This window comes from Typopeltis vanoorti, chromosome 26 (assembly GCF_054136105.1).
Source record: "Typopeltis vanoorti isolate ZY-2024b chromosome 26, IOZ_Tvanoo_1.0, whole genome shotgun sequence".
Lineage (NCBI taxonomy): Eukaryota > Metazoa > Arthropoda > Arachnida > Uropygi > Thelyphonidae > Typopeltis > Typopeltis vanoorti.
The window spans coordinates 11,620,847-12,102,478 of NC_143574.1; the positions used below are offsets into that span (position 1 = coordinate 11,620,847).

The window sequence follows — 481,632 nt, forward strand, 5'->3', positions numbered from 1 at the left end:
ATTCAAATTGAACAGATGAGGGTTTTTTTTTTTTCCTCCAGCCGGTTCCAGAGTTGGTCGATTTTGGGAACAGTTTTCTTTCCAAAACTTGGCGGTTAGTAAACTTTGCTACTCCAAAATGTACTGCAGAAAGAACTCAAATGCAGACAATGTACAGCTTTTAGGACCATGAGAAGGCAGAAGTTGTTTGCTGTACTCATTTCCACAGATGCCTAGGAAAATCATTGATAGCCTTTGCCCATCTGCCAACGACTGCTTAGGGTTGAAATTATTTACCTTCAAAAAAGTCATTTGGACTAAACATCCTCACTATTATACATATTCACGCTATTCTATGGCATATTATTATTATTTGACACCTCCAGGGAGTCAGACTCATTGAGGGAGAGTATGCCAACATCATCGAACAATTAAACCTTTCCAACTATTAATCATGCTCAAACTTGCTTAACTTTTTGCGTGAGACAGTAGCAGATGCTCTACCAATCGGCCAACCTTTGCTGATATGGAAAATATTCCTCATGTATTCTTTAAATTGCATTCAATTAGGATTAAAAACGTGCCTGGCTGCTATGAAATTTCATCGGGAGTGTTTGTTGATATTGCGAAAAGAGCAGTTGTCTGTTTCATGTTGTGATTTACTTTGGTGACAGGAAGTTTCAGAGCATTATTTTATTTTTTTGCAGACTTTGAGCTATAGTGGAGAACATGCTGTCATTCAAAGTGTTCATTGAATGTCAAATTTGAAATGCACCAACATTTTAGTTCTTTTGAGCTGAAGGCATGCTAGCCATTATTAAATGAAGGTAAGGTTTTCAGAAATCTGATTTCACTAAGGTTAATTAATAGCATAGTGCTGAGTCATAACTATCCGTAATGGTAGAGAGAGCCACCAAGAATATGTGCTACATACTGGCTCTAAATTAGGCAGCTACTTGCCTCCAGAGACACTGCATTGGGGGAAGGAAGAAAGAAAGAAATATAGGCATAGTTATGATTACCTTTCTAGATATTTAATCTTGAGTAGAGTATGACTATCAGATGGTCCAGAAAAGTACCTCGAAAGCTGTTATTTTGCTAAGATGATTGCATTCAACTGTTGTATATACGGAGAATAGCATGATAAATACAGAACATCAAATCATGCATAAATGTTGCATAAGGGACCAGTAATAGCTGTTTGCAACATAGGATAATAAATTCCAGTATATACAGGGTGTTCGGGATAAATTTGACAGTTTCGTAAGGAAAAAGAAAATCTTCTTTGTATCTATTAAATTTAATGAATTGACAAAAAAACATTACAGGCAGAGTTAATTACAATACTATCAACAAGATTTACTCAAAATAACCACCATTAGCATCGATCACAGCTTCAATTCTGCTTCGGAACCTCGAACAAGCTGATGCTACAGTCTCCCTGGGAAGGGCCACAAAAACTGTTTTAATTTTATCCATTAACTGGGCTTTTGTATTACTGGAAGTGCGATTGGTGTCTTTTTCAACTGCGCCCCATACAAAATAATCCATGGGGTTAAGGTCTGGGGAGTTTGGAGGCCAAACATTTGGACTGGTGAAGTCGTAGAAATTTTCAGACAACCATTTTTGACTTTTCCCAGAGGTGTGGCAAGGGGCCGAATCCTGCTGCCATACATACGGCCTACCATTGGCTACCCTCGTTATCCAGGGCTTGACTACAGTTAGCAACTTCACGAACAAAGCCCGAATTCCAATGCCAGGGTTCTTCAACACCTGTTCCTGCAGATTTGCGAGGAATTCTGCTGTACGAACGCAATCAGATCGTCTGCTAGGGATCTTTCTTCTTGCTACATCCTCGTAGTCACCATTGCAAGTCTCTAGTTCATGCCTGATTGTTTTTACTGTATTCAGGGAGCATTGGGCAGCAGTCGTAATATCCTTATTTTGATGGCGGGCACGAATCATCATGATACAAGTTATTCTCTTCCATGATTCAGGTGGGTTCCAGCTATCCATCCTTTCTGACATCTTGTATATGAATGAAGAAGGGTCCAAACTTTTAAATGAAGAGAAGTGTGTGTTAATACATGTAACTTACGGAAAAATATGATTAATTATAAATATGTCAAATTTATCCCGAACACCCTGTATACTCCAGTTTTTCAGATGACTACAAACAAGTGCTTTTGTGAATCCTATCCATAAAAGGTTGTACCATAGTGGGCTAAGGATTAGATGATCAACAGACCAAAGGAACTTTTTCAATCCACTTTAGTGTTTTCACTAAGCAATCCGGATAGGAGCTGAATAGACAATGAAATTCCTCTCCCACCTTAATTCACCAACTTGCATGCTTGCAGTGGGATTTGAACCCATGCTAATTGAGGAAGTGCCATTCACTAAGCCATTAAGGGTATCACACTTGTCCAACAATGTGGAAATTGTAGTAATGAAGGCATTTTGAAAATAGTTGCTTGTGAGAAAAGACTGACAGAAGAGCAACTTGTTCAGGCAGTAGTTTAACTTAGCCTACAGAAGTCAACAAGAGTGTGAACGCAGTAAAGGGAAATGGTTTTCATATGACAGTATGGAGGTACAAGTGATACCACAGATGACTTGAGAGGGAAAAAACTTTCCTGTTGGCTGAGGTTGTTTCTAGTGATGAGTCCAAATTTCATGTTGCTAACAGAGTTGGTTGTCATAACCATTTTTCTTTGCCAGGCACACACTTTGGCATGTTGAACTTAGTTTCCATACTACTTGCTTAATTCTTCAGCAGGATGGACAGAAGTCTAACTTCTGCAGCTTATCCCACTTAAGTAGGGTTACTGTGTTTAAAGAGTCTCCTCATGGCAAAAAAAAATTACATTAAAATAAGATAACATATAAAAAAGAAATTATTTTACACAATTTTGCATGACAATTTCCCATAATTTAGGAATAGCAAGAACATCATGGTTTAGGTTTGATCTGTGAAGTAGGGCTTCAGCACTTTATATATAAATATTCATGGATTGTAACCACAAGTTTTTCAGCCTCAAGTCCTCCTCCAGCTCCCTCCATCTTGGAGGGTTGCATATTGAAAAAGTTTATGAAAAATGAAGTTAATTTTTTTAAAGATTTTAATATTGGTTTAAAATGCTGGATAATATTGAAAACAACTTTATCATGTTTATAAAATCACCATCCTGCTTATTAGATGGATGAAGGTACCACCAACTATGCTATGTCTCAAAGTAGTCAGATTATCTAACCCTTAGCCAATCCACAGTACTAACGCACAATAGATTGCCCACTTTTTTATGCAAGCAGGATTTATCATATATAAAATTGCAAAAAGAAAAAGTTTACAGTTGAAAGTATTAATAACTCATTTAATTAATCACTGTTCAAGAATATCGTTAGCTTCCTTTTCTCATAATGTTCATACAGTGCACTAGTGCTACAAGGTCTGCAATTTGTGGGATTAATATTTTCAAAAAAATGTTAATGTTAATTTCTGAAATCTTGAAAGGTATTTGGTTACATGTTCATGCTAAGCAGGGGCAAATTATCTCATGCTTGATTTGACCTTATGGCATGGCACAAAAATTCGTATATTATACCCAAGGTAAAAAAAAAATTCTATATACTTTTGATAGAAAATAAAACACAGGCCAATTATAATTATTCAAATCATTTATTTCAATCAATATACTCTCCCTCAGCTTCGATACAGCGTTTGGCACGGTCAATTAATTCGTTAAATGAGTTTTATATCGGCTTTTCGGATACTGTTGAGGGTCGTGGTTACTGCGCTTGAACGTTTTCAATAGTGTATTGCTTTTCTTTCATCGGCAAATGAAGTCGGGCGAAGAGAAAGAAGTCAGGGTGCTAAATCAGGTGAATACGGCGAGTGATCCAACACACAAACTCGGTTTTTGCCCAAAAACTGTCTCACAATGTTCGAACGATGAGATGGTGCATTATGGGGCGAAGGTGACCAGCTGCCTGCATTCTCGCTATCAATCGCTTCAAAACTTCGAGATAAAATTCACCGTTTGGCCAGGCGGAACGAATTCTTTGTGGATAATGCCCTTGGAATCGTAGAAACAAATCAGCATTGTCTTTACTTTTGACTTCTCCAAGCGACTTTTTTTCGGATGCCCCTCTTCTGGTGGTCTCCACTCAGCACTCTGTTTCGGACTTAATACTCAAAACACCACGTTTGAAATCCCCAAGTCATCTTCAATCAATCTCACGGACGATTTCGGGTTTTCTTTGATGAAATCACGCACTTTTTGGATGTTAACTTCTCTGAGTCCAGTTTTTGGACGGCCTGGCTTTTCGTCGTCCTAAAGCGTTTTACGACCACTTTGAAATTGCTTAAGCCCGTAAATTTCATTACGGGATGAGCATTGATCACCGTATGCTTTTCGAAGCATTTGATGCGTTTCGGTAAAACGTTTACCAAGTTTAACACAAAAGTCAATCGCAGCTCTGAAACTCATTTTCCGACTGTTCGTCAAAACACGCTGTCATTCTTGTCACTATAACTCGGCTTCTAATAGAGGTTGCCGCTTTCGAAACAAAATGATATAACAGGTGGCGCCACTAGCTTCTATTTTCGAAAAGTTCGGTCTCTTTTTGGACAGAGAGTATATGTATATTATCTACTGTCGCCTTCGAAGGTAGTCCCCCTTGCGCACATTTACATTTATACACTGGTTTAGACGTTCCCATTTTTAGAAACAGGCCTGGGTTCCTTTATTATATGCCGGATTTTGGAATCGGCCAAAAACCACAGGGAGCTAAGTTGGGAAAAATAAGCAGGATGACCTACTTATTCAGTGATTGATTGTTTTGGACAAACTATGGCTTGGTGCATTGTCGTGATGGTTGATCCACTTGTTAGGCCACAATTAAGGTCTTTTTCTCTGAACAGAAATCTTTTCAGCACCTCTAAATATAGCATTGTTGGTTGATCGTTTGTCCCTGTTAAATGAATTCATAGTGGACTATCCCTTTGTGATCAAAGAAACACACCAGCATTGTCTTGAACTGCGAACGTGACATGCATGCTTTTTTTTGGATGTGGCGAACCCAGGGTTTTCCATTGCATGTTTTGGCGTTTTGTTTCGGGATCGTACTGGAAGCACTTATTACTCTCCGAAACGTGTGCTTATTTGCAGAAAGATCAGTCGCAACTTCAAGCCGCTGCTGCTTCTGTTCGTCCGTGAAGATTCAAGGCAGAAACTTCACGGAAATCTTGCATACCCAATTCTTCAGTTCAAATTATACTCTGACTGTTTCTCGATTCATTTGTTTGCAATTCGTCTGTCATATCGTACCAAATTTCGCACTGTTCACATTTGCGTCCGTCAATTTTGTTTTTGACTGCCAAATTATGGGATCGTCGTTCACATCTGGCCCGTCTTTGAATCTTTTGCCACTTAAAGACGATTTTTTTCGGAGTCCTCATCATATGCTACTTTCAATAGCGGTTTTGCCGATTTTCACACAAAATTTGATGTTAACACGCTACTCCAAATTTCGATCACACATTTTCACACCGAAGTTTACATGCAGATCTCTTATTTTTGTAATAGTCAACTAGCAAATGTTTCTGTTGGCTTGAGGTGTACGCACGTATTAGTTAAAACATGTACAAACACGATTACTCACGTGACTCCAACCAAATCATATCGGCGGCCGTTCCGAGAATTAAATTGTCACATCTAGTGTGGTATAGTACATGAAGTGACATTGATGGAACATGAATAACACACGTATCAGGAAAGGAAACGAAACGGTGCGCGTGTATATATATATATGTAGATAGATAGGCAAATGAGTTACTAATTTAGTTATGGTAAGTCTCCAGTAAGTTGCTATGGGGATTGAACATATATACACAGGATGGCCATAATTCAATTCCTATTCCGAGCCTTATATATATAGCTCGATATAACAACCGGAATCTCACTAAATTTGGTAGTGAGACTAATCAAGACATGAAGGTGAATTGCGCGCAAGAGAAAAAAAAATCGCCGATAGTGGGAATATGCCACTGTAAAGTGTTAAAATGGATAATGTGCACAGTAGAGTGTGACATGTCTGATGGAATGTTCGTCACAGTCCATTATACGCTGTCCTTTAATGTTGCCAACTTCAAGGACACCACCATGATAGACGTTTGCCTTCAGTTAATCCCCACAACCAAAAATCGCATGAAGTAATATCAGTGGAGCGAGGTGGCCATGCAATGGAAAGAAACAACTAATCACTCTAATAAAGTGATGCCCTAAAAGCTCTAGTGTGGAGAGGTGCTCCATCTTGCATAAAAATGGTCTCGTCTAGACGTCGCTACTGAAGTTGCGCAATGAAGAAACCAGCATAATAGAGCAAGTTACTGGTCCTGTCGGAGTTGTCTTCAAAAAAGGAATGGCCCTATTATAAAAGCTGTGACGCCACAGCAAACGGTAATTTTCTTTGAATGTATAATGGGAGTTCCTAGGGCGCATGGCATGATTCGAAAGTCCAAATTCGACAATTTTGGGTGTTTACAGTTCCGTTCACATAAAAATGCGCTTCATCTCCCCACAGAATTTTCCAAGGCCATGCATCGTCGACTTCCAACTCAACCAGAAAAGTCAGAGCATCATAATCAGCAACATTTTCGTGTGCCCTGTCGACAATCGCGGTGAAATTACCCATGGCCATGGTTTCTGTCCTCTGCCAGGTCGAACTGCCCAAGATCCTGTTTTATCAAGCGTCTAAATCGGTATAACTGCAGAAGTCCTTTACGCAAGTTCTGTCTGGTTCTAAACTCATGAAGAGGGGCTGATGCATTGCACTCGTGAAGGTAAAATAACTTTAAGTAACGCTCGATAGGGTAAAGTGAGGCGTTGAACATGGCTCTCAATAGGAATGCGTTTGTGAAGTTGTTTCTTTACTTTATAGCTCATATGATTCTTTACTTTATAGCTCATATGATAGCAAAACGGGTGTTTACTTTTGTTTTATGCAAATTTGTGGCTTCCAGGGCTGCTAACGTTTTTTTTTTTTTTTCCCTCGTGAAATCCTTCACATGTCTTGATTAATCTTCCAAATTTAGTGAGTTTCTGGTTGTTGGATCGAGCTACACAAGGCTCTGAGTATATATACAGTGGCGGCTCGTGGCTTGCTACAACTTTCCAAATATACATACACACTGTAAGTACAATGTATATGTGTTTGGATAAAATATCAAAATTATGGTAAAAATTAACATGAAAAATATTGTTTATTATCGATAAAATTAGTTTGGTATAATTCAAAATTACTTAAAATATATTCTTCTTGATTTGTTTCATGAAAAATGTTTATTATCGATAAAATTATACGGTTTAGTATAATTCAAAATTACTTAAAAATAAAATCCATTATCATAACCCCAATAATGTTCTAAAATAAAAACTATAACAATTGTAATGTCCAAATATTTAAAGAGATGGAGTAAACACGATAAGCACTACGAACATTACTACTGGCACTGCATATAAACAACAGTGGAACTGCGCGACGGACAGTGCCGCATTACGCTAATAGCCCGCATCTTACTATGCGTGCATATGCGTAGCAATAATGCACTGTGTTAAAAACAGTGCTGCTAGCGCCCTCCTAAGTGCTACAAAATGGATAGAATTGTTGATAAAATTAAATATTACAAGCAAATATAAATAAATTAATAAATATATTTATGTATCGAGAAAAATTGGAGGTGGTAGTCCTGGTACAGAAATGAAATACATATATGGAAATCTAGCATGGAGATGAAAGGAGCCAGTGGCAGTGTATTGTGTGAGTGGAGGTGAACAGGGTGAAAATCTACGTTATGGAGAGAAAGAAAAAAAACTACTGAACTTCGACACTCCCCCCCCCCCTTCCGATCAATACAAACGCTATGGGATATATCATTCGACTGCGTGCTCATTAATAGAAAAGCATGCGTTGCGCCTACGCCATTACATTTAGCTCTAGCAATGGAAGAAAAGACGTTTATTGTTGAGCATTATTTTCGTTCACACGAAGTGGGTAGAGCAAATAGTCCAAGACTTACGTTTCCGTAAGCAATAGTGTCATCCTTACTTTAATCGAGAGGTTCCGACGAAGTGGCAGCAATGCAAAGGGCATTCTGGGAGAGCACGAACTGTTAACACAAATGAGAATCACGAGCGTGTGCTGAAGCAAGTGTTATAGTCTCCGGAGCGCAGTCAATGCCGAGCAGTGGTGAAACTTGAGATACTGAGGCGTTCACTAATGAAAATCCTTAAGGAAACGTCATTCAGGTGGGTCGGTATTTAACAGCAACGGATTACATGGCACTGCAGAATACTGTGCACTCGTGCTGGTCGATGAAGATTCGTCTTTCTATAATTTCTGGTTCTCCAACGAAGAAGCGGTCATGTAAACAGACGAACCTACAGGTTTTTCGAGATCGGAATTTGTTCAAGAGAAACCACTTCTCCTGGTCTCATCACTTGATGCCTTCGTTTGGGGAATGTTGAAGGAATGGATATTCCACCATGACCTGCTTTCAAACTTTGAACTAAGGGTTAAAATTACACGATATGTCCAGCAGATGTCCCAACCCTTGTTCCCCAAGATGACAGAGATCCTTCGCATGAGCTATGAAACCCATCTTAAAAGACAAGGTGCTTATTTCGAACACGTAATCTACCGTCTTTAAATGCTTTATTTGCCCAAGAATCCAGCGATAGTTATAAATGTGCAAACATGTATTTCTTTGTTAATAAACTCGTTTACTTTATAACATACATCGTTGTAGTTATGCAGTGCTGCTTTTTGTGCCATACTGTTTAGCTATAGGACTGGTAATGGGCAGTAAGAAGGCAGATTGAGGAATGCATATTGCAGTCTAGTGAAGAGGGGGGGGGGGATATGATCGAGACATAACTTGGTAAGGAGTTATCGGATTAATGTGGATCAGATTAATGGATGAAGACAAGGGGAGAACAAGAGGCCATCCCTGGCAGCTGTTAGAATAGCAGAGAAACAGATTAAAATAACTCAACACAATAAGCAAGTCTTTTTCATTGTTATTCGCTGCAAAATATTTTTTTCCTGTAGTGCAGTTGGAAAAGCAGCGAGATATCTTGTGGGGTTCCCCCAATTCTTCTCATCCGTTCCTTAGGACTAGATGAGATTGTGCCCTCCAATGAGGGACTTCTAAGTATGTATGTTTGACTTACAATTCGCGTGTGTATTCGGGGCCGGTTGCTTGTTTTCAGGGATGAAAAACCTGAGTTTCTGGGAGAAAAAAACTTGTACCTTCGTATGAGACTGGCTAACTCATCTTTAATCGAAAGAGACCTTTATCTGTATCTGGTCTCTTCACCCAGGTTTTTCCGACTAAAGGGCTTCGTCTATATTCGATTAGAAAAGATCTTGGTTCGATTTTTTTACATACGGGAGTTTTTATACCTTGGTTATTTTAATAATCCTTACATTTATATTTAAAGATGAATTCTCCAATCTCACATTCAGGTAGCTGGGTATTTTCGTGCATGAAAATTTAGTTTTCCACCCTCAACTAGCAAGCAGCCACAGAACACAATTAATACACAGAATTTTTGTTACAAAAATTCTGTGTAGTAAAATATGTGCACAGTAGATGTTTGCATGCAAAGGGGAGTTGTGTATTGTAGATGGTGTAGCATAGCATAGCAGTTTCCTGCTTGGCTACTTCATATGGATCAAATCACATTTCTGGAAATGGTATAGCTCTATGAGGACCCTAGACAATTATAAATAAATGTGCTAAAGCATTTTATTTCCCAATGGCAGTATACAACGCCAGTTAGCCCGAACTAACTTTTTAATAGTCATGAGCAGCATTCTCCATCCTTAGCTGCCAGTGCAGTAAATGATTTTCAAAGACATCTGGGAAGGAGGGTGTCGAAGATAATTGTTGCCATCTCATTGGTCTTTCCATATATTGACTGAAACAGTATGTTGAATGATTGCAGTTGGAGTTGAGGGGTTAGAAACCTCAGTATCGTGAGAAAATTCTTGACCACTAATTGGACAACTGCTATGGAAGCAAACACCATCTCCAAAGGGCTACACAGAAACATGATTTATCATTATTAAAAATCACATTGGCCAGAGTCAAAGATTCATTGGATGTGAGATATACCTAATGTGTGCACAGTATAAGTGTTGAACCTCACTTCTAAATGTATTTACTTTCTAAACACTCACCCATCTATCCTTCTAACAAATATTCCTCACTCCCTTACTCATCAAGTAGTTATACAACTTCAGGGGTAATCTGTTGCTCTCTCTCCTCCCTTTATTCTTTGAAAAATATCCCAAATATGACTTCCTACCCGAAAGTCCCTGTACTTTCTGCAAAGGACATTATGAAGTACTACTATTGTAGTGTTTCATCTGTTGGGTGCTGTTATGACAGCTTGCAGTCGTTTTATATTAATGTAGTTTAATTGCTCAGGTGTTTATTATGTTTTGTACTTTTTGAAATAGATGGTATGAAGCATGGTGATTATTTTCTTTGACTGAGAGAGTTGTGCATCAGGAATTCGCCCCTGCAGCCCAAACTGGTAAGCATTGTTTAGATGGTTTCTTATGCGTTTACAGAGACATGTTCGCCAAAACGAATAGAATAGTGGTGCATGCAGAACTGGGTACTTCACCATTCAATTCCCCTGGTGTATACTGCGTTGTCTAAGTGATGCATAGACAACGCAGTATACACATTTATATCTAGGGACAAAACACCTATGGTCTCTCATCTGCCATACTCTCCAGATTTGGTTTGCTGTCACTTTGTTTGGTTTCTAAGATGAAGCTGCAGCTCCACGAATGCCAATATGTTTCAAAGATCTGAACCAAATCTTTGCGTCAGTGCTGAAAATGATCTCAAAAGAATACTAACGGTGTGGATGCATAGAGAAATTCAAAAACGATTCACTACCCAATTTTATCCATATTTGGATAAACACACTTTTGTTTTATACAGCTGTATAAAACACACTACTTGATACAATGACTTGAAATTTCATGTGGATGCTTATGGTAGATGTACCAACTTAGAAAAAAGAAATCTTGCCGATAGTGTTGCCATCTATGGTCGAGGCCGAGAACTTTTCAGACCATCTTCATAGAAGGGAATAAACAATGATCTGTAATTCTACGTTTGCTTTTCAGTCATTTCGGAAACTTTTGATTAGTTACTTAAGTATAAAGAGCTAATAAGCTTCATTTCGGCAATGAAAACATTACTAAAATTAAGGGGATATTAAATCCCACATAGTTTTAAAACCGAATATATTCGGTTTTAATTTTAATTTTAAAACCGAATATATTCGGTTTTAAAACTATGTGGGATTTAATATCCCCTTAATTTTAGTAATGTTTTCATTGCCGAAATGAAGCTTATTAGCTCTTTATACTTAAGTAACTTAATGGTTGCACCTACTTGGTAAACTCGTTCGCAGAGTATATAAGTTCTTTTCGCTATACACTTCGGTATTAGGTCTAGCCACTCACTGATGAGGCCTCAAAAAAGGCTGAAACCGGTCTGGGTGGTGACCTCCCTCCATAATGTAATAACAGCATACTTTTCCTAGGAAATGTGTTTTTACATTATGGATAATACCTAAGAATAGCGATCTGAACTTTACTCACCTTTGCAACGAGTTGCCCGAGATTGTACTACGTACTAGGATCACTTGCATTTGCTAACGCTAGTGTTCGCCGATACTTTATATAGTTTACTATATTCGGCAAGAAACTCTGATTCCTATCTTTGAGTTTCTTATTCGGTTTTAAAACTATGTGGGATTTAATATCCCCTTAATTTTAGTAATAGTTTTGATTAGTTCTTCGTATATCTATCTGGTAAACTCTTATTAAGAACTTGTAATTCTCAGTATACCAATTTTTTTCCCACCTTTTGTAGAATGAGTTTCCCTCATATATCATCATACATGACACTCAATATATCTGATGTCACATCAATTATCTGCTTCTAAACTTTCTCCAGCGCCCACTAGGGGGAGAGGAGAATCAGAGAGGAAAAAGATTCTAAATATTGAAAGCACCTAAAAATTTTGGTCATTGATTTCGCTTCGTATTGTTCGTTATTGTAAATATGAAATTGTTGTTTACAACGAAAAAACCGGAATGCAATTTTTAACTAAATTATCCCACATACTCTGAAAGTTACTTATGTGGGATAATTTAAGAATAATTAAATTATTTTAATTATTAGGATAATTAAAAAACGTACCATTTTGAAGAAAACGCAAGCAATGTGTCATAATCCAGTCACAGATCAGCTGTTTCAAACGCATTATAAAATTTAAATATCGCCGCACATTTTCCTGCTATGTTCCTTATAATGATGCCAATAACAGCAAATTACATTTAAACGTATAATGGCGTTTATTTAATTTTATTAAACAAATTCGAATTCGCTTGTTGATTTATATTTCAGAATGGCAATCACATTCGCGCTGGTTTTATAAATTACCTTTCAAAATTATAATAACAGGAAAACTCACGTAAAATATTATTTAATAGTACAATTTTCTCCTGCGTATCGCAGTCATCTTCAATACGTTTATAAAGCTAATTGAATTCCACAGAGCGCCACCTAATGTACTGAAGATTTGGTTGACACACAGGCGAAAATTTTACTATTAAATAATATTTTATTTTATTTTACGTGAGTTTTTCCGTTATTATAATTTTGAATTCATATGTCTGCTCAACGTATTTCCTTGCTAAAACATATAAATTACCTTAAAGTTATAAAAATTGTTTTTGTTATCTTCATATAATTAACTATTATTTTTTCTTCGATCCTTCCGTGAAATAACAGTTGCATTATTAGAAACAGAAATGCACAAAATAATATGTGGAATTTTTAAGCATTACTAATATCCGGTTCGTGACTATTTCGTCTTTCATTTACAATGGATCAGCACTATTTTTTTATGTAGCTTCGTACTGCTTTTTAAGCGAAGGATATATCTATATAAAACTACTTCCATATCTGTAATCTAGTACAAATGTTTATTTTCGGAGAGTAGACATTAATATTAAAACTTGCCTTTGTGAAGCGATGTATCATTTCCCTATGTCGTGCATCTTCTCAGAACTGCACGAAAGGGTAATAGACCGTTAACAGTTGGTGTTTTCCACCCACGCACACACTCAAAAAAAAAAAAAAAAAATCATTGAAGTGTATTTTTTTTATTTTATTATTATATTTTCTCTTTATTCCACTTTCTTTTCTCGTCGCTTAACCGATGCAAAAAACTTTTTTCCATTTAACGATGAGTTGCCGAGTCTCGGGGTTCTCAGGACACAAGTTTTTTTTTTTTTTTTTTTTTTTTTTTTTAATAATAAAAAATACGCGCAATTAACTTTTTTTTTTTAATAAAAAAAACGCATAAATCCACCGAAATCTCACCTGGTCACAAGTGTCTCAGAACTATTGTAGTTAAAATTCAAGTGATTTTCAGAACCATTTCTAGCCTTCTGTTTTGGCCTATTTGTCATTTTCAAACAATCTCAACTTCAAATCTGATTGTATTGGACTATGTTCACTTTATTGTAGCACAGTTTCATAACGATTTGGTTGAACCATGCTAATCTAATATCCAATGTCAGCGTTAATAATATGCATTGATACTACTGAACTTTTTGTGCTTATAAAAGTCATTAGATGTGGTATTTGGCTGTCCACATCTTGACCGGTAATTAGTGCTCACATTTTCGAGTCGAAAAATTCGATTCGCACGTCCTGTTTCTAAATCTTATTTGGAAAATAACTTGCAAAGGAGTTGTCTATTGTGAGGACATGTCATACTCATAAGATTCCATCAGAAGCATTAACTATGTACACTTTGCGATGGTTTGAGTCGATAAGGATTGATCCGTACAGAATGATTAATATTTAATGTTTAATATAATGATAATCAATCATTATCATTATATATAATGATAATGATTAATATCCGTACAGAAATGTACGGATATTAATTGTGAACAACCGTGTGCTGTCAACAATGATGTGACCTTTAAGTCTTGGAAAAGGTGCGAATCCAGATTTATATGCTTTTGCATTTCAATTATCTATCGTTCCTCACCCTTCAGCATTAAAAGTAATTATATTCCATTTTCTATTGGTGGATAGACTCCATTAGTTCAGTCAGTAACGATGATCATTAAAAAGACCTGGTTTCGAAAGGAACAATAAACGACATTTATACAGGCTTTTCAGAGATCGTCTTTTGTTGGTTTTCCAAACCAGAAGTAAGCGTTTTCTGGATTATTCATGCTCGTGAAATCAGCAAGATCTCAAAGCGATTTTGTGTGTGTGTGTACGCTTTGCGTTTAAATTAATAATCGATATGTTCATAGATTTTGGATCCTAAAGTGTTTTATGCTTTTTTTTATTTTATAACAAGAGACTTTTGTCCAAACAGGAATACAGGATAGCGCTACAGTAATTGAAATCCTATTAATTCTTTCTGTTATCCCTCAAGGAAACACAATTCTATCAAATATTCATAAATAGTCCAGCTCCTATAATGTTACATTAATTGCAACATTGTAGAATGCATGGTATCATATCTACAGTTTAAGTTTAATGCTCATTATTGATATGATGGATATATCATGCCATTTGAATACATTAAACAAATTTAATAGCTATTTATAATTACAGGCCTATGTAGCTCAGTGGAAGTGACGCTTGCATCCTCTGCACTAAGCCGCCCGACGATAGACTTAAGTTTATGTCCAGTCGCCGAATAGAGAACTTTTTTCTAAGTCTATATTCGACCGGTTCCAGAGTTAGTCGATCTCTAGCACAGGTAAGCGGGGTTTTTGGCCCCCAAAGTCAGATTTTTCGTCCTGTAAACTCAAGAAAATCAACCTTAAAACCCACATTATGTGAGGTTCCTGTTAGGATTAGGAACCAAGAGATGGCAGGACTTGCTTGCCCATCTCTTCATCGGTTGCTGCTTGTAATTAGTGATAGTCATGGACTAGCTATCTCTAATTGGCTGCACGTCCCACTCAGTCTACAAAATCTAGATAAGGTGGTTAAAAGGCCTTGCCTACTCCCTTATAAGAGAATAAAAGGCGTTAGCTGATTATTATTTTTTATTAATTCTGCAAAACTGAGCATATAAGAATGCCAGAAACAAACAAAAATATCCCTTTATGAAGTTTTGTTAACGCATGAGGCACCAAATGGCTAATCGCTGTTTCATCCAGCTAGTCATTTGAACATAGAAGGTACATAAAACAATTTTAGTTTTGCATTTTTGCATGTTAACTTTTTCTTTCTTGACCTATGACATTTATTAAAACAAAAGAATATGCTTCTAATCTGTGTCGATCATCTAATGTTCAATATTGTCTGAATTCAAATTATGAATTATTGCCACTGCATTTTGTCATTTTTATCGTTGATTATCCTAAATCTACAATATAATTATATTCTTCAAGTGACTTTGGCAACTTCCATGATCCTTATTCTACAGAAGAAGTAAGATCGTCGGTGACTAGTTAAAACTTTTTCCATCCTCTTTCTCAATCGATTCCAGAGTCAGAGCCGTTAACTAAGGTATGTGTTATTCGTGAAGAAACTTCGTTTTCTGATACTTCAATTCAGTCACATCGAACTATAGAAAACAGGCGTGCATATAAATAAATTATAATAGATTAGCACACATTAGACAAAAAAAAAAGATTTAAGGGGAAGATATTCAGTTGTTTGCTGATGATGCTAAGCTGGGAGTGCAATAGTTGATAAATGTGATGTACACAATATAGTTTAAACAGATTGGTAGTGTGGTCAATGGATGTCAATTTAATGTTGCAAAATGTAACGTTATACACTTGTGATTGAAAATATTATATGGCACTAGATTGTAGGAAATTGATGAAGCTAGGGAATTGGAAGTAATGATAGACAATAATGACAGTTGTGTTCAAGTTCAGAGAGCATATTGCAACATTTAGCTCATAAGGATCACCTGTATGTTGATCATATTGACAAGATTATCCATCTACTTTATAAGGCCATAATTCGTCCGTGTCTTGACTACTGTGATCATGGTCACCATCAAGGTTGATGGTAACCATCACCATCAGAGTTGCCAAGTCTGGTTAACAGTTAGAAAAGAAGGGACATGATAGAGACTTAAGTTACTTAAGAAATTCCATAAGATTAACACAAAAAGAGATTTTTCAATATATGTGTAGAGTCATCTACATCAAGGAAAGTTTGTAAGAGCGGTTATTAAGGGTGTTACGGACTAGATTTGTTGCTTGTAGAGTGGTGATGATTGGAATACATTGCCAGAGACAGCAGCGAGTGCCTTGATAAGGCAAGTTGAGATATCGTAGGTGTTGTGTGAAAATCGATTAGTGTGGGTCTCCCTCGATGCGTCTTCTGGCTCCATATATCCCGTATAATAATAATAATAATAATAATAATAATCAATTTCACCTACTTCTTTCTGGCAATGAAAAAGCGTTAGAGAATTTTTGTGTTTATTTATGACTATTACAATTATTTATAGTTAAAATTATTCAGTAATAATTAAGTATAAATTAAAAAAATATATTATAAACATTCACCCTGTTTATAATATATACTTTTGTACTGTTTTCTCTATTTTATCACTGAAAATTTATTTGCTTTAAGATTTAAGTTGAAATGAGTGGATCGTTATGATTTGTCATTTATACAAAATGAAACTGGAGCCAAACTTGGAGTCTTTCGAATTATTTAAAGAAATGGAATAACTGTTTGATAGTTGAAGCATGCTGTCTATCTTATAAAAAAAATAACAATAAATAATAATAATAATAATTACTTGGACCATAGGAGCTACTCTCTACTTCCGACAAATTTTAGTCGTTAGAGGATTTTTTCATTCATTTATAGGAATTATTTGTATTTCTAAGAATTTAGGCCGCTAGAGGCGCTTTAACAGAAAAATGCTAAGTTATTATTATTATTATTATTATTATTCCTGATACCTCCAAGGAGTCCGAAGACTCATCGCGGGAGGACACCTTCAACTGTCTTTACACCTTACCTCTACTACGAATCAACGCCATCTACCGCCCACCTCCAACACCACCACAACTAGTAATTTTTGTCTGTAAATTGCGTGTGTTCTGAAGGGCCGATTTGTATGTATGCGGGATGAAAAACCCGAGTTTCCGGGAGAAAAAACCCTGCTACCTCCGTATGAGATCGGCTAACTCACCTTCGATTGAAATCGACCAGATAAAGATTCCTCCCGTCGCGACGAGAATCGAACTTAGGCCTATTCCAATCGAAGGGCGCAATGTACCGTCGTTCTTCCAATTGCGCTACGGAGGCGCTAACTCAATTATAGTTTTTTTTTGTTGTTGTGTTTTTGTTTTGTACCTCGGTCGATAATTATAAAATATAAGTTATAAAATCTAAATATAAGTATATAAAATAGTGTTATATAAAATATAAATCCCGACAAATTTTAATCACTTTGTAGAATAGAAGGCGTTAGAGGATTTTTTTTCATTCATTTATAGGAATTATTTATGTATTTCTAAGAATTTACACCGCCAGAGGCGCTTTAACAGAAAATGCTAAAGCTGTAACTCAATTATAGGGTTTTTTTTTTTTTTTTTTTTTAACCTCGGTCGATAATTATAAAATAAAAGTTATAAAATATAAATATAAGTATATAAAATAGTGTTATATAAAATATAACACTGTATTTCTGAAGATAAAAATTCATCATCATTATTTCAGAAAGGTGTTAATATACAGTAATTTCGAAACGTCATGACTAAAATTGAGAATGAGGTGAGCTATTTGAAAACGCGGATGTTGTGCGTAAGCTAACACGCGAATTCTCTAAAAGTACTGCGAATAGTTGATTATCCGGGTGGATGAGAGACAGCGATTTTCATCTGTCATTCAACCCAAACAGAGGATGTGGCATTGAGGCTTGTCGATTTTTTATTTTTTATTTTCTGCTGATCCCTCCCTCACGTTTGGATTATCAAAAGGACCATTACATGTCGGATGTCAGTCTCTGGCCCCTGCTTTGAAGTATATTTTGGTAAATAGGTCATCAGAGGAATATAAAAGTGGCAAGGTTCAATCGCAAATGGAAAGAATTAGCTAATTTGTGGGTGGAAGCTGTGGCTGAGCATCTAAAGTCCGGTAAAGAAAAAGAATCTGGAGTTTTAAGCTTAAAAGTGGCCATTTTGTGTAAGTACCAATTCAATTATTTTTTGGTTATCCTTCCTGTTTATTTGTATTTCAAAAAGACTACTGCATATCTCAAACTAACAGAACTTAAAGAAAAGCATTTATAGACAAGTATGAACCATTCAAGATGCTATAAATGCACAGATTTCTTTATGATATTTGTCCGATACGATGACCTATTGTATTTATCGTCTTGGAGGAAAAAAGTTACAGAAATACAAGACCTCTCTTTATTACAAGACTTACAAACGGTAAAAAAATAACATAGCGACAACAAATGCCGATCATATGCAGAATTCTAAAGTTACCTTTAAGGGGTAGTGAGTGTGAACGAATTTAAGAGAAGGTATGACAGTTGTTGTGGGTGATGACTCCCTCAATGAGCCCTTGACTCCCTGGAGGTCTCAGATAATAGTACTAATAATAACTTATTTGGTTTTGTATCGATCTTTAATTTAGTTATGAAATTATGCGTTTGCTTTGAAACATTGTAATTTATTTAGTATTTTAACCTTCCTGTATTTCTTTATCGCAGTAAGCGATCTCACACTAGGATAACACTCGTAATACACGTTTCGATTCTCTTCAAAATCGGCTGAGAAATATTTGTCTTATCATATTAAAATCAATGGTAAAAATCGATGAATAATGCTAATCATCAAATGGAAGGAGACAAAAAAAATTCATGACCCATCGCAAATTTATTAAGACGATATCGAGAGGATGCTTACAATTGTGTTTTCGTATCGACATAATAAAAACCGAAAGAGGAAATGACCGTGAGCCATCTTAAAAAAAAACAGCATTAGTAACGTGTATAAGTTATATTTCTTATACAATTCACATTTTTGATTATTGAAGTTAGAAAAGTCTTACTATTTTTTGATCATCGTATTGGTTATCAGTCTTAAAATTTTGACATTCAGTTGTGGGATGTTTTTCTAAATTCACTACAGACATTATAAGTTAAATGAGCAACACCTCTTTAATAAATCAAGTCTGTGGATTTTAATTAAATCCCAATAAAATTAAAATTCAAGAATATTTTCTCTGACTTAGTCACGATCTGAATACAGCAGGAGAGAGATATTTGTATATTTAGTTTCTGATAAAATACCAAAAATGGCAATAGATGTTAATACCAAGAAGACATACTCGATATTTTTACATTATCACCTTTTCACTTAGTTATTCGGGATAATATATACAGGGCGGCCATAAAATAACTTTCCCTCTTTGGAGGCATCTGTAGCTAAAACCAATAAATGGAATGAAACTAAATTTTATATTGAAACTTTCGAAGGCATGGGGAGATGATTTCCGCGAAAAAAAGATTTAGTACCAAACGTCGCCGATAGGGGATATTTTGGCGCTGGCGGGGCCGAAAACAAGCGGATAATTACATTAAAGGCAGATAATAACATTTCGACGATGTAAGTGACAGCCATGTCACTCATTCCAGTTGGATATGTTGTGCATTACAATGATAATAATAATAATAATAATTAAACTAAAACAAATTCTTGCACTACTTTCCGTCCTCTGCCAGGTCTAACTCCCAGTGATCCAATTTCTTCAAACTTCTTAATCATAGCTCTCAGTGCTACAGCTGACATAGGACCTGTACACAGGTTATGAAGCCTTCTAAATTCCTGAAGAAGCGCTACGGCATTGCACTGTTTAAGGTAAAACGACTTAACAAGTAAAGCATGCTGAGGCAAGGTAGGACGCATAGTGAGCACATCATTCGAATTCGTCAGTCATTCAAATAACTGCCTGAAGTTCCCAATCCCTTTTTAAATGGAATTGGTGGCGCTGCTATCACGTATGCATAGTAAAATTTGCATAATCCTTTTATCTCTGTTTACTGCAAATATCTGAGTGCTTTCGGCTCCGCCAGCGCCAAAATTTCCCCTATCGGCGACTTTTGGTACTAAATATTTTTTTCGCGGAATTCATCTGCCCATGCCTTCGAAAGTCTCAATATAAAATGTGGTCTCATTCCGTGTATTAGTTTTAGCTACAGATGCCTCCAAAGAGGGAAAGTTAATTTATGGCTGCCCTGTCCAATTTCAATAAAGGATGCCTGATTATAAATAAGCTTAGTAAGTAGATTTCTATTAAATGGCATATTTCATAGTCGAATATTAAAATTCGACCTTTGTCATAATATCACGTTCAAGTTATGAGTGTTCAGGATTTCAGAATCCTAGACTCTGTAGCGAATCCATATAGGATTGGATTACTTTGCATTCTCCATCCTTTTGTTTAAATGCTTTTCTATTGAACAGAGAGTTTTAGAAAGCCTAATCAATTGTTAGATATTCTACGTACATTTAATCAATGATGATCAGGGCCGGCTCTACCGATGGTGTAACACGTGCATTTACACCTGGTGGCAAGTTTTTTGGGGGCGGCAAAATTGCATTTACTCTGTCGAGTACACTCGTCTTCGCTTGATTTTAATTACCCATGTAGATGCCTATTTTCAGAACAAAATTCCACCGTTAAAGAGCTAATTGTCTTTCTCTGTCTGATAAAAAATATAGTTTAGGATCATTTTTCATTAACTTATGAATTTTTATTAACTAATCTATTTAGAATTTATAACAAAATTCCTAGATTCGGCCCTGATGATGCTTATCTAATTATTACAATCTCTCTCTCTCTTAATCCATGTAGTTATTTCGTACTTTGAAGAAAAACTGACACATTTCTAATTTTGATTTTCAGCGTAATAAAGTTCACCATGTCTGCTATCAAAATTTCGAAGACCCCTGTAATCGTCGCATTTGTGATCGGTCTGCTTGCTATATCGTGGGGTTTAGGTAATTTCCAGTCCTTGGTAAGTATCTGAATGTTCCAATTAAAATAACAAGTGTTTAAAGTCTTTTTCCAAGTTTTATGTGTTGTTTGAAAGAGCTTTCACATTAAGAAGATACTAATAACTTAAAGCCAAATGATGTTCAAAATACAACGTGACATTTCTCCTATTTATATCTAAGATGTATCTGAGGATGTATAGCGGTTTATCGGGTATTTCTACTAATATCATTGACTTCTAAAATGATTATCAGCTATACATAGTCTCATATTGTCTCATCTGACATATTAAAGAAAATTATTTGATATTGAAATCATAGATGTAGTACTGAAGATTGTATTTTTCGTCTGGGGATGCCACTGAAAAGCAAAACAAGAACAAAAATATATAACGGAAAAAAAAATACATCCTTTAGTTTCTGTTTCTCAAAGAGAGCATGCGGAAATCCTTTAGCCCTAACGAACCTTTTGAAGATAGGTGAGAGCCAGTCTTCTTCCTTCAATCTTCACTGATGAATGAGGTCCTCCCTTCCTTCAATCTTCACTGACAGTGAGCCAAAGCTGAGTCAGTGAGTCAATGAAGCTTTCAGAAAGAAGAATACAAGAAAATTGCCACTATATCTAGTGGCTCTAACCCTTAATACTCTGGTATTATCAGAAATACTGTGATTTTCTTGTAGAGTTCTTTGAGATGCGGGGTAAAAAACCGACTTTTTAGAGGAAGAAACCCGACTTACTCGTGGCAGTCGACTAACTTAGGAACTGGCTAAAGAAAAGCCTAGAAAAAAGTTCCTCTACTGTATTAATAATAATAATAGAATCCTCTAATGCTATTCTGTTCCCAAAAAGTAATAGGAAATTGGTTACGATTCATCGTTTGTCATTGATGATTATTACGTTTCTGGCTGTTTAGATAAACGAAAGTAACACAAAAATACGGCAAATAACTCTTTCCATCTGTACTCCTAATACAATTCAATTAATACATTACTGTTTATTAATACAGCAGGGTGTGTGTGTTCTACAGTCCATTTTTCTAAGTTGTCGGGTTAAAATCTAGCGTTTCTTCTGGCATAAAGTCCCTTTTTACTTGCATCAAACATCGACAAACACAGAAACTGTCTGAAAAATTCGGAAAAAAGTTATTAAATTCTAATTATGACATATTACACTCAAAATGCAACACTCGTATAGGAGTCTCTTCCTGGAGAACCAATCACAATTAATAATTCTAACTTGCAGCAGCGGATTATATTTTATTCATTCATTTTTTGGGGTTTTTTTTCCCCTCCATCCATAGCTAATCACAGATAGCTGACCCAACACTATTAGTGATTTTAACCGGGTTCTGGGGGAGAAAGCAAGTATGTCAGACAATTGTCGCCATATCGTGGTCTCTAATCCTAACTATATATTAATCTCTGAAACAGTGTAAGTCCTACAATCGATTTTCTTGGGTTACAGGATAAAAACTGACATTCCAGGAAAAAACTACTACTAGTTCGTTTCAGAGGTCTACTAGTTCCGGAACCGGTCGAATAAAGGCTTAATAAAAATTCCTCTAGTCGGCGACTATAATTGAACTGTCTTTCTTCAGGTTACCTAGCGGTATAGATTGCAAATTCCATTTCTACAGAACTAGATAAGCCTACAGTTGCTATTAATTTTAAAATATTATGGAAATTTATATATTTCATTTGTTGATTTTAATGTAATAGTTTTTATGCAATGTATCCTCACCTATGGATGTACAGAAAATATGCGATAAAAATAATTATTTATATAAATATCTTGATGTAATCTGATTAGTGTACTTTTGCTTCCTTTCAGGTAATCCAGTTGTGTCTTAGGTCTACTGATCCTAATTTAGCGGTAAGTCAATTAATAAAAAATCATCGTTAATTCACACAAGCCTTTTTACGGCTAGATAATTTGCTTTTTTAAAGGCTAATTTTAAATACGGTAAGACGGTTAATCCTATCTCTACTGTGCTTCAGAGTAGCGCGTGTTCTGCGGTTTATTAACTTAACGTGATAAAAAAACCAAAAAAAAAAACCGCATTTCCTCTAAGTAAAGTCTTGCTACCTCCTTATAAGACAGATTAGTATTGGTATTAGTATTAACTCCATGCCTCTACGGCAGAGGTGTGAAACTGGCGGCCGGCGGGCCGCATGCGGCCCCCAAAGCAATTTCGTGCGCCTCCCGACGCCTCAAGGGAAGATTTTTTTAAAAAAAAGATGATTGCTTTTTATAATAAAACAGAAATACCGTATTTACTTGAATATAACTCGCCCTCGCATATGACTCACACCCCTCCACCCTGATTTTACTTTATAAAAAAAGAATTTAAAAAGTTTTGCATGTACTGTACATCGCACACGAAAATAAAGTTTAACTACTTTCACGGGGGAACAATAACTCGCTCCCTGCGGTAAACAAGCCTTCCCCAACTGCAATTAGAGACAACTGGTATAAAAACGGCACTAACTAATGAATCACACGTCCCCTCCTACATTAACCACGCTGTTTAGACTTAAGCAAAACCATGTTTCACCGGCAAACACAGTAGCTAATTAAAATCTATTGTTTTTCGTTAGATGTGTGTGAATGCCCCACTAACTCAAACACAAAGCTGCAATAAAATTCGTAAACGTGTTGAAATTAAGACATATAGAGTGAATGTTGTTAAGACAGTTTCAGATATTATGGAATTTGGTTGAAGAGAATTGGCGTTTCAGCTCAAAAATGTCGGCTTGACTTTGTTTTAGTAATGCGATCTTTTGTTAATACCGCACCAATCATATCCACATCTTCATAGCTGTTCTATCTCTATTGGCCTACCATTGCTGTCTATTTCACATTCTGGTAAGTCACCCCATTTTCAGATTTTTTTCTGAAAACTTTAGTATCTAAAAATCTCGCATATATCTCACACCATGATTTTTTAGCTTTAATTTTCGGGGAAAAAAATTGCGAGTTATATTCGAGTAAATACGGTATCGATTTATTCGTTTTCATACGATATTTATAGTTACAACATGGATCCAACGACCTGCTATAATATAATTGCAGTAATAAAAATTTATATCGCAATTTCAATGTTAGATCCGATCCTAATCAATCTTAGACTATATTTATGCTTTCATTGTTAATTTACAGCACGCTGCTGGTAGCGTACTGAAAAAGTTGAATTCTATTGGCTACCAGCTGTTCACGTGACGCGCAGCATACGCACTCATGGGAATTCAGCTAAGAGTTTATAATTGCCTGCTACAGTCAATCAGTGATCATTGAAGTCAGTGCGCCGAACACGATTCAACGACAACCTAGCAGTGAGAGAATCCCTTTTATTATTATTTTTTATTTTTATTTGCAATAGTATCGTGCACTGGTCTACAGTTTTGTGCGGTTTTACTCAAACATTTTTATAAAGTTAATAATATTAATACTATATTTATTCACCGAGGCAATGTCGCTTTCCAAGCCAATAAGAAAAAGAAAAATTGATGGTGGGAGGGGAAAATTTCAAGAAAAATGGGAATTAAATCTTCTGCACTGAAAGGACAAAATTGTGTGCATTATTACGACGTGGCTCAAGTTGCTTTGTTTCTTCGGGCTTGCGACGACAATATGAATACTACTGAAGAGTTCTTGGAAATGATTCCCATCTATGGAACCACTACACAGGAAGACATTTTTGACGCGGTGTGGGGGCATTTTTGAAAAATATCAACTTCCTCTAAACAGGCTCGTAGCAGTGACAACCGATGGTGCTCCAGCAATGATAGGCAAAAATAAAGGTTTTCTGTCAAGACTTGCAGCAAAGTTAAAGGAAATGTATCCAGACATTCCAAACGCCCGCCGTCCAATCTGAGACACTCCTGCTCTACGGAGTCGAAAGACTCATCGCAGGAGACCAAACACTCATAGACCACAATAACTGTCATATCTCATACCTTGAACACATTCAGTGTTGGAACACTCACTACCCCTTCTGGCGATGCATTCCATTCATTCACTATCCACCAAGCAAGCCGAAAAAAAACTTATTTTTTACTGCCTTACTCACATGACCCTTCTACAATTTCCAGGGATGACTTCTCCATTACCTTGCACAATAATAATATAACAACAATAATATGATAGATACTCTGTACTCTTTAGTATTTCTTTACTGCCAATATAACCAGCTGACCAGATCTGTACGCAGAAATCCAAATGTGGTCTTATATAGAGAAACTATCACCTCTTTAGCGGCAATTTTTCCTTAACTTCTATCCCCCACCTTCTCTACTTCCCAAAGTAAAGTTCCTACAGTATGATAAACCATATTCCATCTTAGCAACATTGGAGCCAAATCCCCATTCTTCAGCCCTAAGCGCCAAGCATTCTAATTCATCTTCAGTTGTAATGTAAATGTTTTACCAATCAAAGGTAGGTGTCTTCTTTCGTTTATGCTATGGAGGCGTCAATAATAAATATTTAAATATATAAATGCGAGGCAAAATGATATTGCCATAAAAATATTAATATATAGAGTCAACATTCTGAAATATTTGTATAGAGTATTTTAATCATATTTTTTTGTTATTATTATCATTACGAGAGACCTCCAAACAGCCAGGAACTCATCGAGGGAGGCTATACTATTCGCACAAGCTGTGCGAATAGTATAGCCAATGGCAATCCATGATCACAGCCCCTTCTTGGCAGCATTCATTCTCAACGTCTATGGATGCCCTCGCGTTCTTTCCCCACCCTCCCTAAAATGAAAAATTCCATCAATTGAAATCTTGTATGACCCTTTCAGAAGTTTGTAAGTCTCAACCATATCACCCCCTCTTTCTCCTGTTTGCTAGTGCTTGCAGCCTACAAATTCTCAATCTGTCTTCATAATCAATAGTCCACAATCCTGATATCATTTTTGACACTCTCCTTTGTACTCTCTCCAATATATCAGAATCACCACGGAGACCAGACTTGCACACAATAGTCCAAGTGAGGTCTTATCAAGGCCTTGTAACAGAGGCAAAATGACTTCCTTATCTTTACATTTGAACGTTCATTTACAATTTTTGCAATGTGGTCCTTGAACTTCAACTTCCTCTCTACTAAAACTCCAAGATCCTTAGTCTCATCAGTTTCTTCTAGCATAATCCCGCCAATATAATACAACATTGGATATCTAATCACACCAAAGTGCATGACCTTACATTTATTAACATTGAAAGACAGCCATTTTCACATGCCCACAATTCCAGCTTGTTCGATTCATCATTCTGCAAATATTGCCTATCAGCCTCATTCATGATTACCCTACCTATCTTTGCATCATCAGCAAATAACTGTATGTCGCATGTCAAATCCTTCACAATGTCGTTAATGTACAGATTGAATAACAATGGATCAAGGACTGATCCTTAAGGCACACCACCAGTTACCTTGAATCTTGCAGATTCACATCCCCCGTATACCACTTTTTGATATCTGTCAGTCAGCCATCCTCTTATCCATGCTAATATTCTATAATTCAAACCCACATTCTTTGCATTAATCCAGTGCAGATTATCCAGAAGCGTTTTAAGTATGAAGTTTTTAAACAATTTAGAACGGAGAATTCAGTAATATAAAATGTACACAATATTCAGTTTTGCTCCTACTCGCCTTCTTCAAACACACACAAAAATGATTTTTTTTTCTACTCATCGTTTCCTATTCACAGCTTCTACATTTCCCTAGTGAATTTGAAGTTGAAAAGTGTTACGCTTTATAAGTTAAAAATAGTTACATTAAACAGTATTTCCGCGAAACGGAAGTTACTCCCCCTATCACAAATTAACGCCGTTTTTGCAGACGATCTGTAATGGACAATATCAACAGCTAACATCCTGGTATTTTAATTTCTATTCATAGGCTGAATAAATTAAATTATCGAAAGGCTACCGAGAATATTCATTTAGTTGATAAGCTGAACGTATAAATTAAATGTTTATAGCATTTTAGAAGTAAACGGTAACTCGTTTCTATTTAATTAGCGAGATGCATTTCACTTCATATGCGTTTATTTTTCAGAGCCAGTGTGTACGCTGTAACTTCTTGGCATTTATGCAGACGGTAAGTTGAATAAATATTTATTTTCCAATAGGGGATATAGCTGTACGTAGATTAATATTTTGACTAATTAATCACTTTCTGTCACTTATTAATATGAATAGAACATCTGTTACAATATTTAACATTTGTGTGCTTGTGTAAGACGTATTATGTATGTTATGTATCACGTGCAATCGCTTCTACTATATATATTATGTAATCTCTCTCTCTCTCGCGTGTGTGTGTGTGTGTGTGTGTGTGTGTGTGTGTGTGCGCGATTTTGGTAATGCTTTCGCGACCATAAACTAAAACACCAAAAGAAAAATCGCTATAGATTTGATTCTAGTTGTCGATCGGAGAACCTTTTCTAGTACGTATTTTCTGCCTAAACGTTAAGGTAAAAAGTTCCCACTACTTTCTTTGGGGAACGAAAGATGATAGAGGATCTGTCTATTTATAATTGAAAGTGAATGTCAGCTAGAATTAAAAACCCGCATGTTTCATCAAAGTTTCTAAGCCGAAATTTATTGACCAGTAATAATGTAAAACAATAAATTACTAGATTTGTAAACTAGGATCTAGGCAATAATCTCTAAAAGCATTAAATTTAAATTCAGCAGCAATGATGTAAAATCTAATTACCATAAAATGTAGATTTATTTTAAAATTTTATTACTATCCAATACATTCCGCGTATGAATAGCCTTTCTATTCATCACTAATAACATTTTAATTTTCCATTTCCAGGCACAGACATGTCTTGATACGGTAAGTACCATACTACTTCTTAGACTTGCACTTTCTCTTCCTCATTTGACTTGACCAGCCACTTGCCTGTATCGTCTTAGTGACGTCTACACTTTCTGGTTTCATTCATCCTTTTTTAAAGTATTATTCAGAAACTTAGCAAATAGATGTTTTACTTTGATAATATTGTTTCGCTATGTCTTTTTAATTGATATCAAATTTTGACTGCTTATCTGGCATAGATGGAATTTGATTTTATTAGCTGTGACGGGCCACTAAGCCTAATATATTGACCATGAAATATAAGGCAGAATACCGGAATAAATGATAATACAGTATTTATATTAATTGACAACATGACGTTTCATCCTAATTGCACAGAATTTCTTTAGATATAAGCATACAAATTAGTAAACAGTAAGGACTAACATGTGACAATTATTATGTAGTTATAGAAAACACTGATGTTATTTTTAAATATATCTATAATTGTTCAAAACGTTGTTACACATTCACGTGATCGTGTTTGACTAATGAAGGCTAGGATGTACTCAGTTAATACTTGGGTTTATACTGTATTTAGTTCTTTAGGATCTAATGCCATTTCCGAAGACTCCCGATTTACTATACATATAGTAAATCTGGGATTCAATATTGAAAAAACTGATTCAATATTGAGATAATAGAGAAGTATGTGGGTGGCAATCCCATTTATTTTACCAGGAATACTTCCAGTTCATTACCTCTTCTCTTATTTATTTTTCTGCTATTTAAAGTACTGCTGATATGTATGAAGGCATCACAAGTTGAGCAGTAGTTAAGGACACTCCGCTCGTCACAAAAAGCCTAGTAGAAATTCGTTAAATTCTACTCCTCGGTTAAGCTTAGACATCATGAGAAGGTCCAATGATGTTGTCATACTGTCTAAGAAACAGGATGAGAAAGCCTAATGACTAAATCGAAAAGCTCAGCCTAAAAAGCAACAATTTTTCTCTTACCAAATTGCATTTGTTTCCAAGTTAAGGTTCAACTAAAGAACTTGCTATTCTTCATAAAAGGCTTCGCCATTTTTTTCATAATCTTACCCATCATCTTATTGGTTGGAATCATCCTAAAAACGGTAGAATAAAGTACACTAATACTTTGGTGGGCTAAAAGGTTAGATAATCCGGGAACCTCATTCTAGCGACGGTGCTCTTCCAAACTGCTTCCGACTTCCCAACAAGTACACGGACAATGAAAATCGAATTCACAATGTGTTGGTTTCTCGCCCAACCAGGTCGGCTGAAGATGATATTCAGCCGACCTGGTTGGTCGAGTGATTAGCGTATCGACTCTGTAACTAACAGGCAATGGATTCGAATCTCAGCATGGACATCGATGTTTCTGATTGTCTTAGGTGGTAGATGAATTTCATTACCCGATGTGAGACCACCGACCCACTTATTGGAGGCCTGAAGTGGCTTGAGAAAGTTGTATGTTAGGTCTCTGGAACTGGTTCTGGACTATGTGAAAATTAAATATAAATACAATATACAAATAGGATTACAAAAGTCTTTCATGGATCGGAGTTACATAAAAAAAAAAGAAGTAAAACTTGACCATTCAAGTCGTTTGTCCAGAATATGCTTATATTTTTAAATTAATATAAAATATGAGATAATTGATGCCTAACAACTGTATGTAAATCAATATTTCATGGTCATTTAGCAGAGAGAAGAAAAAATAACATTTTAAAACAAAAAGTACCCCCCCCCCCCTCCAAGAAAAAGTAATTTAAAAGGTAACTTGTAAATGATAAGAATACACTGAAATTAAGATTTGGTTCGAAACAATGATATAAGGTTCAGAATAATTAAAAATTTGTATTTATTTCATTTATTTTTATTATTTATTTTACTTCCGCCTGACCTTTCGAAGTTTCGTTTTAACCTCGGGATAACGCATAAGGATATCATACTTTGACTAACCATTACAGGTTTCTACGTGAGGCCAACGACCCCTGACCACTGCATTTTTCCAAGAATTATTCATCATAGCTAATAGAAGGTCAGAGAGTACTTGCTACACTCGTGTGTATTAATTATTCCTTACTATGCTTATAGTAATACAGTGTCAATAGGTTTTGGTGAATAATGTAAACTACTGTTTGAAAATTGAAAGCATAAATAATATAAAATGAAATAAATCATTAGATACAGGAAGTTATTCAAAATTCCATGAAAAAAAATTAAAACAACTTTCTAGTAAGTAAATCACTTTTAATTTGAATTTGAATTTAAAAATATTCTTCTGAAATAAAAATATATTTTTTAATTTTTGTTACATTCTTTTTCTGGCAGACGGCGCTTCCAAGGAACATCACTGTGCAACAAGGATTTTGTTTAGTGACGGAATGTTTAAAGGTGAGATTAACAATAATCAGAATGCAGAAGTTTGTAAAGTACAATTTCTTATTTATAAACCCAGTTAGTATCACCTCTACATCTGATTGCTTTTCACATAAAAATTAACATAATATGATAGACTGCTTAAAAATGAGAGTGGGGGAGACATGTTCGCTTTTAGTGATGTACAAATTTCAATTTATCCATTTTGGTGTTTGTCATTCTCGTTTTATAAACAAACGCTTAAGACGCTTTTAGATTTCGTTAATATGTCGTTTTGCATATGAATATTTTGGAAACCGCAGATAATGAATGCTTTATTGAACGAAATATATTTTATAAACTAAAATATATTTCTTAAACTATTTTGATTTACATATAAAAATTTAAGAAGCTGTGAATAATACTTTAAGAAGCAGAATGTTAACTTGCATCCTATTGATATACTACACTTGTGATTATATTCTCACCAGTATATCACACTCGTTAAAGTGATATAATATTTAACTACATGAATCTTATTCATGTATTTAAAACACTGGGAAAAGAATTTCATATTTAAATAGCCACATCTTCCTAGATATATTCATATACATAGAGTAAGAAAATATTGGTTACTATTTCAAGAATACCTCAGTAACAAATATATTTAATTTTTTTAGCTTCAAAATATAATTAAAATCGCTGTTTCAACATATCAAATTAGAACTATTTTATTGATAATATCGAGAAAATATTTTTGCAGTTTTGTTTAGATAATTTTTGTTAGTGATAGCATATACGTGATACAGTCGTTTTCTTGAAAAAATGTTTTTGACGTCTTAAAACTAAAGGCGTTTAAAATTCTTATCCTGCTTTTTAATCATAGAAAATTACAGCACGTTTCTGCAATTTAGGGTAATAGGGTCTCAAGTAATTTATTTACTGGATCTTGTTTTTCAAGAACCACTTATTTATTTTGGATGTTGTTCGTTTACTTGTTTATTTATTCTCTCTCTCTCTCTCTCTCTCTCTCTCTCTCTCTCTCTCTCTCTCTTATAGTTTTGACAGTTTTGCTTCTTCGTGTTAATTTTGAGTATTCATATATTTCGCTAAATTTTGAACTATGATCTCAATTGTCGTCCTTTACCGGGACTGCTTTGATTTGCAGTTTCCTCCGTGTGCTTGGTGGAATTTTTTCATTTTAATTTGGTCAGTTGAAGACTTAAATTGTTGTAACTCTTCCTTTAGCTAGATTTGTTACTTGATGTTGTTTTTCATTTCTTTATTGAATTTAGCGCGCTTTTGTTGCATTTTAGGAAGCATTCGTACATCATTAACCGTTCTTTTCCATCTAGTTTTTACTTATAACACTCACTTTTGTCTCAGACAGGCAAAAATCGTATCCGAAGTGCGATTGGGATTCCTCTACTGCTCTGCTAAGCGAGTGCCCAGCAGGGGAAGGGAACTAATAAGTCTACACTGGCAGTCTCGAAGGTCACCTCTAAAGCGTAGTCGACAGCAGATAAGACGGAGGAGAGCGACTTGGTACCAAGGAGCAATGGCTTACAAAAAATCACGGATTTTCACTTTTCTTCTAAAATTTTCTTCTGGAAAGTTACCTTAAAAACATTTCTAATAAACAAATTCAAGAAAAAATGTGATTACTCACATTTTTAGGTTAAAAATATGCATTTAAGTAAATTAATAAGCACCGTATCATGTTAATAGGTATTTCCAAAGCCATCGCGAGTAGAAAGGCGTAATAATAATAATAATAATAATAATAATATTTTTAACATTTATTATTTCTGAGATAAATTACATACATGCATACAGTAATAATTTTTTTTCATGAAAATTATGATTACATATTTAAATTACACGTGATACTATGATACATACATACATTTCATTACATGATACACACATCGATTACATATATTTTTAAAATTCAATCCTTTTTATTATTAAAATTATGATTACATATTCTGATTATATATTTACAACAGGTTTAGTTCTGCTTTTTTTTCCCCTGTATAAGGTATTGATAATAGTTACTGTAGTTGGTAATTTATTGTTTCTGCAGTTGAATTTGAGAAATTCGCGCGCGCGTACGCACACACGCACACACGCACACACACACACACACACACACACACACACACACACACACACACACACACACACACACACACACACACACACACACACACACACACACACACGATAACTTGGAATGTCTTGATGCTTCGCTGAACTGGAACCCTGAACGATATATATTGTGTTTCATTAAGTTTGTAAGATGTGTAGGGTGCGTGTTTCTTGTTCGTAGTATGTCCTTAGAGCTCTTTTCAGGCTATTGTAGTTTGTAAGGTTTCTGTTCAAAAGGTAATTTGTTTATCATGTCTGGGATGTAGAAGTTTCGCGTGACCTTTCCGTACTGATTATTGTATTTATATGTGATATAATTAGTTGTCTGAGGTCTTGTTATACGGTATGTATTTCTGACTGTCCTAGTTGGCATCGAAATAATGTTTTAGCAACCTGTGGAGTACCACAGGGAGCTGGACTCTCCCCAACTCCATTCAACATTTACACGCACGATATTAATCAGCTACCTCTCAACATTTTGTTAATAATAATAATAATAATAATAATAATCATAATAATCGCTATATTCCATGCTTCTAATGGGCTAGTAAAATAAGTCAGAATAAGCGCCATCCATTTTCTCTTAAAAATTCTTTCATTCTTTTATTTTATTTCCAAATGAAAGAAACCGTGGCATTTCAAGACCCAATTTTAGTTATTAAAATCGAAACTTTTCCCCCCTGACATGCGCACACTATATAAAAGCGAACACATTAACAGAATGTCTTCATATAACGAATCTGAATTAGCCTTATTTTGTATGTCTAAGAGCTTGACGTCTGAACCTTTAACAGATTAATTAATTAACTGTGTGTATGAAAAATGCATTTATAAAGCAGTAACTCTGAAGTTTATTTTTTAATATATTTTAGCAATTTCCGCAACGTACTGGTAATGTTAATTTTCTGGGAAAGAAGAAAAGAGATGTGGAATTTGTTACCGAAGAGAAAAACGAGCCAACAGATGACACTACAACTACCAATCAGCCAAACGTAAATCGTCCTTCTGATGTCTACATTGTGAACACACTAGAATTATTTGTGTCAGACGACTATAACGAAGACGAAGAGGAAGAATAGATTTTAGTTAGGATGGCAGATTTAGCGCGGAATGGATGATATCAATCTCAAGTGTTAAATAAATAGAATTAATTAGATAGAGAAAAAATATAGGGAAATTTGAGGAACAGTAAAGAGTTCGCCTTTATATTTTATGGTAGATATAAGAATAACCTTAACAAAAGGCTGTATTACATTGTTATAGTAAATAATAAATTAGCAGTGTATCTACCCAATGATGTACTATAGATAAGCAACATCGGAGTAATTCAGTTAGTCATTAAGGGAAGAATCTCTCTCTCTCTCTCTCTCTCTCTCTCTCTCTCTCTCAGTCTTCTGCAGTAAATTACGAAATTAGACAAAGCACTTCCTGTCTGCCAACAGTGGCGGCTTGTGACTTGAAATCGTGGGGGTGCTGCGACTTTCCAAATATACATACACACTATAAGTACAGTGTATACGTGTTTGGATAAAATATCCAAATTATGGTAAAAATTTTAAAAAAATAAATAAACATGAAAAAATAATGTTTATTATCGATAAAATTATACAGTTTGGTATAATTCAAAATTACTTAAAAATAAAATCCATTATCAACCCCAATAATGTTCTAAAATAAAAACTATAACAGATGTTATGTCTTTAATTGTAATGTCCAAATATTTAAAGAGACGGAGTAAACACGATAAGCACTACGAACACTCGACTACTGGCGCAAACTGCATATAAACAACAGTGGAACTGCGCGATGGACAGTGCCGCATTACGCTAATAGCTCGCATCTCACTATGACGTGCATATGCTTGCGCGCGTAGCAATATGACACTGTGGTAAACACAGTGCTGCTAGCGCCCTCCTAAGTGCTACAAGATGGATTTTTATTATTTGTTATACAAAAGAAGAGAATTGTATAGGATTGTTGATGATAAAATTAAATATTACAAGCAAATATAAATCAATTAATATATTTATATATCGAGAAAAATCGGGGGTGCTGCAGTTCCGCAGTGCCTATTGCACGAGCCGCCCCTGTCTGCCAATGTTATAAGATTAAGCTAAACAAAACCTAAATCTGAGTTTATGTTTGACTATATAAACTCACAGAAATGAATTTGGTGCGAATCCTATACAGAAATTAGAAAAATTAATACCTTTATAAGCAGTACATTTTTATTAATAAACATCAAATAAAAATTAACCTTCACTCAATGCATTTTATTCTAAGGAGAAATTTTTATTAAAAAGAATCGTACAACACAAATTCTATCATACTGAATTTTAAATTCATTCTCACTTTTACTGTTCGCAAACACATTCAGTCAATGCTTAATCACCCCATGTAAAACTAAAACAACAAAACAAAACAAAAAACTTCTCACTCTCGTATTCGCTACTCCCTTTGCTCGGCTTCATAAAGATGGTCCTAGTTACCCCTCTTCCTACTTCTACCATTAAAGATTTCTTCTACCTATCTAGTTAATAACTGGATTAAACGTCTCAATCGTATTCTTCCTTCATTCTAGTTAGTATTATTAAGTTTTTCTTTTTATTGGGTACTGTTTGTAGGAATGTGTTAAAATAACCATAATGTAATCAATTTACGTAAAGAACCAATAAATATATTACCGTCCAAAAAAATTGTTAGCTTCTCTTATATTTGTCTTAACATAACAACAGAAAAGATTCACCAAAACACACACACGCATACAGTAATATTTAATCTGTATTCCAGAAGCATTTACACTCCTCGTTTTTTTAGACGCAAGCTTTATATATATATATATGTATTTCCTAGAGCGGATAGCAACAGGTTCCACGCACTGTAGCTGTCAGGGATTGAAAAACATACTCCATGCTTTTATCATTCTTGAATTAACCTTCTCCAGAGTGTCACAGACTTTAATTGAGGTTCTTCGAAAAGGTGCAGCAAAGGCTTTCATCGTATTCAAGGTGTAATAAAAAAGAACAGCTGACAGCTGTGTAGATACACAAAGGAAGCTGTCCTGTGCTTTAGACAGCTGTGTTGTTAATAGCCATGGAGTGTCTGAAGCAATACAAAGCCTTTCACCACGTTAACGGTGAATGCATTTTTCAAGTAATTAAAACTTCTAATTTTTTTGAAGCCACCAGAAATTAACTTTTTAACATTTGACCTACAAATGGAAAACAAAGACTTCTATTGCAATAAAAGATGTTATGCTGTCAGTTAGTGATTTGATGGTTCGCATGCAGCAAAATCATGATCGCTTGTTGATCCTGTATCAAAACAGCCTTTGTGGCGGTCTTTTTCGTTCCTTATCCATAGTAATTAAAATACAGGTAAAGAAAAAAAAGCAACAAAAGCTACACTTGTTACAGTTGTGACTTTCTACCTCCAACTGTTACATGAATTCGTAGCTAAGGGTGTTTTCATAGATTTGGCACACGTAAGTCATTCGAAAACGTGCTACGTTTCGTAAACAGTTGCGAAATATCACATAAAAGAAAACAAAATTGAAAAGCAACGGCTGTTTGTGGATAGGTCCTTTACTGTCTTATAAATTATCCAAATAAATGAAGTATTCAGTTCATATTTAGATAGGACATCGCTATCATTTTTAAAGTAGAACAGTTACCAACTTTTCACTTGAATACTGTATAGCATCTAATAAGATCATCATACTGTGATCTAAAATGAAAAATGGAACATGCCCCGGTGAAGACCTAATTCACATAGAATTAATTAAATGGGGAGGAAACAACATAATTCACCATGTCACAAACTTACTAAATCTATGCCTAGAAGAGGGAAAGATATCAGAAAATTGGAAAAACGCTACTCTGATACTGTTATTTAAAAAAGGAGACAAAGAAGAAGTGAAGAATTAATTAGTATTCTCTGTAATCTGTACAAAATTCTCACAAAAGTAATAACAAACAGGTTAACACCTCTTCTAGACTCAAATCACCCAGCAGAACAAGCAGGATTCCGTAAAGGCTTTAACACAATTGATCATATTCATGCAGTAAAACAAATAGCTTTCATTGATTATGAAAAAGCATTTGATTCCGTCAAAACTAATGCAATAATCAAAGCACTCCAGAATCAGGGAGTTCTTGGAGAATATATGGACCTCCTCCAGGCATATATCACACTGCAACAGCAATAATCCAACTTCACATGAGTAGCAATAAAATATCAATTAAAAAAGGTGTCCAATAAGGAGGATCTCCATCACCCAAAATCTTTACAGCAGTCCTTCAAGAAATATTTAATAATATAAACTGAACAAACCTTGGTATAAAAATTAATAACAGAAACTTAACACACCTTAGATATGCAGGTGATATCATAATATTTGCAAACACTCCAGAAGGCCTTAATATAATGATAGAAGACCTATATCATGAAAGCAGAAAAGTCGGTCTAAAGATAAACAGAGAAAAAACTAAAATCGTGTTTAATCATTTTGTAACACCAAAAAAACATAATAATAGAAAACAATTTCTTGGAAAGAGTCTCTTCATATACATACTTAGGTCATCTCATTGATCTAAACTGTGGACTGCAAAAGGAAATAAATAGGAGAGTTCAACTTGCCTGGAGTGCATTCAGAGAATTGAAAAGCATTTTTCAAAACAATGATACCCCACTCTGTTTAAAAAGGAAGACATTTAACGAGTGTATACTTCCAGTCATCTCATATGATTGTGAAACTTGGTGGCTAACAAAAGCATTAGCAAATAAATTAACACCAACTCAAAGAATAATGGAGAGGTTGATGCTGGCATCACATTAAAAGATAAGAAGCGAAACACCTAGATAAGAAGTCAGACTGGCATCACTGGCATCATTCTTCACCACAAGCGACTAAAATGGAAATGGGCTGGACATCTATCCAGAAGAGAAGATGAGCGATGGACCACCATACTAACGAACTGGATTCCAAAAGAAGGGAAATGAGGCCTAGGACGTCCTAAAAGAAGGTGTGGAGTGATGAATTGTCAAACTTTCTTGGGGAAAATTGGTCAACCATTATTATTGATCTAATGAAACCTTATTGGTGATTATATGAATTACAATATACGAAACCGAAGATTGGTAAAAAAGTACAAACAATTTTACCGATTTTCTCGTGCGAGAAGACATCGTTCATAAATTACATAAAAATAAACAACCTAAAGTGATTGCTATTGACTATATTATATTAAAAATAATGTGTAAGAAGCTGTCTGCGCTAAGTATAACATTTTCGGAGTCCTATGTGGCGAGTATAGCACAAAAATGGTCATTTTGAAATGAGAGTGGAGGAAGGGTTGTCTTATATTCTCAACGCTTTGTACATGCATGTACGATAATTGAAATTCAGTGATGATTATGGACTCATTATGAAAACATTAAGTTGTATCTATTAGGAAATAATTTTTTGCATAGAAAAGAATAAAATAAATCCAAATAAACAAGAAGAATGTTGCTATGTCTTCTATGAGATATGCTTCATTACAGCACACATCTCTGCTGTCACTGGCGTATTATATTTGCTTGCTGACTCCACTGTTTAGGACTAGAAAATTTAAGTAATTATTATTTGTTTTATTTATTTATTTTTTTAGAAATCAGGAAAATTGTGCAAAAGAAAGCTTAATACTACATTAAAATATCACTTAAAATTAAAATATAATTAAATATAATTAAAAGAAATATTAAAATAGCCACATATAAGAAAAAAAAGAAAGAATTATTGGTGCTTTTGATGAAATGTTACATAAAAATTTTATTACTGATGTGCTTATAAAAGGAAAGATGTGATGATTGAAGGAACTGTCTCGAGAATCACTGCGTGCAATCAATACAATGGAAACGTCTTAAAGCTTTGATTTTTCTTTGACTGTACTTTTTCATTGAGTTTCCTTTATCCGTGAGTTTATGACATAGACGAGTAAAATATCCCAATGGCTTACATATATTCTATACGTTTGTCAAAACTGTTATTTGTCTGCGAACATAAACTTTCTCTTTATGACCTCAAACCGGTAGCATCATGCTGTCAGGTGTGCACTCATTTTTCTCTCTCCATTGGCAATAACCTGCCATTGTGTGCATTATGCAGGACGTCCTGTGTTGATGGATTCTACTGGGTGGAGTCCGTTCTTTTTGACCTATTCAATCACTAAAATAAAAGAAATAAGGATGTGAGAAAACTGCCAAGTTGATGTGAGACTCTTCACAGAGCAGTTGGCATTATGCCACAAATGTGGTGATGAGATCGAGTTTGGGGCTTGTCCACTGGCGGCTCGTGGCTTGAAATCGTGGGGGTGCTGCAACTTTCGAAATATACGTACACACTGTAAGTACAGTGTACACGTGTTTGGATAAAATATCAAAATTATGGTAAAAATAAACAAACAAACATGAAAAAATAATGTTTATTATCGATAAAATTATACAGTTTGGTATAATTCAAAATTACTTAAAATTAAAACCATTATCATAACCCCAATAATGTTCTAAAATAAAAACTATAACAAATGTTATGTCTTTAATTGCAATGTCTAAATATTTAAAAAGACGGAGTAAACACGATAAGCATTACGAACACTCTACTACTGGGGCAAACTGCATATAAACAACAGTGGAACTGCGCGAAGGACAGTGATCATGAGTTTTAGATAGATTAGACCGGCATGATGGTTGTTGTTGAGAAGAATGTTTTTGATTTCAGTGGTGATTAGTGAGTTTTAGATTTTGTGACTCTTCTTTGATAGCTGAATACAAGGTAAGACTTTGACTTTTGATGCAATTTTCCGGCCCTTGCCCGTTCTCTTCGCCATTATAAATATTTCTCAGGTAAGCATATTTTGAATACTTTTAAACATGAACAGTTTAAGTCGCGACGACTTTGTCCAATCTCTGGATAAGAAACTGACACTCGACCTCCTCAAAAAACTGTTGAAGAAATTTGAGGTAGAGTGGCCAGGGTTTCTAAACCTATATTCAGCGACAGATGACTACACAGAAAGGGACAACTCAACACCAAGGGAAGAAGGGAAGATGAACCTGATAATCTCTGCTCCCACACCAAAATGCGATACAGAAACCCATGCTCAAAAAAAACGTAAACAGCGGAGACTCAGGTAAACGAGGAGATGGAAGAAGATATCCCCAACACTGACCTCCCCACACCCAACAATGAAAGAGTTCCTCCAATTGTACTACGGAGAAAAGAACGATAAACGGCCTCCAGGCATATTATGCAAAACCACCAAATTGCCTATTCATGGGCAAAAAGCGTAGACGACGGAGTTAAAATCCAGCCTGCCACAGTAGGCGACTACAGACACCTCACAAAAACCATGGATGAGTTAGATATTAAATGTCATACTTACTCACTGAAGTCGGAGAAAAACCTAAAAATTGTACTCAGGGGTGTAACAGAAAACATCTGCACAGATGAAATAACTGAAGACCTTCGACTCCACGATCTCCCACCTGTCAAGGTCAGCAGAATGTTATGGGCCGACAAGAGTCCAATGCCCCTAGTACTCGTAGAGATACCTAACACACACAAGAACATATATAACAGAACAACAATCTGTGGTCTGCAAATCACAAGTGAACCACTAAGGAAAAGAGCCTCGTTGGGCCAGTGCCACAGATGTCAGAAGTACGGACACGCTCAGAAACTCTGCAGAGCAGACTACAAATGCCTCAAATGTGGGCAAAACCACCCCACAGCAACCTGCTCAAAACCCAGGACCTTACCAGCCAAATGCGCGAACTGGGGAGCCCCCACCAGGCAAATTACAGAGGCTGCAGTCACTACCCTAAGAATAAAACAGACAACAAAAGGAAACAGATCTCTCAACCCTGCCCACAGGCATCAGAGTCGACGGCTCCGCAGTTGCCTGACACTCAACAAAAGACAACAAAATACCAGCTCTCACAAATGGAAAATACCAACAATCTGGGAAGCCACCGTCGAAGCAGGACATACGCTGAAGTAGCCCGCCCATCCAAAGATATCCAACAGGACCAAATTCTTCCAAACATGACAACAGTCATCACAGCGTTATTGGCAAACATGCTTCAAGACTTCAGTAAGTCAAACCCTTCACCAAACTCCACAAAAAGATTTCTAAAAGAAACTCAAACCATCTTATCTTTGCTTGTTAATGAGCAAAACTAGATTACTCCCAGACTCACTACAGATCGCCGCTTGGAACACCAATGGCCTAAAAAACAAGACATTGGAGCTTCAAGAATTCTCTCACAGATACAAATCATCCTAATTAATGAAACTCATCTAAGACCTGCAGACAATCCAAAACCAAGAGGTTACACAATGTATAGAAATGACCGACTGTACTACAGAGGCAGTGGTACAGCCATATTTATCAGGAACTGCATCAGGCACAATGGAACACTCATCCCCCCAACCTCCAACCTAGAACTCACCAGTGTCGAAGTCCACACAAACTCAACTGGAAGACTTGAAATCTATGCCGCCTACAACTCCCCCGCTAAGACCCTGCTATTTTCTGACTTGGATGCTGTATTGGGCATAAACGAATCCATCATCGTCGCCGGGGACTTAAACTCCAAACATCCCTCCTGGAACAGCAGAACCACAAATAAAAATGGCTGTATCCTCTTCAGCTACACAGGATTAAACAACGCTGTCGTAACACGACCCACAGAACTAACCCACCACAGTCCAACTGGCACAGCCGATATCCTAGACATCGCCATCCTACACAACATCAAATACCAGTACAGCATTCACGCACTGAACGAATTATCATCAGACCACAACCCAATCCTACTTGACTTAAGGAACAAAGACCAGTCACCTCCCCCCAGACCTCCATTGTCTGGGAGAAACTTAGGAAAGTGCTACCAGAACACATTGGTCCGGTTCCCCATATAAAAGCCAAGGAAGAAATAGACACGGCAATAAAGAACCTCACCAATCAAATCAATAAAGCCATAACAGCAGCCACAGTATCCACGATTACCCACAAACAAAACTGCCTCCCGGAAGAAATCATAGACTTAATAAGGGAAAAAAAAACAGACAAAGAAAAAGCTACCACAATACTCGTGCTCCTCAGGACAAAACAGCCCTCAACAGATTAAACAAATCTGTCCGAGAAGCTCTCCAGAACCACAGGAATCAACAATGGGACAACAAGCTCACCTCCATCTCCACAGCAAATCATTCCGTATGGAAATTCCTAAACAACCTCAGGAACAAGCGCAAATCCACCCCTCTCCAAGCAGAACAGCACCTTGCATACACAGATGCTGACAAAGCCGAAGCCATAGCAAGAAACCTAGAGAAACAATGCAGTCCTGCATATGAGAACCTAAACATCAGCCATGTATACAAGATCCATCATAAAGTCAGGTTCACAGTAAATCATCCCGATGTCAATCCAAGCCCTATAATGCCTACCTCACCTACCGAAATAATCGGCATCATCAACCATCTCAAGATCAAAAAAGCCCCAGGTCCCGACGGCATCACTAACAAAGTCATCAAGGCACTACCATGCAAAGCCATAGCACATCTGGCAAACATCATCCATCCTCAAATGGCAGCACTTCCCCCAGTCATGGAAAATAGCTGACATCATCCCAATTCACAAACCAAGCAAAGACCCACACCTACCTGAAAATTACCGTCCCATCAGCCTGCTATCCAACTTAGGGAAAATAGCAGAGAAAATCATCCTCATCAGATTCCAAGATCATGTCAACCAACTAAATATCATTCCACAAGAGCAATTTGGCTTCCGCCCAAATCACAGCATCACCCAACAGATCCATAGACTGGTAGAATACATCACCACAGGATTTAATTGGAATCAACACACTGGAGCCGTCTTCCTAGACATCTCAAAGGCCTTCAATAAGATCTGGCACCTCTGCAAGCTTATCATCACAAACCTTCCACTAAACATGATACACATGATTAAATCATACACCTCAAACAGGAAGATGCAAGTCAAAATCAATGAAACAGTCTCAACCGAACGGAAACCACTCTCTGGAGTTCCTCAAAGATCACTGCTGGCCCCGATCCTGTTCAACATCTATATGGCAGACAGCTCTCAAAATTCTCTCACATCCACCATCGCCCTTTATGCTGATGACACGGCTATACTAGCCAGATCCCGCCAACCACATCTCGTAACCAAAAGACTACAAGACACCATCCTGAATCGAGAAAAATGGTTTACAGACTGGCGACTACAATCCAACCCACAGAAAAGCACAATGATACTCTTCACAAGAAGACAAGCATTCCCCAAAGGAGACATCACCCTGTTCAACTCTAAAATTCCCTGGAAAACTGAAGCAAAATACCTCGGAATACTTCTTGATAAACGATTATGCTTCAACAGCCACATCAAGAGCACATGCACCAAAGCTTCAAAAGTTATCGCCCAGTTATACCCCTTGATCAACAGACACAGCAAACTAAGCTCAAGAAACAAAATTCTACTCTACAAGACCGTGATCCGTCCCACCCACAATTATATACGCCTACACAGCCTGGAGCCATACCTCCAAGACAAACATCCTCAAGCTACAAAGACTACAGAACAAGTGCCTGCGAATGATACTGGACGCCCCGTGATTCATCAGGAACGCCCAGTCCACCGGGACATAACTATCCCCTACATCTCTCCACTACTACGCTCCCTAGCAGAAAAATTCTTTATGAAGACATCTACGCATCCAAACCAACTAATACAACAAGCCGGTAACTATGACGGTAATGACCACTGGAAACATAAAAGACCGAAAGCCATCCTAACACTCAACGACGCATAACCACTTCTGCCCACTCAGGGCGAGCTAAAATAGCTCACAAATCTCTCATCACTGCTCCCGAAACAGACAACAGGGAATATAAAAAGTGTCAAGCTTCACCCTCTACGCCATATATGTCCTGCGTTCTGCGACGGACAGTGCCGCATTATGCTAATAGCTCGCATCTCACTATGACGTGCATATGCTTGCGCGCGTAGCAATATGACACTGTGGTAAACACAGTGCTGCTAGCGCCCTCCTAAGTGCTACAAGATGGATTTTTATTATTTGTTATACAAAAGAAGAGAATTGTATAGGATTGTTGATGATAAAATTAAATATTACAAGCAAATATAAATCAATTAATATATTTATATATCGAGAAAAATTGGAGGTGCTGCAGTTCCGCACTGCCCCTATGCACGAGCCGCCCCTGGTTATTTCAGTATATTCAACTGAGGCCATGATATGAATCCATTTTTCTGTTAGGCGTGTGTGTTTTCATTGAATTTGTCTATTTTTCTCGGAGGAAAAAAAAAAAAAAACCGACTTTTTGGGAGAAAAATCCCTGATTGAGTTGGGATCGGTTAATTCATGCTAAATTGAAATGCTCATCAGAAGACGACAATGTCTGGTCCCAATGCTGTCAGCTAAGAACAGGAAAATGCGCTTCGTTGGGCGAGTGAACAACGTTGGACAACTGACGAGTGGAAAAATGTCGATTGGTCTGACTAGTCCCGGTTTGTATTGAATCATGCTGATGGCAGAAGCATAATATATCGGCAACAAAATGAGTCCATGAAATTTTCCTGCTAAGTAACAACTGTCAGGCTAATGGCTCAGGTGTAATGATATGGTGGATGTTTTCTCATCACAAGTTAGGTCCTCCGATACCAGTTGAAAACCATCTGAATGTCATATCCTATCTTAACATTGTCGGTAATCATGTTGATCCATTCATGGCTGCAGTTTACTCATTGTCAAATGGGTATCAGCAAGGCAATGAAGGCAATGCACCATGCCACAAAGCCCGCAAAGTGTTGAAGTGGTTCGAGGAACATGACAGTGAGTTTTCTTTACTTCAGTGGTTAGATCAATCCCAGACCTCATCCCCTCTTAGCACGATCATCATTACATAATCATGCATAAGCATAAAATGAATAATCAGTTAATATATGCACGTGCTACCATATAAGTATTATACTTCAATAGTCTCATTGAGGATCATTAAGTTGCTCGAATCCCATAGCACGGATATTCCAGTTACTATCTTTCTCAATCCATTTTTTCACATGACATTGTTTCACTCAGTTATCTTAATTAATATAATTAATAGAATTGTGGATTAATTAATTAAAAAAGAAAAGCGTAATTATTGAATACGCCTACTGAGATCTGACAATTTTAATTTTTTAATACTTTGGGTGGTTTTTTAACTTTGCATATTTGCAGATAAAGTTCTTTTGACTCATGCAATGCACTAAAAAATTACAAGGATTAACTCAAAGAAAATGAGGATCACGATCTCCCCTCCCCCCATCTGAGTTGTAGGGGGAAGGAAATGGTGATTCTGAATATTCTCCTGAATACCCCCATATAATACCACTTTTTTTTTTTTTTCATTTTAATTACACGTATCGCTTCTCGGCCTTTTTGCTATGATCAAAGTGTAATGTGTAGTATTTACTTTATTATTTTATTTATATTGAAATCTATTAGCTTGGATATCTCACGATGTGAAAAAAAAAAAAAAAACTACTAGTACTGTTCTATTGACACCAATGCTGCTATTGTAGTGTGCTGGGAAGGCCAAGTAGTTCACAGAATTCTCTCTGGGTTTGTTTACCGCGAACGACGAGAATATAAATAAGGTGGCTCATTTCCTGTTAGCTTTCACTTTTTTTGTTTTCTTCCGGATTTTGATTTCCAGGATTTCCAGGCTGTAAGTGCATAATGTGCATAATAAAAAGCGTTTCCTATTTCTAATAGCTATTATAGTTCCAATAACTTGTGCTTTAACCACAAATTTGAGTTAATTTACAGAATAAAAATAATGTTCTTGTTACGCATGCTCATACTATGAACTTTACAACACAGCAATATTACTGGAGACGTGGAAAGGATAATATTTTGGTCGGTAATTAGGTGGAAGCATGCGCAGAAAAACAAATATATAAATTCATTAGCAGCAGACGAATACTGAATAATTCATCAACTAAAATAATAAATATTTTATTAATTAATTATAAAGGAAGATTATTATTTATTTATTATTTATTTTATATATATTTATTATAATTATTAATTATTATTAAGGAAGATTTCGGTTTTATTGGTTTAATATACAAACGAAAGCTATCGCCTAGTGTTGTTCAAATACTTCTGTGAACTATCGGGTTACTAATCGGTTTATAAATATTTGTATACCGTTAATGTAGTGCTCATCAGGTTACATCTGTTTATCTTCAGCTAATAAAAAAAAAAAAGAAAAAAAAACCTTCCGGGAAGCAGCCGACCTTGTCAGACGTGGTTGAGCTGGAGTACGGAATCCACGGAATTTCAGAACTTAGAGAAAGTTTTGCGAGACAAGTTCAACAAGCGAAGTGCTCCTCTTGCGTTTCAAGCTATCAAGGTAATATCTTTTTTATAACCTAATTTATGCTATAAAACATGTTTTTATTTAAAAGTGTGAGGGAAAAAAGTTACGGGACACATGCAAAAGAAGCAACAAAACATCATATTCGGTAATCAGTCAAGGACAATGCCCTGACTGCGAACTGACATAGGGTTTCCCTATGACCACGGCGTTTGCCCGATAAAGGTAAGTAGTTAGGGTAGCGAGAGAGAGCGGAACAGAAGGAATATAAGATGGGGAAGTGCTTATTTGAAGGTCAAATAACATAATATTACAAATAATACATAAAATAAAGAGTTTAATGCTAAACTCTTATAGTACGCGAATAAATATATAATATAAATACAAGTATAAATGTATACTTGTTCGCGTAATATTAAATATGTATAAATATGTAATGTAGAAGTAGAAATAATGAAACAGATAATATTAAATTAATATTCTTACATCTAAATACTATTAATGCTTTCTTAGTGAATAACGAAATCGTAAGATAAAAACTTTGACCTCAAATTTTATATGTGCAATAATGTATTTTGCCGCCATCTTGTCTTATATATAGCGATAATATATGTTTCTTGTTGTTTTCGTATCCTGTAATATATTCAAGCCTGTGAGAAGTTATTACATATTTCAGATATTAGGAATTTTATTTAAATACACCAATGCAGCAAGCATAATATATATATATATATATATATATATATATATATATATATATATATATATATATATATATATATATATATATATATATATATATATATATATATATATATATATATATAAAATTTCGGTAAAGTACTTTATTTTATAATTTACAGAATAGGAATGATGTGCTGATATTATTATTATTATTATTATTATTATTATTATTATTATTATTATTATTATTATTATTATTATTATTATTATTGATGTATGATGTATTATTATAATAATAATAAAATAATAAAGTTCTTTAATAGCAAAAAACAAGTAAAGAATTTTACATTAAGATAGGCACCACTATATATGTGTGTATGTATATATATATATGTATACACACACACACACACACACACACACACACACACACACACACACACACACACACACACACACACATATACAGGGTGTTCGGGATAAATTTGACAGTTTCGTAAGGAAAAAGAAAATCTTCTTTGTATCTATTAAATTTAATGAATTGACAAAAAAACATTACAGGCAGAGTTAATTACAATACTATCAACAAGATTTACTCAAAATAACCACCATTAGCATCGATCACAGCTTCAATTCTGCTTCGGAACCTCGAACAAGCTGATGCTACAGTCTCCCTGGGAAGGGCCGCAAAAACTGTTTTAATTTTATCCATTAACTGGGCTTTTGTATTACTGGAAGTGCGATTGGTGTCTTTTTCAACTGCGCCCCATACAAAATAATCCATGGGGTTAAGGTCTGGGGAGTTTGGAGGCCAAACATTTGGACTGGTGAAGTCGTAGAAATTTTCAGACAACCATTTTTGACTTTTCCCAGAGGTGTGGCAAGGGGCCGAATCCTGCTGCCATACATACGGCCTACCATTGGCTACCCTTGTTATCCAGGGCTTGACTACAGTTAGCAACTCCACGAACAAAGCCCGAATTCCAATGCCAGGGTTCTTCAACACCTGTTCCTGCAGATTTGCGAGGAATTCTGCTGTACGAACGCAATCAGATCGTCTGCTAGGGATCTTTCTTCTTGCTACATCCTCGTAGTCACCATTGCAAGTCTCTAGTTCATGCCTGATTGTTTTTACTGTATTCAGGGAGCATTGGGCAGCAGTCGTAATATCCTTATTTTGATGGCGGGCACGAATCATCATGATACAAGTTATTCTCTTCCATGATTCAGGTGGGTTCCAGCTATCCATCCTTTCTGACATCTTGTATATGAATGAAGAAGGGTCCAAACTTTTAAATGAAGAGAAGTGTGTGTTAATACATGTAACTTACGGAAAAATATAATTAATTATAAATATGTCAAATTTATCCCGAACACCCTGTATATATATATAAAAAGATACTACTAGTTTACTAGTTTCGTTGAATAAATTAACATCCTCAGGTATCACAATCAAAGATATATATATAAAAAATTACAGAGACTTAAAATTGTAATAACAGAACAAGATAAAAAGACAGTAGCGTGTTTGAAGAACAAATGCGAGTAGTATGAGTTCCAAACAAACGTATACTACGCGCTGTCGTGAGTGCGCCAGTACTGAACAGAAGCAACGTGTGCGTCAGAGAGATTGTAACTCAGGCTGTTGTTGATATGAGAGGAATCTAGAGAAATTTCCCTAGATTCGACAATCTTTCTTTCGAGTTCATCGTAGCACACATGGATGTTAGAAGTTTGAGTCCAGTTTACAATGTGTTGGCGGCCTTCGTCTGAGTTAGCTGAAAAGAGAACGTGGCTAGAGAGAGCGCTGGCTCTAGTCCTGTTATAGGAGATATCTCTACGGTGTTCATCCAAACGTAGAAGGATGGATTTAGCGGTCTGTCCATAGTATGGCTTTCCACAATCACACAAAATCTTGTACACTCCTGGAAACTGAGTAGGAAGATGTTTCTGTTTATGTTTGCTAAGTAATGAACGAAGTTTTGGAAGCGTAGTGAAGCAAGTTTTGAAGTTAAATTTCTTGAGAATCTTGGCCAGTTTTGGTGAAAGAGAGCTGATGTAAGGCAAGGAGATGAAGGCTCTTGGGGGACCTTTTAAAATGACACCTTTTAAAATGTGTGAATATTTTTATTTTATTTTATTTTATTTAAAATTTTATTTTAAATATATCTTGTCATCTTTTTATCTCTCGGTAACAGTCATTAAAGCTTTTTTATAATATTCCAACCGAGTAAAAATGAATTCTGAATATATATATATATATATATATATATATATTAGGGTTACCAAGTAATTTTATAAACTTGGTTATTTAACTCCTAATCCCAAATAAGCAAAACAGTTAAGTTTGCGCCTGAACGTAGTTCAAGTCTAAAGGTGGTGCAACACCAGGGCAACTCATTGTAAAGGTGGGTAAAGCTCTGATCACTATTCTTAGTATTTTCCATAATGTAAAGCACATCTCACTAAGATATGTATACTGCAATACATTATGGGTGGGGTCACTACCCAGACCGGTTTCAACCTTTTTTGAGGTCTCCTCAGTGAGTAGCTAGACCCTAAATACCAAGGTTTTAGTAATACACAGCCTTATCAACTTTACCTATACAAGTTGCTACAAGGTGTTTTTATTTTGAATAAGAATCTCTGGAGGAGATATAAGTTTACATCTATATTTTTTGGTATTTAGAGTGTAGCTACTCACTGAGGAGACCTCAAAAAAGGTTGAAACCGGTCTGGGTTTCAACCTTTTTAATTGATATTATTTAATTGTTATTTAATTGATATTAAATAACAATTACATTTTGCACATGAGACTGGATCTTCGAATATAATTATACTAGAAACCATTACCTAAAATCAATCATTTATACAATTATTTTTAACAGAGATTTCTCATTTCTGTACCAAAATAAATATTCTTTGAATAGAGTTTTGTTTTTGTTTTGGTTAGTTTCACTTCTTATTGTTAAAGGTAGTGCTATTGAGTATTTTTGGCGCTAAATAAGTATAATGTTTGTGTATTGCTTGTTTATTTGCTTTAGGAACTATATATTTTAGGCCCTTATGTCTACTAAAGAAAGCATCTTGTTTGAACTTTTCACATCCATTTTTGCTTTTTATTAGGAGCAGTAACCTAGGGGATCGTATGTTTAGTATAATGTATTTATTGCACATGGTAGATCCTTGGAGACTGAGTGGGAGTTCAGTCGCCACCGGTAGCCAATCAGAGATAGCTAACTAAACACTATCACTAATTATAAGCGACAACCGATGAAGGGACTGGCGAAAAAATGTACCTTACCCTAGCAGGATAAGTTCTTGTCTGAAATAGTGTGGGTTCTACGGTCGATTGTTCTGAGGAGTTAAAAATCCGTTTTTCTGGATGCTAAATTTCTTCTTCAAAGAGCATCTAAATTGGTAACCCAATAGGATGGCCTAGGAAAGGTTCCTAGAGCAACCTTTTCTTTTTAGGTTCGATTATACTGTATTTGCGGACTACAGTCTGCGACTAGAATCTAGATTGCAATGGTCTTTCTTCTGGGAGTCTAGCGCTATGGAAAGGAAACATTGAGCATTGCCATGGACTAGATGGGCTACAAAAAAATAATAGACTTAAAAATCAAGAGGACGATTATCATATCCGTCCTCTATGAAGTATGTTATGTTCATATGCGTTTACTACTCTTCGAATAAAATATCCTGTGCTCTAATAATTTATATGTAAGTTACTGGAAACTACTCCAGTAAATGCATAGTTTTCATCGATGAAATTCTGCATGAAAATACGCGAAATGCAAACGTAAATTTTACAAGTATACTTGCATCTAACAATCACCGGAAAGCAACGTTATCACTCTTCCGGTTTACTCGACTATCTCTTCAAACAGAAGTTTGAACGCGGATCTGTTTTATTTTATTGTGTTTGTGTGGGAGGGATAGAAGAGGAAGGAAGAATAGTTGTATCAATTGGAATTCTAAACAAAATAACCGAGAAGGGAAGGTGTATATTCCATAAATACTTTTATTATATTATATAATATTATTGTTCTGGGAAGTTACCAAACATGTGGAGTTCTCTGTCAAGAAGAGATCATGTTCAACTATTAGGCAAGATGAGAGAACCTGAATGATATGAATAATGAAAAAAATATGAATGGGAACATAGCAGTGGGACTGGATGGCATACGAGTATCACCCCGTACGTGAGGGCACAAGAGAATTGGCAATTGTCTTTAACGAAGTTGTTCAATCTAGGGGAATGGAAAGAGTATCAGATAGTGTCATTGCATAACGGTGGCTCCAAGACAGAGGTAGCAAACTACAGACCAATTAATTATTATTACGTGACACCACCAGGGAGTCCAAAGACTCATTAAGGGAGGGTACCTACTCTACAACTCTCCGTCTCCACCACTCATTTCACCAACTACAACGAACCGCAACTACCTTCATCATCTACACTAACGCAATATACCTCCGACACCACCACTAGTATTTTCACAGACATTCACAAACATCTATGCCCACGGCGGGATCCGAACCCGCAACCTTTTGGCTGCAGAGCGGATACACTAACCTCGGCCAACCAAGCCGGCTCTGTGGACATTGTGGAGAATGATGGTGGCCAGTGGAGTACCTCAGTGTTCAGTACTAGGGCCACTGCTCTTTAATTTGTATATCAATGACAGGAAAAGACTTAAGAAGGGGGATATTCAGTTGTTTACTGATGATGATGCAAAACTGAAGAAAGCAATAGTTGATAAAGGTGATGTAGATATCCAGATATCCTGCAGGATGATTTAAATAAATTGACATCGTAGACAAAGGATAATGCTTGTCAATTTAATGTTACAAAATGTAAGGTTATGCACTTCGGTATTGAAAAGGTTGCATATGGGGGTATCATATCGATGGTATTGGTTTACAGGAAATTGATGAGACTTGGGGATAATGGTGGACAAAGAGTTAAAGTTCAGAGGGCATATTTGAAAAATTGGCAAAATAGCTCGAAGGATTACTTGGATGCAGGGCCGACGGCTGTGGGGTTCCTCTCATTGTTCGGGGACCTTAAATTGACTCTAATTTTTCAGGGACCCCAGCAACCGCCTTGTGCTCCTGTGTATAAGTACGACCCTCCTGGGATGTTGAAAAACACGTATTGTAGGTTACAAAGTTTAGTTGATAGGCGGAAAAGAGGAGACTTGATGGAAACTTTTTAAGATATTAAAGGGGTTTTATAAAATTGATGCAAGTGAAATATTTCATTATATGACAAATGGCCAGAGAACTAGAGGCCATCCGTGGAAGTTGTGTAAGAGTGTGGTATGTAGGAGTGTACGGGCCAGATTTTTTGCGTGGAGAGTGGTTAGTGAGTGGAATGGATTACCAGAAATGGTTGCGAGTTCCCTGATGGTGAATGGATTCAAGGAGATATATGATAGGATTTTTGTGTATGAAGGTTAATTTGGGTCTCCCACGATGAATCTCTGAATCCCATGGAGATGCCGTAAAATAATAATAATATTATATTATTATACAGTATCTCCATGGAGTCTAGAGACTCATCGTGGGAGAACCAAACTAACTATTACACTCACAAATCCTTTTATACCTCTCGTTAAACTCATTCACTGTCAGGCCACTCACAACTAATTCTGGCAATCCATTCCACTCATTCATCACTCTCTACACAAAAAATCTGGTTCACACACATACCTACAAACTACATTCTTCCACGGATGGACCCTACTTCTCTGACATACATTTATCATATATTGAAACATTTTTGTGCATCAATTTTATAAACTCCCTTCACATAATTTATGATCCTCAAGTTTCTGTTATGTTCCCATTTTCCCGTCTATCAGCTAAACTTTGTAACTCACAAATCAACCTGTCCTCGTATGAAGTATTCCGCAGACCTGTCACCAACTTAGTTACTCGTCTCTGAATCTTCTCTACCACCTCCTGGCCCCCTAAGAAACCCAAATGATCAAATCTGGGCACAGTAGTCAAGATCTGAACCTGAAAGTGGGATAATAACTTCCCTATCTTTACTTGTTAGCGTATTTTTCAACGTCGAATTAATCCTTTGAGCTATTTCACCAACTTTTGCAATATGCCCTCTGAATTTCAGTTCCCTGTCCACCATTCCCAAGTCTCTAGCCTCATCAAATCAATACCATCAATATGGTACACCATATGCAACCTTTTCCATCGAAGTTCATGACCTTACATTTTGCAACATTAAATTGGCAATCACCGTCCTTTGTCCACAATGCCAATTTATTTAAATCATCCTGTAGGATATATACATCACCTTTATCTACTATTGCGAAATTATCGATGCGGAATTATTCTGTCAAATACTTTTGCAAACTCTAGCATATCATGATGTAGTCATTTCCTTTATCCAATTCTGCTGTCACTTTATTACAAAATGTGAATACATTACGAAGACAGGACCAACAAAGCCGTGCTGCCCACGATAGAGTATTGATCTCTATCCAGCCAATGTTGGATTTAACCTTTAACCAAATTTTGTAACACTCTAATAACCACTCTTGATATATTAGTGTCCGCGCGGTTAGCCTAGTGGCTGTGCGCTTTGCAACCATATGCCTGGGGAAGGAATGTCCTAGGTTCGATTCCCGTTGGTAACGTGAGGAGCTGAAGGATCTTCCTCAGTCATAGCCAAGTTAGCCAGTCTTGGGCGTGGACAGTAGGGTTTTTCCCCAGTTTATCCTGGGGGTTTTCATCCCGCAGACCGACCTTGAGAACTCAACACTACGGACATAGGATACACCAGGGAGTAGGGCTGACTACCTTATCGTGTGAATGGTTTGAGACGTTGATTAATAAACCCTCGACACTTCAAGGTAAAAGAGGGTAAAAGGAAGATGAGATGAGATAAGATATTAGTTGGTCTCTGTCTTGGAGCCACCTTTATGCAATGGAACTATCTTACTCTCTTTCCACTTCATCAGAGCCCTGTCCGAGCTGAAACTTAGATTGGTCAACTTCGTCAGAGGAAATGCCAATCAGTGTTGATATGCATCTCTGTAACATCAGCAACTGTAAAATCACCAAATGGATGATCCACCTTTGCAAAATGATCATTCATCAACTATTTCTTTTGGTTGAGTCACATAAATTTGGTTGTTACATAATGAAAAAACTCCTTTGGGTTTACTATGGTCTGTTTGACTAATTCTCTTATAATACTCTTACCATCTTACCTTCCTTACCATACTAGTCGCTCTTCTTGCATGCACTTTGTACTGCTCATGAGTATGCTGACCACCTTTTTCTTTATAAGCCTTCCACATTTTTTTTTTTGCAGCTCTTGCTTTATATCTCTACTCATCCACTTAATTCTCACTTGGTTTATCCTCCTGACCTTGGGCATGCAGTCTGATACTGCTACTCTCAAACAACCTCTGACCACTTGACATGCACTACTGACATTTTTTCTTTGTAGCTTCTCAAACCATGGCACCTCTCCAAGATAACTCCCGAGGCTCTCATAATTATCACTCTTACAGTTGAACATAAATCCCTTCTTGACAGAGAACTCCACATGTTTGGCAACTTTCCGGAACAAGCGTGCATGATCGCTTTCTCCCCAGTTGGAGGCCGAGGGTTTACCTTGGTTATGAATATATCTTCTGGTGCTGTTATCAGATCCAACGCTCACAAATCCCTTGTCTCTTCGATAACATGTTGTTTCATCTAATTGTCCCTTAGCAACTGTATAAATTCTACACCCATCTTGCCATACCCTTTTCCCTCTATCTAATCTATGTCCCCACAGTTAAAATCTCCCATAGTAATTGTTCAGCCTGCACTCGTTGTTCTGATCTGCCGATACATGGTATCTTCATATTCCTATATCTAGATCTATATCTATATCCTATATAGATCTATATCGAGCAACATTCTCGATAATAAAATATCTTGTAGAATAAAGAAGTTATCATATTAATAATCAACTCATAAATGGATCTCATCACTTAAATCCTATTAGAATATAACTACATAAATTTCAAAACCAATATGCTAATGAAAGCAGACGATCTTAACATATAGCTGGTGCTAACCTTTACCATGAAATTGTGTTATCATAATATCGTTTCTCGTGTTTTGTTTGCGCAAGCGTACAAACATAGCCAGAAATAGAAATAGTACGTTTTATAAATAGGCTTTTACATATAAAGTAATGGTAGGTAAGAAACAAAACTAAATCACAGCTTATAACATTTCTTTAATATCTCAGTAGAACCCCCCCCCCTCCAAAAAAAAAAAAAATCCTGATAGATTGGACTTAACTAATAAATTGCTTGATAATAAATTGTTCAAACTTGAAATCTTCGTTGAAATATTTTCATTGAAATATTCTTCTAAAAAGAATGTGATTCATCGTAAAGGCAGCTATAAATAAGACAGAATTACCAGCGTGCTAAAATCAACGGAGTGCGAAAAAAAGGTCAACAAACTAAATGCACTTAAAGAATGAAGAGTTTAAGTGCAAAAATAAGTATATGCTTACAAAAGTGGAACTAGGATGAGTGAACATAATTTGTGAATATGAAATTGCAAGCGATGGATTGTGAACACAGTGCAGTTTCTTAGGTGCTATACAAGAAGGAGAAAGCAAACACTTGTAGAATGTGAATAAAAGAAAGTGATTATATTAAAGAATTAAGGGCAAAAAATGAGACTTCTGATAACATAGAAAATATATGTAATTAGCAGATTAAAAATATGTTTATGGCTTTCCCAAATGAGTTCTAGGACGCCGTGAAGGCACCATAATTAAATGGATGTGCAAATTTTTAAATATGTTACTTTTAAAAAAAAACTTTGTATTTGCGATTTATTATTATTATTATTATTATTATTATTATTATTATTATTATTATTATTATTATTATTATTATTATTCTGCAGCTTCTCCCACTTAAGTGGGGTCACTGTTTATTATGAGTCTCCTCCACACCTTCCTGTCTTGGGCTGTCACCACATCCAAGTTCTTCATCTTCAAGGCCTCTTCTACCAGCTCCCTCCATCTCTTCTTTGGCCGCCCACGCTTCCGCCTTCCTTGCACATCCATCTGCATGACCCTTCTTCCCACATATTCGTCCTCCCTCCTCATCACATGACCAAACCATCTCAACCTTGCCTCCTGTATTTTCGCTCCTAAGTTCGTAACTTTCACTGTTCCCCTGACATAGTCATTTCTCAGATGATCCTTTCTGGTCACATCGCACATCCACCTAAGCATTCTCATCTCTGCTACTTCCATCCTGCTAATGTTATTTTTCCTCAGGGCCACAGTTTCTATAGCATATGTCATAGCTGGCCTCACTACTGTCCTATAAATTTTGCCTTTCAGATTGATCGGCACCCTCTTATCACATAACACTCCAGCCATCTCCCTCCAGTTCCTCCAACCTGCTTGTATCCTGCATCCCACTTCCTTCTCACCTCCTCCATCTTCTTCCACTGTCGAACCTAAGTATCTAAAGTCTCTCACCTTCCTGATGACATTTCCTTCCAGCTCCAGGTCTGTCTCCTGGCCACCGCCCACTGCGCAACACATATACTCTGTCTTACTTCTGCTCACTCTCATACCTCTCTCTTCCAGTACTTTTCTCCATCTTTCCAGTTTAGTTTCCGCTTCTTCTCTTGAATCTACACACAGCAAGATGTCATCTGCATACAGCATTGTCCAAGGTGCATCTTCTCTCACCTCCTCTGTTACCACCTCCATCACAATATTAAACAGAAACGGACTTAATGCTGACCCTTGATGCAAGCCAACTGTTACTTGAAAACTTTCTGTCTGTCCCAAACAGGTCCGAACACTTGTCTTCACATTTCTGCACATTTCCTGCACCAACCTGACATATTTCTCAGGCACCTTCTTCTCCCTCAGACACCTCCAGACTTCTTGCCTTGGCACTCTATCGTATGCTTTCTCCAGATCAATAAAGACCCTTTGTTTCTCTCGATATTTTTCCATCATTTGTTGTAACCCAAAGATAGCATCTGTTGTTGATCTACCAGGCATGAAGCCAAATTGTTCCTTTGCAATCTCCACCTCCTCCCTCAATCTACCATCAAGAACCCTTTCTAGGATCTTCATTGTGTGGGACATCAACTTTATTCCTCTGTAATTTTTACAGTCTTGTGCATCCCCTTTACCCTTGTAGATGGGAACAAGAGTACTCTCCCTCCATTCCTCGGGTATATTTTCCTGTTGGCAAACTTTCATGAACAGGTCCCACAGCAGGTCAATTCCCTCTTCCCCCAGTGCCTTCCATGCCTCCACTGGAATTCTGTCGGGGGCCCACCGCTTTTCCATTCCTCATCCTCTTCATGGCCTCCGTCACTTCCATTCTACTGATGTTCTGCACCATCCCCTCAGAAGGCCGCCCATCTCCTCTGTGAGTCCTTGCATTTTCCTCATTCAAAAGTCCCTGAAAGTATATTTTCCATCTGTTTCTTATGTCCACATCCTTCCGTAATACTCTTCCTTCAGCATCTTTGATCTGCCTCACATGTAAGATGTCCTTAGCTGCTTTATTTCTACATTTCGCTAGTTGGTAAATTTTTCTCTGTCCTTCCTTTGTTTCTAATTGATCATACAGATCTTGATATGCCATGGCCTTCGCCTGTGCCACAACTCTCTTGGTTTCTTGCTTTCTCTCTCTGTACACCTCTTTGTCCTCTTCCGCTCTTCACTCTGTACACCTCTTTGTCCTCTTCCGCTCTTCACTCATTCCACTTCTGCTTTGCCTTCCTCTTAGCTGTCACTGCCACTTGTACATCATTATTCCACCACCAACCCTCCTTCTGCTCTCTAATCTTTCCAGATGTCTCACCAAGCACCTCGATTGCACAGCTCAGGATTACTTTTGAATTATGTTTCCACCAATCTTGTACACTTTCCAGTCCATCCGAAATCCTCTCTAACACTCTCTCCCTAAAATGATTCCTCACACTCTCTTCTTTTAAGCGAAACCACTTAATTGTCTTCATCCCATGGCAACCAGAAGTTCTTATCTTCGATCTTAATTTAAAGTCTGCGCACAGCAGTCGGTGTTGTTGTGCTACTTGATCTGTTGGAATTACCTTACAATTATTATTATTATTATTTATAAATTATAAACTAGCATTAAAACTAAATTTTGTAATATAATTCAACCACAGAAGCGAGAGTTGGCAGACTGCCAAGAAAAGTCAATTCATGTTGAAGGGGAGAGAGATTTAAAGCAGTGTACGAATCGGTCACCAACACGTGAAATCACGTGCTTTATACGTAAAATTTTCCAACTGTTATACAAGTAGAATAGTTACCACTTTAAAAACTACAATGATTATAAAAGAGAAGTTAATTTTCTGACGTGTAATAATAAACAACTCATTCCAGAAGACGGATTGATTACCCTATTATCGGAATGGATTCTCCTTCTTTTGACATGCGCAAAAGTATCGAAAGGGCTCATATCTGTGGGCGTACTACAAATAAACAAACCTCTCTGTCTATCTCTGTACTGTACTAAATGTAAATCTTTTATAAGCAGCATGCATATATAAAAAAAAATTAGGGATGTTAGAAATATACCTTACTTTGCACTTTTAACCTATATTTAAGATCAATTCATCTCACGTATTTCTAATAATTCATTAAAAGTTTAAAACGGCATTCTTTTGCTTTGAGAGTTAACATTTTCAAAATTTCTTAACCTATTTCGAATATCTCGCGCACTATATATATAAATTAAAAAAAAAAAAAAACGAATGCAGATATTACTCACTTTTTTTTTTTTTTTTTGCGTGTTTATGTGCTATTTATCACAACTTCCTAACACTTATTTGAGCAGATCACGTTCACTGTACGAGATCTCTTCAGCATGTCTGATAAAGGGTGATGACTGCGATCCATGATCGCAGTTGAAAAATGGAAAATAATTAAAAATGCAAGAGATAGAAATCGCGCTGATAAAGAGGTATCGCAGGTACGATGTTACTATAAGCTGCATGCAAGACAAAAAAAAAAAAAAAAAGTGCCAAGTAGTGAACGAAAAACAACATGTAGGATTCCAGTGCTATGACTCATTCATGTACTCTCAACCTGCTTTCTTCGTACGTCAATAAAATAAAAATTTTTTTCTTGACTTTCTTGATTCTTTCAAAAATGAGGACACGAAGTATTTCAGAAGATACATTAATTAAAGCTTTTATTTTTTTATATTTTTTAAAAGAACGTTGGATAGAGAGCGGGTATTCTGTCCAATTTGATCACTTTATTTGTTAAATTTTTTTGAATAATTAATGTTGCAGTAATATTCTAAAAAATATAAACAATACTTTGTACTTCATTGAAATCCACCTAAAAGTTTATTTTTTTATGTATATCACAAAACGTAACTAGGGAATAGATGCTTCCTATTCATTATTTATATGCAGGGGCGGCTCGTGCATAGGCACTGCGGAACTGCAGCACCCTCAATTTTTCTCGATATATAAATATATTTATTAATTTATTTATATTTGCTTGTAATATTTAATTTTATCATCACCAATCCTATGCGATTCTCTTATTTTGTATAAAAAATAATAAAAATCCATCTTGTAGCACTCAGGAGGGCGCTAGCGACACTGTGTTTACCACAGTGTCATATTGCTACGCGCGCAATATGCACGTCATAGTGAGATACGAGCTATTAGCGTAATGCGACACTGTTGTTTATATGCAGTTTGCGCCAGTAGTAGAGTGTTCGTGGTGCTTATCGTGTTTACTCCGTCTCTTTAAATATTTGGACATTACAATTAAAGACATAACATTTGTTATAGTTTTTATTTTAGAACATTATTGGGGTTATGATAAATGATTTTATTTTTAAGTAATTTTGAATTATACCAAACTGTATAATTTTATCGATAATAAACATTATTTTTTCATGTTTATTTATTTTTTTTTTAATTTTTACCATAATTTTGATATTTTATCCAAACACGTATACACTGTACTTACAGTGTGTATGTATATTTCGAAAGTTTATGCTATCCGCTATTTTTCTTCTTTGTGCTGCTAAGAGATGTGTATCTTTCACTCTCTCTCTGACACACACACACGTATTTGTTTTTGCTTATGTTCCTGCTCTCCGGTATCCTAATATTTTATGACAAAACACAGAATAAATGGAGAGGGAAAGGAAGCAAAATTAGTATTAAAATATTGCTATATAATAATAAATAAACAATGAAACAATATATTCAAAATGAACAAAAATTTCCCTTTTAACTGTTCCATCATTTTGCTCATTTTTTAATATTAGCAATTTTTCAATTTCTACTATCTTATCTCTGATAAACTTTAAAATTATTTTAATATTAATTTTCAACTTAATAATATTCATTTAACTGTGCATACGAGTTGATGTTCAGTAGCATATAAAATGATAAGAATTCTCATTTAAATTTTAAAATTACAGATCAATGGCTACTCCACAGTGGGGAAGTAGAGGGGGCTTACTTGAGAGTAGCCAAGTTGTATCGTATAACGTTCATTCGTTGACGAACGCCGTGGTTGGGTAGATGGGGGGTGGGGATATGTATAGAGAGACAGATAGACAGAGTCTTTGTCTTCCTAATCACTTCCCGGGAAATATCTGAGGCCAAGCTTCTGATTACTGTGATTTCAAAGTGCAGCAGTGTACTATTACCTTTCAAGTAGTCTTACGGGACATTTTTAAAGGCATTCATTCGTTGAACCGAACAACAGCGTCTTCCAACATTGTCAATTTTCGTCACCCAGACTGTCATTGAGAAAAAATAAAGAAAGAAAGCTGCTCAGTTGAAGATCTGGTTTTTAAGCTCGGCGGGAATTCGTTGCACTCTAGTTAACCACAGTGAACAGCTCAACATTCTCTTTGAGACAGGAAACTACCTCACACTAACTTAGAACTGCTGTTTTCAATATGTCCAAATATATTAAACTCAAAACAGTTTTTATATTTTTAATTGGAAGCAAAGCAATTACTATGTCCGCACTTGTACGCACAAAATCACAATGCTCTGAATCTCAGATTAATGTCTGCGACACGGCTTTTTTTTTAATCCCCTAAATTGTATCAGAGATTGTCAGCAATTAAATCGAAACAAGATTGTAAATATGGAATGTCTTCTGCAGTTCAAGGATTCCTGGTATTTAGATCAATTATAATAATTTTATATATTATTTTAAATAAAATAAGAGCAGTAAATACTATAAGCTTAACTTTATGATTATTGTTTCCATTACAATGTATAGTAGATTTAATATTTCGATTATTTCGTTTTTTTTTGAGAAATATTAAACAGAAAGAGGTCAGCATATATCCTAAATGATAACAAAGACCATCGTATACAGCAGTGGTCGATATAACATTCTTTATCCTTCCTATCAAATATGTAATGTTAAGAAGGACGTCAAAAACAAAAACGTATCTCTTTGACGTTAAGCCAATATATTGTATGTATAATATATACTATATTATACATACAATAACTGTTACTATAAAATAAACAATCTAAAAGCTCAATTGTAATGTCCAAATATTTAAAGAGACGGAGTAAACACGATAAGCACTACGAACACTCTACTACTGGCGCAAACTGCATATGAACAACAATGGAACTGCGCCACGGACAGTGCCGCATTACGCTAATAGCTCGCATCTCACTATAACGTGCATATGCTTGCGCGCGTAGCTATGACTGTGGTAAACACAGTGCTGCTAGCGCCCTCCTAAGTGCTACAAGATGGATTTTTATTATTTTTTATACAAAATAAGCGAATTGTATAGGATTGTTGATGATAAAATTAAATATTACAAGCAAACATAAATAAATTAATAAAGATATTTATATATCGAGAAAAATTCGGAGTGCTGCAGTTCCGCAGTGCCTATGCACGACCTTCCCTGTTCTCAATGAGTTCGAATTGCGTCTGAAACGTCCTTATAGTCCTTATAAGGACTGGCTTAAAGGGGCGAAGCAAGAATGCTTTTCATCTTCCCCGTTATCTGTAGAGGACAGTGTAGGGATAAGGTGTTATTGAGCTATTAAAGCTCTGATCATGGCAGGAGGGTAACAGCAATAGCCGAGCCTCAGTTAGAGCTTCATTAGCTACAGCATTGCTATCCATTACCCTCCAAGGGTATTGGATACTTCTACCCAGCTCGCGTCTGAAACGTGACGAAGTTTTAGGCTTTTAAAGTGAAAGTGAAGGTAGAAGTTTTTTTTTATTTATTTCCAGAAGTGGAGTTTTTAATCCTGCCAAACAGGCAACCCAACCTGAAGAATGCAGTTAACAGATAAAATGTATTATGACGAATTTAATGTATAATAAGTGAGCCTCGTAGCTCAGACCGTTTAAAATATTGAAACACTCTAAAAACAAAATAATTTAAAAAAAAATCATTGCAAATAAGTCCTTGAACTCCTTAGTTCGGTGCTCTTTTCTTGTTCGATGGTCTTTTTTCCGTTCGTCTGTTCTTATTTCTTCCACCACCAAAACAAATTTCTGATAAAATTATCTAAACCGAAACAATAAAACGGTTCATATCACACCTAAAATCACGATATATAAATATAATATTCTAAAAAAAACGTGTTTATAAGGACGGAGGATGAGGTATTTTCTCGAAAGCTTTCATGTTGTTTGAATGTATTAGATGCAGTTAATTAGCGGGAGCTACGCAGAGAACAAGAACACGATCGACTGTTTCTTTATTATTATCAGCCAGCTTTGAACATATCCTTTTTCAGTATAGCTACAGTCTTGAAATTTTCCAATACCACTCTTGAAAATTGAATTTGCGCGGATGAAACCATCTATCCGACATCTCTTTAAATAATAATGAGCACGAAACACACACAGACTTAAGAACACTTGGATTTCCATTTCGCTGAAGTGCTCGTAAAGCCAGTGGGAAAAATCAACCACTCTCTAGAAACAAAAACAAAAAAAAAATAAAATAAATAAAATGAAAATCAAAAATTCATTGAACTTTAGTGGACCTAAACACTAGGGTTTTTCCTTCCACACGCAGCTACAGACATAGGACACACCGGGAGGTATAGGGATAGCCCTTCTAAGCCGTACCTGTCCTCCGGACGGGTACGGCTTAGAAGGGCTAAAGATAGATCCGTAAGAGGCCACTAGGCCTAATACCTGAAGGGAAGAAGATTATTTTTACACACGAAACGTAGAAAAGATAACAATGTTCAGTGTTAATACTTAGGAGATCAGTGGAAAAAATTATAACTACGATTTTTAATGCGCAAATATGCTGTAACGTATGTTTTAAATTAAAGATACCAAGAAATTATACTTGGTTTAAGGAGTCATCTCCCTGTTTTCCCCTCAGACGAGAGGCCAAATAATCTGAAATATGTCGGAGTGGTGGGAAGAATGACCTGGGTTTGGCGGATATTTTCACTTTTTAGGGGAGTACGTAAGTCTACCACTCATAGTCCAGAACCCGAACTACCACGTAACTAAGGTATTTCGCAACAGCTAATTTCACTGTTAGGAAGTTGAGTTTTAATGCAATTTTACGTCAACTTTTTTATTTGATTTAATTTATTGACTGATTTATTTTGGTATGATATAATAGAAAAACTGGAATAAATTATTAGAGGAAACGTATTTACGTATTTATAGATCCTTTACGTATTTATAGATCAATAGTTATCAGCGTTTGCAACTCAATAGTTAATGATCACTGGAAAATAAGAGCCTCCATAGCTCTTATATATCTGATCTCTTTCAACTAAGGGTGAGTTAGTCGTTCTCATACGGAGGTAGTTTTTTTTTTCACCCGGAAATACGGGTTTTTCGTCCCTCAAAAAACAGGCAACCCCCCCCCCCCCCTTGAACACACACGGATCTACCATAAAATACATACTCGATCTCTCGAAAGTATATTTTGGCAGCCAAAAAAAAGTTGGTCTTAGGATAAATAAAAATAAAACAACGTTGATGAAATATTTGGAAGAACAAGAATTTGTCTCTAAAAACTAAAATGAGAATATTTAACTCAAATGTAAAGGCAATACTAATATATGGATCAGAAACTTGGATGTTAAACAAAAAGATAGTTAACAGTGCCCTTCCTAAACTAGTGTTTAAGATTGATACTGGGAATATATTGGCCAAAACAAATATCAAACGAAGAACTATGGCAGAGAACAAACCGGAAACCCATGTTGCAATAGATACGCGAAAGGAAATGGAGATGGTTGGGGCATGTGTAGAGGAAAGAAGATAAAATAATAGTAAAACAGGCTCTAGATTGGAACCCACAGGGTAAAAGAAGACGAGGAAGGCCAAGAGAAACATGGAAAAGAACAATCCTGAAAGAAATAACAAATATTAATAAAAACTGGAACCAAATAAAAGCAGAAGCAAAAAACAGAGTCCGGTGGAAAATGATGGTGGAAGACCTATGCTCCCAGATGGAGTAAAGAGGTCTTTCTTCTAGATAGACAAACAAACAGATGAATCAGTGCATGATGTAAATCAGTGATATAAAGTTAATTTATTTTCACATCTATAGTGATGTAATAATCATTAGAGATTTCAGATTTATATTAATTCTGTAGTAAATATGAAGACTACCAGTCTCATTTTACTCTGATCATAATCAAAGCTACAGAGCAATCACTAACTCATTCAAGCGCTGAAGATTGATGGAAGCAACGTACCGAAATGCTCAGCATGTTTTACACGCATGAGTACCTCTCAATCTGAAATACATCATAATAATATCCCGCAGAGGAATTTAGCCAATTACTTGCTATAAATACGTGATACTACATGTCGTCACTATGAGACGCTTTCATCTCTTTGACTACAGGCTACTCTTCCATTTAATGGTTTGATATTTATTTTATTTATCAGGGGTCCTGACACGGTACAAAGATCATACATGGAAATCATGTCTGGCTGTAGTCTGGAGGGACTTTGATGAAATTTGATAAATGAATTTTATTATGGAAATATAAGGTTTTAATAAATTTATTTCATTAATTAATTATCATTAATTTATTTCAGTATTTATGAATAGTTGTTCATCTGTATTCCGGGGAACTACAGTTCCTGGAAAACTTATAGGGCTCCCTAGAGCATGCAGACAATTATTACTTGTGTTATATCTAGTTTCTGAAAAAAGAAAAAAAAAAACTTTCAGTGAATTGCGAAAATACTATTGAATTATTTCTAGCAGTTGTGCAACTGTATTATTCAGTATCAATATATGAAAGGAGTTAAATCAATATATGTTTTATTGATTTAACTACTTTGCAGGCGCAAATGTATAAAAAAATAAATGCGCAAATCATTAATGTTTTTTTAAGTACTACGCAAGAATAAAAAATCTTATTTCATAATTTATTACTAATAAATGAAAATCACACCATGAAAAAAAAAATTTTTTTTCTGCTATAATTCTTTTGTATTGTGTAGTGTTTTGGGACTGCTGGTCTGTTATTTGTTTGTATTCTCACTAGGATACAAACGTCATTAATATTACCGGAAGTTGTGTAACTGGGCCATGAGAACTGTCGTCTGCTATAATTAATATTAAAAGTACTGAACTAATTTGCAAATGCTTTCACGTTTAATTGCAGGCATAAGTAATTAGCGGGAATGTCTCGGTCTTAAAATGTATAAAACTAGTTTCATGCTTTTTAGTTAACTTTTTTTATTAATTGCAGAAATCTGTAGTAGATGTCAATTCACCTGTACGAGTTACGCAGAACTTCCGGTGATGTTGGGCATATGTCTAGTGATAGGACACACCCATCAGAGCAGCAGTTTTTATACTCTACGGATACTGAATTCGTAATTATAAATATGGGAAATGTGCTATTATAGATGTAGTAATGGTTTATATTTCGTGGGAGATTGTATTGATATATATTACTATGAACTGCTTCAAAATAGTCAACTTTTTGATGTATTATTCATAAACAAAAGCGACGTTTTGTATAGTCGATTAATACAAAGTGTAAGCATCCCTCCCCCCCAACTCCCAGAAAACTTTGGCTCAGGTGATTCATTTAATGACTGCTAGCGCCACCCAACGAATAGTTTAAAAGGTTTTCAGTGTTCGCCCACTTTTCAGGTACACTTACGTGAGAGGTGGTTGTTATCATAGAATCAGTTGTGTAAATAGGAAAAAATTTTGCGTGTGAATATTGTAAAAGAATGCGTACAAATGTCGTATAGGTATGTATTTAAAATAGTTCATATTCTTGTGAAGATGTGTTTTTCCCGATATTTCTATAGGACTAGCGTATTCAACTAGAACTTAACATTTTTTTACTGTTTCATATATTAGAATTGCAAAGCACTGTATTGTATTAGTGAGTGTTACTTTAAAGATAATTTGATAGGTGCACGCTATTTACTGAGCTTTTGTGAAATTATCGTATCAATTTTCAGTTACCTTTGTAAGATTGTTTCTCATAGATGTTATGTACACTTAACTTGCTAACTGAAACGTATCTCTTTGAGTATTATTAGAAATATATAATGGTACAGGCTTCCACAAAATTAGTCAAAAACATTGAATATTTATCGACATGTTTGCAGGGGGGAGGGGAGAGCAGATTGCTTCCCGGAGAAGGAAATAACTATAAAAAAGATGAAATTAATTCAATGGATTTTTTAAATCAATTACCACAAATTGAACTTATTTTTCTTGGAGGGGAGAAGATGCGTTTCTTAATGTGTAAGTACTTTAATTTTTGGCCATCTGTACCCAGGTTATTAGATTCTAACTGGACGAATTTTATTGAAATTTGGAATCTACTATTGGTGCAAACTGCATATAAACAACAGTGGAACTGCGCGACGGACAGTGTCGCATTACGCTAATAGCTCGCATCTCACTATGACGTGCATATGCTTGCGCGCGTAGCAATATGACTCTGTCGAAAACAGTGCTGCTAGCGTCCTTTGTCCTCCTAAGTGCTACAAGATGGATTTTTATTTTTTTTATACAAAATGAGAATTGTATAGGATTGTTGATGATAAAATTAAATATTATAAGCAAATATAAATTAATAAATATATATCGAGAAAATTGGGGGTGCTGCAGTTCCACAGTGTCTATGCACGAGCCGCCCCTGATAATAATAGAGAATTATACTATGCGTCCATTATCGTTCGGTTTGTTTCAATCGGATAATTTTTATTGGCAAAATTTCATTTTATAAAACTGATTCGAAGGTGGTTGGAATAAAACTTAGTATTCCGGATATGTATTAATTTCTAGAATAATTGCAATAGTAAAATTAGCCAAACAAAATTGTCCTCAATTATCACTGAGGACAACTTGACCACGCTTACGACACTATCTAAAACGGATTGTGCACGTTCTCTGATTATAATTTGGTCGTTTAACCAGCCTCAGATTCAAGACTGTTTAACGAAGGATTTATTGGCCAAACGATTTGAAATATTTATTTTTTCCTCTACACGTACCGTTTAAATGCAAATTTAGGCATAAATGTGCATATAACAACTCATGGAGATAGTCTATTAAATGAAGGCGAGCCAAGATGTACAGTTTTTGTACCAAAAGGTATGTCAGATGGATCAGTAGCCTCGTCTTCAAAAACGAAATTTTGCGTATGTATTACTGCAACTGTTTCTTGATCTTCCTCTGTCCATTAGTTGGCCTGTAGAGATCAAGAGAACCGAACGTAGGTGAGAGTAGATGTCTAAGGTGATATCTTGGCCACCTCAACTGATTTATTTGAACTGTTTCTGTTCGGGGTCTTCGCTGGCTTTCATTCAAGAATGACTGGAATGTGATCTTGAGTGTATCCTAGTATTTAAAGGCATGTTGTCTCAACACTACAACAAGAAACCTTAATTTTTGAGCACAAGAGGCTTGCTACATATGGCTCGTTTTCGTTTACAAGCACTCTGTTATAAATTACTAGTCTACTAATTTAGTCCGATTCATCTATAATTTTCTAGGTGGTTTAAATTTCCCTTTTTAAGGTATTAGTGTTATTAGACCTCTCCATTGTAATGAATATTAGATTTAGTAGTTTACAAAGATCTTTTCTTGTATGTTTTAATAGTCTATTATACCATCCAATCCAGAGCGATTCAAAATCTTTTCCCGGCATGTCTCTAAGAGGTGTATACAGGATGTTCTATGATAGAAATACCAAACTATCAATAATACTTCTAGATTTCTTCCAAATCGATCTTATCAGATCACAAATTATCTTATATTTCGATCTACCAAGGCACTAATTACTTCAGCACTTAAATCTTGGTTATCTTCTAGGTCGTTTTCTGCTCTGCTAACCGTCCTACCCAATTCTATCTGTGACTATGCCACCCTTAGATTAGCTGTGCTCGCCCATTATTGAATTTTAACCATGTCAACTTGCTTTCTAACATCTCAACTAGTTTGCACACTTTTCTTATACAATAGTACTTCAATGTTTTGGAAAATTTCTCTTATTCCTTACAAATGTATTCAGCTGTTTCCCCACTATATCCAGAAGAAGATTAGGTTAAAAGACTTGTGGGTTTGATAGGTGGAAAATGAGTGATGATTGAGACATACAAATTGACTGAAAAGCTTTTACATGAGGTCTGGTAATGGGAGAACTAGGGCTCATCCTAGAAAAAGGAGCAAGAGTGTGGTTAGTAAGGGTGTGATTACCAGAGTTCTTACTGGAGAATGGTGAATGAGTGGAAAGGTCTGTTGAATGGTATGACCATAAATAAGTTCAAAGCGAAATATTACGATAGATATTGCTCGAAAATTGGATAGTGCTTGGCATAGGGCATGTTTAGGGCCTCTCTCCATTAGTCTAAAGGTGTGGCCTCTTGTTTTCACTTTTTTCTTGAATAACACTATCAGTGTAGTTCACCCCCCCCCAACTGTTCTACATTTTTTTTTAAATAACTTTTTCGTTTAGAGCTTTTCAGCATTATACTAATTTTTATTCTGATCAAAACTTACTCTTTCAAATGCACTGTGTTCTTGCATCTTGAACCAGTTCGAATATAATCTACAGGCTGCTTAGTCTATATGTCGGAAAAAACAGTTAAGACGATATCTTTTTATAATTGCGACAATATCTTATACTAGAAAACACTCGCACAATTAGTGCAACATGCCTTCTTATGGTATGTCGGTCATAATAGTAACTGACTGTTACTATTATGACCGACATAATAGTAACAGTCATTATTCAACTGTAATTATTCATAAGTATTTTATCTAACCTCGGGGAAAAAAAGCCAATTTGCAAGTCAACTTCTCAAAGGCCCTGAGGATTTCATGTCCAGCATCGTATGCTCTAGCCAGTTTTCAGATTTCACAGCCTGCAATCTTTGTACTTATGCTTCCCTCCCAACACTGCCTGGTGTTTGGGCCGGAAGCAGTGAACTCCAAATCAGCACCATCAGATTATGGTGGAGAGGTGTCTAATGCGCTCTCCCCTCCCTTTCCAAATTTGCTAAAGGAATAGATAATACCAGAATCTGGATGGTCATGCATTGTTAACTTTTTCCCTTTTTACTTATAAATTTCTTCTGGCTAAAAGGTTTGGATAAAATCTTTAGACTTTCAGGACTCCACCTGAAATTTTCCACTGCCAAACATACTCGTCCACAACTTTAGCATCCAGCGAAGTAGCAGACAATGAATGCTACCCAAGTTCATCATAAACCGAGGATTCATGTAGGCCGAATGTCTGAGATGAGGAAGCCATTTATTACTTCACTGATATCTTCAGTCACATCGCTAGCATCTTCTTTAGTATGTAGTGTGTCTGGTTCATTCACGTATGATGAAACTTGATCTTCCTTGCATTCTTGCCTATTACTTGTGCAAGGCAGTTTCCCCTTTTAAAGGTTTCAGCAATTTTCAGAATTTTTGTCAATCGATCATAGGATACACTAACTTCACCACGATATATAAAATCTACGACCACATTTAAATACGCATATCCTATATTTTTATAATTACAATACGATGCTTAGATGGATTTTCCAAAAACAAAGTTTTGAAAAAAAAAATACATGCTTCAAGCACTATTTTGAGCTTTTAAACTCGACCATTCAATGCCAAAGTTATATCAACAAGCGCTTCACTAAAAGCAACTGCTTATATACAGCTAAGATATTGTCCTGATGATTATTCCATTTCAAAAGCACCTCTGCTTCCATTTTAATATCTTCATATAAAAATGATTAATAACGTCATTAAACTGCTATGCAAATCCATTAAGTGTAACATTGCCCTATAAAGATAGCGAGATTAGGCTTAACGATTCCATACTTATGCTATATCAATAAACAAATCAAAAATACCATTAAAAAAATTTATACACGTAGCTTTGAATAACAATCTGAGTATTACATACATACATTTTTCAATTTAAAAATACTCTATAAAGCAGCCTACATACACTGCCACAATAGCGAGATTAGGCTTAACCGCGTATACAGTTTATTTACTACATAGCTTATGCAAAGAATGGCGACGTCTTTGAGAAGAGTCTTGAAGTACAAGTATCTTGTATTCCAATATGAACGTTCAGGAAATTCATATTTTGTGTTGTTGAATGAGGTACAGAAATCTCAATCTGTAGATGAAACATGTTTTTGTGTAAAATGATCACAAACTCAAGTTATAACTGACTCATCTGTTTGAATTCGATGTTCATCATTCGGAGATATTTCCTGGCTTGCTTTGTCCATGCTCTTTCAAAACACTCCACCTGTTTCGTGAACTGCCTGCTTCGACAACAGTTCCACATCTGATCATCTTTAGTTTTTCCCTCATACACTTGCCATGATTTCGTTTGAGTATCATTGACTTGAATGCGTAGAAAGCAGGTTGCCTAAACTATGCAATATGCTTTCTCTTACAACATCCACGACTGGATGATTTTCTAACAATCCTTCGATGAATCTTGACAACAGGTGTTTTGTATAAGAAATCTTGCCTGTTTTCCAGGCCAAAAAAGCATTGCAGTTAATATTATTACATGAATCCTTCCTGGAGTCTCAACACTCATCGCGGCCACTTTCGATCTACCGTCTGCATCAAATCTTTGTCTGTTATTGCGTGTGTTCTCTGGCCAGCTAACCTGAAGAATAAACCCATCCTAGACGGGATTCTAACTATGGTCTTTTGCGGGGACGTCATGTTATGTGGTTCTTCCAGCTGCGCCACTGAAGCACATTGAAGAAAAACTGGGAGTTCTTTAGCAAAGGTTGATGACACAGTTAATGCAAAAACCGAATGAGATGTTCACCGCCACTTCAAACTTCTGCACTCAAAAGATTGGGGAGGGGGACAGTTTGTTCACTGGAGTCAATTTACATAAAAATCACTTGTGCCTTTTCATAACTTACATGATGGCCTTCATTGCCAGCTTCTCACTAAATGCATTTGAATCTTTTCTGTAAAACCAGTTGTCACAAGTCCATGCATAAAGTAATTTTCATCCTTTCACTCTTATGTTTGTATTTGTTTCTGTGACCATAGCAACACCGAAAATTATTAAAGGTAATATACTGCGTTTGCTTCTCCGTTACCATGGAGAGGCGATAAGGCACCCAGCTTAGAGAAATGAAAGAAGAAAATGATTGAATGTTCCATTTTGATCCTTAATTCCTACAGGCAAGCAATTTATCTTATCAAATAGGCCGATCTAGTTGCATCTTAATTTTAACGTCTTCTGGCTTGAAGGTTCAGACTTCACAACTCCATCCCCCTAGTTACCTGAATGAGAGATGAGTTTTTGGTGCTTTTCAGACTGGGTTTTGTTATTAATCTTTACTTGGTAATTATAACGAATTCCCAGTTTCACCCACGTATTTCTTGAAAGTGTTACTTCGAAGTAGAATTAGGTTTTCTTACTGTATAAACTGTTGCACTGTAGAATTTTTTACTTATTCCAATCTGTTCTGGAATACGACTTTGTTCCAATATGTTATTTTCATTGGTGAGCATTACTTTTGCTGATCACCAAAATCATATTTTTGCTCTCAGGTATAACTATAATTCCCCTCTTACTAACAAACTTCTCACTTTGTTTGGGAAAACATTGGTCTGTATATTACGTAAACACCCTTAAGAAATTCTTGCGTCATATGCTGTCTTACAAAGCGACAGTAATAGCTTACATCCAATACGGAAGTGTTTGGAGTAATTTCACTACACAACTAAAGGTCGTTGAATCAGGAAAGTGTGATAGAAATGAGCGTGCCTTCAGGGGCTAGAAAAACTGATGCGTGTAGTTAGAAGGTCAAAGTTACGTTTACACTTAATGATAACGCATCTTTAATGCTTCCACGTTCATTTTTAAGCCTCTGACTCTGTCATATTTTAAAGCATTATCTCCTTAGTTTTGCTTGAATGTGAAATCACCGATTTTTTTTTAAAAATCGTAGTTAAGTGTTTTTGGAAGCAATCTGGTCAATTCTCATCCGCTTAACGTATCAAGTTGACGTTTTAAAGTGAATTTTTTTCAGTCTATGAGAGAGATATGAATGGGGAGAGACAATCCAGATACTCACTGAGTGTGGATGCCTCGTACGTCTATCCACATACTTCATGAATTCATAGTTTAGCTAAATTAGTTTCCGATGATTTTCCTAAAAGATTATGCATATAATAAAGCCATCAGTCTGCTTGCTACTAACAAACTGAATAAACGTTTGATTTCTGTTTACAGGTATCATCAAATCGTTTACATTTGAACCAGATTCTTATTGATGGCATATTTATTCGCTCATATTCTCGGAGCTACCATGGTAAAAGAGATGTTTGCTTTTGGGTAAGTGATTCTTTCTAAATTTTTTTTAAGAATGAACATCCGCTTAAAATTTTATTCTAACAATGTAATTTATAAAATTAAAATTTTAATAGTTAAAATCATATTCGAAGTATTTGCACGGTTTTGATCGGTCGTTGAGGATGTGGATTTTACGGTCTGCAGGAATATATGCCTCAGATGCCAAAATACTATTTAAAAAAAAAAAAAACCACGCTTCTCTAACTCGCAGAATTATTTCGACGATAGAAGGGGGTTTGAATAAAGCCCACGTTTATTCAATGTGAATAAATTAGCTGAGAAGGGAAGTGTAATTATGATTAACTATAAACTATTTTAGGGCTTTGCACTATAAGTAGCTTTATGAATGAAGTTGTCCACCTGCAGAGACAAACAATAAATGAGTTAATTCTACAACTGTAATTCTGTAGGTATAATCATTGATTGATGAAAAAGCGGAAGAATGGCTGATACAAATGGTTATTTATTAGACTGGCGGTATCAAAACGTTTCCTAGAAATGACGTTGATTGATGATACCTCAAGAAAACGAGACAAAAGAGTGGAGCTCCAAACAGGACTCGTTCACAGTAACGTAAAATTATGACAACAGCGTGTGGCTGAGATGGCACAATTTCACGCGAAAAATCTTCAAAATGCATAACATCCCCGCTAAGAAAATTAGCTCTTTTTTTGTGACTAAAGCAGCAATTCCAACTTCATGGGTGGTATAGTTTATAAGCTTAGTATGTATATGGGCAATGAGCTCGAGTATGTCTTAAACAAAGACTTGATTTCTTTTGGAAGGGCGAGAACGCGAAAATGACGCAAAGGGCAACGCTCCTCGAACGCGGAGAGGCTCATTAGCAATCGTTTTCCTTTGCATGACCGTGACTGAGCTACACTGACGTCTGGCGACTCTGTGTCATGACAACCGTTTCCTAGGTTACGAGACCTCTAGTGGAAGGTTCGAGAGATGGATTGAGAACTGATAACTTACGCTCTCTTTTGGTATTCACGTAATTCACGTAGCAAATATGCATGTTCGACATCTAGACAAAACAAGGACTAACAAATAAAGGATGGACGTCTTACAGTGTGTGAAAGAAATGGTCTTCGCATAGCTGAAGGTAAGATATGCGCTTTTTTAGAATGGCGATATGGCCTACTTACGTCTGGCATTTTCCGTACAGTGGAGGTCGCAGAGTACGGACGTTTCTCATTGATCGGAAACCTTTTTTTAGTTAGTAGGTGTAAGTGGGTACGGATTTTTCTCGATCTTCAGAGGAAGAAATTGTGCCCATTCCACGTGCACACACACTCAGTAATGTACTGAGTGTAAGGAGGAAACCATATTGGCTGTCCAGGTACATGGGCGGTAAGTGTAGTCGCTAACAGAGCTTCATGGATGCTTGACTAGCGGTTGTTAACGAACGGAGATATTTTTCTAGTACATTGGTATAGAAGGATGCAAATGCTTTACTATAGGAAAATTTTTGTTTTACATGATTGTTAAAACTGCTTTATTTTTTTTCAAACGCGTGTTTTTAAATTAAGATCAAAATATGACGTTTTCCAGTTCGTAGCAGCATTTAGCACTGCTTCTAAGATGAGAGTCGAACTACCAAATCTATATTTTTCTTGCTAGAAGCCAGAAATTTTATTTTTTTCCCTGAATATCACTTGCAAAATCACATACTTCCCCTCTGTCTTAAACCTACCTCAATATATTTAGAAATAATCGAAAGTTGTCTGTTATAGGAATAATTTGGAAATACTAGAAACCAGATTAAAATTTCTTGTGATTTTTGACTTAACGCACTTTTCTTGGTAATGTGCAACAGTAAAATTAAATATAAGCCGTTTAAATTTCATTTTTGTGAGTTTTTTTCCTGAGTTGGGAAATATCTGGCTAATGATAGTGGTATAACTTTGCATAAGCAATTTTTACGGCTTCGAAATGGGAAGAGCCAGAAATTTTGCCTTTTTGGTCCTTACAAACTGTTTGCACTATCTCAATGTAGGCGTTTATGTGTAGTGTTGTGTGTTATGCTAGTTAGTTATTGTCGAGCTACTCTCGTCTTCAGTGAGAATGCTTTCGTTAAAAATGAAGCTTTTTTTTTTTAGTGATAACAATTAACGCAACCAAATAAGTGAATGGCCCAAACAAATGCATAGAAGTTCAATGAACAATGGGAAGTTTATCACAAATTAAAATCTTGTAACATTTGACTCACTACCGTAAATATTTAATTTTATGCGTAAAATTTCCTGGACATGTCACATTTTCTAAAATTTTTTTAATTTCAAAAATCTGTTTTTGTAACTGCTAATTACCGTAAATATAGGACTTTCTACAAAAGAATGGTGATATTTTAAATGCAAATAATTTATTGAAAACTTAAGCTACAGCAGTAATAAGTATTGTAAAATGAGTTTGTCAAATTTTGATTTGGAGTGAAAAATTGATGGTGAACTTTGCAGGTCAGAATACATTCAACTTGTTACACATCTTGCCACGTGTGCTCCAATATTTCCGAGTGGTAATAACTACCTAGTATGGCGTTTCTAATTTTAAGTCTTGCAGCTTACATTTTAGCCATAGCAAAGGTTTAAGGGGGATCAAGGCAGAAGTACGTGGCAAAGAAATTTTGGTTTCCTTTCTCTCTGGACTTACTCAATTTAAAGAACTTTTATGTCTTTTCCAATTTCTTCCAGAAAGAAATCTGAATAGTAAAATTTCGGATCGGTGCGAATAATCTTATTGATATTGTGCTTGAAGGAAGTATGGAAGGAAGCAGTGATTTGCGCAAGAGTTGGGAAACTACATGTTTGCCTTTTTACAGCATACTCGGTGTCCCGTATTTCATCACGCCTTAAACGACCATGAAAATCCAAACAGAAACAATTACACTGGCTACAAATATTCACAATTTCAATTCCTACGTCAGTTATGTCCGCTTCAGTCTGCAAAACCACGCCCACTTTTCATAAATTCAACTTCTCTCCCTACCGACTTCAATCTTCTTACACTGAAATTAATCTTTTCGTTTCAATGCGACATAAATGCATCGCATGAAACAAACCATGTAGGTATGGACACATTTATTCCCCATTCGCTTTAGTTCTTATCCAAGCCAAGATTCTCCACGAAAGGTACCAAGCATTTTAAAGAGAAGCTGCTAGTTTTCATCGAAATATCTCCCTTTTCTGCTGTATCAAGGCTCGAATAGTTGCAAGCAAATTATCACACCCAATACCATAACTTTGTCCAGTTCTGCTCCTGTTTTTGTACTCTCAGTTCTACTGTATCGTTAATGTAAGTCGCATTAAGGGGGGAGAGCAGGGCATTGCAACATCCAATGCCCTGCTCTCCCCCCGGAAGATCAAAGAAATTGTCCAAAATGGATGCTAAAGTTTCTTGACCCTGATGGCCTTTCTTCGAAAAAAAATCGGAAAAAAAATCCCCCCACAAGGCCTCATTTGCGATACAACGCATTCTTATAAATTGTTTTAATGCTATATCGAAAAATGTGTACGCACTATAAACTTATCAAGCATAAAATGCTGTTCCATACCGATTAATTTCACCCCCCCCTCAATTGTTTGTCTGAATGTCATCTTAAAGAAAAGTAGCTCTACTTTAACACGCTTGGAGAGTGGCGCTATCTGTTGATGCAAGACTGAAAGATACATAATGATCTGAGATTTCAAATTTATGTATCGGCTTCTATCTATTGTCGTCTGCTCAGAACCGGTGCTACTTTCTTGAGCCTGAAGTAAAATTATTCGGTTTTTTTTTTTTTTGTGAGCACCCAGGCCTGACATTTAGATAAACTATCATGTAGCTGAGCATGAAAATAGTGCACTTTAAAATCAGGTGTTATAAAAAAATATTTTATACTGGAAAATTGACTCGACACTGATTTAAAAAAAAAAATAAATAAATAAATAAATCGGGCAGTGACATTTTGAACTGTCGATCTTAAATTAATCGAAATGCAAGCTATTTTAACATCAGCTACATTCCATTATATTGGACTAATTGAAAGCTTACTGTAAGCAATTTGCGCCGTAAAAGCTATTTGCGGAGCAAATTTTTTGCTTAAGATTCTTACTAAATTTGAAGTAATTAAGCTTTATTATATAAACTCCTTTTAGGGGAAAAAAATGATTTAGCATATTTTCATTGGAAATAAGATTTTACACATTTTTGTATTAAGAAAAATGGCATGAAACGGTCATAAAAACCAAATATTCTTCAATAAACATAAGAATTCCGAAAAAAAAACATTTTACTTTTATAAACTTTTTTTTCCCCCTGTTTATTCGATTTTCATTTCATAAAATATTATTTGGTCATTAGATGAGATTGAGTGAATTCTAAAAATGCCAGGTTCGAGGTTCATATGCAGCACTGTGAAAAATATTCGTAATTTAAAATAATGAATTTTTGTAATTGTTTCTGTTTGCTTATGGTTCATTTTGGTTTCATAGCACGTATGATCGGCACTTACGATTTGTCCGATATTGATATTATTAAAACTTCCATGAAGTCACGACTTATCGTGGGAGGTCCCACTGCTATATAGTTCATCATATACTGCGCCTTAAATACGTTCACAACACTCGCGGGCAATAGATTCCAATCGCTCGCCACTCTCCATGCAAAAAAAAAACCCCTGCTCCTCACACCCTTCCTATACAGATTCCAGGAATTGACCTCTTGTTCTCTCCTACCTTCATCCATTCTTTGCAAAACCTCCCTGACATTAATGTGGTAATAACTTCTTAACAGATTGTCTGTCATATCCCCTGCTCCTATCCACCAATTTCTGCAAATTGTATTTTCTCTTCTACTCAACATTCCACAGACCAAAACCATCTTTAGTCAATCGTCTCTGGATATTTTCCAAAACATCTTTTTGAAACCCCCAAGTGACCAGAATCTGTTCACAGTAAGCCTTGTACGAGTGAACCATAACATCCTTACTTCAAGTCGGTGCCCTCCGTATTATTCCCATTATCCTGTCCACACAATTTTAATGTCCCCAAAACTTTCGGTCCTTATCCATAGCCACTCCCACATCTCTCAACTGCTCTACCTCTTTGAAGATATTTCCACCGATTGTGTACTCTGCTTTTCAAATGTGAAAACTTTACGCTTTGCAACATTGGATTGACATCCCTACGTATTTACCCATTAAATCAGTGTATTCAACTCCCCTTGCAAAGCCACAGCAACCACTCTACTCCAGATAGCTCTCCCCAGCTTTGCATCTGCAAGCAACTGCATATCACCATTCAGACCCCTCCCGATATTATAAAAATTAAACAGCAATGGACCCAAAACAGACCCTTGGGGTGCACCACTAGTAACTTTCCTCTTCTGTGATATCACTCCTCCATAAACTCGCTGATACTTATCAGACAGCCAATTTCCAATCCGGCGAACTAATCTACTGTTCAGTCCATCCGTTCCAATTTAATTACCAGCTTGTCGTGAAGCAATTTATCAAAGACCTTTACAAAGTCTAAATATACCACTGTATGCAAGTAAGCAGATTGCTAAAACACGATCTTCCTGTAACAAACCCATGCTGGCCACCAAAGAGTAATTTTCTGTTGTCAACCCAATTCTTAATCTTGGTCCTAACTAACCTCTAAACTTTAACCACAACCCCATACATAGACTGGGCTATAATTCAAAGCCCTAGTCTTGTCATATCTCTCTTATGAATCGGAACAATTTTATCCTTTCCATTCCTTTTAGAACTTGGCCTAGTGCAAGACTCGTGTTAAAAAGATATGTCAAAGCTGTTAACTCCAGGAAATATTCCCTCAAAACCCGTGATTTGTATCAAGGTCTAAGCCTTATTTACATAAAGTTTATTCAATTCCTCATACTTCTGCTCACTAATCGTTCTTCCTTTTCTACTGCATTCAAGTTCTGCATGATGTCACATTCACAATAATGAAATACCTTAATAAATTGCTCATTAAATATCTAAACTACATCCTCTTCAGCGGTTATCATTCCTCCATTTTCACCAATCCATTGCCATCAGTGCCAGAATAATCATTCTTTCTTCTACTGGCCACATATCGAAAAAATTATCTAGGTTTTTTTTAGGCCGCATTAGCTAACTGCTACTCATACTGCGCTCTTGCTATTCTTATGAAGCGAGTCGCATTCCTCGACTGCTCTTTGTACTTCTCATGCAACTGGTTGTTATAACTACTCATTTTGTGCTTCTTTCCTAATACCTTCTTCAGATTGCACACCTTACCTCTCGATTCATCCACCAAATATTTGGAGTAGGGTCCAAGCAGCATTGATATCCTTAGCATCCAGTTCCTCCTTGCAATTTATTCCCACAGACGTCCTCGAATGACTGGTCATCCTGCAAGTGATCACTTCATGGTCACTCTCACTAACTGGTGGAAGATTTGACACCCATTCTATAATATCTGATGATCAAATTCAATACCCTTGATCCTCGTGTATACTCCTACGTACCGCCTGAGGCAACTCTTAAAATCTCCAGGAATTCATTTTATTTGCTACCAGATGCAGTCTCTTGATTCTAGTCTATATTACCATAATTAAAGTCGCCCATAATCATCACTCATTTCTTGATAATCAGACTAATTTGTCTATACGTTTCCTTCTCATTGCCCTCCATATTACCAGGTCTATAGCAACACCCAACAAAATATTTCATCCTGTTCCTCTACTTCACACCATACTTCCTCAAAACCGGGGCCACTATTTGCACCTTGCAAACCAACTTTAGATGGGCACAACTCATCTGTTACCATCAACTCCTCCCTTCTCTGTCTTCACGAAAAATATATCCGTTCATCTCTATTCCTGTCAGGATGTCATCCTCATCTATGTCTCGCTTATACCAACAATTTTGGGAAGAATAAACTCGATTAATGGGACAATTTCGTTCCCCTTATTTCGAATACTTTTTCGCAGTAAACAAACATAAGAAATCATTTCTGGTTCAATTCCTACTAACATCACTTCTCTGATGTGACTCTTCAATACCTTCCCCAGTCCATTTAATATTACTACCAATTCTACAACTTTCCTCACACTCGAACTTCATCCCAGACCATCTCGATCCCCTTTTGTCCACTCACACATTCGTCTCTGAATCCAGCATCCATGTTTCATAGTGTCTCCCCGTCCATCCCGACTCTCCCCATTTGCAAGCCTCTCCCTACCCTTTTGCTCTTTCATATCACCTCGCACCACCTCAAATCTATTCATTACAGTGATTACCTCTCCTTCCAGCAACAATCTCTCCACCAGACTGGCACCAAAACCATTTAAATGCAGCCAATCTTTATACAATTCCATCCGTCCCTCAAATACATTCCACACATTTACAAAATGCACTCCTTTCTTCTCGCATAGCTGTGCTAACATATCATTCATAATCTTTGCTCGTCTCCTCAATTCATCGCTATCATACCTTGGCAACACACTGACTGCCTTTCCTATCACACTGTTATCTTTTACTCTCCTAAGATCCAATCTTGCATTTTCCTTGTTCCACAAATCATTTGTTACTACTACAACCGACTGTTTCGCTCTTTATTCCTCATGTCCAATGCTTCAATCACTACTCATTCTACCAACAGGAAAACAAACCTTATGCACCTCCTCATTCACTACATCTCTGGAATCTCCATAGAAAGCCACTCTGTAATCATTTGTTACATCTTTCGCATGGCCATCTTTCCTTCCACTCTTTTTCACTCTTCCATGTATGTCTAATTCTTTTCATTTCACTTCGTCTGCACTCCATCTCTTGCCTCATCTTCAACTCTGCTTTCATGTTCGGATCCAATATATAACCGAAGATTCATGTGTGATATTTTCATGTAGTTTCATATGATTTTGGTTGTGCAGCATCTACAACCGACCTCACGCTGATGTGAAGGATATCCTAGGGTGATTGACTCATGTACGAATATAGGAACGGATTATGTTCCTTTGAGGCCCTAGGCGTGGTTTTCCCCTTCAGTCGTTTACGACCATAGGTGACTTTGTAGGAATTGCTCACAAAGTGTTCCTGGTGAGATTTTTTACGCGATAGGGGAGTGCTTCAGAGACATTGAGGACATCCAACGTGGTGTGACCAAGAGTGAAGGAGATCGTCCAAGACTTCCATCGTGCCTTTTGAACCCCTATACGGATGTCAAGGTTGTGTAGTGGGAGGGAGATTATTTTAAATCTGTAATTGACAATTCCAAATATAGTTCTTTTGTTTTGATATAATAGTATCATTACTTAATGGACACGCTATGTATTTATCCTCCAGAGGAACAGGAGGAATGATTTAAAAAAAATTGTTTGCTAAATAAGGAATTGAAAAAAGATTCCATGGAAGCTGAAGAGGCAGTTTTATATTTTCAGAAAAGGCCTAACAAAGAAACCGACTAATGAACATTTGTTTTGTAGGAATTTGTGGGGAAAACAAATGTTCAGTCTAATAAACATGATCAAGTATATCTCAAACAAGATCATAAACCTGTTGTCAAAATTAGACACAAAAAAGCTTCTGGCCCTGATGACATTCCTCCAATTGTCCTGAAGGTCTGTGCAGCAGAACTGACTCCTATCCTATGCTGTCTGTACACACTATCTTACTCCACCAGTATATATCCCAAAGCCTGGAAATTGGCCTATATTCAACCCATTCCCAAAAAGGAGGCAAATCGCTGCCATCTAACTACTGCTCTATCTTGCTCACCTTAATTCTATTTAAGGTGGTGGAGAAAACCATCAATTCTCAACTACTTTACTTCGAAGGTACCCAGCTATTAAGCGACCACCAGTACGGATTCCGCCGATGCCGATCAACAGGTGACCTGCTCTCATATATCACCCATCTCTGGACATATACCATGGAAAAATCTGGCGAATCTCAAGTAGTTGCACTCGATATCTCTGAAGCCTTTGACCGAGTCTGGCACAAAGGCTTACTAAGCAAACTTCCATCATTTGGACTGTTTCAGGACTACTTCAGATGGATTGCCAGCTTGCTGTCTAGACGCACACTAAGTGTAATGGTAGATGGCTCTCTATCCTCCCACTATCCAACTAATGCTGGGATCCCCACAAGGCTCAGTTCTCTCACTGAACCTCTTCCTATTATACATCAATGACCTACTTCAGTTGAACCTCCAAACCAATACAGTTTTTCAGATGACAGCACACACATTGCACTCCTCCCTTTCATTTGGCAAACCTTACCCTACACAATTCTACAATCCACAGAACATCAACAACTTCCCTTAACGCAGACCTCCAAAACATCCTCCGATAGGGCTCAGATTCTCGTCAACTTCAACGCTAGTAAAACCCAGTTCTGTCTTATTTTCCACAAGAAAGAACCATTTTCCCCCAGTGTTATTTTTGATAACACTCAAATCCCCAGACAAGATAATCTCTTCTTGGAATTACCATGACATCAGGCCTCTCCTGGCATAAACACATCACAACCATTGCATCCTCAGTTTCCAAAAAAACTAGACTTTCTCTTTCGCTCAAGACGTTACTTCACTTCAAAATAGCTGTTAACCTTATACAAATCACAAATCCGCCCAGGTATCGAATACTGTTCTCGTATTTGGAGTGGAACTCCTAAAAGCTCCCTCAAAATGCTTGACTGAATACAGAGGAGAGCAATTACACTGATAAATGATCCATCTCTTACCGACTCACGCCCCCACTTTCACATAGACGTTTAGTCTCTGCAATTTGTATATTCTACAAATATCTTCATGGAAAATGCTCATCTGAAACATCAGTAATTCCCCCACTCTGTACTAAACCCATCGGAACACTCCTCCATCCCTGCTACTGCTGTACTGTGGAACAGTTTTCCCGTGAGGTATTTCCCAAGGAATACAAAATACAGGTTTTCAAATCGAATATCAAGAAATTTCTTCTTTTTCATCCCAGTACCCATATACTGTACTAAAGTACTATAGGTTGAACAGCCAACCTCTCGTATATGGGTCCAACATAAAAAATAAACCAGCAATTATTTTGGTAGTTTGTTTTTTCTTCAGCTATCTTGATCTAACTGCTTAGATCAAGATTGCTGAAGAATTATCAAATGTAAATAAAGGCTTCTATATCAACTTGTCACGTATATGTTTCGGTTCATGATTTTACCAATAAATATAATCTTTAATGATCGCTAATCGTCTTTCATTGTCATTTAGCTCACTTAGATTGGTTCGGATCATGTGTCAGTGTTGACAAAGGAAAAACCAGTTTCCCAGAACAAACTCCCACTACCACCGTCAAGTTCTTTCCGATAAATGTCTTGCTAATGTTAGTCCTTGGCCCGATTCAAAACAATCTTATTACAAGGGAGGGTGAATTAGCTGTTTTTCACATGGAAGGGAACATTTCTTCCTCTACCGCTTTTCCCTTCCGAAAACGGTCAACATATTTTGGCGACCAACAGCAAATACTAAGTATAATAAGGGCGTAAATTGCATGTATGATCTGGTTGGTGGTTTGACTGTCTGAAAAGTACTGCTACCGATATGAGACTGGATGAGCACTGAAATATCCTTAAAGATTCTTAGCATCTTCGAAGATATTCGAACACGGGTCTTTTTCACCGAAAAAAAGAGAAAAAGCTTCCTTAGTGAGCTAAATGGCTCTCGGAATGTGTAACATTTTTCATTTTCTTCAGTTGTTTGAATTTCTTGCCGAATATAGAAACTATATAAAGTTCAGCGATTCCAAGCGTAAGTAAATACCTGGATAGTGCAGCACCTGACTCATTTGGTAGTGCAAACTGAGGCAACTCATTATGAAGTCAGATCACTATTCTTGGTATTTACCCATAATGTGAACTTAGCTCCTTGGAGCTAAGTTCTACATTATGAGAGGTCACTACCCAGATCGGTTTCAACCTTTATTGAGGTCTCATCAGTGAGTAGGTAGACCTAGTTAATACCAAGTTTATAGCGAACAGAACTTGCATCTCTTCTATGAGAATTGCCAAGAAGGTGTCCTAATAAATAAAGCATCCATATTAAATAAATTCCTGTCGCCGAATTGAAGCCTTTGGCATATAATAGACTTGCGTCTGTCGTAAATTTCTAAACAAACCATATTAGGACCTTTTAAATAGTTTACAAACCGGTAGTGTGTACTTTGACTTTCGGTACACTGGGGCAATCGCCGCGAGCTGATGCCCTCCTGGTCAAACTGGTATACGTTTAGAAAATGGCAGAAAAGCTGCTAATCGTTTAACTTCGAGGCAAATCGACTATCATTTTGCTTATTATTTTTATGTACCTGCAGCTTGTATAAGATATTGAAGCACGCTGTCTGGTCCTTTCCGATTCTCAGTAACTTCAACGTTCACGTCTTCGAAATTTCTCTCCTAGAACCTACGGAGGACTTATCGATCGGTAGCGAATATGCCTTTTTGTTGGAAAGATTGCGAGTAATTTCATTCGCTAGTGTAAGTTGAACCTGTAGATGAGATCGCCACTCTCATGAAGAGACAGCAGGGTTCTCCCCTACCACGCACACAATCTACAGACCAATAATGTTCTTTACCAGCTAAGCGAATAGTCGCAGAATAGTTAGCATTTTATAAGTATTAGTTACATATTTAATTGTTATTAAAGCTGTTCATGTTTGGCAGTTTAGTTTGCTAAACTAAGCAGTGGCAGTGTTGCGGTGGCATGTATGCTTTTCCTATGACTATTCAAAGTCCGTGTAGTATATCTGCCTCTTGCACATTTTTTTTTAACCTAAAATACATGTACTCACGCTAAATGCAACAGCATATTTTTGACGTTTCTATACAATATTTAAGCCTTCGAAATATGTGTTTTACATAAGGAAAAAGTATTTTATGTTTAGTTTTTTTTATTAATTACATGTGCTAGTTCATTATTTCTACACACAACTTTATTCTTACTCAACGTAAGTCATCTTAAATGATGGGTGATCATTATTGAAGACAAGTTGCCGGTTCTTTTGATGGGCGACTTTAATTATGGTAATATAGACTGGAGGTAAAGAAAATGAATTTTTGGAGTTTTTGAAAGAAAATTACCTTTAGGAAGTACGTAACGGAGGGTACACGAGGATCAAGAGTATTGGATTTGATGATCTCATCAGATGTTGTTATACGTGGGTTCAATAAGTAAAACTAATTTTACTGTGGCGAAAGCACTCGTCACTTAATTTCTGTGGAATAAAGAAATGTTGCTGTCTGTATTAACAAAAGAGGTTGATAGATGGCGTATACGGGCTGATGTGCCAGAGTGTCACGTGACTAAACGCAACTGCTCATCGGCGCGCCTACGAGGTGCGACCAGTCTTCGAAATGGAAGCGTCCTTGGAACAGCGTTATGCGATTCAATTTTGTGTGCGTTTGCAAAAATCGGCATCGGACACTTTTAACATGATACGCGAAGCTTTCCACGATGAAGCAATGTCGAGGGCAAGTGTTTTTCGCTGGCATAAAACTTTTAAGGAAGGAAGGCAAAATGTGGAAGATCTTGAACGTGAGACAACCTTCAACGTCCATCACAGAGACAATGATCAACACAGCAGCGATTATAATCAAGCACGTCAAAAGGAAGCGTCCATTGCCGAAGAATGGCTTATTGCACCACGATAATGCAAGGCCACATATTGCTGGTTGTGTAGTGGACGTTTTGAAGAACAACAGACTACCACACCCTCCATACAGTCCTGCTCTCGCACCGTGCGATTTCTGGCTGTTTCCTCAGCTCAAGAAACCACTAAGAGGCCGCCATTTCGAAAGCAACAAAGCATGTGTAAAAGCTGCGGAGGCGGTTTTGAAAGAACTCTCAAAAACGGACTCTCACATGTGTTTAAGAAGTGGACGCAACGTTGGGACAAATGCATCGCGTCTCATGGTAGTTACTTCGAAAAAGACCATGTAAATGATGACAATTAAAGGTAATCTGTTTTCTGTATACATAGTCTTATTACTTATTGAACAGCCTACGTAAATGAGGTGTCAAATCTCTCACCAGTTGGTGAGAGTGATCACGTGCAGGGTGACCAGTCATTCGAGGACGTCTTTAGAAAGGGATATACGTGGAATTATAAGACTGGTAATTACGAAAAGCTCAGGAAACAGCTTGCGATAATAAATTGGAAAGAGGAACTGGATGGAAAGGCTATCAATGCTGCTTGGGCCATACTCAAGAACTATTTGATGGAGGCAATATCAGAGTGTATTCCAAGGATCAAGAGAATAAATCGAGTGGGTGTAAAATGGATGAATCAAGAGATAATATATGCAATCTGGAAGAAGGTATTAGAAGAAACACAAAATGAGTATTTATAACAACCAGTTGCATGAGGAGTACAAAGAGCAGGCGAGGAGAGTGACTAGCTTGATAAGGGTAGCAAAAATGTATGAGCAGCAGTTAAAGCAGCCAAAAAAAAAAAAAAAAAAAATCCTAAGGAGTTTCTTCGATATGTCGCCAGTAGAAGAAAGAATGATTATGGTAGGATGGGATTGATTGGTGAAAACGGAGGAATGATAATTGCTGCGGAGGATATAGTTGAGATATTTAGTGAGCAATTTCTAAAGGGGTTTCATTCTTGTGAATGTGACATCATGCAGAACTTGAAAGGAGGAGGAACTGTTAGTAAGTGAACAGGAGGTATATGAGGAATTGAATAGACTTGATGTAAATAAGGCTGTGGGACTTGATGCTATTTCACCCCGTGTCTTGAAGGAATGTGCCAGAGAGTTAACAGCTTTTGTATAACTTTTCAACATGAGTCTCTCACTGGGTCTAGTTCCGAAAGAGCGGAAAGAGGGTAAAATTGTTCCAATTCATAAGGGAGGTGATAAGAGTAAGCCTTTGAATTATAGACGAGTCTGTTGTCTGGAGTTGTGGTCAAGGTATTAGAGAAGTTAGTTAGGAATAAAATTCAGAATTGGGTTGACAACAGAAAAATACTCTTTGGCGGCCAGCATGGATTTACTAATGGAAGAATCGTGCTTTAGCAATCTGTTTACTTTTTATAAAGTGACAAGGGTGTTGCATATACAGTGGTATATTTAGATTTCGCAAAGGCGTTTGATAAATTACCACATGACAAGCTGGTAATTAAATTGGAACGGATGGGGCTGAACAGTAAATTGGTTCGCTGGAATGGAGATTGGCTGTCTAATAGGTATCAGCGAGTTGTCTCTGGAGGAGCGATATCCCAGAAGAGGAAAGTTACTAGTGGTGTACCTCAAGGGTCTGTTTTGGGTCCACTGCTGTTTAATTTTTATGTAAATGATATCTGGAGAGGTCTGAATGGTGATGTGCAGTTGTTTGCAGATGATGCAAAGTTGGGCAGAGCTATCAGGAGTAGTGTGGATGCTGTAGATTTGCAAGAGGACTTCAATACGCTGGCTGAATGGGTAAATAAGTGGGGATGTCAATTCAATGTTTCAAAGTGTAAGGTTTTGAAATTTGGGAAGTAGAGATGGGATGTAAAGTACACAATCGGTGCAAATATCTTGGAAAAGATAGAGGAAATGAGAGATCTGGGCGTGATTGTAGACAAGGACCTAAAATTTCGGGGACATGTTACTAAAATAGTGAAGACAACACAGCGGATAATGGGAATGATACGGAGGACATTGACTGTAGAAGTAAGGATGTTATGGTTCCTTTGTATAAGGTTTTGATCAGGCCACATATGGATTACTGTGCACAGATCTGGTCACCTGGTTTTCAAAAAGATGAAATTGCGTTGGAGAAAGTTCAGAGGCGATTGACTAAGGTGGTTTCTGGTCTCTGGAATGTAGAGTATGAAGACAGATTGACAAAATGCAATTTGCAGAAACTGGTGGATAGGAGGAAGGGGGATATGATTGAGACATAAGCTGTTAAGAGGTTATTACCAGATTAATGTCGGGAAGGTTTTGCACAGAATGGGTGAGGATAGCAGGAGAACAAGAGGTCATTCCTGGAAGCTGTATAAGGAGGGTGTGAGCAAGGGAGTGAGGAGAAAGGTTTTTTGCATGGAGAGTGGTGAGTGATTGGAATGCTTTGCCCGAGAGTGTGGTGTGTGCAGAGACAGTGAATATATTTAAGGCACAGTATGATAAACTGTGTGTATAACAGTGGACCTCCCACGATGAGTCTGACTCCATGGAGGTTTGTATAATAATAATTAACAAGCTTTAGAACTTTGACCCCATCCATGAGGGACCAAAATTTGGAGATAATGTGAAAAAGTACGGAGTTGTTGTAATAATAAATTTGTTTCGATTACTATTTCTGTGCTTTGTGTCTTCGAATTCCATAAAAGAAAACAGTCTAGCGAAAGGAATAAGACGTGTGCTGGATTATTTCCTTTTTCTTTAATTTTAACTTACAGAAGCTCATTCTGAGCTTAAGAATATTAAACAACCATTTTAAAATATTTGGTTTCGAATTAAACTTCTTTGCCTATTTCAAGTCTGATATTTGGTATATCCAATGTCGTATTATATTGGTGGGATTAAGCTAGAAGAAACTGAGGTTAGGGATCTTGGAGTTAATAGATAGGAAGTTGAAGTTCATGGGCTAAGATTGCAAAATACAACTCAAAAGATAATTGCAATGCTGAAACGAAAAGATAAGGATGTTATTTTGCCTCTTTAGAAGGCCTCGATAAGACCACACTTAGAATATTGCGTGCAGTTGTGGTCTCCTGGTTTCCGTTGCAATTCTGATATATTGGAGAGACTACAAAGTAGTGTTGAAATGATATCAGGATTGAAGAATAATGCGTATGGAGACTGATTGAGAATTTGCAGACAATAGCAGAGGGGAGATATGATTGAGACTTACAAACTTCTCAAAGGATCGCACAGGATTTCCATTTAGGAAATTTTTCAATTTATGAAGGGTGAGGGAAAGGGCGAGAGGGCATCCTTGGAACTGAGAATGAAGGCCGTTAAGAATGGGATGAGGACTAGATGTTTCTCTCATAGGGTGGTGCGTGATTGTAATGGATTGCCATTGGATGTTGAGTGCAAGTAGTGTGAATTAATTCAAGAATAAGTATGATAGCTTGTGTGTGTGCGTGTAGTATGTGGCCTCCCTCGATGAGTCTCTGACTCCCTGGAGGTCTTTCTTAATAATAATACTAATAATAATACAATAAACGAGTACAGAATGTGGAAATGTGTATAAGTATTTTCGAAATGCAGAAAGTATTTTCAGTATTCTGGAAAATCGGTGTGGTAGGACTAGGTTTGCAAACCTAACAAATTCTCAATGTCTTCAACCCCTCCAAAACTTTGTTAGGGGAGGATATTTAGTTAAATTAGGGGAGGGAGGATTAAATTAGTAACAACTGTCTGTCTATAGGAGCCTATAAGAACTTACGGGAAGATCGCCCATTTTAAGATATGTTCTGATTATTTTTTCAGTAATTTCTGAGGTAATACTTCGGAATTTTGTGGTTCCAGATAAATCATTACCTAGTTTGTTTGTTTTTAATACAATTCCAACTGAATAGTATTAACTTTGAGAAGTACAGTTTATCAACTTCTGTGTGTGTTTTTGCCTTTGGCTAATTCGGTATTAACATTTGTTTTGCGTTTATTTCTTCGACAAAATTAGGACGACCAGAACGTTTTTGCTGCCCTCCCTCCCCACCCCGTAACTGTTCCCGATACGATCACTTTGGTAATTTTTGAATGACTAGCAGTTAGTATTCCCCCACCAATCAGTTGGCGTAAATGTCTTCTACTTAATTATGCACGTAATGATATTGCTAAGGGAGAGATACGCGACAAGGAAACTACTTGAAATAACTTCGAGTTATGACGCATGTTGGTTCATTTCATGTTTACAATTTGAACCTTGAACTACTTCACACGAAATTTTTTATATTTTAATGTGAGAATTAATAATTCTCACATTAAAATAAAGATCGAATAACAATTTTTAATGATTGTTACATGTGCTGTAACGTATTTTGCGCTACAAATAGAATTCGGTGAGAAATCCGAAGAACATTTGCTTTAAATATTAACTTCTAGCCACAAAACAGAATTTTAGTAACTAATCTTTCGAATTTGTACGCGAATCGGTTCTCGCAGATCATGCATAATCTTATGATGCCGTAACCCATTCGGAAATTGAGAACAAAGCGAAACTTGGGGTAAATCCACAGGGGGTTTATCCATCCTGTTTTCCCCGTAGTTGATTCAGATTTTAATTGAGGTTTCCTGGAGGCGTGGGGGTTAATTATCCTCACTCGTGTCAGGATACGCTTAACATATTCTGTAAAGAATATGGGAAAAGTACAACGGAAATGTTTTGGCATGTTTACATGGGCTGTCACCTCGTATCTGTTCTGTTTATTAAGGAAAATCATATGACCACAACACAAATACCCTCAAAATACCATCTGAAAGTTTCCTCCATAGGTACACTATCTATTTTCAGCTGAATTTTTCCCTTAGTACTGCCATTGGATAGTGGCTACACGTATAAATCTTTAGCTTAAAAATTGGAATGAGAACTTTTTAATCTGTAAATTTCTTCAGAAATTTAAGATTTAGATTTATTGTCGAGGTAGATAATACTAACTCATTGTCTGTTTTCTCTCCTGACTCATTTATCCTTTCTTGAAAAGGCCTATCAAATCACGTCCAGGATCGATAGAATCCTATAGGGTAGTGTCATTGCTGATGTTTCACATATTTTCTGCAGATTGCTTGTTCAGATCCATTAGTGTATTTGAATGCCTTTTTTAATAAAGTTTATCGTTAGGCACGAAAGGGCCAACCCCCTAAAAGGAGGTCTGAAGTAATAACTTGAAAAAGTACCATGTTTGGTTTCTAGATCAGAATCCCTGATTGTTATCTGACACTTGCGTGTATGCATGCACTTGCGAGCACCTCTAACTGTTGTAGTAGGTCCTACAAGAATTTAAGTGTCAGTGGAAGACTAAGATCAACTAGATTTTGGTCTTCCTCTGGCTCTTTTCTGTCGCGCACTGTTTTGCTAATTGTTCCTGTCCCATTCTAAGCGACTATACCCCTTAAATTATCTTTGCTTCACGTTCTTTGATGCCAACTTAGGAAAGAACTTGACATTATCTCCAATGTTTTTGCGTGCTTCTGATGGCATTTGTTCACTTCCCTAATTTTCCTAAGAAGTCTCATATCTGGAGTCTTCGATCGTGTTTTGTTTATAATTAAACTTGGATCTATAAATTTGGTATAAATATTGTCACTGCTAGTTTTAGTGTTTTGTCTACTCTTTCCATGAAAACTTATTCGGTTGACTTACCACCATACCAGCTTTGCGTATTGTGTTGTCTATATTTAATTGGCTTCTTCATTAAAAAATGTGCGTAAATAACTGAAAACAATGTTTTACTTGTTCTGTAGTATCTCCATGGAGAATACATTCCACGTTTCTGCCTATTTTCATTTATTTTTTATTGCTATTTAAAGAATCCTGAAGACTTATATTTATTTAGGAGCACAATAAACAGCTAAGTTGAATATCCCAAATTTATATTACCTATCATGGCGCTTTTCTTCAGAATATGATCCATATAGATTATTGCCCACAGTGGAAGTAGTGTGCGCCCATGTCAAACATCTGATGTTTCACTACTCGTCGCATCTTATTGTAGACTGTATTTGCTCTACATAATGTCCTGTACCATCATATAATCGCAGCATCTTGTAAAACGTTTCTCTTCGCAGCACTTGATCTAGAAAAAAGCACAACAGTGTATTTTTCCAGATCAAGAAAACTTGCTTACAGATTATTGTTCCCACCATTTCTCAACTGTTTATCATAAAGCATAAAAAAGCTGATCCTGTTAAGTTCTACTTGACCTGATCCCAACTAGTTCTTCCTCAGTTTTTCTTAACCTCTTACGTAATTGTGTAAATTCTAAAAGAATATAGAAATCATTCTTTCCATAACTTTAGCTACTTTGACACAGGGCTTTGTTTCCAGTAATATTTTCTTCATATAACCCATTTGTTCCAACGTAACTTCAACTTCCCCCTATATTATTTAACGTCTTTTTTTCATAGCCTTTTCTCCAAGTACCGCATGTCAGTTCCATGTAGGTAGAAACCATTCTTCTATTAGTCTTCTCTCACTCATATCTTTCCCAAAGTGACCATGCTTTGTTCTTCATGCACGTTTGAACGCAACCAATGTTTACACGCACTCACTAAACCTTTGACTAATTGTAGTTTTGTGTGCAGGAGTAAATTGATTTTTTTTATACGAGAACCCCTTTTTTTCGAGTTCTGTTCTTTCGAAATACTAGAAAAGGTTATATGGAAAGGTACTATAGTATTACTTGAAATACCTTTTGCATATAACCTTTTTGTAAGTAGAACTCAAGAACTTTGGCTCGTATTTCCATCAGCAGACAGTACTGTGTTTTTAATGTGATCTGCTGTTTGTCTATTGTAACCTTGTTCTGTGCATCCTTAAGCGATTCTGGCTGGTTTCCTCCGACATGCCCGAGTCTTCCGGGGAAAAAAGCAATTCTCAGAACTGCTTTTTTTTCGGCAGTAATTGTTATTTGTCAAGGATTCTGTAAGTTGTGATAGGCTCCTATGTATTTCCAGACTGAAGACGGGATTATTCTTTCTCTGCAAATAAGGAAGTAAGATCTTAATTTTGTCTGTCAAACAACTCTTCCAGCTGCGTGCGTCCTCTGACCGATTAACGATTGGCAAACCGTAGTTGCTGGCAGGATAGAACCTGCCTCGTAATGAGATGTGAAATTCAACCGAAAATGTTTAGAAAAATTCGTGATTACGACGGGATTTAAAAACCAGATTTTCAGCTGGACGATGCCCTTTGAACCAGGTACACGGATATGCCAGGAGGGATAGACGCAGAATTATTGCCAACATCTTTGACTTCTCGCAATCCCATAAACTGTGAATACTCATTGTTATGCGTACGATTTAAATTCTACTAAAAATGATGCCAAATGCTTCTGTTATGATAAAGTGCAGGCTTCCCTTCTGCCAAAGCTGATATTCGCAGTATGAATGAGCTGGCTTTATGGCTCGGAACAAATGGCAGATTTTTCACGGAGATGAAAAGTCATATTAAACCATTCGATAAACATTTGCAGGCCTTCAGTAAATACACCGTAAATGCCTTGCATCACGTTTAATATACCTAAGCAAACACTCTTCCGTTGAGTTTGTTTGCGTCACGGCAAACATATCTAGGTAAAGTCGTGGTTTTAACCTCACCCCACTTCCTCCAGCACATTTTTAGTAATTCTCCATTATGGCTAGTAAAATCAATGAACTTAGTCTGTTTTTGGAGCTGCGTAAAGACATTGATTAAACCCACGTTTTTAGTGCGTCGTTTCTGCTATTAGAATCGAACTGCTGGCTAATTATGGATGTGCGATGTATTTAATCTCATCGTCTTCCTGAATATTTGATTTATAAATTTTACTTATTTCCTCATGTCCTTGTTTCAATGGCACGAAATGCTTATTTCATAGCTTTTGGTGTTTGTTGAATAGTCGTAGTTCTATCCCTCTTCCTTTTCCACCTGCTGTACTCTTATCAGATTGTTCCTTCGTGGTTTTATGAATATAATTACGTTAATTTCTCTAATGAAAATGTGATGTGTGAGGAAAAATGTCCTTTAAACTTTAGGATCGCGTTTCTGGTCTCATTACAATGACAGTCATTTGCTTTTATCTTTTTTTTTGTTAAAATAAAGCAAATGGCATTTTGCACTTTATTAATTTCCTCATTTAAAGGAAACCTTAAACTATCGTATACACAATAGCATTCTTTTTTTGAAAACGTAATTTATTACCAGGAACTCTTTATTAATTTTATTGCATGCCGACTGCAGCCAAAGTGGATTTTACCTTGCAGTAAATAATAAGTTAATTTTCTTTTTGGACTTAATTTTCCGTTTGTAAGTAATATAGTAGTCAGGAAATACTCAGAATTCCTATTTTTCTTAAGGAAAAAATTAATTTTCTGATCAGCAACAGTTAAGTGTAATATTATACCCGGAACCAAAATAAATTTCTTTTCCATATGAGGAAAAGATTCTCCATAAGATTTTGTGTTCGAATCACAGTGGACATGGATAAAGTCAATGCCTACTCGGTGATACTACTGGACTTTGCAAAGGAATTTCACAGAGGTTCATTGGTGGCTGATCGACAGATGTCCGTGGTTTATGGAAGTGTTGAGTCCAGAAAGCAGGTGACCAGTGGTGTGTACCACAATGATTTGATGGAAAATATTTGCGAATGATGCACAACTGGGAAGAGCCATAGTCATTTGAAGGTAATGTAGAGATCTGGTAGGATGACTTAAATAAGCTGGATTTATGGGCAAAGGTAAATGGCTGCCAGTTTGAACGTAGCCAAGTATTAAGGTTATACAGGCTGTGATTTCTTCTAAATCACAGGCTATGTGCAAAAGAAAGATTCCGTATTGCGACCACATGTTTATTAAGATAAATAAACAAACCCGACAAGCTTTGCAGTTTCTTTAAATTTCCTTGTGAAACATTTTTTTTTTAATATAAGACGTGTTCGTTTTATGCCGAATTTCATTATGGCCGGTGGAAGTTGTGTGGGATGCTAGGCCTGATTTGTCTTTCATTTTTTGCACGTCTTTTTGGTGTTCGTTCATATGAATTTCCCCTGATCTTCCCGTCTGGCCTACGTAGCAGTGCCACAGGAACAATGAATTTCATATACACCTGGTTTTTTTAAAGCGATGTGGAGGTTTTGATGGATGTTTTTGGCTACCATTCTTGATGTATGGTAGCGTGATTATGTTCTTGAAATCTTGCTTTTGTGAGATGCTTGTACGAGGTGTGTTGAGAATTTTCTTGATTATCTTAGGTTCAAAACCATTTTTTTGAGGATCTGTGTTAAATATTCTTCATTTCTCTTTTTATATTTTTTGCTTGAAGGGTGTTGAATTGACAGAATGTGTTACCAGAATTGGTTGTGAATGCTTCGTCTGTGAATAAGTTTAAGGTGAGGTTCGATAGGTATTGTGTAATGGGTAGAACATCAAATAGGGTCTCTTGCGATTACTCTTCTGATTCTATAGAGATACCCATATAATAATACAAAAAATGTACATTATTTGTATTTGAACGATATTGATTTCAGAATAAACAATACTCAGAATGAGATCCTAGTGGTTGAAGTATCCAGCATGTTCGATGGAACATTCTGCACCTAACCAGAAATAAAACCGATAAGTGGGATGAATACGAGTGGCGAAACAGGATATTCTGATATTTTCTGTGATCAGATAGCTTACAATGAATGTCAAAAGTGACTATTGCATAATTTGGATTAAGCTTCGTAATTAAGCAGTAGGTACCAGTGTTGTGCAAAGTTGTTTAACACTTCGGGAAATGTGGGAATTATTACATGTTGGCTCCATGGAATTAGGATTCATCCTGGAATTCAGTACAGCACAAAGTTCGATCCAGCGGCTGTTTAGCCCACTGAGCAGGAATGCGCAATATACTGTATTTACTCGAATATAACTCGCACTTTTCCCCCCCAAAATTAAAGATAAAAAAAATCGTGGTGCGAGATATATGCGGGGATTATCGTAAACTAAAGTTTTTCAGGAAAAAAAAAAACTAAATTGACATGTTATATTTGAATCCTCGGTATTCATTATAATTCATAATTGCTCACATAAAATCAATGCAATTTAATTTAAATTTTAATTATCAACGTTATTTACGCAATCGGCCGCTTATTTTCATCACGCGATATATTTGAATCTTTAGCAGACAATGCTTCTGCAATTAAATGAAAACAAACATTATTGCTTGTCCTTTTTCCATTTCTAAATCACATGATCTTTGAGTTTAAAACCAGCACTGTTACTTGAACGTTTCAACGTATTTCAAGCAAAAATTGCCAGTAATTTAAAAGACTTGAGATACGTTATGGAACAATTCTTCACGAATGATTATTGAGAAGTGAAAGCAGCGCTCGAAACGGACGGCTATGGTAGGCCGGTAGAGATAGATTAGCTGTGAAGACGTGCATATGTTTGGTACGATATTAACAACAAAAAAAAAAAAAAAAAAAAAGCGCGACTCGACGGCAATTGCTGAGCTGAAATGCTGATTGAAACTGTTATAACATTCACTGTGTATATCTTAGTTCCAAACTTTTCTTGTGCAAGATATACGCGTGGGCTAGTTATATTCGAGTAAATAGGGTACGACCACTCAAGTCAACCCTGCCTTTCCGTGCCTGTTCTCGCAAAAGAGCTCTGGCGAAACCAGCGAATATTTCCGCTACAAAAGGGATACCTTTCTTGTTGGAGGAAATGCCAACTAGATACTAGCTAGTAGACGTTAATCTGGTGAAATACCACATACTTAGACCCATAACTTCCATTTCGAAGATACATAAATTAAGATGGTGGTGCCGCACGCCCGAACCTGTCAATGAGTCAACTGGTGCATAATCTTGCTGCCACATACTCTGCCAAGTCGTGCCTGGAGAGGAAGTTAAAGTAGCGGTATATGGGGAACACTGTCTAGGTTACGTCATGGCAGGGAGACTAGTTTTCTCTCTGTATTGATGTCATGTCCAATTACACTGCGGCAAAAGTGAATCTCCCTCATAAAATAATGTGTGTGTCACATCACAGACATTCACCATTACTTGCAGTCTTCTAGACCAAACATTTTATTCCTGACAAACGCAGATCGCAGCTACATCTTCAGCGCCCAAACTACACACTTCACGATTCTTTTTGCTACATGGATGACACCTCTGCCTTTTGTGAAATCTGACACAGCCTGCCAGAGAATGGATAATTTAAAATCCCCTGCTTTTTGACCGACTCGCGGAATGAGAAGGTCTTAAGTAATGGCAACACAAATCATACATATACTTACTCGAATTCCTGAAAACCCTCTTCACTTTCCAAATACCCTGGATATCTTATTTGACCAGTTCTCTTTCACGATAGAGGTCGCCTCTCCTTTCGACAACTCGGACGACAATTTTGTACAGAACACCCCCCTTCTCCGAAGGAGTCACAGAAATGATTCGCACTGGTATGACAGCATTCATCCCCATTCAACGCATAATCCTCATTCACTTTTCAAGCCTGGTACAATCGAAAGTGTATGAAAACAGTCAAATAAAAAAATTTAGCTTACCGCATGTGGTTCGCATTAAGAACTCTGGCGTTATACTCTGCCTATAGCAAAGCACACAACATATGCAAACCAGTCATTAGCAGATCCAAATCCGATTTCATCAAGACCAACAGTAGAAAACTTGATTCCTGTCCAAATGAAAGCCGCTTTCTGGTCCCTTGTTAGGGCTGTTGGATGCAATTTCTGCACTTCCACTTCTTTCTTCTCATCCAGATGGCTCCACTCTTACTTTATTCAAAGATAAAACCGAACTCCTGCATAAATGGTGAAGGGAAATCACCTCCTACCATACCGGAATCCAAGCACCGTATGCCTCCAATAGTTTTTCGACAAGACATCAGAAAACTAATAATTTGGATACTAAAGCCTTCTGGTCCCGATGACATCTCTCCAATTGTTCTCAAACGCTGTCTTCCAGAACTAACACCCCACCCTGCATCTTCGCTATAATTTATTATACATATTCGGTACTTATCCGAATGCATGGAAGCAATCTCATATTCATCCTATTACAAAAAGGGTCAAAGAAGTCTCCAGTCAAACTACCGACCGATTGCCACCACCTCTGCCCTCTCCAAGATAATGGAGAAAGTCATCACTAGCCAGCTTCTCCACTGATTAGAGGACCACCAGTACTGATTCCACTATTCAAGATCCACAGCTGACCTCTTAGCTTACATCATCTACCACCAGACACGTGCCATGGAAAGGTTCGGAGAAACTTATGCTGTCGCCCTTGACATTTCTAAAGCTTTCAACCGTGTGCGGCATCGAGGCCTACTAAACAAACTGTCATTTTTTGGTCTTCCTGCCACTCTCTGCATTTGGGTAGGCAGCTTTCTCTCTGATCATTCTCTTCGAGCTTTATCACCAATACCGGAGTGTCTCAAGGCTCTGCCCTATCACTTATTTCCTCCTGTACATCAACGATATATAATCACCACTAATCCTATCTACAGTTTTGCAGATGCTGGTACTCCAGTCATTCTACTGGATAGTAGAATGACTATTAGAGTACCAGCATTATATTAGACTACTAGCAGAGTTGCCATTTGTGCTATGCGAAAATTCCCATATACTTAATCGTAAGTCACAATATTAAAAAAAAAAAAAAAAAAAAAAAAACTCTTTTGTGTTATCACGGTGTAAGACATTCCCCATACGAGAATATTATTATTCACCTTTCCACTAAGATGAAATGTTTTATGTGCAAATCAACCGTCCAAACATGTTCTAGTACTTTTGAGCTTTTTCCTTGCAGATGCCTTGTGTCCACAAATTGTTTGTGCCACTTCCTGATCGAATTCTTTTAATTTTTGATACGGTTCCGCCGGTAGTCTATGCTTTTTAATCCGGATCAAGTTCTGTAGAGGTGCTAAAATTCACTTTATTATAACACTAATAACATGAATTTTACTTAGAATTCATGCTAATTTCTTAAATTCTTGTGCATATCTTGCTCATACAAAAGCTGTTGCGCAACTGGCAAATGTATAAAATGGTATCCCTTCCCAACCACTGACGCGGAGTCATTTTCTTTCAAAGATTATGTAAATTTTCAAATGTTTTGACGATCTGCATCAAAACCATTCAATCTAAACGACTGAATAGTAACAATTTCGGCAGACTGTGTCAAGGACAAAGTGTTGATTCCAAAAATGTCATTAATTTCAACTGATATGCTATTTCAGTTCGAAATATTGCAATTCTTTCATAAAGGCTTTTAATTCAGTGACAGGTATTTCCTACATACACTGGAGGAACTTAGAAATTTCGATTAAACTAAATAATACTGCCATCGCCGGGTTCCTGCCTCTCATCAGGTGATTATCGCTTAAGCACACTCGAATCAGTAAGTTCTTGTGGGAAATAGTAGCAAAGACTTGGCTGAAATCCAAACAAATAAGCTTGGTCGAAGGATACATCATTCCCTGTAATTCTGTTATTTGCATACTGATTTAAGATTTACTTCATGATGCAATGGGATTATTCAAATGCTGGCATATCTTAAAAAAGATCGAGGAACTACAGTGTGAAATTAAATGTTGAAATTAATTTACATAACATGTTAGCAGATGAAACAACCATTACATACCGAAAAAATAAATTCATGTATGTATATATGTTAAACTTTATAATCTCTTAAACATCTCATAAACTGTGATCTAATAATAATAAACAGCTATATACGATGGTACCTACCCGCCCCCATGCGTACATATACTTCTAGTAACCAGAATCACGCTTGGTTACATTTGTTATCGTAAATCTTACCTTGTATAATTTATCCCGTATTGTAAATGTTTGTCTCGTATATTGCATATCATTCTATACTGTAGATTTTTGTCATTTGCCACGTATTAATAAGGCATGCCATATTAGATATATTATTTCTCTATTTTCTCATCTGTATTGTGCTATATGTACTGCACTGTATGCTATGTTTATAAATTCAGTTAAAAAAATATTTAAATTCTTCTCACAACTAAATTGAGCGTTTATCACTAAAAGCTAGTTATGCTTAATCCACTTTTATCTCTTTTTCACGAAAGCTCTAAGATTAATCAGCCTTTTGAAGTGTAATTCAAAATGTTGATGCAAAATAGGTAACGATTTAGTTAAAACTTGCTATCATTCCCGTATTTAACACGATAGATCTATCAATTACTCCTTCCATAGCATTTTTACGTTACTTTGAGAACTTGACTATTCCTTTTGCAATCATTCAGAGTTCGCATTCTTCAAACTCTACTCCTGATGCTTTTTAATTAATTATCGCTTTCTTTACTTAAGAAAAAGTAACCCTCCAAGATCAAAGGATCACTACAGAACAAGCGCTAGGTGATTATGGTCCGTTACTAATTCTTCTGAGATTATGAATTCCACAAGAGGTCTCAAGACCTATAAGACGTCAAGGCTATATTGGGGCAAGAGATTAGAGAAATAATCCAACGTGTTTTCTTGGAGAGTTGGAAGTTGTATGCTTCGGGAAAAACGTTATGGGGAAGACTCTTTGAAAGGAAAGAACAAAGACCACCAAGCTTCTTGGAGGCTCGAGACTATGGATGTGATATGTTTATGCCGGGATTGGCTAGAGAAAGTCTTAAGAAGAGAAGTGTTTGTTGAACGGAATATTATCGAAAGTGAAGAATTACGTTTTTGCAGCACTGAAATTTATTAATTTTAATTAAAATAAATTTTTAGTAAATTATAACGTGCTAAAAGATTTAAGGCATTGGCGGTAGATCTCAAAGCCTGAACTGTCTGAATACAAAATCATGCGAATAACCTAACTGGTATTTGAATATGTTCTGAGTTTTTTTTAAGTTGTGATTTTCGTTTGTTGGAAAAAAAAAACCCTTATTTCTACTTGTCTGCGCCAAAAGCGAGCTCGGTAACTGATCGTATAAAGACCCAACAAAAGTCCTAATCATATGTATAGTACATTCGTTTTATTTACTTGCACACACGCACGGTAATACCTTACTAAAAATATAATTTTCTTGCGAATCGGATTAAGAAAATTAACTGGCTTATTAGCTTTGTTTGCAGAAACACGGTTGACGCGAATACGCATACAGCTAACAATATAGATGTGTTGTATTCCTCGCAAAATATTAAAATCGGAGAATAGATCGATCTTGAGTGCAAACATCACTGATCTCGTTTTCGTTAGAGGAGTTGTATATCGAAAACTGTAAATTGCTGCGTATTTATCTATTTGTTACTGAGAGATTCTAAACGCGGGGGAAAAAGGTATATTAGCAGACGAAGCGTTGCAATTCCTATCACCTTAATCACAATTGTAAAAAAGCAGGGAAACTCACATGACTAATTAGTTTTGAATAGTAAGGGGAAAATGTGCCACAAAAGATCGACGTACAGCAGTAATATTGTATTCACGAGCACTTAAAAATAAAAGTAATGAGTGTTGCCAGTTTCGCATGTTCGACACACAACACAGGTGGTTGTTTTAGAGCTATTAAGATTTCAAGTGTTTTCTCACCAGTTTGTTTTCAGGTCAGCTGTACTGAATTGCCGTTCTTGGCCATTACAACTTTTCAAGTTATTTACTTTTAGTCTTGGGTTGCAAATGTGTTGATTTTAAGCCTATTTCCTTAACCATTGTTTCGCAAGAAGATCTCATTTCCGACAGATCCCACTCCTCCCCATCCTGTGTTTCAGTATACATAACCTCGTACACATAACCATCTGGCTTTTTAAAATCAGAAAGTTGACACACGCGTTCTGATGTTTCGTGACTAGAACGTCCGTTTTTTAACGGTGCGTCTTCTGTTCTTTCTAAAGCCCAACAAAAATTGCTGATAATACGTAGCAACTTGGAAGGTAGGTGCGCAGTATTTTTTTTCCTTTTCAGATGTAATTTACTTCAGACAAATCTTATTATATTGTGGCAACTGTCTTAAAGATACGTAAAATGTTTTCTTATTCGAATGTCTGCGATTTACCACGCATTGTTTTGGGATTCATAGTTTTTAAGCTTTACAAAATATAATACATCAGAAATAACTTAAGCTTTAGTCCATAATTTAAGTTATTCACAATATTTTAACTTCCGAAAATGCGAATGATGAGAGCACATGAGGGGGGGGGGGAGTGATATGAAGCAGTGGTAGATGAGAATGTTGGAGTAGGAGATAATGAGGATTATCGGCAATGAATCAGCTTTCCAACCCCCATATTGGCAAAAGCAGTTCTGTACGCACATTCTACACATTTACTGTATGTGTAATATTTAAATTAATAATTTTGTTTTGATTTTCAAATCATAGGATATATAAGCAATTTAAATTTCTTCAAACCAGTATGCAGGGGAAAAAAAAACTGCAAATTTCCCAAATGCATAAATGTATTGGTGCTAAGTAGTTCAAATTTCGCAGCGCATGAATGCTTGGCGCCATCCTAAATAACCTTTACGTACTATGCTGTTGTTGGTTGGCTTGGATTATTTAAAACCCAGTGATATGCTAATATGCCTTGAGAAAACTGTTTTTGAAGATTTCGGCCTAGGTAAGAAGATAAACATAAGAACAAAAAGGGGAAGAAGAGTACTAAGGTGAGTGTGATGCACAAGCTGAAAAATAGATCAATGTGAATCAGAAAACTGCAGACGTTCTTGGTCTTTATACCAGGCCCTGCTTAAATCTTGAGTACAGCCTGCTGTGAGACAGCTATTGTACTGCTGTACCCATCGAATTAATTGAAAGACAGATTCCCATGGGAATACCTTTTTTTAAAGTTTTGTAAATACTCATTTCAGTGAAATGAGTACAGTAATCCCTGGATTAATGCGCCTCCGATTAGTGCATCATTTTTTTTCGATTCCAAAATTCGATTAATGTGCCTATATACATCTTAAAAATGTTACAGATTTTAAAAATTTTCTATCTGTACATTTTTATGGCTAACTATTTTTAAAAAATCACTCGTCACAATGAAATAATTTAGTTACCGATTTAAAACATTTTTCAAAGTTATTTTTAATGACATACTACACTACTTCCATGTACACTATGTTCCAAATTTTTATCGCCAAAATTTGTCGTCTGCTATAGTACGCCCACAGAATCGAGACCCTTGGACACTTCTGCGCATCTCACAAAAAGGAGAATCCATTCCGATAATAGGGTAATCACTCCGTCTTCTGGGATGAGTTTTATTATTACATGTTGGAAAATTAACTTCTCTTTTATGATCATTGTAGTTTTTAAAGTGGTAACTATTTTGCTTGTATAACAATTGGGAAATTTTATCTATAAAGCATGTGATCTATATGACTTCGTGTGTTGGCGACCAATTCGTACGTCCTTCATTTCTTTCTCCCTTTCAATGATAACGTCCAAGAATTAAATGATTCCGACCTGCTAAATTTAGATGCGAAGAATGAAGAAAATTTAACCAGTGATAGTCAGCCAAAAGAGATTTCACAGAATCAATTTGAAAATACTTTTTCGTACAATCGAAGTTTTTAAGCAGCAGTACTTAGAGGCTGACCCTGATGAGAGAAGCAGTAAAATTTGCAGAAGAGGCAATAGGGCCATACCGTCGATTGTATGAAAAAAAAAAAAAAAAAAATACTGCCCGTCAAACTACGTTAGCTCAATTCTTTGTTAAGAAGCAAAATAATAAATTTATATTCTGAATGTTTTGTCTTTCAGCTTCATGCTTTTCCTTTAACTAGGCCCTGAGACACCTTAATTCTTTTATAAAAAAAAAAAAAAAAAAAAATTAAGCTTCAAGAAAGAAATTTGAGGAACGAATTATACTTTTCCCAATAGGTTATTGTATTCGATTAGTGCGATTTCGATTAATGCGCCTGTTTTAAAAAACGCATTAGGCGCACTAATCGAGGGATTGCTGTATAAATAAAACACTGCACTCGTGTAAAGCTATTTGCAGACCGCTGCCTTACATAAATCTCCAAAGAACATATTGCTGTGCAGGAGTCCTGAGTATTAGTCCACTAATCGCTAATTATGGGAATGATGTTCAGTACCCATTCATGGTTGCAAATGTTCATTTCCCTCAACCTATTGATTGTTGGGACAGCTATGCTTACTGTTGGTGAATAATTTTGTTTCTTCGTATTTTTGACTTATTCTCATAGCAACAGTCCAATAAGTTGAACTCGATAGGATTCCACAGAGCGGTGATTTGCACTAGCGGCCAAAACACTTTAGGCTCCTATTAAGAAAATTGATGGGATACTGGACAGTGAAATCATCTAGCCTAATTTTTGAACATTTCCAAGGTTAGAAAAATATTCAAAATTAAGTATAGCCTTTTGTTAATAATATATATATATTGTGATAATTCGCATCACTAAAATGCAAAACAAAACTAGTTCTTTCAATGCGATAGCCATTTCTCCAAATCTAAGTCTTTAGTTCTTGGGCACGTGACCTAACAAGTGAAGACATGTTGTTGGTCCATGACTTTCATTTTCTCCTTCGTATAGAACGAGTGTTGTCCCTTTTTGAATATTTCAATTTCCTCTTGCAAAACTGCGCTCTTTCGTTCCCAACTGGTTACTTTATGCATTCCTATATTTTTAATTAGATTTAAATAATAGCTCAGTGTCTTTCAAGGCTGACTGTTAATGATCATTTAAATTTTTAACTGAGCCATTCTGCCTTTCCTTATCCCCTATAAAACTACCTTATAGGGGATAAGGGAAAAAGTGCGATCTGACACGTAGTCGCACGAGAAAGACTTGCAAATGTAAAGCATGAAGCCTTGGTTCCTGTTTCAGATACCACGCGATCGTATCATTCTTTAAACATCCTTGAAAAGAGATTTTTATTCCAAATAAAGCGGAAGACCAGTTCATTTCTTGATGTTCTTCTAGATTTATTATAACTAACTTTCCTTATCCCCTATAACGTAGTTATAGGGGATAAGGAAACGTAGAAACATAACCTGACTCTTTGCTTTCCCTGAAGCAGCCTGCCGTATTGGCATAAAACTTATTTGGACGTTCTGCATTACTTCATACATAATTACTTGGTTGTATTCATTATAATGTCATAACGTTTTTATCTAGAAAATGTGAGGAAAAATGCAGAAGTGTTTGAAAGATCCGAATGCCGTCAAGGATCATTTCGTAAACGTTTAAACCCAGGCTGGGGGATGGTTTTCAAGTCGTTGATGCTTGTTATTTATTTGCAGTCTTAACGATTGTCAAAGTTCTGACAATCTTCTAGATTTATTATAACTAACGTTTCGCTGTTTACTAACAGTTTCATCAGAAAGATGAGTGTACTAGAGAATATATCAAAAGAGAAAGGGAAAAAAAACGAAAAAAGCACAAACGTAAAACCTTAATAACATAATTAGTCACGCGTCATTTTACACGAAGCGTGAAATGTTTGAGAAAGATCGTTAGATGTGTTTATTCGCAAAAAATGCGATCTGACACGTGTAACCGCACGAGAAAGACTTGCAAATGTAAAGCATGAAGCCTTGGTTCCTGTTTCAGATACCACGCGATCGTATCATTCTTTAAACATCCTTGAAAAGAGATTTTTATTCCAGATAAAGCGGAAGACCAGTTCATTTCTTGATGTTCTTTGAAAAGGTGTCAACGTCGTCTCGGTGTTCTTTTCACGGATCTCAAAACTTCTTGCGGTCTGACCGACGTAATGTTTGACGCAGGAACATTGAAATATCCTATACTCAGTATGTTTCTTAAAAAGAGAATCTTTTAGCGAACGTAAAAAATTCAATAGTGCGCGAATTGGCTTAAATATTGATTTGTTTTAGATGTTGTGCTGCCATCTATCTTAAAACTATCACAGTAGGGTAAAGAAATGGCGTCTTCATAATCTATTTTGATATCATGCGAGTTGGTCTCCAGAGAAGAGCAATTTATTCACTAATCTTCTGAGTGGAATACAAGATGGCACCTTCTCTTGTTGTTTCATCTTAGATTATTTTTGTAACGCTATTCTGTAAAGTTTCTTAGGATGAAAGAAACCTGCATGGAGATCTTCCTATAGACTTCTAAAAATAATAATAAAAGACTATTGTTAGAATACCTTGAAGTTTTATCCTTGTCAATATTCGGATTAAAGTTGATTTTAGGGTGTTGGCTGTTAAGGAAAAATCTTCTAAAAGTTTTTTCCAAACAATAAAATGTCAACGTATTCCCACCATACGTGTGGTTTTAATGTCTGTTTTGACCTTCGAATGTTTCTCTATTATAAATTGGTGGCGGGGGTAGGAACTCCATCGCTAAATGGTATTTCTAAGAATAGCTTTTCAAGTAAAGAAAGATGACCGAAGTTGGTTCTGGAAAGATTTCTGCTGTCAGTCACTGATACTGAGGGATTCTTTATTTAGAATGTTTGAATAATGACAGTGTAAACTGGCTAGAGGAGTGTCAGACTGGTTTATTTGCATGTTCGACAAGTTCCACAAAATAAGTTGAGTGTCAAGCTTTTGAGAAGCTTGGATAAATAATTTAGAAGGAATGTGATAATTTCTACTTTCTACTATTGACAGAAATATCAAGTATGTATTTTTGGCGAACCATATACTATGATAGGATGTCGTGCTTAAAGTTTTTTAGATCCTCTGAGAAACCAACTACCTGAGCGAATCATTGAAGATTGTTAGATGGATTATTAGCAAAAAATGCGATCTGACACGTGGAATAAACATGTAATGGAAAACGAGCTAGCAATGAAGATGCAGTAATAAGTACAGTATAGTGTTTAAATCCTCTTCTTGAGAGGATTTAAACACTACTTTGCTCGCTCCTCTACGTTAGCCATGACCTACTTTGGGAATGTCGAGAGGAGTAACTGAGAATCCTTTATTTAAAACTGAAGTCTGATCAAATACGTAAATAGATATTATCTCCATAGATAAGGAATGGTTTTTTCCATATTTGTTTCAGCTAGTACAGGATGTATTTGCTGTTGCACTTAATAACTCCATAAAATCTCGGCTCGTTTTATAGACATCCAAATCTATCCATCAGATTATTTAGTATCGCTGATTTTTTTTTTCTTTCTGACACCACATATCTTGTACAACGTTGCTTTCAATGATATTTCTTTATGCGAAAAGTTTTATTCACAGAAATAAAATTCAGCAATCATTGTCGAACTGCTGTCGTCAATTAATACATGAGAAATTCGAAGTTCTGTGACAAGATACTTAAAACCAAACATGGCATGGTTATGATACGTGGATAATACTTTAGTTTGGAAATATACTCTAAAAAGAACTGAAGGAATTGGTTAGTTTCTTTTAACAAGCTCCACCCTAAAATTAAATTTATTCTGTATATGGAAAAGGATACAATCTTAAAGAACCGTGCCGTAAGAATAATCGAACATGAACTTAACTTTATTCCACCAGTTTATCAAATGGCTACTCAGTCACTAAATTACTCATCTGAGAAACTAACTGGTACGATATCAAAAATAAAGGCGCCATTTCCTTACATTGACAATTTCAATATAATGTATATAACTCATTCCCACAGCCCTATTAACATTTAACTCGAGCAACACTTGATATACCTCGAATTCTTTCACCTTTAATTCCTGCCTCCCTTCTGCATGTTGCACAGCATGTAGAAGGGAGGCAGCCGTTATGATATACAGTGAAGTTTTCATTAAACAATCCCTCAATATCATTTGCTATGGTTACTCTTCTGCCATTACCATCCACCAGCATCAACTTGCCGTACTTTTCCTCTTGCTTTTCACACGAAAGAAAATAATTCCCTTTCATTAGCTTTGACCGGACTGGCCAATCTCCTCTCATATTCTACTTTTTGCAGTGTTTCTCAACCTGTGGTCCGCGACGATGGGATAGGTGATCCGCAGGCAGACTTAAATTAATTAAATATTTTAATTATCTAAACAAATTAAAATTGAATAAGTAAAAATTATTGAAAATAAATGGAGACTTAAAAAATATCGTCAGAATGTTCAAAGTCGGAAGCAATAAAACTTGTTCACTTTACCCGTTTTATTATTCGTCATGACTATTGGACAAAGTGTGTGTCCTGAGTTAAATCCAATATTATATATTTAAATATTTTTCGGAAACGTTTTTTAATAATGGAAAAAATGGCTTAGAACTAGGACTTTGAAAAGAAAGGCAAATGAAACAGGTGATGCTAACCCTAATTGTGTTGTAACGGCGAGTTAATCTGATACTATTAAAGAAGAAACAAGCAGTTCAAAGAAAAAATACAGTAGGAAATATAACAATTGATATGTGGAATTCGGGTTTACTCGGTGTGAAGATGAAAGTGAACAGAAACCTCAATGCGTTATGAAGTGTGGTCGAACGAGCGCATGAAACCTGCGAAACTCCGACATTTAGAAACTAAACATTGTCATGTGAAAAATAAACAAATTGAATTTTTTCAGCGACGCTTAGGGACATTAAATCATGGGAAAGATATAGTTTCGGCCATGGGTTCCATTAATAGCAAGGCACTGGAAGCATCCTATCTCTTAAGTTTGCGCATAGCGAAAACAGGGAAACTTCATTCTATCGGGGAAAATTTGCTACTTCCAGCTATAAAAGATGTGGTAAAAACGATGTTTGGCAACAAGTTACTAAAGGATGTTGATTTGATTCCTCTTTCAATGACACTGTCGGTCGCAGAATTAATGATATGGCCGCTGAGTAGAATCTCAGTTAATCGAAAGAGTTGAGAAGAGTCCTTATGCGTTACAAATAGATGAGACTACTAATGTTACAATTGATGCGCAGTTAATACGCTACGTCAGTTATGCGCATGATGACATTCATGATGATATTCTGTTTTTGTAGAACTTTGTCATCCCGAACAACTGGAGAAGAAATATTTCGCACTCTCAATAATTACATAATACACAAAGGAATCCAGTGGGAAAAATGTATAGGCTTCTGTTCGGATGGAGCTCGCGCCCTTACAGGCAGGCATACTGGGGTTGTTTCTATGGTCAAAGAAGTGACTCCGGATATGATCCGGGTACATTGTTTCATACTAACGCTTCCCTATGTATGAAACCTGGTTTTCATAGTTAATTTAGTTAAGCAACACTCTTAACTATGAATTACTTATCTTTCAGATAAGCAACACTCTTATCTTTCAGACATTTTTTTCGAAATTAAATGAACTAAATCTCTCCCTTCAGGGAAATTCTTTAACTGTTCTTGATGCCTACGACAAAATAAAGACAAAATAAAACGAGAAAAAACTGGTTTTATGGATTATTTATGTAAAAGACAGATAATTTGTACCTTTTCCAGCATTGAATCCTTTTTAGTGGAAAATCGATATTTTTGTTGATCCTGAGTTTCTGGAAAGGGTTTATGACCACCTCAAAAATCTGAAACGGAATTTTGAAACATATTTTCCGAATAACTTTTATAAGAAATTTCTGTGGGTTCGCGATCCATTTTAGGCTTGCAGTCACGAGAACGACCTTTCGTTATCGAAAAAAGAACAGTTAATTGAGCTTTCAAGTGACATTGGACTTAAAATGCTATTCCGTGATCTGGGTTTGGCTCGATTTCGGATCTCGTCACAGTTTTCTACAACCTATCTGTGAGAAAGGATTTTCATCGCTCCTTCATATAAAAACAAAATACAGAAATCGTCTTTGTGTGTGTGTGTGTGTGCGCGCGCGCGCCGATCTTCGACTGAATTTGACCAATATTGAGCCAGATATCCAGCAACTTTGCAAGGACCGAGAAGCTCAACCATCTCATTAAAAGTAAGTAGTAACATAATTAGATCATTTTTTAATAAAAATTAAACTTTGTTCAATGATGATACACTTTTAATCGTTCACTTCCGATTTAATTGTTTCCATATGTATTCAAAACATGCTTTTAGATTTATGTTATACAGAACCGGCGCTAGGGTCTTAGCTGCCCGCATGCAATTTCTATCTAAGCGCCCCTGTAACGATCCGGGCGTGTGTGGTTTTTTTACGATAAAAAAAAAGTTAAGTTATTTGAAATTTCTTAAATAAATTTTGATAGAACAGCCACACGTTGGTTCGCTAAATGTAACGGGAGTGTTGACTGGGCAGGATATTCGTTAAAAACCCGAATATTCAAAAAATTCTCAAAAGTTAAAGCGCATTTTGATAAAGCCACTTCACTTCACTTTAATCGTTGAATATAATGATACAGGGATTACAGCATTCTCGCCGACCCGAATCGCTAACAAAATTAAAGTGAATTTTAATTAAAGTCGAAATTTATTTGAACTAAAGTTTAAAAAATTCTTGCATTTTTCAAGTTACTAAATTCTTAGTAACATTTTAAAAAATGTTTTAATTTTTGAGTGGAACTATTTTTTACGAAAATAAAAGAAACTCAAGATAGATGAGAAAATAAGAAAAGAATTCAGAAATAATTAGAACATTTAATATAAGTATTCAATAAATAACATCTTTTACAGAATAACAGAAAATAAATTAAAATACATAAATATACTTGAAATTTTTTAATTAAAATTTTAGGGTTTTTGATTTCATATTGACAAAATTAGAAATAATGGTCTTAACGTCTAATTCCGCAAATATATCATTTTCAATAACTATTAACACCAAACTAACAAGCCTTTTTTGTGACATACTTGTTCTTAAGTAGGTTTTAATCAATTTCAACTTGGAAAAGGAACGTTCACCGCTCGATACACTAACAAGGTTAATAGTATTTTTAAAGCAATTGAAAAGTTAGGGAAAGATAAATTATTGGACACAATAAAATTAAGAATATCGAAAGGGTTTTGAATATTTAAATTATTCTTCCGAAAAATATCCCGGAAAGCACAACTCGTCATATAGTTCTATTGCATTTACGGCTTTATTGTCGCCGTCCTTAAGAGAATCTAAATCGTCACAATTTTTTCGTAAATCTTCGTTATTAATTTGTAGTAATCTATACAAGAAATTGAAATTATGTTTTTAGTTGTTCAAAACGTTCTATTAACGAACACGTTGCAACGTCTAGAAGTGTATAAAACACATTCACTCTAAATTTATCTTCTGGTGATTGTGGCGTTTCGTCATGATGCTCGTAGTCCAATTGTCGTGTCTTCTTTCGTCGTCGAACTTCCGTACCAGTTTTAAATTCTTGTTCTCCATCCACCTCTTCACTCAGTTCTTTTGCCGTTTTTAGAACTTCTTTAAATGTATATCTGATCGCTACTCTTAAGAATATTTTCAAGTTTTCGATAGATTCTAAAGCAAGTGTAATATTCATATTTTTGTCTTGAAGCTTTTTACTCACAGGGTTTATTCTGTTAAGTAAATCATGGCAAGTTATAAGAGAGCAAATAAATTTATAGTCCTTGATTTTAGCACATAATGTTTGTGCTTCATGCTGAGTTTCTTTATTAAAATTTTCATTATTTAAAATTTCAAAAAGTGCATCGTAAATTTCTCCTAACTGATATCGTAGAGGGCGGATTACATGAATTTTACTTTCCTATGGCTGTTTCAATGTTAATTTTTTTTTTTACGAACTTTAAAAGGATTGCTCAACGTTTGTAAGAGAATGAAAAGAAATTTTATATTTCTTGAATAATTGCAAAGAAACTAATTGTATCTGCATTCACTTAGGCTGCATCGTTAAGGATTAAATTCAGAGCATGAGCAGCACATGGCACGTAAAAAGCTCGAGGATTTTTGTTCAAAAGCAAATTTTAGAGTTCATATTTGCCCCGGTCATACCCTTGACCTCGCATGTCTTCAATGGGAATGTTCTTTTTCCAGTTGTTCCATTATTGTTGCACATAAACCACGTCCTGTGGAATCTGATATATCTGCTAAACCTAAAGTTTTCCCTGATCTTGACAATTCCATTGTCACAGGAAACAAAGCAAATAATAATGGCCATTTGTTCTGTTTTACTTGCATCAGGTGTGCAGTCTAAAATTATGGAATAATATTTAGATTTTCGAATTGATAATAAAATTGTATCCCTGATTGCATTACCTAAAGTTTCCAATATTTCATTTTGACTGGCTTTACTCAAATAGTGTACTCTATTGTTTCGTTGTAGGGCCATTTCAACATGATTTTCCATTACGGAATCAAACTTCGTAAACAGTTCGACTAATTTTAAAAAATTGCCATTATTCCTTTCATATAATTTATCAGTTAAACTAGTCTCATGTCTATGCAAAATTGTACTTACATTTCTCCAATCGTTATAACCTTCTACAAGACTACTTGATTCAGTAGGTGCGTTTGCAACAAAAGCAAAAAACAGAATTTAAAGTTTCGGAATAAATGAGCCATGTTCTTGGCACGAGCTCCCCGTTTTCCATTTTTCTATTATAATACGTGTCGCCAAATTTACGACCGTATGTATCTGGGATATATTATATTTTTCTTTTGAACAGGCCCCATTTCAATTAAAACAATTCGTAATTTTTCATCAATATTTCCCCATTCACTTGGATCTTCTAAATTTACAGACTAACAATGTGTTAGTTTCGTGGTCAACTACAACCAAATCTTCTGTTTTTTCACTTAAATCATGCGTCTTGCTATCTTGTTCAATAGTTGCAATAGTGTTTCATGCAAACTGGATGATGTGCACGGTTCTTCAACTCTGATTTCTGATGTATTGAGTTGGTTACAATCTGCATCCGAATATTTTAACAAATTTATTAAGAGCCCCAGTTTGTTTCTTAACATCTGCTTCTTTCGCATCATGACGCTTGCCGATTTTATGCACCGGATAACTTTTTTTTAATTTTTGATTCCATTTCTATTTTATACCCACAAGAAATTATTACACAACACGACACAGAGACGAAATAATAGTCCGCACTACGCTACTGTCAGTAGCCTACTGAGATGCGTACCAATATGACTGGTTAACTAGCAACACATGTTTTGTACGAAAATTCGTTTCTGCGCATAAAAACCGTTCGTCGTTTCACTTTAGTCAGGCTGCAGTAGACGCAAAATTTTGCAGGCAAGCACCTGCTCTCGCTCCAGAATTATAAACAGCTGGCTAATCAAAGAGGTGGCAGTATACAATTCTTTTTTAAAAATTTTATTGGGTGTATCCGGCCTTATTTATTGATCATTCTAAGAATTTTTTTGTTTTTATAATTTTTTCTTAAAAACGAACCGTGCCCCGGCGACGGTGCCCGCTTCCGCCGGCCCTGATGTTATAAATGGCACAGTTTTTCCGAAATGTTGGTGATTCCTACTTAGGTTTTTAAAAAAAAATTACTTAAAGTCCAAATAACATATAAATAAAAAAAAAACAACTTTATTTTTGAAGTAAAACTTTTTAATTCCAACATTTCTAAAATGTTATTTTTCTTGCTTTTCTGTTCGCGAAATACTCATTACTCAGTTGCTGTTTTATAGACAGTAAGGCAAGATTTCTTAAATGCCAAAAAAAGTTGCGCCTCTCCCCCAGTCACGCCTCTTTAACGTAGTGGCCCGTAGAATTATTTTCAGCATTTTCCTGTCCTTGGCCTTAGAAAGGTTGAATAACGCTGCTATAGTACATTTATCTTCCTGACAACTGTTAATAGACAGCGAAACATTTTATCGTAGCAGAAATCTAGCATTTGTAGTTTTTTGTAACTGTCGTAGTTTGATTTCCAAGTGTAAAGAATACTGAATTGCGTAACCCTAAATTGAGTAAAATTGGTGAAGGAAATTTGAAGGGACATTTTGAATACTTGGATTTCTTTCCGAATTTTTTTCCTGTTATAAAAAAATCAAGGTTAACGTAAGGAAAAACGTATAATCAATGTTAGAGAAATATTTTATTAATATTTAGCAGGAAAGATTTGAAAGTAATGCTTGGCGAACTCCTTCGATTTTTTTCAGATTTTTCCTCTTAGAGGCAAGGGTTTAACTTATTCACAATATTTCTCGACTCATCAGGTTTCTGTTTTCAAGGAAAGAGTTGAGGGGATACTTCTGAACTTGATATTTAAAATTCTCCTGCGGTTCTTCTTTATTCTTGCAGCCAAACTGTTTTGAAGGATCCTGAACATTTTAACTTTCCTGGAAGCTAGGAATTCGTTGTTATAAACAGTATTAGCACTGACAATATTAGTTTCAGGAAGATCTCGTCAGAAAATAAGCAAAATTAAGACAATCACAAAGGTTATTTTCGTAATAGCATTCTTCTATACTCTGAATATTCGGCGAACAGTTCAATATATAACTTGCACATGCAAATTGATCCGATTGCAGCAAAATTTGACACTGTTTGCTAAATGTTTTGTAAAAAATTTCCAATACTATTTTAATAACATTGATCTAGCCAGAATTCTGGAATAACTTGCATATAGACGGACTGTAATAACCAATCGAACAGGTGTTTAAACATTTTAAACACCAAGGAAATATTTTTATTCCTACTCACAGAAGGCTCTAAGCATACATGCTAGTTACATTAATACCGTGAGAGCAGGCTAAGGATTTTTCTATTTATTATTACGTGACACCTCCAGGGAGTCCAAGGATTCATCGTGGGAGGGCACCTACTCTAATTCGCTGAATACATCTCGTCCTCTCCAACTACGATCAACGCCATCTAGCGCCCATCACCAACATTTTTTGTTTGTAAATTGCGTGTGTGTTCTGAAGGCCGATTTGTCTGTATGCGGGATGAAAACCCCGAGTTTCCGGGGGGAGAGAGCGAAAACCCTGCTACCACCGCATGAGATCGGCTACCATCAACCGAAAAAGCCCATATAACGATTCCCCTCGTCACGACGAGAATCGAACCCGGGTCTTTTCAAATCGAAGGGCGCAATGTTCCGCTATTCTTCCAATTGCGCCATGGCGGATTTATTAATTTTATATTTTATAGATTTCTACGTGAAAGCTTTTTAAATAAATCAAGGCAGATGCAAGAAAGGTGATCGGAACGAATCAGCTAGACATGCTTTCATTACCAGTGAAATCTTGATTGGAAATTGTACTATGAAAGAGATTCTGTTAAGTTCGAGGAGAGGAAATTGTTCTGAAGCGATGGATACATCTCAGTGTTGTAGTGAGCCTGATAATTCGGGTAGGGCAGGCTTCAAGGCTGTACAATTACTAAAGGTTCAATCGGAACCGTTAGAAAGACCTGGATTCAAATCCTGCCAAGGTTGGCAGCCGAAGTAACACTGTCATAGTAATGTGAATTGAGTGTTAATTTTCTGTGCGGTTTGCCTTTTACGTTATAAACTCTGAATGGATAAAACTCAATATTGGATGGAAACAAATTGCAAGATTTATCTTTTTACTAATCGTAATCACTTATGGCACTAGTAAACAGTTTCCATCATCTTTTCGAATTCGGGAATGCTAGTAAAGATGCACACTTCATTTGCCATTTTTTTAATCTAAATTATATAACAATCTTTTATTTTTAATCAGTTCAAAAGGTTCCATATCGATTATGAAACGATTAGACTTAAAGCGAATTAGCTGTACAGAACAATGCCGACATTTTTTTTAACGAAAAAAAAAAGTTGTTATAAATTTAAAGTTTTATCGGAATTTATCTAAACCCAGAATGCTGGACTAATTAAAATTAAGTATAATAAATGACGAGATCATGTAGGCCTAAAGCTTTGTATTTTTAGTTGCTTAACGCAACGAAAAATGCAGTAAAAGCTTTAGAATTGTTGGTGGCGCTGCGTTTGCTTATGTATTGCATAAGCAAAAAAGTAAACATATCCTTGTTTAATTTTCGTGGTTATTTACGTTTCAGCAAGTGATTTGACCCCAATAAAAGACAGTGAGAACTTTTCGTAAGCCATTTTACAAACCTTTCTTGGTTTAACTTCGTAACAAGTTGCGAAAATTGTACTCGACTTGAAACGCTATTTCAGAGTATTGAAGCACTTTGTTACATATCGAAGTAGGCTTAGTTTGATTGGTTAACTGAAATGAGGTTACTTTTCAGCTTAATACGTACAGGTTATGGCGTTTTTCTTTTTATAATCTTCTGTAGAAAGGAGTTCCTATAGATTTCTTTTTTAATGGTAAATTTCGTCAAAATAGATATGACTTAACCGACTTGGAATTAGAAATCTCAAAGAAATTACAAAAGTCGAATATACAAGGTTTGAGTATTGCAATCTTCTGATTGAAAATTTTACTATCGACATATCAAAATATTTGGTCGCAATGTATCATGAAAATACTTTAACTCGAGCATGTTAGCATAGCCCTAGATCAGGTGTCGGGAACTGATTGCACTATTTTTAGCGTTCTGTAAAATGAGCTGGGGGGCACATTTGCTCAAATATCGATTATGCAAATTAAAACTTCTGTAATGAAAACTTAAGTTTATCGAGTTAATTAAAATTGTGATAATCTGACACTTAATGACAGCAAGGGAAATTACTGACAGAGGTTTAAGTGAGGGCTTGAGATACTTTTTCATAAAAACAGATAAATCTGGATTTAGCTTATGGCTCGCAGAATTTTTTAATGGCTCCTGATAGTCCAAATTCCTGATCTCTGTACTAACAGGAATTGAGAATTTAGGGTAGAACAGATAAGTATAAATGAATCTGCTACTAAACTATCAAAATAGAATGCACCGTTACTAGCTAATTACTAAAAATCACTCGTAAATGATTTTTTTTTTTGAAATTCACAGTACTTGAATTTTTGGAAGAGGCTTTCAGCCGATACATTTGAGTTGTAAGAGGATCTAGTATTTAAGACATCGGTCATGAAAGATTCTTGAAGCTTTGAATTATTTGGGTACTACAATGAGAAAGAGGAATGGAGAGTACTGTCATGAAGTTACGTCACATATATTCTCGCACGTGCCACTAAAGACATCTGAGAGGAAGGTCTAATCACGACATGCAATGAACGATAGGAGGGGAAACTGTAAATCAATCCCATGAGAAAGGGCAGGAGGGAAACCATACGGTGGTAGCTTGAAAGATCATGATAGACGATCAAATTGTCTTAAAAATATTAAGTCAATGTGTGTCTCCATCATTCCATGGCCTGGATAAAGGTTAGCCATGAAAGACGGTAAAACCTTTACCAAGTTTAACACAAAAGTCAATCGCAGCTCTGTTTGAAACTCATTTTCCGACCGTTCGTCAAAACAGTGTCACTCTTGGCACTATAACTCGGCTTCTAATGAAACAAATCATAAACAATTGACACAACACTAATGAAGGTTGCCGCTTTCGACAACAAAACGATACAACAGGTGGCGCCACTAGTTTCTTCTATTTTCAAAAAGTTCGGTTTCTTTTTGGACAGAGGGCGTAGAACGAGAATGGCGGAATCCATATTGGTGATTACTAATTCACCGAGTTTACTGAGAGTTGGCTGACTTTCTCAATCGATTTCGAGAGTATTGAAGCTAGGGCAATGGTACGAGACTTTGGGTGACTCCCTCTCCCTTTTTTTTTTTAGGAAAAAGGCTTGCTTTCATGCTGTTGGGTAGATGCCAGATGGGTATGATGGCGTATATAGAAAATACAGAATGGATTTTAATTCTCCAGCCAAAGTTTTAGCACAAATGGAGGATACCATCTGGACCAAATTATTAGCATCAAGGCTGTTCAGTAGTTTTCTGATGTTACCCTTCTGACGAAACGTTGGTCGCACCAGAGGACTCGATTGTCATTCATTTGAGCAAGAGGCAAGCTTAGAGCACTTGGCCCTTGCGAAATGTTTGTGTTACACAAACACTTGTGTAACACTGACTGCAAATTCAGTGAACAAAGATTATGTACAGTCGTATTTCAATTTTGTTGCTGACCATTGCAAGCATATTTCGGTGAAGTTAAAGCGAGTTAACCAGTCTTACTGGGGGTGGGGGGGGGTGCCAAAGATTTCCGAAGAACTGTTTCTACTCCCGCAAAAGGATCAACCGGTTATTCCAGACGGATATGACTTATACCAGAGTATAACAGAAGCTCGTGACAATATCGGTCGAACAATAAACCCATGAGTGTAGAAGATTCGATTAAATACCCGGATATAAGTCGAAGTATTGGGAAACTGATTTACAGACTTGGGATATCGGGAACTGGGATAAGTGGGAAGATCCTTGATCAAAAACTTGTAACCATGGACATCCTGAGGACAGCGCAGGCAATATTAATTATCTCCGCCCCTTCCGTAATAATTCGTCGATTATATTTGATAAACATACTAATTATATAATAGAACATTCACTCCTCGGCCTACATAATCTTTCGATTTCATAATTTGTATTTTTTCCATAAAGTTACTTTTGCGATTCGATCTAACTCTTACAGATTAATTTTCTTAAACTGATGAGTTAAATTTGGTATCTAAAACATTGAAGTGAATGCCCCCCCCACGCAGACTATTTGCCCTTGCTCCATAAATAACAGCTGGTGTTCTCGCTTTCTCGTTTTAACTAATTTGTAGCGCGGCGATGAATAAAACATGAGATAATTCCATTGCAACATGGAAAACACGTATGCACGCGCACACGTTAAGAATTTTTAATTGAATATCATATTAGCATAATTAGGAAGTCTTATGAATGAAGGAACATGAACGTTTTGGGTTTTTTGTAGTGTATTTGCGCGATTTGAATCAGCCCGATTATCGACATCTTTAAATTAGTTTATTTATGACGTTTGAATCAGGAAGAGGGGTTTGCCGTTATTTACTGTTCTCAAAATAGCAATTTAAATAATCAAGTAGACTTACTGTTTTGTTTCTGAAGCTAGTTTGACGTAATTGAAGAAGAGTAAAAAGTTGTGAATGAATCACTGGATATATTACGAAACTGGGTTTCTATATTTTCTTTAAAAAAATATATATATAATATTCGTACATACTACTGAAATAATGGTTTTGGAAAATGAGCACTGTGTGGAGAAATAGCCTAGCTACGTCCTCGACCACAAGTCTCCGTGCAGCAAAGTTCAATTGATTCAGCTAACTACGTTTTTCAAATGTGACGTCTTACTCGCTATTAAACTAAAGCTTTTTTTTTTTTTTTTGTTCATATTGGTTTCGAAATGTTTGCTCATCTGAAGCTCGTGTCACAACTCTGTCGTTTGGTAGAAAGTTTCTCATTGGCTATTTGTGTTTTTCCTGCTTTACAGACAACTGTATATACGTACGCCTAAATTTTGAAGGATAGTAAATTATTATAGAACCTCTAAGGAGTTGGACTCGTCGTTAAAACAATGGTGGAATTGTAAGTATGATTTTTTTTTCTTTCTATCGAGTATCGCTTTGAAATGATTTTTCTGCTGCTTGTCCTGTTTTCTCGAAATTGACTGTGATCAGTAGAGTAGCTGATCACTCGGTTTTCGTTACACTGTAGATAATAACTCAAGATCATGCTTTTTAAATTAAATTAATAGTACAATTACATCAATATTTATTATATTCTCTGAGTCCTAGATTTTTTTTCCCCGAAAAATGTTTCCACTTGCATATGATATGATAATATTTCAAACGTGGTGACAAATTAAACTGGGAAATAATAAAATTTTAACTTTAAACAAATGAAGCCGTGTGCTCGCGCATGTACGTATGTAATATAACCAATTTAAAAAAAAAAAAATCGGTCAAATCCGTTTTGACCGGATTTCTCCAGGCATGAATAAATATGAACTAAAATGTATTTGACTACTAACTTTTCATAATTTTTTCCCCCGTATTTCTGCATTAATTTGTTTTTATTTTGAGTTAGAACATATATTATACATGCCAGCGATTCGCTCTAATTTTATAAATGTTGTCATCTGTTTCAAGCAAAACTAAATTCGACCGATCGAGTATGAAATTTCGTATCACTAAATAAGCTGAAAGTTAGTTTTTGTGAACACTTCCATTTCACAATAAGTTTTAATTATAATTTAAACAACTGCAATAGATAGTCGTGAAGGTTTTGTTAAAATTTCCATTTTCTTTAAATTTGAAGTATCACTTGTATACTTCAAATGAAGTATCATTCGAAGAATGGTGGCAAAATCACCATTCTTCGAATTCTGTGATGCGGGGGTTAGAAGCGAGGGCTCTCATTAGCTGTAATGAAAGTATTAAATAGGCCATACTCAAAACTTTCTGCCAAGGGAGAAATCGCAGTGACGCTGATGTAGAGGAACTGTAAAATAATTTCTCTCATTATGATTTACTTTTATTACAGGGATAAACGCAGTGTTTTAACACCTTATTAAAATCTGCAGCTAATCCCATCCTTTTCATTATGTTTTAACTAATCAGAGGGATCGACAGCATGCTTATATTTCGTTAACAGTCACCGAGCTGATTCATGATATGTCATAGAATTATACAAACATGCTTTTTCCTCATTCTTGAGAACGTCACTTCCTATTTGTGTGTGTGGTTCACAGATTTGCTTCTACAAGACGCGCATCAGACTCGAGAGGATCGAAAGATGCCTTCCCATTTAGAAACCTTAAAATCTGGTTAGTCTACTTATTAATTAGTAAATGTTTTACTGCTGCAATCGGCAATATTTAGCTAACGCACTCAACGGATATTCCAACATAAAGTGCCATTTTCGTATAGCATGGCTTTAAATTACATGAATTGGAAGCTGAAACGTTAAGACTTATAATTAAAACAATGGAAACTAAGTACAGTGGTATCTCGCTAATCCGAACTAATAAAAACAGTGCTCGTTCGGATTAGCAAATTTTCCCCCTAAGAGAACAATAGTTAGCGTTTAAGACAAAAATAATAAGATTCTAATGGTACATAAATTTTAATTCTGTAAATAAATCAAGTAACTGATAGGAAAAAAAGCTACTGAACTGTAATGTAAAGCTTAAAAAATAATACAGTACACAAGTTTATTTTAGTAAAAAATTTAGTTTTCTATGTAGTTATATTGTTGAGGATTCTGATTTAATAAAATTGCATAGTTCAGTACATAGCTTAATTTGCGTAAAAAAAAAATCACTTTCTTGTACACGACACACACAAGTTTCACAAAATAAGTTTTTTTTTATTTTGTAAAAAAAAAAAACACTGATTTTCTTTTACTTCTTGGAATCTAAACTTTTTTCTAATGCTTCTCGGAGCTGCATCAGCAATAAAATTTTGTGGAATGGCGTATCATTCTGCTTAGCCCATTCTATACGCATATTAAAACTGTCAACTGCCTCTTCATGTTTTATTTTTTTTCTTCGAGTTCTTCATCGTCTTTTAACTCATTCTGTAGCGTCATATTTATAATTTCGGCATCTGATTGATTTCAAATTCGGTGATTCATGCCGACAATACAGTACGTACTATACAGTATAAAAAAAAGCGAACGTGAACACACAATAAATCAAAATAGGCCTACAATATAACTGGACAATCGACAGTATGAAAAAAATACTGTACTGTAATAAAAGTGAAAAATCCTCCACCCCCGTATGAGACCGGTTAATATGGTGGTTAGTATATGATTTGTGCTTACAAGATTTATAATAAAATTAAATAATTTATAATAAATCTCTCGAGTCTGCGCGTCTTGTAGAAGCAAATCTGTGATGAACCCCACACGCAAACAGGAAGTGACGTTATCAAGACAAGTGTCCTCTCAAGAATGAGGAAAGAGCATGCTTGTATAATTCTTAACTTTGAGACAATTAAGTTAATTAAGATTTAAGTGTCTTAAGTGTCTTAAGTGTCTTAAGTGTCTTAAGTGTCTTAATTGTCTTAATTGTCTTAATTGATTTAAGTGTCTTAAGAATTAAGACTTAAGTGTCTTAAGAATTAAGACTTAAGTGTCTTAACAATTAAGACAATTAAGTCTTACGAAAGAAATTATTCCTTGTAATAATCGTAAAGAATTCTTCTTTTATAATAAAGATCTCAATATTCAAGCTGTTCGATTCCCTGCATATATTTTTAAAATGCCCTTCGCACGCATCCATTTCTTCATATAAACAGGCTTTGTTATAAGTAGTGTTCTATTGGAAGCAGGTGTTTCAATAACAATATATCTACCACTGCAATGGAAGTGCATTCTGTTTCTCGTTTGGTGCAAACATGTGGCTGCCTGAAACTGCTAATCTGTTCAGACAATTTTGCCATATTTTTAGCTCGCGTGCAAGTACAATGTTCTGCTTATGAGTGCAAACGAAATAATACACTGACATTTCCACACGTAAACAGCATATGGTGCTGTACACGTGCTTAGACCAGTTGTCTGTTATTGTTTGAAGAATATGTGAAGAACATTTATTCGTTCTCGCAGATGCTCATAAATTAGCTTGTGCTTCCACCTTGTGACACATTTGGAAACGTGCTTCAGCGTGCCCAGAGATGTCTTAACTGCTTAATATCAAACAAGTCTTTCACATCTATTGAATTAAGAAATATCAACTAGGTTTGATATTAAGGTATTGATTACCCTTTTAGCTATATTGAGAAATGTGGTTAGTGACGTGCAAAACATTCGCGTAGTCGAAAGTTCATTCCGGATTGACGTACTTGAAGATCTTTGATAATTATGGCGAGCCTTTTTATTTATATTCCGAAAATGACTATAAATATTCACCGCTGTTCGTACACTAAGTATAATAAATTATTTGCATTCTATTTCATGGAGAACCTAAACGAATCTTATTTTCAAATGGATTAGTTTTACTAATTAACTTTTTTTATTTAAAATTTTTAAATTTAAACGAAAGAAATTAAGTTACACATTCATTTTATGTGTAACTTAATTTCTTTTTTTTTTTAAATGCGAAGAATGGAAAATTTAAATAGCATAGAATTAGACTTATGCGCAATATTTGGTCACATGTTCTCCGAATGATATTGCTTTGTTTACCTGTGACGTCTTCCAAAAATGGATTTTAGGCCAGGTGGCCTGTTCCGGTCTTATACCATCTCAATTCTTGGGCTTCTGATTCTTCTTTTTCCACTTATTTTTTGTACTCTGCTGTTGTCCATTCGATTTAAATGTTCTATCCAGTTTTGTTTATACTGTCTTATGTAGTAAATAATTGGTTTTATATTCAGGGATTTTAAAATTTCTTCATTTAAATACATTATTTACCATTTACTTTGACAAAGTTTGATATTTTAGTGTCTGTCTTTTACTACTTCGTATGATAAATCAGATCCCAAGTATCTGAAAGTATTTACTTGTTCTGTTTTGTTATCTATCACCTAAGACGTAAATAATTATATATATGGGTTTATACTAGAGTTATTTTTAAGCGAGTTTATCCACTTTGGAACGGTAGCAGTTTCCTCCCACGAGACAAAACGGTCAGACAGTGTCATATTTCATTTTATCGACAAGATTAACCCTCCTGTTATGTCACTTTCTAGGAGATCAAGTTACTTGGCCTTGAAAAGTCTATAAATGAAAAATGAGATGGGGATTTGAGGTCATTTTTCGTCGTTTAGTGTTCTGTATGCTAACAGAACATCCACTCAATAGTGAGTATAATCGAAATTGAAAACTGCACGTAACTTTCACATGCTTTATGCTGGGAGATCTTGATCTATATTTCAGAGGACTACCTTCATTGGCATATTTTACATGGATGTAAAATATGCCAATGAAGAATGATCTGTTAACCCTTCAACGTTTTAAACATGTAAAAACAGCACATAGCATGAGTCTAGAACAATATAATACATGAAGGTGGCTTTTCTGGAAGCTTTTTCTCCCTGTATGGCAGTCATGTTGATATGGATTTACATGGAAAACTGCTCCGAAGTGCTCTTCAAAATCTTTAACATTTCAATAAATTTAATTTAGCTTATTTTTCATGTTCGCTTATTGTAGCTGATGTTTTAGCGACAAGAACTGCTTTTTGTATGTTTTTGTATAATCTGGAACTCGCTCGTTAATTATTAATAAAAAAAATTATTAATTTTTTCTTTTTTTAAAGAGAAATTCTTAAAGGATGTCAGTGTTTTACATATGCAGCTGCTGTTTTATTTTTCTACGCAGAACTTAAGGGTGTACGCTATTCATTGTCATTTCTGCTGTCTTTGTACTTTTCCCTTTCCGTAGCCTAAGCTTCCTGAAAAATTTTACATTCTCAAGGATGTTCATAAATACTCCAAGGTATAAGTTTTATCGTCATGTGAATTCATGAGCATTTCATAAGTTCTGCATACGCATGCATAGTCCAAGGGTTGATGTAATGGTTTTCATCTTACGTTAGTGGTAAGCTAGCCTTAGTAAAAACGTGCACTTTTCTGTTTTTAGCGTGCTTGGTCTGCAAAATATTTGCTCAAAATAGCATTTCAGGTCTGTTGTGCATTTTGTTAATTAGAATTGAAACTTCATGGAGAAAGTCCAATTGAGATTCACAATGGATTACATGAAGTTTGTGGAATATTCCAGAGCAAGTGAGAATTTTTTTTTTCCCCCTTAATAAAATGCTCTACTAATAATCTCCGTTACTTTTGCATGAGTGGGAGAAAAGTAAGAGGCGTCAACCATTTAATTTGAATTATTGAAAGTAGAATATTTTTTCTAGCGCGTTTCTTGTTATTTGTGTTATGTACATATTGTAAAGAAACAATAAACCTGTTTTTTACTTTCAATAAATAATGGAAATGCGTGAGTTTCCAGTATAACACCAATGCGTTATTTTTTCTAGAAATCGAGAAGTATACGCCACTTTAGACATGTCGGCCTTCAAGGAGAATGTTACAAGATCGTCGTACGACATTTTAGCCCAAGGAGGAGGTATGTTATTTCTATTGATTTTAAGTTTAGATTGAAAATATGAAATAAGCAGTGACTTCATAACTTTGCAGAATTAAATTTTCCGTTACGTATATGAGATGTCTTGCAGACTTTTTAGGAAGTTTTTAACCAAAAAATACATAGAAAGTTATTTCGATCAAAAACGAAATCTCTCTTCATATAAGGGTAATGTTGGTATCTTAAAACTGTATACCACCACTATAGAATTGCCCCGTTCAAAGATAAGAACCAGTAGCAATACATTGTTAACCCGATGTTGGGTTAAAAATGTATTGTTACACTTGGGAGGCGTAATTTGACTGTGTATAACTAAATTAGCATTAAGCTGATAATATTTAAAACTAATTATACTATTATGGTGATGATATAAAATGATTTTGATAATAGCTGCAATGTTTTTCACTTTAGATACTTTCTAAAACAGCCATAGCGGACAAAACCTTCGAACAGATGTACAAATATGCCGGCAAGCACGCAGGTGCTGCTATTGTATAGCCGTAGTTGACGTTCATTGGCTGACTAAAATCGCGTTCGTTTATTTAAAATGTTTTGACAAAGCATAGTCTGAGGAAACTACACACCTTTTTTTATATTCTGAAGGACAGCCAAAAGTACTTCTCCCCAGCTTTGGTTACAAAGCAAACTATTCTTAAGAAATTCTTGTTTACCCCAAGTATGAGCAAACCGTTTTGCAGGTGAAGGAAATTCACGACTACACATTTCTATAGAGGGTAGGTGGCTTCACATGTCTTAGTATTCCATGCGCAGCACACAATTTCGAACTTGTACGTTGCTATGCAACTATTGGAGAGCCCAGTCTTCCCAGAAGAAAAAACATGACCGAAACTCCCTTCATCGGTATTCCCGGAGGATTTTATAAATCGTAGAATTCTAGTGAATTTGATAGCTTCCTCGATAATCGTAACAGTTACATGGATATCTCTCTCAATGTATTATTATTAATATATTATAGAAAATAACAAGACACAGCTGGTTCATGGCTAGGATGAAATAATCTAGCTAACCTCACTGAGTCTACATAATTAAGACTATTGTTCGCCCTCGCGTTTGCTTGGATTCGAATTCCGTCTAGAAGAAGCAAACCTTTACTGTTTTTTCAGGAACTTGAAGCTTCTACGAAATTTAAGTTTTTCATCCCGCAAAACAAGCAACATTATTTACATTACTAGATTAGAAAAATGCCCAATTACGGACATAATACAGTGATCTCGCAACCTTTACAGCTTCGGCTGTAAATGAAAAACAAACCTTCCTCGCGAGCTTAGATGGTCCTTTAGACAACCCTTCCTTCATTCTTGGATTTTGAGGTGTCTGCTGTTCTGTTTTTTCGTTATTCCATCATGTACTGGAGTTCGAGAGTTTTGACACAGTACTTATATGCTTAATCTGATAATGCACCGATAAAGGTGTGTGGTCAGAAATTTTGAATTTCAAAATGGGAACATTTTTATAGTTGAGTGTTTCACAACAAATATCACATTCCTCCGTAGCTGGAGGAATGTGATATTTGTCCACCACTTAGAAGATCTCTACTAAAATCCCGTGTAAGACGTCTGTATGAGAACAACAGGGGCGAATTTTTTATGCTTGCTGTGAAAGCTCATTAATTGAGAAAGAAGTAATATTTATTTATTAATAAATGCATGCATATAAGCATTCCATTTAGGCTTTTATTTTTGTAGACTGAAGACGTCTTAAACTTCTGCAGCAATAATTGAGCTTTGCGTTGTGTATCGAAGGCCGATGGTTGCTCGTCTAATCAAAGCTGGCTTGGCTTGCTCGATTGTAGGAGTTTCCAGGTCCTTGCTGCAGCACTGAGATTTCATGGGCATGCATAGCCATTTCCGCTCCCTTCACGTCGTCTTAAACACAGACCATACGCAGTCAAAGTAGCTTCAGCCAGCCTTTACATGCATTTTGCTTGGGAAAATTAAGTTACAACCAACTTTTTATGACTGTTATTGGCCAGTTCATAAAGAACCATAGGGTAGAACTTGTATTTAAGTAGCTAAACTGAAAAAGATAAAGGCGTTAGCTGATTTTTTTTTTTTTTTTATTTCTGTACATACAGGGAGTGGGCGAGGCCGTTTTTAGCCCTATCTAACTTTTGGAGACTGAGTGGGCAGTTCAATCTCCACTGGTACCCAATTAGAGATAGCTGGCCCAAGGCTATCACTAAGTGGCATGCAGTGAAGAGCGACTGCTCGACAAGTGCCGCCATCTGCTGTCCCTAACACTCATATTTTTAATGTCTGAAATAATGTGGGTTCTACGATCGATTTTCTTGAGTTTCCAGGAGAAAAACCTGCTTGCCCGTGCCAGAGATCGGCTAAAAAAGATACATTTATTTTACAAATGATATTCTATTTGTATGATTAAATGTACATAAATTTCTAAATATAGTTTTAAATGGTCAGTAATTGATTATTCCGCTAATCAGATTTCAATCACACCTCTCATTCCCTGAATGATGACAAGAGCAAGCATGAATTCAAGACCAGCATTTTCCCCTGGAGAGCAGCTATTCCCCCCCCCCCCCAAAGGAAAAAAATTCACATATGTCTGAATTTATCGCTGCCTTAATATGCAGTTAAGACAGTATCATGACACAAACAAACCTTCCCGAAAATTACACAAGCAGTTAACGGATATGATTTTGCTAATCTCCTTGCTTTAGCTTGTTCTGGTGTGGGCTGTTTGGAATTATGGCAATAGCGACTGAGGCTATGAAATGAAATATTGCACATGCTTTTCTTGCCGATTTGCTTATTCTATGAATGATAAAATTTCCGAGAAAAACAAGTCCCATCCCCGTAGAAGACCTGCTACTTAAAATTAAAAAGGAGCCCTTATTTAAGGTCCTATGCATTTAGCTCTTCGGGGGAAACCCACATGAATATAATAATAATAAAAGCTCTTCGGCTAAGTCCATCGGTAACGATCTCCATAGTGATATTAGTTTTTCGAGAGATGCGATGTTATTAATTGAAAGAATATGAATACTGTATATTCTTACTAGTAGCTTGAGTTCATTGCTTAGCATGTCGGCTGTTTGATAGGTACTGATTTTTTTAACAAAGAAATCGATGATTGATTGGAAAACAATTTAACCTGCAGTTTTAATAAAAATGCTAATTTGTCAAACAATAAATCGTGTAATTCGCTATCTTTTTAAAGGTGGAAAGAGGTTAATGTGGTTAAGATCAACTACGCTATTTCACATCTTAATTTCTTTTTAAATTTACCTGTTGATTTATAAACCATGTTTTTCCTCACTTATTTGCATTTGCCTGTGCTTAAATATTCTCTCTACAACTATCTCAAATATATACAACTATATCAAATTTTTCTAATTTTTCAGAACAAAAAGAGAATCGGAACATGCAGAGGCTCTTGCAAAGGGAGAACATATACCCTTTTAACAACCTTCTCGTCTGCATATTATGTTATGATCGCTCAAAGTTGGAGCAGATAGGCGAACATTTGCTAGAATTACTTGCTTTCAAAATTGAAGGAAAAAGTTTACTTTTCATCCAGCAAAATTAAAGGCAACCTTATATATAGGAATCCCTCATTGCATTTTAATAATACAATTCAACAGTAATGTTCCTTAAACAGTAAGCTGCCATCATTCATGCAGATGAGGTTTCTATATATGATTCCAGATTGCTTGCTTGTAATGTTCCAGCTTCTCTGGTAACTACCTCCTTTTCATCTCCTTTATATCCTAGTGATATCCTTCGAACCATTATCCTATCCTTCTCCATCATACTAGGATGGGTTAAGTCCTCTCTGTTGCAACCATTTCTTGTCTTTTATTCTACAATGGTTGAATTTTATTCAATCTTTTCTAATCTAAACCTTATTCTACCAATATCCTACCACCATTTATGTTGTATCGCATCTTCTTATTCACACTTATTTTAAACCTTTGTTGCTTTCTCTCCATAATACACTATCGGGTATCACATGGTACCTCTGAGGGACAATGGAATTTCCTCGAGATAGAGGCAGTATCAGAGTGTCTAAGATTTACCTCTCGTAAAACGCCAAGATTTTTATTTGTTTTGCTGCGCCACTTAGTGCTATTAGATTATTAAACATCAACAACCAAGAGGTAATCTCTGGACAGTACTTAATGATACCTATGAACTCTGCAGACGTGGCCAAAATATACCTTTTTCAAATATCTCGCATAGGTTCGCATTAATATTTTAAGTGGTGCATCAGATTCCAGAAATCAAAGTCTTTGTTAGAATCAAAAGCAAGGTTTATTATACTCAAAATTTGATACACGTAATAACACTAAATTAAATCCCATCTTAAGGGAGTTTCAGACAAGGTATATAAAATTCAAACACTACTATTACACTTATAAAATATTATACAGTAGCTTCCTAAAGTAAGAATTATATTAACCTTTGCTAATGCATTAATCATGTACTATTATCACAATCAATCTAAAACTCCGTAGCTCTGTCAGACTACACGAGATAACATTCATATCTTTCACAATCTCTTTATATTATGCCAATTCTTTACTCTAACCTATCCTTAACTTCATTCAATATAAAAGCGAACTTAAACACAACAACAGATAGTAAGATTAAATTCAATATCCCTCTAAACTGATAGCAATACAATCTTATCCTATATCATTAATGTTCTCTTTTATAACATTGATGTGGCACAAATCTTTCATTCATATACAGTGAAACACAAGCAAAGTCTACTTATCTTCCTTTATGGTTCTTTAAGGCATCATAAGTTCACAGGAAACTGGCCTTCTGTGGACAGCCTGACTTGTCCTTTTCCGCGGAGATACTGCCCTGAGACCCACGACTGCCTATCGGGATCCGTCCGGCATCGAGGCACCATCACCCTCCGCTACCATGAGGGATTGAACACACAGGAAATCCAGGGGAAAAAAAGCCTTGTTACAGGGTTGCATGGCCCTTATATTTTCTCCTTCCTTCTCGGCGATTCTCGCCCCTTTTGATGCCCAGCCGACTCACACTTGCTATTACGTCACAGCGTCCATTCTTTGCCCTGCTTATTGCACATATGCTGACGTGCGAGCCGCTCCTCCGGGTAACCTTTGGACTTGACTCTCCCCCAACTGTTGAATTTGTGCTTGCATTCCATAACTCTTTTATACATGTTTTATAATGCTCTGCTAATGTTCTACACTTTCAATATTAAATTAACCACATTCGTGAATGGCACAAAATATCTACTTATTTATCCTTTCATTACACATGCTTGATACACACACACACACACACACACACACACACACACACACACTACTTATTCTACACTTAGAGGCAATTTATTGTATTTATCTCATTCTTTTGTTTGGAAAAGCATGTTAGACTGTGATAAGATAGGAATACATAAATTTCCACTATCACAATCTAACACCTCCTAACGAGGGGTTACCAGAGTATTAATGTAGCCAGTTCGGCACTCCTCTGATGCATTCCCTAAATGCAATATTCATGACTGTAATCCGTGTGTGTGTTTGCGGGGCCGGTTTGCCTGCTTGCAGGATGAAAAACCCAGATAAACAGTGGGACCCCTGCTGTTCAGTCTAAGACCAGCTAACTTGGCTATGGCTGAAATAGATCCTTAAGCTCCTCCCATCAGTGATGGGAATCAAACCTAGGACACTCCTTCCCCAGGCATATGGTTACAAGTGCATAGCCACTAGGCTAACCACATGGAGTCAAAAGACTCATCGTGGGAGGTTGTTTTTAGGAAATACAAAGTCTGTCATACCACTCCTTGGACCCATTAACTGTCCCCACTCTAACCTTTCTCTCAGGCAATGCATTCTAAGGTTCAACTACCCTCCATGCAAAGAAACTACTCCTCACCCTCTTGCACACAACCTCCTTTTGTAACTTCCAGGGATGATCCCTTGTTAGTTCCTTCATGCTGTTCCACCAAGAAAGAATTCTCCAATATCTACCCTGTAATTGACTCTCAACAGTTTAAGTCTCAATCATATCGCCTCTTTCTATCCACCAAATTCTGCAGTCCACATTGCCTCAGTTGATCTTCATAACTCATATTGTACAATCCAAAAAACCATCTTTGTTATCTGCTTCTGTACCCTTTCCACAGTCAATTTATCCCCTTCAAATCCTGGGGACCAAATCTGAGAACAATAGTCTGAGTGTGGTCTGATCAGGGCCTTATACAATGGAATGATAACTCTTATATGTGCAGGTCAGCATCCTTCTCAGTATTACAGCAACCCTCTGAGTTACCCTCACCACCTTTGCAGTATGCTCCCTGAATCTATATTATAAATAACTAATTAATAATCTCCATAAAGTGAGCATATTTGTTATCAGAGGTCTTGTTCAACTGACATTATACTGAGGATGCTGACCTGCACATATAAAAGAGTGATAACTCTTTTATATGTGCAGGTCATCCATTGGAGTTGGTGAGCATTTTATAGTTAATACTATAAAATGCTCTCCAACTCTAATATTAGGCCACCATTAATCTATGCTGAGAAGTCTGTCACACATTCAGCTTTGCTTTAAACTCTTTCAGTTTTTGCATATACCACAGTCTCAGGTGGTGTATTCCTATTCATCCATTTTCCATGCAGAATTTGCTCATACTTACCAAAGCATACTTACAGCTTTTTTATGGTCTCTTGTTCTACTTCTGTCTGCCTCATTCTATGACAAATCATCTCAAATTAATCTGGTAGCAGTTCCTAACCAATTTATGTCTGAATTGCATATTTTCTTAATTTGCTAAGCTGTGTAATTGGTATTCCCTTGATGTCTTTGTACACAGTAGAGGTTAATAACATCTTAGCCATCGATCCTCTCCAAGATTTTCCCATGAAAACCAGGTGATCAGATCTGCACACGGTAATCGATATCTAATCTTATATGGAACCATAACCTCTTCTACATGTCAAGGTCCTCCTTATTTCCATAATCTACTGATGTCCTTATAATATTAGCAATATGACTCTTAAATTTCAAGCCCCTATCCACCACTCCCAGATCCTTCATTTTTCTTCCACATCTTACCAGCTGTATATGCAACATCCTTGCCTTCCAATTCCAAAATCTTTTACTTCTCCAATGTTGAACTGGTAGCACTTTCCAGTTCAACATTACCTACCCCATAATGTATTCAGATTTTTCTGTAAGGCCACTTCTGCTCATTACATAGTTCTCCCCATGCATCATCTACAAATATAATGGCTTATCTCGTATTATTAACACATTCTGTAGCATACAACTAATTGCCTTCCTTTTCTGGGATATTATGCTCTCTACATATTGGTTAGCCAACTTGTTAATTTTCCATCCATTCCAATTTAGTCAATACCTCGTGTGGCAATATCAAAGGCATTTGCAAAATCTAAATATTTTTGTTGTTGAAAGTTTCTCACTTGGTTATATTATAAATTAAAGATACCAAGAAATTATATATACTTAGTTTGATACCATGACTTATGCATTACTTCAACCTTGGTATCTCGCCTCCTGGTCTGGGTCCCACTAACAAGACCTCGATAAAGGTCGAAACTGGTCTGGGTGGGTAGTGACCTCTTCCCATAATGCATAGCATTATACACATCTGCAAGGAGATGTGCTTTGCAATATGGGATACTAAGGCCAAGTGATGCAAAGTCATACCATCTTTGCCATAAGCTGCCTCAGTCTTGAAAGATACTTCAGGTGCAAACTTTGTTTGCTTACACGTGGATAATGGATTAAACAAAGTACAGGTATCCTTTGCTTAATGCAAGGAAATTAATTGTGGCAATCCCTTGATATACGTGGCAAGAGTTTTGATTAACGCACCTTTAACCCTGCAGAGCTCGCAGCTGATCTGACAGATACATGCAAAATGTTTGATATAAATATTCTTACATAATTCAGTGTATAGCTTGGAGGTCATGAGTAGCTGTGCATCCATATGTTATGAGTGATCGCACTGTTTTTTGCTGTCAGTTTGGTTTAACAAGTGTTATGTAAAGGTGTAGTATTTAACAGTAAACTATATCTGAGAGATTTACCGTGACCTCTGATGTCAGTATAGCATGGGAGAGTTTTTTTATTCTTTGTTCAATAATTTCTAGATTGTAACTGAAAATAAACCATCTATTACTGAAATAGAGAGCCAAAGGTTTATTTATCATACATCTCCTCTAGGAGATGTGCTTTACATTATGGAAAATACTAAGGAAAGTGATCTGGAGCTTACACCACCTTCATTACAAGTTGCCCATAAGGTTGCTTATGCTTGCATCCGCCGAAACTTTTAGTTTCTATATATTCCACACGAAACTATTGTAGTTTCTATATTTGGTTATGAAATAATGTTGGATTCAGTATCCACTTACTGTAATTTGTACCATCATGTATTATATTTGCAGTGTTTTTTCTTTGTTTTATTGCTTGCTTGCCGAGTTCTGGAGAGTAATTTTGCTTGTTGGCATAGAATTTATGCTGATAAGAAAAAAACTAAAACTGTGCAAATGACTCTTGATAACTATTGATAAAAAAAATTGCAGTAAATAATGTAGGTAAGAGTATTTATTAAATATTTACTTTGCATTCATTTTTTGTCTTTCTAAAAAAATGAATTTTTGTGATTGTCTGTGGAAAAAATAGTGGTGTAGTTGTGGTCATTTGGTGGATTACGAGTGGTGGAAGCAGAGTTGTAGAGTAGATGCCCTCGCTCGATGAGTCTTTGTACTCCCTGGAGGTGACAAATAATAATAAATAAAATAAGAGTACCATATAAAACAAATTATTAATACAGTAATCGATGATGGACGAATTGTAATTTTTGCCATTGATTATTATATTTGATTAACGCAACTTTCATATACACAATAACATTGAGGGATTAATTAACCACATTAATCGAGGGATACCTGTATATATAATTTCTTGGCATCTTTTAATTTAACATCTAAATATGTTGCTATATATGCATCCTCGTCTGATGCATTTGCCACATTGGTCGATTGGTAGAGCCTCTGCTACTAATGGCTCACAAAAAGTTAAGCAAGTTTGAGTGTGGTTAGTTGTTGGAAGGAGACATTGTTCGATGCTGTTGGCACACTCTCCCTTGATGAGTCTTTGGACTCCCTGGAGGTGTAATAATAATTTTATATCCTTATTCTCTCCAATACCTTAAGCACTGCAAACATGCAGATCAGCTTATAATTCAGAGCTAATCTAATCATCTTTGTGAAGTGAAACAATTCTGCTTTATTTTCATTCCTTTGGGACTCTCCATGTTGCAAGACTAGTTAAACAGCATGCCAAGGCTTGTACAGTGGTACAGCTACCTCCCTTATCTATACTTGCCAGCTTGATCCTTATGTCAACAACATACCATAGTGTTTGAAACCTTTTGTAGGTATCATACCCTGTAAACTTCAAGCCTCTGACCATTATCCCTGGATCCTAAATCTCCTACCTTCTGGAGCAGTTTTTTTTTTTTGCTAACATAGTACACAGCCCTACACTTTTTTGCATTCTCAAGTGCAACACTGCACTTACTGATACTACAATGGTAACTTTACTCAATCACCCATGATTTTTCTTAACTTGATTGGCCAACTGCTGCTTACACTGTGGTTTGCTTTCTTGCCAAGTCAGCTTGATAGCCTTTCCTTATCTGATTACTTCCTATCTTATGCTGTCTCCATGATGCCTTATTCCAATTTCTCCACTTTACATTTACTTTAACTTCTGCCATTTTGGAATATGCACATTGCTGCTGTTAAACAGTTCTTAAATAGTGCCCAAGTAGTGCGCTGGTCTTTTTTTCATATCATTCTGCGATATTGCTCCAAGTTGTTTTTTGAGTTTTTATAATCACTAAAAGCTTTTAAATCTAAGATTGATTTTTAAAAGCTCAAGCTTTTAAAATCAATCTTGGTTGTTTCTTGAGCTTTTATAATCACTAAAAGCTTTTAAATGCAGATGCAGAAAATTCAAATGCAGAAAAATGCAGATTGTCACCACCCAGGTGATGATCACCTCATGCTCATGAACTGGAAGCAGTCAACACCTTGTTCATCCTAATATCCTTTGATGAAACAATGAAATCCAACTGTATACCCTCTATGTATATAAGGCAGTTTGACCTCTTCATTCCAGTGTAATTATAATTAAAATTGCCCATATAGATCATCCTTCTTGTCTGCTAGAACAATCTGTCTATAAATTTTCTTGTCACCATCCTCTACATCCCCAGGCCTATGGCAGTATCCAACTAAATATCTCATATAGCCTTAATACCAATGCCACTATTTTTCACTGTATTCTTCTTTACCTTGTATACAAAATTCTATCAATAGCACTCCAACTTCCTTCTTACGCTTCCTATCTTCATAGAAAGCATCTTCACATATGTTCCTGTCAGGATATCTTTCTCAGCCAATAACATTTCATTTTTATATACTAACAATTTTTGGGTAAACCAACAATGAATGCAACAACTTTGCTCTCCTTGATTTTGATATGCCTTAGTATTCATAAATGGTAAATTTCTCATTTCTGGGTCTATAAACTAGATTCATGCTACCTCTCATCTGGTTTTTTCCCACCTTGACCCTTCTCTTTATAATCTCCTGTGTTTTTTCCCAAGGCCCAGGTGATCTGTTATAATAGATTCCCTGTTCACCTTGACTTCCTCTCCCCATTTCCCAATCTGTCTTTCATTATCTATCATCTACTTCTCCTATTCTTCTTGCACTACTCTCCCTATCCATTTGCAAACATTCTTGGTCTTACCTTCCTGCTTGTTCATGTCTTAACTTTCTGAAATTTTTCATTCATCTTGCTTAATACTTTCCCTTTCAGCAGCATCTTCAGTTGATAAATAATGCCAAGAAAAAAAAATCTTTAGTCTTGATGTAGTTGGTTTGCAATGTCATATTGAATAGTGTTGACACTGCAAACAACTTTCCCTGTATCATATCCCTCCACCACATATTGATATTAATAATATAATATATATTATGTACAGTATTTTTTAATTTTCATAAATGGATATTACTTTTTCAGATCCCAGAGTGGCTAGTTGGCCCTTTATGCAAGATCAAAAATTCATGACAGGACTCGTGATGTTTTATATACTATTTGTGAAATTTATTGGACCTCGTTGGATGAAGAAGAGAGAGCCATTTGCCATAAAGCATTTAATGATTCTCTACAATATCGTACTTACAGTTCTAAATGCCTACATTTTTATTCAAGTAAGAAATGTTCATTAAGCTTCCTGAGTTTCATGCAATTAGATGACTATCACTAGCCTCTAGTTTTAAAAACAACTGATCATATTTCTAAAATTTTAGTATATAGGACTGCCTAATTGCAGCAAGTTTTTGCTTGGTTATAAAGTTTAATTATACTTGACAATTTTTTAAACCTTTTATCTTTATCCTTGACCTAAGTGTGAGCAAGCAATTTTTTTTTCTCATGTGGAGCAACATCGTGACTAGGTTTCTTGTGGAATCACTTTAGTATTTCATAATGCACAGCACACTTCGTTTTAGGCATATATGCTCCTATTTATTATAGTATACCACCCAGAATGGTTTCTTCTGCATTGATTTATAGCTTTCTGTAGATCTAGCTTAAAAGTTGAAACTGCTTGGGATTTCTTGTCAAAATTTGGCCATGAAAAAATACTCAGTGCAGGCTGTAATATTTATTTTATGGCATAGCATCTTGTGGGTTCATTCTTTTGATAGCCAATAGGTGTGAAATTTCCCTTATTTGAACTGGAAGAAAAGTAAAAATTGCATGCCTTGAAAGCACAGTCAAAGAGGATTTGACCATATGAAGTATGGGAGAGTCTTTGGTGATTGAACTAATAAATAGTATGGGAGTGATTGGGAGTCAACAATGAAAGCACAAGAGGTCTAGAAGAAATGAGATGTCGTGAGAGTGAGGGAGTAAATAAAAGTGTTAAGTAATGAAACTGGGAGAGTCATGCTGAATAGCATAGAAAATAAGGCCGTGAGCGAGCCTTGTTTAGACTTGAATAAAGTTATGAGTGCTAAAATATATGGTGATTGTATGATTAAGGGAATGGAGAGCAGTATGCCTGAGGAGTGCTTAGCTGGTGGAACAATAGAGTGGCTTTAACAACAAAGAGGGCATGATGCAGAAAAGATGATATTATGGTGGGTACAAATGACCTGAATGGTAGTATAAATCAGGTTGCAAAAGATTTAAGAACGCTTGTTAGATATTGTGAAGAAGAAAAGTGTCAATGGAAGGATAGTGTGTGTGTGTGTGCGCTGCCTCGTTTTGACAATTATGAGTTAAGTAGATGAGTGATGATAATATGATTGCAAGAATGTGGAAAAAAAACTTTGGAATGTGTTTGAAAGCAAAAGACAGCTGTATGCAAGAGATGGGTTGCATCTGAACATGGAAGGTCATAAGTGATTGAAGAAGTTACTGTTTTCTGAACAAGTTGAAGTTGGGCAGGGAAACTAAAATTGAAAACGTTGAGTGTAAGAGGGAGAAGCTTAAGCAGTGATTGTATATTTGCAGAATAGAGCAGATAAAAAATTGCATGGGACTACTGAAATTGGCCACATATATATCAGTTCTAAAGCTGGCACAAGAACTAAAGGTAATCTTCAATTTTTGTATACAAATGCAAGAAGCATTTGAAATAAGAGGGAAGACTGGAATATTAGAAGAGATTAGCCCTAAGATCCAAAGAAAATCCTAGGGAATTTTTTTAGCTATGTGGCCAGTAGGAGGAGAAATTACTGGAAGAATGATATTGTGGGATAAAAATGGGAATAGTGACTGATGCAGAGGACGTAGTAGAATTGTTCAATCAACACTTTATTGGAGTATTTCATCCTGGAGGAGTCAGTTTTAATGCTAGAGGGATAGGGCAGGTTCAAGGTTTAGAGATACAGGAGGAGGGTGTGTTTCAGATACTGAGTACTCTGGATGTCAGTAAAGCTTTGGGACTGGATGGTATTTCACTAAAAGTTTTGAAAGAACATGCTAGGGAACTGACAGTGCCTTTTAACCTGGCTTTTCAATGAAATTTGGCTGCAGGAAAGGTGCCCATGGAATGGAAAGAAGGTAAGATAGTGCCATTGCATAAGGGTGGTAACAGACTGGAAGTGTCTAATTATAGGCCAGTTTGTGTGTCATCAGTACTTAAGATCTTGGAGAAAGCAGCGAGGGACTATACAGCATTGGGCAGATGAGGGTAATGTCATCTGTGAGAGTCGACATGAATTTGTGCAAGGGTGCTCTTGTTTTAGCAATATGCTAACCTTTTATAATAAAGTTACAAGAACATTAGATGAGGGAAAGGCATATACTGCAATTTTCTTAGACAGTGAAGGCATTTGACAGGGTGCCACATGATAAGCTGATATTTAAGTTGCAGCACATGGATCTGGATGTCAGATTGGCCTTTTAACCTGGCTTTTCAATGAAATTTGGCTGCAGGAAAGGTGCCCATGGAATGGAAAGAAGGTAAGATAGTGCCATTGCATAAGGGTGGTAACAGACTGGAAGTGTCTAATTATAGGCCAGTTTGTGTGTCATCAGTAGTTAAGATCTTGGAGAAAGCAGCGAGGGACTATACAGCATTGGGCAGATGAGGGTAATGTCATCTGTGAGAGTCGACATGAATTTGTGCAAGGGTGCTCTTGTTTTAGCAATATGCTAACCTTTTATAATAAAGTTACAAGAACATTAGATGAGGGAAAGGCATATACTGCAATTTTCTTAGACAGTGAAGGCATTTGACAGGGTGCCACATGATAAGCTGATATTTAAGTTGCAGCACATGGATCTGGATGTCAGATTGGTCAACTGGATTCAGGATCGGCTGTCTGATAGGTATCAGAGTTGTGTATAGTGGAGCAGAGGGTTACAAGTGGGGTCCCACAGGGCTCAGTACTAGGACCTATATTGTTTAACCTTTATATCAATGACATTGCCAGTGGATTGCAAGGGGATATTCAGTTGTTTGCAGATGATGTGAAGCTGGGATGGAATATTAGTAATAGTGCAGATGTGGTAGCCCTGCAAGAGGATTTGAATAAGCTAGATAGATGGCAAATGAATGGGGGTACCGGTTTAATGCAGCAAAATGTAAGGTCTTGAGGTTTCGGGAACATTGATGGGATGCTGCATACTCTATGGGTGGAGTCCTACTGGAGGAAGTAGGGGAGACAAAATCTAGGGTTGATGATTGATAGAAACCTGAAATTTAGGAGACATATTGCAAAGGTGGTGAAGGTAACACAGAGGATTGCTGCAATTATGAGAAGGACACTGACCTGCAGAAATAAAAGGGTTATCATTCTGTTGTATAAGTCTCTGATCAGACCACACTTGACTATTGTTCTCAGATTTGGTCCCCAGGATTTGAAGGGGATAAATTAACTGTGGAAAGGGTACAAAGATGGTTTCAGGGCTGTACAATTTTGGTTATGAGGATCAGCTGAGGGAATGTGGATTGCAGAGTCAGAGTTTGGTGGATAGAAGTGATATGATTGAGACTTTTAAACTGTTGAGAGGTAGTTGCAGGGTTGACACTGAGAGTTCTTTTGCTTGGTTGAACAGCAGGAAGGAGTGATGACAAGAGGCCATCCCTGGAAGTTACGAAAGGAAACTGTGAGCAAGAGGGTGAGGAGTGGTTTCTTTGCATGGAGGGTGGTTGAACCATAGAATGAATTGCCTGGAAATCTGGTCACCTGGATTCCTAGGAGATGAGGAGGTTGTGGAGACGGTTCAGAGAAGAGTGACTAAGTTGGTGAATGATGTAAAAATGCCCTCTACATTGATAGATTGAGAGGTTGGTTGATAGGCAGAGAAGAGGGGAGATATGATAGAAACCTTTAAATTACTAAAAGGTTTTTATAAGATTGATGCAGGGGAAATGTTTCAGTTGTGTGATAGTGATGGAAGAACAAGAGGTCATCCCTGTAAATTAAGGAAAAGTGTGGTTAACAAGGGTGCGAGAACGAGGTTTTTTTGCCTGGAGGTGTGGTGAATGAGTGGAATGCATTGTTTGACTCAGTTGAGTTCTTTGTAAATGAATTCAAGAAGAGATATGATAGATATTGTTTTGATAGTTTGGGTCTCCCATGATGCGTCTGCTGACTCCATGGAGATACCTGTAATAATTTTAATGAACTCCATGGTAATGTGGATGTCTTAATCAGAGGTATCCAGTTAAGAGGACATCAATAAGTCATATTACTATAATGCCAAAACAGTCCTGAAGTGCCATCATAATTGTTTCAATCTTCATAAGTCTTCTTGTTAGGCTTCTCAAAGGAGTCAATTAGGTGGTTTCACATGGAAGTGGTCAATTTGTCCCTCCCATCTGAAAATTCAGCGTCTTACAAAGCCAAAAAATCGGCCAGAGAACATATAGTAAGCAAATATAATAAGATTGCATCATGACCATAGCTGCCTTTTTGTGATCCTAAAATGGCAACAAATACCAAAACCTGTAATTTACCATGTTATCCTATTTGCTCATCCATCATACTTTCACTGATACAAATAAAATAAGAACTGAGATTTAAAAACTGATACGTGTAGCACACTGACAGCTATCAGAGAATAATAGCTTCTAATAACAGCTAATCAATCTACAACCTGCTTTGCTAAGCTTAGCTTAGTTATTCCCAAATCCTTTAACTTAAAAATTATCCTACTAAAATTTTTCAATTAGGATTTTTTCATTATATATGCATACTAGGGGATCCCCCCCCCCCGAGTTCTGCACTGGTAGGCCAGTTCTCCTTGAATTCTGAAGAGTCGAAAGGAGATTTCTACCCTGGAGCTTACGGCACCCCCCCCCCCCCCAAGTTCTGGACTGTTAGGCCTGTTCTTCAAGTTTGAAGACTACACTTAGGGTAGCAGAGTTTCAAATAACTTGACAAAAAACGTGATGCAAAAAACGTTACAAAAAAGCTTATTTTATATTATAGAGTAGATTTAATGATGCAGTTATTTTATCTTTCACTTAAGTCATTTGTATCATTCTTATAACCACCACCTTTATCCTAATATTTTTGTTTTGTTTTTTCGCAGACCATGGCATCACTAGACTCACTGTAGGAAGTCCTTTTTGCCTTATTTGAACTTGCTCATTTGGTGCATTTATTACCCATTCTCTTAACATTCAATGCATTTTAGAAAAAAAAAAAAAAAATCTACTTCACATTCATTCCTTGTGCATGGTACTGTTATATATATATATATATATATATATCTATCTATCTCTTCTAGGAACCCCTACCATTCATGCAGTGTCTGATTTAATGAGTTATTAAATCTCAATCATCACTGCTACCACTCTTGTTTACAACCCACACCTTCTCAACCTATCTCAGTACTCTAGTTATGAGATAATCTTCAGTAACGTTTCATTTTTGAGCCTTCACTAAGATTTGCACATGTTCTAGATGTGTAGGACACATCTTCCCATAGTAATTCAGTGTTTTTATGCAAAGGCACAGTTCAGTTTCTAATCCCATTGGATTAGAAATTGAACTCATCTTCAGTATGCCAGTAATCTAATCCACAAGTACTGACATGTCTCATAAATTCAAGTCATTTATTAAGTATTATAATCTTGTCTACTTCACCTTCTTGAGTGCAATTTCAAGAATATAGACTACATGTTTTTTATGTCAAAATATAAACTTTTACTTGACAATAGTAAACTAAATATCACCATTGATCTCCACACAGATCCTTGCAAGTCCTCTCACATAATTTTCTGCCTATTCTTAATGTATTAACAATATAGTTCAAGGTTTGAAGGGAGAACTTGTCTGCATATGGTATAAAATAATTATCCAGTTATTACCCAAGACCCCATTGGAATCAGACTCATCTAGGAGGTCCTTTTATCATACATGCACTCATCATACCGTGCTTTAAATACACTCAAATTCTCTGCAGACACCACACTCTCAGGCAAGGCATTCCAATCGTTTGCAACTCTGCATGAAAAAAAACCTGCTTCTCACACCCTCTTTATACAGTTTCCAGGAATGACCTCTGTTTATCCCCTGATCTCTCACTATTTTCTGTAGAACCTCTCCAGCATTGATAATTATCCAGTTACCTGCAGTATGTCAATTTCTCCTCCCCAAGCTCTTTTAAGACATCTTAATTTCAGACCATTCTGATATATAAGCTACTAATTTACTATATTACCATTTTCTTTCCAATTCAATGTCAAATTTCATTTAATAATTTAATGTTTTTATTTTGCAAAAAAAAAAAAAAAAAAAATCTTCTGCCCCAGGTTTTACCATTAAATTTCATTTAATAATTTAATGTTTTTGTTTTTAGAGGTGCTTAAGGGTCAAAGCTGTATAACTGAGAGGAGAACTCCACATAGCCTTTAAAGGAAAGTGGAGAACTGACCAGGGCTTCTGACCTAATGTCCAATCCTCACCTTCTCGTGGTGCACCCTGTTGGGTATTTACTTGGATACTGAACGGATGAGGATGGGCTGGCAATTTGGGATTTAGCCGACCAAATTGCATTCTTATTGGTTAAACCAAAATATAGAATGATGGTACAACATGACAAAATTTCATGCCAGCTGGGGCGTCGCCGGGTTCAACAAAGGCCCCCGTTGTTTTCCCACGGAACCAGGGTGAACAGCGAAAAGTCAGCTACTGGAACAAATCTGAAAGCACACCCCAACTCAACATTACCAGAGTTAAAAAATCAGTACTATCAACATAAGAAGCCTGAATGGCAAAGAAATGCAGCTAGCTGAGGAATTAGATAAGTGCCAGATTGATATAATAGGGGTGACTGAAACAAAAAAGACAAACTGGCGAGATCTTTCTGAGCAATAAATACAAAATGTTATATTCAGGCAATGACAGTCAAGGAAAAGAAGGGGTAGCTGTAATATTCAACATTAATACAAGACTAATCTTCTTGAATGGCAGGTTGTCTCAAGTAGAGTGATGTGGGCAAATATCAGAATGGGGAACAGGACTAAGAGTTATTTGTGCCTATGGTCCCATAGAAGTGGAGGAATTTTTTTAGGCTCTAGAGAAAGCTACTGACACAATGAAAAAGGAAAAGTTGTCCTTGTTGGGGATCTAAATAGCAGAGTAGGAAGTGATTGCCCGACATACAAAAATGTTTTGTGAAAATTTGGAGAGAAGAGCAAAGCTAATAATAATGGCAAATGCCTGTTGGATTTCTCTTCAGGACATGGACTGGTTATTACTAACACAATGTTCCAACATAAAAATGTGCACAAATTCACATGGAGAGAAGATGCAAGGAATAAGAAAAGTCTCATTGACTATGTTATTATTAATAGTGATGTTTTCTCCCTGATGCAGGACACCAGATTGTACAAAGGATTTGAAATTGGAAGCAATCACTATTTAGACTTGAGTAGGATAAAATTGAATTTCATATTGAAAAGAATAACACGTAAGAAAGTTTTAAAGCAAATAAAAGTTGAGCAACTCTCAGATGTGAACTGTAGACTAAAATACACAAAGATTATTGAAGAAAAAATGAGAGTTTGAGAACAAGAACCAAACCTTGAAGAAAACCATGACTGATTCAGCCAGAGGCATGTGGTGAGGTTGTCTGCAAGGATAGAAAAATCAGAACTCCATGGTGGTCACAGGAAGTTAGAGGCAGTGAAGGAAAAGAAGAAAGCATATCAAAAGTTCCTGGCAAATAAGTCAGCTTGTGCTCTTAGAGAATATAGAGACAAATGTAAGAAAGCTGAACACTGTAAAACTAGCTAAACAAAAGTCATGGGAGGACTTTGGCAAGAATATAGAAAATAAATATCAAGAAGGTGGTAAGATATTCTGGAGTTTGTTGAAGCTTAGAAATGGAGGAAAGAGTGCTGTAAAAGGAGTTAGAGATGATAAAGGTGACATGAAAACAAGAGAAAAAGATATTCTTGAAGTATGGATTAATTACTTCGAAAAATTGCTAAATGAAACAAGCAGTGATAGCACGGTGGTAAAAAAAAAAAAAAAAAAAAGACTCGACAGGCATACAGTCAGGAATACATATCCATACTTGAAGTAGAAAAAGCCATCAAAGGCTCAAAATGTGGAAAGGCAGCAGGAGTAGATGATATTCGACCAGAAATGCTGAAGTATGGTGGTATAAAAGTCATACAGTGGCTGCACTGCATAGTTCAGAAGGCCTGGACAGAGGGACAAATTCCTGATGATCGGAGTAGAGCTCTAATAATACCTATATATAAAAAGGGAAATAAAACTGAATGTGAGAATTAGAGGTATTTCCCTACTGAGTGTTCAGGGCAAGATTTATGCCAGTATACTTGAGAAACGGTTGAGAAGAATTGTGGAAGAAAAGCTTGGTAAAGAACAAGCTGGATTCATCCAAATAGAGGCTGTCAGGATCAGATCTTCACTTTACAACAATTAATTGAGAAAGCATGGGAATATAACAAAGATCTTTATAATAAAGTTACAAGAGGATTAGATGAGGGAAAGGCATATACTGCCATTTTCCTAGACTTAGCAAAGGCATTTGATAGGGTGCCACATGATAAGCTGATATTCAAGTTGCAGCACATGGGCTAGATGTGAGATTGGCCAATTGGATTAACAATTGGTTGTCTGAAAGGTATCAGAGTTGTGTATGGTGGAGCAATATCAAAGAGGCAGAAGGTTACAAGTGGGGTTCCACAGGGCTCATTACTGGGACCTATATTGTTTAACCTTTATATTGCAAGGGGATATTCAGTTCTTTGTGGATGATACGAAGCTTGAAGAGTTATTAGTAATAGCGCAGATGTGGTAGCCCTGCAAGAGGATTTCAATAAGCTAAATAGATGCTCAAATGAATGGGAGGTACCATTTAATGCAGCAAAATGTATGGTCTTAAGGTTTGGGATGCTGCATACTCTATGGGAGGAGTTAAACTGGAGGAAGTAGGGGAACAAGAGATCTGGGGTTGATCATTGATAGAAACCTGAAATTTAGGGGACATATTGCAAAGATAGTGAAGGTAACACAGAGGATTGCTGCAATAATGAGGACACTGACCTGCAGAGATAAAAGGGTTATCATTCTGTTGTATAAGACTGATCATACTACACTTAGACTGTTGTTCTCAGATCTGGTCCTCAGGATTTGAAGGGGATAAATTAACTGTGGAAAGGGTACTAAGGCAGATAACAAAGGTGGTGTCAGGACTACAATGTTAGTTATGAGGATCGGCTGATGGAGTGTGGACTGCAGAGTTTGGTGGATAGAAGCAGGAGAGGTGATATTATTGAGACTTTTAAACTGTTGAGAGGTTGTTACAGGGTTGACACTGGGGAGTTCTTTCTCTTGGTTGAACAGACAAGGCGCCTTCCCTGAAAGTTACGAAAAGAAACTGAGAAAGAGGGAGAGGAGTGGTTTCTTTGCATGGAGGGTGGTTGAGCCATCGAATGCATTGCCTGATAGAGTGGTGAGAGTGAGAATGGTCAATGAGTTTATGGAATGGTAAAATAGACTTTTTGTTTGCTAGGAGTTACTTCCCTCGATGATTCTTGATAGACTTGTGTTTCTTAGAAAAGACCTCCCACGAAGAGTCTTTTGACTCCATGGAGGCTTGAATAATAATAATCTGTATTTAAGTTTTGTTGATCTGGAAAAGGCATACGACAAGGTGCCAAGAGAGAAGCTATTCAATGTGCTACAGTTATTCTCCATGGAGTCAAAAGACTCATCGTGGGAGGTCCTTCCTAAGAAACACTAAGTCTATCATACCACTCCATCAGGCAATGCATTCCACGGTTCAACCACCCTCCACGCAAAGAAACCACTCCTCACCCTCTTGCTCACAGTTTCCTTTCGTAACTTCCAAGAAATACTTAGTCTTTATTTGAGTTGCAAGTCAGCAGTTAGAATTGAAGGAAGTACAGGAAGATGGTTTAATGTTAAATCTGGTGTGAGACAAGGATGTACATTATCCCCCTCTGTTATTCATTATCTATATGGATCACATTATGAAGGAAATGATATCAGAATTGGAGATGTTAATGTCAGCTCTTTGCTTTATGTGGACGATGTTATACTTCTAAATAAATCCACTACCAGTTTGTAAGATTCCCTGACTAAATTGAATAACTGTTGTATTTGATATGGTATGAAGGTCAGCAATAAAAAGACAAAGACAAGGAAAATAGGTAGAATCATTGAAAATGTCAATTGTGTTTTGAATTGGGAACCTGTGGAACAATTAAATTTCAGCTACTTAGGCACGATTTTTAGTGAAATTGGTAAATTAAATATGGAAATAGACAACAGAATCAACAAAGCTGGTATGGTTGGAAGTCAATTGAATAAATTCATATAGAATAAGAAAGAAATTAGTCGGAACATTAAATTAGCTGTATACAAGACAGTGTTCAAACCAGTTTTAACTTATCGATCTGAGAGCTGGGTCCGAAGTAAAACACTTGACCCAAGACTAGAGACTGCAGATATGAGAGTCCTGAGAAAGATTAGAGGGTGTGAACAGATGACATCAAGCAATATCATATTAAAAAATGAGGATATTAGGAAAGAACTTGACATTGTCAGCATCCAGGAATGCATTAGTAGAGCTAATCTCAGGTGGTATGGTCACTTGAACAGAATGGGCAACGAAAGGATGCACTATGCATTTTTAAAACTTTCATATCAATAAAAATGCAATCGTACAGTAAAATTCTATCTTCACTCCCTATTTTTTATTTTTTTTTACTTGGAATTCTCATTTGTAGTTCTTCCATTGACTTTTTTTTTTATTGCTAACCAACCAACTGATTAGTTAGAACTAATTTTTAGCACTTTTGGTATACTGCTAATTTAGTGTTTTGGGCTAATTTCTATTATTCTATATACATTATTTAACTGATTTCTTACTAAACCAGCCTTGTTTATTCTGTTACCTACTTCTGTATTTAATTTATCACATTAATTAAAAATTGTGCCTAAATAGTTGAAATAATCTGCTTGTATTCTTTGTTTATTTTCAAAAATGCATTTTGCCTTACTGTTGATTTTAGTTGAGTTTACTGTTGATTGAAGGAGTGCAAAGCAAATTTTTTTTTAAATTTTATTTTTTTTCTCCAGAGATTTATAAATAAAGGCAAGTAAATGTGTTAAATCTGCATTTCAGTACCACATTATTGACTGTTTTTAAAATAGCTATTCCATTTGATAATAAGGGAGAATAGAAAACAACTTATTTCTATCAGTTAACCAAAAAAGTTCATGTGATTTTTGATAATTTGCTGCAATGACTTGTTTCATTTTGTAGTGGTTTGCAGAGTGCAATTTTTTGTGTCATAAGGCACAGATACACATCAGTAAATTGGTGCACTCTAACTTGGTGTGTTCTCTTTGTCTGTAACTTTGAACCCTTTTTAAAATGTCAGTTGAACCTGGTGTAATTCGGCTTGTTTGCTTTACGAATCAAAACTTGGTTTGAAGGCTTAAGAAGCATCTCGTAAGATGTGTGGCATTTGGAAAAGATGTGGTAGCAGAACATGCTGCGCAGAAATGGTTTAAAATATTTGTTTCTGATGATGAATCACTTGAAGATGCACTACGTTCAGGAAGACTCCATTACTGATAATGAAGAATTATGTGCTGCTGTTGAAAATAATTCCATATTAACATGTCAAGAACTTTAACAAATGTTTAACGTTGAGTGTTGAAACAATTCGTTTACACTTGCATCAACTGAAGAAATCATGGAAGCTAAGCAAATTGTCCCACATGCATTAATTTGCATCATAAAAAAATGCACACTTTTTTGGTTACTTGATAGAATTAGCTTACTTCTGAAGCTAAAATTATTTGCTTTACATTCTTGGGGTGGTAGGTGGAAAAATTATTTTGGGGTGGTAGGTGGAAAAATTATTTTGGGGTGGTAGGTGGAAAAATTATTTTGGGGTGAGATGCGGTGATTAATACCCTTGCAGGGTAATGGATGGCAATGCTATACCTTTTTTTTTTTTATTGAAGGAGAGGTGATATGAATGAGACTTTTAAATTGTTGAGAGGTGGTTACAGGGTTGACACTGGGGAGTTCTTTTGCTTGGTTGAACAGCAGGAAGGAGTGATGACAAGAGGCCATCCCTGGAAGTTACGAAAGGAAACTGTGAGCAAGAGGGTGAGGAGTGGTTTCTTTGCATGGAGGGTGGTTGAACCGTGGAATGCATTGCCTGATGGAGTGGTGAGAGCAAGAACGGTCAATGAGTTTAAGGAGTGGTATGATAGACTTTGTGTTTCTTAGGAAGGACCTCCCACGTTGAGTCTTTTGACTCCATGGAGGCCTGAATAATAATAATAATAATAAAAATATATAATGATACAAATTTTTGGGGTCATAAAAAAAAAAAAAGTCAAGTATTTCAGCTAAAATAAATTAGTTGTATAATTGGTTGTAATAACACTTTGAAATAATTGCTGTAATTCTAATCTGCAGCTTGGACGGTTGGGATGGTTTGGAAAATACAACTTTCTATGTCAGCCTGTTGACTACTCCTTAGATCCAGAAGCAGTAAAGGTAAGTAAAACTTCTTGTTGATTTAAAACCTTGCTGTAACAGTACTTGTTACATATCTTGATTCCTCTTAAATTATTACCATTTGTGGAATCAGACTTAGACTCCCTTCTGTTATCATACCTATGGTATCCTGCCTTAAATTGTGTTAATGCATTCATTTTAGTTGATTATTCCACTATGCAAAATTATGCTTCTTATTCATATCAAGATGAAACTTCTGTTACTATTTGGTAAGTTCCATTATTTACTCTTAATTATCATATGAATCTGCTGTTATTAGCTGGACATCAACTGGACTTTAAAATACCATCTGCCATCAACCTGGAATCTCACCACTGCCACTGGTAGTGCTGTCTTGCATCTTATCGGTACAAAAGTATGTAGGATAGAGTGCCAAGGCAAGAAGTCGGAAGGTGTCTGATGGAGAAGGTACTGGAGAAATGTCAGTTTGGTGCAGGAGATGTACAGAAATGTTGAAGACAAGTGTTCGAACCTGCCTGGGAGTGAAAGTTTTCCAGTGACAGTTGGCTTGCATCAAGGGTCTGCATTAAGTCTGTTCCTGTTTAATATTGTGATGGAGATGGTGATGGAGGAAGTGAGAGAAGACGTGCCTTGGACTATGTTGTATGCAGATGACATCGTGCTGTGTGCAGAATCAAGAGAAGTGGCAGCCAAACTGGAAAGTATTGGAAGAGAGGTATGAGACTGAGCAGAAGTAAGACAGAGTATATGTGTTGCAAAGTGGATGGCAGCCAGGAGACGGAGCTGGAAGGAAATGTCATCAGGAAGGTCACTGACTTTAGATACTTAAGGTCAACAATGAAAGAGGATGGTGAGGCTGAGAAGGAAGTGGGATGCAGGATGGAGGAACTGGAGATAGATGGCTGGAGTGCTATGTGATAAGAGGGTACCGATCAATCTAAAAGGCAAAATTTACAGGACAGTAGTGAGACCAACTATGACGTATGCTTTGGAAACTGTGGCCCTGAGGAAAAATAACATCAGCAGGATGGAGGTAGCGGAGATGAGAATGCCCAGGCGGATGTGCTGTGTGACCAGAAAGGATCATCTGAGAAATGACTATGTAAGGGGAACGGTGAAAGTTACGAACTTAGGAGGCAAGGTTGAGATGGTTTGGTTATGTGATGAGGAGGAAGAGTATGTGGGAAGAAAGGTCATTTAGATGGATGTGCAGGGGAAGAGGAAGCGTGGACGGCCAAAGAAAAGATGGAGGGAGATGGTGGAGGATGAAGAACTTGGATGTGGCTACAGCCCAAGACAGGAAGTTGTGGAGGAGACTCGCCTCAAGCAGCGACCCTATTTAACTGGGAAAAGCTGCAGATGATGATGATGATGATGGAGATAAATGTGCCATAGGATCTGTTTTGATTTAAGATTATTATAGCCTTCTTTATAAGACTATTTCATTAGAAATTTACTTTTGTGTACAATTTTCCTCTTCCTCTAGAGACCACTATTTTTTAGTAGAGAAGGCATGTGCAAAACCAGACTGTTTATTTTCATTGTGTTATGTTCTATGGATATTCAATGAAAATAAACAGTCTGGTTTTGCACATGCCTTCTCTACTAAAAAATAGTGGTCTCTAGAGGAAGAGGAAAATTGTACACAAAAGTAAATTTCTAATGAAATAGTCTTATAAAGAAGGCTATAATAATCTTAAATCAAAACAGATCCTATGGCACATTTATCTCCATCATCATCATCTGCAGCTTTTCCCAGTTAAATAGGGTCGCTGCTTGAGGCGAGTCTCCTCCACAACTTCCTGTCTTGGGCTGTAGCCACATCCAAGTTCTTCATCCTCCACCATCTCCCTCCATCTTTTCTTTGGCCGTCCACGCTTCCTCTTCCCCTGCACATCCATCTAAATGACCTTTCTTCCTTTTCTTTTAACACAGACATTAGTGGGACTGTACATGGATGTAGCATTCTATATACAGTCCATTACTTCAATTTTTTGTATTTTTCTTCCAAAATGCAGAAAATTAAAGACCTCCATTTGGTTGAAGAAGAATCTGTACCACACAGTAGATAGGGAAAAAACATACTGCATTGAAGAGACATTTATAGTATTCTATAAAATTGAAAAGAGGGGGGGGGATTAGAGAGGACTCCCTATAGCAGTATCTTCTATTTGGTGGTGTAACATATTCTGAACAGTAAATTGCCATAATGTATCACTATTTTTCTTATGTTAATATGAGCTGTCTTCAGATGATTATGATGAATGGAGAGTTATTTGGCATTATCCTGTATATCATTGTTTCCTTTTCTTTTAACAATTGCAGTACATGTCATTGTCCAGCTGTATCTCTATGGGTAGTAGCAGGATATCAGTGCATTAGAAGGAAAGTAGTATTGGACTCTGATACCTAGGATCAGATGGATAAATCGGGTAGAGAGAAAAAAAAAAAAAGAGCAGCATGATTCATTAATTTTTTTTTTTTTTTTGTACTGCAGTGATAGTATTTTTTTTTCTTCCTTAAGATAGGTGTGCTTGCTTTACTTTGCTTAAATTATCAATCTCTGAAACTATCAAAGAAATGTTGAAAATCTAGTTAGGAATTGAGTATTTCTATACTTAAGTTTTACATTTATGTGTAACAAAAATAGTTTTTTCTGCAACAATGTGTTTGTGAAAGCAATTGGTTTATTTTCCAGTGATATATACTGCTTACAGTAAGCCAGAAATTAATTTGGTTTTAAGTCAGTCTTTATCTGAAAAATTGTTCAATTTTCATATCTTTATGAAATACAAATAGAATAGAAATATGCTTGAACCATGAAAAATGTTTTGAATAGCCATTTCTCATGGTTCATATTCATGGATAGATTCATGAATCCAAGTTCAAACAGCAGGAGGAAGGGGAGAAATACAAGAGGATCACCTCAGAAATTATAGGCATGTGGATTGGGAGATTTTTACCTCTTGGTAGGTGGTGAGTAAAATAGACTGCCAGTAGAATATAATAATTACATCATAATTTTAAACCATTAATAATTTCAGATACTCATTTCATAATGTTCATTATCTTACAACTATTTCATAACAGTTGAACTACTACTGTTAACTGATTTAAAAAATATATATTAGTCGGGTATTGTGGTTAAGTTGAAGCTTGAGAACTAGAATTCAGAATTGGGTTGACAACAATGGTATTATCTTTGATGGACACAATCGATTTGCTAAAGGGAGGTCATATTTTAGTAATCTACTTACTTATTACAGTGGAGACAGAGTTGTAGAGCAGGTGACCTCCCTCGATGAATCCTTGGACTCCCTGGAGGTGTCAAATAATAATAATGTGACTGCTTCCTTGGACAGAGAAGGATACACAGTAATAGCCTTAGATTTTGCAAAGGCTTTTGATAGATTACCACATAAGTTGATAGTCAGACTAGAGCAGATGGAGTTGGATATTAGATTGGTGCATTGAATTGGAGATTGGCTATCTGATAGGTATCAACAAGTTATGTATGAGGAAGCGATATCCAGGAAAAGGAAAGTTACTAGTGGTGTGCCTCAGGAGTCTGTTTTCATCCATTGCAGTTTAACTTGTATATTAATGATATTGGTGAAGATTTGGAAGGAGATATTCATTTATTTGCAAATCATGCAAAGTTGGGATGAACCATGAAGAGTAGAAAAGATGTTGTGGCCTTATAAGAAGACTTGAATAAATTGAGTGATTGGGAATGGGGATGCGAGTTCAAAATTTATGCTTGGTAAGGATATATTGTCAGAGGTGGAGGAAAGAAGAGATCTGGGGGGTTGATAGTGGATAAGGATCTGAAATTTAGGGGACGCATAGCCAAAATTGTGAAGACAACACAATGGCTTCTGGGAATGATACAGGGGACAAAGACTTGTAGAAGTAGGGAGATTCTTGCTCCATTGTATAAGGCTTTGATTAGGCCACACATGGACTGTTGTGCCCAGATTTGTTCACCTGGTTTTTAGGACGAAGAGATGTTGGAAAGGGACCAGAGGTGACTGACCAAGGTAGTTTCTAACCTCTGGAATGTTGAGTATGAGGAAAGATTGAGAAGATGCAATTTGAGGAGTCTGGTGGACAGCAGGAAGAGGGAAGATATTATACCCCTATAAATTAGTAAGGGGTTGTTATAGGATCAGTGTTGGAGTTTCTACAGAAAATAGTGGGAGATCAGGGGAGAACCAGAGGTCATCCCTGGAAACTGTATAAAGAGGGTGTGTGTGTGTGTAGTGAGAAGCAGGTTTTTTCATGCAGAGTTGTGAATGATTGGAATGCCTTGCCTGAGAGTGTGGTGTCTGCAGAGAATTTGAGTGTTTAAAGCACAATATGATGAGCTGTGTGTATATAAAAGGACCTCCCAGATGAGTCTTTGACTCCATGGGGGTCTTGGGTAATAATAATATATTAATGGTTTTAATTATTCTGTTCCAGATAGCTGAAGTTACCTGGCTTTTTTGGATCTTGAAACCTGTAGAACTTCTAGATACTGTAAGTAACAAAGAATACTAATTTTTTTTTTTATCTGTTCAAGGGCTGATTTACAGCTTCTTTCTCTCCATAAAGATCATTCTATGTGAAATCATAGAAATTTTGGTTATTGATGGGATAACCAAACAATTCATTTTTTTGGTTATCCCATCCTCTTAGATCTAAAAAATATTTTTTTAGACTTTTCTTGCTATTCTATTAATTATAATGGCCATGTTTATTAAGCAGAGCTACAGAATTTTAAGTTTTAAGAGGAATTCAATATTAATCACAGCTTATTTCCAGAATATCTAATTTCTGATTTTTTTAACTACCCATTTTTAATGATTTTGGTATGTACTTGTTTAATTTATTTGCATTTTTTGACAAGCTTTTGGTGTTGATAGCCCCTTCCCTTCTCCTTTACTACTGTGCTCTGCTGTTGAAAGTTTTTCTTCACTTGGCATCTTTAATTTATAGTATAACCTATTAATTTATAGTACAAGAAATTATATTCTTGGTTTCAAAAACAGTTTGCATGTGAAGTAACTTTACAACTGGGCCTCTTGTATATAGAGGCTAATGACTTCACATCAATTGCCTTAATATCCCGTAATGCAAGGCAAATATCCATTATGGGAAGGGCCACTACCCAGACTGGTTTTGACCTTTATTGATGTAAAAAAGTAAAGGGGTGTTCATTAGTATAGGGGTTCAAGAGCGCTTGATAGTATTAGGAGAAAGAAAATACAGATAGTGAGAGAGAAAAAGGCCTTAGCTGTTTTATATCATCATATAGCCAAACGCTATCATTTTTGCTTTTTCACCAGTCTCATGCAGATGAACAACTGAAAGACCAATCGAAACGAAAGTGCAAAGATGACTGATACCCAGGTGGTTAGCCTTATCTGAGTTTAACCACCTTGAGTTGGCCTTCTACCTGTGATTGCTCTCTAGTCACCTCTGCAATTGACCATAAGACCTAAGAGGCGGGGATCATTTAAAAAAAAAAAAATCTCATAGTAAAAATAGATTTTCTCTCCCTGGTAAATATTGCATAATATGGGTGGTCTACATTATCTACATTTACCAAAAATTTGATATCTCCTAGAATGCTTCTTTCTAAATGCAAAAATCATCTGCCTGAATTTCCATAATACAATATTATAAAGCATTTATGTCATATTGCTGGTTTTCATATTCATCTTTCTTCATAATCTTCCATAAATGGTATTTTAATTCATTAAATATATAAAAATCTAAATTCTCTTCCCATTGGTGACAGGTACTAGGAAGAACCTGTTCCATTGTAAGTAATGAAATGCCCAGCACGTTATATAATCTGTTCCAAATATGCAGGGCATGGGGCCAGATGTAGAATGCAAGTTTTACTGTTTCCAATCGGTAACAGAGATCACAGATTGGATCTCAGATGTTAAAATGCCTCCATTTGATGGTATTGACTTCGAAGGCAATCATATGCAATCCTTCCTTTGAACTTCAATAAATGATGAAACAAAGTGTTGTTGTGAGTACACAGCTGTGGAAGTTCATGGTGAAAGAGGTTCAAGATTTCTTTATACCGTTTTTACATTTTTTGTAATGGAAAGAAAGTTGTAGCAATCTTAGGGTTAAGTACAGAGTGTTACAATATTCAGGAACAATCTCAGCTTTTGCACCTTTATAATCATTTACTCCAGGGAAAGATGAAAACCCAGGTAGTACCAGAGATGATCTGCAACATTTTTTCAATAATTGTAGAAATTTCTTTTTAACTTCTTGGTATTGGCTGGACCAAAAAAATTGCACTGGCTTACTATTAAATTGCTTTTCTTCAGCTTCTGTAATGTCTAATATTTATTATGTACAAATGAGCAGGGAAGACTATGGTTTTAAGTACTATGGCTTTAGAAGAAAATGAACGGGCTCCAATTTTCCAGTTTTCTAAGGTTTCAATGTTCTTGTATATAGGTTCTTGAACTGATAATATTGGTTAAGTGGAGAAGGGAATTTCAAGTATAATGAGGGGTTCTCTTTTCGTGGTTAGTCCAAAAGGAAATCCTCCAAGATCCCACTTTCCAAAAACTTAATTTTGTTTTGTCTGCATTAGCAGTTAATCTTGCTGAATTTTTCCAAAATACCAAAAAAGATGTGTATAGAATCATTATCTTTCAAAGTACTTACTACATCATTGGTATATGCTAATACCTTATTTTCTTCATAGTTGAAGGAACTGTTATTCCTTGCACAGCATGTATTGTCAAAGAAAGGCCTGTCCAAGAACAAATGCAAAGAGTAATGGACCAAGAGGACAAACTTGCTTGACTCCTTTTTGAATTTTGTCTGATAGCAACCCATTAACTAGGTAAGTGGGCAGTTGAATTGGCATAGGCTCCTTGAATAATGGATAGCAGCTTTTTATCCACAGCAGTTTGCTGGAGGATGTGGAACAGAAAGGGATTCTGGACATCATGAAATGCTTGAGTAAGATCTACTGATAGCACTGCCATTGGCTGTTTTTTGATATTACCGTATATTATTGCATATGATGTGAAAAATTTATGGTCTAAAGTTAGGGGGTTCGCATTATATGTGGATCTTAAAAAATCTAACATCTTATTAGACTTGCACACACAATATATACTACCTGATGCCTATGCAACCAAATCTACTTGACCCACTCGCATTCAGCAACCGAGCGTGCATCGTATCTGTGTATAAAGCCAGTAATGTAATTAATGCTAATATCCCACCAAGGGGGTGAGATATTAGCACAGTTATATTGGTTTAACCACAGTCATTTTAAATATTATTCATTAAACAAACCTAGCCTGAAAATGAGTCAACAGAAACATAAACGTTCATCTTTTGAAGCAGGATTTAAATTGCGTGTCATGCAGTTTGCAAAAGAACATAACAGTGTTGCTATGAGAGAATTTGGTGTAGCAGAGAGTAATATTAGACATTGGCATAAGCAAAAAGACAGTCTTGAAAAAATCTCCAAAACGAAATGTGCATGTCATGGAGAGGTAGCATCCTTTCCAGAACATAAAGAAGAGCTAAATGAATGGATTTTGACACAACGACAAGATGGTGTTATAGTAACAAGAAATGCAATTCATTTTCCAGCTCTACAACTCAAGAATGGTAAATTCAAGGACACACCAGGTATTTCATCTTTTCTTGCTTTGCCTGGGTGGTGCAACAGATTTATGGAACACAAAGCATTAACATTACGACACCGAAGAAAAATTGCGCAGAAGTTACCAAAGCAGCTTGAAGAAAAAAGTGGAGTCCTTCCATAAATTTATCATAAAATTATGGAAGTGTCACGGATATGAACTTTCCGAAATAGGCAATATGGATGAGATGCCCATGTACTTTGATATGCCTGGGGAATCAAACAGTAAACTCAGTTGGTGAAAAGAGTGTCCTCATAAAAACAATGGGACATGAAAAAACGCATTTTACCGTTGTTCTAGCATGCATGGCAGACGGAATCAAATTAAAGCCGACAGTGATATTTAAAAGGAAGAAAATTCCAAAGCATATGAAATTTCCACCAGGTGTCTTTATTCACGCCAATCAGAAAGGTTGGATGGATGAAGGTGTACAATTGCGGCTGGATCAAGTATGGAACATACGTCCAGTTAGCTGTTACATCAACAAAGCATGCTAGTCTGGGATATGTTCCGGGCGCATTTAACGGAGGCAAGCAAAGAGAAAGCACGTGAGTTATGTACAGACCTAGCAGTCATATCGGGTGGTCAAACTTCTGTTTTGTAGTTGCTTGATGTCAGCTTGAATAAGTCGTTTAAAGATCACTTGCGTGAAAAATGGAGAGAATGGATGTCATCTGGTTTGATGAAGATGACAAAGGGTGGGAATTTTCAGAAGCCTGAGATCACCCTAGTCACCAGCTGTTTAAAGAAGCATGGGATTCGATACCATCTGAAATGATTCAACGCCACATTTCTTAAATGTGGAATAAGTAATTCAATGGATGGATCTGAAGATGACATATACAAAAGTGAGGATGAAGCACAACAAAATGGAGAGCATGATGACGATGACAACTGCTACACTGATGATGCAATGCCTACAGATGAATTTATAAATAAATGTTTGACTCAAAAGATGAAGAATTTAAAGGATTTTGACATTTTGTTTTAAAATATTTCTTTCGTTAATTTGTATTATTTATAATGTTATGGAACAAGATTAACAGATCACATTATACACGGACATGGCATTTTAGGGCTAGTTTTCAAATGAAATTTCTAGTTCGCATTATACATGGATTGCATTATACACGAAAATATACGGTAACTAAATCAAGTAGATCACGTAGCAAAAACAAATTGAATTCTACTGCTTGGTCTAGAACTCCATACACCTGTGTGCTTTTAATTATGTATCTCATTCCTGCTTTGACTTGTTATAGATAATGTGGAAAAATATCCTATAGTCAGTATTAGATAGAGAAATGTCCCCAGCTGCTGATTAAGGTATGATCTCTATTAGGTTTTGGAATGAGGATGGGTATGGCTTGCTACAAATTCACTTGGTGTCCTGATGAGAGAAAAGAATTAAACAGTAAAACTTGAATGGGAAGAATAAAATCCTAGGTCTTGTGGTAAAGTTCTATTTTAGACCATCAGGTCCTGGGGATTTTCTTTTTACCATCAATGCAGATTTGAGTGATAGTCCTTTTTTTGCAGAATTTAGTGAATTGTCTATTGAAGAATGTAGCTGAAGGGCTATCTGCTAAGTGCTGCTGTATTCTTATTTTAAAATTTCTCTTTTCTACTTGTTTCTGCCTTTCCACTTCTATGTATATATTTTAATGTTTCTAATGATGTTGCTACATTCTATACCATTGCGTTGATTTGCTACAGCTTCTTTCTTTACACAGGTCTCAACTTTTTTTCTTTTGAGGAAAGCCTGTTCCTTTCCCCATTCCATCATATTCTGTTTTACTGCTTGTTTGAATTTTAACCATATATCATAGTTCAAGGTAAGATTATTCCAATTTGAACAGAGGATCTGGAATTTGGTTGAAAAGATCAGTGGAAAATTTGGAAGTTTCCATGGTCCAGACCTGATCTCTACTTGTTCCATGCAGCAGAATTTAAGTAGAACTGGATTATTATCTGACATGTTGATGTCAAGATGTTTTATCTGAATTATCCTATTTATAAGGGAAGAAGAGATATAAATTTTGATCAAGACAGGAACCAATACCTTGATTTATGTATGTATAAGCCTGGAGATAAAGATTGCAAATCCTCTGTGCCAGCCTGGTTAGCACATCTACTCTCCATCCAAGAGGTGCAGGTTGGCATCCTGCCAAGGGCATGGATATTTGTGATTGTCCTAACTGTTTGCCTATGTACTGCTGTAAAACCTGTCTTGGTGCAGTATGACCTGGATATCTTTGTGCCATAAAAAAATAAATAAAAATCTATATGTCTACTAATTGAGCATTGTCAAGACATTTTTAACTGTGCATATTCCACTTTTCTACTCCTGAGGTGTCCTCCCATATTGTTTAATGTGGGGTTTTCAATACAATTTCAGTCTCCAGCTGCTATGATGTAGTGGGCACTATATAAATACTGCTGCAATTCTAGGAAGAATTTTTGTCTAACTGTTCCAATGGCTGAAGCATACATTTATAAACCTTATTACACATACATAGTATTTCCAGTCTATTGTTAAGATTCTCCCTTCTGCATCCCTTTTGGATATTATAAAATGACTGATTCAAAGTTTATTTTTTACTTGGGTAGACTATAATAAATTTAATTTAATCCTTTATCCAAGTGTGAGCAAACAAAGTTTGTGCCTGAAAATATCTTCAGGACTGAGGTAAGGTAGTACAACACCGGGCAACTTGTAGCAAAGGTGGGCCAAGCTAACATCACTCCTATCTCAGTATCTTCCATAATGCAAAACACATCTCTTTGTGGATATGTATAATGTTATGCATTAAGGAAAGGGCCACTACCCATACTAGTTTAGACCTTTCTTGAGGTCTCTTCAATGTTAGCCAGGCCCAGAAGTGGAGATACCAGGCAGAAGCAATGGCGAGGTCATCTTTAACTACAGGAGTTGCCAAAAGGTGTACCACCTGTTTATCAAATTACTCTGGATTTTAGCTTGGTCCACTTTTGCTACGAGTTGCCCGGTGTTGTACTACCTTACCCCAGTCCTGAAGATATTTTCAGATGCAAATTTTGTTTGCTCACACTTGGATAAAGGATTAAACTAAATTTATTATACAAAATGACCTGACTGGAGGAGGAGGGGGGGTGGGTAAGAATAAGAACTTACTCCAACCCTCTTCTTTCAAAGCTCTGATAAGAAAGAAGTGGATATCTGTCTGTCAAAGTTATCTTTATCTGCAGAAGTATATTTAACCTCCATATAGCTTCTTGTTTAGCTTGCCTATAAGAATCCTTATCTATTTAATGAGGTTATGTAGAAAGGAGATATTAGTGAAGTATCACTGGTAAATCTAACTTCTAGATTTTAGATGAACCTGATGAGTCTTCAATCTGTGAAGGAGCAGTTTTGTAGCCTGCTTCTTATAAATTGTTTTCCAGTTTTTTACAGTTTTCCATTAATGCAAGTTCATGCCTATTCTTCATTTGGAAGCTAGTTTTCTTTTCATGTAGATGATAATCATGCTGAGAAAACTTTGAATCAGTAAACTTTATTTTTTTTTTTCTTCTATTGTATCTCTTGCTTTCTCTGTTAGCATGAGATGGTTCCTTATAGTCCATAAACTCTTCAGAGCCTTAGGAGTGTTCATTTGAATCCATAACCCTCTCCATCTTTACATTTTTTTTTCTTATAGATTGAGTTTCTTTTTTTTTTTAATGTGTTTCATTTTTTTTTGTTAATCCACAGTTTGTTTTTATTAATTCATCTTTTCTTTTTGATCTTGTCTGCACATTAAGTTTTTTAGGGTGTCTTACTTGCTTTTGTTTCTTCTCTGGTTTCTCCTTGTACAAGGGTGGTTCCATAAGTTTCTAGCTTGACTAACTTTTAGAGGTGATAGAAAGAAAACTAACATTTTCAACAAAATGTCCTTTTACTTCAACACACTTTTCACATCTTTGAATTAACATTTATATGCCCTTGAAAAAATAGTCTGTACTGTTGTCTGCAAAATGGCCCTAAAACTGCATCTTTCACCTCATTGTTATCTGCAAATTTTCTTCCTCAAAGGTCTTTCTTCAGTTTTGAGAAGAGGGAGTAGTAGTCACTGAGTGCTAGATCTGAGCTGTGGGGTGCTCAATCTCCTGGGAGCCAGTTCTTCATTGCAGCCTTTGCAACAGTGACCATATGGCATTACGAAAATTAAGGATACAACTACCATGTTAGAGTAAAACTTTAGCTTAATATAAACCAAAATATACACTTGATATTTTGAACTTCACATTAAGGTCATCTTGTGGAGTATATGTATATATACAAAGAAACAAGTTGCACTACAATCTACATGACATACTAAAGTTTGCCTGACTATTTGCCTGACCTCTGGTGCTAAAAAAAAAAAAACACTACATCAAAGCTAGAGTCCTGTTATTATTATCTATTAGGTTACAAAGTTAAATTAAGTTGGAGAGTAACATGTTCATTCCGAAAATATAGATAAACTGAAAATAAAATTACTTATATAAGTATACATATAAATTGCAACTGGTATAGAGTCTTAGTCCTAAAATCAGGATTTGCTGGAAACTAAGTGGGCTAAATGTGTGCAATCCAAATTCTTAGGATTTTTAAGCCCCCATTATTATTAAGATTAGGGTGGTTAATCACAATTTCACAGGCTTCTTTAAATTTCCGTTCATACCAAGTTTTTGTATGATGCAAAGAACAAGTACTTTTCCAATCAATTCGATGTAGGGTGTTAAGAGCATGATCTGAGAGGCCTGCTTCACCAAAATTATTTAATGTGCTGTTTATGTTCTTTTTTTATGGATGGGGATTGTATGTCCAGTTTCCCCAATACAAGGTAAGTCACAGGTGCAATAGATGCAATAAAATCTAGGGTGTGCCAATGGGGGAAGAGGATCCTTAGAGGTGTGGAATATGTTTTTTTTAATTTTGAAGGTAGTTTAAAAGTGGCATTAAGATTATTAATGATGATGTAGGAGTCTATTAATTTTTTCTGATAACCTTTTAATGTATATGTGTTACAGTTTTACTGTAATCTATATTACTTTTTGATCAAGTTTTATGAAGAATTTTATTAATAGTATTTTTGCTATATTCATTATTTATAAACGTATTGCTTAATAATTTTTAATTCTTGTTTAAGAGCATGTTCATTAGAGCAAATTGTTATAGCTCTGTTTTTGAGGATGTTGATGACTCCAAATTTTTGCGAAGGGTGGTGATATGAGTTAGCATGTATATGTTGGCCAGTGTGTGTAGGCTAACGGTAAGCAGTGAAGGATAGACTGCCTGAGGGAAGATGTGTGACTAGTGTATCCAGGGAATGGGAGCGAGCTCGGATTTTCAATAGTAAATTGTATATGCTCATGTTGTTTGTTCAGGTAACTTGTTTTAAAATTATTATTCCTGATACCTCCAAGGAGTCTGAAGATTCATTGCAGGAGGACACCTACAACTGTGAACAAAAATCTTTTAAAATAAGAGAACAAATTCAAGCAGCCCACAAAAATCTAGCAATGACCCAAAATCAAGTTTTTAATTTACAATCTGAACTCTAGTTATATGAATCTGTATATTTTAAATGTGGTTGAAAGAATCACTGATAATTCAGCCAAACATATTCTGCAAAGTAATAAAGAAAATTTAAGGCCAAATTTCATATTTTAAAATAACTAAAATTTGAATGTCAATCATACAAATCTAACCAATCAGGATCTTGCTTCCCTGGCAAATAATTCCAACAGTGAACAACAAACAAGTGAGACGAGGAGCAACCAACCACATGCAAGCAATATTCATGTGATCAACCTATCTAGCCGCACCTTAAATAAGTCAACTTGCATTACTTGATAAAGGCCTAAACAGTAGCACCTAGAACTGTTAATAAACTTGATGTTATATACCACAAAGAAAGAAGCATAAAATCTCTTCCAAATAATATAGCTGATAAATTTCATTTAGCAACAAGCAATGTTTTGAATAAATAAAACCATATGTAGCAATTTGACAAAAACAGAACTAGCAGCAATTAAGTCATTAAAAGCTAATGAATCGGACAAAAGTGATGCCATGGTCATCCTTGACAGATCAACTTATATTCATTAGATGAATTGACTAGTCTCAGATAACAGTACTTATCAGCTTGTGAACTATAATCCGACCAACAGGATAAAGAAAAAAACTGAAATTAACACCCTCAAAAACAGAGCTATAACAATTTACTCTAATGAACAAGCTTTTAAACAAGAATTAAAAAATTATTAGCAATATGTTTATAAATAACGGATATAGCAAAAATAGTATTAATAAAATATTTCGTCAAAAAGTAATATAAATTACAACAAAACAATAGCATTCCCCTACATTAAAGGGTTATCAGAAAAAATTAACAGAATCCTACATTATAATCTTAATGCCACTTTTAAACCACCTTTAAAATTAAAAAACATATCCAACACCTCTAAGGATCCTCTTCCCCCATTGGCACATATTTTATTGCATCTATTGCACGTGTAATTTACCTTATATTAGTGAAAGTAGATGTACAATCCCTATACGTAAACACAAATGATACGTTAAATATAATAATTTTGAGGCAGGCCTCTTGGATCACGCTCTTAACACCCTACATCAAATTGATTGGAAAAGTACTTGTTCTTTGCATCATACAAAAACTTGGTATGAACGGAAACTTAAATAACCCTGCGAAATTTTGATTAACCTCCCTAACCATTAATAATAATGGGAGCTTAAAAATCCCAAGAATTTAGATGGCACACATTCAACCCACTTCGTTTCCAGCAAACCCTGACTTTAGGACTCGAAGCAATTTTCATGTTTTATTGGCCACTATCCAATAATGTATTCTGATCACTGTGTAAGCATGAAAGAAAGGAATAACCATATGGGATGGAGCATTGTCGTGAAGCAGGTGAACAATGACTCGGCATTCCTTGTCTCTTCTCCTTTATATCATCGTTCAGTGTAGTTGGTGGAAATGGAGAGTTGTAGAGTAAGTGTCCTCCCTCGATGAGTCCTTGGATGTGTCACAAAATAATAAAAAATAAAATATCCGTACCAGTTGCAATTTATATGTATACTTATATAAGTAATTTTATTTTCTGTTTATTTATCTATTTTCTATATGAACATGTTACTCTCCAGCTTAATTTAACTTTGTAACCTAATAGATAATAATAATAATAACAGGACTCCACCTTTAATGTAGTGATGCTTTTTATTTCTTTTTTAGTACCAGAGGTCAAGCACATAGTTTTAACAGTTGATCATATGAACTTTAGCATGGCATGCAGATTGTAGTGCAGCTTGTTTCTTTGTATATATACGTATACTCCAGAAGATGACCTTAATGTGAAGGTTGAAACACAAGTGTATATTTTGGTTTATATTAAACTAAAGTTTTACTCTAACATGGTAGTTGTATCCATAATTTTCGTAAGGTATTCTGATCACAGTGTAAGCATGAAAGAAAGGAATAACTATATGGGCTGGAGCATTGTCGTGAAGCAGGTGAACACCATGACTCGGCATTCCTCATCTCTTCTCCTTTATATCATCATTCAATTTGTGCAGGAGTGAAGCATAATTGATATTCATTTCCTTGAAGTCAAGAGAATTCCTTAGCAATCCCAAAAGATTGCAATAATCTTCCTGGTAGACTGAATGACCTTAGCTTTTCTTGGCAGTGCTTTTCCTGGTTTGCACTACTCCATAGATGCCCTTTTGGAAAGAGGATCATAATAAAGGACCATGGTTTCATACCTGGTGACAATGGATTCAGCACTTCTCTCCGATTCCCTTGGAAAAGCTCTAAAAACTTGCGGAAACAAGTCATGATGCTTCTGAATTGTGAAGGGAGAAGTTGGGGCACCCATCTTGCACTGACTTTTGTCATATGAAGTTTCCTCATGAATGATGTGAAAGATAGTTATTGAAAGCCCAAACCTTGCAAAAAAAAATTCTTTGAGCTTCAGCCATTTGACATTGAGCAGTTCAACTTGAGACATTTTCTTCAGTCATCACTTCCATAGGCTGATCATCTTCGATGTTCTCTCTTCCTAGGCAAAACTGTTTCCCATTTCTTCATGGTGGAATATGAAGAAGCTTTCCCATAAACACCATCCAATCGTTGTTTGATAGCACGGAGGAAGTGCTTCTTTGGTGAAAGACTATCACAGCACTGTACTCGATTTTTAACATTATAGCCACTTAGCATGCCACATGTTAGTCAAACGAGTGCCTCCAACTGAATGATGCAGGTAAAGTTGAAACTGGTACACTAACCTCCCCATAGATGGTACTATCTGCATGCATGGTGTTTTAAAATTGATGCGAATTTTGTATGTCAGGTCAGAAACATTTGGAATCTACTTTTGTCTGACAGTTTTTCACATGTTTGTATTTTGTTTTGTATCTGTTCAGTTATTAAACTAGGTTCATTATTGGTAATTTCAAGTAATGTTGGTTGATCAATATTTGACTGGGAAAGTGGATCCTGCAGTTCCAGAATTTTGGGGCTAATTTCTGGCTGATTTGGTTGCAGACTTTTTGATTTTACTAAGTATAGATTGTTTGAAAGCACAGTCTTACTAGACTGAATTGGAAGATCTGAGGATTCTTCTTTATGCTTCTCCGATATATATGCTGTTCTAATTGATTCTACCGGTGCTCCCACTTTCAACAAAAGTTCTGAAAGGATGGGTGTTAATGCAATGTACAGAATTTTTGCATTTCTGACAGGGTTTGAGATGCTGATTAGTGATATGTCCAATCTCCATACAGTTAAAACATTTAGCTTTGGGGAAGTTGCCACCAGGGATCAGATAAACCACAATGCAGGCATTGCCTCTGCACTCTGGGATGGTTTCACCATAACTCAAACCACCTCACCAGAAAACCAGTTTGGATCTTCACCTGATATACCCTTTCGTATGTTTCTGGTTTTACCCTATTTCAAGAATGTCTGGATAAGAATTTCGTTACTGTTCTCTATATATTCCATTGGAAACCTCTATTTTTACTGTTATCACCTGGCTTCTCACCATTACAGGAATTACTGTGCTAACTTTGAATGTAAAACTCTGCAATAGTTTATCCCTTGTTCCACATTTTTAACTACAATTAAATATTTCTCTCTGCCGTATGATGTGAACGAATAAATCTTACTAGCTTCAACTCTGTTTTTAAAACCATAGTGAAATGTGGCTTGCTTCTTCACATCTTGGAATTTCAATTCCTAGAGTTCACATCCTTGGAGTAATTGGTACCATTATCTCAGAGGGAGGGAAAGACTAAAACCTCTGCATTTGATTATAAGAAAAAAATAAAACTTTGTCTTGCGACTGAAAATTAAATAACCCCATGATATAGAAACTATCCTACACCACCAGCTAATGTTATATTTGAGCTACTATAAAATGGTGGCTGTGATACAGTCAAAAGTAATCCCATAATGCAGATATTATTATTATTATTATTATTACAGGTATCTCCATGGAGTCAGTAGACTCATCGCGGGAGACCCAAACTAGCAAAACAATATCTGTCATATCTCTTCTTGAATTCATTTACAGATGAAGAGCTCACAACAAAGTCAGGCAATGAATTCCACTCATTCACCACCCTCCAGGCAAAAAACCTTGTTCTGACACCTTTGTTAACCACACTCTTCTTTAATTTCCAGAGATGACCTCTTGTTCTTCCATCATTATCACACAGCTGAAACATTTCCCCTGCATCAATCCTATAAAAACCTTTTAGTAATTTGAATGTTTCTATCATATCCCCTCTTCTTCGCCTATCAGCCAATCTCTGCAATCCACAAGCTCTCAATCTATCAATGTAGGGAGCATTTTTTATATCACTCACCAACTTGGTCACTCTTCTCTGAACCCTCTCCACAGCCTCCTCATCTCTAAGGAATCCAGGTGACCAGACCTGAGCACAGTAATCCAAATGTGGAAGTATCAATGCTTTATAAAGGGGAATAATAACCTCTTTATCTCTGGATGTCAGTGTGTTCCTCAACAACCAAGTAATCCTATGTGCAATCTTGGACACCTTAGCAATGTGTCCTCTGAACTTCATCTCCTTATCTACCAATACCCCTAAGTCCCTAGCCTCATCAATCTCTTGGAGTACCTTTCCATCTATGTAGTACACAGCTGGTAATCTTTTAATCCCAAAATGCAAGACTTTACACTTTTCCACATTGAACTGACATCCATTTTCTTTTGCCCATTTTACCAGCTTATTTAAATCCTCCTGCAAACTTTCAACATCAGCTTGATTTTTTATTGCACTACACAACTTTGCATCATCAGCAAACAACTGAATATCTCCCTTTAAGCCGTTTCCTATATCATTTATATACAAATTAAACAACATTGGCCCAAGCACAGAGCCCTGAGGCACACCACTGGTCACCTGCCTCATTCTGGACTCGGCTCCTCCATACACCACCTTATGGTATCTCTCCCTGAGCCATTCTCCTATCCATATCACCAATTTAATATCCATTCCCATCTGCTTCAATTTGCGTAACAGTGTTCTATGGGGTATCCTGTCAAAAGCCTTAGCAAAATCCAGAAGTACCACTGTGTAGCCAGTTCCTTTGTCCAACTCTGATGTTATTCTATTATGGATAGTTAATAGATTGCTAAGGCAGGATCTACCTTTAACAAAACCATGTTGGCCTCTATAGAGTATCATATCCTGATCCACCCATTCTTGAATTTTGTCTTTAACCAACTTTTCCAATACTTTTACCACTACTCCTGAGATGGTGATTGGTCTGTAATTCAATACTGCAGTTTTAGAGCCACCCTTATGCAAAGGAACCACTTTGCCTAACTTCCACTCCCTAGGGACCATACCAGAGTTCAAACTTAAATTAAATATCCAGGTAAGAGGGGTTGACAATTCATTTGCACATTCACGCAACACCCGAGCTGATATTCTGATAACTGATATCTAAGCCTACCGCAGTGTTTGCATTTAAGTTTCGCAATATATTTAATACCTCTGATTCTTTAGCTTCATTTCTCACATTAGGTATTGCTATAGGTATAGAGATATCCTCACTTGGGTGATAGACTTTTGAGAAGTGATCACTCAGTAACTCGACTATTACATCTGATTTTGTCACCTCAATACCATCAGCACCCACTAAGGTTATCCTTCCGAAGTCATTCTTCCTCTTACTTGCCACATAGCGGAAGAACTCTTTGGGATTACCCTTGATCTCTTTGGCTAAGGTCTTCTCATAATCTGATTTAGCTTTTCTTACTATGCTGGTAACCTTCCTAGCTTGAGCCTTGTACTGCTCATGGGTGTCCTGATCGCCCTTCTCCTTGTAAATTCTCCATAACATTTTCTTTTTTTGTAGTTCAAGCTTGATACTACTGCTCATCCATCTAATGCCTGCCTTGTTTGACCTCCTGACCATGGGGACACAATCTGATATTGCTTTCCTCAGATACCCACTGATTTTATCCCAAGCACTGCTAACATCTTTCCCTTGCAATATGTTCTGCCATGGGATGGCTGCAAGCTAACTCCGAAGCTTGTTATAATTGCCTAACCTGTAGTTTCGTACATACCCCTTCTTAATAGAAAAATCCACAGATTTTGCAACCTCCCAAGTCAATACCACATGATCGATTTCACCAACTGGAGGTAACGAGGTCACCTTACTTATGCATATAACCTCTGAACCAATAACCAGGTCCAACACTCTCACACCACGTGTCCCTTCAGTTACGTGCTGTTTCAAGTAATTATCTCGTAGCAGATGTATGAACTCCATTTCCTTTTTGCTACGTGATATTTCCTCCTTCCAATTGATATCACCATAATTAAAATCCCCCATAATAATCACTAAGCCTTCACTCATTGCACTAAGTTGCTGATGCATGAATTCAATATCTCCCCCTGTACTCCCTGGCCTATAGCAGCATCCAACTGTATATTTGGTTGCGTTGGTCACTATTTCGCACCAGACTGCCTCAAATGAACTCTCATTCACATGTCTATCATCATGATATACTACTTTCTTTGGCTGCAACACATCAGCTATCATCAACAGTACTCCTCCTCCTGTTCTATCTTCTCTATCCTCCCTGAAAATACTGTACCCATCACATTCAATTCCAGTGACCACATCTTCTGCTGACAGCCAAGTTTCACTAATGCCTACAACTTTTGGTGAGATTTCACTGACTAATGCCAAAAATTCTTCTCTCTTATTTCTAATGCTTCTAGCATTGGTATACAAAAATTGCAGATTCCCTCTAGATCTTGTACCGGCTTTAGAACTGATATATAAGTCACTAACTACCGTAGTCCTATGCCGATTTTTTTCCCCTCTCTTCTGCAATTTATTCTGCCTATAAGGATCAATAAATACACAATCAGTGCTAAAGTTTCTCTCTCTTACACTCAACCTTTTCAATATTAGTTTCCCTGCCCAATAACTTCAACCTGTTCAGAAAACAATAACTTCTTCAATCTCTTATGTCCTTCCATGTTAAGATGCAGTCCATCTCTAGCATACAACTGCCTTTTTCCTTCAAACACACTCCAAACATCAACAAACTCCAGACCTCTTTTTCTGCACATTCTTGCAATCATATCATTCATTATCATTGCTCGTCTACTTAACTCGTAATTGTCAAAACGAGGCAGCACACACACTATTCTCCCATTGACACTTTTCCTCTTCACAATATCTAATAATGTTCTTAAATCTTTTCCTACCCGATTTATACTACCTCTCAGGTCATTCGTACCCACCATAACTATCATCTTGTCTGTTTCATGCCCTCTCTTTATTGCTAAAGCCACTCTTTCTATTGTACCATCAGCCAAGTACTCCTCATGCATACCACTCTCCATACCCTTAATCATAGAATCACCATATATTTTACCACTATTAACTTCATTCAAGTTCACACTCATGGACTCATTCTCTACACTATTCAGCATGACTCTCCCAGCTTCATTACTCAACTCTCTATTACTTACCCCCCCCACTCTCACTACATCTCATTTCTTCTTGGCCACTTGTGGTTTTATTATGTTGACTCCCAATCACTCCCATACTATTTATTACTGAATCATTCACCAAAGACTCACCCATATGTAATCCTGTTCTAGTTACTTCAGCTAAAGTAATCTCTATAGTCCTAATTTCTCTGTTTAACACATTAAACTCAGCTTTAACTTCCAGTATCTCTTTACCGATCACTTCCTCATGAAGAAGATGAAGGTCATTTTTCATTTTCATAAACTCCCGCCGAAGTTCTTCCGCTACGGTCCCGATGTCAGCTTCCATTCCTAAACGCTCCAGCCTATCCCGACACTTCTCACATACGTCGACATTTTCTTTCTTTTCATTTTGCCAGACCAACCACAGATCCTTCACATTTTTCGGTGCATACATGTAGCAGTTTCCGCAACGCATCCATTGCGAAAAATCTAACGCTGAGCCAGCCTTTCGTGTAATAGTAGAAGTCCTGCGCGCCGCTGACGTACGTTTCTTGTTGGACGCCATCTTTACACGTTGATATAGTGAAACAAACGGCAGTGAAAACACAAAAAATTTCTTCTAATCACCGACTAGATTCGAAATCAAGAGGTCTTCCTTCATGCAGTCAAGCACCACATTCACTGAGCTACGCAAGTATCTTAACTGCACTATTAGCAATCTTAATATTTACTTAAAACCAGTGCTAGTGGTGGTGGGGGGGGGGGCAAAAACCATCATTAGCACCAACAAAATAAAATCAAAGAAAACCAAGGTAACTTATCTTGCCAAAATTCAAGATGTCATCAGCAGGAGTCAGACTCAGAAGAGATACCAAGGTTGAAGTAATGCAGAAGTCATTTCCCATATACAAGTAGTCAAAAGGTCTTGCAGCTTATTACTAAATACTCTGGATTAGAGATAGATTTTGGAAGTTTTTTTCACTTAGGTATATTATAAATTAATGATGCCAAGAAATTATGCTCTTGGTTTCATGCTTCATCCAAATGTAAGCAAACAAAGTTAGCACGTGAAGTAACTTCAAGACTGGGCTACTTGTATATAGAGGCTAATGATTTCGCATCATTTGCCTTAGTACAGTGTTTCTCAGTGTGGTATGAGTACACCTGGGAGGGGGAACGTGAAAGGTCTTCAGGGAGTATGTGGCAATTTTTGGCTATGCATCATTAGCACATGGAATCATTATGAAGATAAAAGAATTAATTTAAACATATATTTCTTAATAAATTGTATATATTGAGGGGGAAAAAATATATATATAAAATTATATTACATATGAATCCATATGTTGCCAGTGCAACATATGGTTTTGCTTGACACCACCCCTGTCGTGAACGTGTTAAAAATAAGAAATATATAGTGAACGTGTTTCAGATATCACAATTCGGTTGAAGAGAATTAGCATTTCAACTCAATTGTTGAAATGAGAGCCAATTTAATTGTCGGCTTGCTTTTGTCTTTGGGTCGCGCAATCTTTTGTTAATACCATGCCATTCATATGCACGTCTTCATAGCTACTCTCTCTACTGATCTACCATTGCTGTCTATTTCGTGCTCTGCTTTCACTTCTCATTTGTGAAGGATTGTTCATTAAATATCTCTCAAGTCTTGTAAATTACTGGTAATTTTTGCTTGAAATAATGAGAAAGATGATGACGTTATTTGGGTAGATGACTTTGACGATGCACACAAGGAAACTGCTCTCGAGGTCGGAAGTAGTGATGGCGAATAAGAGCTTCTTGGTAAGTCATACCAATTTTCAGTTTTTTTCTGAAAACTTTAGTTTCCGAAAATTCCCCCATATATCTTGTACCACGATTTCTTTTTGCTTTAAGTTTGGGGAGAAAAATGTGAGTAATATTTGAATTAATACAGTAATGTTTTTAGCTTTCAAATTTTCTTAAGTATGGATCATTGGTTAAAGACTGGATTTATAAAATGCACAAAAGAGAGCAATATAGCAGATACAAATAGCTGTAAGCAACAAGAAAACGTTGATATTGTATCCCTCTCATTAATGATAAATTATTTAAATTAATTAAACATTTATATTATCTTTATAAATTTTGTTCTATTAAAAAGAAATGATATTTGTTGTTTACATGTACATCTAAATTCAAATAAAATAGACATTTACAATTAAAATATACTTTTTTATTTATTATTTTAATAAGGGGATACTTGGAAATAATGAAAATTTAAGAAAGGGTACACGGATATCTCAAATTTGAGTAACACTACCTTAGTATATTGGTCTGGGTAGTGGCCCTTCCCATAATACATGTGCCTTGCATTATTTGCCTCTATTATTGGCAGCTTCTATATATAAGTATCCCAGTCATGAAGCTACTTTGTGCACAAACTTTGTTTGCTTACACTTGGATAAAGGGTGAAACCAATAATATTTCTTGGCATCTAATTTATACTCTACTCTGTCTTCTTGATTGAAGCATTCTTCTATGGCAGAAGGAACTCAAAATTTGCAAAAAAATTAAACAGCTGACCTTGAAGCCCAAAAAAGTTGTGGGGACCAAATAAAAATTTCAAATATTATTATTTGACACCTCCATGGAGTCCAAAGACTCGTAGAGGGAGGACACCTACTCTACAACTGTTTCCACAACTCAATCCACCAACTGACCACAACTACACCAATGCCATCTACCGCCGACCACCACTAGTATATTTCCAAAGACAATCTCAAACATCCATGCCCACAGCAAGATTTGAACCTGCAGCCTTTTTGGCTGGAGAGCGGGTATGCTAACCACTCGGCCAGCCAGGCTGGCATGAGAGATGCCTGTGAGATGCCTTATATCAGTGATATAGTTAGAGTAAATATTCAATTGTTTGCTGCTGATGCTAAATTGGGAAGAGCCATGTGAATGGTATAAGAGGATTTGAATAGGTTGATGCTTTGGACTGAATAATGATGTGATTTCATAGTTGCCATATAAGATGGAATGAAGTTTATCATAGTGGAAGAACTTTGCTCCAGGAGGAGGAGATGAGGGATCTTGGTGGATAGGAAACTGAAATTTATATAGTCCCACTTTGTATGGCACTAATAAAGTTACATTTGGATTTCTGCATAGATAATGTCACTAGAGTGTAGAGACAAATAAGACTGATTGATTGGAATGTGGAGTATGAGAATAAATTAGGACAGTGGTTCCCTAAAATCCAGAGGAAGACCAAGATGTAGGTAGATTGATACCATAAAAAAATGCCTCGGAAGACAGAATTATAAGATCTGATAATTCACATCGATATACTTCAATATGCCAAGTATTTCCTGTTCATCTACTTCAATTCTTACATCTGCAACATTTCCACCTAGATGATACTTGCAAAGTGATCACTCAGCAATTTGAACCATCTGCTTCTGTCACATTCTTTCTATCAACATCCTTCCATAATCATTATTCCTCTTTTTACATAATAAAAAAAACTTGGATTTACTTTGGCTGGCTTAGGTAATTTTTTCTCAATCTGATTTGGGCCTTTCTTCTTACTATACTACTCTCCCTTCTTGCCTGCATTTTGTATTGCTCATGAGTATGCTGATCACCTTTTTTCTTTTATATTCTCTCCAAAACATTCTTGTAGCTCCTCCTACTTTCTCTACTCATCCCCTTAATCCTGCTACTTGGTCCCAAAGTAGAACATGAACAATGGATTGTTTGTATTCTACTTTATAATTAACTATTGTCACCATTGATGATGGTCTGTAATATTCAGGTTAAAATATATGGCCTTAATTAGTATTACTTATCCCTTGCATTTTTCATGTAATTTGAAGAAATCCTACTTGGTTCATCCTCCTGACTGGGTATGCAGTCTGATAATGCTTCTTTCAAACAATTTTTGACCACTTCCTTTGCATTATTGACATTCTTTCCTTAAGCCATGGCTTAAGAAGCTATAAGGAAAGAATGTCAATAGAAGAATAGTGCAAATTTCAACTGTCATTCTTTGATTTATTTCACTTAATCATATAAAAATATTCTGCAAATGTCTTGAACATGCACTGTATTTTCAATAACTGCAATTTAAAAACTATTATCTAAATTGATCCTTTCACAAATTTTTGTAGGTATTCTTTGTTCTCCGTAAGAAATTTGACCATGTATCTAAACTTCACATTATCCATCATGGAATGGTCCCATTAACCATATGGTATGGAGTTAAATTTGCTCCTGGTAAGTAATTTATAGTTCTCTGCTACATAACTTGGCATTAAACATCAAACCCCTGTTATTCCATTAACATTATTTCAACATTTTCTATCCCCCCCCAAAAAAAAAAAAAACTGAGTTGGATATCAGGTAGTAATATATGAAACTATTTTTTGTGTTCCACTTAGCAAAGTATAGTTCTGTATCTAAGATTATTGAAAATGTTATTTAATGCATTTTAACTTAATGCTATTTTTCCATAAAGAATATCAGTGTATTTATTTGTCCAAATGTAGTACTATATTATCAAATTTGTCCTTTAAACTGTGTTATTACATCATGCAGCTTTAGTCATATTTAATACACCAGTGTCCAAAAGCTAAGGAAGAACATTTTTTCCTGTATATGAAAAAATTTTCATGATTATAACCAAATGTGGACATAAATTTATTGCCAGCATACTAATAAATTATTATACAAAAAATGATTATTATTATTATTATTATTATTATTCAGGCCTCCAAGGAGTCAAAAGACTCGTCGAGGGAGGTCCTTCCTAAGACATAAAGTCTGTCAAGACTCATCGAGGGGAGGTCCCTCCCTGAGAAACACAAAGTTTATCATACCACTCTTTAAAGTCACTGACAGTTCTCGCTCCCACCACTCCATCAGGCAATGCATTCCACGGCTCAACCACCCTCCACACAAAGAAACCACTCCTTACCCTCTTGCTCACAGTTTCCTTTCGTAACTTCCAGGGATGGCCTCTTGTCATCACTCCTTCCCGCTGATCAACCAAGCGAAAGAACTCCCCAGTGTCAACCCTGTAACCACCTCTCAACAGTTTAAAAGTCTCAATCATATCACCTCTCCTTCTTCTATCCGCCAAACTCTGCAGTCCACATTCTCTCAGCCGATCCTCATAGCTATCATTGTACAGTCCTGAAACCATCTTTGTCATCCGTCTTTGTATCCTTTCCACAGTTAATTTATCCCCTTCAAATCCTGGGGACCAAATCTGAGAACAATAGTCCAAGTGTGGTCTGATCAGAGACTTATACAACGGAATGATAACCCTCTTATCTCTGCAGGTCAGTGTCCTTCTCATGATAGCAGCAATCCTCTGTGTTACCTTCACCACCTTTGCAATATGTCCCCTAAACTTCAGGTTTCTATCAATCATCAACCCCAGATCTCTTGTCTCCCCTACTTCCTCCAGTATAACTCCTCCCATAGAGTATGCAGCATCCCATCGATGTTTCCCAAACCTCAAGACCTTACATTTTGCTGCATTAAACTGACACCCCCATTCATTTGCCCATCTATCTAGCTTATTTAAATCCTCTTGCAGGGCTACCACATCTGCACTATTACTAATAATCCTTCCCAGCTTCGCATCATCCGCAAACAACTGAATATCCCCCTGCAATCCACTGGCTATGTCATTGATATAAAGGTTAAACAATATAGGTCCTAGTACTGGTCCCTGTGGGACCCCACTTGTAACCCTCTGCCTCCTGGAAACTGCTCCACCATACACAACTCTCTGATACCTATCAGACAGCATTCCTGAATCCAGTTGACCAATCTGACATCCAGACCCATGTGCTGCAACTTAAATATCAGCTTATCATGTGGCACCCTGTCAAATGCCTTCGCCAAGTCTAAGAAAATTGCAGTATATGCCTTTCCCTCATCTAATGCTCTTGTAACTTTATTATAAAAGGCTAGCATATTGCTAAAAAAAGAGCGTCCTTTCACAAATCCATGTTGATTCTCACAGATAACATTACCCTCATCTGCCCAATGCTGTACACGGTCCCTCACTACTTTCTCCAAGATCTTAACAACTACTGATGACACACAGACTGGCCTATAATTAGACACTTCCAGTCTGTTACCACCCTTATGCAATGGCACTATCTTACCTTCCTTCCATTCCCTGGGCACCTTTGCCAAAGCCAGACTTTCATTGTAAAGCCACGTTAAAGGTATTATCAATTCGCTAGCACATTCTCTCAAAACTCGTGGTGAAATACCATCCAGTCCCACAGCTTTACTGACATCCAGAGTACTCAGTATCTGAAACACACTCTCCTCCTGTACCTCCAGACCTCGTAACAGTCCTATCCCTCTAGCATTAAAACTGACTCCTCTAGGATGAAATACTCCAATAAAGTGTTCATTCAACAATTCCACTATGTCCTCTGCATCAGTCACTCTATTCCCATTTTTATCCCACAATATCATTCTTCCACAGTCATTTCTCCTCCTACTGGCCACATAGCTAAAAAATTCCCTAGGATTTTCTTTGTATCTTAGGGCCAATCTCCTCTCATATTCCAGTTTCGCTTTCCTTACCACACGAGTCACTCTTCTGGCCTGTGTCTTATATTCTTCACCCATCCTCTCTTCACCTGTCTCCTTATATCTCTTCCATAGCCTCTTTTTCGCATGCAGTTCCTGTTTAATCCACTTTACTCCAAATTGCGCCCTCTTCTTCACTCGTGGTATACAACTTACCATTGCTGATAACAAATATTCTTTCACAATTTCCCACGCACTGGTGATATCCCGGCCGTCCAATTCCTCCCTCCATGAAACTTCCCGAAGTTGACGTCTAAGACTATTATAATCACCTGCCTTATAATTCCACAAAAGTTCCCGTCTCTTTGATACTCCTGCATGTCTATTCATTTTCCATGTCAACACCATATGGTCACTCTCTCCAACTGGTGGGAGAGACGTCAACTCGGTTATTATCAACTCTTCTGATGCTATAACCAAATCCAAAATTTTTGAACCTCTTGTTCCCTCTGTTACATGTTGCCTAAGACATTTGTCCCTCAAGAATTCTAGAAATTCCATTCCCCTATTGTTACATGCATGTTCCTCTCTCCAATTTATACTACTGAAGTTAAAATCTCCCATAACAATCATTCTTCTTGCACTTGCCAAACTTAGCTGTCTAAACATCTCCTGGTCCCCATCCTCTGTGCTCCTGGGTCTGTAGCAACACCCCACTAAATATCCTGTCTTGCCTACCTCTAGCTCACACCATACGCTCTCAAAATCATTTGTCTCACTTCCTTCCAAATTCTCCACTCTTAGAGGACATAGGTCATCACTTATCATAAGCAGCACCCCACCACCACGCTTTCCCCTCCTATCCTGACGAAAAATGCTATACCCAGCGACTTCTATCCCTGTTTTTATATCCTCTTCTGTCAACCACGTCTCAGTGATCGCAATAATTTTTGGCCAGGCTGATGCTATCTGCGCCACCAATTCCTCTCCCTTATTCCGGATACTCCTGGCATTAGTATACAGCATATAAATGCCATTGTTTCTATACCCAGCCTTATCCCTTCTAGACTCCACTGGGCTCAGTGTTACCTGACATTGTCTCCCTTCTCCCAAGTATCCATTCCCACAAGAGGCCGTGTTATAAATTTTCTATATATGAAATTGCAGTACTTTTTTAGCAAAAATTATGAATTTCCTGAGGACAATGTTAATGTGGATTCTGGGAGGAAGTGCATTTAATTTAGAAACTGCTATAACTCAGAGGAAGAGCCATTCTAAATTGCAAAAATATCGTTTATATATTAAATGTGCTTCATCCCAGGATCTAATTCATCTTAGAAGTAAAACAATTAGCCTTTTTAGATCTTTTTAGGTCTTTGTTAACCAGATAGTAGCCTACATTTTTCAGTTTTTTGGAAGACTCATACTGGCCTGTTATATCTGTCTTAAATCTCATTACCATCAGACAAAAGACTGGAACAATTAAGACTTTAGTAGTACATTATGCTCATTCTTTGTTCTTCAGATGAACTTTTACAGAAAGAATTATGACATAAATTCCACCATTTTCATCTAATGGTTTAAGGATTTTCCATCAAAAAAGTTTTAACAGTAATGGTATCTACCTCTTTAAATACAAAAGAAATAACTCATTCCTATCCCTTATATACATGGGCTTAGTGAACACTTAACAAAAGTTTTAAAACCACTGAATATTTTAGCTGCCTTACCACATCAGAAAAATATCCACCTTTCTTGCATTTAAGGACAAGCTTCCACCTCTTAGTTATCCAGGCATCTACCAGATTCCTTGCTCCTGTGGTTTATCTTATTTCAGACAAACTTTTATTCATCTGGAGCAGAAGTCTCATATTAAATACCAGAGCCTGAACAGTCTGCCTGTACTTGCCCAGCATGCTATTGACAATAGACACAGTTCATTGGAACAAGATCTTTTTAATTCTTCATCAACCAGATGGTAGCCTACATTTTTCAGACTTTCATCTTTTTTTCATCTCTAACAACTGATGCATGTTTTTCTAATTTCACTTAACATATTTTACACAAAATATGAATCTACATCTGCATTCTTTTAGTATTTAATGTTAGTTGCCAAGTCCTTAATTTTCAGTTTCCTTAATTCTTATCAGATCTGAGAATTAATCACCAAAATGGCCATTTGGATGAAATAGCAGTTTGTTTCATAACGATGTCATTTTGGTTTCAATGGGCACTTTACATCTATGCAGTTGAGGTGTAAACATGCCAAGGTCATTAAATTGATTAACTACCCAACCAGCCATATGGATAAAATACATCACTCTGCATACAGTTTGTATCTATCATATATTTCAATGGTATCATAATTTTAATATTCACTTTGCATCCATGGTAACCTTTGTCTCTGTAGACGTCATGGCAGGTTGGGCAGTTAAATACAAAACTCGTAGTTTCTTAAATGTTTATTCAGCCTATCATATCAACAGACATTGATTTCCTTAGTGCAGTATCTGCACTAAGGAAATCAATATCTGTTTTAGCAGTATCTGTTAAGAATTGACAGCTTCCAGGTTCATTGACTTCAATCCAGTATGCAGCTTTCCTAATGATAGTATGTACACTAATTCCTCTTTCACATTTAAGAAACCTTGCATTCCAAACTAACAGAACTTCTGATGTATATATTTAGCAGCTGTAGTGCTGATCATTATCCAATCTGAAGTTTTTCTAAATTATCTTTTAAGCAACAGAGGTCATAATTCTGGTAGGTACCAACAACTTAACTAGCGATAAATTCAGTATGAGAGAGGATATGAAAAGGTTGTTATAAGTGAAGAGTGAGAAAGTAAAAAAAACATTAGTATATTACTTAGTTATGATGGAAATGAATTATAAAGAGGGGCTATTGATGGCGAACAATTCGATGCATAGGCTGTGTAAATGTGAGTTAGAGAGAAGAATGGATTTGTAAAAGAGGAAGAGATTCCTCTTCCTCTTTTACACTTGAATCAGTATGGCATCAGGAGTCTTGATCAATTATTGATAAGAGACATAACAATCAAGGAAACTGAATTACAATAAAAGGAATCATGTGAAAAGCGACATTGTTAGGTAGCTCCATTAATGATGGGAATGGTTATTATGGAAATGATTATGAAAACTATTCTGTGTTCATGTGAGGACCTATCAAACGTGTAAAGATTCTGCATAAGTAAAGAACTAGATACATTATGCAAATTATGGAAACAATTACCATGTAAGAGTTAAACTTCAGTTTAACATAAACTAAAATATACACTCGATGTTTCGGCCTTCACATTATTATTATTTAGGCCTCCAAGGAGTCAAAAGACTCATCGTGGGAGGTCCGTCCTAGGAAACAATATATCATACCACTCCTTAAACTCATTGACCGTTCTTGCTCTCACCACTATCAAGCAATGCATTCCACAGTTCAACCACACTCCATGCAAAGAAACCACTCCTCACCCTCTTGCTCAGTTTCCTTTCGTAACGTCCAGGGATGGCCTCTTGTCATCGCACCTTCCTGCTGTTTGACCAAGCGAAAGAACTCCCCGGTATCAAACCTGTAACCACCTCTCAGCAGTTTAAAAGTCTCAATCATATCATCTCTCCTTCTATCCACCAAACTCTGCAGTCCACATTCCCTTAGCTGATCCTCATAACTAATATTGTACAGTCCTGAAACATCTTTGTTATCTGTCTTTGTATCCTTTCCACAGTTAATTTATCCCCTTCAAATCCTGGAGACCAAATCTGAGAACAATAGTCTAAGCGTGGTCTGATCAGAGTCTTTTACAATGGATTGATAACTCTTATCTCTGCAGGTCATCGTCCTTCTCATTATTGCAGCAATCCTCTATGTTACCTTCACCACCTTTGCAATATGTCCCCTGAATTTCAGGTTTCTATCGATCATCAACCCCCAGATCTCATCTCCCCTACTATCTTCAATATAGTTTCTCCAATAGCGTATACGGCATCCTATCGATGTGTCCCAAACCTCAAGACCTTGCTTTAAGGTAATCTTCTGAAGTATACACATGTACAAAGAAACAAGCTGCACTACAATCTACATGGCATGCTAATTTTACTGACCAACCATTATAACTATTTGCCTGACCTCTGGTGGAAAAAAAACCTTACTACATCAAAGCTAGAGCTCTATTATTTTCATCCATTAAGTTACAAAATTAAATTAAATTAACCTAATGGGTAATAATAATAGGACTCTAGCTTTAAGGTAGTAAGGTTTTTTCACCAGAGGTCAGGCCAATAGATGTAATGGTTAGTCAATATCTTCTACATTCCATGTAGATTATAGTGCAGCTTGTTTCTTTGTGTATATGTGTATATTCCAGAAGATGACCTTAATGTGAAGGTCGAAATGTTGAGTGTCTATTTTGGTTTATGTTAAACTAAAGTTTTTACTCTGATGCAAATTATGGAAACAACGGCAGTTCTTTTCATAATTTGCATAATGTATTCTGATCACCGTGTAAGGCATGAAGGAAAGGATAAGGAACTAGATAAAAACGGATCTGCAAGTTGTTGAACTACGTCATGCAGACCACAGACAAGAGTATACAAAAAATAAATAGCAGCATGCAAGTAACTTACGGCTATACATGAATGCTAGGAGTATCAGAAACAAAGGAGTAGAGTTTGCCTTGGTTAATATATTGAGACCTCTTATTGTAGGCATTGGTGAGACCTGGCTATCAGAATCAGACATACTCATTGGTATTGAGTGCAAAGAGTATAATATTTTTAGAAAGGATAAAAAGATAAAAAAAAAAAAGATAGAAGAGGAGGATGAGTTGCTAATGATATCAGATTACTTGAATCCAGTTAGAGATGAGACCTATGACTGCAACACCAGTAACTGTTTTTCATGTGGCAGTGAGTTTGAAGCTAGCTAGTGAGGTGGATTCTAACAAGATCAAATACATACTGGGGTGTTGCTACAGACCTGGTGGATCAGTTGCTAGTGAAGAGATGCATCACTAAATAAAGATGAGTGCAAAAAGAGTAATCATAATGTGGGACTTTAATTATCCAAACACTGACTGGGTAGCTGTGAAATCACATGAGAAGAATGAAATTGAATTGAGCTGTTGAGAAAACTTCCTCAAGCTGCTCTTGTGACGGAAGTAACTTGTGGTCAAAGAATGTTAGATCCGAAGAACTTTTATTGTTAAAAGACCATAAGATTGCATTATTAAAAATGCAAACAGCCAACAAGTTTCACTAGCCACTGCGTAACATTTTCAAGGCTGTACTGGTGTGAAAACAAATGCATCAAGTTACATGAAAACATACACTTTAGTAACTGCTAGGCCGTTACATTTGATAATTCGTGTTTGATGGCGTGCATGCGTTTGAATGCTTCAGTCAGAATCCGGTACATGACCACGTGTTGTGTAGTTTTTTGCATATTATATAGTTCTTCTAAGCTGCAAGAATTGGGATATTTCCATATGTCTTTAAGAATAGCACCTTGATTTCTATTTAAATTATTGCCTGTGCATAGCAGCACTGCTGCTTTTTTGACAGTTCTGTGTCTGTTGTCCTTCTCGATGTAAGGCATAGAACTGTTTTTCCAATCTATAACATGATTTGATGTTGAGAAATGATGAGCTAAACCAGATGTGATGATTCTATTGTGATTGACATCCCTCACGTGTTCCTTCTGTCTTATTTCAAAACTTCTAGAGGTTTGTCCAATGTAAGAAAGGCCACACGTGCATGGATGGAATTTCATATACTCCAAGAAATTTGAAGAAAGGTACCTCATCTTTGGGTGATCTTAAGACTTGTCTGATCATGGTAGTTGGTTTAAAAACCACTTTGATGTTATGAGCTTTTAACATTCTCGCCAATTTTGTGGATGCTGAATTAATATATGAAATGACAGCTGTGGACACATATTGGACTCCGTTCCACGTTGTTGGAGGTTGTCTTTAAAAAGACATTTGTTTAAAATGTTAGAAGGGTATCCATTCAGAGATAGTATTAGCTATTTGTGACAGCTCTCTGTACATCTACTTTCCAAATAGACCTTAAAGCTCTATTACGGAGCATCTGAATGATGCTGTCTTTTTGTGACTATGATGGTCAGACGAATAATGTAGATATCTACCTGTATCTGTGGGTTTCTTGTAAATGGACAGTTGGACATTGTTATCTTCTCCTCACCAGTATGTCAAGAAAGGGTAGTTCTTTGTTCTTCTCCAGTTCCATAGTGAATTTGATCTTATTATGTAGTGAGTTGATTTTATTAAGAAACACAAAGGTTTTCCATGGTATCCTTCCAGATGATGAACACGTCATCGACATATCTCCACCAAATCGACGGTTTAGGTGAAATGGTGGAAAAAATATCCTTTTCAAGTTTTTCCATAAATAGGTCTGCGCATGGTGGTGACAGGGGGCCACCCATGGCTAGACCTTCTGATTGTTTGTATACTATGTTATTTACCTTGAAGAAATTTGATTTCGGGCAATGATGAAACAACTGGGTGATGTCCTGAGGGAAGAGATCTTTTAGAATGATAACCACCTCTACGACGACCGGTACATTAGTGAATAAGGATACTAGACTAGCCATAATGTCCATTTGTGATATTTTGATACTCTTGATTTTTTCCACAAATTGTTGAGAGTTTTTAATGTAGGTCTGTGTTTGTCTAATTTTTCCTTTCATTAAATTTGTCAGATTCTTTGCTAGTAAGTACGTAGGTGAGGATCTTCCATCAACTATTGGACGAAGTGGTATGTTTTCTTTGTGAATCTTCAGTGCCCCATAAAGGTATGAAGTAATAGGGCAAGGATTTAAGTCGTTTTTTTAGTTCATCTGATCAACTGGTCATATTGCAGATACGAGCATTAATCTCTAGATGATTACTCATGATGGGATTTTTATCTAAGACTTGGTAAGTTGAACTGTCTGCTAGTAACAGTTAATCTTATTAAAGTAATCTTTCGAGTTGAGAATGATGGTTGAATTTCCTTTGTCCGCTTTGGTTATTATAATGTCTTTGTTATGTAAATTGCAGATTGCATTCTTATCATATGGAGTAGTATTAGGTATTGGTGGTTTTGCTGAGGCAAGAATAATTGTACTATTGAATCTGATAGTATTTGCTGTAGCCTCTGGAAGATGATAGACTTTTTTCTATCCCACATATAAGATTAACTTGTTACTAGCAGACATTTCCACTTACCAAGTCTTAGATAAAAATCCTATCATGAGTAATCATCTGGAGACTAACGCTCTTATCCGCAATATGACCGGTTGATCGTTTGAACTAAAAAAACAACTTTAATCCTTACACCCTATTGCTCCGCCTTTATGGGGCACCGAAGGTTCACAAAGAAAATGTACCACTTCGTCCAATAGTTGATGGAAGATCCTGACCCACGTACTTACTAGCAAAGCATCTGGCAAATTTAATGAAAGGAAAAATTAGACAAAGACCTACATTAAAAACTCTCAACAATTTGTGGAAAAAATAGAGTATCAAAATATCACAAATGGACATTATGGCTAGTCTAGATGCAGTGTCCTTATTCACTAATCTACTGGTCGTAGAGGTGGTTATCATTCTTAAAGATCTCTTCCCTCAGGACATCACCCAGTTGTTTCATCATTGCCTGAAATCAAATTTCTTCAAAGTAAATAACATAGTATACAAACAATCGGAAGGTCTAGCCATGGGTAGCCCCCTGTTGCCACCATGTGCAGACCTATTTATGGAAAAACTTGAAAAGGATATTTTTTTTTCCACCATTTCACCTAAACCATCGATTTGGTGGAGATATTTCGATGACGTGTTCGTCATCTGGAAGGATATCATGGAAAATCTTCGTGTTTCTTAATAAAATCAACTCGCTACATAAGATCAAATTCACTATGGAACTAGAGAAGAACAAAGAACTACCCTTTCTTGACATACTGGTGAGGAGAGAAGATAACAATGTCCAACTGTCTATTTACAAGAAACCTACAGATACAGGTAGATATCTTCATTATTCATCTAACCATCATAGATCACAAAGACAGCATCATTTCAGATGCTCTGTAATAGAGCCTTAAGGTCTATTTTGAAAGTAGATGTACAGAGAGAAATGTCACAAATAGCTAACACTATCTCTGAATGGATACCCTTCTAACATTTTAAACAAATGTCTTTTTAAAGATAACGTGGAACGGAGTCGCAATATGTGTCCACGTGTCATTCCATATATTAATTCAGTAGCCACAAAATTGGCGAGAATGTTAAAAGCTCATAACATCAGAGTGGTTTTTAAACAAACTACCAGACAAGTCTTAAGATCACCCAAAGATAAGGTATCTTTCTTCAAATTTCCTGGAGTATATGAAATTCCATGCACGTGTGGCCTTTCTTACATTGGACAGACCTCTAGAAGTTTTGAAATAAGACAGAAGGAACACGTGAGGGATGTCAATCACAATAGAATCATCACATCTGGTTTAGCTAATCATTTCTCAACATCAAATCACATTATAGATTGGAAAAACAGTTGTATGCCTTACATCGAGAATGACTACGGACACAGAACTGTCAAAGAAGCAGCAGTGCTGCTACGCACAGGCAATAATTTAAATAGAAATCAAGGTGCTATTCTTAAAGACATGGAAATATCTAAATTCTCTCTGCTTAGAACTACAATATGCAAAAAACTACACAACACGTCATGTACTGGATTCTGACTGAAGCATTCGAACACATGCATGCCATCAAACACGCATTATCAAATGTAACACCCTAGCAGTTGCTAAAGTGAATGTTTTCATGTAACTCGATGCATTTGTTTTCACACCAGTACAGCCTTGAAAATGCTAGACAGTGGCAAATGAAACTTGTTGACTGTTTGTATTTTTAATCCATAAATCTTATGGTCTTTTAACAATAAAAGTTTCTTAGTTCTAATACATTAGACCACATATGAACAATGTAATGTTCGATCCGATTATAGTATCAGAGAGGAAGGGTTTCGGTTAAACATGTAACTATTCTGCCTCTGGTTGGTGACAGTGACATCATTAAGTATCAAAATACTTAATGATGCGATATCAGAATATCTCCTTACAGTTTGAGGAATTAATATGTTAAAAGTGAAATGGATGTGTGATCTAATTAAGCAAGAAATTTGTATTATTACCCCAAGACCTCATGGAGTCAAAGACTCATCTGGGAGGTCCTTTTGTCACACACACACATCTCATTATACCGTGCCTCAAACACACTCAAACTCCTTGCAGACACCACACTCTCAGGCAAGGCATTCCAATCATTCACAACTTTGCACGAAAAAAACCTGCTCCCATCCCCTACTCGCACCCTCTTTATACAGTTTCCAGGGATGACCTCTGGTTCTCTCCTGATCTTCCACTATTCTCTGTAGAACTTTTCCACCATTGATCCTATATCAAACCCTCACCAACTCGTAGGTCTCTATCATATCTCCCCTCTTCCTCCAGTCCACCAGACTGCAAATTACATCTTCTCAATCTTTCTTCATACTTGACATTCCAGAGGTCAGAAACTACCTTAGTCAGTCACCTTTGGACCCCTCCAACATCTCTTCATCCTTCTGAAAACCCGTTGACCAAATATGGGCACAATAGTCCATGTGTGGCCTAATCAAAGCCTTATACAGCGGAACAAGAATCTCCCTATTTCTACAAGTCAGTGTCCTCCGCATCATTCCCAGAAGCCTTTGTGTTGTCTTCACAATTTTGGCGATCTGTCCCCTAAATTTTAGATCCGTATCCACCATCACCCCCAGATCTGTTATTTCCTCTACTTCCAACAATATATTCTCACCAAGCATAAATTCTGCATCCCATCTTTGTTTTCCAAATTTTAAAACCTTACATTTTGCAACATTGAACTTGCATCCTCATTTCCGTGCCCAATCACTTAATTTATTCAAGTCTTCTTATAAGGCTACATCTTCACTACTCTTTATGGTTCGTCCATACTTTGCATCATCTGCAAAACAACTGAATATCTCCATCCAAGTCTTCGCCAATATCATTAATATAAAAGTTAAATAGTAATGGTCCTAAAACAGACCCCCGAGGCACTCCACTAGTGACTTTCCTTTTCTTGGATATCGCACCCCCATACACCTTGTTGATACCTATCAGATAGCCAGTCTCCAATCCAATGCACATCCAACCCCATCTGCTCTAGTTTGACTGTCAACTTATCATGAGGTACTCTATCGAAAGCTTTTGCGAAATCCAAGTATATTATACTGTATCCTTCTCCTTTGTTCAAGGAAGCAGTCACTTTATTGTAATAAGTGGATTACTAAAACATCGCCTTTCTTTAGCAAATCCATGCTGCTCATCAAAGATTATGCCATTGTTGTCAACCCAACTCTGGATCCTAGTTCTCACAAGCTTCTCCAACTTAAGCAGAAACACCTGACACACAGATAGGCCTATAGTTTGATGGTTGAGTTCGATCACCTCATTTATGAAGTGGCACAATCTTGCCCTCCTTCCACTCTTTAGGAACTTGACCAAGTGCAAGACTCATATTAAAAAAATGTCAAGGCAGGTGTCAACTCTCTGACACATTCCTTCAGAATACACGATGATATTATCAAGTCCCACAGTCTTATTTACATCTAGTTTACTCAACTCCCCAAACACCTTTTGCTCACTTACAGTCAGTCTCTCCTCCTCATCAACTGCTCTGTCTCTCCATGAAGTCACATCCACAAGATTGAAAGATCTTTATGAACTGCTCATTAAGTATCTCCTCCACACATTCTGCAACAGCTGTCTTTATACCATTTTCTCCTATCAGTGTCATCCTTCCATAATCGTTCTTTCTTTCTTTTGCTGGCTACATATCAAAATAACTCCTTGGGATTCTTTTTGGCTTCATTAGCTAACTGCTGTTCATAGCTCTCTTTAGCTACTCTCATCAACCAAGTCGCCCTCCTTTCCTGGTCTTTGTAGTCCTCATGAAATTGGTTATTTCCACTTCTCTTATGCTGCCTCCACAATGCCCTTTTTCTCTGTATCCCATGCTTAATATCTCTTTATTCATCCATCTCACACCTACCTTATTTAACCTTCTCACCCTTGGAATACATTTAGACATTGCATCTACTAGATAGTTTTTGAAAATCCCCCAAGCTGCATTGATCTCTTTTCCAGCTAACTCATCATTCCACGCTACACCCGCAAGCTGTCTAAAAATTAATGGAATAATAAAGTAGAATAGTAATGAAAAAGTAAAGTAATTTGAAAGATAACTACTGAATGTAGATAGTTTGCAGATGACTGCAGAAGAAATAGCCAATGAGTGGCCATTTAGCTAATAGCTATCAACTTGGTATATACAACATTGAACTAATTGCTACTACTTCAATGTATGAAGTAACTTGGGTATGAGGAGAAAATACTAGTGTTGTACTAACTGAATAAGAATTTGGCAATAGGAACTGATGGGATCTAAGCATGTTCAGCTGAACTCTATTCCTTGAACCAGGCTATATAATTTGAGTCTCAGAACAGGGAAGATTCTGTAGGAGTGGAAAGAATGTATGGTAATCCCATTGCACAAGGGTGGTGCAAAGACCAATGCATCCAACTATTGAGCAATCAGTATCTCAGGAGTGGTGGTGAAGATTTTGGAAAAGTTAGTTAGGGCTCACATTCAGAAGTGCATTGACAGAGAATCTACTTTGCAAGGAGCAGAATGGATTTACTGTGGGAAGGTCATGTTTTAGCAACTTGTTCACATTCTTAATGTTGACACTGATTTAGACAAGGGAAATGGATACACCATTATACTTGTGGATTTTGATAAGGCTTTTGACAAATACAGCATGGGAGACTGTTCCATAAATTGGAGAATATGGGATTAGATTATGAACTAATGGCATGGATAAGAGGGTGGCTGACTGACTGACAGATATCAAAGTCATGAATTGTGAATCTGCAGGATTTGAAGGTAACAGTGGTGTGCATCAAGGATTAGTGCTTGGTCCATTGTTATTCAATATATACATTAATAGCATTGGGAAGGATTTGACATGTGACATACATCTATTTATTGATGATGCAAGATAGGTAGGATAATCAAGAATGCTACTGATATGCAATACTTACAGAATTATTTGAATAGGCTGGAATTGTGGGCAATTGTGAAAATGGATAAGAGTTCAACGTCAGTAAATGTCAAGTCCTGCACTTTGGTGTGATTAGATATCAATGTCATTATATGTGGGATTATGCTAGAAGAAAGATCAGGCTAAGGATCTTGGAGTTTTAGTAGACAGGGAGTTGAAGTTCAAGGGTCATATAGCAAAGACTGTAAATACAACTCCAGAATAATCAGAATGCTAAAACAAACCTTGACATGTAAAGATGAAGTCATTTTTGCCTCTTGATAAGACCTCACTTGGACTACTGAGTGCTGATCTAGTCTCCTCTTTTCTAATACAGTGGAGAGAGAGAGTACAAAGGAGAGGTCAAAAGTGATATCAGAATTGTGAAATACTTATTATGAAGACTTAGAATTTGTAGCCTGCAAACACTAGGAGACAGGAAAAAGAGGGGTGATATGACTGAGACTTACAAACTTCTAAAAAGGTTATACAGAATTTCAATAGATGGAATTTTTCATTTTAAGAGGGATGTCCAGAAAGCAAGTTCCATTTTTAAATATTTTCACTGCAGTGCTGCGCATGCGTGCTGAGTTTGTTGATTCATTAGCAAGGCGTTGGTACTATTTTCAGAAATTCTCGCAGTGCATCCGCTTCTTGGTATGCGTTTATAATGTCTAAGAAAATCGAATTGCCCACAGCACGTGAAATTAGGTCAGTTATCTGTTTCTTGAATGCAAGGAACGTTAAAGCAGCTGAAATTCATCGGCAAATTATTGAGGTTTATGAACACCCAATGAATGATTCAGTGGTAGGAAGATGGGTAAGACTTTAATGAAGGAAGGACAGGTGTGCACGATAATTAATGGAGCGGGCAACAATCTTTAGCGACTAAAGATTTGGTGCATTCAGTTGAAGAGAAGATTCACAGAATAGGGGATTCACTATGACTTTGATTCATGTGATATGCCTGGCCACACATGGCTGGCATAACACAACTTCTTGCCACCTTTGGCTGGGAACAATTCCATCATCCCCCATATTGTCCTGACCTCACACCAAGCAACTTTCACCTGTTCAAACATCTGAAATCTTTCCTTGATGGCTGGTGGTTTCAAGATGACGAGGTCAAAGAAGCAGTCAATATGTGGTTTGCGTCACAGGTGGCAACCTTCTACAACCAAAGTATAAAACTTAGTGCTCGTTATGATAAGTCTGAACAATGGCAGAAATCATGTAGAAAAGTAGTGAAAGATGTTTACTTTGATTTCCAATAAAGTTTTTTTGTAAGTATATTTTTGTTTCTCTGACAGCCCATTGGAACTTACTTTCTGGACGTCCCTCATATGTAGGGTATGGAAATGACATGAGGGCATCCTTAGAAGTTTAGAATGAATGCTGTCAAGAAGCAGGTGAGGGATAGATTTTTCTCTCATGGAGTGGTACGTGATTGGAATGGATTGGTATTGGATGTTGTGTGTGCAAGTAGTGTGAATGAATTCAAGAACAGGTATGACAGCTGATGCAAATAGTATGGCCCTCCCTTGATGAGTTCCTAACTCCTTGGAGGTCTCTTTTAATAATAATTCTTATTAAACAAGACCTCATGGAGTCAAAGACTCATCTAGGAGGTCCTTTTATCTCGCACACATCTCATCATACCATGTCTTAAACATATTCAAACTCCTTGCAGACACCACACTCTCAGGCAAGGCATTCCAATCACTCACAACTGTGCCCAAAAAAAACCTGCCTCTCACTCCCCTACTCACACCCTCTTTATACAGTTTCCAGGGATGACCTCTGGTTCTCCCCTGATCTCCCATTATTCTCTGTAGAACTTCTCCACCATTGATCCTATAACCCCTTACCAACTTGTAGGTCTCTATCATATCTCCCCTCTTCCTTCTCTCCACTAGCCTCTGCAAATTACATCTTTTCAATCTTTCCTCATACTCGACATTCCAGAGGTCAGAAACTACCTTAGTCAGTCGCCTTTGGACTCTTTCCAACATCTCTTCATCCTTTTGAAACCCAGGTGACCAAATCTGGGCACAATAGTCCATGTGTGGCCTAATCAAAGCCTTATGCAATGGAACAAGAATCTTCCTACTTCTACACGTCAGTGTCCTCCGCATCATTCCCAGAAGTCTTTGTTGTCTTCACAATTTTGGCGATGTGTCCCCTAAATTTTAGATCCTTATCCACTATCACCCCCAGATCTCTTATTTCCTCTACTTCCAACAATATATTCTCACCAAGCATAAATTCTGCATTTGAGTAAATAATGATATATGCAGAAATCTGTGTGCAAATTCTACATTTACTCACTAAATAATGCTTTATATAAATCTATATTGGGAGTGTATGGGAAAATTACTGTAGTTGGGCAATGAAAAGGTGATGCTAATGAGGCATTTGAAATCAGAATATGGTTTGTGAAAAGAGATGGCATGTAGGAGAAAGTAAAGTTCTAAAGGATGAGGGATAACTACCTTAGGTAGTATGCAAGATGAACATTTACATGGTTTAGTGCTGGATTTAGTGATAACCTCACAGGAAGTTGTGAATGATTTATCAGCATAATCCAACCATATAATTCTCACTTTTTAGTTAATAGTGAATCATAAGGTGGGATTAGGGAAGTTTCATATTAACTTGCATCTATATTAATGGAAGATAAGCTGTGAGCAAAAGGTTGATAGAGAATGGGAATTGGTTAGGATACAGGGTACAACTGTGCATGAATCATGCAAATAAAGTAGGAGTAAAATGGACAGGAAAATTTTGAAAGCAGCTTCAAGGTATGAAGAAGATATGATAGTTAGCATGAGCCAGGACCATAAGGAGTATAAAGTGTAAGCCAGAAAAGCGACATACTAAAGTGGGGGGAAAAAGTGTGCAGTATAAGAATTTTGTTTTTTTTGGAGATTCCTACCCATTCATGAAAGGTTATAAATCTATAATACGTTAGTATTGATAATGGGATAAGGATTTTTGAATTTATTTAAACATTTTGTATATTTCAGTGTGATCTGGAAACTAAACTACAGACCAAATATTGAATTTCATTGATGTAAGATTACTGCCACCCCACTTAATGGAGATCTTAAGTGGCTTGAAAATTTTCATTTCCTGCCTTTAGACATTGCGAAACATCCGTGGCAGGATTCAAACTTGCAGACTGTTGTGTGATGAGTGGATTTTCTAACCACTTAGTCAACCAGACTAGTCAAGTTGGAAAATCCAAGGAAATTCTTTTGGCTATCTGGTGAGCAACAGCAGAATAATTACAAAAGGGTGGTGGTACTGATGGATGAGATCAAGGATTAGAGATGTAAAATATTTTTGCATCTCTAAACTATCTTTAATCCAAGTATTTAATAATATGGTGATGTATCACTTTTCTACAAGGAGAGCGAGTTTGAATTTCTGAGATAAATACCTTAAGCAGCATGTGACTTGAAGCAACTAGAGATTTTAATGTTTTTGGATTTGGTGATAACTTCAAAAGATAGTTGTTAATGAGGTGTTGACACTGCCACTGGTTGGTGAGATAGCGATCATGAGGTACTTGTTTGGGCAGTGATGAAACAAGAAAAGGTTACTTCCAAAAATATGTGCAGGTATAAAGCAGGTGATTATAGGAAGCTCTGTAGTTGGTTAGCATCAGTATGTTGGATAGATGAGCTGAGCAGAAAAAATATTGACAATGCATGAAAACTCGAGGCAGTATCTGACAAAAGCAATGTATAACTGCATACCAAGAACTAAATTAGTAAATACAGTTGGAATGAAATAGATGAACAGTGAAATCAAGGAAAAGAAAATGCAATGGAGGAGGTACAAGACAGTTAGTGGTGATCAGATCCATGAAGAGTATAAAGTGCAGGTTAGAAAGGTGGTGACTAGCATGGTCAAGAAAGAAAAGGTGCATTATGAGAGGAGATTGGCTGGTCAGGCCAAAAATTCTCTAGGGAATTTTTCTGCTATATGGCAAGCAAAAGAAAGAATAATTATGGCAGGTTTGACACTGATGGATAGTCATGGCAGCAGAATAACAGTTTCAAAGGATATAGTGGAATTATTGAATGAGTACTTTATCAGCATATCATACTGGTGTAAATGAAATGGTGCAATATATAAAAGGGAGGCAAGTATTAGGAGAATTGGAAGTGAAAGAATCGGAGGTGTGTCAGGTGTTGGTTGGGTTAGATGTGAATAAAAATGTGGGAATGGATGATCACTGTATTTTTAAGGAAAATGCACAACGATTGGCTATGCACTTGACCTGGTAATTTAATGAAAGTCTTGTGGTGGGTAGGGTTTCTGAAGAGTAGAAAGAAGGCAAACCTAGTATCACTCCACAAGCATGGTTCTAGGACAGAAGTTTCCAATTATAGACTAGTCTGCATAACTGCAGTTGTGGTCAAGGTGTTGGAGAGATCAGTTAGGAATAGAATACAGGATTGGGTTGATGGACATAGCATTCTTTATAATGGTCAGCATGGATTTGTAAAGGGTAGGTCCTGTTTTAGCAATTTACTTGCATTTCATGATAAGGTAACAGGCGTGTTAAATAAGCAAGAATCATATACAGTGATATTCTTGACTTTGCAAAAGCATTTGATAGATTGTAAACCAGCTAATTTGTGCTAAGCTGCAGAAGATGGGAATAGATAATATATTTGTTAGATGGATCAGAGATTAGCTCTCTGGATGATACCAGCAGGTTGTGTATGATGAAGCATCCTCAAAAAAGGAGAATAACCAGTGGCATGCCCCTGGGATCTGTTCTTGAGGCTCCTGCTGTTTAACTTGTTTGTAAATGATATATAATGTGGACTGACTGGGGATCTTCAGTTGTTTTCTGATGATGCAAAGTTCAAGAAATATGTTGAAGAAATATAAATAGCACTGCTGATGTTAATTCTCTTCAGGAAGATTTGAAAAGATTTTTTACTTGGACGAAGGAGTAGGGTTGTACTTTTGATAAGTGCAAGATGTTGCATTTTGGAGTGTAGAAATATAAGGTTGTGTACTATATCAACAGTGCCATACTACAGGTAGTGGATGAGATTAGAGATTTGGGAGTGATTGACAGTAGACTGAAGTTTAGAAGGGCATATGTTGTATAGTATTGAAGCTGTGCATCATAATGCTGCTATGATAAGTACTCTAACATGTGGGGATAAGGAAGTGATTGTGCCACTGTATGAAGCACTGGTCAGACCACGCTTGGACTATTGTACTCAAATCCAGTCACCTGGTTTTCAGTGTGATGTTGAGACATCGGAGAGGATCCAGAGGTGAGTGACTAAGACGATATCAGGACTTTGGACTACTTGCTATGAAAGAGTTGAGAAAATGTGGATTGCAGAGTTTAGTGGATAGGAAGAAAAGTGATGTGATAGACATTAAGTCCAGTTAGAGGATTTTATTGGATTAATCCAGATGAGATTATAAAAAGAATAGGAGGCGAGGGAAAAACCAGGTCATCCTTGGACGTTATGTAAGAATGGTGAGGAGGGGTGTGAGGAGTAGATTTTTTATGTGGCAAATTGTGAGTGAATGGAATGCATTACCAGAATGTGTTGCTGATGCAAGGAATGTTAAGGATTTTAAGAGTCAATATGATATGTTGAATGAACCTCCCACAATGAGTCTGCCGACTCCATGGAAGGTGCAATGAGTTAGCTTTAGCATCTGAGTCAAACTCTTCTTTAACCTTTTTGGTTCTGTCCACTGCTGGATGAAGGTCTCCCCCATGGTTACTAGACCACTCTGTTTTCTCCCATCCATCTCACTCTTACAACTTGTTCCAGTTCATCCCTCCATCTTCTTCTCGGTCTTCCTCTTTGTCTTACTCCATCCTCTGGTCTCCACTCTGTTTTTCTAGTCCATCTCCCGTCATTGCATCTGGCAATATGGCCAGCCCATCTCCACTTAGCTTGTTTAATGTATTTTACAATATCTGTGACACATGTTTGAGATCTTATCCAGGTATTTGTCTTATCTCTTATTTTTAGCATACTTCTCTCCATGTGATGTTGTGTTCTCAGCTTTTTGTTTAGGGCTTCTGTCAAAGTCCATGTTTCTCCCCTGTATGTTAGGACAGGAAGTATACACTGGTCAAAAGCTTTCCTTTTTAGACTTATAGGGATATCACTTCTGAATATGTCTCATTTTCCCATAAGCCATCCATCCAAGGTGAATTCTCTGTTCAATCTCTTTTCTTTGGCAATCCTCAAAGGATAACAATTGGCCCAAATATACATCTTGTGTATATTTGGGCCAAAGTTGAAAACCATGAAATGGTCTATTTCAGGGTTTTCAACTTTGACAGTTCTTTGGTTTATGTATTTATTCATCGTTATTTTTGTTTTTTCTCTATTTTTAATCCAATTACTCTGGATGCTTCATTTAGCTGATTTAGTCTTTCTTCAAGATTATCTGCTATTAGGACAACATCTGCAAATTTCGGCTTTTCTCCATTTATGTTTATTCCTTTTGTTTCTGAATCAAGACTTCTAAAGCAGCTGTAAATAGTTTGGGAGATGTAGGAGTTTTGGGAAATACTGGAAACTTGTCACTGTTTTTATATAATTTAATTACAGAAGTTGCATTATTATAAATGTTTTAGTGTTTCACTATATGGTTTCTCAGTTCCTTGGGTTTCAAGAGCTTTTAGTATTATAACAAGCCGAAAGGCTATTTTACCGGCGACGTAAGTTAAGTTTAAGGGAGATGGTAAATCCCGTATTATTGTACAGCTGAGTAGTACGAAGGGTATTAAGGACAGTGACAGAGCTTGCTCCACCTTTGCTCAGAGTTGCCCTGGTGTTGTACTACCCTAGTGATTACTTGCACTTGGGCTCGCCGATAGTTTTTTCGGCATGAAACTCTAGGATTTCGATCAGGGTTTCGTACCCGGCTGTACAATAATACGAGATTTACCATCTTTCCCTTAAACTTAGCTTTTAGTATCGCAGATGTTTTAACTGAATCAAATGCTTTTTCATAGTCTATGTAGGCCAGATATGAGGATTTATTGTATTCAATTGATTTTTCAATGAGCTCTCAATTTGTAAAGGAAGTTGGAGGCAGTGCAACGTGAAGCTATTTAGTTTGAGATAAAAGTCGGTAAGATAAAGTATATGATGGGCTACTCAATCATTTTTTGGATACCCAAAAATTACAATCTTTTTTTAAATTTTATTAAAGTTTCATAATACCATATTCTAGCCTGTTTAATGTATTTTACAATAGTAAAACGCACACAAAAAAAAGTGTTCTCCATGTGAGTCTGTGCACTTGTCTCAATGTTTTTTCTACTGCGAGAAACAGTTCTGAAACTAACTGGAATACTGTTTATGGCCTCCAGTGACTTTCACTTCGTCCATCAACAAATTGCTGCCCTTTCATGGTTTTCTTTATCCATGGGAATAAAAAAAAAAATCAATCACCTGGAGTGAGGCAAATGTTCACTTTGTGCGTGCATCAGGGGTGAATGCTGGTCTTGAAATTCACGCTTGCTCTTGTTATCATTCATGAAGTGAGAGGTGTGATTGAAGTCTAATTAGTGGAATAATGAATTACTGACTATTTAAAACTATATATCTAGAAATTTATGTACATTTAATCATACAAATACATTTATTTTACAAATGATATTCTATCTTTTTCAATTTAGCTATTTGAATACAAATTCTACCCTATGGTTCTTTATGAACTGGTCAATAACATCGTCATAAAAAGTTGGTTGTAACTTAATTTTCCTAAGCAACACACACACACTTGTAAAGGCTGGCTGAAGCTCACTGGCTAGAGCTACGTTGACTGCATATGGCCTGTGCTTAAGCAACAGAGTGAGACAACGTGAAGGAAGTGGAAATGGCTATGCGTGCACATGAAATCACAGTGCTGCAATGATTACCTGGAAGCTCCAACAACCAAGCAAGCCAAGGTAGCTTTGACTAGATGAGCAAGCATCGGCCTTCAATACATAATGCAAAGCTCAATTATTCCTGCACAAGCTTAAGATGTCTTCTGTCTACAAAAATAAAAGCCTAAATGGAATGCTTATAAATGCATGCATTTATTAACAAATAAATATATTACTTAAGTAACTTGTATAGCAGGCATGGGGAATTCACCCCTGGACTAGACAAGCAAGCATTGGCCTTTGATACACAACACAAAGATAAATTATTGCAATGCAAGCTTAAGACATCTGTCTACAAAAATAAAGCCTAAATGGAATAAATGCATAAGTAATGAGCTTGCACAGCAAGCATGCAGAATTCACCCCTGGTGTGCGATGTGCTCTGTGAGCAAATGATGCAAAAATTTAGTGGATACATGCTTCATTTGCAAATCTTCTGTTAAAATTTGCTGACACAAACTCTGCCAAATTTGTCTTCTCAGAAACTTACTCAATGGTCTTTCAACGATCTTCATTGATTGCCTGGGAAACCTTTTTTGATGTGTTCATAAGTTGGTGAGATCGTGGTTGATCTTCAACTGACATGTCCTGATTTTTGAAACTTGAAATCCACTCGTAGACCTGTGTTTTTCAAAAAGGCGTCTTTAAAAGTTTGCCAAATTATAATAATAGTTTCAACTGCAGGATTACCAAAAAGAAAAAATTTCATGCACACTCTATTCCTTGTGCTCAGTCATCACAAAATCATCAAACTTGCTTGTAAGCACTAAAAAAAAAAAAAAAAATAAAGCAGCCAGAACAACAAATCGGTTCACACTGGATGCTTGACACCACTTGCCAGACTGGCGCAGCAAACTGCACACTCACAATGCCTAGCAACATCATCCATAACTAGAAAATGTGCATGCAACAAGTTCAGATTCTGGTTATTTTTGTCTCCCCTCATATTTAGTTGCTAGTAAAGATGGATGGTATGCATCTGCAAAATTAGCTTAATGAGCACAGGGCAAGTAATCATTATGAAAGGCTTCTATTATGGTGACAGACTAAAAGAAGAAAAGAGAAAGAAATGGAATTTTTATAGTTATGAGACAATTACTTAAAACAGCACACCATGGAAGGTAATCAGGGTTTGAGATTAATGGATCTTGGTGATAGTACCAGAATTTTTCCATAACTAAAGTAATCACTGTCTGATTGGGGAGATGATCATGAAGTCTTAATCTGGGAAGTAGCTAAGCACATGGAATTTTCAATTAAGAGGAGTTACATATGAAACTTGAACAGCTTGGAGCAGAACCATGGCATAAGGTTGGCTGAGCGGTTACTGTATCCACTCTCCAGCCAACAGTAAATGCGGGTTCGAATCCTGCTGTGGTCATGGGCAGTAGTGAGCTATGGAAATTTTAACAAAGGGCTCGCATCGTTGAGCAAAAAAAAAAAGCTAACTTAGCCCTTATAATACTTATATTGCGACTTTGTAGAGCTTCTGACAGATATAATTCCTGTAGGATATCAATCATTAATGCTAGATCTTTTAAAAATTCCAAATTGAGACGTTTGTTTAAAAAGCCCTTATATTTTTAGTTCTATGCAAAATGCTTACATAAAGCTGGGTAATTTCTCCACAAAGCAAGAGCAGGTTGTAAACTGTAAGCTGGCCCTCATGGTTCAACCACACTACCGATCTTTAAAATTTCGATACCAAGGTCTGTTGCAATTGTATTTAATTGTCATTGATAAAAAGCATATAATTTACCCATAAATATTTCAAAATGATTTATTTCTTTAATGTTTTTTATCGAATTGTCTAATGCTAAGTGTAAACGATGAGTGCAATGCCAAATCACAACATTGGGAAATTTTTGTAGAAGTTTGATTGCAACACATGATTTTTTATATAGTTATCAGAAACTCCATATGAATTTAAAGTGGCAATTATACTAGCATGTATACATTCCACAGTGGAATTTTCTAGTTCTACAAGATTATTAAACAAGAAGAACAAGGGGCTCGCAAGTTTCAGAAAAATTTAACAAAAGACTCATGCGAGCCCCTTATAGCTCACTACTGGTCATGGGTGTTTGTGATTGCCTGTGGAAATACTAGTGGTGCGCGGTAGATGATACTGTTGTAGAGTAGGTACTCTCCTTTGAGTCTTTAGACTCCCTGCAGGTGTCGCATAATTATTATTATTCAGGCCTCCATGGAGTCGAGACTCATCATGGGAGTTTCTTCTTAGGAAACAGTCTGTCATACCACTCCTTGAACTCGCTGACCATTCTTGCTCTAACAACTCTCTCAGGCAATGCATTCCATAGTTCAACCGCCCTCCACGCAAAGAAACCACTCCTCGCCCTCTTGCTCACAGCTTCCTTTCGTAACTTCTAGGGATGACCTCTTGTCATTGCTCCTTCCTGCTGTTCCACCAAGCAAAAGAACTCTCCAATGTCCACCCTGTAACTGCTTCTCAACAGTTTAAAAGTCTCGATTATATCACCTTGCCTTCTATCCACCAAACTCTGCAGTCCACATTCCCTCAGCCGATCCTCATAACTGATATTGTACAGTCCTCACACCATCTTTGTTATCCACCTCTGTATCCTTTCCACAGTTAATTTATCTCCTTCAAATCCTGGGGACCAAATTTGAGAACAATAGTCAAAGTGTGGTCTGATCAGGGTCTTATACAACGGAATGATAACTCTTATCTCTACAGGTCAGCGTTCTTCTCAGTATTCCAGCAATTTTCTGGGTTACCTTTACCACCTTTGCAATATGCTCCCTAAATTTCAGTTTTCAATCAATCATCACCCCGAGATCTCTTGTCTCCCCTACTTCCTCCAGTACAGCTCCTCCAATAGAGTATGCAGCCTCCCATTGATTGATCCCAAACGTCAAGACTTTACATTTTGCTGCATTAAACTGACATCCTGATTCATTTGCCCATCAGTATGGTTTATTCAAATCCTCTTGCAGGGCTGCCACATCTGCACTATTACTGATAATCTTTCCCAACTTCACATCATCTGCAAACAACTGAATATCCCTTTGCAATTCATTGACAATGTCATTAATATAAAGGTTGAACAATACAGGTCCTCTTACTGAGCCCTGTGGAACCCCACTTGTAATCTTCTGCTTCCTTGATATTGCCCCAACATATAGAACTCTCTGATACCTATCAGAGAGCCAATCCTGAATCCATTTGACTAACCTGACATTTAAACTCATTTACTGCAACTTAAATATCAGGTTATCATGTGGCACCCTGTCAAATGCCTTTGCAAAATCCAAAAAAATGGCAGTATATGCCTTTCCCTAATCAACTGCTCTTGTCACTTTATTATAAAAGGCAATCATATTACTAAAGCAAGAGCATCCCTTATCAAATCAATGTTGATTCTCACAGATAACATTACCCTCATCTGCCCAACGGTGTATATAGTCCTCACTAATTTTTCCAAGACCTTAACAATTACTGATGACATGCAAACTAGCCTATAATTAGACACTTCCAGTCTGCTACCGCCCTTATGCAACAGCACTATCTTGCTTTCCTTCCATTCCTTGGGTACTTTTCCTGTGCAGCCAGACTTTTTGAAGAGCCAGGTCGACAGAGCTGTAGGTTCTTTAGCACATTCTCTCAAAACCCATGGTGAACTCATCCAGTCCCATTAGCATTACTAATGTTCAGAGTACTCAGCATTTGGAACACTCTCTCCTCTGGTATTATAACCTTCTCTAGGATGAAATATGCAATGAAGTGCTCATTGAACAACTCCACTATGTCCTCTGCATCAGTCACTCTATTTCCATTTTTATCCTGCGATGTCATTCTTCCACAATCAATTCTTCTCCTACTAGCCACATAGTTAAAAAAAAAAAAAAAAAAAAAAAAAAAAAAATTCCTAGGATTTTCTTTGTATCTTAGTGTCAATCTCTTCTCATTCTAATTTTGCCTTCCTCACCATACCAGCCACTCTCCTGGCCTGTGTCTTATATTCTTTGTGCATCTGCTCTCCAACCCTCTCTTTATCTCTTCCATAATCTCTTTTTCACCTGCAGTTCCTGTTTGATATTGTTTGTCATCCACTTTACACCAGATTGTGTCCTCTTCTTCACTCGTGGAATACAGCTTACTATTGCTGCTAACAAATATTCCTTCGCAATTTCCCAAGCACTAATGATATCCTGGCCCTCCAATTCTGCCCTCCATGGAACTTCCCCAAGTTGATATCTAAGGCTATTATAATCACCTGCCTTATAATTCCACATATGTTCCCTTTTCTTTGATACTCCTGCATGTCTTTTCATCTTCCAAGTCAAAACCACATGGTCACTCTCTCCAACTGGTGAGAGAGATGTCAACTCAGTTATTAACTCTTCTGATGCTATGACCAAATCCAAAACTCTTGAACCTCTTGTTCTCTCTACTACATCTTGCCTAAGACATTTGTCCCTCAAGAATTATACAAATTCCATTCCCTTGTTACTACTTGCATCTTCCTCTTTCCATTGTATACTGCTGTAGTTAAAATCTCCCATAACAATCATTCTTCTTGCACTTGCCAAACTCAACTGTCTAAACATCTCCTGGTCCCCACCCTCTGTGCTCCTTGGTTTGTAGCATCACCCCACTAAATATCCTGTCTTGCCCACCTCTACCTCACACCATGTGCTTTCAAAATCATTAGTGTCACTGCCTTCCAAAGCCACCACTCTTAGAGGACATAAGTCATCACTTATCATAAGCAGTACTCCACCACCACATGTTCCTTTCCTATCCTGCAGAAAAATGCTGTACCCTGCTACTTCAATTTCTGTTATTATATCATCTTCCATCAACCACGTCTCCAAGATCCCAATAATCTTTGGCCAGGCTGATGCTATCGGCACTACCAATTCATATCCTTCATTTCGGATGCTTCTGGCATTGTGTAAAGCATAAAGATGTCACTGCTTCTATACTTATCATTATACCCCTCTAGATACCACTGGACTCAGTGTTACTGATTTCATCCCCCTTTCCCCCAACACTCATTCCCACAAGAGGCCACCCTGCTACCATTTGCCCTGGAAATTCTAGTTTCCTTGCATTGACACACTGACTCGTTCAGAAAACGGCAATCTCTCCAGATGCCTTTGTCCTGTCCTTCCTCATTCAAATGCAAACATTCTCTTGCATACAGTTCCATTCTGTCCTCAAATGCCTTCCAAGCATCCACATATTCCAATCCTCTCTTCTGACACATTATGCTGATAAGTATCACTGCTCTTCTGCTCAGCTTGTCACTATCATACCTGGGCAACAGTCTTTCCCTTCTGTGTTTTCTTTTGTACAACTTCAAGCAAGAATTTCAGGTCTCTCGCTGCCCGATTTACATTGCCTCTCAAGTCATTTGTGCCCACCATCACAATCATTTCGTCCATCCTTTCATCCCTCTTAATTGCAATAGCCACACTTTCTATCATCCCTCCAGGCAAACACTCCTCTGACATTCCATCTTGCACCCTACGGATAGTCTCTATACATCACACCTCTTACCACTCTGTTCCTTGATTGCTCACCTGCATCTCTCTCTCTCTCCTCTAACCCTTTCTCTGTGTGTTCCTCTACTTACCTGCTGTCCTGGCATCATTCCATCCCTAGTTCCAGCACTTTCTCTCATTTCCTCTCTGACAGTTTCCATTCTCTCCTCTTCTATCATTCCCATAACTCTCACTCCTATTCTGATTTGCTTTGCATTCTTCTCTTCCATTCGCCTAATCTCATCTTTCATACTTATCATCTCGTTCCAGAGACATTCCAACTCTTTCAGCTCATCCATCTCTCTGCAAGTTAGTCACTCTTACTTGCCATTCATTCTCCCAATCAAGACCATCTCAGAAAACAGAAGTTTTCTGAGATGGTCTTGCATTCAAGCCTTCCACACTCCCGACTCTTATTTTTTTCATTCATATTTTGCACATCATTCTCTATCACTTTTCGTCTCCTGACATTCATATCCCATCCCTGATGCAACTAGGTCAGTTATCGAAATATCTAATTCATTAAATTCCTCCCATTGCCTACATTTTGCACATATATGCACTCCCCTCTCTCTCACCCACCACATATCCAACTCCCAGGATGCATACATACTGCAAGTATTGCATGCCACAAAATCCTTTTTATATTATGTAAAATGCCCTCCTTAAATGGCAGAGAACTTGGTGACATGCCATTTGTATTTGGAGCTGCAGCTGCCATCATTCACTTACTGCAGAGGTACTACTAAACTACACGCTATATTATATATATAAACGCTATATTTAACTATAATAAATAGTGCAAACTTATCTTCTCTTCCAATGCAGATGCGTCCGACTCTGACCTCGCCTTCTTGGTAACCCAAAATAACACAATATATAACAACAAAACTCCAAAAGCAGTACCACTAATGAACACTTGTGTTACTGAGAAAAAAATGTAGCACAATTCACAAAAGAATTCGCACTATAAACTATAATAATAAACTAGGAAAAGACTGCTACTAATGGCTCACACAAAAAAAATTGAGCAAATTTGAGGGAGTTTTTTATTTGGAAGGGGATCAATCATTCGATGCTGTTGGCACAGCATCGAATGATTGATCCTCCCTGATGAGTCTTTGGACTCACTGGAGGTGTCACGTAATAATAATTTTGGGGAAGTAGCTTTGGAATGCATACCCAGGTTCAGAAAGCTAAAGCATGTAGATGTTAAATGGACGAGTAGCATTTTAAACAAGATTTGTAAAAAAAAAAGTGGAAGGTGTATATAAAGAGAACCAATGTAAGCATGGAAGTAGAATACAAAGCATAAGCAGTAAGAATCAGCATGAGGAGGAAGGCAAAATCAGATTATGCAAAAAATTAACTGGACAGGCCAAAGATAAATCCAGGAGTTCTTTCACTACGGTAAAAGGAAGAATGGCATAGAAGGATAATTTTAACTAATGCTAATGTTTTAAGGAAGTGACAAGAGAAGAAATAGTTCGGTTACTTCGTGATTACTTTGAGAGTATAATCCCTGTCACTGCTTCTCCACATGATCACTCAGTAACCCAAATATTTTTTCTGCTCTTGAGAAATAGATAAGTTAGAAGTATTTAAGATGTTAAGCAATCTCAATGTAAATACAGTGTAGAACTGAATGAGATATTGGCCTCTGTGGGAAAGCACAAAAGGAATTGCAGTGCTTCTAAGCTGCTGTCTTGACACTGGCATTCTCAAAGGAATGGAATGAGAGCAAGATGGCTCCATTATGTAAAATAGGCTCCAAGTAGCAAATTATAGACCAGTAAGTATCTCAGGAGTTAGTGGTTAAGGTATTGAAAAAATTTAAGGGCAGAATTAAAGAGTGTGATTTCAGGAAATATGATACTTTATGGTTGGACAGTACATCTTTGAAGTGGGAGGGAGAGAGGAATGGTCTTAAGTGATTTTACTCACTTTCTACAATAATATTGACAGTTCAGCTGGTTAAGAGGAATAGCTACATCATGAGTTTGCTAGATTTGCAAAGGCATTTGATGGGATCCTGCATGGAATACTGTTACCTAAACTAGAGAAAATGGTGGATGGATATGGAGGGGAAGGGTGCTAATGGACAGACATCAGGGTAGTACATGGTGGAGTTATATCAGAGAGAGAAGGCAAGTGATGAACAGCCTGCCACAGGGTTCATATGGGCTGCTGAACCTCAGCTTGTATGTTAATGATACTGAGAATGATTTGAGGAGAAATATCCAGTTTGCTGATATTAAACTGGCACAAGCAGTAGTTAATGGTGTTATTAGCTGTTGCTTTTTCATGTAGGATCTAAATAGAATGGTAGTTTTTTGGTAAAGAATAATGGCCATCATTTCCATAACTGTTGGTGTACGGTTATGCACTTTTGGATGAAAATCTGCAAGCTGCATATTATATATAGATGTTATCATTATTATTCAGGCCTCCATGGAGTCAAAAGACTCATCGTGGGAGGTCCTTCTTAAGAAACAGTATCATACCACTCCTTAAACTCATTGACTGTTCTCGCTCTCATCACTCCATCAGGCAATGCATTCCATAGTTCAACCACCCTCCATGCAAAGAAACCACTCCTCGCCCTCTTGCTCACAGTTTCCTTTCGTAACTTCCAGGGATGCTTCTTGTGACAAAGATTGTGGCAGGTTTCTGGAATGCTCCCTATAAAATAGATTTGACAGTCTGTAGGCTTCAAAAATTGTCTGATAGACAAAAAAGAGAAGACATGATAGAAGCATTTAAGTTATTAAAGGAGTTTTATAGGATTGATACTGAAGATTTTTTTTCGGTACATGACATGAAGAAAGAGAACAATGTGGAATACCAGTGGAAGCTGTGTAAGAATGTGGTTAGCAAGGGTGTTAGGACTAGGTTTTTTTTTGCTTGTAGGGTGGTGAATGGGCAGAATGGTGTGCCAGAGGTGGACAAGTTTAAGAAATATAATAGGGTATTGTGTGAATGATGCCTAGTATGTAAATGGATCTCCCATGATGAGTCTTCTGATGCTATAGAGATACTTCTATAATAATAGATGGAAATACATTGTAGAGTAGTTTGAAGAATACTTATGTTAAAAACATGCTTGACAACAGACATAAGGAAGTTATCTGCCTTTAAGGCCTTTGATATGACCATATCCGGACTACTTCCTATAGATTTTGTTACTAAAGTTAGCTAGGTTGTTTTCGGGAATGTCAGTGATCAAAATGGTGACTCGTTTGCAGAGGTGCTCCCTGTGATGACAGAATAGACTGAAGGTTATGGGGTACAAGATGGGTATAAAAGGGATATGATTAAAAGTTACTAAAGGGATTTTATAGAGTAGATGCTAAAGAAATGTTTTTCAATATGACAAGGGTAGAATGAGGGGGGCATCTCTGAAAGTTGTGTATGAGTATGGTTAGTAGAGGTATAAAAACTACATTACCTTGAAAATGCCTTTCCTTTACAATGAGAGAAATAGGTTTGCCATTGGTGGTCATAAACGTGTTGTCAGTGTGGATGACAGGCATTGTGTGTGTGTTAGTGTGGACTTTCAACATTACTCTGAGTGCGGTGTTTCTCAATGTGGGGCGTACGTTCCACAGGGGGAGCAATTAGAAAATATACATATTTATATTATACTTTTTCAGAATTTGGCTGACTATTATGCTAGGGGGGGGAGGCTTCAAAATCTTTGAGATGTTGAGGTGGGGCATGATCCAAAAAACATTGAGTAACACTGCTCTATGAAGAGCCCATATAATAAATATAACATCTATGAAGGAAATGTACTATTAGGGATACTATAAAGCAACTTGATTTGAATTGAACTACTTATAACTAGTCCAATCATAAAGGCATTTCATGTGCAAACTTTTGTTTGCTCATGCTTTGGTAAAATGAGAAATGTAAACAAGAATACAACTTGCAAGTGTAATAGTTGCTTTCTCAGCAAGGGAAAAAAAAAATTATTAGAATGAGTTTAAAGGTCATCATGATATCAATTAAGTGGCACCTCCTGTGATGAATTTGATTGGATGGAGGTTTGTTATTAATTAATAACATTGTTAGAAAATGTTTTCTTCAAATTCCTGAAATTTACCCTCAGGAGACGAACAAAATACTATAATAGTACTACATGAAAAGTTTATATTATTCCTAACTTCCTATCAACAATTTTCCTTTGAATTAATCTCTATAATAAAGTGTTGCGTCGACTTTCTACTCATATATCTATTCTTCTATCTTTGGGTCAAATCCACGTTAAACTCTCAATCGGGTATCACGTGGTACCTCTGGGGGACAATGGAATTGCCTCGAGATCGAGGCAACACCAGAGTATCAGAGTGTCTGAGACCTACCTCTTGTAAAACGCCAAGAAAATTTATATTTTGCTGCACCACTTAGCGCTATTAGATTAAACAATATTATCAATCAAGAGGTGATCTCAAGACAGTACTTAAGTGATACCTAGCAATTTTGCAGAAGTGGCCAAACTCTGCTTTTCTCTAGTCTCCAGCATAGGTTCGTATTACTTTTATAAGAGGTGCATCGGATTCCAAAATTCACAGATAGTCTTAGATACAAAAGCAAGGTTTATTAGATATCAGAAATATGTACATACAATACAATAAGCTTAATTCCCATCTTAAGGGAGTTTCTGACAGTCAGGATAGAGCTAAAATAATAAAGTAATATGAGTATACTTAAAACTGATTATGCTGTAATTTTCTAAAGTAAGATTCTTATTTATACTCTTAAATATTTACCTTAATCATGCATGATTATCACAATAACTCATTTTCAGTAGTTCACTCAAACCACACAAGATAGCATTTATATCTTTTACAATCCCTTCATTAAATAGCAATTCCTCACTCTATACATATTCATAACCTCCTTTAACATGTTATGTAACTCTATCACAATAGGAGACAGTAATATTTAAGGTAACCCTCTCTATATCATAGCAACACAGTCCTAATTAATATCATTAATGTTCTTCTGTTTTTTACAACGTGGCACAAATCTCTCATTCACAATCAGCTAAATACAAATAGTCTACTTATGTGCCCTTTTGTTCTGTATCGCATCAATGGTCTACCGGAATCTGCCTTTCAAAATAAACGAAATGTCCATGTGCTCCAATCTGGCTTTCTATGGACTGCTGGGCTTATTCCTTCTGCAGAGATAAGACTGCCAAGTTCTGCTGCTGCCTTTATCGAAATCCTCCGGAATGGAGGCACTGCCACCCTTCACGGCACCGCGAGATGAACAGACCAGGAGATCCAGGAACAAAAAGCCTCTTGTGAGGGGTGCATGACCCTTTTATTTCCACTTTTCTTTCTCGGCATTTCTCGCATTCTGCGATGTCCAGCCAACACACTCACGTGGTTTTACGTCACGGCGTCCAGCCTTCTCCGCTATTGCTTGGGGCGACCGCTCCCTCGCGTTACTGCTCTGTGACCTTTGGACTTCACTCTTGAATTTGTGCTAACATTCTATATCTTTTAATATTACTTTATAAAACTCTGCTAAAGGTTTACACTTCCATTATCGATTTTAACTCATTTGTGAGTGGTACTAAATGCACATTTATTTCTTTTCTCATAGTAAAATTTGCTTGATATATTTATATAGCATTAATTTAATACTCAGAGGCAATCACATGTATTTATATTCCTTTTTTGTTTGGAAATGCATGTTAGACTGTGATAAGATTGGAGTTCCTAAAATTCCAATCTATCACAATCCAACAAAAGCTAAATGTATAATTAACACAGTCAAAAATACATTAAATTCACTATTACTTCGCTGGTGTTCTACCTAGCATTTTCTAGTTTTTTGGATAGAAAATTAATGAGATATTAGTGAGTTAAATAAAAATTTATTTTTCTCCTTGTTAGCTTATACCATTAAGCTTCATTATGGATAATGAACAACACCTAAGCTTGCTTTGTGTATTCTGAATTAATCAAATCTTCAACTCCAATATCATTAAATCTGATATATTGGTCTTCCTCTAGGTCTTTTCCTGCCATAAAAACCTTATTTTGCTAACCTTTCCTTTACAATTCTTGATGTAACCATAGTACTTTTTACTCTGCTCAATCATTCCTGAATGATAGATAACCTGGCATCCTCATTGATGTTACCTGTTTTACTCCACTTTTTCTCATAACTCTCATATCTGTGGTCTCTATCTTTTTCAATCAAGTGTCTTATTTCTAACCCAGCTCTCAAATCCATAAGCCAAAATTGGATTGAATACTGCCTTGCATACAATAGTAGTTTAATGCTTTGACTAATTTCTGTTATTCCATATAAATTTATTCAGTTGACTGTACCATACCAGCTTTGCCAATTCTGTTTATTTCTGAATTTATTTTATTGTCCTCACTAAAGAATTATGCTTAAATGTCTGAAATGTTTTACTTGCTCTATAGATTCACCATTCAGGATGCAGTTGGTGTCCTGTTGGTCTTCATAGTCTTATTACTACTGATGTTCATACCAGATTTATTATATTAGTTATTCAATTTAGTCAGGAAATGCTGCATTCTTGTATACTGGATTTGTTTAGGAGTATATTATCTGTTTAGGAGTATAGATCCTCCATAGCTCAGTCAGTATAGACGAAGCCCTTTCGTCGGAAAGACCTGCGTTCGATTCCCGTCGATGACGTGTGGAACCTTTATCTGGTCTCTTTCGACTAAAGGTGAGTTAGCCAGTCTCCTACGGAGGTAGAGGGTTTTCTCACCCAGAAACTGGTTTTTCGCCCCTCAGAACAGGCAAGAGATAGGGTCCTCACCACATGTCATTACACCCGTAGTTAACCATGAGTCACATCATGGTAGTCAACTTCCTAGGTAGGAGACGGCACATAAATGGGATGTCATCTGCAAAATGTAAAGAGCTGAGATTTAACATCTCCAATTTTTATATCAGATTTAATGCCACTTTCTTTCATAATATGATCCATATAGATGATGAATAAGTGTGGAGATGTGTGCATCCTTGTTTCATACCTAATTTCACATCTTCCTGTACCTCACTGAGTTCTAACTGCTTAATTACAACTTAGTATAGACTGTATTGCTTTGTATAAAAAACATATCTTTTTACACTGCACAATAACTGGTATTGTTTTAAACAGTTTCTCAACTATCTCCTTTCCATAGTTTTTCTTAGTTCCTTCTCCAGTTGGCTTATGAATCTTACCTGGGAACACTCAGCAAGGAAATTCCTCTCTAGTTGTCATTCATTTCTATTTCCATTTTTTATCTTGTCATCTGAATTAGTAGCCATTGTAAAATTCCCCTTCTCTTACATTTTGAGCATTTCTGGTCAAATATCCATCCTAGCTGCCTTTCCACATTTTTTGATAGCTTTTTCCACCGAAGAGCATGGCAGAATGGATATCAGGAGGCTGCTTAGATGGATAAAAGAGAATAGTGTGAAAGGAAGGGCAGTAAGTGTGTTGCCTGGGTGTGACTGGTGAGATGAGGTAGAGAGAAACGATTATGAATGATATGTTGGCTGAAATGTGTGAGGAGAGGGGAGTACAGTTTGTTAATGTGTGGAATGAGTTTAAAGGACAAAGTGAACTGTATGGGAGCGATGGACTGCATTTCAGTAGTTATGGTGTGAATTGCTTGGAGAGACTGCTGCTGGAAGGTAGAGAAGTGAGTACAGAGAATGAATCAGATCAAGTGGGAAGTGATGTAGAAAAGTATGACAGAGATTGGAGAGGTGGTTATGAATGAAGAAGCGAGTGGCATGAGTATGGAAAATGAGAGAATGGGTGTGCAAGATGAACAGGGAAATGGAGAGGTTCAGGGTGGACAGGGATACAGAGTGAGAAAGGTGGATGCTCCAAGAGGATGTGAGAGCATGTGTGGAAAGGAATGGGATGACCCTGGGATCAAGAGGAAAGAGTTGGAATTGAAGAGGGTTCTAAAATTATTATTATTATTATTATTATTATGTAACACCTCCAGGGAGTCCAAAGACTCGTTGAGGGAGAGTGTGCCAACGCTATCGAACGATTGATCCCACTCCAACTACTAACCGCGCTCAAACTTGATTAAGTTTTTTTGCGAGCGATTAAAAGCAGAGGCTCTACCAATCGACCAACTTCGCTAAGCAAAAATTGAAATGGCTCCAGTCGAGCATGGAGAGATCACTTCAAATGAGTGGTATCAGTGGAACTAGCTGTAGATCCAGGAATGAGCTGTCATGTTTGTATACAAATGCTAGAAGTGTAAGAAACAAGGCAGATGAAATGGTTGCACTAATTGAGTCTGTTCACCTAAAAATTGTTGGAATAAGTGAGACATGGGTAGATGATGACATCATGACAGGAATAGAGGTGGAAGGGTATGATGTGTTTCGTGAGGATAGAAGGGGTAAAAAGGGAGGGGGAGTGCTATTGATGATGGAGAAAGAGTTGTCCATACAAAGTAGATATGCAAGAGGGGAAATAGTGCCAGTGGTTTTGAGGCAGCATGGTGTGAGATAGAGGTGAATGGAATGAAATACTTGGATATTGTTATAGACCAGGTAATATAGATGATAGTGACTATGAAATGTATAATCAAATTAGCCAAGCAAATAAGAAAAGTGATCATTATGGGCGATTTTAATTATGCAATATAGACTAGAATGATGAGATAGCAACTGGAAGTAAAGAAAATTAGTTTCTTGAGTTTTTGAGGGATAACTACCTCAGACACTATGTAACCAAGGGCACAAGGATTGAGGGTCTTGGATTTGGTCAACTCATCAGAGGTAATTATAAATGAAGTGTCAATCACCCACCAATTGGTGAGTGACCATGAGGTGATTACTTGAGTGGTTGCCAGCAGTGTGAGGATCTCTGTAAGAAAAGGATATATGTGGAACTACAAGGGGGGGTGATTATGAAGAGCTCAGGAAACAGCTAGTAGGTGTAGCATGAAATGAGGAGTTAGCTGGAAAAGAGATCAATGCAGCTTGGGGATTTTTAAAACTATCTAGTAAATGCAATGTCTAAATGTATTCCAAGGATGAGAAGGTTAAATAAGGTAAGTGTGAAATGAATGAATAAATAGAATCAGAATGCGATACAGAGAAAAAGGGCATTATGGAGGCAGCATAGGAAAAGTGGAAATAACGAATTCCATTAGGACTACAAAGACCAGGCAAGGTAGGTGACTTGGTTGGTGAGGGTAGCTAAATAGAGGTATGAACAGCAGTTAGCTAATGAAGCCAAAAAGAATCCTAAGGAGTTCTTTCGATATGTAGCTAGCAAAAGAAAGAATGATTATGGAAGGATGACATTGATTGGAGAAAATGGTAAAAAGACAGTTGTTGCAGAAGGTGTGGTGGAGATACTTAATGAGCAGTTCATAAAGGTCTTTCAATCTTGTGAATGTGACTTCATGGAAAGATTGAGAGCAGTTGATGATGGGGAAGAGAGACTGACTGTAAGTGAGAAAGAGGTGTATGGGGAGTTGAGTAAACTAGATGTTAATAAGGCTGTGGGATTTGATAATATATCACCACGTATACTGAAGGAATGTGCTAGGGAGTTGACACCTGCCCTGACATATTTTTTAATGAGTCTTGTACTGGCTCAAGTTCCTAAGGAGTGCAAGATTGTACCACTTCATAAAGGAGGTATAGAACTCAAGCATCAAACTATAGGCCTATATGTGTGTCAGGCATTGTAGTTACGTTGAAGTTTGTGAGAACTGCAATCCAGAATTGGGTTGACAATAATGGTATTATCTTTGATGGACAGCATGGATTTACTAAAGGGAGGTCATGTTTTAGTAATCTAATAAAACATGACCTCACTTAAAACAGAGAAGGATATACAGTAATATATTTAGATTTCACAAAGGCTTTTGATAGATTATGACATAAGTTGATAGTCAAACTAAAGTGGATGGGGTTGGATATTGGATCAGAGACTGGCTATCTGATAGGTATCAACAAGTTGTATTTGGGGGAGTGATATCCAGGAAAAGGAAAGTCACTAGTGGAGCGCCACGGGGGTCTGTTTTAGGGCCATTACTGTTTAACTTGTATATTAATGATATTGGTGAAGATTTGGATGGAGATATTCAGTTGTTTGCAGATGATGCAAAGTTGGGACGAACCATGAAGAGTAGGGAAGATATTGTGGCCTTACAAGAAGACTTGAATAAATTGGTTATTGGGCATGGAAATGGGGATGTGAATTCAATGTTGCAAAATGTAAGGTTTTAAAATTTGGACAACAAAGAAGGGATGCAGAATTTATGCTTGGTGAGGATATATTGGTGGAGGTGGAGGATCTGGGGGTGATAGTGGATAAGGATCTGAAATTTAGGTGACACATAGCCAAAATTGTGAAGACAACACAAAGGCTTCTGGGAATGATGCGGAGGACACTGACTTTGTAGAAGTAGGGAGATTCTTATTCCATTGTATAAAGCTTTGATTAGGCCACACATTGACTATTGTGCCCAGATTTGGTCACCTAGTTTTCAGAAGGATGAAGAGATATTTGAAAGGGTCCAGAGGCAACTGACTGAGGTAGTTTCTAACATCTGGAATGTAGAGTATGAGGAAAGATTGAAGATGTAATTTGAGGAATCTAGTGGATGGACAGGAGGAAGAGGGGAGATATGATAGAGACCTACAAGTTAGTAAGGAGTTGTTATAGGATCAATGCTGAAGATGTTCTACAGAAAATAGTGGGAGATCAGTGGGAGAACAAGAGGTCATCCCTGGAAACTGTATAAAGAGGGTGTGAGTAGGAGAGTGAGAAGCAGGTTTTTTCATGCAGAGTTTGGAATGATTGGCATGCCTTGTCTGAGAATGTAGTGTCTGCAGAGAATTTGAGTGAGGGTTAAAGCACAGTATGATGAGCTGTGTGTATGATAAAAGGACCTCCTAGATGAGTCTTTGACTCCATGGTGTCTTGGGTAATTCCTGAATGTTTTCTACCACTGTTCTGTCAATTCTTGTTTCATTGTTTTTATGTCACTTTTATGATTTCATTCCTTTTACAGTATCCTTTCTCCATTTCTAAGCTATTTCAATAGCCTCCAGAATATTAGTATTATTAACATTTGACCTCCATGGACTCATCATGGGAGGCCTGTCCTCTTTGATGCCAAAAGATCATCAAACCATGCCTTGAACCCATTCAGTTCCTGCACTCACACTTTCAGGCAATGCATTCCACTTGCCAATCACTCCATGCAAAGAACCTGATTCTCACTCCCTTGCTCATATCTTCCATATACAGCATATATTTTGCTGCCTTTGTATTTATCTTGTATCTTTCCATAACTTGTTTAGCTGCTTTTACATACTGCTTCAGTTTTTCTTTATTACTCTCAGCGCAACAGATGCTAACTTATGTGCTAAGAATGAACTTTTTATGCTTTCTTCTTTTCCATCACTACCTCTTAAATGTTTAATAATTCTCAGCTTCTATTCAGAAGAGAGCAGTAGGATTAATGAATGGTTAGTCTCGCACACATTCAAATTCTACGAATAACTTATATAGCCCTTGTTCATATTACATCTAGTTTTCAGTCGCTGTATAAAACAAGTGTAGTGTAATTATTCATTGTAGTTTACTCATTAAACCACTTGAACTTGTTATTCTTCTTTTGATCTGTTTTAGTGCCAGTTCTTTAAAAGAACTCTGCTTCCTTTATATGTATTAAAGAACATTTTGTATATTTTAAAAAATAAATGTTTATTTTTCTTGCAGGTGGCTACACAACATTCACAGGTCTCTTGAATTCCTTTGTACATGTCGTAATGTATATATATTATGCATTAGCTGCATTAGGACCAACAGCAAAAAAATACCTTTGGTGGAAAAAGTATATAACTGTTATGCAAATGGTTAGTAGTTAAATATTTTAAAATGAATATGCATTATATGTTAAGATTAAATATTAAGATTATCAATCTTATGATGAGTACATAAAATTAATGAGAAGTTATGTAAATTCTCTGATTTGATAAAGTATTATCAATATTGGATTTTCTTCTTTAAAAGTTTCAAGTCATTGCATTATTTCCTAAATATTCATATAGACTTAAAGAGCACAGAATTGGTTTGTTATTCCTACCTTTTAATAAGGTTGAGATTATTATAGTTGTCAGGATAAGCACTTGATAAGGTACATATCTGATACTCCCCAGTATTTCCATTCAAGATTTCCCAGTTTTTCAACATTGAAATTATAGTTTTTTTTTTTACTGTGATAATTCTGCTATGGTAGAGTGGAACATAACCATAATTGTATGTACTCGACTGACTTGAATGATTTTTTATTCTTTTCTTGGTCAGATAACATTCAATCACTGCTTGAAAGACTATAGTTAAAAACAGTAGTATACTATATATGGGAATAATGCTTGTTTAGTGTTATATTTGGATGTCATCTCAAACTGTGCCTTTAAACTCATTCACCATTTGCACTCACTAGTCTCAAGCAATGTATTCTGCTCAGACCCTCCTCAGCTGGGAATGGGCTCATCTACTCTTATCTCTACATTCAATTAAAAATCTCTTCCCCATTAATTTGATAACAATCCCTTACTAACTTAGGTCTCAGAGCTCCCCTCCTATTGCTTTGCAAAAGTATTCCTTCATACCAAACATTCCAAAACCCTGACACTGTCTTAGTCTTTTCTGGACCCTTGAAAATATTTTCATCCCTATAAAAACAAGTTAACCAGATCTACATCCATCCTTTCTTTTAATTTATCAAAATGAATGAGATCTGTGCTTAGTAATTTGCACATGACCTGATCCAGACTTTATACAATGGGATCATTAACCTTTTTAGTTCTACATGTCAAGATCATTCTCATCATTGCCATAATAATCTACTTGATATCTGCCACATAGTTTTGGCAGTGTAACCAATAAACTTGGTTCTTGTCTAGAACCACTTGTAGATCCTTCATCTCCACACCTAGATTGTCTCCAACTGTGTATATTCTGCATCCATCCTCGCCTACCAAATTTCAAAATTCTGAACAACACTGCTAATTTGGTCTCTGTCTATGCAGATCCTCCTACAAAGCCATATCTGCATATTTCCTGTTATGAATGTCCCAGTATCATTAACATAAAGGATGAACAATGATAACAAAAAAAAAAGACCCATTACTTTTTTAATTAAAAAAATTTAAGGATTTAAATTTTTTAATTAGATATTTTTACATAATCTGATAGCCCTTACTTTTATCTTACTGGATATCACTTTTCATATTCATGTTAGTAATCTGATAGATCGATGAGTTGGATAGGCAAGTGGCTGTTATCTATTAATCCTTTTCAACCAACTTCTTTGGTTACCCTTTCCTCTTTGGGAAGTAAAACAATTTTATCCACTTTCAATTCTTGGACTTGTCTTGTTGCAAGACTTAAATAGGTATGCCAAGGCCATTAATTCATTGGAACATTCCCTTAAGAGGTGATATACCACTTACTGCCTTAACTTCAAGTGTACTAATTTCTCACCATATCTCTAATGGACTCTTATATATTGTGCTTTTGAATTATCTTTTGCTCAATTATTTTGCATTTACATCCAGTCTTGCATGTGTTTACATCACTTGCTTAATAGCACTCATATCTTCTTGCTCGCCCTTCTTCCTACTATCACTCTACTCTTCACTGCCTTCTGTCTGCCATCATTCACTCCTTGATCACTATCAAAACTACTCTAGTAGATTAGAATATCACACTCCCTATGAACCCAAACTTTCCATTTCCCTTCCTGTTTGTTTACATCCTTGACATATAATGTCAGGCATTCATACTAGATCCTGATGAACCATTTTAAAGCAATCTACACTGCTCGGCATGTTAGAACTGTGTAGCACTACTGTGATTTCCTTTTGATTCAGTTGTAAGATTCACTGAACAATCAAGTCAGTGGCGTGGTAATGTTAGTCCCACAGCATATTTCTTAAAATCATTTAGTGAAATGTCATCCAAATACTTAACTAACTTGTTTTACTAGAATTAAATAACTGATAAATAGAAACCAAGTCATCTGCATGTCTCCCAATTATCCTTTTCTGTTCAGCAAATTCACTCCACTCTTCCACAGTAATTCCTATTATTGGCCTTTTAACAAAAGATCTCCTTGGGATTTTCCTTGAACTATGCTCATCTCATATTCTAATTTCTCCTTCCTTACTATTCTGGTCACTTTCCTGAGTCATTCTTCATGCAACTGTTAACTCTTCATACATTTTAACAATCTTTTTCCTTGTGGTTTGTTTGATTTCCTTAATCCTGCAGAGGTTGCAGTAAAAAAAAAATTGCAGCATAGGTCACGTGTATCTGAGAGATGCATTCGTTACTAGTAATGAATGTATGTAGTAAGGCGAGCAAGAAGATATGTGCTAAAATGCAATAAAAATTTAAAAAAAGAAACACTGCAAATATAATACATGATGGTTATTTATTTTCAGTTTCAATCTAGAAATTATTGAACAAAGAAAAAAACAACTAAACCACGGTATCTCACAGATACAATTTACTATAAAATATCACTTTTGCATTCGACTATCATTCTCATCATTGAACTTGAGTAACAAAATTGCTGAATCTCTTCAACATCTGATGGATTACCGATCAATATATTTTTCCAGCCATTTTCAATGGTAAATATAATAAAATAAATAAAAAAAAACTAAACCAATACTATACTGACATTGGAGATCGCAGTATCTCTCAGATACAATTTACTATGAAATATCGCACACCGTTACATAACATGTGTAAACAAAAACTGACTGCATGAACGGTGTGGAATATCACTCATAATATATGCATGTGCAGCTACTCGTGACCTCCAAGATATACACTGGATATGTGTATGAATATTATATTAAACAATTTGTTTATCTGTCAGATCAGCCATGACCTCTGCAGGGCTGAATCATTTATTTCACCTATAATCTGTTTTTCATCAAGGTATAATGTGGAAGACAGGTTCTCCCTGTCTTCCACCAATTTTATGAAAAGCCTCATTTCATTATAATACCCCCTTACCAACATGTTTCGATCATACCCCCCCCCTCCCCCATACAATCTTATCCACTACTCTACAAATTGCATTTTCTATTGTTCATACTCAACATTAGAGACCAGAATCACTTAGTCTATTATTATTATTATTATTATTAAACAAGACCTCATGGAGTCAAAGACTCATCTAGGAGGTCCTTTTATCTTACACACACATCTCATCATACCGTGTCTTAAACACATTCAAACTACTTGCAGACACCACGCTCTCAGGCAAGGCATTCCAATCACTCACAACTCTGCACGAAAAAAACCTGCCTCTCACTCCCTTACTCACACCCTCCTTATACAGTTTCCAGGGATGACCTCTGGTTCTCCCCTGATCTCCCACTATTCTCTGTAGAACTTCTCTACCATTGATCCTATAACAACCCCTTACCAACTTGTAGGTCTCTATCATATCTCCCCTCTTCCTTCTCTCCACGAGACTCTGCAAATTACATCTTTTCAATCTTTCCTCATACTCAACATTCCAGAGGTCAGAAACTACCTTAGTCAGTCGCCTTTGGACCCTTTCCAACATCTCTTCATCCTTCTGAAAACCCGGTGACCAAATCTGGGCACAATAGTCCAAGTGTGGCCTAATCAAAGCCTTATACATTGGAACAAGTATCTCCCTACTTCTACATGTCAGTGTCCTCCGCATCATTCCCAGAAGTCTTTGTGTTGTCTTCACAATTTTGGCGATGTGTCCCCTAAATTTTAGATCCTTATCCACTATCACCCCCAGATCTCTTATTTCCTCTACTTCCAACAATATATTCTCACCAAGCATAAATTCTGCATCCCATCTTTGTTTTCCAAATTTTAAAACTTTACATTTTGCAACATTGAACTCACATCCCCATTTGCTTGCCCAATCACTCAATTTATTCAAGTCTTCTTGCAAGGCCACAACATCTTCACTACTCTTTATGGTTTGTCCCAACTTTGCATCATCTGCAAACAACTGAATATCTCCATCCAAATCTTCACCAATATCATTAATATATAAGTTAAATAGTAATGGCCCTAAAACAGACCCCTGAGGCACTCCACTAGTGACTTTCCTTTTCCTGGATATTGCACCCCCATACACAACTTGTTGATACCTATCAGATAGCCAGTCTCCAATCCAATGCACTAATCTAATATCCAACCCCATCTGCTCTAGTTTGACTGTCAACTTATCATGAGGTACTCTATCAAAAGCCTTTGCGAAATCCAAGTATATTACTGTGTATCCTTCTCCTCTGTCCAAGGAAGCAGTCACTTTATTGTAATAAGTAAGTAGATTACTAAAACATGACCTCCCTTTAGCAAATCCATGCTGTCCATCAAAGATTATACCATTGTTGTCAACCCAACTCTGGATTCTAGTTCTCACAAGCTTCTCCAACAACTTAACCACAACACCTGACACACAGATAGGCCTATAGTTTGATGCTTGAGTTCGATCACCTCCTTTATGAAGTGGCACAATCTTGCCCTCCTTCCACTCTTTAGGAACTTGCAAGTGCAAGACTCGTATTAAAAAAATATGTCAAGGCAGGTGTCAACGCTCTGGCACACTCCTTCAGAATACGTGGTGATATATTATCAAGTCCCACAGCCTTATTTACATCTAGTTTACTCAACTCCCCAAACACCTCTTGCTCACTTACAGTCAGTCTCTCCTCCCCATCATCAACTGCTCTTAATCTCTCCATGAAGTCACATTCACAAGATTGAAAGATCTTTATGAATTGCTCATCAAGTATCTCCACAACACATTCTGCAACAGCTGTCTTTATACCATTTCCTCCAATCAATGTCATCCTTCCATAATCATTCTTTCTTTTGCTGGCTACATATCGAAAGAACTCCCTAGGATTCTTTTTGGCTTCATTAGCTAACTGCTGTTCATACCTCTCTTTAGCTACTCTCACCAACCAAGTCACCCTCCTTGCCTGGTCTTTGTAGACCTCATGAAATTGGTTACTTCCACTTCTCTTATGCTGTCTCCACAATGCCTTTTTTTTCTGTATTGCATGCTTAATCTCTTTATTCATCCATCTCACACCTACCTTATTTAACCTTCTCACCCATGGTATACATTTAGACATTGCATCTACTAAATAGTTTTTGAAAATCCCCCAAGCTGCATTGATCTCTTTTCCAGCTAACTCCTCATTCCATGCTACATCTGCAAGCTGTCTCCTGAGCTCTTCATAATCACCCCCCTTGTAGTTCCACATATGCCCTTTTTTCACAGGGGTCCTTGCACTGCTGGCAACCACCCAGGTAATCACCTCATGGTCACTTTCACCAATTGGTGGATGATTTGACACCTCATTTATAATTACATCCTCCGATGAGATGACCAAATCCAAGACCCTTAATCCTCGTGTGCCCTCTGTTACATACTGCCTGAGGTAGTTATCCCTCAAAAACTCAAGAAACTCATTTTCTTTACTTCCAGTCGCTATCTCTTCAATCCAGTCTATATTACCATAATTAAAATCACCCATAATGATCACCCTTTTCTTATTTGCTTGGCTTATTTGACTATACATTTCACTATCACCACCATCCACATTACCAGGTCTATAACAACATCCCACGAAGTATTTGATTCTATTCACCTCTATCTCACACCATACTGCCTCAAAACCACTGGCCCTATTTCCCTCTTGCATCTCTACCTTGTATGGACATAACTCTTTCTCTATCATCAATAGCACTCCCCCTCCCTTTTTATCCCTTCTATCCTCACGAAACACATCATACCTTTCCATCTCTATTCCTGTCAGGATGTCGTCCTCATCTAACCATGTCTCACTTATTCCAACAATCTCCGGGTACACAGACACAATTAGTGCAACCATTTCATCCGCCTTGTTTCTTATGCTTCTAGCATTGGTATACAAACACAACAACTCATTTCTGGATCTACAGCTAGTTCCACTGATACCATTCACTCGATGTGCTCTCTCCATGCTGGACTGGGGCCATTTCTCTCTCTGCTTCTTCATTTTAGAACCCTTTGCAACAACATCTGTTTCCTCTTGATCCCTGGTCATCCCATTACTTTCCTGCCTACACATGCTCTCACCTCCTCTTGGAGCATCCACCTTTCTCACGCTGTGTATCCCTGTCCACCCTGGGCCTCCCCGTTTCCCTGCTCCTCTTGCACACCCATTCTCTCATTTTCTATACTCATACCACTCACCTCTCCATTCATTTCCACTTCTTCAATCTCTCCTGTCTTACTCTCCTGCTCTTCCACATCACTCCCCTCTCGATCTGATTCATTTTCTCTATTCACTTCTCTACCTTCCAGCAGCAGTCTCTCCAAGCGACTCACACCATAACCACTCAAATGCAGTCCATCGCTCCCATACAGCTCACTTCGTCCCTCAAACTCATTCCACACATTAACAAACTGTACACCCATCTCCTCACACATTTCAGCCAGAATACCATTCATAATCCTTGCTCTCCGCCTCATTTCACCACAATCATACCTAGGCAACACACTGACCACCCTTCCTGTCACACTATTCTCTTTTATCTTTCCAAGCAGTCTCTTGACATTCATTTTGACATGCTCTTTGTTCTCTCTCAAATCATTTGTACCAATTAATACAATTAACTCTTTTGCTCGCTCCCGCCTCATATCCAATGACTCAATCACTCTACTTATTTTACCGCCTGGAAAACATACCTTGTGCATTTTATCCTCTAGCACACCTTTAATAATGGAGTCGCCATACAACGCCACTCGCTCATCTTTCGTTAACTCTTTCATGCCATCATGATTTATTTTAATAGTTTTGACCTGAATTCTCTTAATTTCATTCCGCATCCATTTCATTTCTTGCCTCATCCAATCTAATTCACTTTCCGAACCTCGCGACACATTCTCTCTATCATTAAATCTTTCTAACTTTCTAACTCTCGACCCCCTCTTCTCACATTCCCTCTCATTCATCCTTCTTTGTTTCCGTACTTTCGCTATCATTCTTCTCACTTTTACTGTCATTCATCTTTCTTTGTTTCAGTACTTTCGGTCCAACATGCGTCGAACTTTCGCCATCATTTATTCTTTCGATTTTTTTTACTTGCGATTTCTGCATTACGCAAGTTCTACTTTCATTCGTTCTCTCAATTTCGTTTCTTTTCACCTCACTTTCGTCCCTTTTAACATCCGTTACGGTTGTCAAATCGCTCTTTTTCTTTTTTCCTGATTTTTTAACATTTTTTCGCTTCTCTTGCTCACCATCCATTTCTTTCAAACGTGCAATCGCGACACAATCAGTACTAGCACTTTCTGTCATCAATTTCATATTCGCATTCATTAGTTCTTCGTTCAGGTCACACTTCGCACACACCCTTCTTCCATCCGCACTAAACATCCACAAATCATTTATGTAATCGAAGGAATACATATAACAGACCTCACACTTAACGAAACGACTGAAATCTACATTCAAATCATGGAATGACAATGCCGCCGCCATTTTTTTTTTCTCTCTGCCGGTTACTAGGTCTAATAATAACGATTTCGTAATTTAGTTTAGACAAGGAAAAAAAACCCACACTAATAATACCGGTAGCGTACAACGTTTACAGCCACTCTTACTCAAACAATTACGCATATATACTTAATTATTCCTAGTAAAAACTTATCTGAATCAGGAGCTCTTCAAAACACGGCCGCAGTACTTGGCCCACTAGCGCCCCCTGGATTCTGTTCAATGTATTTCTCCTTTTGGGAAGTTCCTAAGGTGAAACCAGGTGACCAAATCTCTCTGTGTAGTAATTCATTTGCAGCCTGATCAAAGCCTTATTCAATGGAGTCATCCTCATTTCTAGACATCAGTGTCCTCGACATTATTGTCATAATTGCCTGGGTTCATAATGTTAGTTCTTTATCCACCATCACCTCAGATCCCTTCTTTTCCTATGTATCCTCTAAGATATCCCCATTATCTTTATACTGTTTTAAAACTTTAAAATTCAAGATTGTTAACCACTCACTTGTCCATTCACCCAATCTACTAGCAAAGCCACATAAGTAACATATGTTCTACTCTTCATAGTCTTTATCAACTTCATGTAAACAGTTGCATGTCTCAATTCAAACCTTTAACGTACAAGTTAATGATACTGGGATTAATTTTGAGACATTGGTCCTAAAATAGATCCTTAGGGCACACTACTAATGACTTCTCTTCTGGGATATTGCTTTTCCATACATGCCTTGCTGATACATATCAGACACCCAATCTTCAACCTAGTGCACCAATTTGCTATCTATGTTAATTGTTTGTTCTGTGGCTATCAAAGGCCTATGCAAAATCTAAATATATCACTGTGTAAGCATCTCCCTTGTCCAATGCATTTGTTAACCTGTTATAATAAATATTAGATTGCAAAAGTATGATCTTGCTTTAGCTTCCGTGCTATCCATCAAAGAGAATGCTGTTGGCAATTCTATCTTGAATCTTGGTCCTCATTAACCTTTAACACTAACCACAACTCCAGTCACACATTAATTTATAATTCAAAGTCTGTTTTATCACCTCCCTTACAAAACAGACCAATCTTGCCCTTTTTCCACTCTTTTGAAACTTGGTCCAATATAAGAGTCATGTTAGAGGTACATCAGAGCTGTTAACTCTGGAATGTTCCCTCAAAACCTGCAGTGATATCAAGCCCTATGCCCCTTATTTACTTAATTTTCCCATATATTTCCTGCTGCCTCGCATTCATCCTGATGTGGTCTTTTGGCTTATACATAGATTCTCCAGCATCATATGTTGTTTAAGGAAATTGACAACGTAGATTTGATAACTAAAAATATTTAATTATTTCCTATATTTTGTCGAAGTTAAGATGGCATCCCCAGGGATTAATACAATGGTATTAAATACCACATACCCACATCACCCATCACCTCCTTCCAAACATAGATTACAGCAAATCCATCACTATCCCCTATATCTGTGGTGTCTTAAAAAGTGGCCAAGATATTAAAGCATAATCTTATAACTTTATAAACCACACAGCTACCAGCCCTTATCTGCTCTCCCCAAAGACCAGCTATAACCTCTGGATTTACTTAGAATGTACTAGGTACCATGCAGCTGCAACTTTTCTTATTATGGATAAATAGGCAGAACAGATAAACATGCATATAGCAGAGCACCAGGATTACATCTGATTCCACCACTACAGCTGCTCAGGAATTAGCAGGCCATGTCCTGGATATTTGGCACAAGATCTGGGGGGGAGGGGAGGGAATGCCATCTTCCTCCAAAGCAAATTTAAGTTAAACAGGTTTTTCCTCAAATCTGCTGCAGCTCTTACCAACTATCCCAACCTAAACAAATATGGTATCAGAATACTCCTCACATGGGAAACCCTCATCTGCAGTCAGCCTAAAGGCCAAGAACACTCAACCAAAGCCAATAGGTGGCATAATCATAAGACTTTAAGTTTGCTATATATCTCCTGTTTTCATCTTTATTTCTGAAGTGTGCCTGTGTGCACATGTTTAATAGCATTGCATTAATCTCTGAAGATGCCAATTTAACTTTGGCAAAATATAGGAAATAAAAATTAAATATTTTTTGTTATCCAGTCTATGGCATCAATTTCCTTAAACAATATGACATTCACATTGTCTTTCATCTTTCCCACTGCATTAAGTTCTGCATGATCATTCATGGGGAGGGATGAGATATTAGAGCAATTCATAAAGTACTTCAACTATATGCTGTGCAGTGGTTATCATTCTAATATTTTTCACCAATCAGAATCATCCTTCCATAATTCCCCCCCCCCCCTTCTTAGGTAAATGCTGCTCATATGGCACTTTTGCTATCCTTATCAAGTGAGTCACCTTCCTCACTTGTTCTTTATATTCCTAATACAATTATCACTACTCATGTTGTGATAATTGTATTAGGAATATAAACCTCCTGACCTTTCTGAATATATTCAGGCACTGTTTGCTAGATAGATAAAAGTTACGAAAGGAAACTGTGAGAAAGAGGGTGAAGAGTGGTTTCTTTGCATGGAGGGTGGTTGAACCATGGCATGCATTGCCTGATGGAGTGGTGAGAACAGTCAATGCATTTAAGGAGTGGTATGATAGACTTTGTGTTTCCTAGGAAGGACCTCCCTCGATGAGTCTTGATAGACTTGTGTTTCTTAGAAAGGACCTCCCACGATGAGTCTTTTGACTCCATGGAGGCCTGAATAATAATAATAGTCTAGTATAGGGCCCAAATAGCATTGATCTCCTATCCAATTTGTCATTCCATGATACAGCTTCAAGTTGGTATAGTCCACATATATCCTTTTGTCACAAGTTCCCATATGACTGGCCACCACACAGGTGATTACTTTGTGATCGCTCACCAGCTGAAGGAAGATTTCACTTCCCATTTGTAATAACCATCATTTTATATATTGTGGTTTAAGCCAATAAGAATACAGTTTGGTCAGCTAAATCCCAAATTGCCAGCCCATCCATGTTTGTTCAGTATCCAGGTAGATGCCTAACATGGTGCACTGCAAGAAGGTGAGGATTGGGCATTATGTCAGAAGCCCTGGTTGGTTCTCTGCATTCCTTTAAAGGCTATGCAGAGGTCTCCTTTCAGTTATACAGCTTTGACCCTTAATCTCAGCTGTTTACTTTATGTGGATGTTATACTTCTAAATAAATCTGCTATAAGTCTGCAAGATTCCCTGACTAAATTGAATAACTGTTGTAATAGATATGAAGGTTTGCAATAACAAGACAGACAGTGAAAATAGGCAGAAGCATTTGAAAATATCAACTCTATTGTGAATAGAGAACCTATGGAAAAAGTAAAAGATTTCAGCTACTTAGGCACGATTTTTAGTGAAGATGATAAATTAAATATGGAAATAGACAACAGAATCAACAAAGCTGGTATGGTAGGAAGTCAACTGAATAAATATATGTGGAATAAGAGAGAAATTAGTCAAAACATGGAATTAGCTGTATACAACAATGTTCAGGCGATTTTAACTTATGGATCTGACTGTTGGGTTAGAAATAAAACACTTGACTCGAGACCACAGATATGAGTCTTGAGAAAGATTCAGGGCGTAAACAGAATGACATCAATAGCAATATCATATTAAAAAAGAGAATATTAGGAAAGAACTTGACATTGTTAGCATCCAGGAATATTAGCAGATCTAATCTTAGGTGGTATGGTCACTTAATCAGAGGAAAGATTAGCAAAACAAGTGTTCTCTGCCAGATTGGCAGGGAAAAGACCAAGCAGAAGATCAAGAGATAGGTGGATTGTGTAGACTATCATATCCTATGTACCCCCTTGAGGGTACAAGTTAGGAATTGGCTTATTTGTAATAACATCTGAGATAAGATCCTTGATCCTCATGTGTCCTCTGTTACATATAGTGCCTCAAGGTAGTTTTTTTAAATCTTGAAATTCATTGTTTTCCCCTCATATGCCATCTTTTCATTCCAATCATATTATCATTATTATTCAGGCCTCCATGGAGTCAAAAGACTCATTGCAGGAGGTGCTTCCTAAAAACAGTCTATCATGCCACTCCTTAAAATCATTGACCATTCTTGCTCTCACCACTCTATCAGGCAATGCATTCCATGGCTCAACCACCCTCCCACTTTCTCACAGTTTCTTTTCATAACTTCCAGGGATGGCCCCTTGTCATGACTCCTTCCTGCTGTTCAACCAAGAGAAAGAACCCCCCAGTGTTAAACCTGTAACCACCTCTCAACAGTTTAAAAGTCTCAATATCACCTCTCCTCCTATCCACCAAACACTGCAGTCCACGCTCCATCAGCCAATCCTCATAATTAACATTGTAGTCCTGACACCACCTTTGTTATCTGCCTTAGTACCCTTTCCACAGTTAATTTATCCCCTTCAAATCCTGGGGACCAGATCTGAGAACAATAGTCTAAGTGTGGTATGATCGGAGTCTTATACAATGGAATGATAACCCTTTTATCTCTGCAGGTCAGTGTCCTCATTATTGCAGCAATCCTCTGTGTTATCTTCACTACCTTTTGCAATATGTCCCTTAAATTTCAGGTTTCTATCAATCATCAACCCCAGATCTCTTGTCTCCCCTACTTCCTCCAGTTTAACTCCTCCCATAGTGTATGCAGCATCCCATCGATGTGTCCCAAACCTCAAGACCTTGCATTTTGCTGCATTACACCGGTACTTCCCCCATTCATTTGCCCATCTATCTAGCTTATTGAAATCCTCTTGCAGGGCTACCATACCTGCACTATTTGCATTTGCAGCTTTGCAGCAAACAACTGGATATCCTCCTGCAATCCACTGACAATGTCATTGATATAAAGATTAAACAATATAGGTCCCAGTACTGAGTCCTCATTATTGCAGCAATCCTCTGTGTTACCTTCACTACCTTTGCAATATGTCCCCTAAATTTCAGGTTTCTCTCAATCACCCCCCGGATCTCTTGTCTCCCCTATTACCTGCTCTGCCTCCTTGAAACTGCCCCACCATACGCAATTCTGATACCTATCGGACAGGCAATCCTGAATCCAGTTGACCAACCTGACTTCCAGACCCATGTGCTGCAACTTAAATATCAGCTTATCATGTGACACCCTGTCAAATGCCTTTGCTAAGTCCAAGAAAATGGCAGTATATGCCATTTTCTTGGACTTAGCAAAGTCCAAGAAAATGGCAAATTTATTGTAAAAGGCTAGCATATTGCTAAAACAAGAGAGTCCCCTTAACAGATCCATGTTGATTCTCACAGATAACATTACCCTCATCTGCCCAGTGCTGTATATGGTCCCTCACTAATTTTTCCAAGATCTTAACTACTGATGACACACAAACTGGCCTATAATTAGACACTTCCAATCTGCTACTGCCCTTATGCAATGGCACTATCTTGCCTTCCTTCCATTCCCTGGGCACCTTTGCCAAAGCCAGACTTTCATTGAAAAGCCACGTTAAAGGTACTGTCAATTCCCTAGCACATTCTCTCAAAACTCGTGGCGAAATACCATCCAGTCCCACAGCTTTACTGACATCCAGAGTACTCAGTATCTGAAACACACTCTCCCCCAGACCTCGAACCAGTCCTATCCCTCTAGCATTAAAACTGACTCCTCTAGGATGAAATACTCCAATAAAGTGTTCATTGAACAATTCCACTATGTCCTCTGCATCAGTCACTCTATTCCCATTTTTATCCCACAATATCATTCTTCCACAGTCATTTCTCCTCCTAATGGCCACATAGCTAAAAAAAATTCCCTAGGATTTTCTTTGGATCTTAGGGCCAATCTCCTCTCATATTCCAGTTTCGCTTTCCTTACCACACTAGTCACTCTTCTGGCCTGTGTCTTATATTCCTCATGCATCTCTTCATTCCACAGCCTCTTTTTTGCATGCAATTCCTGTTTAATATTGTTTGTCATCCACTTTACTCCAAATTGCGTCCTCTTCTTCACTCGTGGTATACAAATATTCTTTCACAATTTCCCACGCACTGGTGATATCCCGGCCTTCCAATTCCTCCCTCCATGAAACTTCCCGAAGTTGACGTCTAAGACTATTATAATCACCTGCCTTATAATTCCACATAAGTTCCTGTCTCTTTGATACTCCTGGATGTCTATTCATTTTCCAAGTCAACACCATATGGTCACTCTCTCCAACTGGTGGGAGAGACGTCAACTCAATTATTATAAACTCTTCTGATGCTATAACCAAATCCAAAACTTTTGAATCTCTTGTTCCCTCTTACATGTTGCCTAAGACATTTGTCCCTCAAGAATTTCTAGAAATTCCATTCCCTTATTGCTACATGCATCTTCCTCTTTCCAATTTATACTACTGAAGTTAAAATCTCCCATAACAATCATTCTTCTTGCACTTGCCAAACTTAGCTGTCTAAACATCTCCTGGTCCCCATCCTCTGTGCTCCTGGGTCTGTAGCAACACCCCACTAAATATCCTGTCTTGTCTACCTCTACCTCACACCATATGCTCTCAAAATCATTTGTCTCACTTCCTTCCAAATTCTCCACTCTTAGAGGATATAGGTCATCACTTATAAGCAGCACCCCACCACCACGCTTTCCCCTCCTATCCTGACGAAAAATGCTGTACCCAGCGACTTCTATTCCTGTTGTTATATCCCCTTCTGTTAACCACGTCTCAGTGATCGCAATAATTTTTGGACAGGCTGATGCTATCTGCACCACCAATTCCTCTCCCTTATTCCAGATACTCCTGGCATTAGTATAAAGCATATAAGTGATATTGGGACACAAAAATTCATCCTTTGTGGGACTCGAACCCACGACCTTTGGATTAGAAGTCCAACGTGCTATCCACCGCACCACAAGGACCACATTAAAAAGAATAATAAAGAAAGACTAAGCACATTGTGCCTGCCAGGGATTGAACCTGGGACCTTCTGCGTGTTAAGCGGATGTGATAACCACTACACCACAAGCACCTGAAATTGTTTTTACATTCCAAAGATTGTTTCAACCTTGTTGGTTCTCCTCTCAGGATGTAGATAGAAAACCATTAACTGTAATGCTCTTGTCCAAAGTTACAATAGTTAACTTATGATTTGTTATAACATGTAATAACATCACTCGCTCGTTCGTTTTAAGGATAAAGCCTCATGCTGGAGAAAGTTGTCACTATATAAAATGACATAGGTTTTATGTTTATGCAGATATTTAAGTAATGGCATAACTTTCTATGTGAATCACTAATGCAGAGGAGTTTGTAATGCATTAGTAGCAATACTGCAGGTTGACTTTACTTTCAATAGGAAAATGGTTTGGTTATGCTTGATAAAATGTCCTGAGCCTCCAAGCTAAATGCATATACTTGCATCATTGAAACAAGTTCTTTGCTAACCTTACCTTATTTAACTTATCCAGCATAATCACATTTCATTAATTTATTATGTAGCAAAAATTTAAATTTTATTCCAGGCAAAAATTTAATCTTTTTTTGTTGTTTATTTTTAGGTCCAGTTTATTGCTCTTCTTCTTTTCTATGGTCAGCTCTTGTTCCGGGAATGTGAATGTTTCCGCTTCATACTTATACTGAATTTGAGTCATGGCATTTTATTTTTACTTATGTTTTACGACTTTTATCAAGCTGCCTACAAGCTTAGAAGAAAAACAGTGAATTCTTTCAGTGCACTGTCTACTTCTTCAGAAGATAGTGATGATGATAATAAATTTAAAATCAAGGAAAGTGTGTTTCATCATGAAAATGGCATTATGAATGGATCTGAAGTAGTTCATAGGCGATCGTGAACAGTTAATGTGGGCTAGTTTAGCAATGTCTTGCATTTCAACGTCATCAAATGAAAAGACATGCCATTGTGTTTTATTGCATACGTAAGCAAAGGATATTAATCTGTTTCAGGCGAGCCTTAGTAAAGATTTAAGATATTATTCTTTGCTTTTATAAAGAAATAGTTCTGTTTTTTCTCTTGATAAGCACCTATAGTTTTTTGTAATCAAATTACTGGAAGTCACTCAAATTTGATAAATTGCTTACCACAAATTTGCAAGAATACCAACTATAAAGTCAGTATTTTGTTTAAATTAAAATTCCTGCTTCATACGATTTGGAAGTAACTTTTAACATTGATATGAACGTTTATATAAAAATACTGATGTGAAGAGGCAGTACCATACTGTATATCTCGGGCATTTTAATATTCATTTATATAAATATTGCTACTATATTTCATTATAAAAACTGATTCTAATTTGTGTTTGTAAAACTGTCTAGTTTATAGATGAAAATTTAAAATTTTCATCTGTAAATTTTACAGATGAAAATTTAATTATGAGAGCAGCATGAGCAAGGTCTTCTGTCACGTATATGCCACATTAGTTTTTGCCCAGTAATTATTTTTTTAAATACGACTGAAGTGGCATTTAATGGTGATTCTCAATCATGATTTATCAAAAATGCGATAACAAAAAATTCCAATTTATACAAAAAAACTTTGTCTAATTTTGCTGATAAACTTTACTGAAAGGGACATGAAGCCTGACAAACCAAGTCCTCTAAGTGAAAAAGTCCTTTAAAAGCAAATACTCTAATTTGCAGGCTTGAAGACATTACATAGAATAATAGTTGAAAAGAAAAAAAATGGCTATGAACTCCTTGTCTCCTCATAGGCTGTATGCATTAATTTAATTTGCACATAGTTATAAGAAATTTATACTGAAAAAAAAGTCTGCAGTAGAAACCTTCATGGTTAAAGTAGAAAAGGTGAATTGAGATTTTTGCCAGCTTTTCTGATTATGAAATACTATATGCTGGTGTATTTATTTTCTGGTGCTGAGAAATATTTTTGATAAAATACTTTTGAACAACATGAATTTAAACATACATTCATATATATAATATGCATAATATGGTGAGCTAGTTCATACATAAACAATTTTCTACTAGAATATTTGAAAAAAATTTGCAGTGCAAAAAAAATAAAAAGCCAAGCTTTGCGGTGAGAGCATGGCAATAATTCTTATAAAATAAGACCTTTAGCTGCAACATACTCCAGTCAAGTATAATTTACACGGCATCATTTAACTACTCCCCTGATTTTTAAAAATTCAATGATTTATGCTTTCAGATAAGTTATACATATGCAGTTAGGCTTTACCTGAGGGGAGCTGTTTGTCATTGAATAGGTATGTTTTAGTATTTGATTCTAGTTCTGAACATGTCTATTTCAATCTGATTTGACATCAGTGATTTGTAAATGTGAAATAAAAAAAAATCTACACGAGTTTAGACCTGTACATATAATAGCAAAATTTGATCACAAAAGATCACTTAAATAAAAAGTTGAACAAATATTTAAATAGGTCATTTCTTCTTTTAATTCTATCACTTGAAGGATATGTTCTGATGCTGTTGTAACTGATGCAATATATGTGGAGTAAAAATCAATAAATATGGCCTAAAATTCTGTTATTCTCAAAGCTTATTGTTCAGTGAAATGAATTAGATGTATAAAACAGCAATGAGACTTTCAATTTTTCAAATTCAATTGTATATTAGCAATTAGTCATATGGTACATGCAGGTGCTTTGAGTTTCTATTTAGACCTGAATGAAATTGTTTAGTTTGATATTATGAAAGTAACTGTATTTGAAGTTTATAATTTACAGTATATGTGACTGTTAAGTGCTATTTTAGCCATACTACTATGTATGTATAAAATCCTTTTTGAAGAAAATACTTTTCTGTGCAAAAATTACTTGTGACAGCCTTAGGAATCACTTTCCTTTTGGACATAATCACTTTCAACTGATTATTTGCCTGTATTTTTATAATTGTATTATCTTTGCATTTGCGATTTTTATATTCCTTTTCTACAATTTTCTTTCTGTATTTTTCTCCAGTTGTTAGTGTTTAAGATGAAGCTGAATAGCTTTGGTCACTGATTTTTATTTCAGAATGTCTTAATTTCTGATCTTTTATATTTAAGAATTACATTGATTGAAACAGAATTACTTTTCTTGTGAAGTGTATCAGTTCAGCTAATGAAAAAGTGTACAGCAATTTTTCTTTTTTTTACTGTATTTATTAAAATGTGTGCTTGTGTAATATACATTGATGTAATAAATATATACATAATATTTTGATAAGTTATTACTGATTATTCTCTCTAATACTATCAAATGTAAACTTTTCTTGCCAAACTGATTCCAGAGAAGATTGAATGAACACTAACAATTTGTGAAGTTTTATTAAGAGAGGATCTTTCCTTTCTCTGAATTTTTTTCCCTCTTGAGTAATTTACAGGAAAAAAAATTGAATTTCAGCATTGCAGTTCTAAAAGTTTTTCCAACTAAAGTGAAGTGTGGAAAGAAGAGGACTAACTTTTAAATTAGTAAAAACAAAAAAAAAACAACAAAATTATGGCTTCTGATTTCAGACAGTCCAACAGTGAGATGCCATTTACTTAGTCACTTATGCCTAGCTATCATATCTTGAATACATTAACCACAGATAAACTCGCATCTAATAGTAAACCCCATACACCACATGCCATGAGAGAACCTGAACCTCACATGATTCCCAACTCATGGAATTTTTCTACACCCTTGGTCATCTTCATTGGATAGCCATAAAATCTCATGAGGAGAATGAAAATGCATTTGAGCTGTTGTGGGACAACTTCCTCAAGCAGCATGTGATAGAAGGAACTTGAGCTCAAAGAGTGTTAGATTTGATTATAATCAGAGGGCGTTTCAGTTAGACATAACTATTCTGCCTCTGGTTGGTGACTGATCATGCGGTACTCACTTGGGAAATGACTAAGTTTCTGAATGTTCCATTCAGAAAAGGTGACATGCTGAACTACAAAGCAGGAAATTATGACCAACTGAGGAGTAAACTGTATTCAGTGGAATGGGATCAGTTGATTGATGGGAAGAATATCAATAGTGCATGGGAAGCATTTAAACAATACTTAAATGATGAAATATCTGAGTGTCCTGAGAGTTCAAAGAATAAATAGGGTAGGAGTCAAATGGATGCTTAATCTTATTAAGCAAGAGATTCATAAGAAAAGGATGATGTGAAAGGAATATCATGTGCATAAGGATGATGTTGCTTATAAAAATTATAAGCAGCAGGCTAGAATAGTTGCAACTGTTGTACAGAAAGCAAAGTCTAAGTATGAAAATACTGGTTTTGCATGCTAAAGACAATCCATAATTCTATTGATATGCTGCAAGTAAAAGAGTAAATATGAAAGAATGACTTCTAAATGCAGATGATGTGAGGTTTACAGATGCAGAAGAGGTTGTTCAACTAATGAGTGCCCATTTTGTTAAAATCTATCAATCTGGTGTATGCAACATTGAGTTCACTACTATCTCTTCACTGGCTGAAGAAATTCAGATCTATGAGGGTGAGGTATTAGAGCTGTTGCACAAACTGAATAAGAATTCAGCAATATGGGCTGATGGGATATCATTACGTGTGCTAAAAGAGTCTTCAGCTGAACTGGCTATTCCTTTGACCAGTCTGTTTAACATGAGTCTCAGAACAGAAGATTCTGCAGGAATGGAAAGAATGTGGTAATTCCATTGCACAAGGGTGGTGCAAAGACTGATTTATCCAACTATCAACCAATTGGTATCTCAGGCGTGGTGGTGAAGATTTTGGAAAATTGGTTAGGGCTTGCATTCAGAAATAGGTTGACAGTAAGTCAATTTTGCAATGAGCAACATGGGTTTACTAAGGGAAAGTCATGTTTTAGCAACTTGATCACATTCTATAATGTTACCATTGCATTAGACAAGAAGAATGGATACACCATGATACTTTTGGATTTTGCCAAGGCTTTGACAGAATATAGTATGGTAGACTGTTGCATAAATTATAAATTGGAGTATATGGGTTTGGATTATAGAATATTAGCATGGATAAGAGGATGGCTGACTGACAGATGGTGCTTCCCCTCTACCTCTGGCAGACTTAAATGATTTTGTTAGATTCTGGAGTACAGTTTTTTCTGCTCCTCCTTCACACTTCCCTGATGATGACCATCCTACGATATTGAGGTCTATTCAAGCCCATCAAATATACCAGCCTGTCACCATCCAGGAGATCAAAGCAGCTCTTCCATCTAATTTTTTCTGCCTCCGGACCTGATGGCTTTCCTGCGCCTAAGCTTCGGAAGGTTCCTGAAGATTCTTCAAGACTTATTGGACATTCTCCTTTCCAGTAAAGCAATACCACCATACCTATGCACTTCAAGAACTATCTTCATTCCAAAGAAAAAAACTTCAAGCTATACTTCAGACCTATTACCATCTCCCCTGTGATACTTAGACTCTATCATGAAATCTTAGTTAGACGACTTGAGCAACATATACAGCATGATTATAGACAGAGCTTTTGTCCCTTCGGATGTCTGTGCCGAGAATATATATCTTCTTTCTTCTGTTCTCTCTGATTCCCACCTTAAGCCTCTATATATGGTGTTGCTGGACCTCCAAAAGACCTTTGATAGCATCTCCCTTCCTGCTCTCCTTCGAGCGCTGTCTATTGCTGGATGACCAGAACCCTTTCTTTCCTATGTTATGGAGCTATACTTGGGGAGCTCCATCACTACCACTACAGGATCCCGTGCGACTTCTATTCCTGCAGTGCAGGGTGTTCGCCAGGGTGATCCTCTATCTCTTTTCTTTAACTGCATCATAGATGGTTTCTTCTCTCTTCCTAGCCATATAGGCTACTCTCTAGGCACTTCTTCCTTTAATGCTATGGCCTTTGCAGACAATCTTATTCTCGTAGCCTCTACTAGGGTAGGCTTTCAGGAACTCCTTGACAGGGCAGTTGACTTTTCTCTATTCGAAGCCTTTCTATTAATGTAGAGAAGTCCTGCTGTTTAGCTCTTGTCCCTTCTGGTCGTGACAAGAAGCTTAAGGTTGGGACTATAGAGTTTTTCCCTGCACTGGAGGCCATTGCATGCTTTGACCATCCTGGAAGAGTGGAGATACCTCGGTATCATGTTCACCCCAAAGGGAAGGTCTTCTTTCCCTTCTATCCTGGAAGCTGGGATCGCTTCTTTGAGGAAAGCTCCTCTCAAGCCCCAGCAAAGACTGTTTCTCCTTTCCCACTATCTCCTACATCGCTTCTACCACAAGTTGGTGCTTGGTAGGACATATATCTTGGTACTATCCTGAATGGACAGGGCCATCCATTCAGCTGTGAGATCATGACTCCGACTGCTGCCTGACATCCCTGCTGCATATTTCCACATGAGGGTGAAGGACGGCGGGCTCGGGGTTCCATCACTTAGATGGGTGATCCCATGTCTGCAGCTGTCCAGAATCGCGAAATTAGAACTGTCTTCTTCCCCTACTTGCAGAGAGGCTTTCTATAGCCCATTAATACAAGACTTTAGGTAGGCTAAAGACTGGTCCCATATCAAGGTACCTTAATTGAGTCGACACCTGCAGAACACAAGAGATGGACATCTCTGCTGTACTCTTCTGTAGATGGTGCTCTAAAAGAGTCGTATCTGATTCCTCCCCAGCATGATTAAGGAGTGGCACCAGACTCCTCCCTGGGTTTGAGTATATTGACCTTATCAGGACGAGGATCGATGCCCTACCCACTCAAGCCCACACAGCTCGATGGGGTAGTGATTACTCAAACTGTAGGGCTGGCTGCCACTACAGTGGGACATTGTCTCATAGCCCAGTGTTGCTTCCACACTCATGGGATCCACGTGCAGAGGCATGATGCCGTGGTCTCCATTCTGAACAACTGCTTAAAAAACAAAGGTTGGGAGACCAAGGTGGAACCACATTATAAGACCTCTGCAGGTTTGCATAAGCCAGACAGTGATTAAAAGAGATGGCGATATTTGGGTAATTGATGCCCAGGTAATGGGAACAGGGCACCCACTAGCCTATAGCCATAATAATAAGGTAAACTATCATAAGAATAACCAAGATCTAGTTAGTAAGATACGTCAAGAGCATGGGGCAACTCGGAGGTTTACCAGCGCCACCATCTCTTTACATGGCGTATGGAGCGCAGATAATTATAAAGACCTAAAACAGCTTGGGCTTATGCAGGAGGATATAAAAGTTCTTTCCTTGAGGGCCCTACAGGACACACTGGTGGCATGGTGTTGCCACCAGAGAATGATTATAATAACTAGAACAGGCATAGGGTAAAACATTTGTAAAGGCTTAGGCCTATATCAAGTCTGGACATGATGTAAGGATAGTACTGCCCATAACCAGTATAAAGATTAATAAAAAATAAAAAAAAATCAGTGGTGTATCACAAGGATCAGTGCTTGTTCCACTATTATACAATGTGTACATTAATGATATTGGGAAGGATTTGACAAGCGACATACAACTATTTGTTGATGATGCAAAGATAGGTAGGGTTATAAGGAATGTTGCTGATATGCAGTCTTACAGAATGATTTGAATAGGCTGGAATTGTGGGTATGGGGAAAATGGGTATGAGTTCAATGTCAGTAAATGTGAAGTCATTCACTTTGGCGTGATAAGATATCCAATGTCGTATTATATATATATTGGTGGGATTATGCTAGAAGAAACCGAGACTAGGGATCTTGGAGTGTTAGTAGATAGAAAGCTGAAGTTCAGTGACCTATGTAGCAGAGATTGCAAATACAGATTAAAAGATAATTGCAATGCTGAAATGAATGTTCACAAGTAAAGATATGGATGTTATTTTGTCTCGTTACAAGGCCTTGATAAGACCTCACTTGGACTGTGATGGACTGCTGTGTAGGTCTGGTTTCCGTTGTGATTCTGATATGTTGGGGGTGGGGGTGCAAAGAAGAATATTAAAAATGATATCAGAATTGTGAAATACTGATTATGAAGACAGATTGAGAATTTGTAGGCTGCAGATGGTAGCAAACAGCAAAAAGAGGGGGATGATATGCTTGAGACTTACAAACTTCTGAAAGGGTCATATAGGATTTCAATTGATGGAATTTTTCAATTTATTGATGGGTGGGAAAAGGATAAAAGGGGCATCCTTGGAAGTGAGAATGAATGCTGCTAAGATTGAGTGCAAGCAGTGTGAATGAATTCAAGAATAAGTATGATAGCTGGTGCGTGTAGTATTTATCCTCCCTCAATGACTCCCTGGAGGTCTCTCAATGATATTTCAAAATTTTCATATAATTTTTATTCTTAGTTTATAAACATTTCTAACATTTCTAATATCAGGTTTGATGCCACTTTCTTTCATAATGTGATCCATATAGATGATAAATAAGAGTGGAGATAAATATTGCATTCATTGTATCATAAGACTGCAATGAGCATGAAACCTTATAAAGTGGGAGAATACCTTTCTTTTCCTTACAAGCTAATGTTTTCTTCAACACTACAGTTATCTGATGTTGATGCCTTAACACTTTAGCAATGTGGGGCACCTAAACCCAGATTTTATTTTTAGTGGACAGAGTATTTGTCTACTAAAACAAGAGTCTCAAGCTTCATTAACTATTTGCAGAAAATTCTCCATTTATAACTGCAGTATCCTCAGTGCAAATTGCACAACCCTGCGCTTGGAAACAAACAGATGCTCCATTAACATTTCCTGTAGTTTTAACTGCTTATAGAAATTCTGTACCATGTTTCTTATTACTTGATTGTGATATAGCAATGTTTATATGTTGAGGTTTGATTTTATTTCAATCAAACAGTCTCGACTAAATATCTGATACGACAGAAAATTGTACACACGTTGAGCACTATCTAAAATATTTTCCGAAATATTAAACTGAGGAACACCTTGTGGCATGTCACTTCTATATAAACTTCTCTTGCTCTTCAACTGATATTGTTGATTGGCTGCTTCAGATACAGAAAAAAATGAAGTGAGACAAGGTAATAACACATGAACTTCTACCTTATTTTTCCCCTCTCTACAAACGTGTTATATTTTCAAAGGATTATGATGAGAGACCTCCATGGAGTTGGACTCATTGTAGAGTCTCACTCAATGTAGAATGTCCTGACTATCATCAATTTCTTTATGTATCCCCAAGGAGTGTTCAGGTTAGCATGATAGAACTATACAATTAAGTTTATATTATTATTTATCAACAATTTTTCTTCCAAATCAGTATTACTTGTGAGCATTCCAATATTGTCATATCTAAACATTGTGCTTCAAAGGCACTTCTGACTGAATCAATCCACCTAAACCTTGGTCTTCCTCGGAGTCTTTCCTGCAATCTTGGCATAAGACACCTGTTTTGCTAATCTTTCTTTGTCCATTCTATTTAAGTGGCCATACCATCTTAGATTAGCTCTACTGATGCATTCTTGAATGTTAATAATGTCAAGTTCCTTTCTAATATATTCATTTTTAATATTACTCTGCCATAGGTCCACTCTCCTAATTTTTCTCAGAATCCTCATATCTGTGGTCTCTAGTCTTTGATCATATGCTTTATTCCTAACCCAACTCTCAGATTCATAACTTAAAACTGGTTAAAACACTTGTATACTTGGTTTGGTGTTTGGCTAATTTTGCTCTTATTCCATATAAATTTATTCAGCTGGCTACCCACCATACCAGTTTTGGTTATTCTGTTGTCTACTTCCAGATTTAACTTACCATTTTCACTAAAAACTGTGCCCAAATACCTGAAATATTTTACTTGTTCTGTAGAATCTCTATTTAGAATACAGCTGAAGTTTTATATGCTCCTTCCCATTTTCATAGTTTTGAAAATATCAAAATATTTTCATATTTTGGTCTTTTTATTTATTTTATGCGAAATTTGTTACAGTTGTTATTCAATTTAGTTAATGAATTCTGAAGACTTGCACTAAATGTGCAAGGAGCTAAGTTTGACATCTCTAATTCTAATACCAGGCTTCATGATACTTTCTTTCATAATGTGATCCATATAGATAAGAGTGGATATAATGTGCATCCTTATCTTATCCCTGATTTTACATCAAACCATCTTCCTATATTTCCTTCAATTCTAACTGCTGACTGACAACTTAAATATAATGTTCCATTCATTCCATATAATTGTAATGTTTTGAAAAGCTTTTCTCTGAGCACCTTGTTGTATTCCTTTTCCAGTTCTACAATACTCGAGTACAGATGCTTGTCATTCTCCAAGCTTGTTCAAGTTTCTCTTCACAATCTTTTTCAACCTCGCTTGCAAAAATCTTATCGGGAACACCTAGTAGAGAAATTCCTCTAATTCTCATTCAGTTTTATTCCCATTTTTATAGATAAGTACTATGAGAGCTCTACTCCAATCACTGGGAATTCGACCTTCTGAAGAGGCCCTCTGAATTAATCAGTGTAGCTACAGCAAAACTTTTATACCTCCATACTTTATGGAGGTATAAAAGTTTACATTTCCAGTTGAATATCATCTATTCCCGTTGCCTTTCCACATTTCAAATTTGATGCCTGTTTTTACCTCGAGTGTGTGTGTGTGTGTGTGTACACACACCTCTTTGCATTCCTCTTGAAAATTTCCCAGTATGCTTCTGTTACTGCTTGGTTTGTTTGTCAAAGTAATTACTCCGGGTATCTAGGAAAGGGGTGGACAACCTTTTTATGTGTGCGCGCTAAAATCACCAAATCTTAGATGCAATATTTTCTCACGTACCAATTGAAATTTTGGGGAACATTATTTGTCTGGTACTGGGAGAACCTTTTTCAAATAATTGCAAGTCACTAGTCATAAAATCAAAGAATATTGTAAGAGTGATTACTCTAAGTCATGCAAGATTGAATGAACGTAAAAAAAAAATTAGGAATTTTTACTACCCTTGTTGATAGAATATTTTTTATTTGTCTTTAAGTGTAATTCTAGCTGCCATATACAGCCACAAAATTTAAAGAATGGTATATTTTTGTGTGTGTATAGATAGCAACAAAGAGGAAGAAGGGAATAAAGGAAAATGTGAATTACAACTGAATGACCAAAATTGTACAACCACAAGGTACATACAAAAAAAAAAAAAAAATTGCTTTCTTCATACAGCTTCCAACTTTAATGAAAATTATATCATGGGTGTAAAAATGTGGACAGATGTATGGACATTAATAAAAAATTATAATTTGGACTAATAAAATCTCGTCATAATCACTCTCTGCATATACCTAATAAGTTTAAACAAACCAAAAATTAATACAATTATAAGCCAACCTACACATGCAAATGAAAGAATGGTATGCATGCCATCTAATCATGTGCAGATAACACTTCATAAACCTGAATATTGATAATACATTTTGCCTAGCTTTAACAATAACTTATGTCATTATTATTATATGGGTATCTCCATGGAATCAGAAGACTCATTGTGGGAGACCCAAACTATTCACACATCTATCATACCTCTTCTTGAATTCATTTACAGATGAAGCACTCGCAACTGAGTCAGGCAATGCATTCCATTCATTCACTGCTTTCCAAGTGGGAAAAAAAAAAATCTAGTCCTCGCACCTGTGTTAACCACTCTCTTAATTTTCAAGGATGACCTTGTTCTTTCATCCTACTGCTGAAATATTTCCCCTGCATCAATCTTATAAAAAAAACTTTTAGTAATTTAAATTTTTCTATCATATCCCTTCTTCTCTGCCTATTAATTAATCTTTGTAATCCACAAACTCCCAATCTATCAGTGTGGGAGCATTCCATACACCACTCACCAACTTGCCTCTGAATCTTTTATCACTTCCTCATTGCCAAGGAATCCAGGCAACCAGATCACACAGTAATCCAGATGTGGACTTTTCAATGCCTTATATAAAGAGGGATAGTAACTTCATCTCTACATGTTAGCATGTTCTTCTTGGTTATTGAAGAACATGCTAACATGTTCTTCAATAACCAAGTAATCGTATGAGCTATTTTAGAGACTAGCAATGTTCCCTTTGAACTTGAACTCTACTGTTAATACCCCTAAGTCCCTAGCCTCATCAGTTTTTTGAAGTACCATTCCATCAATGTATTACATAGCTGGTAATATTTTAATTCCAAAATGCATAACTTTACACTTTTCCACATTGAATTAACATCCATTACCTTTTGGCCATATTGCCAGCTTATTTAAATCATCCTACAAGCTCTATACATCAATTTTGTTAATTATACTACCCAACTTTGCATCATCATTCTTATCATTTATGCACAAATTAAACAATAGTGGTCCAAGCTCAGCACCTTGAGGCACACCACTGGTCACCTGCTTCATCCTGGACTCTGTTCCTCCATATACTACTTTTTGGTATCTGTCCATGAGTCATCTCTTATCAACATGTTTATGGCAATGTAAAGAAAATTTGCATTTATTTATATATAAATTAAACATTAATTGACAAATACTTCCAATCCATATTTTAATTAAATCCAAATCCACATATATACACACTTTAGAAAACCGATAAATTCTTTAAGAAACATGAAAAAATATATAAAATGATGGAAAAGGAGTCGACCTACGTTTGACTGCCTGACGAATGATGCAACAACTGAATGGAACAAAATTTATACACCAGCATATCACCAATATAGATGGCTTGGAAATAGGACCTGTTTTTATTACTAAAACAGGTGATAGTGTTTGTTGCTTTATTGCATTTTTATTTGGCATCGCTCTACTTAATAAAACTTAAATATACAAGTCAGCCAAGAAGTTGGATATGTATTTATTTTTTAAGGTGAGCTCTGGGTTGTGTGGAGGAAAACCCTATCTAGGATATCCTTGTTTTCATGTCGCCTTTATCATTTATTCTTATTATTATTATTCAGGCCTCCAAGGAGTCAAAAGACTCATCGAGGGAGGTCCTTCCTAAGACATAGTCTGTCAAGACTCATCGAGGGGAGGTCCCCCCCTGAGAAACACAAAGTCTATCATACCACTCCTTAAACTCACTGACTGTTCTCGCTCCCACCACTCCATCAGGCAATACATTCCAGGGATGGCCTCTTGTCATCACTCCTTCCCGCTGTTCAACCAAGCGAAAGAACTCCCCAGTGTCAACCCTGTAACCACCTCTCAACAGTTTAAAAGTCTCAATCATATCACCTCTCCTTCTATCCACCAAACTCTGCAGTCCACGTTCTCTCAGCCGATCCTCATAACTATCCTTGTACAGTCCTGAAACCATCTTTGTCATCCGTCTTTGTATCCTTTCCACAGTTAATTTATCCCCTTCAAATCCTGGAGACCAAATCTGAGAACAATAGTCCAAGTGTGGTCTGATCAGAGACTTATACAACGGAATGATAACCCTCTTATCTCTGCAGGTCAGTGTCCTCATAATTGCAGCAATCCTCTGTGTTACCTTCACCACCTTTGCAATATGTCCCCTAAACTTCAGGTTTCTATCAATCAACCCCAGATCTCTTGTCTCCCCTTCTTCCTCCAGTATAACTCCTCCCATAGAGTATGCAGCATCCCATCAATGTTTCCCAAACCTCAAGACCTTACATTTTGCTGCATTAAACTGACACCCCCATTCATTTGCCCGTCTATTTAGCTTATTTAAATCCTCTTGCAGGGCTACCACATCTGCACTATTACTAATAATCCTTCCCAGCTTCGAATCATCTGCAAACAACTGAATATCCCCCTGCAATCCACTGGCTATGTCATTGATATAAAGGTTAAACAACATAGGTCCTAGTACTGAGCCCTGTGGGACCCCACTTGTAACCCTTTGCCTCCTGGAAACTGCTCCACCATACACAACTCTCTGATACCTATCAGACAACCAATCCTGAATCCAGTTGACCAATCTGACATCCAGACCCATGTGCTGCAACTTAAATATCAGTTTATCATGTGGCACCCTGTCAAATGCCTTCGACAAGTCTAAGAAAATTGCAGTATATGCCTTTCCCTCATCTAATGTTCTTGAAACTTTATTATAAAAGGCTAGCATATTGCTAAAACAAGAGCGTCCTTTCACAAATCCATGTTGATTCTCACATAACATTACCCTCATCTGTCCAATGCTGTATACGGTCCCTCACTACTTTCTCCAAGATCTTAACAACTACTGATGACACACAGACTGGCCTATAATTAGACACTTCCAGTCTGTTACCACCCTTATGCAATGCCACTATCTTACCTTCCTTCCATTCCCTGGGCACCTTTGCCAAAGCCAGACTTTCATTGAAAAGCCATGTTAAAGGCACTGTCAATTCCCTAGCACATTCTCTCAAAACTCGTGGTGAAATACCATCCAGTCCCACAGCTTTACTGACATCCAGAGTACTCAGTATCTGAAACACACTCTCCTCCAGACCTCGAACCAGTCCTATCCCTCTAGCATTAAAACTGACTCCTCTAGGATGAAATACTCCAATAAAGTGTTCATTGAACAATTCCACTATGTCCTCTGCATCAGTCACTCTATTCCCATTTTTATCCCACAATATCATTCTTCCACAGTCATTTCTCCTCCTACTGGCCACATAGCTAAAAAATTCCCTAGGATTTTCTTTGGATCTTAGGGCCAATCTCCTCTCATATTCCAGTTTCGCTTTCCTTACCACACTAGTCACTCTTCTGGCCTGTGTCATATATTCCTCATGCATCTCTTCACCTGTCTCCTTATACTTCTTCCATAGTCTCTTTTTCGCATGCAATTCCTGTTTAATATTGTTTGTCATCCAATTTACTCCAAATTGCGTCCTTTTCACTCGTGGTATACAACTTACCATTGCTGATAACAAATATTCTTTCACAATTTCCCACGTACTAGTGATAGCCCGGCCTTCCAATTCCTGCCTCCATGAAACTTCCCGAAGTTGACGTCTAAGACTATTATAATCACCTGCCTTATAATTCCACATAAGTTCCCATCTCTTTGATACTCCTGCATGTCTATTCATTTTCCAAGTCAACACCATATGGTCACTCTCTCCAACTGGTGGGAGAGACATCAACTCTGTTATTATCAACTCTTCTGATGCTATAACCAAATCCAAAACTTTTGAACCTCTTGTTCCCTCTGTCTTCCTCTCCAATTTATACTACTGAAGTTAAAATCTCCCATAACAATCATTCTTCTTGCACTTGCCAAACTTAGCTGTCTAAACATCTCCTGGTCCCCATCCTCTGTGCTCCTGGGTCTGTAGCAACACCCCACTAAATATCCTTTCTTGCCTACCTCTACCTCACACTATACGCTCTCAAAATCATTTCTCACTTCCAAATTCTCCACTCTTAGAGGACGTAGGTCATCACTTATAAGCAGTACCCACCATCACGCTTTCTCCTCCTATCCTGACGAAAAATGCTATACCCAGCGACTTCTATTCCTGTTGTTATATATCCCCTTCTGTCAACCACGTCTCAGTGATCGCAATAATGTTTGGCCAGGCTGATGCTATCTGTGCCACCAATTCCTCTCCCTTATTCCGGATACTCCTGGCTTTAGTATAAAGCATATAAATGCCATTGTTTCTATACCCAGCATTATCCCTTCTAGACTCCACTGGGCTCAGTGTTACCTGATATTGTCTCCCTGGGACACAATGACTCGTTCAGAACAGCAATCTCTCCAGATGCCTACGTCCTTCCTCATTCAAATGTAAACGGTCTCTTGCATACAATTCCTCTCTTTCCTCAAACGCACTCCAAGCATCCACATATACCAGTCCTCTGTTGTCACACATTCTCGCTATTATGCCATTCAATATCGCCGCTCTTCTGCTCAGCTCATCATCATACCTAGGCAACACGCACACTATTTTTCCTCTCTGTCTTCTTCCGTACAGTCTCGAGCAAAAATCTCATATCTCTCGCTGCCCGACTTACATTACCACTCAAGTCATTCGTTCCTACCATCACAATCATCTCATCCACCCTTTCACCTCTCTTAATTGCCATACACCCTTTCACCTCTCTTAATTGCCATACACCCTTTCTATTGTTCCTCCTGGCAAACACTCCTCATGCATCCTATCTTGAACACCACGGATCATTGAGTCGCTATACATTATACCTCTTACCATTCCCTCGCTCCTATTGTTTCCATTCTCTCCTCTTCTTTCATTCCCATACCTCTCTCTTCTACTGTTTCCATTCTCTCCTCTTCTTTCATTCCCATTCTCTCCTCTTCTTTCATTCCCATTCCCTCTCTCTTCTTTCATTCCCATTCTCTCCTCTTCTTTCATTCCCATTCCCTCTCTCTTCTACTGTTTCCATTCTCTCCTCTTCTTTCATTCCCATTCCCTCTCTCTTCTACCGTTTCCATTCTCTCCTCTTCTTTCATTCCCATTTCCTCTCTCTTCTACCGTTTCCATTCTCTCCTCTTCTTTCATTCCCATTCCCTCTCTCTTCTACCGTTTCCATTCTCTCCTCTTCTTTCATTCCCATTCCCTCTCTCTTCTACCGTTTCCATTCTCTCCTCTTCTTTCATTCCCATTCCCTCTCTCTTCTACCGTTTCCATTCTCTCCTCTTCTTTCATTCCCATTCCCTCTCTTCTACCGTTTCCATTCTCTCCTCTTCTTTCATTCCCATTCCCTCTCTCTTCTACCGTTTCCATTCTCTCCTCTTCTTTCATTCCCATTCCCTCTCTCTTCTACCGTTTCCATTCCCTCTCTCTTCTACCGTTTCCATTCCCTCTCTCTTCTACCGTTTCCATTCTCTCCTCTTCTACCGTTTCCATTCTCTCCTCTTCTTTCATTCCCATTCCCTCTCTCTTCTACCGTTTCCATTCTCTCCTCTTCTTTCATTCCCATTCCCTCTCTCCTACTACCGTTTCCATTCTCTCCTCTTCTTTCATTCCCATATCCCTCTCTCCTACTACCGTTTCCATTCTCTCCTCTTCTTTCATTCCCATATCCCTCTCTCCTACTACCGTTTCCATTCTCTCCTCTTCTTTCATTCCCATATCCCTCTCTCCTACTACCGTTTCCATTCTCTCCTCTTCTTTCATTCCCATATCCCTCTCTCCTACTACCGTTTCCATTCTCTCCTCTTCTTTCATTCCCATATCCCTCTCTCCTACTACCGTTTCCATTCTCTCCTCTTCTTTCATTCCCATATCCCTCTCTCCTACTACCGTTTCCATTCTCTCCTCTTCTTTCATTCCCATATCCCTCTCTCCTACTACCGTTTCCATTCTCTCCTCTTCTTTCATTCCCATATCCCTCTCTCCTACTACCGTTTCCATTCTCTCCTCTTCTAGCACTTCCATACCTCTCACTCATACTCCCTAAATTCTCTCTCTCTCCTACTCTGATTCGCCTTGCATTTATCTCTTCCATTCTCCTAATCTTATCTTTCATACTTCTGCTCTCATTCACAAGACATTCCACCTCCTCTTTCAACTCATCTATCTCCCTCTGCAGGTCAGTCACTTTTAATCTAAATTCCCTCTCCCAAACAAAACCATCTCCTAAACTTTCACAGTCACTCGCACCTTCCACACTATCAACTATTATTTTCTCATTCTCTCCTATCACATTACTTGTCTTCCTACATTCATTCCCTGTTCCTGGAGCAACAAAGTCGGATATCGATATATCTAATGTACTTATTTCCTCCAACTGCCTGCATTTTGTGCACATACGCTCTCCACTCTCTTTAACAAGCCACATATGTAATTCCCGAGACGCATACATGCCGCAAGTACTGCATGCCACAAAGTCCCTTATGATATTGCTAATAATTGAGTTCTTAAATGGCGGAGGACTTGGCGTTACGCCACTTGCGACTGCTGCTGAATCCACCATCATTCCTTACTGCCGAGTAGCGTAATCTTTAATAATTATTCAATTAATAAATAAGAGGGGGAAAAAGTACAAACATCAGAACATTTAAGTACTAAATATAATTAAATAAAATGAAATATAACTAAATACAGTAACTTAGCTTCGTTTTGTCTTCCACCGTTACGCGTTCGATTCTGACGGTACCAAAATATATTATATCGCGACAGCAACTAACTTTCAAAAAACAACCACTGAAGTACACTCGTATTCAGAGAAACAATTTAGCACTCAAAAACGGGGGGAAAAAAGCGGACTATTCACTGATTAAAAATCACTCACAGTACTCTTTTCTCCATTTCTAAGCTTCTTTAATAGCATCCAGAAGATTTTGCCACCTTCCTGATATTTATTTTCTATATTCTTACCAGTCTTCCCATGACACTTATTCAGCTACTTTTACAGAGAGCTTAGTTCTTACATTGTTCTATGTATTCTTTTAGGGCATGTGCAGACTTATTTGCTAGGAACTTTGGGTATATTTTCTTCTTTTCCAGGACTGCTTTAACTTGTGTCCATGTTCTTATTTTTCTATCCTTGCAGACAACTTCACCACATATTCAACATTTTCTTTAGTTTGCCACTAAGATTTGGTTCTTGTCTTCAGTTTGTTTCATTTTTACTTCAATAATATTTATATAGTTGAGTCTACAATTTACTTGTAAAAGCTGCTCAACTATTAATTCTTAAAACTCTCTTATATACTATTCTTTTCAATGTAATATCTATTTTTATCCTGCTTAGCACTAAGTAATGGTCACTTGCAATTTCAAATCCTCTGTACACGCTTGTATTCTTAACAAGCACAAAGATATCGCTGTCAACAATAACGTAGTCGATGAGGCTTTATTTCTTGCATCTTCTTTCCATGTGAGCTTGTGCACATCTTCATGTTGAAACAAAGTGTTATTAATAACTAGTCTGTGTCCTGAGCAGAAGTCTAATGAATACTTGCCATTATTATTAGCTTTACCCCTTTCTCCAAAATGTTCCTATATGCTTCGTGGGATTCATTTCCTATTCTGCTGTTCAGATTTTCAATGACCACTTTTCCATTTTCTTTGTCAGCTACCTCTTCTAATGATTCAAAATATTCCTCCACTTCTTCCTTGGGACTATAGGCACAAATAAGTTGCATTGTCCATGTCGCCATTTTGAAGTTTGCCACATAACTACTTGAAACTACCTTCCAATCAAGGTTTATCTTCATGTTTAGTGTTGAATGCTATTGCTACTCCTTCCCTTCCTTGATCATTGTTGAAAATAACATCCTATACTTATAAGTTCTTGTCACTTGCCTTAATATCTCCTATAATGAAAAGCAGATATGTATAATGCTATGCATTAAAGGAAGGGCCACTACCCAGACTAGTTTTGACCTTTATTGAAGTCTCATCAGTGGGAGCCTGACCCAAAGTGATGAGAACTTATACCACCTTTACCACGAGTTGCCCCAATCCTACAAGTACTTCAGGTGCAAACTTTGTTTGCTCACACTTGGATAAAGGATAAAACCTACTATGTAATTAGCATAGCCAAGTGAAAAAACTTCTATAAACATCCTATAATTATTAATCCTGTCTTTGTCAATTATATCCATGTGTTACTTTTTCAATTCTTCTTGTTTGATTTCCTTTCCATTAATACATGTTATATTGATGGTTCCTATCTTCAGCTCTTCTGATATTGGGTTTATTCTTCTTCTAGGTGTTGAGTTGGAGCTTGTTTCAGAAGTTGACTTTTCACTGTCCACCTTGGTTCCCTCATAAAAAGAGAGAGGATATCTTTTTGAACCAGGTGGTGCCCCCAGCTAGCATGAAATCTTATGTTGTATCATTATATGCATTTGTGCTTTCAGTTAATAGAATACAATTGGTCAGTTAAGTCCCAAATTCCAGCCCATTGTCATTCGTTCAGTACTCAGTAGATACCTACTAACGGAGTGCACCACATGAAGTGAGGACTGGACATTAGATCAGAAGCCCCAGTTGGTTTTCCACATTCCTGAAAGGCAATATGGAAGTCTCCTCCCATTTATATCGCTTTGACCCTTAAGCAAACCTCCTCACTATCACACTTCATAAAACTTACCTCACTCATTTGCCATTTCTGCATTTATTATATAATGCTCAGGCAATGCATTTTACTTTTCTAAGTAGAAAGCCTCTTCTTTGCTCAATCCCCTTTTTCCCCCATACAACTTTTAGGTATAAACTCTTCTGTCCACTGTTAAAAGTCTCTTCTGCATCAATTGGATATAGTCTTCACAAACTTCATCTCATTACATTATTTCTCTTTATTCACTGGGCTCTGCAGAAGACATTCAATGTCTTCATACCCAACATTCCTGTGAGCTGGAATAACTTCTCTGGGCCAATTCCAAAATCTATTCAAAAACCACATGATAATCTGTCTAATTGTAGTAAAATCAGTCTTGTCTATATCCATAGAACTCAAGCCCAGTTAGGGTAGAAGTGCAAGAATAAGTGATGGTAACAATGTTCCATGTAGTAGTGAGCTTGATGCTAACCAAATGAAATACTTAGTAGGGTATTGTTACAGACCTGGTGGCTCAGTTGCAGGGGACAAAGAAATGCATCACCAATTTAGCCTTATGGGTACTAAACGAGTTATCATTATGGGCGAGTTTAATTTTCCAAGCATCGATTTGGGTAGAAGAGAAATCTCATAAAAATGAAGAGGAATTTATTGAATTGTGAGAACTTCCTCAAGCGGCAGCTGGAAGGAACTCAAGATTCAAGAGTGTTGGATTTGTTCATAGTCTCTGTTAAGAATATGGCTGTTTTACCATCAGTTGATGGTAGTCATGCTGTGCTTTCTTGGGAAGGGTATCTAATTATATATTGATGTTCCTACTAGAACAGGTAACATGCTGAGCTACAAAGCTGGAAATTATGAACTTAGGAGAATACTATCTTTGGTATCAGTTACTGAATGAAAAAAATGTCAGCAATGCATGGGAATCTGAAAAAATTGCTTCAATAAAGCAATATCTGAATGTATCCCCAGTGTTTGAAGAATAAATAAGTTGGGAGTGAAAAGTATGTGTTATCCTTATTAAGCAAGAGATCCACAAGATGTGGAAACAATATTGTGATAATATGAATGAGAGGAGTTATGAAATATGTAAAGTTGAGGCCAGAGAAGTGATGAGTATTGTGCAGAAAACTAAACCAGACTATGAAATGGCAATTCAATAACTTTATTGTTATGCCATAAGCAAAAGAATGTGGAATAACTTTATTGAATGCAGATGGTACTCTAGTGTCAGAAGCAAATGACATTGTTTAGTTAATGAGTGTTGGCTTTGCTAAGATCTATCAACCAGATGTATGTGACATAGTGCTACTGCTACACTGGATGAAGAGTTAGAGATCTGTGAAAATGAGGTTGAAGAACTGTTGCATAACCTGGATAACAATTTGTCAATAGGGACAGATGGAATATCAGCATGTTTGCTAAAAGAATGTTCAGCTGAATTGGTTAGGCTGTTCAGATATTTGTATAACGAAGGTTGGTCGATTGGTAGAGCCTCTGCTACTAATGGCTCAGTTAAGTATGTTTGAGCGCGGTTAGTAGTTGGAAGGGGACCAATCGTTCGATGCTGTCGGCACACTCTCCCTCGATGAGTCTTTGGACTCCCTGGAGGTGTCAAAATAATAATAATAATAATAATAACTTGAGTCCCAGCACAGGAATGTAGGATAGTTACATTGTACAAGGGTGGTGCAAAAACTGATGTCTTACTACCAGCCTATCAGTTTCTGTGATGTTGTAGTGAAGATTTTAAAGTTGGTAAGAACTTGTATAAAGAAATGGGTAGACAAGTTATCCTCGGCAAGGAGCAACATGGGTATAATAAAGGAAGTAAAGGAGGCTCATGTTTTAGCAATTTGATCATATTTTATAACAATATTACGGCCAAGTTGGATAAAGGGAATGGATATGCTATGATATGATTTTGCTAAGGCATTTGATAAGATACCACACAAAAAGTTGTTGTATAAACTGGAGAATATGGGACTGGAATATAAATTCTTGACTTAGATCAGTGGATGGTTGACATGTATCAAAAAGTGGTATATGGTGGGTGTGGATCTGTCAGATTTAAGGTGACCAGTGGTGTACCTCAGAGTTCAGTCCTTGGACCATTATTGTTCAATCTCTATATTAATGACATTAGGCAGGATCTAATATCAGATATGCAATTGTTTGCCAATGATGTGAAGATATGTGGGGCAATCAGGGATGCTACTGATATACAAAATGATTTGAACAGGCTGGAAATTTGGGCAAACGAAATTGGCTATCAGTTTAATGTTAGTAAGTGTGTAAAGTTATGCGTGTTGGCATGATGAGATTTCCAGTGGCATGTTATATTAGCAGAGTTATGCTACAAGAAACTAAGGAGGCAAGGGATCTTGGCATATTGGTAGATAGGAATTTGAAGTTCAAAGGTCACATAGCAAAAGTTGCAAATACAACTCAGAGGATAATTGCTGAGTTGAAGCAAACCTTGACATCTAAGGATAAGGAAGTGAGTTTGCCTCTTTATAAGGCCTTGATATGATCACACCTGTGTTATTGTAGATTAAAATTTCGTCTGATGAAATTTTTCATTATATATATGGAAGGTGGGGAGAGAACACACAGGCATCCATGGAAGTTTGTTCACAGTCAAAGGGGTGACAGCTAGGTTTTTCTCTTGCAAAGCAATGTGTGAGTGGAATAGTTTGCCTTTAGGCATAGTGAGTGCATCTAGTCTGAATGAATTTAAGAGAAGGTATGACAACTGGTTTGGGTGATTTATAACTTCCCTCAATGAGTTCTTGACTCCCTGGAAGTCTCGGATAATAAAGGATGGTATTAAAAGGAAGCATATTTTAGACAAATGATTGCTATTGAAATATATTAAAGACATTGGAAAAATGGAATGGGTGGATTGATTAGATCCTTCTTTATGCAGACCAGCATAGATTTAAGGGAAAAATCTTGTTTTAGTAACATTATTGCATTTTATTATTTGGGCATCTTCATGCTTCCTAAGACTTATGGAAGCTCCCCATGAATTTGGGCAAGGATGTTGCCAGGTTTCCCTCCTGGTACTAGTAGAGGTAATCAATTGGCCTCAGATGCTGTTTCAATAATAATTTCAAACAAATTGGCTTTTTCTGCAGGACGATTTTTATCTGTAACCAAAAGGAACTTTTGTGCTCTGGAAATCATGTTTTGTGTTGGTAGGGTTGGATTACAATTAAATATAGGAGGCAAGAGATCATTATCATACTTGATAGGAAAATTAAGTTAGGAGGACACAGTGCAAAAAAGGATGAACACAGTACAAATTGCTTTGATTACTAAGACAAGCAGAATTTGAACGGATTATTATTCAGGCCTCCATGGAGTCAAAAGACTCATCGTGGGAGGTTCTTCCTAAGAACATAAAGTCTGTCAAGACTCATCGAGGGAGGTCCCCCCCCCTAAGGAACACCAAGTCTATCATACCACTCCTTAAACTCGTTGACCGTTCTCGCCCTCACCACTCCATCAGGCAATGCATTCCACGGCTCAACCACTCCACGCAAAGAAACCACTCCTCACCCTCTTGCTCACAGTTTCGTAACTTCCATCCCTGGAAGTTACGAAACTCCTTCCTGCTGTTCAACCAAGCGAAAGAATTCCCCAGTGTCAACCCTGTAACCACCTTTCAACAGTTTAAAAGTCTCGATCATATCACCTCTCCTCCTCCTATTCACCAAACTCTGCAGTCCACATTCCCTCAGCCAATCCTCATAACTATCCTTGTACAGTCCTGAAACCATCTTTGTCATCTGTCTTTGTATCCTTTCCACAGTTAATTTATCCCCTTCAAATCCTGGGGACCAAATCTGAGAACAATAGTCCAAGTGTGGTCTTATCAGAGACTTATACAATGGAATGATAACCCTCTTATCTCTGCAGGTCAGTGTCCTTCTCATAATTGCAGCAATCCTCTGTGTTACCTTCACCACCTTTGCAATATGTCCCCTAAACTTCACTTTTCTATCAATCATCAACCCCAGATCTCTTGTCTCCCCTACTTCCTCCAGATCATATTCTGGATGTCTAACTAGTCTTGAATAACAAGATTACCCATTGTACAAGGATTAGTCACACTACGTCCGGTGACATGGCATGTAAAACTACAAGGGCTTGGAGTTGATGGTGCATGGGAAGCGGTAAAGGAGCGTTTGAAGGAGCTAATGGCTGACTGCATACCTAGAGTCCGAATAGTAAATCAAGTAGGGATTAAATGGATGAATATCACCATTAAGCTTGAGCTGCAAGAAAAAGAAACAACTGTGGAGGGAATTTAAGGAGAAAGGTGACCTGCAGGCCCATGAACAGTATAAAGCACAGGCCGGAAGGGTAACGAGTGTGGTAAGAAAAGCAAAAGCGGATTATGAAAGGAAATTAGCCACGCAAGCTAAAGAGAATCCCAAACAGTTTTTCGATATGCTGCAAGTAAAAGAAAAAAATGTATATGGCAGAATGATTTTAAGGAATGCTAATGGTAGGGAGGTAACAATCAGTTGATATAGTGGAATTGCTGAGCGAGCACTTTGCAAGAGTATATCACCCAGGTGGTGATATTGCATGAATGAAGGAACCAATAGCTTATATGGGAATTGAAGTGAATAGTATATTACAACACTTTAATGTGAATACATCTGTGGGATTGGATGGTATACCAGCTCAGGTCTTACGTGGCTAAAGAATTGTCAGTGCCCTTGAACATTATTTGAGTCTCTGGTCTGGGTTAGTCCTGAAGGGGTGGAAAGAGGGGGAAAATAGTTCCACTGCATAAAGGAGGTTCCAAGACTGCTGTTGCAAATTACCGACCAATCAGCATAGCAGGAGTTGCTGTCAAGGTTTTGGAGAAAGTAGTCAAGAGAAAAATACAGGAATGGATAGATGAAAATGGGATACTGTATGGGGGGGACTGCATGGTTTTGTGACGGGTAGATCATGCCTCACTAACTTGTTCATGTTTTATAACACAGTGACGGCTGAACTGGTTAAGGGTAATGGGTATATGTGATGCTGCTGGACCTTGCTAAGGCCTTTTACAGGATACCACATGGAATTCTAATCAGTAAACTGCAGCATATGGGGATGGATATATAGGGTTGGCGAGATGGATAGGAGGGTGGTTGATGGAGAGATATCAGAGAGTAGTTTATTCAGGGGTAGAGTCCAAAAGACAACCTGTGACTAGTGGTGTGCTGCAGGGTTCTGTTCTTGGACCACTATTTAATTTGTTCATTAATGATATAGGAAAGAATATGAGAGGAACTGTTCATTTGTTTGCTGATGACGCAAAGTTAGGAAGAGCAATAGTGAATGCACATGATGTCAAAATTTTGCAGGATGATTTGGATAGATTGGAGGACTGAGCTAAGGAGAATCGATGTCAATTTAATGTGGCAAAGGTTATGCATTTTGGGGTGTTTTGAACATCTGTAAAGCAATCAGAAAGGTGAAAAATATAAAATAAATTTCTGTGTGTATTTGGCTATTAGACTTTTTTGGTGCATCTACTGGACGTATTCGTTTCTCACTTTCTCAATAACTTAAGGACTGTTTTTCGAGCAGAAAGAAATAGGTGTATAACCCTCTCTCCCCCCCACCCCCAAAAAAAATAAATAATGTAATACATATGCACCTTTTCTTTAAAATAATTCAAATCTTTTTTATTTCAAGATAATTCTATCAAATTATAAATTTTCGATAATAAAAATGAAAGTGATCATTATAAATTAAGAAATCATTTTGGTTTAACTTGTATCAGGCTGTAAAAGATATGTCAGTATTTCTGTGTTAGGATGTCTGTAATCAACGATGGAAAACAAAACAAGACATTCTTGATGTATTCTGCACTACAGCCGGGCAATTTAGTGTGATTTTTGGGGAAACTTTCTCAATAGCAGTGAGAATAATCTAAGATTAGCTTTTCCTCCAGTTAAGAGGATTATTATGGAGTATTTCGAAGATGTTATAATATTTAGAATTTAAAAAATAAATAAAAATATCACTACTGAAATTTTAGCAGATCGCTGAACAACTGATTTCAGATTGCAAAGAAATAGTACAGAATTGGAAGCTTCGACGGCACACCAATATTATTGCTTTATTTTATTTTAATTTAAATTAATTTTTTATTTTTTGTCAAAACGGTAAACTGAAGTAACGGATTTTGAATACTGTCTAAAAACTTTCAAACCAGTGAGGCCTGTGTAGCTCAGTGGAAGTGGGCGCTTGCATCACTCAAAGTCAGACTTAAGTTCAAGTCTAGTCGCCGACTGGAGGAACTTTTTTCTAAGCCTTTCTTCGACCAGTTCCCGAGTTAGTCGATCTCTGGCACAGGCAAGCGGGTTTTTCATCCCGTAAACTCGAGAAAATTGACCGTAATACTCAGATTATTTCAGACAGTACATATCTTGTTAGGGTTAGGTACCAAGAGATGGCAGCACTTGTCTGCCAGCCTCTTCATCGGTGGCTGCTATAATTAGTGATAGACATGGGCCAGCTATCTCTGATTGGCTACCGGTGGAGATTGAACTGCCCACTCAGTCTCCAAACGCTAGATGGGGTATAAAGGCCTCACCTATTCTCTATAAGGGAATAAGGCGTTAGCTTATTTATTTTAATGTAATTGAGTTCCAGGAGAAGGGAGGTAGATGCAGTAGAAAATCTTCAAAATGACATAAATTTTGAATTATTTCGTATAGGATATCCTTCGTGTTATATTTTCAGCATATCTACAGTGGTCACACTGAATATTATAGTAATGCGGATCCTTAAAAAAAAAAAAAAATCTGTTGCAGTTTTAAGCAAAAGACAAAGGCGACGAGTCTCTGATAAGATACCATTGGATATAAATTTTTGATATTAAAAAGACTCGCAATCGGAAATCCTGAGTAATGTAGTTTAACATCATTTGTTGTCACCAAAAAAAATCGTTCCTAAAATTGAAATGTTACGATCCATATAATGCTATTTTGCAAGGAAAGAAAGCAAAATGTCATATTTACTTCAATAAATGTTATTTTAAAAATATAAATATTTGACACAATATTTTAAATGAAACAAACATTTGAAAATTCGAGGAAAAAAATTCTTCTATATATATATATATATATATATATATATATATATATATATATATATATATATATATATATATATATTTTGTCAGTAAAGTGAAAGAACATAAAGTTGTCTTGTTCCTTGACACTTATTTGAAGAATAAAACGCAGCAAATTTACTATTACTAAATAGATTCATTGCAAAGGCTGATCTCTGGTCATTTCAGGATTGATTATTTTCGCATATGTGAAATTCGTTTTTATTTTGGGCAAAAGACAATAATTGTGCAGGAAAACAAAAAACAAACAAAAAAATCTAATATTGTAGGACAGTAAAGGAAATTCCAAGTAACACGGTATATGTAAAGTCAAAGGTTGTTCCACCATAGTTAATCCGTTAACGGCTCAAATATCACCGTTCAGGGATTAACGGCGATTTACATATGTTTGGCTTTTTTTTTTTGAAGAAAGATATAGCAGAAGACAAGTACAAGACTAGTATTAACAAAATTTTACAATCTTATGGGACTGATATTGATTCAGAAAAATTTATTAGTGAAGTTAAGCAATTTTTAATAATGATAAAGGAAGAAAATTTTTCAATTAAAAATATGTACAAATTAATAAACGATGGGTTAAGATCTACTTTTCCGAAGGTAGAAACAATTTTAAAAATATTTTCGACGATGCCTATTTCAAATGCAAGTGCTGAATGCTCATTTTCAGTATGGAAACGATTAAAAAATTTAAGAAGCAACTTGCACCAAAATAAAATAAAAAAAGTGACCTGTCGTTATGCATTGAATCAGATGTAATAGACTCAATTAATTATGGTATAATTTTAGATATATTTGCTAAAACCAAAGCCAGAAAAAAAAAAACTTTTAGCTATTTTTTTTCTTTTTTAATTTAAATTTGAATGATATATATATACTTTAAATGCAAATATATGTATACCGATGTTGTATTATTTTTAGTGGAAATGTCGACTTTTTTCAATAAACTAATGTAGCTCAGTAGAAGTGGTGTTTGCACTCTACAGCACTTGACCGCACGACGAAAGGCGCTCGAATCTAGTCGCCGACTAGAGGAACTTTTTCTAAACCTTTTCTCGACCGGTTCCAGAGTTAGTCGATCTCTGGCACGGGATAGCGGGTTTTTTCTCCCGGAAACTGGGGTTTTTCTTCTGTAAACTCAAGAAAATCGGCCGTCTAACTCACACTATTTTCAGACATTAAATATATTATGTTAGGGTTAGGGACCACCAGATAGCGGCACTTACTAGCCGCCTTCTTCACTGCGTGCCGATTAGTGGTAGCTTTGGGCTAGCTATCTCTGATTGGCTATCAGTGGAGATTGAACTGCCCACTCAGTCTCCGAAAATTAGATATGGTTTAAAAACGGCCTCGCCTACTCCCTATACGGGAACAAAAAGGTGTTAGATGATTTTTTTATTTAAAAAAAAAGCATATGAATTTGATTAACTGAAATAGACTTGTTCTTTTGGGACCTCATTATGATGTTGCGCCTAGGGCCTCAAAAAGTATAAATGCGATCCTGGAATGATTGAAACCCTTCCAACTATTAAGTGCGCTCAAACTTGCTTAACTTTTTTTTTGTGAGCTATTAGTAGCAGAGGCCCTAACAATCGACCAACGTTTAACCACCTTACCGGCCGTTGTGGATCAAATACGCATCCGCATACGCTTCGTATCCATCATATATTTCATTGTTATAACAATGGTATTACAATTTTAATAAGCACTTCGCATCCATGATAAAGTGAACGTCTATAGACGTCTTGGCCGGTAGCGTGGTTAATGGTGCAGTAGACATGCATAAGAACTTGCTACTAAAGAACATCCTGCTGAGTATGTTGTCACAAATCCATTTGATTAAAAGGTATCTGGTGTTGAGACCCACTACCACCAGTATTAAATTTATTTAGTGTCTGACTTCTCTCTCTCTCTCTGGTGATACATGCCATTCATGAAAAAAAAAAAAGTAAATAATTATTACTAGACATGTTTTTTTTTTAAATCTCATAAAAAATTTATCCAGACATCCAATGGAGCAAAAATGTATTCAAATTATATACTATAATAACTCTGGCTAAATTTTTAGATTAATTTTTATTAGCAAAATATTTGAAAGGGTCATTGTTTTTTCTTCCCTTATTTTTATCGCTATATCTAGATGATTTAGGTAAACGATTCAAAATTATCAATGGCAGTCTATTTCAGTTACGCACCGCTCTGACAGAAAAATCTAGATCTTACCCACCCCACTTTCTAGACAACTTCCAAGGATGCCCTGTTGTCCTTTTCCCTCCATAAAATAAAATAAAATTCCACCAACTGAAATACGTAAAAGTGTCAGTCACAACCCCCCCACTCCCAATCTCCACTTTTTCCTGTTTGCTAGAGTCTGCGGTCTACAAATTCTCAATGTGTCTTCATAATCAGTATTCCACAATCCTGATATCATTTTTAACAACTCTCATTGGCACTCTCTTTCTCTCTCCACTGTATCAGAATCACAATGGAAACCAGGAGACCAGACCTGCACACAATAGTCCAAGTGAGGTCTAATCAAGGCCTTGTAAAGAGGCAAAATAACATCCTTATCTTTACATGTGAACGTTCGTTTCAGCATTGCAATTATCTTTTGAATTTTATATGCAATCTTTGCTACATCGTCCCTGAACTTCAACTTCATATCTATTAACACTTCAAGATCTCTAGCCTCATCAGTTTCTTCTAGTCTAATCCCACCAATATAATACGCCACTGGATATCTAATCACGCCGAAGTGAATGACTTTACATTTACTGACATCGAACTGACACCCATTTTCCCATGCCCACAATTCCAGCCTATTCAAATCATTCTGTAAGTACTGCATATCAGCAGCATTCCTGATTACCCTACCTATCTTTGCATCATTAGTAAATAGCTGTATGTCGCCTCTCAAATCCTTCCCAATATCATTAATGTACAGACTTAATAACAGTGGACCAAGCACTGATCCTTCTGGTACACCATTAGTAACCTTAAATTTTGCAGACTCATTATTATATACCACTTTTTTCAGAACTGTCCGTCAGCTATCCGATTATCCATGCTAATCTTTTATAATCCAATCACATATTCTCCAATTTATGCAACAGTCTTTCATGCTGTATTCTGTCAAAAGCCTTAGCAAAATCTCAAAGTAAATATAAAAATAAATCAACTAACGCCTTTTATTCCCGTATATAGGGTTTTGGCGAAGCCTTTATACCCTATCTAGCTTTTGGTGACTGAGTAGAAAGTTCAGTCTCCACCGGTAGCCAATCAGAGATAGCTGACCCATGTCTAGGGGTATTTGCTGGCCATGTGCGAACTTTTATCAGCCTCCCCTAATACTGCATTGTATAATCCAAATTAGATATCAACTACATAAAATGCCACCCTATCAATGTTGCAGCCATGCAGCCATGGTGCAGTGCACAGTTGGGTTCGCGCGGCCCTGCCCATGTCATTCACTAATTATAGGCAGCCACCGATGAAGAGGCTGGCAAGTAAGTGCTGCCATCTCTTGGTACCTAACCCGAACAAGATATGTCACTGTCTGAAATAATGTGGGTACTACGGTCGATTTTCTTGAGTTTACGAGATGAAAAACCTGAGTTTCAAGTAGGAAAAACCTGCTTGCCTGTGCCAGAGATCGACTAACTCGGGAACCGGTCTAAGAAATGCTTATTATTATTATTATTATTCAGGCCTCCATGGAGTCAAAAGACTCATCATGGGAGGTCCTTCCTAAGAAATGCAAAGTCTATCAGGACTCATCGAGGGGAGGTCCCGCCTAAGAAACACAGTCTATCATACCATTCCTTAAATGCATTGACTGTTCTCACTCTCACCACTCCATCAGGCAATGCATTCCATGGTTCAATCACCCTCCACACAAAGAAACCACTCCTTACCCTCTTGCTCACAGTTTCCTTTCATAACTTCCAGGGATGGCCTCTGTCATCACTCCTTCCCGCTATTCAACCAAGCGAAAGAACTCCCCAGTGTCAACCCTGTAACCACCTCTCAACAGTTTAAAAGTCTCAATCATATCACCTCTCTTTCTATCCACCAATCTATCAAGGCAGATAACAAAAATGGTGCCGTCCCGACACCATTTTTATTATCTGCCTTTGTACCCTTTCTTCAGATAATTTATCCCCTTCAAATCCTGTGGACCAGATCTGAGAACAATAGTCCAAGTGTGGTATGATCAGGGTCTTATACAACGGAATGATAACCCTTTTATCTCTGCAGGTCAGTGTCCTCATTATTGCAGCAATCCTCTGTGTTACCCTCACTACCTTTGCAACATGTCCCCTAAATTTCAGGTTTCTATCAATCATCAACCCCAGATCTCTTATCTCCTCTACTTCCTCCAGTATAACTCCTCCCATAGAGTATGCAGTATCCCATCGATGTTACCCAAACCTCAAGACCTTACATTTTGCTTCATTAAACCGATACCCCATTCATTTTCCCATCTATCTTGCTTAGTATTATTATTACTATTATTATTATTATTACTAGGGCGACTCCAAGGAGTCTGTAGACTCATCAAGAGATTCCCGAAACATCATCTATTCGACACAACTATACGACATTCTCACAGTATCTATCATAATTTGCCTTAAACTCATTCACAGTCACTGCACCCACAAGAGACTCTGGCAGCTTATTCCACTCATTAACCACTCTAAAAGTAAAGAACTCAGCTCTAACACGCTTACTGACCACACTCTTGTCCAGCTTCCATAGATGTCCCCACGTCCTCCCACCACCAGTCCTGATCTCAAAAATATCCTCTGAATTAATCCTATGGAAACCCTTCAGCAATTTGAATGTCAGGTCCAGCAGTATCACTATAAACTCATTACCCTTATCCAGTTCAGCCGTCACTGTGTTATAAAACTTAAGCAAGTTACTGTGGCAGAATCTACTCTTCACAAAGCCATGCTGTCCCCCATACAGTATCTCATTTTCATCAATCCATTCCTGTATTTTTACCTTGACTACTATCTCCAAGACCTTGACAACGACTCCTGATATGCTTATCGGTCGATAATTTTCAACAGTAGTCTTGGATCCTCCTTTATGCAGTGGAACTATTTTCCCCTCTTTCCACACCTTGGGGACTACACCAGACCCGAGACTCAGATTAAACAACATGGTCAAGGGCACTGATAATTCTTCACCTAAGACCCGTGCCGGTATACCATCCAAGATGTATTCACATTAAGGTTCTGTAATAGACTATTCATCTCCACTTCGTTCACTACAATTCCCGTATAAACTAATGGTTCCTTCATTCTTTCAATGTCACCACCTGGAAGATATACTTTTGCAAAGTGCTCGCTCAGTAATTCCACTATATCGACTGATTCAGTGACCTCCTTTCCATCGGCATTCCTTAAAATCATTCCGCCGTGTACAGTTTTTTTCTTGCTTGCAGCATATTGAAAGAATTGTTTGGGATTCTCTTTAGCTTGCATAGCTAGTTTCCTTTCATAATCCGCTTTTGCTTTTCTTACCACACTCGTTACCCTTCTGCCCTGCGCTTTATACCGTTCGTGTGCCTGCAGGTCACCTTTCTCTTTAAATTCCCTACACAGTTGTTTCTTTTTTTTTTGCAGCTCAAGCTTAATGGTGTTATTCATCCATTTAAGCCCTACTTGTTTTACTATCCGCACCCTAGCTATACAATCAACCATAACCTCCTGCAAATGCTCCTTGACCACTTACCATGCTCTATCGACATCCAACCCTTGCAGTTTTACATGCCATGGCACTGAACGAAGAAATCTCATAAGCTTGTCATACTTGCCAGTACGGTAATTCCACATGTACCCTGTCTTAATCGAAAATTACACACCTTTAGCCACCTCCCAGGTCAAGTTATGATCACTCTCACCAATAGGTGACAACATGGTCATATTCAACTCAAGCTTAATGGTGTTATTTCATCCATTTAACCCCTACTTGATTTACTATTCGGACTCTAGGTATACAGTCAGCCATAACCTTCTGCAAATGCTCCTTGACCACTTCTCATGCACTATCAACACGCCATGGCACTGAACAAAACAATCTCCTAAGCTTATCATACTTGCCAGGATGGTAATTCCACATGTATCCTGTCTTAATTGAAAATTTCATACAATTAGCCACCTCCCAGGTCAAGACCTTATGATCACTCTCACCAATCGGTAGCAACTTGGTCATATTCATTACAGTCAAATTCTCAGATGCTATTACCAGGTCAAGCACTCTCAAACCCCTAGTATTTTCAATTACATGCTGTCTCAGCATGTAACTGAAAATACTAGGGTTTTGATTTTAATCAATTTATCCCTTAATAATTGAATAAAATCCAGTTCCTTCCTCACATGTGTCCTCTCCTCCTTCCAGTGAATGTTACCATAGATGAAATCCCCTATAATAATTATCCTCCTTCCACTCATTTCTTCTATTTGCTTGTGCATACTATCTCCACCATCTTTTCCATCACCTGGTCTATAGCAGCACCCAACTGTATATTTTGTTCTGCCAGTCACAATCTCACACCAAATAGCCTCAAATGAGCTCCTTTCACTATTCTGCAATACAACTTCTATTCTCCTGGGCTGGAGTTCATCAGCTATCATCAATAACACTCCTCCCTTAGAATGCTTAGAAAACGTACCTCCAGTCGGCGACTAGACTTGAACTTAAGTCAAACTTCGAGCGACGAAGTGCAGAGGACGCAAGGGCCACTTCCACTGAGCTACACAGACGTAAAAAAAAATTCTAATAGTGTCAAGGTGTATTCATTACTCTTGTCTAGCTGCATGATAACATTATCAAAGAATGTGAAAAAGTTGCTAAAACATGACCTTCCCTTGGTAAACTCATGTTGTTAATTGCAAAGTAGAGATTCTCTGTCAACCTATTTCTGAATGCGTGCCCGGACCACTTTTGCAAAATCTTTACCACCACTCTCGACATACTGTCTGGTCAACAGTTAGATACATTGGTCTTTGCACCACCATCGTGCAGTTTGATTACCATGTATATTCTTTCCACTCGTGCAAAATCTTCCCTCTTGTGAGACTCAAATTATATAGCTTGGTCAAAGGAACAGCTAGTTAAGCTGAACACTCTTTTAGCATCTGTGCTGATATCCCATCACTTCCTATTGCTGAATTCTTATTGAGTTTGTGCAACAGCGCTAACACCATTTTAAATTGACCTAAAAATAAAAGTTATAGCCAGATTACTAAGACAAGCACAATACATTTGAAGGGCTCGTTAAGAAAAGATCTATGGTATTACGGAGGATTGAGGATTAACTGTTATTCTGATTGGTAGATGAATAATTTCTGTAAGAGCATTACTGATAGCAAATGGTTCTGTTTTCAAATAACCAACGAGTAGAACTAGGAGTATAGTAAAACGCCATAAGGATATTTTTATCCAGAGTAAATAAGAATGGGAGAATTGGGGTTTAGCAGTCTCTTTGGCATGGAATGTTAGATCTGACAAATGCAACTGTACTACCCTTATTAAAAAGGTAGGAATCATGTAGAGTACACGAGGATATTTAAAAAACTGATTTTTTTTTAATTTTTATTTTCTCACATAACACGCAAATTAATAACAAATAATTAATAATAAATCACAGAACCCCAATTACACATAGTTTTTATAGAGATATTAAACAAATAGTACTTCTGTGAAAATTACAATTAGGGATATGTTACAGTAAATTGGTGGAAAAAAATTCAATAACACTAGTTCACTAATTTTAAAATCGAATATTGTATCGACAGTCCCAAACAGAAGAAAAAAAAAATCTCAATTGTTCTCTTTTCGTTCACTAGATGGCGCTGCTTCACGACACTTAAACACACCTGTAGGAAAATGGTATCCTTTTAAATCACTTAATTATTCACATTGACTGTGGGCACGTTGAGTGCATTGTCACCGTTTTGCAGTCAACAGACCGTGGCTGTGATGTTACAGTAAACATCACAGTTTTCAATAAACAGGAAACCATCCTGTATGCTTTTTATAATCAGCTTACAACAATATTGAACTGGAGTATGTTCTACGTGGAAAGAAAATTGATTAGACCATTGTTTTTCGAATTTAACACCACGGAATGTTCGCCATTGACATCCATATAACTACAAGAAAGTATTTCGTAATAAATAAGCAAACAAATAATAATAGAAAGATGCTGATGAGCTCGTCAACCAAGCCCAAATACTATTATGAAAATATTAAGTGTAGACATTCGACAGGAAACCAAATGCTCCAAATGACAGTAGAGAGTGTTCTAGTGTATTGAGGAGAAAGATCAACTTCAAAGGCGATGCAGAAGAGTCGTATAACAACTATGAAGATGGATGATTTACGATAAAGTATGTGCATATCTTGCCTTTAGAGTTCAGAACCAACCATTGTGGAAAGATTGAAATTTCGAGAAAATGTGATGGCCCTTTGGAGACGTCGATATTTACAGTGGTATGGGCATGTTCAACGAATTCCCCAAGGAGAGAGGACCCAAGAGGGTGATGAATTGGTCACCAGCAGGAAGACGGAAGAGTTGTGAAGGTGATGCGAGCTATTAACAGCAATGGCAGATGTACTGCATACCACGAGGGAGGGGGAAAAATAAATTGAGATGGAATAGGTGACTAATAATATCAAACAAGAATTGCACATGAAAAAAAGGTTACGGAAACAGTATAGTGAGAAATGATGATTAATTGCGTGAAAATATCAAGTTCAAGGGAGAAAGGTGATTAGTATAGTAGAGGGGGGGGGGGTATATTATATATTATTATTATTATTATTATTATTATTTGTCACCAGGGAGTCCAAAGACTCATCGAGGGAGGTCACCTACTCTACAACTCCACCACTCACAATCCACCAACTGACTGCAACTACATCAACGCCATCTATCACCAATCACCACTACTACTAGTATGACAGGAAACTAGCACTATATTCAAAGGACAATTCCAGGAATTCTTTAGTTATGCTCTTTGAACATGTCACTGCGGTTCTTTATCTTTTAGCCTACATGTAAAGCCCAAACACTTCTGTTTAGCTTGCCTACACAAAGTAGAGTGGCTTAACGGACAAGTATATAAATTTGAAAACATTTGCGTTTGGATTTCTCAGTTTTTGATTCGACGTATTTCTGCGAGCACATATTTTCGAACATGAATTATACTAAAAATAAATCAAGAATAAATAAACCGTCGGAACAATTAGTCTCTCAGCATGTTTAAAGATAAAATTACAAAAGGCCTATTAAAAATATTTTTTAAAAATAAAAACACCTTACAATTACTCTATTCCATTTCTTAGAACACTCTCGCCCTTCCAACTTAAGCTGAAGGTGCGGCTCTATGGATTATTTTTTTCTTTTATTGGATCCTGCACTAAAGGGAAGTGTTTATACCTGTAGATCTGTGTGTTCATGGGATCGATTTTCCTATGAGAAACGAAAAACACACTTTTCCGGAAAAAAAAATCTCCCCCACCGCATGAGACCGGCTAACTCACCATTTGATTAAATTATTAATATTAATATTAATTGATAATTTTTTTTGCGTGTGTTTTGTTTATAGTTTGGAACACAATTTATGTTTTGAAGAAAACTGATATTTTCATCTTATGCACGGATAAGAATTTCCGTATGTAAAATACAAGTTTCAGACATGAGATTGCTGTGGTATTGAGAAGAGGGGGCGCCACTGAGAAGAGTCAATTTTTCGAAAGAATTGTCAAGTCAGACCTTAATCAAATGCACCAATAAAAGACGGATACATGCTTCTTAAAAGTCCTGTCAAAAAAGATTTTGATAAGCTTTCATATAAAAACTCGTTGATTATTCAAATGTAAAGTTTTTAAATTCAATCTCTAGCTTCTGCAAGTCAAAAGAGTGTTTTGATGCTAAGCCTGACAGCAACTAGATTGCGCCAGTTATTAAACTTTATAGAAAAGCATGATATTAAGGAAATGTTTGTAACCTCCCTGGGATGTTTTTTAAAACCATATTTTGTTATTTACGCAACAAGAACCTGCTTTAAATTAACTAGCGACATCAACCGAGTTGAACTTTTTCCTATCTCTATAATGCAAGGAAACAACTCCCCAGGGAGGCTTGATTTCATTTATGCTTTCTCAATGGAGCTATCACTCAAAACGCAACCCCTTTCTTTTACTTCCATCTTTAGATGTTTGTTGAATAGCTGGAGATCGACTTTAAGAGCTCCATGCTCTAATACTGAAGCTATTGCACACACACTGTCCTTTGAACTTTGGCCATCTTATTAATAACAAACAGTGGATGCAATGGAGTAAAGAAATTAAGAATAAGTAAACTGTGTGGAACAAGGAATGTGTCCAACAATATTCGATGTCACTTTTATTCTAATTTTCCCCTACAAAGAGAATTTTGTAATCTATGGATAACATAGTCCTGTGATTTTCTAAGTCAAAACAGTTACGTTGTTGGAGTCATTCTAAGCATTATTCGCTACCTTACAAGAAAGACAAGCATAATTTGATGATGCAAGCAATCTATTAGGTTCTACACACCCTTTGAACACTCAAGAACACTTTGTACATAGTTTTTATTAAAAGTGATCAAAGCTGCCAACATTTCTGATATCTTGAAAGACAAGTACAAGGTTTTCTTTCCCATATGTTAGTATGTCGTGTCATGGTCATTAGCATAAAAATACTGGTTTATCTTTAAAGTTATGGGGTAGAAATAGGCACATTAAAACGGACTATTAAGTTATCAACATTTCGAAATGGTGAAGAAGGAAGTTACAAGAAAAGAAAATATAAAAAAAAATGGCTTTCAGAGATATAATCACGATATAGAGTTATGAATACAAAATTCAGCTTAATTAATACGGAAGCAAGTAAAATGTGACAACATGAATGTAGTACAATTATTTGCTTTCTTTATGTGCCAGTATTAGAATAATAACTGTCAAACACCAACAGCTAAAAGTCAATGTGATCCTTGACTTGCTTATAGTGTATTATTAAAAGCAAATGGGAAATCGGAAAGAAAGCTATTATAATATCAATCTTCTTAACAAAAATGGAAATTAATAAATAAATATAAATTACAGCAGGGAAAAATACAGCAGGAAACAAGCTTTAACTTAAGTTTAAAGAAAGGCAAATTTCCATATCCTACTGACGACGGACCTTCCTAATAAAATATGATTAATGATTTCTTAAACACAAATTTTTCTTTTTCGTAGAAAAATTTATTTCTATTCGCGTATCCACAGCTCATTACCGAGCCGAATATATGCAAACTAAGAGTTTCGTGCTAATATAGAAACTATAAAAGTTTCGGCGGATCCAAGCGTAAGCAACCTTTCAGGACAGGGCAACTCGTAGTGAAGGTGGAGTAAGTTCTGATCACTTTCCTTAGTATTCTCCATAATGCAAAGCACATCTCCTTGCGGGCGTGTATGATGCTATGCATTATGGGAAGGGGTCACTACCCAGACCGGTTTCGACCTTTGTTGAGATCTCGTCAGTGGGAGCCAGATCCAGACCTTACTCATGGGAAAGTATGAGTTCTGCATCACTTCAACCTGGGTATTTTATTTTACATCTGGGTCTGGCTCCCACTGACGGAGGCTATTGGTTGCTAGAGGATTTTTTTTTTTTCATTTGATTTGCTAGTTTACTTACTTGTTATATCGTGTTTTTCTTAATATTTACTTATTACTAACTACTAACCTGCTGGAAGCGCTTTCTAGCACTACAGGATTAGAGTCTCTAGACTCTTAATTTCTTTTTTTTTCTATTTTCAGAACGCAGAGTCCAGTAATATCAATAAGATGACCCCCCCCCCCCTCCATGGAGTACTTAGAAGCTGGAGAGGACGTGCTCATCCACACATTCAGTAAGTGAGAGGGAAGGGAGCAACATAAAAGAGCGTCTCCAAGGAGGACCCCACTCGGTACTCCGGAGAAGTGACTTTTACTATGGACATGCTCAACCAGTGTCCAACCTCGTCACTATCGGCACGTTCGTGTCATGGTAAATTACCCCGGAGTGCAGAAACAGTGTTTGCTGTGCGGCTCGGTGGAACATCTGGGCAGTGATTGCCCCTGAGTCAAGTGCTTCACCTGTGTCGGCGTGGGCTCCATCTCCAGTCAGTGGCCACACCCCTGACGAAAGTGCTCCAGCACGGAACATGAATAACATCATGCGCACATTTACAGAGCGTGCAGGGGCGCCTATTGAACCACTTAGTCCGCAACCTACAACAGACGCCACAGAAATTTCCAGAACTTGCTAACACCAGCGGGGAGAAAACAGTTTTCCCTCCCCTCAGTTACTTCCATTTCTAGGAGAAGCAATGACACAACATCCGAGTCCGAAGTGGAGGTGGAAACCTCTCCCCAGCGGAAAGAAAGTGTTAACTCTAAAATTAGCAAATACATTGACTTCCAGTTTAATGGATATGACTACAAAACATCGGACAAGATCACCAGCTTCATAATAAAAAATAGTCGACACGAGTTCGAGGTCCTCTCGAGCTCGTTTACGAAACTAGAAGCCAGTTTGCAGGTGGATGGATATTCTGCCCCCCCTCCTCCAACAGATCGAATCCTTAATCAAGTATGTCAAACGGCTGCAAATTAAGGATTTAGGCCGGGTATAGCATCGTAAAGCCTCATAATGACCCCCCCCCCTTCTGTGTTGCTTCACTCAACATCAAAGGGCTCTGTTCACCGTCTAAACAGGAGGAGGTGTGGAAGCTAATGCTTGCTTTTAACATCCGGCTCTTGTTCCTGCAAGAAACACACTTTTTCCACTGATATGCAGGAACTGAGCCAAAATTACCCCTTTAACATCGTTCTGGAGCTTCGGCGATAGACACAGCGCCAGGGTAGGGATGCTTATGTTAGCCTCCCCCTCCCTCCTCGGACTTCCACAACATCCAGAGGGATGGAGAAGGGAGAGTTCTTGCCATCGACTGGAAGTACCGGGGCTGTACCACTAGGCTCATCAACATCTACGCCCCGGTAGATCCACCATCAAGATCAATATTCTTCCAGTCACTTTATACCTATTTGTGTGGCGCACATCATGTCATCCTGCTGGGGGACTTTAGCTGCGAGGTGGACCCGGTCTATTACAAAATAGGGGGATATTCCAACTTAGGTACTGCTGGCAACTGGAAATTCACCTCAGAAATCTCCAGCTCACAAACATCTGGAGGGCTCACAACCCATACTGTCGGGATTACACGTAGATAAGCCGACTAATTGGCACAAGGCTCGACCTCTTCTATCTGTCATCATCCCATGTTTCCAGAGTATGGGCAGAAAGGCACGTTAACATCCGTTCTTCCATTTTGGATCATAAATTAGTTGTGCTCACGTACCAACATCTAGACAATAGAAATTGGACCGGGCCCCTGGAAGTTACCACCAGACTTCCCATCCCTGTTCTCGGCCAAGCTTCATCAACTGTGCTCCACCTGGACCACTGCTGGCTGGGACTGGGACATGTGGGCACAACTTAAAAACTCCATTAAAGAACATATGATCAAATGGGACCAAGAACGTGCCTTCCATCGAAGAACTCGGCTCTGATCTCTACAATGAGCGAAGTTGGTTCGTGGCCAGCCAACGCCAAGGCTTTCCATGTCACATTGCCATCCGTGAAGTTAATCTCGACATCGAAATGGAGAGACAGAAACAGGTGGAAGAAAAGAACATGAAGATCAGACTCCATCGGCGCTCGGAAGACAGGCAATCGGCTGCTTTCTACAACAGGCGCTACGTCAATTTTCGACAGGAGCGAACCATCACCACTATCAGTGAAGGCGGGTGTATATACATCACAACACCTGACTTTCTGAACGTCTTCTGGGGGTACTAGTCAACTCTATCAAGACAACAGTGCCCCCCAGGATTACTCCTGTTGGAACATTGACCCCTTCCCTGCGCACATCCAAGCAGAGTTGGATGCACCAATTAAAGCAGCCGAAGTAACATCAGCCTTCAAACAATGCCGAACGAGGAAAGCGCCTGGGCCAGACAGACTAGGCACAGAACTCTATCGTGAGGCCTGTGATTACATCCTTCTCATTCTCTTGGCACTCTACAACAACTTCCTTAACAGCGGAAATGTGCCGCGAGAATTCTTGGAATGCCATACCGTCTTCATCCCGAAACCCAACAGAGACCCAGCCAACATCAAAAACTGGAGACCCATCGGTCTGTCGAACACGGGTCACAAGATCATCGCCCGTGTTCTAAACGACAGACTGAAGGTCGGGACGAAGTATGTCATCAAGAGCACACAGGTGTATGGTGTTCCTGGCCGATCGATGGAGTTCAATCTCATCCTTATCCGAGAATTGCTCCGTCTGGTTGACATAAAAAAGTAATCTATGGCATTGTTATCTATCGATCTCAATCCGAGCATTCGACAGCGTCCGGCACTCCTTTCAGTTCGACATCCTGCAGAAAGTCCGGTCAGCAATGGACTACTTTCCATCATTAGAGGAGGCTACAACAACAAGCTTCACTCTCCTCCTCATCAACGGACATTTATCCGACCCATCAACATCCAGAAAGGGGCCAAACAAGGTTGTCCTCTTAGTCCGCTGCTTTTCGCACTAGCACTTGAGCCATTCTTACAGGCCATTAACAACTCGCGTGCCATCAGAGGGATTCCATTACCGCTCACCACGGATGACTCCAAAGTAATAGCCTACACAGACGACGTGGTGGCCACCCTCAAGGACAACGATCTAGTTGAAGAAGTTCCATACGGAACTTCTTCAACACCTTAGAGAAGTTCAAAGTGTCAGGATTAACATCAAACCCCGACAAAACTAAGATCAAGATGTATGGAGCCTGGGACTCAAATAATATCCCTATGGGTCTCATTCCTACAGAAAACCCCCCTCACCATCCTGGGGTTCCATTTGCTACACTGCCCATACTCGACATGCAACATCTTCTAAACACTACAGTCTAGAGCCCCAAGGACTGGTCAAATGGACAGCTGTCACTCTCCTCCAGGGCGGCTGTGATCAAGACCATCGTATGCCCTGCCTACCAGCACGTCGTCAATATTACCAACATCAGGAAATCCGGCTCTACAGGAAGCCACTGAAGTTCTTCTGGGGCAGTCTACGCCAAGAAGCTGACATTAAAATCTTTCAACTTCCATAGAAGCTGGGGGGGGGGCTTTGGCCTTCCTGCAAACCAACCATCCTTGCAGCTACCCTGTGCGGTATTTCTTATGTTTCAAGCTTCCCCTGTTTGGATCACAGTCCACTATGGTCCCAAGGCGGATATTGTCCCGGAAGACTACAACAGACTTTCCCAGCTAGTCCAACAACTCCGCTCGTCGAGTGTTAACCGCCTGGATCCGGAACAGCAAGACCTGGTACGAACACTTCTTTAACATCCTCCGTACCGACGTTCCGGATCTGACAGCAACATCCTCTTCGGCCACCTCTCCAAACATCAAGGCTACCCGTTGAGAAAGGACCTGGCTTGGAGGATAGCCTACAGTCACTTTCTAGTTAACTTTAACATCTGGAGGAACACCAGGAACCCCTTCTTTACTTCTGCCGGGGCTTGGACACCGTACAGCATGCCTTCTACGAGTGTCCTCTATCCAACAACAACTGCAGGAAGTTAAGCGAAGCGCTCCGCATTCCCCCTCTTACTGTAGGAAGAAATCATCCACCTGTAGTTTGCCCCACCCTCCACCAACAAGCAGAAGTTACTGGTATTCATCATTAATGATATTGAGATTAAATACCACATTTGGAAGATAAGGAAAAAATCTTCTAACCGTGCTAACCCTCCCAGTCTATTGCAATTCTCTCAAGTTGTCCTCTACAAGTTTTATAGCTCTTTGAGGTGGTTTCTACATCTAGAGAGAGACTTTGGGTGACACTAGATTTAACATCCAGTGGTGTATACCTCCTAACATTTCCATCTGCAGCAGCATCTCCACTTCTAGCCATGTTTCTGGTCTTTGCGTTCCCTGTGAGGTCTACTTTGTTCCTTGGCCTCCCACGGGGGTAACTCAGAGGACGAACACATTCAGCGCAGGCCTACTCGAGGCGATCTGCCAAGGGATGGATCACCTGGGCAACGATTACCTCCGTGGTCCAGCATTATGAGCTGAGGCAAATTTTTCTTCTTCTCCCCTCCCCCCCTCCCCCCAGCACCCTACCTCAACCTCTCTGTCACTTCCTTGCCCTTGTTTTTCTTCTCTTCGGGGACACTCTGACCCCATTTATTTTCAATAGGCCGATGATGGCATCTTTACTTTCTCACCCGAAACCGGTCTGGGTAGTGACCCTCCCATAATACATGACATCATATATGCGCGCAAGGAAATGTGCTTTGCATTATGGAGAATACTAAGGAAAGTGATCAGAACTTACTCCACCTTTACCACCAGTTGCTCCTGTCCTGAAAGGTTACTTACGCTTGGATCCGCCGAAACTTTTATAGTTTCTATATTCGGCATGAAACTCTGGTAGTTTCTATATATTCGACTTTGAAATAATGTTGGATTCAATATCCACTTAATTTGTATAATTTTGCATCGCAGTGAAGCCTTTTGGCCCTTTATTTCAAGAAATATTTTTTGTTTATAATCTTTAAATGCATAAAGAAATTTAAACAAAAATCTGTCTACCAAGTGTGTAAGAATAACTTGTGCAACTAGAGTAGGAAGGGAATCCCCCCCAAAGAAAGCTAACAAGGCGTGTACGTTTGCAAAAACACTACCTGAAATGTCCAGATAAGCTCACCATACCACAACAGGTAATTAAACAACTTTTCAACGCTTCCGCATATAACATTTGTGATGTTTCAATTTTGTGTTCTTCCATATACATTATAAAGAACACGTTTATAGTGGCTATTTGTACAATTCTCTCACTTGTTCTTTTATAAATTTTTAAAACTTAGCAATGTCAGCAATTTACAAGTGAAGGCTCATAATTTTAAACGTCATTAGGATTAACCAGGTGACCTTGTCAAAGAAAACAAAACCTGCTTGAGTAACTCAAAAATTCTACGACCAACAGACAAAAAAAGCAGCTATTAAGTTAACAGCAACCAGGAAGTTCCAGAAGACAATGCAAACATCTCTCACCAAAACGTATTTTACTTAATGCGGAAGGAAGCAAATAGGGGGTCGGGGGTTGAGTTATTATCTTATGTAATATGCAATGTACATAAATGTACCAGGAAAAGCAAGTTATCATCGAGAAGGAAGTTGATGGGGTAGAGAAATTTTACTCTTCGTGTTTTCTTTCTAAAAATAGCAAGGTTATTCAATGATACCACCAAACCGCAGGCCTAGTTGGCCCAGTGGTTTACAAATAAACGTTTCGTTGGGAACCACAAAAAACTTGACATCAGATGGTGCTTCTGTGTTTCATGAATAATATTTCACAAGAATAAATGGCAAGGTATACTTATTTGCCACTCGTTAATCAACTGAGAACTACACCATAGCCCACTTCATGAAGCTCTACTGATTCACTAAAAAATCAACATTGAAGGTGATAACGAACACGTTTATTAAAGTTAATCATAAGGTTGAGCTTTGCGTCAAGGATACTTTGTGTTGATCTTTTATTCCCCTATTTTATAAATAACGTGGAATCCATGTATTATTAATATTTCCTAATTGAGTTCTCTAGATTCTAATTAATCTCTATATTTGCTTTTGTGTACCATCCGATTCCATTAATTCATCGATCAAACATCCAAGAAAAGTAAACTATGGGAAGCGAAGTATTGGATGGAGAGGGACCTGAAAATTCAGAGAACATTGGCTTGGACAGGAAGAGAACAAGAGACATCACCGGAAGCTGTATAAAGAGGTGTGAATAGTCTATTGTGGAGATTGATTGGTGAGTGCAATGCACTGCTGACAGTGTAGTGGGTACACAGACAGTGAATGTTTAAGTCCACGGTATGATGAGCTATATGTGCAAGAGTGGCACCTGCTGGGATGAGTAAAAACTGGGATATGCTAACTTCTCGATCAACTAGGTAGACAATATCTATCATCTGTAATCTTAGTCTTTCTACAAGGTTAGTTTATCTATAACCTAAGATCACTTCGTAAACTGTTCTACAAATTCTGATGAAATTTGGCATTCTAAACCCTACTTATTATTATGAAATATATTGAAGTTCTATAGATTGTTTAATATATCAACCTCTATCAACTTCATAGATGCAAAAGCATCTATGAAGAAACGCATTTAAAGTCATGTCCTGTTTTCCACCCTCTTCCTGCTCCTCTTATCCCCCCCATTTTCAACTTGAAGGCTAACAAGTTTTAGAAACAGCTGTTTGTCCTTGGCAGATTATGACAGTGAAAGTGTTATCACAGAGGTTCGTGATGACAATACTAGCAAAAGCAAAAGAAAAAAACGGGGATTTTCCCAGTGTTTTTGACAAGAGGCTAATGGTTTCAACAAACTGACGAATATAGAGTTGATTTTATGAGAAGCAGACGGAGAGAGTGAAACACACACACAGTGAGAGAGGAATAGATGAATAACAAGAATTTTATAAAAAATTAAATAAATATGATTAATCAGTAGCCATACATGCATTTTACACACACTGATGACTTATGACTAGTTTCTCATAAGGTGAGATATCCCATGTGTTTAATCAGTAGAAAAATAACCCAAATTGCTTGTCTAAGAGGCTTAACCATTGACAATAGAATTCTTGATTGTTTGGACTATCAGTGAGGGTCAAAAGATGGACATAGACTACTCACGTGTATTTAAAAGCTGGCTATTTTTTTTTTTTATATAGAATTTTGGAATACCGTAAATTAATTCAAAGCTTACCTTGCATTCTAATGATTACAAACCAATGATCTGTAATCCATTAACTGGATGCGTTCCCACAGAATCTTATAGACATCTTATATTCAGTATTGCCCACTGCTGTTAGGCCTATTCACCTTTAGATCATACGGTGTACTGATTTTATGGAATTAATGAAAAAAAAAACAAAACAGGCGCGCTGGAAAACAGTGTCTACAGATAACTGAGTTTGCGTTTTGAAATGTCTTTACTTGTAATAAAATTAAAATAAAAAACTGTAAAAATAAAAAACAACTAAAAGACCCAACGTTTCGCATTTTTGAATTTATTATTTTTTAAAATGTTTAATGGACATTTTTATGGCTTAGAAAGATTTGCGATTTGGAATAAAAACAACTTCATCGGCTGATGTCAACACAGACTTATAGACGACAAGATGAGTTGAACATTGTAATCTACAATTTCTAGCATTAGCAGAATATACGTAACCCAAACAGTAGACTTTGACTTGAGGTTAGTGGAGGGAGAAGCTACCAATATACCCAACACTAAAATGTTAGTAAGCTATTCTAAATCTTACTAACAGCTTTTTCACTATATAATTTAAGGAAATTACAACGTACTAGGATACACTTTAAAATACATTTTAATATATTTCAATATTTCGAAAACGTCATGTTGCCATTTTCAAGAACTTAAGTACAAGACAGTGCACGCAGGCACAACAAAACAGTAAATGAGGAACGAAGCAGGAAGCTATTATTTCTCCTAAAGTCTTGATGGTGCCCTCTAGCGGGCAATGTTGGTATTCTTGGGCGATTGGGCTGAAGGTAGTCCTTGTGTTCTGAAATTCTGATATTTGCTGTCTTGCCTGTTTGGCCAAAGTAGGACAGCTTACAGCTGCAAGGGACCTGGTATACACCACGTAGGTCTAGGGGGAGGTTGGTCTTTAGTAGAGTGGATCAGGGATGCCAATTTTTTATATGGTTTGTAACAAAAAGTTAAGTTATGTTTTTTTAGGATTTTTGTGATTTTTTCCGAGGTGCCTCGGATGCAGGGTACGGTGATGGATTTAGAGTAATCCCTGTTGTGAGGGGGGTTCTGGTTTACTGGTTTCAATATTTTTTGGATTTTTTTGTGGGGGGGTAGCCATTGGCTGAGAAAGTGTTGAGAATGTGTTTAGTTCTGTGGTTAGGGCATTGTCATTTGAACAGATAAGTTTAGCCCTGTTGTGTAGTGTCTTAATGACTCCATATTGTTGTGAGGGGGGGGGGATTGTTGGTGAATGTATCTGCCTGTATGGGTGGGTTTTCTATATACTGAGAAAACCAAGGTTCCATCAGGCTGGCAGGTGACTAGTGTGACTAAGAAAGGAAGGCAGTTGTTGTTTTTTTCTTCCAGGGTGAATTTGATTCTGGGTGTTGGTTGTTTAAGTGTGTTAAGAAGGAGAGGAGTGCATCAGAGCCATGTGGCCAAATAGCGAATACATCATCTACATAGCGAAGCCAAATGGTTGGTTTTTGTGGGGCAGAGTTTAAGGCTTTCTCTTCAAAGGTCTCCATATAAAAGTTGGCCAAGGGTGGGGAGAGTGAAGAACCCATGGCTGTCCCCTCTATTTGTTTCTAGAACTTTCCTTGCCAAACAAAATAGTCTGAGTTCATTGTGAACTGAAATAGGGCTGTGATATCGAGAGGAAATTTAGCTTGGATTAGCTCTAAGGATTCTTTGAGTGAGACATTTGTGAATAAGGAGGAGACATCAAAACTGACCATTATGTCAGTGTGTTTGAGTGTAAGGGTTTCTATGCTGACTTTGAAGCGGGTTGAGTTTTTTATGTATGAAGGTGTGTTGCCAGTATAGTGTGAGAGAGCTTTGGCCAAATGTTTAGCTAGTTTGTATGTGGGGGAATCAATGCCATCCACTATGGGACGTAATGGCACATTTTCCTTGTGAATTTTTGGGAGTCCATAAATACGGGGGGGGGCATGGAGTTATATGGTTTTAATTTGTTAGTGATTTCCACAGGCCAAGAAGTGACCTTCTTAAGGAGCCTGTGGAGTTTTCTAATTTGTGAGTTGGTGGGATTGTACTCGATAGGGAGGTAAGTGGCCCGATCTAACAATAGAGATTTCAGCTTACCTGTGTAATCTTTTTGGTTAAGCAATACTGTGGCATTCCCTTTGTCAGCTTTGGTGATTATTATTTTCTTGTTTTTCTTTAATTCTAATAGAGATTTAATTTCTTTGCTGGGTATGTTGGTTTTAGGTGGTTTAGCTTTGGTCAGAACACAAGCTACATTTTTTTAAATTCCTTTTTTAAATTTTCAAATTTTTTTATGTGTCGATCTCGTACTTTTTTAAATTCTTTCTCCGCTGCAGTGCACTAACAAATTACAACCATATAACTCCATATCCCCCCCCCCCCGTATTTATGGTCTCCCAAAAATACATAAACAAAATGTGCCATTATGTCCCATAGTGGGTGGCATTGATTCCCCCACATACAAACTAGCTAAACATTTGGCCAAAGCTCTCTCACACTATACTGGCAACACACCATCACACATAAAAAAAAACTCAGCCCACTTCAAAGTCAGCATAGAAAACCTTACACTCAAACACACTGACATAATGGTCAGTTTTGATGTCTCCTCCTTATTCACAAATGTCCCACTCAAAGAATATTAGAGCTAATCCAAGCTAAATTTCCTCCCGATATCTCAGCCCTATTTCAGTTCACAATGAACTCAGACTATTTTGTTTGGCAAGGAAAATTCTACAAACAAATAGAGGGGACAGCCATGGGCTCTTCACTCTCCCCGCACTTGGCCAACTTTTATATGGAGACCTTTGAAGAGAAAGCCTTAAACTCTGCCCCACAAAAACCAACCATTTGGCTTCGCTATGTAGATGATGTATTCGCTATTTGGCCACATGGCTCTGATGCACTCCTCTCCTTCTTAACACACTTAAACAACCAACACCCCAGAATCAAATTCACCCTGGAAGAAGAAAAAAACAACTGCCTTCCTTTCTTAGACACACTAGTCACCCGCCAGCCTGATGGAACCTTGGTTTTCTCAGTATATAGAAAACCCACCCATACAGGTAGATACATTCACCAACAATCCCCCCCCCTCACAACAATATGGAGTCATTAAGACACTACAAATCAGGGCTAAACTTATCTGTTCAAATGACAATGCCCTAACCACAGAACTAAACCACATTCTCAACACTTTCTCAGCCAATGGCTACCCCCCCCCCCCAAAAAAATCCAAAAAAATATTGAAAAGTAAACCACAACCGACCCCTCACTCACAACAAGGATTACTCTAAATCCATCACCATATCCTATATCCGGGGCACCTCGGAAAAAATCACAAAAATCATAAAAAAACATAACTTAACTTCATGTTACAGACCATATAAAAAATTGGCATCCCTTATCCACACTACTAAAGACCAACCTTCCCCCCTAGACCTACCTGGTGTATACCAGTTCCGTTGCAGCTGTAAGCGGTCCTACTTTGGGCAAACAGGCAGGACAGCCAATATCAGAATTTCAGAACACAAGGACTACATCCGTTTTCTCCAATACAGCCACTCTGGTCTTGCTGACCATGCACTGGATTCCTGCCATAGAATACGGTGGAAGAAATGCAGGATAATACACCGTAGCAAATACAGATATGAAAGGCTTTTCATGGAATCAACTTCAGCCCTAAGAAACAATCCAAACCTCAACAAATTTGGCTGCATGAGACTTCCTCAAATTTGGGAAACCTACATCAGAAGACCTTCAGTCCAATCGCCCAAGAATACCAACATTGCCCGCTAGGGGGCACCATCAGGACTTTAGGAGAAATAATAGCTTCAGACTTCTTCCTCATTTACTGTTTTGTTGTGCCTGCGTGCACGTGTCTTGTTCTTAAATTCTTGAAAATGGCGACGTGACGTTTTCGAAATATTGAAATATGTTAAAATGTATTTTAATGTATATCCTAGTACGTTGTAATTTCCTTAAATTATATAGTGAAAATGCATAACCAACGTCTAAGCCTTTCCACGAGAATTACTAATAGCTTGAATAAAGTTTATGGGCAAAAGAAATTAAAGAAATATAATTTTTAGAAATATAATACTTTTATTTTAAAGATTTTTACTTTACTCGGAGACTGTCTACGCTTAATGAGAAACGAACCTTGACTTTTTGAAGGGTTGATAAAAAATCATTAGGTAGCAGACGACATCAACATCACAGCCTCTTTTTAGTGCGCTAGCGGCACCTAATAACCTGCGTTTGTTTGTGCAAAACGGATCACCTGACTGTTAATCGAGAATGGGGTAATGGCACTTCAAGTTCAAGGTCGTTTAGCGTTGCAATCTACATTGTACGCCTATCCCAGTTTCTGTGGTGCATACTTCCCGACACTTCGCTGAACAGAGCAATGGCCCCAGTCTTAGGGAATATCCTGTTCTGTAGGTACGAACATAACCCTCCAGAACAGTTAATGAGTCTAAGTATTGATGCTTTTTTATCTTGCCATATGTCCAGCCCACGCTAGAAAATTTTCCAAAAATCTTTTTCTAATTAAAATTATTTTTTTTTTTATTTATGTTGTGTCGTGTCTTCTATTTGTATACTACTTGTGAATTAGCCATCATTGCAGATGCTCAATTAAATATTGCATTTTGAATTGGGATAACCAACACTTTTTAACTTAAATATTATTGAGTAAGTCTAGGACTACGTAAGAAAGTTTAGGTATTTTGAACAGTTCTGTTACTTTTTTTTTTTCTATCCCACTTCTGTCTAAACGCCCTAGGGAGGGCTGTGAACCCTTCTTTTTAGGTTAAAAGTGATTCCAAGGATTTTTCAGTAGACAGCCAAATATCGTAAGCATTGTAAATTATGCGTGGAAAAAAAAAAAAAAAAAAAAAAAAAAAAAAGAAATAATTCTTGAGGTGTTCACTTTTCTCAAGACCCGAACCAAGATAATTTTTTTTTCATTATAAATATTTATATAAAATTAATTAAATATTTATATAAAAATATTTTCTGCTTCTAAACTAGGATAATTTTATGAAGAGAGCAAGTGGGATTAGCGTTGCTGCTATTTATGTGTTTGTGGGTAAGGTTTTTCCCCTTAATCTCCGGTAACTACCTCGTTTAGACTTTCGGTTCTGTGAATGTCACGTGCTAATTGTGCTAATACCACTACCACGGTTCGTGTTAGTCGGTAACTTTATGTTGTGTGTCAGATTGTGGACTAGAGTAGGGATGCTCTTTCACAGTGTTGCATGTATGAGTTATAGCAGCGCCTTGTTGTTTAGATAGTTGTGTTAGGTCCTCTTTTGAGGTAGGTATCTGTTGCTACAATCATAATTGAAGTAACTGTTTAAAATCATTACATAGTGTCTAAGTTTGATATGCTTAGGATTTTGTGCTCAGCCAATGAAACGCTGGTTAGTGATGGGTGTATATTTGGGTGTACAACCATGGAATTTATGCTTAATTAAAATTATAATAACGGAATTAACTCCAGTAAAATATTATTTATTAGTAGAATTTTCGTCTGAGTATCACAGGCATCTTCAGTACGTGTATAAAACTAATTAAACAATAACTGACAATTCCAAGAGGCGCCACCTAAGCAACTAATGTAAGATAATTAAAAAAGGTCAATAAATTTCCTAACTTATTAAAAAAAAAAAAGATAAATAAATAAATAAATAATATATATACTTATAGGAAAGATTAGCTTATTTATAAAGTACTATCTCCACAAAGAGGAAAGACGTAGACCATCGGATATGTTTAAGTTAGGAGATTGCAACAAAGTTTCACATGTTTCTTTATAAAGCCGTTCCATGAGAAACTGACTTTTGTCTTGTCCCAATGAACTTTATGTCTAATGCTGATGGCATGTTCTGCAAGTCCAGACTGTTCAGGTTCAAGGTGTTGAATATAACCCTGGTGTTCTTCTAGCCGAATAATAGATAAGTTAGAAAATTTATTGACCTTGGCGAAAATTCTACTAATAAATAATATTTTATGAGAGTTAATTCCTTTATTATAATTTTAATTAATATGTCTACTCACGTATTTCTTACTGGAATTTATGCTTATGTAACGTTTCTAATTTCGATAGGTGACTGCAGTGTTAGCGCAGACTGCTTTGCTGTATAAATCGTATCTACAACGGTCTTTCTTCTGCCAGTCTAGCGTCATAAAAGTTATCAGAAGACTATGCAAGCATAAACTGACGTTATTATAAATTTAAAAAATTTCCCCCAATCTTACTGGCATCTTATCTCAATCTTATCCACTAGAGTGTTTCTCAAAGTGTGGTACGCGTACCCCCGGGACTACGCGAAAGGTCTTCGGGGGGGGGGGGGCGTGTGTCAATTTTCGAGTACGCATCATTAACACATGGAATCGTTATTAAGAAAAAAAGAATTATTTTAAATGTATATATTTTTCAATAAATTATATATTATGTATGAATTCTGCTACTCAAATTGCAAGTTACTATCTTATAGATAGTAACTTCCGGTAAACAACACGCCCTCCCCAACAGTGTCTTATACTGAAGACACAAGAAAAACAAGTAGTTTTATTGTATCACTGAATAAGGTTCACAGACATTTGCAGTCTGTGTAATATATTTCTCAACAAACAATGCAATTAGAGACAACTGGGATAAAAACGGCACTAACTATGAATCACATCTCCCCTCCAACAGAAACTGCTGTATAGACTCAAGCAAAACCATATGTTGCATCGGCAACATATGGTTTTGCTTGACACCACCCCATCGTGAACGTGTTGAAACTAAGAAATATATAGTGAATGTGTTTCAGATATTATAGAATTCGGTTGAAGAGAATTAGCATTTCAACTCAACAGTTGGCTTGCCTTTGGCTTTCGTTCGCGCAATCGTTTGTTAATACCGCATCAATCATGTGCACTTCTTCATAGCTGCTCTATCTCTACTGGCTACCATTGCTGTCTGTTTTGTGGTCTGCTTTTACTTCGCATTGGTCATTTGTGAAGAATTGTTCATTACGTATCCCAAGTCTTGTAAATTACTGATAATGTTTGCTTGAAATAATGGGAAAGAAGATGAAGCTATTTGGGTAGATGACTTTGACGATGCACACAAGGAAACTGTTCTCGAGGACAGAAGAGGTGATGGAGAATGGAAGCTTCTTGGTAAGTCACACCATTTTCAGTTTTTTTCTGAAAACTTTAGTTTCCGAAAATCCCCGCATATATCTCGCACCATGATTTTTTTATCTTTAATTGGGAAAAAAGTGAGAGTTATATTCGAGTAAATACGGAATTTTTTTTAGCTTTCAAATTCTTCAGTATGGATCATTGGTTAAAGACTGGATTTATAAAACGCACAAAAGAGAGCAATATAGCAAATACAAGGAGCTATAAGCAACAAGAAAACGTTGATATAGACATTTACAATGACATATACTTTATTCATTTATTATTTTGATAAGGGGGTACTTGGTAATAATGAAAATTTAAAAAGGGGTACGCGGGTATCTGAAGTTTGAGAAACATTGCACTAGACCAATGAAGCCAGTGATAATTTAATTATGCGTTAATTATATTTATGTAAAAAAAAAAAAGGTTTTCTTTTAAGGTAGTGCTTCCAAACCGGTCCATGTTTTGAATTCTCATTCTGTGTGTGTAATATATATTTAGAAAGTTTTTTACCTTGGATATACTCAACGTTAAAGATACCAAGCAATTTTATAAACTTGGTTTTAATCCTTTTTCCCAAGTAAGCAAACAGACAGTAAGTCAAGTTTGCGCGTGAAGTATTTTCAGGTCTGAGACAACTCGTGGTAAAGGTGGAGTAAGCTCTGATCACTTGCCTTTAGTATCTCTCCTAATGTAAGGCACATCCCCTTGCAGAGATGCATGATGCTATGCATTAAGGGAAGGGTCACTACCCAGACCGGTTTCGACCTTTATTGAGGTCTTGTCAGTGGGAGCCAGACCCTGAGATGCCAAGGTTGAAGTAATTCAGAGAAATTTTAAATAATTACATTTTTATGGCATGTTTGATGATTCTTCAATTTGATGGCTGAAAATAACTGTTAGCTAACTGAAGATATATTGAAGTATTAAAAAAAACTTACCTGGACGGCTAAACTTCCAGGAAATAACTATGTTAAAATTATACTTGAAAGGGCATTTCATAATGCTTATGTGAGAACAATGGAATTAAAGAAACGTTACTTCAAAAAGGATGTGAGTAATTTAAAAACTGGATTTTACCAGTGAAAGAGCACTCTTAGCGAAACTATATTATTTAAAATATTTGCGTAAAAGTGCACTGAAACAATGATAAAAAAAAAAAAAGCAATTTGAGAAGCAATTTGTAATTTAACTTCACTATACAGAAGATGATGACACTTAACAATGCACTTCCTGTTATTAATGAGAACTAAATGCGTTCTTATCAACACACAAATCTTACGCATGTCCTCATGGTCATAAACGACATAAATATTTTGATTTAATCTGCCTAAATGTGACAATATGCGAATAACCACATAGATGTCGAGAAATCAATCAATGCAGGTGATTTAAATGTTCGTAATTATTTTTTCCATTTTAGTACTTTGTTTATACTATTATGCTACCGTCCTTCCATATTTCTGAGCCTTAGTTTTTCTCTCTTTTATTTATTTTCTTTCTTTTAATCAAAGTGCACACAACGACCTTCTTTGTCAGTGTCTTAACCAGTTTTTATCCGGACATGTGATGCAACTAAGCAATGATAGTTGCTTTTATTCGGTTTCAATCAAATTATTGGTTTCAACTGTTGATGTTAACCTTGAGTAAGACAAACAACCAAAAAAAAAAGTTGCACAAGATGATGAAACATTAACATCGCTGAGTTTTTACTAGTACTAAGCTTCCCCCTCAAACTTCAAGATGCTTGAACAAGCACATCTGTTTTTTCTTACTTCCTATGTTTAAGGACGTTGTCTTCAGCTGATGCAGACATTGCTGCAAACCGATGTCGCATTAGCAGAACAAGGTTCAAAACTGCTTAGCAGTCAAATTCTGAGCCACCAAGAAAATATTTCGTGAAGTTCCCTGTTATACGCAAGTCCTAAGTGGTAAGTGTTTACATTTTTTTATTTAAAAACACTGTTTTGTTACGATGTTTGCTTACCCTTGTTAAAAAACTTTTTTTTTTTTTTTTTGAAAAACGTTTTCTAGTGACCAACGTTGTGGGTTTGAATCCACCACTTCTCACTCTAAATCTTATTGATTACGATTAGATTGAAGCACCTAAGGCAAGGCTAAGTGCATTTATGCTTGTCATGAGAGCGATCTCTGGCTGGTTTGTTATCTGAGGTGTGGATGGTTGCATGTAATTATCCCTTAAAAATAAACAAGTATGGAAATGAGTGTTCCACGATGGGCATTTACCCATACTGGTACGATGCCACGCAGTCGTTTGTTTTTTGAACATCGGAGACTAGCTAATGCCCCCCCACCCACCCCATTATAGGTACGTTTTTATTGGTAAAACGATTTGAAACTTTAAAAAGTTTTTATTATCAAAGCGATTTGAAATAAAACGCATTTGGGAAAGGAGGAAAAAGTTATGAATGTTATGCGTACGCTCGAGCCAACTAATCACGTGAAACAAGCCAATTTGTCGATATCGTCAAACCACGGAGGTGACAGTTTGAAAAACAATGTTACGTATGGATCAAAAATGAAACATAAGACGAGTGTGTTACTCCTAGTATTTGCTTACCTTTCGGAGAAAAGACTCCAAAATATTCTCGTATTCATGACGTAACTTTCGGGATGTGTCAGAATTGAGTAGTTCGTGGAATTCAAGTCGTTAATCACCTTGATAGACTTATGGTAGAAAGCTGGCAGAGCAATAATAAATTCCCGTGTTTAAACAGGTTTCTCCATCTCATAAAAACATAAACGATCGAGGGGTAAGGTACTGGTGACGCCACAGGAAACGTGTAATGTTGCAAACAGTGGAATAGTAATCTGTGTTCCCAGTAGGGTGAGGTTAACGATTGACAGCGAGCAGGGAACTTTATCCCTATATAAGAAGTGTAATGAAATTACAGTCTACATTAAAATTATAATTATAAAATTAAATAATACTATAATTATAATTATAGGATATTTTCATTAGGTTTTATTTGATAAAATGTGTAGAAAAGTTTGAAATCAAAGTTATTTTTAGCAATTCAGTATACACCCTCTGTCCAAAAAGAAACCGAACTTTTCGAAAATGGAAGAAACTAGTGGCGCCATCTGTTTTATATTTTTGTCGTCGAAAGTGGCAACCTTCATTAGTGTTGTGTCACCTGTTTATGACTTTTGTTTCGTTACAAGCCGAGTTATAGTGCCAAGAGTGACAGTGTGTGTTTTGATGAATGGTCGGAAAATGAGTTTCAAACAGAGAGCTGCGATTGGCTTTTGTGTTAAACTTGGTAAACGTTTTACCGAAACGCATCAAATGCTTCAAAAAGCATACGGTGAGGAATGCTTATCCCGTACTCAAGTTTACGAGTGGTTTAAGCGATTTCAAAGTGGTCTTGAGACGCATGAGGACGACGAAAAGCCGGGCCGTCCAAAAACTGGACTGAGCAAAATTAACATCCAAAAAGTGCGTGATTTCATCAAAGAAAACCCGAAATCGTCCGTGAGATTGATTGAAGATGAATTGGGGATTCCAAAATCAACTGTGCACAACATTTTGACCGAGAGTTTGGGCCTTCGTAAATTGAATTCGCGATTTGGTCCCCACAAGTTGACCGACGACCAAACAACGTATCGAATTGAACCCTGCAAGGACCTCATTAAAACCGCTCGTAAGGACTCAAACTTCCTTGAAACGATCGTTACTGGTGACGAAACGTGGCGTTTTGAGTATGAGACCGAAACAAAGCGCCAGAGTACTGAGTGGAGACCACCAGAAGAGGGGCATCCGAAAAATGGTCGCTAGGAGAAGTCAAAAGTGAAGACAATTCTGATTTCTTTCTACGATTCCAAGGGCATTGTCCACAAAGAATTCGTTCCGCCTGGCCAAACGGTCAATGGTGAGTTTTATCTCGAAGTTTTGAAGCGATTGATAGCGAGAATTCGTCCCGTACGGCATGAATATCCTGACGACAGACCGTTCGTCAAAACACACACTGTCGCTTTTTGTCCTATAACTCGGCTTCTAATGAAAAAATGTCATAAACAGTTGACACAACACTAATGAAGGTTGCCACTTTCGACAACAAAAAAGATACAAGAGGTGACGCCACTTGTTCTATTTTCGAAAAGTTCGGTTTCTTTTTGGACAGAGGGTGTACGAATTTGCTTTACCAGTTACTTCCACGGTTCATCTTCCTAATTAGTCCCAATGAATAGCATATTTATTCAACCTTCAACTCCTGTTTGGTCTGTGTGAGATCACATAGATTTACAACCTTCGTGTGGGTGTGGGTGTGGGGGGGGGAGGGAACTCGAATGTTTTTTTTTTAAATCGATAAATACGAATGAATATGTTTCCATGTGAAGAACATTTTTAAGGTTTCCTTCAGGCGTTTTTCATAAATGCATGTTCCTCATGCATTTGTGATTTCTAAAACAAATGACGCACATCAATTTTCATTCAAAACTGTTTTAACCTCTAGGTCTGAGTTCCTTATTCTTAATGGAGCGTCACTGCACATCACGAAAATACACCCCCATCCAATTATTCATTTATGAAAACAGCTGAACCATTTCCCACAACGAATTACTAAAAATTCTCAATTATGACAAATAATAAAATGTTTTATTTGTATTTCTTGCTGCTTTATGCGGATGTTTTTTCAAATCGCTATAATCTAATAATAAAATAAATAGTCACGTGTCCTTGCCAAAACAAAACTGTAAAAAAAAAAAAAACATTACTGAACGAATACAAAAAAAAAGTCCGTTGGGCGAAGTTTCCAAACGAAGATCCCACAATCCTTAAAATGCAAATTCTAGTAAGGCAACAAAATTTATGAAAGATTGTGTACTGGGCGGAGGTGCACAAAACTGGTATGACAAGGGAAAAACCCACGCTTTTCTCTCTCTCCTGTGTGGTTAGAAATATATCGTGAATTAAGTTTTTTTTTTTTTGGTGTTGTTTTTGTTTGTTACTACGGTTATCGATAATCGCAAATAAATGAAATAATTTGGTCTTTGACTGATATGGTTCACTAGTGACAGCTTTGTACAGCCTGTCCTTTTAGTAAATAACAAACAAAAACAACACCAAAAAGACAACAGACGATCCCCATCAATTTGGCGATGAGAGTATAAACATCCCAGGTGAATGTTTTAGACTTTGTGCTTAATTCTCTGTTGCAGCCTTTGAATTCATCGCACTCAAACAAACTGAGACAATGTCTTATTAGGTTTGAGTGGAACCTAATTATACAATTTTTGAAACAAATAATTTTTTAAAAAAAGTATACTATTCATTAATAATTGGGCAATGCAGGTCCTATCGAAGAGATTTTTCTATTATTTATATTTGTTAAAATGTAAAAAGTTAAAGTCGCAAAACGAAATATAAAACAGACCATAAAAATGAAATAAACAGTAATAATCTTTACAAACAAAGTATATTCTAGGATTAATAAATTCCTTTACAAAATGGGGGGCGGGGGAGTGAAGGCTTTATCAAATTTAGTACGCTATCATCTAATAATACTTCCGTATTTATCGGTACTTTCTAAGAAAAAAAAAAATAGAGACAGGCAGTTTTGTAAGTTAATATAAGGATTACATCATCATCAAAAGGAAATAATCATGGATGAAAGATCAACTAAATCGTGTAAGAAATGGGCTACAGCCTGATTATATCCAGGTCGCCAACCTTTATAGGGATGAAGAGGGGGGAGGATTTCTCAATAATGGTTTCCGTCATCGTCCATGAAGTTTGCCCTATAGTGTTAACAACTGTGTCAAACGTACTGAGTTTTCTGGTAAGCAGCAAGGCTAGCCATCTATAACGTGACAGCAATGAACAAACAAACTTTTTTTTTCTTTTTTTTTGCAATCCAGGATATGAATGGAAAATAACCTTTTAAATTAATGGTAATCAAAAGAGTTCAAAATAATATAATACATTTTGATATGCGTAAGGGTTTCAAAAGAGCATGGATTCTTGTCTATGAAATTAATAATAGTGCAAGTTCGTTTAGAGTTTTAGACTTTTTTTTCAAGGACAAATTCTACTAAGTAGCACTCCTTTAAAGGCAATTTCATGTATCTCAGAAATACTTCACGTGTAGCAAACCCAATGAGCTTTAACAGTGGATGAGATTTGTTCATACTGAAATATTTTAAGTGCATTTCTGCCTACACGAACAAATTGTTTTTGTTATTCATGACATCAAGGATATTTTTTTAATAGAACAAAAAAGAAATATAACATATGCAGTTGGATGAATGACAGTTACTGAACACCCCTAAATTTAGTGACAGGTAGTTATGACAGACCTTTGAAATTATGACAGAGGCTGATAAGTCTTTGAAGCTAGTATACGTCGGTTAATTTTTTTATAGAAAGAATTGTGAGATGAATATTTATAATTCATGAAATAGAGATTTTTGTTATCTTTTGATGTTGAAGGCAACTTAATTAAATGGCTGCGATAATGCCCGGCAAAACGAGTCCTCAAGATCCACTTAAGAAAGACATTGGTAGTCTTTCTTACAGAACACACACGCACAGAAAACTTTAAACAGTGCGTGACTAAGAACACAAATAATTATAGGAAACAGGAATATAAAGCAATTTTTAATTTCACTGAATAGTAAACGTAAAAAAATTAACAGATCAGTCAAGGATGACAGCGAAAATTGACTTGGTGATGTTGGTGAATATCCTGTGGCTTATGAACACTTTTATTGAAACCCTTGATAACTCTCACTGCAGCGTTCTTCAATTTTCGTTCGTTCATTTTATGGTTACGGGGTTTGGCAATTACAACTCCGCTGGTGCATGAAATTTTCTTTCACCTCCAATGAGCCACGAAAGAAGCTAGCCTAAATTTCATCTTTAGAGATGAAAACATTTACTGACCTACTGTTTAGATTTACGCTTATATTTCCTCAAATCCTTGATGGTTGATAAGAATATTAATAATCCGTGATACTTAAAAGTAATTAAGACTTAAGACCGGTTTATGTTGACTTTTGTAGTCTTATATACAAGGGTGGCCTGAAAAGTTCTCGGCCTAACAATGAAAAAACGAATTTATAATTTCAAAATTATTTTTATTTTTCAACATAATCTCCCTTAAGACTAATACATTCATTCCAGCGATGCTCCAGCGCCTTTATCCCGTCTCCCTGTAGTGGATTGGAAGAAAAACGCTGACCAACAATTCATAGTTCAGATCCCTATTTTCCCATTGCCAAAACGCCTTTGTAGGCAGGTGCATTGTCCTGATGAAAGATGATTTTTATTCTTCTGTAAACCGGGTCTTTTCTCACGAATTTTTCATCTAGTCTGGTTAAAATATCGGAATAATATTCCCTGGTTATTGTTTTACCCTTTTCAAGATAATTAATAAACAAAATGCCTTTAGCATCCCAAAACAACGATGCTATGACCCTGTTATCTTCGGTGCTGAACAACCAGCTTCTGTCCACTGTTTTGACTGCTGTTTGGATTCTGGTGTGTAATGGTGAATCCAAGTCTCATGCATAGTAATAAATCTATGCACAAAATCAGTTTTATTCTTGTTAAAACGCTCCAAGCACTGTTCAGAGATTTTCATGCGAGTGCGTTTTTGATTTGCTGTGAACTTTCAATGCGGCACCCATCTTGCGCAAAGCTTTTTCATTTGCAATTCTTCATACAAAATATATCCTACACGTTCTTTTGAAATGCCTATAGTCTCAGCAATTTCACGCACTTTTAATATGTCTGTATTTGAGTTACGTCAACATTTAGAATTGAAAGCGGTACATAAAAATGGCTTGAAGTTAAATCAGGTGTGAGACAAGGATGCATATCATCTCCACTGTTATTCATTATCGATCTAACACCAAAATTGAAGATATTAATCTCAGCTTTTTACTTTGTGCAGACGATGTTATACACCTAAATAATCTAGTAAAAGTCTACAAGATTGCTTAACTAAATCGGACAAAGACTAAACCAAGTAAGGACGCAAGTAAGTTTTGGTCTGTTACTCGAATATATAGATAAGGATAATTTGTGTTGTTCATGCAGTTGCCACTATCCACAGATTTAATGCATAGATGGAAGGCCGATAATAACAACGTTAATAGTAGTAAATACAGAAAACATAGATCAAGAAGGTAGTATGGTCTTTTTCTGGAGATTAATTTCATCATACGTTTTAAGTATGCGAGAGTACCAAAGTGTATCTAGTCAATGCAAATTTTTCGAAAACGAATTTGATGATTTAAAAGAGGAAGCAACAGTAATCATCGCAAGTGAAGATATTATCGCCTCAGATGTCGTGTTACTAGATATTTTGCCACCTGAGGTGATATTCGACTCAAGTGATACAATGTCTTACGGTGTTGGGCACGGGAAGTAAACTTGTGAAATTAATTTCGAGTGCATTAATGAAGAGGTTGCCGTCGTCAGACTTTTTTGGATCATAAAAGATGAAATCTTCTGAGATTTAAATAATGGTAGCACATTATGTCTAAGTCCAAAGAAAACATATGAATGGATCGAAGGGTTTAAAAGAGATCAATTGAAATTCTCCCACTTATTGCCCAGTTCGAATCTCGCCTGGACTTATTATTACCATTTTAATAATAAAAAAGAAACACAATCGAGGCTCAACATACTAAGAAAGAATGATGGTGTTTATGGACTGATTTAAAAAAATGCTGGAAAAAAAATTTTAATGGGAAAAGTATGTTTTATCTTTCTTAATTAAATCAATGCATCGCCTTTACTATTTGCTTTCTTCTTGTAAGGTTGAACTTTAATTTTTGAAAGGATTAACAACAGGTTCCATTATTTTTGATCACATGAGGGTAGGATTTAAAAATCGTATTTTTCCTATTTAACGTTAAGGTATAATAGCAGCCATACCATATTAGTCGGCCATATTACAGCTCAACCATATTAACAGCCAGAGTGGCGGCTCGTGGCTTGAAATCATAGGGTCCTGCAACTTTCAAAATATACATACACACTGTAAGTACAGTGTATATGTGTTTGGATAAAATATCAAAATTACGGTAAAAATTAAAAAAAAAAATTAAACATGAAAAAATATTGTTTATTATCGATAAAACTAGTATAATTCAAAATTACTTACAAATAAAATCCATTATCATAACCCCAATAATGTTCTAAAATAAAAACTAGAACAAATGTTACATCTTTAATTGTAATGTCCAAATATTTAAAGAGACGGAGTAAACACGATAAGAACTAGAACACTCTACTACTGGCGCAAACTGCATATAAACAACAGTGGAACTGCGCGACGACAGTGCCGCATTAGGCTAATAGCTCGCATCACTATGACGTGCATATGCTTGCGCGCGTAGCAATATGACACTGTGGTAAACACAGTGCTGCTAGCGCCCTCCTAAGTGCTACAAGATGGATTTTTATTATGTTTTATACAAAATAAGAGAATTGTATAGGATTGTTGACGATAAAATTAAATATTACAAGTAAATATAAATAAATTAATAAATATATTTATGTATCGAGAAAAATCAGCGTGCCGCAGTGCCTATGCACGAGCTGCCCCGCCTGAGAACTACATTTTGTTTTTTAAATCAATATTTGCTTATCTTCTTAATGTAATCTGGCAAACACCAAAAAAACTTCTCTTGTTCGATTGAAGAAGTTACGTATTCATCTTTATAATGACGTCATTTGTTGCATCAATTAAGAATATATAAATCTTAATTTTGACCTGAATTTTCTATATCGAAACTTCAGAAAGACTAACAATTTTGTGAAGGTTACTAAGGCTATAACCATCATTTCGTTATGCTTTCAATTTATCGATTTATTTTCGTATTTAGTGCTATTTTTCCATGTTTAATATTACCTGTTTGTAAGAAATCAATAAACACCCATGTTAACGAAAACTGGAAATGTCTAGATATTTTCTTAGCCTGCTGACACACTTATAATAAGTGTTACAATTTTTTATTCTTCTTCTTCGTTTGCTAACGTCCTGCAGGCAATTTAACAGAAGATAAGGCCTTGTGTTTCCCGAGAAAACTGCCCAAGGAACCTGAATCCTGAAGAATCAAGGGCAGTAGGCCATAGAAATTACTCAAGGGTAATTGTGCGGATCCAAACGTCAAATACATGCCTTCCGCTAGCGGAAAAAGACCGGTCCATGTACTGAACAAAATATCGGCATACGTATTTCTGTTGTGTGGCAGGTAACAACATATCCGTTTAAAAATTAAGTGGGTGAGATAAAACACGCATATGTTTGTGAATTTATATTAATGTGATGACTGTCATCTTTTAGTGTCTCAATAGTGTCATTGACGACCTTTTAGGTATGTATACCTTTTGTTTGGATAAACAAATTAGAGGGAAATATTTTTCTCTTCATAAGAGAAGAGATTAGTTCGCCACGGTCATATACTGGAGTTAGGGCATATACGTCCTTAGTTAAGAGATTTAAAGGGTGTATTCGCGAGATTCTCCCTATAGAAGGTAAGATAATGTTCATAGTGTACTATTAAGAACGTCTTTATTTGATTTTCGTCGGTAAAATTACAAGGTAATTTTTCTTAGTACTCCCGTTTATTGTGTTTCAGGTGTTTACTGTGTTTTTAAGTTTACGTTAATCTGTAGCTTCTTTCACTTGTCTCAATTAATAAAATTGCATTAACAAATAAAATAGACAATGTTAAAATAAAATAAGTATGTTCTCGTAAACTACAGAGAGGTCATTTTCGAAACTAAATTTGATTTAAAAAAAAGTATAAAATCATGAATATTAGATTTTATTGAATGTTATAAATGAACTGATATTTTTACTGATACAGAAGGCAGAAGACGAAAGTTTAGATAAGAATTGCTCTATTTAAATGTTTACATTTTTATTTATAAACAAATAAATATTATTATTTATTTATTACATGTAATAATAAGATTATTAGATAATCTTATTATTTATGCCATGCGTGGTATGTACATTAATTCCAGGAAAACAAAAAACCGATTGCTATTATCATTATTATCTACTAGTTTCGTCTGGTTTTTCGGTGTAAATATATTTTGTATATTTCTTTAAGTATTTGGTTTTAAACTACAGAGAGGTCATTTTCAAAACTAAATTTGATAAAAAAAAGTATAAAATCATGAATATTAGATTTTATTGAATATTACAAATGAACTGATATTTTTACTGATACAGAAGCCAAAAGACGAGAGTTTAGATACGAATTGCTCTCTTTAAATGTTTACATTTTTATCGTGTTTTTGTATCTATTTATGTATTTATTATGCATTTATGTGTTTGAAATTCATATTAGTATAAAAACCAGATTATTTTTTAGCATATTTTAATAACAAATTCTTTTCCTCCAGCTATTCTATTATTATACAAGCTATGTTATATATTTTTAAAAGTAAAAAGAAAACTATTTTTTTTGCTGGCTATAATTTTCTGAGATATGCGATACCGAATCCTCAAAGCAGTTTAGTTTTTTCATTTCGCTTCTCAAGCAGATTTATTTACTTATTTTGCTAATTTAATATTTTACTGAATATCTAATCCTTAGAACACCATTGGGTGTGTAAATTGCAAAAAAAAATAAAATAAAATAAAACTTCATTCAATTGGAAAACATTAAAAAATAACATTAACCTTATTCTATGTCTAGGATAGAAATATTCCGTGTTGTTTGATAAGTCTTTACTTTGTAATTACATGCGATTTGAATATACTTACAAAGCATGCTATCTGGCCTATCTCCAAGATATTCTTGGACATTCTCGTAAGCAGAACATTAATTCATTTACACATGAGTAATCTTACTGCTTAAACGCGATTTCACACCCTGTTTATCATAAGCATTTATCTTTTATGGCTTCCTTCTTCCAGCCAAAAGACTGTGCAATTTAATTGTACAAATAAGATTTGTCAAAATATATATATAAAGATATATATAAAAAAGACACTTTTTTTTATATCTCTTATTCGAATGGATGTTGCGTCGTCGATTATACATATACTGTATATTAAATTCAAACTACATTTTAAACACACACACACACACACACACACACACACACACACACACACACACACACACACACACACACACACTGTTATTATTAAGATTGGAATGGGAGCATATCTGTCGTATTTAAGCAATAGATAAAATTTCTGCTCTGTTTCATTTCCAATGTTCTCCATCTTGAAGTCTTTACTCCGAGCATGGCATATAACTAACGTGAACGCGGAATCCATTCCATCAACTCACTGGCCACACATGCGCCGTGTGCAGAACTTTCGTAAATGACCTTTATACTACGGAACAAAGAGCATGTCAATTAGCAGTGCATGTAGGCAATTTGATAATATTTATCTTACTTAAAGTGATTTCGCTGTTAGAAGTTATGAAGTGGTACCATTGATTTCATGAATAGAAATAAGCCAAAGGAGAAAGAATGCCTACGAGGGCACAGAAGGAATAGAATTCATGAGGTTGCTAATCTAAATGGCCTTTAATAAGAATAATAATAATTCATAAATACACAACACTACATTAAACGGTCTGCCATCAAAGAAACGTAATTTGAAATATTTAATGTATCATTATTCTCGATTTTATTCATGATTTCAGTTATTATAGCAATGTTACTAAGCGAAGATCGATAACTTTTAATGTCATCTCTTCCTTATTTAAGTCCTTACGATACTAGTTTAATATGGCATGGGAGTAGAAGAATTTCAGTATCATCCGACAACAAAGCCATCATCAGGTAGGATAGTCATTAAGTAGAGTGTTTACTTACTTCCTTGAAATGGGGAAGCATTCGCCTCTCAAGGTCGACTACCCTGACCGAATTCAGGCCGCTGTGCCTCATCAAACAGAGAGACTATCATTCCTCGGGGTCTTAGGAAGTCAAATGGTTGATGTGAACGGCAAGTTATGTTTGCTTGTAGTGTATTTATCGGGAGTAGAATCAAATAAGGTGACAATACGATGTTACTTATTTTAAAGTTGTACACTACAAAGTTAACTCATGATAAAGGTAACTCTGCTCGCAACGTTCAGAAACTATAGTTTCTCAATGAAGACCTTGATTTGCTTTATTTAATAAACAGGAGTGGACAAAGAGTGTGGATAATTCATTATTTTGTTCATCGGTCATTAATAGAATGTGTGTAACGATTACTATTATTAAACTTTGGCCAGTGGATTCTGATTGTGTAAGAACTCCCCATCATAATGGTCACAAAGCTCTCGCTTACCCGAAGAGTGGTTTTTCCGGATTTTTTTATTTTATTTATTTATTTATTTATATTTTTAATCTGTACTTACGTGACGAAACCTTTTCAAACAAGTATATTGCGCAGTGATCATAATTCCGGTCTAACAGTGTCAAGAACGCTAAGAATGCTGTTAGTTCGAAGAAGAATATATTTCAGATTGATTTCGACACTTCTGTTATTGAAATATAAAGACTTTTGAGTTTTTCTAACAATCGTAAGTGTGTGTGTGTGTGTGGTGAAAAATAATTTTCACCTTAATAAAAATAACCGGCATTTATACCTCTAAGGTTTGATAAAGATAGAACTATTAACCCTATTTAATGGGCTACACCAGTGTTTCGCAACGTTTTTTGAATCATGCCCCACCTCAACGCCCCAAATATTTTGATGCCTCCTCTCTAGAATAATAGTCAGCCAAGTTCTGAAAAAGAATAATATAAATATCTACTTTAAATTAAAAAAAAAAAGGAACACAGGTAAAACTATTTTTAATTTGACTTTCTTCAATGAATATAAATTTTATATTACACTTTGTACATTATAAAAAAGGAATACATGGATAAGAAATCAAACCAAAGTCTCTGACATCATAGGAAGAGTGAAACATTTGAAGTGGCAATGGGCTGGGCATATTGCTCGAAGACAACATCAACGATGGACAAAAGAAGTATTGGATTGGATTCCACGAGAGGAATAACGACCACGACGTCGACCTAAATCACGGTGGATTGATGATATCATCAGATTTACAAGAGTGACATGGAAAAGGAGAGCCATGGACAGAGAGTTTTGGAGTAATCTTGGAAAGGCCTTCATCCAGCAGTGGATCGACAATGGCTGATGATGATGCTGATGATGATATTATAAAACATAAATCGAACTGAACTCGGGAAAATAAAATCCAAGTTAATGCGATCCTTGAGCTTGATGTCTGCTGCAAAGAGTTTTTATTTGAGGTACTAATTTAGTCATTTTCAATCTCAAATCCCCATGGTTTGTATATCCAGATGATAAGAAAAAAATAAAAAATCTTGGTTCGGTAGATTGAAAAATAATCGAAGAGGATTATTTTTTTCAACAACCCGATAATCCAGATTATTATTATCTCGAATAAACCAGAAAATTTCAGATTAATATTAATTTATGCGACCTAACTTATTTATTGGCTCTACACAAATATAAATATTTCCTTGCTGCTAACCATAATGCATATTCTGAAAATGTTAGTAACGATTGTAAACGTAGAGCTAAATTTATGTCATGAGGATTTTCCTCTACTAATAAGCTATGAAAAATCGACCATAAAATTTATGTTCGACCGTGAAATTCATTTCCCTGTAATATGCAGAGACTTCCTTATAAGTCTATAAGCGTTAGCGATCAACATCTTAAATTCAAATCGTTCAAGTAAAAAATGGGAAACGACCCTTTACCCCCTTTATTCTTTTATTCAATAAATAGAATACATAAATAGCGTTTCCCGTATATTAATACTTTATTAGAATATATATAGAGAGAAACCACCTCTCCGGTAATAACATACAGTAATATAAAGCATATCAAAAACAGTAATGTGTTGTGTATTTTATTGCACGATAATAAAATATAAAACATCCTTTTAAGTAACTAAAGGTGTTAATAAAATATCCTATTTTGTTTGTACTTTATGATGGAAAATAGTGTCCATAATAATATTGGTTCATATTTGATATGCAATATTTGTTTTATTGTTTATTTTCGACGGAAGCGACGCCATGTTACTTGCACATATTTTTTTAATTAATTCATTTACTTTTTATCTATTTATTTTTTAATAATTTATTTCAAAATGAAATTAATAATAATAACAATAATAATAGCAATAATAATATATGAAATAATATACTTCCTGTTCTGGGGGGATAAAATCCCCCTTCCGTATTAGAGCAGAAGGAGAATCCATTCCGATAATAGGGTAATCGATCCGTCTTCTGGGATGAGTTGTTTATTATTACACGGGAGAAAATTAACTTCTCTTTTATGATCATTGTAGTTTTTAAAGTGGTAACTATTCTACTTGTATAACAGTTGGAAAATTTTACGTATAAAGCGCGTGATTTCACGTGTTGGTGACTAATTCGTACACTGCCTTAAATCTTTCTCCCCTTCAACACGAATTGACTCTTCTTGGCAGTCTGTCAACGACAACTCTCGCTTATGTGGTCGGACTATGTTGTATTTATCTTTAGAGACTCTATATTTTCGTTCCCGATGATTGAAGAATAAGGTTCGTGATGGCGACTCGCGTGTTAGTGTTTCATGCATTATTGATGGTGAATTGTGAATTTGATTGATATGTTTTTTAGCGATTTATGCTTATTCATTAGTAATAGTAATTAATTGCTTGCTACCATAAACAGACACTTTATTTTTCCATAGTGGTTTATCCAGGTAAGTCAATTGAAATTACAAGGGCGATACGCTAGGCCTACTGCCGCTAGTATAGCCATTGTTTCATATCTTGTAATCATAAGCAACTATCTATTTGTTATCGTGACAAGGACAAGGCATGCCCTGCCCCACAGAACAGACTTTGGGGCTAATCATGGAGGCACCATATGAAGAACTAAATTTCAAAAAAAACTTCTGGCTATCTTCAAACATGTAGGCAATCTACTGCACACTAAATGGCCAGCTAAAGTCGTAATTCATCAAATAAAAGAGGTTGATTCGGATGACCCTCAACTGTCTGAACTTCTTCTCAGTATCCATCAAGATAGCACCAGCGTAATACAAACAACTGCTGATGACAATTCCATTGCAGATCATAGCGATTATCAGGATGTTCGCGTTCGCAAAAAAACGCAAAACTGCAGCCTCTGAACCACCCAAAGCGGATCGAATGGAAGAAGACAGTCCTGACCCGGACTCTCCTACCTCCTCAAGGGAAAAGATACCTCCGATTATTCTGCTAGAAAAGAAAAAATGGATGTCCCTAAGGACTATGATGTCCAATTTAAAGATTTCATACAGTCAAGCAAAGAATGTCAGAGAAGGTATTAAAATACAGGCTCAGTGATGGATTATCGAAGGTTGACTGGTGAATTGGATGCCAAAGGTATACAGTATCACACCTTTTCACTAGGATCAGAAAGAAACATCAAGGTAGTAATTAGAGGTGTCTCGGAAGACGTATCTATAGAAGTGGTTGCGGATCTACACCACGAAGACCTGCCACCCGTTAAGGTCAGTAGAATGACCAAAAAGACAAGACTCCAATGCCACTGGTTCTAATTGAGATCAGTCAAGCTTATAAGCACATATATGATCTGACATCCATCTGTGGACTAAAAATTACTACAGAACCACTAAGAAAAAGAGCTTCAACAGGACAGTGCCACAGATATCAATGATTTGGCAATGCCCAGAAGATGTGCAGGGCTGAATTCAGATGTGGGGTTGCCCACCCACCAAATACATGCACTAAACCAAAATCTACCTCGGCTAAATGTGCCAATTGTGGCAGGCCTCACACTTCCAATTACAAGGGATGCGCTCACAATCCAAGAAATAGAAAATCAAAGCAGAAACATTTTCTTCCTCACTCAGCACACCTACTTCAGAGATTACTTCACAGTTTCCTGAAGTTCAATATGAAAGGTCACACGCCCTTCAGACGAAGCCAGAGGTTCCCAAAAGAGACTCCGCAACAACAATCTAGGACATATGCGGATGTAATTCGTCCTAAACTGTCATCCCGTGAACAGACAACACCACACACAAATCTGACAGCTATCATTACCTCTTCTCTCGCAAATATGCTGTTGGATTTTAGCAGATCCACCCCTTCACAAAGTTCTACTAACAGATTTCTAAAGGACACACAAGCAATTATTTCAGCGCTCACTAATGAACAGTAACAAATTAAAACCAGAATCTCTAGAGATCATTGCGTGGAACGCGAACGGCCTGAGGAGTAAGCTTTTGGAACTTCAAAATTTCGTCCAAAGACATCAGCCAGATGTCCTTTTACTAAATGAGACGCTTCTAAGACCTTCAGCCAACCCCAAAAGTTGTGGATACCAACTGTACAGAGCTGATAGACTATCTCAGTGGAGGAGGCACGGCAATTTTCATTAAAAACTTCATCTCTCATCACTCCATAAACATCCCTCTTGCCACCAACCTCGAGGTCACCGGCAATGAGATTCTCACGAGTTCTGTCGGCAAATTAAAAATCTTCGCAGCATATCATCCTCCACAAAAATCATTACTGTTCTCGGATTTGAACGCCTTATTCGATACCGGAGAGCCTATCATTGTGGCAGGCGATCTAAATGCCAAGCATTCAACCTGGAATAGCCATTCCACCAACAAAAATGGACAGATACTACAAAACTATGCTGGTTTCAACAACCTTCATGTAATAGGTCTCGCTGACCCCACCCATTACAACACTTATGGTCGGGCTGATGTGTTGGACATAGCCATATTACAGCACATCAGACTCCAATACAATTTAATGACGATTAACGATCTGTCATCAGACCATAACCCAATACGGTTAAAATTGGGAAACCTTGAAAAATTATCCCCCCCCTCACTCATTCATTCATTGGGAAAGGCTCCAAGGTACTTCCAAAATATATTGATCCTATTCCCATCATTAAATCAAGAGGAAATTGAAATGGCTGTGTTAAAAATCTAACAGAACAGATTAAAGCAGCCTGTGCAGCAGTTACTACCCCTTTAACTACTCGTAAATCCAACCACTTGCCAGAAGATATTATGAATCTGATTAGAGAAAAAAATAAGGCAAGAAAAAGATACCACAACACCAGGGCGCCGCAAGAAACGGATCTTGAACAGGTTCAACTCTGCAGTGAGAGATGCCCTCTCAGCCCATAGAACTCAACTCTGGGAAGAAAAACTGACCTCCATCTCTTCTGATAACGACTCCATATGGAATCTCATCCGAAAGATTAAAAACAGAAATAAAACTCTTCCTCCCCCCCCTCCAAACAGATTCAGGTCTCATCCACACTGATGCTGATAAAGCTGAAGCAATAGCAAATCATCTTGAAAAACAATGTAAACCTGCATACGATCACTTCGATTTCAATCATATATACAAGATCCACCATAATGTCAGATATTCACTCAATTCTGCTTTCACATATTCCACTCAAATTGCACCCATCTCATCTGCTGAAATATATGCTATTATTAAGAAGTTCAAGAACAAAAAGGCTCCTGGACCCGATGGTATCTCTAACAAAGTAATAAAGCGTCTACCACGTAGAGCTATTGTCCATCTGACAAATATAATTAATTCCATCCTTCACTACAAACATTTCCCTTCCCACTGGAAACTGGCGGACATAATACCCATCCATCAACCTGGAAAAGATTCTAGATTGCCTCAAAATTACAGACCAATCAGCCTCATCTCAAATCTCGGCAAAATTGCCGAGAATGTAATTCTTACCAGACTCCAATATTCAGTACTCCGACTAAATATCCTGCCTCAGGAGTAGTTTGGCTTCCGAAAATCTCATAGCACCGCGCAACAAATACACAGATTAGTGGAACACATCATCATGGATTTTAACTGGCGTCAATGCACTGGGGATGTTTTCCTTGACATAGCCAGTGCATTTGACAAGGTTTGGCATTATGGTTTGCTATACAAACTGATATCATCTGGTGTACCAATCGGAATCATTCATCTTATAAAGGCATACCTCTACGATAGGCGCATGCAAGTCAGGTTGTGTGGGGTAGTCTCGACACAAAAACGCATCTTGGCTGGAGTTCCACAAGGATCCTTACTAGCACCAATCCCATTCTCCTTATACTTGTATGATATAGCGCACAACCCATTATCTTCAATTAAAGCTCTATACGCTGATGATACAGCGATATTGGCCAAATCTTTAAAGCCTCACCTAGCCATCAAGAAAATGCAAGAAAACCTATTGCTAATCGAACAATATTTCTCCAAATGGCTACTCCAAGTGAATCCCCTGAAAAGCGTAGCCGTCCTATTCTCTAGAAGATCAGTGCTTCCTAAAGAAGATATTCTCCTTTTCAACACTAAAATTCCTTGGAAAACTGAGATCAAATATCTTGGTGTAATATTGGACAGAAAACTGACTTTCAGCTCCCATATCAAGACTCTCTGTGCAAACACATCAAAAACCATAGTCCAGCCCTACCCGCTAATTAACAGAAGCAGTAAGCTGAGCACCAGAATCAAACTTCTCATATACAAACTGATGGTTCGTCCAATACTCATCTACGCTTCACCGGCCTGGAGTCATACTTCAAATACTAATATTCTCAAATTACAACGTATCCAGAATAAATGTCTCAGAGTGATCCTGGGCGCCTCATGATTCATCCGAACTCTCAAGCTACACCGGGACACAAATGTCCCCTATATTTACACTTTCATGCAGACTACAGCAATCAAATTCTTCTCAAAAGCATCTGTGCACCCTAACAAACTGATCCAACTGACTGCAGATTATGACGCAATGGATTATTTCAAACACAAAAGACCTAAAGCCATCCTAAACTTCAGCACTGAGGTCTAATCTCCTAGCCCACTCAGGGCGAGCAGTTAGCTCATAAACTTTCTCCACTCACAGTTTCTATCAAGATAGCCGGGAATATGAAAGGTTTTTGCTTCACCCCTTATGTCAGTAAAGTTGATATGATATATTTTCATTTGATTCCCTTTGTGCAACATTCACTTAACACCTTAAGAAAATAACGTGCGTTTTTGCGTGCGTATAGCGAGCATATTATGGTCGCATTGTAATTAGCAAGTTGTAACGTGTGCAACGCCAGGGAATTCTGAAATTTGGTTAATTGGCTGTTCAATTACAAAGGGCAAAAGCTGTAAGTTTACTGATTAGGCCTCTATATTGGATCCAATCAAATTCATTAGAAATAATCAATGCGTGATGTAGGCTAGGTGATCCGCTGAGGATCGAAATTAATATTAATATAATATTAATTGCCTTTTTTCGACGGGTTCCCGAGTGAGTCGATCTCTGGCACGGGCAAGAGCGTTTTTTCTCCAGGAAAACACGAGTTCAAGGGTTTTTGTCCCGTAAACTCAAGAAAATCGACCGTAGAACCCACATTATTTCAGACTTTACATACGAGTGTTAGGGTTAGGGACCACGAGATGGCGGCACTTGTTGAGCCGTCTCTCTTCACTCCATGCGGCTTAATTAGTGATATCCTTGGGCCAGCTATCTCTGATTGGGTACCAGTGGAGATTGAACTGCCCACTCAGTCTCCAAAAGTTAGATACGGCTAAACGGCCTCTCCTACTCCCTATATACGGGAATAAAAAGGCGTTAGCTGATTTTAAAAAAAAGATAAAAAAATCTCTTAAGATAAAAAATGCAAAGTTACTTTTTGCAATATCTCTAACACTGTTGCTTAAAATTTAGTCGACAATCAACAGACCGTTTTTGAATCGGCCCACTGACTAAATTTGATTAATTATGAATCCAACTTTAACGTTTAAATTAAAATTTAATGTCATATTGCATGACTACAGTTGTTTTAATTCTGAAATGGTGAATAGGAAAACAATCAATCGAATGCGACATCAAAAATCGTACATCTTTGTAATACAATATTTGAATTGCATTATTTTTAATTGGCCCAATCAGGGTACGTGCTCTACTGTTAGTTACTTCATCGTGATTGTGAGATCAGTGTCTCTGTCTTCCTGTTTCGAATGTTCTTCTGAGTCACGTACAAAGTGTGAATCCATTACTCACTGACCTCTTTATGCATTATAAAAGCTAAGTTAAAGTTTATAACGTATATCGTCATCACTCCTAACTGCTTCCAACAGGAAGTAATGCTGTGATAAAAAAAACAAGATTTCTTTGAACATGGCAAATAGTTAGGATGAGTATACTGATATTGACGACTCTAAGAAGTTTTTATGGGAATTTGAAAAATAATTTAAGAATTTCCCCATAGTAAAATTATATTTTCTCCAGCAAGGTAAGTTCCTTTTGCAAATATTTATTGGCTACTAAATTTTAAATATCGTTATGCTTCACAGACGATGTGATAATAAAGGGGTTTCGTTAAACTTAACCTGCTTGTAGTATACTTTTAGCAACTCTTGTTCGAAGTCCCTCTAATATTGTTTCCACTCTAACGTTACTGAGGGTGGGGGGGGGGGGGGGTCTGGAAAGTACTGATAAACACAGAACAAAAATGATGTTAAAGTAACTGATATCAGTTGCTTTAGTATCATTTTTTTTTCTAGGTGTTTATCAGAACTTTCCAGACTCCCCTCATAAACATCGTATTCTTCCTGTATCATATTTTTTAATTTAATTTTTAAAATATGTTCCGAGATTTAGTTTGGTTTCGAAATAAACAGCTAAAATCTATTGATGCGATTTGGAATTCAAGTTTTTCTTATCGTGAATAAAAAGCTTATAAAGTCTAAGATCATTTTATGAGTTAGATAATGTCATCTAATCGAGACCTTGGCACAGTATTTGATTTGGTTTCTCGAGAATAGGAGGGTTGGCTTTATCGTTCACTCCTGAATCTGCCACTGATATAATTCTACAACAGTTTATTCATTTTCGACTGCACAACTTTTATAAATCCATAAAAGGAAAATAGATGCAATGCATGGGGTCCTCATTATAGTAGGCATTCAACAAGGTGATCAGAAGGAAGGCCAGACCGTTTTCTAGCTGTCAACAAAACCTGACAGTCAGATAATTAAGACAGAACTGAAGCGTAACCTTCGTTTCAATAGTCAAACAGTTAGTCTCAAACAGCAGATGGCAGAGTGGTAATTATGAGGTTGTTAAATAGATAATTCTTCTGCTGTGTCAAAATTAGGTCATTGCCATTAATTATTGACTAATATTTTTTCTTAATTTACAGCTTTATTATCACGTTGCCATTTTAAAAGTATGTATAACTGGCAAAATAGCAGTCATCAGAAATTATGAAAATATTTTTTTTTTAATCTACCGCTTGGTCCTTTATATTTGTTAAAATTTATATGTAGTACTCTTGAAACTATTGACTGTGAAATATTTCTGAAATAACTTTTGGAGACTGAGTGGGTAGTTCAATCTCCACTGGTACCCAATCAGAGATAGCTAGCCCAAGTCTATCACTAATTAATCGGCATGCAGTGAAGAGAATGGCTCAATAAGTGGCGCCATCTCGTGGTCCCTAACACAATATATTTAATGTCTGAAATAGTGTGGGTTTTACGGTCGATAATTATGTAAATAATTAATAATGTAAATATTATTAATCAGAAAGTAGTGCAACGTCACTTTAGTCTCAAACACTCAAAGAAAAATATTTATAGATACAGAAAAATATATCGGACGAATAAAATAATAAATATATTATTTATAAAACGTATAAAAATAATACATATGGATACAAAAATATCCCTGATGGCGTCTATTTTTTTATTTTTTATTGTTAATCTCATTCATGAATATTTGTAAATTATCGTGAATTTTTTCGTGAAATATATATATAATATTTATATATATATAGATTAAAAAAAGAGATTCCAAAGAGTTTCTATCAATAAGAATTGTACATAGAACCTGTTTGTAAATCTCTCTGTATGATATTAAACCTTGTCATTGTCAAAAAATTATTATTATTATTATTATTATTATTATATGATTTACGTTGTGATGTTGTTTAGAATTTATTATCTTTAAATTGCGATATATCTGAGCGTCTCGGCTTGTTTATGCGACATTTTTCACAATGAGGAACAAAAACTTAATGATGTCTGGAAATGTCTAGAACTGATTCTCTAAGATTACTTAACGATAACTAGTTTATTTGGATCTGCTGAGGTGTATCAGGAAACGATTAGAATTACAAGGAAGAGAATTTTGAACGGGTAAGAATAAGGTGACCTACAATGCATTCTATTAAGCTTTTTTTTTCCCCCTCTTTAGTTGCTATATACTGTATACTCCACTTCTGTCTTACGATTCAATTTTCGAATATTATACTACACAGTTTTACAAAATATACCAACCAGGGGCGGCTCGTGCATAGGCAATGCGGAACTACAGCACCCCCAATTTTTCTCGATATATAAATATATTTATTAATTTATTTATATTTGCTTGTAATATTTAATTTTATCATCAACAATCCTATACAATTCTCTTATTTTGTATAAAAAATAATTAAAATCCATCTTCTAGCACTCAGGAGGGCGCTAGCAGCACTGTGTTTACCACAGTGTCATATTGCTACGCGCACAAGCATATACACGTCATAAACTAAGGTTCATAAATCTTAAGCTACTCTATAACCCTTTGAAATTCAGCTAGTGTGCTTAAAAATCGAAATTATTAAAATCAAAAGAAGACAGAGCCTTCTTACTTAATATTATATTATTATTTTTTAAAATAATTTTCAGTAATTTATATATGCACGTATCAAGAGTTCACTTATTAAAAATAAAGCTTAAAAATATAGCCCTAAATTCTTGTAACAAGAGCAGAACAATCGGTATTATATGTATTATCTCTTGATTTATTTTCTTATATGTAATATCTTTATATGCCGTTATTCTAATTTAACTGTGCATGCTTTCTCTCTCTGAACCTTTATTGCTTATATTATTACGTACTATGCTTATCTATCCTTTGCACTACGAGTCTTATGTCTGAGATACTAGAAAATTTAGTTAATTTAGACTGCGCCACTAATATCATTTAAATAGAATAAAACTCAATAATACGGCCGGCAGATTTCTCTCTCTAACACAAATTCCTTCAATAAAACTTTACACCAGGGGTCGCCAAACTTCTTTAATAAGAACCGCGCACCGCACGTGTTGCAATCTCGCTCCTGCCAAAAATAAACAAACAAGCTGCACTCTTTTAGCAAAAAGAGCAAAACAATTTATTTACGTTACTATGAAATATACACGAATTTAAACATTAGGGAGATTGCTTTCTCTATCCATTTATAAAATCTTTAGCATAAATTATAACCTATTTACTTTAACATTAATTAATCTCTTTAATTAAAAAATTTATTAACTCTCTGCTTACAAATTCAACTTATTAAATTCTTAATTTACTCGCAAAGAGGTCAAAGTTATTTTTACAAATTAGATATCAACTTCCAGCACGCCAATTGACTCTCTTTAGGAGTTATTTACAAAAATATCTAGTACAAAATGATTATTGTTTTGTTTTTTTTAAAAAATCCATTAAGCTATAATGTTCCCCGTTACAATGTGTACAGGAATATGTGCGCATCATTGTTTTGTAGCCTTTTGTTAACAAATCTCAAGGATAATTATAACATTAAATTAATTTATCCATACGGAGAGCCACCACAGAAGCCTACAAATGCATATAAATATAACCACGCAGCGTATATTCTACGCAACTCTTCCCACCAACTTCCTGTCATTCTTATTAATTTTTCTTGTTTCTGCGACTATCATAAAGATGTTCTTGACCTCGTTTGTCGCCCGCAATGCCGGCCAAGGAGTGCTTCTTTCAGTTTTTCCTAGAATATAAATTTACAGCAAGGCAGAATAGGCCATCGGGCAAATAGCGACTCACGAAGATTTTGCCCAATGTATTTCGATGCCACGAATAAAATCAGCCATCTAACACGGTCATTCATTCCTCTTGCAGGTTTTTTCTTGGTCAACACGTTGAAAGTGCCCCCTAGCATTAGTTTCTGCATTTAATCATTCGTTTGGTCAGGGTTAGTAGGTTGAAAAACGTTTTATGAGGAAATGAGCCACGTAATTTAAATCCATGCAGTTCTGAAATTTTTCATATTTTAAAAAGAAATCAGCGAATTCTAACTGAATATCTCAATAAGAAAAAGCAGATATTTTTAAGGTATAAAATGAAATCCGACGTTTTTTTTTTTAAAAAAAAAGGGAAAAATGAAATTAATCAGATCAAGCGTTTTTTCTTGTTTATTTGATAAAATAAGGTTAATTTAAAATAAGATTATATTAAATAAGAATTATTAATATGACATACCTGCGAGAATATTTTGAAGGTTAAATAATAATAATAATAATAAAACATTATTATTATTATTATTATTCAGAGACAATTCCAGCGAATCAGAGACTCATCGAGAGAAGCCACATACTATACATGCACCAGTACCATACTTGTTCTTGAATTCATTCACACTGCTTGCACACACAACATCCAATGGTAATCGATTTCAATCACGCACCACCCTATGACAAGAAAATCTAGATCTCACACTCCCCCCTCTTCTTGGCGGCATTCATTCTCAGCTTCCAAGGACAGCTCTTGTCCTTTCCCCATCCTTCATAAGAACAACTTCATCAACTGAAACCCTGTATGATCCTTTCAGAAGTTTGTAACACTCTACTAACACTCCAAGATCCATAGTCTCATCAGTTTCTTCTAGCCTAATCCCATCAATATAATACGACATTGAGTATCTAATCATGCCAACGTGCATGAATTTGCATTTACTGATACTGAACTGACATCCATTTTTCCTATGCCGACAATTCCACCTATTCAAATCATTCTGCAAGTACTGCATATCAGCAGCATTCCTGATTACTACCTATCTTTGCATCATCAGCAAATAGCCGTATGTCACTTGTCAAATCCTTCCCAATATCATTAATGTACAGATTGAATAACAGTGGACCAAGCACCGATCCTTGTGGTACACCACTTGTTACCTTAAACCTTGCAGACTCAGATCCCCCGTATACCACTTTTTGATATCTGCCAGTCAGCCACCCTCTTATCCATGCTAATGTTGTATAACCCAAACCCATTTTCTCCAGTTTATGCTGCAGTCTGTCATGCTGTATTCTGTCAAAAGCCTTAGCAAAATTCAAAAGTATCATGGTGTATCCATTCCCGTTATCTAGCTCAATGGTAACATTATTATAGAATGTGAGCAAGTTGCTATAAACATGATCTTCCCTTAGTAAACCCATGCTGTTCATTGCCAAATAGAGTTCTCTGTCACCCCATTTCTGAATGCGAGCCCTAGCTAACTTTTTCAAAATCTTCACAATCACGCCTCAGATGCTGATTGGTAGATAGTTGGATACATTGGTCTTTCCACCACCCTTTGTGCCATTCTTTCCACTCGCGGAGAATCTTTCCTGTTTTGAAATTATATAGCCTGGTTAAAGGAGTAGCCAGATCAGCTAAACACTCTTTTAGCACCAATGGTGATATCCCATCAGTCCTTATTGCTGAATTCTTATTCAGTTTGTGCAACAGCTCTAGTACCTCGTCCTCATACACCTGAGTTTCTTCATCCATCGAAGAGGTAGAAGTGAACTCAATGTTGCATATTCTAGGTTGATAGCTTTTAGAAAAATGGGCACTCATTAGTTGAACAACCTTTTCTGCATCTGTTACCCTTACACCATCAGCATTCTGTAGAGTTATTCTTGCATATTCATTATTTTCTTTTACTTGCGGGATATTGATATAATTCTTTGGGTTATCTTTAGCTTGAATAGCCATTTTCTTCTCACACTCAGACTTAGCTTCACAACAATGGTGACTCTTCCGATCCCATCCCAATGAACTCATCAATATACTCATCAGTTGTTCACAATTTCCTGCTTTAGTTCAGCATGTAATATTTTCTGAATGGAACATTTATAAACTTAGTCACTTCCCAAGTGAGTATCGCATGATCACTGTCACCAACTGGAGACAGAATAGTTACATCTTTAATTGAAACGCGCTCTGACACTATAATCAAATCTAATACTCTTTGCCCTCGAGTTCCTTCTGTCACATGCTGCTTGAGGAAGTTGTCTCACAACAGCTCAATAAATGCATTTTCATTCATCTCGTGAGATTTTATTGCTACCCAATCAATTTTTGGATAATTAAAGTCTCCCATTGTGATTACTCTTTTCACGCCCATCTTTTCTATTTGGTGATGCATTTCTTCATCACTAACAACCAATCCCCCAGGTCTGTAACAACACCCCACTATGTAATTAATCTTGTTAGATTCCACCTCACACCAGATGACTTCAAATTCACTGCGACATCAATTACTGTTAGTAGTAGTACTACAATCATAGGTCTCAACTCTAACTGGATTCAAGTCATTAGATGTCATTAGCAGTACATCTCCACCTCTCCTATCCTCTCTATCCTTCCTAAAAACAGTGCGACCTTTACGCTCGATACCGGTTAGTATGTCTGATTCTGATTGCAGGTCTCAACATATTGAACAAAGCAATAAACTGTCTCCTTTTGTTTCTGAGACTCCAAGCATTCGTATACAGATATAATGGGCTATCCACATGTTCTTTTGTATACTCTATATTGATATATTGTCTGTAATTTGCGTGATACAGTTGCAGATCTTATCTGGTGGCTTATTTTTGTTGGATCCGAACACAGTATTTACATAATTGTCCCTCAAAGCACTGTCCTAATAAAATGAGGATCTTAGACAAGCTCTTTGTTTTTCATTGGCGTAGTAGGATTTTGCATAATCTTTCGAGCCTTAATTGATATTATTATCACCACACCCTCCATGGAGTTAGCAGACTTATCGTGGGTGGATTCATTCAACCGATAACATATTTATCATATTGTCATATTGAACTTTAAATATCAAAATGCAGCAAACATGAACTGAGAAGATTAGCAAGAAAAATAATGGGGACAATTCGAATGGCATTGTACAGGTGCCGGAGGAAATATCCGAGCAGCCCACACGGAAACGCGGGCTTTTCCGGCTGCAAAACAGACAAAAACAACTAAGGAATGCACGAACCGACAGATGGCATCTGTGAAATAGAGAATTGACTACTATTATAACAAATCAGGTTTATAACAAATTTTATAACAAAACAGTATTATAACAAATCAGGCTGTGCGCCACCTAGTGATAAATTTTGCTGCAAAAATGAACAGCAGACGTAAAAGAGTTATTTATAAATTTTCATAAATAGGGAAGATTAAAACCACTACGTTTATTCCAAATGTACTTGAAAAGCTATTTGAATTGAAATTTCAGGATTTTTTCCCTCTCCAAAAGTTCACACTTCTTTATATGATTTCAAATATGAACAAGATAATTTAGTGCTATAATTGCAAGAGGGTTACGGCTAAGCTTAAATTTTGATAGCATAAAATATGTAAAACTGTTATGAGGGAACATACGGAAAGACATTTTTCTTTTATGTTTTGAAAGATTTATGTGCCAAAATATTTTAGTTATACACTATGGAGTTTTCTCGGAATTCAGCTACCTATAAATAGTTTATAAATAGCAATTTCCTGGTGTGAATTAAGAACAAGCGATCAATAACTAATGGTAATGACCTGCTTCCTTGTAATTTTTTCTTCGCATATTTATTTTTACTTTATCAACGATTTGAATAGCAAGATTTTCGAGATACATTTCCGTCTACTGTCTGATGCTGTCTTAGACTAATCATGCAGAGCAACTCAAGGACACATATAGACAAAGAAAGGCCCTCAAGGACACACACACACACACACACACACACACACACACACACACACACACACACACACACACACACACACACACACACACACACACACACACACACACACACACACACACACACACACACAGTTTTCCAAAATATCTTTAATGATGAAAATAACGAAATGTTAATGTTTTTGAAATTCTTAAACGTGGATATGATTTTGTCTCTTGTTTCGTTTCTCACTAACAACCCTTTACCCCCCCCCCCCAAAGGAAACAAACTTCATTGTAACTTTTCCCACTCACAGCACAAACGTATTATAGGTCGATCAACCTCAAGTGTATGGGATAATCATCATAATATTTACTTGAAAATCTAAAGTTATATTTTTCTTATAAAAGAATTTCAGTACAATCAAAATAGTATGAATAAATATCAACTTGAATTTTTGTATTCTACAGTTCACGTTCGCATAATTTGCGCACCTTTTTAGTTTTCCATTTCAAGAAAAACCATGTAAGTGGTTTACTGTATAAACTATTTCCTAGATACTAGGGTATAGCATGAACTATAGGAAGAGTTAGTGTATATAGTGCTTTTAGAGTATACTTCACACTTTAAGACAGTGCAATTAAGTTTGGCTGAAAATATAGTTAGAAATCATTATTATTATTCATATTTGCAGAACTTTAAATAACTCCGTTGCCATGTTGAACATGCTGGAGAACTTAAACGATGATGAAGAGACGATATTTGGCAGAGCAGGTAAGGAAATAACTAGATAATCAATATTATTCTATCTAGTAGAAGTAAAATTTTTATTAATAACTGATTTTTATCATTCTATTTACATAGATCAAGCGATGAAGGCCTATCCATTGGTGGAGAACACCAATTTGGTGGTGGTGATCGCAGTATCGTACGCTTTGTTCGCCAAAGTCCTAGGACCGCAGATGATGAAGAATAGAGAGCCATTTCAAATTAAGCGGGTGATGATAGCATACAACACTATTATGGCTGTTATTAGTTTCTTGATATTTTTAGAGGTAAATACTGCATTTAGTATCACTTTAATGTTGTCCCAACAGTGTAAGTAATGTTTCACGATTTATTCTTTTTGGTGGGGAAAAATGTGTGCGTGTGTGCTGTACCATAGCTTAGCATTCGCAAAAGCGCCTAACTGCAAATGCATTTATCTGATTAGTTTAAAATGCTGCTTACAGTGGACCTTATTCCTTGACCTTTGCTCTTTTTACCATAACTGCAAGTCAATCTACTCACCTAATAATTTTAGGTGAGTCGAACTTCGAGGGTGAGCAGAATTCTGTAGCATCTGTTCACCTTCGCCATTTTCACTGTTCAACTTCTTGATGGTTACCGTTTTCTACAAGCGCATGATAATAGATGGGAGGTCACGATTGTTGCCAACCCTGACAATCCCTATGCTCCAAGTACATTTTAAACCAAGCCTTGGCACTTTCTAAGACTACTTGCCGCAACTACTTGACCTCTTGTCAGAAGCTTCCTTCTCTAGTCTAAAAGAGGATATGAATCTTGTTTGTTGTTTCAAGGATTACTGGCAATCTGGCTTCCAGCCAACAGAATCCTCCCACAGCGAAAATGCAAACCAAAACATTCAGTACCGAAGTAAGCAACAGTATAAGATTCTAAGATTCATTAGGCAATTGATCAAGCACTAAAGTGAGCTCACTTCTTTGTTTCAAATTGGAGTCCTTGTATATCTTTCCATAAGGTTTTCATTAAAGCTAAATTTCAATTGTTTTTTTTTTTGTTTGTTTTCAGAGTCCCGAGCAACTACTTTTTTTTATTTATATTTTATTTATTTTTACTGACCTGCTTTACACATATATTGAAAAATATTTATAATTTTAGTACCTGCATTTTTAAAATAGTTTAAAAGTATTATTAATACTGAATTAAAATTATTATATTATGCTAAACAAGCAAATATAACTGGGTTTGCGTAAATACAACACAGATATTCATATCGAAATTGCAATAATAATATATATAAAAAAAGACATATATTAGAATATATATTATTAATGTTCATACCTACACCGAGTGGCTACTTTATTAGGAGCATCGTTTCACAGCGAGTGGGCCCCCCCTTTTTTTGTCTCAAGAACGATCTGTATTTTCTGTGGCATTGATTCAACTAAATGTCTAAAACTCTGAGATGGTTTATCCACCCTGTCACATCGCTCAATTGTTGCAAATTATACGGTGGCACATTGCTGCGAATTATTCATTCCAGACCTCAACCCAATAGACCATCATCCAGAGATGGTCTATTGGGTTGAGGTCTGGGGACTGAGCTGGCCACTTAACTAGAGGTAACTCGCTGTCACGTTGCTCAAACCATTTCAACACATTACATGCTTTGTGGCATAGCGTATTGTCTTTCTGGAAGTACCCATTTGATTGAGTGTCAGCTGCAGCCATTAATGGGCGAACATTATCTGCGACGTAGGCTGTAGCATTCAGGAGGTGTTCAGTTGGTATCGGGGGACCAACGTGTGCCGAGAAAGCATTTCCCACACCATTACACCGGCCACGAGCCTCAACTTTTGCTACTTTGCAGGAAAGGTTCATGGCCTCGTGTTGTTTCCATCATCTTCTGGTTCTGCCATCAATATGATACAATACCAGGAGACATTTTTCCAGTTATCAGCTGTCCTGTATTGGTCATCAGGTGGCTACTAAAGCCGCATATTCCTGTTCTTAACCGATAACATTGGGTCCCAGGATGGTCTGTTCCTGTACCCCATCCTTGACAGCATGGGACGAACTGCGGCCTTGTTGGCCAAGTGGTTAGCGAATCCGCTCTCAAACCAATATGTCGCGTGTTCTAATCCTACTGTGAGAATTTATTTATTTATTTATTCGTATGGAGTTTCCTCCTTTTTTCTCCCCCGTCCCTATTGGGGCGAGTTGAGCCCACTCATGGGGGGTTAAGTATTTATGGCTGCAGATGTTGGGATAAATACGCCAGATAAACTGGCGGAAAAAACCCTGCTGCCAGCGCTCAAGACCGGCTAACTTGCTTATGGCTGAGAAAGATCCTTAAATTCCTCACGTCTTCGAAGGGAATCGAACCTGGGACACTCCTTCCCCAGTCATGGTTGCTAAGCGCACAGCCACTAGGCTAACCGCGCGGACACTGTGAGAATGAACACTGGAGATTGTCTTTAGGTAGGAGATGGATTTCATCGCCTGGTGTGAAACTACCGTCCCGCTAATTCGAAGCCTAAACTGCTTTAAAGAAACTCCACGTTCGTGACCTAGTTTCTGGACTATGTAAAAAATAAATAAAAATAAAAAATATATAAAATTAAGAAAAATTAAAACAAAATCTATCTATCTATCTATATATATATATTTATATATTAGGGTTACCAAGTAATTTTATAAGATTGGTTATTTAACTCCCAATCCTCCTTTGTTTCAGGCGCAATTAAGTTTGTGCCTGAAACAAAGTTCAAGTCTAAAGATGGTACAACACCAGGGCAACTCATTGTAAAGGTGGGTAAAGCTCTGATCACTATTCTTAGTATTTTCTCATAATGTAAAGCACATCTCACTAAAAGATGTATACTGCAATGCATTATGGGTGGGGTCACTACCCAGACTGGTTTCAACCTTTTTTGAGGTCTCCTCGGTGAGTAGCTAGACCTTAAATACCAAGGTTTTAGTAATACACAGCCTTATCAACTTTACCTATACAAGTTGCTACAAGGTGTTTTTATTTTGAATAAGAATCTCTGGAGGAGATATAAGTTTACATCTATATTTTTTGGTATTTAGAGTCTAGCTACTCACTGAGGAGACCTCAAAAAAGGTTGAAATCGGTCTGGGTAGTGACCTCACCCAAAATGCATTGCAGTATACATCTTCTAGTGAGATGTGCTTTACATTATGGGAAATACTAAGAATAGTGATCAGCGCTTTACCCACCTTTACAACGAGTTGCCTGGTGTTGTACCATCTTTAGACTTGAACTATGTTTCAGGCACAAACTTAATTGTTTACATACTTGGGATTAGGAGTAAAAATAACCAAGCTTATAAAATTACTTGGTAACCCTAATATACAGTATCCCCAAGTTAAAAAATTCATTATATATATATATATATATATATATATATATATATATATATATATATATATATATATATATATATATATATATATATATATATATATATATATATATATATATATATATATATATATATATATCCTCAATGTAAATTCATTCAGAATGGTCCATTTATTTTTCCTATTTCATAGGGTTCGTATGCAATGTTCCTAACAGCCCATGAATTTGCTTGCATGCCCATCAGCAGGAGGTATCCTCTTGGCGTGGAAAGGGTAAGATTATTTGATTTCTTATCGGCGATTGTAATACACAAAACTAACTTGTGTATATTTAACACACAATTTCTGACACTTCTGAAGTTCTACCAAATAATCAGTGGAAGTTAATGAAAATGATATTCAGATCTTTTTTATACAATAAAAAGGTGCAAGTTGATGTCATCTATCTGGAAGTTAATCAATATTTCTATATCTAGTTCACATGTGGACACGCTAACAGTTAAGAATTTCTTGTTTGGTTCTGAGTCAACCAACCAACCGTAAACAAACTAAAGTAAAGAATTATTGATAACTATAATAGACATTTTGAGGTTGGAACACATCGTTCGCAATCAGTAAGTAAATAGACCAAAAGAAAAATATTTATACAACGTTCGCTGTCTGATTACACTTGCGACAGAGCATATACACTGAGTCAACCAACTAATCAATCACCAGAAGCGTGGTGTTGAAAAATAAAACGTTAATATAGAAACGGAATCATAAAAAAATAAAATTTATCGTATAATTACACCAAACAGACAGGCATGTGAAAAAGCTGACTTTCTACTTAGTATTTTTCTTGTCCAGTTTTATTTTTCAATTCTTTATTTTTTCACCATAACTTGACATCCACTGTCTTCTATTAAAAGAACAATAGTTACGGAACAACGGAGATTTCCATTCTTCCGTATGCGACATTTAATTAAGGAAACAAATGCCTGTCAAGAAGTTGCAAAATTCACATCTTCGCAACACGAAGACGAGGAACCTCCAATTAACGAAATACTTTCAAGGTTACATATTTTAAGCAATACGAAACAGGATATGACTTCTTTCTTGACTAGCTGGTTTGCAGCAAACTCTACGGTTGAAGTTACTGTACTGAAATACTTCAAAATACAGTATGTGGCTTGAGTTTTAACTGACTACAGCAACAAATCAATAACCGCTCAGAGCTACTGATTTGTGACTCAGTAGCTAGAAGCTGTTTAGCTTTTTTCAGCCAGTAATAGAGTGATGTGGCTAAATTTTATATCGGTCTTGTTTTTAATTCCCTAGGACTGGGGAAATATTTTTTGTTGGTTTTCGTTTAGAACTAATTTGATCAGTCTCAAGACATACTTGACATTCTTTCCATAGTGAAACAGAACTAATGGACTAATATGATATTTTGGCAAACGGAGTTGTGTTTCTTTAGTTCCAGTTAAATGTTAGAATAAAAACATTATATTATTTAGATTGGAGAAAAGCAGTGGTGAACTACACTGTAAAAATCTCGTCAGATCATTAGCCAGATCAATCTAAAATCATTAGATCCAGGAAAAATAAACATTTATTTTTCCTCACGTAGTTTTTGCATTAAAAATATCCTGATGAGTATCTCACCAGGAAAAATAAAATAAAAAAAAAAAAAAGACCCGGATGGGGAGAGCAAACGATGATACAACTCTGCTTGTATGCAGCTTGCTGTAACAAATGTTTTTGTGGCCGAGAGAATTTCCCTACTTGGGTAAGATTCTTGCATACACGTTCTGCTGCAAAATAGGCAATTGGTAATTAGCCAAGAGTGCGTGTGGGCACTTACTCAGCTTCTTTTCATCATCCCCTACCCATCCACCCACACATATGTTACTCAATGGCAACTCGCTTACGGAGAGATGAGAATTACAAGAATTAAAAATTTCAATGAAGCCCGCAGGCCACTAAGCTATACTGCGGTATTTAGAATTGCAGATGCTTTCCGGATTCACAAGGAACGCTGTGCATTTGATACTTTCATTAAAATCCTATAAAAATAAACAAACTCAGTTTTAAGAGCTTAGGTAGGAGTCGGGTTCATGATCATTTTCTCTCAAAGAAGATTGTTTTGGAGTTCAAGCAGCTCCATTTGTACTGAGCCTGGCATTTCGGCAGCATTGACACTGAATGGCATTGAAAATAAATCTAAAAGAGACTGTTGGTTACGAAAATCACTAAATCTCTCTTCGAACTCCCTTCGCAACACGGCTAATTTTGTAGCGTGTTCATCAAGAGCGGAACAGTTGGACTCAGCGAGAAGCTGAAAATAAGTTAAGTATTTTTTTCCGAGTTTTGCCTCTCAAAGTTTGAGCTTGGCCACAAAAGCTTTGATGTGATCAAACAGAGTGTGCACCATTTGATCTTTGGATTAGCCGCGTATTGAGGTGATTCATATGCAACAAGATGTCGATCACAAAGGCAAAATCTGTCATCCACTTCGGATCGTTAAATTCTGCAATCGGATCTCCCTGGTTTGCATGAACTGCTGTATTTCGCTCCTTAAGTCAAAGGCTCTTTTAAGAATCTTCCCTCTGCTCAACCAACGCACATCACTATAATAAACCACATCGCCGTGATCCGCTTCGCACTCTTGGATCAAAAACTCTTGGAATTGACGATGATTCAATCCTCTTGCCCTAATAATGTTGACGACAGTCACAATAACTTTCAGGGCATTCTCAAATCCAATACTTTTCGCTCACAAATTCTTCTGGTGGATTAAACAGTGCTAATGGACGAAATCTTTTCCTTCTAGTTCCGGTTTTTTCTGTAGCAGCGCAACAAACTCTTCGTTCTCTCCCATCATAGCAGGGCGCCATCAGTTACCACACCCTCGAGGTTGGTTAAGCTGAGGTCGAAACGCTGGAGCGTTTTTTTTTTTTTTTTGGCGGCTTCAAGAATATCAGTGCCTTTAGTCGTTCCCTTCATAGGTATGAGCGCTAGCAATTCTTCTATCACATTGAATTGTTGATCAATGCCATGGACAGAGATAGCCAGTTGTGCTGTATCCCTCATATCTGTGCTCTCATCTAAAGCAAGTGAATATGACGTAAATTCGGATGACCGTTTTTTTTTATAGTTCCTTCAATGTCATTGGCAAGTTCTTCGACACGTCGTGCTACAGTTACCCCAGACAAAATCGGTTTTTTAAACAGTTCCTTATTATTTGGGCACAGAATATCCCAGCAGCGATGAGACACTCTTTCACAAACTCACCGTCTAAGAAGGCTTTTGATTTTTTAGCAATTTTTTCAGCTATTACATAACTTACTTTGAAGCACGCTTCGCTCTCTTCACTCTGCCTTTTAAACGTACCCTGCTGGCATTTTAAATCAATTTGGAGACGGTTCACTTTGTCCACACGAAGCGGCCCTTGAAGGTGATCGAAATTGGACGCATGCTTTGTCTCATAATGTCATTTTATATCGCATTCTTTTGATACTGACACTGACTCACGACACTGGCTTATCGTCGATCGGCACAAAAAAGTACAAATTGGTCCACTTTTCATTAAAAATCCGACAAGAATCACTTGATTTATGCTTTTTACTCGTAGACGGTATAGTGAAGGAAGGTGAACCCAAAAATGATCCAAAATTGCCGTGTAACGGTTATTATCCACTGAATATGTCTCACACTAATGAAAAAAGTGTGGCAATATAAAACCACAATAGGCTATGGCTGACACCACGAACCTGCGTGTGCTTAAACACGAATATCACACTGTTCACGACTGACTGACTGACTGTGGATGAGATCCTCTTGTATTTATATGAAAATAACGAAATATCGAGAAGCTTCGAGATGTATCTGCAAGGCACTAGACAGCCCAGGCGAACGAACTACTGCTTCAGACATCTACCTGCGACGTTAGTACTAGTACTTAAGTACCGCTTGGCCCTGGTAGATGGCTAAATACCGCAGTATAGCTTATTGGCCCACGGGCTTCATTGAAATTATTTTTTATTGAATCGCATTTTAATGTTAAGTAGCTATTTTTCAAAATGGCCGACAGGCCACCGCCAAGAGCCAAAACCCCAAGATAAACTGGGGAAAAAAAACCCTACTGTCCACGCCCAAGACGGGCTAACTTGGCTATGGCTGAGGAAGACCCTTCAGCTCCTTACGTCGTTGATGAGAATCGAATCCAGGACACTCCTTCCCCAGGCATGTGGTTGCGAAGCGCACAGCCATTAAGAAGCCGGGGATCATTTGATAACGGATTCTATATTTTATCAGCCGATCAATTTTCTTGATCAGTATGGAAAACAACTGATATATTTGATTAAAATAATGATGTTGAACAACAATAAAACTATGTTCAGCTACGTTGCTCTCCATCGGCTTAGAACAAACCGGATCATATCAATAATGAGGTAATGAATAAATAAAAGGAATATAAATAATAAACGTTAAAAAGTCAAGTATTTCATGCGCATTTGCCAGCTGTATTTCAGGGGAGGGGAAAACGAAATAAAAAAGAAGAAAAAGAAATTACCAATGCAGACGTCCTTAATTCTAAGGTAGAGTGGAAGGAATTTTATTTATTAATTATTATTATTATTATTATTATTATTATTATTATTATGATAAAAACCCCAATGGAGTCAAAGACTCATCGTGGGAGGTCCACTGTTATATACACAGTGTATCATATCGCGACTTAAATATATTCACTGTCTGTGTGTTCACCACAATCTCGGGCAAAGCATTCCAATCACTCACCACTCTCCATGCAAAAAATCTGCTCCTCACTCCCTTGCTCACACCTTCCTTATACAGCTTCCAGGAATGACCTCTTGTTCTCCTGTTCTCCTCACCCATTCTGTGCAAAATCTCCCCGACGTTAATCTGGTAATAACCACTCAACAGCTTATATGTCTCAATCATATCCCCCCTCCTCCTTCTATCCACCAATTTCTGAAAATTGCATTTTATCAATCTGTCTTCATACTCTACATTCCAGAGACCAGAAACCACCTCGGTGAATCGCCTCTGAACTTTTCCCAACGCAATTTCATCTTTTTGAAAACCAGGTGACCAGCTCTGTGCACAGTAATCCATATGTGGCCTGATCAAAGCCTTATACGAAGGAACCATAACATCCTTACTTCTACAAGTCAATGTCCTCCGCATCATTCCCATTATCCGCTGTGTTGTCTTCACTATTTTAGTAAGATGTCCCCGAAAGTTTAGGTCCTTGTCTATAATCACTCCCAGATCTCTCATTTCTTCTGTCTTTTCCAAGATATTTGCACCGATTGTGTACTTTACATCCCATCTCTGCTTCCCAAATTTCAAAACCTTACACTTTGAAACACTGAATTGACATTTACCCATTCAGCCAGTGTATTCAAGTCCTCTTGCAAAGCTACAGCATCCACTCTACTCCTGATAGCTCTCCCCAACTTTGCATCACCTGCAAACAACTGCACATCACCATTCAGACCTCTCGAGATATCATTTCCATACAAATTAAACAGCAATGGACCCAAAACAGACCCTTGGGGTACACCACTAGTAACTTTCCTCTTCTGGGATATCGCTTCTCCATAGACAACTCCACAGACAGCCAATCTCCAATCCAGCGAACTAATCTACTGTTCAGTCCCATTTGTTCCAATTTAATTACCAGCTTGTCATGTGGCAATTTATCAAACGCCTTTGCAAAAATCTAAATATACCACTGTATATGCAACACCCTTATCCAACGCATTTATCACTTTATTATAAAAAGTAAGCAGGTTGCTAAAGCACGATCTTCCTTTAGTAAATCCATGCTGGCCACCAAAGTTTTTAATATGCATAGTGCATAAATTTAATGTGTATAAAATCAGCTATTTTTTACTTGAATATCTGAAACCTGGTATGTTCACAGCTATCAATCGTACCTGCACCAACAATTCTATGCTAATTATAACAATTCTTCTCTTTTAGGGCAATACCATAGCATGGGTTTTTATGTTCACAAAGATGATCGAATTTCTTGATACGGTGAGTATGGAAGTATTTGATCTACGAACTTTTTTTAATAGATTAATAAAAGCTATTTTAAAACCATGAACTGTAGCAGGGAATACATTATTATTGTATACACAAAACGTGACTTTGATTAGAATTTTTCTATAGAAAAATTGCCGAGTCATTTGAATATAATAATTTATATCCAATAATAACAAACAGGGAAAGATATATTTCAATCTTTGGTTATCTCTTTACATAAATTAAATATAGACTGGAAATAGATGAGTTTGACCACAGATGGCGCTCCGTAAATGGTAGCCAGTGATTTAGGTGTAGTGTGTCCAGATTAAAATCAAAATTGCAGGCTATAAATAAAGATCTACGCTGTACATTATACATCGCGAAGTGCTATGTAGTAGAAGAACTAAATTATATTCTTTACAGTATACTTTGACTTAATATTTTGGATAAAAAAGTATAAATGAATTTTAAAATCAAAAGAAAAAAGTGTGTCAACTATCCCTGCTATCTCCTAATGTTCAAGGACCAACAATGGCAAAATCTCATAGTTAGTTTCCTTTTAGGTGTTCTTCATTTTAAGGAAAAAGTTCACTCATATCACTCACTTGCATGTTATCCATCACGTGGGCACATTCCTAATAACGTGGCTTATCGTTAAGTATGCACCAGGTAAGTGGACTTTATTAAGACATATTTTTCTTATAATTTGATACCGCTTTAACATTAGATATTTCAGTAAAGTTGTTATTCATGGATAATCTACTTGTTTATACTTTTTTATAAATCGCATTTCAGACAGCAAAACATTGATCTAATACTAAGTTATATTTCCGTTACAGTAATAAATATGCCCTGATCATCAGGGCATATTTATTACTGTAATGCCCAGACCGGTTTCGACCTTTAACGAGGTAAAAGTGCAGGGTTTACCTCTCCAAAAACTCTGATTGTTGTACAAGATCACTTTAAATCTCACTGAGTGATCTAAAGGATCACCATTAAACTCATCACCCCCGACCTGGATGACTCGGAGACGGGAAACTCAGCGGTGGCTCCACTCAATGACAGACAAAAACCAGCTACCGAGCAGAACCTCTCTACTCCCCAGGAAGCAAGCAACCCCAAAGATGAACCACTATATAAGTAAAGGATCTTCTCCAAAAACTAGGTGATCCTTCAAATCACTCTAGACTTAACGAATTACCAAAGGATCATTTAACTCATTACTGATGGTTCCACTCAGTGACAGGCTCACCCTACCACCGAGCAGAACCCCTCTCACTGAACGATCCCAAAGCATCAACACCAAACTCATCACCTTCGACATGGACGACTCAGGACAGGAAATTCAGCTGTGGCTTCACTTAGCAACCAAAAGTCCGCCACTTAGCAGAATCTCTCCACTCCCAAAGAAGCAAGCAAGTCCAAATATGAACACTACTGTTCAAGTTCGGAAATTCTCCAAAAACTTGGGCAATCCTTCAGATCACCAATCAATGAGTGACCCAAAGGATTATTTAACTCAGCAGTGACAGGCTCACCCTACCACCTGACAGAATCGCTCTCACTGAGCGACCCCAAAGAATCGCCACCAAACTCATCACTCCCGACCTGGATACCATACCTCCAGGACACGAAACTCAGCAATAGGCAGAAACCCATTACCTCTATGCTCCCCAGGAAGTAAGCAAACCCAAAGACAGTTTAAGTGCGGGAACACTCCAAAAAAACGGCGATCCCTCAGATCTCACACCGTGCAATAAAATTCGACTAACATCTAAAATAATTTACAGACATCCGTGCCATAATGGAGGTTGAAAACCACAAATTGGTAGGTTGGAAAGAGATGCTGTTTACCTATCCAACAACGATGACGTATTTACTTAAAGGGTCCCAGTTATGATACGTCACACGCATGACTGATGATGAGCATACATAATGTATATTCATGTTTAATCTATTTATATAGACTTGAATAAGTCTATGTTCATTCCAATACCTTACTCCAAGATTTCTAAAAGAAGGATTTTTTTTGAGCAACGAAGATGCTGAAAATTATAAACTAAATCGACCTAAAAAAAGGTCATTTACAAAAGTGCATTTTCACCTAGGATTCTTTCCAAAATTTTATGCAGTGAGGGAAAAATAGATGAATTGTTTCACTGGGATATAGTTACCATGATTGTCCTAGAGGGCCCGTTCACTAGAATATCATGGCAATTTTAGAAGCACATTTTAAATTCGTGCATATTTAGTTTTTATTTTACAATAGGCAAGAAAAATTCAACTTGAGTTTCATTTTTTTTATAAATTAAATTGAAAAAAACGAAAATAAAAATATATATTTTTTTAAATCTCAGTTAATTTTAGAAAACACGACTTTTTAAATTATCGTTGATTTTTTTTTTTTTTTTTTTTTTGGCATACTTGTATCAAATATCCCTGAAGTGCCAGAATAGCAAACACGTTCCATTTTTGAGATAAATTACAGAATCCACCTATTTTGACTCCACGTACAAAGTCCTTGTTGATCAGTAAGCATTAGTGTAATAAAAAATGGTTACTATATTTTTATATATGAATGACCCTGCTTTTGCTGGGCATGGGGTAAGTTCCTCGATTGCCTCGCCCTAATTACAACTCTGATTGGAAATGTCATTGCCAATTAAACTAGGACATTTATATTATTTTGAGCCTGCCATTACATCTGTAATACGTAAAGCCGATCAGTGAGATCTTACGTATTGCATTTGCTAAACCATTTCAGTATTTATTGTTTTTTTAAGTTCACAGTCGATCTCGCAGATCTCCTAAAAATTTGTTTACGGTTAGGTTTGTGTAATTTACGGTTTGTATAATTTTAGTATTATTTGGATTTAAGATGAGTCCAAATAATTTTAGTATTATTTGGACTCATCACTTCATCAACTTCACTTCCTAATAGAGTAATTCTTCTAAGACTAGATTCTCATGAGGGGATGTCCTGAGTGGCAAGCTGTCAATTATTCGAAATGCACTAAATCATAAGTTCTCGTGTAAAATAATAATTTACTTTAGTTGGATATGCATCGTTGACTTGCGTTGTTAATTCCAGGTGGCAGCAGTGGAATCATGGGACTTTTGAACACTTTCGTTCATTCAGTTATGTATACTTATTACGCATTAGCAGCAGTTGGACCAAGTATGCAAAAATATCTTTGGTGGAAGAAGCACCTTACTAAGCTTCAAATGGTAAGTAATAAATAAATGTGATTACGTTAAACTAAAAGATAATTCAGACATTTGTTTCATTAGAAGCCGAGTTATAGTGCCAAGAGTGGCAGTGTGTTTTGACGAACGGTCGGTCGTCACGATATTCATGCCGTACGCGACGAATTCTCGCTATCAATCGTTTCAAAACTTCGAGATAAAACTCACCATTGACCGTTTGGCCAGGCGGAACGAATTCTTTTTGGATAATGCCCTTGGAATTGCAGAAACAAATCAGCAGTGTCTTCACTTTTGACTTCTCCAAGCGACTTTTTTCCGGATGTCCCTCTTCTGGTGGTCTCCACTTAGCACTCTGGCGCTTTGTTTCGGGCTCATACTCAAAATACCGTGTTTCTTCACCAGTAACGATCGTTTCAAGGAAGTCTGAGTCCTTACGAGCGGTTTTAATGAGGTCCTTGCAGTGTTCAACTCGATACATATTTTTGGTCGTCGGTCAACTTGTGGGGAATAAATCGCGAATTCATTTTACGAAGACCCAAACTCTCGGTCAAAATGTTGTGCACAGTTGATTTTGGAATCCCCGATTCATCTTCAATCAATCTCACGGGCGATTTCGGGTTTTCTTTGATGAAATCGCGCACTTTTTGGACGTTAACTTCGCTCAGTCCAGTTTTTGGACGGCCCGGCTTTTCGTCGTCCCCAAGCGTCTCACGACCACTTTGAAATCGCTTAAACCACTCGTAAACTTGAGTACGGGATACTCATTCATCGCCGCATGCTTTCTGAAGCATTTGATGCGTTTCGGTAAAACTGTTAAACCAGGTTTAACACAAAAGTCAATCGCAGATCTCTGTTTGAAACTCATTTTCCGACCGTTCGTCAAAACACACTGTCACACTTGGCACTATAACTCGGCTTCTAATGAAACAAATGTCATAAACAGTTGACACAACACTAATGAGAGTTGCGGCTTTCGACAACAAAAAAGATACAACAGGTGGCGCTACTAGTTTCTTCTTTTTTCGAAAAGTTCGTTTTCTTTTTGGACAGAGCGTGTATTTTTGTTTTTATGTAATAATTTTGTTTTGTTTTCTATATATATTCAATTCATCGATTTCTTGAAATTCTTCTACTGAGTGTCATCAATAAATCACTCGTAGGTGATTTAGCTGTTTTCTATTTCTTTATTCGTCATTCTAAATTTTTAAATATTTCTTCTAAGGCTATCATGGACAGTTTCGATGATACTGTGTTTCCTTGTCTAGTTCGGTTCTACTGGAATTTCATATTTGTGTCTAAATTTAAAGATGCAGTTGCATATATATACGTATAGTATTTGACAAAAGTATTTGGACACGCAGTTGTTGTCAAAAAATGCGTTTTAATTACATTTCTATTAAAGAGTGGACCCACCTTTGGCCTGAATGAACATCTACCCTTCGAGGTATGCTCTCAACCAATTTCTGATACGTCACAAGAATATTCTTCCATTCCTCTCGCCAAAATTGTTTGACGGAGTTGAGGTCTGAACTCTTATGTTGAAAGTTCAACAGTTCAACGTTGTTTGGTGGAAACCAGACTCGGACGCAGTGCAGTTGGCATTGTATATTGGTGTGCTGAAACATGCAAAGGTCAGTGCCAAAGTACATCCACAGCGTAAGAGCATGAAATCCTCCAGGGTGTCCGGGCAGCGATCAGATATTATGGTTTTGGACACGTCGAATATTCAGAAATATTTCATGAGCTGGCCAATTTCATGCTACACATATGGTAGGTTACCTGAACGGCTTTTACATAATGTTTCCTTAAGTTTCAGACTGACTTCTATATTATATGGGCTCGTATTACCAGATCACCACTGCGTTAATACAAGTCCACATCTTGGACATGCAAGTATACAATTTGAGTGAAGAGGTTTTTTCTTTCTTTAATGTTTAATGTAAAAATTAATGCAGAGTTAGCAGAGCATTTCGTGAATAATAGCAGAAATGTCCTATTATTATTAATATTACGCAAATTGTCCCTATAGATATTCAGGCTTATTTCAGAATCTACTGCATTTGTTTTAGTAAAATTTGGTTTTAGAATTTCGTAAAAATTTTATCTATTCTCTTCTGATTGTCTCTATAATCAGTTGAAAATTATCCCTAAACGAAAATATATTTTTTTTATCTTTTCTTCCAGACCCAGTTATTTCTAATGTGCATCTACTACACCCAGATAGCTGTGATACAGGACTGTGGCTACCCATTAATCTTCTCAGTCATCAATGCTTCAGCTAGTGGTCTGTTTTTGGCACTGTTCGTGAATTTTTATATCCAAGCGTACCTGAAAGGTAGTCGCATATCCCGTACAACACACTCTGTCGTAACAGCATGCAGTGGAGACTACACGGAAGCAATGCCAGAATCAGCTTCGCCAGAAAAGCCCATTTATGCAAATGGTAACGTGAGCAGAAACGGCTACGTCACGCATAGAAAAGGAGCTTCTACTATCCAATCAAAACAATCAACATAATTTTCATCCAGTGTTGATCACATGACTAAAACTTCAAAAACTGTCAGTATTTACTGAAATCTATTGATCCAATCGGAATTTGTTATTTAAATTCCCCTTTTTTGGGCTTCCTTTATTGGTTTTTCTAAAAGTTGGTATCACCCACTCGAGTGTTTATAATTTTAATACTCAGGTATCACGTAAATGTCAGATGACTTTAGGTTTTGGGCTCAACTATTTGTTATTATTTTTTTAAGAAGACAAGGGGGGGTTCTGAAGAGTAACAACAATTCACGTAGACCCCCCCCTCTATGAAAGAAGTAAAGAATACAATCAAAGAAGTTCCTTGACTTTTACAAAGAAAAGTGCAAAATAAGAAGAAAAGTTCCACAAGACAGGCTCTTCATATAAAGAACAGTGACATCGATGTCCACTTGAAAATGATAACAAGGAAAAATCAAAAATAAATGTACTATAAAATACCATACTAATGAATAATTATTTTTATGTATTCAAGTCTTTATGTAATGTATGAATTATGTATTATGTATTGGATAATAAATTTAATTATACATATTTCTCAAACAATAAAAATAAAAAATAAGTTGTAAGCAAGTTTATTTCCCAAACTTGAAATCCACCATTTGTGTATTTCATAAATGCAGTGGTGTAGTTAGAGTTTTTGCCGCTAGGGGCGGTCCCTGAGTTTGCCGTCCTCTCAATACACATCAAAAATATTACAAAAAATCCAAACGACGTATATGGAAATAAATTAAAACATTGTTTATTTTTGAAGTAAAACTTTAATTTCAGCATTCTAAAATGTTGACTGTAAAAAAGAGAGAACCTTCATAAATTGATTTGGGAATATGTGACACAGAATTCATATCTAAAACGTCTGGAATTCATTAATATTTCATGTGTGTGTGTGTTCTGATGTGTGGTATGTTTATTCTTACTAGTCTGCTCTTTACGTTACGATTCTTTGCATTTATATTATTGTTTATTGACTATGTGAATGCAGAAAAGCTATACATACGTTCTAAAGCCTTTGACCGGATCTGGCACAAAGACTTACTAAGCAAACTTCCATTATTTGGACTGTTTCAGGACTTCTTCAGATGGATTGCCAGCTTCCTGTCTGGACGCACACTATGTGTAATGGTAGATGGCTCCCTATCCTCCCACTATCCAGCTAATGCTGGAATCCCACAAGGTTCAGTTCTCTCACCGACCCTCTTCCTTCTTTACATCAATGACCTACTTCAGTTGACCTCCAACCCAGTACACAGTTTTGCAGATGACAGCACGTTGCACTCCTCCCTTTCATTTGATTTGATAAACCTTACTCTACACAACTGACTTCAATCCACAGAACATCAACCACAACTTCCCTTAACGCAGACCTCCAAAACATTCTCCGATGGGGCTCAAACAACTTCGTCAACTTCAAGGCTAGTAAAACCCAGTTCTGTCTTATTTCCCACAAAAAAAGAACCATTTTTCCCTATTATTTTTGATAACAAGATGAAATTCTCCCCTCGGAATTACCATGACATCAGGCCTCTCCTGGCATAAACACATCACAACCATTGCATCCTCAGCTCCTAAAAAAACTAGGCTTTCTTGTTCGCTCAAGACGTTACTTCACTTCAAAACATCTGTTAACTTATACAAATCACAAATCCACCCAGGTATCGAATACTGTTCTCACATTTGGAGTGGGGCTCCCAAAAGATCCCTCAAATTGCTTGACTGAATACAGAGGAGAGCAATGACACTGATAAATGAACCATCTCTTACCGACTCACTCCCCCCACTTTCACATAGACGTTTAGTCTCTACAATTTATATATTCTACAAATATTTCCATGAAAAATGCACATCTGAAACAACATCAATAATTCTCCCACTCTGTACTAAACCCATTGTAAATACGTACAGCTGATACCCAACATCCCTTCACAGTACACCTTGAAACCCACAGAATAAGTTTCTTTTCCTCCTCCATCCCTGCTACTGCTGTACTGTGGAACGGCCTTCCCCCCCCGAGGTATTTGAATGTTAACAAGTTCTTCCTTTCTCATCCGACTGCCCATACACGGTACTAAAGTACTGAAAGATTTTTTGTTATATCTTCTGTATGCATGTGCTGTCAGCTCAAAAAAAAAAAAAGAGAGAAAGCACTTGAATTATGAAATTATATTTGAATGTTTCTTAAACACTGGAGTAGTTATAAATGTTACAAAGTAGTAAGCAATTGTTTTACAAGTGAAGGAAGCATTTCACACTTCACAAATTCTGAAATGTTAACGGAACACCTTGATTAGAGTCAAGTATCATCAGTCTCGTATTCAATGTAAAGCAAAGCGCATACTATAGTCCCAGCAAGCTGTATCGCACCGCAAAAATGCGACAGCGCACACTACAGGTGTGCCCGGCCGCATCACCTCGCATTGACCTTGCTTATGACCGCACGTTTCCTACAATGGATACCTCCGTAATTCACTTGCGCTCGGAGGTGTCGACAACAGCGGGCGGCTACGTCAAGGCTAGCGCGAGCTGGCCTTAATATAGTACGCCCACAGATTCGAGACCCTTCGACACTTCTGCGCATGTCAACAGGAGGAAAATCCATTCCGATAATAGGGTAATCAGTCCGTATTGTGGGATGAGTTGTTTAGGAAAATTAACTTCTTTTATGATCATTATATTTAACTATATTGCTTGTATAACAGTTGGAAAATTTTACGTATAAAGCACGTCATTTCACGTGTTGGCGACCAATTCGTACGTCCTTCATTTCTTTCTCCCCTTCAGCATGAATCGACTATTCTTGGCAAGACGCCAAGCAGAGATCTACAAACGGTGGGCGAACACAATCCACTCGCAAAGTGAGGAGCGTCTCATTTTCAAACATGTTTGAACTTGTCGCAGCATTTAAAACCATTCCAGGCTCATATTAATTGTCATAATTTTTCGCGGAACACAGTTTGGGAAACCCTGGGTTAGATCCATGGGAGCATCATGTTGCTAAAAGCATCATGAAAATCGGATTTTCATGCATTTCAAAATGAATCAAACAAGCAAGAAATTATGTAGTGGACGTTCAAATAAAAATACTAATTATTTTATATTTATTAAATAAATTAAACGATTATAAAGGTAAAATAGAAAGCTTAGTCTGGAAGCAGGCAACAGTTTTTTTTTAACAATATCAGTGATTTCAATTTTGCTGACATTCTCTTCGTGGCTTATAGTTAATCATAGAGTCAAGGCCATTGCTGCAATCATTAGACATTTTATCGCGTACTTGAGTAAACGAACACGTAATTTATTAAGGCCAACGATAGTGAAAGTAGCCATTAACTTTTTTTATCATAAAATTAAATTGCTACTTTTATACAACCTATTAAGTTTCCAATAACTTACTATATTCAAGGCAAAACAAACAGGACGTTGGACCTTGAAAAATAGAACGAGTTCAGATATTTTACTATACCTTGACAAATTCACGTAATCGTGAATTTCTTCACAACTTCGTAATTGAAATTTTATTTAATATTCTTCAAGAACTTCTGCTTCAAAATTTTGCCATAAATAAATTACGAAATAAATATAAGACACCAGCGCATAACTCATGCAATCAAACATCTAATTTTCCTGTTAATGCTTCGTATCTGACCTTGAAAAAATATATTCTTCATAAACGTTTTTTTTTTTTTTATTTGAAACAAGGAGGAATTTGAATAACACGATCTGAAATTCTGTATTCACATTAGATGGCGTGGTAAGCAAGAGACAAATACAGTTGTTGAGGGCATCGATGTATGTCAATCAACTGAATGCTTTGAATGCCACTTCAAGTGCAAATATTCATCGAAAACGTAATTAAATCTCACCAGATATCATCTTTTTTGAATGGCCCTGTTACAAACTAAAAGTATTAATTAAAATTCGAAAATATGCACCCGTAATTATCTAGATTAACACGCTAATAATTTGTACTGATTTCTACATAGCAAATTAGTGAAACCACCTAAATCACAAATAAAGTATTAACCTATTTTACGAATAATTAATTTCCTCAACCTGGAAATAATTACAGGTTACCGATCTTTCTGCTTAACCAGCAAATTTTGGGAAATGCAGGGCGGCCATAAAATAACGTCCCCTCTTTGGAGGCATCTGTAGCTAAAACCAATAAACGGAATGAGACCAAATTTTATATTGAGACTTTTGAAGGCACGGGAAGATGATTTCCGCGAAAAAAATAATTAGTACCAAAAGTCGCCGATAGGGGAAATTTTGGCTCTGGTGAAGCCGAAAGCAAGCGGATAATTACATTAAAGGCAGATAAAATGGAATTCTAACATTTCGACGGTGTAAGCGACAGCCGCGTCATTCATTCCAGCTGGATATGTGGCACGTTACAATGATAATAATAATAATAATAATTAAACTGAAACAACTTACGAGAGACACAGAAATTAATGTAGTGATTGAACTCACAGGAAATAATGTTTTATTCATCAGAATCAGGGTCCCCTGGACCACATACACGACTTTCAATGTGCTGACTTTTCTTGTGTACAACAAATTGCATCCAGTGTGCGACATGCTCTACAGTTGAGCATAAGGAGTCGGATTGGATGTTCATAACAGCCCATTTTATGTTCTTTTTCAAGACATGCAAGTTGGGAACGCCACCAACATACACAACGGATTTTAAATAAGTAAAATTAAGTAAAAAAGTGAAATTTGCATAATCCTTTTTACCTGCGTTTACTGCAAATATTTGACTGCTTTCGGCTCCGCAAGCGCCAAAATCCCCCCTATCGGCGACTTTTGGTACTAAATCTTTTTTTCGCGGAATTCATCTCCCCATGCCTTAGAAAGTCTCAATATAAAATGTGGTCTCATTCCGTGTATTAGTTTTAGCTACACCTACCTCCAAAGAAGGAAAGTTAATTTATGGCCACCCTGTATTATGAATACAAAATTTCAATAAAATTCTTAAAGGCAAACTGGCCACCCCTCCTTTCTCCTTAGCTGACCTTTGGAATTTGGTGACAGTCGGTCGTAATCCTTAGCATAAACAGCCGAGCCAAAGGCTGTCCATGATGTTAATGCCATCGGCGACGAGAACACAACCGACAACTAGCGCCATCTCCGAAACCATACGAGTTCTACAGTCAATTCTAAGTTGTGGGGTTAAAAGGCTTACTTGACTGCGTCAAAGATCTGGCGGCTATACAGGCGCTCATTATTAAATTTTTATTCAAATAATTTGTTTTATCCATAAAATAAATAATTCTATCACCTTTCCTCCTAAGACAGACATGAACTACCAACAGTCAACTATGGGTTCTGTGAGAAAACCCATGGTACATGATTTATCATGTGATTTATATCAGGAATAATTTCTTCAATAGCTGGAGCACGACCCGGTTAACTGAATTGATTACGTCTCAATAGCAGCAGCAACTCAATGGACTTGTGATATAAATGCATGGAATAGCTAGAATGCTGAGGTTGTTAACCCAATGAGCAACAATGCCTAAGTAACCGCTATGGCCACTCAGTGTAGCTGTGTACACTCGCGTACAATAGTCCCCTGCGGCTAGAATAAAATTTGATGGAATTCCGTTTTAGATTCAAATATTTGATAAAAAAATGGGACAATTTTTTAAGATTAAATTGCTTGAAAAATGATCTCAAGGCATTCACTATACATTGGGTACAAACTGCTTACGCAGTGAATAAAGAAATGTTTGTGTGTTGTTATTATTAGTATGATGCACAACCTATTGGAGTCCAAGATTTATCGTGGTAGTGGGAAGCAATATAACAAGCATATTTGTGTAATATTATTCGGTGGCACTCTGTTTACTTAGGTAAACAGATTGCCACACTTATGCACACATGATGATAATGTAATTCGGCTCCAGGTAAGTGCGTAACTCATCTCGAAGATAATTTCCTTACACCAATTAGGTGTGAAACGCACAATACAGAAGCACTTCAGTAAATTAGGAAGTCCTGTGATGAGTCCTCCATTCAAGTTCAAGTGTGCTTGCTGAATAAATAAATGACAGGGAAGTATTTAAACACAAGAAGCAAATTGGAATTCTAAACACACTTCATTCCAGTCACGTGATGTTCCTCTAGATCTTGACATCATTTCAGTAACGAGCCGCTTTAGGTTGGAGTGCCTTAATGGTGTCATGTCAATGGCTAGCTAACCTTTCCGAGCCGTTCGTTATTCTAGCACGGAGACTGTTGGCGTCTTCAGGGCACTTACATATAGGCTGAAACAATCTCACAATTATGTGTAACTATAAAACTGACACGAATAACTGTAAAAAACTGACTAGAATGATTACAAATAAAATAGTATCGAACGTGCGTGAAACACGTATCGCGTGTACAAGATTAGCTAGCTGTTGCTGAGGAACTTTCTGTAGTTTGTATTAAAGTTCGTTTCTTTTGTTTTTAAAGATTTGATTAGGGTTTTCCATATCACTGGGAGTATTAGGATCGATTTCTGTTAAGGTTGACAGTAGAACGGGCGACTGTGGCTGCTTCTTTGAAAATTCTTGAATGGTAGTTTTCTTCTATGTAAGGGGAACAGCTTTTGTCCCACTCGATGACACGGTTAGTTGTAGAGAAAATGAGACGATAGGTCAGAAATGTCCTGTCTGTTGTTTTTGACATAGTCAATGTGCTCTTTTTGCCTGATTTCAAGGCTTCTCGAAGTCTGTCCGATGTAACTTGAGCCACATGAGCATGGAATATTATAAACTCCAGCATATTTGTAGAAAGGATGGTTGTCTTTTGGAGATCTTAGTAGTTTACTAATAGATTCTATTGGTTTGAATGTTACTCTTATTTTGTGTTGTTTGAGGAGGTGGCGAGCTTGTAGGAGATGCCATTTACAAAGGGAATTGCAATAGTTTTTATATATTGAATATCTTCTTGTTCTCTTTGTGGTGGTTCAGAGAAAAGAACTTTATTGACTAGTCTTCTTGGATAGCCATTCAGGTACAGATTATTGGAAATTAATGTTAACTCATCTTGAAGGGTCTCGTTGTCTGTTGTGATGCGAATCGCTCTCTTCTTTAACATGTGTACAATGCTGAGTTTATGTGAGATGTGGTGAGAGGAGTTGAAATGTAGGTAGCGGCCTGTATTGGTCGGTTTTCTGTACACCGATAGATTTATACTGCCATCAATTTGTTTTTTGATTAAGATGTCTAAAAACGGTAGTTGTTTTTCTCTTTCAAGTTCCGGAGTAAATTTAATAGAATGATGGAAGGAGTTGATCTTTTTAAGAAAATCATATAGGTCATCTTTGTTGTTTTTCCACACGATGAAAATATCGTGCACATATCTGAACTAAATTTTAGTTTGGGGAATAATTTGGGATAGGATTTTATTTTCTAAGTTTTCCATAAAGAGGTTAGCACATGAAGGTGAGAGTGGGCTCGCCAGCCTCCTCAAACAACACAAAATAAGAGTAACATTTAAACCAATAGAATCTATTCGTAAACTACTAAGATCTCCAAAAGACAACCAATCTTTCTATAAATATGCTGGAGTTTATAAAATTCCATGCTCGTGTGGCTCAAGTTACATCGGACAGACTTCGAGAAGCCTCGAAATCAGGCAAAAAGAGCACATTGGCTATGTCAAAAACAACAGACAGGACATTTCTGACCTATCATCTCATTTCTCTACAACTAACCATATCATAGAGTGGGATAAAAGCTGTTTCCCTTACATAGAGGAAGATTACCATTCAAGAATTTTCAAAGAGGCAGCCACAGTCGCCCATTCTACTGTCAACCTTAACAGAAATCAAGGTGTAATACTCCCAGAGATATGGAAAACCCTAATCAAATCTTTAAAAACAAAAGAAATGAATTTTAATACAAACTACAGAAAGTTCCTTAGCAACAGCTAGCTAATCTTGTATTCGCGATACGTGTTTCACGCACGTTCGATACTATTTTATTTGTAATCATTCTAGTCAGTTTTTTACAGTTATTCGTGTCAGTTTTATAGTGACACATAATTATGGGATTGTTTCAGCCTATGTGTAGGTACCCTCAAAACGCCAACAGTTAAAGTTTGGGAAAACTAGTTAGTTAAGGTAATAAAATTGATCAACACTTGATCTGTAAACCAAAAATATTATTACTAATTCTGAGGATCAAAAAAATAAACCTTCATTAGGATTTAGTGCAATTACTGTTGATTCCAAGATTTTTATTTCAAGTCACCATGTTATTTGTAAATAATTTCGTGGACTGATGTTCATTGCGATCAGAAGAATTAAGCACATGACTAGATATCGCTGTGGCTCTGGTTCTACCATAGGTGATGTCTTTGCGATGTTCCTCGATACAAAGCTTGATTGATTTTTCTGTTTGTCCCTAATATGGGCAGTTACAGTCACACCAAAGACAGTACACACCTACATATTTCAAATTGTTATGTTTAGGTTTTACTGGTCGAAGCCAGGATCGAAGCTATATATACTTTTCACATCATTACTCTCCTCCATATGATGTGTAGAAGGGTTAAACAAGAGTTTAGAAATCTTCTGCTTAGGATAACCATTCTTTTAGATTGATAAAAGTAGTTTTAATTCTTTGGCGATCTCTTCTTCTCTGATGAGAGTACACGCACGAGTCCCTAAAGTTGAAATAATACCGAACTTTTGAAGTGGATAATGATGGGACTGTGAGTGAAGATATCTATTGATATGTGTAGGCTTTCTTTAGATGGAGATTTTTAGCTTTCCAAATGAATGAGTAAGTTTTACATGAAGAAAAGGAAAGGAAATGTTAACTTCTACTTCTGCTGTAAATTTTAATCTAGGATGTTAGATAAAACTTTTCGTGGATGCATCTCTTACAATATGTTTAAATATTTGCATTATTTCAGTAATAATGAGTATATGGTTCGCATTGCCAGAAGAAACATGAAAACCGGCTACTTTGTTGCAAGTGTCTTCTCGCAGACATGTGCCAAGAATTGCTATTCGAGTACACCCCCCTGTCCAAAAAGAAACCGAACTTTTCGAAAATAGAAGAAATTAGTGGCGCCACTTGTATCTTTTTGTTGTCGAAAGCGGCAACCTTCATTAGCGTTGTGTCAACTGTTTATGACATTTGTTTCATTAAAAGCCGAGTTATAGTGCCAAGAGTGACAGTGTGTTTTGACGAACGGTCAGTCGTCACGATATTCATGTCGTACGCGACTAATTCTGGCTATCAATCGCTTCAAAACTTCGAGATAAACCTCGCCATTGACCGTCTGGCCAGCCGGAACGAATTCTTTGTGGATAATGCCCTTGGAATCGTGGAAACAAATCAGCATTATCTTCACTTTTGTCTTCTCCAAGCGACTTTTTTTTGGATGCCCCTTGTCGTGACGTGTTCTCTTCATGTTCAAATCCGCCATCTTGTTATAAGTCACTTTCATAAAATAAAACACAACTAATTGCAAATTGATCACCAATCCAAGGGTAGAGAAATTTCTATTATACTGCGCCACTCTATCCTTAGATGAGTCTGTATAAAATAGCAGGATCAATTCAAAGTTAATTAGCAGTCTCCTCATTCATTCTGGCCGAAGTATTTATTTTCTACCTGGGATTCCCGCAAGATTCGAATTTTTGTGAACGTTGCAATAAAAAGGAATTCAGGCAAACACAATAATTAGATTAACAAAATGAAACATTTAATATAAGCTATATAACACATACATAAATTCTACTTCTAATTTTAAACATTAGAATCAAGTTAAACATTAGGTCAAGTCAATCACATTAGTTCAATCTTCCAAACCTTCCCATACACTTTCTCACAGTCTGAGTCACGAAGTTCCTACACTTAATTAAACATAATAGAACTTCCTATCTAATCAGTTTCCACACATTTCTCAGCCATGCTATAAGTTCAAAATTATTGCGGGCACTAATAGCTGTAAATATCTCTCAAGCAATTCTTATCTTCAACTCTCGATTACGAAGAATTTCCAAAGTTAAAGTTAGGTTAAACGTAGTGTAATTAACACTCAATTCTTCAAGCATTGAAATAATTCAATATGATAGTCCTTACCAGAAATAGTTCTAGTACATCAATTACGTTGTGAGTATACTTTTAAAATATATTTATTTCACTTAACAACACATCTATAACACTTATCCACAGTTATAACTAAAACACTATTAATCGCGCTTCAGAACTCTAGGCATCAACTGCAGGGTACTTTAATTATCCTTGTTACCACTCATTAACCAATTAGACACTGTGCGGTTCTCCTTAGGGCAAATTAGAAATAAGTCGCAATTCTAGACCAACTGGGTTTATTCAGAATTCCTCACTGAACGTTCAGCATTTTATATTATCCGATTACGGCATTAATTTCCTTTTATTATTACTGCTGACTTCACCTTCAGCTAACTATAAGATTCACTTCGTCTTTGCTCGCTTATAAATATTATCCTTTTTAACTTCTGCCCTTAAGAACTTTTCATTTACTTCCACTTCTCTAGTTTATACCCTTGATTCCTTTCACTTCAAAATTTCCGTCTCAACTCTCTTCCTTGTTACCTCTTATTTTTTTTTTATTATTCTCTCCAGTTCACGCTCTGTTCCACTCGCGCTCGTTTATTTCATGCGTTTCCATGACAACAAATAAACGTAAACATCTTCGTTAATGTTACATAAGGCTATACCACTACATTGAGTTAATAAAACACAATAAATAGAATATTAGAGCTACTTAATCAACTCTTTCATTTCGTATACAGATAACTATAATAATATTCACGTTATAATATATATATAAGTTATAATAAATTATACACATATTATTGTTTAATAAATTAATAGCTGATTAAGTTCAGAATAAATACTTATATAATAATTCTTAAATAAGGAGTAATAAATAACTTTTATACAAGTCATGATTAATATATAATAAGCAATGTTAAATGTGAATTAAAAAAAACAGAATACACAACATAGTTTCATTCACAGTTTAACACCCTCTTCTGGTGGTTTACTCTCAACACTCTGGCGCTTTTTGTGGTGATTTGAGTATGAGCCTTTCAGGCTCATACTCAAATCACCACGTTTCGTCATCAGTAACGATCGTTTCAAGGAAGTGTGAGTCCTTACGAGCGGTTTCAATGAGGTCCTTGCAGTGTTCAATTCGAAACATTTTTTGGTCGTCGATCAACTTGTGGGGAACAAATCGCGAATTCAATTTAAAGTCCCAAACTCTCAGTCAAAATGTTGTGCACAGTTGATTTTGGAGTCCCAATTGATCAAATCAATCTCACGGACGATTTCGGGTTTTCTTTGATGAAATCACGCACTTTTTAGATGTTAAATTGTGCTCAGTCCAGTTTTTGGAGGGCCCGGCTTTTCGTCGTCCTCAAGCGTCTCACGACCACTTTGAGATCGCTTAAACCACTCGCGAACTCGAGTACGGGATAAGAATTCATCACTGTATGCTTTTTGAAGCATTTGATGCGTTTCGGTAAAACGTTTACCAAGTTTAACACAAAAGTGAATCGCAGCTCTCTGTTTGAAACTCATTTTCCGACCGTTCGTCAAAACAGTGTCACTCTTGGCACTATAACTCGGCTTCTAATGAAACAAATATCAAAAACAGTTTGACACACCACTAATGAAGGTTTGTGAGACAACAGGTGGCGCCACTGGTTTCTTCAATTTTTGAAAAGTTCGGTTTATTTTTGGACAGAGGGTGTAAAACTCATCTCAAAAACCACAGACGAATGCCAACAACCGAAAAAGAAAATAATAGTGACCTAATACGAAAGAACAAATGATAAGGGAGTAAGCAAATAAAGAACTAATTAAAGCAGGAAATAATGTTTTAGTTCAAGGCTATGTTACCAGTTTGGCGAGAATACCCTATCAGAACAAGAATTACCACCCAACACTGAATAAATACCATTCGTGGCATATTTGCAAACATCGCTTTAGAAGATTTTCATAAACGCATCCTATGATGTTAGCTTTCAACAGACATTAATTAATACTGAATCACATCCATCACAGGATGCAAATTAGAATAATTAAAATTAGTTTGAAAGATTATTGGCATTATTTCCTTGTCATCTAATTACTTTATTATGTTGTATAAAAGTAACGTTTTTCATAAAAGTGTTTCTAACTACAAATAGTTTCGGAGGGGTCTCTTGCTGAATAAAAGTTATCATGATTATTATTGTTAATTATGGTTCTCTGAGTTGGTGGCAGGACTGTCGTAACCCACTAAGCCCTATGCTTAGGAACTGCAAGTTTGGAGGTCGGCAAAAACCGACATACTATATTTAAATCATAAAAAAGACAGTTTTTTATTTGACATATTTTCTTGAATTCAAGACCTGCAAAATAGTGCTTGCCTAGGAGACATATACCCTAGCAACGATCTGGATGTTGGTGTCTTTTTTAGTAGTACAAAACTGACTTCGTCAGGGTGTATAAAAGAGATACAAGACGACTTAAACTGTTAGTGAAGGAATGGACCAAATACAATTCGTATTTTTTTACAAAGTACACGAAACGCATTAATAAAAGATTGATAATATGAAAATACCACAACAATAAAAACCAACGAAAGAATCAAGAATGGATAAAAATAGATAAAATGGAGAATAGTTAACCTGAGTTAAATATATTGTGTTATATAAAAGTATGGGGAGGGGTGAAACAGCAAAATAACTTGCTCAGAAATGAATTTTTTGGGGGCGGGAGAAACAGACATGTTAGAGAGATGTATCCATTGTTTGGATACATCTCTCTAACAGAGAGATGTATCCAAACAATGAGTTTAGTATACAAGAATAGCAAGAATCATAGAAATAACAAATTTAATCTATTAAGATAAATGGTTTTTTACATAAGATAGTCTCCCAGATCTTTGAGAGAGAAAGACGGTCATTTCTATTTAAATTCGTTCGGTGTAAGATAGTTTCACAACTTTCTTTGAATAAGCGTTCATATTTATATCTGCATCTATGGAGGAGAACTGCTTTATCCCACTGGACACTATGAGTAGAGTCGATACTGTGTTGCCCCAGACCAGACGTCAGAGGTTTGTTATATTCAATATAATATTGATGTTCTTTTATTCTTTTTTCCAAAGAACGGCCAGTTTGTCCAATATAAGAGACATCGCATCCTCAAGGTATTTGGCAAACGCTAGCCAAAGCTAGAGAAGACGGTTTATCCTTTGTAGAAGGTAATAAAGAAGAAATTTTGTTGATGTTGATAGGAATATATGTTGGAATCAGTTGATACTTTTTTAGAATTCTATCGGTAGGTTCTGAGATTCCAGGAATGTACGGAATAGGAACTCTGCGGACTGTTGAAGAAACTGTAGGTGTCGGAACATAAGATCAAGTATCTCTTGGATTTGATTGGAGTTGTAATCATTTGATTCCATTAACCTTTTAATGATGGAAAGTTCTTGTAAGATTATTGGGGAAGAGCAAACTTTATGTGCTTTATGAATTAGAGATTTAAGAATGCCAAATTTTTGAGACATGTGGTGCGCAGACTTTTTTGTGAATGTATCTTCCAGTAAATGTGGGTTTTCGAAAAGACGCTTGTAGATAAGGTACCAGAAGACGTTCTAGGAGGATGTCCAAAAATGGTAAAAGTACCAGAGTTTTCTTTTTCCATAGTGAATTGGATGCGTGGGTGAAGGTTATTTATCCGTTGTAGAAAAGTGGAAAAGTTCATCTTTAGTGTGTGGCCAAACAACAAAAACATCATCGACGTAACGGTACCAAAGAGAGGATGGAAAAAAGAATAAAAGAACATCAACCTTTTACTAATTAAACCTTTTACTAATTAAAGATATCATTGTGGTTTTTACTTGTTTCTTTATATTAATTAATTTACTATGCCACAGATTTACTAATACAAATTTATTTAAATTAGCTCAAATACAGTTCAAGACAATTTAAGTAAAGCTTTACCAAATGACTACTAGATGGCACCACTTGACGGGAACTTCATTGCGTCGACTATCTTAATGCGATTCATTAAGAACAGTGACATAACTATCATAACTAAAACTCCATAATGCAGGGCAGTGAGAGCTTATATAATAATATTTGTTGCTTTCGGTGCAATGCGATATATTGCAAATACTTACAGAAAATAGATATTGCCAATACCTATTAAAAATAAAAAAAATATATTGAAAGCAACCTGATCATGTTCGCTTTGTAAAAACGTAGGAGCTAATTTCATGCTTAAAAAAAAAAAAAAATCAGCTAACGCCTTTTTCATATATCCTCTTAAAATCCTGCTTTCTAGTTGAACATGAGTCTTGCGCTGGGCCAAGTTCCAAGGAATGGAAAGAGGACAAAATAGTTTGAATTCATAAAAGAGGTGATAAGACTAAAGCTTTGAATTATAGACCAGTCTATGTGTCTGAAGTTTTGATTAAAGTGCTGTTATATTCGGACCAAGATTCATAAATGGATTGACAACAGAAAAATACTCTTTGATGGCCAGCATGGGTTTGTTAAAGGAAGATCGTATTTTAACAATTTGCTTACTTATTATAACAAGATCACAAATGCATTGGATAAGGGGGTTGCATACACAATGGTACATTTAGATTTTGCAAAGGCTTGATAAATTGTCACATGACAAGCTGGTAATTAAATTGGAACGGATGGGCTGAACAGTAGATTAGTTCGCTGGATTTGAAATTGGCTGTCTGATAAGTATCAGTGAGTTGTCTATGGACGAGCGATACCCCAGAACATAAACATCAATTAAACATAAATATCATTAAATTAATTTGTGGTGATTTTCATTGACATATCCCATTCTGATCACCAAAATTTATAATATTATTATAAGTACTTACGAGTGAATGCCGACTTTTTCTCCTGTGTGCTGATAGTTTTCCTCTCCTTTTGTACATCCTGGAGATTGCTTTGTAGACTGATGGTGGATGACTCACTATCTGTTGCGTCACAACCACCTTCAATAAGAGATTTCTTAATACCAAAATTAAACAAAGTCCCTTGTCTCTTATTCATATTAAAATTTAAAACTGCAGGCCTATTACTTTTAAAAAATCACGGCACTACGGTTTCGAAACTTTCACCCTACAATACGAACTTGTGAAGAAAGTATTCAGTATTACTAGATTTGAGAACTGGATACAGACTACCTTGATCTTCAATTTTAATGGAAAAATTTTCTTTATACTTCCTTGCTGATTGGTCACTAACATTTGCAACACAGATGTTATTTCTTTCAGTTTTGAGAACAGAGGATACGCCGCCTATTGTTGTAATCGGCTTGCAGGCAATTTTTATGACCGGTCATAAACAGCGGCATTCCCTTTCCCAAATGTTGAAAGGTTTTGATGTGTGAAAATTAACGATAATTCATGAATACTTTCACGTTTAAAAATACTTGGTCACTAACATTTACTACACAGATGTTATTAGGTGTTCTGGGTCTGAGCTTTTCGACATATTCTCGAATATTATTCTCCTCAGAATATTTCCACTATAAAATATTTATTCATGAAAAATGCTTAGAAAACTAAAATAACAAATTCCAGGAGAACTTCTCGCGGAACACTTATTCACCTTCTGCGGAACACTAGTGTTCCGCGGAACACAGTTTGGGAAACTCTGGTATAAAGGTATGATCAGGCTACATATGGACTACTATGCACAGATAGGTTCACCTGGTTTTCAAATGGATGAGGATGTATTGGAAGGGTCCGGAGACGTTTGACTAAGACGGATTCTGGTCTGTGGAATACTGAGTATGAAGACACGTTGAAAAAAATGCAATCTGCAGAAACTGGGGGATATCACTGAGACATATAAGTTGTTAAGGGGTTATTACCAGGTTAATGTGGAGGAGTTTTTGCATAGAATGGATGAAGACAGGGAGAGAACAATAGGTTATCTCTGGAAGCTGGATAAGGAGAGTGTGAGCAAAGGGTGAGGAATAGGTTTTTTTTGAATAGAGAGAGAGAGAGAGAGAGTGATTAGAATACGTTACTCGAAAGTGTGGTGGGTGTACAGACGGTGAGCATATGGGACCTCCTGCGATAACTCCTTTGACTCCATGGAGGTTTTATAATAATAATAATAATAATAATAATAATAATAATAATAATAATAATAATAATAATAATAATAATAATAATAATAATAATAAATTGAATTATTATTATTATCATTATTATTATTATTATCTGAGACCTCCAGGAAGTCAAGGACTCATCGATGGAGGCTGTAAATTACTCAACCCAGCTATCATACCTTCCCTTAAATTCATTTACACTAGATGCACTCACTACCCCTAAGGGCAAATTATTCCACTCACGCACTGTTCTCTGGGAGAAAAACCTAGCTCTTAACCCTTTCTTGACTGAGAACAACCTTAACTTCCATGGATGCCCCTGTTTTCTCTCCCCACCTTCCATATAACGAAAAATTTCATCGCTTGAAATGCTGTAACACCCTTTCAAAAGTTTATAGGCCTCTATCATATCACCCATCTTTCTCCTGTTAACCAGAGTCTGTAATCTACATACTCGCAATCTGTCCTCATAATCTAAATCCCATAATCCGGATATAATCTTTGTAACTCTTCTTTGCACCCTTTCCACAGCTTCTTTATCCCCTTAGAACCCGGGAGACCAAATCTGCGCACAGTAATCCAGGTGTGGTCTTATCAAAGCCTTATAAAGAGGCAAAATTACTTCCTTATCCTTACATGTGAAGGTTCGCTTATCTTCTGAGTTGTATTTGCAACTTTTGCTATGTGACCATTGAACTTTAAATTCTTATCTACCAGTAACCAAGATCCCTTACTTCTTCAGTTTCTTGTAGCATAATCCCGCTAATATAATATACCGCTGGAACTCTAATCACGCCAAAGTGCATAACTTTACAGTTACTAACATTAAACTGACGGCCATTTTCGTTTGCCCAGATTTCCAGTCTATCAAATCATTTTGTAATTGCTGAATATTAACTGAATATTAATATATATATATATATATATATATATATTAATATATATATATATATATATATATATATATATATATATATATATATATATATATATATATATATATATATATTAATATATATATATATATATATATATATATATATATATATATATATATATATATATATATATATATATATATATATATATATGATAGTTCAGCGTCAAAATTATTGCAAAACTCATCCTCTTCCTTCATTCCCTATATTTCTGCTTTTGTTTCCATGTATATTCTTTTAAAGATCTTACAAGGTTTGATTCTGAAATGTTTTTGGTGTGTAGGGCACGTTTAGGGCAATATATAAGGCAAAGAGAATATTCTTAATAAAATTATAATTATTGTTTGTTCACTTTACAGCAACCCTAGGATAGATAAGGAAAGAAGTCGCAAAAACGCATAGCATGATGTACAGATTTATAGCTAAAATAAGTCACTTGCTGAGGATTAAAAGTAATAAAGTACCTAAGACATAAAAATTCTCCAAATGTAATTACGCAAGAAATTATACCTCTAGGAAGCTGTTCCAAACCATAAAGAATACAGGAAATATAAACTTATGAAAAGGGCCGAAACATTTATGTGCATTTTTTCAAAATTTAAGACTAATATTTTAAAAGTAGACTAATATCAGAAATATGTAACAAACACACGCTAAAATAGTACATTTTATTGAATAATATGTTTCGGTAACTTTACTAATTATTATTTCTGAAAATGATAAAAAGATGCGCTTAAATATGGTGAACATCGAAGACAAAAACTCAAATACACACCAGAGTGTGATTACATTAAAATGCTCTCAAAAAATACAAATAAACAAATCCTCTAACGTCTTTTATTTCCAAAGGGTCCCTCCCTTAGCCCTAACTAATTTTTAGAAGATCGATAAGCAGCCAGTGTCCACCAAATACCGTCACTAATAACTTTGCACATTTATGCACTTGATTGATTGATGGCCTAAGTATCTTTTATAATCTTGACAGATATCTCTTTTAGGACCGACTTACACTTCTAGTCTTTCCTGCATTAAGTGCATCACGTTCATAACATACTCGGTTTCAAAAAAAAAAACTGAGTATCTTTTGGCCCAAGACATTGATTCTGAGCTGTAAAACGTCTAAAACTGCATAAATCTACCCTCCTCCCTATTAAATACGGTTCTAACATCAGATGTGTGCCAAGAACCTCTGTGTTTCATGCTATCCAGACAAGGATGATCAGTTTACCTCCTCCCTTTTCACAGACATACTCCAGGCTACTTCTACAAGTATTTTCATGGACGCTGTTTCGCCAAACTGGTTGACACCATTTCTCCACTTTCCCTCAAGGCCATTAACAAACCAGCAGCTGTATATGTTGATTTATATCTATCTATATAAAGTTATATATCTATCCTTATAATTATATTAATCAGAAATCCTCTTCCGCTAGTATTAATAATAACTTACCTTCGACTTACTAAGATAAATTTTATATTATTAAAATTATTCATTTATTTTGTTGTTTCAGTGTTGTTTTATTATTTTATATTCTGTGAACAATGTTATTGAATACAAGGAATTATCTTGATGCCTTAATTGAAACAAAAAATGCGACTTTTTTTCTTTCATTATGTATATAAAAATAGAAATAATAAAGAATTTGACCACGAAAATTGAAGCAGTATCAATCATGATGGGCTAGGGGTGAGTCGTTCCTATCTTGCTATCATTTCGTCTTATGCAGCCACCGAAGGAGGCAAGCTAGCCTCAATAGGTGCCGGTCCCAAGCCCGGATAAATGCGAGGGTTGATGTCAGGAAGGGCATTCGGTCGGAAAACTTCAATGCCAGCTCAAACTATGATATGAGTCAAAGAGAAAATGATATAAGGGCTAGGGCGTACCCCTTAAGCGACGCGCAGCTACATCGCCCTACAGCTACGAGAAGTGGACGAGGGCTACCGCATCAAGGGCGGGTGCGGTTAAAGAAGCGAGCCCAGCAGGTGGAGAGGATGTTGCGAGTGGGAACACTGAATGTTGGAAGCATGACTGGAAGGGGGGGGAGAGAGAGGTGGCAGACATGATGAGGAAGAGGAAGTTGGACATTTTATGTGTGCATGAGACAAGGTGGAAGGGGGGGAAAGGCAAAGGAACTGGGAGATCGATATAAATTGTTCTACTCTGGAGCGAATAACGAGGGAAGAAATGGTGAAGGAATTGTGGCAGAATGAAGGGTGAAGTACTGGAAGTGGGTAGAAGGAACGACAGGATCATGCGAATGAAATTGGGTCTTGGAGAAGAGCGGGTGGTCGTATTATGTGTATATATGCCTCGCAAGTTGGTTGTACAGCAGAGGAGAAAGATGAGTTCTGGAACGTGTTAGATGAAGAAATGAGAGAATTGGAAGAAAATGAGATGGTGATTGTCGGAGGACACTTGAACGGACACATAGGAAGACAGAATAGAGACTGTGAAAGGGTGCATGGTGGCCACGGAGTGGGAATTATGAACCAGGAAGGAGAGAGGGTTGTGGACTTTGCAGTAGCGTTTGATCTGGCAATTGTGAACTCGTTTTTCTACAAGAGGGAAGAACATTTGATAACATTTAGGAGTGGTAACAACAGTTCACAAATTCACTACATTTTGACTAGAAGAAAACATCTTAAGGTTGTGACAAATTGTAAAGTAATTCCAACAGATCAAGTAGCACAGCAACACCGACTGCTGTGCGCAGACTTTAAAATAAGATCGAAGATAAGAACTTCTGGATGCCATGGGATGAAGACAATTAAGCGGTTTCGCTTAAAAGAGAAGAGTGTGAGAAATCGTTTAAGGGAGAGGGTGTTAGAGAGGATTCCGGATGGACTGGAAAGTGTACAAGATTGGTGGAAACATAATTCAAAAGTAATCCTGAGCTGTGCAATCGAGGTGCTTCGTGAGACATCTGGAAAGATTAGAGAGAAGAAGGAGGGTTGGTAGTGGAATAATAATGTACAAGTGGCAGTGACAGCTAAGAGGAAGGCAAAGCAGAAGTGGAATGAGTGAAGAGCGGAAGAGGACAAAGAGGTGTACAGAGAGAGAAAGCAAGAAACCAAGAGAGTTGTGGCACAGGCGAAGGCCATGGCATATCAAGATCTGTATGATCAATTAGAAACAAAGGAAGGACAGAGAAAAATTTACCAACTAGCGAAATGTAGAAATAAAGCAGCAAAGGACATCTTACATGTGAGGCAGATCAAAGATGCTGAAGGAAGAGTATTACGGAAGGATGTGGACATAAGAAACAGATGGAAAATATACTTTCAGGGACTTTTGAATGAGGAAAATGCAAGGACTCTCAGAGGAGATGGGCAGTCTTCTGAGGGGATGGTGCAGAACATCAGTAGAGTGGAAGTGACGGAGGCCATGAAGAGGATGAGGATGGAAAATAGGTGGGCCCCGACAGAATTCCAGTGGAGGCATGGAAGGCACTGGGGGAAGAGGGAATTGACCTGCTGTGGGACCTGTTCATGAAAGTTTGCCAACAGGAAAATATACCCGAGGAACGGAGGGAGAGTACTCTTGTCCCCATCTACAAGGGTAAAGGGGATGCACAAGACTGTAAAAATTACAGAGGAATAAAGATGATGTCCCACACAATGAAAATCCTAGTAAGGCTTCTTGATGGTAGATTGAGGAAGGAGGTCTAGATTGTAAAGGAACAATTTGGCTTCATGCCTGGTAGATCAACAACAGATGCTATCTTTGGGTTACGGCAGATGATGGAAAAGTTTCGAGAGAAGCAACGGGAGCTACATCTGGCATTTATTGATCTGGAGAAAGCATACGATAGAGTGCCAAGGCAAGAAGTCTGGAGGTGTCTGAGGGAGAAGAAGGTGCCGGAGAAATATATCAGGTTGTTGCGGGAAATGTACAGAAATGTGAAGACAAGTATTCGAACCTGTCTGGGACAGACAGAAAGTATTCAAGTAACAATTGGCTTGCATCAAGGGTCAGCATTAAGTCCGTTTCTGTTTATTATTGTGATGGAGGTGGTAACAGAGGAGGTGAGAGAAGATGCGCCTTGGACAATGTTGTATGCAGATGACATCTTGCTGTGTGTAGATTCAAGAGAAGAAGCGGGAACTAAACTGGAAAGATGGAGAAAAGTACTGGAAGAGAGAGGTGTGAGACTGATCAGAAGTAAGACAGAGTATAATGTGTCGCACAGTGGGCGGCGGACAGGAGACAGATCTGGAGCTGGAAGGAAATGTCATCAGGAAGGTGAGAGACTTTAGATACTTAGGTTCGACAGTGGAAGAAGATGGAGGAGGTGAGAAGGAAGTGGGATGCAGGATACAAGCGGGTTGGAGAAACTGGAGGGAGATGGCTGGAGTGTTATGCGATAAGAGGGTGCCGATCAATCTGAAAGGCAAAATCTATAGGACAGTAGTGAGGCCAGCTATGACATATGCTATAGAAACTGTGGCCCTGAGGAAAAATAACATCAGCAGGATGGAAGTAGCAGAGATGAGAATGCTTAGGTGGATGTGCGGTGTGACCAGAAAGGATCATCTGAGAAATGACTATGTCAGGGGAACAGTGAAAGTTACGAACTTAGGAGCGAAAATACAGGAGGCAAGGTTGAGATGGTTGGGTCATGTGATGAGGAGGGAGGACGAATATGTGGGAAGAAGGGTCATGCAGATGGATGTGCAAGGAAGGCGGAAGCGTGGGCGGCCAAAGAAGAGATGGAGGGAGCTGGTAGAAGAGGACTTGAAGATGAAGAACTTGGATGTGGTGACAGCCCAAGACAGGAAGGTGTGGAAGAGACTCATTATCAACAGTGACCCCACTTAAGTGGGAGAAGCTGCAGAAGAAGAAGAAGATTGTTTAAATTTTCAAAGAATCCACTTCTATTATGTTCACACATCCAGTAGGCAGATGTCACTACTGGTAGTGTTGCTAAGACGAAAAGTCGACTTGTGGCGCCACCACAAAAGAAGCTACTGCATTAAACTGCATAGAGATATTACAAAACGATACAAGTTTGAAAAAGAGTAAAATAAAGAGCAAAAAAAAATTTAAATTTCAAAATTTTAAAAACTAGAAACATTCTATAAATTTTCAAAGACTTTAAACTTTAACAGAAAGTTTGGAAAGCTTCGGTTTCTTTGCACGATTCAAATAACAGCCTTTGCTGTAAATAAGCAGTGATTTTTAATCCACAACTAAAGTACGACTATAGGCAGGGAGACCTAGATTCCAGTCCGGTATATAATGGACGAAACTTTAGGACTAAATTAACTTTTCGTAGGTGAAGGTAACCTAACGCTCTGGTATATTCACACACACACGCGCGTCTGTAAAACCGGATGGTGAACACAACACATGGTCAACTACTGGCAAATCATCTTTTTTTTTTTTTATTAAATTTGTGTTGCGAAGCCAAGGACATTTGTACTTCATACATATCTGATGACCCGCGAACGAAGAAGAAATTAATGGATAAAAATTTGTAAAATAAACTTCTCAGCAGTGTTTGGGAAAAACATGGCATATCCTGTTATTAGCAAATGATAATGTGTACTATCCAACAAAGAAAAAGTTAAAAAACTAAAAGCGTCATGGATTACTCAAGCTCAAAAAGATATCAACGATTCGACCTGTTTGCCATTTATTACTCACTGCGTATTCTGAAGACGTATACATGAACTCCTAAGTGAGCATGTCAGGGTCTTTTTCAACTAAATATATTAGCCTATCTCTTTCTTGTTCCACAAGAACATCGAAACGTCTTTGTGTCCACATGTGACAGAATTACACGCGCGTCCTTTTCACTGAAATACATTGTGTAGTGGTACATGCCTCTCCATTTACTTTTCTACAAAAAAGAGTAAGTAATCCTACTTTTTCTAGTATTGTTTTTAAAGTTCTGATTGGTAAGAATTCCAAACAAAACAATAAGACCAATATACTCTCCATTTCCACAGTGATATTCCACCGAAGAACTGTATATATACCACCTGTATATATATTTATATATTATTATTATTATTATTATTATTCGTGACACTTCCAAGAAGTCCTAAGATTCATCGCGAGAGGACACCTATTGTACAACTCTCCGTCTCCACTACCTCTACTACCAATCAACAACATCAGCGCCATCTACTGTCCACCACCCACAGCTATTATTTTTTGTCTGTAAATTGCGTGTGTTCTAAAGGGCCGATTTGTCTGTACGGGATGAAAAACCCGAGTTTCTGGGAAAAAAAAACCTGCTACCTTCGTATGAGATTGGCTAACTCTCTCTCATGTTTTAGTAAGTACTGTATATCCTGCCGATTTACTTAATACAGATTTTACTGCCTTCCTTCTTCCTTAACTATTCCGCTGCGCCTTAATTTGACCTTCCCATTTTTTTTTCTCATTTCTCAATCCTAAAATCGGGGGGGAAGGGGATGAACCATTTCAATGGGCCGCAAATGAAGACAATAGCTAGATAAGTACCATTTCATTAACATACCTTTCAAACAAAACCTTTTGTTCTGGCAGACCACTCCGGTTTATAATAACCTTACACCTGGTATGTAATTAATAGAATCAAGAACAATTAGTTATTATACGAATGCTGCTATGACAAAAGTATCACATTTTAAAAAGTAACAATAAAGACTTCAAAAAATATTAACGCGCTACTAAAAAGATCTTTAGTAGCGCGTTTTTTTTTTGTTTTTTTTTTTGGAAAGACCCATTCAAATGAATCCGGGTCTTTTCCAAAAAAACAGACGGAATTTTCTTAAAAATCCCGTTAATTAAGCCACGAATATTTCTAAGATAAGTTAGCCAGTGTGGGAAACTAAGAGGATTTTTCTAGTGTGCAAAAGAGACAAACCAGCGGGAGTGCGCGCACCCACACACAAGGTATAAATCATAATTCCAATCAGGTTGAATCAACAATCAAACCAAACATGCATTTATTAAATAATTAAAAAAAAACATAAGTCACTCTCTTTACCAAAAATATTTATTTGTCTGTTTAAACAACTCGACCTTGAGTTAACCGGTTCGTGTTTTTTCCCCTGAAGTCAGTTTGAGGTACAGCAAAGGGATGGTGAGGATATAATTGCACAGATAAGTTGCAAAACGATCATTTTCGAGTGTGATTTCTTTTTGTAAACGTATGTTTTAAACGTCAGAGTAGCATAAAGCTTAGTTTTTCTATTGCGACCCTTTTATCTAGGGTTTAGGTGTTCCTTGTGTTTATCGGAGCAAGTAAGTAGTGTTTAAATGCATTCTCTACCTTGACCCACTTGTTTTTTTTTCTTTCTTTCTTTAAGAAGGAGAAGAAAGAGAGAAAGTGATTTTCTCATACTATTATTACAATATTCCTGTGGAATAACATTAATCACTTTCTTCTTAATCCCGAACAAAACGAAAAATGGCTGTTTAAAGAAATTGTAAAAAAAAAAAAAAAAAAACAGGATTCAACAGAAAAGGAAGAAGAATTACTTCCCAAGAATTCTTCCTAGAAACGGAAGTTGTTTTAAAAATTGAAACGGAAGTTGAAATTTTAAGTTAAACATTTCCACAATATGGGAAATACAAGTGCATTATAATAGCTCTTTACTTATTCTTGAATATATAACTTATAATAATAATAATTTGGTATTTATTTTTATTCGTTTGGGTTTCCCCCGTTCCTCGACTGTCCCCTTAGGACTGGTTGAGCCCTCTAATTAGGGATTAAGTACTATATCCTATGACTGTAGCCTGTGTGTTCACGGGGCTGGTTTGTCTGCACGAGAGATGAAAAACCCTAGATAAACTGGGGAAGACCTGCTGTCCGCGGCCAAGACTGGCTGACTTGGCTATGTCTGAGAAAGATCCTTTCTCAGACATAGCCAATCCTACAAACATTACATTACATTACATATATTACATACATTATGTACATTTAATTACATATTTTTTTAATTCGATCCTTTTTTTATTATTAAAATTATGATTATATATTGTGATTACATATTTACAACAAGTTTAGTTCAGTTTTTTTTTTTTCTGTATAAGGTATTAATAATAGTTACTGTAGTTAGTAATTTATTGTTTCTGCGGTTCAATAATGTTTTTTTTTTTTTTTTTTTTTTTTTTTTTACAGCATTTATACATTTAACAATGTGTTATATATATATCTCAGCTTTCATCCTTGAAGCTTATTCGTTAAGCTTCTCTGAGGATGACGTCGGTGTTAATTATTATTTATTGGTTTGTTTGCAGTGTTGGAAAGTAGGCCTGATGTTTGATAGGTCTGATTTCTCAACTTATAGCTGTCGGTTGAGAAATTCACACACACACACACACACACACACACACACACACACACACACACACACACACACACACACACACACACACACACACACACACACACACACACACACACACACACACACACACACACACACACACACACACACACACACACACACACACACACACACACACACACACACACACACGATAACACTTGGAGTGTCTTGATGCGTCGCTGAACTGGTGTTTTTGGTGTTTCTTGTTCATAGTTTCTTGTCCTTAGAGCTCTTTTCAGGCTATTGTAGTTTGTAAGGTTTCTGTATTCAAAAGGTAATTTGTTTATTATGTCTGGGATGTAGAAGTTTCGCGTGGCCTTTCCATGGTGATTATTGTATTTATATGTGATATAATTAGTAGTCTGAGGTCTTGTTATACGGTATGTATTTCTGACTGTCCTGTAGTAATAATAATACTATTATTATTATTCTTTGTAATTTAAAATTTCAAATTACTATAAACTTGTAATAAATCGTAATAATAATAATAATAATAAATTATTATTATGGACTCCTGGATTATATAATCCTTAGCCAGCGCAGAGCAGAGTAACTGGATTAGGTAGTCCCCAGCCAGCTCATAGTATTAAATGTGCTGTATTTTTACAATCTTTCGTGAGGGGGGGGGGGGGGAGATAAGATAAAAAGAAGCCGAATTATTTTTCTGCAGAATTCCTGCCAGTTGGAATCCCGTAGATCGAAATGTTTATAAAGTCGTTATATATAAGAAAATAGTTTAAGGGGCGCATGGAATAATTTTAAAAATGAAGACAAGATCGGAGGTTTATACAAACAACCCCTCCCCCGAAAAAAAAAACTCTGCTGCAGAAGGCGTAATGAACATTGAATACTGATTTACTTGATATTATCGATCAATTCAAGAGATATTAAACTGAATCCAACCTATATTACATTATGATCCATCGAATCGTTTTCGACTCCTGGCGACTCCACGAACATACACTCTCCATTCCGATCTGTCCCTGACCATGTCTTTCAGAACCTCCAAGCGCACTGCAGTTGCTTCTTTAACTCCATCCACCCATCTAATTCTTGGTCTTCCTCTTCTCCTGCTTCCATCAACGTTAGCAAGCATCATCTTCTCCAGGCTATCATTTACTCGCATAATATGTCCGAAGTATGATTATACACCTCTCTCTCTCTCTCTCCTCGCTTTGAGCCATCTCTCTCTCTCTCTCTCTCTCTCTCTCTCTCTCTCTCTCTCTCTCTCTCTCTTCTCTCTCTCTCTCTCTCTCCTCGCTTTGAGCCTTTGTCTGACATTTTCGGTTCAGTGCTGTCAGTATTAAGGTCAGCTGTCAGGCTACGACGCTACGAAGTCGAAGTAAATCTCTTTCAAGGTTTAAATGCCAGTTTAAGACCTTGCATGCATCACCCTGGAAAGTGTCACTAAAAACAGGAGAGAATGCACTTTAGGTTAACTGTTCCTTGAGCTGTTTTGTGCTCCGCAAGGTACAAGTAGTATAATCAATAACAGACGTAAACAGCCGCTAGCGATGCCAGTGCTCACACCGTTAATATCGAAGGTTATTTAGAGAGGAAGGTCGCATATCCTGAACTCAATAATCTCACAATTAGCAGTATAGTATTAACTTCTGCCTATTTTCTTTCGATATGCTGATTATATTCTATACATACGCATGCATACATTTTTTTTTTTTTTTCCGTTTAGAGCTAAGACCTAAGACTCCTCCCATGCGCAGTACGGATCGCGATATGAAATAATCAGCAGCCAGTTTTCTTGATAATCAGCCATAGTGACTATCCTTTGGGATGCTTGACAGATATTACCGAGATATTTCTTAGTTTTTTCAAAAGCTTTAGAGATTTTGTATGTGATGAAAAAAAAGCAAAACGTTCATTTTGTTCGAAGTGTGCTTGCTTTTTAGTAGTGAAGCAAATGCCAAACCGAAGGATATTGTTCACAATTTTTCCTCTATGAGATATTCAAAGTGTTCTTCCGTGACATAAAAAAAAGGCAAGTTTTTATTTTATATGATAATATATAAAAAAATAATTATTGTGATATATTAAATAACTGTAAAATATTTTAACGTGAAAAATACATACATAAGTGATGTACTCTCTCTGACACACACACACACACACACACACACACACACACGCGCGCGCGCGCGAATCGTTATATTCACGTCTTGTATGATTCCAGTAATAAAAACTCAGACGGAAGATCAAAGCCAATTATTGTAATAATAAATCGAAACATTCTGCAAATAATAAATTTGAATAAATTCAAATTTTAGTATTTGTTTATATATTGATAATAATTTAAAATTCTTGCAAATTTAAACTGATTAAGATCACTGTCAATAAAACTTTTTAAGCTACTATAAAATAAAATAAAATTATTAATTATACCTGTTTAGCAACTGCCTATGGTTCTGAATTATGACAGTCTCTAAATAGCATATGCTATTATTATTATTGTTGTTGTTGTTGTTATTGTTTTGACATATACACACATGACATTAGCCATCTTCCCGTAAAAGGTGGACGACACGGCCAATAGTATCCATTTTCAACAACGTAAACATAGCTTACACAAATATGCAACAGGACATCAATCTGATCGCTAACTGTAAACGGCATATACATAAACCCTGAAACAACAAAGCTAATGATATTTAAAAAACCCCAGACCCTACTCATAGAAACTAAATATCTTAGTTTCTAAATAGCCATACAAATTATGTACACAACGAACTTAGGATAACAGCAAGGAAACTATCAAAAGACATTCCTCCGACACGCATAAAAATACTAATCTACAAAGCATTATGGGAAAACATGTTAAGATATGCAATTACATCATGCGCATTCTTAACTGTTGTAAAATGATTACAACTGTTGTAATAATCTTACAACAGTTGTATTACTGCATTGTGTAGTGAATTGTAAGCACATTTGGGCCAATCCATACGTAAATAAGATGGATAAATATTTAGGTTATTGAAAAAATGTATAATCATTTTAAAATATAATAATTTTAAATGATTTTTAATTTATAATTATTTAAAGTTGATATAAACAGCACGCAAAAATAAAAGATTGAATTAATAAGCTTTCATTGAAAACAAAAAAAAAACTTCTCGTTTTACATATTTTACGCACCCACAGCACGTTCTTTAATAACAACCGAAATGCAGAATCCTAGTTGCTACAACACAACGTTTACAACTATTTGCTTGCTCGTGTATTTTAGTAGCACGAAAGAAAACAAAATGGAAACATCCCCCCCCCCCGCCACCTACCTCGAGATTTATAAGGAAAACGAAAATGTAATAGTTCGTTCAGTAATCAATAATGCTGTAATACAGGACATAAATTTAAATTTAAATAAAAATAAATAAAAATTGTAAATAAAAACAAACTATATCCCAAAAATCAAACGATGTCTAATATAAGCATATGACAAAACATATATTTAAAAAAAAAAAAACAATCAAGTTGTTACCATTATGGGTTCAAGCGAAATGGTCTGTCTTTTGACTTGTATTAATATTCAAAGCATTTTATAATCGGTTGTAAATTCGATTAGAACACAGCGGTTACTAACCTTGCAGTTGCCATGGTAACTAATCACGAGGGTGACCATGACAACTGTAGCTACAAGCTGAAATGAAATGCTTTTGATTAGCGAGTTTTTTTGTTCCAGCTTTACACGTTACACAGTAATTGCTACTAATTGCAAGAAATATAACTGTTAATTTATAATTTATGTACTTTTATATATCATTTTTCAGATCAACAACAATGATGTCTTTTTACAACATCACTGATGTGTTCCTTGATAACATATTTGGCCAGCCAGGTGAGTCGGAAATCTCTGGTCTGATTTTTATTATAAACTGTTAACAACTTTTGTTTATTCTATGCTTCACTGTAAATAAAGAGGCGTCAGAATTAGCTGCCCACTATCTGTACTCTTTAATTTGTTCTGTGTTCTGGGATTTGTATTTGTTCTACGTCCAAGAAGCTTCACAACGTAATACCTTAATGTCTCTTAGTAATTCTGAGTTCAATAAAATATTTACAGACATTTAACGATTTCTTAAATAAATTAAAAATAAATAGATAAAAATAACTGAACAATGACGTTAGTGTACGGATTATACGATATATTAAAATCTCATTCTTTCAGATGAATTGCTAAAGTCATATCCCCTCATGCAGAATACAAACCTGATCCTGTTCATCGCAACAGTCTACTACATTTTGTCGAGATATATTGGGCCATTTGTAATGGCCCGTAAGGAACCGTATAACATCAAAAAAGCAATGATCATCTACAATGCCATCATGTCTTTTATAAACTTCATCATATTCATTGAGGTACGTAGAAGTAAATTATTTATTCAGCAATAATAAGTCCTTTTTTGCAGACTCATTTACACTAGTTAATTATCGGTGTCAATTAGCAAAGAGCAATTTGGATGCCCAGCCAGGGATCAACTGACACCATCTTCGCTCAAAACAGCCATAGAATGGGAGAGTAACATGGAAATTTTTATGAGGGTCTTCCTTGATTTGGAAAAGGCTTTGATAGAGTCCCAAGAAAATATGTATGAAGTATGAGGAAGAAAAATGATCCCAGAAAAGTATGTACATCTTGTACACGACATGTATGAGGTAGCATAACAAGAGTGAGACTAGAAGCAGAAACTACTGAGACATTCCCAGTAAAAGTGGGGGTTCATCAAGAGCTTTGACCCCCTTATTTGCCATCATGCTCTTGGAAATGTTGACAAGAGATGTTCAGGACTGAATCATCCTGGACGATGATGTTTGCTGATGATGATGTGGTGATTTATACAACGTTTGACCAGGAAGTGGAAGAAAGACTTGAACAATAGAAGAAAGTTTGGAAGGCTCGAGGATCAGTAAAAAGAAGACAGAGTATATGTCTTGTAGTGAAGCAGCAGGGATTATAACTTTATAGGGCACAGACATTTCATTAGTGTCTATGTTCACATATCTAGGATCACGTGTCCAAAATTATGGATACCTGGACTCAGAATCGCATGGTGGACACAGGAAGTTAAAGAAGCATGCCATGAAAAGAAGAAATCTTATAAGAAGTTTGTGGCTAGTAAATCAGCATCAGGGCCGCCCCTAGGAATTTTGCCGCCCCGTGCAGTAGCATATTTTGCCGCCCCTTTCCCCTTATTTGTCGTATAGTTTATGCGAATTTTGTCGCCCTAAAAAACTTGTCGCCCCGTGCAAATACACGTCTTGCACCGTCGGTAGAGCCGGCCCTGATCAGCATAAGCGTTTAGAGTGTGTTGCAGAGACATATGTAGGAAAGCTAAATTATCTGTAAAAGACGATAAACAAAATTCAGTGGAATATTTAGAAAATATTACTTGGAAAGATATTAAGAAAGAAGTAGGAGAAAGAACACAAATTAGTAAAATAACAAAAATAATAAATAATAAACTGCTTAAAACAACTAGCCATCCGAATCAAGTATATCCCATTAATAAACACTATATATCAAAACTGAACAGCCAGTATAAAGCTAGAACATCCGAATTAAAAAGATGACTGCAATAGAAGATATTGTGAAGTGTTGCAAAGCATGTAAATGGAGATGGGCTGGCTATATGAGTAGACTGTCAGACGAATGGAGGTTGGTTGGCCGGTTTATGGTTTATTGGGACAAGGACAGAAGGTCATACCGCGCCATAGCGAAGGTTACAACAATACAAAGGTATTAATAAAGTCAGGGATAAATTAGTAAATAATATACATATACAAAAATTAAGCTAAGCCGTGCGGTATTTAGATATAAATAAAATTTATAATCAAATGTGTTTGTTCAAATTAATAAAATATTCTGTGAGGATGTAGTGTGGTTTACAGTGGCGGCCCGTACAAAAGCACTGCGACACTGCAGCGCCCTCAAGGAAAAAATTAAAAAATTAAATTTTGTTTGTGTTTATAAATAATAACAACGCTTACAACATTATATAAATGCAATACAACGTGTTAAAGGTTACGGCTTATGTTTTGACATTGATTGAATAGTTAATAATTGGAATTGTTCGATTAACACTTAAGATTACGAAACAAATGCACTGCGATCTGACGCCGATAATCGTTTGCTCTTGTCATTGCACATTACGTCATTAGATACACTGCTGTTCGGGCAGTGTATGGACGTATGCTTGCGGGCGTTATTATTTCTGTAAGATATGAAACGTTTATTATCAGTGCGTGTTCGTGGTGAACTATTTTTTTTTTTTTTTTGTAAATCTTATTCTATTTTGTTAAAATAACATATAATTATTTATTTATTATAGATACAAGGCTGAATTATGACGAGTGTCACTGTTGAAAATATGAAAAAAAAAAGTATATTTTCTCAATTATCGTTACACAAAACAAATGCACTGCGATCTAACGCCGATATTCGTTTGCGCTTATCATTGCCGAAACTTTTATTATTGGTGTTTGTTCGTGGTGACGATGAAATATTTTTAATAAAGTAATTTTTTAATATGTAAATTTATTTATTAATAAATTCGTTACTGATTAGGAAAAAAAGTTTTTTTTTTTAATATATATGCATCACCCCCACTTAGAATTTTCACCGGCCGACACTGGTGGTTTATCTTTAAGCGATATCCTTGCCTTAATTTTTTGACAAATGGATTCTTATTGATAGGCTCAACAGAGAAGCACCCGCGATCATAAAGTTGAGGTATCGTGAAAGTATAAATGGTGGATACAAATACGTGTTTGAAATGCTGTTGACATTTTCTTTGCTGCTACCTCAGCATAAGAGAATCTCAGAACAGGTGTAGTGGTGGCTAGCTTCCTTTTTTTGCATACTGATATGATGTATTTTGCTCTGTTTTAATTTTTTGTATTTTTTTTTTCATCTTTCCACTTCTGACTTGCACGAGAGTAAGCTAGGTGATCTCTCTGACAGTTTACACTAGCTTTCTTTACAGTAAGATCTCGCCAGTCCTTCTAAATCCTTTGGAATAAAGAAGGGCGACGTTTTCCTTTTGGGCTTTCCGTCTTGCGTGAACGCTGATATATCTGTATTGGTATCACACATCTTTTGTTCCTTGCTCCTGTTACCCAATGCTGTATCTATGGTATCAGTACTTGGTTTGGACCTTGTTGAGAGTCCTATAACCAGCAGTGAATGGAAAGAAGCTAAAGAAGAAAAAGCAGGTGCTCCAACTGCCTTTTTTCATATTTCCGATGGCATTTTCTTTTGGTTGGAATTTAGTTATATTTTTTTCCTGATAAAGTAAAGATCGTTATATTTATTTATATATATTCATTGTATATATATTTTGATCCAGTAGCGCATTTAATATTTGTAATGAAAAAAACCAGCTCACAACAAAATAAATATTATTTATTTCATGTCCGACATTTCATCTTACTGGGATTTTTTTAGGGCATTCTAGTGCTATGGTTAGAAGCAAAAAAAATTCTTTGTGCTCCAGTATCTTTCCGGCATCCACTTGGAGTTGAGCGGGTAAGTCAATAAGTGAGATCAAATAATAAAAGTAACTTGATGTTTAAATCATGAGGGTATTTACGAAGCTGATCCGTGTATAACTATGATAGTAATATATTCTTTAAATACCAAGTTTGAGTGATATAAAAAAACCATGTATATATCCCTTTTTAGGGTAATATTCTTGCCTGGATCTATATGATGACAAAGCTAGTGGAATTAACTGATACCGTAAGTATACGTTTCTTGGATTAATCCAATTAATATTGATCTAGTAAATGATAAACAATTTGAGCAAGAGAATGTCTAAGACGTTCGTGATTATCGCTTTTTTTATTTTAATTACAGTAGATGAACAATGTCAGTTAAACTAATTAATCAAAATAGTTTGGTATTTTGAAATAATACCAAAATCGTGTTATTTCTTCTTTATGATTAGCATGAAACAAATTTATGATTCTCCATGACTTGGAGTTAATTTGACATGATTTATCCTACCCCTCAGTTTCTTTTTATAACTGTCTTACTAGGGTTGTATGGAAAAGTATTATTAGGGCCTTGGCTGATTTCGACGGGGTGCCTCACGAATTGTCTGTCTCAAGGTGACACCGACAAGTTGCTTAAGCATCTTCATATCGTAAATTTGTCTCTGTGTATTACCTGTTTTTCTCCCTCTCCTCTTGTATGCTGTCAGGTATAAAAATAAACGCAGGTTAGGGTCTGCAGTAAGTAAAATAATAAAATAAAAAACACTGGGGGCTGTAAATGAAACATAATCCTTACTTTATTAACGACATTGGTCATATGCGGTTTCCAGTTTAAATTACTGTCAATTTTTTTATTTATTAAAATTTCATGTGATACAGAGTCAAAAGCTTCGTGTATATCTACAAATACTGCTAATGTTAGTTTATGTTCGTCAAGGGAGGTATAAACTGTGTTTGTGAAGCTCAGTAAAGCATAAACTTTTCCCAATCCAAATTGATTCTTTGAAAAGAAGTTGTTTTTGTTCAAAAATTTCACAGGTCTAATTTTTACCAATTTCTCTAATATTTTCGAAAAGACCGGTAGAAGGGAGATCGGTCTGTAATTTTTCAAGTTATTTTTATTTCCCCTTTTTTGTAAATAGGTACAACTACGGCTTTCTTAAAATCTGATGGAAACGTGCCTGTCATCAGTGATAAGTTAAAAATGTACATTAGGGGTTCTATGATGTACATTTGGCATTCTTTCACAATGTTTGTGTTAATACCATCGTATCCTGAAGTTTTGGTTGCTTTTAGGCTAGCTATAACATTTTTGATTTCGTTTTCACAAATGGGGAAAAGATATACGGAGTTATCAAGTCGCTTGAGAGTGTAATTCTGAAGGGTGGGTTTACTGACTGTGGCAAAATGGTTATTGAATTCTTCAGCTAATCCTCTGTCTCCATTTTCTCTATTCTTATCGATATCTTTAAGTATGGGGAGGATTTGTTTGTGTGTATCTTTACCGATTAATTTATTCACAAAATTCCATTGTTTTCTGGGGTTTCCTTGGCATTTTAGGAATTCATTTCTGTTGTACTCGTTTTTATTTTCTTTTAATTTATGATGTGTCAGATGCCTATAGTACTTGAAACTGTGTTCATAATATTAATTGTGCGGGTATTTTTAAACTTTTTATACACTTTATCTCTAATTTTTATGTAGTGTCTGATTTTCGTGTAATCCACGGCTTTGTTTCTTTCATTTTGTCTATTATTTTAACTTTAATCGAGTCTTGTATTTTATTGTTCAATATATATATATATATATATATATATATATATATATATATATATATATATATATATATATATATATATATATATATATATATATATATATATATATATATATATATATATATATATATATATATATATATATATATATATATATATATATATATATATATATTATGATGTTCTAAATATAAATTGACATTTTCAGCTGTTTTCATTTTTATATTAGTAATTATTAACAGATATGGAATTTCGGATAAAGATAATTTCTCCTCCAGGTTTGTTATAATTTCTACATTGATAATAATTTTCAAAAATTCAAGAAGACAGTAAATGTAGATTGTGCAAAGAAAAGGTAGAAACGCTAGACCACATTACAAGTGGATGCAGCAAAATCGCACAAATTGAATACCGTAAAAGGCATGATAACGTAGCTAATATAATCCACTGGCATTTATGTAAAAAGTATGGGTTTGAAGTATCTAAAGACTATTGGAAGCATAAAGTTCACCAGAAAGTGGTTGAGAATGAAAAAGTTAAAATACTCTGGGATTTCAAAATCCAGACTGACAAAAGCTTGGAATGCAACACACCCGATATCACAGTGGTTGAAAAAAGTGAAAACAAGGGTGTTCAGTTTATCGAAATATCAGTAACAAGAGATAGTCGGATTGACGACAAAGAAAATGAAAAAAATACAAACTATCGCGATTTCCAAATAGAAGTTGAACGAATCTGGCATAAGAAAACGAAAGTTGTTCCCATAATAATAGGTGCTTTAGGCGCCATCCCTAAAACATTGAAAAAACATCTAGAAGCACTCGAGTTAGATGGATTAAAAATTGGGCAGCTGCAAAAGGCCGCTTTGTTCGGCACAGGTTTCATTTTCAGAAAATATTTCCACAACTCATAGGCCCTTGGGTAGGGCTCAAATTAGTGGAATATAACCAGCCTTTTCTTAAGACTGAGGAAGCAAATCAAGCTTTGATGAATAAACCAAGTATATAATTTCTTGTTATCTATAATTTATAGTATCTTCTTCTTTGAGTGCCATCTCCTATCGGAGGTCGGCGATCACCTTGGCAAATTTTGAGTCATCCTCAGCCACTCTAAACAGTCCCTCAGAGCTCATGCCAGTCCACTGTCTGATGTCTGCCAGCCAAGATTTTCTTCGTCTTCCTTGTCCTCTTCTTCCATTTATCTTCTCCTTTATATGCAATTGAAGTATTTTATATTTTTCATTACGAAGTTGGTGACCAAGATATTCAGTTTTCCTTCTTTTTATGGTATCTAAAAGTTCACGTGATTTCCCCATTTTTTCCAGTACTTCCTGATTGGACGTTTTTGCTGGCCATGGGATTTTTAACATTCGTCTGTATAACCACATCTCAAAGGCTTCAAGTTTTTTTATTGATGTTGTCTTCAAGGTCCAAGTTTCTGTACCGTACAGCAGTATAGACCATATATATATATATATATATATATATATATATATATATATATATATATATATATATATATATATATATATATATATATATATATATATATATATATATATATATATATATATATATATATATATATATATATATATATATATATATATATATATGGTAAAGAACACAATGGTAGAGAACAATTGGAGATATGCCACTGTCGGAAAACTAAAGTGGGTATATGGTAATTGGATTTTGCTATGATAGGAAGGGATTTTCCCTTTGAATCGTATATGCAGGAGTTGATTATTATTTGACACCTCTAGGGAGTCTAAGGACTCATCAAGGGAGGGCACCTGCTCTATAACTCCGTCTCCACCATTCAATCACCAACTGACTGCAACTACACCAACGACATCTACTGCCGACCGCCACTGGTATTTCCACAGACAATCATAAACATCCATGCCCATGGTCGGATTCGAATCCGCAGCCCTTTGGGTGGAGAGCGGATACGCTATCCACTCGGGCAACCAGGCTGTGAAAAAAATCCCGGGTTTTCACCTTCCCAAGTACTAACTGGGCTCAGGTTTGCTTAACTTCAGTAATCAGACGAGAACTGGTATTTTCAAACCGATCTGGCCGTATGAGGAAAAGAGTGACGCCAGGAGGTCAGCTTCCATTTGGACAGGAGACAATTTATTTGCTGTTGGCCTTCATGAAATCAGATTTGGATTTGCTGATGACTGACATACACTTTCGGTTGAACCAGGGCTTGGAAAGAGGATGAGGATTATGGTTGAAGTGGGTATGAAGAACTTCATGCCAGCGAGAATAATTTCTGTAATATCCGGAGCTGATGTTAGGGTCAGATCAGAGGAAACAATAGTCAGACCAAGGAAGTAGAAGTCGACATTCCGGAGGTTATCCCGATTGGGTTCTTTGTAGTGCCAGTGGATGCGAGGTTGGAAGTGGTTGGAGGAAGAGCAGTCTGTGAGAGAGGAGATTGTATAACATTGTGGTCCCAGTTGCGAAAAGGCAAGGTGGTCCCTACGATGTATCTGGAAGTAGAACTGGTTAAAAAAAAAGAGAGACAGTATTTGGAGAATGAAGTGGATTATCGGGAATTCAAGTAGGTATATTTACGCTTTGTGTTACGTCGTTACTTATAGCAGACTGTTTCTCGTCGAGCTTGATTGGTGGTAGGCAATGTGGACGTCGAGGTTGCCCAGGCAGATGGCCTTAATATTCGGATAGCTGGATTGTAGATAGTCGACTTTCATGGAAAAGAATGTGAAGAGGTCTGGATTGTCATCACTGTTTGGAGACCGGTAAATGCAGCAAATGGGGAAAGGAGACCTTGAGCCAGAGAAGGTCAAATGCAGGGGATTCCAAATTAGCCATTCTCTGGCAGACTATGTCAGATTTCACAAGGGCACAGGTGAAGTGTGTAGCTTGGACATTAAATGTGGACAATAGTAGATGTAGCTGCAATTTGGGTTTCTGTCAGGAATAGGATGGTATGTAAGACTGCAAGGGTTGGTGAACGTCATTTATGTTCCTGTTGATGTCAGGGATGTCAGTAAAGTGGGTGTGACAGTGCGTTTTTATATAAAAGGTCTGGCTTGGTTTATATGTAGTTTGTCTTATGATACATTCATGTATTATATTCTAAAATGTTTATTCAGTTATGATTTTTAGAAGATTATAAATTACGCAAAAAAAGAAGTCGACATTATGAATATATTCCCTTCTTCAAAGTGTACAAAAGTCAGTCATAAGTAAAATAGACAAATAATACAAATGTTTTGGATCGTGCTAACCACCTGGATATTTCAAATCTAAAAATAAATAAATAAAATATTTTACTGACACCAGAAATGCACTTAAATTTGTCCAGGATTTAGCCCATTTCCTTAGAGATTTTTTCCTTTGATAAATGTGCACTGTTCGTTAATATTGTTACTGTTCTAAACCTATAATTGCAAGTGAACCTTGGCTGTTGGTAAAACTACAACTTATGCAAATCGTGCTTATAAACCTGTTATTTAGCTGACTACAGTTCTCATTGTAAAATGTTATTTCTAGGTCGTCGTGAACGAATTAGATTTCCTCATGATAAGACATACTAATTTTTTTCTTGTTCTTTGATTTTATTCGTCCTTCATATCAAAAGGACATTTTGTTCATTCTGACATAAATTCGCAGTCTTGACTTCTAATTAAAACAACACAACAGAATACCTTGAACTGGAAATGCAGTATGCAACAACCAAAGCAGGTGACTATGTTGGGAAAAACGTTTTTTCTTTTTACCAGCAGAGTCACCTGCAATGGAACGTCCTTATGAATACATTCAATCCTCTAAAAAAGTTACAATTGGAAATATTTCAGTATTTTGCACATGCAATAAAATGTATCTACTGGGTCTAAAGTGCCAGCCACAGCAAAACATCATCATTGCCGTTGTTCTTGCATAAAGTGGAGAATTAGGACAAGTGAGTCTCCAATATATCGCTGAGTATATCATTGAGGAAATTACTTATTGAGCAGGGCACAGGATGGTTTCGTTAAGGAGAGAACTAGTAAGACAAATCTGCTTACTTTCTTTCGAAAAGGTCAAGAGGCAAGAAATAAATCACGGTAATGATTATGATAACATTTATTTGGATTCAGCAAAGGCTTTTAGATCATGCCTGTTAAAGTGAGCCAAATAGGTACCAAAGATTGCTAAAGTAAGATAGATAAGACCATTTGTAGTTCTGTGATTAGTCAAAAAATGTACTGATATTTGATAAATGCAGTATAACGTTCCCTTATCGGTCCATGTTTTGAAGTACCACCAATACAGCTTTTTGAATAACGGAAATTTTTATAGACATAATAATAGCTTAAGATGAAAACCACGAAATATCAGGAACGAAAGCTCCAGGAACGTATACCAAAATGGATCTGGGCTCAAATGCTGTGATAATGAATGCGATCACTTTCTTCTTCTTCTTTGAGTATTCTGCAATTGAGCAGGTTCTTCTTTTAGTAGAAGAAACTTTCCTTCCACTGCCTTCTGTTCTGAGCCTTCTCTTTCAAGGTTGTGTCTCCATTCAGCATATCATCTAGCATTGTTTTCCTTACTCTTCCTTTGGGTCTTTTCCCGTCTATTTTTCCTTCGATGGCATCTCGGATGATTCCATTCTCTCGCAGAATATGTCCGATCCAGTTTCCCTATAAGTAGAAGAAGAAAGAAGTCTGTTAAGGAGGATAGACTTCTTTCTTCTTCTACTTTTTTTAAGACCTCTTCATTAGTTACTTTATCTGTCCATTTGATTTTTTCCATCATTCTCCAAATCCACATCTCAAAGCTTTCCAAAATCTTAATTTCTTCTTTCTTCGATGTCCAAGTTTCAGCTGCATAGAGGGCAACACTCCACACATAACATTTTATTAGTCTTTTCTTTAGGTTTCTGTCTATTTTACTTCTGAATAAATTCCATTTTCTATTAAAGGCATCTCTTCCTATCGCTATTCTTGCTTTTATGTCATTTTACATCTTCCATCACTGCTAATCACACTTCCTAGATATTTAAATGTCTTTACTTGATTCAATTTTTCCCCATTTATTCTGATATCCATATTTGCCTCTTTCCTTGCTATTTTCATTACCTTTGTTTTTCATATGTTAATTTTAATTCCATAATTGATACAGGATTCCAGTAATCTGTTCAACAGATGTTGTAGTCCTGTTTTTGATACTGACTACAACAGATGTTGTAGTCAGTATTTGATAATAATGCCTTGTCATCTTCGTATCTTTTTGCAAATATCTGTCTACTTCCAATCTTTATTCCTTCTTCCGAATTCTCCAGTACTTCTTTTACATGTTAAAAAAATTGGTGACAGAGAACAGCCTTGTCTTACTCCTCGTCCAATGATACCTGGTTCTGTTGTACCATATATGTCTCTCACCATGGTAGTTTGTCCCATATATAGTGAAATAATTAGCCTTCTGTCTATTCAATCTATATCAATCTTTTCCATGACTTCCACCATCTTATCCCATTTTACAAAGTCAAAAGATTTTTCAAAATCTATATAGCAGATATTAACTTCTTTATTCACTTCCAGACTTCTTTCACTTACTATTCTTAACAGTCCAATTGCATCTCTTGTTCCCCTACCCTTCCTGAAACCAAACTGATCTTCTCCAAGAAAGTCTTCAACCTTGGATGCAATTCTCCGTGTTAGAATTATCATAAGTATTTTTGATGTATGCGAAATGAGGCTTATTGTTCTAAAATTCTCGCAGTTCACTGCGTTATTTCTCTTTGGTATAGGTGTAAATATTTATATTTATCTTTTGGTGATTCTCCTTTATTATAAATTAAATTTATTATTTTGGTTATTTCTTCAGTTCCTTTCTTCTGAAGTTGTTTCAGGAATTCTGCAGGTATTCCATCTATTCCTTCTGCCTTTTCACATTTTAGTTCTTTAATGGCCATTTCTACTTCTGTCTTCAAAATCTCTGGGCCGAGATCATCTTCATTTACCTTCTTTATATCTTCTAATGGCAACTCATTTGGTCTATATTCCTTGTCACATAAATCTTCAATGTATTCCTTCCATCTCACTAGGATTTTATCTTCTTCACTTATGATTTTTCCATTCTTATTTTCTATGCCTCGAATTCCATTTTTCTTGTGATTTATGCTTCTTGCTTTTTCATATAAAAGATCATACCTTCCCACTCTCTCATAATTTTCCATTTCTTCACATTGTTTTCAAGCCAGTCTTCTCGACTTCTTTCTGCTCCCCTTCTCAATCAGGGTTCTATATTGTATTTTCCCTTCTGGGGTACCTTTAGTTTTCCATTTTCTTCTTTCTTCCATTAAAGAAATCATCTCATTAGTTATCCAAGGGTTTTTTTATTCTTTTAGCTCTTACATATCCAATTTCTTCTTCTGCAATCTTTTTTATTTTCTCTTTAAATTGTTCCCATTTCTTTTCATGATCTTCAATGTTGACAAAATCTGTTTCCTCTAATTCTTTCTCCAATCTATTTCCAAATTCCTTGGTATTTTTTAATTTCTCTAAGTTCCATTTTTTCCTTTTCATAGCTTCTTTTATTTTTTTAGTTTCACATTTATTTCTATGAATAGTAGGTTGTGGTCAGAGTAAATATCAGCTCCAGGATACTTGCATACATTTTTGTACACTATTCATGTATCTTTGCTTGACTATAATGTAATCAGTTTGACTGATAGGTAGACAGGAACGAATGATTTGAAAGGAGATAAAATGGAAATGATAGAGGATCTGAATGAATTGTTTGAGGTAGCAAAAGAAAAGAGTGAGAGAATTAGGATGAGTAGTCTTTTCTGCGGTATGACAGTGAAGTGTTTAAAATGAGGGTCATAATTGCAAATGACTCTATGCGTGGGTTATGTATGACGAGTGGTGTGGAATTTGTGGACGTGTGGAGTGAGTTCGATGGGCGAAAGGTTCTATATAAGATGGATGGCTTGCATTTGAATAGATTCGGTGTAAGGATACAAGAAAAAGTGTTGTTGAATGAAGTGGATGTGCAGAATCAGGGAAACTAGATTTATTAAGGGGGGAGTAGATATGCAGACCTTAGGGAGGCAGTTGAATATATGAATGAGTATAATATTTTTTTTTAAAATCAGCTAACGCCTTTTTATTCCCGTATACGGGAGTAGGAGAGGCCATTTAGCCCTATCTAACTTTTGGAGACTGAGTGGGCAGTTCAATCTCCACTGGTACCAATCAGAGATAGATGGCCCAAGGCTATCACTAATTAAGTAGTACACGGTGGGAGAGACGGCTCAAAGGTGCCGCCATCTCATGGTCCCTAACCCTAACACAATATATTGAATGTCTGAAATAATGTGGGTTCTACGGTCGATTTTCTTGAGTTTACGGGACCAAAAACCCGCTTGCCCGTTCCAGAGATCGACTAACTAGGGAACCGGTCGAAAAAAGGCTTAGAAAAATTTCCTCTAGTCACCAACTAGACTCGAAACCAAGTCTTCCTTCGTGCGGCCAAGCGCCGTGGTGTGCACACGCCACATCCACTGAGCTACACAGGCTCTGAGTATAAATGCCCGAGGGAATAAGGACAACAAATCAGAATGGGATAGTTAGTATAAGGCATCAAGGTAGGGATGGGGAAAATAGGGGTCTGAGATTCATGTACACTAATGCTAGGAGTATTAGGAACAAGAAGGAAGAATTTTTAGCCTTGGTTGGCACTTCCAGACCACAGGTTATTGGCATTAGTGAAACATGGCTGACTGTATATGATATAGCTAGTGGGGTTGAATGTGATGGGTATAGTGTGTTCAGGAATGACAGGGAGAATAAAATGGGGGGAGGAGTATTGTTGATGATAGCTGATGAGCTGCAGCCAAGGAGAATAGAAGTTGAATTGCAGGATAGAGAAAAGAGCACATTTGAGGCCCATTTGGTGTGAGATTGTGGCTAGCAGAACAAAATATACAATTGGGTGCTGCTATAGACCAGGTGATGGAAAAGATGGTGGAGATAGTATGCACAAGCAAATAGAAGAAATGAGTGGAAGGAGGATAATTATTATGGGGGATTTCAACTATGGTCGCATTGATTGGAGTGAGGAGAGGACACACGGGAGGAAGGAATTGGATTTTATGCGGTTATTAAGGGATAACTATCTGCGACAGCATGTAATGGAAAATACTAGGGGTCAGAGAGTGCTTGACCTAGTAATTACATCTGAGGATTTGGCTGTAACAAATATGACCACATTGCCACCAATTGGTGAGAGTGATCATAGGGTCTTGACTTGGGGGGTAGCTAAAGGTGTGGGATTTACAATTAAGACAGGATACATGTGGAATTAACGGACTGGTAAGTATGACAAGCTTAGGAGTTTGATTAGTTCAGTGCCATGGCGGTATGTACAACTGCAATGGCTAGAAGTTGATAGTGCATGGGAGGCAGTTAAGAAGTTTGCATGAAGCAATGGCTGACTATATACCTAGAGTCCGAATAATAAATCAAGTAGGGGTTAAATGGATGAATAACACCATTAAGCTTGAGCTGCAAAAGAAACAACTATGGGGGGAATTTAAGGAGAAAGGTGACCAACAGGCACATGAACGGCATAAAGCGCAGGACAGAAGGGCAACGAGTATGGTAAGAAAAGCAAAAAAGGATTACGAAAGAACATTGGCCATGCAGGCTAAAGAGAATCCTAAACAGTTTTTTCGATATGTTGCAAGTAAAAGAAAAAATGTATATGGCAGAATGATTTTAAAGAATGCCGATGGTATGGAGGTAACTGAATCAGCTGATATAGTTGAGTTACTGAGTAAGCACTTTGCAAGAATATATCATCCAGGTGGTGACATTGCAGAAATGAATGAACCAATAGATTATACGGGAATTGTGGTGAATGAAGTGGAGGTGGGTAGACTATTGCATAACCTCAATGGCAATACATCTGTGGGATTGGATGGTATACGAGCTCGTGTCGTACGTGAAGCGGCTAAAGAATTGTCAGTACCCTTGACCTTTTTTTTATTTGAGTCTGTTTAATTTTATTTGTTATCCCGAGGGGGTGGAAAGAGGGGAAAATAGTTCCACTGCATAAAGGAGGTTCCAAGACTGCTGTTGTAAATTACCGACAGATTAACATATCAGAAATCGTTGTCACGGTCTTGGAGAAATTAGTCAAGGGAAAAATACAGGAATGGATCTATGAAAATGAGATACTGTATGGGGAACAGCATGGCTTTGTGAAGGGTAGATCATGCCTCAATAACTTGCTCACGTTTTATAACACAGTGACGGCTGAACTGGATAAAGGTAATGGGTTTACAGTGATTCTACTGGACCTTGCAAAGGCCTTTGACAGGATACCACATGGATCTCTGATCAGTAAACTGGAGCAGATCGGGATGGATATAGGGTTGGTGAGATGGATAGGAGGGTGGTTGATGGAGAGATACCAGAGAGTGGTTTATTCAGGAGTTGAGTACAAAAGACGGCTTGTGACCAGTGGTGTGCCGCAGGGCTCTGTTCTTGAACCACTACTTTTCAATTTGTTCATCAATGATATAGGAAAGGATCTGAGAGGAAGTGCTCACTTGTTTGCTGATGATGCAAAGTTGGGTAGAGCAATTGTGAGTGCACAGGATGTCAAAATTTTACAGGATGATTTGGATAGTTTGGAGGACTGGGCTAGGGAAAATCGATGTCAATTTAATGTGTGGCAAAGTGTAAGGTTATGCATTTTGGGGTGAAAAGAATAGCAGCAGTATATCACATTGGTGGAACCGTACTCCAGGAGATTGACGAGGCCAGGGATTTGGGAGTGTTGGTGGACAGGGAATTGAAGTTTAGGGGTCACATTGCTAAAGTGGCTAAGTCAGTTCATCAAATCACTTGGCTTCTGAAAAATACTTTAACAAGCAGAGACAAACAAGTTATTGTTCCTTTGTATCGAGCCTTGATAAGACCCCATCTAGACTACTGTGCGCAGATATGGGTGCCAGAATTTCTTCTTGATGGGGAGAAGGTGGAGAGGATCCAGAGACAAGTGACCAAGATGACAGCAGGTCTGTGGAATGAACCTTATGAGAACCGGTTGAAGATTTGTTGGTTGCAAAAATTGGTCGATAGGCGGAAAAGGGGTGATATGATTGACACATTCAAATTACTGAAGGGTTTCTATAAGATTAATTCAGAAGATATTTCTGAGAATAGGACTGGTGGTGGGAGGACTAGGGACCATACATTGAAACTGGGCAAGAATGTGGTTAGCAGGGGCGTTAGAGCTAAGTTTTTTACTTGGAGAGTGGTGAATGAGTGGAATAAGCTGCCAGAGTCTGTTGTGGGTGCTACGACCGTGAATGAGTTCAAGGCGAGGTATGATAGATACTGTGTAAATGTCGAATAGTTGTTCTTGACATGATATTAGGGCCTCCCTCGATGAGTCTGTAGACTCCTTGGAGTTTCCCGGAATAATAATAATAATAATAATAATAATAATAATAATAATAATAATAATAATAATAATAATAATACCTTTTAGTATCGCCTGGTTTTTGCCATGTGTATAGTCTTCTCTTAGATTTTTTTTTTAACCAAGTGTTCGTAATTATTAACTTATATTCTTTACAAAATTCCATTAAACTTTCCCGCTCTCATTTCTGTTACCTAGTCCGTATCTTCCTACTACATTCCCATCCTCTTCTTCTCCCACAACTACATTCCAGTCTCCAATTATAATCATATAGTCTTTTCTTTTTCTTCCTTAATTAGTTCTTGTAATTGTTCGTACATTTCCTCTATTTCCTCATCTGAATGGTCACTTGTTGGTATATATACCTGCATTATTGATATGTCCACCGGTTCAGGCTTCAATGTTTCCACCACAATCCTGTCATTCAGACAGTTTATGCTAATGATGCTCTTTTTTGTTCTTTTATTAAAAACAAGTGCAACTCATTTACCTTTTTATCTCTACTTGAGTAAATGACTCTTACGTTGTCATGAAAATCACTTACTCCTTCCCATCTGACTTCACAGGGCCCTATGATAATTTTTCAGCCCTTGAAGCATCCTTATTTCCCGATATTATATCAATTCCAATGTGCACCTTCTTTTCCTTTCTGTGCCTTGGTTTGCTGGGCTGGTAGCTGCCCTCTTATAAGTTCTATTCATTGCTACTAAAATTTTCTAGGGATGTTAGTGGAGTGGTTTCCCGTTGGCTTCTCCACCACTGTGCTCCAGAAAGTACTAGTAGAGCGGCTGGCCTCTACCAGCTAGAGTAGAAGTTAGGAAAAGGAGGTACACCCTCGGGCCTCCAGTACTCCAATACCACTTTATAATAATGAAAATGTGAATAATATGAAAAACATCCATAGCGCAGTCTCGATATCTACCATTCAGCTGGAAAGACTAACTTCGATTCCTATGTAGCATATGAAGAATATTTATAAGAGCTATTCACCTGAAGATGAGTTAGCCGATCTCATACTGATGTGGGTTTCCTCCTCAGTATCTCGGGATTCACAAAGCAATTACACTAGCCAGTGTACAAGTAAAGCCATAATACTCTGATTTTCTCATTTTATTGACTGTAATTCCAAATATCCAACTCGATCATTATACGGAACACTTTTTTATGATTGTTTATGACATTCCGCCAATCACTAGCCTTTGTTAACTCTGTCGATTGACGTCATAAACGGCCGATTTTGAATAAACCATTCAGAACTCTGAAAACATTCATACATCTGTAACTCGTTAGCGGGGTAAGTTAATGCATTAACAATATTTTGAGCACTAGCTCATAAAAAACGATTGTCATATTCTTCAATATTCAAGTTCAAAGCCATCAGTTACGCAAAAGAACATTTAAATAAAGCTTCAGAGAGACAGTTTGGACCTCTTCCCACTGAGTGTATGATTAGACAGTAGAGAAAACAGGAAGAACTACTACTCAAGATGCCAAAAAAGAAGGCCTTAAGAAGAAAACCAGCAAAATGGCCATAAGCACTGCGACACTGCAGCGCCCCCAAGGAAAAAATGAGAAAAATAAATTTTGTTTGTGTTTATAAATAATAACAATGCTTACAACATTATATAAATGCAATACAACATGTTAAAAGTTACAGCTTATGTTTTGACATTGACTGAATAGTTAATAAAGTTAATAATTGAATTGTTCGATTAACGCTTAAGATTACGAAACAAATGCACTGCGATCTAACGTAGATATTTGTTTGCACTTGTCATTGCACGTTACGTCATTCCCACACTGCCCAAACGGCAGTGTATTTTTAGTATCCTTACGCACGTTATTTCTGTGCGATATGAAACGTTTATTATTGGTGCGTGTTCGTGGTGAACTATTTTTTTGTAAATCTTATTTTGTTTTGTTAAAATAACATATAATTATTTATTTATTATAGCAACAAGGCTGAATTATGACGAGTGTCACTATTGAAAATATGAAAAGAATTATATATTTTCAATTATCGTTACACGAAACAAATACACTGCGATCTAACGCCGATATTCGTTTGCGCTTGTCATTGCCATGGATACGAAACTTTTATTATTGGTGTTTGTTCGTGGTGACGATGAAATATTTTTAATAAAGCAATTTTTAATATGTAAATTTATTTATTAATAAATTCGTTACTGATTAAGAAAAAAAATGTTTTTTTTTTTTTGTATAAATTTTCACGGGCCGCCACTGCAACCAAGCTTATTCAATGTGAACCAAGCTTATACACGGAAAAATACGGTACATTATGGGGATTCGTAGTTCTTTCATAACTGATACAAAGATCTCAACATCCTAATGATTCCATATACGATGTATTTATGTAAACCTGAAATATTCGAATATTGTTAATCGTTTTTAGAACTTTCACAGAAAAGTTAGTTATAGTGAAATTCTTTTTTGTAATCTTTAAAAACAATATTATTAAACTCGTGATGTAATTTTGCAGGCATTTTTTATCGTAAGGAAAAAATTCAAACACGTGACACATTTGCATCTAATTCATCATACAGGAACCTTTGTCATGACATGGACTCTACTAAAGTATGCTCCAGGTAAGCGCTATTATTCATTCACTTTTATTTTGGTTTGCATTGAAAGACAAAAATTTAATTCAAGGAAAAATCAATAAAATCCAGAATATTTTTTTATTGACAATATGTTTCACGTTTCGTGGTTGGTGGACCACTACCGTGCCTATTTAAAGGCCAGAAAGACTAAAGTTTCATTTGAGAGCAGAGTTTCCGAATTATATAACTTTCAGCCCATCCCCATGGTACTAATACTAATGTATTACAGGACTTCTGGAATTCCCAGGTCTGGAGTTGGATAACACGATTCTGGTGGGGACTTAAGCCTCTTTTGGTCCTGTGATCGGGTCCTGTGATGTACGCGATCACAGCGACAGGGCACCTTGAGATAAAATAGTTATAAAAAGTCCCCAAAAAAATTGATTACCACATATTAACCTAGAACCAGTGGTTTAGTAGTAGGATGGAAGTAGCTGGATAAAGGTGAACAATATTATCTTTTAAACTATATTGATAGGATACAATTTCTCAATACTCTTCTTCTCTTTCTCCTTGTTTCCAAGTTTGCTGTGGAATTTTATGGGTTTTTAAAATCGAACACAGTAACAAAAAGTTTGGTATCATAAACTTGTAGTTGCTGTTCAAATTATCTAGGAAAACCTATTAAAACCTAAGTTTTAACAGGTTCAAATTACCTATTAAAACTATACTGTCACCGTGTGGCCATTTGGCCACAGTTAGCCATTTGGCCTAACTTTAAGATATCATTATTAACTTAAGTAGAACGACCTCTTCTCACATAGAAAATTTGGCTTATAGGTTTTTCTGGTCGTTTGCATACCATTAATTGTTTCCTTGAAAATTTTGTCGTCCTAGGCTCATAAAAAGTAGGAAACCATTTTATTCTATTAGCAAGCCACTCTAATCAGTTAATGCTACTCACACACACACATGTATATGAGTATAGACGTTATATATTTTTGATTATGCACTGAATTAAAATTTATTTCGATCTTTTTAATCAGCTAATTTATTCTATCCTAATTATCAGGATTAAAATTCTGGATAAAATCTCAAAATAAAAAAAAAGAAAGAAAATAAATACACTGTTTATAAGCAGCCGAAAAAGAAAACAGTGACCTTAACTATTTTAACCACCTGGAAACAAATCCAAAATTACTTACCTCTTATTTTATAAAAGAAGATCAGAGTGGACTTAAAAAAATGTTTATAAATTTTCCTAACTTTGTTGGTAATGTTTTTTTTTTCATACCTCCAGGTGGCAGCAGTGGTTTCGCTATACTATTAAATACAGGCGTGCATACAGTTATGTACACCTACTATGCGATCGCAGCAGTTGGCCCACAAATGCAAAAGTATTTGTGGTGGAAGAGCCATCTCACTAAACTCCAAATGGTAAGTATAACAATAAATAGACATTACAGCTTTAATAAATAAATAAATAACAGACTTGCGTTCTTCGCCTATGTGAAAGAAATTATATCCAAACTGTATCGATCGATCAGTATGTTTTTCCAGTGAGAACCCATTATCACTGTGGATGTTTATAAATTATTCATACGTAATAGATATTTCATAAAATTCAGATCTTGAAGAACTAATTACTGGGATATTTAATTTCATTAATATGATTAATATCAGTCTTCGATATGACCCCTTGTAGGTCGTTGACTTCAGGAGTTGTTTGTAAATAATGAAAAATAATATAACTTTACTGCTATAACTTTATAAGGGTCAACATGGTTTTGTGAAGGGTAGGTCTTGTAATTTGCTTACTTTCTATAATAAAGTAACAGTGGAGTTCGATAAAGGAAATTTTTACTCAGTGATACTGCTTGACTTTGCAAAGGCTTTTGACAGGATTCTACATGGAACTCTGTTACATAAATTAGAGCAAATGGGTTTGGATCCGAAGATGGTGATTTGGATTAAAGGATGGCTGGTGGACAGATATCAAAGAGTGGTTTACGGAGGAGCTGAGTCCAGGAAAAGGCAAGTGACTAGTGGTGTACCTCAGGACTCAGTGCTTGGTCCTCTATTGTTTAATTTGTACATCAATGATATTGGAAATACCTTCCATGGAAATGCCCACTTGCTTGCTGATGATGCAAAATTGGGAAGAGCGATAATCAATTCAAATGATGTAAATATCTTACAGGATGACTTAAATAGGCTGACGGTATGGACGAAGGTAAATGGCTGTCAGTTCAACGTGGCTCAGTTTAAGGTGATGCACTTTGGGAGGATGACATCACATGCTGTTTACTATATTAACGGAACTGAACTGCAAGAAGTTGACGAGACAAGAGACTTGGGAGTTATTGTGGACAGAGAACGTAAGTTTAAAGGGCATATTGCAAAGATTGCCAAAACATCACATCAAATTACATGGTTGTTGAGGAACCCACTAACAATTAGTGATAGGGAGGTTATTGTTCCACTCTATAAGGCATTAATAAGGCCGCATTTGGACTATTGTGCACAGATCTGGTCGCCAGAATTTCTTGGTGATGCAGAAGTGGTGGAGAGGATTCAGAGGTGGGTTACAAAAATTGTTACAGGTCTGTGGGATGTTTCCTATGAGGATAGATTGATGACCTGTGGGCTCCAAAAACTAGCTGATAGAAGTAGGAGAGGTCATATGATAGAGGTATTTAAATGGTTAAAGGGATTTTACAGGATTGATACTAATGATATTTTTAAGACCGGTGCAGGAAGTGAGAGAACGAGGGACCATCCCTGGAGATTGTGTAAGAGTGTGGTTAACAAGGGTGTTAGGACTACATTTTTTACTTGGAGGATTGTGAATGGGTGGAATATTTTGCCAGAGGTGGTTGGTGAATGCTTCAACTGTGAATGAATTTAAGAAGAGGTATCACAGGTATTGTGTAAATAATGGTTAGTCTGTCAATTTTGGGTCTCCCGCGATGAGTCTTTTGACCCCATGGAGATACCGTTAAAATAATAATAATAATAAGAAGAATATTGAATTATTATTATTATTATTATTATTATTATTATTATTACTATTATTATTATTATTATTATTATTGCAATGGGCAGTTCAGTCACCATCTGTAGCCAATCAGAGAGAGATAACTGGCCCAAAATGATCAGTAATTTTAAGCGACATCCAATAAAGTGATGACTGACAAGTGTCGCCATCTCGTAGTCCATAACTCTAATCCTTACACGATATGTTATTGTCTTTAATAGTTTGAGTTTTATGATTTTCTTCAGTTTACGGGATGAAAAACCCGAGTTTCTGGAAAAAACTGTCTTGAGCGTGTCACAGATCAACTAATTCAGGAATCGGTGGAAGAAAGGCTTAGAAAAATTTCCTCTAGTGAACCTAGACCTTTCTTCAGGTAGCTTAGTGTTGAAGAAGCAAACGGCACTTCCACTGAGATATACAGAGATATGAAACAAAAAATATATACGTTTTTTTTTTTAAACCTGATAAAACTGCTCAGAGATTTATGAAATGCTGATGACAGCATTTCAAGATGAGAAAATGGGATGGACAGAGATTCAGTGGTTTTCTGTGGGGGGGGGGGGTTCAAGAGTGAGCGATTATTATTTAGTTGCTAACTCTGTGTGTTGGTTTTGTATTCAGCTTAGCAGGAAGGAATTAAACAATCTAGTTGCTAAAAATCCTCCAGTTCCCATGATGTCTCCCTCGTTGTACTCCAGAATAACAATTCTCCTATCTCGCTTCTATCTTTTATGCTTATTTGGTTTCTATCCCAGTACATTAAAGCAACTAGTCTCCTAACACAACACATCATATGAGATGCTTTCTTAACTACTGAAAATCTGGTCATTCTTTCTTCTTCTGCGTAAGATACTACTTTTTTCTTAGTCAGCTACTAACTCTACCAATCTCAAACCTGCCGAAACTTGGAATGTTTTTCTCATGTTTAGGACAGCACAAAGGGTCGCTCTAAAAATCTGCGTAGTCTGCGTACAACTTAAATATATATATTACTCTGTATGATGTTCCGTTCACACCATATCGTTTTCCGTTTCAAGAGGTTTTTCGAATGGCACCCTCATATGCCTTTTCCAGATCTACAAAACGTAAATATCGATCATTGTTATAATCCAATGATTTGAAGTGAAAATCTGATCAAGATTTTCACTTCAAAGATTGATATCAAAATTAGAGATGTTAGCGACAGCTCTTTGCTTTATGCGGACGATGTTATACTTCTAAATAAATCCCCTACAAGTCTGCAAGATTCCCTGACTAAATTGAATAAATGTTGTAATGGATATGGTATGCAGATCAGCAATAAAAAGACAAACAATGAAAATAGGCAGAATCGTTGAAAATGTCAACTGTGTTGTGAATGGAGAACCTGTGGAACAAGTAAAACAGTTCAGCTACTTAGGCACGATTTTTAGTGAAGATTTTAAATTAAATATAGAAATAGACAGTAGAATCAATAAAGCTGGTATGGTAGGAAGTCAACTGAATAAATTCAGTTGGAATAAGAGAGAAATTAGTCGGAACACTAAATTAGCGTTTAAAACAGTGTTCAAACCAGTTTTAACTTGTGGATCTGAGAGCTGGGTCAGAAGTAAAACACTTGACCAAAGACTAGAGACCGCAGATATGAGAGTCCTGAGAAAGATTAGAGGCGTGAACAGATGGCATCAATGGCAATATCATATTAAAAACGGGGATATTAGGAAAGAACTTGACATTGTCAGCATCCAGGAATGCGTTAGTAGAGCTAATCTCAGGTGGTATGGTCACTTAAACAGAATGGGGGACGAAAGATTAGCACAACAAGTGTTGTCTGCCAAGTTGGCTGCAAAATGACCCAGAGGAAGACCAAGATATAGGTGGATTGATACGGCAAAGTGCCGTAGATGATAAAAATATAAGATCTGATAATGTTGGAGTCTTGACAGATAGCAGACTGATTTGGAGGAAAATTGTAGATAGGAAGTTAGTAATGATGTAATTTTTTCATGTAGTACTATCATATCCTGTACACCCCTTGAGGGTACATGGCAGGAATTTGATGATGATGACAATGATCTGATCAAGATAAAGTCTGTTTGGACTGGATCCAGCTTGTTTTTCTCCAGTTTTTCTCATGGAATTTTTGTTAATTTCTTATCAACGGTATTAAGTTCAGTTTTTTTTTTTTTTCTTTTTTGAGTAATAAGTTAGCGCTTTTGCTCCAATCATCCGAAAATTGACGGAAACCTTTCGCTATTACTGATTTCTCACTTTTTTTTTTTTTTTTTGGATATCCAAAAAATATCCAAAAACGCCTCAAAATAGCCAAGCAGGCTAGATAAATAAACTCAGCTAACAGAAAACTACAATGGCCTCATAGATTCGTTGCTTCAACTGAAACAACTCTTGTATCTTGAACCTATGTCACTGTGGCTGTTTGGACCACCGAAATAATTAAAGCTACGAAGCCTGAGTATTATGTCTGTGAATTATCGATATTCGTCTGACTGGTTTTCTGTTTTTGCAAGACAAAAATGAACCTACAGATGCCACCATTAATAACAGCACAATCAAAATGGTAAACACAGCAAAGAAAGCGGTATTTAAAGCGGCAAATTTACAAGAGATAAATTCCATTAATATACAAAAGACATATCTATATATTAGTCGAGCTCTAGGGAGTCAAGTACTTACTGAGGGAGGCCATACATCACTCACGTATCTTAAACTCATGCACTCATTACTTCAGCAGAACTAGATGCACAGATTTATGTTTTCTTCTTTATTCGACATCTTTTACGTGTTCAGACATGCGAATCTCCCCGACTTTCCTGTCTGGCCTACATAACAAATACCACAAGTGCAATGAATCTCATAAACGTCTGGTTTTTTTCCATGGGGTGATGTGAAGGTTTTGGTGGATGTAGGAATGTTCAGATTTTTTGTAAAGGCAAAAAAGCCACTTTGACATTGTACTTACGGAGCCACGGAGCCACTTTGTCTGTGACATTCTTAATGTAAGACAGCCTGATTGCATTCTTGAAATCTTGTTTAAGTAAGGGAGTTTCAGGAGATGTATTAAGAATTTTTCTGATCGTGTTGGGTTCATAACCATTGAGGACGAGGTTCTGATTCAAGTAGTACAGTTCTTTATTCCTATTAATTGACGTGCTTGGTATATTGTATACTCTATCTCGTACAGTTTGTTGTGGTAGATCTGTATACGTAAAAGGATAACCTTTTGCCCTCTTCGTTTACTTTGACAAGGATATCAAGGAACGCTAATTTTTTGTGCTGTTAAATTTTATATTAGGATGTAAGTTGTTCAGATAATCATTGAAAGTAATTAACTCATCCTGACCAAATAATGACGAAAATATCATCGATGTAGTGTAGCCAAATGTTTGGTTTGTTTCTGATAGTTTTTTTAATACATTAGAAATTTTCCATAAGCAGGTTGGCTAAGGCGGAAGAAAGGGTAACCCATAGCAAGTCCTCTTTATTCCCAATATTTGTCGTGAAATGTGAAAAAATGTTTTCCATACAGTGTTTGAATAGTCCTACAGCGTTCAGGGGGAAAAGATTTACAAGATCAACTGTGTCATTTCTGGGCACACTTATGAAGAGACTGACTACATCTAAACTTGCTAAGATGTCTGAAGTTTCTATATTTATATCCTTTACCTTTTCAATAAATGCAAACTATTGTTTACAAATTATTCTGTTTTTCCTATGTGCAGTGATATCAAATTTGTCGGATATTTTCCAAGTTTGAGATTGGCCATAACGAAATCTCATTTTTGTGTATGTTTGGTGCGTAATAAATTCTGGGGACTAATGGCTGTTTTGTTGAAAAAGAGTTTTTTAATTCTTCTGGACAATTAGGTAACTTTTTGATCAAGTCATTGGTTTCATTATGCATGTGACAGTGGGATCGCTGTTTAAGGATAAATAGTTATTGATAGGCTGAAGCTTCTAATAAAAATCAAGGCTTAATTTTGCATCAAGTATGGCCTGCTTTCATCAAAAATGTAACTGTCACTTACCTAGAATATAACACGCGTGATACCACAAAACGTGATAGCAACAACTAGCAATGTTTCAACAAACATACAGTAACGAATTTACTGTTTGCATTCTGGTTTATCACCGCCTGTTCTGACATACATTTACCACACCATTGATGTTTGATAACTTCACAGTCGTGAAGTTATCAAACATCTAATATGTGTAATTAATTGTTAATAGACTTTTGTTGTATAAAGCTTTTCTGTACCAGTATCCCTGATGATGTAAGTCTTACGACTTACGTCATCAGGGGTACTGAAAGAGCCCATGTTAATTTCTCATGAAACGTGTTACAAGTTCATTTACATTTGAAAAAAAAATCAGCTAACGCCTTTTATTCCCTTATAGGGAGTAGGCGAGGCCTTTTAACCCTATCTAGCTTTTGGAGACTTATTGGGCAGTTCAATCTCCACCGGTAGCCAATCAGAGATAGCTGGCCCATGTCTATCACTAATTATTGCAGTCACCGATGAAGAAGCTGGCAAACAAGTGCTGCCATCTCTTGGTACCTAACCCTAACAAGATATGTTACTGTCTGAAATAATGTGGGTACTACGGTCGATTTTCATGAGTTTACGGGATAAAAAAAACCCGAGTTTCCGGGAGGAAAAATCCGCTTGACCGTGCCAGAGATCGACTAACTTGGGAATCGGTCGAAGAAAGGCTTAGAAAAAGTTCCTCCAGTCGGCGACTAGACTTGAACTTAAGTCTGACTTCAAGCGACCAAGCGTAGAAGACGCAAGCGCCACTTCCACTGAGTATATTTTATTAAAACGATAACAAGTATATGCCTAGTAAAATATTTACATCATAAATAGATATATACATACAGATTACATTCATTTTTAACTCTTAATACCTTCGTAATACTGTTATCAAATCAATAACAAATAAATACGTAGTAGTAAAAATAAACACATCATAAGTAGACATATACATCATATATTTAAATTTGTTTTAATTTAACCTTCTTAGGGGGCAGTACTGTACTGCTATTTGTTACAAGTAATTCATTTTGTGAATTCACTTCTCATAGTATTTAGCAGGGATCAGTTACATGACATTTCAATTAGTTACATTTAGGTTTAACTCTTAATACTTTTGTATTACAATTAACAATTTTAATTGTTAGCTATTTTTCCTCTTCAGCTATATGAAGGGTAGCATTAGTTAATTTGATGCAAGTGAATTCCCAAGTACTCCCATTTCAAGTTTTGAACTCCCTCTGAAGTTAAATATCAATGAAGATGATGGGAAGATCAAATATGAATATCAGTTTTCAGTATTATATATTTTTTAATTCAATAAAATATCGAAGTATGTAACTGTATAACATTCTTTCTAATGCGTGTATATTTTTTATTTATAATTATAGGTCCAGTTATTTCTATCGTTCGTATACTACATGCAGATAATGCTTATACAAGACTGTGGTTATCCTGCTATATTCTGCATGATATTTTGCACTGCGGACATCTTGTTGTTCATGCTTTTCTCGAACTTTTATATTCGTCGATATCTGCGTGCTCATCGTAAAACTTCCAATGGAATTCAGCTTCTTTCTTTACCATGTACTAAAGAGGGCGGTTTCCTATCATTGGACGACCCAATAATCAACGGAAATTATAAAGAAAGGGTTGTGCAGGACACAGTTTTGACCCATAGGGCTAAGGTGTCGACCGTTAATGGAACAAGAACATAGCGAAGGTTGAAATAATTTAAATGTGTAACTAATTCGAAGTTCGATCATCAAACTATGTGTACAACGTTTTTATTGTTGTGTTTTTTTAATTCCTTACTACATAATGATAATCAATGGTTGAAACCTGTTCTGATCGTTAAAGTTCTCTCCCTGCTCAACGTGCCATTGTTATACAACTTATAATATGAATATCCGGTTGTGTATATTTTAAGTTTCAAAAAATGTGTGATTTTTATGTAACTGATATACTTTTTTGTACTTGATGTAATGTATACTTATCGTGAAATTATAAATTGGAAACTTGGAAAAAAAACAAAAAAAAAAAACGACGAAATTTGTATATTCTGATGGTTGGTTTTGCTGTCATTCTTCCAACAACCTTTCTCATGCCAAGCATATTCATTGGTACGAAATTCAAGCAGACATGCTTGTAAGCATATGCTATTCCGGATTACCATACCCAAATTGGCGAGGTTATGTTTTAGATTTCGTCCAAAACCGAACTTTTCGAAAATAGAAGAAACTAGTGGCGCCACCTGTTGTATATTTTTGTTGTCGAAAGCGGCAACCTTCATTAGTGTTGTGTCAACTGTCTATGACATTTGTTTCATTAGAAGTTGGTTATCTCTCTCTCTCTCTCTCGTGATGGATGACTTCCTAATTATATCCATGGTTTTAGTTTTGCTGACATTGGTACACTCTATTTCTCCTAAATGATCATTTCCCAAAATTTGTACTGCCAAAATGTCACAGAGTTCAAGATCTTTTATAACAACTTAAATATAGATTTATGTGCCATTCCTCAATGGAACAACGAACACTTTGTCGTGTTAGTATTCCAAAACGCACTCCTGCATTTTTCACAAAATCAAGATCTCATTTCACTTTTACTTACCTTTGATAATAGACAAATCACCAGACATTTAGGTCCAGTCTCCTGGCACAACAATTGCATTAGATAAACCTTCCATTATCCTTGATAATACAAAAATCATCGGAGAGGACTGGATCTCTCTCGGATTGACATTTGTTACCACTAGTCTCCTAACACAACATATCATATGAGATCTTTCCTTAACTACTGGAAAACTCGTCATTCTTTTTTTCTTCCTCTGCACAAGATGCCACATTTTTACTTAGCCAGCTATTAACTCTACAAATCTCAAACCTGCCCAAACTTGAAATGTTTTTCTCATGTTTGGGACAGCACAAAGGGTCACTAAAAATCTTAGTACTGTGCAGAGGAACGTAATCTGCCTGATCAGTGATTCATCTTCCACTGACTCAATGCAACCACGGAAACTACTTAAATGAATGAGTATTCAACGTTTCTGTGATTTCCTAATAAGCCTGTTAAAATAAGAGCATCAATCGCCCAGCATCCTTTTATAGTCCAACTCCAAACGCACCAAATTTCCTTCTCCTAACTACCGCTTTTTTTCTGGAACTTTTTTTTGTTTATAAGGCAAACATTATCTGCATTAAGTAAAGAAAGAAATGAGTGTCTCCTATGTTGGGTATAAGGCCACTTTCTTCTATAAGGCGATCCATACAGATGATGAATACTAGTAACTCTAGCAACTACCCTTAGCTTACCTCACGCCTGCTTTTACATTGGTCCAGCTTTCTTTACCTCTCTCAATTCTAACTGCTGTTTTACAACTTAAATATGTATTACTCTGCATAATGTCCCATTCACACCATATCATTTCAAGAGGATTTTGGAATGGCACCTCATGTGCCTTTTCCAGATCTACAAAACTTAAATATCGATCATTGTTATAATCCAATGATTTGAAGTGAAACTCCGATCGAGATAAAGCCTGTTTGGGCTGAATCCAGCTTATTTTTCTCCAGTTTTTCTCATGGAATTTTTCTTAATTTCTTATCAACGGTATTAGAGAAATTCCTATGCATTTCTCCGTTCAGTTTTTCTTTTCTTTTCTGTGGGTGTTTTGTTTTTGTGGGTGAGTATTAAGATAGCTTAAAGTGAGTACTAAGTACTAAGTACTAAAGAAGTAAGTGCTAAATATGGTCTTTAACTTAACCTCAAAAAGACAAAAGTTAATGCAGCATGTGAACTTAATGATTTTGAAGTAGATAGGGAGAAAATGGAAGCAGTTAACAATTTTGTGCTCCTAAGATCCCGAATTGATAAAGATGGTTATTGTACTGAAGAAGTTAGAAGATGATTATTGCTCGGAAAGAAAGCAATGACAAATTTAAGCAAGATCTTTAAAGATAAAGATATCCTCGCAACAAAAATCAAAATCGTGAAAGCAATGGTATTCCCTGTGGTACTGTATGGATGTGAAAGTTCGACCCTGAGAATGAGTGAAAGAAGAAAGATAGATGCATTTCAATTATGGCTTTGGAGAAGCTTACTAAGAATACCATGGACTGCAAAGCAAACCAATAAATCAGTGATAGACAGAATAAAACAGATTGCTCCCTCGAAGCTATGATCATCAAGCAAAAATTGTCATACTTCGGACATATGCGAGCAAATGACAGCCTGGAGAAGATGATGATGCTGGCTAATGTTGATGGAAGCAGGAGAAGAGGAAGACCAAGAATTAGTTGGGTGGATGGAGTTAAAGAAGCAACTGGAGTGCGCTTGAAGGTTCTGAAAGACGTGGTCAGGGACAGATCGGAATGGAGAGTGTATATTCATGGAATCACCAGGAGTCGGAAACGACTCGATGGAACACACACACACACACACACACGCACGCACGCACGCACGCACACACACACACACACACACACACACACACACACACACACACACACACACACACACACACACACACACACACACACACACACACACACACACACACACACACACACACACACACACACACACACACACACACACACTAAGATAGAGGTTTTGCTCCAGTCATCCGAAAATTGACGGCAGCCTTTCGCTATTACTGATTTCTCGCTTTTTTTTCTTTTTCTGGATATCTAGATTTATCCTCCATATTCTTTCGCAATGTCTTTTGTTTAACTGCATCTCATAACTTATTTTTTACATTTCTCTCAGTATTCTCTAAGGGCACATGCAGATTTACTTGTCAGGAAACTTCAATGTGTTTTTTGCTTTCCCAGGATTATCTTTTTAATTTCTTGGACCGAAGGAATTTCGGATTTCTCAACCCTTGCAGATAACCGCAATCCATTGAGTTTAGTGCAGGAGTCGCCAAACTTCTTTGACCAGTAACCACTTCAAGAGTTTCTTGACTTTTTCATCGATCCCCTCTATTTTACTATTACGTATTGATAATAGGACAAGCAAAAAAGACGCTTATGTGAGTTTTTAAATCGCTTATTTTAGAGTTACAGTGTTTATTATATGTATAATATATAATATATTATTATATTGGCTTAACATATTGGAGAATGTACTATTTTTGAGTTCTGATACTACAATTTTTTACATCTTCAGTCATTTCACCAATATGGCTTTTTACGGTATTCGCATTTAATGGTAAGCATTTGGAAATAGGGCCAGAATCTTTTTTCATTATGGTTTCAATTACTTCTTTGATTGCGGGTATAACAATGTCCTCTGCAATTGTATATGGTTTTCCTTTTTTTTTGCTACATTAAAAGAAATATTGTAGGAGGATGTTAATCCTTGTTTATTGTCAGCTTCGGCGCTTTGATAAATAATTTTATAGATGGTCGATGTGTGTATTTCTCTTTCAGTTCTTTAATAAAGTCAAGATCTTTATCTTTCTTATTGGGATGGAGTCTTTGAAGATGATCTTTCATTTTTGCTGGTTTCATTGCATCATTACTAAAAGTTTTTTCACAAACAAGACACATAGGCCTCGTTTCGTTTCTTAATGAAGCAATAAACCCAAGTTTCAAATATTCTAATGAATATTGTTTGCATTTCGTTTTAGAATCCGAAGCTGCCATTGTGGTTACTGGGGTTGTAACAAAATAATTAAAATTCGAGTCAGTAAGCAAAAGTAATGTCTAAATAATATATCTACTCACGTATTTCTGTAGGATGTACAAAACTACCCAGCCCTGCTCAACTCTTCAACATGGAGAAGTTTAGTTCGTGAATGAATAACGATTGAATTATAATATGTATGTTGATGAATTTTAGAACATTAACGCTCACTTGTATGTTGATGCGCAAAAATGAGACTGGGATCGAATACTTGTAAGTATCAGTAAATAAGAACCACGCACGTGTTGCAATCTCGCTCCTGCCGCGCTGGTGGGGTAGGAACCACCTACATTCGTTTATTAGTAAATACGTCATTTTGGCCTACTTGATTGGCCTCCGTAACTATTTTCATGACCTTACTCCATCTTACAGGTCCTATTCATGTCACTGTTCCCATGATTCACTCTAAATTGCGTTGTCATTGAGGATGGAGGTAATCCAAGTTAACTGAATTAAATATTACCCATACAATGATGTCTTATATTTTTTCTATCGACTCCTGAGCCAGAAACTACCCATACCAATGTTATATCTACCCCTGGGGTCAATATCGACCACTTTGGCGACCACTGGTTTAGTGGGTTAAAAATGATTTCTTCAGATTTTTAAGATCATTTCCTATTTCAAATTCCATTTATGCACTTGAACCGAGTTTTTCTTTCCTGAAAAACTTGAACCGAGTTTTTCTTTCGAGTTATTCTAGTCTTTCTTACAGAAAAAGCCGCAAAATAGCCAAACAGGCCAAATAAATAAACTCAGCTAACATAAATAATACAATGGCTTCATAGCTTAGTTGCTTCAACCATAATTCTGTTCCACCGAAACAACTCTTACATCCCTAACTTGTGTGAGTGTGGCTGTTTGGACCATCAAAGTACTTGACGGCCTGTAGTAGTTGTGTGGAATGCCAGGCCTGATTTATGTTCTCTTCTTTATTCGACATTCTTGTACGTGTTCAGACATGCGATTCTCCCCGACTTTCTTGTCTGGCCTACATAACAAATACCACAAGTGCAACGAATCTCATAAGCGTCTGGTTTTTCCATGGAGTGATGTAAAGGTTTGGTGGATGTAAGAATCTTGAGATTTTTGTAAAGGTAAAAAAGCAACGTTGACATAGTACTTGCGGAGCAACGCAACCACTTTGTCTGTGACATTCTTAATGTAAGACAGCCTGATTGCATTCTTGAAATCTTGTTTAAGTAAGGGAGTTTCAGGAGATGTATTAAGAATTTTTCTGATCGTGATGGGTTCATAACCATTGAGGACGAGGTTCTGATTCAAGTAGTACAGTTCTTTATTCCTATTAATTGACGTGCTTGGTATATTGTATACTCTATCTCGTTAAGTTTGTTGTGGTAGGTTTTCTGTATACGTAAAAGGATAACCTTTTGCCCTCTTCGTTTACTTCGACAAGGATATCAAGGAACGGTAATTTTTTGTATTGTTAAATTTTATATTGGGATGTAAGTTGTTCAGATAATCATTGAAAGTAATTAACTCATCCGGACCAAATAATGACGAAAATATCATCGATGTAGTGTAGCCAAATGTTTGGTTTGTTTCTGATAGTTTTTTTAATACATTAGAAATTTTCCATAAGCAGGTTGGCTAAGGCGGAAGAAAGGGTAACCCATAGCAAGTCCTCTTTATTCCCAATATTTGTCGTGAAATGTGAAAAAATGTTTTCCATACAGTGTTTGAATAGTCCTACAGTGCCTTGGGGGGGGGGATGAAAATCTTTATCAAATATCGATCGAAGTGGAAAGATGTATGCTGAATCGTTTCAGGGAGAATCCAAGACATCCTGCTTTAAGAGCCCATGTTAATTTCTCATTAAACTTGTTACAAGTTCAAGTGGTATATCGTGTTACGAGATATACCACAAAGACAACGTGATGACACCCAATACATCAGTACTATAACTATTCCATTTGTCAGCAACAGTTCCAAAAAATTGGCCATCCTTCTAAAACCACACAATATTAGAGTAGCATTCAAGCCGGTCAATACTATTCGGAAATTTTTAATATCACCGAAAGATCCTCATCCATTCTACAAGTACTCTGGAGTATATAATATACCTTGCTCCTGTGGTGTTAGTTACGTTGGTCAGACCTCTAGAAGCTTCGAAACGAGACAGAAAGAACACATAGGATATGTCAGAAACAACAGACAACATATTTCAGTTCTTTCTTACCACTTTGCCTCTCCCAACCATGTCATCGAGTGGGATTAGAGTCATATGCCCTATATAGAAGAGAACTACCATTTCAGAACCTTCAAGGAGGCTGCTACGGTCGTCCGTTCAACAGGAAACCTAAATAAGAATCAAGGTCTAATCCGACCGGAAATTTGGAAAACTTTAATCAGATCACCAAACATCAAAGAAATGAACTTTCACGCCAATTACATTATGTCTCGTAACAAATAAATCACGTTCCCGAGACACGCGCATTGTCTCGCACAATACTAATTTTGTATGAATTAGAACTGTCAGTTAAAACCTAGTCTGTTACCTTCATATAGCTTATCAATTGTATTCCCTGAAGATGCCTATAGCAAAAATGGGTGAAACACGTAGGACAATAAATTAAAACTCACTTGACTAACATTGAAAACAGGGTTTTTAGTTATTGTTACAAGTTCATTTACATTTGAATCGTTTACTAAGTCAAATGCTATGCTACAGGCTAAAGTGATTCTATAACTGTTTTCAAAGGAGACTATTTTATTCTTTGTCAGTACTTTTATCACCAAGACATTCAACTGAACAAACCAATCAAGTTTTGAACTGACTCTGAAGGAAAATATCAACGAAGATGATGGGAAGATCAAATATGAATATCAGTTTTCAGTATTATATATTTTTTAATTCAATAAAATGTCGAAGTATGTAACTGTATAACATTCTTTCTAATGCGTGTATATTTTTTATTTATAAATAGGTCCAGTTATTTCTATCGTTCGTATACTACATGCAGATAATGCTTATACAAGACTGTGGTTATCCTATCATATTCTGCATGATATTTTGCACTGCGGACATCTTGTTGTTCATGCTTTTCTCAAACTTTTATATTCGTCGATATCTGCGTGCTCATCGTAAAGCTTCCAATGGAATTCAGCTTCTTTCTTTACCATGTACTAAAGAGGGCGGTTTCCAATCATTGGACGATCCAATAATCAATGGAAATTATAAAGAAAGTGTTGTCCAGAACACAGTTTTGACCCATAGGACTAAGGTGTCGAGTTAATGGAACAAGAACATAGTGAAAGTTGAAATAATTTAAATGTGCAAATAATTCGAAATTAATCATCAAACTACGTGTATAACGTTTTTATTGTTGTGTTTTTTTAATTCCTTACTATATAATGATAATCAATGGTTGAAACCTGTTCTGATCGTTATAGTTTTCTCCCTGCTCAACGCGCCATTGTTATGCAACTTATAATAATATGAATATCCGGTTGTGTATATTTTAAGTTTCCAAAAATGAGTGATTTTTATGAACTGGTATACTTTTTTGTACTTGATGTAATGTATACTTATCGTGAAATTATAAATCGGAAGTTTGAAAAAAAATAAATAAAATAAACGACGAAAATTACCCATAAAGCAGAAAATAGTTGAAGTCAGACATCATGTAAAAAAATAGTTTTTTTTATGGAACAACAAAACAGTATAGCTCCAGGTTTAACTTCAAAAAAGTCCATAGAAGTTCCAGGAAAAAGAAACAAGACAGTCGCTAATAATATGGTTAAGGGTCTTGGTTAAACTGACACAGTCACACTAAGAGTCAGGTCATTTCCATTTATGGAGCATCCATTCGCATCTCCCATGTTCTGATCCAGGCTGAGTATACACTAGATGTAATGGAATGTCAAAATCATTTACTCTGTCACTAGCATGAAGAATTAATGTATACGTGGGTTACGCAGTGATCCTGGATGTCTGTTCCACATATCTTTATCCAGTCTTCCTTTAGCTCAGCTGTCATCCATTCTTTTTGCGCACATATATCAACATCTATGAAGACCCTATACGTAAAGATCATTTTCCGGTTTATAGTTAAATTTAGGACAACTTTCAGCTCCTGGCTTTTATTATAAATAGTATCAACCACACTATAGTTTCACTTGAATTTCATAGTTGTATTACATAGTTTTGATTTTCTTTCCGCCGACTTTGAATGAAAAAGTCAGCAGAAAGTTTTTGCCATATAGATGTTCAACTCCTTAACGTTCATCCGACACTGATGCATGAATTGGCCCACCAACCTCTCTTTGCTTTGAAATGTCTTTCATTTATTTCAAGGGCTTTGGCAATTTCTCTTGCTTTCATTTACTTTGCTTGGCATGTGATAAGGCATCCTTTTGTAAGTGTCTCAAAGTGTCTTAAGTAACCAAATGTAATACAGTTTTATCTAATCTGCTTCTGGGCACTTTACTTTCTTAGATCCCACAAAACATTATTGTTTCTTTCCAAAAGTATGAAAATGCAGTAATTTCTCAAACGAAGAATATTTCACTAATATCAAATTACTGGCCCGCAGGACTGTTTCTGTTTTTCTGTGAAAGTTTTTAAACGCCATCATCAATTGATAATTATACCCATCATTAGATGACTATGAAATAGGTTCTCTTCTCTCAATATTGCTAATCTTGTAAACAATATGCTGTCAGATAGTTGAATTCGTGTGAATTTTAATGACTTCCTAAAGTAAATTGGAGAAGTTAAAGAATGGTCTTCCACAAGGATGCGTGTTAGTCCATTGCTTTTCAGTCTCTATACTTATGACATCCACGTCATTGTTCCACAGACGTTTATGCATGCAGATGATATATAGCAACTCGAAGAGGACTTATCGAAACTTGACACTACTTTAAATAGTGGCGCTTCTAAACAAATCTACATAAAACTGAAGTCATTGCTGTCCATTTAAATAACAGCAAATCAATGTATGCTGATGACGCCTACTTTAGAAATAGCAGGATAAAATACACTATGATCCCAAAGTATCTTGGAGTGGCTTTTGTAGGTTCTTGACATTCAAAGATCATTTTACAAAATTGCTGGAAAATTAAAAAAAAGAAAAGGACCGAACTTTTTGAAAATTGAAGATACTAGTAATAACATCTTGTGAAAACTAGCAGACTTTTCATAGAGTGCAGATTGTAGTATATCACGAACAACAGCTTTGGCATTAATGTTTTCCACAGCAGAATACTGTTCTTCAGTGCAGCTTAACACCTCACACCTGACCGATTGATGTCCATCTCCATCAAGTCATGAGATTTATTTCTGGAACAATAAGATCAACACCAACAGGACTCCAGTATCATGACATCTCAGAAGTATATCTCAGTCTTCTAAGGCACCTCTTACTGTATTAATGCATCGAGATCATAGTCTTTCTCTGGGCGTTTTTTTCGTGACACTGTAGCACTTGTTCAAAACATTTTAAGTACATAAGTTAAAATGTCTTTGAATGCTCTCTTGTGCAGCTGTTACCTTTAATGTTCTGAGTAATTTCTCTCTTATTCCATATAGATTTAATCACCTGACTCCCTACCATACTAGTTTTTCTTACTTTCCACATTTAATTTGTCAGCTTCACGAAACATTGTGCATGAATAGCGGAAATGTTTGTGTTCTGTAGGTTTTTTATTCACAATGCAGGTGGCGCTTTCTAGTCATCCGCCTGTTTTCATTGTCTTTGTCTGTTTATTGTTAATTTTCATATCAAATTTCTTACAAACTTATTTTATTTAGTTAACGATTCCTTAACATTGTTCTATCCTCACTAACAGCCACCTTCCTGAGCTTCTTAGAACAGCTTTGACATTCTGTCAGCGAGATTTTAAACTAATAACTGCGAGTAGAGATTAAACATATTCTTCTTCGGTCAGTAGGACCAGGCCTGTTTCTACATTTTGCGGGGTCCTGTGCGAAATAGAAAAGCGGGGCCCCTGAAACTTAGTAACATTTATGGAAATTTTAAATGGAAGAATATCTTGTTAATTAATTAATTAAATCAAATATGAAAAATATTTATGCACATAAATAAAGAAATATACTCTTTAGCATCAATTTAAGTAAATGGAAAAAATTAGTTAAAAAATAAATGTGTTTCTATATACATGATATATTATTTTATTATGTAAGTACACATTATCATATAAATACGCCAGAACAATGATTTATTTAATGATATAAATAATAATATAAAAATATGAAAAAAATACCCATTTTTACTATAAAGAATGAAATATATGTATAACAACTTCAAAAAAAAAAAAAAAAACTTATAAGATTTAAAAGAGATCTTAATATATTAAATTTTATTTAACCTAATGCGCTTATCAATAAAATCATTTATAACGCTATCAAAATTCAATTTTTTTTTGCAATTTCATGCTCAATAGATATTATTGCCAGAGCCGACGAACGTTCTTGAGACATAGAAGATCGCAAATAGGTTTTTATTAATTTTAATTTGGAAAATGACCTTTCTGCTGATGCGACCGTGACTGGACTGGTCAATAATATTTTAAATGTCGTGGTAATATTTGGATAAATATCCGACAAATTATTTGCAATTATGAATTTTAAAATATTAATGGGTGCATCTTCTGGAACAATATTTCTAAAAATAATTAATTCATCGTAAAATTCAGATTCATCAATATCTGTATTAAATTTTTGATACGGCTGTTTGCAGCAAAATTTTAATTCATTTTCTGTCATTTTTTTTATTAATTTCATATCATAAAGAAATCCAAATGATTTCTCGTGAATTTCATACAATTCAAATCTTTGACAGTTTGTACAGCAGTATCTAAAATTTGAAAAAAAAAAAATTATCCTAAAATTATCTTTGTTATCACCTGTGTGATTCATCAGGCGTTTCATAAACAATAAATACTTTTCTTCGCCGTACTCGACTTTCTTTAAATTTAATTTCTATTTCTAACAGATTTGACAGTTCTTTAGCAATCTCAAAACAGCTTATCAAATTCTGATATTCTCTGCTCTTCAAAGTATTGCACTAACTCTTTAATATGCTTGGTTGCTACGTCTATGGGAATTTTTGCATTTTATAATACTTTACTTACAAAATTAACTTTTGACAAAAGCTCATACTAAATTACAAGGCTTAGTATAAACTCAAATGGATCTCTTTGTTCATATATTGAAACCACTTCTACTTTGATAGTATTATCTTATGCAGTTTTAAATAATTCTTTTAGTGCATTTAAAAATTCTGGAATTTGAAAACGTACAGCTCTAACTGATTCTATTCTACATTCCCATCTTGTATCACATAACGGTTTTGGAGTTAACTGTTTAACAAATTTCTTTAATATGTCCCAACGTGAAGTTGAGGCAGCAAATAATGTATATATTTTTTGTATAACATTAAAAAAAATTATAGCTATAATTGATGATTTCGCGACATCCCCTAAAATCAAATTTAAATAATGACAGGCACAAGGAGTATAAAATGCCTTTTCGTTTTCATTTAAAATGTAAGCACGGACTCCCTTATATACATCTTTCATATTCGCTCCGTTATCATACCCTCGTCCTCTACAATCTGACAATTTCAGATTTAATTTATTCAAAAGTGATTTTGAATAATGATTTGAAAAGTGATTTAGAATGCTAAACACTGTGTAAAACTGCATGCCTGGTCAGTGATAAGAAAACACTGACCAGGCATGCAGTCAGGAATACATATCCATACTTGAAGTAGAAAAAGCCATCAAAGGCTTGAAATGTGGAAAGGCAGCAGGAGTAGATGATATTCGACCAGAAAAGCTGAAGTATGGTGGTATAAGAGTCTTACAGTGGCTGCACTGCATAGTTCGGAAAGCCTGGACAGAGGCACGAATTCCCGATGATTGGAGTAGAGCTCTCTTAGTACCCATATATAAAAAGGGAAATAAAATTGAATGTGAGAATTACAGAGGTATTTCCCTAATGAGTGTTCCTGGCAAGATCTATGCAAGTATACTTGAGAAACGGTTGAGAAGAATTGTGGAAGAAAAGCTTGGTGAAGAACAAGCTGGATTCAGGCCAAATAGAGGCTGTCAGGATCAGATCTTCACTTTACGACAAATAGTCGAGAAAGCATGGGAATATAACAAAGATCTGTATTTAAGTTTTGTCGATCTGGAAAAGGCATATGACAAGGTGCCAAGAGAGAAGCTATTCAATACGCTGCAGTTATATGGTGTCAATGGGGCATAATATCAAGCAATACTTAGTCTTTATTTGAGTTGTAAGTCAGCAGTTAGAATTGAAGGAAGTACAAGAAGATGGTTTAATATTAAATCTATTGTGAGACAAGGATGTACATTATCCCCTCTGTTACTCATTATCTATATGGATCACATTATGAAGGAAAGTGGTATCTAGTATGATATCAAAATTGGAGATGTTAATGTCAGCTCTTTGCTTTATGCAGATGATGTTATACTTCTAAATAAATCCGCTACAAATCTGCAAGATTCTCTGACTAAATTGAATAGCTGTTGTAATAGATATGGTATGAAGGTCAGCAATAAAAAGACAAAGACAATGAAAATAGGCAGAATCATTGAAAATGTCAACTGTGTTGTGAATGGAGAACCTGTGGAACAAGTAAAACATTTCTGCTATTTAGGCACGATTTTTAGTGAAGATGGTAAATTAAATATAGAAATAGACAACAGAATCAGCAAAGCTGGTATGGTGGGAAGTCAATTGAATAAATTCATATGGAATAAGAGAGAAATTAGTCGGAACACTAAATTAGCTGTATACAAGACAGTGTTCAAACCAGTTTTAACTTATGGATCTGAGAGCTGGGTCAGAAGTAAAACACTTGACCAAAGACCAGAGACCACAGATATGAAAATCCTGAGAAAGATTACAGGCGTGAATAGATGGCATCAATGGCAATATCATATTAAAAATGAAGATATTAGGAAAGAACTTGACATTGTCAGCATCCAGGAATGCATTAGCAGAGCTAATCTCAGGTGCTATGGTCACTTAAACAGAATGGGCGAAGAAAGATTAGCAAAACAAGTGTTCTCTGCCAGGTTGGCAGCAAAACGACCCAGAGGGAGACCAAGATATAGGTGGATTGATACGGTACAAAGTGCTTTAGACGATAGAAATATAAGATCTGATAATGTTGGAGTGTTGACAAGTAACAGACTGATTTGGAGGAAAATTGTAGTTAGGAAATTAATAATGATGCAATTTTTTTCATGTAGTACTATCATATCCTTTACAGTTATTGATTTCAGACCTATGACTTGTGGTATTCATATTTTTAAATGAATACTCGCAAAAAATACATAAAAAGTAAAACAATCTCTTTGATAACTTAATGGACAGTTCCTTCTCTCACTATTATCTACTTCTTCAGATTGATACAAGAAACAGAAATACAAAGAATTATTAATAAGGAGATTTTTGAATTACAAACTGTCATATTCATTGAACATCCGGCCGATGTTGATTGTAGGAAGGAGATATCACGAACGTGGGTCATTGTTACATTATTATTATTATTATTCGTGACACCTCCAAGGAGTCCAAAGACTCATCGTGGGAGGACACCCACTATACAACTGTCTCCACCACTACTACCAATCATCTCCATCAACGCCATCTACCGCCCACCACCACAACTAGTATTTTTTGTGCGTAAATTGCATGAATTCTGAACTGCCGATTTATCTGTATGCGGGATGAAAAACCCGAGTTTCCGGGAGAAAAAACCCTGCTACACCCGTATGAGATCGGCTAACTCACCTTCAATTGAAAAAGTCCGCATAAAGATTCCTCCCGTCACGACGAGACTCGAACTTAAGCCTATTCCAATCGAAGGACGCAATGTACCGTCGTTCTTCCAATTGCGCTACGGAGGCACTTAAATTATATAGCATACTTACTCCCATACTCTTATTTATGCTTCCAAGAATACACTTAAGATCAAGCTTTCGTTTTGATTACACTGGGTCGAACATCGTATCATCTCACTAACCTCCTTAAACTTCCGTGTATAAATATTAAATTCTATGTATGGTACTTTAGTAAGTTGCCAATTAACTTCCTTAGTGGCGTGAAAGGCCAATCCCGATTTATATGTACGTTTTTTTTTTCTCCCATCTCTAGTCATTGTCTGGGTGTAAGCTTGTGTATATCTTTGTGTTGATGAAACCATTGAGTACCTCACATCTATCATTTTCACACACCTAAATCAATCTGCTTCCACTGTAATTAATATGCACGTTCCAGTGATATCCCACCATACGACTATAACTTTTGCTCAATTCGATTAAAGTCTCCTAGTGCTGATAACTATAATGATATCCATCCACCTACTGATTCATTCATTTCTCTTAGAGTTCCAATAATTAAAAATTCTATCCGATGGTTGGAATTTTTAATTAATTCGATCCGATGGTTTTCCATCAGATTTTTATGAAAATAGATAATCCAGTTATAACCCTTCTGCTTTTATCCACTTCATTCCATATATGTAGATATTTATACAATGCTCCAAAAAACTTACCTTTCTTTATTTTTTCTGTCAGCAAACCTTTTTCTCACTTGTACTTATCGTTTTTCTGTACATGAATCACCCATTATGACATTTAATTTTAAACCTAGTATATTCCATGTCCCATAAAAGATTATTCGTTTTCTTCTAAATCGATTCCAAGAAGATCTACCAGTGTTTCCGTTTTCAGACATTCGGAGAAATATTATTTTTACACAGATAGTGAGCTAGCTTATCACGTAACCGCTAACCTTGGACTAGAATTTGATTTCAGAGTTTCCTTCTCTTAGACATGTTGCCAACCAACAAACCAATCAACCAATACTAATGACTCATATCTGACCTATCCAGAAATTAAACTACAAGAGAACGGCCTAATGATTAGATCTTTCTGAGGTTTTACGCGTCTTAGACGGGAATTGAAGTGATATTTCTAGCCAGCGGACATCGTTGAAACCGATTGAACTACGGATTTGAGCTTGCTATCTATCGGTGTAGGGCTAAAAGTGAATAGATAGTGAGAACTAAAGGGATTTTGTCTATTCTTTTTGGGAAAGAAAAGGCGTTAGAATATTCAGGTATTTATTTACTTTTCATCACAAAAGGAGCATATGGCATTTTGTAGTCCTGACTTTTTTCCTAAATCATTTCGCATCATGCCTTGAACTTGTGTCATTGCTGAATAATTGGGGAAATCTCTATTCAGTTTTCACAGGCGAAAGTGCATCAAGATAATAATAATAATAAAAAGAATCTTCTCCTCAAATCTCATCTCTAGTATTGTTGTGTGAAATCGTGTATGTTCTGCTCTCGATTTGTAGGAGTTGAAGATAAAAAAAAAATCAGCTAACGCCTTTTTATTCCCGTATACGGGGAGTAGGCTAGGCCATTTAGCCCTATCTAACTTTTTGGAGACTGAGTGGGCAGTTCAATCTCCACTGGTACCAATCAGAGATAGATGGCCCAAGGCTATCACTAATTAAGCAGTACTCAGTGAAGAGAGACGGCTCAAATGTGCCGCCATCTCGTGGTCCCTAGCCCTAACACAATTAAAACCCGAATTTCATAAAGAAGAGGGAACGATATTTACTTGTTCCAAAGATGGAGTAACTCAGGAACAGACAGAAAAAAATTCATTGAGAAAGTTCCTGTAATCGGTAATTAGAAATTAATAATAATATTAATTCTTTACCTATTATTAATTAATAAGATGTTCTCTAGCTACTTAGTGCCTGGTTAGGGCTTCGCGAAAAAGGCAATGTAAGAAGATATCGTTATGTGCAATTTTAATGCGTACAGTGTATTTCGAAATTCCTATTCATTATTAGCAATGTCAATATGGATATGGTGCACATAACTTTAGAAAATATTGTATTAAATTCCATAATAAGAAAACCAAAATTATAAGAGCAATTTAATTATTTCGTTATCCCTATGTATTACCTTGTAGCCCTTTGGAAATGGCTTTTGTATCCATAGTGCAAGGTGAGAGGAAAATACCATATTAAGTTTGCTTTAGTTTCTTGTCATTATTCATTTAACTAACTCCCCAGAGAAAACATGAAACAAATATAACCCACACTGCAGTATTTACCATTCTGCTCAGATTACAGGCTTAGCAGATTACAATAGCTACAAAACAAAATGGTAAAACTGATATTCTGGGAACAACGAGAAAATCCCACTCTCATACGGGCAGCAGTGACTAACACAAAATATTTAGGTGCAACACTTATGCCACTTCACAGTCATGCTAAAACACTATTTTAGTCCAGAGTATTAGAACAAATATCAGATAACATGACCACAGTCAACAAACAACATAACATATAAGTATAATAATCACTACAGAAAAGCCACACTAAGTTTCTACATACCTGACATAATCAACAAAGTGCCATTTGGCGAGCAAAACCTAGGGACATACAGAGAGCTGAAACTGGCACTATATAAATATTACATGAGTGAAAATTAGAGGGAAATTACACAACAAAAAATTCCTCTCAAACACCAACAAGACACTAACATCCCATATCTAAATCCAACTGCTCTACCCCTTTCAAAAAGGTTAAGCTTTGCGCACGCAAGTGGGTGCATGTTCTACACGTTATATTCTATACATAAATGCATATATGTACAGATATCTGTGTATAGGTTTGTGCATGTATAAATATGTATATCTTTATGTACTCGCATATTCCTCTTATATATGTTTCCAAGCACATACATACAACAGTTAGACCTACACCTGACTCGCTGTGGGCACTGAAACGAAACCACGAAACTACCGCCATCTATTATCTTTCCTAAGATAGCTCAGCAGAAGCTTCAAGGAAGACACAGAAGTACCACCCGAACAAACAGAATTCTTCTTCTTATGGTGCCATCTTCTATCAAAGGTCAGCGACCATCTTGGTTAACAAACTGCGTTCTTGCGTTAATCTGAGCAGGTGTATGCTGCTCTTTCCTGTCCACATCTTGATATTGTCAAACCAAGATATTCTTTTTCTTTCTCTAGCTCCTTTGTCATCAACTCTTCCTACCAAAATAGTTTGTAGAAGCTGGTATTTGCCGTTTCTCATGATGTGGCCAAGATATGAATTTTTTTGTTTCTTGATTGTTTGTATGAGATCCTTCGTTTCGCCAATGGATTTTAAGACATCTTCATTGGTAATTTTTTCTGTCCATGATATTTTTAGCAGTCTTCTATATAGCCACATCTCAAAGGCTTCAATTTTCTTGATCGTTGTCGCATTCAATGTCCATGTATAAACTCCATAGAGAAGAATGGACTAGACTTAGCATTTCAGCATTCGGCATCTGACTTCTATGTTTAAGTTTTTATTGCAGAATGATGTTCTTATTTTCATGAAGGACTGCCGCGCAACTTCTATCCTTGTCTTTATATCTATTTCAGGATCCCACCCAAGATATTTATACCTTGACACGTGATCGATATTTTTCCAATTGAGTGTTAGTTTCGTTGATGTGGTTGGATGTTTGCTGATGACCATGCATTTCGTCTTGTTGATGCTTATATTTATGGAAGCCATTCTTTGGCTTTTTATGCATACTCTTTCAATGGGTTTTTGGAGATCCGTGATGTAATCTGTAATTAGCATGGTGTCATCTGCATATCGTAGGTTGTTAACAATCTTTCTATTTATTGTGATTTCCTCTGAACATTCTTCCAATGCCTTTTTAAAGATTACCTTTGAGTATATGTTGAACAAGAGTGGTGAGAGCCCTCATCCTTCTCTCACTTCTATTTTGATATTAATATCACTGGTGGTAATGTTGTCTAATTGAATGGTAGCTGATTGATTCCAATAATTTCTTATTAGTCTTATGTCTTTTTCGTCAAGCCCTATTTGTTGAAGGACTTCTATTAAGTTAGTATGTCTGATTTTGTCGAATACTTTTTCAAAATCTATGAAATACATAAAAACAGATTTCTGTTTTTCTATGCAATTTTGTATCAATATTTTGGGCACAGGAAAGTGCCTCTCTAGTACCAAAACATCCCAAAAGCCATACTGCATTTCACCCAGAGTTTCATCACTATTTTTATAGATGCGGCTCTGAATTACTTTCAAAAATATTTTTAATGTTTCGCTCATTTGACTAACAACTTGGAAGTCGCCATAGGAATGCACTTTGGGTTTCTTTGGGACAGTGATAAATGTAGATTTGAGCCAAAAATTTCCTCTGAACATTCTTCCAATGCCTTTTTAAAGATTACCTTTGAGTATATGTTGAACAAGAGTGGTGAGAGCCCTCATCCTTCTCTCACTTCTATTTTGATATTAATATCACTGGTGGTAATGTTGTCTAATTGAATGGTAGCTGATTGATTCCAATAATTTCTTATTAGTCTTATGTCTTTTTCGTCAAGCCCTATTTGTTGAAGGACTTCTATTAAGTTAGTATGTCTGATTTTGTCGAATACTTTTTCAAAATCTATGAAATACATAAAAACAGATTTCTGTTTTTCTATGCAATTTTGTATCAATATTTTGGGCACAGGAAAGTGCCTCTCTAGTACCAAAACATCCCAAAAGCCATACTGCATTTCACCCAGAGTTTCATCACTATTTTTATAGATGCGGCTCTGAATTACTTTCAAAAATATTTTTAATGTTTCGCTCATTTGACTAACAACTTGGAAGTCGCCATAGGAATGCACTTTGGGTTTCTTTGGGACAGTGATAAATGTAGATTTGAGCCAAAAATTCGCCACGTTCATATATTTTATTAAATAGGTTTTCAAGAAGTTTGATGTTATCTGGTTCTATTAATTTTAAAAATTCTGTATGCCCACCATCCGGGCCATTGACTTTTTCTGTTTTACCTGATCTTATAGCATTCTCTATTTCTCATTTCAGAATTCCCAGTCCTTTAATGTTCTTTATCTTTATAGGCTTCTGTCTAGTATCATTGAAGAGTTCTGTTATATATTTTATCCAAATATGTGCTTTTTGCCCCTCTTCTAGAACTATTTTTCCACTTTTATCTCTTAGAGGAACTGTTTGCTTTTTTCTGAGTTTTCCGGAAATTTCGTTTTTCTTATACAGATTGAAATGGTCATGTTTCTTCTGAAGCAGTCAATCTTGGTACATAAATGTTTCATCCAATTTTCCTTTGTTTCTTTTATTTTTTTTTTGATGATGTTATGTGTTTCTGTATATTTGGATAGGTCTTTGTTTTTGTACACTCTTCTTGTATCAATAAGAGAAATAATGTCATTTGTCATCTATTCCTGTTGTTTTTCATTATTCACATAACCTACTTCTTCAATACTTGTTGTTACGATGGCATTCTTTAACCAAAGAAATTCCACTCTTTTATTTTCTTCTATGTTAAACTGTTGTAATCGCAGATTAAGCTGTCTTTGGCTCTTTTATTTATCTTCGGATCTTTTAGTTTAACTACATCAATTTTCTTTTTCTTCTTTTGCGATTTTTTTGGACTGATTTGTGATCTGATGAGATATCTACTCCAGCGTAAGTCTTTGCACTCGTTATACTACTGCACAATCTTTTTTTTTTTATTTTATTTTTTTTAACCATAATGTAATCAACTTGATTTCTGACAATATTATCTTGAAGCGATTTCCAAGTGTACAGCCTTCTGGGTGAAAGTTTAATCCAGGCGACTGTTATTGTTAGATCTTCCTGACAGAATTGGACCTCTGCCCGCTTTCACATTGAAGTCACCCATCACTATGGTTATCTCATGTTTGTTACATTTTTAATCTCTTTTATTAGTGCTCATAAAACTCTTCAATTTTTTCTTCACTTTTGTCAGCTGTGGGTGCATAACCTTGGATGATATTTAAGTTAACAGGGTTTCCCTTAAGTTGTGACAGCATTATCCTTTCAGAGAATGGGATCCAATTTATTAATGATTTATTGATTTCTTCATCTACTATTACAGCTATACCATGTCGATGTTTGCTCTCATCATTTCCAGAGTAATACATTGTCATATTATCTTGTTAACACTTTCCAGATCCTGGCCTTCTTGTCTCGCAAATTCCCAAAATCCGGATGCCCAGTCTCTTCATTTCTCTAGTGGCATTTCTTAATTTGCCAGCTTCATATAGAGTTTTGACATTCCAGCCAAATCCAATCACTTTACTCGTTCTTGAGCTCTCTTGTGCCACTGACTTTCACCAATCTGTTTAATTACATTCACCCATTATCTCTATAATATTCCTTTCACTTTCTTTCCAACTCTAGGTTATCTATTTACGAAATATAATCTTTGTCAATTTCAGGGTGATTTTGCAGTATGACCTGTCATTGCTAATTGGAGCTTTAACAGCTGTTACAATATTACATACTCGAGTCAGAACTCTAATCCGAGCGATATGCTCACTAACTTGAATGATAATACAAAGTTATGGATCCCTCCAGGTTTCTTCAGTATCTTTCAGCAATTTTTTTCGTGAGTCGTATGTGTTTTCGTTTCCACGTATCCTGATTGAAAGTATGCTATTATCGAATATTTTTCTTCTAAGGTAGATTGGAAAATATTCCCTTTCAGTATCTCACACGGCTTTCCACAGGCTGTCAAATTTAACTGAATTCTTCGTATAAATTCCCTAGAAAATAACATTTTGGAATATTGAAATTAAAGTTTTACTTCAAAAATAAACGTAATGTTTAATTTATTTCCCTATAAATCGTTTTGACTTTTTGTAGTATTTTTGGTGTGTATTGAGAGGAGCGGCAAACTCAGGGACCGCTCCGGGTGGCAACAGCTCTAGCTACGCCACCAACCCTTAAGCAGTCATGATAGCTAGTTCAAGACAATTAATGATTTTTTAAAAAAATACTTTCAGGGAAGAGAGTACAGCAGATAACTTCTGCCATCTCGTGGTCTCTAATACTAATATTATATCAGTATTACGTCCATACTTTTTCGCCTTAGTTTCCAGAAGTGGTTGAAGAAAGGTTTAGATAAAATTTCTGTAGTTGATGAATAGAATCGAACTGAAAAGTGTTTGAGTTTTCTTTGGGCGACCTAGCGGTATGCATACGTCATTTTTACATCGCTACACAGGCCCTCTAATCTGGATAAATAAATAATCCACTAATGCCTTTAATTTCCTAAAGGGAGCAGGTAAATCCTTTTTTAGCCCTATTTAACTTTTTCGAGCCTTTTTCGAGACTGATTAGAGTGTGTGACCGTGCCACTCTAACACATTATACTGTATATATTTTTGTCTGAAATAGTGTGGGTTCCATGGTTGATTTTCTTGAATTTATTAGATGAAAATCTCTATTTCTATTTATTAGATGAAAATCTCTATTTCTATTTATTAGATGAAAGCTTGACTATTTCGGAACCCACCCGAAGAAAGTTTAGAAATAGTTCCTCTGGTTGCCAACTACAACTGAACTTAGAATGGTCTCTAATCGGGTGACCTAGCGCTATTGCTGCAAATGTCATTTCCATAGTGCTACACAGACCTCTGAGCTGGATATTTATAAAGTAATTTATTTATGCTATTTGCATGGGTTTACTGAGATCTGGGTAGTCAAAATGCAATCAGACCATAAAAGTGAAAGTTTTCATAATTTTAAAAAATCTGCTACCACATTTTATTTTCCCAAGGAAGTACATGATGCTGTTTTAGCCCTATCTAACTTTTGGAGACTGATGAGCAGTGATCTTCATGCTAAGCCAATCAGAGGAGGGCTGGCCCAAAGTATCAATCAGTTTTAAGTGGTATCCAGTGAAGAGAGCATGATAGGCAACTACAACTTCCTTCACCTTGTAGTTCCTATTTTGTACACTATATATTATTGTCTGAAATAGCGTGACTCTTACGGTCGTTTCTTGAGTTTAAATGAAATCAGATCAGATAAAACCTTTTCTCCTATAGGGAGTAGGTGAGGCCATTTAACCATATCTAATGTTTGAAGACCGAGAGAGGTTCGGGCTCCACTGCCAGTTATTCAGAGATAGCTGGCCTATAATAAATCAGAAATAGCAGGCCATAATTACTAATTATACACGGAATCTGGTGAAGAGCGGCTGGCAGTTGCTGCCATCTCATAGTCCCTAATCCTGACATTATGGTTAGTGTTTGAAAGAATGTAAGTTCTATGGTTTTCTATGGTCGATTTTCTTGAGTTTATGGGGAAAAACATGCTCAGTACCAGAGATCAACAACTCAGAACCCATCAAGGAAAGCTTAGAAATAGTTTCTTTAGAGCGAATAGAATCCAACTCAGAATAGTCTCTCTTCGAGCAGCCGCACTATGGGCGCAAAAGTTATTTCCACAGAATAAACAGTAATTTATTAAATGATTATTTTTCACAAAGTTTGCTTTTGATATTTACTTGTAACTTTATGTTTACACTTCTATTTTGTGCTATTTTTATTTTTTTAATCTACGTTTTGTTATTCAGCTGAAAATTCATAACTGCTCTGATTTCTTACAACAGTGCGATCGCTAAATCCGAATGTGCCATCAGATTATTTTTTGGTTGGAGCTATGAAAAAGTAATTAAGGCCATGAGGCAATCTATTATATTGTTAGTTGAGTATATTTTTTCAACCGGTTTGGGAGAACGAAAATTCCAAGTTTCCCTTGTGAAAACCCTATCTTCTCATAGTGAGACCGACTAAACAGCGCGTTGTAGATAGTATTCGAATCAACGTTTGTTGAACTGAGATCATTTTCGATCCCCCCCCCCCCTCAAAAAATATCACTCCATAATCTGCTTTCTATTTTTCTTTATAAGAAAAAATAACTTTTTGCTTTGTAAGTGCTACATATGATTAGCTCATTCATTACATATAAAATGAGTTAAAGAATATATTTCATTAAAGAATATACCAGGTTATTCTGGTAAACAGAATGATATTGAGAACAGCGCTTTGAAAACATCGTCCGTCCAAACAGCATTTAATACGTATTGTAGTAGTAATGCTGCGCTGGTAAGTAACTGGTTTGGGGTTTAATAATTTCGTGCTGATGTTTACTTATGTTTTCTTACACTGTTCAATAAAGGCTGTTTCTTTTCCTTCAAATACTCTAAGCAACAACACGAGGTAAGATTTCATGGTGCGATTCTTTTGGTAACCGTTTAGATTTGTATTTTTATGTATTATAGAAAAGTGGTGCTATTTTCAGTTCATAATTTTTGTTATGTTTTATATGCTGAGCAACTTTTTCTAAGCTTTGTGATTACTCAGTATTTTACCCTTACGTCGTTAAATATTTAATTGCCTCTTCATATAAAACTAGTTTTTCATGAAGCTGAATGGTGATGTTTACATACATTTATTTAATTAATTAGTAGAAGTATTTTTGGAGGTAAGTAATTATCTCGCTTACAGATGACTACGTTTCTCGTTTTGAGTGGTTTGTGTTGCGTATATAGGAATTACTTGGCTGAAAGTATAATATAAGCATATTCAGGGTTTTTCCCATGACGGAGAAAATATCACGAGCAATTCGACATATGGATTTCTTCCTAGAGAGAGATGGAATAATGGACCACGTAGGAATTTTGTGCCACTTTTTTCGGTGGAAGGTATGAGGAGGTGTGGACCTTACATGAGACTTACAAGAAATTAACAGTGGGACTCACTCAATGGTTGCCTGAATGAAAGCCTTAACCAGAGTGAAGAACAACATAAAGTAGCACATAAAGGAAACAGCTGAATGAATATTTTTCTTTAAACTGACAACACTTATGATGACATTATACTATTAATAATCTAGCAATTTTTAATTATTAATGGAATTTAATTTTGTCTGACAAAAACATTTAAGGGAAGTTTTCTTGTAAAATAAGGAGAAATTGTCACATTTATAATAAATATGGCTCAATGATGGCAAGCATCAAGTGGATCATCTCTAGCTATATGAGGCATAAGAAAATGGTCACATAGAATGTTAAGAAAAGAAGGCTACTAATCCTATTATTGCATTGACTTCAATGAATCTATTTCATTTACTAGTAAAGTATTAATACTGTATGAAATAGATCTGGTATATCCATAATAATAAACAGAATTTATTGTATTAGTTTCCTATGCTCTGTGTACACTTCATCAGGAATACTATTATCTCAATTTGAAAACATGGTAGCAGAATGATTCATAAAACAAAATTGCATTAATGAAAGCATTCATGTTTTATGAATCATTTTGTTGCTGTGTTTCCAAGTTGAGAAATAACTGTACCATAGAGTACATAAGAAACTAGAAGAGAAAATACTTTTATTTTCTGTAGCTATATTGTGGTTATATCAGACTGTTTCACGTGGGTAATAGAAACCCCCAGAAGCTTTATCTGAAATTTTTGCTTACTGCATAGTCATTCCTCTTCTGCTTGATGGTGTAGAGGTACTAGAAAGAGCATGCCATCTCCTTTGATCTTTGGCTAGTACCATGACAATCATGTCAAGGTACTAGCATCTCTGTGTGTGTGTGTGTGTGTGTGTTTTGAATGTACCTGGATCCACTGATATTGCTTGTTAGACTTTCTTTGGATATTTGTGGTGGTTTAGTGTAGTCGGTGGATTATATGCCCTTGATGAGTCTTTGGACTCCTTGGAAGCGTCACAAAATAATAATAACCTAATTTTCCATTCTGCAAACATATTCAAACCATGCAAGTTGTGTCTTGAGTGATTATTTTTAGTGGTTTTACTCCTAAATATGTTCTTGTTTTGTTCCTTATCTTGTCTCTTCTGGTTTTGCCTTCTATTTTCTTAAGAATTCTCAGTTGTGGTTTGCAGTTGGCCATTTAAAAAAAAAGAAAAAAAAAAGAAAAGTCAACTATGTACAAATATTCAAATAATAGAAACAAATAATAAATATTCAGAGCTGGCTATTTCTTCTAAAGGTTTATCCTGAATAATCATAGCAGATTAGTTGTGAATAGCTTGAGATATTTAAGTGTTACGGTAACCAGCATGTCATAAAGGTGTACATCAAGTTCTGATCATCAAGCATTATGTCAGTTTCTGCCATATTCAAAAGTTATCATGTGAACATGGCAGTTATCCTTTTGAGTTTGTTTTCATTGTGATGAAAGAAGTCTATTGGAAGAAATGCCATATTGTTTTTTCATATCCCTGGAAGAGAAATATACAGTATATATTATGCCTTAAAGCCATGAAACCTTCACCTGACTTACGTTGGGAGGCTCTATTTGATTTAATGCTGACACTTCAAGCAATGTGGAGATATTCTGCTATCATCCTGAAGTCATATTTGAAGTGTATGGGAAAGTGAGATCTTCCACAAATAGTTCACCTCAGAACTTGGCTGTAAGTGTTATTGTGATATTAATAACTTGGAATCCAAACTATTATTAGTGTTTGGCAATATTGTTGGTTCCAAAGAACTAGAAACATACATGACTTCTCTTATGTATCTGCTAGACCACATCATAACAAATTTCTAGCTTCCTGCCTGTAATTCCTTCATGACATTGATTTAGATAATCAATGTTAAAAATTCCAAGCAAATTACAGACAGAATACATTAAAGTTATGAATGTATAAATGCCATTAGCAATATCAAGTTTAAAATAAAAGTACTAACAGTTGCCTTAACATGCATAGATAAAGGTATAACCTGATTTCTGCAAGGAGAAGAAAATGGAATTCTGATTGCCAGTTACCAACTCACCAGTCATCTAAGATGAATGAGATTGGCAGTGCACAATTAATGGAACTAGAACTAAAAAATATTCTTCTAAGAATAATGGAGACTTGGCAACTGATGTTTTCAGGAATAGGGTAATGATACATTGATATTACAAGTGAAAATAAAAGATTTTTAATGGAGCATTGTAGTGGAGAAGGTGAGGTTGGAGTAATATCTTGAAGGAATTCTTTTGAATCAAAAAGGCTTTTCCTATCATTAAATTTGGGATATCACTATTGATTTTTCAGCAGAGAAAGATCAATAGTTACATTTTTAAGGAAGTTGGGGGAGGATGCAGATATTCTAGTGGGTTGAATAAATTATTTACATGTATTATTCATCATTGATTCCCTTTCATATTCTTTGAAGAAGGAGTGAGATGCTGCTATTATTTCTATCCATAGCATAGTTGACTGAGTAATTTTAGCATAGTGTACTGACGCAGAATCTTGTGGTATGGTCCACAATTCTTTTCAGAAGAGTTCTCTGCTATTGCTCATTAGACTTGATTCAGTTCATACTATCAATGATAACATATCTCCATATTCGAGATTTGGGAAATTTTGTTTCCAAAATGACAAAAACTAAAGTCAAAAAAATTAAAGGGCTATCTGAAATAGAAGAAAATGATCTATTTGCTAAATTTTATAAATTCAAAACAATTCTGAAAAGTACATTACACCAGTATTTTTAAATTATTTTTATAACTTTTTTCTTGTCTTTTAGAATATGGCAGCAGTAACAGAGGTTCCAGCTGGTGATCCCTCCTCATCAGGAAGTGAAGAAAACAGTGCTAGTAATCAAGAAAGCACATTTGAGTGTAATATCTGTCTTGATACAGCAAAAGATGCTGTGGTCAGTCTATGTGGACATCTTTTTTGGTAAATATACACAACCCAGAAATACAAAATTACAATCAATTTATTATTATATACAAAAATATCAATGATATATACAGCATAAAAATAGCTATTTTTTTTAAATAGATTTTCATATAATTTGAATAGCTATGAGGTGTGACAATTTAATTCCTGGAATGCACCTGTAAAAAAAATCTATATTCGGAACTATACATTAGTGGCTATGTTGCCTTCGAAGTAATCTCCTTGTGCATTTATACACTGGCCTATTTTTGGAAACAGGCCTGGAACTCTTTTGTCTGGAATACTCTTGAGTTCCTTTATCGCATTATGCTAGATATCAGTGATGTCAGAAAATCTTCGTCATGATGAGCGCACTATGGCTTGGTCCATTATCATGATGGATGATCCACTTGTCAGGTCACAATTCAGGTCTTTTTCTCTGAACAGAATTTCGTAATCTTTTCAGTACCTCTAAATAGCATTGTTGGTTAACCATTTGTCCCTGTTCAATGAATTCATAGTGGACTATCCCCTTGTGATCAAAGAAACACACTAGCATGGTGCTTTTTTCGGACATGGCAAACTTGGGATTTTCCACTGCATGCTCTGGCGTTTTGCTTCAGGATCATACTGGAAGCACCAGGTTTTGTCATCCATAATTACTCTCGGAAACATGTGCTTATTTGCAGAAAGATCAGTTATAACATGAAAACCCACCGCTGCTTCTGTTCGTCCATCAAGATCCAAGGCACAAACATCACAGAAATCTTATGCATATGCAATTCTTCAGTTAAAATTACCTTGATTGTTTCTCGATTAATTGTCATTCATCAGCCATTAATTGCACTTAATTATCTTTCAGATCATACCACATCTCACACTGTTCACATTTGCATCCATCATTTTTGTGTTAGGCTGCTCACTTCTGGGGTCGTCATTCACATCTTTCTCTCCTTTGAATCTCTTATGCCACTCAAAGACACTTGACTTTTTCAGAGCATCCACACTACATGCCACTTTCAACAGTTCCAACATTTCAGTAGCAGTTGCCGATTTTCACACAAAATTTGATGTTGACATGCTGCTCCATATTTCGACCAACTTTTCCTTTTTCATTGTGTCAGTTGCTTTTTCTAAAGTATCAAAAAATTCCTCCACTTCTACCTTAGTAGAACCTTCTGTGAGACCATAGGCACAAATAAGGCTCATTGTCCAGTTCCCCGTTATCATATTTGCCCACATTACTCTACTTGAGACTGATTATTCAAGAAGACCATTCAAGAAGATTAGCTTATTTTTTGTTGAATACTATGGCTAACCCTTCTTTTCCTTGATTGTCATTGCCTGAATATAACATTTTGTATTTATAGCTCAGAAATATCTCACCAGTTTTTGTCTTTTTTGTTTCAGTCACCCTTATTATGTTGACTTTGGGATTTAGCTGACAATTTGGTCGGCTAAATCCCAAATTGCCAGCCCATCCTTGTTCGTTCAGTATTCAGGTTGATACCCAACAGTGTGCACCACGAGAAGGTGAGGATTGGACATTAGGTCAGAAGCCCTGGTCGGTTCTCTGCATTCCTTTAAAGGTTTAAAGGCTATGTGGAGGTCCCCTCTCAGTTATACAGCTTTGAACCTTAAGCACTGACTTTATGAATTCTGTTGTCTATTTCCTTATTTAATTTACCATCTTCACTAAAAATCATGCCTAAGTAGCTGAAATGTTTTTCTTGTTCTATAGATTTTCCCTTCACAATGCAGTTGATATTTTCAATGTTTCTGCCTATTTCATTGACTTTGTCTTGTTATTGCTTACTTTCATACCATATCTGTTTACAACAGTTATTCAATTTAGTCAGGGAGTCTTGCAGACCTTCAGCATAAAGTAAAGAGCTGAGATTAACATCTCCAATTTTGATATCAGGTTTAATACCACTCTCCTTCATAATATGATTCATATAGATAATGAATAACAAATCAGATAATGTCCATCCTTGTCTTACAATATTCCTGATATATATATCATCAAATTTTGCCGTGTATCCTCAAGGGATGTACAGGATATGATAGTACTACATGAAAAATTTACATCATTACTATTATATTTAGTTGTATTTATATTTTATTCACTTTCTTTACTTTCAATATCTACCTTCAATTCTTTATTTTAATTCTATATCTATATTCAATATCTCATCCTTGTGTTAATTGATTTACTTTAATTCTGCCTTAAACTGATTACCCTGATAATCCTATCTTAACACAAGCTATGGTGCTAAACTACGAAGGCTATCTATCTACTTGGCCGACCACTTAGAGTGACCACGTGTATTTAACTCTCGGACAAAGGTCCTGTTTCCTTGTTGGAGACAAGCTCCTTGTAATTACTGTCTGGAGTTGTTTCCCCATCAGATACTGGCAAATTTATTTATTCTGCTGCACCAGCCAGTATCATTAGGTTACGAGGAATCCTTAACCAGGGAACTTCTCTCAGAAATTATATAGAGGTGATTATCCTTATGCTTATCCTTCAGCACCTAATTATCTAACTAATTGTACTCAATGATGTTTGCAATCGTGGCCTATAAATATTCAATTATTCTCTGCATTAGGTTCCGAATTTATGAGCGATGAGTTGAATTCAGGCACAGGCTAATTTCAGTTTAAAACATAAAGAACATTTATTATGATCACTAAATTGTTCATTGTTACGTTCATTCTCACTATTAGATTAAAGTCATACTCAGGTGAGGAGCTATCATTGATATTTAGAACTTAATTGGAAATTTAACATAGTCTCCTTTTAAGATTTCACTCATTTGACTGTACACAATACATATATCAAAGCTCTAATCTTCTCAATTTATCCTATCAAGCTATGTTAAAGGCTACAAATCATAATTATCACACTCTACCTAATTCACAATCTGAGACAAAGATACCTATAGACCTTTGCAGTTAATGCTAATCACCTAAATTTCCCCACTAGACTGTTCATTCACACTTAATACTTAACTGCAATTCACACTTATTTTACAGTATGCTTTTCTTCTAACATAAGGGAGAATAAAACATTACTTTACCAAGATAGTCCACTTTCTGCATACAGTACTGGGTTCTCCCTCCTTGAAAACTTAGTTTGGAACATCATAGAATTACCTTTACGCACGTGGTCATACATGGTGTACATCTCGTCTGCCCCTTTCAGCACGGCTGGTGATCTGTCCACGTTGGTCTGGTTCTGTTTCCAGTGATCCTATTCAACATCGCGGTCACGAATACGGGAACTACGGCTGCCGATATAGAACATCTACGGGCTCTCCTGGATCCATCACAAGGCAAGATAGAACCGCTCTTCCAAGAAGAGCAGGTCAAAACGCAAACAGTCACAACTTGAGCAAGGGCGAAAGTGCCACGATCAAAAAGCTTTCTGCAAGGGGCGCTAACCCTTTTTATTTCGCACCTTTAGCGCCCTCTTTTTTCTTACAAATCTTTGCCCGACACTCACCTTCTTTTCCCATTAGTCCTTCCGGGTCACCGCATTTCCTTAGGTCAACGTCTTCTGCGAATTTGAGCGCGAGCCGCTTTCCGATAATTTATACTGGCACAAGCGTAGCGCTCGCCCAAGCACCTTGAACTTTAGATTACATACTTTTCACATAGAACATATTGTGTCCGTTACAATTAACTAAAACATAATTCTACACACAGAATAATTGCCATTTTTGATTCATGCTTTGTATCATTATATAAATTATTCATTCTATATACTCTTTCACAATCAGTTTCTATACTAAAGTTCAAGTATCTTAATTGTTTTCCAATTCTTGTTGAATCCTGAATAAATCAAATTTAAAAATAAAATTTTCCATTCAATATTTAACAAAGGTTTCCCCTTTCTCAAAAAATAATTTTTATTTTTCAAAAAAAATTTTTTTTTGAAAAAGAACCTTTTTCTCCTTTGGCTTGGGTCTCAATTCAACTCTGTGTCTGGGTAAAAACACATTCACTGTCATTCCTTAACAGTTTTGTTTATTCAGTTTGCATCTTTATGCCCATTGCGCTCTCTCTCCGAGATGTGAATTTGTCACCTTTATTTTTCCTATAAGTTTTCCTACTCTTTTCTTCGAAGCCATCATAGTTGATGCCCAGTGTCCCTTTGAAGATGGTATTCTGTTCTTCGTCTGAAATTTCAGTATCTATGGGCATCTTAAATTCCTTAGAGTTGTTATTATCTGGACATTCCTTTTTCTTCATTGAGGTCTCATCTGCTTTAGATTGACTGTTGGCCACATGGCCCATATTTCTCAGTCAATTCTACTTTACTGTCAGACTAGGACTTGTTATTTATTCGAATGTCTCATACTCTGAGCCTGTGACTTCTGATTTGTCCTAAAAATTTTCCTTATCCCGAGAAAACATACTTCCCTCCTTGAATAGTCATTTGAGAAATTGTACCTCTTTAAGAAATCGTTTCCTAGAATTAACTTCAAGTGTGTGAGAGAAGTTCTTGGCAGAACCAAAAATTCATGCAAACACACATGTTGTAATCTGTTAGTTTCACCTTCAATTTCACCAGCTTGGACACGTGAATTGTGGGGGGGGGGGATATTCCTAACAGTTCAAGTGGTCTTTTAAGGTGAGTGACTATTTCTCACAAATGGTGCTAGTTCCCTGAAGTAATTTTCAGATATGATGGAAGTTTCGGAACCTGTGTCAACTAGCACCTTGAATTCTTTTCCACATATCCTTCCCTCTACTGAAATTCCAAGTAATTGTCCCTGATTTGCTTTTAACTTTCTCCATGCTTGTTTATTACAAATGTGTGATCTTGATTCATTTCTGGAGTTTCCCTTTCTGTTAAAGCAATTGCGGACGAGATGCTCAATTTTTTTGCAATTGTAGAATCTTGGAGGCTCTTCTCTCCAGTTATTTCTCTCAATAGCTCCATCCGAAGACAAAGGAGATCCTATGGTGTCTCTAACAGATAAGTCAGCCAACCTTTGCCTCACTGTATCCAGTTTGTCTAATAATGGTCGCTGCATTCTTTCAACTTTTCTATGTATTAACTCAGTGGTTCTCTCATCTTGTAAGAATTCTCTGAGTTTTTCGTAGCAGCTGTCTTCAGTTGGTTTAGCGCTGCATCGAGGAGTTCCATTACAGGCTGTTGTAGTCTGAAGTTAGTGCTGCTTGCTTGGGCTTGAAGTGTACAAAGTACCCACCTTCAATTTCAGACTTATCCAGTAAGACTCAGCGACAAAAAAGTCATCATGTTAATCAAATGTAATGTGTTCCATATTTTTTTTTTCAGTTCAATTCAAAATTACTATTGAAAATAAGATAATTTTTAGTGCACTATTTTAAGTCCAATTATCATTGTGCATATCATTTTCTCTATTGTAAATGACTGATTTTTCATTACTATTTTACATGTGTTTGAGTTTGTTTTACTCATTTCATTTTTGTAATTATTTGATGTTTCAATATGTAATGCGTAACATCACATGATTGGACTGTATTTTTTTTAAATAAATGAATATATAAAGTATTATTTCTCCTGTTTGGGGAAACAATATGATATGCACACTGATAATTAAGCATTTTCCAAATTTTTGATATGGCTAGCCTAAAAGGTTTGCCATCACTAATCCACAGAAAGCAATATTAAATTGTATAGGATGGAGAGAGGGATACTGCTGATGACAGCAGATGAATTGCACTCAAAAAGAATAAGAGATAGGTGAGAGGTTGGCTGTTCATTTGAGGCAGTCTGGTGTGAGATCGAGGCCAGTAAGACAAAATACATGGTTGGTTGCTACTATAGGCCATGGGGGGGGGTGTCCAGGGAATCTAGAAGACATGCCTCAGCAAATGGTACAATGAGTGCAGGTCGAGATTATTTAGATTATTTACTTAAAGTACTTAAGGTACTAATATGCTTAAAGTAAGGAGGGTTAATCAGGTAGGAGTTAGATGGATAAGTAATAGTATTAAGCATGAGCTGCAGAAAAAGAAAATGCATTGGGGAGTATATAAGAAAAAAAGTGACCAGCCAACTCATGAACAGTACAAGGTTTAAGTAAGAAAGGTAGTATGGTAAGGAAAGCAAAATCTGATTTTTTTCATTATATGGTAAGTAAGAGGAAGAATGACCATGGAGGGATAACCTTAATGAGTGCTAATGGTCACAAGGCGACAAGCAGATATCATGCAAGTGAGGTTAATGCTGTGACATGTGATAGAGATTTATGTGGGAACAGAGGTGGATGAATTGGAGGTTATTAGAATATCTAGTAACGTTTCTGACTAGGTTCTTTAATTTATGTCTCAGCTCTGGTAGAGTTTCAAGGAAGTGGAAGGACAAAATAATTCTCTTGCATAAGAGAGGTTCTAAGACACTGCAGTAGCAAATTATAGACTAATCAGTATCTCAGGAGTGGTTCTAAAAGTACTGGAAAAATGGTCAAAAAGAGATTTCAGGAATGGGTGGATAAGAATATGATACTCTGTGAGGAACAACGTGGCTTTGTGAAGGAATAGTCATGCCTTAGTAATTTATTAACTTTTAATAATAGAGTGACAGCTGAGTTGGATAAAGAAAATGGCTATTCAATGATTCTGATGAATTTTGCAAAGGCATTTGACAGAATACTACATTGAAATGTTATGCAAATTAGAACAAATGGGAATGGATATGGCTGGTTATGTGGATAAGAGGGTGGCTGCTGGACGGATATGAAAAGTGGTACAGTTACACCCTGAGTTACATAAATAATGTGTTCCGTAAACATTTACTTAAGTCAAATTTGTAAATTACATACATACAATAAAATGTTCAATGGTTAATACGTTAATACGTTAATTTTTTTGCCATTAATCAGATATTTTTCATTTTTGGGATGATTAAAAAAAAATTCAATTGTAACAAATTTCTCAATTGTATTTGAATAATATACATACTGTAAATATGAAAGTATGAAATACTAACTTTATCCTTCACTATTGTATTCATTGTTGAAAGAAGTTGATTTATTTCCCGAGCTATTGTTGATAGAATTTTACCCCCTTCATACATATGAATTATTTTCGACTTTTCTTCTAGTAATTGTAGACCTTTGTTTTTTAGATTTATTACCAGCGCATTCGGTTTTGCTTTTGCATTCCATTTTAAGTGTTAAAAAAACAACGAAACTAGCAGTGATAACAAGTTACTGAGCTACCTGTGCGAGGCATCTACTACTGTACTACAATAAGGCTGTCAAAGATGCACCTACATAAAGCCACAAATGTGTTCATACATGCTAGTAGATTTATTATGTAACTGCGAATTTACGTAAGTCGTGTGTTATGTAACTGTATATGGAGGAGCAGAGTCCAAGCAAAAGCAGGTGACTGGTAGTGTGCTGTAAGGTTCAGTGCTAGGACCACTACTGTTTAATTTGTACATAAATGATATAAGAAATATTCACTTATTTACTGGTAATTCAAAATTAGGCAGATTAATAGTGAATTAAGGCGATGTGGAGATCTTGTGGATGATATTTAAAAAGATAAAAGGTGTCAGTTTAATGTGGAGAAATGTAAAGTTATGCATTTTCGGATAAATAGATTATAAGCTGTGTACCACATTGATGGAACAGTACTCCATGAACTTAATGAAGCTAAGGATAAAAGGGTGGTGGTAGACAGAGACTTGAAGTTTAGAGGACATGTTGCTAAAGTAGCTAATAAGATTACTTGTCTGTTGAAGAACACACAGGCAGAGATAAGGAAGTTGTATTCCTCTTTTTAAGGCCTTGATATGTCTACATCTGGATTACTATATTCAGGTTTGGTCTCCTGAGTTTCTTGGGGATGAGGAAGTGGTGTAGAGGATTCAGCAGTAAATGACCAAGTTGGTGAGTGGTCTGTGGGACGTTCCCTATAAGGATAGATTGTGGGTATATGGACTGCAGAAGTTGGTTGATGGGTGAAAAAGAGTGGATATAATAGAAACATTTAAGTTACTTGAAGGATTTTATAGGATTGATAAGGAAAGATGTTTGAGCACTTGGCTAGAGGGAGCAGAAAAAAAGAGGTCATCATTGGAAGTTGAATAAAGGTATAGTTAGTAGGAGCAGGAGAACTAGTTTTTTTTGCTTGGAAAGTTGTGAATGAATGGAACAGATTGCCAGAGTCAGTTGTTAGAACTTTGTCTGTTAATGGAGTCAAGTAGAGAAATGATAGATTGTGTGGACTTTGGGTATCCCACGATGAATCTTCAGACTCCATGGAGGTACTCTTATAATAATAATAAATAATATTACAAATAATAAAGTAGCATAGCTGCTCTATGAATCAAGTCAGTTTATCAGTTTAATAAAATGTTATTAAATGCACACATTTTAATGAAAAATATGAACTTGCATTGAACAACATAAATTATCAGTGTTAGAGATAGTCTTAAAGTAGGTGTCAGATTCAGTGACAAATCCTGAAGAAAACATTGATTGATTCAGCCAGAGAGGCATGTAGTGAGGTTGTCTGCAAGAATAGAAAAAACAGAACTCCATGGTGGACACAGGAAGTTAAGAGAGGCAGTGAAGGAAAAGAAGAAAATACATCAAAAGTTCCTAGTGAATAAGTCAGCTTTTGCTCTTAGAGAATACAGAAACAAATATAAGAAAGCTAAACACTGTGTCAAACTAACTAAACAAAAGTCATGGGAAGACTTTGGTAAGAACACAGAAAATAAATATCAAGAAGGTGGCAAGATATTCTGGTGGTTGCTGAAAAGCTCAGAAATGGAGGAAAGAGTGTTGTAAAAGGAATTGGAGATTATAAAGATTACATGAAAACTGGAGAAAAAGATATCCTTGATGTATGGAGTAATTACTTTGAAAAATTGTTAAATGAAACAATCAATGACAACACAGTAGTAAAAAACACTCAGCATGCAAGCAATCAGGAATACATATACATACTTGAAGGTAGAAAAAGCCATCAAAAGCCTGAAATGTTGAAGGCAGCTGGAGTAGATGACATTTGACCAGAAATGCTCAAGAATGGAGGTATAAAAGTCTTACAGTGACTACGCTTCATAGTTCAGAAGGCATGGACAGAGGATTAAATTCCAGACGATTGGACTAGAGCTGTCATAGTACCATATACAAAAAAGGAAATAAAACTGAATGTGAGAAATACAGAGATATTTCCCTACTGAGTGTTCCTGGTAAGATTTATGCAAGTGTATTTGAGAAATGGCTGATTGTGGAAGGGAAGCTTGGTGAAGAATAAGCTGGATTCAGGCCAAATAGAACTTGTCAGGATCAGATTTTCATTACAACAAATAGTTCACAAATCATGGGAATATAACAAAGATCTGTATTTAAATTTTGTACATCTGAAAACGCACGTGATAAGATGCCAAGAGAAAGGCTATTCAAAATGCTACGGTTATATGGTACCAATGTAGCATTATGTCAAGCAGTGCTAAGTCTTCATTTGAGTTGTAAGTCAGCAGTTAGAATTGAACGAAGTACATGAAGATGATTTAATGTTAAATCTGGTGTCAGACAAGGATGTACATTATCCCTCTGTTATTCAATATCTATATGGATCACATTATGAAGGAAAGCAGTATTAAACCTGATATCAAAATCGGAGATGTTCATCTAATCTCTTTACTTTATGGAGATGATATTATACTTCTAAATAATCCAGTACAAGTCTGCAAGATTCCCTGACTAAATTGAATAACTCTTGTAATATTGGTATGACGGTCAGCAATAACAAGACAAAAACGATGAAAATAGGCAGAAGCATTGAAAATATTAACTGCATTGTGAATGGAGAACCTATAGAACAAGTAAACCATTTCAGCTACGTGTTAATTAAAGATACCAAGAAATTATATACTTGGTTTAATCCTTTATCCAAGTGTAAGCAAACTAAGTTTGCACCTGAAATATAATCAAGTGTAGGGCAATTCGTATATAGAAGCTAAAGACTTCACATCACTTGCCTTAGTGTACCATAATGCAAATCACATATCCTTATGGGTATGTATAATGCTATGCATTATGGAAAGAGTCACTACCCAGACTGGTTTTGACTTTTATTGAATTCTCATCAATGGGAGCCAGACCCAGAGGTGACACCAAAGTTGAAGTAATGCAGAAGTCATATTTTCATATACGAGTTGTCAAAAGGTATTATATTGTTATTAAAATATTCTGGATTAGAGAGAGGTTGGAAGTTTTTCCACTTGGTTATATACTATTAATTAAAGATACCAAGAAATTATGTATTTGGTTTAATCCTTTATCCAAGTGTAAGCAAATGAAGTTTGTGCCTGAAATATAATCAGGACTAGGGCAAACCTATAATGCTTAGCATTATACATACCAGTAATGATATGTGCTTTGCATTATGTGATACCGAGGCAAGTGATGTGAAGTCATTAGCTTCTATATACGAGTTGCCCTAGTCCTGATTATATTTCAGGTGCAAACTTTGTTTGCTTACACTTGGATAAAGGATTAAACCAAGTATATAATTTCTTGGTATCTTTAATTTATAGTATAACCAAGTGGAAAAACTTCCCACTACCTAGGCACAATTTTTAGCAAAGATGGTAAATTATATATAGAAATAGACAACAGAATAAAAATATCTAGTAAGGAAGTCAACTAAATAAATTTATATGTATTAAGAGAGAAATTAGTCAAAACACAAAATTATCTGTATACAAGACAGTGTTCAAACCAATTTTAACTTATGAATCTGACAGTTGGGTTAGAAATAAAACACTTGACCAAAGACTAGAGATCACTGATGAGAGTCCTGAGAAAGATTAGGAGTGTGAACCGATAGCATCAGTGGAAAGAACTTGACATTGTTAGCATCCAGGAATGTATTAGCAGAGCCAACAATCTCAGATGGTCACTTAAATAGAATGGGAGAAGAAAGATTAGGAAAACAAGTGTTCTTGCCAGGTTGACAAGAAAAGACCCAGAGGAAGACCAAGATATAGGTGGATTGATACAGTAAAAAAAGTGCCTTAGAAGGCAGAAATATAAGATCTGATACTGTTGAAGTCTTGAGAGGTAACAGATTGATTTGGAGGAAAATTGTAGATAGGAAGTTAGTATTATTATTATTACATAATACCTCCAGGGAGTTCAAAGACTCATCGAAGAATGGTAACTACTCTACAATTCTCTGTCTCCACCAATGCACCAACAGCAACTGCCTAGCCACCAATGCCATCTACCGCTGACCATCACCACTATTATTTTCACAGACAATCACAAACATCCATGCCCACAGCAGGATTCGAACCTGCAGCCTTTTGGCTGGAGAGCGGATACGCTAACCACTCGGCCAACCAGGCCGGCAATGATGTAAGTTTTTCATGTGGTACTATCATATCCTGTACACCTCTTGAGGGTACATGTTAGGAATTTGATGATGACTAATAACTATTCTAACTATAAATAGTTAGAATAGTTTATAGGAATGTGTAAATAGTTAACTATAAATATTAGTTGGCAATAACTGTTCTCTAAATATTCTTAAATATGATGCCCTTACTCCCTAACCACCCTATCCCAGTTTTGTAAATTTAATATTCCATCTGCTGAGTCTATAGTATCTAAGTAAGAAAGAATGTTAATAAATTTATACGGAATAAAAAATTTCAGAACGCTAAATATAATTGAAATAATACATAAAATATTTCCTTGTTTAAGTTAAGGGATATTACATCCCATATTGTTTCTTAGCCGAATAAGAAACTCAAAAGAGTTTCATGCTGAATATAAAAATTATATAAAGTTCGGCGATTCCAAGCGTAAGCAAATACCTGGATAGCAGCAACTGACCCTTAAGGTAGTGTAAGCTGAGGCAACTCATAGCAAAGGTGGAGCAAGCCCCGATCACTATTCTTGATATTTACCCATAATGTGAACTTAGCTCTTAGGAGCTGTATTACTGTTCAACATTATGAGAGAAGGTCACTACCCAGACCAGTTTCAACCTTTATTGAGGTCTCATCATGAGTTGCCTCAGCTTGCACTACCTTAAGGGTCAGTTGCTGCTAACCAGGTATTTGCTTACGCTTGGAATCGCTGAACTTTATATAATTTTTATATTCGGCATGAAACTCTTTTGAGTTTCTTATTCGGCTAAGAAACAATATGGGATGTAATATCCCTTAACTTAAGCAAGTTATATGTCGCCGAATTGAAGCCTTTGGCTCTTCATATATTTAATAGTTTATTAGGACACCACTTGGCAAATCTCATAGAAGGGATGTAAGTTCTGTTTGCTACAAACTTGGTATTAATTTGGTCTACCTACTCACTGATGAGACCTCAATAAAGGTTGAAACCGGTCTGGGTAGTGACCTTCTCTCATGATGTTGAACAGTAATACAGCTCCTAGGAGCTAAGTTCACATTATGGGTAAATATCAGTAATAGTGATTGGATCTTGCTCCACCTTTGCTATGAGTTACCTCAGCTTGCACTACCTTAAGGGTCAGTTGCTGCTATCCAGGTATTTGCTCACGCTTGGAATCGCCGAACTTTATATAATTTTTATATTCAGCATGAAACTCTTTTGAGTTTCTTATTCGGCTAAGAAACGATATGGGATGTAATATCCCTTAACTTAAACAAATTATATGTCGCCGAATTGAAGCCTTTGGCTCTTCATATATTTAATAAAATATTTCCTTTTTTTTTTTTTTTTTTTTTCCATATCCATATATGGGAATGACATGACAACAGGATTTCAAATTTTCCACATGATTAATTTTCCCATGATGAATTCTGATATTACTATTTCAGCCACTGAAATGGAAGAGGAAACAAATATCTTTACCAAAGAAATAATAGCACACAGCATAGAAAAACTTAAAACTAGGAAAGCACCTGGTATTGATCAGATACATGCAGAATTCTTAAAAACAGGAATGGAACAACTTTTGGAACCATTAAAAACATTATTTGAAAGGATCTACAAAAATGAAGCAGTGCCTACTGATTGGACCAAATCAGTTCAAATCAGACCAAATGGAAAAAACCAGACCAAATCCTATATACAAAAAAGGAGATAAAACAGGATGCAATAATTACAGAGGCATTAGCCTCCTCAGTATTCCAAGTAAGGTTTTTACAAAAGTACTCCAAAACCAAATTAAGCCATATATAGAACTAGCACTAGGAGAAGAACAAGCAGGTTTCAGACCAGGACGAAGCACAATTGATCAATTATTTACCTTAAGACAGCTAATAGAAAAGACACTAGAGTACAACCAAAGTAGCTACATAAATTTCATAGACTTTTGTCAGGCATTTGATTCAATCCATAGAAGAGAACTATGGAAGAATTTGGAATTCCCAACAAAACAATAAGAATAATAAAGAATCTGTATGAGAAATCTGAAAGTGCAGTACGAATGGAGGACACCTTAACCAACTGGTTCCACACAGAGCAGAGTAAGACAGGGATGCAATCTGTCACCAGACCTGTTCAATCTTACACTGGAAGAAGCAACCAGTAAGGCCTTAAACAATGAAGACTCCGGAATCAAAATATATGGGAAAAATGTAACAAATCTAAAATTTGCAGATTCCATTGCATTACTTGCAAGCACAGAAGAAAATCTACAGTGAATTTCTGATAAAATAAAGGAGTGTATAAAATTTGGATTAAACATAAATATAGACAAAACAAAAATTATGCAAATAGGAAAAAGAAGCACCAATCTGGAAATTGATAGTAAGAATCTAGAGCAGGTAGAAAACTTCACCTACCTTGGAGGAGTTATGGAGTACAATGGTGAAATTACAAAAGATATTAACAGACAAATCAGTCAAGCATCCTAAACTTTTGGACGACTTAATAAAATATAGAAGTCAAGAGACATCAAACAAGTAACAAAAGTAAGAATCTATGAAACAATGGTCCTCCCAATACTCCTCTATGGCAGTGAATGCTGGAATCTCAAAAAGGCTGAAGAGAAAAAATTATTAGTTACTGAAATGGGTTGGCTAAGAAGATTACCTGGAGTATCTCTGCTGGATCGACTAAGAAACGAAGACATAAGGAAACGATTGAAACAAGAAATAACAATAATAAACAAAATCCAAGAAAGAAGACTGCGATGGTTTGGCCATGTGACCAGAATGGGAACAGAAAGACTACCATCTAAAGCCCTGAATACAATGATGGAAGGTAAAAGATCCAAAGGACGGTCCAGAATTAGATGGATAGAAAAATAAAAGATGACCTGAAAACCAAATCACAACAAGCGACACCAAACTGGACAGAATTGTTCGGACTATCCCGGGACAGACAGAAGTGGAAAGAGTTCATTCAGCCTCATTATCATCCACATAGATGATGGAAGAGAGAAGAAGATGAATTCTGCAGCCAAGCCATGGAAACTACATATAATGGGAATCCTGCAAGTTAGGAAAAAATAAGTGTAGGTTATACCTCTACAAGTAGTTTTCATAGATCACTAGTATTCTGCAGGATAGTTTAAGAAACACTGCTCTGGATTGTTAATTAATTAAAAGTTCATCGTACAGACTTGAGAGCTGTATATAGGGAACAGTATCAAGGAAATATGTCACAAATGGGACTCCACAAAGTTTGACACTGGGATCTTTGCTATTTAATTTTTGTCAATGATATTGTCACTGGATTTCAGTGTGATAATATTCAATTGTTTCTAGTTGATGTGAAGCCTCAAAGGGTTTTTAGTAATATAAATTAAGATACCAAGAAATAATATACTTGGTTTAATCCTTTATCCAAGTGTAAGCAAACAAAGTTTGCACCTGAAGTATTTTCAGGACGGGGACAACTCGTGGTAAAGGTAATATGACTTCACATCACTTGCCTTAGTATCCCATAATGCAAAGCACATCTCCTTGCAGACATGTATAATGCTAAGCATTATGGGAAGAGTCACTACTCAGATTGGTTTAGACCTTTATTGAGGTCTCATCGGTGGGAGCCAGACCCAGAGATGATACCAAGGTTGAAGTAATGCAGATGTCATATTTTCATATATGAGTTGCCAAAAGGTGCCACACCTTATTATTATAATACTCTGGATTAGAGATAGCTAGCTGTTGAAAATTTTTCCACTTTTTATTTGCTTACACTTGGATAAAGGATTAAACCAAGTATATAATTTCTTGGTATCTTTAATTTATAGTATAACCAAGTGGAAAAACTTTCAACTTTCAAGGGTAGTGACCCTTCAGATAATGCATAGCATTATACATGTCTGCAAGGAGATGTGCTTTGCATTATGGGATACTAAGGCAAGTGATGTGAAGTCATACCACCTTTACCATGAGTTGCCCCAGTCCTGAAAATACTTCATTGCAAACTTTGTTTGCTTACACTTGGATAAGGGATTAAACCAAGTATATAATTTCTTGATATCTTTAATTTATGGTATAACCAAGTGGAAAAACTTTCATTAGGTTTTTAATAATAGAGCTTATGTGGTGGCCCTTCATGAGGATTGAACAAGCTGAACAGATAGGATAACGAATGGGAATATCAGTTTAATACAAGTAAATGTAAAGTCTTGAAATTTCGGATCTGCTGATGGGAGATTCCATACTGTATTGGTGGAGCTATTCTAGAGGAAGTGGACAAGACAAAGGATCTTGGGATGATAGTTGATCAGATTTCCTTCAGATATGGTGTAATATATTAGTGAATATATTATAAAGGTGGTGAAGGTAACCCAGAGGATTGCTGCAATAATGAAGCCTTGTACTAGCAGAGATAAAGAGTGCTGATTCCATGGTGTAGTCTGATCAGATATCTGGATTAAAGGATTCCAAGTATATAATTTCTTGGTATCTTAATTTATAGTATAACTAAGTGGAAAAACTTTCAACAGCTAGCTATCTCTAATCCAGTGTATTATAATAAGGTGTGACACCTTTTTGGCAACTCATATATGAAAATATGAATTTCTGCCTTACTTCAACCTTGGTATCAAATCCATATCTAGACCACATCATGATTTGAAGGGGGATGAAGTAACCTTGGAAATCCAAGTTCTTTAGCATCCCAAAACACTGATGCCATGACCTTTCCTGCTGATGGAACTGACTGTCTTCTTTGGCGCTGAACAACTGGCTTCCGTTCCACTGTTTTGACTGCTGTTTGGATTCTGGTGTGTGTAATGGTGAATCCAAATCTCATTCATAGTAATAAATCAATGCACAAAATCAGTTTTATTCTTGTTAAAACGCTCCAAGCACTGTTCAGAGATTTTCATGCAAGTATGTTTTTGATCTGCTGTAAGCAAGCGGAGCACCCATCTTGCGCAAAGCTTTTTCATTTGCAATTCTTCATGCAAAATATATCCTACATGTTCTTTTGAAATGCCTATAGTCTTAGCAGTTTCACACACTTTGACTCGCTGGTCATCCAATACCATATCGTGCACTTGATCAATGATTTCTGGTGTTATTACACTTTGTGGACATCCTTCACTGGATCATCTTCAAGGGTTTGAAGATGATTTGAAGGGGGATGAAGTAACCTTGGAAATCCAAGTTCTTTAGCATCCCAAAACACTGATGCCATGACCTTTCCTGCTGATGGAACTGACTGTCTTCTTTGGCGCTGAACAACTGGCTTCCGTTCCACTGTTTTGACTGCTGTTTGGATTCTGGTGTGTGTAATGGTGAATCCAAATCTCATTCATAGTAATAAATCAATGCACAAAATCAGTTTTATTCTTGTTAAAACGCTCCAAGCACTGTTCAGAGATTTTCATGCAAGTATGTTTTTGATCTGCTGTAAGCAAGCGGAGCACCCATCTTGCGCAAAGCTTTTTCATTTGCAATTCTTCATGCAAAATATATCCTACATGTTCTTTTGAAATGCCTATAGTCTTAGCAGTTTCACACACTTTGACTCGCTGGTCATCCAATACCATATCGTGCACTTGATCAATGATTTCTGGTGTTATTACACTTTGTGGACATCCTTCACTGGATCATCTTCAAGGCTGGTACGGCAGCATTTAAACTTGGCAGCCCATTTCTTAATTATCAAAAAACGAAGGAGAAGAGTGCTCATAAACTTTTATGAACTTCGAATGAATTTCTTTTGCCGTTAAACCTTCTTTTACAAAGAATTTTATAACCGCACGATACTCAATTTTATCCATTTCAAGGGATACAGACAACACTTTTGCTTCAGACAGCTGTATAAAACATTCTACTTGATAGAATGACTTACAATTTCACGTGGATGCTTATGACAGATGTACCAACTTAGAAAAAAAAAATCGTGTCGATAGTGTTGCCATCTATGGTAGGCCGAGAACTTTTCAGACCACCCTCATATATTGGCAGGAAACAAAACTATCCGGTTTATACAATGTGGTTATATAATGAGAATAGGTCATGCATAGTTTGGTTGATAAAAGGCAGAGTGACATGGTTTCTATATTTAAACTTCCTACATCAGAATGATTGCCTCTCTCTCTCTCAAAAGTTTGGGACATTCTCATTTTATGTAAAAATCAAAAATAGTTTAATATTACTTATTAATATTAATTTCTAGCTTGCATGAATCATTTTAATTGGTAAACTGATTGTTATGTGTACCTTGTATTTCTGTTTTTTGATTTGCTTGTTTCTACACACTGTACTTTCATTAAAGTTTATTGCTGTAGTTATCGGGTAATTTTGTTTATAGTTATGCCATCTTCTTCTGCAGCTTCTCCCATTTAAGTGGGGTCACTGTTGATGATGAGTCTCCTCCACATCCTCCTGTCTTGGGCTGTCACCACATCCAAGTTCTTCATCAAGTCCTCTTCTACCAGCTCCCTCCATCTCTTCTTTGGCCGCCCACGCTTCCTCCTTCCTTGCACATCCATCTGTATGACCCTTCTTCCCACATATTCGTCCTTCCTCCTCATCACATGACCAAACCATCTCAACCTTGCCTCCTGTATCTTCGCTCCTAAGTAACTTTCACTGTTCTCCTCACATAGTCATTTCTCAAACGATCCTTTCTGGTCACACCGCACATCCACCTAAGCATTCTCATCTCTGCTACTTCCATCCTGCTGATGTTATTTTTCCTCAGGGCCACAGTTTCTATAGCATATGTCATAGCTGGCCTCACTACTGTCCTATAGATTTTGCTTTTCAGATTGATCGGCACCCTCTTATCGTATAACACTCCAGCCATCTGCCTCCAGTTCCTCCAACCCGCTTGTATCCTGCATCCCACTTCCTTCTCAGCTCCTCCACCTTGTTTCACTGTTGAACACAAGTATCTAAAGTCCCTCACCTTCCTGATGACATTTCCTTCCAGCTCCAGGTCTGTCTCCTGGCCGCCGCCCACTATGCAACACATATACTCTGTCTTACTTCTGCTGTCTCATACCTCTCTCTTCCAGTACTTTTCTCCATCGTTCCAGTTTAGTTCCTGCTTCTTCTCTTGAATCTGCATTCAACATTGTCCAAGACGCATCTTCTCTCACCTCCTCCATCACCACCTCCCTCACAATGTTGAAAGTTTATTTTCCACTTGGTTAGAGTATAATAAATTTAGTTTAATCCTTTATCCAAGTGTGAGCAAACAAAGTTTGCGCCTGAAAGTATCTTCAGGACTGGGTTAAGGTGGTACACACCAGGGCAACTCGTTGCAAAGGTGGAGCAAGCTACCAACACTCCTATCCTAGTATCTCCTATAATGCAAAACACATCTCCTTGCGGATATGTCTATTGTTATGCATTAAGGGAAGGGCCACTACCCAGACCGGTTTCGACCTTTATTGAGGTCTCTTCAGTGGGAGCCAGGCCCAAGTCGAGATATCAGGCAGAAGCATTTGCAGGTCATCTCCACCTATAGGAATTGCCAATTGGTGTGCCACCCTTTTTTAATAAATTACTCTGGATTTAGAGAAAGATGTTGAAAGTTTATTTTCCACTTGGTTAGAGTATAATAAATTTAGTTTAATCCTTTATCCAAGTGTGAGCAAACAAAGTTTGCGCCTGAAAGTATCTTCAGGACTGGGTTAAGGTGGTACACACCAGGGCAACTCGTTGCAAAGGTGGAGCAAGCTACCAACACTCCTATCCTAGTATCTCCTATAATGCAAAACACATCTCCTTGCGGATATGTCTATTGTTATGCATTAAGGGAAGGGCCACTACCCAGACCGGTTTCGACCTTTATTGAGGTCTCTTCAGTGGGAGCCAGGCCCAAGTCGAGATATCAGGCAGAAGCATTTGCAGGTCATCTCCACCTATAGGAATTGCCAATTGGTGTGCCACCCTTTTTTAATAAATTACTCTGGATTTAGAGAAAGATGTTGAAAGTTTATTTTCCACTTGGTTAGAGTATAATAAATTTAGTTTAATCCTTTATCCAAGTGTGAGCAAACAAAGTTTGCGCCTGAAAGTATCTTCAGGACTGGGTTAAGGTGGTACACACCAGGGCAACTCGTTGCAAAGGTGGAGCAAGCTACCAACACTCCTATCCTAGTATCTCCTATAATGCAAAACACATCTCCTTGCGGATATGTCTATTGTTATGCATTAAGGGAAGGGCCACTACCCAATTGGCACACCAATTGGCAATTCCTATAGGTGGAGATGACCTGCAAATGCTTCTGCCTGATATCTCGACTTGGGCCTGGCTCCCACTGAAGAGACCTCAATAAAGGTCGAAACCGGTCTGGGTAGTGGCCCTTCCCTTAATGCATAACAATAGACATATCCGCAAGGAGATGTGTTTTGCATTATAGGAGATACTAGGATAGGAGTGTTGGTAGCTTGCTCCACCTTTGCAACGAGTTGCCCTGGTGTGTACCACCTTAACCCAGTCCTGAAGATACTTTCAGGCGCAAACTTTGTTTGCTCACACTTGGATAAAGGATTAAACTAAATTTATTACCCTCACAATGTTAAACAGAAATGGACTTAATGCTGACCCTTGATGCAAACCAACTGTTACTTGAAAACTTTGTCTGTCCCAGACAGGTCCGAACTCTTGTCTTCACATTTCTGTACATCTCCTGCACCAACCTGACATATTTCTCTGGCACCTTCTTCTCCCTCAGACACCTCCAGACTTCTTTCCTTGGCACTCTATCATATGCTTTCTCCAGATCAATAAATGCCAGATGTAGCTCCCGTTGTTTCTCTCGAAACTTTTCCATCATCTGCCGTAACCCAAAGATAGCATCTGTTGTTGAGTTACCAGGCATGAAGCCAAATTGTTCCTTTGCAATTTCCACCTCCTTCCTCAATCTTCTTTCAAGAACCCTTTCTAGGATTTTCATTGTGTGGGACATCAGCTTTATTCCTCTGTAATTTTTACAGTCTTGTGCATCCCCTTTACCCTTGTAGATGGGAACAAGAGTACTCTCCCAGCATTCCTCAGGTATATTTTCCTGTTGGCAAACTTTCATGAACAGGGCCCACTGATTTTCCATTCCTCATCCTCTTCATGGCCTCTGTCACTTCCACTCTACTGATGTTCTGCACCATCCTCTCAGAAGTCTACCCATCTTCTCTGTGAGTCCTTGCATTTTCCTCATTCAAAAGTCCCTCAAAGTATATTCTCCATCTGTTTCTTCTGTCCACATCCCTTCATAATACTCTTCCTTCAGCATCTTTGATCTGCCTCACAAATAGGATGTCCTTTGCTGCTTTATTTCTACATTTCACTAGTTGGTAAATTTTTCTCTGTCCTTCCTTTGTTTCTAATTGATCATACAGATCTTGATATGCCATGGCCTTTGCCTGTGCCACAACTCTCTTGGCTTCTTGCTCTCTCTCTGTACACCTCTCTGTCATCTTCCACTCTAGTTATGCCATAGGTACTGTAAAGATTAAAAATGAACAAATTGTGTCCTTTGCTGTTAGTTCATAGTATAGGAAGATTGTATTAGGCAGTGCAATGAATTTCAGTATTTTTACTATGGAATTTCATAAAAGTATATACTTTGTATAATTATTGTAAATCTTTACTTAATTCTGTATATTAAAAAAAAAAAATGTCATAAACTGCTAAATGGTAAAAGCCATAGCCACCAAACTTCTTGCAGTTCCTTTTTAGAATCCACTTTATTTCATTTGTTGTTTTTAGTTTTATTCTTTCTGATATAATTTATAATAGTATTTTATTTTATTTTATTTTTTTTTGTATACATAATACTCTTTCAAAATCTTTTTATAACTGTTATATAATCAGTTTGGTCTGAGTTCAGGTTTTTACCATCTGGACTTTCCCATGTATATAGTTATCTTTTTTTGGTTGTTGAAAGATGGTATTTTCTATTATCTGATCATTTTGCTCACAAAACTTAATTAATCTTACACCTCAGTCATTCATATCACCAAATCCTTGGTCCAATTACTGGGGCATTCCTCTTCCTGAGACCATGTGTAACCTGTGGACTTCTCTTTCTTTGGATGAACTTGGAAATTGCTGCCTATTTACAAACATTCAAGAAAAATGTAGACTGTTTTACTCAAATGACACATGGCTGTCCTTCCTCCCTCTGAAAGATCATTAACTGTAAATACTCATAATTTGGTGCACAGAATTAAAATTTGCATATTGCACAACCACATCCATTTTCCACTTTGTAGTCAAAGGGAACTTATGACTTTTGGAAGGAGAGTATGTTTGTAATATTTCAAAGAAACATGTCGGGTGTGTGTGCATGCGCACATGTACATGCATTCAAATTATGTGTATTCATAAGGATTTATATGGTACTTTGTGTTTTAAAGTAATATTTCTGCTTTGTTATATTTGATAGCATAGAATGTTTTTTTTTTAAATTTATATAATGCTGAATTTTGCTTTGTTTACAGTTAACATATTGCTTTTCATGGTGTGAGTTAAATTTTTTTTTGGAAATTTAACAGTAAGAGGATTAACTGTTCTTTTAATATTTTTAAGTAAATAATAAACACCACTCTTATTTACTATTGTATTAATTTATTTATTGAAATACTATTTTTATTCTTTGCAGTTGGCCTTGCCTACACAGGTGGTTAGAAACGAGACCTAACTCTCAAGTTTGCCCTGTATGTAAAGCTGCTATTAGCAGAGATAAGGTTATTCCATTATATGGACGAGGAGGTTCTAAGCAAGATCCAAGGTATACTTTTGTAGACTAAATGTAGAATTCATAATAGTATTTCATTAAAGAAATTAAGTTCAGAATAGCAAAAAAGGATTAAATTCAAAATTAATAACTGAAGAAACATGTACTCAAGTAAAACATTACTTTAATTAGTTTCCTTGGGTTATTATTTCTGTTTCAAATGTTTATTAGAAAGATATTTTAAAATTAAGAAAATGAATCTAAAGCAACTAAAAATACTTAGTTTGATAAAATAGATAGCATAGTAAATATCAAATAACTATTGTACAGAGATTAAGATTGTTCTTCAGAATGACTTTCTTACAAGAAATAAAATTTGAATATTCCTTTTCACTTTGATTAGCTTCAACATATCTTTCAAAGTCATTGCTGCAGAACTCGGTGAAGTCATTTAGGAGTAAATTTAGTTTCCTAGCCAGTTGTAGCTTATCTTGAGTCTTTAATTAATGATTTGGTTAATAATGATTGTTATATAATACTTTATCAACATATTTTGTCATCAGATTCCTGATATGCATTGTCAGGAGGTGTACAGGATATTATGGTAGTACTTTGTGAAAAGTTTACATCATTACAGACTTCCTGTCAAGTTTTCCTCCAGTTCAATCTGATATTTCTCAGGACATATTTTGTCTCTGTATTCTTTTTGTATAGTTTTTTGAGAACTTATCTACTCATCCAATTGATTTTCTGCTTGGAATGAACATAAACATAATGGTGGGCTTTAAGGACAGTATAATCTTTTATTATACTGTCCTTGGTAAATTCTAACTTCCAGTATATATTTAAAATTCTAACCTTGTTGTATCTGTAGCACCATCTCTTCCTTGACTGTGATTTAAGTTTTCTTACTGAGGTTAAATGTTTGTCACTGCACAGCAACAGCACTAAGCAATTGATATATTTCATTATTAATTCCTGTAATATTAAAACCAAGTTCTTATTGCCCCAGTTATTACTAAAGTAATATATATTACTTTAGAAAACTGTCATGAATTAACCCAAAAAATTACCTATTCTGGTTAGAGCATTTCATTCTCTCAGATAGTATCATTCATATGAAAATTATCTCTTGTCACAAGTGTCATCATCAAATTCCTGATATGTCCCTTCACAAGGGAGTGTACAAGATACTATGATAGATATAGAATATCTGTATTAAAATTCAGATATCCCACAAATTAAAAATAAGAAAATGATTAATTTAAAGTTAAAAAGGTAACATGATTAAGTTAAAGTTAATAATATGGTATTTATAAAGTTGTTAGTAAACGTTTAATTTTGCATGTTGCAAGTAAGATGTTTTACAATGTTATTTTTGTATTTTAGCTACGGAAGTTTTGCTGCTTAGATGTGAAATAAATTTATGTTAGTTGTTAGAGGTTAATTGTGATTTCAGGTGTTGAATGTTGTTTGTACATAAACATAATGGTTTACGAAATATGTTGTCAATGATGAGAAAAGCGAAAGTTACCACTGTATTTTTGGAAGTGATTAAATGAACTTACCTTGGTCAATAAAAGATTGTGGAATGAAGAACTGTTATAAATTCTGGCTGTTTCATAACAAAGGTATAATTAAATAAATTTTTCTGCGCTGTGAAGAAAGACTTCGTTTCAAGCCCAATGCTGGAAATCAATAATGGCTAGGAAGCAAAAATGATTTATTGAATGTTGCTGAGCATTCATCTGTTAGAGAGTAGAAAAAAAGGAACATAGCAGGAGAAAACTGTGGAGTTTGTATCATCAGTATATGAAGACGCTCAACTTAAAAGTCAAGACCAGATCTCTCCCCCCCCCCCCCCAATCAAACCAACTTACTCCTAGCCTTTCCTGGCATTATCACACCGCTTCTACAGTATCCTCAAGCTTTTCAAAAAACTTGCCATCTTTTTTTTGCTCAAGATGTTATTTTTCATCTATCCAATTACTTACTCCACACAAATCTGAAACTTGCCCAACCTTGGAGTACTGCTCTCAGATTTGGGGTGGTGCACCTAGAACCACTCAAAAAATTCTTGATGCTGTTCAGAAGAGGAAACTTTAGTGGATCAACAAGACAGTTTCCACATTGTATCTCTTCCAAAAATGAGTATTTATTATGTTACCATCTCTGCTAAACCTACATTTGCAATTATTTTCAGAATTGGGAGGAACATTAGAGATGACATATGAATGATAAATAATGAAGAAAGGAAATATTAACCCACAGATGATCAAAATGGGGATCTTCAAAATGATTTATTCTTTGACAAGGAATATTGGATGATACACAAATGCAACTGCACCTTTGTGGCGGATAGAATCGTACAGAGTGTAGTTTGATGGATAAGATGGGTTGTTGTTGTGGTAGAGATTTGGGGTTCAAATCAGATCATATTTGGATGTCTGCTGATGATAGGTGCATGTCATTTAGGTTGGTGTTTATATCACAAATATTATTATTATTGTATGAGTGCCTCCATGAAGTCCGAGGACTTATCGTGGGAGACGACCCAAATTATGCACACAATCTATCATACCTCTCCTTGAACCCATTAACAGACAAAGCACCCACAACTGACCTTGGAAACCCATTCCACTCATTCACAACTCTCCAAGCAAAACATCTAGTCTTCACATCCCCCTACTAAACACACCTTTATTCAACTGCCAGGGATGACCCCTTGTTCTCGCTCCTCGACCCCAGGTGCTAAAACCTGTACCAATCTTATAAAATCCTTTAAGCAATTTAAATGTTTCTATCATATTTCCTCTTTTTCTCCTATCAACCAACTTCTGCAATCCACAAAAATCCCCTCAATTCTATCTTCATAGGAAACAGACCACTTGCCTCTGAATCTTCTCCACCTCTTCATCCCCAGGATACTAGACTTGATTACTGATGTGATGGATCTACATCAGTAATCCAGATGTGGATCCAAGACCTTATAAAGAGAAATAACTTCCTCATCTCATCATCAAATTCCTGCCATGTACCTTCAAGGGGTGTACAGGATATGATAGTACTACATGAAAAATTTACATCATTACTAACTTCCTATCTACGTTTTTCCTCCAGATCAGTCTATTACTTATCAAGACTCCAGTATTATCAGATCTTATATTTCTATCGTCTAAGGCAATTCGTACTGTATCAATTCACCTATATCTTGGTCTTCCTCTGGGTCGTTTTCCTGCCAACCTGGCAGAGAACACTTGTTTTGCCAATCTTTCCTTGCCCATTCTGTATAAATGACCATCCCACCTGAGATTAGCTCTGCTAATGCATTCCTGGATGCTGACAATGTCAAGTTCTTTCCTAATATTCTCGTTTTTAATATGATATTGCCATTGATGCCATCTGTTCATGCCTCTAATCTTTCTCAGCACTCTCATATCTGCGGTCTCCAGTCTTTGGTCAAGTGTTTTACTTCTGACCCAGCTCTCAGATCCATAAGTTAAAACTGGTTTGAACACTGTCTTGTATACAGCTAATTTAGTGTTCCGTCTAATTTCTCTCTTATTCCATATGAATTTATTCAGCTGGTATGGTGGGAATTGACTTCCCACCATACCAGCTTTGCTGATTCTGTTGTCTATTTCTATATTTAATTTACCATCTTCACTAAAAATCATGCCTAAGTAGCTGAAATGTTTTACTTGTTCCACAGGTTCTCCATTCACAACACAGTTAACATTTTCAATGATTCTGCCTATTTTCATTGTCTTTGTCTTTTTATTGCTGACCTTCATACCATATCTATTACAACAGCTATTCAATTTAGTCAGGGAATCCTGCAGACTTGTAGCAGATTTATTTAGAAGTATAACATCATCTGCATAAAGCAAAGAGCTGACATTAACATCTCCAATTTTGATATCATACTAGATACCACTTTCCTTCATAATGTGATCCATATAGATAATGAATAACAGAGGGGATACTGTACATCCTTGTCTGACACCAGATTTAACATTAAACCATCTTCCTGTACTTCCTTCAGTTCTAACTGCTGACTTACAACTCAAATAAAAACTAAGTATTGCTTGATATAATGCCCCATTGACACCATATAACTGTAGCGTATTGAATAGCTTCTCTCTTGACACCTTATCGTATGCTTTTTCCAGATCTACAAAACTCAAATAGAGATGTTTGTTATATTCTCATGATTTCTCCACTATTTGTCGTAAGTGAAGATCTGATCCTGACAACCTCTATTTGGCTGGAATCTAGCTTGTTCTTCACCAAACTTTTCTTCTACAGTTCTTCTCAACCGTTTCTTGAGTATACTTACATATATCTTACCAGGAATACTCAGTAGGGAAATACCTCTGTAATTCTCACATTCAGTTTTATTTACCTACTGAGTATTCTTGGTAAGTTATATGCAAGTATAGTCAATGAGACTTTTCTTATTTCTTGCATCTTCTCTCCATATGAATTTGTGCACATTTTTATGTTTGAACATGGTGTTAGTAATAACCAGTCCATGTCCTCAGCAGAAATCCAACAAATATTTGGCATTATTATTAGCTTTGCTCTTTTCTCCAAATTTTCCCAATATATTTTTGTATGTCTGACAATCATTTTCTATTCTGCTATTTAGATCCCCAACAAGGACCAACTTTTCCTTTTTCATTGTGTCAGATGCTTTCTCTAAATCCTCAAAAAATTCCTCCACTTCTACCTTAGTAGAACTTCTGTGGGACCATAGGCACAAATAAGTCTCATTGTCCAGTCCCCCATTCTGATATTTGCCCACATCACTCTACTTGAGACTGCCTGCCATTCAAGAAGATTAGTCTCATATTTAGTGTTGAATACTATGACTACTCCTTCTTTTCCTTGATTGTCATTTCCTGAATATAACATTTTGTATTTATTGCTCAGAAAGATCTCACCAGTTTTTGTGTTTTTTTTGTTTCACTCACCCCTATTATGTCGATCTGATACTTATCTAATTCCTCAGCTAGCTCCATTTCTTTGCCATTCAGGCTTCTTATGTTGATAGTACTGATCTTTAACTCTAGTGATGTTGAGTTGGGGTGTTTTTTCAGATTTGTTCTGTAGCTGACTTTTTGATTTTTACCCTGGTTCTCTGGTGAAAACAATGGGGACCTTGTTTAAGCAGGCGATGCCTCAGCCGGCATGAAATTTTGTCATGTTGTACCATCATTTTGTAATTTAGTTTAAGCCAATAAGAATTACAATTTGGTCGGCTAAATCCCAAATTGTCAGCCCATCCTCGTTCGTTCAGTATCCAGGTAGATACTGAACTTCTCGTGGTGCACCCTGTTGGGTGCACCACGAGAAGGTGAGGATTGAACATTATTTTAGAAGTACTGGTCGGTTCTCCGCATTCCTTTAAAGGCTATGTGGAGGTCTCCTCTCAGTTATACCGCTTTGACCCTTAAGCATCCCACTTCCTTATCTGTACTTGTTAATGTGTTCTTCAATAGCCAAGTAATCTTATGGGCTAACTTATCCAACACCTTAGCAATATGTCCTCTAAACTTCTCTATCTACCAACATCCCTAAATCTCTAGCTTCATCCGTTTTCTGGAGTATACATTTCCAGCAATGTGATACATAGCTTGTAATCTGTTTATCCCAAAATGCATAACTTTACATTTCTCCACATTAAATTTTTGCCCATACTGACAGCCTATTTAAATCATCTTGCAAGCTCGCCACATCGCTTTGATTAGCTATTACTCTATCTACAACATCATCGATCATCACAAACAACTAAATATTTCCTTTCAGTAACCTGAAATGATAAATGAAATGATTTCAATAACCTGAAATTATAAAGTTTTCTTTATCATTTATGTACAAATTAAACAGCAATGGTCCCAGCACTGAACCTTGCAGCACACCACTAGTCACTGTTTTTGCCTTAATTCTGCCTCTCCATATACCACTTTTTGATATCTGTCCAGCAGCTACCCTCTTATCCATCCCCATTGACACATGACAGTAAACCTGCATTGACACAATTCAGGTTTACTGTCATGTTAGTATTTATTATTATTATTATTATTACAGGCAACTCCAAAGAGTCTTTAAACTCATCGAGGGAGGCCCTAAACATCATGTCAAGAACTATTCAGCATTCACACATCTATCATACTTTGCTTTGAACTCATTCACAGTCATGGCATCCACAACAGACTCTGGCAGCTTATTCCATTCATTCACCACTCTCCAAGTAAAAAAACCTAGTTCTAACACCCTTGCTCAGTTTCCATGGATGGCCCTTAGTTCTCCCACCACCACCAGACCTGTTCTGAAAAATTTCCTCTGAATTAATCTTGTAAAAATCCCCTCAGTAATTTGAATGTCTCAATCATATCACCCCTTTTCCACCTATCAACCAATTTCTGTAACCCACAGATCTTCAACCTGTTCTCATAAGGTTCATTCCATAGACCAGCTATCATCTCGGTCACTTGCCTATGGATCCTCTTTATCTCCTTCCCATCAAGAAGAAACCCTGGCACCCAGATTTGGGCACATTAGTCAAGATGGGGCCTTATCAAGGCTTGATAAAGATGAACAATAACCTGCTTGTCTCTGCTCGTCAAAGTATTCTTCAGTAACTAAGTGATCTGATGATCTGATTTAGCTACTTTTATTATGTGCCCCCCCTAAACTTCAACTCCCTATCCACCAACACTCCTAAACCTCTGACTTCGTCAATTTCCTGGAGTACAGTTCCACCGATGTGGTATACTACTGCTAATCTTTTCACCCCATAATGCATAACCTTTCACTTTGCTACATTAAACTGACATCCATTCTCCATAGCCCAGTCTGCCAGTCAAAGGTGAAGCTATTGAGAGCAGGGGAACTGCTCTGTCGGTTCACCTGTGAAATTGAGGTAGCTTAAAAAACAATTCTAAAGATATTTCAAAAAAAAAAAATTTCTGGATATGGATTATCCAGCCAGGAGAAGAACTACTTTGCATATGGACAAAATTAATCTTAACAAAGGTGCTTATACATTTTTTGAAGTGCACCCAACATCAGTCAGAAGCATACACAGAAACACCATATCTCTGAATGATGTGTGTGCGTGCACACACAGAAGATGCACTAGAATAATGCTCCTTGACCATTCAGTATGAAAAAGAATGTACAGGGTGTTCGGGATAAATTTGACATATTTATAATTAATTATATTTTTCCGTAAGTTACATGTATTAACACACACTTCTCTTCATTTAAAAGTTTGGACCCTTCTTCATTCATATACAAGATGTCAGAAAGGATGGATAGCTGGAACCCACCTGAATCATGGAAGAGAATAACTTGTATCATGATGATTCGTGCCCGCCATCAAAATAAGGATATTACGACTGCTGCCCAATGCTCCCTGAATACAGTAAAAACAATCAGGCATGAACTAGAGACTTGCAATGGTGACTACGAGGATGTAGCAAGAAGAAAGATCCCTAGCAGACGATCTGATTGCGTTCGTACAGCAGAATTCCTCGCAAATCTGCAGGAACAGGTGCTGAAGAACCCTGGCATTGGAATTCGGGCTTTGTTCGTGGAGTTGCTAACTGTAGTCAAGCCCTGGATAACAAGGGTAGCCAATGGTAGGCCGTATGTATGGCAGCAGGATTCGGCCCCTTGCCACACCTCTGGGAAAAGTCAAAAATGGTTGTCTGAAAATTTCTACGACTTCACCAGTCCAAATGTTTGGCCTCCAAACTCCCCAGACCTTAACCCCATGGATTATTTTGTATGGGGCACAGTTGAAAAAGACACCAATTGCACTTCCAGTAATACAAAAGCCCAGTTAATGGATAAAATTAAAACAGTTTTTGCGGCCCTTCCCAGGGAGACTGTAGCATCAGCTTGTTCGAGGTTCCGAAGCAGAATTGAAGCTGTGATCGATGCTAATGGTGGTTATTTTGAGTAAATCTTGTTGATAGTATTGTAATTAACTCTGCCTGTAGTGTTTTTTTGTCAATTCATTAAATTTAATAGATACAAAGAAGATTTTCTTTTTCCTTACGAAACTGTCAAATTTATCCCGAACACCCTGTATAAGTCCATCAAGTTGTCTTATTGTAAAACAGCAAACTGTAAAATTCTGACATTAGAAAGGGAGTAAGGAATGTTACAGCTTGTCCACAGTACAATACAAGTTACATTTCATTGCATTGGACTAAGTAAACTTTATAGATATAAAAACCAAATTGAAAAAAAAAAAAAAAAAAAAAATCTTAATAAAAAGCCAAGGTTTCTCTTTATGAACTATGCAGTTGAGAAAAATAGATTTGCTGTCAGTGGCAGCAGCTGCATAGGTACTTCACATTACTGGAGGAAATGGGCATTTCAGACTTCAAAAGATTGGCTCTTATGGTTTAAACACACTCGCACTTAAATTAGTCTCTATTCAACTCATTCTTAAGAGGGACAACAAATATTTACCATAAATTACTATCTGATTTCTCTCAGTTCAGTTCTTTCTGATGTAATTAATAAATTCCTATGGGTCCTTTTACTGTTAATCAAAATGAGATCTTTCTTATGCCATCCACCTCTGGACAAATGCCATGGAAAAGTTGGGGAAATTGCAAGTAATTCTTGATATTTCAGATGATCAGGTTTTGCACAAAAGTATGTCAAGTAAGCTCGTGTCATATGGATATGCTTTCTGACCTCTGTAACTGAGTTGCCAGCTTCAAGGTTATGTTCTTTCAGCTACTCTCTTCCTTCCTATATTTATCCTTTCTTTTATTAATAAAAAATTATGGAAACAACTACCATGTTATAGTAAAACTTCAGTTTAATATAAACCAAAATAAATGACCTTCTTTGGTTTTGCTGATGAAAGTATACATTGTAGTTTTGTCATTTGACAGTCTTTGCACTTTAGAAATTATCATTTTTCAGAATGTCAACTTCTATATTGATCTCCAAGCCATTCTTCGATAAGGTTCTGATAGCCTAAACCCAATCCTGTTTAATTTCTTGCAGAAACAAACTTTCTTCAAGTCCTACTTTGGACAACATCCAGATCTTTGGACGAAATAAGATTTCTCTTCTTGGGATTACCTTACGAGGGTTGTTTGAAAGGTTTGGTAAAAAAATAAGTTAAACACCTTTTTTTGGAGAAAATCACCATTATTTCTCAACATAGTCTTCATCGAGGTCTACACATTTGGTCCAGCGAGTTTCCAATTTTTTCATCCCTTCTAAAAAGTAGGATTTGATAAATTGTGCAAAATAGTCATTGACAGCCTTGATGACATCCTCGTTCCAAGAAAATTTTTTCCTGCTGAGCCAAATTTTTAAGTTTGGGAACAAGAAGTCACACAGGGCCAAGTCCAGAGAATATGGTGGATGTAGAACCAATTCGTCTGAATTTGTGCAATTTTGCCATTGCGATGACTGATGTGTGTGACAGTGCATTGTCTTAATGAAAGAGCACTTTTTTTGTGCACTAATCTTGGCTGTTTTTTCTTCAGTTCTTCTTTTAAATGGTCCAACAATAATGCATAATAGACTCATGTTATTGTCTTACCCTTTTCCAAATAGTCTATCATGATAATTCTTTGGGAATCCTAAAAAACAGTGGCCATCACCTTCCCAGCTGACAAAACGGTCTTCGCTTTTTTTCAGTGCTCTTTCACCAGGCAATGTCCACTGTTTTGACTGCTGTTGAACTCAGGTGTATAGTGGTGGATCCAAGTTTCATCTACAGTCATGAATCGATGCAAAAAATTCTGCGAATTGCATTGAAATGTCTTTTCGCATGCATTTTGATCAGCAGTCAACAATCGCAGCACCCATCGGGCACACAGCTTTTTCATGTGCAATTTTTCATGCAGGATATTATACACCAGTTCAGTTGAGGTGCCTACAATCTCAGCAATCTCATGTAATTTCACTCGGTGGTCTTTCATAACAATACCATGGATTTTGTCAATCATTTCCTTCATGGTGATCTCAGTCGGGCATCCGGAGCATGCTTCATCTTTGATGGACTTACGACCACGTTTCAACTCATTTATCCCATGAACTGCATCTAACTCGGCTTTGATCTGTGTAGCCATCCACTTCTTCAAATAAAAGTGTTTTATTACTGCACAAAACTTGTTTTTTTCCATTTTTATGAAAAATGCGAACATTGCCATTTTAAATGCTTGCCTAACGAGAGCTACGTGTCACATGTGGCTGAAATTTTGCCGGGGGTCATGAAAAAGATGATACATGCCGACACTGGTATGAATGAATGAATTGTGGCACCATCTATTGGAAATTTACCAAACTTTTCAAACAACCCTCATAACCTCCAGCCTTTCTTGACATAAGCGTATTAAAAATATCTCTTATGAATCCAAGGAATTAAGTTTTCTCTTTTGTGGGTATGATTTACATTAAACAAACAAACAAAAAAATCACATGCTCTTTTTTGTTGCCTGCATTTTCTACAAATATTTACATGGTTACTGTTCAGAATTAGCATCAGGAATTCCTCCACTTTGCTCCAGATCTGTTAGAACACATATACCAACAACTACAAACTCGCAGGACATTTTTGTTCTCTTCATTCATTTTTGTCATTACTGTCTTTTTGGAACAGACTTCCCTGTTAAGTATTTCCTAAAGAGTACAACGGATACATCTTCAGATATGATAGTAACAAGTTTCCTCTTTCTCTTCAACTTTACTGGTATCCACAGTACTAATGTATTATAGATTAAAAAGCTTTCATGTGGAATTACAATAAATAAAAGTCCAACATTTAAAAAAAATATGTTAATTTCATATGTTCTTTCATTCAAGCAACATTTACAGAGAATCTCCATCCTCCTCCTCATTCTTCATTCCATCTGCTGTACAGAGATTGTTGTCACCTGTGTGACTGCAGCTTCAAAAATATGTCTCCAACAAAATTTTACTGTTTTTCAAAATGTGCATCTTATATCAAAAATTTTCCATGTTTTATAATTGATGATTTTGAAAGTAAATTTTGGTGTTTTATAATTCCTGAATTGATGTGAATGCTTTTGTCTTTATTTTGTAATATGTGATGTTTAAAATGAATAAAGTTCTTTTTTTGGAATTTTTATAATAAAGATGATGCAGTAGAAAGTGAATAATATTGAGAATCATTATCTCTTCTGTTTAGGGATAAGCTTCCTCCAAGACCTCCAGGCCAAAGAACAGAACCAGAAAACAATCCTGTGGTAATGCGTTACATATATACTTGCGTGTGAATTTTAAATATGCCAAGTGTACATAAGATGAATGCAGTGATAATTCTGCCAAAATTATGGCTGATTTATCTTAAGCAACTAATGACCTATTATGACTTTGACATCAAATCAGTTAATTATAATTTCATTATTGTTAAGAATAAATTATTTTATTTGTTGTGGAGATATCAGAAACTACCAAGAGGAAACCCTTTGGACGATATAAAATGTCTCCTAAAACCCAATTGACCATATCACTAAGGACAACATTCTTCATTGAAGATGTCTCGAAGTAGTAAAGTTGCATAGGTATTGAGAGTAATGTTGTGAGAGAGAGAGAGATATTTATAACCCATTTCCTATCCAGTATGGCAGCAATGAAATTTTGGTTTTGCTAGTATTAGAGGAAAAGTTCTGTCAAGGTGTAGAATATTTTTATGAATGCTAGGGTTACATTGTGGCACTCTTGGAAAGGCATAGACGTTGGTTATGCATTTTTTACTAAATGATTTAAGGAAATTACAACGTCAACTAGGATATACATTAAAATAAATTTTAATATACTTCAATATTTCGGCAACGTCACATTGTTATTTTCAAGAAACTTAAGAACAAGACACATGCACGTAGGCACAACAAACAGTAAGTGAAGAAGAAGCAGGAAGCTATTATTTCTCCTAAAGTCCTAATGGAGTCCCCTAGCAGGCAATGTTGGTATTCTTGGGTGATTGGGCTGGAGGTCTTCTGATGTAGGTTTCCCAAATTTGAGGCAGTCTCATGCAGGCAAATTTGTTGAGGTTTGGATTGTTTCTTACGGCTGAAGCTGATTCCATGAAAAGCCTTTCATATTTGTATTTACTACGGTGTATTATCTTGGCTTTCTTCCACCGTATTCTATGGCAAGTATCCAGCGCGTGGTCAGCAAGACCAGAGTGGCTGTGTTGGTGAAACCGGATGTAGTCCTTGTGTTCTGAGATTCTGATATTGGCTGTCCAGCCTGTTTGGCCAAAGCAGGACAGCTTACAGCTGCAAGGGACCTGGTATACACCAGGTAGGTCTGGAGGGGGGGGGAGAAGGTTGGTCTTTAGTAGAGCGGATAAGGGATGCCAATTTTTTATATGGTCTGTAACAAGAAGTTAAGTCATGTTTTTTTTAGGATTTTTGTAATTTTTTTCGAGGTCCTCGGATATAGGGTAGGGTGATGGATTTAGAGTAATCCCTGTTGTGGGAGGGGGTTCTGGTTTACTGGTTTCAATATTTTTTGGATTTTTTTTGTAGGGGGGGGGGGTAGCCATTGGCTGAGAAAGTGTTGAGAATGTGGTTTAGTTCTGTGGTTAGGGCATTGTCATTTGAACAGATAAGTTTGGCCCTGTTGTGTAGTGTCTTAATGACTCCATATTGTTGCGAGGAGGGTGGTGGGATTGTTGGTGAATGTATCTGCCTGTATGGGTGGGTTTTCTATAGACTGAGAAAACCAAAGTTCCATCAGGCTGACGGGTGACTAGTGTGTGTCTAAGAAAGGAAGGCAGTTGTTTTTTTCTTCTTCCAGGGTGAATTTGATTCTGGGGTGTTGGTTGTTTAAGTGTGTTAGGAAGGAGAGGAGTGCATCGGAGCCATGTGGCCAAATAGCGAACACATCATCTACATAGCGAAGCCAAATGGTTGGTTTTTGTGGGGCAGAGTTTAAGGCTTTCTCTTCAAAAGTCTCCATAAAGAAGTTGGCCAAGGGTGGGGAGAGTGGTGAACCCATGGCTGTCCCCTCTATTTGTTTGTAGAATTTTACCTGCCAAATGAAATAGCCCGAGTTCATTGTGAACTGAAATAGGGTTGTAATATCGGGAGGAAATTTAGCTTGGATTAGCTCTAAGGTTTCTTTGAGTGGGACATTTGTAAATAAGGAGGAGACATCAAAACTGACCATTATGTCAGTGTGTTTGAGTGTAAGGTTTTCTATGCTGGCTTTGAAGTGGGCTGAGTTTTTTATGTGTGAAGGTGTGTTGCCAGTATAGTGCGAGAGAGCTTTGGCCAAATGTTTAGCTAGTTTGTATGTGGAGGAATCAATGCCATCCACTATGGGACGTAATGTCACATTTTCCTTACGTATTTTTGGGAGTCCATAAATACGGGGGCGGGGCGGGGGGGTATGTAGCTAAATGGTTTTAATTTGTCAGTGATTACACTCAAACACACTGACATAATGGTTAGTTTTGATGTCTCCTCCTTATTTACAAATGTTCCACTTAAAGAATCCTTAGAGCTAATCCAAGCTAAATTTCCTCCCGATATTACAGCCCTTTTTCAGTTCACAATGAACTCAGGCTATTTTGTTTGGCAAGGAAAATTCTACAAACAAATAGAGGGGACAGCCATGGGTTCTCCACTCTCCCCACCCTTGGCCAACTTTTATATAGAGACTTTTGAAGAGAAAGCCTTAAACCCTTCCCCACAAAAACCAACCATTTGGCTTCACTATGTAGATGATGTGTTCGCTATTTGGCCACATGGCTCCGATGCACTCCTCTCCTTCCTAACACACTTAAACAACCAACACCCCAGAATCAAATTCACCCTGGAAGAAGAAAAAAACAACTGCCTTCCTTTCTTGATGGAACCTGGGTTTTCTCAGTCTATAGAAAACCCACCAATACAGGCAGATACATTCACCAACAATCCCACCACCCCTCCTCGCAACAATATGGAGTCATTAAGACACTACACAACAGGGCCAAACTTATCTGTTCAAATGACAATGCCCTATCCACAGAACTCAACCACATTCTCAACACTTTCTCAGCCAATGGCTACCCCCCACCCCCAAAAAAAAAAAACCCAAAAAATATTGAAACCAGTAAACCACAACCCCCCCCTCCCCCCTCTCACAACAGGGTTTACTCTAAATCCATCACCATACCCTATATCCCTGGCACCTTGGAAAAAATTGCAAAAATCCTAAAAAAACATGACTTAACTTCTTGTTACAGACCATATAAAAAAATTGGCATTCCTTATCCGCTCTACTAAAGACCAACCTTCTCCCCCACCCCCCTCCAGACCTACCTGGTGTATACCAGGTCCCTTGCAGCTGTAAGCTGTCCTGCTTTGGCCAAACAGGCTGGACAGCCAATCTCAGAACACAAGGACTACATCTGGTTTCACCAATACAGCCACTCTGGTCTTGCTGACCACATGCTGGATACTTGCCATAGAATACTGTGGAAGAAAGCCAAGATAATACACCGTAGTAAATACAAATATGAAAGGCTTTTCATGGAATCAGCTTCAGCCCTAAGAAACAATCCAAACCTCAACAAATTTGGCTGCATGAGAACTGCCTCAAATTTGGGAAACCTACATCAGAAGACCTTCAGCCCAATCTCCCAAGAACACCAACATTGCACACTAGGGGGCTCCATTAGGATTTTAGGAGAAATAGTAGCTTCCTGCTTCTTCCTCCTTACTGTTTGTTGTGCCTGCGTGTGCGTGTCTTGTTCTTAAGTTTCTTGAAAATGGCAACGTGACATTGCCGAAATATTGAAGTATATTAAATTTATTTTAATGTATATCCTAGTTGACTTTGTAATTTCCTTAAATCATTTAGTAAAAAATACATTGTGGCAAGATATGTGCAAATATATACCATTCAAGCAGAACTAAGAAGACCAGAAGAGACAATTCCACATTCACTTGTACATATTATGGAAACATTATGCTTGGTTGGTAATAACAGATTTTGAATTTTCAGCTGTTATCCTTAATATAGTGTTTCTTTTAGCAAAAGTTTTTTGTTATCACTGTTATTCTCCTACCCACCTCAGTTCTTGTGCTTTCTCCAAAAAAAGATATTGATATTGATCAGTATCTTTTTTTTTTGGTAAATTACACTGGTAGAGAATGAATTGTGAGAATAATCAATAATAAATATTTTTTGCATATATCTACATTGAGAGGCTATCCATCGAATTACAAAATATTATTGTATAATTTGTCTAGTCATAGCATCAGTTACACGTAATGGTGAGTGAGCTCTTAAAGAGAGCAAGTTTTGTTGGAGACTACTGGATGTAGCCCTTTATTATTAAACATGGAATGATTTATTTTTATGCACAAAGTTGAATTTTTATTCACAGTGAAATGAAACTGTATATAGTGAATAAATCTCCAACACACATACAAACACACATACACTACCATCACCATTACCACCACACTACAAAGGTGCAAGCCAAACAAATTATTATGTAGCAGGAAATATAAGGTACATTGTTTCTAAGAATATTTAATTCATATCTATTCCTTGGATTCTTTAATCCCAAAAAAGAAAGAAAAGCCTTTTGTTTTCAGAAATCTGAGAAAAATCTAGCTAATTTTAATAGATTAGCAAGGCTTACATTTTTTTTATAAATCACTTGGGCAATAAAGAATTGTGAAGTATAAGAGACTTTACTTCAGACATATTAGAGTTTTAATTTTGCATCCAAAATTATATTTAAAAAATTACCTGACTATTTTATGAAAGAAATGACTGTGGTTATCTATACAATGTTTGATTGTATAGATAACCACAGTTTTCTGATAATTGTACTGCAGGAAAATAAGAATGACAATCATATTTAAGTAAACAATAACATTCAGCACCAGATACAAGTGCAACTCAATGTTTCTAGAGATAGGAGGGAAAAAAAATTCTCATGGTGCACTCCATCAGTAGATAATCTACCTGATACATACATAATGAATAAGAATAGGCTGGCAATTTGATATTTAGTCAATCCAATAGTATTCTCTATTGGCTTAAACCAAAAGACAACATCAGGAAGTGCCATGCAAGCTGGATATATTGCTTGGTTAAACAAGGTCCTGATGATTTCATCTGAGAACAATGATTAAGTAACAAGATTCAACTCAACATCAGCAGAAATTCAAGATGGGCACCATCAACTAAGAAATCAAATGGTAAGATTCTGTTTTCTTTGTTGATGGCAGGCGATTTTGAGTAGAGTGATATGGACAAACATCAAAATGGGGAATTAGACAATGAGATGTATTTGTGCCTATGGTCCCACAGAAGATTATAAGAAAGAGGTGGAGGTATTTGACAAATTATTAGAGAAAGCAGATCAAAGAAAAGGAAAAGTTGACCCTTGTTAGAGATTTAAACAGTAGAGTGGGAAATGAATATCATACCCAGAAATGTTTGTGAAAATTTGAAAACAACTAATAATAGTACATATGTGTTGAATTTCTGTTCAGGACATGGACTGGTGATTGCTAATGTCATGTTAAAACATAAAGATCAGTATAAACTCACCTGCAGTCAAGCAGTAAAAAAAAAAAAAATCTTGTATAAAGATATCACTGTTATTGTTGAGAGCCTGTGTAGCTCAGTGGATGTGGCATTTGCACACCATAGCGCTTGGCTGCATGAAGGAAGACTTGGTTTCAAATCTAGTCGGCGATTAGAGGAACTTTTTCTAAGCTTTTTTTTTTTTTCAATCAGTTAATTCAATCGACTAACTTTCCCAAGTTAGTCGATTTCTGGCATGGGCAAGTGGGTTTTTTCTCCCATAAACTCAAGAAAATCAACCGTAGAATCCACACTATGTCAGACATTAAATATATTGTTAGGGACCACTAGATGGTGGCACTTGTTGAGCGGTCTCTTCACTGCGTGCCACTTAATTAGTGATAGCCTCGGGCCAGCTATCTCTGATTGGTACCAGTGGAGATTGAACTGCCCACTCAGTCTACAAAATTTAGATAGGGCTAGAAGGGCCTCGCCTACTCCCTATACCGGAATAAAAAGGCATTAGCTGAGCTGATTTGTTGATAGTGATATCTTCATGCTAGTTCAAGAGGATTTGAAATAGGACATGATCTCCATTTAGTTTTGAGCAGGATTAAAAATGAACATTTTGAAAAGAATATGCAAGAAAGTTCAGCATATATCAGAGGTGAATAGACTAAAGTTTGCCAATATATTCAAAGAAAAATTAAAGTGTTTGAAAACAAGAATTGACCCTTGGATACTTGGTGGCAGACTGCTCTGCAGAAAGCATTTATTCAGTAAGATAGACATGTGGTTAAGTTGTCTACAAGGATAGAAAAGTCAGAACCCCATGATGGAATCAGAAAGTTAGATATACTCGAGGAACTTTTGTAGAAAGTCGGCATGCACTTTGAGAGAATAGAGAAAAATGCAAGAAAGTGAAGCAGTGTATTAAAGTAGCTAAACAGAGTCCTGGGAACATTTTGGTAAGAATGTGGAAAATATATCAGGAAGGTAACAAAATGTTCAGGTAACCATTTAAAAAACTAAGAAGTGGTGGAAGAGTACCTACAAAAGGAATCAGATAATAAATTTGAGGTGGAAATGCCATAAACCTGAATGGTGGAAAGGCAGCTAAAGATGATATTCAACCAGAAATGCCCAAATATGGAGATGTAAAAGTTTTGCAGTGGTTGCATTTCATAATTCAGAAGGCATGGTCTGGAGGTCAAATTCTGGGTAATTGGAATAGAGCACTCATATTAATTGTCTATAAAAAGTGAAATGAAATTGCTTGTGAGTTGTAGAAGAATTTCCCTGCTGAGTGTTCTAGATAAGCTTTATACATGTATACGTAAGAAAAAGGATAAGAAAAATTGTGGAAGAGAAACTTGGAGAAGTTTTACCTGGTATACAGTTGCTAAAACTTGTTTTGCAGTTAAGAAGTGGTGTCTTAAAAAACACCAGACCTATTGCGAATAGGAATACCAGATATGTCTTACCTTTGTGCCAGGAGTCCAGAGGTGCATGTCGGTCTAAAAATAGAATTTTCCTTCCAAAATACAAGCACTATAGTAAGAGTAGGTGAAGTGAGATCTCTCTTTCTCTCTCTCTCTCTTGTGAAAAAACAACAAAAGAAAAAGACAGGACTGTGTCCTGACAGCACTGATGCTGATGAAGCAATCCTCCACTATAGAATAGCGAGGAGATCAGTTTTTAAGGTATTGGTCATGGAAGATCTAGAAGCTTAAATGTTTAAACACTGCGAAGTTTGTTAAATATGTGTACCATTATTAGCAATACTGTGGACAAAATAGGGTCAGCAAGAGAAAGATCACTTGTATAGGAGGAAGATGAGTGCTAAGTGCAAAGCCCTAGGATACTTGGGCATTTGCATTAAACTCTTAAGAGAAGAAGCCATTTACCCTGGCATACAGTGATTGACTGGAGGGGGAACTGGCTCTTGATCCACAAATGATAGACATTAAACAAAAAAAAATGGCTAAGTAGATCCCAATGCCAGACTCAAATGCACTGGAAATGTTAAGAATAATCACACGAATCTTCCCCTTCCAGATCTCACATGACTAGTTCCTAGAAGTGGATTGATGTTCGCCTACCACTCATTCCACAATTCATCATTGTGGATCAGTGGTAGAATCCACTGTTGTTGTTTTTTTATATAAGGAAAAAAAACTAGTGGTAAGGTTTTAAGCAGAAAGAGAGTGCGTTACTATTTTATACACATTTTCATGAACTTAAGAAAAATTTGAAGATTCTCTCCCACTCCTACCCCTTTTTATGACACACAAGTCATTACTAACTTATGCTGGATTTCAGTAGAATCTTGTGAATCCAGAGGCATTACTTATGGAGATAGCTTCTTAAAACAAGCAGTATTTTTTTCATAGAATATGCTTATATTCTATGAAATGAAGTATATATATATAGTTCTCTCCTTTATTTTTTTTTTTCCTAGTTAGTATTTCAGCCCTGTTGCAAATTTATTTTAGGAATTGTTCCAGAATTGTTTACACTGAGTTCTTAATGTCCTTAAATCTTATGCTTTCTCAGTGAAGTTTTTGTTTCTTATTTTGCTTATCTCTCCATGGAATTCTTTTCCTTTTGATAGCTGTTTATTTCTTGCATTTTTGCATAGCTCTTTCCATTTCTCTTTCTGCATATTCAGGGTATTGTGACGATGGCTGAACAGACTCAGCATGGAATGTTAATTTGAACAAAATATTTTAATTTGGGATTTACAGTATCTCTCTTAACCATTTTAAACTGAATAGAGATAAGTCATTACTTCATTTTTATACTTTCAAGCTCCTGTCTATATCTTTACTGCTGACTGACTAGTGATTGTTATTTATTTACATATAAAGTTTTTGTGAATATATATGAGGGATAGTACATAAGTAATGTCTTCTATTTCTATTTTTCCTCCTCAGAAAATATAATCTATTTAACAATGGCTTTTATGTGAATTAATCCTCTATCTTTTGCAAGCATTCACTCATTTTCAGTTTCCATCCCATCATTGTCTATGCACTTTTGCCATTGCTAAGTGGGAACTGTATACTGACCCTGTAAAAGTCTATTCCATTGTTGCAGCTTTTTAGTAACAGCTTGTTTCAGCTCCTAATTTTCTATAAAATGCCATCTTCAGGATGCATCCTTCATGTGGACCAAACAGGTGGTTGTCAGAGGATGCCACTTGTGGTCTGTGAACAGGATGGGAAAGATCATTCCCACTAAGTGTTACATTTGCATCCCTTTGCTCTAACTGGTGTGAGGTTAGGCATCATGGAGGAGGAGCACCTCATTTGTATCTCTAGTCAACTGATTTTGGTATCATATACATTTTTGATATGGGTATGAATTTCTATCTGACTCACATCTTCTGCAGTAAGAAATTCAATCACCACTCTGCATTGTACATATGACCTATTTGTGTACTGTGCTCGTGTGATCCATCACAGTACCATTCACCTACGGTGGAACTAAACTACTATTGCCCACTCAGTGATGTGTAGAGCTTTGTGATAATCTTAAAACAAAATCTTTTTTTTTTTTCCATACCCAGCAGGAAAGGAAAAAAAGTAATGAGACTGCATTCAAATTAGTTGAAATATGGATAAGGAAAATATTTTCCCACTTCTCTCAATGAAAATTGTACCCAAAGGAACTAAATAAACTTATTGCAGCTTTCATACAAGCTTTGGAAAGGCTTGGAAAATTTATCTGCTGCTGGTATTTACTTCTTTATATTAACATCTGAAAACACACCCCAACTCAACATCACCATAGTTAAAGATCAGTACTATCAACATAAGAAGCCTAAATGGCAAAGAAATGGAGCTAGCTGTGGAATTAAAGTACCAGATCGACATAATAGGGGTGACTGAAACAAAAAAGACAAAAACTGGTGAGATCTTTCTGAGAAATAAATACAAAATGTTATATTCAGGCAATGACGATCAAGGAAAAGGAGTAGTCATAGTATTCAACACAAAATACGAGGCTAATCTTCTTGAATGGTAGTCAGTCTCAAGTAGAGTAATGTGAGCAAATATGAGAATGGGGAACTGGACAATGAGACTTATTTGTGCCTATGGTCCCACAGAAGGTTCTACTAAGGTAGAAGTGGAGGAATTTTTTGAGGCTTTAGAAAAAGCAACTGACACAATGAAAAAGGAAAAGTTGGTCCTTGATCGGGATCTAAATAGCAGAGTAGGAAATGATTGTGAGACATACGAAAATATTTTGGGAAAATTTGGAGAAAAGAGCAAAGCTAATAATAATGGCAAATACCTGTTGGATTTCTGCTCAGGACATGGATTGGTTATTACTAACACCATGTTCCAACATAAAATGTGCACAAATTCACATGGAGAGAAGAGGCAAGGAATAAGAAAAGTCTCATTGACTATGTTATTGTTGATAGTGATGTTCCCCCCCCTTGTGTGCAGGACACCAGAGTGTACAGAGGATGTGAAATGGGAAGTGATCACTATTTAGTCTTAAGCAGGATAAAATTGAATTTCATATTGAAGAGAATAACATGTAAAAATGTTTTAAAGCAAATAAAAGTTGAGCAGCTCTCAGATGTGAACTGTAGACTAAAATACACAAAGATTATTGAAGAAAAATGAAAGAGTTTGAGAACAGGAATCAAACCTTGGAGATTCAGTGGCAAGCCTTGAAGAAAGCTATGATTGATTCAGCTAGAGAGGCATGTGGTGAAATTGTCAGCAAGGATAGAAAAATTAGAAATCCATGGTGGACACAGGAAGTTAAAGAGGCAGTGAACGAAAAGAAGAAAGCATATCAAAAGTTCCTGGCAAATAAGTCAGCTTGTGCTCTTAGAGAATACAGAGACAAATGCAAGAATGCTAAACACTGTAAAACTAGCTAAACAAAAGTCATGGGAGGACTTTGGCAAGAATATGGAAAATAAATATCAAGAAGGTGGCAAAATATTCTGGAGGTTGTTGAAGAAGCTTAGGAATGGAGGAATGAGTGCTGTAAAAGGAGTTAGAGATGATAAAGGTGACATGAAAATGGGAGAAAAAGATATCCTTGAAGTATGGAGTAATTACTTTGAAAAACTGCTAAATGAAACAAGCAGTGATGACAGCTCAGTGGTAAAAAAACACTGACCAGGCATGCAGTCAGGAATACATATCCATACCTGAAGTAGAAAAAGCCATCGAAGGCTTGAAATGTGGAAAGGCAGCAGGAGTGGATGATATTCGACCAGAAATCTTGAAGTATGGTGGTATACAGTGGCTGCACTGCATAGTTCAGAAGGCGTGGACAGAGGGACGAATTCCTGATGATTGGAGTAGAGCTCTCATAGTACCCATATATAAAAAGGGAAATAAAACTGAATGAGAATTACAGAGGTATTTCCCTAATGAGTGTTCCTGGCAAGATCTATGCAAGTATACTTGAGAAACGGTTGAGAAGAATTGTGGAAGAAAAGCTTAGTGAAGAACAAGCTGGATTTAGGCCAAATAAAGGTTCACTTTACGACAATTAGATCTTCACTTTATGACAAATAGTCGAGAAAGCATGGGAATATAACAAAGATCTGTATTTAAGTTTTGTTGATTTGGAAAAGGCATATGACAAGGTGCCAAGAGAGAAGCTATTCAATACAGTACAGTTATATGGTGTCAATGGGGCATTATATCAAGCAATACTTAGTCTTTATTTGAGTTGGAAGTTAGAATTGAAGAAGTACAGGAAGATGGTTTAATGTTAAATCTGGTGTCAGACAAGGATGTATGTTATACCCTCTGTTATTCATTATCTATATGGATCACATTATGAAGGAAAGTGGTATCTAGTATGATATCAAAATTGGAGATGTTAATGTCAGCTTTTTGCTTTATGCAGATGATGTTATACTCTAAATAAATCCGCTACAAGTCTGCAAGATTCTCTGACTAAATTGAATAACTGTTGTAATAGATATGGTATGAAGGCCAGCAATAAAAAGACAAACAATGAAAATAGGGAATCATTGAAAATGTCAACTGTGTTGTGAATGGAGAATCTGTGGAACAAGTAAAACGTTTCAGCTACTTAGGCACGATTTTTACTGAAGATGGTAAATTAAATATAGAAATAGACAACAGAATCAGCAAAGCTGGTATGGTGGGAAGTCAATTGAATAAATTCATATGGAATAAGAGAGAAATTAGTTGGAACACTAAATTAGCTATACAAGACAGTGTTCAAACCAGTTTTAACTTATGGATCTGAGAGCTGGGTCAGAAGTAAAACACTTGACCAAAGACTAGAGACCACAGATATGAAAATCCTGAGAAAGATTAGAGGCGTGAACAGATGGCATCAATGGCAATATCATATTAAAAATGAGGACATTAGGAAAGAACTTGACATTGTCAGCATCCAGGAATGTGTTAGTAGAGCTAATCTCATGTGGTATGGTCACTTAAACAGAATGGGCGAAGAAAGATTAGCAAAACAAGTGTTCTCTGCCAGGTTGGCAGCAAAATAACCCAGAGGAAGACCAAGATATAGGTGGATTGATACGGTACAAAGTGCCTTAGACGATAGAAATATAAGATCTGATAATGTTGGAGTCTTGACAAATAACAGACTGATTTGGAGGAAAATTGTAGCTAGGAAGTTAATGATGTAATTTTTTTCATGTAGTACTATCATATCCTGTACATCCCTTGAGGGTACATGTCAGGAATTTGATGATGATGATGATTAACATTCATCTGCTAATAGTATTTACTTCTTCTACTGTTACATTTTTCTGAATGTCATAAATGCTACCAAAAATTGCAATACTTTCAATCTCAGTTTCAACTTGCAACACAGAAAAAAAAAACATTATATATTGTTTATAAAGTTATATATTGTAGGGTATCAAGTTTAGCAGTGAGCATTTTAATTTAGTAACCTCTAAATTACACTTTGAGTTCTCATTCTCGTTGTAGTATTTTATGTCATGATAATTTCACAACTTCATGCAGGTGGTGCTTTGAAAATGTCACAGATAAAGTATTTTGTCACTTTTTTTAATATATATATATATATTTGTGTATCATCCTCCTCCACTCCCATACACATGCATGCACACATGAGGCCACAAGATCTATAACATAACAATGTCTGTCCTCTATGGGCAAATGGTTAAAGAGAAAGAAGCAATTTGTTAATGTGTTTCTCGAAGAGCTTGTCATTGTAGAAAAATGAAATATGGAAGTCTCTTCTAAAGAAAATGGGTAGATAGAATGAAACGAAAAGATGAGAGGTTGGTTTGATAAGTTTGGAGCTGAGTTCAGTGATACAACACCTGTAAATCCTCACAAAAAAAACATGCTTCTGTGAGAGAACAGACATCTATTTATTAAGACAAAGGTTTTTGGAGGGAGGAAGCCAAGTATGTGATGTAATGTGCTTGTTCCAGGATAGGCCATATATGAAAGTCAACTGATGATGAGATCAGAATATCATCAGAAGTTTAGGGGAGTGAATTAAGACTTTTTTCTGGAAAATAAGATAGGACTTTATTTTAGTAGCATTGAAATTCACTAGATTTTCACATCTCCACCTGATAGTGGTAGGGTGATTAGTGTTTAAGACACACACAGGCTATAGAATATAGCAACTTGGCTTGAATCATTTGAGCATTGCAGAATTTTTTCTCTCCTGTATGCTACAAAGAATAAAAACCAGGTTTTTGCACAGAAAGAATTAGTCTCATACTTTGAGGTCATACACAACTCTCAAGAGTTGTGTATGAGCTCAAAGAGATCATACACAACTGATCTCTTTGAGGGAGTAATCTAAGTCATTTGTGACTGGTCGATTAAGTGCTCATGTAAAATTGGTGATTTTTGTCTGTTTTATTGTGTTTTTTTCCTTAGAAAATTAGTGTTTTATAGTACATTAGTGTAGATTTTAGTGTTTTTAATATATTTAATATGAAACGAATGTTCACATGTAAAGATAAGGATGTCATTTTGCCTCTTGATAAGACCTCACTTGGACTATTGTGCGCAGGTCTGGTATCCTGGTTTCTGTTGTAATTATAATATATTCGAGCGAATTCAAAGGAGAGTGTTAAAAATGATATCAGGGTTATGGAATACTGATTATGAAGACAGATTGAGCATTTGTAGACTGCAGACACTAGCAGACAGTAGAAAGAGGGGGTGATATAATTGGGACTTGCAAACTTCTGAAAGGGTCATACAGGATTTCAATTGATGCAATTTTTCAATTTATGGAAGATGGGGAACGGACAAGAGGGCATCCTTGGAAGCTGAGAATGAATGCTGCTAAGGAGGGGGTGAGGGCTAGATTTTTCTCTCATAGGGTGGTAACTGATTGAAATGGATTGCCATTGAATGTTTTGAGTGCAAGCAGTGTGAACTCTCTTAACCACCTTACCGGCTATTAAAGATCAAATACGCACCTCAAATACCCTCAAAAGCTTCGTATCCATCATAAATTTCAATGTAATATCAATGGTTTTACAATTTTAATATGCACTTCGCATCCATGGAAATGTGGATGTATATATATGTCCTAGCCGGTAGCGTGGTTAATAATAATAGCAATAATAATAATAATAATAAAACTGCATATAACATTTTTTAATATTGCTATTATTAAATTTTTTTTGTTGTACAACAAAAATGAAAAAGTAAAATACATAAATTTGCCATATTATCTGTATATGCAAGTATCCCTTAATTAACTCGATTAATGAATCCCTCAATGTTACCACATATATCAAAATCGCGGTAATCAAATATAATAATCAATGCTAAAAATTACAATTCGTCCATGGTCGATTACTGTATTAATAATTCGTTTTGGAGTCTGTGTAGCTCAGCGTAAGTGATGTTTGCAATCCTCAACGCTACGCCGCCTGATGAATGACCTAGGTTCGATTCTAGTCGCCGACTAGAGGAATTTTTGTCCGCACGGTTAGCCTAGTGGCTATGCGCTTCGCAACCATATGCCTGGGGAAGGAGTGTCCTAGGTTCGATTCCCATTGGTGACGTGAGGAGCTGAAGGATCTTCCTCAGCCATAGCCAAGTTAGCCAGTCTTGGGCGTGGACAGCAGGGTTTTTTCCCCAGTTTATTCTGGGGTTTTTCATCCCGCAAAGCAGGCAAACTGGCCTTGAGAACTCAACACTACAGGCCATAGGATACACCAGGGCACAAGGCTGACCACCTTATCCTGTAAACGGAGTGAGGTCCGATGATCAATGGACCCTCGACACCGCAAGGTAAAAGAGGGTATAAGGAAGATGATGATGATGATAATTCGTTTTATATGGTGCTCTTTTAGGAAAGATAAAAAATGAATGCAAAGTAAATGTTTAATAAATGCTTATACCTACTTTAGTTACTGCACTTTTTTTATCAAAAAACTTATCAAGAGTCATTTTAGTTTTTTTCTTATAAGCATATATTCTATGAATAAAAGCAAAATGACTCTCTAGACCTTGGCAAACAAGCATTCTTAGATTAACATCTGCATCCACATCCATTACTTGCTGCTTAAGCTATTCTAAACTGCGAAATATTCCATCCATTTCTTTGATTGTTATCTCCTTTGGAACATCATCTTCACATTCCATTTGTTTGTTGTCTTCATATGCGCGTTGTTGTTCAGTTTCAAGAAGATCGTTGTTATTGAAATTGTTTGAATTTAAATCCAATAATTCTTTAACATTTTGAAAGTTTTTTCCCCACTTGGTTAGACTATAATAAATTTAGTTTAATCCTTTATCCAAGTGTAAGCAAACAAAGTTTGTGCCAGAAGTATATTCAGGACAGAGGCAACTCGTCGTAAAGGTGAACCAAGCTCTCATCACTCGTTGTCTTAGTATCTCCCATAATGCAAAACACATCTCCTTGCAGACATGTATAATGCTATGCATTAAGGGAAGGCCACTACAAGACCGGTTTCGACTTTTATTGCGGTCTTTTCATTGGGAGCTAGACCCAGAGGTGATGATACTAAGGTGGAAGCAATGGAGAAGTCATATTTACCTGTACGAATTGCCAAAAGGTGGCTCACTTTATTATTAAATTACTCTGGATTGAGAGAAAGATGTTGAAAGTTTTTTATATTATATTATATTAAGATGTTATACTAAGACAAGGAGTGACGAGAGCTTGGTCCATCTTTACCACGAGTTGCCTCAGTCCTGAAGATACTTCAGGTGCAAACTTTGTTTGAGTACACTTGGATAAAGGATTAAACTAAATTTATTATAGTCTAACCAAGTAAAAAAAAAAAAACTTTCAACATCTTTCTCTAAATCCAGAGTAATTTAATAATAAGGTGAGACACCTTTTGGCAACTCGTATAGGTAAATATGACTTCTCCATTGCTTCCACCTTAGTCGCTGAAGATCATTTAGAATCGGTGCCTTCTACTCTTTCAGACTTTGTAGAAGTGCATGCACGCAAAAAGCGAAGAACTACAGATGAACCACACAATGACAATACTGAAATGGAACAGGATTCTCAGGGTTCGGACGCCGCTATTTCTCCCAAAGAAAAGTTGCCTCCGATCATCCTTAGAGAAAAGCATAAGTGGGCAGCTTTAAGATCCACAATGTCCAATTTGCATATTGGCTTCGTTAAGGCCAAAAACATGGATGAAGGCATAAAGATCCAGCCAGTGACAGACTATAGAAGGTTGACCAAAGAACTGGACGACAGAGGCATCCAGTATAATACCTTTGCTCTCAGCTCCGAAAAAAACTTAAAAGTAGTCCTTCGTGGTGTCTGTGAAGACGTTGACACAGCAGAAATAGCTGCTGACCTAAATTCTCAGGATCTGCCTCCAGTCAAGGTCAGCAGAATGTACAAAGCAGACAATCTCATGCCATTAGTCCTTGTTGAGATTCATAAAATATACAAGGATATCTACAACTTAAAAACAGTCTGTGGTCTCATCATCACACCAGAACCACTCCGTAAAAGATCATCTTCTGGGCAGTGCCACAGGCGCCAGAAGTTTGGACATGCCCAGAATCTATGCAGAGTGGAATATAGATGTTTAAAATGTGGAGACAGCCACCCAACCAATACCTGCACAAAGCCGAGGACCACCTCGGCCAAATGTGCCAACTGCAGTGGCCCTCATCCTAACCGAACGACAAAGGATGTACTCAGCACTTAAAGAACAGACGGATGGAGGCAATCAATTAGCCCTACTCCTACAGTACAAGAACACCAGAGGCCCAGACATCAAAACCAGAGACTTGGCGGCCACAGTCGAAGACCTCCAATAATAGAGAAACCCAAAAGCAAACAAGAAGTTATGCCAATGTGACCCGTACAATTAGACCAATTCCAGAACAAAATCAACCAACAGCACCTAAAAACCTAACAGCTGTTATTATGGCCTCACTAGCAAACATGCTACAAAATTTCAGCCTATCAAACCCTACTGAAACCTCCACTAAAAGATTTCTTCGTGAAACGCAGGTCATCCTCACAGCTCTCATAAATGAATAGTAAAAACTCATTCCAGCATCTCTTCAGATAGTTGCTTGGAATGCAAATGGCCTCAAAAACAAAATTCTGGAACTCCAAGACTTCACATATAGGTATCAACCAGATGTTATTTTAATCAGTGAAACTCATTTAAGACCCTCAGACAATCCTACAATAAAGGGCTATCACCTATACAGAAATGACAGACTACTCTACAGAGTAGTCTGTCATTTCTGCAGAGGTGGCAGCACTGCCATCTTCATTAAAAACTACATTAAGCACCACTCTGTGAGCAATCCTTCAACCACTAACCTTGAGATCACAGGAGTGGAAGTAGTCACCAGCTCCACTGGCAAACTGAAAATCTACTCAGCTTACAACCCTCCCCAAAAATCTCTACTTCACTCTGATCTAAATGCCATCTTATGCATCAGAGAGCCCACCATTATTACCGGGGATCTGAATTCCAAGCATCCTGTGTGGAATTGTACAACCACAAACAAGAATGGTTGCATCCTTTCCAATTACTTAGGATCAAGCAACGCTGTTGTGGCAGCCCCCACCGAACCAACTCATCTCAGTACGTTCGGCACTGCTGACATCCTGAATATAGCTATCCTGCAGGATATTAAACTTCAATACAGCATCATATCTATGGATGAACTATCATCCGATCACAATCCAATTCTACTACAGCTGGGAAATCAAGAATACCTGTGTCCTCCTTCTCACTCCTACATTGAATGGGAAAGACTGTCAGCAGCACTCAAGGATTATATTGGACCTGTTCCTCACATACGCACAAAAGAAGTAGAAACTGCAGTTACAAATCTCGCACAACAAATTAATTCTGATATAAAGGTAGCTTCCTCCTACAAATCTGCCCGCAAGCCAGATCGTTTGCCTGAAGACATCATGAACTTGATCAGAGACAAAAACAGAGCTAGGAAAAGATTCCGTAACATGTGTGCACCACAAGATAAAATAAATCTAAACAGATTAAATGGGGCAGTAAGAGATGCACTCAAAGCTCATAGAGACCAAGTATGGGATGAAAAGTTATCCTCCATTTCACCTATTGATCACTCCATCTGGGGACTACTGAAAAATATCAAAAACAAAGACAGATCCCTTCCCTCAATATTCTCTGACCAGGGCCTTGCTCACACAGATGTAGACAAAGCAGAAGTTATAGCATACAACTTAGAGGAGCAGTGCAGGGCTTTGTATGGAAACCTTGACTTTGACCACATATATAAGATTCACAGCAAGGTTAGACACTCACTCAAACTTCCTATCACCAGCACTGACCATATTGCACCAACATCACCTGCTGAGATATATGACATTATTAAAAAATTAAAGAACAAAAAAGCTCCTGGGCCAGATGGCATTACTAATCGGGTGATTAAACTTCTGCCCCGAAAAGCAATAGTGCACCTGACCAGTATAATAAATGCAATTTTAAGATTTCACTATTTTCCTTCCACCTGGAAACTGGCTGACGTAATTCCTATACACAAGCCAGGCAAAGACCCACACCCACTGCAAAATTATCGTCCAATCAGTCTCATCTGGCTCCCACTGACGAGACCTCAATAAGGGTTGAAACCAGTCTGAGTAGTGGCCCTTCCCTTAATGAATAGCATTATACATGTCTGCAAGGAGATGTGCTTTGCATTATGGGCGATACTAAGACAAGAAGTGATGAGAGCTTGGTCCACCTTTATCATGAGTTGCCTCAGTCCTGAAGATACTTTAGGTGCAAACTTTGTTTGCTTACATTTGGATAAAGGGTTAAACTAAATTTATAATTCTTTAACATCTTCTGCATCAACACCGTCAAAACCAAGTTCTTCACCACACTTGCTCCCACTAGTCATGAATGTTTTCAGTTGCGTGTTTAATGTTAAATTTTTCCAAAATTCTTGGAGTCTAATCGCATTTTCTCCTGTTGTTGTTGTTTCTACTGTCTTCGAGAATGTCCTTTTAAGAAAATAGGCTTTGAAAGTTGCAGTGACGCCCATGTCCATGGTTTGTAGCAATGATGTCGTATTTGGTATGGAATTTTGGTAAATTTAAAGGCACGTTAATTAAAACTCTTGCTGCGTATATAAAGGGATTGTCGCAATTAATTTCGCTGTGATCCTGCATTAAGCAAGGGATACCTGTGTGTGTGTATTTTTTTAAAATAATTATACTGACTAGGACCACCGAGAAAGGTATGATAAAACTTGAATAAAATACAACTAGTTTCGTTGGAACGCAGACTTATTTTAGTCGTTTTATTAAAGTTTTTATCATACCTTTCTCAGTGTTGCTAGTCAGTATAATTGTTTTTTAAAATGTCTACAAGCCAAGTGAATAGAAGTTAGAATATATATATATATAGGGTGTCCTATAAGTCCTGAAATATTTCAATAATTCATAAAAAACATTAAAATTGGTATATTAGTGTGGTTTGCACAAAAATGAATCACAAGAGGGGTTTTTTTTTTTTTTGGCAGGAAGAAAAAAAAAATTTTCACCAATAGAGGTGAAAGCAGTGATGACAGTCAGAATAGCATTTAGAACTTTAATCATATGCAGGAAACCCGCTACATATCACTACAGTAACTGTTCAACATGTCTGCTGGCACTAGTAATTATTTTCTGCAAGCAGGTGAGAACACCATTTATAGAAGCATTGAGCATATCCTGGTAGAAGATGCAAGGAACTTTGGCAGTGAATGGCATCTTTTAAATCCACTAAGGAAGATGGACTGCTCAGATACACTCGGGACTTTAAATAACCCAATAACCAAAAATCTCCTGGTGTCAAGTCCACGGACTGAGGGGGGGAGGGGGAGCATGTGGAGTTGCAATTATGGCTGATGAGTAGTTCTTCACCAAATGTGCTGATGAGAAACTGCTTCACAGGATATACGAAATGAGATGGCATCCTGTCCTGCATGAACATGACCATGTGAAGAATATTTTTTTCCTGCAAGCAAGGTACCATGTTATTGCGTAGCAGTTGCAAGTAGCGCTGTGCATTTATAAGAGCTGCCAGCAGTACACTCTGCATTTTATAGAACTCTCATTTGCAAATGAGGCATGTGGTACAGCACCCTCTAGCAATGGAAAATTGAACTACATTTTTCACCCTTCCAAAAAAAAAAAATCCCGCTCCTTGTAATTCACTTTCATGCAAACTGCACTCTAATATACCAATTTTTCTGATTTTTATGAATTATTGAATGTTTTGGGACTTATGGGACACCCTGTCTGTGTGTAATATGTTTTTGCTTTTTAGCCAAAAGCAAAAATGACTCTTGACCTGGTGAAGATGGATGATCTGAATTTAAGTATTTTTTTCTCTCAGTAGTGCATGCGGAGTTATTTTTGGAATTAAGGTTGAATAAGCTGAGGCTGTGAGGCCATTGTGTCATGTCTATTAATTACTTGTATTTCTTGGCCAGTTTGACAGTCTTTGAGGAAGGAAAAAAATCTAATTCCTGAATGTGGTGAGGAGGAGAGGATATTCAGGCTGTTGGCAGTTATGGCCATGAGGCTAGTGTATTGTCTATTAATTACATTTGTTCTTCTGGTTCTTCTGTTTTGAGTGATGAAAAACCAGTTTCTAGATGCAGAAACTCTTTCACCGCCATGTGAAACAGGCTAATTTACATTCAAGTGAAAAGCCATTGTAATGATTCTTCATTGCATAGATGGATTCAACCTCAACTCTTTCCAGCTAGAGTGCATTGTCGGTACTGAGTGAGCAATGGAGGTTCATGCTGGGGAGAGGGGGGGGTTGCATTGTTGATCAAGTTAACTATAGACACTTTCCAATAGGATGAAAAAAATAACTGGGTTTATTGTTATAATAAACAGAAACTACATGCATTTGCAGAGATACAGTATAAAGTATGAAAAATGTAAACCTTATGTTACATTGTTATGTGTACCTTCAGCTTTCTCATTGCTTTCCAGTAATTGTTAGAATAATTGAAGTCTGAAGTGCAATCACTTTAAATAAAGTTGAAAAACACTTTATTTAAAAATGTTATAAATTTTCTTCGAAGTATGTCATTGTAGCTATATTTTACTCTGCTTATAAAGTTTATTAATTTCATTAAATTTTTTATTAATGAGTAGAAATATTGTATGAGCAAAAATGCTCATAACAGAGCAATAAGTGATAATGATAAAAAAAAAAAGGAAGAGGTCAACATCTTATGTAATCAATTTATCCTTAATGGCTATCCTTAAAAAAAAAAAAAATCTCTCTTAGGAAAGCATTGTTGCTGCTAATAAGTCAGTTATAATAGAGTCAAGCCATGCTTAACTTGTGCATTGCTTCATGCTAACTGAGCATGCTTCTTTGCAAACCAGACCATGAAAACAGCTTAGTGTTATCCTTAGAATAAAATTTCATGTTGTTTTAAGAGACTATTGAAGTTATTCTTGTGTCGAACCATTAATAGAAATCAAGACTTAATTTAGCACGACATGGAAAGTCACTTCTCCAATCATGTAATACTTCAAACCTCGATTATTTTACAATCATTAGAAAACAGTATGAGGAAACTGATGGCAAATGTTTCATTTGCAACTAGATTTGAATGTTCCATATTTATGTTGTTTACAGTTCTTATTGTATCATTTTCTGCTATCAGATATTAGTGTAGGGAAATTTGTTGGATATTTCTTTAGTTTGTTTGTTATGACAATATATCCAGTTTTTAATTGCTGTTGTGAAGAATTTAACAAGAAAAAAAGGTAGCTTGAAAAATTAGTTGTCTGGAAATTTTCTCTACAATAATTTAAAATATTTAATTATCTGACATATTCTTGAACATATTACCTGTTACTTCTCTGCATGCAAGCAAATCAACTTCAGCTATATAGTTTTTATCACTTTTACTGTAAAGTGCACAGAGCTCAAAACTAAAGTAATGAGATTTGAGTGTTATATTATTTATTTTACAAACTGTGCTTTATGAATCACTTCCATGTGCAGTGGATTTCACAGAAAAATTCAGTTCATGCACCTTTGAACTGCCATAATATTGGAATGTTCAGATTCCAGCTTATTTTCAGTTTTTATGGCCATTAATATTTTATTCATAATGAAATTGAATTGTAGATCTTTTGGCATGTAAAATAATCAAATTGCTTTCATTGACATATAAAGTAGCTAATATGATATCAGTGTGTGCCACTTTTCAGCTCATACAGGGGGGGGGGGGCTGAAAAGTTATGATAAACACCTAGAACAAAAATGATATTAAAGCAACTGATATAATCACAAGAAAGAACATATCTTAAAACATTTGAATCATAATTCCTTCTTTTTCTTTTAGGATATATAAGAACTCAAAAATTTAATTGTTGTTCTAGCTGTTTATCAGAACTTTTCAGCCCCTCCCCTCGCCTTGTATATTTGAGAGAGAAGATAGTGTGGCATGTAAAAGAACATATACTAGTGCAGGATTTCCCAAACTGTGTTCCTCGAGAAGTTCTGAAATTTCTCATTTTATTTTTCTAAACATTTTTCATGAATAAATATTTTATAGTGGAAATATTCTGAGGAGAATAATATTTGTGAATATGTCAAAAAGCTCAGACCCAGAATGTCTAATAACATCTGTGTAGTAAATGTTAGTGACCAAGTATTTTTAAACGTGGAAGTATTCATGAATTATCATTAATTTTCACACATCAAAACCTTTCAACATTTGGGAAAGGGAATACTGCTGTTTATGACGGTCATAAAAATTGCTTACGAGTGGATTATAACAATGGGCAGCGTATCCTCTGTTCTCAAAACTGAAATCTGTGTAGCAAATGTCAGTGACCAAGTGGCAGCATATTTTTAAACATGGAAATATTCTTGAATTATCGTTAATTTTCACACATTGAAATCTTTCAACAATCGGGAAAGAGAATACCGCTGTTTTTGACCGATCATAAAAATTGCCTGCAAGCCGATTACAACAATGGGCGGCATATCCTCTGCTCTCAAGACTGAAAGAAATAACATCTGTGTTGCAAATGTTAGTGACCAATCAGCAAGGAAGTATAAAGAAAATTTTTCCATTAAAATTGAAGATCAAGGTAGACTGTATCCAGTTCTCAAATCTAGTAATGCTGAATACTTTCTTCACAAGTTCGTATTGTAGGGTGAAAGTTTTGAAACCAAAGTAATAGGCCTGCAGGTTTAAATTTTAATGTGAATAAGAGACAAGGGACTTTGTTTAATTTTGTTATTAAGAAATCTCTTAGTGAAGGTGTTTGTGACACAACAGATACTGAGTCATCCACCACCAGCCTACAAAGCGATCTCCAGGATGTACAAAAAGGAAGGGAAAACTACCAGCACACAGGAGAAAAAGTCTGCATTCACTCGTAAGTACTTATAATAATACATATTATAAATTTTTGGTGATCAGAATGGGATATATCAATGAAAATCAACACAAATTAATTTAATGTTTATGTTTAATTTACGTTTAATTAATTAATACATTACAAAATAACCAAGGTATTCCGTGAAAATTTTAGCATTTGTGAAGTGTTCCATCATAGGAAAAGTTTGGGAAATGCTGTACTAGTGTGTTCCATGCCCAGACAATTTTACGAAATAAGAGGGTTTCATAATTAAATTTGAGTGGATTCATTCCATGAACCTGTAGATAAGGTAGTGAGTCTTTCGTTTGATTTGATCTACAGATAATTTTTTTTACATCTCAAGAGGTATACCAAATTTCTTAAGGATGAATATTTTTTGCACTAATCTGAACATAGAGACAGCTTCTCTTGCTTATGCTTAAACATAATTTATTTTCATTTTAGCAATCCTTTGGGAGTTTTGGGTTTGGGGATGGAGGATTTCACATGTCGTTTGGGATTGGTGCCTTTCCTTTTGGATTTTTTGCATCTTCTTTCAATTTTGGGGATGGAAGGCCTCCTCCAGGTAAGCTCTTACTAGATTTATTAATGAATTGTAAGGGGCGGGGGGTGCACTTACATTCCGGTATTCTTAAACTGTGTTTTGGGAGTATTGTATACTGTAGTTAAACATTATCATAAGTTTCACAGATTTAAATGGATTCAGTAAATTACAAGTATTACAGTTAAAATTTCCCTAATGTAACTACACAAGTCTTTAGAGCTAACAATGATGTTGAAGCCATTAATTAAATTACTTATGCAAATTGTTGTAAAATTCAGTTGAATTGTAAAGGCCAGGCACTTAAATTCCTGTATTCTTATAAATGAAACTCTCATAAATGAAAATATGTATGAAATCAATTAAAATAAATGAATAAAAGAGGCGGAAAAATTTGGTACATACCTTTTTTGATTCTACGATGTCTTCCACTTCCATGATCTCGCTGAAGGTTGTTTACAAATGGGGGGAGAGTTTAGATGCGGGAAAATAAGTTTGGATAATCCAGGTTAATATTAATATATATATATATATATATATATATAAATGTATACATATATTATTTTGAATTAGGGTGCATTTTTGTTGGGGGGGGGAGGGTAAACTTTGTGGCAACTGGGGCAGGGTTAATGGGGTGCGGAACCGTTTCGGTCATGTGACCGTCCTCGGAACTCCCCCTCCCCCCCCATTTGTAAACAACCCTCAGCGAGATCATGGAAGTGGATGACATCGTAGAATCAAAAAAGGTATGTACCAAATTTTTCCACCTCTTTTATTCTACCTTAATTACACTAATAATGCCCTAAATATATATATACCCCTCTTGTGTATTGATAGCCAATGTATTTAAATAAGGGACACTCCTAAACAAAAACAGGCTATAATAGCCGTAATTATAATAATAGTGTTTAAGAGGAGTAACATGGGGAATTTTCCCAGAAACTATACTTAAATGAATAAAATTAAATGATATTTTGATTTTATAAGCAAAATGTAATTAATTACTTTTGGCTCATTTTTTGGAAACTGACAGTCACTGCTTGGGTTAGAATGATGTTGAAAAGCCAAAAGATTTTTTGAATAATCTTATTAAACTTAGGAAACTTGATGAAGTGCCATTTCCTATCTTTTAATATGGTGATTAGTGGTTAAATCATATTTGTTAATATGTTCTTCATATTTTGCTTCAGCAGATGGCTCAGTTTGTCCATTACTAATTCAGCAGCAAGAAATTCTATAAACACAAGGTGAGATCAAAGGTACATTTGTTTTGGGCACAAGGAATGGAGGAAGCCTAATTGGGGGGAGGGGTGCAATTACTGATTTTTTTAAAGCCACCTTTTATATATACCATGGCTGTTTGATGTCTGTTCTCAGAAGTTTGTCTCAGCGTATATTTTCTTAGATGTCCTTCAAATAGTTGCAATTGTAATATAACTACCATTAACAACATGCTATAACAAAAGTATACATTGACAAACTTCCTCCTTTTACGAACCTAGGCCAGGTGGCCTATTTTGGTCTCAGCACAGCGTTTCATCAGTATATCTTTATTTCTTCAACTACTTGGTTTGTAATTAGTCTTCCTGGGTATTCTATCATATGCCATTCATTCTAGATGCTCTTTCCATTTAATTGTTTGATATTTTTGTATCGTTTTGATTGTTGTTATTGTTGTTTGGTTTAGTTCTTTCATGTATTGTTCATTATTTCATTTACTTTGGAGAATTTATTAGACATGTCTAAATCATCATTGTAACTTAATTTATAGTCCAAATAATTAAAATTGACTTGCTCGATTATTTTATTGTCTTACTATTTAGTTTTGATGGACATTTTCTTTTGAATGCTGTAGTCTTCTCCTTGAGATTGACATTGTTTTATTATTAAATTCAATTTATATACAGCTTTTTGTAGATTGCCCTTAATTGTTCCAAATATCACTTAGTCATCTGCAAAGAATAAGGTATCTAAAATAAAATTATTTTCTATATGGATTCCTTCTTTGTTAGTTAATCTCCATTCTTTGATTATTTCATTCATATCATCATCATCATCATCATACGTATCAAGGATTTAGGCCTAGCATGGCCTGTTCAGGCCTTAGAAGTCATCGTTGAATCATTTAAGAGGACGTCCTGGTTTTCTTTTTCCTAATGGCTTGTACTTTAAGGCTTGTTTTGGTAATCTTTCTGTTTTCATTCTTTGAACGTGTTCCATCCATTTATGTTTATATTTTTTAATTTTTTCTATTACTGGTTCTTGGTTTTATTCTTTCATAATATCTTCGTTTCTTTTGTGATCAAATAGGGTATACTTTGCAGTTTTTCTCATAAACTTCATTTCTGCTGTTGTCAATCTTTGTTTGTCTTTTTGTTTTATTGTCCAGATTTTGCTTCCATACATTAAGACCGGTAAGGCTAATGTATTGAATACTTTTAGCCTGGTTTGTTTTTGAACTAGGTTTGGTTTAAATATAGAGTTAATTACACCTGTTATTTTTAAATATTTTGCAATTTTTACGTTTATATCTTTTTCATTTTCATATGTGATCGTACATCCTAGGTAGTTAAATGAATTCACCTGTTCTAAGATCTTGTTATCTATTACTGTTTTAGTTCTTGCTGGATCTTGTCCTTTAAAGGCCATAGTTTTTGATTTTTCTGTTGATATTATCGTACCATAATCTTTGGATATCTCATTTAGATTTAAAATAGCTTTCTGTAAGTTATCTTCAGAATTTGTAATTATTATTTGGTCGTCTGCAAAGAGGAGAGTTTAAGTTAACTGTAGGTGAAAGTTTAATTCCTTTATGTAAATTTTTACTCCATTCTCCATATATTTACTCCATATATTTCATTCATATATTCCAAATAATTTTGGAGATGGGAGACCTCCTTGTCTGAGCCCTGTCAGTATTTTGGTTCTCTTCTCTTTTTATTATTATCATCATCAGAGACCTCCAGGGAGTTAAGGACTTGTTGAGGGAGGCTGTAAATCTCTCACTCACTCACTCACTCACTCACTCACACACACACACACACACACACACACACACACACACACACCAGATGTCATAACTCTTAAACTCATTCACACTGAAAGCACTCATTACTTCAACAGGCAAATTGTTGCACTCACTCATTTACTGCCCTGTGAAAGAAAAATTTAGCTCTTGCTCCTTTCTTAGCTACACACACACACAAACATAACTTAGAGAGGATTTCCATCCTCTTGCTTCCCAAGTATATTTATTTGTTCATTTTTGAAATTATGGATTCTACAACCGTGTTAAAATAGCTCTTTATATTATCTCGACGTTTCGATCTTCATATCAAGATCATCATCTGGAGCATACATAAACATACAAGACAAGCTGCGTTACATTTCAAACCGTAAGCCACAGAAACAATGATTTGATCACATGCTACTCACTGGCATGACCTCTAGTGAAAAAAATAAAAAATGAATAAATAAAAAATAAAAAAATTACATCAAGCTAGATTTAATTTATGATTACATGAATAAACATTCTTGCTTACAGACGGTTTTCCTTCCAGTAACAGTGAGGTCCTATTTCTATTATTACAATTGTTATTTTTGATTTAAAAATAAAAAATAAAAATAAATTATTTATGAATTACAACATGAATAAACATTCTTTCTTATAAGTTTTTTCTTTAACAGTGATGTCCTATTTTTTAGTATTAAAGTTATTTTAGATTTAGGATCCTGGATTTTCTACAGTCCTGTTTATAGTTGTTCTTAGAGAGGAAGGATTCGTGGGATGAATATATATGCCTTCCATATGTATGGGATTTTTAGACCATCATTATTGTTTAGATTGGGGTGGTTGATAATGATCTCACAAGTTTCCTTAAATTTGCATTCATACCATGTTTTGGTGCGATGTAGACAATTAGTGCTTTTATATTCAATTCTATGTAAGGTGTTCAGGGCATGATCAAAAAGGCCAGCTTCACCATAATTATTATATTTGATGTGTTGTTTATGTTCTTTTTGTCTGATCGGAATTGTGCGTCCTGTTTCTCCTATGTATGGTATGTTGCAGGTGCAGTAAATACAGCATACTCCAGGGTGGGCCAGCGGAGGGAGTGGGTCTTTGATTGAGTTGAGTAAGCTTTTTAATTTTGCAGGAGGTTTAAAGGTGGCTTTGCGGTTGTATTTTTGTAGTACTCTGTTTATTTTGTCTGATGTCCCTTTAATGCAGGGAATGGTTATAGTTTTACTGTAGTCTGGTTTGTCTTGTAGAGATCTTGAGTTTGAGATCTTGTGGAGAATTTTGCTAATAGTGTTTTGTCTATATCCATTTTTTTGAATATTGCTGATCACTTTAAATTCGTTTTTCAGTGCCTGTTCACTGGAGCAGATCTTCAGAGCCCTGTTTTTTAGGGTATTGATGACACCTAGTTTTTGTGTTGGGTGGTGGTAGGAGTTTATTTGTATATATTGGCCAGTACATGTCAGTTTCCGGTACACAGTGAAGGAAAGATTGCCCGAGGGAAGACGTGACAAGTGTATATAGAAACGGCAGTGTGTTATGTTTTTCAATCTCAATTGTGAATTGTATGCATTTGTGTTGTTTGTTTAGGTGGCTAAGGAATGTGTCTCATGGCTGCCAGACACTAGATACATTCCTTAGCCACCTTAGATCGAAAACATAGTCAACATATCTAAGCCAGACTTTGAGTTTTAAAGGGGAGGAACCTAAAGCAAGTTGTTCAAAATGTTCCATATAAAAGTTAGTAATTGGGGGGGGGGATAATGGCGAGCCCATGGCTGTGGATTCTTTTTGTAGGTGGAAAGCATTTTGCCATACAAAATAACCAGAATGTAATACATGCGCAAAGAGCGCCGTGTTATCTGGAAGGAATTTGTTCTGTAAAAGAAGAATTGTGTCATTGATTGGGACATTTGTAAAGAGAGCAGAGATGTCAAAGCCTGCTAATAGATCATCTTTTTCTAATGTAATGTCTTTGACGATGTTTATGAAGTGTTGTGTGTTTTTGATATAGGAGGGGGGAATGACCTACCAGCTCCTTGAGTGTTGCCACTAATTTTTTGGTTAAGTAATAATTCGGGCTATCTTCAAAGGGATTGATAGCCTGACTTACTGTTTGGGGGGGAAAATGCTTACTCAACTCAATCGAAGACCCACTCCCTCTGCTTGCCCACCTTGGAGTATACCATATTTACTGCACCTACAACATACCATACATAGGAGAAACAGGACGCACAATTCCGATCAGACAAAAAGAACATAAACGACACATCAAATATAATAATTATGGTGAAGCTGGCCTTTCTGATCATGCCCTGAACACCTTACGTAGAATTGACTGGAAAAGCACTAGTTGTCTACATCACACCAAAATATGGTATGAACGCAAATTTAAGGAAGCCTGTGAGATCATTATCAACCACCCTAATCTAAACAATAATGATGGTCTAAAAATCCCATACATATGGAAGGCATATATTCATCCCACGAATCCTTCTTCTCTAAGAACAACTATAAACAGGACTGTAAAAAAATCCAGGCTCCTAAATCTAAAATAACAACTTTAATACTAAAAATAGGACATCACTGTTAAAGAAAAAATCTATAAGAAAGAATGTTTATTCATGTTGTAATTCATCATTTTTTTTTTTTTTTTTTTTTTTTTTTTTTTTTTAAATCACAAATAACAATTGTAATAATAGAAATAGGACATCACTGTTACTGGAAGGAAAACCATCTATAAGCAAGAATGTTTATTCATGTAATCATAAATTTAAATCTAGCTTGATGTCAGTTTTTTATTTTTTATTTATCTATTTTTAATTTTTTTATTTTTTTCACTAGAGGTCATGCCAGTGAGTAGCATGTGATCAAATCATTGTTTGTCTAGCTTATGGTTTGAAATGTAATGCAGTTTGCTTGTCTTGTATATTTATGTATGCTCCAGATGATGATCTTGATATGAAGATCGAAACATCGGGATAATAAAAAGAGTTATTTTAACACGGTTGTAGAATCCATAATTTCAAAAATGAATGCTGATCACTGTGTGATCACTGATCACTAAAAGAAAGGATTATATTTATGTATGTCTTTATGTTTATAGAAAGAATTCATTATTTTAAGGTTACTATATACTACAAAGTCAATCAAGTTTTTACCATTCCTATTTAAAGTATGTTCTCCATATATTCCTATATTATTATTAATTTTAATGTTTCCAATTCTTGCATTTAAGTCTCCTGCTAATATTACAGTCATTTTTATGTATTTCATTATATATATTTTGTAATTGATTATAAAATTCAATATTATCTTTTCTTTCTTCTGTATCAGCATTCACTTATGCTTATTACTATTTTCTCATGATGTTCAGCCTGCATCTTTCCCACTTCTGGGTGAAGGGCTCTCCCATTGTAGGGAGTTTGGTCTACTTCTCCCATGGCGACCAGGTCCATCTTAGTAGAGTGTATATGTATATTTGTGTGAATGAATGTATGAAGGTGAAAGAAAATCGTAAACATCCTTGCCTTAGGTGGGAACCCACAGCCTTGGCTGGAGAGCAGATATACTAACTGCTCAGGCAACGAGGCTAGCCAGTAAAGTGGTTTTAATAAATTTATAGGTAAGTGGTATTTTAGTATATGAAAGTTTATTTTCTTTCTATTTTGTCAAAAGCTTTTTTATAATCCATAAATTCTGGATGCATTACTAAGTTGAATTCTCTTCTTTCTCAATTAGTAGTTTGAGGATGAATATAGGATTCGTGCAGGATCTTCCTTTTCTAAATCCATTCTGCTCTTCATTTATAATTTTTTCTAGTATACACAGTTGATTGTGTTCTTCAGTATTGGCATATATCTTAACTTTTGTTTAATAAACTTATTCCTCTGTTGTCAGTTATTCTTATGTAATTATTTTTTTTTAAAGATAGGAATCATTGTAGCATGGTTATGGTCATTGAGTGTTCCTCCGGTGTTATATATTTTGAAATTTATTAATTTAGAAATCTTTGGTTACATTTATTTCCTGCATATTTTCAAAGTTCTATTCAGAATTTCTCTTCTTGTGATTTTTCATTTCTTTAAGTGCTTCATTTAATTCTGATCTAATGTTATTTAGGAGACTATCTGTTACATTTTCTAAAAATCTTTTATATATAGTAATTCTGTTTATTCCTTGCCATAGTTTATAATAATAATCTATCTCTCCAATATCTTTTATTTCTTTCTATAAGAACTTTATTGCTTTTGATTTTGGTTGCAGTGTATTATCCCAAAATATTAGATTTTGGTTGCAGTGTATTATCCCAACTTTTCCTGTGATGCTTTCTTGTCTCACTTTTCGCTATTGCACTTCTCTCTTATATTCTATTTTATCTTCTAATTTTCTTGAGGTAAACTGTTTAATGTATGCGATTTTTTTTTCTTCAATTATATTCTTGATTTTGTCATTCCTTATTCAAAATCTTGTTTTCTTTTCCATTTTCCTTGACTTTTTTTCTGTTGATTTATGTATAATCAGTGTCAGATTTTTCCATTCTTCTTCTTCTGCCTCTTCTTTCCATTCTGTTTGTTTTAAGTACTTATTCATGTTTTATCGATGTGCATTCTCTTTTTCTGTTTCCACACTGGTTTCTATAAAGTAAGAGGAACAATGAGAAAAATCTAACTCATGAGGAAAAGGAAAAAAACATATGAAAGTGAGGTACATTACGTAAAAAAAGTGTGCTGAGTCTGGTATTGTACACAAATGAGTTACACTGTCAACAGTATATACAAATGAGCCATGGCATAAAAGTGAATATTTTGAAGCGGTTTTCCATTTTATGTCTGCAGTGAGAACAAGATATTTCATGATAGCAAAATTCTAGGATGTGACTGTAAGATATTTAACTAATTATTCTCATAGAAAGGTTTATTCGCTGGTTAAACTTCCCATCCATTTCAATTAATATAATTAATCTTGCAAAGTAATTTTATTTTGATAATCTTAATGTTTATTTTTTTTAAATATAAATTCATGTTATATCTTTATTTTAAAGCTCCAGGAACTCCTGAATATGCTGAAGATCAGTTTCTCTCCAAAGTTTTTCTTATAGTTGCAATTGTATTCATCATCTGGCTTCTGATAGCATGATTGGAAACTTCTGGCACTGAAGATTCTTTGAATTTTGCTATGCAAGCAATTAAAGCAACTGTACTGGGACCCCTACCATATGTTTTAATTCTGTTTATTCAGGAAAATAAAAGTATTATTTGTAGTTATGTGATAAGAATTATGCTAGTTATTATTGGATAAAGAATCCACAATAGTTTTGCCGAGTGAATTAAATATTGTGTACAGATTTTGTATAACTTAAATAAAAATTTGTACATTTGTTTATTGATATTATGAAGACATTGGATCAGTTTGGTTTTTCTTGTATACTCATTGTTTGGAATTAGCATCAATCAGGACTGTTGATAATAAAATCTTTCAAATATCTTAAGCCTGTAGATACTTTGACTGCTGCACTTTTATTTCATTACCACTTCCATGCCTTCTATTTGAGAAGGTATTGGAAATCCTTCTGGTATCATTATATATATTTTGTTTTTATTTCTATAAAAACAAAATATATATAATGTAGTAAGATAATATATCCTTTCCTCCATCTTTTTTAAAGACACAGTAATTGCAGTTGAATTTCATAATTTATTAATAAATAAAATGCAGTTCATCTCAAGACAAAATCTTAATTTTCATTATCTTCATGAAAACTAAGATAATGAAAACTGCACTTATTTTCATGGAATGCATTTGGAGAATTCTAGTATTTAAAAGTTGCTACAGTATCCTTTAAAATTCACACATTAGAATATCTAATACAATATTCTGTTTATAGGTGTACAATTTCTTTCTGAAATTTCAATAGCACATTAAATGATTTATATTTGTTTGTTCAGGTCCTATGGAACAGGGTTATTAGTATTATTTTTATGTAAAACTCTAACTTATAAAATCTTTTCAAATTTAACTTGTTTGAATTTAATTTCTGTTATCCAGTTTTGTAAATAACTTTTATACTATAATCTCAGTGATATAGAAATTCTTCAGCATGTTCTTCTCTGATTACACAGTAAATAAGTGTATTCCTCTGTGATAATTTTTTTTTTTTTTTATAATGAATGACCAATAAAAAAAAAAAAAAAAATATGGGAATTGATCCCATGTTATAAAGAAACTGATTGTTTAAATCCTGCAGTTGTATAATGCATAAATAAATGTATTCATTTTTACATATTCAACCTTTGGTATCGAAAAGCATGAAATCTTCATTCAGATTTCTAATTCTTTTCCTTTAATATTTATTTTAGTATAATTTTAGTTTCTACCCTGTTGTTCAATACAAAGATTCTTGCAACATGTGTATTTGTTGTCCCTGTGTAATGTTTCTCTATAATTATCTCATTCCATCTTCCTTTTTCCTAAGCTTCGTGGCCTCTATAATTATTTATTTTGAAAAAATGTTAGTAAAAATAAGGAGAAAAATCATTCTGAGAAAGTATTCATGTAAGGATTATGCTTCTTGTATAATTTGACTAAATGAAATTAATTCCAAAGCTCTTTGTTGTATCAGTGACCATAAAATAGAAATTGTTATTTAAAAAAAACAAACTACATTTTGTCTAATTGAAAATGAAGAAAAACCGGAGTTGCTATTGGTTTACTGAATATTGATAATTTCTGATGCAGAACAAGATTATGAAAGTGGTTTATAACCTATATAGTGAATGTTTCATTTTTATATACTGATATAATAAAATTAAGATTTTATTTATTTTTTAATGCAGCTGAATATTGGTGCATAATAAATTACTTGCACAAAATAGTACACTATATCACCAACATAAATTTTGACAAATAAAAGCAAAACTAAAGGTAAAAGTCAACTGTTGAAAGTTTATTTTTCACTTGGTTAGACTATAATAAATTTAGTTTAATCCTTTATCCAAGTGTGAGCAAACAAAGTTTGCACCTGAAAATATCTTCAGGACTGGGGTCAGGTAGTACAACACCGGGCAACTCGTAGCAAAGATGGAGCAAGCTAACATCACTCCTATCTGAGTATCTCCCATAATGCAAAATACATCTCCTTGCGGATATGTATAATGCTATGCATTAAGGGAAGGGCCACTACCCAGACTAGTTTCAACCTTTATTGAGGTCTCTTTACTGGGAGCCAGGCCCAGAAGTAATCGCGAGGCCAAAAAGTGTGCCACATTTTTTTTTTTTTTTTTTAAATTACTCTGGATTTAGAGAAAGATGTTGAAAGTTTATTTTTCACTTGGTTAGACTATAATAAATTTAGTGTAATCCTTTATCCAAGTGTGAGCAAACAAAGTTTGGGCCTGAAAATATCTCCAGGACTGGGGTCAGGTAGTACAACATGGGCAACTCGTAGCAAAGGTGAACCAAGCTAACATCACTCCTATCTCAGTAGCTCCCATAATGCAAAACACATCTCCTTGCGGATATGTATAATGTTATGCATTATCTTGTTGAATGTTGTAAAAACTGCAAGTGTAATGGTGCAAGAGACCTCAATAAAGGTCGAAACTAGTCTGGGTAGTGGCTCTTCCCTTAATGCATAACATTATACATATCTGCAAGGAAATGTGTTTTGCATTATGGGAGATACTAAGAAAGGAGTGATGTTAGCTTGCTCCACCTTTGCTACGAGTTGCCGGTGTTGTACTACCTGACCCCAGTCCTGAAGATATTTTCAGGTGCAAGCTTTGTTTGCTCACACTTGGATAAATGATTAAACTAAATTTATTATTAGTAAAAGTCAACTGTTTTTGTACTGCCAGTACAAGCTAAAGGTAAAAACCTTTTTGGAACAATTGTAGCACTAAAAGCTGAAATTCAAATTCCTTAGAATTAATCAAATAAAGGTAAAGAATATTTTTACTCACACAATTAATGTAAAACAAGGTATCCAGTAAAAAAATACATTTATTTGTAACAAACTAACATATGTTTTCTGAAAGAATACTAATTTTTCTTTTCTAATGAAATACTCATAAATAAACGTGTTTTTCAAAATGTTTTAATCAGGTGACTCATTTCTACCTTTCCTCAATAGATACCACTTAAAATGAACTAAATATTTGATGTTATATAAATATTAACTGTCTGTGGTAAATTCTGAGAAATATACAATGGTTGCACCATTAAACTTGCAGTTTAAACAACATTCAACAAGTTGAAAAACTGAAAAAAACAAAAGCAAGACGATAAGAATTTAAATAAATTCTTAGTCTTTTATTTTTTCATTATAAGTAAATATTTAATCAGAATTAACTTACAGCAGATTATTCAGTGCCTTAAAGGGCTTATGTTCATCATTAGATCCTGAAACATTAATGGTTGACTTTGAGAAAGCAACTATCAATACTTTTTTCCAACATATTTACATAGACCATAACAGGTTGTTTTTCATATGGTACAAAATCTATATCGCAAAATAGTTGCCATTGATTTCAAGTTAAGCTATCAAATAGATGCTGAATTCAACACATAAATTAAATGCATCGCAGCATTAGCATTTTTTCCAGTGAGCGATGTTACTGATGGATTTGTTGAATTGACGATTTGCAGCAAAAAGTAATTATTTATGCAGCATCTCTTTTAATTTGCACAATTTTTAAATGATTTCATTATGTTATGTATCACTGACATTCACCTTAATAAAAAGTGGCCTTTTTAATGAATTTATAATACCTTTATCATCCATTGATCATTTACAAAAATTAATGCAAAATGTCTTACGGCAAATTTTACTAGAACCGTACAAGGAATCGAAGTTTAAAGGGCAGACTGCAAAATTAGCACATCAGATTACATGGTTGTTTAAGAACACACTAACAACAAACAGGGATGGAAAAACTATCTTTCCTCTATCTAAAGCTCTAATAAGGCCACATCTGGACAACTGTGCACAGATCTACACCTGGATTCTCTGGGGATGAAGAAATGTTGGATAGAATTCATAGCCAAAGATTGTTGTAGGTCTATGGAATGCTCCCTATGAGAATAGATTGAAGGTCTGTTGGTTACACAAACTGGCTGATAGGCAGAAAAGAGGAGACATGATAGAAGCATATATAAGTTATTAAAGGGGTTTTATAGGATTGACTCTGTAGACATTTTTTCAGTACATGGAAAGAATGAGGAGTCACTTGTAGAAATTGTATATAAGAGTGTGGTTAGCAAGGGTGTTTAGGACAAGATTTTTTCTTTGGAAAGCAAAGTGGTAGGTGAATGGGTTGCCAGAGGTAGTAGTTGAGAGTTCTTTGTCAGTGAATAAGTTTAAGGAGAGGTATGATATGATAGTATTATAGTAATACAGTAGTCCTCCCTTATCTGCAGGGGGATATGTTCCAAGACCCCTCCCTCCCCTGTGGATACCTGAAACTGCAAATAGTACTGAATCCTATATATATATATATATATATATATAAACACAGTGTTTTTTCCTATACATGCATACCTATGATAAAGTTTAATTTATAAATTAGATTAACAACAATAACTAATAACAAAATAGAACAATTATAACAATATATAACAGTTATGTGAATGGAATCTTTTCAATTTTCAATCTTTTCTTCCTTTCCTTATAAAGTCAGGAAGTTGCACCTTTTCATTTAAAGAAAATGTTTTACAGTTGGCATATCTGAATTACCAGTATCACTACTCTTGTGCCGCTTTGGGACCATTAAGTAAAATAGGGGTTACTTGAACAAAAGCATTACCACGACAGTCTATGTGCAGTCTATGTGATAACTAAGGCGATTAACAGACAGGTAGTGTATACAGTACAGGTTGGATATACTGGACAAAGGAATGATTCCCGTCCCGAGCATGATGACACGAGATTTCATTACACAACTCTAGAACATAATTTAAAAAACTTTTAAATTAAAGATGCCAAGAAATTATATTCTTATTATATTCTTGTTTTAATCCTTTACCCAAGTATAAGCAAACAAAGTTTGTGCTTACACTTACACAACTTCAGGACAGGACTGGGCAACTGGCATATAGAAGCTAATGTGTGACACCTTTTGTCTACTCTTATATGGAAATATGACTTCTGCATTACTTCAACCTTGGTATCACCTCTGGGTTTGGCTTCTACTAATGAGATCTCAAAAGTCCGGTCGGGTAGTGGCCCTTCCCAAAATGTATAGCATTATACATGTTTGTAAGGATATGTGCTTTGCATTATGGGATACTAAGGCAAGTGATGCGAAGTCATTAGCTTCTGTATACAAGTTGCCCAATCCTGAAGTTACTTCAGGTGTAGTATTAGAGGTATGATAATAGGCATTGTGCCTGCAGTGAGTCTTCTTATTCCATAGCGATACCCATATAATGTCTGAAGTAACTTGAAAAATGTTTCATATTTGGAACAAGGCTTCCAGATTATGTAAAAAAATAAATGCTAAAAATATATAAAATTATTTTTAAAAAAATCTGCAGCCCATCCATGGTATGAATGTACTGTAGATTTACAGAAAAACCTTTTATGGGTGGAATTACATTAAAAAAAAAAAAAAAAAAAAAAAACGTATTTTCCATGACACATTTAGTGTTGGGGGGGGGGACTAATGATGTCTTTAATGATGATAGAAATTAATGTATTTTCCCTAATAACTGATGACAATAATTATTGTGTCATGTTGGGCTTTCTAAAGTTAGTCATACTGTGCTCAGCTCTTCCTTTCAAATATTACTAAGTTTCACAAATGAAGAAAGTCATTTTGACAGTGTCCTAATTTTTGCATTCAAGTTCATCTCATCTCGCATTGTTCTCCCGGATTCAGGTTGGGATTCTGTACTATCACTGCAATATTCATGTTCATCTCTTCAAATCACCTATTTACAATTATTGATTTGTTACACAAAGCATTATCATAGTAGAAAATCATCACAATGTAGGATAGGCAGGGTTTTCCAGAACATCCATATAGGATTAGAAGTAATTCTATATAATACAACCAGGAGATTTAATCCAACCTACAAAGAAACAACCTTACTTCATTATAATGCAACTTCCAAACTTTCTTTTTGGGATCATCCATGCATCTTATTTCATTTGTCACAACACAGGACTGATTTCCAGTTGGTTTTTGGTTTTATGGAGCAAGGACAGCAAACAAATTAAATTGTTTAATTTGTATAATTGTATAATTGGTTTAATCCTTTTCCAAGTGTAAGCAAACAAAGTTTGCACCTGAAATATAATCAGGACTAGGGCAACTTGTACATAGAGACTAATGACTTCACATCACTTGCTTTAGTATTCCATAATGTAAAGCACATATCCTTACGGGTATGTATAATGTCACTGTATGTAGTGACATTACAAGTCACTACCCAGACCAGTTTTGACCTTTATTGAGGTCTTGTCAGTGGGAACCAGACCCAGAAGTGATACTAAGGTTGAAGTATGCAGAAGTCATATTTTCATATATGAGTTGCCAAAAGGTGTCGTACTTATTAAAATTCTCTGGATTAGATAGTTGTTGGAAGTTTTCCCACTTGGTTATATACTATAAATTAAAGATACCAAGAAAATATGACTTCTGCATTACTTCAACCTTAGTATCACCTCTGGTTCTGGCTCCCACTGACAAGACCTCAATAAAGGTCAAAACTGGTCTGGGTAGTGACCCTTCCCATAATGCATGATATTATACATACCGATAAGGATATGTGCTCTGCATTACGGTATACTAATGCAAGTGATGTGATGTCATTAGCCTCTATATATGAGTTGCCCTAGTCCTAATTATATTTCAGGTGCAAACTTTGTTTGCTTTCACTTGGAAAAGGATTAAACCAAGTATGTAATTTCTTGGTATCTTTAATTTATAATATATAACCAAGTGGAAAAACTTCCAATGACAGCAAACATAATGTGCCATTATAACAGTTATGGCAATGCACAAGGTCATAAATAGTAAGATGAGGTATTCAGAACATCAGATTTTAAGTCTTCCTGACCATATCTTGGGCTTGATGTTCACCTGTAACAGTGTGTTGCAAACTGTGGACTTAGGAAAGCTTAATTAATGAGCACATATAGACATTTTCCCCAAATGAACAATTATCATTCCCTCCAAAATATTGTCAACTGTTTTAATATACTCTTCATTTAGCATATAGGATCAAAATGACTTCTGAGCAGAATGCTGATTTCCACCTAAAGACTTCTGTAGACCACAAAATTTGCATACTGACATCTATTCACTGTCTTGCAATCAGGGTGGAGTCCCGTGATCTTGGTGTAACTTGATTAATTAGTAGCCATTAGATCTCCATCCATTATTTACTTTATTTCTAAATCACTTAGGGAATTGAAACAACGTAGATCCGAATATAAATTAAATTATACTTTAATAGATATTTCCGATATTTCGGCAATGTCACATTGCCATTTTCTAAAGGAACTTACAAAAAGGCAGGTGCACACAGGCACTAACAATACAGTAACTGAGAATGAAGATATGAAGCTATCGTTCTCCTAGAAGTCCTGAAGGTGCCCTCTGGCGGGCTAAGTAGGCGTTCTTGGCCATTGGGCTGAAGGTCTGCTGATGTATGCCTACCAAATTTGGGGCAGTTGCATACAACCAAATTTGTTGAGGTTTGGAGAGTTTCTTAGGACAGAGGCCGATTCCATAAATAATCTTTCGAATTTATATTTGCTCCGGTGTATTCCTTCATATTTTCAATGTCACCACCCGGATGATATACTTTTGCAAAGTGCATGCTCAGTAACTCCACTATATCAACTGATTCAGTGACCTCCTTACCATCGTCATTCCTTAAAATCATTTTGCCGTGTACAGTTTTTTTTCTTGCTTGCAGCATATTGAAAGAACTGTTTGGGATTCTCTAGCTTGCATAGCTAGTTTCCTTTCATAATCCGCTTTTGCTTTTTTTACCACACTTGTTACCCTTCTGGCCTGCACTTTATACCATTCGTGTGCCTGCAGGTCACCCCTTTCTTTAAATTCCCTCCACAGTTGTTTCTTTTTTTGCAGATCAAGCTTAATGGTGTTATTCATCCATTTAACCCCTACTTGTTTTACTATTCAGACCCTACAATCCTTACAATCAGCCATAACCTACTGTAAATGCTCTTTGAGCACTTCCCATGCTCTATCGACGTCCAGCCCTTGCAGTTGTACATGCCATTTCACTGATCCAAGCAATCTCCTAAGCTTGTCATACTTGCCAGCATGGTAATTCCACATATACCCCGTCTTAATCGAAAATTCCACACCTTTAGCCACCTCCAAGTTACAAAGTTTAATTCATAGGAGGAAAAGAGGGGGCATGATAGAAACTTAAGATATTAAAGAGGTTTTATAAAATTATGTAACGGGAATTTTTCGATATATGACAACAGTCAGAGAACTGGGGAACATCCATGAAGGATGTGCAAACCAGGTTTTT

General features: G+C 36.4%; 3 protein-coding genes and 2 non-coding genes across 7 annotated transcripts; 3 read left to right on the top strand and 2 right to left on the bottom strand.

Moving 5' to 3' along the window:
* The first annotated feature begins 21,018 nt into the window (after positions 1-21,018).
* LOC150092325 (uncharacterized) lies at positions 21,019-33,542 on the top strand. The gene is made up of 6 exons (XM_090414846.1): positions 21,019-21,125; positions 22,934-22,975; positions 27,176-27,217; positions 27,944-27,964; positions 30,286-30,348; positions 33,336-33,542. Exons 1-6 carry the CDS (start codon positions 21,030-21,032, stop codon positions 33,540-33,542), a joined length of 471 nt encoding a protein of 156 aa, XP_090270972.1. The 5' UTR covers positions 21,019-21,029.
* Positions 33,543-45,863: 12,321 nt separating this feature from the next.
* Positions 45,864-325,489, top strand: LOC150092326 (uncharacterized). The gene is made up of 17 exons (XM_090414847.1): positions 45,864-45,952; positions 72,386-72,487; positions 123,806-123,894; positions 135,009-135,199; positions 147,456-147,536; positions 151,983-152,039; positions 172,373-172,478; positions 212,177-212,313; positions 227,565-227,855; positions 294,391-294,446; positions 309,687-309,766; positions 309,857-310,047; positions 313,316-313,396; positions 319,121-319,177; positions 319,732-319,837; positions 322,263-322,399; positions 324,563-325,489. Exons 2-17 carry the CDS (start codon positions 72,426-72,428, stop codon positions 324,893-324,895), a joined length of 2,055 nt encoding a protein of 684 aa, XP_090270973.1. The 5' UTR covers positions 45,864-45,952; positions 72,386-72,425; the 3' UTR covers positions 324,896-325,489.
* TRNAR-UCU (transfer RNA arginine (anticodon UCU)) lies at positions 226,853-226,925 on the bottom strand. The gene has a single exon. It is a non-coding gene; the product is annotated as a tRNA-Arg (tRNA).
* TRNAV-AAC (transfer RNA valine (anticodon AAC)) lies at positions 226,963-227,035 on the bottom strand. Its single transcript has one exon. It is a non-coding gene; the product is annotated as a tRNA-Val (tRNA).
* A 78,795-nt stretch (positions 325,490-404,284) lies between the features above and the next one.
* Positions 404,285-473,608, top strand: LOC150092329 (E3 ubiquitin-protein ligase RNF185-like). Of its 3 annotated transcripts, none has more exons than XM_090414904.1 (6): positions 404,285-404,405; positions 407,859-408,013; positions 430,034-430,162; positions 441,306-441,363; positions 464,999-465,119; positions 473,162-473,608. In XM_090414904.1, exons 2-6 carry the CDS (start codon positions 407,862-407,864, stop codon positions 473,254-473,256), a joined length of 555 nt encoding a protein of 184 aa, XP_090271030.1. In that variant the 5' UTR covers positions 404,285-404,405; positions 407,859-407,861; the 3' UTR covers positions 473,257-473,608. The 3 variants fall into 3 exon arrangements, with proteins under 3 accessions (XP_090271030.1, XP_090271028.1, XP_090271029.1); XM_090414902.1 differs by having other exon boundaries at positions 404,392-404,519; XM_090414903.1 differs by lacking the exon at positions 404,285-404,405 and adding an exon at positions 404,581-404,784.
* Positions 473,609-481,632: the final 8,024 nt, after the last annotated feature.

What these genes read in the sequence shown, in the direction of transcription:
- LOC150092325 (XM_090414846.1), top strand. Translation starts at nt 21,030, where the DNA reads ATGTCTGCTATCAAAATTTCGAAGACCCCTGTAATCGTCGCATTTGTG. An exon ending in CTACTGATCCTAATTTAGCG is followed by an intron (nt 22,976 to 27,175) that starts GTAAGTCAATTA and finishes TTTATTTTTCAG; the next exon opens with AGCCAGTGTGTACGCTGTAA. An exon ending in CACAGACATGTCTTGATACG is followed by an intron (nt 27,965 to 30,285) that starts GTAAGTACCATA and finishes TTTTTCTGGCAG; the next exon opens with ACGGCGCTTCCAAGGAACAT.
- LOC150092326 (XM_090414847.1), top strand. Translation starts at nt 72,426, where the DNA reads ATGGCATATTTATTCGCTCATATTCTCGGAGCTACCATGGTAAAAGAG. An exon ending in TAGATCCAGAAGCAGTAAAG is followed by an intron (nt 147,537 to 151,982) that starts GTAAGTAAAACT and finishes ATTCTGTTCCAG; the next exon opens with ATAGCTGAAGTTACCTGGCT. An exon ending in ATATAACTGTTATGCAAATG is followed by an intron (nt 212,314 to 227,564) that starts GTTAGTAGTTAA and finishes GTTTATTTTTAG; the next exon opens with GTCCAGTTTATTGCTCTTCT.
- LOC150092329 (XM_090414904.1), top strand. Translation starts at nt 407,862, where the DNA reads ATGGCAGCAGTAACAGAGGTTCCAGCTGGTGATCCCTCCTCATCAGGA. An exon ending in GGTTCTAAGCAAGATCCAAG is followed by an intron (nt 430,163 to 441,305) that starts GTATACTTTTGT and finishes TCTTCTGTTTAG; the next exon opens with GGATAAGCTTCCTCCAAGAC. An exon ending in AACCAGAAAACAATCCTGTG is followed by an intron (nt 441,364 to 464,998) that starts GTAATGCGTTAC and finishes TTTTCATTTTAG; the next exon opens with CAATCCTTTGGGAGTTTTGG.